Genomic DNA, 576,716 nt, shown 5'->3' on the forward strand with positions numbered 1-576,716 from the left:
TTGAACCTGGGACCTCCAGCTTGGTAGCTAAACACGCTAACCATTACATCACGGAGGCGGACATCAAGACATCTATATTCTAATTTCACTTAATCATTTATTTAATATTTTTACTGGATATTTAAATATCCAGTAAAAATATTGAATAAATGATTGAATATTTAATATTAGATTGTTATGCATAAAATAGAAAATAATATTGTAATATATAGCTTATATTGTAATGTTTAGCCTATTTTTGGTAAATAATTAAATATGCTATCTTTTATTAGTACAGAATAGAAAAGTTCTTCAGATTTGAAATAATCAAAAATAATCAATTTTTTTTATTAATTGATTCGGCGGATACTTTGTGGCAAGTGTCGAGTTGTGGTCCCGTGGTTAGTGTCCCGATCTCTTGAGTCAGAGTTTCTGGGTTCGAACCCACTCTACAACAATTTGATGTCTATGTTCAATAATGAGCCGCTAAGGCTCACTGAAAAAGTATGAAATTTAAGTATTTTTATAAATAATAAAAACAGAAATATATTTCATTATTACAAAAAATACAAGGTCTATTCAAAAAGTATCCGACCATAATTAATGCTTCTCTATATATCTATTCATATTTCGATATTTCAAAATGATGCGGCATACATCGAAACACGTGTCACCATAGATTTTTCAAAATAGTAGTTAGTACCAAGTAAAACTTAAATTAAAATATTATCATCCTACCTAGAAATTCTTCTCGTGGGAGATGTATGTATTTCCAAATCCCTATTTTTTCTCGAAATAGGCTTTGGGTCTTATCCGTTAGTCGGTATTTAGGTGTAATTTACAATTACACCTGAATACTGTTGTATTTACAACAGGTGTTATTTTTCATCCTTCCTTTTTAGTATATTATCCTGGAAGGTCTTTTTTATGATCTGCGAATCTGCACAAGTCTTTTGTTACCGGGGACGCAGGACTTTGGGAGGGGTGTCGTTTATTAAATTTTTATAACACGGTAAACGTGCGGTGTATAATAGGATTCGGCGAACACAAAGATTCTTACTCATTTTTCACAGGGATTGTTTGAAATCGCCTAAATACTACCCCTAATACATAATTATAGTTTACGTAGTCGGGCTGTGGGCTTCACAAATTTACTATTTCTAAGAAAACCTAGAAAAGATTTCTGGTAGGTAGTTTGTTTTAATTTGTAGTAAAACTCTTTAAGCTTTTTTTTTCCTTTGACAACGATTTTTTTTAAATAGTATTTTTCAATACTTGTGCACAAGTATTACATTTTTTTACAATTCTTATACTTCTTGTCCGACTCCATAGTCTAATGGTCAGCACGCTTGGATACCGTACTGGAGGTCCTAGGTTCGATTCCCAGGGGGGTCAAATAAATAAAATTGATTTTTTCACTCTAATATTTATTCAGTATTACCTACCCTGGATTGGTAACTGAAGCGGAGGGCTGATCACCTTTCCTTGATGTGTTAACGATCAAGATAACACTGCGTTTATATGATGCAGTACCCTATTCGCCATCGGGTGCCGATAAGGGTTTGAATATAATACTTCTCCTTGGGCTGAAATTACAAAAGCGTTATCCATGTCTTGTAGATACAATTAACGCATTTTTTTACTCAACTGTTTCTAATGATATTGGTACCTACCGCCAGAATGTTAATGTAACTGGTTTTTTTAACTTCTTTATAAATTTAGCCCTTTTTAAACATTAAAATACATTTATTACGAAAAATAACGGAAAATTATATAGACGAATCCAGTTTGAAGAATAAATCGAGCGACACAAAATCTCACAGGTTTCTTCTCTTACCAAGCGTTGAGTCGTCGAATCGTCGATGACATAAAAATAATAAAATTGTAACTTTTCATCGTAAATTGATAATCACTGTTCCTCCTGCATTTTCTTTCCTATATAACACAAATATTACACAATCATGATTTAGTTTACAATCACAACTCGTCTTCTGCACCAAATGAGTGTCCATGGAGATAAAAAAAAACTAACTAACTAACCATCACGCCGCTTCCCCGCAGGGGTAGGCAGAGAGAATAGAGCGCCACACCACTCTGTCCTTGCAAACATTCTTCGCCTCTTCCACGTTCATGCATCTCCTCATACATACCCGCCGATTGTTACGACTCCTAACCTGACCACTTTCAAGTATTTGGCATACCTGATCGTGCCATGTTTTTCTCGGTCTTCCTCTACTTCTTTTCCCGCTAACACTCGCCTCATAAATTTGTTTTACCGTTCTTTCCTCACTCATTCGTTCTACATGTCTAAACCATCTCAACACACCTTTCCGGTTGGAAAAATGGTATAAAAAATAAAAGTGGTTAAAAACAAAGTTTTTTTTATATAAAGTTTGTAATGGTACCTACTACAAACTGTTTGCAAAAAAACATTCCGGAAATTATATTATCAATTAATATGTATGTATGTAGATATATTCTTAAAAATGAAAGGGTACGTTTTGAATTTAATATAAATAAATTCATAAACCAAATCGTTATTTACAATATGATAGGAGTATACGTCCTTTAGGTAGATTCCTAATGATGTCACCAAAATAAAACTAAATTAGTAGCTAAATTTAAAACATTATTTCCCAAATTAGTCGCAAATATTATATATAAGTGCACAACTTTCCAAAATGTAATCAAATCGTTCGACAATCCTACTGATTCACTCAAAGGTAAATTGAATCGATATCTCATTAAGTCTCGATTAAAACAAAATTCCCGTAGCTTTCCATATAACGGAACCCGGTGTGATTATAATATATGTGTCACAAAGTTGGTGGACGATCGGTTACTACAATGTTGCACGTACCATATGTAGCTGCATATGCTAGGTATAGCAATTTTCGGTTGTTGTTTTTTTATACCAATTTATTTTTTATAACAACAATACGTTAATAAACATGTATATTCATGTATATGTATTTATATACATGTAAAAAAAATATTTCTTATATAAGTATATGGTTATAATTATATTCAGCCCTTTCAGTACCATTAGGTCGGTTGATTTAACAAATGCTTTAAAAAAATACAAACTTTCGGGTAAAAAATACGTACAATAAAATTAATAAAATATATTCTTAGAAAGAAATAAACAGCTTTATAAAAAGGTATAAAATAATATTAAAAATGCTTAAATTTTTGAAATGATAATATTTTCATACTGTCACATATGCAGGCAAAAGCAAACCTCTATATCAATATTTTTAATAAAATACATATTTACTATAGATATTTCCGTAGAAATTTAGAGTGTATTTAATAAAAAATATAATAATTCATATTAATAATATATTATTATGAATGCGTAAACTAATAGTCTAACTTTATGTAGAGCTATCTGAAATCAGTTATATAATATGATCCCATTCCCTCTATTTTCTTTATCCGCACTCAGCGGTGCATGGGGCACTATATATTAGATTGATGACATTATCGTGATCAGTAACTGATGTAGAAGGTGGCGTTAATTGTAAATTTTCTAGTTATCATTTTAAATTACGATTTGTCCACTAGTGGCCAAGTCTTGGGCATTATCGCTTGTTGGCAGTTGAAGCCAAAAATTTCTTCTGCTATTCGCTAAAGAAGTGATGTCGGGATGCCATTAACTTCGCAAACGATATTTTTTAGTGCAGAGGTGGTCGCCATAGACAATAAACCATATGACGTCATAAACGTTCGATGGCGGAAATTTGATAACGTACGCAAACGCACGTTTTTCGTTTTATTCAAATATCTAATGTTTAAACTTTAATATCTCCCTTAGTTCCCTACAGATTTCAATAAAAATGTTATCGATAGTCTTGTGGTTTTTCATATTAATTTATTAGCCAATGATCCAACATCGTGACAAAAGCCTATTAGAATTCTCAAGCAGACGATGAAAACCTCGCGCTAAGTAAGTGAGCATAAACACCATATATACTTTGACCTATTAAAATTCACGAGTGGACAATGGTCGCTAACATGAGGCATTCGTGCAAAAATTCACTGAGACTGTCATCTCGTGACAGAGAAGTCAGTCACTATTTGCATAAAAAGTACGATGAAAACTAGTTGACCGCCAAATGCTTACAAGCTCGATTTTTTTGGAATGCACCTCACGCTAGTAATACGAACAACACAGGGGTAGGGCGGAGCATACTAAATAAAATAATCCCGTCTCCTTCACTTTACAGGAAAAAAGAGACAACTGTCAATTTGGTGGCGTCATTCTAAATCTCGAAGTGTTCTTTGAATGACATTAAATTAATCACAAACGAAAGATTTTGCATTAATAAAAGTATCCACCTAATTACTTGTCTCGCTCAGTTTAGTTCGCGACAGTAGGGCAGCAGACAGAGATAGCTGTATATTGATTGAAACTACTTTTGAAATCTCAAAAATTCGTGTCTACGTCAGGACTAAGGAATTTTAGCGAGCAATGAAGTGAGTAAAGCGTACAACTTTTGAAAATATTTGCGTTTCAGTCGGACATCAGGGCGCGTGGCGGAGTCGAAGGGAGACGCAAGATGTACGTCTGTTAAGTGAGAGGTCGACAGCCAGTTTCTTTCACGGTGCTTTTGTAATGAACGCTATATAGGTAATAATGAAATCGGGCGGATGCAACCTGACTAGGTTAACAGGAAAGCGATGACGTCACTCAAGTAATAAGTGGCGACGTCAGGATCAAAATGAGGCTTTTAAAACTACCTTTATATAACACTTTTTTTTTTAAATACATATATTTAAAGCTTCTTATCAATGAAGTCGTACAAGACAAAAGCACCTATTGTAATTACTGGAAAACCTTTTGGAATATTTTTTTGTATGTTACTAAAAAGTACAATCTTCCGAAAAGTTATGTGTCAAATACATAAAGTATTCAAAGTTTTTTCACATAAAATAAATTTGACGTAAAAAAAAAACAACGTCGTTTCAAAGGTACTTCAAACGTTTGATTTATACTTTAAAACAATTTAAGTCAAAACATCATCGCATTTTCGACTATCAAATATGCGTCTACAAAGATCGTATAGGAAGGCATTTTTTTTTAATTCTCGGTTTAATTTATGTGAAATGTTTACTACGCTTCTTATTTTTCTATGTTAATATTGTCTACATTTATCGACAAAGAGTAACAAAGTATTACTTAATATTAATTTAAATATTATTTTACATAGAAAATAGCTACAAACTTAAAAATTCGAAGCTAACCGCTTCTTTATCAATACTGATTAATACTAAAACACTACCTAATAAACCAAATTCAAAATTTTATGGCCGTTTCCAATCACCCAACATCCCTGATCCCTTTTGATTGTGACTGCTAATCAACACAAAAAATAAAGCCTAAACCTAAGCCTAAAATACCTAAACTCTTTTGCGTAACGCGTAAAATATTTTGAAATTCGTTTAGAAGATAGTGTTTTAGTATTAATCAGCCTTGATAAAGAAGCGGTAAGCTTCGAAACCGGAAGACATTATAGTTATAATCTCAGTTATAGTCAGAGCTCAGTCTCTTTTTTGGAGAGGCACAGCGAATCTAAAACTTAAAGTTTGCCGTATGTATTAATGTTTTGAAAATGTATTATATTGTACTTGAAAATGTAACTATGTTAAATAAATAAATAAATAAATAATAATAAAAATAATAAAACATTTAAAGTGATTTTAAAATAAAGTTACATTTTAATTATATTTTATTTCTTCTTCCGAGCGCTTTCAGTCCGATTGGCTGGTCGCAGCTCCTCGCGGTGTAGTGGGTACCTCTACCTCTACCTAGATACCTGTTCCGTACAGGTTATTGTATGGAGCATACTACCTGAGCAACTCGAGTCTCAGTCTCAATCCGGCGCGCCGCGGGCCAAGAGCTCCTAACACCGACCCTTACGGCCACTAACACGGAAGGACAATAACCGAAGGATTATCAATCATTTAATAATTGCAATTACCATCCCTGTGGATCCGGAAGTGATCGTTAACCTAGCTTCAATTCATCATGTGCTCCGTTCCGTTTAAGAACTCTTGAGTTCACCGTGTTAATCAGCGCGGTACACAACGCCGTTGGATAATTAGTGCACAATTGTATGGTAGTGTTGTTCCAGGCTGCGAGGGTGCTTCGTTACCATCCCTTTAGGAGATCTTGATAGGCTTCTGGGAACGGAGGTGAGTGGGAAGATGTGTTGTACTTGTACCCATTATTATCCGTAGTCTTTCTGCCTCAATGCGAGCTTTTTATAAGCTCTTATTATTAAGGTCCAAACAGGTACATTTCTTGGAAATGGGGAGAAACCAATCGTATACTTTATCTCAGAAAATATATCATAGTTACAGATCTGCAAACACTAGTTTACAAAATATAAAAAAACACAATATTATTAAATTGTGTGCATTGAAAAAAATACATATTTCTAAAAAAAAACTTTATTGTTTTACGTGTTCAATAACCCATATTTGATGAAAGGCTTTCCCAAAATTTTGAAAATCCTGATCCAACCAACCTAAGACCTCTTTTTTAGGTCACCAGCCTTTAAAAGTCACTAGTTTTTTTTATGTAATTCATTGATTAATTTTATTTTACACGCATCCGATTTTTTATTTATGATTATCATTTAAAAAGAATAAAGATGAATTAAATATGTAAATCCTTAACGACGATATACGTTCCAACATAATCGTATAAAAATCATCAGAATATTCATGTTTGCATTCATTATCGGGTATAATTTACAACATTTTGAGTGTGTCCAAATACTTGTTCACAAAATCTTGATTATCACCAATTACAGGAGTTATTTTCATATATATTATAAATATATATTATATATATATATATATATATATATATATATATATATATATATATATAATTTTATATATATATATATAAATATATATATATATATATATATATATATATATATATATATATATATATATATATATATATATATATATATATATATGTATATATATTATTATTATTTTATTTTTTTTGATCACCTAAACCAGCCTATGACGGTCGTCAGCCCCGTAAATGCCCAGACTTCTATATTCTTCTTTATCTTTGATGAGATTTCAAAAAATAATCGTGTATAATATTTAATTGAATGTAAAATATAATATTGATACAAAAACATTACAAAACCATCATGATTGGTGTGCTAAAAGAATAACGTTTTCAAAAGACGTTTTATAATTTATTAATGATAATTGTTTTGACACACTTAGTGGCGGTAAAAAAACTCTAGGTGCTATTGACAGTTATATTTCACTATCAGCTAACTTTGAATTCCTGGTCGTTAAGTTCAATGACAGGTTATGCAAATAAGGCACAATCAAAAGAAGAGACACTCCTCAACAAAGCGACGAGGATAGCGAGCCAGACGACAGTTGTGCAAATAGAAATAAATAATAATAAACTTCGGACAGTTCACCTGTCCCGGGAAATAGGAGTTGGTAGGAGGTAACAGTTCTTGGGATGTACGGTTGCACGTTATTACAAAATTACAACGTACTTAATCAATGCTTACTCCTGTACATTACAGCATTATCAAGTACCTTTTATATTCTAAACAGTAATTTAATTCAATCATAATATTATACTACACATACATTCCGTATTTTTATCTGTATATTAATAATTAAAATGTTATTGTTTTACCTTTTTCAGTCTTTTTTTACACAAGTACTAATATTCTTTCTCTATCAGATAAATTTCTTGATTTAAGATTACCACATAAACAATTCAACTGTGTTAAATTTGCTTCCAAGCATACTATAAATTATTAAAATATCATTAATGTTATTTCTTCCTTTCTTATTTACTTATTGAGAATATGTAATATATCCTTCACACACACACACACACACACACATATATGTGTGTGTGTGTCGATTTAAAAATTGATACTTAAACTGTCGCACTAAATTGTATAGCATGACTTCATGTCTTTCGTGCTGATTTTACAGTACAGATACATAGTACAGATTTTTGTTGAATGTCATTAATTCAATGGATAAAATGTTTGTTAAAAAAAAAGTGTAAATTTACAGTAAAAATTATGAAATTAAACCAATCATTTAACAATTAAAATAAAATCCTATAAAGTAGTAAAGAAAGATTGTTCAAATCGTCTTCGTTCAAGGTAACGCTCAGGACAACACTGCGTGAATACTATACAGTGTTCTATGCACCATTGGGTGAGGATAAGGATTGGATTAAAAGAAGAAGATATAGTAAAATAGATAAGTTGAAACACATAAACTCTTCATATTATTTGTTTGACATCTCATCAAAGATGAAGAAGAATATGGAAGTCAGGGCATTCAAGGGGCTAACAACCGTCATAGGCTGGTTTAAGTGATCACTTTACACACGTGTGATATTCACCAATTCTACCCATTATTGACAACCACACTACTCAAATTCTTGGAAGTTCTATATATATGAACCAATTCAGAAACATTGTTATTGAATTACTTAAAGTTCACAAGAGACATCTATTGATGAAATGAAAAGAAGGTTTTTATTGAGCAGAAACTCTTATATCAGTGTGTGAGGTCCGAATCCTGGATTATAATCACATACACGAGAAACGCCGGAAAATATCGTTTTCATTTTTATTATTTTAGCTTATAATTTGACCAGTTAATTTATTTACAACATTTTGAGTATGTATGTCCAAATACTTTTTTTTTAAATTACCTATCGTCCAAGTGACACTGAAATCTAGCTACGGCTTATGCAACACCGTTTATCATGTCCCTACTCAGGCTTCAACATTATAAGTTTCATAGCCTATGCCTACTTGTGAGTGGATTTACTCTTTACGTTTACCATAAAGTTACTATAATTTCATGTAATTCATAAGTGAAAATTCTAGGCAAAAACACTTGCTGAAGTATTGGACACATTCAAAATGTTGTACATATACTCGTAGTGTGAACATACCCTATGTCGATGATTCCTCTCGCGCGTGTGGGGGTAAACTCCGCCGGTATCCGCCTAGTGACGCGTCGAGACACACACAAGCTTCAACTTTAAACTCATACACACATACGTAATATACTTAGTATGCTCCGGCACTGGAAGACACGGGCAGACCGGCTCTTCAGGTTTGCCCTCCCCATTTGGGTCGTGGAAGTTTCTGTTTATTTTACTGCTATGCGCCGCATCACCAACAGCCACCGTTGACTGACTGCAGATGTCTCGGAAAGGCTTCATTCAATGCGAATTATCTTGATTTTCATTCACGATGCGTCTAAAATAATTATTATCTGAGAAGGTACTTTATGGAAAGATATATATGTGATTAGTCATATTTTCGTATTTTGTTTTTTACCTTAAGATTTTTATATTTTCTCATTTGTTATATTTTCTCATTTTTCATATTTTCTCGTTTTCAGTAAACGTTTTTGATAAAAAAAATCTTACTGTCGTATATCACTGGTAGAGTGATCGCTTTACCCACGTGTAACATTCATCATTCTACCCATGATGGACAACCACACTTCTCAATTTTTTTAAACCTCTAGATATACGAGTATTGATCAATCTCATGACGCAGCAGGTACATATGAGTTCATAACAGCCATCTTATTGTTTTGAGAAAAGCTTTTCTTTAGCAGAGACCTTTTCATTCGTATGTAAGACCCAAACCCTGGATTATTTTCACATATTGGGAAACGCCTGAAAAAAAAATTTAATTTTTTAATTTTTCTTATAATATGACCAGTTATTTTTATTCAGAACATTTTGAGTATTTCCAAAATACTTGTTCAAAAACTCAAATTTGTAAATAAGTATTTGGACACACTCAAAATGTTGTGAATTATTGTACGATCAATTCCTAGAATACAATCACCTTTGTATAACCAATACCGTATTAGAAACACTATTTTTGTTTCATTTACCTATCGACGTTACTCATCATCCAGTTATCTGAGACTTGACCACGACCAAATAATCCCAAGCTGTATTCCAAGTACACAAGTGTTTTATTTTTATTTTTTGGAAGGTGTTTTCATTGGGTCGAGTCACGATGTTCATATCATCTCCAATCTCTATCGAGACAAGTTTATAAATAATAATAAGAATCCCAAAGAGCATTGTTCTCGCTGGTATATTTACTCTGAAGTCGACAATAAAAGGCTTGTTCCCTATTATCAAGTCTTTCCTACCTTTATTTAGGTCTGAGATTACCTACTTACATATAACAATGTAAAGAAAAGTGATATCTCATACTTTCTGTCACCCATAAAAAGGTATCACGATATTTTAAAAAATGAGGCATTCGATTTCAAAGTAATCCCGTGGTGGACAAGATATATATTACTTTAAAAATATGGCTACTAATGGATAAAGCAGGCGTCGGTAACCTCTTGAAACAAAATAACCAAATGTGAGTAGCAAAACGGTTTGGAAATTTTTGGGGAGCAAATTTTCAATTTGCAATAATTTAATTTAATTTATTGAATGTTCGATGGAACATACAGATATTTTTGGGTAACAGATTTTAGTCAGAGATACTATCTATCATAGATCTCTCATAGATGTAAAAATTAACACAAAAAACATTAAGATAATGCCTTATTCTATGAAAATAAACAGTTTGTTTTTATTACATACCTCTGTTACTCAAAAAATATTTAAAGGTGTCTTTTAGTATTCAACTTTGTATGTTTTTTACTGTGCATTTTAAATTTCTTTAGTTAAGAAGACAGAATAAAACTAAAATACAAATTTAAAAAATTAAATTTTTTTATCCACAGAATTATTTTTTTAAATTGTATAAAATGTAATTTTGATGACGAAAGAGCCACAAAAATTGCTGAAAGAGCCATATGTGGCTCGCGAGCCACACGTTTTCGACCCGAGAGATAAAGTCATATATCAAATATATACTTTGATCGTTGTATAAGTGACAGTTTTGTATCGACCATACAAACCTTATAAGGCAGAAAATATTTCATATAAACAATAGAAATGAATTCACAATCACATCTTAAAAACTCATATTCCATCTTCATGTTAAATGTATTTTCTCATGTTAGTACTAATATATACATAAATACATGTGCCATTAAGTAATAATGAGCCGTGGAAGGGTTATCAAACTATCTACATATCTAAAATGAAATGTGTAGAAACTTTGGAATTATAATTATGTCGCCCTTCGTAGTGTAATGGTCAGCACGCTCGGCTACCGTACTGGGGGTCCCAAATTTGATTCCCAGGGGGGAGGGGGTCAAATAAATTTAAGTATTTTTTTCACTCTAATATTCATTCAATATTTACTTGGACTGTATTTCTACAATATTTCCTTCGTGTGTTAACGATCAAGGTAACACTGCGCAATATGATGCAGTGCCCTATGCACCATCGGGTACGTATGATGGTTTAAAATGAATATGTTCTCAAGGGATATAAAGCGTATAGGGAGTGAACACCTTACACACGCTAGTGCAAAAAAACTAGTTACTTCAGGCATGTATAAATATTTAAATGGTTGTATAAAAAACGTATGTGAGCTGTGATTTGATAAAGTCATGAGACGTGATTCATGCATCTCCGGTTCGATCATCATCTCATTTTATTGCATGACATCACAAGGATGATGTGTGTAGAATTTAGTTTATTTTCATTTTAAATTATTTTGCATTTCACAATATATTATAATTACAAGTAGGTACAAAAAAAAATTAATACAAAGAAAGATCCCACAAAGGCATGGCCTATGTGTGGGTGTATATTATATTTTAGGTTATAATAAAGGGCACTGACAAGAATACAATAGATATAAATATATATATTCAGATATATATATATATATATATATATATATATATATATATATATATATATATATATATATATATATTGTATATATATATATATATATATATATATATATATATATATATATATATATATATATATATATATATATATATATCAGAAATAAAATTAGATTAAAAGTGCTAACATAAACTACAAATATTTGATTTTGACAGAATACAAAAAATCAAAAAAATTAAAATGAAAAAGTTAGCAAATATGTACTACATATATGAGTTATACAAATACAAAATAAACTTAGGTAATAAACAACATTTTGAGTGTGTCCAAATACTTGTTCACAAAATCTGGATTATTTCCAATTACAGGAGTTATTTTCATATTATTTTTTGACATCTCATCAAAGATGAAGAAGAATATGGAAGTCTAGGCTATTAGGTAATTAATGTCTAACATATAGTCTTTGTGGAATGAAATAAACGTTTTTAGAGTTATGAAAAATGATTCTTTGCGCGAGTCTGGATTTGCGAAAATATAAAAATGAGATAAAAAGATATAAACATATATTCGTGAAGCTAGTTGTCGCGGGTCATGCTCCAGTCTCCCTGTTCCACTCAGTGATGCTGAAAGGAGTATTACCAGTGTCATCCACCCTTTGCGAGGAGCTCATGTAACTGGAGATGATACAAAGATGGTGTTACAGAGGTCAGGAATTCCTCGATGGGTTACAATCTTCCCAAGACTTCTAGCCAACTGAATCCTCACAAAGAATAATTGAATTTATTACAATAACTTATATAAAGTAACATACCTACAAATGGCACTTAGGTAACGTAGGTTATAAATAATAAATGTATATATATATATATATATATATATATATATATATATATATATATATATATATATATATATATATATATATATATATATATATATATATATATATATATATATATATATATATATATATATATATATATATATATATATATATATATATATATATATATATATATATATATATATATATATATATATATATATATATATATATATAAAAGTCTGTCCGCCTCCGTAGTGTAATGTTCAGCACGCTCGGCTACCGCCTCGGAGGTCCCGGTTCCGATTCCCAGGGGAGGGGGGGCAAATAAATATAAGTATTTTTTTTACTTTCATATTTATTCAATATTACCCTGGTCTGGTACCTAAAGCGGAGGGCTGATCACTTTTCCTTCGTGTGTTAACGATCAAGATAGGACTGTGTTTGTATAATGCAGTGCCCTATGCACCATTGGGGTGCGGATAAGGGTTTGAGTGCATATATAAAAGTATTATACTTAAGTAAGATACGAGGTCTTCTTCAACATCAATAGTACGTTTTTAAAAATCTTATATGTATCTACATACATGAAATGGACATTTCTAACACTAGAATCACGGGTGTCTTTTTCGAATATGAAAATGTTGACGATTAGATACTATTTTTGAAATAAAGGGTTTTTTGCGTTGTAGCCCTTTGGCATTTAACCAGCGATATGCGTTTTTTTTAAATAAATTTTAGTGTTTTTATTATTTACAAAAATTCTTCAACAATTTGAGTATGTCCAAACACTTGTTCAAAGTAAAATTTAAATAAAAAAATATACATCCTATAACGTCCCCCCCCAAAAACGCGGTACCTATGTGAACGTTATAGGAGGGTTTACTGTATTAATAATTTATTATTATCTGACACCTCGGTTAGCGCCGGGTGTATTAAAATCCGATTGAATTGTATGATTTATGAGTCACGATCACGAATACCAATTCCGTTACTTCATTTTCTATGTAAACTGTCATTATAGCAGTATTTGTCAGATACCTGCATAACCGCCAGTAATATCGTAACTCTCTAAACTTTCGACAATTCAACGAAACGGTGACGTTTACATAGTCATTTAGTTTGATTCATGACCTAACGAAAAGAAATTCAAATAATAGTCATCGACAACTAAAATACCATGTTACTTATAAACTTAGGCAAACAAAACAGTTTTCTTGATTTACCAATATGTAGGTATACTCGTTTATATATATTTATATTTATAAATATATATGTATATATATATATATATATATATATATATATATATATATATATATATATATATATATATATATATATATATATATATATATATATATATATATATATATATATATATATATATATATATATATATATATATATATATATATATATATATATATATATATATATATATATATATATATATATATATATATATATATATATATATATATATATATATATATATATATATATATATATATATATATATATATATATATATATATATATATATATATATATATATATATATATATATATATATATATATATATATATATATATATATATATATATATATATATATTTATATATAAATATGTATATATATATATAAATATGTATATATATATATATATATATATATATATATATATATATATGTCTAATACATTTATTTTTTTGTTTTTTTACAATTAAACACTTGAATATACCACTTAATGAGTTTTATTTATATAAACGACTAGTTTCGAAAACCTCGATGTTTTCATCTTCTGGTAAATTTTCGAAACTAGTCGTATATAATAATAAAACTCATTAAGTAGTATATTCAAGTGTTTAATTGTTAAAAAATAATCAACATGTCATTCCACAAATATATTTTTGTTTTGTAATGATATTTCTTGGTAGAATTGTATTTTACACAATAAAACAACTAAAATTAAAACTATTTTACTATAAGTGAAAAAAAAACTATGTATTTCTTGTATTATTAATGCATATTTCTAACTTGGAGTAATTAATTGCCACCATATATTCAAAATCTATCAAAGACTAACCAATATATGAAGGAAATCCAACAACATTGCTTATATACATCGTTCAATAATGGGCAGAATGGTCAACATTACACCAGCCAGTCAAATGCCAGGTCGTAAGCCCTGAGAGACTCCGACCTCCATCTTTCTACGTTTATAACCAATTGCGCTTCATCTCAAGTTAAGACACCTATAATATTAAAATATGCATATTACATTTATCATATTTATCATATTTATAAATATCATATTTTTATTATTTTACAGTCGAGATTTCAATTGATTCATCAAACGCTTTAATTAAAAGACCGCCTAGGAAACACAACATCAAAGTAATAAAACCGAAAAATGTTCTGAAACAATTGCTGCAATCAACTGAGTATTGAATAATACAATGATCTTTCTCTGGGGGATCGTAAAACTATAATATAAAACATCTATTTAAATACCTTACCTTATTATCCTTTGGAACCAGTTTTAAGTATGATGATATAGCCGAAATTACATTTGGAATTTAAATGAAAACTAGGCTGGGTACGTTGACACCTACGGCATATTCTAACACAAACTACTTCATTGTGTGAACGATTTTAAATTCAAAAAACGTCCGTAGAAAAGGATTTTCTATTGTAAGTCTACGCAAAGGAATTCGTACTGATCACAACAAGCTTTTTTTATTATTTTGTTTACTTACTAGCTTTACATTCTTCTTCTTCTTTCTCCATGTTCGCTCCCTAGATGGAGCATATAGCCAACACGACACGTCTCCAAGTTCCTCTGTCATATGCTCATTAGGAGGGATCCCAAGAATTATATCAGGAAATACAACATTTGGAACAAACGTACATTTACATTTTTTATTTAGATATATCTTTCAATAATAAATTACCTAGTATATTAGAAGTACGTCAAATGAAAAATACATATCTTATTCGTACTACCAACATCTATTTCCTTTTAGTAAAAAATGTACAGTTTAACTCTCGAAAGTATAAAGTTCAAACACATGGCTTTTCATTTGATCGTTAAATATTTTTACATTAAATTCCTAAATACATGTACCATAAAAGAAACGTGTTCGAGAAATACGAATACATTCACAGACAAAAGACACCGGATGACAAAGGTTACACTACAGTTTGGATTCCCGTAGTTTTTTTTTTAAGATTATATTTTAAAAATCTAGTTTTCATGAAGCCATGAATTAAACGTACCAAGCTTCGTCATTTTTTCTTTTCTATGTCAATTTTTTATACGGGACCTTCATTAAAAAAAACATTCATGGGGTATATTCCATTTTATATAAGTAATTACGCTTAAATACTAGAAAGTCGTTAGGTTAGTGGAAATATTTACAATAACTTGACAAATAGTAAGTAATGTGACCTTGTTACCTTCGAGTGACAATTCGTAGGATTTTAATTATATTATGGAAGTACTAGGTAACCCTATCTTACCTAGACCCTAAATTCCTAGGGTCTTCATCAACTTCAATAATATATTATTAAGATATATGAAATGGTGGAATAAAGGCTTTTAAATTATAAAGCAGAGAAAGATCGAGTAAAAATTGGTACGATCAAGTATTTCCGATACTTGAAAGTGTTCAAGTGAGGAGTCGGAATAATCGGCGGATATGTATGAGGAGATGCATGAAGAGACAAAGATTGCTTGCAAAGACAGATTGGCCTGGCATTCTATTCTCTCTACCTACCCCTGCGGAGAATCAACGTGATAGTTAGTTTGTTAGTTTTTAGTTAAGTACGTTTGATGTTATAACACACTTAGCTTAATGGACGTTATTTTTTTTTTTTTCTCTCGCTCGTCTGTTTTTCACATCCATTTTGTTTTCCCTTTATCCATTAGTATCTTTGCAGATACAATCGAGTGCGAACGTAAGATTACGCTATAAAATTTTATCTCACCTGTAAAAATGTACAATTAAAAGTCATTACTGTATTTTTATAATACGCTTTTATATCGTTAAAGGGTACTAAAATGTTAATTTCTCATTCTTGAAAGAAAAGATTCGAGGTTACATCCATTATTGTAGCGCTCTTAATGTCTTTGCTTTTCGTGGATAAAGACCTTCATCGTGAAATCACAATGACATAACTGCGTTGGGATCAGACAATTTACATATAATTTATATACTTACATACGTATTATGTATGTATACATCACATTAGGTACATATACCATACAAATATAAATAAGTACCCACACGATTCAATGTAAAACTCCATTCCTAAATAAATGTTTTTTTTTTCTTTTTGAAATATTTCTTCTTCTTCTTTAGATAGGACTGTTTTCTTTTACTCTTAGAATCTACTCCTGGAAGATGGATGAGCTGTGGACCAGCTGTTTCTTCATCATTTGGGTGGTTTTTTCTGAGGGTCTGTTACCTCTTAAGTATTCGTCTGCTGCTATCCTCACTACTCGATCTGTTGCTCTTCCCACATGATCTCTCCAGAAACGTCTTTTTACTCTTCCCCATCTCACAACATCTTCGACATCGCAGATTCTTCTTATTTCAGAGTTTCTTATTCTATCGCAAAGTGTTAAGCCTTCGATGGGTCGCAGAGTCTTCATTTCGGTAGTTCTAAGAAGGCTTACCGTTCTCGTGGTGTCAGCACTTGTTTATATGCCGTATCTCATGATCAGTCTAAAATATTTAACGAGATTTTCATGCAAAAAATAATAATATAATAAAATAAAAACAAATGATTCAATTTAAATTCAATGTAATCAAGCAAAACAACTGATTATACGCCAAAACAATCCTCACGTATGCATTTATGAATTATTCAAACAAATCACAAGAAAGCACCTTCCAGAAAAACAATACAAAAATCACCAATAACTCACTACAAAGAATGAAAATATTAGATGCACATCAAACAAAATTAAACATACACCACTTTTGGTTCTTTCCATTATCAATTTAGTCATTAAATAACGAAATAATTGGATGAAGAAGGTGGGTAGATTTGAAATAGATCATATCTCATGATAGATAAAACATCTAACAAATAACTTAACAAACAAGTATTTTTAAATGTGCCCTAGAAACGAAAAAACCCAGTGAAGACACAGTATTGTAAATTTAAAATGTTAAATGTGTGTAATGGAAAATAAATAAACTTTAAAAAATTATAATACATATTATCAATCAATTTAGAGTTTCGCATAAACATGAAAAAGACTATAAAAGTACTAAAATCAATAAAAGTAACCACTTTTATTACATCAAATATTTAACCTACGTTTTGTCTTTTAATCATTGTCATTTCCGTCTCTCTGTTTTGGGTCATTAGTTTTTCCGACAAGTCACTGATCCATTCAATTGATTTACAAGATCGGATGAGGTTAATTGGAGACCTGAATATCGCCTTCTCAGGTCTTTGATCTCCTGGTATCCGTTATACGTTACTCATCGAGAAATATTTACTTGTAATGCGGTTCTTTGTACTTACGTACTGTATCCTTTCATTTCCTGAAATTCTTTTCTAATTTCATTCGTCATTGCTATAAGTGTGTGTCTTCGTATGAATTCAAATTATGCATAACACATTTGGCCTTAATTTTTCGTACCAATACAATTAGCATACCAAGTCGCTCCAGATTACAAACTCATAATGAATATGAATGCCTTTTATGTATCTTTTCATACTGTCGTTTATCAATGAACTGAAGCTAATAAAGCCACGAGTTTAAGGTAAACAAAATTACGTAAATGTTGATATTGAAACGTAGACAGTAATAACTTAAATCAGCCAACAAAGAACTATCTACTCAAATTCCAATATACACAATTTTTTAACAGTCTACTTACGTCAAAACAAGAAAAAGCTTTAAAAATTCCAGATTCCCGACGTGGATTATGAGATAAACTATTGTGCAAATGGAAACACTACCAATGTTAACAATAGCCATCTTATGTAGGTATGTGAAATGCTAAGTCACTGAGAATGATTTAAGGGTGGGTTTCCTAAATGGACCTTATATTATAAACACAGAGTTTGAGATAATTACGTTATGGGGTACCTTTTTTATATGGGGGTCCTTTTTTGTAGGACCTGAAATTCCTTAAATGATAAAAGCTGATTGTTACGCTCTGAGATTTGTCTCGTCAATTTTTTTTCTTTTAAATGGACCATACTTACCTGCCTCATCCCTATTTACAGGCAACTAACAGCGACAAAAAATAAGCGTCAGTGCGTCATGTCGATAAATACTTGAGAAGCTCGCCATATTATTTTATAATAAGATCTTTTATGGATTAATTTGTAAAGAAGTTTCAGAAAAATATTTTTGTGAATATACCTACTACAGAAATAAAAAACTTTTTCTAAGACAACGACTTCATATCAAAAGCTCTTTTTATGGAGGATTATCTCATCCTCATTCGTGACATTTAGCTTTGAAAAATACATTACAAAAATCTTCGTATTTCCTTATTTCAATTTCTAAGATGGATTTTATTTTAAATCAATTTTGCAGTGATTGGCTTTCTTTAAATTGAATATTTATTTAGTAAAATATTACAAACATTTTTAATAATATATTTTTATCATAGATAATAAATTAAAACCATTTTAAATGCTAAAATCATTTTAAAAGCAAACAAAATTTGTTCTTACCTTCTGTTTTAAACCAGCTTATGTTAGTTATTGATTTCGAAGTGCACATAATCTTCATAATATTATGATTTATTGAGTTCTAAAAAGACGTTTTATTACTTACCATAAATCCTCGAAGAATTTCCAACAGCACGCAATAAATTTGCGAGTTTATTGACAGTCGTTTGAAATTTTGAATTCAAGTTATCGTAGCGTTTTGCAATGGAACTTTTGAAATAATACGAAAGTAATATTTCTCCATTTTATCATATATATATTTTTGTAACTAAACCAATTATTGGTTGTTATTTAGATATTAGAGAAAGTTACATTTTGTCTCTATTAAAAAAACTGGTAAATGATTTTTTTAAAACATGATTTAAAATACCAAAAAACTAAATGCATATTTTTATAAAAATAATAATCATGCTCGTACATTTCAATAGCAAAAAGTTCCATACTATGTTTGTTTTCCATATAAATCTTAAAGCTAAAAGTTTTTAAAAAATATACTGAAGACATTTAAATATTATTTTCACATTTGTGCAATTTATTTCATACATTTTGTATTTATTATTTATACTTGAATATAAAGGTAAATGAAACGCAATACTGATCCTCTTATCTTTATCGCTTAATTATCGATCAGAGTAACACTGCATCGATCCGTTAATATATATCATATATAAAGTGTGTCTCAAAGGCTCTTCGACTGGACGTATCCATGCGAACAATCTTTTTGAAGCACGAACCTAATAAAAATCAAACTGAGAAACCGTCTTATTGACGATAATCTGATATCGTGCTTAAAATAACGACATATAAACCTGACTTGATTAAACTTTCAAAGGAGATGCAAGGACATTATTCGCAATAAGTAGTCTTCTTATGGATACCTTACTTCCAAAATATATTTTATCAATGAAAAAAACCCTTACTATGTGTGAAATAAAGTTTTATTTGGTTTAAAATTATAATAAAGAGTTCTAGAATTGCAAACAGATTTGACTCGCAATATATTTTTTAATCGTTGTTATGTGTATATTTGGCTATTTGGCTAGTAAGTTTGCCGACCACTGCTATATTACCACTGAGATTAGATATAGATCAAATAGAGGAGAGAAATATTTTATGTATTTCCACCAATTGGGTGTGATTTTTTGTAAAAAAAAAGATGTTTTTTAATAGTGGAAAGCTTGTTGTTTCTGAAGTCTTATGGTAAATGATTAAGTGTAGACATATTTATCGTTTGATTTGTATATACTTTCTCATCACATTTTGCTTATAAAATCCAATACTGCAGAAGAAAGCATCGAAAAAAGAAAGTTATCGCCGAGCAAAAGGTATTACCGACTGATCTATGCAATATTTGTGGTGTAACTGGAGATGGAATCATGCTTATTACTCGTACCTACTTGAAGATTGAATTCATCCACGACCCGAGACCTCATACTTCATACAAAGTAGTTTCATGCTGAGCTTATACGTAACACCTGGGAACTAAGTAGATAAATAAATTGTGCAATAAACTCTAGTGCGGATGTGATATCAACAATTTTACTACACCCAAATGCTTAAATCATGCTGGGTTTTAAAAATAATGAAATCTTCTAGTTTTTTCCTTATCTATGGCGATTTAAATATAAAAGTGTTTAACGAAAATAGTATTTGACTTATTTCGGTAGTGAAATGGCAAAGGGGTATATCTGTCAAATTTTTCATTTTCTAAGTTTGTTCCACAAAATGTCTAAAACAGTTTATTCCATAATCTAGCAAAAGGATATAGCCGCTGTTGTAATCCTTATTAAGTTTTATTAAGATATGTACATATGCCATCCGAACCAAATATTTAATTTCAAGTGTTTGTTTTTTTTCCTCTAAAATGTGGTCTGAGACAGATATACCCCTTTGCCTTTACACTACCGATTTATCCACCTCAGTTATGTAATGGTCAGTGTGTTTAACTACCATGCTGGAGGTCTCGAGCTCGATTCCCAGGTGGAGTTAAAAATAAATATTAGTGATTTTACACTTTAATATTTATTTTATATTACCCTGGACTGGTCTCTGAAGCGCAGGAGTGATCACTTCGCCTTCATGTAAGTAACGATCAAGATAACACTGCATCAATTCGTTGCAGTGCCCTTTGCATCATTGGGTGCAGATAAGGGTTAGAAGAATTATTAAACTACTAGTTTCTCATTGTTAAAATACTCCATATATACCTGAATGGCGAACGTTACACAGTGTAAACGTGATCACTTAAGCCAGCCAATGTCAGTTTGTAAGCCCTATGCATACCCAGAATTTTATATTCCTTTCATATAAAAATATGTTTCGTCTCCATCCAGACATCTAATAAATGTTGAATTATCCGTATATTATTTAAAGCTTCCATAAACATTGTGGCAAATAAATCTTAGTAATTAAAACATATTATTAATATACATTTAAATTTTTATGCATAAGATTTCATTGAACATTTTTTTGAAATTGCGTTTATAAAACAATCCAAAATAAGACTAAAACCCATTAGGAACGTAATACATTTTACTAAACTTAAATGAAATATTATTTACCTAATCGCCTTGTGTATGTTACATAAAAATATTTAAAACAATTTTTTAATGGTCCATGTTAATCACCTTTATTATTATTGTCAGACAAAACATGGCTACCACTTCCGGCAAAAATGGTACCCGCAGGGAGCGGAAATATAATTCTTAATTAATTATGCTTAATTTTCAACAACATCAAACCTTCTTTTAATCTTATCTAAACGTTTCTTGTTATTTTTTCTGCATAATATGAACAATATACATACTGTAAAAAATTGCAAAGAGCCGATCCATAAGACTTTAAATTAAAGCGAACAGTTAATTTTTCCATGCACTTAAAATGTTCTCATAAGTTTAAAAACAAATAATATATTCCGATAACTTAGAACATCAAGAAAAATATCACAGTTATCAATGTTCAGTATAAATTATATTCTTGGGCGAACGTGTAATTATTTAGTATCATTTTGAATTATCTCTTTGCGTTATAACTTGCAGTTAATATCCAGCCATTAAAAGCTCGGTATTCTAATTAGATTTTTAATCAAATTCCTTCATATTTTCATTCCATCCATGTGAACTCGTATAACTCATATAGGTTTGTGAGGCTTGCGCTTTCTAAACTGCTGTTATAATTTGTTTTAATAAACCCATTATTAAAGAAAAATAAAGATTGATCTCTTTGAAGATTCTAGTAGTTTAGCCTCAACACTAAGATCATTAAAATTTGTTTGATGTTAAAGTAACCTGTAATAAATCGTAATAATATTTTGATGGTTGTTTTATTTGATTCGGTAATTAAAATGAAACATATATGTTTAACTGTTGTTAGTGGGATTTTTTCATCGTTACATCATAAGTTAACGTTACGTATTCGCTTTTTTTCAAACAGAAATATTGTCGCCTTAATCGGTATATTACCGTGTGTATTACTGTAATATATTGTAATCGGTGTATTACTCCACCTGGGTTTATTTTACAGGAGAGAATAAAAACATAATAATTATACAATCAAACAGGATTTGTCGATTTAATTTTTTCCCCTGATATATATGTATATAATATGTATGACACATCAAAGTGTACGAGTATTATTTCAATCAATAAATTTAATTAATACGTGTCACAATAGATTTTAATAAATAGTGGTATTTATTGAGTAAAATATAAATTAAAAATGGATAGATTTTACTATCTTGCATCAATAAATTCTACTCGATGCTTGAATAATATTTTTTATTATCTTCTCTAAAATACGTTCAGTTGGAGTTAGATAGTCATATGTCACGCACACAGACACACACACTTATATGTATACTCGTACGTATATCAATTTAAAACATTTTCATGTATGTGGGTCAAAAAAAAAGATTTTTGCACGTCAAGTCAGTACTCCATAGTAAAACTAAATTAAATATATTAAACACTCCTACTGTCAATTACGTGAGAAAATTATACAATATTATACAATAATTCAGATAATTCAATCGTTCTTAATATATTTGTTAAAAATGTATATATTTTAATGTATGGTATGTAGGTCTTTTTAGTTATCAATTTAATGTGTATATTGTATGTATACATTGTGTGTAAATATTTGAATGTAGAACTTTTTAGTTATTGACTTTAAAAGAATAACCATTCCTTTCCTATATCCCACGTCCAGATAAATAGGTCGGGTGGGACAAGGTAGTTGAATAAGGACGCTTACTTAAGGACACGTCGTAATTCATGGTATGCCTACACTTCTGTGCCTGCAATTTACTCTGTACTCCGACCACGGAGCAGCCGAACGTAGGTACCGTTACAGACATCGTTAATTCCTTAGAGCAGTGGTCGATAAACCGCGGCTCGCGGCCAATTGAGTGCAGCTTAGACACAAATGTGTGCACCCTGTGCTGATATGGAAATATTGGTGGAAAAAAAGAATATATATATATATATATATATATATATATATATATATATATATATATATATATATATATATATATATATATATATATATGTATATATTGAATAAATAAAAAACCACTTGGACATACTCAAAATCGAAATATAGAGCTTGAATTCACTAGAATTTCACTAGAGAATTCTATGGTGAGATGAAAGAAGCCTTTTATTGGCAGAAACTCTTTCTTTTTTTAAATGTAGTAAATAAATTAACTGGTCAAATTATTAACTAAAAAATTTTAAAAAATTAAAAGCATATTTTCTAATGTTTCTAATGTATGTAGACCTTACGTACAAACGAAAGTGTTTCTGCTCAATAAAAAACTCCTTTCATCTCACCATACTCAAAATGGTGTGAATAGTTGAAAACTTTGAAAATTGCCATTTTGCCAGCATCTAGTGATTTTTCGCCATAAATTGAACGCAACGAACGTGTTAACGTTGACCAATGAGTTTGGCGACCACTGGTTTAGAGTATATGTGTAATAAATTCACCAGACCTTACTCGATAATATTTTCGTCTTGTAAGAAACTGTTACTACACGAGCGCACAAGTGAGGTCGAATTCCTCAGCCGGTTTCTCTGCGCGCCCGACACCCGGCACCCAGTACTGGAAGCCAGTACTGGCAGCCAGTACCAGCCTCTGGGAGGAGCCCCCTTGCGCCACGGCCTGACACACCTAGTACATTTTTACGAGATGAGAAATACTTCATTTACATAATAGACATATTCAAATAAGACAGACCGGAGTCGATTATACCTCTGACATACCGGCGACGTAAGAATTTCATAACCATTAATATTTCAAACAAGTTTATACAATTTAATTACATTTGTTTTACAATAAGGGAGGATAGACTTACTAATAATACATAAATAATATAAATAAAATGTAACTTTCTTTTAAAATCACTTTTAAAACAACGTTACGTTTTAATTATAAAATGGAAAATCACAAAGTTAGACTAACTTACAGTGTTTAATAATTAAAATAAAAAGCTTATTTATTTACTTATTTAAATACCACTCACGTATCACGAAATATTAAAAAAAAATTGAACATATCGCTCACTCCTTTCAACAACGTCACAAATCAAAAAACTTGATTTATCAGGAGACCGTTTTTAAAGTTTAAGAATATAATGTAATGTATTAAAAATAAATAACAAGCCACATATTAAACTTTTTTCTGTGCAACGGATCTTTTTACGTAATATCTGGAGGTTTTTTCTTCATTTGAAAAATATTTAGTATATTTAAAAAAATAATTAAACAATACCTTTTTTTCAAAATACAAAAACAACACTTTCTGGGCATTCAGAAAATACGCACAACTGAAAATTATCGATTTTGATATATGACGTTGTTGAAAGGAGTCAGTAATATGTGTAAATATAAGTAGAATTCAATCCAATAACCACGTTCAATTTTAGATATATCACCAACAAATCAAAATGAAATACTACTCACTGTCTGCAGTTACAATAAATAACATTATATCTTATCAATAATCTTTATCCGTATATTACATTTTCATTCATTTAAACCCTTATCCGCACCCCAATGGTGCATAGGGCACTTCATTATATTTATAAACGCAGTGTTATCTTGATCGTTTAAATATGAAAGAAATGTGATAAGCCCTCTAGGGTAATATTGAATAAATACTAGAGTGAAAAAATCACATATTTATTTTAACCTCCCCCCTGGGAATCGAACCCAGGACCTCCAGTACGGTAGTCCAGAGTTATGACCATTACACTAGGGAGGCGGACAAATTACGTTATATTTATTTATGTTTTAGTTTTATGTTATGTATATTACGTACTATGTTTTATTTTCCTTATGTTTTTTGTGCATCAGGCCAAATACCTGATGTATGAGTCAAGAAGCACGAGAACCGTAGTGTAATAACACGGTGTTAACAAAATTGGCACTTGCCAGTGACCTCTTTAAATCCTTACCGTCTCGGAACTCGGACAAGTCTAAAAAGTGTTTACGTTTAAAGTAACAGCTTACATAGCGAAATGTCACATCACCATCACCATCGCCATCGCCAGAGTACCGTTGGCCCAAACCGGAAATTGCGTTCCGAAGCACTTGTTCGTTCCCTTTCCTATTGACCGGCGGTTCACGTGTGCTGCGGATCCTTCTTCCTTATTGGGTTCGCCCAAACTTGGTCAACCGGAAGCCAGTCTGATGCCCTCGTAAGCAATTTGACAGCTGCCTTTTCCGCCAAAACTGACCACGAATCAATTCTATACTCCTGTATTTAATCTACAAACCGATAGTAACTATTCTCAATATTATTATTAATTAAAGCATTTACTTTGTGGTTAGTCATTTTTACTTTTTTATATATATATATTTTTAAATATAGTAGTATTAGTATAGTAACTCTTATTCTGAATTATTATTATTTATTTATTTTAAAAGAGAAATACATATTGGTGTTTTTATTATTTACAAAAATTCTTCAATTTCATACGATTTTGTGAGCCTAAGAGGGTCATGGTTAAAAATAGGTATCAATTTGTAGTAGAGTGTGTTTGAACCCAGAAACTCTGACTCAAGAGTCCGCGACACTAACCACGGGATCACAACCCGACTCATTCGATTTACCTTCTCCATTTTTCTTACTATATTTTTATTCTTCTAACCCTTATCCGCACCTAATGGTGCATAGGGCACTGCATTCTATAGGAGCAGTATTATATTGATTGTCAAGTACATGAAGGAAAGGTGATTAGCCTTGCGCTTCAGGTACCAGTTTAGGGTGATATTAAATAAATATTAGACTAAAAAATCACTACCAGTGTCAGCTATTGTACTTTCTTGTTGTTTGATTTCCTCAATTCATTTTTGCTAGTATAAACGTATCTGTGAACGTGCAATTCTGAATTTGGGTCACTAAATACGTGTTTGAATAAACAACCATAAGACCAAGATCAACATCACTTCGCGGATAATGATTTAAATAATGAAAAATTATATGGTATTATCCATTATTGATTTGGCATTGAATGTATGAAATAACATGATGATTTAATATAAAAATAAAGCACTTGTGTAAGACAACTTTTGAGTTTATTAATGTAAACAAAACTTGTTTTGAGAACTGTAAAAGTTATCACCAACAAGTGTAAATACAACATATTGGTTCAAGAGTGTTTTGTTATAATTTTCATCGACATAAAACCTTCTCTTACTCTTATATGAACGGTTTTTGCTATTTTTTCTACACAAAACGAACAATATACATACTGTGAAAAATTGCTAATAGCCTATCCGTAGGACCTTAAATTAAGACGAACAATTCATTTTTACATGCACTCTGTGACACAGAATATTCTCACAAGTTTAAAAACAAATAATATATCACGATGGCTATGAGGAATAACATTATGATTTAAATACAACAATGAAACACTTTTATGAGACCACATTTAGTTAATTAATGTAAACACGACTAGTTTCGAGAACTGCAAATGTTATCACCAATAAGTTAAAATACAACCTGTTGGTAGTTCTCGAAATTAATCGTGTTAACATTAATAAACTCAAATGTGCACTAATAATAATAATAATGAACACTTATAGAAGTCAGATTATTTTTTGACATCTCGTCAAAGACGAAGAAGAATATGGAAGTCTGAGTGATCACTTTACACACGTGTAACATTCACCAATTCTACCCATTATTGACAACCACACTACTCAAATTCTTGAAAGTTCTTTATGTATGAACCAATTTTCAAACATTCTTGAATCACTAGAACTTCACAAGATACATCTATTGGTGAGATAAAAAGAAACTTTTTATTTTGCCCAGACTTCCATATTCTTCTTCATCTTTGACGAGATGTCAAAAAATAATTGGAAAATAACTCCTGTAATTGGAGATAATCCTAATTTTGTGAACAAGTATTTGGACACATTAAAAATGTTGTACTTTTACAAGTGTTTATTATTATTTACAACATTTTGAGTGTGTCCAAATACTTGTTCACAAAATCTGGATTATCTCCAATTACAGGAGTTATTTTCATATTATTTTTTGACATCTCATCAAAGATGAAAAAGAATATGGAAGTCTGGGCATTTACGGGGCTTACGACCGTCATAGGCTGGTTTAAGTGATCACTTTACACACGTGTAACATTCACCAACTCTACCCATTATTGACAACCACACTACTCAAATTCTTGGAAGTTCTATATATATGAACCAATTTAGAAACCTTGTTCATGAATCACTAGAACTTAACTAGAGACATCTATTGGTGAGATGTAAAGAAGCTTTTTATTAAGCAGAAACTCTTATATTAGTATGTGAGATCCGAATCCTGGATTATAATCACACACATGAGAAACGCCAGAAAATACCATTTTCATTTTTATTATTAAGCTTATAATTTGACCAGATAATTTATTTACAACATTTTGAGTGTGTCCAAATACTTGGTCACAAAATCTGGATTATCTCCAATTACAGGAGTTATTTTCATATTATTTTTTGACATCTCATCAAAGATTTATTATTATTATTAAAAATTTAGTCATGCTTGTTTCTGGGTTGATGGACTGCTTTGCTTCTACGGTCATCTATCGAGGAAGGATTACCTTTGATGTTTACTATTCAAATTAGTGCGCTACGCCTATAACCTTTCCGTTTTCTACACTTGGCCCTCATCAATCAAGTCCCATCACTTTGCTTTCTCGATATATATTGTTAGGATACTATCGTTATTTATTATGATGCCCGGATAACGTGGCCGGCACGAAGATCGTTTAATCATAATTGAAATGGACCTCTCTGATTTATTAATTTCTTTCTCTTCCTATCGATTGACTCGGTAGACCCACCCGGGTACATTTTTTTCAAATGGCCGAAAGCGGGACAAGTTTCCAACATCTCGTAAAGCGTGCAAAATATAATATGTATCAAACACAGTGCGTAATTGTTTATTTGCTACAATAAACAATTACCATCCACTATATATATCGAAATTTGCATATCTTATGAATATACCAAAACTATAAACTCAATTGGTAAAAAACCAGTGTTTTTCTTTTACAATTACAATGAATATAATAATAATAATAAAACCCTTATCCGCACTCCAATGGTGCATAGGGCACTGCGTCATATAAACGCAGTGTTATCTTGATCGTTTACACATGAAGGAAAGGTGATCAGCCCTCCGCTTCAGGTACCAGCCAGGGTAATATTGAATAAATATGACAGTGAAAAAAACACTTTTTTAATCGAACCCGGGACCTCCAGAACGGTAGCCGAGCGTGCTGACCATTACACTACGGAGGCGGACGATGATTATACCATGTTAATATCACTTATCTAATATCAATTATCTTTTAAACAATCCTATAAGACAAATTGTGTTCGTTTCGTAAAAATTAACGTACTTACTGCTTTCACCCAAAAAAACATCCCAAATAATTTAAATTAGCTTCCGACTAGGTGGAAGATTGAGATAAAAACTTTTACTGCATTGCGAAGGAATGAAAGTTGATTCTGCTTTTTGTGAAGAAAAATCATCGGACCGGCGCGCTATTCTTATGGAGAGACGAACTTCATACGTAGATATTGGATAATCAAAAGTACCTATAATAGCATCTTTTGTTTGTAGGATAGACAAGCAACAAGCATACATTATTTTCAGAGTGAGGAAATATTGAATATTGAGTAACAAATGCCGAACCTACATACTCATTTTATATTACTCGTACTGGCATTCAATTAAATGTTTTCTCTTAAGAGATTTTTTCTTGTGGAGATGAATGATTGTCTGTTGGCTGATGTTTTATTTAACGAGTTTGATGTTTTGTGCGTTAAATTAATGAGACAACACCTTTATGTGTAATATTTTCATCAATATATACATTTACCTATATAATGAGTGCTAAACCTCGTTAAACTTTATAAAATAAAACAACTTTGTTTTTAACCACTTTTTATCGGTATACTTTTTCCAACCGGTTTCGACAAGAACCTCCTACAAGAACCGGGAAAAAAGCCTAAATGTTACTTTTATAAAAACAACATTTAAGAGTTTTTTCACATGTTTTTTAAATCACATTTTCTTATGGTGTACTGAGTGCGTCGAAGATTTGGCATCGTAAGGGAAGGGTAATTAACTAAAACCTAACTTTGAGTATTTAAATGTTTGAGAATTAGTACATAAACCCTGATGATGACAAGGTTCTTGTCGAAACCGGTTGGAAAAAGTGTACCAATAAAAAGTGGTTAAAAACAATTTATTTTTATTTTTATAAAGTTTATAAAATGTGCCACAAAGTATCTGGGAAAAACATTCAAGAAACTAAACCTCGTTGTTCCCTACATGTTCCGACCAATGAAACCCCAACACGCGTCTGCAGAACAACATCTCAAACTCATCCAGCCGCCCGTTCGGCATGCCCGATAGTCCACGTTTCGTTTCCATATAATAGTATGCTCCAGATTAGAGATTCAACTAAGTTTTTTTTATGATTTTTAAACTTATAGAATCATATATTATTATAATCTTTTGTAGATGCTTACTTAATAAAGAAACCCAACAGCGAGCCAAATGGATAATCCATAATATAAGACATCCAGGCCTCCGCATGTGCGAAGGCACAAACTATAGAGGACGATTCCACTTAACCTACATAGACCAAATCATCTCTGATATGAGTTGTAGTGGTTACGCCGAGTTGAGGGACGGATAGAAACTGACTATGAAAGATGCAAACCAATCATTACAAAGATTTTATAATCCACCAAGAAGAATGAGCGCAACGTTGTCATTCATACCCTATAGTTTCTGCAGCCTGCGACTCGAAATTCTCCGTTTAATTTAATTTACACCGTTGCTGGTGATTTGTGTTGGTGTTTTACAGATGCTAAACGGTTTCTTGAACGCGGAATCTGTCCCAAACCACAATCCTTGTGGGACGGAATACTGATGCAATGGCACACTTTAGTATGGCCACACGACTCAACACTCGATTCGACGCGACAATTTAGCGGCACATTGCAAAGTGTCACATTGATCATACCTGCATTAGAGTTAACGTTGAAAAATTACATTTCTTCTTTTGAAGGTTTCGCGTCCTTTTGTTGTACCGTTACTTTTTTTTGGTGACATTACAGCTACGAAGGGGCTGTCCAAATGTGGGATGATAACGAATTACATAACGCGACTTGGGTGTGTACGTGTACCCATTTTGTTTGTATGCAAATTGTTTCCCTTTAATGTGATACCTATAATGGTTGCCACATTTAATATTCCATTTAGTATTTTTTTTACATCTCATCGAAGATGAAGAAGAATACGGAAGTCTGGACATTTACGGGGCTGACGACCGTCATAGGCTGGTTTAAGTGATCACTTTACACACGTGTAACATTCACCAATTCTACCCATTATTGACAACCACACAACTCTTGGAAGTTCTATATATTTGAAACATTATTCTTGAATCACTAGAACTTCACTACAGACATCTATTGGTGAGATGTAAAGAAGCTTTTCATTAAGCAGAAACTCTTATATGTATGTGAGGTCCGAATCCTGGATTATAATCGCACACATGAGAAACGCCAGAAAATATAATTTTTATTTACATAATTTAAGCTTATAATTTGACCAGATAATTTATTTACAACATTTTGAGTGTGTCCAAATACTTTTTGTGAACAAGTATTTGGACACACTCAAAATGTTGTAAATTCCATTTGGTATTTACCACTTTACTATCTAATAAGCTTCCCAAAAAATAAAATATTCTTCTTCTTCTTTACGTGTTGTCGGGTCTCCCCGACGTTGGCTATCACTTGTGAGAATATGTCCCTATATTGGTCAGTCCAAAACAGCTCCTCAAAGCTCCATGCTTTTGTCGTCTCATGAATATAATGGAGCTAGGGGATCCGCCTTCTTCCGACACCTCTCCAACCCTCGATCTTACCCTAGATGATAAGTTGCAGTAGGTACCTTGTACTTTTCTCCTCAAAGCACATGTCCCAAATACGACACTTTCCGACTTTTAATATTCGATATTAGTTCCCTATTAAAATAACCGTAGGTATGTCATAAATTAGCCTTAGAAAATTCGTGCAGTATTTTGGGAGGTATTTCTAAAGGTTACTAGTTTATCAACATTGATTATACAGTACATTGACTTTGACGATGAATTGGAAAGTTTTGAATGATGTTATCATGGCCATAGAAAATAAATCGTCCAAAATTATCTTTCACCTTGTCAAATAATGTTTACATACCTGTTCACCTCGAGAAGTGAAAAATAAGCGTGAAGCATTTACATATTTTAATTTAAGTTTAATTAATATGTTTTTGGACAGTCATAATCATAAAATAACGACATGATATTTTTTCCTGGATATATGTTTTCAACACTGCTTTATCCATCCACGCGTTGCTGTGACTCAGTCTGGTTTTTTAACCAGACTGAGTCACATAGTGAAAATAGAACGCATCCTTCCAATACGCTTCATTTCACAATGCTTGTGAATCGATGAAAATAATAAAAATCTGTGAAATAACGATGCAACCGAAAACATTGAAAATTCTAAATGACAGGAGTGTCAAGAAGCATGCTGACCACCGTAAGCAATTTTTAATATTCTGTGTGTTGCTGTTACATTCAACAGATGTCACTGCCATTGCGGTCCAAAAAGCTGTTTTAAAAAAACGTGTTTTCACTTGTCACAGTAGGTACATTAAAAAACGCACACGCATCCGAATGCAACGTTGTGTCAACATTTTAAATCAATCAATAAATAACTTTAGGAGACTTAAGATTTTCAACAAACAAACATTTATATTTATAAAGATATATTTTGAAGTACCATTTACTGAAGCTGGAAACGAATTGATCGAATTTCAGTTATTTCTTATTGAATGTTTCCATATTCATCAGTTTTTCTAGAACTAATTAATGACGAATGTAAGGTCTCTTCTGTACTCGTACTAAGGTATTATTTGGCACGGATTTTCTAAAACCACATACCAGAAATTATGAACATTTTTATATGGTCACCCCACCACACAATCGTATCAGTATTAATTACAATATTTCCTATACTATGCTGAATCATCTCCCACAAATGTCTTGAGTTACCAGTATGGAACGAGTATTATACATAATAGCTTCTATCTTTACTCTTTACCCAGTTAAAGGTCACGAAGCTCTCCGTTGATTCAGGTCAACCGCCTATAGACAGCTGCTTTGCAGATATTACCTGTATATTACCATACTTTAGCATAAAATTTACACGGTTTTTTTAAACATTATTTGCAGAAATCTTATATTCGTTATGTAATTCGACCCAGTCCTTAAATTAAATAACAAAATATATGGGTTTTTAATGCTGTTTTTTTACAAGAAAAAAATACGTTCTTACTTGATATTTATTACTTAAATATTCCTTTCTAGTAAATAAAAATGTACATGATTTAATAATTTTATGGTAAAAAATATTTTATACATTATTTTGATATTCACTTTCAACTCCGGCTTACTCTCTTCTTTTCCTTATTATCATCGATTTAGCAGTTACATAATACAATATTGTAATTATTTGATATTGCAACTTTTTTCTTCCGTTTTTACTTATATACAAGCACTATCATCCCAATTTCAAACTGCTGCACAAGATACAAACTTGGACCTGTATCATTATCACTGTCGTCTATTTTTTGTTGTTAGTATGATATTGTTTCTTAGAAATAAATTCTCTTTTGTTTATTTATTATGTACAAGAAGTAAAATAAATTAACACATAACTTTAACGTAGTAATTAGTTTTGAGGAACAATATTTAAATATTTTTTATGCAATGTATTTGTTAAGGTACTAGAATATCATAATGTCTTCCTATACACGAGGTTTTGTGTTTAAATTCCCTGATTGATAAAATGTTTTATTAAAAAGTGTAATGTGGCCAAATGAAAGACATGGGTAACTGATTACTGTGCAATTTGAAATTTGACTAATACCAAAAAAACGCTATACAACACCATTAGGTGCAATCACAAAAACAAATTCATTTGTTTTCGTGGTTTTTTTTACCTTCCATTCATATTAAAACTTGGTCTGTTAATAATAATATTTTTTTAATATTTCATCATGTAATCGTACATAATACAACATACGGAAAAAAAATCTAGTAGCTACTTGAATGACAAATTACTCGAGTTTAACCTCAAGAAAGTAATAAACCTTTATCTTGTTGCGTAACTGTTAAACTTTCTACTGACGCATTAACAAAAATGATATCCTAAATTCCTTTCACTAATAAATATTAATTTTTAAGTCTGGACAACACCTTAAAACTGTAAAATTTAAGTCCTTTTGCCATCTTTAATTTACCGTTGAAACCTCGAATTTCGACAAATAAATTTGCAATTATATGAAGATGGAAAGAACGGTATCCCAAGTAAATATTAACAAAAAAACATTCTCAGCTCAAGTGCATGTGAAAACGGTATCTCTACTGATTTATATTTGTACCAAATATTTCACTTTCTTATAAATTAAACATTTATTTTACAGGAAGTGTACAGAAATAGGTTATATTTCGCAGTACAATAGGAAATTAATCAAGCTGTTCAAATAAATTTATAACCTGTATTATCGTTGAACTATGACTCGTTCTTACAATTATTTTGGATAATAGTTCTTTTCATATTAATTGCGAAAACCATTCATATTTTGCTTATCATGAATTTGGTTACATGCATTAAAAATCTGGTTCGATTCCTATCTGAGACATCGTTTAATCATCATATTTTACAATTATTTATAAAATAATATTGTACTATTTTTTTTCTGCCACTTGAGTTTATTTTTGTGACGCTAGTTTCGGAAGCTAAGCTTCCATCTTAAGGTCTAAATGTAACTTTTTTTTAAAATCACCATACATATTTTATTATAGCTTAATTGTAATGTCTACCGGTTTCAAAGCTAACCGCTTCTTTAACACTTATTAATACTAAAACACTATCTATTTAACAAAATTCTAAATATTTTGACGATTAGGCAAAGGAGCTTGGGTAGATCTCAAGTGGCTTTATTTTTTTAAAGTAAGTTTTCAATTAAGTTTTAATAAAATATTTATAGTGATTTTAAAACAAACTTACATTTTAATTATGAAATGGAAAATCACAAAGTTATTGCTTCAAAAATAACAATAAATAAAATTCTTATTATATTAAATTATATTAAATTGTTATTATACAGACATGAATAAAAGTTATGTAAAAAGATCACTTAAACCAGCCTATGACGGTCGTCAGCCCCGTAAATGCCCAGACTTCCATATTCTTCTTCATCTTTGATGAGATGTCAAAAAATAATATGAATGATGGATGTTTAACTTCTGAAACATGTAGTCTATAATAAAACTCAAGTGGTAAAAAACAAGTGTTTTCTTTAATCATTGCAAATAAAATTCTTATTTTATTCATTTATTAACTTAATTCATAGACGATTTGTATTACGAATAGGGGTCAGATGGTGAGATAATTTGTAAATAATTTTGGATGTATTGCTTCTTTATACATATATATTAATTAACACATAACTATGTGTGCGAAAGATTGACTGTTCCACATTTCGGAGCATTTTATTGTCACTTTGAAGATTTTTTGTTGAAAATTGTCGTGATGTATTCCTAGCTGTACCACAATAATGCCTTTCATCACGTTTCCAGAGTCTGTATTACTCAATGGAATATTTCGTTAGTTACTTTAAGTAATGCGATGTATTTCACGATTAGTATCATATCAGGTCGTAGTATTTCCAAATATCTGGAGAATGCTCCTAATATATCTCAAATTAAAATCTATGATATTATCAATGTCAAATCTACTGCATAGTTCCTTCTCAAATTCTATTACCAAAATAATTGTAATCAGGGCTTTGCTTTGGTGTGTACAACAGTTCGGCGACATATGCCCTTCCATATTTTAATCGCATTGCAGTATTGAAGCAAACTGTTTTGATAAGGGTTCTGATAAGCATTATTTTTATAATCTGCTGCTGGTGTAGTGGTTAGAGCGTTTGACCATGCAAGAGTGAATTTTTATCTGGAATTATGGGAAAGAAATCGTTACTTTTATCTAACTCTACTTTGAATCATAATATATTACCTTTTTTTACGAAACTTTAAATGATAATGTGTTAAAATTATTAAATTAATGTTATTATTATTCCAATAAGATACAATTACGTCCGCCTCCGTAGTGTAATGGTCAGCACGCTCGGCTACCGTTCTGGAGGTCCCGGGTTCGATTCCCAAGGGGGGTAAAATAAATATAAGTGATTTTTTCACTGTAATATTTATTCAATATTACCATGGACTGGTACCTGAAGCGGAGGGCTGATCACCCTTCCTTCATGTGTAAACGATCAAGATAACACTTCGTTTATATGACACATTGCCCTATGACCATTGGGGTGCGGATAAGGGTATTATTATTATTATTATTATTCCAATATATGGTTTTAACTTATAAATATATCGTTTATCACTGGCAATCATTTTTCAAACTATTATTTTATATTTACGACCGTTATTATATTCATTCACCACCATTCGGATATCTATAAATTATATCGAAGACTTTGTTTATTCTGCTAAGAGTAGGTTTAATAAAGATTAATTTACGTAAACACAGCTTCACTCATTCAACATTTAGGTAATCCATAATAATGAGCATTAATACCTCCTTGTAAGAGCAACTTATGAACGAGGTCGTTGAATGCGTTATTTGTCAATGGGCTTTGTGTAGTGAGAAATTCATGCGGAGTTATTCAATTCCTATAAGAGAATGCCCTGTTACCTAACTAAATACAGAAATTACCCGTTTAAGCATTGTATTTGTTTTATCAAAACTTCCCATGAATTACCAAATTATCCAAGAGATCCGTTCAAGCAGCCAACCTACTAAATCTCGCATTGTCGCAATGACATTGAATGGTTTTCGACTAGTAAGCACAATTATTATATAACCAAGCTTATTTTAGAATAATTACGTAATCAACGTGATAATTATCAAACAGAAATATTTGGTTCTGATGCAAGCTTAAGAGTTTATTATTTACAATTAATATTAGTCATGATGATGTATTTCGAAAGAAAAAATCTTAAAGCGTATGTACCTACGTATATGTGTATGCCCTCAACACGGGAAAACTGAGTTTGGGCATATTATTTATACATTTGGGGTTTAATTTGTAGAACTCCATTTAAATACTTACATATCGCTCACTCCTTTCAACAACGTCATATAAAAAAACTTGATTTCTTTTTAAAGTTTAAAAATGTAATAAAATGTAATAAAAATAAATATCAAGCCACTTGTTGAACTTTTTGTGAAGTGTGCAACAGATCTTTTAAGGTAAAACCTGAATGTTTTTTCTTGATTTGAAAATTATTTAGTATATTTTAAAAAATAATTAAACAATATCTTTTCTTCAAAACGCAAAAACAACACTTTCTGCCATGTAGCGGGTAAATATTAAGTTAAAAATATTTCGCGTTTCCTGTTATATATTACATTTTCTGGGCATTCCGAAAACATGCACAACTGAAAATTAACATTTTTTTATATATGACATTGTTTAAAGGAGTGAGCGATATAAGACCTTTATAAATTTTCACGAAGCATTTCTGTTAAGTGTGTAGGGCCGCCGATATCCATAAATGGGTCACCAAAGAATTCTCTTTTCATAAAAAGATCTTTAAAATTCGGTCTTGGTTTCCGTCATGAATCTTCGTAACAGTTATAAGATTCACGGTTAAATTCCTCGACCGTGGTGCGGTGTCAATGACGTTTCGTACCGGAAAATTTACATTAACGCTTATCGGTTAAAACTGAGTTCATCTCTAATTAATTTTTAGTTTATATTAAGTAAACTAAATTTCAAGGTCAATTAATTTGTTTTTAAAAAATCTAATTTATCTAATCTAACTTATATTTCTTGGTATTGGAATAAGTTAAAAAGTGGCACACGCCGAAAAAGCATTTTTTTTTCATGAATAAAAATCTGTTTTGTTTTTTTTTAAATATATTAATACCTAAATTATTTTTTTCAAAATATTGATACAAATCGTTTGTAAAATTTCAAATACAATAAATATTTTATTTTAAGGTATTTACCAAATGGATTTATATTTTTTTCATATATTATACAAAATATGTAACTTTAAAGATAGAAATCACACCTTGTGATTTTATAATAAGGTTATTTTAATTGTTATAATATGTCAGATAAGGAAATATATAGTATATTCCAGTTTATTAAAATTTAATGAGTTTAATGTTTGTATATTTTTTAAATTAAAATTCATGAACATTTCAGTATTGTGGGTGTATGGGCTTATTTATAATCTCTATTATTTTTATCAATTTATTTGCTACGTGTTGATTTTATCAGGCATAACTGATAACATTTCTTTTATGTTTTGTATAATGTTTTCCGATAGCTTTCAACGTTTTACAATGTTTTAAGCGATGTTAAATTTAGTTTTACACACAAAAATAATAGCTTGTTTAAAAGATAAATATATCCATTTTGTTGTACAAAAATGCCAAATATCTCAAACAAGGCCATGTATGAATATCTTCACAAATATATACCGATTTCACATTAAGAACGAGCTATTTTTAAACCTATACTTCATGATCACGACTAATGTACATACATAATTGATTTTGTAAATGAAAGGTGAAGAAAATTAACAATGTGGTAGTGAACTCTATGTAAGCGTAAGGTCAAAACTCGATATCTAAAACATTGTACGTATTTGAGATCATGTACCAACACTACACCGATAAAAATTCTTAAAATTGCAACTATGTGAGAATAATAAAGGCGCAAATTAGTTTAAATAGTTTTTTTTTACCACCCGAATTCGGATTAATGGTGAAATTGACAAGTTTCTCAGAGTCGATTGTCATTCATGAATGTTAAGGTGATGGTTTTGGGGGTTTAATTGTACATCGAATGTAAACGCAAATATCTTACTTTTATATATATTTTTTTAAATGTTAGTAATATTAGTATATAACCACTCACAGAGATTTTTTGCCTACCGGTTTAGAGACATACGTCAGGACAATCACTACAACAGCATGCAAACAATAATATATATCACGACCATAGCACTATTCACACACTTATAAAATGTTGATCACATGTAGTATTGTTTGCATGCTGTTGTAGTGATTGTCCCGACGAAGAGACGGATACCTCTCGAAACCGGTAGACAAAAAATCTCGGTGAGTAGTTATATACTAATATTATTAACGTTTTTATAAACAATTTAAATATTAATAATATTGGAAATATCTTAGTTACTCTGTAAATGTGATAGTATCTTTGCGATAAAACTTTTTGCTCGGGTGTCTTGAAACCACGAAGGGGTCTCTTGGCGACTATGAATACGGGAAAGTATGCTCGGTAAGTGTGCCAGTAGTCAGCCGTAGTCGACAAGTATTGTGGGAATCGGCACGATTATACCGGCGAGAGCAACTCACTTATTGCCTATATAACAACTCGGTCGACAATGTACGTGGCAATTGTGAACCTCTCTGGGAATGAGACGATAATTGTGCAAGCGCCTGTGTGAAACACCCGAATTTCATTTAATTATTATATTTCCGAACATATTGGCAATGTCTTTGTTAGTTTTTTTTACAAATCTTTGATTAGTGCAATGGAGCAAGAGAGACGTGAGATGTATTATACCAAAACAATCAGACATGTATAAGCGAGAAATAACATACATATTATGTTTTAAGATTTCAGTTAATTAAATTAAATTAAATAATGTGAGAGGAAGACCGAGGAAAAGTTGACATATTCAGGCTGTCAAATAATTGAAATCGGTCGAGTCAGGAGTCGAAATAATCGGCGGGTGCGTATATGGAGGTGCATGAATGTGGAAAAGGCGAATAATGTTTTGTGAGGTTCTATTGTCTCTGCCGACCCCTGCGGATAAGAGGCGTGATGGTTAGTTAGGTTATAGTTTTACCCTATATCAACACTGTATCTATGTATAATATTACCTATTTCAACACTGCAATATTTTTATTTAAATCAATTAAAGATGTAAATTACCATAAACTGACCATTACAAAACATTTCAGTAAATATATATTTTTTAATAAACCATTAGTTGCAAAACGCTTAAGAAAATCTCGACAAATGAAAAATGAACTTGGAATTTTTAGATCCAGGTGTATCTTACTATGTAGATATGAGAAAACTTTCGAGATGAGAATGCAATAATGTAGGCATTTACAGATCTTGCTACCTGTCATTGGCTGATTTAATAAATTGCTTTATAAACTGTGTAACATTTTCCATTCTACCGATGAATGAACTAACAAATTACTTAAATTTTGAATGCTGTGTAAGTTAGTCCACTGCGAAAACATGCCATATATTTTCATCTACCAAATTACTTTAAATGTTGTGTATAATAAGCCTCGTGTAAAAACTGACCGTGTAGTTTTATATGCAGTACTTGAGCAAAGATTATATATTTTTTTAATTCAAATACCGATAATTTCACGTTCATTTTTTATACATCATCGTTCTATCCGACAGCGAGTTGTTGAACCATCATTTTCCATAATTCACAAATTGACAAATCATTATTAACGATGGACCACTCAATGCCAATTGTCTGACATAAAATTGTGCATGCCCACAAGAACGGTATTACGAAATCCTCACTTAAGAATAAAAGATTCCGTGGGTTCTAACGTAGGATAATATATTTTGAATATTAAAATTACGTTATTTTAATTATGTTATCTCGTCGTCGCCTTTGCAAAAGTAGATAGATATTTGGAAATAACAACCTCCAAAGACCATTTTTTATAAATTCATTTCATGATTACGTAAAATAATATGTTTTCATGGATGAAAAATATCCTTATGTTTCAAATTTAGGGCAAACAACTTTAAAACGCGTGTAAAAGACGCATTTCGAAAAATACCAATGAAAATAAGTGATGTATTGAAGAAAACATAAATTATATAAGTGATATAAACGACAGCACATATTAAAATATAACTTCTATATATGTATTGCAAAAAAAAAAGTTTCATAAAATTTATATTTGAGGCACTAATTTTGTGATTTGTATTTTATAATTACAATTTATCTTTGTTTTAAAATCTCCATAATATTTTATTGTAACTTAATTTTGATGTCTACCGGTTTCGAAGCTAACCGCTTCTTTATCAAGACTGATTAATACTAATTATTAAGAAGTAGGTACTAAGTATTAATCAGTATTGATAAAGAAGCAGTTAGCTTCGAAACCGGTATGCATTATAATTAAGTTATAATAAAATATTATAGTGATTTTAAAACAATGTTACATTTTAATTATATAAAAAAAATATTTTAGGCTACAGAATACAAATTGATAAAATGATTTAACATAGAATTACTTTAAATTAATGCATTGCTACAAGTAAGTAATAAACTCCAAAGAAATTAACAAAACCATTATGATTTTCATGCAAACCTCAAAAAGACATTGTTCAATTATCAACTATTGTAATATATTGTAATATAAGCTAACGAAAGAAATACAAATGAAAAAAATAAAAATAAAAACTTTTTGAAATACTTGATCATCCCAAGTTTTCCTTTGTCTTACTTTATTTCTTTTTCTTGCCACATTCGCGTGATTATTTTTTTAATTATTCTTTCTTTACTCATTCGATTCAGATATGCATATTTCTTCAAAGAAATAAAATTATTTATTGATCCTCTCATCTTCATCAGTTCTTCTTCAGTCAAAAAACATTATGTACATACGTTTTATGTATGTATGAATTCTTGTATTTTGTTATTGATGGAATGTGATTAATTATGCAAAAAATATTTATGGTGTATTTATTATAAAAGTGTAATTTTCCGGGCTGATTCTCGATCAGATTAATCAATCAATTGATAGCTAAAGAGTCAACGTTGCCATGCCCCTTAAATTACAAATCTCAGTATTAGTCTGTCAGTAGGACGTTCTCCTCTTCACCGGCCGGAAACAAGTTTTGGTAAACGGGAGGAATGTGGTAACTCTGCCTACATAGCTTTGCGTAGTCACATTTGAATATATTAGCGATGTCTTTTTAAGGAATTTCCAATAACGATTTACCCAATGAATGTAATGTTTACGATTTCTTGGCTAATTTGTGAATTTTTGTTTCAGAATTCAGCGATGCTGATAAGGCGTAAGGCGGCCCTTGTGGTCGCCTTTCTCTTCTTAGGGATATTAGATTTTTCCAATTCAGAGGTATGTGCATTTATAATTACATATATTCATTAGATTAAAGTTTTTTTATTTTTAATTTTCACCTGTAGATGAAAACATCTCTAAGTTTTCGAAACTAGTCGTGTATAATGAAATAAAACTCAATGAGTGGTTTTTTACAAGTGTTTAATTTTTTTTAAATAATCCTCTTATCATTCCACAAAGTTAATGATAAAATATAATATTATTATTATATAAAGTTTTTTTAGTGACATTTCTTTGTGTAGCAGTAATGAAACAACAACTTTATAATTTTTTCACATTCATTATTATTGATCACTGACCAAGTTTCATCGTTACATCATCAGAATTACAGATGGCACTGGTCAAATAAATTATAAGTGGGAAAAAAGTATGTTGTTTAATTACATGATTATTTTTATGCATAAATTTACACCTCTTAAAAAATACCACAATTTACTATTTTGCTGTTTATACAAAAATAAAATATTTTCAATAATATGTGGATTAATTACTTATTTTTAAGTTAATATTTTATTGCTACATAAATCAAAAATATTAAAATATCTTGTTTTTTAAATTAAAATAAAAGATTAATAAATGTAGTTCAATTTTATTTTTATTTCGTATTTATTATTAGTTACATTTTGTAACTCTCGCCAACTATATTTTTTACACTCCACCCTCTGATTCTGAATGGAAAAAATAGTTTATTGTTTTTTTGGGTTTGTTACAATAATCATATGAATTTTTCTTTTATTCATTATATATTCTCTTATCGAATAAATCTAATTTTCCGAAAAATGTTATAAGATTACCAAAACCATTCTGAAAAATAAAATATTTATTGTGTTATAATTGTGCTTGTTATGTTATGGGTTAGAGAGAAAAGCCTGCTAGAAAGTAATAAAAACAGTGGTATAAAAGTGTGGCATTCTACTCCAGAATCGCGATTAGATACAAATGATTAGTATCCGTCCATAGTTACATTGTAACATATTTTGCCACAGCACACGGGTATACCGTATCCCATCAAATGCTGCACCTAGTACCTATATTAAAATGTGAATAAATAAATTAATAAAAATATTAATTGAAATTTTTGAATGTTTCTACTCAATACAATGTGTCATTGTTTAACAATCGACGTAAAACAATTCTATTTCGTGATTCAATAAATCGGTAGTGATTTTATGCGCGCAAAAAGTCTCAATGCAAATTGATCGTAGAACGTACAAACGTGTTGTCGTGTAGGCTATAGAGACAAACACCTCGAGATTATTGAACATTTCATAAAGTGAGAGAATGTCTGCCTGAACTAACCTTGAATACAGACGTGACTCAAGGAAGCAGCTCAAATCGATTTCAAAATGTAAAAGACGGTTGAAAAAGAAACAATAGTTTTTCCGTAACATAAAATTTATCTTAATTTAACTAGTGTCGTGAATTGTAAATACATTAAGTTGGTCGTCTTCGCCTTAAGATACGTAAACTCTATTACTCATTGAATATTCGTTAGCTGACTCATTGAACGTTAAATGTCAAGGTAATTGGTCGGTCAAATCTTGCTCGCATTGGCCAATTCACTAACGGATATATTACAATAGAATAGCCTTATTTTAAGTTCAACAAAATACGCAATGCGCGCAAGACCCGACTCAAAATCTAACTGTCTAACTTTCAACTAGTTTAAAAATTAAATCGGCGATACAGTTTTTATTGTTATCAATTTGATTGAAAACGAAATGAACTCCGCGCTAAGAGATGCTCTCCGCCATCATTAATAAAGTGCTCCACATCGAGAACCTACATTATTTTCTGTTCGTGTGAGTTATCTCATTGGTTTTGAGTTCAGACCGATTGAAGATAAACGATTAAACCAGTGGTCGGTAAACTTATTAGCCAAAGAGCAAATATGGACATTACAACAATTAAAAATATTCATGAGGGTGAAATCTGCATTTCTATAATAGTACAGCTTAGTTTTAATATTAGACTTTTATTAAATTACGACTTTTGTCCGCCTTCATGGTGTAATGGTCAGCACGCTTAGCTATCATCCCGGGTTCGATTCAGAGGGGGGGTGAAATTAATAGAAGTGTTTTTTTCACTCTAATATTTATTCAATATTACCCTGGACTGGTACCCGAAGCGGAGGGCTGTTCACATTTCCTTCATGTGTTAACGATCAAGATAAGACTGCCTTTATATGATCCAGTGCCCTATGAACCATAGGGGTACGGATAAGGGTTTGAAGAATAATTAAATTACGATAATACTCAATAAAATTTAATTTCACACTTAATACGGATTTTATTAATTGATAAAACCATATTTCGAATAAGGTATCCATAAGAACACTACTTATTACGAATAATGTCCTCGCATATCATTTGAAAGTTTAATCAAGTTAGGTTTTGTATGTCATTATTTAAAGTGCGTTTCCAGGTTCTCGTCAATAAGACGATTTCTCAGTTTACTTTAGATAAGGTTCATGCTTCAAAAAAAATATCGATCTTCACTACCTGAGTAAAATCAAGAATTAAAATCATACACCTAAGTAACTTCACTGCTAACTTAGAATCAATGAAATGTATAAACTCATGCCTCTAGCTAGATAGCGAGTGTTTTTGCCTAGAATTTTCACTCATGAATTACATGAAATTATAGTAACTTTAAACATAAAGAGTAAATCCACTCACAAGTAGGCATAGTCTATGAAACTTATAAAGTTGAAGCCTGAGTAGGGACATGATAAACGGCGTTGCATTAGCCGTAGCTAGATTTCAGAGTCACTTGGACGTTAATTAAAAATAATATGTATAAATATATGTATATCGTTCTCATGAATATACGTAGTTAAAAAGTCTTCCCACCGATATTTGTGCTGGATCCGCACTTTCAAGGTCAAAAGCCGCATGCTGCTCTGGAGCCATACTTTGCCGAGCTATGGAATTTACCGACTAAACCAAACAGTGGCACATCTCGTATCAAGTAGAATCTAAGAGAGAATTCATTGCTCACATGACACAAGTTATTGGTTGGACAAACAGTCGTGCAGAGAAATAACTTTCTTTTGGCCGTATCTCTAGACTGCCCGTTTCTTTCCTATTTCTGGGCGTGTCAGATCTGCGGCCCGTGCATTGTTAGGTGGCCACTTTCGATGTTCGGATCTTTATGATATACAATGTAGATTTTTTGAAACGATTAATGATTTCCTTGTCAGTCTTTGCTAACAGCCTCGATTGTTTTCTTGCCGCCCCAGTCCAGTTCTTGCCGACCATGTTTGTATGGTATACGAGTACATAATACGGGTCAGAGGTTTTTGGTTGTAAGACACATGTATCACTTTCATTTTTTGTTTTACTTAGCCTTGTTTGAAATTCACAAAATTTTGTAACAATTATAATATTTATTAATTAATTTTGTAAATCGGAAGATATTAACCCTTGCTTGCTTTGACAAATTGTTAAGTAAATTTAATAAACTGAACAATGTTTTTAACACTCTTCTTATCATTCAGCTATGGACCTGATGAGGGAATGGTTATTCCAAAATCGGTAGTCGTGAAATAGAGCTTTTCAATGGTATGATAACACAAAGTGAACGATGAATAAATTAATGAATGAGGATAGTGTTATATTACCATACTCGTACAACAAAGTTAATGATGCTTTTAAAATATGAAACAAATTATTTTTGCTTGATACATGATGTATTTTTTTAAATATTTTGTTTTACTAGAGACGTCATAATATAAGAGTTTCTGCTCAATAAAAAGCTTCTTTTCATCTCACCAATAGATGTCTCTAGTGAAGTTCTGGTGATTCAAAAACAGGGGTTTTTAATTTTTTCATTCATTTAGAGCTTCCAAGAATTTGAGTAGTGTGGTTGTCAATAATGGGTAGAAGTGGCGAATGTTACACGTGTGTAAAGTGATCATTTAAACCAGCCTATGACGGTCGTCAGTCACGAAAATGCCCAGGCTTCCATATTCTTCTTCATCTCTAATGAGATGTTAAAAAATAATATGTAAAATAACTCTTATAATCGGAGATAATCCAGATTTGTGAACAAGTATTTGGACACACTCAAAATGTTGTATTTTTTAATAATTATTTAAATTTTTTCCAACTGACGAAAGCATCTTAATACATACAGATATTAGCATTTTTTTTTTAAATAAGTTTTCTACCAACCTTATCACATTTTTGGCTATGCCATATGGATAATGCTTCATCATCTAACAATATTTTCAATTCGAGATAACTTTAACGAGATAAATTTACTATAAATTCATTTATTAATTTCCTTTTTAAATGTGGGATATCTAATTTCTTTTTACTGCGAAACTTTATGAGATATTTTGATTAAATAACCAAAAAGGCTAAAGCCAATCACTGTAGTATTCATTCCATTCATATGTCATAATTTTTAATAAAGAACCTAGCGAAGATCAAAGGTCAATATTTACCACATGTACAGTAATCGTATTTAATATATCATACTTTATTACACAACTGAAGCATTAATGCACACTAACAATGCAGTAAACTCACTTATATATTTTACTTACGAATATGTATAAGATTGTAATGCAAATATCGCTCACTCCTTTCAAGAACGTCATAAATCGAAATTCGTCAATTTTCAGTTGGGCATGTTTTCGGAATGCCCAGAACATTTACTATATCCCAGCAGAAGCGGCATATTTTTAACTTAATATTTACCCGCCACAGGGCAGAAAGTGTTGTTTTTGCATTTTGAAGAAAAGGTATTGTTTAATTATTTTTTAAAATAAACTAAATATTTTTCTAATGGAGAAAAAACCTTCAGGTTTTACTTAAAAAGATATGTTGCACTGTAAAAAGTTCAGTAAGTGGCTTGATATTTATTTTTAATACATTGTATTATATTTTTAAACTTTAAAAACTTTCTCCTGAAAAATCGAGTTTTTTTATTTATGACGTTCTTGAAAGGAGTGAGCGATATATCGACGTGCCCTACGTAAAGTGCTCTAACTACATATTTGTCAATTTTGAGGTATTTGGTGTACGTTATCAACTTAACGTTACAGTAACACTTACAACTTTTTATTGGTACTTTTTTGATATGCACACATGCACATACATATATTCATAACGTACCCATAATAATATAAACATTTAATTTTGTAAAATTAAAAAAAAAAATCAAATAAATATGAGCCATACAATCAGCATTAAAAATATCGTATTGGACTTTGTAGTAAACTATTATAAATGTGCTTTAAGATTACTACAGCAAATGCATAAAAACTTCACGTTACTTATTACTATAAGCTGAGTTCAAGTCAGAAAATTATTTATGTTTGTAACGCCCCTATTACACGATGAAAAATTATTTATAAACGAGTTGTAAAAATCCCAATATATTATTAAAATAATATATTATGATATATCGCAACATCCCAATATTTTAGTCGGTACGCAGACTTTCTTTCAAAGTACATTTTGATTCGAAACTTTTAATATGTGAGTTGGTTAGTTCTATTTAATACATTTACAATAATTTATCATCAATTTAAATACAATTAGTTTCTTAGCAATTAAATGTATTTTTCTATATCATTTGTATGTTAACAATTTTCTATATAATACATAAATTACATATAATGTAATAAAATTGACAAACACAAAAAAAACTGCCTCCATTCGTTAATATATTTTATATTATTACACATATTCCGTGGATAATTTGATTTATCTCAAAAGTTTTATTTAAACCATGAAACAAATTAATTATAAACTTTATAAAATTAAACAACTTTGTTTTAACCACTTTTTTATTATTAGTACACTTTAACCTACCGGTTTCGACTAGAACCTTGTCATCATCAGGGTACATTAAATTCTAAAACATTAAAATACTCATAATTAATTGCATTCCCTTACCAAAAACTTCCACACACTCCGTAAAAAATCCTAAATGCTATTTTAAAAATAAAAATAACATTTAGGATTTTTTACGGAGTGTGTGGAAGTTTTTGGTAAGGGAATGCAATTAATTATGAGTATTTTAATGTTTTTAATGTTTTAGAATTTAATAAACCCTGACGATGACAAGGTTTTTGTCAAAACCGGTAGGTTAAAGTGTACTATTAATAAAAAAAGTGGTTAAAACAAAGTTGTTTAATTTTATAAAGTTGATAAAATGTTCCACACACCTGCGAAAAACATTAATGAAATCATATTGATTATATTTGAAACATGCTTTAATTACTTTATTACGTCTAAAATGCGTGTAATAAGCATATGTGTACTGTTTTAATTACAACTTTATACTTAAGTACTGTAGCAAGAGTGTAAAATACATACTTTGATGAAATTATTTGATTGTGCATTGAGGGCCTTAGAACAAAATTTACCGTTGCGTAAGTGGTTTCTCATTCACACTCAAAGATCTGCTGTATTGGGTATATAAAATATATATTACCCACTTACTTGTACTGCCTGAATGTTGAGAAGGCCAGATGAATCTCGCCAACTGACTAACAAGAAATATTATTAGCATTCGTGACTGCATGGACCGAATTAAACAATCGAAAGTTATCAGCGCTTTTGTTAAGCTGAGGTCATATTGCGATAGGGAGTATTTATCAACACAATTCAGTATTTCACTGGGTTTTATCAGAAGCCAGTGCTTAATTGTAACTACGCAGCAAAAAATAATTATACGGTTGCTTTAAGTAAGAATTTTCAATCAGTTAATTATTTTTATTTGCGTAATCAATATTTTAAGCGTAACCATTGTGATATTTTTAATTGTAAAAGGTTTCGTGATTTTAAACTATGTATTTTATTACCCATATTCAGCGTTCGTGTCAAAATTAGATCTTGAAATGAAATATCTATTGCAGACAAAATAAATTACTGCGACTCTCATCCTCTACATACTACCCTAGCTTAGTCAAATCATTATTTTCCCAGTACATTATCCTCACTGAATCCCATAATCTAAGATCAATCTAATTTAAATATAACCCGTTACGTTAAATATCGACAACTTAAACGAAATTTCCAACGACAATTATTAGAAATTTTAAAAGTAAACTTAATACTGTCTGCATTTTATCTATGCTTTCTTTTGTTTAAAAAAACGTAAATTTATAATTTTTTGAGATTGCAAAAATTAACTTTGAAAAAAATTATTTCTGATGTAAGAGTATCGTTTTATTCTCTGAAATTGTAAAACAAACCCAACATTTATATTAAAAATTATAAAATTAATGACAAAAAGACACCTCAAGACAGATTGAATGTTTTTGTTATTATTTTGCACACAAAAATAATATTTGTTTTTTAAAAACTAGTTTATTAATTTTCATAAATGATTTTGGGTTTAATGTTATTACACTTCCATTATAATATTATTATTATTTTATTACTAAATAAACATTGGCAGCACGGCTTTTTACTTTTTTTAGTTACACCAATACGTAAAATAAATAACAAATTGAATATAAACTTCCATCTTTACCCAACCAGATGAAGTTTATTTCATTATTATATTAAAAATAAGTAAAATAACTTTTACCTATGTTTGCGATCAAAGATTAATGTTTTTTTTCTGTTTGCAGGATAATCTCTTCTCGTGTCCAAATGGTAAGTTTTTACATAAATTAATTTTTATATGATTATTTAACGGATAAACTCAATAACTAGGAAAATAAGCAATGTTTCCACCTTTGGAGGGCGTCGATACAATGTTAAGATATATATTAAAGCCTTCAGTAAGTGACAATATCATTTTATTAAATACATTGTTCAAGTGTCGATGTAAATTTCTAAATTACTCTGTGAGGCATGAAAGCCTTCCATGACTCACTCATTGTATAAGGAAAGCACCTTTTTAATTTACGAGCGTAAGTAACGTTACTTACGCTATATAAGTACTTGTTTAATGTACTACCTATAACGCACTTGGCCTCCGTTCAAACAACACGCCTTCATTTGATAAATTATGGGTTCTACTATAGGAAGCCATGGATATATGACACACAATTCTTATATCATACTTGCCTTAGTTGGGACAACAATTATGTTAAGTCTGTTTTGCACTGATATCGATGAACTCAATCACTGGCGGCAATGTCCGTACTCAATATTAATAAAAATATTCACCGTTATTCTCCGTAACTCGCGTATATACATGCTTATTACCATTGCTAACTTGTTTTCAACATACTTTATGCTTTACTACTTCAAGGAAGGGTGTCTGCCTCGTAAAGTGTTTGATAATTTGCGATTTTATCAGTCAGGCGCCCTGTTTAATCTTCACTTAAACATCTACTTCTGAATGATAACTGTATCGTAAACAGGATCAATTTGTAATCAAACACTTCATAGTAATAAAGAGAAATTCTTTCAATATTTCTGCGATAAACAGATCAGGAAGAAATATATAATTTTTAACACTCTCTATACTATTCATCGTTCACTTTATGTAATACCAATTTAAAAAAACACAAATTTATGAATTAGTGTTTATTAAAGTAGTGTTACACAAAGTAAAAGAGTGTTATATTACCATACCACAAAGTTAACAATGCTTTTAATATATAAAATATATAATTTTAAGTTTAAGTTTTACTTAGTAAGTTCCACTATTTCTTAAAATCCATTGTGATACATGTTTAAAAATTATGTGAAATACATCAAAACACGTATCACAATAGATTTGATGAAATAGTAATATTACCACAAAGTGACTGACGAATCAATTAATGAAACAAATATATCATTATGGCATTTCAACATAGATGAAGAAGAATATGGAAGTCTGTGTATATAAAGGGCTTACGACGTGTCATAGGCTTGTCTAATTTATCGCTTTAAAAATGTGCAAAGCGCAAGTGTGTAATGATAGGTCATAAGCTCTATAAATCCCCAGTCTTGCATATTCTTCTTCGTCTATGTTGACATCTCAAAATGTGTTTATTTTATTTTTAAACGTTTATCACTGTACATTTCTTAATAGCTACATCTTTATGCACATATATTTTTAATCTAATATCAGCTCGGTGGTATATTATATAATTGTAAGAAAATAACTCTGTCTTGCTTTACGCAATTCATGTTACTGTTCGTTGCACGCAAATCTGAATTCCACGTGTTTTTTTATAAGATAATTCACATCATTTTCTTTTTCTATTTCACAGCATTTAATGAGTAAAATATTGCAGAATAATGATTAATTATGTAAAACAAATTGATTGTCATACATTATAGATGTATCAACCGAGACAAAGCCTCTTGCGTTTTTTTTATCAACAATATTAAAGTTTACATTTAAATAACCTTAATAATAGTTTACATTTAAATAACCTTAAAAAAAACTTTTTACATTTAAATAACCTTTTAAACATCCATAATGCATTAATTTCCTAATTGTATCAGTTGAGACACTTCTAGAAAATTTGGTGGTAGATGTTCAAACTTGTATTTATTTTGATTGGCAGTGACAGGGATATTGAAAGCTTTTAAATGTAAAATCATAGTAAAATCGGGATACAGTTATATTTTGTTTCACATTTTCAATAAACTTGCCAACTTAGTTTATAGATAATTGTTTTGCAAGAGTAGATCTGTCAGGAAGCCTAGATGCTTCTGTATCAGATCTGGGAATGCGATGGGACAGCTTTCAATGTATCAGTTCAGACACCCATAGTAAATATTAAACATATTGTCTGTAGATTCAAAAATCAAGTTTTTTAATTAAGTTTTACATGGTAAATACAATTATTTGTTAAAATCTATTGTGACACGTGTTTGAAAATTTTGCGAAATGCATCGAAAATCGTATCACAATATATTTTAAGAAATAGTGGTATATACCAAGTAAAACTTAAATTTAAATGAATAGATATTACCACAAAGATGAATAATCCAGGTAATTTCATATAATACTGTATTTATTATAACAAAATATGTTAATTGATTATAATATTGTATTTTTTATAATAAAAAATGTTAATTGATTATTATAACAATCATATACCCGTATAGAATAACGTGATACAGTAGGTAGTCATATATTCATACAAAATAATAAAAGCTCTGCTGAAAATTTAAACTAAAATCTTTTACCGTATGTGGAACTCCAATTTGTCCACTATTGCACTTTAGACTACTGTAGTATACAAGATTCTGATGTGAATAACTGAATAATTATACCTTTATGTTAGCAGTCAATATGTAAGTGGTTATAAGAAAACCTTACTTTTTTACGGTAAAATAAAACCTTACTTTGATTTTTATATGTCTGCCCGTGGTATGCTATTTCCCGGTGATTATACTAATATAATACGCTCTAATAACTTGCTAGATCCATCAGTCAATTCGTAACTTAAAATTATCATCATAATAAAAACTTACCGCTTCTGGTTTCAGTATTATTCCTTAACGTGATTAGCAAAAAAACATACGGAGAAAGTGGAAAATCATACTGTTTTAGATTAAACTATTGTACATAAATGGTGTACACGTATATAATGACAACAAATGACAATACACAATATTTCTTTACCCTAATGATTTCAGGTCCCAATATCTATTTCGTTGTCATTTATATTTTTCACAAAACTTATATGATAATTAAAATATCTGAAGAAAACCGAGAATACTTGGCGTGATCTAGTATTTCAAATACTCGAAAGTGGTCAGGTCAGGAATAATCGTCGGGTGTGCATGAGGAGATACATGAATGTGGAAGAGGTAAAGATTTTATGCAAAGGCAGAGTGGTTTAGCGTTCTATTGTCTCTTCATATTATTATGATTATTATTATTTATTCTTTAAAAAAAATAATAACTCCTGTAATTGGAGATAATCCAGATTTTGTGATCAAGTATTTGGACACACTCAAAATGTTGTAAATAAATTATCTGGTCAAATTATAAGCTTAAATAATACAAATGAAAATAATATTTTCTGGCCTTTTTCATGTGTGTGATTATAATCCAGGATTCGGACCTCACATACGAATTAAAGAGTTTCTGCTCAATAAAAAGCTTCTTTTCATCTCACCAATAGATGTCTCTAGTGAAGTTCTAGTGATTAAAGAACAATGTTTCAAAATTCGTTCACATATATATATATATGGAACTTCCAAGAATTTGAGTAGTGTGGTTGTCAATAATAGGTAGAATTGGTGAATGTTACACGTGTGTAAAGTGATCACTTAAACCTGCCTATGACGCTCGTCAGCCCCGTAAATGCCCAGACTTCCATATTTTTCTTCATCTTTAATGAGATGTCAAAAAATAATATGTTAACTAGTTTGTTATATTATAATCAAGTAAGGATTTAACGGTCTGAAATTTTCTAGTATCAATGTCTGGGGTACTCGGGGTCTGTGTGTAGGACTATATGGTAAACGAATTGCCTAGGAGAGATTGTCTACAATGAATTGAAAATATATTTGCTATTTTATGAATTATTAAATATTTACTTATTACATCTTTCTTACCTAAATACGAGTACAACATTTTGAGTGTGTCCAATAATCAAATACTTGTTCACAAATCTTATTATTATTATTATCTCCAATTTGGTTTTATTTTTTATGTTATTATTATGTATTTATTTTGCCCAGACTTCCATATCCTTCTTCATCTATGTTGAGATGTCAAAAAATAGTATAAATACGAGTATATATTGACCCGTATCTATGACAAATCAGAGATAAGAAAATCGTTAAGCGAATAAGGAAATTAATAATGTATGGTGCCCTTGTTAATTGCTAACAAGCTTAGATTTAACTAAGTTGATAATCGCATACAGATTACCAGTTTCATTCCACTATTGAACAGTTATTTCTAATTATGTCAATCTAATTACTACAGTCAACATTTAAAATACCGATTCATGCGCCGTGGGGTAGTTGGGTAGACTCCCGACTGCGAAATTGGCGTTGAGAGCTCGATTCCCACTAATTGCAAAATTAATTTAAGAAAGATTTATTTTTAATTGGTTTAGGTATTTGTAAAGTATTTTTCATTTCAACTTCCTTATCCTTACTATCCTACTCCCAGTAACATTTAATATAAAACGTTGATCATATTTTAAAATGTTGTACTGACATTACTTGGTGGAAAAGCATTTTATATAATAAAAAACAACTATCTAATTTATTCCACTTTTATTTAATTTGACCAATGATTGGATTCCATCTTTACCGATATCACCAGTATGATGATGTCGGCACTGACAAAGCCCTGTCAATAGTCAAATAAAATATAAGTGGAATTTTTTACTACAATATAGTTAATTTTTTTTAAACAATTAAATAAAATTTCTATACATTTCTACTCAATACAATATTATTATTTTAGTAGCGCTGAGCCTCTCCAAAAAAACAGACTGAGTTCTTTGCTTGGAGAGGGACATTTTTTAATAGTGACATGTTTGTTTACTCTATAATAAAAATTGTAGGTTAACAAAAATACTTTTTTTTTTTATTTAAATTATAAATAGTTTTATTTTTTTATTTACGAAGCAGAGTTTTCAGTAGGTATAATAATACTCGTACGTCTCCCAAGTATATGTGACCGCAATTTTTTATCGTCGGACTTTCGCTAAAAACGTTTTTACGACACCTAATTTGACCAAAATTATATCAAAATGCATGATATTATAAGTTAATTCAACGTAAAAAAATGTAGGTGAAACATGTCATCAACTTCAGACGTTGTGTTCCCAATACGATTCGTCATATAAAGCCGCCCTTTTTTAACTTCACGTACATGTTTATGTACTCTAGGTGGCACTGTAAATATAATATTTGTGGTTGATCAATTTGGAGCAAAAACATTATACAAACATGTCCAAATTAAAAATAAATGAAAACTTTTTCACGCGAACGAATCATAAAATATTGCTGCTGTAAATCTAGGTAAGTGGACTTAGTTAAAAATATACAAGGATAGGTAAATGCATTGCTCTTGAAATAATCGAATAGTTGCTTCCTATCAATTATTAATAAACATAGCTTAGTCGTAATCACGAAAAACGATTTGATTCATATTTTAACTATAGAATTTTTGGGCACCAAAAAAGTTCAATTGTAAGGTTATATTTAATGCAGTTAATTGCTATATAACTAACTAACTAACCATCATGCCGCTTCCTAGCAGGGGTAGGCAGAGAGTATAGAACGCCAAACCAATTTGTATTTACAAAAAATCTTTGTCTCTTCCAAATTAATGCATCTTCTCATACATACCAGCCTATTATTTTAACTCGTGCCCTCACCACTTTCAAGTATTTTGCCAAGTTTTCCTCGGTCTACCTCTGCACCTATTTCTAACTACACTCGCCCCATAAAATTATTTTACTGTCATTTTTTCGCTTATTCGTTCCACATGCAACGATTTGTAACACACCTTTATTTATTTTATTAATAATGCTTATCTCAGCATCACACTCTTTCATTATATCACCATTCAAACATCTATCATACATCTCGTTGCCGCACATTCTGAGAAATCGCACTTCGTCTGCAGTTAATGGCGATTTACCCACTGTTTTATACAATATTATTTTTTATTTTATACAATGTTCTTTTTTAACATATATAAGTATAAAAAATAAACATTTTTATTTAAAACTATTAAGGGTGTATTCTCAAATGTGCAAATTCAGTACGAGACCGGCTGCGCGCGAAGTGACACTTTTTAATTTTTTTTTACTTATCTTTCAATAATTCTTTTATTTATAAAACCATATATTTATTTTGAAGAAATACATATTTTTTCATTACAAAAAAGGTGTTTTGTTAAATGTTATCTGGGTTTCAAGAAAATAAAGTAAGGGCTATGGATTATCCCGCCTTAAGGGCCAATTTTCAATATTCCGTGCGTTTTATTTGATGTCTCGCCTTAAGAGCCAATATTCAATATTCCGTGCGTTTTATTTGATGTCCCGCCTCAAGGGCCAATATTCAATATTCCGTGCGTTTTATTTGGTGTCCCGCCTCAAGGGCCAATATTCAATATTCCCTGCATTTTATTTGATGTGCCTCCTTAAGGGCCAATATTCAATATTCCCTGCGTTTTATTTGATGTCACCATCGCTGCAGGAGCGTAGATCGCATCTATAAGTGTGTGGTTTAAGTGTGTGGTTAACAGGTTTGCAGCGTTGCCCACGTAGAGCAACCAGAAGCGGAGCGCTGCCATAACTTAATTTTGCATAATACCGTTAATAAAGAACCGTTTGAGACCGCCTCGCTCGTAAAGGCTTCCACTGCCCACTATGACTTCTAAACATCGTAGTCATTATTGTAATCGATTACTTTAGGTCTTCCATACATGAAATACTATTTTTTTTAATATATAAAATAAAACGTAGGTACTATCTTGACTTAATATCAGTTTTCGAATATCTAATAACTTCAAATATTATGACAGGCGCTTTGGCGTAGTTAAGTAGACGTTCGACTACGAAACTGGCATCGCGGGTTTGATTCCCAGCAATTTATTTATTTATTTCATAGATACAAACATTTTTAACTATATGTATTACGGCTCTTTAGGCATGTTCTGTGTTGAGCCAAAATACTTAAATGTTAATACAATTTTTTTTATTATTACATACAATAGATAGGTACAATAACAATTTATATCATAAAGTTTTTACAATAAAATATTAACACCTGGACTTTAATCAATTCACTTTCTACCTTGTCCCTTCCAACGAGTATATTATATATATATATATATATATATATATATATATATATATATATATATATATATATATATATATATATATATATATATATATATATATATATATATATATATATATATATATATATATATATATATATATATATATATATATATATATATATATATATATATATATATATATATATATATATATAAATATATATATATATATATATATATATATATATATATATATATATATATATTTATATTATATATATATATATATATATATATATATATATATATATATATATATATAATATATATATATATATATATATATATGTATATTTATATATATATATATATATATATATAAATATATATATATATATATATATATATTTATATATATATATATATATATATATATATATATATATATATATATATATATATATATATATATATATATATATATATATATATATATATATATATATAATATATATATATATATATATATATATATATATATATACAAATATATATATATATATATATATATATTATATATATATATATATATATATATATATATATATATATATATATATATATATATATATATATTTATATTTATATATATATATATATATATATATATATATATATATATATATATAATATATATATATATATATATATATATATATATAAATATATTTATATATATATATATATATATATATATATATATATATATATATATATATTTATAAATATATATATATTTATATATATATATATATATATATATATATATATATATATATATATATATATATATATATATATATATATATATATATATATACATATTTATACCAAGATCCTTTGAACCAGAACCTCAAACCGTCGAAGAAAATAAACTGTAATATACTTTTAGATAAAAATCTTCACAGAACCATTATTTATGAACAAACATCAGAATTTTGCACTAATACACAGTCGTCTTGGGTTTTTTTACGTTCTCGTTATATTTTTTTTCTGTATGTGTGTATGTATGATTAGAATAATTTACAACGCATCCACGTTTACTGATGGCTACATTTTTACATAAAAAATCTTTTGAAGACGAATAATTATTCGTCTCAATGGCTTAATTGGAGTTTTTTCTCTCCCTGTGGGAAAAACGGGCGGAAACTCGTCGAGTACTAAAAATATTACCGGCATTAATATTAACGCAATCTTAAACATTATCTAATGGAAGATAGTAAACAAAATCCAGAAAAAAGATTAATTGCTCTTTGCTTGTGTACGCGAACGCAAATCGTTCTTTTATCGTTTGTGTACTTCGAACGTAAGTTATATTTTGCCTTTTTTTTAATAATTACTTTTTATCTAATAGTCGTGTAATGTTTCGTTAACACGAGATCTCTTAAATAACAATTTCGTCGAGAATGTTGAAAAGTACAAAATAGTTGATAAAAGGTGGCATCGAAAAAATGCCTGCAGAAAACTACTGCTTTGATTGTTATTTAATTGATATTTAGAGAATTTAAAAAAAATGTGGGTACTAAAAATAAAAATCCCTTTTAATCGAAACTTCATTATAAATTGTGTATCTTATTTCTTGGTCAAAAATTATCACCGTTAAACAAAATAGTCTATGTAAATAAAAATATTAATGTTAGTTTGCTCAAAATCTTATATATCCTGGTTATTCATATTTTTTTGGCATAACGTAGCATTTAAATACGAGTGTTTTTTATATATACCAGTTACGGAAAAAATGCGTTTTTTAACAGTTTTTACCACAGTGGCAGCGCTATCTATTGAAAGTAATAGCAAAACACGTAAAAATAAATATTGCTTACGGCGACCATCGTGCTTCTTGATAGATACTGACACAGCAATTCCAATGTTTTCGATTGAATTGTCGTCTAATTGCTTCACAAGCACTGTGAAATTAAAAATATTAAAAATATGTATCTGCTTTCAATTTTCTTTCTTTTTCGTTTGACCAGACTGAGCCACAGCGACGCATGCCCAAGAGCAGGTAGTTATAAATGCATTCCATAATTATACAATAGTTTATCTCAGCAGAAGTTTACGAAATACATCTTTTTGTATTCAATATAAGAACCGCAGTTCCGTTTTATTGATGCAATATCTTTTTAAGACATTTTCGATATTCGTTATGATATTTTTTATGTGAAACCGTTAAATGGTATTGACATTTAAAAAAACTGTATCGCCAGTGACTAAATTCTTGCCAAATTCTAATAACTTTAGAAAAATCAGAAACTTGTTTTGAAAAATGCTATGATTGATACATTCATAATTTTGAATATAGAACCAAACGATTTGGTTTTAAAAAAATGGTATCTTATGCATTCTAACCCTTATCCACACCCAATGGTGCATAGAGCACTGCATCGTACAGAAGCAGTGTTATCTGGATCATTAAATACACAAAGGAAAGGTGATCAGCCTTCCGCTTCAGGTACCAGTTCAGGGTCATATTAAATAAATATTAGACTGAAAAATCACTAATATTTATTTTGACTCTCTTGGAAATCGAACCCGGGACCTCCAGCATGGTAGCCTAGCGCACTAACCACTACACTATGGAGGTTAACAAAATCTTGTGCATACACTTTTTTATTATTTCAGTTTTAATATAAACCCATATAATAATATTATTTAGTTTTTTTAAATAACTCTCCAAATGCTCTGTTATTTGATTTTAAACCTCAGAAATTTGTTAATCCTAAGATATTTTAGTTTAATTTTACAGTATAATCACAAAAATAATAAGAATGTAACCTAAAACTATTTTGTGTAAAGATTTAAAATCACAAATCAGGTCTTCTTTAGTGTCATTTTATTGGACAGTACTAATTTGTATTCAGTATTGCTATACGCTAACAAAAAACTTTAAATACTCTCCGAAAAATTTGGTTTTTAAATGTGGAACCTTGGACAAAACTGATTCGCATTCAGTGTTGCCATAATCTCTCGAAAAAAACGTTAAAACGCTATCCGGAAAATATCGTTTTGGATTTCAGAACCTCGTCAAAAAGTACCTACCTTCTTTAAAATTTCATGTGATGCGGTCGCCAAAATAATCGTGTTATTCGTTAAGTACTTTATTTTCAAATTTGGAGCCTTGGTCGTGAATACGATGATTACGTCTTCAGTGTTGCCATACGTTGCCATTAGAGCGCCAATCCGTTAGGTAGTTACCCCAGTAAAGTGAGTTTGCCAGAACGTTTGCGTTTATTTTGCATATTCCTGTTATGTTCGCATTGCATGCAGTGATTAGCGGCGCAAAGCGGACAGACTGCAAATTGGCCTACGCGGGAAAACTTGATTCAAATTGTTTTTATTCTTATTTTAAAACAACACGAAACCAGATTGACTAACAGCAATTTTTATAAAATAAAATAAACAGTGCTGTTCGTAATTTGAGTGATTCTTTTGAGAGTTTTAAAGTTAAAGTTATTATAGATTTATTAAAAATATTTGAAAAGTTATACCAAGATGGGTGGGATCTAAGTTCTTTCTTATATTTTTAAAGAGAAAATACAGAAACATATTTTTTCCATCATGTTTGTATTTATGAAGGTACCTCATAGTAACGATTATTTTGAAAGAAAAAAAAATTGTCAGAGAGGATTGAAATAAAAACAATATACATATAACATGCACTACTAACAAAATATAATTCATACAAATTTTTGTGTCATTTTAATAAGAAATATTATTACCACATCGGAAACATTTTTTTTAAACTAGAAAAATTATCCGTTTTTAAGGGTGAGATCTCAAATGTACAAATTCAGATCGACTGCGCGAGAAGCCAGACGTGTTGTCGGAGCCCAATTTTAATATGATATTTATAGAATATTTACATTTTGTACAATATATATTTATTTTTGTCCTTCTTATCAAAACCATATAATTATTTTGAAGAAAAAATTGTTTTTTCAAAACATTAACAGTATTTTAAGCAAAAAATTCAATTAGGTAAAATATTACCGAGGTTCAAAAATATTAAGTTGCGGACTATTGATTACTGGGCCTATCACTTAAAATCGCTATACTAGTTGATACCTATGAATCCAAATTACTATCTGAAAACCTCGCGGTGGTACGACGCCAACGTCATAGGCAGTATATAAACGTAGGTGAAAATTGGCGCATAGCAAATTGAAGATAATTCCTAGAGGCGTGCAAAGCAGTTCACGGCCGTGGAAGAACGTCGAACGAGGTGGACCGCGACCGAGTGAATGCACCTTCATGCCTGTACCAAAGCACAAAAAGTGCATCAACCAACGCATCGTGTAACATACTTCTGGGTTTTTTACGATCATTTTGACTAATCAATCAATCTTATAGCTAACAGTAGATACATAAAATAATAATAATAAAGGGTGTAACATATTATTCTAAATTATAGAAGATAGATTGGAAATCGATCTAACCTTTCTTTATACAAAAAGTACTGGATGCCAAAACTGAATCATAGATACTGGTAAATTTGATTGTTAGATCATAAATTATTGTCGTTAATTTTTCTAGAGTCGATTATTGTTACGGCATATACCATACACGTGTCTACCAAACAATAAAATGACTCAGCTGCAATCAGTGTTACCTGCGTTACCTGTGTGTTGTTAATTGCAGCGATTCTAAATTCAGTCACATCACCACACTACTTCACCAACTGCACAAGTTATGCTTTCCCCAAAGGGTTAAGTATAGAATCTGTCTACTGTATATTTATCAAACCATAATATGGCTCTAGAATATGTAAAAGAGCTGTGTATTCTAGGCAAATTGGTTGATAGACGTCTCACGCTTCGATCGGCTAAAACAACTGCTATGGTCAAAGTGATCTTACCAGCTCGCAACCAACGTACTAAATTTGGCAAGCGTGTCTTGCAATGAATGAATGCTTTTCCGCCATAGTTAGAAATTCTGTGAATGAGATGGAAAAAATGAAGAAGAAAAAACTAGAATCGTATTTGTTTGGTAGATCATTTTTTTATACCCTAATTCAATCACAGTGAAGCGCCCTTGTAGTAGTATTTTACAAAAATAGCGCTTTATAAATTATCCAAATTTTCAATTTTTTAATAAATACTATACTTAGAAACCCGCGAACTATATGCCGCGTGCGATATGGATTTTCAGATTGTTAGCAAAAGCTCATTGATCAAACATATGCAGAGGTTTTGTTTTTATCCTCGCGTTAAACTCTACTACACTCAAAATTACCAAGTCGATTACAAAGTCTTGTAATTTGCAATGTCATCCGTATGTATGTGAGTTCGTTGATTCAAACTGAATTTGTTCATACACACGTACATGAATATTATTTAATATTATTATTCACACTTCAAAGTAACCGGTTTGTGTAACAAAGGCTTTCATATCGTGTACCTAGGAAATATATTATAATTTCAGTCAGGCATCTCATTATTATAAACTGATCACGATTATCTTTGAGAAATATTATTCGGATAATACAATGGAGAAATATTTGATTCTAATACAAAACAAGGTATGATAAAAGGCGTTTCATGTATTTAGAGCGATAATTTGTTCTTGAATAAAATTCGAGGATTACCTACATTTAAAATACACAATATATAGAAATATGAATTTAAGCATAACATCGTTGACATGTATATTCTCAGATACCCCAGCGTAAAATTATTTCATTTTATCTTCAGTTATGAGATCGTAGGGACCAAACAACTAACATTTTTTTTAATTAATATTATTCTTATTGATTAATGTGAAAAAAGAGATAAAGTTAATAACTAATGACCCAAATGCAATATTATGATGCGATGTGAAAGTTATCTCTCAAAGTCGTTAAATGTATTTTAATTGATAGTTAAGTATTTCACCTTATCAGATATACTTATGTATTTTCTTTTATGTTCAATTTAAAACAATTTATATTATTTACGTGTTTGTATGTAATGTTGTTCACATAAAATATGCAGATATTATTCAAAGAGAAAGGCCCTAATATTTTATTTCTTACATAAATACATATTAAGTAATACGATGTCATTAACAATAATTTCTATTTGCATATATATGCGTTCAATGAACGCAAGTGGTCGGGCTTAGAGACGTTAAATGGCTGAATACACCTAAGAGTAGGTACTTCTATCAGATGTAAACATTGTGTCATGAATCACGGAATCTAATGGACGACATCCGTGAAGTGCTTGTGTGTATGGCTTTGTGGCATCGCCATTTCAACGGTCGCTACTGGTTAGAAATCAAGAAACCGACCGCACGTTTAAAAAAGAAAACTTTTCGAAATCTAACGCGCACTTCTTTCTTCCAGCGTTTTTCCGGCGTTCATTTTCCAGTTTGTTTTAGAAATTCCACCTTCCACCGCCTTAGAAAACCGGATCTCAAGGTAAGGCATTACTGCCGACGTAATGCTTCGCTGTTCGAGTAGAAAAGTGCTTCTCTTGTAGCCATATCTGTTTGGGGACTGTTTTTTAACTTGTCGTTACGAGACTACAAAGACAAGGTTTATTTTTTTGCAAATAATTACCTCGTACTTACCGTACCACTTATCAGTTGTACTTCTTATACAGTTATTATAATAGGTCTACTAAAATTAAATTTTGTAATGACTTTTCTTGGTGAAACTGCATTTTACATAATAAAATAGCAACTATAGAATCATACGTAAAACCCTTACCATATGTAATTATTATTATGTAATTATTATTTAAATACAATGGGTACCTATTGTATTAAACAAAATTAATTTAAATTGAGTGAATTTAATTCACACAATTTAAATTCATTTTGTGAGAAAAACTTTTATAAAATCATGATTTTCAACCCCTTCCTTGTGTGAAAAACATTAAATTTATTATATTTTTAGAATTCCTGATTGAATAGAGCCGTAGATTTGATTTGAACAAGGATTAAGGAAATAACTGAAAACCACCAAATAAAATTACCTATTATATAAATGCAATCCGTCTTCAATATTCTTAGTACTAAAAGTTTTGATCCAATATTATGTTTGATAATTATGTTAAATACGTTGAAATATCAATACAATTTAGCTCATTAATTATCAAATGAGTTGCAGATGAAAATAAGATAAACATTTTTTAAATCGTAAAACATTTAGTACAATATAAAATTCAACGTCCATTTTTTAGATGAAGAGTGAAAATCTGTGCTATGCCAACATATTATTAGCAATGTTTATTTCTTGCTTGGCACTTGACAACAATGCCCTCGACTTCACCTCGCATCACAATATAAAGTGACAGTTGAAAATAATTATACACGAATTATAAATAATATTTTTGAATAATTTGAATAATGTTTATTCAACAACGATTGGGTTTCAATACATTAAAACATTAATGATTTATTAGTATTTTATTTGTAAAACACAGAATTTTTGAGGTTTTCATCTGTTATCCTAATTCGAATATTTGACTAAGTGAATTTATTATTTATCTTCGAAGAAAATGTTCATGTGCTGCCAAAAAGACAAGACAAATTATTTTTCCTGCAAATACACGTAAATTTTAAAGACGAGCTTTTTTGCGTAGTCACTTTTTCCCTCAAAAAAATTGACTGCTCAAAACTAGCAAGCGTTTTATAATTGTAATAATAATAATATTGAGATGTTCATATTGTTATTAAGCAATAAAATAGATTATATTTATATGTATACGTAAGGTTAACACTGTTTGGGAGAGATAGCGTGGGTGAAGTCTTGTTGAATATTCATTTGCCAATGATGTTTATTCAAGGTCCATAAGATATTGAAACTTTGTAAGTACTTTGACGCCTGTTGAATTCAATGCACTTTTCATACTGGTTTTTTAATAGCATGTAAGTGTCGTAATCAACATCTAACTTCCTGGTTCTCGTATTTAATGAACAACAAAAAATAACAATAATTGTCACAGGTGAAACACACTATCTACAAACGATATGCTGTAGAGTGTAGACAGCCTTCTGTATTACAAACATGGTATATTTTGTTTTAAATATATATATTTGTTATTTTAAAACACAAATTTATTATGCTTATTGTTAAAACGGAAGTGAAAAAGACATTAATATTCTTATTTATTTGTATTTAAATTTCGCCTATTGTTTTGTCGATGACTCAAGAAATTATATTTATCGATGACAAAATGGAGACACACTCAGTCACGACTTGTAATCAGTGCAGTGATTGATTATTCCGGTTTTATTGGAGAATAAGTGCTGACTTCAAAATTAGTCATGTTATGGGATTCATGATTTAACCAATATCATTGCTGATTTAAGGAAATTCTGTAATAATTTCAATTTCACTTAACATTTTAAGTGTGATTGTGACAAATACTTTATCTCAAATCTGGATTTTCTCCTTTTGGGAGTTATTTTTACAATTTGACATCTCGACATGGATGAAGAAGAATATGGAAGTCTGGGTATTTACAGGGCTTGTGGTGGCTTATAATTATCATAGGATGGTTATAGGCATTGTAAATACACAGTCAAAATGTAAATTTAATTGTGCTTAGTGAAGAAATAAGTTAAGTAAATACTTACTTAAGTCACATAATGTACTGAAACTGGTGATTGTTTATTTTGAATTTATATAATATATAATCAAACAAATTGACAAGCGCCGCAGCGTAGTTGAGCAGGCACTTATCGCGGGTTCTATTCCCTGGAAACAAATTCAAGAGATGTTTATTTTTAGTTAGTTAAGGTTTTTGTTTTAAGTATTGTACCGACATTTCTTGGTGGAACTGCATTTTATATAATAAAATAATAACTTCGTAATTTTTTCCTCATGAATTTTATTTGACCAGCATTCGAGTTTCGTCGTAACCGACAATCAGACTGGTCTGATGATGTCAGTTACGACATAACCTGGTTGCTGGTCAAATAAAATTCATGTGGAAAAAAATACAAAGTTGTTATTTTATTATAAAAGGTTTTTGTTCTGTACCTGCAGACAGCTCTTTTGAATCTTATAGTTTTTAGCCTTCTGTTACGTTTTCTATGGTTTTATTATCACAGAACCAGACGTGGAGAAATGCCCGTGAATAGAAATACCTGCATAGAAAAAGCTGCACATCATAGGCCTTGTACTTTTTTTATTAAGGGTGAACATTATCTTCTCAAAACAAAATATCAACCATCTTAAAGAAAAAATCATGGAGATGTTGGGTCAGTGTGAAATGGTAGCATGGCATTGTTGTTTATCATGGGAACATTTCCAAGTACAACAATGCCGAGTAATGCAATTATTTCGTGTTTATTATTTGGATCACAGAAGCGCATGTCAGTTAATACACGCTACCTTACCAAATAAAAATCTAGGTGAGTAATTACTGGTTTCTACAATTTATTTAAAACACTTTCTTGGGCATTCAAAGTGCATTTACGACTTGAATAATTGATATGCAGCTACTTTTACATGCAAAATATATGTATTTATACAAGTTTGACGTTTTAATAGTGTAACAGAGAGAGTAGAAGAAATTCATTTCAATCGTATGTATACTTTATCACTCAGCACTGAAAATAGGAAAAGGAGGTTGATTCAAAGGCGTAGTAAACATAATAAAATATTTACAACATTTCGAGTGTGTACAAATACTTGTTCACAAATCTGGATTATCTCCAATTATAGGAGTTATTTTTCATATTAGTTTATAAAAAAAATCATCATAAATGAAGAAGAATACGGATGTCTAGACTTCCATATTCTTCTTCATCTTTGATGAGATGTCTTAAACTATGATCTCTTAAAATGGTAAAACCGAAGTTACTGTACATGGACGTAGATTAAATACAGAAGTTAACGGTTCAACTTCATAATATATAACCTTATGGTAAATATTTCTTCTTTTTGGCTACAAACGTTTTTCATTCATTTTCTTTTCTGGATCATTGACATCCTGACAATACTGATCTAAAATCCATTTCGAAATTCCAAGATCATTATAAATGATAGTCCAGAAGAAAATTTAAAGTTATCAGTATTACGTAGTTGAATAGTTAACTGGAGTTTAGAATCCTATACCTAAAAATATTATATTTATTTAATACCTTTTATTCTGTCATGCAAAACATAAATAAAGCGTTTTTAACTTTCTATAATAGCTTAATACCATATATCTTAAAGCAGGTTAATAGTTTATTTGTACAAAAATACGTACATGTATTTTTAAATATATGTACATATGTCATAATGTAAACAAACTTTTTTAATAATATTGAATCGAACCTTATTTTTCGATTCCATTCGCAAAAAATAACGTAAAAAATCAACTTTTCTCGAATGTTTTTCGCAGATACTTTGTGACACATTTTATGATATTTAATATATGTTCAGCAAATTCAGAAAAATCAACTCTCAAAATCAAAAGTACCTAACCTAAGGTTTTAATAAATTTTCACTCTAAGCATCGATATTCGAATATATGCCAACTTTGACTAGTAACTTAAAATTCATCAGCCAGATGTTAAATTAGAAAAAAGAAAATCTTTTAAGTGTATACTATAAAACATGGGTATTATTAACTAAGTTCTTGTACAGTACATCAAGTCGAGATGATTTTTTATTTGAATCATTACTGTCTGCCTTATGTCTAATAAGAAGTACATGCTAATAATTTTATACAGCGTTAATAATATCTGTTCCATACGTGGACGTTACAGTAGCGTGTAATAAATAATTCATCAAATTATCATGGATTACCTCACAAGAATTATTAAACATTCATAATTTGATATCTTGATTGAAGGTACTCGTGTCAAACCAGTGTAACTACAAAAAGGACAATAACCTATAAATTTATTTTTAATAACGTTATTATTTCATGGCGTTTCACACTATTATTTTTAATATTACACAGATATGCATGTATTACGCAATATTTTACAGGATTTTCATTTAATCGAAACTCACCATTATCTTACGCTCATCCATTAAAATGTTATAATTTCCCCTACTTTATAATAAAATCTTTATCTCAGGACCCATGTAATATACTAAAATTCCCATCGAACTTATTTTAAGAAGATGGCGATTTGTTTAAATGTTGATTTAAGAAAATTTCCAGAAAAAAAGTGATAACTTAGACATATCTTATCAAAAGATGTCGGTGAAATATGGATATTATAAAAGGGTATTTGAACGCCTTCGTAGATTTTGAGATGAAAATAGAGATGCAAACACACACGCAAAGACAGAATCGCATAGTGGGTGGTTATAATAGTTAGGCAATTAATTAATAAAAAAAAGTATGTTAATCCTCTTGAACACGACTATAATTTCCGCTTCACCCACAATGAAGGGGTTATCGCAAAATTTAATACTGCGAGGGTAATATGGAAGGAAAACACTTCAAGGTAAGAGTTCAAACCATATGGAGCAAAGGTAAGATAAAGGATTGTTTCATACGTTATAGAGTTCATACGTTAAGAATTAGTTAATGATAGTTTTTCATCTTTTTTAGTGTAAATAAATGTTATGTTGTCATTTTACAAATAAGATGAAAATAATAAAATAAAAATACTCAAAAAAAGAACTTCACCAACAAATCACATCACGTAGCTTGGTGGGTCTCAGTAGAAACAAACAAAATATGTACGTAATAGATTCCTAAATAGGCAAAAATAAAATAAAAATGAATCTTTATGAAAGTACAAAAAAATGTAAATATGCGCCTTAAGAAAATACTTATTATTTACAATTAAAATTTAACTTTGTTTTAAAATCACTAATTTATAGTGATTTTAAACAAAGTTACATTTTAATCATAAAATGAAAAATCACAAAGTTAGTGCTTCAAATATAAATTATACTTATTATTTATGTATGTTTTGCACAAAATGTGTTATTAAACTGTACTTTTCTGTATTTTTTTTTCAAATTGATTTCTAAATGTCCGGTAGTTGGAGGTAATGGTCCCAACCCTAGTGTCCGACATTCTTGAGGCACGATCTACAAGTTTCGGCTGAATGAACAAGGAATGGATTTTCCTCAGATGTAACCATTTTGTGGTCTGGTAACTCGCCATCACAATTCACAAACGAGACTTGTAAAGGCCCGCAACGACTTCGCTGACGGTATTCAGTAGACCAGAATACAAAAATAAAACCGAATAATAATTGATATTTGTTATAATTTAAAAATTAAACAACAAATTAAGAAAAAATCTTTTAATATTTTTTTTATTTCTTTTGAATCTCACACTCGTCCAATATTATGTGAATGTTATGAGGTTATATGGATGTGGTTTTAACTTAAGGCAGGATAATCAATGTTTGCAAAGACAGAGTGGTGTGGCGTTCGATTCTCTCTGTCTACCCCTTCGGAGAAGCGGCGTGATGGTTAGTTAGTTAGTTAGTTAGCATAATCAATAGCCTGCAACTTAATTTTCATTACACCCAGGAAACATTTAATGTAGTTGAATTTTTTGATTAAAATACCGTTTTTTGTACTGAAAAAATAAGTTTTTCTTCGAAAAAAAAAAAAATATATATATATATATATATATATATATATATATATATATATATATATATATATATATATATATATATATATATATTTATTTCGAAGAAAAACTTATTTTTTCAGTACAAAAAACGGTATTTTAATCAAAAAATTCATATATATATATATATATATATATATATATATATATATATATATATATATATATATATATATATATATATATATATATATATATATATATATATATATATATATATATATATATATATGTAATATACTAAATATACTAAAATTGTATATATATATATATATAAAAATATATATATATATATATATATATATATATATATATATATATATATATATATATATATATATATATATATATATATATATATACATTATTTTAAAAAGGCAAGAGTTATTGAGAGGTCAGAAGTTAAAAAAGGTTAAAAATGTTTTTTTCAATACGTATTCTAAAATAATCAAATAACAATTTATAATAAAAAAAAATGCGCGGACACAAGTGTGGCTCCTTACGCAGTCGGTCGCGTACCGAATTGTATATTTGAAAGTACATCCTTAATCCTTTCATACATGGAACCAATGTGATCCGTGCCTTTGGTGCTAGTCAAAGGCAATGCTTGATTACAAGGTGTAAAACTTAATTGCGTTAAGTTATACTACAGAAATATTAGTACCATTTAACTACTACATATTTTTAATTAAGAAAAACAATAAAACTTGATAAATTTCTACATGTTTAAAGCTCGTTGTAAAATCATAAAGTCGTCATAAAATACACCATAAAGCTTTATATATTTCGATTTCATCTTAGAGTGGTTATTGTATTTTTCCCTGTTGAATACTTCGTAATGATAATAATTTTGGATAATTTATACAGCATCAGTTTTGTAAAATACTACCTCAAGAGCGCTTCACTCTGATTTTTTCAGCTCTTATTTGCACAAAATCGTCCATCGCATAGCATCGACGCAGTGTTACTTTGACCGTTAATTTTTTGAAGGCAAGTCCTGTGACATAAATATATATACATATGAGCGAGAAACCACTCATAATTATTTTGACCTTCCTGAAAATCGTACCCAGGTACGGTAGCTAAAAGTCCCAACTACTACACTACGGAAGCGGAGAAAACTGATAAAAAATCACTATATAAAATCGTGAACATATTAAAATTGAACTTTATAAAATTAAATAACTTAGTTTTAACCACTTTTTATTACGTTTTTACGTAGTGTGTTGAAGTTTTTGGTGAGAATATTTTAATGTTTTGCATTAAAATAAACCCTGATGATAACAAGGTTCTCGTCGAAACCGGTAGGTTAAATTGTATTAAAAAAAAAGTGGTTAAAACTAGGTTATTTAATTTTATAATGTTTGTAAAATGTGCCACAAAGTATCAGCGGAAAACATTAAAAAAATATTAAAATTGCCCCAAAGTTTTATTTAAATTTATTTAACATTCAACCAACCAAGAGCAAAGTCTGTATGCACCTTAATAATTTTCAAACACGCGTTTTTTCCGAAGCCAACTACATCAATTGGGACACTAGAACATAAAAATACCTCAAAATAATTTCAATAAAATCAAAAGACACAAGTTTTGCGAAATAATAAAAATGATTTTTTTGTGAAATGCCTTTATACTTTTCTCTAGAGACACCGTTCCCCTTACTATCTACTTGACATACTTGCTAGCAATTACAAATAAGCGATACATATGACTATCTAAGTCCAAAGTAATTACACCAATAGATTAATTGCACATTTCATGACATTGAAAACTATTTCTCACTGTATTATACGTTTACCTTTCCTGTAGCACTGATTTATTTTATTCATTTAATGTCGAATGTAATAAGCCGATAGTTAAAAAAGTAACAACCTGACAAGGCATTAAATTTAAATATGAGAGTTTCACTCTTATTATTTAAATGATCATATTTTTACCCTCTCATTCGTATTTTCAATGCTTTAGAGTGCTTTTTGAGTTACAAAAAGAAATGCATCTAGATACATATCTATTTAAGATAAATTACGTAATATCGATCAAAAATTAATGTTTTTTAAAATTTAACTGTTATAGTGTTGAGAATCGATATATCTACTCCAGTATACCATCTTTGTCAAAATACGGCCGTCGATATATCGACGATGACGCCAGTGTAATTTGACTCTCGAGCTGGAAGCTCGTGTCGCAGCATACGCGTTTTTAAAATTCCGATTCGTCAATAATTATCACAAATAAACAAATTTAACTAATTTTTGTTGAAAAATAAATATACGTTATTTGTAAAAGCCTGTTGTTTTGTCTTTTAAAATGTCCACTAAAATTTGAAATGGACCGTTTTAGTAAAAAAAGCAATTTTAGCATCAAAACGGCTAGCATAATTTTATGATCATATATGTTTTATTTAAGTATCCCCTTAATAAGCTATTTAAGCAGTAATTTCACAATAATTTTTTTTCATTGAAAATCAATTTTAATGAATATGAAATAGTTGAAGCAGAAAGTATCTTTTATTTTTGCAAACGATGAAATTACAAATTATTATTTATTTTATTGATTTCAAATTAAAATTATTCTTCAATATAACAGCTGTTAATAGTGAAAGTAATTAAAACATAAAAATTATATTATTTGCAACGTGTTTCAAATAATCTATCAAATTTTGCAGATACATTACCAGAATAATCTCTTTCTAAAATATTTCACTTTTTCGTAGAATTGCCAATTATTTCACGAGTCACATGCAAGAGAAACAGAATGAAATTTCGATTTTACCGTCGACCTACTGCGCGAAAAAGGTCAGTCATTGCCTTTCAATTTTCCAAAAGTGTAATAAATAATAATTCAACAATGACCGACCTTTTAAAAAAACTATATCATTGTTCGAGCGTCTGCAGCATCTTCTTTGTAACAATATAAAATACTTCTGTACTACTTTTACTAGTAAATTTGAATATTATAGTGTAGCTCTAGATCAGACTGCGTACGCTTTATTAAGATTGTATTGTCTAGCTACCTACTAAAACTATGCAAATACTTCTATCTTTTGTTTGCAGCTTTGGCCAACAAACTATAGATATCGACAATTTAGCGATTTTAATTCTTTTAAATTTATAATCTGCTAACATTTGATTCGGTCCTGAGCAAGTATAACAATTTGCAAGCCTGTCACACTGCAGGCGGGATGCTTTATGGTTTTACCGCCATTTCACGAACTGAAACAAAATGGCCGCCGGGCATTTACATTACTTTCATGCATAAAAGAGCTTTCATTTTTTCCGAACATGACAAGATTCAAAATGGAGAATTCAATGCATTAGTTCTTTTTTTTATTTTGGGAATTTTACAGAATAGTTTCATCAATCAAGTCAATCGCATATATGAGTTACACAAAATAAGTTCGTGTATGTACTATTCCAGTTACAAAATTCCTGGAAAATGCCTGGAAGAGAAGAAGGGAAAGGTCAAAGTTCAAGTCAAAAACAAATTGTATGAAACTAGGGACACACCACGATATACATGTCGAGTTACAATGTAGGCGATCTCAGTGCTGACACAATAAGATCCTATCTCAAAAGTCTGTCTACATATATTATAGTATTTTAAAACACTTTAATCACGTACAATAAATACCATTGGTTTTTTCATTAAAATATTTATTACAATGATCAAAGAAAACACTTTTTTTATACCACTTGAATTAATGTTTATGCCGAAACAATAAATAAAATATTAATTAATTTTTCCTTAAAATTTTTTGAATTTTCGATTTATTTACTTTTTTAAGTATTTTGGATGAATTTCCTTTTCTACCATACAAATGTTTTGCTAGGCACTAATTCTTAATGGAGCAGTACTATTTTCCTATATTCCTACCAAATGGTCCATGGACATTGATTGATTGAGTCAATAAATTTTTTATCATAATAACGGGTCTCAGTAATATGTTAACTGGAAAACAATTCTTTTCAGGTGTTTGTCTATGGTAATATATAGTGAAATTAATTATAATTATTATCTTACGCATCCAATCGAGAATCGCCCAGGAAAAGTAAGCGTATCATAATGAATATACCATAAGTAATTTCTGCATAATTATAAAATTACTCACATTCCATCAATAACAAAGTACAACAATACCTACATACATAAAATGTAGTTCAAATGTACCGTGTCATCATTGACCAGCACTGATCAATTTGAGAGCATCAAGAAAATTATTTTAAAGAAATAATTTTGTTCCCTTAAAAAAATGTATTTATATAAAAGTGATTTTTTTACCATACTATTTATAGTATATTTCCCTAGACTAGTACCTGAAGCGGAATGCTGATCACCTTTCCTTCATGTGTTAACGATCAAGATAAAACTGCGATGCTATGCACATTAGGGTGTAGAGAAGGGTTTTAAAAATAAAAAAATAATATATATATATATATATATATATATATGTATATATATATATATATATATATATATATATATATATATATATATATATATATATATATATATATATATATATATATATAAATCTCACACAAGTTAATAAAGTTTATTTTAATGGCTAGCGAGGCCCTCGGGTCAAAGCCGAGAAAGTAGGATAGTAATTTGTGAGAAATAATCGGTCATGTATTTGAAGAAAATTAAAATAATTTATGGCTCGACTTTTCTGCGTAAATCATTACATCCAAATGTGCATATCATTATAATGTTATGTATTCGTAACTATCGATATATAGAAAGATAATCGATATCGATATCTACATTAAAACGCCTACCATCTCTAAATTAACCGCCCAAATTAAAGATCACTGACCTTTTTGCAAAAGTTTGGTGTAGAAAACAATGGGATAAAATAGTGGAAATTTCCCGTTCAAATAATCGCTTGTAGTAGGTGTATCGATAATATCTTAACTTATGTTGCGAATTTTGAAGAGAATTATCATTACTGACAACATCAAACTGATCAGTCTGATAATGTCTATAATGATGATTATCTTCAAAACCCGGTCATTGGTAAAATAATTTAAAATTGGAAATAACTAAGTTGTTGTTCATTTTGATTTTTTTAAACCCTTATTCGCACCCCAATGGTACAAATAGCACAGCATAATATAAACACAGTGTTATCTCGATCGTTAACACATGAAGGAAATGTGATTAGCCTTGCGCTTCAGGTACCAGTCTAGGATAAAATTGAATAAATATTACAGTGACAAAATCATATTTATTACCCCTCCCTCCTTGGAAATCAAACCCGGGACCTCCAGTACGGTAGCCGAGCTTACTTTTTTTTTAAAGGAATGACCCGCAAAACCTCTATTAGAGTCTTGTCTGCAGGTAGGATAGTAAGGATAGGTAAAGCAAATATGAAAAATACATCACAAACATCCAGACCAATAGAAAATTTCTTTCTTGGATTTATTTTGCAATTGGCGGGAATCGAACCCGCGACGCCAGTTTCGCAGTCGAGCGTCTACCCAACTGCGCCACAGCGACTGTCAACAAACTACCTAGGCGGACTAGTAGACTATTTTAGTCTATACTAACATTTTGCTTTATTATTTCTTAGTTAGATAATAAATTCAGTTTATATTTTATAAGACATCAAATTAGAACTATAAATAATTTTACATAATATTTTTATAAGCCCAATTAACTGTGCTAGCAAAATAATCATTCTACCTGTTGAAATGCAATATTTTCCACTTTCACATTCGTTTATACTATCAAAAATGGATAACTAAACGGGTTTAATGATTTTTTTTAATTTATAATACCAGCATTCTGCTGTATTAATTCATAATAGAATCATAAATGTTTATGCGGGATTTAAAGCAGTAAGCGTCTAAATTGTTACGCACATTTAACCGCCTTTTGCATGCAAATATGTTTATTCACTGCCAATCTAGTGTGCCTAAATAGACCATTGTTGCAAAACGAAAATAATTAAAAGTTTTTTTGTGTATATACGGGGTGGCGCAAAATTCATCACCCTATCGGAAGATATTATAATTTTTGCAAATGGCATCCTACGTCAATCATTTATAACATTTGTGAACTAGACAGCTGCAGTATACAAAACGATTGTTAAAACGGGCACAAATGTGTATCAACACTGGCGGCAGCAACTTGACGGATTTCATCTTTTCCACTTAACAAAAAAGTGATATGTAATCCCAAATAAAGATTTCCGTTACTTAAAATCTTTTTTTTAATGTAAAAAAGTTTTTTTTTTAAAAAATTGGATGATTAATATTGCGCTACCTTAAATGTGTTTATATAATGCAGCTGTCTACTTCACAAATGTCAAATATGATTGACGTACGACGCCATTTGCAATAAAATAACAATTTGTGAAAGGGTTATGAATTCTTCGGCACCTGTATAATAATTTTAGGTGTAGAATTATAGCTCAGTGATCTGAGACACCCAGAATCCACGGAACAAAAAGCACAAAATACTGCGTTTTTTTTATGAAATGCATACTTTCTTTTATTCATATTCGTTTTTATACTCAATATGTTTTTTTTTCTTCTGAAATGTTGTATGATACTATATTTCATTCGTGGTGAATATGAAATTCGACATGAACTGGAGCACTTGTTTCGAAATTTTCCGATGTTAATCCGTATTGGAAACCCATGTTTACAATAAGAAAGACGTAGCATTTAATATATAAACTTTTTTTAATATCCTAAATTAAGAAAAATCATATCGCCTACTCCTTTCAAGAACGTCATAAATTAAAAAACTAGATTTTTCAGGAGACCGTTTTTAAAGTTTAAAAATATAATACAATGTTTTAAAAATAAATATCTAGCCACTTATTGAACTTTTCACTACGTAACAGATCTTTTTAGGTAAAACCTGAAGATTTTTTCTCCATTTGAAAAATATTTAGTTTATTTCAAAAAAATAGTTAAACAATACCTTTTCTTCAAAATGCAAAAACAACACTTTCTGCCCTGTAGCGGGTAAATATTAAGTTAAAAATGTGCCTCTTTTTCTGGGATATAGCACATTTTCTGGACATTCCGAAAATATGCTTAACTGAAAATTGACGATTTTTGATTTATGACGTTCTTGAAAGGAGTGAGCGATATATTCTATCAAGTGCTCCAAATATATCCTTAATTAAGGTTCTTAACTTTTTGGCAGACATATTAAAGTTAAACATTTAGATTTTCTTAACTAATCGTTGAAAATTTTAAATTTCAAGTAACTAAAGTTAGTAGGAAAAGTAGATGACTAACCAAGATTTGAAGTATTTAAGTACCGTTATATTAATTTTAATGAGAAGAATTTAAAACAAGGAAAGAATTAAATTTCATTCAATGTTTAATTCCTTAAATGAAGGAAAACTGTGAAATACATTTAAAATCAAAGTAGCAATCGAAAGGAGAAATCTAAGGTGAAAACATGCCAAAAGTATAAATAATCTGGATTAAGTGAGACGAAACTCGGTGAAAACGTTTGTAGAATAAGTAAGTCAATGTGTAAATACAGAGTAGTGTAATGTCTGCATATCCCTACAATAAATTTGCGTAATTGTTAGTTAGATTGCATGTGAAATATAAATAAAGTATAGCCAGCCAGACACGACATTCTCAGCTGTAATAAAGATTGCTATTGATAACAAGTGAATATTTCTCGCATTGTGGGTCAAGCCAACTCGATTCGGGAATAGGTCCCCGGAGTATATTCGACTTGTTTCTTTCTAACAGTGATGTCGACTGGTTTTGGATTGATTGTCTTGTCATGGTAACAGCCTACTCACATCTAGTATACCCAGCCATTTGGCTATCAGTGGGTTAAATCATTAAACACCTGCGATTTTAATGGCAATGTCGGCTGTAAGTATGAACCTAATACAGCATCCAAATTTCTCATATAAAAGCACTCCGAAAGTGTTTTTTTTGTTTGGAACTCTCTCTTCAGAAGGTTTACATACCTCCGTATGCCACACAAAATACTACGTTTGGTAATGTTGCCCATATTAATTAACATCAATTCAAATACATAGATTTTTTATTCAATACATTTTTAAATATGCTTTTTGAGTCATTGAAAAGAATCATGTTTCTTACTATGTACCAATCAAGTATAATTACTACAAGTAATAAGTAATGATGTCCGCCTCCGTAGTGTAATGATCAGCACGCTCGGCTACCGTTCTGGAGGTCCCGGGTTCGATTCCCAAGGGGGGTATAAATATAAGTGATTTTTTCACATATGTATTTATATATTATATATTATATAGTCATATTTATTCAATATTACCCTGGACTGGTACCTGAAGCGGAGGGCTGATCACCTTTCCTTCATATGTAAACGATCAAGATAACACTGCGTTTATATGACGCAGTGCCCTATGCACCATTGGGGTGCGGATAAGGGTTTTATTATTATTATTAATAAGTAATATGTAATTACAAGTAAATAGTAGAAGTAGTAGTAGAATTGTAATATTCCTCCTTCTTTCCAACATTTGCCAAATCGACTGACATATATACAAGTTTAATGCAATATGAATTTTGAAAAATGGGCAGAATAGTGAACGTTACACAAGCTATTTAGTGATCTCTTAAGCCAGCTTAATGCTAGGTTGTGAGCCCTGGGATGGATAGACAGATCATATAAAAAAATGATAGATTCTCAAGTTGGGAAACTCATAATATTATATTTAAATTAATCCTCAAACAATATTAAAGATTTCAACCATACTTAAACGAAAAACACCAAATAATAAATAAGATAGTTAATTTACTTAGAAATTTATTCATTAATTTAAACTTCTTGTACAGAAAAGAAATAAGTACATTGGCGGGCTTATTGCTAAACAGCAATATCTTCAAACCAACCAAAAACAGACAAGTGATATTAACCAAAAACGTTTGATACCATATATGGCTGTTTGCAATCAGAGGGTAGATAGTATATGAACATTAAAAAAAAACATAAATTACAAATTTGTGATAATAAGGACGGCAAAGGAAAAAGGGAGTTTAGGGAATGAGGTAAAGGGAAAAACTATTTAATGTTTTTTTAAGGTAATTTTTGCTTCAATAATCTGATATTGTTGGTACTCGTTTGAATGAGCGGAAAAATTGATTTCTTTTAATATTATGCATTGAGGAAATCACAAGAAAGGGGGCAAGACTTCGCACAAGATTGCATAGCCGGCAAACATAACCAGTTCCACCGTCACTAGAACTGACCACCACTAACTACCTTACTTCACTTCCTTCCTTACTCAAAGCTAGCCTCCAATTGACGCAATAACTAATATTATGTTGCTCGAAACGATAATAATAACACACCTATCCGTCTACGTAATCGCACGGCACTATTACATCGCCTCTCTTTTGGCAAATAGCACCAATCAAAAAAATCAAATTACATGCACAAAGCATTACTAAATCTTCATACGAAAATCAATTCATTGCATGATGGGTCGATGAATGATTTCTTTAATTTTGTTATATAATACCGGTTCAACATGAGGGGTTCAGTACTGGCCATGATTCGAAACGAATATTTCTAAATTGTATGTATGTGTACTCGATTTATCTACATACAAACACACACACACACACACACACACACACACATATATATATATATATACATATATATATATATTTTATATATATATATATATATATATATATATATATATATATATATATATATATATATATATATATATATATATATATATATATATATATATATACATATTTATAAATAAAAGGCAAATGAGCTTCGTTTATGTATATGGGTATTATTGTCGTCTGTTGTTGGTGGAATGTGATGTTTAATTGTGCAAAAAATATTTATGATATCTTTAATATGATAGTAGTAATATATTTTTTTATAGATTTATATTTATACTGTTCATGATTAGTTTCACCTTTAGTTATCGTCTTAAAATGTATCATGTGAATTATGCTTACCTATATGAGTAGTAGCAACAAAAATCCTGAAAGATATAGGGCCTGCTGTTGATATTTTCACTTATAAAACATCATCTAAGAAATAAAATAAGATTACTTGAACGATCCATATTTACAATTTCTAGGCACCTCTGGTTACTATTGTATTTATTCTAGTATAAATTTTGTACGTATGAAATAGATATTCTTAATTCAATACATGTACATTTTTAACGAGTGATCACTCTCAATTTCTTAACCTTTTTCATTCTGAATTCGGTCTCAGTGTGGCACCGAATTTACCACAATATTATGCAATATACCAACTCAGAGAATTTAATTTATATAATATATGATTATACTTACCCATACAAATACGTACGTTATTTGCACAATCTTTCAGAGGCAAACCGGCTGCATTCTTGGTTGCATTGAAATTATTAACAAACGGAGCATTAATTTTATTTACGCCTACATTATGCACAACTACAACCGCATATAGCGTTTTTCTCTATGTATAAAGTTTCATTATAATTTAAGATATTAAAATGACAAATATACTATAAAAAAGTGCTAAAATGCAAGGTTAATGAATATTTTTTTACTTCCTATGAAATTAAATTCGTTGAAAAAATATTCCGTTCTCTATAAATTTTAATTTAAATATCATATAATATTACGGTTATAAATATTTAACTAAAATTGTATTATACAAAACGAATCACACGTAACTTATCAATTTCTCATTAAAATACATTAAAAATACTTTACAATGATTAAAGAAAACACTTCGTTTTTTACTACTTGAGTTACAAATGGTAAAAAACAAAGTGTTTTCTTTAATCATTGTAACATGTCTTACCACAAAGTTAATGCCGAAACAATAAATAAAAATACTTTACGTTCAAGAATATTAATTAATTATTGGATTCAATATAAGCTTGATTGAGCGTGACGTAAAACATTCCTTGCATTAATGAAAATATTCTCTAGTATGCATGTAGGTTATTAGAAAAACCTACTTTTGGTTAGACATTTAACCATACTTATGTTTTGAATAAAAAACGTACAGATTTTATGAATGAATATTGTAATTGTTGGTAATCAATGTATTGTACAATAAAATACATCGCATTTATTTTATTAACACGTGTGAATACTATATAATAATAATAATAATAGTAATAAAACCCTCATCCGCACCCCAATGGTGCATAGGGCACTGCTTCATATGAACACAGTGTTATCTTGATCGTTTACACACGAAGGAAAGGTGATCAGCCCTCCGCTTCAGGTACCAGTCCAGGATAATATTGAATAAATATTACAGTGAAAAAATCACTTATATTTATTTGACCCCCCCTGGATATTCTTTCCTTATTTCATCATTCGAACATCTATCAAACATCGTTTTGCCACACATTCGTCTGAGGGATTTTTGCTACTTTTTATAAAAATCCATTTACCAAATGCTTAAAAGAAATGAGTTTTTTTTTATTTCATTCATATTTACTTCATAGTACATCAGATTTTCTCAAACTTTTTACGCCGATTGTATGTAATTAAATGTTGATTATTTAAAACATCTTGCTTTGAAAACTGTTTTTTTTTACATTAACGAAGTTACCCAACTGTACGGCACACTTTTTAATCATAATAAGTGTGGTTAAGTAACCAATGCGACAGGTTATTTAACTCGGAATAATTTTTCACGCAACCGATATTCATGTGTGGCATTGTTAATTATGGCACTCAAGTAATAACGGTAATATTGGCATACTAACTGCAAATATAAATTTAAAAAAAAACTAACTAACCATCACGCCGTTTCCCCGCAGGGGTAGGCAGAGAGAACAGAGCGCCACACCACTCTGTCCTTGCAAACATTCTTCGCCTCCTCATACATACCCGCCGATTGTTACGACTCCTAACCTGACCACTTTCAAGTATTTGGCATACCTGATCGTGCCATGTTTTTCTCGGTCTTCCTCTGCTTCTTTTCCCACTAACATTCGCCTCATAAATTTGTTTTACCGTTCTTTCCTCACTCATTCGTTCTACATGTCCAAACCATCTCAACACACCTTTCTTAATTTTATCGATAATGCTTATCTCAGCTTTGCATTCCTTCCTTATTTCACTCTTCGCACATCTATCATACATCGTTTTGTCGCACATTCTTCTGAGAGATCGCATTTCGACTGCATTCAGTCTACTTTCATCCTTCGTTTGCCAACTCCATGTTTCACTTCCATACATTAGAGTTGGAACCAGGACTCCGTTGTGCACTGCCAGTTTAGCTTCCGCTGATAGGTTTTTATTTGCTATAAATTTAATTATCAGGAAAAACAAATACCTTCATTTCGATTCCTCAGAGGGCAAACGTTCTATGTTATTTGCAAGATTTTTTTTTAAATATTAAGATTTAATGCAATCACAACGCAATCCTTGTTGTTTTATGGTGTTTATTATTTGATAATTGAATATGTCACTTATCTAATAATATCATTTTTCTTGGCAAAAATATTGAATGAATTTTTAATTTATCCTAACAAACCCTTATCCGCACCCTAATGGTGCATAGGGCACTGCGTCATATAAACGCAGTGTTATCTTGATCGTTTACACATGAAGGAAAGGTGATCAGCCCTCCGCTTCAGGTACCAGTCCAGGGTAATATTGAATAAATATGACAGTGAAAAAATCACTTATATTTATTTTACCCCCCTTGGGAATCGAACCCGGGACCTCCAGTACGGTAGCCGAGCGTGCTGACCATTACACTACGGAGGCGGACTAAAATATTTATTTATTAATTTATTAATGTACAAATGATTATAAGAGTCTCTTGCTGAATTTCCATAAATCGCAACTATGTATGTACAATTATAACTCATTATTTTTCTCTATGCACTAATCTCAACCACTTGCGTAATAAATTTAGCCAAAAAAAAACAAAAATATGATTTTTCGTTCTTATTTTTCTCTTGAAATGTGTAACACATATAATCTGTTGAATGTGTGTTAAGGAATGCGCATTTCAGTATTACACAATTTTCTTTTCCTTTTATAAATTAACAAAGATTAATTCTCACATATAAACCGACACTAAATGGGCTCGCAATTTAACCGTGTGAACTTACAGTCTTAATTTCAGCTCTATTATATTATGTGTGCAAATAATATAGCAACACTTTTCTTTCGTTTACCTGTATAGTGTGTAAAATGTACAATACAATACGGATTTTTTATTCGACGTTTTTATTCTGTAAAAAATAATTCATCAGGAAATGGAATTTTTACTTTTTATGATAAAGATTTATATGAAATCGGTCGAGATTCAAGTTCCCTTACTACTGACATACTTAAAAGATATAACCATTTATGTATTACGATGGGTTTTTTCTTCTTCTTTCAAATCATGACATTTTTAGGGGAACTGATTATATTTATAATAAATTGACTGTAAAAGTAATTCTACCTACTCTAAATATTTGACATTGCGTTATATAAATGCATCATTCTTTTATAAGTAATCGTAGAACAGGGAGTCATTGGTAGTCTGAATCCAGATTTCCAGGATCCCATATCACTTGTGTTAGTCCCTATCTTGAATTAATTAATATATTCGTTTAAATTAAACAACATGCCTCATATCAAATTTACTTTTTTACTCTGAAAATGGTCAATGAAAATTTCTAAGTATTTTTTTATTTCACAACTTTAGTTCCTACATTTTTTTCTTAAAAGTCATTGTTCATTGATTGTTTCTTACTTTTTATGGGGATAAGGTGAGCATGGAGTTGATAAAAATACAGATTTGGTACTATTTATAAATATACGTTCAACTTATTTTTTTCATCGGATATAAATATTTGTTTTATTGCACATTCATTTTCTACGACGTTCACTTAACCAGCCTATTGTCGGTCATAAGTCCTGTAAATACCCAGACTTTTATTTTTATTCATCATATTGAGATGTAAAATAAAAACTCTGAAGATAATTGAAGTATATTTTCTTGGCTTCCGGTTAGAAGGAAATTGCTTCTTGCGGCAATTTCTCTATGCCACCGAGATCAAGCGGAGATCGGAGGTGGCTCAGACTAGATGTAATATCAACACGTCATAACCGCACAATGTGGTACAAGTATTTCGTTCCATTCAATTCCCATAGAACCTGTGTGGGAATCAACACACTGGGATTATAAAGAACAATCGCCATTTCGGCCGCAAACTTACACACGGCCGCACTTCTTTGTAATAATACATGAATTATAAATTACACCCCGGCCAGCATAGAAACTCCCTCCTAGTAGCTCTATTTGTGGAGTAATATGGATGGAGCAACAAGTAGCATGTCTCGGGTCTCGACTCATTGTTTCTTTGGGCAACTGAGGTGAGATAAATTAACGGAGCACGTCAAGTTTTTTTGACGATTACTGCAACATTTGTTTGTAATTCTTTACCTCATTCTCAAATGACAAGAATTATTTTGTGACTCAATCGCTGTAGGTTAAGTGTTTACCAATTTTATAATATAGATACACAAACAAAGAAACTAGAAATTATAGTGGGAGTGAAGAGGTCATATTACAAAATTCAAATATTGTTCAATTTGTACCTCTTTACCTTATTGTCAAATGACAACATTATTTTGTGACTCAATCGCAATAATAAGTTAAATACTAAAAAAAATACACAAATAATGATACTATAAAATAGTAAACGAATGAAGAGATCATATTACAAAAATCAATTAATATTGTTCAATTTGTAACTCTTTACCTTATTCTCATATGACAATAATTATTTTATGACTTAATCGTTATTGGTTAAGTGTTTACTATTTTATAATATAGATACACAAATAAAGAAACTAGAGAGATGAGGTCATATTCCAAAAATCAAATATTGTTTAATTTGTACCTCTTCCCAGTTTATTCAAGCTTCCCATTCCTGACTGCCTTAGTAAGCTCAAAACTGGTGCAAGCGAGGAGTGGAATAAAATATTCTCTGTAACATCCACTGGATCCTATTTATATTATAAATCAATTCAAATAATTTTATTCCAAATATATCTTTCAATTCTAAATATATTTTTCAAATAAGTACACAAACAATGAAACTTCAAAATACAGTGGAAATGAAGAGATTATTTAAAAAAATCAAATAATATTGTTCAATCTGTAACTCTTTTTACCTTATTCTCAAATGACAAAAATTATTTTGTGACCCAATCGCTGTGGGTTAAATGCTTTTTTTAAATAAATACATAAACAATAAAACTACAAAATACAGTGGGAATAAATAAGTCAAATAACAAAAATCAAATTCTATTGTTTAATTTGTAACTCTTTACCTTTTTCTCAAATGACAATAATTATTTTGCGACTCAATCGCTATTTAAGTAATTAAACTAGAAACTACAGGAGGAATGAAGAGGTCATATTACAACATTCAAATAATATTTTTTTATATTTAAAAACTACACTCAAATATAAGTAATGAGGATTAAATTTGTTCAACCTTGTCTTTTCAAAAGTTAATGAGTAAAATTACTCAATTATCATTGAGTTTCTGCACTCTGAATTATAAAATCCGATGAAACCATAGACAAGATAAATCTATTAGATTTCTAAGCACAATAACAACAAAAAATTTACAAATTACACGCGAACCTGTTTTTCCTTTCCATTTCTGGTGCAAACTCATGGACAGTGCCCAATCAATTTCTTTTTTATTTGATTTCACGGATAAAAGTGAGATAGATCGTATGTACATACGTAGATTTTAGAAAGTAATACACACATGTGTACTAGGCTATCAAGTCAAATTATTTTCACTTGATGACAATACCCATATTTTTTCTTCTTCTTTCTGTTGTACAGTCCAAAAATAAGTTATCTAACATCATATCCATTTTCGCCTTTCGATATCAAGGTCATACTGGCAGAACGCATTAAGGCATATAAATATCTTCGGAGATGATGTAGTTTAAAGCAGAAAATTGTATGTCCATGGTTTTATCAGATATTGTAGTTCAAAATTGTACTCATATATATGTGTCACAATAGATTTTTTTTAAATAGTGGTATCTCCCAAGTAAAATTAAATTAAAAATGGATAGCTATTACTACAAAGTGACTGCCAAATCAATTAAGGCCTTACTCGCAATAATTCAATTGATCTAGCGTCCGTTTTTTTAGAATATATCAGATTTTTTTTGTTTTTTATAAAAAAAAAATCTTTTTTTTTTCTTTTCGAAACCATAAATTTATTTCGAATAAAAACTATTTTTTTCTAATACAAACTATTTTTTTAAGAAGCAAAATTCAATTACGTCAACGTTACTTGGGTTTAAAGAAAAGTAAGTTGCGATTTATCGTATATTGGGCCTTAGTGAAATGCGATCTCTTCCTTTTTTGAAATAAGGAATAACTCGCAATCCCCTACTTTTAAAGTAAGATAGTAAGGATAGGGAAGGTAAATGTGAAAAACACATAACAAACTCCCAGGACCATTTGAAAATAAATATTTCTTGAATTTATTTTAGAATTGCCGAGAATCGAACCCGCGACGCCAGTATCGCAGTCGAGCGTCTACCCAACTACGCCACTGCGCCTGCCTAAATTCGATTTGCCAGAACTTATACAAGCAGTGTTTATAACGCCCTCTAACTTTTTATTAAGATATTCCAATATATCCTGCGTATCCGTCAAAATAACATAACAGTCGGTAAAATTTAATTTGACGGAAATGGTCTTGCCTCAATTACCATTCGTATTGGCCACTGAAACAATTGAATGATAGCTTGTGGGAAAATAAAATCACCTTGACTTTCCTCGCTTCCGGGCCGTTGTAACTTACAAAATGCTGTTTATTCGTATGAATGACATTTATTTTTACCTGAGAATTTTATTTGCTTTTGAAGAATGACATAAATACACTGTGAGATCTCACACTAAAAACTGATGCAATGATTGCTTATTGTATATACCTATCTACATGTTATTATAAACTGAATTATATACTATATTATATACTGTTTTATTATATACTGGCATCATGACGCGGTTGAACAGACAATCGGCTGCGAAACTTACAATCGCAAAATTAATTCAAGTTAGACATATTTTCTGCATGAGGACATGCATGAATTTGGACGAAGCGAAGATTGTTTGCAATGACAGATTGTTGTGGCGATCTTTTCTCTCTGCCTACCTCTGCGGAGAAGCGGCGTACTGGTTCGTTAGTTAATTTTAGTATTTAAGATTTATTTTCATTTGATCTGTCTAGGTGTTTGAATGGAAGGTGATCAGTCTTACGCTTAAACTTTTATGTACACTCAATATTTTTTTAAACAAATAAGGAATTTTTCAATACATACAAAATCACATATTTTTGATATTTTGTTTAAATATTTTCTTAATACTATAAAAAAAACGTTATGCTAATAATTATCTGCTACAAATCATTAAATTGTGTTTTTTCACACGGTGACTGTATTAATATCACAAAAATATGTATTATGGCACATTAAAACATTTATTATTTGAATTAAATTTGCCATTTTTGCAACATTTTGAGTGTGTCCAAATACTTGTTTACAAACCTGGATTATCTCCAATTATAGGAGTTAATTTTTCATATGATTTGTTTGACATCTCATCGAAGATGGAGAAGAATATGGAAGTCTGGGCATAATTAGAATAAAGCATTTCAATAATAAACAATAAAATATTTATTTATTATTAGAAGAAAATGTTTATTTTTTAACTTACAATATTAATTATACTCAGCCCCGTAAATGCCTACACTTCCCTATTCTTCTTCATCTTTGATGACATGTCCAACAAATAATATGAATTACTATTTTTGACTTAAAAATGACTTCCCTGTTTCCAAAACAAGGGTTTCACCCTTGCCAGTAAGAGAATTCACAAAGTAAAAAAACTAACTAACTAACGATCACGCCGCTTCTCCGCAGGGGTAGGCAGAGAGAATAGAGCGCCACACCACTCTGTCCTTGCAAACATTCTTCGCCTCTTCCACGTTCATGCATCTCCTCACATATACCCGCCGATTGTTACGACTCCTAACCTGACCACTTTCAAGTATTTGGCATACCTGATCGTGCCATGTTTTTCTCGGTCTTCCTCTGCTTCTTTTCCCACTAACATTCGCCTCATAAATTTGTTTTACCGTTCTTTCCTCACTCATTCGTTCCACATGTCCAAACCATCTCAACACACCTTTTTTAATTTTATCGATAATGCTTATCTCAGCTTTGCATTCCTTCCTTATTTCACTATTCGCACATCTATCATACATCGTTTTGTCGCACATTCTTCTGAGAGATCGCATTTCGACTGCATTCAGTCTACTTTCATCCTTTTTTTGCTAACTCCATGTTTCACTTCCATACATTATCGAGTTGGAACCAGGACTCCGTTGTGCACTGCCAGTTTAGCTTCCGCTGATAGGTTTTTATTTGCTATAACTGATTTCAGTGCACCATTCACTTTTTCCCAGCATTCACTCTCCTTTCTATGTCTTTATCCATCTTTCCATCCCTAGAAAACATACTACCCAGATACACGAAATCATCTACCTGTTCCAAAATCTCTCCGTTTACCAATATTTCACATTCAGATCTGCATTCTTCTCTTTCAAAAACCATAATCAAAGTAAAATATTTATGTAATAAAGCTGTCCTACTAAGTATCGATTGTTTTGTGTTAATGTTTCAATAAGTATCAACATAAAAAATGTACTAAATTAATATTACAAATATCATTAAATATTCATTGACGGTGAATGATATAAATACATGATAATTCGTTATTACCAAGATTAATGACTTCAAATGTTTCCATTCGAAATATTTTCAATCAGTCTAATTGATTTATAAACCAGCCGACTTATCGATATACAATACAAGAAAATTCGGCATCAAACTACCGAATAAATGTGTAGTGTGTGTATTGAACAGATGTAAAGGAATGGTCACACGCATGCGCAAAGTGGAATGAGAAAGTTTGATTTACGATCATTGACCTCTTTTTTTTATTTTCACTGAATCGAAAATCTCGTGATTGATACTCGTGGGTAAAATTATAAGTAACAAATTATTTATTATCGGGCAGATACCTACCTAGTTCTACATATCTTCTTCTCATTATATAAATAAGTACCTACTGCTTTACTGTGATGAAATAATTAGGTACCATACATTATCTTTGAACAAAAAATCTTGTAAGTTGGAACGTTCTTTTTTATCTATGATTTATTATTGTATAATAAAATTATTTTATATTTGTTAAATTTTGTCCGCCTCCGTAGTGTAATGGTCAGCACGCTCGGCTACCGTTCTGGAGGTCCCGAGTTCGATTCCCAAGGGAGGTAAAATAAATATAAGTGATTTTTTCACTGTCGTATTTATTCAATATTACCCTGGACTGTCACCTTTCCTTCATGTGTAAACGATCAAGATAACACTGCGTTTATATGACGCAGTGCCCTATGCACCATCGGGGTGCGGATAAGAGTTTTTTTTATTATAATTGTTAAATTTATAACATCTACTCCTCCGTAGTGTAATGTTTAGCACGCTCGGCTATTGTACTGGAGGTCATGGGTTCGATTCGCATGGGGGTTCATATAAATACGTATAAGTGATCTTTTCACTCTGATGTTTATTAAATATTACCCTGGACTGGTACCTGAAGCGGAGGGCTGATCACCTTTCCTTCATGTGTTAACATCGATCAGGATAACACTGCGTTTCTATGATGCACTGCCATGAGCACTATCGGATGCGGATAAGGGTTCGTAAAAGAAGAAATTTATTTTATATTGTTTAATACATCGAAGTTATAACTTATTATGAGCGATATATAATTATATGTGTATGTATATATATCCATATATATATATATATATATATATATATATATATATATATATATATATATATATATATATATAACTCCTGTAATTGGAGATAATCCAGATTTTGTGAACAAGTATTTGGACACACTCAAAATGTTGTAAATATATATATATATATATATATATATATATATATATATATATATATATATATATATATATATATATATATATATATATATATATATATATATATATATATATATATATATATATATATATATATACACATAGCTTTTGATTTTATATTAAGTAATTGAAGCATGACAGATGAACGTTGGCGCCATTTTCCGTTTAACTATGAACAACCTTCACATTTAAAGAACGTAAATTCTAAGAGGCTCCAATGTAAAATGTACCTTTTTCAGATTCAGTCTATTTCCTCACAAAATGTTATGAGAGCCTCCTATTTCACAACGTAAAAGTTCCTATCCGCTTATTCTTAATTATGTCAGATAATATGAAATAAAAATTATCGCAATTTAGAGATGTCGGTTCTATCGAGTTTAATGATAATCGATTTCATTGTTCTTCTAACTTTTATCTGCATCCAATGGTGAATAAAGCACTGCATTGTTTTGACGCAGTGTAATCCGTGTGTCCGCCTCCGTAGTGTAATGGTCACCATGCTCGCCTACCGTTCTGGAGGTCCCGGGTTCGATTCCCAGGGGGGTTTAGTAAATATAAGTGATTTTTTCACTCTAATATTTATTCAATATTACACTGGACTGGTACCTGAAGTGGAGGGCTGATCACCTTTTCTTCATGTGTAATCGATCGAGATAACACTGCGTTTATATGAAGCAGTGCCCTATGCACCATTGGAGTGCGGTAAGGGATTTATTATTATATTAATCATGAACGTTATTTGCATAAAGGTAAGGTTTCCAGTCTGGTTTTTGATTACGTCATATTTGAAGAAAATTAATTCAACATTTTGAATTTCAAATAAACCTTATTTGAAGCAATAACTTTGTGATTCTCATTTTATAATTAAAGTATAACTTTGTCATTTCTATTTTATAATTAAAATAAACAATAACTTTGTTCTAAATTTACTTTAAATTTAAAGTGATTTTAAAACAAAGTTATATTTGAATTAAAAACCTTTTTAATAAGAATATGAATATTTTTATTTTGAAAATAAATTGATTATCCATGATTCAAATGAAAATTAAACCCTCACTAAATCAAAATACAGTATATTTCAATAAACATTTAAATTAAAAACCTTACATAAATATTATACATACATAAATGATAATTTTACTTTTTTAAAGTTTATAATTGAATATAATGTTTGATACTTGTTTTGTTGTAATAACAGTTTTCTGTAAATTATCCATTAGGTATTTTTCGTGGTAAAGCACTCACAATACATGGAACAATTGATAAGGAAGATGTATGCACACAAAATATATTATTTGAGTTATGAGTACCTAATTTATCATTAATATTTAAGAAGTTATCGAAAAAAACGATAAAAATTGGTTTTTCTAAAGCTAATATACTTATATATAAAACTTTATTTTTATTTTTAAATAATAATTTTTATAAAGTGAATCACATGTTTTAACGAAAACAAGTCGGCGCCAATGGCAAATATATATCATTTGCATGTATATTTGTATGGTTAGTTTACATTCTACAACTTTCCAAGGACTCGATATGGCAATAACAATCGATAATATGCAAGACGTTTTTTTCATCTGCTGTAATTATTTTATAAAGCGTTCGCATGCGAGTACAAATTCGTGAAGGCTAAAATTGTCATGAAGCTTCGTAATTCTGTACGTTAATAAATAAAACACAATATATGTATTATGCATATCATATCAGGTGAATTGGATAAATACAACCATGTTAGCATATGTACTTTTACATTTTGTAAAATGTGAAAAACATTCAAATTCCCCAAAACGTATGTTATTAAGGCGGGATAATCCGCAAATTAATTTTCTTTAAACCCAGGTAACATTAAACGTAATTGAATTGTTGGGTGAAAATACCGTTTTGTATTGAAAAAACAAGTTTTTCTTCGAAATAAACATATGGTTTTGAAAGATTAATTAATTTCTAAAGGTAAGGAGTTAAAAATCGTTTTTTTTTTCAATATATATATTTTTCAAATCAAATGCATATTTTGTTGGGTGTTTGCGAATACCTCCTTAGGCCCTTGAAACGTTTTTTGTAGCTGACGTTCTTTAAAAAAATATATTGAAAATAAGAGAAAATATGCCAATGATAAAAGAATGAATTGCATGAGGCTTCTAATGAAAAAAAAAAACATATTTATTGTAACTGCAGACAGTTGGTGGAATTCTATATTGAATTGTTGGGTAATATATCCAAAATTAAACACGGTTATTGGATTGAATTCTACTTTTATTTACATATATGATATGTGACGTGTTTCTTCTTATTAAGACATTATCAACACTATGAGTATTTGATAACGTCTTAATAAGACGAAACACGTCACATATCATATATGTAAATAAAAGTAGAATTCAATCCAATAACCGTGTTTAATTTTGGATATATTACCCAACAAAAAAATCAGTCTAAACTCTTAACGACGCAGATATAAACACATCGCTTTACTTATTTATTTTTTAACAAAAATGTTAATAACATTAGTATTTAACCACTCACCGAGATTTTTATGTCTACCGGTTTCGAGACGTACCCGTCTCTTCGTCAGGACTACAGCATGCAAACAATACCACCCTTCACCACCATAGCACCATTTACACACTCAAAACTATACAAAATGTCTAACACATGCGAATTTTGGTCGACCTGAAGACCAACATGCACTAAAGGTTTCAGCACAGATATGCGTTACAAGCCGTGATTAAACATCGCCTTATTTTACTTTGGTTCAACTTGGTTGAACACCGCATTTCCCAGATACTCATATGTAGAAACATAATGTAATATATGCTATTTTCGGGCGGTAGGTGTCTGGATAAAACAATTATTTATTAGATTACACTTCAATGATATTACTTTTTCCAAATGACCCATAGAAACTAGTTTTCTTGATAGGCGTTACGTAACATAAGAGAGAACCGAAGAACTATTTATTGAGTAACGGAATCTTATAACAACTATTCCACTAACTGTTAACTACTGGGACTAATAGTTTCATTCGTTTAGCATTAACATACCAACCTGTTACCTGACCTATTTCGGATGTGGGCGCAACGCTTGACAAAACAAATTACATGTTGTTATTTAATATGGCTAACAATAATGAAGATAGCATTTCTTGCACATGCCTTATTTGCATTATCAACATTATATGAATATATATATATATATATATATATATATATATATATATATATATATATATATATATATATATATATATATATATATATATATATATATATATATATATATATATATATATATATATATATATATATATATATATATATATATATATATATATATATATATATATATATATATATATATATATATATATATATATATATATATATATATATATATATATATATATATATATATTTTTTTTTTTTTTTTTTGTAAATTAGTGGGTGTATAATAATGAAATAAACAATGTGTTGCTTTGTAATTAAAGCAACGACATTAAAAGTTTATTCCAAAATATATGACAGTATGAATACATAATATGACAGTTCACCAAACACAATATTTTTTTACAACATTTTGAGTGTGTCCAAATACAAAATCTGGACTATCTCCAATTACAGGAGTTATTATCATATTATTTTTTGACATCTCATCAAAGATGAAGAAGAATATGGAAGTCTGGGCATTTACGGGGCTTACGACCGTCATAGGCTGGTTTAAGTGATCACTTTACACACGTGTAACATTCACCAATTCTACCCATTATTGACAACCACACTACTCAAATTCTTGGAAGTTCTATATATATGAACCAATTTAGAATCCTTGTTCATGAATCACTAGAACTTCACTAGAGACATATATTGGTGAGATGTAAAGAAGCTTTTTAGACTTCCATATTCTTCTTCATCTTTGATGAGATGTCAAAAAATAATACAATATTTTTTATCTTAACTTTTAAGTCTTTTGTTTTTGCAGTGCGACGCGACGCATGCGCGACATCTGGTGTTAGATTTGCGCGATCTGCTGTACCGACTGTCACAATTGTGAGAGTATATATATATATATATATATATATATATATATATATATATATATATATATATATATATATATATATATATATATATATATATATATATATATATATATATATATATATATATATATTTATATGTGTGAGTGTGTGTGTGTGTGTGTGTGTGTTTGTGTGTGTGTGTATAAAGGTAAAATGTACGAACTATGTTTTTAAAACGATTTTATAATTTACCTTATTCTTCTTCTTCTTTATTCATATCTGCATTGAGTGACGTAGTATATATAACCTGATCATTGATATTTTGTTATATTATAAGGCAAGAGTCAAGTTACAAGAAATAAGAAATTAAATTAGTTACACAATACATATTTGATCTGAACCCCCTTCCTAGGGGGAACTGGGGACCTCTTACATGGTAGCTAAACACGCTAAAAACTTATATGCAGAGGCGGACAATTATCTCAATACCTTGTCCATAAATACTATTGTAATGTAATTTATATTTGAAGCACTAACTTTGTGATTTTCCATTTTATAAGTAAAATGTAACTTTGTTTTAAAATCAATTTTAAAACAAAGTTACATTTTAATTAAACTATTGTTATGGTTTTTTTGCAATCCTTAAAATCCTAACACTTCCCAGCTCTATGAAAGAATGTGATTGAAAGACTCATTAAATGCATTTTAAGAACAATTCATATTATGCGATTAGTTTTTTGGTCTCACACTCAGAATTATTTATTGCGGACTTCGTCAAAACCGCTATATTTTATTTATTAGTACCTACTCACAGTTTTTAAATGATGAGGGTATCTACCTAATCGCGTGTCAGTCAACAAGGAAAAAATTAACACTTCTGCGAAATGAAAAAACCGGATTTTTTTGTTTCAGTTAGTTATTCACGACTTAGTTAGTAATCATACAAGAAATGGTATTTCATTGGAATATTTAATATTTGTGTTTCTATGAACAAATTATGAATGCGTTAATAATAAAATATCTAGAAGAGAGCAATTATCAATAGAAGGCCAAAGTCATTAAAGCTAAAACTTTTAAATTCTTTTTTACTTCGATGTACCTCATGGGTCGGCAACCTGCGGCCCGCGAGACATCTTGGTGCGGCCCGCGAGATTCTCGCCGCAACGCACATGACGGACGATATTATACACAATCGAGTGAAAGGAAGCGAGAAAGGGAGCGAAGGGAATCTCATTGATTTTATTAAATACAATAAATGTCGTTAAAATATACACTTAGCGTTTTATTTTTAAAACTAAAATATTTGTACATAAATATTGTATGTATACCTGCTGCAAGTGCGGCCCGCACTGATCCCCATGAAAAATATTTGGCCCTTTTACAACAAAAGGTTGCCGACCCATGATGTACCTGATCGTTTTAGATATTGATATTTTGCATGCATATATTTACGAGTATGCACAATTTCAGTGAAGTTAACATACATACATATAATACATGTTGCGTAGAGTATATCGCGCACTCCTTTCAAGAACGTCATAAATCAAAAATCGTCAATTTTCAGTTGTGCATGTTTTCGGAATGCCTAGAAAATGTACTATATCCCAGCAAAAGAGACATATTTTTTACTTAATATTTACCCGCTACAGGGCAAAAAATGTTGTTTTTGCATTTTGAAAAAAAGGTATTGTTTAATTTTTTTTTTTAATAAACTGAATATTTTTCAAATGGAGAAAAAACCTTGAGGTTTTACCTAAAAACATCTGTTACACAGTAAAAAGTTCAATAAGTGGCTTGATATTTATTTGTAATACATTGTGTTATATTTTTAAACTTTAAAAACGTTCTCTTGAAAAATCAAGTTTTTTTTATTTATGACGTTCTTGAAAGGAGTGAGCGATATGTTAGTTATTTTACAGTTTTGTATTAAACCACAAAACATTCGGACGAATGAATGACCTTGGTGAAATAGTCATTTCATACTTTTTAAATTCGATTTTCATTTATTTTACTGATATTATCCCTAAATAATAATTATATCGTATAATTTGCATAGAGCAATTTACGTAAAATGCTTCCTCAGACACCCCTTCTTAAAAAATCACATTTATAATAACAAAATTAAATATTTAAGTTTATTTTCAGCGGTCCAACAATCAATATACATTATTGTTTGATTTGGCATTAATTTTGTGGATTAACACTATGATTTAAATATAAAAATAAAACACTTGTATAAGACCACTTTTTCAGTTTATTAATGTCAAAACAACTAATTTCAAGAACTACAGATGTTCTCGTCAATAGGTGAAAATACAAACCGATCAGTTAGAATTTTCACCTGAAACTAGTCATATTTACAACAATAAACTCAAAATGTGTTTTTTTTTTACAATTGTTTTATTTTTATATTTAAACTATCAATAGAAAAATTGAAAAATTTGATCCTTCTAATTAAAGTATTGTATAATTTATGTAATTTATCCTACAAAATTAAAATTAAAATTTGCACACTATTATTTGTCCGCCTCCGTATTGTAATGGTCAGCAAGCTCGGCTACCGTTCTGGAGGTCCCGGGTTCGATTCCCGATGGTGTCAAATGAATATAAGTGATTTTTTAATTCTAATATTTATTCTATATTACCCTGGACTGGTACCTGAAGCGGAGGGCTGATCACCTTTCCTTCATGTGTTAACGATCAAAATGACACTGCGTTTTAATGATGCAGTGCCCTATGCACCATTGGTGTGCGGATAAGGGTTTGCAAACACATTCATTATAGTACGTATGCGATTATTACAAATGCTGATAATACTTGCATCTTTTATTTATTTCATATTTTTTTTTTTATAATTTTTTTTAATCAAAGATACATTGTATGGCAAAATAATCAACATAGTTACATTTATATATATTTTTTACGTGCTACCTCACTAAGAGAGCAGATTGCTCGTGTTTAGAAAGGGAGTTCGCTTACAGGGTTTGTACATATAAATAAGAAGTAAAAATTAGAAATAATAAATGGTAATCAAACGGGAGTTTGCCTTATATGTTTTTGTAAATCATTTTTGAAAGATATTCTTGCAGGTAGTTTATTAAAATGTTTTATTCCTATAAAAGAATAGTGGTTTTGAGCTATACTTTATACCACAATACTTTATAAATTATTATCGGATTCACCACTAAATGTGTTAAAAAAAATTAATGACATTTATATAATTGACTAATGTTTTTTTTCTTTGTTTCAGGATGGGAGTTAAAAGGACTCTACTGTTATAAATTTTTCAATATCAAACATTCATGGGGGAAGGCAGCGGAATTATGTCGAAGGTTAGTTTATTTTTGTATTATAATATGTTTTGAAATACACTAGTTCGTGTACCATGTTATATCAATGATTGGCAGTTTACTGTGATATTTCCAACGCGATTAGATGAACCCACTGATTTATTATAATTTCAAAAAACCTAATGGAATCTGCATTATTTTATTTTTTATCTTTGATCGAATGGAGATGAATAATTATTTTTGATGAAAAACAATGTTACGAATTAATTTCTGCTTTATTTTTTGTCACCTTCTCGAGAATAGTGACTTACACCAAATAAAATTAAAATTTAGAAAAAATAAAATAAAATTGTAGCGTGGTTTGTCCATGATGTAGTCAATTAGGTGCCTCTCACACTGTTGAAAAAAATATATAATGTTTTTAATTGAGCTTTTTCTAGGGAACTGCATCAGATATGTAATTCAACCTATTCAGGTTGAATTATTAAATTACGTTCTTAATTAAATCAACGCAAATACTGGATGCACAAATTGTTTTAAAATGTTTGTTTCAGTTTTATTAAAATTAAACACTTGAATAATCCACTTTATGGAGTTTTATTTTTATTTACGACTAGTTTCGAAAACGACAATTGTTTTCATCTTCTGGTACAAATTTAAACTAAGGAATAAAAATATATTTACATGTATATATAGGTTAATAAATATAGGTAGGGGGGTTAAGGAACAACATTTTTTGTAAAAGGAAACATTGATAATAATGGTGACTTATTTTGAAACAGTATATTATTAATTATTGTTTTATCTGAATTAAAAAAAAAAAAATGTTTTTTTGTTTCAGTTAATGATCTGTTAAATTCCCAAATAAACTAAATGCCTTTTCACATGTTGACATCTCAACATGTTGACTCCCCCATTTTTTGACATAGATGAAAAAAAGGGGGAGGCTGGGTATTTACAGAGCTTATTACCTTTCATAGGTTGGTTAAGTGATCACTTTACACACGTGTAACATTCACCAATTCCACCCATTATTGACAACCACAGTACTCAAATTCTCGGAAGCTCTATATAAATGAACCGTAAATGCCCAGACTTCCATATTCTTCTTCATCTTTGATGAGATGTCAAAAAATTACATGAAAATAACTCCTGTGATTGGAGACAATCCAGATTTTGTGAACAAATATTTGGACACACTCAAAATGTTGTAAAAGTAGGTACTTTGTGTAACTTTTGCATGATATATGTTACAGAATGAAAGGTATGTAATAAATATAAATATTACCACGTCTAGGATTCTAAACGGCATTGAACTACTTAACTACGTAGTATAAATAAATTTATGTATATTGTAAAAGTTTTCACTTTACACAAGTGTAAAGTGATCACTTAAACAGTATATGATAGGTCATCAGCCCTAAAAATACCCAGACTTCCATATTCTTCTTCATCTATGGAGAAACCCAGTTTTGGATACACTAACAAATGTTGTGATATGTCTTTTCAATTTAGGTACGGAAGCGAGCTGATGGTCGTGGAGTCGTATTCAGAGAACAACATGACCGCCCACATGGCGAGCGGCTCGGGCCCGCACTACTGGCTGGGGCTGGCCTCCGTGGACGGGCTGCGGACCAACACGCTGGAGTCGGCGGCCGGCGGGCTGGTCTCGCAGTACGCCGGCTTCTGGGGCCTGCAGCAGCCCGACCCCCGCGCCGGCGAGTGCGTGGACGCCACGCTCATGGGCGCGCACCAGTCCTGGGAGCTCACCACCTGCGAGTCCCTGCTGCCCTTCATGTGCCGCGCTAGCGCGTGCCCGTCTGGTAAGCTACAAATATCTACCGGGTTCGAGACGTACCCGTCTCTTCGTCAAGGCAATCACTACCACAGCATGCAAACAATACCACCCTTCACCACCATAGCACTATTTACACACTTAAAACTACACAAAATGTTTAACACATGCGATTTTTGGTCGACCCGAAGACCAACATGCACTAAAGGTTTCAGCACAGACATGCGTTACGAGCCGAGGTTAAACATGCACTAGTCTATTGTTCGAAGCACCCGACTACAATGTGTTAAAAATGGTATATATTTTATATTACAGGTGCATTCCATTGCTCCAACGGAAAGTGCATAAATGCGGCATTCCGGTGTGACAAGCAAGACGACTGCGGAGACTCTTCAGACGAAATGGACTGCCCCGCCAACTGCCACTACTACATGGCCAGCAGCGGAGATGTGGTGGAGAGTCCCAACTATCCCCACAAGTACCCCCCGCTCAGCGAGTGCAAGTGGACTCTCGAAGGACCTCAAGGACATAACATCTTGCTTCAATTCCAAGACTTCGAAACTGAAAAGACTTTCGACACGGTTCAGATCCTCGTGGGAGGTCGTACCGATGACAAGTCCGTCAATCTGGCTACTCTATCGGGCAAACAGGAACTCTCCAGCAAACTGTTTGTATCCGCTTCAAACTTCATGATTATCAAGTTCAACACAGATGCCTCTGTGGAAAGAAAAGGATTCAGAGCGTCGTGGAAGACTGAGCCTTCGACATGCGGAGGCACATTGAGGGCTACTCCGCAAGGTCAAATTTTAACATCCCCCGGATTTCCCAACCACTACCCGGGTGGCCTCGAATGTCTGTATATCATCGAAGCTCAAGCAGGAAAAATAATAACTTTGGAAATCGAAGACCTCGAACTCGGCATCGATAGAGACTACATCCTGATTCGTGATGGCTCTTTACCATCTAGTCCCGTTTTAGCCCGATTGACTGGAACAATTGAAGACAGCGAAAGAGTGATCATATCCACATCTAACCACCTCTATGTTTACTTTAAAACTAGCCTAGGTGACACTAAAAAAGGATTCAATATTAGATATACCCAGGGCTGCAAGGCAACTCTTATTGCGTCCAATGGAACACTGGCATCACCCGCATATGGCCTCACTAACTACCCGAGCAATCAGGAATGCTTGTTCAAAATAAAAAATCCCAAGCGTGGACCAATTTCATTGAAATTTGACGAATTCGCCATCCATGGCTCCGACGTTGTCCAAGTTTTCGATGGATCCAGTACTAGTGGACTAAGACTTCATTCTGAAAATGGTTTCACAACAAAACCAAAGATTACATTAACAGCTTCTAGTGGGGAAATGTTGCTTCGCTTTGTATCTGATGCTTTACACAGCGGTCAAGGCTGGAAGACTACATTCTCTGCTGGTAATTCATCCATAAATTTCGTTCACCTTATACATCATATTGTTTTGTGCACATGAATGAATAGTATTATTATTTTATTTTAGACTGTCCCGAACTCCAGCCCGGCGTTGGTGCTTTAGCCTCAAACCGTGACACAGCTTTTGGAACTATTGTTACATTCACTTGCCCAATGGGACAAGAATTTGCAACTGGAAAGGCCAAAATTACGACACATTGTTTGAATGGAGGAAACTGGTCCATCACTTATATTCCAAAATGTCAAGGTGGGAAAAATTCATTTATTTTATATTCTTAACGGTGTTTTAGAGAAATGTTTGACACATTCCACTTCCTTTGGATAATTTTGATTAATTTTATTGTCTTGGTTTTTCAGAGGTGTATTGTGGACCTGTACCCCAAATTGATAATGGTTTTTCAATTGGATCTACAAATGTAACATATAGAGGAATTGCTACATATCAGTGCTACGCAGGTTTCGCCTTCCCTACTGGACAACCTATTGAGAAGATTTCTTGTTTGGCTGATGGACGATGGGAAAGACAACCATCTTGCTTAGGTAAAATTTACAAGCAACTGGCATATTAATTTTCGCAACAATGTTGATGAATTTCTTTTCATATTACAATTTTTGTTTTAGCCTCTCAATGTGTTTCCTTGCCTGATGTGCCTCATGCGAATATTTCGATATTGAATGGTGGCGGTCGAAGCTACGGAACCATCGTTCGTTACGAGTGTGAACCCGGTTACATTAGGTCAGGAAGGCCAGTCCTTCTCTGCATGAGTAATGGATCCTGGTCTGGTGATGTACCGGCTTGCAGTCGGGCCATTTGTCCCAAGTTCCCCGAAATAAAGAACGGCCTTGTCATTGACAACACCAGGGTATATTTCTACGGTGATGAACTCCGTGTGCAATGCCACAAAGGATACAAGCTTATCGGATCCAGCATACTTAAGTGTGGACCCAATCAAGAGTTTGAAAATCCACCCAGATGCGAAGGTTTGTTATTTATTATAAGAAAGTACTTGTTTAGTATTCATCTGTGTTATTAAAATTACTTATAAACCATTCTTTATTTTAGATATCAATGAATGCATCAGCAGCCAGTGTGATGTAGTGTCTACGGAATGCAAAAATGTTGCTGGGAGTTTTACTTGTGCCTGCCGTCCAGGATTCTTACCTAGTTTGGAGTGTCGTCCAGTGGCTGACCTTGGATTGATCAGTGGTGGAATCTCTGATGAAGCCATCACAGTATCAGCTTCAGAGCCCCTCTACTACAAAGGAGTATGTTCTATCACTGTTATTTTTATCTTTTAATTCTTAATTTTCTTCACCATTACAAATATCTATATGATATTGTGTCTTTTCAGATGGTTCGTCTGAATAATGGTGGCGGTTGGTGTGGAAACAACATCGAACCTGGAACAAATTGGGTTCTGTTAGACCTTAAGGCACCAGCAATCATAAGAGGTTTCCGTACAATGAGCGTTATGAGAGCTGATGGTAATCTCGCATTCACCACTGCAGTGAGAATTCAGGTAATATTGAGAATATTAATGTCAATGAAATCGAAGACAATAAATTATTTCGAGGATTCTCTTTTATTTTAATTCATTTAATAATTTTTTTTGTTTCATTCTAGTACACAAATGATTTAACCGATATCTTCAAAGACTACACAAATCCCGATGGCACAGCAGTTGAATTCCGAATTTTGGAACCCACTCTATCCGTTTTGAACCTCCCAATGCCAATCGAAGCCCAGTATATCAAATTCAAAATCCAAGATTATGTTGGAGCTCCGTGCATGAAATTGGAAGTAATGGGTTGCACGCGTTTGGAATGCTTAGACGTCAATGAATGTGCCATCAATAACGGAGGATGTGACCAAAAATGCATAAACACGTAAGAACTCCTATCTTATCCTAACATTTTATATAAATTTTAAAAGCTATCAAGAAGCGAAGTCATTTATTTGTCATTTTATTTTTTAGTCCAGGAAACTATTCTTGCGCTTGCAATGTCGGATATGAACTATACAAAGTAAACGGAACTGCCGGATTCAATCTGGAACCTTCCGAAACAGGCGAGAGGGATGGAGATACTTTCCAAAGAAACAAATCATGCGTCCCTGTTATGTGCCCGACTCTGAGTTCTCCAGATAATGGAAAATTGCTCTCAACTAAAGAAATGTACCACTTTGGGGATTTGGTTAAATTCCAGTGCGATTTTGGTTACATCATGGCTGGATCATCTTCGCTTATGTGTATGTCTGGTGGTGCGTGGAATGGTACTGTTCCAGAATGCCAATGTAAGTTACTTGAAAAATGAAACACGTAATGACATGTTTAGCAATTTTCAAAATGTATAAAAACAATTCTCTTCATTTCAGATGCTCGTTGTGTCACATTATCTGATGACCGCAATGATGGGTTATCGATCATAAGAGAAGATCCAGATAGTGTTCTGGTACCATTTAGAGAGAATGTTACTATCACTTGCAAAACACCTGGAAAATATTTGAGAAATACTGCTTCTTCAGGGTTCAGACAATGTGTTTACGATCCAAAACAAGTATGTTCTAAAAAAGATAATTAATTGATTGTGTTTTTATGGTTTGCAATGAATACTTATTCAATTATTATCATTAATTTCAGGGACTGCCCGATTATTGGCTGTCGGGATCTCAGCCTGGCTGCCCTAGGAAAGAATGCGGTGTACCACAACCAACTCCTGGAGCTGAATACGGTCAATTTGTAGATACAAAATATCAGAGCTCATTCTTCTTCGGGTGTCAAAATACCTTCAAACTGGCAGGACAAACCAGCAAACATGATAATGTTGTGAGGTATGCAAATGTTTGAAAAATAATTTTCATTCACATCTGCAGCAACTTGTATTTTTTTACTTATATTTTTAATAAACACTTTCAGATGTCAAGGAAATGGTATCTGGGACTTTGGAGATTTGCGTTGCGAAGGCCCGGTTTGTGAGGATCCAGGCCGTCCCGCTGATGGTGTTCAGATTGCACGAAGCTACGAACAAGGCTCGGAAGTTCTGTTTGGATGCTCTAGACCTGGTTACATCCTGATCAACCCGAGACCGATCACCTGTGTGAGAGAGCCAGAATGCAAAGTCATTCGACCATTAGGCTTGGCATCAGGAAAGATACCTGATTCAGCTATCAATGCTACATCTGAAAGGCCAAACTATGAAGCCAAAAACATAAGACTGAACTCTGTTACCGGTTGGTGCGGTAAACAAGAGGCTTTTACATATGTCAGTATCGACTTAGGGAAGGTGTACAGAGTAAAGGCTATCTTAGTAAAGGGAGTCGTTACATCTGATATTGTCGGCAGACCAACTGAAATTCGGTTCTTCTACAAACAAGCTGAAAGTGAAAATTATGTTGTTTATTTCCCCAATTTTAATCTGACAATGAGAGATCCTGGTAACTACGGAGAACTGGCAATGATCACCCTGCCCAAATATGTTCAAGCCCGCTTTGTTATCTTGGGAATTGTTAGCTTCATGGATAATGCTTGCTTGAAAGTGGAATTGATGGGATGTGATGAACCAGCTGTTGAACCTCTTTTAGGATACGATTATGGATACTCTCCTTGTGTTGGTATGTATCTCTCCAGATTAATTAATAATATTAAACTACGTATTTAATAGCACATTTATAATCATTAATCACACTTTCTTTTTACAGATAATGAGCCACCAGTTTTCCAAAACTGTCCCCAACAACCATTGGTTGCACAAACAGATGAAAATGGCGGATACATGGCCATCAACTTCACTGAACCTACTGCTATCGACAACTCTGGATCAATCGCTCGTCTTGAAGTAACGCCTCAACATTTCAGAACACCAATCCAAGTATTTGATAACATGGTTGTTAAATATGTAGCGTTTGACTATGATGGAAATGTAGCTATCTGCGAAGTAAACATTACTGTTCCCGATAACACGCCTCCCAAGTTAAGCTGCCCTCAGAGCTATGTGATTGAACTTGTGGATAAACAAGAAAGCTACGCAGTCAACTTCAATGATACTAGAAGGAGAATCAATGCCACGGATGCTTCTGGAGAAGTTTATCTGAAATTCGTACCAGATAAAGCAATTATTCCTATCCGAGGATTTGAAAATGTCACAGTAATTGCCTCTGATAAATATGGAAACAAAGCGCAGTGCAACTTCCAAGTAAGTTTCTGTTTTCAAATAGCATCAAATAAAAGTCATTAATTTTCATTATGTCAATCCTAATATCTTAATTTCTCAATATGACTTATTGATATAACTTTCTGAAATTCTATTATAGGTTTCGGTACAAGCCACTCCCTGCGTTGACTGGGAACTCTCTGCACCAGCAAACGGAGCATTAAATTGCTTGCCCGGAGATAAAGGACTTCAATGTATCGCTACTTGCAAACCAGGATATAGGTTTACTGATGGAGAACCTGTCAAAACTTTTGCTTGTGAAAATAAGAGATTATGGACACCGACATCCGTTGTTCCAGACTGTGTTTCAGAAAGTATGATCTACCTTAAATTGAAATCCATATATATTGTATCAAAATAAAAACTTTTATTTTATTTTAAACACTGTTTCATTTTACAGATACACAGCAAGCAGCTTATCATGTGGTAGCTGGAGTCCAGTATAGAGCTCTCGGTGCAGTGTCCACCAATTGCTTGCCTCAGTACAAGGATTTGTTGGCGCAATATGATAATCTCCTCAATGAAAGGCTCAGTCAAAGGTGTTCCGCTATCAATATCAATATCAATGTCACCTTCCTGACAGTCGTACCTAGTCTTTTGGATGAGAATGTTGTCAAAATGGACTTTGTTCTGGATATTGCACCTATAGTCAGGCAACCTCAGTTGTATGACCTTTGTGGCTCGACATTGAATCTCATTTTCGACCTATCAGTGCCATATGCGAGTGCATTGATCGAACCACTACTGAATGTATCCAGCATCGGAAATCAATGCCCACCTTTGAGAGCTATTAGAAGCATGATTACTAGAGGTTTCACATGCAGCGTTGGAGAAGTCTTGAATATGGACACCAATGATGTACCTAGATGCTGTATGTACAATATTATTTACGTTAATATAATAAATAAAAAATTGCTAATATTGGAACGTATTATTTTCTATTTTGTATATAATACATGTTATTTTTTCCAGTACATTGCCCGGCTGGAACTTTTGCTGGTGATAAACAGAAGACTTGTACTATGTGCCCCAGAGGCTTCTACCAGAATCAGGCCCGTCAAGGGGCGTGCATGAGGTGCCCTCAAGGTACATTCACTAGAGAGGAAGGATCAAAGGGAATAGCGGACTGTGTCCCTGTGTGTGGTTACGGAACATACTCCCCCACGGGACTGGTCCCCTGTTTGGAATGCCCGCGAAACAGTTACAGTGGAGAACCACCTTCAGGTGGATTCAAGGATTGCCAGGCTTGTCCCGCGAACACCTTCACTTACCAGCCTGCAGCTCCAGGCAAAGATAGGTGTAGAGCGAAGTGCGCTCCAGGATCCTATTCCCCCACTGGTCTCGCTCCTTGCTCTCTTTGTCCCAAAAACTTCTTCCAAAACGTTGTCGGTCAGACGGCTTGCGCCGAGTGCCCCTCGAACATGAAGACTCCTTCTCTCGGATCCACGGGTATTGAGGAATGTGTCCCTGTAGAGTGCTCCAGTGGAGCTTGTCAGCACGGAGGTCTGTGTATTCCTAAAGGACACGGAGTACAGTGCTACTGTCCGGCTGGTTTCTCTGGCAAACGTTGCGAAATCGACATGGACGAATGCGCTAGCCAACCGTGCTACAATGGCGGATCATGCACAGACCTTCCTCAGGGATATAGGTGTACATGCCCTCCCGGATACACTGGTATTAACTGTCAAGATGAAAAGTCAGACTGCAGAAATGACACCTGTCCTGAAAGGGCAATGTGCAAAGATGAACCTGGATATAATAACTACACTTGTCTTTGTAGATCTGGTTATACAGGAACTGATTGTGATGTAACGGTAAGTTTATTTTGATGTCCATCTCCATAACTATTTTTATATTTTTTTAATCTTTTCCTGAAGTTTTCTTTATTTAAAATAAAAAACTTTTTTAAAACTTAATTGTAATTTCTTTTTAAGATTGATCCTTGCAACGCCAATGGAAACCCTTGTGTTAACGGGGCATCTTGTATTGCTCTTCAACAAGGACGCTTTAAATGCGAATGCTTACCTGGATGGGAAGGACAAAAATGTGAAATGAATACTGATGATTGTGCTGAGAAACCCTGTCTTTTGGGAGCTAACTGCACCGATTTAGTTGCTGACTTCAGTTGTTCATGCCCACCTGGTTTTGCAGGAAAGAGATGTCAAGATAAGATAGATCTTTGCGCTTCTGATCCTTGTAAAAATGGAATATGTGTTGACAAACTATTCTCTCATGAATGTGTCTGCAATCCCGGATGGACCGGAGCATCTTGCGAAGTGAATATCAATGATTGCTCTCAATCGCCTTGTGATAATGGAGGTCATTGTATCGATATTGTCAATGGGTACCTGTGCAATTGTGAAGCTGGGTATACTGGTAAGAGGTGTCAGCATACAGTCGACGACTGCTCTTCGAACCCTTGTCAAAATGGAGCTTCTTGCATCGATCAACTCGACGGATTTGTCTGCAAATGCCGTCCAGGATATGTAGGATTACAGTGCGAAGCTGAGATTGATGAATGTCTCAGTGAGCCATGCAACCCTCTGGGTACTGATCGCTGTGTTGATCTGGATAATAAGTTTATGTGCATGTGCAGGGAAGGATATTCCGGAGAATTTTGCGAAAACAACATCGACGATTGTGCTACTGAGCCATGCTTAAATGGAGGTTCTTGCCGCGATGAAGTTGGTGGTTTCAAGTGTGTTTGTCAAACTGGGTGGACTGGAGATAGATGCCAAAAGGACATTGGAACATGTACAAATCAACCTTGTCAAAATGATGCTGTCTGTATCGATTTGTTCCAAGACTATTTCTGCGTGTAAGTAATCATATTTGACTTCATTGCAGATGCTAAATTCATTAAATCTATTTACCTTCATGTTCACTAACCAACATTTTTATATTTTTATAGATGCCCGAGTGGTACCGATGGCAAGCAATGTGAAACTGCTCCAGAACGTTGCATCGGTAGCCCTTGCATGCACGGTGGTAAATGCCAAGACTTTGGCTCCGGTCTGAACTGTTCCTGTTCTAGTGACTATAAGGGCGTGGGATGTCAATATGAGTATGACGCATGTGAGGCTGGAGAATGTAAGAACGGGGCCCAATGTATCGATGAAGGCGAAGGTTACAGTTGCGTGTGTGCCCCAGGATTTACCGGAAAGAACTGCGACGAAGACATTATGGATTGCAAGGACAACTCTTGTCCCCCATCAGCAACTTGTATCGACTTGCCCGGAAGGTTCTACTGCCAGTGTCCATTCAACTTAACCGGAGATGACTGCCGCAAAAGTAAGATCACTTTTCATTACCTTCAGTAAATATGTAACGTTTCAGTTGGATGTGTACCATTATTTACATACAATTTGTTTAATATTTTAGCAATCAGCGTAGACTATGACCTTTACTTCAGTGATGCACTACGCTCTAGCGCTGCTCAAGTGGTACCATTCAATTCTGGTGAAACTCTTGGATTAACAATAGCAATGTGGGTGCAGTTCACCGAACAAGATGGAGGTGGCATTTTCTTCACAATGTACTCAGTAAAGTGAGTAGCCAAACAAAGAGTAAATGAATCTTTTACAACAATTGTTGGTGTCATTTTAAAATCATATCATTAATTTTTCTTCATTTCTTTCTAGCTCTCCTCATGTTGCTAATGGTCGCCGAGCAGCAGTCCAGGCTCATTCCAATGGTGTACAAGTATCATTGTTCCCTGAACTCCAGGATGTTTACTTGAGCTTCGGTGAATACGCCACGATAAATGATGGTCAATGGCATCACATTGCCCTGGTTTGGAATGGAGCTAATGGTGGAGAACTCATTCTTATCACTGAGGGTCTTATTTCTAGTAAGATTGAAGGATATGGCAGTGGAAGAAGATTACCTCCCCAGTAAGTTTTGATTCTTTATGACATTTGATCAATTGAAATTTGCATAAGAAACATTGTGATTAAAGTATTCTATTTATCATTTTAGTGCGTGGGTCACTCTTGGGAAACCTCAATCAGATAATCCTAAAGCATACACGGAATCAGGATTCCAAGGACATTTAACCAAAGTACAAGTATGGAACCGTGCTCTCGATGTCACCAATGAAATTCAGAAACAAGTCCGAGACTGCAGAACCGAACCGGTATTGTACATTGGCCTCGTTCTCACCTGGGCAGGATATGAAGATATTGTTGGCGGAGTAGAACGCCTTGTCCCATCTCACTGTGGACAACGAGTGTGCCCTAAGGGCTATGCCGGAAACAAATGTCAACAACTGCAAGTCGACAAGGTAAGACAAACAAATAAATGTATAAATACATGTTGTGTGAAGTCTTTAAATTATTATTTTATTTAACAATTTCTTTTTTATTTTTCAGGAAGCACCTAAAATCGAGCATTGCCCTGGTGACTTGTGGGTTATCGCTAAAAACGGGTCATCTGTCGTCAATTGGGATGTCCCGCAATTTAGTGATAATGTTGGTATTGTGAAGGTTGAAGAGAAATCTGGTTACCAACCTGGACAGACTTTACTGTGGGGAACATATGACATCGCTTATGTTGCTGCCGATCAAGCTGGAAATACCGCTTCATGTACCTTCAAGGTTACCCTCCTATGTAAGTGGATATAATGTCTATTTTACGCTCTAACGCTTTTTTAATTATGAGGTTTTTATTTAAATGTTCAGTTAGTAAAATTATTTCTTTTTAAAATGTGTGTGTGTTTTTTTTAATGATTACTATAAGGAATGTGGGTATGTTGGTGACACAGTGGTGACAACAACATAACCCCAATTATGTATATACCCGCAAAGTCTGGCAAGCGGGATTCTAGATTTGTCTCTCCTAGAAACCAGTCACTCACTTAGAGATACTCAGTAATACTTAAATAGGAATAAACCAAAGTCAAAAAACTACAGAGTTATTACTAATCATCATCCACAATCTTACCACACAACAATTACTGAAGGGGTTAGTTAATCTACATTATTCACATGATGTTTCAGCCGAGTTCTGTCCACTGCTGAGTGACCCTGTGGGTGGATCTCAGTCTTGCCGGGACTGGGGTGCAGGTGGTCAATTCAAGGTGTGCGAGATCGCTTGCAATCCCGGACTGAGGTTCTCTCAGCCCGTCCCTCCCTTCTACACTTGCGGAGCCGAGGGCTTCTGGAGGCCCACTCAGGACTCCAAGTTGCCAATGGTTTACCCAGCATGCTCACGTAAGTTTAAATAATCAACTAATTTATGAAAAAGTGGCCTCAGTTCAGCTTTCGTATTCATGTAAAACTTCAAATCTGCAGATACACATACTTTTACAATATTGTCAATATCTCAATGGCATACGCATCTACGCCTTGGCAATATAAAATGTCAACTTTTGTTAGAAATAATATTAATGTTGTTTAATATTGACAAAGTTGGTCATACTGACATTACATAAAAAAACAACAACCAGTGACATGGTTTCATCATAACCAACATCATCAGATGAATATCAACGATAAAACACGGTCACTCATCAAATAAGAAAAATGTAAAAAGCTGTACTGTTGGTGGTTGTTTATATAATATGTATAAAATGCAGTTCCATCGAGAAATGTTAGATCAAAACATAAACCTTACTGACATTGTTTATGTAGAATCGGTGAGAGTAGTTACGTGAATGACGCTTACTTTTAACAATTAGCTATTAACAATAGGTAGTAAATAGTAAGCATCATTCACGTAACTACTAAAGGATAATAGATAAGATCACAATCCTAGTATTTTTTTTTCTTTTTCTTAGGATTATCACTTTTTTTGGCTACTTATAACATTTATAGTTATTTGTAATTAAAATATGTTTTACAGAATCAACACCTGCTCAACGAGTTTTCAAAGTATCAATGCTGTTCCCAAGTTCAGTTCTGTGTAACGAAGCAGGGCAAGGAGTACTGCGACAGAAAGTACGAAATGCTGTCAACCAACTCAACCGAGATTGGAACTTCTGCTCCTACTTTGTCGATGGTAAGTCCAGTTCTGTTGCAATCAGCAAACTACATATTACATCAAAGTGATGGAGAAGGGTCTAATGGTGAATTTTCTACTAGGAACCCGGGAATGCAAGGAATTGGACATCAATGTCAAATGCGATCACCGGGCAACCAGCCGCCAAACCAGACAAGCTCCACAATCATCCAAAACGGAAAAGGATGGAGGAACTTATGTTTTGGATGCTATTTTACCAGTTGAAGAGTAAGTTTTCATTAAACTTTTATTGGTTGAATGAGTTTAGTATATCAGGTTCATTGGGTGTATAGAAAAGACTTCAAATTTGTATTCAATGCAAAAATGACTAGAGCAAACCAGAAAACTGATTGGTGGTGATCAGATTCATACAAATATAGCTCTGCTTTATGAGATTCTCATAAATATAGCTTGAGATGAGAAACTAGAAGAGTCTGTATTGGTAAATTATGGACTGCTCCAATTCAATAAATTTTCTATCTAGCTTTGATTATGAATCAATATTTCAACAGTCAATGTTTATTAAATGAAAAAATTTGAATATGCTAAAGGCATTAATATAATGCATGGTATTTTACTGAAAAATAAAACTCTCAATTCACCAGTATTTATTTCAAATTTAACATAATTCATATTTTTTTAATTGATGCACATTTTAATAAATAATGAAGTTTATTCAAAACGTTAGAAAGTCTTTTCTATTCAAATAGACTTGATCTTTGACAAAATTTGTGATTTATTTTTAAATATTCAATTAAATTAAAAGAATTATATGGTATTTCTAATGCAGTGGAACCTCGATGAAACAAATCTCAAAGGGTTTTGAAATAAATTTGTATATCGACGATTTATTATATCGAGGTTTGGATTACTAAAAGCCTGTTATATTGAGGTTCACTCTCTTATTTGTTAACCTCTATATAACGAATTCTATGGAATTCGACCTCATGAAAACGATGAATATATATAGAAAAATTAAAGTTTAAAATAAATACACCGTAATTGAAATATATCTATACTGCTAGTAGTACACAGTTTTATTTTACAGATTAATAATATACACATTAGTTACAAACTGATATTACATGTGCAATTTACATAAACTTAAGCTTACTTATTTTATTTACATTCTCTATTAGTTGTGTAGAGGTATATTTTTTGCTATGGCTAGTTCAAGGAAACTCTAAAAAATTGCACCAGGGTACCATTATTTCAAAAAGTCACATCAAGGAATTTGTTACATCGAAGTTTCTCTGTATTGCATTTTTTGGTTCGTTTTCACTTTTTGTTTGATCGTAGCACCAATCTATGGTAATGTAGTGCATGAATGTGTTTCTGTTTTGTGTATTTTGTGTTGTCCATAGTATCATGCTCGTTTTTAGACTGATTTAATTATCACAAAATATATACATATTTGCACTCTACAATATCTATTGTTATATATTTTATTTCATCTGCACAATTCCTGTTATTATTTTTTTTAGTTTTTTTGTGAATGAATTCCTCGTATTTCTGTTAAATATGAATTTGTTAAATTCTCATCTCAAAAGTGAGATGTGTATTCATATTTTTATAAAACTAATTGAAACATTACACAAAATAACTAAATTGCATAATAAAAAGGAAAAGAAGATTACATAATGCTACTTTTTTATTATCTATTGATTCGGCATTAACTTTGTGGAATGACGTGTTGATTATTTAATAAAAATAAAACACTTGATTATACAACTTTAACGAGTTTTATTTATATATACCACTAGTTTCGAAAACTTACAGATGTTTTCATCTTCTGGTATAAATTAAAACTGATTAATTTAAAACTGTTTTAATTTGTACCAGAAGATGAAAACATCTGTAAGTTTTCGAAACTAGTCATATATAAATAAAACTCATTAAAGTGGTATATTCAAGTGTTTAATTTCAATGAAATAATCTACTTTTTTACTTTAACTCACTTGTAAACCTTTAATGTATTATTTAAAATATTACTTTAATGTATTACGATTATTACGTCATTTAGAAGTTTCTTGTGAGAGGACCTTGCAATATGATGCATAGTTTTTTCACTATCTAGTCGAAATTCAATACGAATGAACAATAGTTCAATTTATTAAGAAAATCAAAGCTGCTTTACACTCTTAGACTTTTTCTGTAAATATATACATATGAATGCAGTATTATGTACTCTTCGACTGTGTATGTATCTTGCATTTTCTGTGTTTGTTAAAATTCTTTAGTGCATGAACATTTTGGATTGATTCTTAGGAACAAAAGTAGCCGAGAGGGACGGCAGGCGAGTGACACATACAATGTGCAAATATCATTCCCTGCGATCAAGTAAGTTTTATTCAATCGGCATATCGCTCACTCCTTCCCAGAACTTCATAAATAAAAAATCGTCAATTTTCAGTTGTCCATGTTTTCGGAATGCCTAGAAAATGTAATATATCCCAGCAAAAGACGCATATTTTTAACTTAGTATTTACCCGCTACAGGGCAAAAATGCTGTTTTTGCATTTTGATGAAAAGGTATTGTTAAATTATTTTTTTAAATAAACTAAATATTTTTCAAATGGAGAAAAAACCTTCAGGTTTTACCTAAAAATATCTGTTGCACAGTAAAAAGTTCAATAAGTGGCTTGATATTTATTTTTAATATATTGTGTTTTAGTTTTAAACTTTATAAACATTCTCCTGAAAAATCAAGTTTTTTTTATTTATGGCGTTCTTGAAAGGAGTAAGCGATATGTGTACTGTGGTTTTTTTCATTGCATGCTTAAACGATTGTATCATAATTTCGATTTACCCATTTCACCGTGGTTTTAGATATTGCACATGCATTTTTAGTTGTAAATATAAAAATAAATTATCTTGATTCGTTGAATGATGAATGATGAATAGCAACAGTATTTTTCAATGTTTTTCATAATGTGGCATATAGTACTGTTGTACCTCTTCTAGTCTCCCACGGCACATCAAATATTAAAATTATAATAAGACAAAAGACATATAATGATATATTATGCTTAGATTTGGCAACGAGCAGTTGCAAGTATGGTAGATCATTTTTTTTAGTCCTCATATTCTCCAACTGTATTAAATGACTAAAATAGTATACAACCAGCACTATACCGCCCATCCTTCAGTAGGTTTTTTTCTATGGTTTTGTATCAAGTGTCAATAATATAATTTATAATTTATCTTCAACAGACTCATTGCTGTGTCCAAATCACACAAACTTGTACAAGTATTAGTATTGAACCCAAAGTACCCTAGGCTTTACTGTTGTTCTACTTTCCCATTTACATATCTGTCTCTGTTTCCTCTCCCTTATAACAGTAATGTCCTTCACACTAATCTAATATCATCTGTATACCACCAAACATATTCCACTCCTACATAGTATCATCTCAGTGTATGACTGACGATCACCTTACCTTCATATGATCAAAGATCAAATTAGCATTTAAAAAAAGGTTGAAAAATACTGTTATATATGTACATATTAAAAATATATCATATGCATTTGATATAATTGGGTTTTCATAATAACACAAAACATATTTTTACTTTTAAAAAGTTTGGTATGGATTTTTATGCACAGTAGAACCTTTCTGATGTATTCTTGGCTCGCCACTCTGGTTGATCCGACTATTCTCTTAGTGACTATTTTGTAATTTTTTTTTTACTCTACCTTAAATTTTTATGTATTATTCTATTGTTCCCATCCCATTATAATAATTATAATAATAATAGCTCTTGTACAGTTTATTGCAATGTTTTTAATATAGAGAAGAACAATTCATACAATAAACCATTGTAAATTTGTATTTTTCTGTATTTTATGATAATCTGACCATTTTTGAGTTCCGACCATACCCTTAGCCCCAAAGGTGGCAGATAAGAGGGGTTTTACTGTAAAACCTGAATGGAATTCAAGTCTGATGGTTTTATTTTTTTTACTATCTGGTGTAATTGCAAATGCATGTTTAATATACAAATATACTAGTTCAGCGTATGAAAATTGCTTAACTTAAATAACATGTAACTGTTTTTGAAATGCAGCGACCCAGTAATCCACTCTGGAACGAACGAACGATCAAGCGTAGAACGGTTACTGCAGAAGTTAATCTTGGAAGAGGACCAGTTCGATGTGAGAGACATTCTGCCTAACACCGTTCCCGATCCAGCATCATTAGAGCTGGTGTCTGACTACGCCTGTCCTCTGGGACAAGTCGTGATGGCTCCTGACTGTGGTAATTATCATTATAACTCTTTATTATAGGTATCTCAACATGAGACAAAGCATCTATTGTTTTTATATTAATGAAACTGGAAGTCTGAGTGTGATGGAATTTGGCTGGCTTAACTGATCACTTCATACACTTGTGTAACGTTCATCATTCTGCCCATTACTGAACATTCATATTACATTAATTTTGAAGATGTATATGTGCACTGTTGTTGGATTCCTTTCATATGTTAGTTATGTTTTTGATAAAACCGGATCTTACGGTGGTGCTCTCAGTAATACAGTGTCTGCTAAAATAAAAAAGAATAAGAAAGAATCATTGTATTATTTAGATGTTTAATAATTAAAACCAGATTTTTACAACATTTTGAGTGTGTCTGTGATTCAAGAAAAATGTTTCAAAAATTGGTTCATATATATAGAACTTCCAAGAATTTGAGTAGTGTGGTTGTCAATAATGGGTAGAATTCGTGAATGTTATACATGTGTAAAGTGATTACTTAAACCAGCCTATGACGGTCGTCAGCCCTGCAAATGCCCAGATTTCCATATTCTTCTTCATCTTTGATGAGATGTCAAAAAAAGAATACTAGGTTTTTACCTAAAACTGTACTCTAAAAAATTATATATCGACATTTACCTCATGTCATCATGAGGTAAATGTCGATATGTAATTTTTTATTTGTGACATTTGTCTGAAATTAATTTAAGGTTACAAGAAAATCTTAATTATAATTTTGAAATTATTGACATTATAATTTTTTTTACGGTTAAACTATTTGAAACATCAAAATTCAGCATGATATTTATTTCCAGTTCCCTGTGCTGTCGGCTCCTTCTATCATGCCGCAAGTGGAAAGTGTGTGATGTGCCCCCTGGGAAGCTACCAGTCTGAAGCTGGTCAACTACAGTGCCAATCCTGTCCAGCAATCGCTGGCCAGCCAGGAGTCACCAACGCACCAGGAGCGAGAAGCGCAGCTGACTGTAAAGGTAAACATTTCAATTTATACATCTCCTCTGCAAGTAAAATAAATTATAATACAGCAGGACCTATATAATCCGTACACCTGCTAATACGAACACCCACTTATCCCTCCCGCTTCTTAAAAACTGAAATCCGTGCTACCACCAACATTGTGCCAGTTACTTCCCGAATGTCAAGTACATATCATGCACTCATTTGTTTTTCATTACTCATTCCGCCATTTTTTTGCCATCGTGTCGTTCGCACATTTCGACAGTTACATATTTTGGTTTTAAATCAATAAATCAATCTTGATTAACTAAAATATTTGGTTTCTTTAAAAAGTTAAATAAACACATCTTAATTTATTATATCAAGATTTGTATTGATATCAACAAAATGAAAAACTTTGATTTTGAGTGTGAATTTTTAAACTCTACTAGTTGTAACAATTTGTTTACCAAAGATTTAATTTTAACTGAATATGTATTTGAATTTTTCAGAACGTTGTCCTGCGGGTAAATACTATGATGCAGATGCCGGTCTGTGTAGACCGTGCGGACACGGATCATACCAACCTCAGGAAGGAGCTTTTACCTGTTTTCCTTGCGCACGTGGTCAAACCACACGCAACCAAGAAGCTGTCTCCGGACAGGAGTGCCGAGACGAATGTCCACCAGGTAATTATCGATTTTTTTAAATACCAATAAAATATTGAGAGATATGCCAAACAGTAATTGATGCTTTGGTACTTAGTGGTTCCAAAAATTTATATTATTTTCGAATACAAAAAAAACAGATATCAAGGAACCAATGCACTCAATGCAATAAATTTTGAATTAAAATCACTACTTGGAATAAATACTTTTTAAATTCTGACATCTCAACATCGTTGTGTTGGGTTGTGGTGCCGTGGTTAGTGTCGCGGACTCTAAGTCAGAGTTTCTCGGTTCGAACCCACTCTACCACAATTTGATACCTATTTCTAATAATGAGCCGCTTAAGCTCATAGAAATAGTATGAAATTGAAATATGTATTTGTGTAAATAATAAAAACACAAATATTTCTCTTGTTTTAAAAAAAAAAAAAAAAAAAACATAGATGAAGAAGAATATGGGAGTCTGGGTATTTACAGGCTTATGGCCTGTCAAAGGCTGATTGAGTGATCACTTTACACACATGTCACATTTACTATTCTCCTTACGATTGACAACCACACTACTCATTTTGTTACTTTTTTTAATATACTTATATACACACGTAAAAGGAAAAAAAAACTATTTTACAATATTAACTTTCAAACACACTTTGAGCATACTTTATTACTAGCACGTCAATCTGTACTTCAACTTATAAAATTAAACAAATTTTGAACTGGACCAAAATTTGGGAAATGTTCTACCATCGTCCAATTAAGAATGAATGGTCAACAAATATAGTATAATGTTTCTCTTCACAGGCATGCAGCTGGGAGGCAGTGGGGAGTGTGAGGCGTGCCCGCGAGGCACTCTGAGGGCAGCGGGAGGACGTGCCCTGTGCATCCCTTGTCCTGCCGGAACCACCACCTCGGGCAAGGGAGCCTCCAGCCCCGACCAGTGCACTCTGCCTGTCTGCAAACCAGGTACTGAAAACTAATCATTTCCATTGTGCATATACTCAAAATGTAGCAATGGAAAAAAATTACAAAATTGTGGGGGTTAGCTGCTGAAATTACTACATATCACCTCATTCCCTGCTAAAATACTATTTACCCAGTAATCTATTTTAACTAACACATTTTTTGCAAGAAACTCTTAAAAGCGTCTTTTACATACTTTTTGTAGAGCAGGAGATGCTTATAAGCGTTCTATTTGCTTACTTTTAGTAGAGTGCAAGAGATGGCAAAAAACATTGTATAGATCAGAATTGGATTTGTGGTTACTTGCGATTAGTATACGATCCTAACTAGTAAAGTAATTAGGGTCGGGGTCGATGAAAAAACCGCCTGACAACAATGTGTTAATTATAAAGTGTTTTTATAAATGCAGAAATTATTAATAAAAATGCATATATGATTTTTTGTTGAAAAAAAAAATGTTTTTTTCACATTGATTTCTTGTCATGATATTTTTTGTTGTCAATCTGATTTATCACAATGTCTGTAAATGTTAACATTAATAATGATCAAAATTATTTTTCCTATTTTACAATACTTCATAATTCACTGGGTATCCAATGAGTACCTACATCTTTTTATATCAATCATGGTTAAGATTGATCTCAAAAGGTCTGTATGTGAAATATCCATACTTGGAAGAGTTTTTGTACTGAAACCGTATAAAAAATATATATTAAAATTTTTGTTCTGCTTTTGATAGACCTGTGAACAACTGCGGGATTATTTGTCTTTTTCTTATGTTAACTCACCTGTTAATATTGACAAATGCCTTATCTGCAAACTTGTTTGCTTTATGGCTTAATACAATACAATTAATACAATACAATTTCATACAAAATGTAATTCAAGAATATTTAAAAATGTTGTTCAAGAAGAAGTATTATAAATGTTCTGACTTTGTTTTTTGTTTTTAGGATCTTATCTGAATGGTACTCTGAATAGCTGTGTTGCTTGTAAAAAGGGCACATTCCAACCAGACTCACAACAAACTAGCTGTCTGCCTTGTCCACCCAATATGAGCACCAAGGGACCATCTGCGGTAAGTTTCCCAATCCTTTTTTTACAATCTTAAAAATACATATACAGGTCAAATCTCGGTAAAAATACAAACTTTCCCGGGACCAAAAAAATATTTCGCCATAGTGAAAGTTCGTTACACTGGATGTGTAGGATATGACACATTTTTTATTTATTTTATCGCTATATTCTACCCACTCTTATTAGAAAATTAAAATGAGTTATTACTGTTACACTACACCCGATCTTCTGGCCAGTGATCAATACAATATAGGTACCTACCTACTACAGGACACAACAGAAATGAAACTATGATTTTCAAACTGTGAGACTTTATTGGAAAAAATAAATTTATTACCAATGAAAGAAGTGAATTAAAAAGCAAGTTCGATAATTAAAAACCTATTTTAATTTTTTATAAAAAAATCGGAAACTTCCTTTTGGACTTCTCAATGTTTTAAAACGAATTGTAACATCATTTTAAAATTTTGAAAAAAAGTTCGTTATTCTGAGATCGGCTTCGCTACATTGAATTTTGTTCAGTAGATTTTATATGGAGGTTTTCCTGGGATGAATTGTAGATTCGTTATACTGGAAATTTCGTTAATTCGGTATTCGCTACAATGAGATTTGACCTGTATTTTAAAATATCAGAATTTTTCTAAAGTCATGTATGTAATGTGTACATTTCTTTTTTGTGAATATTTTATGTGTATAATTTTGCAGATATCTAAGTCCGAATGTACCAACCCTTGCGAGATGGAAGGACCAGAGATGCACTGCGACACAAATGCTTACTGCCTTCTATTTACTGATACTGGCGAATTCAGATGCGAGTGCAAACCTGGATTCAATGGAACTGGAAAAGAATGCACAGGTCTGTAATAGCACACCATCAAAAATATCACATTTTGCAATTGCCTATTTTGTTTTCCATTCCTAACGGGTGGCGATGCGTACTTTCAGATGTGTGCCTTGACTACTGTGAAAACGACGGACAGTGCATCAAGGACTTGAGAGGACAGCCGACTTGCAGATGCATTGGTAGCTTCACTGGCCGTCATTGCACGGAGAAGTCCGAGTTTGCGTACATTGCCGGAGGTATTGCTGGAGGAGTCATATTCATCATTCTCATTGTTCTGCTTGTCTGGATGATCTGTGTCAGGTAAGAATTGACTTCTTTTATGGTTACATGTAACTAAAATATCTTGCAAACAAAAACAATATTTTACTTAGAATAAATGTTTCTGATATTAATAAATGTATCAATTGACTAACTTTTTTACTTATTTCAGTTTGTTAACAAATTGATAAAGCCATTATATAAATTTATAAAAACAAATTTATAGCTTATTTAAGTCCTTTGTTTGGTGAAATTAGTTTCACCAGACAGAAAACAGACTATTTTATTTATTTTTTATACCTTTTTAGATTGTTCCTTTGTTTTGAAAACTTATATTTATACTTTTTTATAATAATATTTTTTTACATGCGCTATTATAAAAATTATAATATTTATAATGTATTCTTTGCTGGGAGATTCTGTATCTAATATTGATGAAATTTTACAAGATTACAAATACAAACAATAAAAGCATTTACTAGTATCGGATTCAGCAGAATTTATGAAATTGAGTAGTCATTTATTGGAGTTGCTTGATATTTTCAGGGCCAATCGAAAGAAGGAACCAAAGAAAACAATGACTCCCGCCATTGACCAGAATGGCTCTCAAGTCAACTTCTACTACGGCGCCCACACACCTTACGCAGAATCCATTGCTCCGTCACACCATTCCACCTACGCTCACTATTACGACGATGAAGAGGATGGTTGGGAGATGCCCAACTTCTATAATGAGACATACATGAAGGAAAGTCTCCACAATGGAGTGAATGGAAAGATGAACAGCTTAGCGAGATCTAACGCCAGTATCTACGGAACTAAGGAAGACCTCTACGACAGGTTGAAGAGACACGCTTACCCGGGGAAGAAAGGTAACACTTTTTTAAACAATTATTTCATTTATATATGTAAATGTAAGTTTCATACTCTATTACGAAACTCAAAAAAATATATTAATTAAATATGTAATAGTAAAACAATAAAATGAACCTCTAGAATGAATCATATGAATCAAATCCTAGTTAAAGAAGTGGGCACGAAACTAGCAACTCAAACTCAGAATCCGCATCACTAACCATAGGACCACAACCCGATTGAAACATCAAACTTGTATTTGTTTACAATAAAAAATATGTTTCAATGCTTCAAATCATCGGATTTATTTTTATCTATTTATTTACTCTTTGTTGTTGCTTCGGCATCTCATCTGTAAGCCAGAATGACTCATTTAAAAGAAAAATGCACATAGGTCATTTTTCATGGATATGTCCGTGGTTGCAGTGTGGTCCGCATCACCCACTTAGTCAAATGTTCAGGACAGACATTTTTTGTCAGATATAAAAACAAAATTATTATGAAAAAGATGAGCTTTAGTAATGATCAAAACTGATCGTTCTTACCTACCAATATTACGATATTTAACATACTAGGTTAATCATCAAAAAAATATGAGTAGACATAGTATAGTAATTTAGATTAACGATTTTTTACTTATCAGAATATAATAATATATTTGTTTAATTTCAAAAAAATATATTATTGATATCACTGATCAACACTTCATTAAATGTATTTTTCTGTTGGTATTCATATGTTTACGAAATAAATATAATTTATTTACGTTTGTTACAGATAAGAGCGACAGTGATAGCGAAGGTCAGTGAATACATCGAGACAGATCTAGTATCTGTGAAACAACTCCAGTCATTATAAGAAAATATCACCGGGTCACCATTCAAGAAACTATAGGAATACTCACATTTTACTTCATACGACATAGTTTGGCTGGATGAGTGTACTTCTGGTGAAAATTATTAATGGACAATACCGGGAAAGTGGACGTTAAAGTATCAGTACCAAGTATCTAGTTAAGAAACTGAATTGCTCTATCCCATACTTTAAACGATTGGCACAATAGAAAAACAAACGTCGCTCTAATTAAGTTAAAATACATGACGTCTGATGAATGAGATGTTTAGTCTGTTACTGATATCTTACTGATGTTTGTGTTAAAGATCAAATTGAAACAATGCTCAAAAATATGTATAATAATAGTGGGCACTGCCATAAGAGAATTCATAGATCAAATTAGAATTACATTTAGTTTTTGCGGTACTTTGGCAACATTGCCTGTAAAACATTATTTGTTCAGGTGTAATAGAATATTATTTTGGTATTTAAAATCAGTCATTTTATCATTCACAGCAAATGATGTAACTTTGTAATTTATGTGGTTTTTTTATTACTATCCACAATCAATAAAACTTCATTGTATTGAATAACTTAGACACCAGATCAAAAAGCATTAATTGCGATATTTTTACAAATTATAGAGTTTTTATCTTTGATTTTTACCTGTTTTTTTAATGAATCATTTTAATTGAATAAATTTGAATTTTTCCTCACTATTATACCTTTACACTTGAATATTACTCATGTTAATGAGCAATCCTCGCCAATGTACCGCATATTTAGGGTATAGATTAAAATTGTTATTTTAGGTTTTTTTATGACAACTAACCAATAATTTTGTTAAATGTATTTAGTATTTAATTATAGTCTGTTGCAGGTTAATATTTTTATATTATACAACGAATTACGCACTTTGTAAATAACCTTTATATTATTATACCTAGTTATTTATGTAAAGTATGTTTTTATAATGCATTATCTTTTACAAAAAATGTCATAGAGAATAAATTATACATTTTCGTCATCATGTACATACGTATGTATTATTATAAAGTACACAGTATTGTGATTTGACTTTCAAATTTATTCTAATGTAAACATCTTTTTAGTATTCCTTATTTAGAAATAAAAAAATATTATGTCTTTACCGTTCTATATATTTCTACTAAATTATAGAATCCAAAATCAAAATTTAAAATTTTGAATCTAAAATAAAATAAATATATGCATACATGTTTGCACATAATTTTAATTAATGGCTGTATTAACAGATCAAAATATTTTTATAACAAATTGTTATTAAAAAATATCTGATAACTAATAATATTGAAAAAGGTATTCTTCTTTCCATCACATAAGAATGACATTATGAATTATAAAAAAAATTATACAATTATATACATACCAGTCAGCCTTTTCTGCATAAAATTTATTTTCATATGTATACATTTTTTGTCTTTTTGAATATATACATTAGTTTTGTATAATTGCAGTCCACATGATAACAATAAAATATCATGTGAAACTTAATAAAGAAATAAATGAACTGATATATTTTTCAAAATTGTTTTATTATTTAATTATATTTTTTGACAAAAATACTTTAATTTTCCAATTGCATGTAACACCGTTGGATATAGAATTTTGGAAATGCTACTCCTGGCCATGCTTCTGCTGGAAGTCTTTCATGTAGGCGCAAAGTGTCTCTACGTTGGCTAGAGTTACTGCATTGTATATAGAAGCTCGGATGCCACCAACAGACCTAAGAAGAAAAAAAATTGTATAGTAATTTCAATCAACTTTTCTCCATTCCTTGTTTACTTTTAATACATCGTCTGAAATAAAACTTTTCCAAAGATTTATTTTTGATGATACAAATTGTACTTAGAAATATCAAAATTGATATTAAAAACTTTTATTAATCTATATTTCTTAGTCGTACAGGAGAAAGTGACCAACTAACAAAACGTAAAATGTTCAGGAGGGCCATTTAACCGTTTTTACACTGATGTCATCAATGCAGTTATTCATTTTGAACAAGTCAATATATTATACTTCCAAGTTTAAAATCGCTCTAAGATTTTTTCCAGGCCAACATTAAGCTAGTAAGATGTCAAATGGTCAAAAATCACGTTTTTGTAAAAAATGCACTTGGTAATTTTCTCCTGTATGAGGACTTTTTGTTTGCCTTCGTGGTGTGTAATAGCTACCGTGTAGCTACCGTGCTGTAGGTCCCAGGTTCGATTCCCAGGGGGGGGGGGAATAAATATTATCGATTTTACACTCTATTATTTGTTTAACATTACCCTGGACTGGTCTTTGAAGCCCAGGAGTGATCACCTTGCCTTCATGTAAGTAACGATCAAGATAACACAGCATAAATATGACGCGGTGACCTATGCACCATTCGGTGCGTAGGTCAGTGGTAATAAGGATTTGAAGTAGAATATTATGCAGTTTAATTTTTTTTTATAAACTGAGGACCATAGTTGTGATATGAATTACATAGCTATGATTCATCGAACAGTGTCGTTCAATGAAATTTCAGCATTATCAAAATATATACGCACCTGTGTCCTTTCAACTGCAGCATTCCTTGTTGAGTGGCTCCCTTGAGAAACTCAGCCTCCAACTGATCAACATTTCCTTTCCCAATTCTGAATGGGACATTCATCCGACTGCGAACATTTTTTTCAACAGGACAAACATAAAACCCTTTGGAGTTGTCTATCAAATCATATAGCATTGTTGACTTCTTGATGGCATTTGATTCCATTCCTTTGACTCCTCCGTTTTTCTTAATCCATTTGAAAACCTCCCCCATAACATAGATCCTATAATAAGGTAAGAAAAATTTAACAATTATAAAAATGATTTATTTAGATAACAGATTCTTAGCAGGGGCGGTACCAGTCCCCAGTAGGTCTTAAAGAGATCTTCTAGAGAGTATTAGAAGCCCTAGGAACCTTAACCTCCGTTAATGAGAAATTTAGACAGGAGGGGCAAACCAAAAAAAGTTAGAAACCTATTATGCGGATGACACACCAAGCTTAACTTAGTAAAAAAAAAAGTAACAAATAGTGAAAAGGTAACATCACAATTCAACATGACAGATCATACCGTGGGGATACTGGAAAAAAACATTAACTCAAAACATGCAATTATGACTTAATGATACATATTATAAAGTTTTCAACGTTCCATAAACTGGAAGAAATACACAAAGTAGTTTGAAATGTCATATTTATGTGATTTTTAAAGTAAATTCAACTTTAAGTTTAATAGCGGGTATTTTATTCAGGCTAAAAGCTTTAAATAACAAGGATTTAGAGTTAACGTTTTTAGTTACCCACAATATAGTATTCATTTTTTATTATATAATTTTACACAGATTTTTTCCTTATAAAACGAGTCACAGCTTTATTGCTCCTCATGTATACAATTATACATCACATAATTTTATTAAAATGCATAATCCAGTTTTCAAAAAATAAATGGTGAGAATTGGCCTTTTTGATTTTTCAAAATGAACCCATAATAAGCAATCTGTAATAAGTCCAGTATATTTTAAAGAAAAAAAAATATTGAATAAAATAATATTATTAATTATGTCAAAAGTAGTTTGATATTTTGAAATTCCTCGTAAGAAAATAATGCAAATACTTACGAAAAGCATGGAGGTGTATTGTATAGGGAGTTCTGAGTGACCATTATGTTAAAATCTAAAATTGAAGGAGTAATCGGCAAAGCATTTCCCAAAAGATCTTCACGTATAATTAGCAATGTTACTCCAGACGGACCAATATTCTTCTGAGCTCCAGCATAAATGACTCCAAACTAAACACAATAGCAATATTTTTATTAGTAAATAATTCTTATTGAATATTAATTATCATTACTTTTTAGGTGACAAAACTAATTTGAGGTGGACATGACATTACTTTCTTTTTTAAAGAGTTATTTCTTATTTCAGATATACTACAAGTTCATACTTTTTTCTTAGGCCTAGGCGCCACGTTATTAAAAATAAGAATCTAGATGTGATCCTCGTGTGGCCTCGAGCCTAGAAACTCTGACTCAGAATCCATCTTGTAGTCCTGTAGTTGTTGTCCCAACCTTAGGACCACAACCTGATCCATAAAGTGATCAATGTGCAATAATGGACATTTATTTATAGCCAAATATAATAAAGCAAGAAAAATATATTTTATTTCTATTCTCTAATTTCAAACAGCTGTATAATGTGCAAGCCTTGATCAGTATCATAAGGGCGTTTTTGGTAAGTTGAAAGATATCACTTCATAGCAATACGCCAGCCAATTCGCATTTATTATATACAAGGAGTTTAATTGATAAATGTGATGTGGAATGCTGTGAATGCAAATTGCATTAAAATCTCTACTAAAGAAGTCCAATTCCTGTGTAGAATTGACAAATCTTCACAACCCATAATTGTTTTTTGAAAGGTTTAACAATGTAGTTAATTGACTCTATTATCTAAAATGCATGGCCTCAACATTATATGGGATCTTTAGAATGTCATGATCATCACATGTATATTTTTAATTACAAGCAATTTATATTGCATTAATAGATTTGGCAGTCTCTTGTGGTAATATATATCCATATTTAATCTAGGTTTTACTTGGTAAATACCACTATTTGCTATATGATAATAAATTAATATAAATGTGGCATTTTCCAGATAAAACTTAAGCTAAAAATTCATATTACCCTAGAAACATCAATGGTCCTAGACATCATATTGGAAGACATATCAGCTACCAATGGCACACCTTTTGTATCGGGAATAAAAGGATATTCGACTCCTGCAATAAATTAATAAATATAAAACATAATAAAATTATCAGAGTTAAATGTTTCTTTTATTTCAAGAATCTCACCGTGCACTGTTTCATTGAAACAAATATGTACATAGGATGCGTTAGGGTCTAGTTTCCAAGTGTCTACACTTGGGATGGATGTGTGTTTATCAGTTTTTGGAATAACCAAGTTAACTTTCCCATACTTCTGCGCTTCTTGAGCAGCTTTCGAAGACCATGTACCTAAAATACAGACAATAAAACATGTTAATCCATTACATAAAGGTATGCATGTTTAATTTTATTATTTGACTCACTCCACACTATTGTGCAATTACTACTACTACCATCATGCTGCTTCCTTGCACAGGAAGGTTTTTACCTTCATTACCGGCATTTCTGCCACACTCTCTGGTTATGCAGACTTTCGAGACAACCAGATTTAGGTTCAATTTGATTTGGTTGTGTAAAGTCGTTTTTGGTTTGTTTTCCCATTCACATTTCCCAAATATACTCTCTTGGTGGCAGGGGCATGCACAGAGTTTTTAATCAGGGTAGGCAGTAGGGTTGGGTAAGGATAAGGCATAGTAGGCACTGCTTGTGTTTCTATATGAAACGCAAGTAATCCAGGGCAGGTACTACTTTTCTGCCTATATAGAATGCACGCCTCTGCTTGGTGGTTCTCTCATCATCCGTTCACTTCACATGTCCAATGCGCCTTTCTTAATCTTTCAACTATCCCTAACTCACCTTTACATTCCTTTCTAATATCTTTATTTTTATCGATTTTTCATATATTCATCTAAGTTATCGCATATCAACGGAATTCACTCTGTTTTCATCCTTCTTTTGAAAATTTCATGTTTCGCAACATACCTGTTACAACATAATCGGCAACTCCAGTTTTTGATATCAAGTTCAGAGCAACAGCTGCAAACAGTCCAGTTCCCCCTCCTTGTAAAAATGCAATTTTGTAATTCGGTGGAACGTTTCTGTAAATATAAAAGTTAAGAAGAAAATTAATATGTTTGATTTCTGCTCCATTTTAAAAATAAGATAATCAATTATTAAAGATCAAAAAAATGCATAACTTACAACAATTCTCTTACAAGACTAATGCAGCCTTCATTGATTTTATCATAATGAGATGATCGATGGCTCATCTCCATAACACTGATTTGAGAGTCTCCATATTGAATGAGCTCTTTTTGAACATCTACGAGAACCTTTAACAGAAACACAAAAGCACATATTTACATTTACGTATACAGATTAAAATAATGATTTTATATTACATATTTATAAAACACCATTATCGTTAAATGCTACCACATAGGTGCATTAATTAAATATGACCCATAATGTACATTTATATAATCTATATCAATTGACATATAAAAAAATAGTTTGAATTTAGTGTTTACACAAAAATGACATTCCGTTGTGAGTGCATATAATTCTAAATATCTGCATAATAATATGAATAGTTGTGATTATTAGTTTCAATGTAAAAATGGTATTTTGTAAATATAAAAGATGTGCTTCTAAGGCATAAGATAAAAAAATTCCACTGTAAAAGTATTCCTGATGATATCTGATATCCTATAATATCGCAACTGTTTTTGTTAATATTATTGTAATATTTTAATTGTTGTATGTTTTTCGATATATTTTGCATTCGGTCAACTGCGTCATCATTTTTGAAATGTAAATAGCAACTAAACTAGAGAACTACTGTTTTAAACATGAAATAAATCTTATTAAATTATTATGTTATCACATATTTTCCAATGAGATTCCAACACGATATTACATTTTCAGATACAGGCGGAAAATATGTTTCATAAATTACAAAAATATTTATAATGGATAGAAATCGTAATAATTTATAAACACAATAAAAAAATATACCTAAGTAATTATGTATCGTGTCTTTAATTTTACATATTTATATATACGTACTAATTAAAAATAAAATCAAACCACCAAAAATTATTTGAATGATTTGACTATCCGATTAAATTTAAGAAGAAGGTAAAACTTTTTGTTCTCAATATATTTTCCATCAACTAAAATAATAATAATACATCCATTTTTAAATTATTTAGATCTCAACACAGGCGAATAAGTTTTTTTTTATTGAGATAAGAATATAGAAGTCTGTATATTTATGGGTCTTAATTTATTGATTTATTATAAACTGGTCCTAGAAGAGCAAGACGAATCAACTTGCCTTCATATAATAAACATTGCGTCAATACAGTGCCATATGCACCATTGGGTGAGGATAAGGTTCAGAAGAAGAAGAAGAAATGCGTAATAGGTACCTATCTAAGGTTTGCCTTATTAAACACTTTATTCCAAAACTTTGAACCAAGATTTTAGGGATCAGTAATGTTTTAATTGGTTTAATAAATTTATGGAATACATATACTGTATTAAACGTACGTGCCTATTTTTAAGTTATTTTCATTAGTATATTAAAGTGAATGTAGAAAATACCATAATATATTTACACAAGAGTATTTCTAATCAAGTCAAACAAAAAACTTGAATATCTTTGTTTTTGTCATCATGTACAGAAACAGAAATATGAACGAAAAAAATTGGGATATATTTTTAATTATTACAATATTCTCTTTAAAAATATATTGAATAATATTACCTCTTCTGGCAGTTTAGCGGGACCGGCACCAAAATTTACAACAGGAGCCATGGTGGTTTACAAAAGACAGCTAGAATCAAACTGGTCACTGCACTGCTGAACTGACAACTGAACAAAGCTAACCAGATCCGTCGAATTATTCCAACAGGTTTGTGTAGCGCCCCAAAGTTTTTTTTTTAAACCTGTCCCGGTCTAAAGTCTGATGAATATAATAATTGGTTATCTATACGAATTGAACCAGTTCACGTTCGTGGTATGTGATAATGTACCACGCCAAAAAATAACTGACACCAACGACCGATTCACTGTCTCACCGATACTGACCACAGACTAACTATTTATATAAAGACCGCCAACTACCTCGATTTTTTATGGCTGGAAGTGATATTCGCTAGCGGCCGGAAGTGACGTAAACGGCTACCAGTACTAAACTCCCGGCTGGGCGTGACTTCGCCGCGGCTGGGCGTGACTTCGCCGCGGCTGAATGTCGAATCCACCCGCCGAAATATTTATCATTAATTTTTCAGGTTAAATGGTATTGATATTGAAATTTGTTGTATTACATATTTTCAAAATTATAATATTAATATTACAAAGAAGATATTTCACTATCTAAATTTATTTATTTCAGTGTAAACAAAAATAGAAAGGTCACGGCTAAAACGCGACATTTATAAAAAGAGTTTAGGCGTTTAGTTGAGTTCAAAAGTTCAGTTTAATAATGGTTACTCAACTCAGCCGTACAACGGTAAATGGTAATGGTAATTTTTTTGACTTACTATAATATATATAAAATTCCAGAAAACACAATATTTTAAAAGGACAGAAGGAGTGTCCACCACTTCCTGAAGTTATGTTTCTTATCGGGGGTGCCAGCGCCCCTTTCTGGACGTTTTGGAAGTCTGGCTAGGCGTTTTTAAAATTTTCGCATTTGGGGGGTGCTGCAGAAGGGAGCGGGAGGTTCAAGGGAACGTTGTGTCAATAAAGAAAAACTACACTTTCATACGCAAAATTTAACTTTAACTTTGGCATAATACTCAATATTATCAAGTTCTTCATATAAAACAAGGGCCCATTAAAAAAGACATATAGTATCATAGCCACATTAATGCCCTTATCGAAGATATGATAATACGGTTCAAAGACTAACAGGAACTTTTGATATCAGCTTGGTTAATCAATCCATTTTTATCAGACGTAGAAAGTGTTAGTCCAAATTTAAAAGAGTAATTTATTGATCTGCAAAATGACTGTGAAGCCAAAATAATATGTAATCAATGTGTTTATATTAATTTTTGGATACGTTTTCGTCATCAATACCTAATTCTGTGGGAAGAATTGAAATTACCCATAATAGCCTTTCTATCTTCATATTTAGAAGAGAAGGGTTTTAGTGCAGTAATGCATATATTTAAAAAAAACGCGAAATTGATTACAAATAACCCGAAGAAGAGATAAACTTTAACCAAATAAAACGAAATTGGCGCAATCTCATGACGCTCAAGGATCTCTTTAATTTTTTTAAATAAGAAAAAAAATATTTTAAGTTACATGTTTTATTTAAAATTAAAAAAGGTGTTTTATTGTGTATTTCGCAATATTTTTTATTTGTAGAAGGAAATCCATCGCATAAATACTTACAGGTAAGTAGGTAGTGGGTACGTAAATACATACATAGAGAAAAGTGTAGTGTAGTGTTAAAAATTTATAAAAGCATATGCAGACACGGATCAATAATTTTATCTTTAAAAAATCCTAATGAATTCCGGCAGACCGAAAAAGATTAATAAAGATGTTTAAGGCATTGAAAATAAAAATAGACGTATAAAACATATAAAAATAGAAAATAAAAATTAATCAAAGCAGATGTATGTAAGGAAGTAGAGCAAATATCGAATCGAAATCGGTTCTAATTTTAATTGCCCGCAATAAAACTGCAACCAACAATAAGAAGATAAAAGAATAATTACCAGCAACATAATAAAACAAAAATATCAATATAATCGATGCTGCAATAGGTAGGCACCTACGGATTTCTATTTTTCTATCCATAATTGTCTATAGCCATAGTTAGTCCATATTTATTTCAAATATTTGAACAACTTGTTGGTATCTCGTATTTTTCGTTTGAACAACTTGTTGGTATCTCGTATTTTTCGTTCCCGTTTTGGTGTTTTTGTTAGTGTATTAGCGTGTCTCGTCATTTCTGGTCGTTTTTTGAACAATCTGACGTTTACGAGTCGACCCCCCCTGATACTGACTGAGACGGAGTCCAAATCTTTCTGAGCAGTGAACAAGTAAATATGTAAATAAGAGTACAAAATTAATGCTTGTATGTACTCAGATTTGTACAGTTTTACCAGACGAGTCAGTAGTTGACTTTTAGTTCAAGGTTATCTGTATTATTTTGATGTAATTATTTTTAATTCTTCCACAACGGTTTTCTTTAGAATATTACCAATTGACTTAATTTCTTTTATTACCCCATCGTCGTTTGAAACAAAAACCATTTAATTAATACAATTATCCATATAATGTTATTTTGTTATTATAATAGATTGGAAGTATTTTTATTTATATAAGCGACTATCAAAAATATCGCTGGAATAAATAATAACTCAATAGGAAAACCAATCATGTTTACCGCGAATGACAAACTGAAGTTGGGCCAACGAGAGTAGGCACGATGATGACGCAGCATCTAACTGATGTGTTCGTTCTTTCGTTCAATCAAAATACTAACTAATTTGTATAGTTCAATCGGCATTAAAAAATAGGTGGCGAAAAAATTGCTTGGGAAACATCGATGGCTTTTTTTAAAGGTATTTAATAATTTTTATCAGAGTGAGCGTCACTAAAACTTTCATCACCAGACACAAAATAATGTACCCGTGAGATCTTATGAATGAATTATTTTATACTTCACAGTTTTTCGGCCGGAGATATTACACGAAAATAATTTGTTGAGTTGGGAGAATCGAGATGAATACAGACAGAGTTTTTAAAACTTACAACTAATTAGTTCTAACTTTCCATCCCAAATACCACAAAAATGTACAAAAATAGAGTAGAGTAGAGATGCGTTACTTATTTTATTGCTCGAACTATACAACGAATCATTTCTTTGAATGTTTCAAATTCGTTGAATATTAAATTTATAACAATAAAACTGTGTAATTACATTTAAAAACCGTATTTCCTTGTACTGAGCGATGGACACATAAACCGCGATATGTGTTTTTTTTCTACGATAAACTTGATTCCTAATCGTAATTGGGTCAAAATACATGGCGGGAATATGTTAAAGATTTGAATCTTTAGTTTATCGTAAGTATTGAAACGTAAATATGTTAACCTTGAATTATATTAAAGTATATCTCGCTGTCTCACGATTTATTAATACGAATATTTTAAATTTGATTTACGTTATGTTGAATGTGGTTTAAATTTAGAAAATAGTGAAAATTCGAATTACATCCGACCACATCTATCCCGTTCTAACTCCAATAATAAATATAAACAGCTTGAAATGAGTAAATAAAAACTTGCGGGTATTGCCGCAAAATGCAAAACGAGGCGCGCGGAACACGGATCTGTCAGCGCGTTGTTATTTTTGTTATCTTTTGGAGATGAGCGTCTGTGCCTTCCCACGTTTGTACAATTTTTGTAGTGATACCGTATTTAAATAAATTAAAATGTACACAAAATGACTATCGCGATCAACTAAACGTCTTCATATCAGTAATATGATATACGGTCGTTGAGTTCGTTCGCGAGCACGTGACAGCAGCGTGTCAAAAGTTTGTGTGTATTGTCAATTCGAAGAGAAAAACTTTCGATAAAATTTTGTGTGAAACATCAACAATGAGCTTAGAATCTATTAAATACTCCAAAGGAAGTCTGCAGATTTTAGACCAGCTTCTATTGCCCGGTCAGTCGAGGTATGTGGCAATTACCGGTGTAGAAGATGGATGGAAAGCTATTAATAAAATGCAGGTGAGATAATGAATGTTACGCTGTCTTTCGCGTCACTTTATATGTTAGAAGATCTTTTTAAATATTTATTTTTTAACAGGTCCGAGGCGCACCCGCTATAGCCATCGTTGGGTGTTTATCACTAGCTGTAGAACTTGATAATGAAAATATAAACGATAAAAAAATAATGAGGCAGGAGGTAAGTAAAAAAGTTAAGATTTTGTATTGTTTTTATCTAAATTTGAGCACAAACCATCGATTTGGAACAAAAAAATCAATTTTCTGTATACCAATTTTAAAAATAACATTATTGTAGGTATCTTAGTGCTATTTCTCGAATAAACTTGAATGTTTCTATCATTTTATTCCTTTTGGCCATACATTTAGTAAATGCTTTAGTTTGCAAATTGAATTTCTGGTTACTAGCTAACTGCCCCGGCTATTCGTAACCTGAGGTTTTACTGTAGTATATTTACTCGACTTGCCAGAATTACAATTCTTCAAAAAATATACTTGGATTACATAATATATTAACTTGTTTCAGATTGAAGGGAAATTAAACTATTTGATATCAGCCAGGCCTACTGCAGTTAACATTAAAATTGCTGCGGATGACTTAATTACCTTCTCTAATTCATTATTTAAAGACGAATCTATCAGCCCTGAAGATATGAAGCAGAAGTAAAGTGTTTCCAACTTTTATTTGTATTTTTTTTTACTTATTTAATATAGTTACATTTTTTTAATACAATTTCTTTAGATTTATACATATGGCAAACTTATAATTTTAGTTTCGCTGTGCCTCTCCAAAAAAGAAACTGCACTCTTGTGCTTGGAGAGGGACTTACACTCAAGGTTTATTATTTAATTTGATTAATTGTATAATTTTTTTTTTTAGTGAATTATTTGTGTTTTTATTATTTACACAAATATTTCAATTTCATACTATTTCTGTGTGCCTAAGCGGCTCATTATTAGAAGTAGGTATCAAATTATGGTAAAGTGGATTCGAACAGAAAAACTCTGACTTAAGAGTCTGCGATACTAACCACGGGACCACAACCCGACACTGGTCGATAATGGTCTTTTTCTTTTCTTTCATATATTTATTATTATTTAATTACTGTGGAACTTTGGGTTTAGAACAGATAGGGCCGTGGCGTAGTTGGGTAGATGGCAACTGGCTTTGCGGGTTCAATTCCTGCCAATTGCAAAATTAATTCAAGAAATATTCATTTTCAATTGGTCTGGGTGTTTGTAATGTATTTTTCACATATACCTTCCCTTTCCTAACTATCCTACCTGCAGACAAGCCTCTAAAATAGTTGTTTTGCGGGTTATTCCATAAAAAAAAAAAGTTAGGTTATGAATGTACAGAGTGAAATAATTTGGGTTACAAACAAAAATATATGCGAAAAAATTGTTAATTTATTTTTAGATTTGTACAACGCATAGAAGAAATGCTGCAAAAAGATATAGAAGACAATAAGGCGATTGGCAAATTTGGAGCAGAAGCCATTTTGGAAAACACTCCTGAGAACACCATTCGAGTACTAACACACTGCAATACTGGCTCATTAGCAACTGCGGGTTATGGAACAGCTCTCGGTGTTATTCGATCCCTACACGCAACTACTAAATTAGGTACTTTACAATATTTACTAATATAAAAAATGCTGGGACTTTTGTTATTATGAGAACTTGGTCTTAATATTATTACTTCTAATAGCATCTTGTTAGAAGAAAAAATATATTTTTATTAATTAATTTGGCAATCACTTTGTGGTAATATCTATCCAATTTTAAGAAATAGTGTTATTTACCGATTAAAAAAATTACTTTTCTTCATGAAAAAGAAGTTTGTAATAATATTTTTGTACTTATTATCAGTAAAATTATTATGAATAAAAAAAATTACTAAAACAAATACTGTAATTTTTCCGCCTCAGTAGTGTAGTGGTTAGTACGTTTGTCTATCGCACTGAAGGTCCCACCTTTACTTTTATAACTACTTAGCGTTTCATAGTAACTTTGTAAGGATTTTTGATTGGTAGGTTCAATATCAGATTTAAAATTTTCAAGAATTGTTTCTTAGTTTTGATTATTTTTTTATGTTTTTCCAATTTATTTTTTTAGGATTACCTGAAGATCCAAGCTCTGTCTATTGAATGGATATTAAACTATGTATTTTATATATGAGAGGTAGCTTTTTGGAACAAATTATGAAAACACTAAACTTTTCTTTTGTAATAACAAACTGACATCGTTTCGAATGACTCATACACAACTTTTATTTGGATTTTTAAAAAAAATACACTTTAAAACTTTACTCTTTAAAGACTAAAAATATTAAATTGATAGTGATTTTATGCTCTTATATGGCATTAATATGAATAATATTCATTATAAGTATAATTCTCGCTCAAGGACTTTGATTATGCCATAACTGTACCTTATGCATATGACCATAAATTTAACAAGTCATGGCAGAATCTCCCTGATCTGGCACAGAGGTCTGGTATTTCTTGTAACCAATTTTGTTGGAATTTCTTAAAATGATAATGTCTATTATTTCTGTGCTGGATTAGTGATATTCTGCTCTATTTTGTACAATTTGAAAATCACTCAAATAATGATTTTTTTAAAACTAATTTTAACATTTCGCAGACCATGTTTATTGCACTGAAACGAGGCCTTATAATCAGGGAGCCAGATTGACAGCCTATGAGTTGGTCCATGAGAAAATTCCATCTACACTGATAGTAGATAGTATGGTTGCGGCTCTTATGAGAGCTAGGAATATATCTGCTGTAGTGGTAGGAGCTGATAGAGTAATTATCATTTTATTATTACTTTTCAATATTCAATTCACTATTGTAAATATGAAACTATGTGGCATTTGTGAGAAGGCAGAGATTAAGAAATTTCACTAATCCGAGCCTATAATAGCCTCTGTGATGAAATAAAATGCACTGTAATGCCTGAGTATCAAATCAGTAAACTTGAGTGTGATTTTGAGGAATACTGATATTTCTTTTGATTTTAGAGATTCCTATCACTTCCATGTAATACTGAAACAGGCTTATATGGGGTCTTACTGTATGTTTTAATTTAATTTATATTTTTACATATATCCCCGCAAAGCAATAATAAAAAATATGTATTTTATGTTTGTATTACCCCAATTTACAATACAGTGAAACCTCTATGTATCGTTCTTCGAATAGACATTTTCCTAGATGTGTCGTTTATTTCTTCTACCCCGAATTAATTTCATACAAAAATAGATCGTTTCAATGCACTATTTACCGCATTTATCGTTTGAATTACGCTGCGTTTGCAGCATCAAACTGGTGGATAAGTCGGTTTAATGATCGCCACGGTCCACATCCAATAACTGATGCCGAAAACAATATCATTTGCAAAGCCTAAAATATACTGTTGACTTATGAAATAAAACAGTAAATAAACAAATATCAGTGACAGATTATTTACAATACAATCAACTATTTTTTTTATTCTGTTCAGCTTTGTATTTAAAAAAAAAAAACATTTATTTACATCTAAAACTTGTATTCTCCTAGAATTTGACCTACCAATGGTTATGCAAGTTGGGAGGACGGTATCTTTACTCGATCATATCTCCTTGCGTATTGACCTCTTAATCCCACATTCATTGTTTATTTCAATAGATCCATTTAAAAACGATTGATAGAAGTTCACTGTATACTAAATGTATTTGAACAACACTGTTTAGTATATAAATAATTGTGCTGTACATATTGTAAATTCAATTTTCTTTTGAAAACTAGTAGGTAGTAATGAGATCTATATTAAACAATATATTTCTAATAATTATATTTCTAGGTAGCAGCTAACGGAGACACGGCAAACAAAATTGGCACTTATCAAATAGCAGTAATAGCAAAGCACCATTCTGTACCATTTTATGTGGCAGCTCCCTCAACGTCCATTGATATGTCGATTGTTAGTGGTGATCACATTACTATAGAAGAGCGACCTGATAAGGAGATGACGCATATAGGAGATCATAGAATAGCAGCCAGAGGTACCTATAAAGGCAACTTTATTTATATTACATTGTTATTATTCGTGCTTATGATTTTCTTGTTTAATGGTGGTTGGTTATCAGGGGTTTCTTCACCTGAGTGTATATTTTCCTTACCGCCATTAATAATCCAGTGCTAATATAAATCTATAGTAGCAATAATTTAAAGGTATATACATACTCCTCTTCTACCCTGTGCTCACCAGATAGCTAAGGATAAGGTCCTGTACTCTAGATTCTTACTTGAGAATGGGACTGGAATGTACTTGATAAGATACAAGTAATATAAATGAAAAAGGTCATGTGGAATTACATATGATGCTTTATGGGAAAGAAATTAAGACACAAAAACGAGAAACAACAGCTAAGGCACTCATAGGGGATTGCATACCTGTAATTGTACTAGCTTGTCTAGCGTAAAAATGCTATTTCTATGAGTTCCTTAATGTAATTTAGGAATGTTTTACTTAGTAAGTACCACTATTTCTTAAAATCTACCGTGACACATTCCACATCATTTTCAAACATTGTATGTGAAGCTAATTCTAAATTTTTGAGTTGGGTCCTTGGGACGTTGAAGGTTGAAGAGGGGGTAGTAGCTGTTTCTTATTTTTATTTATTATTTTTTTTTATTTTTTTTTATTTTATTTATCAGTGGAAACATAGACAATAGAGGGGAGGCTTAAGTCATTCTCATATTGTTAATTATGGGTTTGTTGTTAGTTATATTTTAATGAATTTCTATTGTTTCAAAATGTTGTAGTTTATGGCTTTTTGTATTAATTATTTTTAGGATTTCTACAGATTCCTCTCTTTCTATTTTGAAACAATAGAAATTCATAAAAATATAAATAACAATAAACCCATAATTAACAATATGACAATTTCAAACAAGGAATTTTATTGTAGCTTCATGAATATGGCAAGTAAACACAGTACGAGATAACTCGTAGTCGGCGTCCTAGCAAAGAACACAATCTACGAGTTATCTCATAGTTGGAAGTCAATGTGTTAATAAACTAAATCTTATAAAATGAGATAGAAGAGGTTGTATTATTGCAGCAGGTGTTCGTAAAAAAAGGTTCATTGCAAGGTACATTAAAACATGGACTAAAAACATACTTGTGAAACGGAAACTTCTTTCATGAATATTTTTTTTTCAGGTATTGGATGTTGGAATCCCGCTTTTGATGTGACCCCAGCATCTCTTATAAGAGGGATCATCACTGAAAAAGGAGTTTTTCCTCCAGAGAAACTAAAAGATGCTGTGAATTTTCTAAAAAATTGTATTTAACAATATTTTGTAGGTAGGTAGCTTTCAAATAATTTTAGGATTAGAAATTTTATGATATGAAAAAATAATACAATATTGTATAATTATTTACATGAATGCAACCAAAATTATACATTTTATACTGTATCCAAAGCATGTCCCTTTTTATAATAAATATATTTTTCATTTTGTCTGTTCTATATGTCTTTTATTAAAAAATATATAAATGGGATGTATACATTATATGGCGGAATAACTATATAGTCCAGATATAAAAGCTCTGCTACTAATTTTAAAAAAGCATCACCCAGATATAGTCATTATTGCTCGGCTATTATATAATTGAATTAAGAAACTATGCAGCTGTAAAAAACTTATTTATTGATCAACATCAAAGAAAACTTGTATAGTTACATGTTGCAATGTGAATGAGCTTGAATAGAAACATTTTTATGAGTAGGCCAGAGGTGGTTGTTATGGAATTGGCTGTTATACATTGATGTACCTCTTTTAGAATTTTCACCCCCTATAGCTAATTTAACATCAATAAATGTAAAAATCTAATATCATGATAAGTGTGATAAACATTGAAATCACAAGGTTTTTTTAAGTTGCCATGCAAGTATAAGGGTGTAATGACCATTAAGCCCAAGAACCACTACTTAAGGAATAAAAACTGAAATCCGTTATTTTGTACATCACATGCTTTGAACCTATTAAAATGTATTATGGTGGGTAAGTACTTACAAAATCAATAAACTTATCTGCTAGTACCTACTCATCTATTTTAAATTGTTTCTATGGTTATGTTAAAGAAGGTCTAATAAATCCCAGTCTGTATTCGTCGCACAATTCTATGGAGTACGGGAATTCAATATGTCGTTGATCGCGTACGGGCGCTGTTTATTAGGAGAACGTCTTTGTTTATTGTGATAAACGTAGGATAATAGATATTTAATATTAGAGTTAAGTTCTTAATAGACATTGGATGGTACCATTGAAGGTTTTCATTCAATGTTACGTACAGTAAAGTTAATATTTCGATTCGGGTGAAGTGATGATTCCTTTATGAAGTTTTGTTGACGATGTGGATAGTCAATAAGAATAGGTGTTGAAACTTTCAGTTTATGTGATGTGCTCTGTTAAAAATATAGTTTATCTTTTGTGTCTTCAGTTTATTTTTTATGCAACAAAATAATAAAATCTTGTTTACAAGCGCATGCGCTCATGTCAAAACAGACAAAGGTTTTGTGTAGCGAGTCAGCTGTATTACTTCTTGGAATGGCATAGCAGTGTTAAAATTGTGATAATTATTGTGCCCAGTGTGGTTTCTGTGTAAAACAATGTTTAATGAATGTGGATATGTTATATTCTTATTACTGGTTCTTCCATGCACCGAAAGTGGTAAGTTTAAGTCTTCTGTTATTATAGCAAAATGACAACAATTTGTCAATAGACAGCTCGCTTTACAGCCATAATTTTTATCACACACAAAACAATTATCAAGATTAAATCTTCGCGTATTAGACCAACAAATTAAAACTAAAATAAAAATATATATCCATCTATCTTTTGATAAATATTAAGGTGTTTCATAAAATGTTTTATTGTGATGGATGCAATATTGTTTGATTGCATTTACATATGACGTTTGATAAAAATACTGTGTTTTATCGCACTATTAAATGTTTCGGATGATTTTATTAAAACATAAATAAAATATATTTTATGTTATTTTACATACGTCGATATTAATTCACTGAAGAAAATAAAAACATGAAATAAATCTCGACCTTTTCTATTCCCGATTGTTTGAAACTTCAAAAGGAAGGAGTAATTTAAAAATTTATATACATTTTTGACTATTTTCCTCTCGACCACATATTTATATTCATTTTAATTTTAATGTTTCAGTTATTTTAATTAGAAAATTGTACGTCCAGTAATGATATTAAATAATTTGATAAAATATGGGCAAATAAAGTAACTAAAAAACTTCATCTAAATTTTTTTATAAATGTATAGTTTCAAATATTTGCACTAGTTTAAATTCTCAAATACCAAATTCCATTCCCGCCTGTTAACCTAAAAACTTTTTTTTTTCTTCATTCAACGTTTCCTGATGGAATTCTAGTGTATTAACTATTTGGTCGTATAAAGTACACAATAAACGTACACTTTATATATGGCATTACCGGTTTCACCCATTGACGGGCATCTATACTCCAAAGATTGAGTTTTTCTATTTGTAGCAGGGTATTGTTGACGCTCAAGAGTATTTATACTGTTAATTTTTTTTAAATTGCCTAACGTCCAAGTGACTCTAAAATCTAGCTACGGCTTATGCAACACCGCTTATCATGACCCTACTCAGGCTTCAACTTTTTAAGTTTCATAGCTTATGCCTACTCGTGAGTGGATTTACTCCTTATGTTTAAATTTACTATAACTTCATGTTATTCATGAGTGAAAATTCTAGACAAAATCACTCGCTTAATTTTCAAAACTTGATCGTGCCGATTATATACCCTGAACATTTATTTATTTTTATGTTTTAAAAAAAAAAATTAAATGCACATCCCTTATTGAAGCCTTCATTTGCATTATTTCAATTATTTATTAATTCGTGATTTAATTCACAATTCTAAGCTTTATAATTCTCGATATTGAAAACCGGAGTTTTCTTTGTCTATCTCGAATATTAAAATAACTTATAACAGCTAAAAATCAGTCCAATATTCATTTATAAAAGAAAAAATATATATACATACTTATATTGATAACAATTGTATGAATACCTCATATCTGAAAACCCTTGTTTACAGGTGACAATAAAAAAATATTGTTACGATGATTGTTTTTCAAAATTGTATTGTATTCGATTTTTAAACGGAATATAAATTAATGTTTTTTTCTTTATTTTTATTGTTTTTTATTATTATTTACTTGGCAGTCACCCAGTGAAAGGATGTTTCTGCCAGTGTCAAGTATTATTTTTATTTACCAACAAAATAATAATAGAAAAATTTCATAGTTTAAATGTGTTAAGCTTTATCATTTTAGAAATTATGACCGCATTAGGTTCAGAAAGAAGGGTGGATACTTGGGTGGGGGGTTGGATTCCTGCCCGTGTTAAGCTATTTAGAAAGTTCGCCTTCTCTGTTGTGAGCGGACACTGAAAGAACGAATGGTTTGCATCCCTTAGGTTTTGCTATGCTGTGCAATATTTAATTTTAGGTCACACTGTCTGCATAGAAAACTTGATTTCGTTCAAAATATCGGATAGAAGGGCTTAGCGAATCGTTGATAATATATAATGAATGGTTTAGTTACAGAGCAATATTGACTCAATCGATCTGCTAAAAATTGCAATGACCGGGATCTTTACCCTACTACTTCCACGTTTTATCAGTTCCCAATATTGGTGTCCTTTGTATAGGAATATTTTCATAGAATATCGATTGATCTATTTGTTGTGAATACCGTAGAACGGGGCTACCTGAACTTTGATGTGTTACTTGAGCCCAGTATAAAAAAATATTTAGATCTGTATTTGGTCTACAATAATGAACGTATCGACATGATTCATTGTTTCCCTGACAGGTGACACTTGTCACGATACATTCATTATTGTAGACCAAATACAGATTTAAATCTCGTTTTTGAACTGGGCTCAAGTAACACAACAAAGCTCAAGTAGCCCCGTTCTACGGTACTGTATTCTGTCTTTATTCTCATTTATTTCCTATCTTATTAATAAATTAGATAAATATCTGTCTCCATAGTGTGGTAGTTAGCGCGTTTGGCTTCTGTACTGGAGGTCTCGGGTTTTATTCCCAAGGAATTGAAATACACATCTCCAGTCAACCATATTTTTCGTCCATCTATCCCCAGACATACGTGCCACATGACCTGCCCAGTTCCACTTGTGTGTAATACCACTTTAAAGATGTAATACGCTTTAAAGATTTTTAAGTGGTATTACACAAAGTGAACGACGATGAACGATAAGGAGAGTGTTTAATGTTAACAAATCTTAAATTACATTCAATGCTATGCACTAAGATGACCCTTTTGTGTGTGGCACGCTGTAATGCCTAAACTGACCATTTATTTTTGTCCTCAAAACGGGACATCTACCAATTTTTACCTAATAGTATGTATATTCAAGAAAACACGTATTTTTCATAGTTTTTATCTATTATTAAAAAGAAAATGAATATTGATAAAAAAATAAGAGAAATAAATATTATAAATATGAAATAATTATGTTTTTTTTTATTATTTATATTAAGAGTAGGCGGTCTTTATATAAATTAGTTAGTCTTTGCACATGACTCACCAGCCACCTGCTGTAGCCCTATGCACCGAAATCAAGCTAGGATTTGTTCAGCAAAGTTATATGAAACGGCTATACTACAAACTATCCTCACTTTTTAAAAATTGATACCGTGTGTTGCTCTTTTTTTAAAATTGGACATTTAACGTCCCGAAACTTTACTTGGGGACAACGGGATAGGCTATCTAAAAACGGGACGGTCCCGTTCAAAACGGGACGTCTGGTCACTTTAGTAATGCCCTATGCTTAGTGATTGCACCCAATTTCCTCAGCATAGATAGGCAAGCAACTCACCGTAGGTATTATAATTCCAGCTATCCGAACCCCGAAGTAAATTCCGCGTATTATGACGTTATACATAGTTAACGCTGTTATCGATAACTAATTACGCTTTTGTGAAGTCAGCACAAAGTATTATAGCCACAATGGCTTTCGAGAAAACTCGCTAACGTGACCAAAGTTTTTCTTTTCTTTTATGCATAAGCGAACGTAATTCCGGCATGTTGATTTTGGCCCTTTTTGTTTTGTTCTTTTTTCTAAATTTAAAAGTAATGAAATACAAATATGAAAATAATTTTAATTATTACAAATACTTGTTGTATACACTGGTCTGCCAAACAATAAAATGACTCGACTGCAATCAGTGTTAAACGCTGCAGCGAGACTGATTTTTGAGATTTCGAAATTCAGCCACATCACTCCACCACTTCACGAACTGCACTGGTTAAGCTTTCCCAAAAGGGTAGAATATAAATTCTGTATATTCATGTATGTAATACTTAAATATGGTTGTATAATATATATAAGAGCTCTGTATTCTAGACGAATTGGTTGATTGTACGTCTCACGCTTTGATCGGCTACAACTAAGTACTATGGGTAAAGTGATCTTACCATCTCACAACCAGCGTACTAAATCGGTCAAGCGTGCCTTTGCTGTTGCGTGACTGATGGCATGGAATGCTCTTCCATCAGTATCCCAAATAAATATAATATCGAAATTCATCAAATGCCACAGCCATTGCTGCTTTCTGCTTTCCCAGTTACTGTTCCTTTTCCATTTATTTTTCCATATAGAAGTAATGTCCTTCACCCTGAGCTCCTGTACGTGTACAGGTGTGTACAATGTACTGTATCTCTTTTCTAACAAATATAATGCAATCCCACATCCACAGTGGCGTGCACAGAGAATTAATTAGTGTAGGCAGTAGAGGCAGGTAGTGAGGTAATCTGGTACTACTTACTAAGGTAGGCAGTAGAGGTAGGTAGTAAAGTAGGGTAGGTACTGGTTGCGTTTTTAAATGCTACGCGGGTAAGTTAGGATAGGCACTGCTGGTATGCCTATATGGAATGCACGCCCCTGACATCCTAGAATATGGAGCGTAGGATCGATCACCTTCAAGTTAACACCGTTTTGTGGTGATGCAGTGCTCTATGCATCATTGGATGCAGATAGGGGTAGGATTTGATTTGGTGCTATATCGGATTCCGTCAGTCTCGCGTATGGCGCCGAGATAGTCAATGAATCATATTATATTTTGACATCTCATCAAAGATAAAGAAGAATATGGAAGTCTGGGCATTTACGGGGCTGACGACCGTCATAGGCTGGTTTAAGTGATCACTTTACACACGTATAACATTCACCAATTCTACCTATTATTGACAACCACACTACTCAAATTCTTGGAAGTTCTATATATATATATATATGAACCAATTTTGATACATTGTTCTTGAATCACTAGAACTTCACTAAAAATAATATGAAAATAACTCCTGTAATTGGAGATAATCCAGATATTGTGAAGTATTTGGACATACTCAAAATATTGTAAAGTCAATGAATCGTTTACCGTTGGCAGTTATTTCGATGTTTATCAACTAAGGTTAGATATTTGCTTGGTTCGACAGCGACTCTACATTCCGTGAATGCAATGAGCGAAGTGCAGTATGTTCAAGACATATTGCGTAATACGCACTCACGCTACCCGGTTGCAGGGCTAGTCAAAACGAACCATTGTTTGGTGCAATTACAATGATATTGTGCGATTAGATGACAAATCCGTGCCAAGGTACAGCATAGTAATCAGAAATGCCTGTAACAGGATAATTCTAACTTCTGCTAATTTCACGTGTACGGTATGTAAATATACGAGTGTTAAATTCTTATACAAATTGAAAAGTAAATTCCTTTATTTATATTTTGCTTCTGTGTCTAATTATCTACAAAATATACACGAGAGGGTCGGGGTGGGATAATCGATAGCCTGCAACATAATTTTCTCTAAATCCAGGCAACATTTTACGTCATTATTTTTTTTCTTCTTAAAATACCGTTGTATTGAAAAATAAGTTTTTCTTCGAAGTAATTGTGTGGTTTTGAAAAGAAAAGAGTAATTGAAAGGCAAGGAGTTAAAAAAAAAATATAAAAAAAAAAAAATCTATATATTTTATAAAAAACATTTTTTTAAATTGAGCGTGAAAATACGTCTAGCCTTGAGCGCGACCGAGCGCTTTGTGATATGAACGCTTGAGATCTAGGCCTTAATGCGCTAATTGATAGAATAAACGAATGTACCAAGTGTTTTGTTTTATATGTAAACAAACAATTTAGTACAAGCTCATACCATTCAAAGCTGAACTTTTCCGGTCAGTATGGGCCTATGGGCACACGAACGAAAGCATCACTCCGTGTCAACTGGGTCTTCTGGTGATCTCCACGCAGAGATATCTCAGCAAACTGTTTCTATCGGCCTCTCGATCTGTTTCGCTTCTCGTATGTAACCGCGTTTAGGGGAAAGTCGCAAAACGGCGCATCTCCGCTTATTATTTTTGCTTACATCCGAAGTTACAGGCCGCTTTCGGTTTTCGCCGTTCTACTGGCGCAACCCGACCAACGCGCCGGTATCGGTACTTGGCCCACATAGCTACCGAGAGAAGTCGGACCACAAACATTGATGCAAACTGTCCAACATACTGGCGTGTGTTGCTATAACTTGTAATTGAAATAAACAAATTAATTTGCTATAACTTGTACACACTCGAAGTATACAAATAAATCCGTCGTGCCTTTTTCTCATCTTTCCTATTCTGTAACTAAATGTGAATCACGCATTGCATTGGTTTTGCACAGATTTATGTTATCGGCCTTTGCAGTGTATTTATAAACTCGTTTCGCTACAATCTATAAAGTCTCACGACCATTGGGTTTTTCAGAATTTAGGTTTTAAAAAATAGAAGAAATACTAGGCGTTAATATTTTTTTTATAATCCAACCACATACACTCCTATCGACACAATGAATAGGAAAATAAGATGCGAGGAATACGTCACATACATAATATATATGTAACTGTAAATATTCAACTGATAGGACTCGAATGTCATAAATTAACTTTAGAATCATAATTTTAATTTATATTTTCCAAGAGTATCGAGAAACATGCAAGAATGTATCCTTCTAAATACTAAGAAAGTCATTTTATATTTCATTTGTATTGTTATCTAATCATATATGAAGAAGTTATTGAGATGCGAGTATGGAATTCTCAGCAAATTATAGGGCTCATGACCTATATTTGTCTGGTTAAGTGATCTCTTTATTATACGCTGTGTAATATTCACCAACTGTCAAAATTATGCATAAGTACATTGAATTTTGACGCCAACAATGATATTTCTTACCAATTTATTATTATTTATTATTAAGTATTTAATTTGAATTTTGACACCACGATGAGACGTAACACTGCACAGAATCAATCTATGCAAACAGTTTTTTTATTACTATGAATTACTATTTATTACGCTATGTGATTGCTGTTTAATAATTCTGATGCAATTTTTTTTTCAACAAGCGCAATCGGTAATTTTATTAATTCTTGTAAATATATTTGTCGTTTTTTTTGCTAAATCATAACACTACCGGCTAATAATCAATTTTCGACGGTCTTCCAAGGAAAATTGTAGAAAGTTGCGATCATGAAACGAATATTGCAAACAGAGCGAGACGAGGAACTAAGTAACATTTACTACGCCTTATCAATTAAAAATATTATTCAATATTTTTTCTATATTTTTTGTTTTTGATAAAAAAAATATTTGGGCAAAAAACGCACAATTAAATTAATTTAGTTCGTCTGCATAGTTTAAAGTACTAAAACATACAAGTTCAAACTGATTGAGACTTTATTCAGAAGATTTAACATCAAATAATATAATATGAATATCAAATTGAAACAATTCAATGCCTACCTACCTACTTTGGATGTAGGTACTTGATAAAGTATTAAGAAAGTATGTGTTTACGTTATGCTATATTGTTAATTAATGACCCGTTTAATGCCGGCATGATTCATACTGATTACATTTGTTCTTGTTTATTATTTTTTTAAATAAACAAATGGATTCATTATGTGTTATGTACATATGATAATTAAATTGGGTTATTTTATACCTGCAGAATACTGTAATTTTTTTTCTTCATATTTATTAGTTTATCATCTAAGTAATCCATATTATGTAAGCATGTAGATTTTTGCAAGTATTTGACTTTTTTTTCATTTCAATAATTGATTCGCCAGTCATTTGGTGCTAATTATATTACCATTTTTGATTAAAATTTTACTCGGTTAATACCACTCTTAAAATATTGTGACACATTATTTTCAAATACGGTGTGGAACGATGCGGAATGCATCAAAGCACGTGTCACTATGGGTTTTGAGAAAAAGTGGTATGTATTTACCAAGTAAAATTAATTTTTTTAGCAAAAACAAATACGAGACAGTAAGACCTATAACAGCGTTTAAAGGTTAAAACTACCTGCATCCAGCCACGTGTTGCTGTGGTTCAGTCTGGTTAAATGAAAAAGAATAAAAATGAAAACCGCACATTTTTGTTTGCATATGAATGTTTAATTTTACGATGCTTGTGGGTACAATACAATATTTTAGCAGCTGTTAAGAAGCACGCTGCCCGCCATGAAAAATTATTAGTATTGCTATAAGTTCAACAGATGGCATTGCCATAGGCGCAAAAACTGTTAAAAGTGAAAACACGTTTTTGTCACAGAATATAAAAACAAGCGCGCATGTGAATTGAAAATTGTATGAAAATTGCAACGAATCACTAAACATCATTATAGATTTAAGGGTTTTAACAAACGAATATTTATTGTTCATTTTTATTTATATAAAATAATACTTATGTATGAATAGTTTAGTACGACCATCATTTCCAGTGTTTTGATTCTGTTCATATATTACTTTAACACAGATTACCAGATATGCGTAATATTATACATACATGTTCTTGACAGTTATTTCGATATGTAGATTTTGTCGTTTCGCATGCATGTCGCGTTTGCCTGTCACAAACAGTAACATGTTAAACTTTGTATTTCACCTCCACAACCACATATTTTCACATCCACACCCAAAATAGTTACCTACTCTCAATTTACCCTTCCATAATTATTTTTATTTGGTACATAACCGTACATAAAGATCATAAACAAATTTATGAAGCTAATGTAGTTGGAAGTAAGAGCAGAGGAAGACCGAGAAAAACTTGGCTCGATCAGGTGTCTCAAATACTTCAAAGCGGTCAGGTCGAAATAATCGGTTATGTATGAGGAGATGCATGAACGTGGAAGAGGCAAAAAAAGTTTTTTGCAAAGACAGAGTGGTGTGGCGTTCTATTCTCTCTAGCGGCGTGATTGTTAGTTGGTTAGTTAAGATCTTATTCCATTTTTCTTCTCCGTCTTAGTCCTTATTACTGTGGGTGTGACATTGTCGAAGCAATGACTCTTCTCCAGTTATCAGAAATGCCTGCTGCTGTCTTAACTTGATCGGTCCATCTTGTGGGTATCTTCGTCTCTCTCTCTTCCCCTCCAGGCTACCGATCACAAAACTAGTCGTTTCAGGCTATATACTCATTGCCACGCACGACGTGTCAAAATAACTGAAGAATCCATCATTGCCAGAGACATTGGCCAGAGTCCCGTTTAGCAAATACTTTTATGATGCACAGTTGGAAATTGTTATTTTAATAAAATGCATTTTTCTTAGTTCTGTTCGGTGCGTTCCGCATTAAATTTTGTTGACGCAGCGTTTTATCGTTATATAAACTAAATTAAAAATAAATTGAAGTATAAAACTCGTAATAATTTTTTTGTGCCATGGACTAGTTTAAATATTTGATGTTTAGATAAGAGATCTTCATTAAAAGTTAAAATTATTCGCTTGGAGATTGCTTTGTTTGTTCATAATTCCCTCAATTACTGGGTGTGTTATTCATATTGATATGAATTCTGTAACTGAGATATGTATTGTAATTACGAATTTCTAGACTCATTTGGTTTTTGCATACTTTTTCAGCTTACCATATCGCTCACTCCTTTCAAGAACGTCATAAATAAAAAAAACTTGATTTTTCAGGAGAACGTTTTTAAAGTTTAAAAATATAATGCAATGTATTAAAAATAAATATCAAGCCACTTATTCAACTTTTTACTGTGCAACAGATCTTTTGAGGTAAAACCTGAAGGTTTTTTCTCCATTTGAAAAATATTTACTATATTTAAAAAAAATAATTAAACAATACCTTTTCTTCAAAATGCAAAAACAACACTTTCTACCCAGAAGCGGGTAAATATTTAGTTAAAAATATTCCGCTTTTGCTGGGATATAGTACATTTTCTGGGCATTCCGAAAACATGCACAGCTGAAGATGGACGATTTTTGATTTATGACGTTCTCGAAAGGAGTGAGCGATATGGGAATAAGTTATTTAGAAAGAAATATGGTCCCGATGTTAACAAAGCTAACGATCTGTCATTGTCTGGTTTAAGTGATTATATTCTACACTTTAACATTTACCATTCTACCCATCGTGGACAACCATATTGGACAACCACAACCAATGATACATAAGGCACTGCATCATTTATAAGCAGTTTATATTCTAATCGTCAAATACACAAGGAAAAGGTGATCAGCCCTGCAGTTCAGGTACCAGTCCTGGGTGATATTATTAGTAGAGTGAAAAATCATTTAAATTAATTTCGATTCCCTGAAAATCAAACCCGGGACCTCCAGCACAGTATCCAAAAGCGCTGACCACTACACTACAGAGCCAGACGTACCACATTACTTAAGTTTGAATAGCACCCCCTTTGTGGCCTAAAATCTATAATTCGTTTACAATTAAGGCTAGATACACAAGCTCATTTATTTGTACAAAAGCTCGCTTTTATTGAGCGATTGCTACTCAATAGCATGTGTGTACGTGCTATGCTAGAAATAAGCATACTTATTTCGAGCATGTTAAAAAATCGACAGTCGCTCGAGTCTTCGAGAATGCTACCTGCAGCGCGTTTGGGAGGGTCGTACTCTGAGTATGTAAACGAGCATGCTTATTTCAAGCATATGAATCCAGCTAGAGAGCATGCTTGATTAGTGGCATGTGTATCTTTACCTTAACTCGAACACGCGTCTATTTTTAATTTACTGAATTCATGAACCGACTTGCAATCGGGCAGTGTAGAGACCACCATTTCTACGAAGCCGTGATTCAGATTGTTTGCCGATTATATGAACGGTCGATTGCGTCATCGGTCGTTTGCCCGCGCACCCGCCGGCTAGGCAGTCCGGTAACATGATAATTTGCCATCCTGTCGCCAGGACGAGACAGGTATGCGAGACGTCAGTCGAAGGATGACGTTATTCTGTACATTCATAGTCGATCTATATCATTTATTGATTCGGCATTAACTTTGTGGAAACATATTGATTGTAAAAAAAAATAAACATTGTATGTATAATACTAACATTCGATTCCCAGGGGGGGTCAAATAAATATAAGTGATTTTTCCACTCTAATATTTATTCAGTATTACCCTGGACTGGTACCTGAAGCGGAAGGCTGATCACTTTTCCTTCGTGTGTTAACGATCAAGATAACACTGTGTTTATAATGCAGTGCCCTATGCACCATTGGGGTGCGGAAAAGAGTTTTGAATGAATGTATAATACTACTTACTTATTGAGTTTTATTATATCACAAAAGATTTTTCGATAATTACAGTTGTTTTCATCGAGAGATAATTATTAAAACTAACGTGCAAAATATATATTTATTCAGGTATATATGTATATATATAGAGGTTTTTGGGAAATAAATAAGGGAGGGAGTTAAGGGGTGGGACTTTTTGCAACGGGAACATGGATAATAATGGTGACGTATTTTGGAAAAGCGTATTATTAATTAATGTTGTATCAGAATAAAAAATTTTATGTATCGCTAAAATTTCTAAATTGTTCATGACTTGACCTTTGATGTGACCGAGTGTAATACATTATTTTAGTATATGTGAGTCAAATAGTCAAATGAGTGGTTGGTTTCCATTATCTGATTCGCGAACTCTGAAAAATAATTATTAGTAAGTCCACGGCGATGTTCTTTAATACAAATTATTAGATTTCTCGCAGTTTGGCCAGTATGTAATATTTTCTATCGCATTCTCCACAAGAAATTTCATATACTTGTACTTATACCGCTTTTATCTAATATGTTTACTTTTGTTTTTGAAATGTGGTCTGTTCTCTGATTAGAAACTTATCTGATTTAATTACTTCAGTATTGTATTTTCTATGAATGTTTTTTTACGTGAGTTTTTTTTTTTAATTATTGTAACTTCGTTCGTTTTAATGAACTCGGTTTACGATGTAAATACGTAAGAGCGATCATGATCTTATGTGTATAAAAAAATGTCATTATGTATTTAACGATACAGAAGGAAAATAAGTATGATTGAAACTACCTGCAATCTATTTTGGCTATAACACCGCAAGACTTCATAAAAACCTAATCCATATATCTTCTCTCTTTCCTCCTGGAGATTTACGAATCATGTGTAATAAAATGACAATATCATTCTTCAAAACGACCATTTTATAATAAAAGCCATTTTATAATAAGAATGAATACGAATTCAATACCTTATGAATACGAATAGAATATCTTTTATTACAGTATTAAATGATAAATACGAAATTTTTACTGATGAAGTTTTCTGAGTGGTATTATGTCGCATGTCGGCGTGTCGTTAGCACTTTTAGGCGACTTTTTGGATCGCATTGCAGCGTCCTTCATCAGGGCTGATTTACACCTTTGTGTTGTGTCACCTCGTTCGTTTATGTGAATAAATATTATTCTTTTTTTTTGTATTTTAAAAACATTATAACTTTGTGGTAAGGTAATTAAACAGTCATCTTATTATTTATCGTTCATTTTGTGTTATACCACTCAAAAACTCAATTTCACGACTCCCGGTTTCAGCAACATTTTGAGTGTGTCCAAATACTCACAAATCTGCATTATCTCCAATTAGGAGTTATTTAAAAAAATACATCTCAACTACTAATATAAAACTCACATATTAATATAAAAAGCTTCTTTACATCTCACCAATAGATGTCTCTAGTGAAGTTCTAGTGATTCAAGAATAAGGTTTCTAAATTAGTTCATATATATAGAACTTCCAAGAATTTGAGTAGTGTGGTTGTCAATAATGGGTAGAATTGGTGAATGTTACACGTGTGTAAAGTGATCACTTAAACCAGCTTATGACGGTCGTCAGCCCCGTAAATGCCCAGACTTCCATATTCTTCTTCATCTTTGATAAGATGTTAAAAAATAATATAATTCAGTTCTGTTTGAGCGAAAATGTATTGAAGGAGGCCTCGTGCATGGCTATACTTATACGGTGTGTGTACAGTCTCAATATTATCATTCCCTGCACCGTTTGCACTGCTGTTACATAGTTTGAATAGTGTTTACCTGTAATTACATTTCCTCAACCCCGTGTTACGTACCCCGCACCCTGCAATCCACCCCGCTCCGCTAACAAACAGCGCCGGTCGTCTGGTCCCTCCTTAGCGACTCTCCTCTTCATCTTCCCGAGTAAACACATCACGGGGAAGACATTCAACTGCACTTATTGCGCAAGGGACGCGATGCGAGATACGGAGCCAATTTAAAGAGAGTAACAGCGCAACATCAATCTAGACAAGTAACGAGACACGATGCTATTGAACCAGCTCGGACTGATCGTGATGTCTCCTTACGAGTGTTTAGTTTATTTCTTAATATGATTTATCTGCATACGCTTCTATCTCCTCGGGTATCTACTTTATTTATTCCACTGCAGCCTATAACTCAAGTATTAACTTTTGCATTAATTCAGACTTGCACCTAGAAATCCTTAAAATGTCGACTTATAGAACCTTTTTTTAAACATAGTTAAAAGATATTATTTTTTATTTATTCTTTTTTGACATCTCATCAAAAATGGAAAAAACTTAATATTGAAGGGCTTACTTTTTTGGAAATTAAACATTAAGAATAGAACGTACGAATGAGAATGCAAAAGAAAATCCATGAATTAAGTTTGACTTGTTTATTTTCAATTAATTGAATAATATTTTTAATGTTTTTTGCTGATACTTTGTGGCACATTTATGAACTTTATAAAATAAGTAAAACACTAACTATGTTTTTAACCATTTTTATTTTTGATACTGTTATATAATGAAATAATAGTACCAAAAATAATGTGGTTAAAAACGATGTTTATAAAGAATATGCTGAATTAAAATTATAGGGATGCTTACGTTGAATTATGAATACAACAAATCAATTACCCGACTGATTCTACATCATTATACATCTGCATTACAAAATATTGACTGATTCCATAAATATCCATTTATATCGTTGGTACAATTATTTTGCAATAACGGATTGCATTTGCACCTTTGTGCATGCATTTATCATCCGTGTACAATGTGTGTTTATACAATTGCATTGGTGAAATAAATCATTCGTATAATTCTCTCATTCCATTACAATATATAATTGTCAATATACTATATTACAGAAGAAATGGAAAGCCGTAAGTAAATGAGGTTTTTGCGTTTGAATTAATTGAAAACAGTAAACATTAAACATCGCATTACTTTCTATCATCAATTCGCACATATTCCATCCACGTACTTCCCTGAATTTCATCTTAATATTTATAAGCGTCGTTCCTTGCATAAACGGAACACCAATTATTTATAACATTAGAGAAAAAGCATATTTCAAAAAAGTTATAAATTTTAAACTTATGCAATAATTTATCGTCGGTACTTGTTTTCAAAATTTTCAAGGAAACAAAGGAACAATACGAGTTTTATATCTTTTCGCTTAGTTTTCAATTTTTAAATATTTTCAAATACTTCTTCTTGGTGTAGGCCTTGTGGCCTGTTTTTAAGAGGGATTAGTCTCCTGCGATGTCGATTCCCAGTTATCGATCCATCTCTTTAGTGGTCTGCCCTTACGATCCCATACGTCATGATGGGTCGGACACCCAGTTTTGTAAACCTTGATTTTGCTGCCAATCTTCATCTCAGGATTTTTCCATATAATTTTTTTCAGGCATCCTGAGATGAAATTTCAAATTCACCGAGAAAACAGTATAGAACAGCGAAAATAAAAATTAATTTTTAATATTAAGTTCGATGGTATTAAAATATACGCATGCACGCCACTGCATCAACCCTGATGAGAAAATGAACTAATGTGGTAAACATTTATTAACCATTAATTTTCTTATGCTTTTTTAATTGCCGCACTAAATGCATGAAGTACTTAACAAGTAAAATCATGACTATGTTTTGTTCACGTTATTTAAACAGATGTGTCAATACGTGATATTTTTATGCCTAGATACAGAAACCAGGTAGACATATTTACAAATACATGTATTGTGTAAATATTGAGCCAATTTAAACGAGATCAAACGTTATGTCGAAAAATGGCTGATAAATAATTGCTTTGTGATTTAAACAGCCGGAGAAATAAAGGGTGCGTAAATTTTGGATGTATATATCTTGTATGGACCGAACGACGAATGAAGAGGTACAGTAGATCTTCGAATATCTGGACTAATTGAGGATGAGGTTCGTCCTCTTGGTAAAAAACCCTAACCTGAATAAATCGATATACTACGATATATTTATGAAACCTTATAATAAACATATACGTATGATTTGAAATTATTGTCATTTTATTATTATAACTAACTAACCATCTAGCCACTTCTTCGCAGGGGTAGATAGAGAGAATAGAACGCCATACTACTCTGTCTTTGCAAACATGATTCGCCTCTTCCACATTCATTATCTCTTCATTCATACCCGCCATCATTTCGACTGGCAGTTTTGCAAATAGCAACATTAATTAATTAATTGATAGTTCGCAAAATAAAAGTATAAAAATAGTGCGTTGTCATTTCATATTTTATTTTGCTCAATATTCCTCGTACTTAATCCCTTTTCAACGAGCTTACTTTCAAAACTATTAGACGCTGTATTCCTTTGTTCAGCATTTTCCAATGTCAACGACACGTAATTTTTACACATTACACTCGCAGCTATCAACTATCGCGCGAAGCTTTACGAGTATATACGGGTACGAAGAAATAGTCTGCATGCATCGCAAGATGAGATATAGGCATCAAACATGGCGGCTGTCATTGTTATCAGTCCACGGGTGCGGAAAGTATCGGTCGCAATGAACAAAACCGTTCCGGTCCGCGACTCTCGAGTTCAAATCCACTCTGTCAAATCCTCTTTTTGTCCACTGCATTAGCTGATTCATGTTTGAAGGCGGACTTCACAATGCTGCCTTCGGTATATCGTATAACGTGAAACCCACGTTTCGGAATAAAGTCACATAATACAAAGAGCAAAAATACATTCCTTTGTCTGCGTGCCTTTACATACGTTCATGTTTCGCTATTACAAAGAACACGCATTTTCATATTCATCAAAATACAGTACCTAAAATATTGCAAAACCTTCGAATTTTTTTTAATTTACTCATTTTCATTCTTGTTATATATATAGTTAAAAAAATTATTTCATTTACTTGCTTACAATTAAAAAAAAAGAGAAATATTTGTGTTTTTATTATTTACACAAACATTTCAATTTCATACTATTTCTATGAGTCTAAGCGGATCATTATTTTAAATAGGTATCAAATTGTGGTAGAGTGGGTTCGGACCGAGATACTCTGACTTAAGAGTCCGCGACACTAACCACGGGACCACAACCCGACACATATTTTAGCTTTTCAGTTGTAATGTCATGTTCAGATTTCTTGTAACATTCACCAATTCTACCCATGATTGACAACCATACTACTCGAATTTTGGAAACTTCTAGATATATTGAGCAAACTTGAAACACAGTGTGTCACTAGAGACATCTATGGTGGGATGAGAAAAGCTTTTAATAAGCAGAAACTCTTTCATTTGTATTTTACGTCTAAATCCCGGTTTTTATTATTTTTTATTCATTTAATATATTTACATTTTTATTTATAACATAATACATTTGAATCATTTATACCTATGGAGAACTTTTACATTTCGATTCGCTGTGCCTCTCCATAAAAGAGACTGTGCTCTTGTGCTTGGAGAGGGACTTACACTCGTGGTTTAATTATATTCACATACTTAAGGAACGCTAGAAAACATCATTTTCAATTTTTATTTAAGCTTATAATTTGAACAAGTATTTGGACACATTCTTCTTCTCCGTCTTAATCCTCATTGCTGAGGGTTGTGACCCTTGCAGAAGCAATGACTCTTCTCCAGTTATCCCTTGACTGCGCTGCACGTAGCGCTCCAACCACTGAGGTGCCTGCTGCTGCCTTAATTTGATCGGTCCATCGTGTGGGGGATCTTCCTCTCCCTCTCTTCCCCTCCAGGCTACCGATCACAACTAGGCGTTCCAGGCTATCCTCGTTGCCACGCGCAACGTGTCCAAAGAACTGGAGAATCCGTCGGGTACAGATATTGGCCAGAGACAAGCCATCCAAGCGTAGTTCCTGGCGAATGGACTCATTGGTGCGTCTAGCTGTCCATGGAATTCGGAGCATGCGCCTCCAACACCACATTTCGAAGGCATTTTTCTCCTTTCTGCTGCTTTTATAGTCCATGTTTCAGCAGCATAGAGAAAAATGGAGTGGACCAAGCTCCTGACAAGCTTCATCTTGGTGTTGTTACTCACACCCCCGTCTTTCCAAATTTTGTCTAGCTTAGACATGGCACTTTTGGCGATGGCGATACGACGTCTAATCTCTCCTTCACAAGTTCCTTCATTGCTGATTTGAGATCCAAGGAACTGGAACTCGTTTATTATCTCTAAACCTTCCAGTGAGTTCCCGAGATCACCAAACTTCTTAGATCGATCTATGATCATGATCTTGGTCTTGCTTTGGTTAATCTCTAGTCCCAGTGCCTTGCTCTCAATCTCTACTCGTTTAAGGAGATCTACCATCTCTTTTGGGTCTTTGGCCAGAAGTGTTGTGTCGTCCGCATATCGTATATTGGACAGCTTTACGCCACCAATGGACACTCCTCCATTCCATTCGTAGAGAGCCCTGCGCATGATGGACACATTCAAAATGTTGCAAAATACTCCATTTTACACAACGCAAAGGCTGGATTAAGTTATCCGTGTTCAATATTTCTAGTTTTATGATGTCGTAATGAGTGGTTGCAAGATGGTCGAGATTTTTTTTCACCAAGTATGTAACGGTTCGTCAGAATAGAAACGATATTATTTACTACATTTGCGTAATGTACGCTTACTTTCGATACGGAAACAACAGTCGTTGATCACTTCGCTATATTTCACTAAAGGTCATCAGCAATAACACGTTAACACATTCATCCCGAATGTTAATTCAGGTTTTTTCACATATTATGTTTATTAACAGTTACGTAGGTGTCTCACGAAAATGGTTATCATTTTATATAACTTTAAAAATTTAAATTGATTTTTTTTATTCAATCCGAATATCAAAATGTCTTACTACTACTACCATCACGCCGTTTCTCCGCAGGGGTAGGCAGAGAGGATGGAACGCCACACATACCCGCCGATACATACCCGCCGATTGTTACGACTCCTAACCTGACCACTTTCAAGTATTTGGCATACCTGATCGTGCCATGTTTTTCTCGGTCTTCCTCTGCTCTTTTTTCCACTTACATTCGCCTCATAAATTTGGTTTACTGTTCTTTCCTCACTCATTCGTTCTACATGTCCAAACCATCTCAACACACCTTTCTTAATTTTATCGTAATGCTTATCTCAGCTTTGCATTCCTTCCTCATTTCATTATTCGCACATCTATCATACATCGTTTTGTCGCACATTCTTCTGAGAGATCGCATTTCGACTCCATTCAGTCTACTTTCATCCTTCTTTTGCCAACTCCATGTTTCACTTCCACACATTAGAGTTGGAACCAGGACTCCGTTGTGCACTGCCACTTGGCTTTATTTTTGTGCCTAACGCAAAACAACGCGAGATGTACCATATAATATGCCGTTACTGTTGAGTCGTTCTATTAATTTTGCCAAATTCTTTACACAGATAAATGCGTTCATTTCGGACAAATAGACCGGACAAACAATGACACAACGGTAAAACAAATTCACGGCGTGAATATACTCGTATAGAATGTAGAAGCCGAGTAAGGTCGAGGGATCATCCACTGGACCGTAATCTTCAAACCGGACATGCCTCAAGTAGGATAATTGGCGTGCATGTATAATTTAAAGCCGGCGCCACACATTTGTGGAATGATTTGAGCGAACCTTTTCGAAAACATTTGAAGCATATAGGCAGACCTCTGCTAGATTTACTTTGTCCGCTTTGATGTGCGTTCAAAAACTGCCAAAATAAAACAAAATCTTGTTTAAAGTTTTGCACGCGTTTGGTTTTCAAATGCCTTTATATTGTTGATTTCCAATAAATGCATTTTGTAAAATGATACTTACTTTGATTTTTTTAATACTCGTGCTACATACACTTAGCGACTCCGTAGAAGGTGTTTGAAACAAAGTCTGACCGCGACATTGAATGCATGGAACACAATCAACTCTTGTTTGCAACAAAATATGAAAATGGGCTTAAAATACCAAATTCTTGTCACATAAAGTAATTAATTATTGAATCGTAAATCGTTTTATGTTTAATTTTAATTTATATTTTTTTTAATGTTTCATTATTTCTATCTGACCACCTGGGCTCGGAATTAAATTTTGTTTAGGTATTGTTTAGAGAAACCGGAAATACGTTACTCTTTCCAAGAAAAAATATACGATATTTATCTTAAATCGCCTTAATTTATCTAAATCTATGCGCATTCATAAAGGGTATTACTTACCTATTTATTTAATTTATGGTAATGGTGCTTTCTAAAAACAAAAGGCAGAAATAAATGCCAACTGTGTGTTTAAATGATATCGAAAGTTCTACAAGTGAAAATACGTTTTTTAGTCCTATTGAATCCGAATTCGAGATTCCTCTCGCTTGCCACATGCTCCCAATTTCTCGCCTCAAGAACTTCAACGGGAACTTAGTTTTATTTCTCCTTATCTGCGAGTAATACTTATCTGATTTTATTTGCTAATTTACGTATCTACCGCTTAACGAGAACTTTCGATTGATTTCTTACTATGAAAAGTGAAAGACTCATTTTATTACGTACTGCTGATGTCAGCTGTTTTTCTGATTTTTGAAGTTTGAGTACAAGTTTTTTTAAGTTAATACTTTTTAAGAACTTTCATTCCTCTTGGCAACACATAACTTGAGATATATGAGCCATAAGATATTCAGCTACTTTCTAAATGCTAAAGCTCGAACTTTCTCAGAGATATGCGTAAAAGCAGAAGGGTTAGGATTACATATTTTGTGCCTCTCGCGTGAATGGATAAATATCACGATGTGTGATTATTGGCTAATAAATTAATATGGAAAATCACAAGACTGTCGGTAGCATTCTTATTTAAATATGTAGAGAAATAAGGGACATATGAAGGTTTAAACTTTCGAAATTTTTATAAAACCTATCATCAAATTTCCGTCATCTAACGTTTTATGACGTCATATGGTTTATTGTCTATGGTTTATAGAGCTGTAATTGTAGTAGTGTGGATTGTTTGTTTACCACTACACCTCCATTTGTGTTATACAAATATGAGGGGAGGGGGTGGGTGGGAGGGTGGACCATAGACATCAACAAATAGAGCCGCCAATAATTTAGCAATGTTACCAGTATTAAAATAACTCCATCGTTTCTGTGACGTCATTCATTGCCAACTTACGAAAATAACGTTTTTCGAAGGCGAATTTTTCAAAAGAAAATTATGAATGAAAATATTAATTATATCGGCTGTTACAAACACAAAAGGAGTCTAATACAATCCTTTATAGGTTGAGTATGTTAAATTATTATTCCTCCCGTCTGACAAAGATCCATTTACGAATTGTAAAATACCTTTTTGTCTTTCGTAAAATATTGTTAGTTTGCGTCATTAACCCTTTCTGCCTTACCCGATTCGCCGGATTATCGAATGTGTACCCCTACAAATACTTTTCGCGCAGTTTGATATCGGAGTTATTTTGGGGTTTTTGATTTGTGATTGGATTTTTTCCACCCTCTTCGCTTTCAAAGGTTTTCGGGTCGCGAGCCAAATAACGACCGGACGCCTGTGACAGGGCGCTATTCCGGTCAAAACGACAGCGGAGAGATACTATATCAACCGATGTGCACAGCCGGTAGGCACAAGTGTCGCTGAAATAGGTCAAGTTGCCGTATCTAGTTCGACCGAAAGTGAATTTGAGCTTCTCTTCCGTACACGTCGGCTCACTTTGAAAAAAAAAGGTACATAAAAGAAGCGTCGGATTTTCGGAGTGCCACGGATGTTGCGGTCCACTCGGTTGGATACGCACAAGTAATTCTGTGATCAGGAAAGCATTTCCAGCTTTTCGAAGGGCGTTCTGTTCTGTAGAACAAAATTATTTATTGCCCCGTTCAGAGGAGCGTGAGAGCCTACCTGCGTAATATTGGAACACGTACTTATAATATAACGTGCAGATATATAACCGAGTATTGACATAGAATATTTAATCGCGATCATATAAGGTATTGTAATATTTCATAATAAAGTTTATATGTATGTACTTCGTTCTTATATATAAATTTTAAAAAAAAGTCCAATAAAATATTATCTACAACATTTTGAGTGTATCCAAATATTTTTTACAAATTTGGATTATCTCGAATTAGGAGTTATTTTTTATATTATTTCTTGACATTTCAACATAGATGAAGAAGAATATGGAAGTCTGGGCATTTACGGGGTTTACGACCTTCATAGGCTTGGTTAAACGATCACTTTACATACGTGTAACATTTACCAATTCTATCCATGATTGACAACCACACTACAACATATCTTTTTAGGTAAAACCTGAATGTTTTTTCTCCATTTGAAAAATATTTAGTATATTTAAATAAAATAATTAAACAGTACCTTTTCTTCAAAATGCAAAAACAACACTTTCTGCCCTGTAGCGCGTAAAAATTAAGTTAAAAATATGCCGCTTTTGCTGGGATATAGTACATTTTCTGGGCATTCCGAAAACATGCACAACTGAAAATTGTCGATTTTTTAAATATTACGTTGTTGAATGGAGTGAGCGATACATACTTTATCTACGAAATTTTTCGTTATTCAACCTGAGCAGTATCCGTGCAGTGTGATAACAGCGATTCGCAACTGCGGATACGTTGACAAATTTTCGACTTGCAGCTTGTTGACCCATATATTCGGCGTGCCGTTGTCACGACTCTCAATATTTGGCGACCCTTTTCACTCCTTAATTAGGATTTGATTGGTGTCACCGGTGACCGGTGACCTCATCCGAAACGTGGCGTGATGGCACAAGGTGTTTATTTATACATTTAATAAAGTAGTATGCTGGATAACGATCGCATTAGCCACCCTAGCGTGCCAATAATCTATGTATCAGGCGGTCTTCGTGGTTACCAGAAAATAGGCCAACTTACTTAATAAATGATACGTCAGTGACCATGCAAGCTTTACCGTGTATTTCCACAGACATGTTACATTGCAAAAACAAAAACAAAAACATTCTTAGCAACAACAACAAACAAAAAATCTTCTTAAATAAATAGATATATTTATATATATATATATAAATATATATAAATATATATAAATATATATATATATATATATATATATATATATATATATATATATATATATATATATATATATATATATATATATCATCCATACATGTATGACTAGATGTATGGATGTGAAGGAGGCTAGGAGTGTATGTCAGGACAGAAGAGTGTGGCGTTCCATCCTCTCTGCCTACCCCTGCGGGGAAACGGCGTGATGGTAGTAGTAGTAGTAGTAGTAGTATATATATATATATATATATATATATATATATATATATATATATATATATATATATATATATATATATATATATGTATATATATATGTATATATATATATATATATATATATATATATATATATATATATATATATATATATATATATATATATATATATATATGTATATGTATATATGTATATATATGTATATATATATATATATATATATATATATATATATATATATATATATATATATATATATATATATATATATATATATATATACATATATACATATATACATATATATCAATCAAACAATTATGTATACAATTTATCGATCAGGCATTAAATTCGGCATTCGAGTCACCAAATTGTTTAATGTATAAAGGTTTGAAAATATTTGATGAGATGCCTGAATGTATGAAGGATGAAAATAGTCTGAAAAAAATAAAAATTAATGTTTTGTTTACTGTAAAAAGATGTAAATATATATACTTATATATGATGTAAAATAATTGTAATGAATAGTTTATGTTAGTGTAATATAAGCTAATTAAAGAAATAAAATAAGATAAAATAACTTGTGGAATGACTTGATGATTATTTAAAAAAAAAACATTTTTATAATACCACTTAATAAGTTTTATTTCATTTCACACGACTAGTTTCGAAAACTAACAGATGTTTTCATCTACTGGTGTAAAGTAAATCTTTGTTATACTATCTCTGTCATCAATCTGTTTCATGTATGATGCTGGTCAAGTGTGTCGAATTTGTTACATTAAAGAAAAGTACTGTTAAATTTGTATTAATGTGGGTGGGTTGCTGTATTTTGTCGCTATATTATTAACTAATATGCGCCAATTTATGAGTGAGAGTTCGCTCTTAAAGTACCTATGCATAAAATGACCTAATTGCGGGTACGTCGTGTTAACGGTGAAATTGTGATATTTAAACACTGGCATGTAAATATTACTCATATTATTTATTGATTTAACATTAACTTTGTGGAATGACATGTTGATTATAACAAATTTAACACTTGTATTATACGTTTATGATTAGGTGATGTTTCGATTTTCATACAGATAATACAAAACATTTAGCAGATAAATAAAAGTAACGATAATTTTAGATAATTCATAAAGCAAGTGCGTTTATGTTTATATTATTTTTTGACATCTCATCAAAGATTAAGAAGAATATGGAAGTCTGGGCATTTACGGGGTTGACGACCGTCAAAGGCTGGTTTAAGTGATCACTTTACACACATGTAACAGTCAGCGATTCTACCCGTGATTGACAACCACACTACTCAAATTCTTGGAAGTTCTTGATATATTGATTAATATATTCTTGGTAGTTCTAGATTAACTCGTAACGTAGTGTTTGAATTTACTATAACTTCACAAGAGACATCTTTGGTAGTATGAGAGAAGCTTTTTATTGAGCGGAAACTCTTTCATTTGTATGTAGGTCCGAGTCCTGGATTATAATCACATACATGAGAAACGCTAGAATATATCCTTTTCATAATATTATTTTAGCTTATATTATAGGTACCACTTATCAAGTTGTTGTCATCACCTGTCGATGAAAAAGTCTCTATTTTTCGAAACATTCGTGTGAAATGAAATAATACTCAATAAATGGTATTATAAGCTTAAATAATAAAAATGAAAATGATATTTTCTGGCGTTTCCCATGTGTGTGATTATATTCCAGGATTCGGACCTCACATTGGTTCAAATATATAGAACTTCCAAGAATTTGAGTAGTGTGGTTGTCAATAATGGGTAGAATTGTTGAATGTTACACGTGTGTAAAGTGATCACTTAAACCAGCCTATGACGGTCTTCAGCCCCATAAATGCCCAGACTTGCATATTTTTCTTCATCTTTGATGAGATGACAAAAAATATTATAAGTGTTTAATTTTTAGTAATAAATATTACTTACGCTAATACGTATATGTTTGGGCAAGATGATTTTAATTAAAGACCGATTGAATGCTACGGTAATGCTATTATGTACTTCTTTTAAGATGTACATGGCTATAGATACATTTCTGTAATAAGTATACTAGAATTCTAGTTGAAAGCATTCTAGAAACAGGTATCTCGTTCCAAGTACTGGAAACAGAAGTCCGAGTCTCTGTTTGCTGATTCTTTTGAATCTAACTGGCCTAGAAAAGAGAAACTCCTGCTGTGAGTAACAGATTGCAATCAGAACAATATCATTTCCATGGACTACGTAGGTACTTATTCATATCCGTTTTCATAAACAATGAAAACTAAATATGTTGTGTTTACGATATTTAATTTTTTAAGTCTAGTTTGAAGGCTGTTTTTTGTAGGCCACGCAGTCGAACGTGCGTGTATTATTTATCTCGTGTTGCAATATCGGAATCCTCTATTTAATGAACTCAGCAACCGAATCACTTCATATCGTTTTTTGTTGTTGTTTTTTTCCACATTACAAATTAAGTTATTTTACCGGTTAGTAATCCGCTGTCTTAACACGAGTTTTGTACGACATTTACTTAGATATTAGAATTTTTAATTATTTTTATTTGACCTGATTTATCTGTTTAATTCGCCTCAAACCTCTCTCCTTATGCTTTCTCCTTATAATAGATCGCAATGCATGGAGTATTATAAAAATTACTTTATTTATAAAATGACAGTCTTTAATTCAATCTGTTACCCTTTGCTTGGAATATTATTAAGCTTTTTTTATGAAAATAGTATTATATTTGATTAATTTTATATTTTATTTCCACTGTGGAGGGACGAATCATGACACACACACACACACAGGGTTACATAGGGGTTACATAGGGTTTTATATTTATGTTTGAATCATCATGTTATGCCGTAGCGCAAATCCAAATGCCAAAATCCACGAATAATAAAATATCTATTATATTTTATTAATCTACATTTTTGATTCTACTGTCGAACGATGAACAGCGATAAAAACTAGAATCTATTTTTTGCATCCAGAGTCCATGATAGAGACGCGATCTCGTTAAAACAGCGAAGTGGTCCTTTTACGTTGCATTCTATAAATACACTTTGTGTAATAAAGCACGTCCTGACGGTTTCAGAGGCTGGCAGTATGTTATTTTTACGTTTCCACCTGAACGCATTTGCATTCGGTGCCCCCCACGCTTGGTCCTGCGCTGTAGGCGACGGATCGATGTATCGTGTCTGCTAAATGCTGGGTGACTCTGCGCTATACTACATGCCATACAATCTACTCACTCGCCAAACGTAATACGCGTGTGTGTTTTGATATCACGTGTCTTTGTCTCGTGCTTACAAATTTTATATGTATTTATTGATTTGGCGTTTAATTTGTACTACTACTACTATCATCACGCCGTTCCCCGCAGGAGTAGGCGGAGAAGATGGAACGCCACACTCTTCTGTCTTGACGTACACTCCTCGCCTCCTTCATATCTATACATCTAGTCATACATGCCCTCCGATTACTCAGACTTATGACACCCCCAGATTTTAGGTGCGAATTGATCTGATCGTGCCAAGTCTTTTTCGGGCGTCCTCTTTATGTTCTTCCACTTAAATTCGCCTCATATATTTTCTTAGTCATTATCTCGTTATCTATTCGCTGCACATGTCCAAACCACTTCAATGAAGTCTTCTTAATCTTAGCTTTGTATCGCGCTTGCAAATTATGCACCTATGTAAAAAAATATGTATCATATTTAATCCTTTTTTTTCTTAGATGTTTATTTAGAACCTATTCGGTAGATGAGTAGATACATATTTTTTGTTTTCTCTTCTGTATTAGTACCTATATCAAACTAAACTAGCTAATGAAGACTTAATTATATTTTTGACTTTAAAGTTTGTATAATGTATTCAGCGTCATGGTGCGCAGTTCGCAAATAACAAATACAACCACTTTTAATCGCAGTTTTAACCCTAATTTGTACGTTCCATACGGCACTCATTCGCCAACTGCCCTTTCCTTTCGTGTCTGTCATACAATAAATATTGAATTTGTGAAAGCAATTTATCAAATAGTTGCTGGTAAATAACACTAACAAATAATACAACCCTTTTCCAATGAAATTAATCTACGATCTCACCGTTTGCGTGTTAAATGTTTGTATATGCGTGTGTAGGAGATGCGTATACGGTAAACTAGTAAGTGTGAGTGGAAGGGTAGATAAAATCCGTCATTCGAATTTTCCGCAGGATAATGGGACAAGCTATTATATTATACCGGGACTACTGTATCAATAGTACGATATAACACACATAGCTTAAAAAATAAAGGAATATTACTACAAATATAAACCGTAATATTCACCAATTCTACCCATGATTGACAACCACACTATTTAAATTCTTGGATCTTCTAGACATATTGATTAAACTCGATACACAGTTCCTGAACTCGATAGACTTCACGTGAGACATCTATGGTGGGATGAGGCAAGCCTTTTGTTAAGCAGAAACTCTTCCATTTGTATTCGACGTCCGAATCTTGGATTATATTCACAAACTTGAGAAACGCTAGAGAATACCATTTTCAATTTTTGTTTAAGTTTAAAATAATGTGAAAAATAACTTCTTATTGGAGATAATCCAGATTTGTGAATACATATTTGGATTCACTAAAAATGTTGTAAATAAACTAAATGTATAATTATGTAAGTTTGTATCTACATGTCGGATATAGGTAGTAACGTTATCTTATGCCTATCATGACATTGTGGTTACAGCAGAAGTAAGTTCTTGCATTATGTTCTTTGTTAATCGTTTGCCGAGCTTGAAAGCTCTCGAGTTAAATCCATAATGTAGTTTTCAAGATTAGCCACCACCGCCATCGCCTTTCCTTTATTGGTACATGTTTAGGTAGTTTTAATTCCTTATCTAAACGATATATTTTAACAATACACATAGATAAATATGTTTACGGTAAAAAGCGGTATTATGGACACCCCTGCCCTCCTCTAGAATTTACAGTATCCCATGACAAATAGCACATATAATTGTATATGTCAAGTGTTTCTGCTAGTTGAATCAGGCATACTGTTTTTGGAACTGATTTTCAGATTATTTAAAAAATAATAATAGCAAATTTAATTTCACTGTGGTCTTAGTCCGATGTATTTATTCGACCAAGTGAAATTTAAATGAAAAATGTATAGATATTACCACTAAGTAACTGCCGAATGAATTGATGAAATTATTTATTCGAAGTTTGATATCGCTTTTATATTCTGACTTACGGCACTTAAAATATTTTCAATTCAAGTTTTTTTAGATTTTCATAACTGATTACGTACAGTATATTGCTTAAATTGGTAAAAACAAACTCTTTTTCTATTTAACTTCTCCACGAAGTAGGATTTATTTTTATTTCATCGAGTTGTCTATTATTTTTTATTACAAAAATCAAAAGTACCTACTTTTTTGTTCAAAAACACCAAATCAATTGATTACAGATCGGCTTTGGTATATTTTGTAACCGTATCTTAAAAATTGTTTTTATTTTCTTCAAATTCTGTGTTGTCAATTGCGGCGTTGTTACGTTTTACTTACCAAATAAATAATTGTGCTCACTTGTCTGAAACCACAAGAAGTTACGTCATCAAATCACGGCTGTATGGTTTATACACGAAATCTAACAGGTTTCGCCTTCTCCCAATAGATCATAAGACATTGACTCGGTTGAGTTTGTGGTCGGAATTATAAAATCGTTATTTCAATTCCATCTCCGAATCTCATCTTGTCGCTTATTAATCTAACGTAACAAGTAATATTATAAAGCTACAGTACGTTATGTTACTAGCCGGTCTACAACTAAAATGCACATATTTTAATACCCACCCAGATGATTTATTTTAAAATAAATTACCTTTGTCCAATAATGATAAATAAATTCCATTATCCGTAAATTATGTTGATATTAATTAAGGCCCAGTATTCGTTAAGTCGCAACTTAATTTTCTTTAAATCCAACATAATTGATTTTTTTTTCTTAAAATGACCGTTTTTTCAAAACCATAATTATATGTTTTTGAAAAGAAGATTTATTGAAAGGTAAGGAGTTAAAAATAATATATATATATATATATATATATAAATATATATATGTATATATATATATATATATATATATATATATATATATATATATATATATATATATATATATAAAAATATTTTTTCTATATACTTATATAATATTTTTCTTATACTAAAAAGCAAAAAAAATGCCTAATAAACATTTTTGTATTATGTATTGGATATTTTTTAAATATAAAATTGGGCGTGACCAGACAAGTGACTTTTCCGGTGGTCTACCGGTGGAATGAATTCTGTGCTTGCAAATATCCCCTTAATTAATAAAATTGTATTTTTTATGAAGTGTATTTTTGTTCACAAATTCTGAATTTGCTCCACGTAGTTATTCTCGTATAAATAACTTCTCGTATATATATTTTTTTACTGTTGATATCTCAAACATACTCGTAGATCAAGAAGAATTCAGAAATCTAGGTTTAATCACTTAAAACCAGCCAATGTAAGGGCTTATTGCCCGCCAGCTTATTGCAATAATTATTTGGCTGGTTTAAGTGATAATTTTATACGGTGTGCAACATTCACCATTCTACCCATGATTGACAAACACACACTCACATTTCGGAAGTTATATTCAAGCTTCAATTGCATCGATATTTTGTATGCTAATTCTTTGGCGACTTCATTGGTATAAATTATTAAAATTGTATTTTTTTGCATTGTAAAAACAATAAAATTAGATTTATTTTTATATTCACTTACAGGTTTAATAATTTTACTGGTTTTACTAAATCATATAAAGATAACGTTTATATTTTTTAGTAAAACCATTATATTCGAGTGATTGATAATTCCCGCAGTTTATTCCTTTCATGGTGTGCCGATTAAAACCACAAAATGTACATGTTCCATGAACAAATTGTGGTTTTAGTCACACAAAATTGTTCACACAAAATTTCGTTTCAATAATAAACATTTGCTTACAGATAAATTAATCGTAATTTCATACTAAGGCCCCACGTGAACAAGTTTATGGCACGTAAATAATTATGTTTTATTGTTTTAGTTTTTCATTATTTGTGCTACAAGCCATGGATAAAACGAACAATTTGAATTTTATAATAAACTTAGTTAATGGTCTGCTATTTGTTTTTTTCAATACATACATGTTTTTGACGCCCAAATCAGATAAAACTTAACACTCCTTACCTCTTATACGATGAATATTTAGACAGTTCTTCGTTTTTCATCATAAAAAAATCTTAATTAGGACGCAATACAGTTTAATTAATGATTTAAACAAGGTGATCTTACAAGGCAGTTCACAACCGAGTCCTGGTTTCAACCCTAATGTATGGAAGTGAAGTGTGGAGTTGGTAAATGGACTGAATGCAGTCGAAATGCGATCTCTCTGACGAATGTGTGGCAAAACGATTAACGACGATAGATGTTCGAATTGTGAAATGAGCAAAGAATAAAAAATGGCCGAGATAAGCATTATGGATAAAATTATGAAAGGTGTGATAAGATGGCTTGGACATGTGGAACTAAGGAGTGGGGAAAGAACGGTTAAACAAATTCATGAGGCAATGTAGTTGGAAATAGAAGCAGAGGAATACCGAGAAAAACTTGGCACGATCAGGTATGTCAAATATAATAACCGGCGGGTATGTGTGAGTTTATGCATGAATGTGGAAGAGGCGAAGAATTTATAAATTCTGAAAGACAGAGTGCTGTGGCGTTCTAGTATCTATGCCTACCCCTGCGGAGATATGGCGTGATGGTTAGTTAGGTGATCTAGTCGTCTGTGATCCGCGACAGTCGCAAAATCTTGTATCCCACGGAAACGGGTGATTACTTCACTCGGCCATTAAATTATTTACAATTTACAGTTATTTTGCTGAGCACGATAAACCAAGAAACCGAACTGTGTAGGTCTTTCACCCTTTCTGAGATTCCCTCTTATACCCCAAAAATTATCAGATCGACGATTGTAAAAGGCTGTTTTTATTACGTAGTATTGATAAATTTATTTCAATTCATGATGGTTTCATCAAGTAAAAAAAGAACTAATTTCAACCATAGATGTCACCGAAGAGATGTTTTCAATTGACGCATAAATATAAGTTCCGAAATTAGAGTAGTGTGGTTGTCAATCTTGGTTATAATTGTGAATGTTACACGTGTATAAAGTGATGACTTAAACCAGCCCATTACATATCATAAGCCCTGAAAATGCCTAGACGTTCATATTCTTCGTGTTGAGATATCAATAAAAATCTTGATAAAGATAACTTATATAAAAAATATATAAATGTTTTGTTGCTGTTGATAACTTAAATTCCTCACTATACTAAATATTAAAGTCATTGGAAATAAGATTACAGAAGAAAAATATAAATTAATTTCACTACGTAGGTAAAATGTTAATTTCCGTATGTAATCGATGCCCTGGAAGACTCTTAATCGATGTTTTGTATTCCAAACATCTTATATATCGCTCACACCTTTCAAGAACGTCATAAATCAAAAATCGTCAATTTTCAGTTGTGCATGTTTTCGGAATGCCCAGAAAATGTACTATATCTAACTATATTTAACTTTATATTTACCCGCTACAGGGCAGAAAGTGTTGTTTTTGCATTTTGAAGAAAATGTATTGTTTCATTATTTTTTTAAATAAACTAAATATTTTTCAAATGGAGAAAAAACCTTCAGGTTTTACCTAAAAATATCTGTTGCACAGTAAAAAGTTCAATAACAAGCTTGATATTTATTTTTATTACATTGTATTATATTTTTAAACTTTAAAAATGTGCTCCTGAAAAATCAAGGTTTTTGATTTATGACGTTCTTGAAAGGAGTGAGCGATATATTCTTTAAAAGTGGTTTACCGTTTTTTTTTTATCTGAGCTGGAATTATGATATATTTTTATACTACTGTAAATTATGATAAATTTTTTGTGCAGATTATTGTACGTCCACACATATCTTTGCATCATGATTTTCTCACGAACATAAATAAAATACAAATAGCCATTGTTGGCTTCCACATTAAAACGGTTAGCTAATAAAATACGTATAATATGCTTAACTTAATATACTGATGATGTGTCATAATCTTTTATATGTGTGTTGTCATAATTTATGTATAGTATAATGTAATGCAATTAATAAATACGTATAATATATGTGTCCGCCTCTGTAGTACAATGGTCAGCACGCTCGGCTACCGTACTGGATTTCCCGGGATCGATTTTCACCCATTGGAGGGGGGGTAAAAAAATATTTATTAATTGATTTATTTTTAATTCATTTGTGATTTTACACTCTGATATTAACTTGGACTGGTCCCTGAAGCGCAGGAGTGATCACCTTGCTTTCATGTAAGTGACGATCAAGATAACACTGCGTAAATACGATGCAGTGCCCTATGCACCATTGAGTACGGATAAGGGTTAAAAGAATATTTATTGTGAGGTCTTTAGACCAGTCATTTGTTTCATCGACAAAAATGTTCAACGCATAATTGAAAATCATTACAAAAATTGATCGTAATTTTTTTCCGATTCCATTTTTTTCTCTCTTTTTGACCGATTGAGTACTCACCTACCTTTCATGAACGGATCAATGACGAATATAGAGGTTCCACTGCATACGTCATATTAGCACAAATATTCCAATCAACCTTTCACGATATTCCTCGCTGTCTGCCGCTGAAGTATTTCGTTATAAATTTTATGACTCAATACACTGTAAAATTTCAGATAATTTGAAATGTCGTGTCAAACGTGATACAAACTGGCTCATAAATAAACAAATGCTACTTTAGTGGATTTTTATGTACGATATATGGATCGTTGGATTGCTGAATATGTCATAGTCGTCAATTACATATTGCATATTTTACAATATTAAAATGAATTTATTTATAGTATGTCAAAAGAAGGATGAAAATATACTGGTTGCAGTCGAAATGCGATCTCTCAGACGAACGTGCGGCAAAGCGATGTATGAGACGCCTAGATATATCATTTATGTCTGAGTTTAAGTTCCAAAAATTTTACTCGCGTTATTGTCATCCATGGGTAGAATGAATGTTCAGTGGCGTGCACAGAGAATAAATTAGGATAGGCAGTAGAGGTAGGTAGTAAGGTAAGCTAGGTGCCACTTAGTAAGGTAGGGTAGGTACTGGTTGCATTCTTATATGTCACGCGGGTAAATTAGGATAGGCACTAAATGGAATGCACGCCAGTCTAGGGTTATATTGAACAAATAAAAATTTAAAAGTGAAAAAATCACTTGTATTTATTTAACCCCCGGCGGAGAATCAAACCCGAGACCTCCATCCAGTACTTTAGCCGAGCGTGATGACCGCAACACTACGGAGACGTACAAATTGTTTTTTATTCATTGTTTACTTTGAACAACAAGATTTTCCTCAAACGGGAGACTAAACGCAATGTCAACGTTCCAACAGGAAATGACTGCATCGCAAGTTGGTGCGTGGGGTGAGTAATGGCAATAATTTGCACATGGCTCGCCGTCTGCAGCGTGGCTGGTAGTTGGCAGTTCACAATACCCACAGCAACTTTGCTATCTCTCCCCGGCGAGACCGATACAACTCTCCCCTCGCGACAATAAATAATTACGACCCATAATTCAGCCGCCCGACCACACTGCACCTACGCAAAAACACGCACTTCTGCTCAGAACACACGTAGCAAAATATATTTTTTAACATAATTTTCCGGGATGATGTTTTTGATGGTTAGTTCTAAATTGGGTGTTATTCGTATGCAAATTTTTTTAGAAGGAATAAAATGGGATTTATTGTTTTTACATGAAAATCAGTCCCATAATTGTCATGCATCAAACACCTTCAGATGGTGAATAAAATGGAATTGAAAACAAAAAATATAAATACTGCCAAAACTCTGCAGATACTAAAATTTAAACTATTTACAAGAGCAGTAAATATTACCGAATCCTATTTTAAGAGCTATATCTGTAAATATAGCATTTTGAGATAAATTAATCTGTGTGAAGTTTTTCATGTTTCCTTAGTATAGTTGTTAGCATTACATTTTACCATTTTACTACTGTGCGGTCGCGAGTTTTATTCCCAGGAAGGTTAAAATAAATACGTGTATTTTTTTCAATTTAATTTTTATTCATAATCACCCTGGACTGGCACCTGAAGGGCAGGACTGATCACCTTGTCTTCTATTATTAACGATCAATGTAACATTGCGTCTATGCTACGCAATGCCCTATGCACCATTTGGCGTGGAAAAGGATAATAATTAAAAAAATGGTTTTAACTTTCTTAACTTGAGAATTCGTTTGCTATTTTGTTTTTTTTTACTATTTTATTATTCGTTTATAAACGAATGTTATATTTAGAGAAAAAAAAATTGTGTTACTTCTAGTATATTTTACTTTAAACGTGTTTTTTCTATATTTCTACATACTTCAAATAACAGGTTCTTAATTTATAAACGTTCAAATTACAAGAGCCAAGAAATTATCTGAATATCGGAGGAATGTATGAAGACTATTCGTACCTTTATATATAAAGCTCTTCTATAGTTAAATACTATAGTTTTTTCGTCGTTGAATAGATTTTGTTCTTTCAATATCACATATTTCAGGTAATCACTAAAATACTTAGCTGAAAATGTTAATTTCTAAATTGTTCCGTTTTTTTAAGCGAGTAAAATTTATGTGTTTATTTTATTATAGATAGATACTCTAGTAGAGGGTCCATGTCGTTTATAATTTCAAGTGTCTTGTTTGAAATAAATAACAACGAATAAACAAGGATGGCTCGTGATGTACCTGATAAGGGTAGCGAGTGAACCCACCTGCATAATATAACAAGCAAACATAAACGGAGGGTAAATCAAGTGCGGGGAGGGGCGGACTAAGAGTCCTCAGGTGGATGCACCGTATACTGCATAAACTATTACGTAACTAGTGATATTATATCAAAACGTATACGGATATGTCAACCTGAATAAGATAAATGCATCATAGGAGAGATGCAATCACTTTTGTATGCAAATGAGGATATGCAGTAAGACTTTACATCGCGAATCGAGATGAAAATTAATGGATTTAAGATTCTTTTTAACACGTTCTGTGCGTCGGACAAGGCTGCCGTGTCTATATTAATTTGCAGCCACGCGGTTCACACGGGAGTCGTGTTGAATAAAAGTAAGGATTCGTAGCCGGTTTTATTTTTTGTGTTTCGAAAATACGAAGGAATACAATTTGATTTTGAACAAAATTACGGCTAATCAAAAATTCGCGAATTTAAGTTTATCTGTACATTATTTTATACGCAGTGATACTGAATAGTTTTATTAGCATTGGGTTAACATCTAGTAAATAATAAACGCTTCATCTTCTTCTGGCACCCATCCGCGCCTAACTGGTGCATAGAGCACCGCATTGGGTCAGTATTGCACTTCAGATTCTTGGATCTAGGAGTAGAATATATTTGATGGGATACATATGACGTGATGTGAAGTTAAGTTTCTCGGGATAAAGGACATTTCGCTCACTCCTTTCAAGAACGTCATAAATCAAAAATCGAAAATTTTCAGTTGTACATGTTTTCGGAACGCCCAGAAAATGTACTATATCCCAGCAAAAGAAGCATATTTTTAACTTAATATTTACCCGCTACAGGGCAGAAAATGTTGTTTTTGCATTTTGAAGAAAAGGTATTGTTTAATTGTTTTTTCAAATTAACTAAATATTTTTCAAATGGAGAAAAAACCTTCAGCTTTTACCTAAAAAGATATGTTGCACAGTAAAAAGTTCAAAAAGTGGCTTTATATTTATTTTTAATATATTGTATTATAATATTTAACATTAAAAACGCTCTCCTGAAAAATCTAGTATTTTGATTTATGACGTTATTGAAAGGAGTGCGCGATTTATGCTATATAGGAAATGAAATAGCAAAGAGAAGGCATTTGAGGGAAAAATGAGAATAAACTCGCGTTAGTCCAATCACTTGAGTAAAACCAATGCTAAATAAATAAAAAATACACTGCATTAAACATCGTTTATAAAATATGTAACGAGTATTCTCTCCTCTCGATCGTATTAAATGAGATTTTTTTTAATTTCTTCTGATTCTGTTAATCCTTTTGTGTTTTACATATTCTTCCACAATGTTTCACGCCTTTTCCTCTCTAGGCTGCTTTAATTAATCTCAATCAACTTTAATTAGCATGCACATTGCCACGCCTTTCGGTTAGATACGAGAATATTAAACCAGGCAATTTACTTTTCAAAGGGGACTCGACTCATTCGGCATTAATCAACATATTACGTTTATAAAAAAGCTACCACCTACTTTGAATATAATAATTCGTAAAAAGAACACCAACTATAATAAGTAGTACACACTCTACTGTATTCTATCTAAAAATTAAAACTGGAAAAAAGCAAAACAGCTAATGAAAGCAGACTTGAAAAAATATATTCAAACATATTACGTATATAAAAAAACTACCACTTACTTACTGTGAATACAATAATTCGTAAAAAGAGCACCAACTTTTGTTAGTTGTACATACTCTACTGTATTCTATCTAAAACTAAGAAAAAAGTAAACAACTCAGAAAGCAGACTTGAAAAATCATATTCATAATTTCCTTTTTTTGTTTTTTTTTTACTTTACGTTTTTTATTTTATTATTTTCATGTGGTTTCAATCTCAGTATACAGGGGCATGCACTATATAAAGAAACAAAAGCAGTACCTATGGTACGGTACCAATTCACAGATTAATTGATTCATACAAAATTTTGGAGCTAGACTCGGAAAAAAGGTCGTTAGGAATTTCAAAAGGAAAAAGTAAAATGGCGAAATCTCGTGGCGGCCTTTTTTTGGTTTCCTGCTGTCATCGTTGATAGGATTTGTGATAGAAATTCTACCCCCACGCAGATGCGATTTTGTCTGATGAAAAATCCACCGTTTGATTATTCTGCGATCCTGATCTTCTTAAAGAGAAGATCTTACCTACCCTGATTTAAAACTCTACACGCCACTGCCGGATATCGATGTTTATTTTAATACGATTAGTGAAATTTAATTAAAATATATGGAAATGTAATACATATGCCTTGTGTAAACACATGTCGATATTTTGTTTCGCTATAAACGCATTGCTTGTGTAGCGAATATGCAATAAATTAAGCCTGTTTCAATTAACATTTCTAACTATTAAATGAATGCTTAAAATTATTCGCATTCATTCCTGATTATTCTAATTAATTTTACATAATTGTGGTGCATATAAATTGTTTTAATATCATTTTACTACGGTCGTAGGTGCTATCTTTTAGGTTTATCATAGTAAATTAAACACTGTAATTAAAACCAGCCATTTATAATTACACTCGATTTACATAATAACGACAATGTACAGTTTGCGACATTTTCTCATAAAACATTTAGATACAATACAACATTTATAAAAAAAACTTTATTTGACAATAAAAATACTTACAGTAATACAAAAATGCTGTTTACAAACAAAGTAAACCAAAGCAATGCTTCGTGTCCACATTATGTCAAATTAAACTACTTACATAATAATATAAGTTTTAAACACGCAGGTTTTTTCTAGCATAAAAACTAAAACGTAAATAGTCAAATAAATAATCATATATATGAGAGATCGCGAACTTGGGTATATTTGATTTTTAATTTAAGTTTTACTTAGTAAATACCACTTTAATTTTTTTTTTCTTAAAATCTTTTGCGACACGTGTTCCGATGCATTCCGCATCATTTTGTTCCGCAACTCCAATTTCTAATACGGTGTTTGAAAATGATGGCAAATGCATCAAAACACGTGTCATGATAAATTTTAAGAAATAGTATTATTTACCAAGTAAAACTCAAATTAAAATGATAGATATTTATTTATTTGGCGTTTAATTTGTAGAACTCCATTTTTATTTAAATATTATTTATTTTATATTACATTAGTTTGAAAATGCCATAGCAAGGCGAAACAATTGTTACAAACTTTATTTTTATGTTTTTTTTAACAACAAAATAAAATTTAGTTGACTCTAAAAATCAGTGCTTAATTTTAGCATTTAATATATAAATAAAAATAAAAATGATAGATATGACCACAAAGTGACTGCCGAAACAATTAATGAAGAAAAAAACGATTAAATTTTGATGGAAACAGTTTCGCATGGTTTGGTATTTCAACATCCTATTTAAAAACAAATTATTTAATTCAAAATAAAAGTACAAGAAAAATTGGATGAATCCGCCATTAGCAAGACGAAATTCACTCGAAATATGATAGCAACTTTGCAGACAATTTAGTACGTTCTCTGTTGGATGTAGATTTTTTGTATATTGTATGGTAGGAAGCTGCATACCCATGTAGCCGTAGAGCAACAAGATGAATGCGTCTAGACATGGCGTTCCAACATCGCCCGTGGCGTAAAACCTCAAAATATTACTCTATCCTGGCATAACTGCAGGCTTCAAAATTTTGTTAATTATATCCTTTTTTGATTGGTATAACAGCTGTAATTTCTCAATTACTCGTATGTAAAAGCGGTTTGACTTGTTTTTTTGATCGATTCATGACTGGATTTATTATCGCGTTTAAATAATAATATGTATAAAGTAAAATAACAACTTTACCATATATATGTGGAAAAATTATACAGTCGTAATTTTATTATATAAAATGCAGTACCACCAAGAAATTTCACTACAAAACTTACATCTAATAAAAGGCGCTCGTACAACTGGCGAGACTCTGCAAAGAGTTATCTTTTGAACGACAAATGGCAACATATTATTTGTGGTTTAACAATATAAAATCATGGTTTTTTAACCCCTGCCTTATTGTGGATATAACATAGGATTTTTACTAGCCCCCCCACTAGTTTGATTATAATATTTGTTAAGCGTAATTTATAAATGCTGTTAAAATTTGAGCTTGTGACGAGCAGTCCATACAAAAAATATATATTTGGGCGATTCCTATCCCAAGCATTATTTTTGTATCCAATTTCCTGCGTTCAAGACCCTTGTATTTACCCATTTTAAATTTTATGAATTATTTATTGTGATGGGTAATGAGGTACTAAATCGTAAAAAAATATATATTAACTTAAATGATTGTTTTAATGATAGTGTGATTCGTGATAAAAAAATCGTCGTGCTAAAAATTACACGCTCACCCTTTTTTGTAATGTCAATCTAACGTTTTGTGATATTAATGTGGTGTGTCAAGAAATCTGAAAAAATTAAACAGCATCGTGCGCGAAAAAATAATCGTCAAATCAACATTGAAAAATGCAATTAGTCTCCTGGTAAATATGAAAAAAAAATGCTTTAAATTCAGTTGTTGTGTTACAGAAAGCTTCCGTCGAAAAACTCTTTAGCTTTTATTTTTCGCTGTGTATTATTTTTTGACAGTGATAAAATGTTTTGTTGTTTTTGCTTATCAATAATTCGCATAGGCTTGTGTGATCAGACCTTGCCACATAAAAGTTGAATCAGCGCATTTTTTGTTAATAAAATATTCATCAATCACTCCCCCGGTTCTATGACGAAAAAAGACGAGTTTCCAACGTCGCTTGCTCTAAACCATACTTTATAATTAATTTCCTATGTTCTGTCGCACTTTCGCGATTGTTCTCTAACAATTGAAGTATTGTTACTTGAAGTCAACTGTCACAAAATGAATGCTTCTTTCCTTTAAATGAATAATGTTTCCTTGCGGAGCATGCATTCTAAAATAAATTCAGTCATCACGAATGCATTCAGCGTGCTCTATTTTCCTCGGATTGTGTCAGTTACTTGGTTCTTCCCCAAAAGTGTTATTTTATTTGATACCACGTGAACGGAGAAGACTTGTGTGCTGTAATTCCCCTTTTACTATTTCCGATGACTTTCAGCGGATGCATTTAGTTCTCGTAGACGAGGTCATTGTGTTCTTCTTAATATCTCTTTCGACCTTTTGTCGTGGCTGCGATTCAGGAAATTTGTAGAGTTTACATGACTTAAATTATAATATTATATTCTCAGAATAACTAATTAATCTGTTTTGCGCTTTTTATTTCTGTTTTGTAAATTTATTTTACAGAACATTTAAAAAGTATACTATTCAGATTTAGTAATACTTCTACAATTTGATTCGTTATCTTTGATTACATGTTATTAATATGTTTTATGTTAAATTCAGTAATATTTTCACCTTATCCCGTCCTTATACATACATTTATGTATATATATATATATATATATATATATATATATATATATATATATATATATATATATATATATATATATATATATATATATGTATATGTCTTTTTTCAGATAAACTTTATTTGTGTTGTTTTGTTACATAAATAAATACGGTTTCCGTGAAAAATTTTGTTTGCGTCATCATCCTTTGTTTTCTAAACCCTAAAAGGCTTTGTCAGTACTGATGTCCTGGGAGTTACTGAAATCCCCTCCTAATCTTAGTATATTCCTCTACCCACTTAGTGAATCCCTCCAGATGATTTGTAAATTATCTTACGTATAAAACATTGTCAATAATAACTGAGAAAGTATTCTTGCTACTGAGCTTTCCCAAGCAAATTATTTTCACAATTACATTCCTATACTTTTTGAAGAAAAATAAAATATTTTATTTTTCTTATAAAAAATAAAAAGTTTAATTTTTATTTTATTTAAAATGTCGTCTTGGTCAGTACAAAAAAATACATACATAAATCTATTTATTAATACTACTTTTAAATATTTTTGACGTGTAACATCTTTTGATTCATGCTTATATTATACTATGATACGACGAGCACATGCGTTTTATTATTAGTAGTAAATTCTAACCGATCTATTTCAATTTTATACATATCGCCAAGTAATAAACAACGTTTTAAATTGAAAATGTCTTAATTATTATTTGTTAGTGTAGCATCATTGTGAACTAAACTACGTATACAATATTATTGAACAACGTTGGATTCTAACTCAAAATTTACTTTTCATCGTGTTTTATATATAATTATTTTTTAATTGACCATTTAAGATTTATTATTTAATTTTATTGCCCGTCTGAAGGTCACTTTTTGACTTTCCTTGGTTCAATGTCAATTTTTTTCTCGTCTGCGAAATATACGTAAGTACGAACATCGATAGACTAATACCCATCCAAGTTGCTTACGGGTTTAGAGTTTTATACCCTTGTTAAAATTCAAATATCGCCGTCTCGTTTATATTTAAAGTTGGCATTTAGGCGAAAGTATGAAATACTTGGGAATAAGAATTTTCAGCAGCCTCCGCCGCCCTAATTTGCTCCAAATTGTCTTCTTTCGCGTCTTGTACTCTAATAAAAACGAGATAGTAACTCCGTGGACAATCATTTAAAAATATTTATGAATTTAAATTTTTAACAATCTATTTCAGTCATAGTTTTTTTTTTAAATTAACTGCCAGCAATCTATTTCAGTCGTAATTTTTATTGGATGCAAATTGTCAACATTGTATTTCAGTCATAATTTTATTGGATGTAAATTGTCAACAATCTTTGTAAGTCATACTTTTATTGAATGTAAACTGTCAGCCTTCTACGAGTTTTTCAGTCATAATTTTATTGAATATAAACTGTCAACATTCTATTTCAGTCATAATTTTATTGAATATAAATTGTCAACAATCCATGTAAGTCATAATTTTATTGAATGTCAACTGTCAACATTCTATTTCAGTCATAATTTTATTGAATATAAATTGTCAACAATCTATGTACAGTATCTACTCAATGAATTAGGGCCACCCATTATTTTTTAGAATACTCTGAAATCTTTTGGATTATTATATTTATTTTACATAAATACTTTAAGTTTTCTATTGACATCTAATATCATGTATATTACCTTCAATAATATGTAAAATATACCTGGATTATTTAAGCCTTTACAAAATTTCAAACCCTTTTTCTGAGAAAGGTCCCTAATTAGCACAGGTAGACAGATAGTTGAATGTTCGAAAAATAGTCCTATCTCATTTATTAGTGAAGTTTCTTGAGTTCTGGTTGTTGTTTTGTTCAGAGAGGTTATATAATTATCGTGTCTTGTGAAAAAAACTTAATTTTTAATTTTAGTTCATAAAGTATAATTTTTTTTTGTAAACACAAGTGTTTTTTTTGAAAAGGACAAAATGGGAAAAAGTAAAGACATTTCTGAGGAAAAAAAGTCTAGTGTTATAATGCTACTAAAATTAGAAATACTATCTAATAGAGAAATTTCAAAAAAAGTAAACGTTTCTCGTCAAACAGTGGACAGAATATCAAAATCCATAAAAAATCAGTCACCCGCCACCAGCAATCGGCGAAAGAACTGTTGTAGGATTAGAAAAACAACACCGAGGACTGATCGAAAAATCGTTCAAAGTGCCTTAGAAAACCGTAGTGCATCAGCAAAAACATTAAAAATCAAATTGGAAGAAGAGGGTATAAATATATCGGTATCAACACTGAGGCGACGTCTTTACGAAGTAAATCTGAAATGCAGGCGCCCTGTAAAAGTACCAAAATTGACACCACGAATGAAAGCGGATCGATTAAAATGGTCCAGGCTACATCGAAATTACTCGGTAGATGATTGGAAAAAGGTATTTATTTAAATTGAATTTTCAACATATCATTTTAGTAAATAAACTTATATATTTGAATTAAACTTAAATTTTCATTATTTTTCAGGTCATCTTTAGTGATGAGTGCCGGTTAGAAGCCGTGACAGAGAGCCGTCGATTTGTCAGGAGAACACCAATGGAACGTTACAATGAGGCCTGTGTGGTAAAAGTTATCAAACACCCCCCTGCAACAATGATATGGTCATGTATTATTAACAATTTACCTGGGCCGTTGTTTTTCGTGGAAGGAACAATGAACCAAAATTCCTATAAGCAGGTCCTCGAACGAATTTTATTGCCCTTCTACCATACACTCGACCCAACAGAAGGTCCATACACCTTCATGCAGGATGGGGCACCTTGCCACCGGGCTAAATCAATAATAAAATTTTTGTCTAACAAAAATCTGCCTTTGCTCCCCTGGCCTGGAAATTCTCCGGACCTTAATCCTATAGAAAACGTATGGAGCATGTTATAAAATAAGGTATACTCATTTCCAAATCCGACAGTAGACTGTCTAAAAAAAATATTCAAAAAATTTGGTCAGAAGACGAAGAAACAAAAAACATGATAAAACAGTGCATTTTAAGTATGCCAAAAAGAATTGAGGCAGTTATTTCTGCCAAAGGTGGAAATACTAAATACTAACTATATTTATATGAAAATATATGCATAATTTAAGCGTAATAAAGTGTTCATGTGTAAATAAAATTCAATGTTGTTTTATTCAAGGTTTTCTCTGAGTTATTCCTGTTTGAATTGAGAAATTGCGCGAAATTCTGCGTGGCCCTAATTCATTGAGTAGATACTGTAAGTCATAATTTTATTGAATGTCAACTGTCAACATTCTACTTCAGTCATAATTTTATTTAATGTAAATTGTCAACAATCTATGTAAGTCATAATTCTATTGAATGTAAACTGTCAACATTCTATTTCAGTCATAATTTTATTGAATCTAAACTGACAACATTCTATTTTAGTTATAATTTTTTTAAATGTTAATTGTCAACAATCTTTGTAAGTCATAATTTTATTGATCTTTTTTCCTTTATCCATCGTTTTGTGTGGATACTTTTATCACGATCCGAAATTGTGTTAAATTTGAAAAATGTATATAATACGATGTAGTAAATTATAAATATCTGAAACGCCTTCAAGATGATATATTTTTTATATTATTACTATTACAATTATGAACCTGAGGTTCCACTGTAACTATACAAAATAATTGTCATTTTAAAATAAGGTATTTGGTTCTAGATTATTAACCAATAAAACTGGGATAGTAAATATACTATTTTTATAATGATCAGTGTACTTCCTACATGTATTACATAAGTGCACTATTTTGTAACCTTCCTAAGCCACCATTCAGCCCCAAACATCGAGTCAGCGACTTCACCGATAGTGATGTCGGTGACGTTGACCTCATCGAAACCCGCACAATGTACCATATCTACTCTACTACCGTACTAAGGACAAATGGCATATCTACATTAATTTGAGTCGTATCAGAGAAAATACTCATTTTGTAATAAAGAGGAGTCACAACGTACAATTTTCATGTATGCATAATTTAATTTAAAGTAAAAAAGTTCGTAATGTAAAAAGTTTATATTTCAATAAATATGTATAAAATACTACATTGCGATGCGTCTTGCGCGTATTCCTGAATCCTGTTGAAATTCGACTTAGAACGAGTAGTCCATACAAAAAAGAGATTAGACCGATCCATAACGCTAACTTTACTTATTTTCGCCAAATAATAAATATTAAATAATATTCTTTTCTGTATTATTAATATCCTGACAATAATAATCGACAACCGGTTTTAAAATGCCGAATAAATTAAAGTTATCAACCCTACGTAGTTTATGCGTTATCTTTATACTTTAATTCCAACCTTGACCAAAAAAAATGTTTACGAATAAATATTTTTTTTCCTTAAAATGTCATACATACGCGAAAAATCAAAGAAAAGTTCCACATCAGTTTTGTGTTATTTTTTATTTTTTTATTTTTTTTTTAAATCTTGAAAATACTAGAATAGACTGATCAATGTGATAAAAATAAAAAGAATCTTGTCAAATCTGGATTATCTCCAATTATAGGAGTTGAATTTTCATATTATTTTTGACATCTCATCAAAGATAATATCAATAATGGTTAGAATTGGTGAAAGTTACACGTGTGTAAAGTGATCGTTTAACCAAGCCTATGACGGTCGTAAACCCTGTAAATGCCCAGACTTCCATATTCTTCTTCATCTTTGATGAGAAGTCAAAAAATTATATGTTTTTTTCTTCATATATTTGATGATAATAACGTATTTGGGGATTTTATTTGCCTGTTCGTTAGTTATTATACAGTACGAGGAAAAAATTAGGCTCCGTTGAGATAAGCATAGAGTACGAGGAAAAACTAAGGTTCCGTTGAGATAAGCATACAGTACGTGGAAAAACTTAGGCTCCGTTGAGATAAGCTCGCGATCTAGCAAATTTTCTTCGACCTAAAGCGACCGAAGTGCATTTTGTGTCCGACACGTTGCGTATAAAATGACCTCATCTGAACTAGGCCTCGGCTTTCGTTGATTTTTTTTATAAATATAAATATTATTATTTACCGGGTCTTTAATAATTAATAAGAGACTACAGAAGGATAAAAGCAGACTAAATGTAGTCGAAATGCGATCCCTCAAACGAATGTGCGGCAAAACGATGTATGATACATAGATATTTGAATGGTGAAATAAGGAAGGAATGCAAGGCTGATATAAGCATTATCGATAAAATTAAGATAGGTGTGTTGAGATGGTTTGGACATGTGGAACGTATGAGTGAGGAAAGATTTATGAAGCAAATGTAGTAAGGAAAAAGAAGCAGAGGAAGACCGAGGATTACCTGGCACAATCAGGTGTGTCAAATATACTCAAAAGCGGCCGGGTCAGTAGTCGAAATAATCGGCGGTTATGTATGAGGAGATGCATGCATGTGGAATAGGCGAAAAAACCAAAGGCAGGATGGTATGGCGTTCTATTATCTCTGCCCACCCCTGAAGGGAAGCGGCGTGATGGTAAGTTTGTTAGTTAGAATCCGATTTAATGACATCGTGGAAATAGTAAAGCGATGGTAGTTACCCCTTATGTGTTTAGTACGGCGGTCTGCAGTGTGCGCTGTGTAGTGTGGGTAACACAATAAAAGTGTTAACGCCACATTTGCCGCTCGGCGAATCTCCGCTTGTTCCGGTCGATGATCTCGCAAATTGATATGCTGAAACTTTCAAATCTCGCTATACTGAAAGATGCTGAACAAAACGAAACGGTCCGCGAAAATCTTTTATGTAAGCGTACTGTAACGTGAGCCAATCCGACGTGTGACATAATCTACGAAAATGACAAATCGTGTCTTAGAAAAAGATCGTGAGCTGTTTACAGAATTATTATGCACGCGGGCTTGGTTATTATAATTATTGTTGAATAATAATATTGTTATTAACATTGAATATTTGGAATGAACATTTTCCATTAATTGTTATTTCAAAGTCGGGTTGTGTTCCCGTGGTTAGTGTCGCGGATTCTTAAGTCAGAGTTTCTCGGTTCGAACCCACTCTACCACAATTTGATTCCTATTTCTAATAATGAGCAGCTTAGGCTCACAGAAATAGTATTTAATTGAAATATTTTTGTAAATAATATAAACACAAATATTTCTCTTTAAAAAAAAAGAATAAAAATATGTATAAGTATATATAGTTGAAGAAAAATGTGAAAGTCTGGTCATTTACGGGGCTTGCAACCTATCGTGGGCTGATTTCAGTTATTACTTATATGTAGTGTAACCAGCCAATGACAGGTCGCAAGCCCTGACTTCCATATACTTCTTCATGTTTGTTGAGATATAAATAAATAAATATAAAATCGAGAATTTTTTAACAGAATTTGAACACACTCAAAATATTGCGAAATATTGTATTTGTTTTTAGATTGTAGTCGCACAACTTGAATTTGTGTTTTTATCCATCTTTGCGGTTGTATTTTATGTTGTATCTTGAATATATTTCATCTATAACTCAAAAATTAAATTATAAAATAATTCATCAATTTTTGGTTTCGAAAATATTGTAAATTTATATAAAATTTAAATAACGTTATTCACAACTGTTACAAAATTTAATCTTTATGATGAAGTCCGTGCTTACACAGTTTGAATTTGCAATTATGCATTTAAAAAGTGTCGTTTTTATTTGTGATCTTATTTTTTACGATGAAAAAAATTAGCGATAGGTTTAATTCAAACATGTTTTAAATCGGGCTACTATGGTTTTATTGCCAGATCATAAATTTTCTGAGAACATTTCCGTTATTTGGACCGCGTAATAAAGTCTCATTGTGCATTATAATATGCTTAGACCGTTATTACACGAAGAGGATGAAAGGGTAAAATGAATAATGCTTGGTGATGTCAGACACCAGTCTGATGATGTCGGTAACGGCGAAACCCGTTCATTGATCAAATAAAGAATAAATTCACCAAGAAATGTCAGTTCAAAATTTATTTTCTTTTATCTTTGTTACAGTCATAAGCGTTTAAGAAAAAGTGATATTGGTTTTATATTATTTTTCAAACCTTCACCCGCGCCCAACGGTGCATAGGGCACTGCATCATATAAACGTTGTGTTATTTTGATCGTTAAACATGAAGGAAGGGTGATCAACCCTACGTTCCAAGTATCAGTCCAGGGTAATATTGAATAAATATTAGGGTAAAATATCACTTATATTTATTCGACCCCAGTTTGTCGTATTTGACATAAAAAATAGGATTTTTGCGCAAAGTATGTACTTTTCTTGTTGGAAAATAGACCCACATCACTGTAACCAAAATGTAAATTTCCTACCTTACTCGCCCTAAACTATTGATTTCTCCAGTGTCTCGAAGTTAAGCGAATAATCGATAGTCTGGAGCTGCGGATCTCTCCTGTCGGCTTATTATAATGTGCAAAGCGGCTTAAAGTGCACAAGAACCCTTTCCATCCTCGGCACCTTTATACCGCCGCTATGCTAGGTCGTAGGTGACCCCCCATCCCCAAAGGGCTAGTTTTAGTTGCGTGAGACGAGAGCGATGTGCATGGGAAATGTTCAGCGTGTATCCATCCCCCGCTTAGCAACTAGCGACACTTTATATACCGCGGAACCTACGTGATATTTAATTTAGCCTTTAAAATCTTACCTGCTTACGAGTGCTCGTTCCAACCCGCTTTACTATTCGACAGCTCCTAAAGAAAGACATCTGTTTTATTAACATTTTTGCTTTTTTTTTTTTTTTTTCTTTTTTTTTTTTTTTTTAAATATTGGTTTTAATCTAATAATAAATTAAAAATGCAATTCCATCACGAAGTGTCAGTGGATAACATTTTTGCTCTTAATATGAAGGAAAAAAAACGTTGTGTAGTAGCATTTTTTGAGTTTATTAACCTTTCCTTCCCGGTGTTGTATACCTATTACACATTGCTTCTAATAACCATATTATCTCTATGAATATAATAAATAGAAGGCCAAGATTTTAGGTTTTCCTCCATAAAGGCATTTTTTGGCATTGATTTAAAAAATAATATTTATAATAATCAGAATTTATCGGGTACATCAGAGGTATTATATATTTAAACGGCGCGTGAAGAGTGTACGGGAACCGCGACACTATATTCGCATCTCACTCTTGCATACATGCACTATGTTAGTGTGAGGATCTCAAAGCTCAATGTTCTATAGCTAGCGGTCAGTAGCTCTTGAGCTCCCGACAAGAGCGGACCTATGCTTGTTTCGTGAGAGTTGTTAGATGGTTTTTTTTTCAGCAAATAAATCTAAATTATTATAATTCTTTACTTCATTTATAATTAATTAAGGGGATTAGCTATGAATGTCCGTATTTTTCCAATTTAAAATCGCAATTTTTTTATTGTGTAGTGACTACCTTACACCGGAACGCGGGTTAAAATAAAACCCGCGTTCCGGAGGGGGAAGGTTAATGTAAACAAGACTTGTTTCTAGAACTGCGGGTGTTTTCATCAACACGTGAAATACAGACTTGATTAGAAAATCTGTAGTTCTCGAAACTAGTCGTGTTTACATTATTAGTACAAAAACTTCTGGACACTTCAATCTTCTCAAGTTCTCCGTACGAAAATTATACTTATTTACAAGTAAACTTTTGTTTCTTCTTAGAGTATTAAGTAAATGCAACCCTGAATTGTTGGATTCCGCTGAAATTCTTATAAGAGTCGAGAAAATGTAACTTGTATTTGGACCGTTGTTTCGCAGCTGCAACCTGGTTTATTATTGCTAAACCTGGCACCGCGCCACCCCACACCCTGCGTTCGTGCGATAAGCCTCTGCAGCCGACCTTCTGTTGTGTCTCGACGAAATAACAACACAAATATACGTATTATATCATTTCGTATACTTAGACCGACTCGGTCGGAACAAGCTACGAATGGCTGTCGACATACCGTCCGTGCTTATTTTTAACTTATCGTCTGTGGAATTGCACAAATTGTAGTAAAAATGCGTTTTTTTTTGTATTTTCAAGGTGTGTGCTAAGCGCGTTACAAATCAAATTTGACTCTTTATAAATCAAATTCGACTCTTTGTAAATCAAATTTGAGTCTTTACAAATCAAATTTGACTCTTTACAAATCAAATTGGACGCCTTACAAATCAAATTCGAAGTTTTACAAAACAAATTTGACGATATAAGTGTATTTAATAAAAAAGTTACATTTTTTAAAAATACATACATTCATATTAGTTATAATTAGCAAGTACGTTAGTCGTCAAGTTGGCAAACCTGCGCGGCGCGCTGTCACAGTCTGTGCACGCGATGTGTACTGAAGTTTTCAGACAAGATTTTCAATACTGCATACTTGGAATCATGAGTACCTATTACTATGATTTTTTTTAAAATTCTTTTTAAAAAACTTTTTTTACAAAATACTATATAACGTCCAATTTGCTTTTTAAAACGTCTAACTTCATTTGCAAGGTTACCATTTTTTTCGTAAAACATCTAATTTGAAGTGAAAAAACCAAATCATCCAAGAGGCCCAAGGTTCACCTTTTCAAATAATAAATAGTCCTGTTAAGTGTTTTTCATTTTGATGGCAATTGACATTTTACACCAAGAGACTTTAAGCTCCAACCAATACATCGTAAATGACGCCATAGTTAAAACATGCATTTATCGGATATCCGGCGTATCTCCCTCCGGCGATAGTAACCGCGAGGACATAAACCGCTTCCGTCCACATGTTACTTCCGGTTCTTCCTATCCGACAAGTTAATCACCCCTGGACCCTGAGTGACTTTGCTGAAATTGTTCATACATATTTCAACATCATATGCAAATATTAATAAAAAGAGATCTCGCTATATTTTCCATAATTTTATGAAGATACTCGAAAGTAAACTGTTGAATTAAATAAAAAATAAATAAAGAAGCTTGGTGTATTATTAGATTGTGTAACGTCACCTCCATTACTTCACAGATGTCACGGTTTGTTTCTTTTCTCGGTTGACGTTTTCTCTAAGAAACCATGTTATTAATATAATGAAAACAGAACGAAACCACCTCTAATTTCCCTTATTCATAGAGACAAACTTAAACATTTCTCGCCATTGCAACATTATGAGATTGTGCTACTTTTTCCGCTTATTTTAATTTATTATTCATGTTATCCTTCTTTATAGTGTAGCGGTTAGCGCGTTTATTCATCATGATGAGGTACTGGCTTCCATCTCCGCCTGGGTCATCATAAAAACTAATATATAACTAACTAACTAACCATCACGACGCTTCCCCACAGGGGTAGGCAGAGAGAATAGAACGCCACACCACTCTGTCCTTGCAAACATTCTTAGCCTCTTCCACGTTCATGCATCTCCTCATACATACCCGCCGATTGTTTCGACTTCTAACCTGACCACTTTCAAGTATTTGGCATACTTGACCGTGCCAAGTTTTTCTCGGTCTTCCTCTGCTCCTGTTTCCAATTACATTCTCTAAAACTAATATATATATATATATATATATATATATATATATATATATATATATATATATATATATATATATATATATATATATATATATATATATATATATATATATATATATATATATATATGTATATATATATATATATATATATATATATATATATATATATATGTATATATATATATATATATATATATATATATATATATATATATATATATATATATATATATATATATATATATATATAAATATATATATATATATATATATATATATATATATATATATATATATATATATATATATATATATATATATATATATATATATATATATATATATATATATATATATATATATATATATATATATATATATATATATATATATATATATATATATATATCCTCTTTAATAGTTTCATAAAGTACCTTTATTGGACTGACTGACCCAAATAATTAAGATTTTTATATCTCACGTTACTTTCCATCGGAACCATACCGGAATAATTCGGTTTAATAACCCATAAACTACGAGTTGCGAATAAAATGAGACGATATGAATTTTCCTTAAAATGATTTACACTGTATGATATAATAATTCGTTGAAAATGAATCATATTACCTTGGTCACAAATTACATGCGGACAAATTGATCGCTCTACACACGTGTAGCATTCATCATTCTACCCATGATTGACAACCACACTGTTATATTTTCGAACTCATACATATACGTATGTACATAAATGATCAATCTCATGACGTTCCACGATCGAGTTCGCTACAGCCATCTGTGATTGGATTTAGAAAGCTTTTATTTAGCGGATACCCTTATATTTGTATGCAAAATCCGTACCCTGATTTTAAATAATTATGCAGCTTATTTATATACTGACCATGTAAAATACAGGTAAACCTTGTTTCACGCCGATGTACCTACTATTTTAGGAGATACTGGCGTTAAAAACTCGGTGCTTATTAAACACAAAATGATTAGACATATAAGTATAATGTAATTACGCTTTGCAGGTATAAATAACCGCATGATCCATGGATTGTAATATCGACAGCATCAACCGGCGTAATTGTAAATTGGCACAAATCGAATCAGCGCAAAACGACAGTTATCTGTATACGAAAAATGTAAAATAACTCGCAAGCGGAGATACCTAGATCTGTGAAAAAGTATTTGGATACACTCAAAATGTTCTGTTTTATTTAACTTTGTTTGTTTTACTTCTATGTATTAACATTCACACGTTCCACGGGAGGCCAGCGCAGTGCTATGTGATTTACCTAGGCACTCGCGTATCCGTGCATGGTGCTTCTAGCCGGGCGGAAGGCGCTTTATATATCCGAGGTGGCGTACATTTTTTATGTTCGGATAAAGCCCCGTGACAAATTCCTCATCCGCTCACCGCGCCGGGCTCCCTTATTCAAGAGGTGGAGATTTTATCACTTTAGCGGTGGTGAGCTGGTTACTCAGACGTCTCGGCCGCCGACACCTGCTCGAGGAGAGAAACGACGAGAAACTGCATCTTTTCACCTAGAATCTTACTTTTTCAATTTAAAAACAAATACAACATTTTTAATTTAAGTATGTGAGGTCCGAATCCTGGATTATAATCACACACATGAGAAACGACAGAAAATATCATTTTCATTTTCATTATTTAAGCCTATAATTTGACCAGATAATTTATTTACAACATTTTGAATGCCCAAATACTTGTTCACAAAATCTGGATTATCTCCAATTACAGGGGTTATTTTCACATTATTTTTTGACATCTCATCAAAGATGAAGAAGAATATGGAAGTCTGGGCATTTACGGGGCTGATGACCGTCATAGGCCGGTTTAAGTGATCACTTTACACACGTGTAACATTCACCAATTCTACCCATTATTGACAACCACAGTACTCAAATTCTTGGAAGTTGCATATATATGAACAAATTTAGAAACCTTGTTCTTGAATCACTAGAACTTCACTAGAGACATCTATTGGTGAGATAAAAAATGCTGTAAATAAATTATCTGGTCAAATTATAAGCTAAAATAATACAAATTAAAAATGATATTTTTAATATAAGTTGTACTTAACAAATACTTACCACTTTTTCTTAAAATCTACTGTGACACGTGTTTCGATGCATTCCGCATCTTTTAAAATCTTTGTGAGACATCATTTTGAGTGAGTCTTGATACTTGTTCACAAATCTGGATTACCTCCAATTTTTAATAATCCAAACTCATCAACAGTTTTTTTACCCCAATGGAAGCTCATCTGTTTAACTTAACAGCAACACACGCAGTACTTAAACATCGCTCATAGCGGACAAAGTGCTTCTTGACAGCTGCTGAAATATTGTATACCCGCAAACATAGTAAAATTAAACATATTATAAATGTGTGCTTTCTCTTCCATTTAACCACACTGTGCCACAATAGCGCGTGGCAGGGAACAGCTGGTAAACAATCATTTTTAACTTCACCGTATACTGATATGATTTCGTACAAAGTACGTTAATTTGAAAAAATTAAATATCCTATGTCGACATTCATCCAAACCTTTATCCGCACCCCAATGGTGCATAGGGCACTGCATCATATAAACGCAGTGTTATTTTGATCGTTAACACATGAAGGAAAGGTGATCAGCCCTCCGCCTCCGGTACCAGTCCAAGGTAATATTGATTAAATATAAGAGTGAAAAAATCACTTTTATTTATTTGACCCCCCCCGGGACCTCCATTACGGTAGCCGAGCGTGCTGACCATTAGACTACGGAGGCGGATGTCGACAAAGTGTACTATACTTATATTACAATATTTTTTTGTACTGCCGTGATATTTCACTCGCTAGTAGTTTGTTACACATAAAACGAGTCATGTGTAAGCAAGATAAGGGTACCTACACTCGAATTTTGTGAAGAGAACATTTTTAAATCCCATTAGGGTTGCCGGAGCTTCCTTAAGCACCAGGAGGAGAAAGGAAAGTGCAGGGCGAAATGCAGCCCGCGATGAGATTGGATTTACCCCATAAAGCTGATGGGAATCTGAAAGCCGTCTCCGCTCGTGTGATCACTTACCCGTGATTCGGATGTCTCGTCCAGCGGTACCGGCAAACTGATTACACGCTTAGGCGACCACGGTTCAGAAAATCCCATCCGAAACGGATTTGTATATCGGCAATGTTAAATTGTATTGGTTTACAGACTTTTCTTGCGAGATGGCATTTAAATTACATCGAAAGGTCGGAAAGTTTCGTGTAATTCGATCCTTCTGGAGATTTATTGTAGATTTTGAATTCAGGTTTTATTTGGTTAGTACCACTATTCCTGAAAAGTCAGGTTTTACTTGGTCAATACCACTATTCCTGAAAATCTATCGTGACACATGTTTGGTGCGTTCCTCATCAGTTTCAAACACCGTATATGATTTTATATATTAAATTTTGAAATCAAACATTACTTTGAAGGTGGTTGAAGGATGAAGAGGGCTGTTTCTTATTTATTTTTTTAAATTTTTAGTATTACATTTTTTTTATTTAATAAAGTTACAAAACTTTTTTTTTCTAATTCAATTAATTTTGTAGACATTTCTACTTTACAATCTTAAGATTAATATTATTTTTGACATCTTATCAAAGATGATGAAGAATATGGAAGTCCGGGCATTTACGGAGCTGACGACCGTCATAGGCTGGTTTAAGTGATAAGATTAATATTACGCTGTTCTCTCCAATAAAGAGACTGTATGTTTATGTTTGTGAGTTTAATAATATATTTTTATTGTGTTTTATTTTGTGTATTGTAAAAATGTATTGTAAAAAATATATTCATTTAATATATTTTTTACAATACATTTTAAGAAATAGTAGTAAAAATGGATAGATATTACCACAGAGTGATTGCCGAATCAATTGATGAAATTTATCTTAGACTTTGATTTATCCCTTTTCCTAAACGTATACTGTAATATGTAACGTATAACTTCATTATTTACTATCAACGAATCTGCTACGTTTCATTGAAAGTTGCATGACAGCGCTGATTTATTTCGATTCGTTTGTTTGCGACCGTATTTCGCTAGCTTTGTGAAATAAAAGCTGAAAACTTTCCTACTAACTTTCACTAAAATGCATTTGATCTGTCCGATTCTACACTAAGCCAAAAGAAGCATTCTTCGGAGTAATGGATTTTTAAATTGAACCTTTTTGAGATGAAAATAAATATCTATCAGACATTAGTTATAATATTGAAGTAGAAGTTCTTTTCAATACGGGAATTTTCTACCATTGATGTCTATTTTTTGCTTTATAGGTACTTTTAGTGTTATGCATAGAATTGTTAAAACTTACTCTTTGTCTTAGATAAAATTGATATCTCAACATAGGTGAAGAAGAATTTTTAAGTCTAGTTTATTCGCAGGGCTTATGATCTGTTATAGGCTGGTTTAACTGATACTTTGTACACGTGTAACGTTCACCTCTCTACCCATGATTGACTACCACACTATTCCAAATTCGGAAGTTGTATTTTACGTTTAATTGATACCTTCTTTCACATGCACAGCACCTCTTTGGTTGAGATGAGTAGGTTTTGTTTTATTGTTTGTTTTTGTTTTATTTAGCAGATGCTTTCATTAAATGTATTCAAATTATCTTACAGAAAACACGATTTTACAATTTAACTAGACTTACGATTTGTCAGGTTATTTTATCTACAATATTTTAAGTGTGTACAATTCTTTTTTCACTATGTCCAGATGTTGTTTGACTTATGTTAATGAATGTGAATTATTTATGTATTTGGAATTATTTATGCATTTAATTTTTATTAATTATTTATGTTTCGATTATTTACATACACATTTATATTTGTTTTACACTTTGAACAAAGATTTGGACACACTAAATATTGCGAATTAAATTTTGAATGAAGAGAGAAATATTTGTGTTTTTATTATTTACATAAATATTTTAATTTCATACTATTTCTGTGAGCCCAAGCGGCTCATTATTAGAAATAGGTTTCAAATTGTGGTAGAGTGGGTTCGAACCGCAAAACTCTGACTTAATAGTCCGCGACACTAACCACGGGACCACATCAAGTTAATTTTACAACCCCAACTAACCGACATCGTTCGGTGAGTAGATTTGATAATTGACTCGTTCAATTACAAAATAATTACGATGACAATTTAAACATGACAGAAATCCACTATACGTTTGTTCCGGCACTTGCGCCAAGTCCGGACGTCCGCAAAACATGCTCAACTTTTAGCTTTCTTATTTAATTTTTAAAACCGTAGTTTTCTTCCCGAGTCGCTTGAGGATTGCCATAAAACTAACTTAAATTGCTCCTTGGAGGTTATTTCAAGTTTTTTTTAAACTTCTACAGTACAAACTTGTAATGATCTCAGTTGAGTCGGTCCTCGTGTAATTTACTTGTCCATTTTCAAATGTACCAGATTTGTCATGAAATTTGCGTTGTAAAACAAATAGAATTTAATGATGTTAGAAAATAATTTTCCCTAAATTTAATATGATGTTCTTTTTTGAGGTCAAGGGATCTTGCATCCCTTGTGTCACTGCGACCATATTAGATCTATTGTGACCTCCCTCTGTATCACAGCTCACTCCCAAGACCTACGTGTGTCATTTAACTCACGACCTGTCTTGGTGGTAGGAGCTTCACCTTCTCGGAGTCCAGTAGAGGTCCTCCAAGGATGTGATTTCGTTTGCGAGCGAGTGCGTCACAATTAAAGAGAATGTGGATTGTCGTTTCGTTATCCTCCAACATGATAGTTTATATGCCATCTACAATTCATTAAATGAAAGTAAAATAAAATCTGTTCATGTTTATAATATGAACAACTAATACTATTTTATCCAGGTACTTGGAATTTATGATATTAATGTATGAAGAATGTTATTAAATTGTAAATGGTGTTTACTAACGATGGTCTCTGTGGCTGTATTCGTAGCATTGTTAAAATTTCTTAAATTTTCGCACGAAAAATGTTGTTTTAAATTCTTTTCCCTTATCTGTTTAATGATTTTAAATTTAAAATTTTTACATTTCGGATGGAAAATCGCAATCGATTAGAAAACTTACAACTTATTTCTACGTAATATATAATATAATTATGGGTTCGACAAGATGTGACATTTTTACGTTTATATGAATTAGCATTATTAAAGATGCGTTAGTTTTAACCTAATTCCACAGTATTCTTAATATTAAGCAAGAAATATTTGTATTTTTTAATAAAACGCGCTGTCTATAATATATAAGATATACTGTATAACCAAATTTTCTATATATTCTTGACATTAAGCATTAAATATTTAAAAAAATAACACTATCTTTATTTTCTACATAACTGAATTCCACAATATCTTGATGTAAAGCATTTAAAAAAATTAAAACACGCTTCTTTGTTTTCTCTCATTCAATTAAACTAGCCACTCAACTACGGTTATAAATACGAAGTCTTACAAATCATAATTGAATTCAATGCTGAATATCACGAATACCTACAGTAACGCGGGCTTCTATTGCGGAAGTTGGTCCTGTACGCCAGAAGCCTTGAGAATTCTTTCAAATGCGGTCTTTAAATTCTTTCATTTATCTGTAGGGATTCTGCTGAACTCGTCTGTTCAGCAGAGTTCGTCTGTTTGCAAACTGTCTCGAGTGCGTTATCTTACCTTACCTCACCTTATTCTCTCTCACCCCCCTCTCCTCCGCCGCTGCCTCACCTCGACCTGAGAGCGGCCTGGAAGTTGGAAGTTTGGAAGTTATAATACTTTTGCGATAGGGCTCTATTGTACGGTCACGAACGTAGTCCCCTATCGAACGAAATCGAAGGATATAAAGATGTAAAGATAAATAAACAAAAAAGAAAGGATTCAATCAAATAAGGAATTGGGTCATGTGTAGTGTATCTCAGTAGTTTCGTGGATTTAAATGATTAAATCCGAGTCACAAAATTGTTTAATGTATAAGGGTTTAAACATGTATGATGAGATGTCTGAATGTATGAAGAATGAAAAGAGTCTGAAAGAGTTAAAAAATAAATGTTTTGTTTGCTGTAAGAGGATGTAAATATATATAGGATGTAAATTAAGTGTAAATAAATTTTGTATTAAAATTTGTATTTTGTTTTAAATATAATATAAGCTAACTAAAGAAATATAAAAAAAGGAAATACTGGATACATAACATAAGTTACCAGATTACCACATACACCATAAATTATTAAAATTCGTACACTCTCTAGTTCCAATGCTCATCGCTTTTCAGAGCATCATGCCTTGCGGAATAGGATAATTATTCATGTTATTAATTAGACTAAAGTAAATGTTAGTTAATTTAATTCATTTGAATATATATATTATCGTTGACCAAATTAATCGTGGGGTTTTTTTTTTAATCATTAAAAGTCCTCTGAAATCAACGAAAAATTGTTATTACGTAAAAATTATCTACATTTTCTTCGTTTTCAATTTATCACCATGTTTTTTCATACATAATTATAAATAGTAAATAGTGTAGTGGTTAATATATTAGACTATCATAATTGATCTCCGGGGTTCGATTCAAAATAGATTTATGTTTTTTTTTCACATTATTTATTTAATATATTTAACACTGAATTGGTACATGAGGCGCAGAATTGATCACCATGCCTTCATATGATGAACAATCAAATTGACATCGCATCAGTTTGATGCAGTACCCTGTGCACCATTGAGCGCTGACAAGGGTCAGTAGTAGTGGTGTATACAATACGGAATTTTACACTTGATTAAATTTAGGAAACAATCGATTTTTACAATCCATTCACTTGCACCATTTACAATGCTATTCATTTTCTTGCGGTAATTTTACTGGTTTCAGTCAAACCTTGATACATTTTTTTTCCGCGACAACCGCGGAAAGCGATTTACCATTGACATTCTGGCGAGGTCGACGGAACACACCGAGTGTAAAATGGCACAAATTATTATTGTTTCCTTTAAATTTTTCATCCGACACTCCATTGTCAACTTTTATGTCGCCATTGTTTTGTCCGATCACAGCCTGCGGCGATTCCGCGAACGGATTTCAAAGCACACCCGGCCTGCACTGAAAACACAAAGAGTATCCCGGAAAATTGCAAACAAAAGTGAATATTAGCCGGTGATTAAGCTTTTTTTTTTACCGGAGGGTGTTTTTTTGTTGTCTAGTCATTTGCGAGTGGAAACTCTCTTGTGATATTACCGGTAAATAATGTTTTCAAACATATTTCAAAGGCGTACTTCACTTTTATCCCTCGTTTTATTTATTTTATCGCATTATTTATTTAGCCAAAATATTCATAAAAAAATGTCCATAGCCAACCATAGACGATGCCAAGAACTCTCATGTGAAAAAAGGTGTCAATTATCCCTAGATCACGGGACTTGTTTCGATGTACCTCAATACGGGACTATCGTAAAATGTAGGACGATAAGAAAAACACACATTTTATCAAAAACGTTTACTAAAAACATTTAATAATATGTTGATATTGATATATTTAGTTTTGTACTGACATTTCTTGGCGGAACTGCATTTTATATAATAAAATAAAACGACCATGTACTTTTTTTTCCACACAAATTTTATTTGACCAGCGACCGAATTTCTTCGTAACAGATATCTTCAGACCAGTCTGATGATATGGGTTACGACGAAACCCGGTCGCTGGTCAAATAAAATTTATGTGGAAAAAAACTAAATAGGTACCTAGTTATTTTTTTTTAAATAATAAAAATAAAAATAATTCATAATAAATACAAACCCAGACTTGTAAACAATGATTTGGACAGACTCAAAATACTGTGAATTAAAAATGTTATTTAAGTATGTTTTTAATATTGACTCCTCGTAACGATCGTTAGAAAACAGTCAAGAGAACGACAGCAACATCAAGAAATTGTACGTCAGGGAAATCGAATCCTGTAGCCGGGCACGTGCGTGTGTTGCGATGATATGTCGCGTCCCCTGTCGCCCGATCGACGCCCGCCGGTGACTCATTGGTATTCAGCTGCCAGCGAGACCCCTGACTCACCGGACTTCCCTTGGCTCGACTGCATGTTCCACCATTCTCTGCCCGCTAATGTGGCGGTACGAATCCTTAAATCTGATTCAAGTATACTTATTGTATTTTAATCCAAGATTTTCGAGTGTGACATGAATACAAAATGTAATTTTTTTCTCTGTAACACAGGAACAATACGTCAAATAAGGCGCGGCATAATCGAGCGAACCAAACATTTAATCGGAAACGTAATTGTAAACTTCTTCTCTTCTTCTTTAGTCTTCTGTCCTTCACTGCTGAATATACCCATCTTCCTATTGCTGCTTGCAGCCAATATCCAACCCGCCACAGCGGCTATGTCATCGGACCATCTTATTTGAGACCTTCCGACACCTCTTTTATTCTCGCGATGTCTCCATATCAAAAATTTAGAGGCCTATCTTGTGGGGTCCTATATTAACTTACTAATTGTAAACTTACTTAAAATATTAAGAATTCATTCGTGTTTAATATTTTTTATATTAAACCGTATTAAATACGTTCCACGCGATACTGTGTCACAGTGGCTATGTCATCGGACCATCTTATTTGAGATCTTCCGACACCTCTTTTATTCTCCCAATGTCTCCATCTCAGAATTATAGTGTCTTGTGGGGTCCCATATTGACTTACTAATTGTAAACTTACTTAAAATATTAAGAATTCATTCGTATTTAATATTTGTTTTATATTAAACCTTGTTTAATACGTTCCACGCATTACCGTGTAAAAATGGCTTAAAGAAAGTATACTAACATAATAAAACAGTGATAAGGTTTTCTTGTATATTCTTATAAATTCTGGATATCCAAAATAAAATTCATTATTTCTTATTGTATCTTTATTTTAGTAACAAAAGAATCTTATTATTTTTGACATCTCATCACAGATGAAGAAGAATATGGAAGTCTGGGCATTTACCGTGCTGACGACAAATGCCCAGATTTCCATATTCTTCTTCATCTTTGATGAGATGTCTAAAATGATATGAAAATAACTCCTGTAATTGGAGATAATCCAGATTTTGTGAACAAGTATTTGGACACACTCAAAATGTTGTAAATAAAATAATGTATAATTTTTCACTTTAGCCATTTTCTGATTTTATGAAATATCAGAAAGAGAACTAGTTGTTTTTTTTTTTATAAAAAAGGTAGCAAAAATATTCCGTCTTACGCATAACTCTCTTCGCATAAACTGACTTGTATAAAATTCCACATGACTGTACGCAATATTAAATTAATGTTAGAGTTTTCAAATGTATCGTATTTTTGTTTTTTTTTTTAAATATAGCCTTTTAAATATCTTTTTGCGTTTCGTAAATTTACTAAACGTCACTGAAATATTTTAATCATCCACTAGTATAAATACGAGTAATACCTAATAATATAACTGTTTAGAAATTTAAGTATTACGAAGTAAACATTTCTTCCTAATTAATCTCACCGTGTGCATTCATAATGTAATCCGCTCATCTGCGCCGCGAGGTCTTTCCTACCCCGGCTTTCCGCCGCTCCTGTAAAGTTCTGTTTTTCGTATTTGAAAAGTCGCGGGAGTGCAGCAATGAATAATACTTTAGAATTTCCATACATTTAAGACGGCAACATAGCTAGACTTCTGTGTTTGCTTGTAATTCAAATTGGATTACGGAGTCTGGGCGGGGAAGCTGGTGGCGGGTAGCGAGTACTAGTTACCCGCGCTTTGTACGGCGCCGCGCAGTGTGTAATATGACCGATCTGGTTTTACTTTAATACTGATAAGATTATTATTGGCATAAAAAAATGATTTCATGAACAATTGAAATGATATTTGGTAACAAGTCATTCCATACAATAGACTTACGTTTCGTGTAGTGAAAATTAGGAAAAAGTGTTGAGGAAAGCCGAGAAAATTATATTGAAAACACTTTTGAATTTGTTGCAATAAAACACATTTAAAAAAATGTATATTAGTCTAACCAAACAAAGCATATTGCTACAATATTATTATTAAAGTCATTTTTGAGTAATTTTAGATTCGCAAACACTTTCGACTTTCTTGGAGTAGATGTCCTCAAACTAGGGGATCTGAGGAAATTAACAACATCGACATCAAATCTGTGTTTATAATGATTGACATTTTCCGCGTGTGGTGCGCCCTTGCAAGATTGCACCGGTTATTAATTAAGAAGTTTTCATGTTCATATTTGTAAAATTGAAATATGAAAAAAAAACGATTAAAGTAAAGCTAGATCGGTCATATTGCACACTGTGCGCCGCTAGGAACGGGAAGCGGGAAGGCCGCACTATTCATCCATCTCTCCTTTCCCCGAGGTAATGCTATGCAGGCGCCTTTGTTTCTGGCGTTACGGGATATGAAAAGCCCTTCGTTATTGTTTGTCCAATAATTTTATCTGAGCACCCCCTCCTTGTCGTTTCTTTGATTTGTGCTGTAGTAAATATTTCAATGTGTAATTAATTGTCCGCCTCCATAGTGAAATGGTCAGCACGCTCGGCTACCGTTCTGGAGGTCCCGGGTTCGATTCCCAGGGGGGGTCAAATAAATACAAGTGATTTTTGCACTGTAATATTTATTCAATATTACCCTGGACTGGTACCTGAAGCGGAGGGCTGATCACCATTTCTTCATGTGTAAACGATGAAGATAACACTGCGTTTATATGACGCAGTGCCCTATGCACCATTGGGGTGCGGATAAGGGTTTTATTATTATAATTAAATTAAATTGTTTTGTTTAGACGCTCAGTCAACGCAGTCCTAATTTCTTCTTCTTCTTCAAACCCTTATCCGCACCCCAGTGATGCATAGGGCGCTGCATCAAATAAACACTTTGTTATCTTGATCGTTAACACATGAAGGAAAGGTGATCAGCCCTCCGCTTCAGGTACTAGTCCAGGGTAATATTGAATAAACATAAGAGTGAAAAAAATAATTTGGGTAATGTTTAAAATCATATAAATAAGATTCAATTGATTTTGGGCGTACAATATTCTATAGAAAAAACTTAACCAAAAAGAACATAATGTTTGAATTAGAATTTAATTCAATTAATTGATTCAACAGTCACTTTGTGGTAAAATCTATGCATCCTTTATTTATTTTTTACTTGTCAAATACTACTATTTTTAAAAATCTATTGTGACACGTGTTTCGATGCATTCTGCATCATTACCGCACCGTATGGTGTTTGAAATTGATGCGGGAAGCATTGAAAACCGTGTCACGAATGATTTTGAGAAATAGTGGTAGTTACTTACCAGGTAAATCTTGAAGTAAATTAAAAAGTCGTCAGTTTATTATAAAAATGTAAAGTTAAATTTTATCAATATCAACGATTCTCGTTCTTATAACGTCACAACTTTTCATGTGAATTAATTGGGATAATGTCTACTTTTCCACTTGAAACTGATGAAGGTTTTATGTACCAATATTTTAATTTTGAATGCGGTTTTAAAGTATTTCAATATATACTTCATTATTGCACCCTTGTACATTTCCTCGCTCTCGACGTAGCTTTTCTCAGGGCGGAAACGACTTAATCAGATTTTCATGACACCCCCTCCCAGGCGGCCGGTGAAATCATCCCCCGCATTTTGACCACGTTCAGTGCTGAAACAGTATTTCAGTAACTAACTAGACACTTAGGATGGGCACTTTCCTCTTGTATTTTCCGTTTTAAAAGCGTCAGTGGCATAATACGTTCTGTATCTGAATCCTTGCCAAATATTTTCTCTTTAGATACGAAACGCTGTGATGCTTTCTCTTGTAATTTATTCTTGTATTCAGGCAAACTATTGTAAAATTCTCTAAAAATTTCAGCTTTCCTTTGTGACCGAATATAGAATTGCTTTTAAGGATGTCTTTTCTTTATAGACCTTTGTTGATCAGGATTTTTAATTTTATTTTTATTTTAGGTACATAGATACATTTTTTTTTAATTTTTATGAATTATATGTATTACGGATCTTTAGGCATAGCTTGTATTGAGCCGAAATACTTACATGTTAATACAATAAAGATTTTTTTAATTACTAGATTTTATACATTACAAGATACAATAACAATTTACAGTAAAAATTTTGTACAAAAAATCATAAATATTGAACCTGGACTCTAATTAAGTCTCTTTCCACCATGATGTGTAAAAAGAAGAGTTCAAAGCCAAATTCCCGTGGCCATTTCAATGATTTTAGAGTCCTCGATAACGTTCAGTACATTTTCAAAACCTTTACAATAAATGACGTCAACTTTTTCAATAAAAGCTTCAATAATTTACTTGTTAGTGTACCCATTACCGCTCCCAATGGTAGCAATCTGCCTTTCGTGTGAGCTCGCTTTCTTATTTCTATTTTTCATCAGAATTTTTATTATGTAGTGTTTTTCGTCCATATTTTATTAAATAAGGTTCTTTTTATTATTTTCAAATATATTGTTTATGTTTTGTGATTTATATTATAACATCCAAAAATAATTTGTCAATATATATTATTTTATACAATTATATTATTTTAATATAATTTTTTTAACGTTTTTTGGACAAATGTGTAGGTATACTTATCGCTCATCGTTCACTTTGTGTAGTACACCTTAAATCTCTACTTCATGTCTGCCGATTTCGGAATAACCATTCCCTCATCAGGTAAACTATAGAGTACATATTTTAAGTGGTGTTATACAAAGTAAACCATAATCGATGCGGAATGTGTTATATTACCATACCACAAAGTTAATGATGCTTTTTAAATATCAAAAAATATATAGTTTCTCATACAGATTTTAATATTTATTGTTTCGTGTAACAACTTGTTAGGAATGTGGGAATGTTGGTGACACAGTGGTGACAACAACTTAGCCGCAATCGTGGAGATACCCACATAGTCTGGCAAGCGGGATTCTAGACTTGTCGATTCTAGAAACCAGTCGCTTATTTAGAGCTACTTAGTACTACTTACATAGACTAACTAAACTAACTAACCATCACGCCGCTTCTCCGCAGGGGTAGGCAGAGAGAATCGAACGCCACACCACTCTGTCTTTGCAAACATTCTTCGCCTCTTCTACATTCATGCATCTCCTTATACATACCCGACGATTATTACGACTCCTGACCCGGCCGCTTTCAAGTATTTGACATACCTGATTGTGCCAGGTTTACCCATGTCTTCCTCTGCTTCTTTTTCCAACTACATTCGCCTCATAAATTCATTTAACCGTTCTTTCCTCACTCATACGTTCCACATGTACAAACCATCTCAACACACCTTTTTTTATTTTATCGATAATGCTTATCTCAGCCTTGCATTCTTTCCTTATTTCATCATTCGAACATCTATCAAACATCGTTTTGCCACACATTCGTCTGAGGGACTTACATAGAAATAAACCAAAATCAAAGTACTGGCAATATTTTACTGATAATCTTCCACAACCTTACCACATAATACAAGTCAAGTTTTTTTCGCAATTGACAATGTGACGGATATACCTCCGCAGCCCTCCGCAGAATTGTAACCATTCCTGAGTTTACCGGGCGCCATGTTCCCCTATGGCGCCTGAAATACCCTTTCCCCGCCAACCCGTTTGTTGAGGGTTGTTTTGAATTCCATAAACGGTTCGCCAGAGGGCGTATATTATACCCCCCCCTCCCGCATGCCCTGCTTCGGTTGTCGCTCCTCCCTGTGAACGGGTGAACGACTCATATCCCGTTTTTAGTCCGGAGTGCAGATACTCTCCCTAATTGAAGCGCCGACGTATTCCAGAATTTAAAATAAACTCGTGAACCATTCTAAACCGTGTCATGATTCATGCTCAAATTAAATTCTTTGTTTTCTATAAATTGTTACTTGTTTGATTATTGCATTAATTTATTTGTACAAAACATTGTTTTTATAACGTAAATATGTCGCTCACTCCTTTCAACAACGTCATATATAAAAAAAACTTGATTTTTCAGGAGATCATTTTTAAAGTTTATAAAAATAATAAAATGTATTATAAATAAATATCAAGCCACTTATTGAACTTTTTACTGTGCAACAGATCTTTTTAGGTAAAACCTGACTGTTTTTTCTCCATTTGAAAAATATTCAGTATAATAAAAGAAATACTGAAACAATACATTTTCTTAAAAATGCAAAAACAACATTTTCTGCCCTGTAGCGGGTAAATATTAAGTTTAAAATATGTCGCATTTTCTAGGCATTCGGAAAACATGCAAAACTGAAAATTGACGATTTTCGAAATATGAAGTTGTTGAAAGGAGTGAGCGATGTGTGCACATTTGTATTTTAAAGTTCAAACAAAAAATCCGGCATAGACAGGGCCAGTACGTAGAATACCTATACAATAACAATGAACGTTGAAATCTTCTTCTCCTTCTCACCCTAATCCGCACCCAACGGTGCATAAGGCACATCGTATTGATCCAATATTATTTTGTTCGTTTCTTATATAAAAGAAAGGTGATCCTGTGCTTTAAATACCAGTCCATGGTAATTTTAAATGAATATCAGAGTTAAGAATGACTCTAATTTTTTTTGACCATCCTAGAAATTTAACCCGGGGGCTCTAGCACGGTAGCTAAACACGCTCATCGTTACACTACAGTAGCAGACGAATGATAAAATATTAAAATCTAACACAAAGTTTTAATGCATCATAGGTATTTATAACATGGCATTTTTACTTCTTTAGTATAAAAATCAAAAAACATAAATTCAATATATTTCAATATAGTCAAATATCGATTATTGTGTAAAAAAAAGTTTAAGCGTTTTATTTGTTATTTGAAAAGATTCTCACCAAACCCAGTAAAAAAAACTTTATTAATACGTTATTGCGGAAAACCACAAAATACGGTATTCAAGTACCACAAGAGAAAAATTATGGTTTTGTTAGATTTTCTTAGAACTTTATTTTTTCTTTCTGCTAATATTGATATTGATAAGGATAAATAACAACGTCTTTTACTGCTCATAATTTATGTCAATCATTATACTATTATTATATTGTGGAATTATTTAAAAGAATCCCATTTCCCACCAAATCCAAACCCACAATTAATAAATTATATGCATGAAATAGATCAATATCATTATTTATCGCCTTTGTTTGTGGCATAGTAATATAGTTTTACATTCGGTTTTATAATTTTAATCGAAATACAATTCTTATATTTAATATAATATTCTTCATGTACTTCGAGATTTTTTCTTATTTTATACATGTTTTTTTTTTAAACATGAATTGAAAACCCAACCAAGGTATCACCGCACTCCCCTAAACAAGAACTTCACATAATATGTGTAAACGAAGCTTTATCACGACCGCTTTGCTTTCAAGTATCAAACGTCGTTATTGTGTTTATAATGCATTTTTATGGGAGCCGGTGACTGGGGACTCTGGCGTTGGGAGAAACCCATTAATATTTTACAAGCATATTCAATTGAGTTAACTTTCTTACCATTTTTATTATTTAAACCTATTATTATGTTTCTCAAACACATTTGATAGCAAACAATATATGAAGTCTGCGTATCAATATTCAAAGGAGACTGAAATAAGTACTTGGTAGCTTCAAACAAAGAGATGTAAGAATTCATTTTTCCTTTTATATGTTTTTAAATAACCACTCACCGAGACTTTTTGTCCAAGAGTTTCGAGACGTATCCGTCTCTTCGTCAGGATAATCACTACAACAGCATGCAAACAACACTACACGTCACTACCATAGCAGTATTCACACACTTATAATTACATAAAATATTGATAACATGCGATTTAGGTCGACCCGAGTACCAACATGCACTAATGATTATAAAAAAATATGCACTAAAAACCGAGGTCTGACATGCATATGACAGTGCTACATTTTTGTAAAAATAAAAATGAAATTACTAACCACAATGTAAATAATAATAATAAATAATAATAAAACCCTTATCCGCACCCCAATGGTGCATAGGGCACTGCGTCATATAAACGCAGTGTTATCTTGATGGTTTACACATGAAGGAAAGGTGATCAGCCCTCCGCTTCAGGTACCAGTCCAGGGTAATATTGAATAAATGTGACAGTGAAAAAATCACTTATATTTATTTTACCCCCCTTGGGAATCGAACCCGGGACCTCCAGAACGGTAGCCGAGCGTGCTGACCATTACACTACGGAACCACAATGTAAATACTTTAAATATTAATAAAATAAAAGCTCATTTTTGAGTCCCGTTAAAAATAAATGTAGCTTTTATGTCTTAAAACTATTCTTCCTCAATTTCTTATTTGCGTATTATCGTGAATTATATTGTTCATTTATTTGGCATAAACTTTTTGGAATAACATGATCATTTGAATATAAAAATAAAACATTTGTATAAGACCACTTTTGAGTTTATTAATGTAAACACGACTTGTTTCGAGAACTTCAGATGTTCTCAACAACGAGTGGAAATACAAACTGTCGGTGAGAACATTTGTACCTTTCAAAACTAATCGTGTGTATATTAATAAACTCAAAAGTGATCTTACACAAGTGTTTAATTTTTACATTGAATCATCTTGTTATTTCACAAAGTTAATGCCAAATCATTAAATCAAATGATAACTAGTTTTACTCTACATACATATCGCTGACTCCTTTCAAGAACGTCATAAATCAAAAAACTTGACTTTTCAGGAGAACCTTTTTAAAGTTGAAAAATATAATACAATGTATTAAAAATAAATTAATAGCCACTTATTGAACTTTTTACTGTGCAACAGATATTTTTGGGTTAAACCTGAAGGTTTTTTCTCCACTTGAAAAACATTAAGTATATTTAAAAAAAAAATAAACAATACTATTTCTTCAAAATGCAAAAACAACACTATCTGCCCTGTAGCGGGTAAACATTAAGTTAAAAATATGCATATTTTGCTGGGATAAAGTACATTTTTTGGGCATTCCGAAAATATGCACAACTCAAAATTGACGATTTTTGATTTATGACGTTCTTGAAAGAGTAAGCGATATCTCGTATGAAAAAAACTTCTTTAGCCTCCCAAAATGCTTCAACCTTTACTACAATCACGCCGCTTCATTTCATGGGTAAGCAGATACGATGGAATAGCATACTTGTCTGCTTCCTCTACATATATGCATGCCCTCCGGTTACATAGACTTTTGACAGAGGATAAGATATATTTTTTAAAAATTAAACATTTAAAAGAAATAGTCTATTCTATTAGTGAAATTTATTAAAAAAAAAATTGATAAAAAAGAGAAATATTTGTGTTTTCATTATTTTCACAAAAAATCAATTTCGTACTATTTCTGTGAGCCTTAGCGGCTCATTATTAGAAATAGGTGGTAGAGTGGGTTCGAACCTAGAAACTCTGACTTAAGAGTCCGCGACACTAACCACGGGACCACAACCCGACACAATAAATAGCTTATTGTGATGCCACTGAATATTTGTCGAGGTTTTTATTTGTAAATATGATTTTCTCTCTGTTAATGCTTGTGCTCGTAATATGGATATCTTGATAAATGAATCAACAGAGGATTATAGGATTACAGTGAAAAGCGCACTCAAAAGAGAGCATGTTCTACCAGCGGATCACGTGTTTGGATTACTTTTACGTGGGTAGAAAATATTTCGCTTTGCGATTAAGGTTGGTTTACACATGCTTTTTGACAACTTCACTCTGAACTCCAGTTGAACTTTAGCCAGTAGAGGTTAATATTATGAAATGCTGAAGTTACTCGTCCATATGATTGCAAGTGAAAATATTTTTTTTGCTGTAGTTTTAAGTGTCGATAAATGTTTTTTTTTTAACTAACTAAAAAAACTAACTAACCATCACGCCGCTTCCCCGCAGGGGTAGGCAAAGAGAATCGAACGCCACACCACTCTGTCTTTGCAAACATTCTTTGCCTCTTCTACATTCATGCATCTCCTCATACATACCCGACGATTATTACGACTCCTGACCAGGCCGCTTTCAAGTATTTGACATACCTGATTGTGCCAAGTTTTCCTCGGTCGTCCTCTGCTTCTTTTTCCAACTACATTTCGCTCCATAAATTTGTTTAACCGTTCTTTCTTCACTCATACGCTCCACATGTCCAAACCATCTCAACACACCTTTCTTAATTTTATCGATAATGCTTATCTCAGCCTTACATTCTTTCCTTATTTCATCATTCGAACATCTATCAAACATCGTTTCGCCACACATTCGTCTGAGGGATCGCATTTCGACTGCATTCAGTCTGCTTTCATCCTTCTTTTACCAAATCCATGCTTCGCTTCCATACATAAGGGTTGGAACCAGAACTCCATTGTGTACTGCCAGTTTAGCTTCCGCTGATAGATTTTTATTTGCTAAAACTGATTTTAGTGCACCATTCACTCTGTTCCCAGCATTCACTCTCATTCACTCTCATTTTTTTTTTTTTTAATATTTCTTCATTTGGCAGTCACCCACCGAAATTATATTTCTGCCAGTATCAAGTTTAAGTTTTATTTACAAAAAATAAATCATAGTTTGAATGCACTTAGTTTTATTATTTTAGAGATCATTACCGCAATTCTAGAATTAGGAGCAGAAAGAATGGTGGATACTTGGGTGGGGTAGTTATATTCCTACCCGTATTAAGCTGTTTATGAAGTTCTCTTTCTCTACAACATTTTGAGTGTGTCCAAATACTTGTTAACAAATCTGGATTATCTCCAATTGCAGGAGTTAATTTTCATATTATTTTTTGACATCTCATCAAAGATGAAAAAGAATATGTAAGTCTGGGCATTTACGGCATTCTCTTTCTCTGTTGTGAAAGGTAACTGGAATATGGTTCGCATCCTCTATATTCTGTCCACATTCGCAAAATGGTGAGATAAAGCGCTTTATCTTAAAGAGATGCACAGGCAGTTGTAAAATGTTACATGTGAAAATGTCAAGGAAACAACTGTCGAAGAGTTGTCAAGATTGCAATCAAGATTGCAATGCGACTAATGAAATAAAATGAATGAGTGCCTATTATCAGCTTGACTGGTTTGAATCCCTTCGCTCTATACTTTGCTCCTGTGATCTTCCGTAAGCTGTAACGCCTGCCTTAGTATTCTTTATGACAGTCAATCTGGTGTGTTTGCCCATAATATGCCTTGATGACTAAATATGATCTCCATATCCTACAAACTCGTCCTTTATTTGAAGAATAAGGATATACTTATACCACTTGGAAATAATATACCGCTACGTCTTACGTAACTCGTCTTATGTGTGTAAGGAAATGGATTTCTCAGATATAAACTTTGTATGAATCATAGAAACTTTTTATTGAACTTTCAACAGAAAACCTCGGAAGAATTCACCCTAGTATTTATGTTTAAATATTTAAATCGAAGCGGTCTCAATATACAGGGTGATTCAGACCTTATTATACCATAATGGAGACATGCAAGTAAACTGATAAATAAAGTCATCATTAAAACGTACATTATTTTGCTAATGAATAATTATTTTGGGATTGTTAAAGCGTAACCTAACGGATAATGTTTGTTTCGGAACGAATTGGAAATACATAGGTGATCAAGGCTAAACTTCAAGGCTAATTTACAAACGAGAACATGGATCTAGTTAGTTATCGATATATATCTTGTTTCGCGTTCTGAAATAAACCTGAATGAACAAAAATTTGCGAAAAATGTTATATATGTTTCATGAAGGTCTGTGCCAAATGAAAAAAAAACTTACTCAAATGAACCAAACGTGTTGCCGAGAGCTCACATGTGAAAAAATGTGTCAATTAAAGGGTATAAGTATACAACATCTAAAATTTGAGTAGTATGGTTGTCAATCGCGGATAAACTGGTGAATGTTACGCGTGTACTAAGTGATTCCTTGAACAATTCATGTCGTAAGCCCTATCAATACTCGGACCACAATATTTTTCTTCATCAGCGAGTGTTTTTGCCTAGAATTTTCACTCATGAATTACATGAAATCATAGTAACTTTAAACATAAAGAGTAAATCCACTCACGAGTAGGCATAGGCTATGAAACATAAAAAGTTGAAGCCTGAGTAGGGTCATGATAAGCGGTGTTGCATAAGCCGTAGTTAGATTTAAAAGTCACTTGGACGTTAGGTAATTTAAAAAAAAATCTTTATTCTTGTTGACATGTCAAAATGTTAAATAACTCATAAGTGGACAAAACCCAGATTTGTGAACAAAGCTTTGGACGCACTCAAAATATTGCAGAGAATAAATAATTTATTCTTTTTTTTTTATTTTAAATTTATATATTACTATTATTTTTCATCCATGCACGCATTGTTACATCTTGACGCCAGTGAGGGTTTTCGCACGACTGTGCCATTCGTTTAATTTTTCTAGCCCGACGAGATGTTGTGTATACTTTCCTTTGCTCCAAATTCACGGCACAATGAACACGCTTAAGCCGCCCGCACCCCTAACGAGGTGAAAGCAGAATTTCAAGTGTATAATTAAATAATACGTGTAACGTAATTAAAAGCTTCTGATTGCTTCCATGTGAGGGGCTTATCCATTGTTTACCCGTATCCTAATCAGCCGGGCCGGGCTCCTCGTAAGGCGCACAGGTGTACAGATATACCGACTCTACTCGTACGTGCTCGGCCATTAATACTCTTGATTTAGGCCATATACGAAGCATTATATCGGCCGTTAACCACCAATTTATTCCTACACTCTCGCAAGCCAACAACCGACGGACTGCTCACTCAATAAGACGTTATACACTCGGTAATTTTTTTTTGGCTTTAAAATCAATCGTACATCGTACCTGCCATATCGCTCACTCCTTTCAACAACGTCATATATCAAAAATCGTCAATTTTCAACTGTGCGTGTTTTCGGAATGCCCAGAAAATGTACTATATCCCAGCAAAAGCAGCATATTTTAAACTTAATATTTACCCGTTACAGGGCACAAAGTGTTGTTTTTGCATTTTGAAGAAAAGGTACAATACCTTTTTTTTTAAAATATTTAATATTTTACAAATGGACGAAAAACCTTCAGGTTTTACCTAAAAAGATCTGTTGCACAGTAAAAAGTTCAATACGTGGCTTGATATTTATTTTTAATACATTTCATTATATTCTTGAACTTTAAAAACGATTTCCTGAAAAATAAAGTTTTTTTTTTATATATGACGTTGTTGAAAGGAGTGAGGGATATGTAAGAGATCATAATAATATATGGTACAACATTTTGGGTGTGTCAAAATCCCTGTTCACAAATCTGTTTTTCCTTTTAGTAGTTACTGGTGAAACCAAGATTTGTGAACAAGTATTTGGACACACCTTAAATGTTGTGAATAAAATAACTGGTTAAATTATAAACGTCATAAAAAAATTCTGTTTTTAATTAGCGTCTCCAATTATGTAAAAGGATTCGGTAAGAATTTTGTTCACATTTAAACGGGTTTCTGTTAAATAAACCTTGCTTATATCAACCGTAGATACTGCCGTGAACTCGAACATAAAGCGACGTATGAATCTTTAAATATTACATATATTATACATATGTAATATTTAAAGAATGCTAAGTGTTTTATTAATGGGGTACAAATTCTGGATAAAAAAAAGAAAAGTCGGATGACAGCGCGGCTGTCCAAATTTAAAACACAGTAAGGGACATTTTTTGTAGTAAGTTTTTTTTGCATTTTTGGAGTAAGTAGAGTCTACTTAATCCATAAATGCAAAAAAAACCTACTACAAAAAAATGTCCCTTACTGTGTTTTAAATTTAGACAGCCGAGCGGGCATTTGAGTTTTTTTTTTAAATTATTTAATATGATCTATTTGGAGCGTCGACTATAAGTCAAAAGCTCAAACCGCTTATATCTGTGAAGTCATAGAGCTTTTTACAAAAAGCATATATGAGGCGTTTATTTAAAATTAAATATTAAATAATTTAAAATAAACCTTGATACAGTTAGAATTTTAAACTAATCTACCATTTTATAATAAGAGGTTTTGTAATTGACTTTTTTTGCCAAAATGTAATTGTTGTAAAATGTAAACAAAAATATACCTCGAAGTATTTATTCAAGTAAAAAAATCGCTTAAAAGTGTTGTGAGGGATTCCGAAACTAGAAGCAACATATGGTCATAAGGGGTTTTAATACCTTCCCCTATCACCCCTTTTAGGCTTTACATCGATGTACCAAATACCCTGTATATCAAGATAAACTTATCCGCAAAGGCGCCACAGCGAAATTCCAACGCATAATAATTCACCCTTTCTAATAATAAAATATTTAACTTTGCGTTCTTCTTGTGATTCTTCATAGATTTCATTTTTCCCTTTGTATTCCCGAAAATGGATGGTAGAAGGATAAGTTTGCAGACAGCACATGACTCCGCCTCTCGTAGGTCTTTTTTATCCCGGTTTGGCAATATTTTATTATGATTATAAATATAAAATAATGGTAAGTCTGGGCATTTACGGGGCTTACGACCGTCATAGGTTGGTTGGTTTAAGCGATCGCTTTACACACGTGTAACATTCATCAATTCTACCTATGATTGACAACCATACTACTCAAATTCTTGGAACTTCTTTATATATTGTTCAAATTCCAAACATAGTGGTTGAATCACTAGATTTTCGCTAAAGACATCTATGGTGAGATGAAAGAAGCTTTTTTATTGAGCAAAAACTCTTTCATTTGTATCTGAGGTCCGAATCCTGGATTATAATCACATACATGAAACGTTTCAATATATCCTTTTTATTTTATTATCTTAGCTAATAATTTCACCAGTTAATTTATTAACAACATTTTGAGTGTCCCCAAATACTGTTTACAAATCTTGATTATCTCCAATTATAGGAGTTTTTTTTTCATATAATTTTTTTGACATCTCTACGTAAATGCCCAGACTTCCATATTCTTCATCATCTATGTTGAGATATCAAAAACATAATATGAAAAAATAACTCGTATAATTGGAGATAATCCAGATTTCGACACACTCAAAATGTTTTAAATAAGTAAAATAAACCTCCTCTTCTTCTTATGCTTGTAGTAAGCCTCGTGGCACGTTTTTAAGAGCGATTACCCTGGAGTCGTCTTCCTTGGAGTTGGCCGTACAGTGCAATGTGGGAGAGATGCGCATACCTCCTCACATGCGCATACCTTATAAAAAAACAATTTATTAACATGTAAATGGAGAGTGTGTCTGTAAAGTTTAATCTTGAGAGATGGTGGGGTTAAGTACTAGTATTTATACCTACAGATTTTCCACAGACTACAATTATTCTTATGAGTATCTTGACTTAAATTACCGTTATTATTGCAGGTTAATTATGTTTTCCTAAGCCTACAGCGTATTGTAAAAAGGCCTTAGAACGACTTAAGAATAGCTTAACGCCGCCTCATAGAGCGGAGCATGAAACGAATAGAAATTGAGGAATTCTACTAAAAATTTAACGCAAACCATTTAAGAACACCCCGTAGTAGGTAATTGAAATAAACGGAATCTAAAATACATACATGTTTATCTTGATACTTTGTTAATGTAATAAATAAGCGGTTTTTATAGTAAAAAAATGCACGAAATGCAGAAATATTTAAGTAATTTTGTAATACTATAGTAATATTTTTATCACTTGATTCGGGAGTCACTTTGTGATAATATCTATCGATTTTTAATTTTAGTATAACTTGGTAAATACTTTTTTTTCCGAAAAGTAGTAATTATCAAATCAAACAATAGTTGAAATATGTTTTTAACAATCAAAATGTTCATATATTTAATGTCGAAATAATGGTAAGCAAACGATTAGAAGTAATTTTTAAAGAAAAATCCGTTTCGGTTGAATTTATGTACTTTTATATGCTAAACAAATTGTTCTAAAAATTTCTTATCAAATTTATTTATTTATTACTGTCTGTACCCGGCCACGCGTGGCTGTGGATTATTCTAGTTAAATAAAATAAAAATAACACATATCTCATGTAAAAACGCGCATATATTCGGTTGCGCATATATATAGGTTGCGTACCTTGGAGATTTAAGATTTTGAACAATTTTATTGATATCAATTTTACAGTGCCTTTTATTATCAATTTCCATTCAATAATATGCCATTTTTGAAAACTATTTTTGTACATTAGAATCTCTACCAATTGTAAATATAAAACACTGCACAATCTACTCAGCCATTTTTTTTGAAATCCACTTTGTTCAAATTTAAATAAGTATTTCGTAGTCATACAGGAGAAAGTGATCAAGTGCATTTTTTACAAAACCGTAATCATTGACTATTTTATATACTTACTAGCTTAATATTGCCCTGAAAAACATCCCAAAGGATTTTAAACTTGGAAGTATAATATATTGACTTGGTAAAAATGACTAACTGCATTGATGTTTATTTTGTTGCCAGGCAAAAGTGAATTGAATGGCCCTCCTGAACATTTTACGTTTTGGTAGTCAGTCACTTTCTCCTGTACGACTACGATTAATTTGTGTGTTGTACTTGTATTGTATGGTATTGTATTTTCAACTCGTATAATACGTTGTGCGTTTGATCTAACGACACTAAAATGAAAGTTTATCCGCGTTTCTAACCGCTTGGTATAAGGTAAGGTCCGCATAGAAAAGGTTGCACGCGAGTACGTGTATTTGCACCAGTGGTTGACATATTTATGGCGACCGCGCCGGGCAACGGGCACTAAGCAGTGGGCGACTGTGGCCGAGTGTTAACCCATTAGTCGCCATGGCAACCCGGCCAATAATCCACGGGAGCCTTTCAAGCTCTGTGAGCACAGTACATTTATCCTCCTTTCTCCCGATTCCCTACGACCATTCCGATACATCTAATGCCTATTATGTCTTTCGTTAATCTTGTTAGGCCTGTATTGAGGAGGCATGCTGTATCATAATATTTGTTTTGGTGGAATCGAAAATCAATACTTAGTAAGGTTTCACGTGTCGATTTATTTCTTTGATTGTTAATTCAGGAAAACAATTCGTTTGAATTTATTTTTAATACATAATGTTTATATTATTTAATTTTTTTATTTATTTAATATGTTTACATTATAATTTTAACATAATACATTTGAAACTATTTATATTATTTTTTGACATCTCAACAAAGATGATGAAGAATATCGATGTCTGGGCATTTGTGGGGCTCACGACCGTCATAGGCTGGTTTAAGTGATCATAAAAGTGTAACATTCGCCGATTCTACCCATTATTGACAACCACTCTACAAATTTTTTTTGAATTACCTAACGTCCAAGTGGCTCTGAAATCTAGCTACGGCTTATCCAACACCGCTTATCATGACCCTACTCAGGCTTCAACTTCGAATTCTTGGAAGTTCTATATATATGAACCAATTTCGAAACATTGTTCTTGAATCACTAGAACTTCACTAGGGACATCTATTGGTGAGACAGCCTATGACGGTAGTCAGCCCCGTAAATGCCCAGACTTCCATATTCTTCTTCATCTTTGATGAGATGTCAAAAAATAATATGAAAAATAACTCCTATAATTGTAGATATAAGATGTATAGATAAGTATTTCAAATATTATACATACTTGATCAGGTCAGAAGTCGGAATAATCGGTGGGTTTGTATGAATGGATGCATGATGTGGAAGAGTCGAAGATTGTTTGCAAAGACAGATTGTTGTGGCGTTCTATTATCTCTGCAAACACTGCGGGAAGCGGCGTGATGGTTAGTCTGTTAGTTTATTGTAGTATTCTCTAATTATAAAAGTTAAACTAACTAACTAACTAACCATTACGCCGCTTCCCCGCAGGGGTAGGCAGAGAGAATTGAGCGCCACACCAGTCTGTCCTTGCAAACATTCTTCGCCTCTTCCACGTTCATGCATCTCCTCATACATACCCGCCGATTGTTACGACTCCTAACCTGACCACTTTCAAGTATTTGGCATACCTGATCGAGCCATGTTTTTCTCGGTCTTCCTCTGCTTCTTTTCCCAATAACATTCGCCTCATAAATTTGTTTTACCGTTCTTTCCTCACTCATTCGTTCTACATGTCCAAACCATCTCAACACACCTTTCTTAATTTTATCGATAATGCTTATCTCAGCTTTGCATTCCTTCCTTATTACACCATTCGTACATCTATCATACATCGTTTTGTCGCACATTCTTCTGAGAGATCGCATTTCGACTGCATTCAGTCTACTTTCATCCTTCTTTTGCCAACTCCATGTTTCACTTCCATACATTAGAGTTGGAACCAGGACTCCATTGTGCACTGCCAGTTTAGAGGCTCAATGCACGAATTGATTAAATCAGAAACATTGAGTTAACGTAAACATTTGTGCATACTGAGTGCATCTGTGCTAAGTAGAAGTATAAAATTGAAATTTCAACCGTATTGCATTGCAGTTGGTTCCATTCAAGCTGTCCCGTAAACACGTGGCAGAGTACCTCCTCAAACTAGGTTTTTCCAATCCGGGTCAAACAATGCAATTCGAATGAACCCTACCAGATAACCTAGTACGTACGAACCGGTACGGCGAACGATTCTTTTTATGAAGCATCCATTGCAGTGCAAATAAGATTGCTCTAAAACAAAGATGAAATTTTTTAATAGATTTATATTATCCACTGACACTTCGTGATGGAATTGCATTTTTAATATATTATTAGATTAAAACCAATATTTTTAGCTTTTCCACTTTTTTTATTTGACCAGCGACCGGGTTTTCGTCGTTACCGACATCATCAGACTGGTCCCAGTGGAATCCCAGCCTGGTCCCAATGGAACCAGTCTGATGATGTCGGTAACGACGAAACCCGGTCGCTGGTCAAATAAAAAAAGTGGAAAAGCTAAAAATATTGGTTTTAATCTAATAATATATTAAAGATGAAATTATTTTAATATTTGAATAAATTTTAAACCGGAGTATTTTAAACTTACACTACGGAGGCGGACAACTGGAAGTCCCGGGATCGATTCCCGGGGGAGGGGGTCAAATAAATAGAAGTGATTTTACCCTATAATATTTATTCAATATTAGAGGGTAAAATTCTGTTTAAAATTCCGGTAAAACTCCGCTTCAGGTACCCTGGACTGGTACCTGAAGCGGAGGGCTGATCACTATTTGTATGTGTTATAGATCAATATAACATTACGTTTATATAACGCACTGTCGTACGCAGCATCGGGTATGGATAAGGGTTTGAAGAAGATCATAATAATATAAATAAATATTTGCGAAATGTTTATTTTATATACAATTACTAAATTTGTTAACATCAAATTTAGAAAGCTCAGGAAAGGCACATTATTGTAATTACGTATATAATAAAATAAAATAAAATGTAATTAATTGTTTTAAAGGGAATCCAATGTTGCATTTTTTATCGATAGGTACGCCCGCTTTTATTTTTATTTAATTTTTACAGAAAATAAATAATTACTTAGTTTTTATTATTTACATAAATACTTCAATTTCATACTATTTCTGCGAGCCTAAGCGGCTCATTATAAGAAATAGTTATCAAATTGTGGTAGAGTGGGTTCCGAAGTCGAACCGAAAAACTCTGACTCAATTAACCACGAGACCACAACCCGACACTTATTGCATTCATTTGACGTAATTGCCTATGCAGCGTTGGTTGTTAATGTGAATAAAATGAATCTTGGTGATAATAACGATCTATATATATTGCACACTTAAATTAAATCTGATTTCGCAGATACTAAATTGAGTAAATGATTTAATATTGATTAAATGTATTTTTTTCACATCTGTTCAAAGATGAAGAAGAATATGGAAGTCTGGGCATTTACGAAAATAATCACTGTAATTGGAGATAACCCAGATTTTGTGAACAAGTATTTTGACACACTCAAAATGTTGATTAAATGTACCTATTATTTCAAATAATTTAGTTAAATTTTAATTGTTACGCCTTTTTTTAGAGACAGCTTCAACCAACTGTTATTCTTTTAGTTTGATAATTCAATGCAGAATTCTTTCTTATTTCCTTTTCCCCGTCTTCTTACTGAGCAAGCTTTGTAAAAGAAATACGCGCTTTGTTCTCTCAGATTTATTTGATTACGCTTTGGAGACAATAAATAATCCTAGTGCTCCGTATTCTCCGAGCCCTTTTCCTGCAGTTTATTGTGTCAATTTCCTTCGGGAAACCAGATTTTTCATAACCGCAATATTTACGTTTGTAATTTACAAGAAACACATCCATATTCAAGTACCTATTTTTTATTACTTATTTACCAAGACCACTTTTGAGTTTATTAATGTAAACTAGACTAGTTTTGAGAACTACACATGTTATTCCACATAAATAATAACAAATCAATAAATATTTATGTACATACCATTTTTTTTTTCTCATGAAAATATAAAAATTAATAACTCCCTTGAAATCATGTTTATTTACTATCGTTATGTTTATTTTATTTTTAATTTAAGTTTTGCTTAGTTCATACCACTAATTGTAGTTAGAAGGTATTTCCTAAGTAAAACTTAAATTTAAAATGGATAGATTTTCCACAAAGTGACCGCCGAATCAATTTACGTTTTATTTTATTATTACCTATTTTTCCTCAAGGGATCGTACACTTTACTAGTTTCCAACATTTTTTTTCTAACATATTTATACTACTTAATACGAGAATGCCCTTGCGATTGCTGTTCTCTTATTTTTGTAGCTCTTCTCTTTATTATTATCCTCCATTTCCTTTATAATAATGCAGCATTACTTTCTTTCGCTCTAAGCTCTTTCGTTTACGTCACCTATACCCCACTAAATATAATCCACTCCTTCATCCAAAAATCTGAGGCTCAGGACTAACTACCTTCCTTTGATATAAAATAACGATTTAGTGAACCTGATGCGATGCCCTTTGCACCATCAAATGCTGTTTAGAATCAGAATAATAATAATAATAAATGATCTTCATGAATCATTATTTTTATAAATAATATTATTATATTTATTTATAATAATAATAATAATAAAACCCTTATCCGCACCCCAATGGTGCATAGGGCACTGCGTCATATAAACGCAGTGTTATCTTGATGGTTTACACATGAAGGAAAGGTGATCAGCCTTCCGCTTCAGGTACCAGTCCAGGGTAATATTGAATAAATATGACAGTGAAAAAATCACTTATATTTATTTTACCCCCCTTGGGAATTGAACCCGGGACCTCCAGAACGGTAGCCGAGCGTGCTGACCTACGGAGGCGGACAGATATTTATTTATATATTTTATTATATATTTTTGATTGATTTTACAATTATTTTACGTTTGTCTACAGTATTCATAAATGTAGTATACTTATGTCAAACCATTCGTGATATATTTTATTACTGATATCTATTAGAATATACTTATATCAATGTTTTTTAAACCATTTTCCCTTAAATATTTAGTTAAAATGTCTCATATAATTAATTTCTTGAATGTTTTCCGCAGATACTTTGTGGCACATTTTATAAACTTTATAAAATTAATCAACTTTGTTTTCATCACTTTTTTTTATTAATACAATTTGACCTACCGGTTTCGACAATAACCATGTCATCAGCAGGGTTTATTTTAAATCAAAAACATTAAAAACATTAAAATACTCTCACCAAAAACTTCCACACACTTCCTAAAAATCCTAAATGTTATTTTTTTAAAATAACATTTAGGATTTTCACGGAGTGTGTGGAAGTTTTTGGTGAGAGTATTTTAAAGTTTTTAATGTGTTTGAATTAAAATAAACCCTGATGATGACAAGGTTCTTGTCGAAACCGGTAGGTTAAATTGTATTAGTAAAAAAAAGTGGTGAAAACAAAGAAAATTATTTTTACTAAGTTTATATAATTAATGTTGATAAATTGTATTTATTTAATTCCTGAATTATATATGTAATAATAATAATATTCGTTAGCTAATTTTTATTGTGCCATTTTTACAACGTATCGTCTCAAGGGCGCTTTACATTTTTGTTATTTAGTTTAGCTTACACTATGTACTAACTAAGCTTGAATTTAGTATATAACATTAAGACTCGCCGTTCCAGTTAAATTACAAGGGTTCTTCATAGTTTTCACTCGAGTCTGCATTCCCGCTACGATGTTACAAAGGATTGCTGACGTCATTAGTGCCTTATTATTTCCAAGCTCTAGCTACTATTTTTCGTAAATGCGGAAAGAACACTCACGACTCTTAAATTTATCCGTCTACATATATTTTGGAAAATAAAGACATTCGTTGCTATTTAAATAAAATATCATTTACAACATTTTAAGTGCGTCTAAATACTTATTCGCAAATCTGGATTATCTCCAATGAGGATTAATTTTTTTATAATATTTTTGACATCTCCACAAGATGAAGAAGAATATGGAAATCTGGGCATTCACAGGATATCACATAAAAATGAAAGAGTTTCTGCCTAATAAAAGCTTCCTCATCTCACCATAAATGTCTCTAGTGACTCTCGTGTTTTGAGTTTGATAAATACCATATATCTAGAATTTTCAAGATTTTGAGTAGTGTGTTGTCAATTATGGGTAGAATTGGTGAATGTTACCTATGTCAGCCTATGACGGTCGTAAGCTCTATAAATGCTCATACTTCCAAATTTTTCTTCGTCTGTGTTGAGATGTCAAAAATAATGTAAAAAATATTATTTAATAAATTTTAATTTTTCGTAAATTTTCACTCACTATTACTTTACAATTTTAGAATAGTAGTATTTTTTCAGCCGAATCAAGAAACTTTTGTTGACCTCTTCTCACAGTTCTGTGCACTAACTAACCTTTGTTGGATATAGCGCAAATACTTCGTTAGGATATTGTAGTTTTAAAGTCATAATGTGTTTTCTTGTACAAACTTTGTTTTAATTCTTTCTAATAAATTTCTTATTTTGTTTCAGGTGAGTACCTTCTTTCCTCGTTACTGAAGACTGAAAAATTCACAAGAAATATGGTTTAGTATTAACAGCTTTATAAATTATCTTTCTCGTCCATTTTTATTGAAGTGTTATTTTTCTATGGATAAATGTTTGTCTTTTATTGTATAATAAAATAAAATAAAATGTTTCAACCCTGAAAAAATCATTACAAACCACAGGGCTTATAACTTCGTTTTGAAATAAATCCATATAAAATGTATTTTCATATAAATGGGTGTATTGCCTAGTTATTAATAAAACAATCTTAAAAAACAACTATGGAATTACATTATTTGTGTCTACAAGTATTTTGATGCGTTCTTTGTACACCTGTTTATCAAGAACTTAAAAAAGATAAGATAATATATCTTATTCCTGTTATTTCTTCAAAATGCTTTGAAGTGAGTATTAAAATCATAAATCAATTTCTATATTAAATGTTAAAATAAAATACTTGTAAAATACTTTTTCGGTTGTTAATCATCTGTAGTTCTCGAAACTAGTCGTCTTTACATCAATAAACTTACAAAGTGGTATTATACAAGTGTGTTTATTTATTGTTTCGGCATCAACTTTGTGGTAAGACATGTTACAATGAGTAAAGAAAACACTTGTTTTGTACCACTTGAGTTTTATTATAGACTACATGTTTCAGAAGTTAAACTTCCATCATTCAGGTCTGTATAATAACAATGTTATTATAATGTTATTATACAGACCTGAATGATGGAAGTTCAACTTCTGAAACATGTAGTCTATAATAAAACTCAAGTGGTAAAAAACAAGTGTTTTCTTTAATCATTGTACAAGTGTTTTGTTTTTATATTTAATTCGCCATTTATTCCACAAAGTTAATGCATAATCAATAAATAATAAATGTATTAATTATGAAGGTAAATTTTTTTGCTTCCTGAATATTGTTAAAAATAAGTTTATATCTAGCAAAATGGGCTGTCCATCTAAAATGAGATATTTCTTTGTTATGAGTATCTTCGATACACTCATATCTGGTATCATTCGTCCACTTTATGAAATTGTTAAAAAAACTAATGTCAAAACTAGCATTTTATTTATTTTTGTAACTCGATCGGGCTCTAAATTACGCAAAAAAATCTAATGAATGCGATTGGACCGGCACCATTATATATTCAGCTGACCTGAATAGCGTGTCGTCGAGATGACCAGTTTTAGCTGCATGATATTTTAATATAATCAATTTGCGAAGGGTTGCTCGTCGGGTTGTGTAGGCATTAACGTCGACTCTGCAGCGCCCTACTTTGCCAAGGGTCAACTTGTTCCAGATATAACTTATAACCCATCGCAACGTTGTTTTTCCGACGTCACCCTATTTCGGTATCTACGCGAGGAAAAAATGGTAATGTATCATGCAGTAAACCCTCGATATAACGAACATCTATTTTACGAATTTCGGATAAAACGGACAAAAAAATTCGGTTAAATATTTGTTTTTAATACGTCCTGTTCATATAATACCTGCTTAAATTCAAGTATCATCGCATGTAAACATTTTTTAGCGGTCATGATCATTAGAAATTAAAGTTCAAAATATCAAAAGTGCAAACAAAACTTGATTCCTTTTTTAAAGGAGGTTTAGCAAAAGCAAGCACTCGTCGATATCAAACAGGAACGTCACTTCACCAGTATCTGAAGATAATAAATATAAATTTAAAATTATTTCAAACTAATTTTTGTATAACGCATTTTCGGCTTTAGTAGACACCCCCTTCCCCCAATTAATCCGTTATATGGAGGTTTTACTGTACTCCGCAAATAATTAAAATTGAAAAATAAATTTATCATGTTTCTCACATTTTATCTCAATATAGTTGTATAAACTTATATTGGTTGATGCAAAAGTTATGACCGTTTTTTACATATAAAATTAAACATAATTTTTTTATTTGTATTATTTATTTAATCAATTATATAATTTCCACTAGTTCTTATAACCTTCTCCCATCTTTCTATCAACTACTTAATACCAGTAGTATAAAATTCCGTGGATTTTGATGCGAAAAATGTAGTAAGGGATGTTTTTACCTGCTCTTTTGTATTAATTTTTTTATTTAAAAAATTTTTTTTTAGTGATCGGAATAAATAAAAATCAGAAGGAACAAGACCTGGAGAATACAGTGGATGCCATATAACATCCCAATTCAACTTATTTAGCTTGTGTTGGGTCATCATAGCCACATGTGGTCGCGCGTTGTCATGATGAAACACTACCCCTATTCTGTTTACCAATCCTGGTCTATCCTTTTAAAGGGCCATGTTCAATTTGGATAATTGCTGACAATATTGTTCTGCTGTAATTGTCTGGCAGTGTTCCAAGAGTTCAAAGTACACATTACCCTTATAATCCCACCAAACACAAAGCATAACTTTCTTTTTAAGGATTTCAGCCTTCGAAGTTGTTAATGGGACTTGTCCAGGTATAGTCCAATGTCTTTTTCTTGTCATGTTGTTGTACACGACACATTTCTCATCATCCGTTACCAAACGATGCAAAAAAGGTTCATGTTTTTGTCTCACACTTAAAGCAACGCACGTTGAAACACGATCCAATAAATTGGCAGCCGCCAATTGATGAGGTATCTAAACGTCGTACCGCGAAACCATCCCCATACGCTTCAAATGTCTTAATACGGTTGTTTGGTTTACTCCCATCATTGACGCGATCTCCCTGGTAGTAAGTCGTGGATTGGTGTCAATTATGACTTTTAACTGGTCGTCATCAGACTTCAATGGCCGCCCGGTATGTGGTTTATCAATGAGTGAAAAATCCCCAGATCGGAATTTTGTAAACCATCTTCGTACCTGTTGAACTTTGATGACATCTACTCCATACACTTCACAAATGTTTTTGGTTGCCACACTCGCGGTATTGTCTTTACGGAATTCATAATGTAAACAATGACGTAAATGCACTTTATCGAGCGACATTTTGAAAAAATACAATTGGTCTCTACTGTACTCTGGCCAGGCCAAAACTGAATAGAAAGTAGAGGAAAAGCATCCTTTACACAATGGAATCATAAAAAAGAAGATACTTTTCATCATTTCTGAAAAAAATAAATTTTTACCTGGGATCATAAAAAACGGTCATAACTTTTGCATCAACCCAATAGTTATCTCAAATTGATATTAAACATCTATCGTTCCTCTTTATATGAAAGAAGATCCCAGGGCTTACGACCTGGCATTTGGCTGGCTTAAGCGATCACTTTATACACTCGTGTAACGCTCCCTATTCTGGCCATATTGAACATCCATATTGCATTAATTCTTGACACTGTGTATGTGCAAAATGGTCTCAGAACCTTCCACATATGGTACGTTTTTCAATACGTTTTGAAGTATAGCTCATAGTATAGTATATATTTTAGCTCCATCAGTTGAGAATTTGGTGATATATTTAGCTTATTCTGTTTGAACATAGGTTAGATTCATTCCGAATTAGTTCACATTAGAGACAGAGCCTGACACTGGATTATTCGTTCTACGGATGAAATGTCAATTGACATCTCATCCGTAGAGTAAATAATCTAGTGTTTGATATAATATAATAAATACTATGGATAATATTTTATATTTGAAGCACTAACTTTGAGTATTTATTACTTGTAAATTATTATCAATTACCTTTTTAATTTATAATATTTCTAAGTAATATAATTTAAGTCCTCTGTTGCATGTGCGTAATATATTTAGACCTTTATTTTTATGAAATGAGTGATTATTTTCTATTAGCTTCTTTGCCTAACCGTCTTTGAATATAGTTAAGTAGATGGTGTTTTAGGATTAATCAGTCTTGATAAAGAAGCGGTTAGCTTCGAAACCGGGGGACATTATAATTAATTTATGATAAAATATTTATAGTGATTTTAAAACAAAGTTACATTTTAATTATATTATTAATATTGTTATTTATTTATAAACCTTGAAACGCGAAACTCTGATAATTTATATTCGTACATGCATGTTTATGTACCTGATTATGTTTGTACCTAATTTTATTTTTGTAAAAAACTATTCGTAATCAAAGCAGCCGTAAACATGGTTGTTCTACATTGTTGATACTAATAATAATGTTCGAATTCATAAATCTTTTTAATATACCCTGACCAGCGTAATTCCAGCCAAATGAGGCTGACTAACCTCATTTCGATGAACTACGTTGGTTCGGGCACAGCTTTTTACTTTTATTCACTTCGTAAAACGCTTCAACACTATTACTTCATAAATCACCAAGCATTGCTTTCTTCTGGTTTTTAATCTTAGTATCTAAATTAAAGGCCCAATTAGTTACTCCTCACTTTATTTCAATTCCTATATTATATTACAATGTTTGTTCTTCTAAGTAGAGAGAGATGGCATAAAATGTTGCGATAACGATAAAATCTCTTCTTCAAAAAATAATAGGATTAATGTATCATTTTATTAGCAATTTGCAGTTATGACGAGAATTAAAGACGAAATTGAATTAGTCATGTTTTAAGTACTTAAATATGTATCTTACTCATGCAGAAATTATTTCTTTCCAAATTTTTTCATCGTAAATTACGTTCCCTGTATTAAAAGAAAGAATACACTGATATGAAACAATACATAGAATACAATACAGTCAGTGAAATAAGTAACATAATTAACTGACAAAAGATAACACTTCTGTTGAAAATCCAAGTACAATTATCATCTAACTCATCAAATTGTGTGATATACCCGCCATATTACGAATAAAACAATTTTTATCGTATTTTTTATTGTATTTATTTTATGGACGTATTCTTTTTTCCGTTTCATTTAGAGAGCGTCTAGTTTCTCTTTGAAAGTGGTGATTTTCCAGTGGGTCCAGCGTATGAGACTTGTATCGTTCGATCTCCATGAATGAGCCGTTTGACCTTGCACTAAGCTGATTTTCCCAGTATTCCGCACTCGAGTAGATTCGGCAGGAAATCCTCTTCCAACCCTTTAGTGGGGTAATTTAATTCAGCCGAGTTATATTTCCGTCTCGGCGGCACGCAAGTGGCTTTATTACCTATCTTCACGGAATTGCCAATTTTTTAAAGAGAGATGATAACACATAATACGTATATCGATTTCTCACACAATCTTTGGTCCGCTTTTGGTAGTACATCCATAGGTGAGCATAAAAGGTAAGTTATCAAAGCTTATCACGGCTCTTTGAAATATCGCACCCGAAATTTTATCGTTTTGAAATATGAATTTACCGCTCCGTCATGGTGTCAAATTAGTAGATAAATTTCTTCTTAAGTTTTCTGTCTGATTTCCTAGAAAAATAAACATTTATGAACCTATTATTAATGATGTATATTTTTAACATTTTATTGATTGATTGGCATTAACTTTGTTGAATAACATTGACACGTTGTTTTAAATATAAAAAATAAAATGCTTTTAAAATTCAAACATTTATTGAATATTTTTGATAAATCTTAAATTTTTATTTGATTTAAGTACCTAGATTATTTATTTATTTGAATACAATAAGATAAAAGTTAATAAATTCTAAGGATATACAAATATATGACAGCAGACAGCATGCAAATGTGGTCAGGAAGATTCTTTGGAAATTATACCATATTCACATTGACCACGTGGTTATTTTCGGGTCACCAGTGCCTTCAGGTTGCAACATCTAGCCATTTGAGAATCACTGGGCTAATTAATATTATAATACCATAATTTTTATGGTAATTGGATTACGTAACAAAAGGATTAAATACAGTTTCATTTGGACAATTAGTTATGAATAGAACCATTGATGGATTTACCGTCTCCATTATATCAGAAGAGATTTTAAAACTGACCTAAAATACAAATCACCTGTTATATTAAACTTCAATGATGAAACATTCAAATTTATGAAATAAATTGACATTGTTGCACTTTTCCTGTCGAATTTTGCTCGCGTGCTCCGTTACCATGTAAAAGATCGTCGAATTCCCAATGAATACCACAATCGTGTAAAATTCAGTGCGCAGTCAATTGATTGGATCGCATTATGTATTGTACACATTCGCGACCACCGTTTAGTGATTACAATTACGTTTACCGAACGGGTCCCTAATTCTAGCTCCACGTGTAAATACAGCGGGCCCACTTTGCCGAAACCTCCGCACCGAGCCCTATGTGTTGTGTTGTGTTGTACATCAACCCGAGGAAAGGTACTTACCTACACACTACTTCCACCCGCTCCTCACCGTACGTCTATACGTAGTAACGCTAATTGAACCTCCCGAGTGCATTAAACTAAATTGGTTTTGGCGTAATATCGGCAAACGGGGGTTACGTCGTAATCCTAGGTAAACTTGTTGTGCCAGCAATTCTTCGGAGCTGGTTTGATCGCATCGGACAGGTATGAACTACCGAACCTGCGATTCCCAACACGGGGGTCGCGCGTCTTTTAAAAGTACGGAAAATTTGTATTAAGGCCCATATACGATTTAAAACTACTTATTTTTTTAAACCCAGGTAATATTTGACGTAATGATTTTTTTTTAAACGCCGTTTTTGTATTGAAAAAATAAGTTTTTCTTCGAAATAATTATATGGTTTTGAAAAGAAAAAAGTTATTGAAATGAAAAAGTTAAAAAAAAATACAAACAATTTTTTTTCAATATATGTATTTTAAATCAACATTTGAATCACAACGCGCTCGGCCTCGCTGAGGGCTGGGCGCCTGTTCACGCTCAATTTTATTTTTTATATTATAAATTGGAATTTTACTTTGAGATCTAGGCCTTAATGTTTTTTTTACCAACATTTAAATAAACCAATCTCAATTTTATCTTGCACCTGTGGCTGTATAAATGAAAACGAACCCGTTCATTTATTTATTTGACCATTTATGCTTCATGTTGTAACGTTCCACGTCGACCATCATCAGGGCAATTTAGATTTATTATGGCAGCCACTCTAAATATTGTGGAACCACTCTCCAAAATCTCAATTCGGAAGACTAACCACTAGCAAATAATTCTTAATTCCGAATACCTTATTTTTATCCACTCTTAAATATTGTGGAACCACTCTCCCAAATTCTCAATTTGGAAGATCCGTCTTCTTTTTTTTGCGTTTTTTCCAACGTTTCTAAAATAAAATATACATATTATTTCGTATTATTCTACTCTCGTAAAATAGTAAAAGTACTCACATTCCCTCTATTTTAGTTTATATCGTAAATTATCTACTAATCAAGTTTTCTTTTCATCATTATTTATACATATATCGTCTCTTTTTTCCCATACGTACATATATAACCAATGAAAAGCGCTTATATGGTCGAGTATCACACAATTTCATTTATTGATTTGGCTCGGGTTATATCTGTCCATTTTTTTTCTCCATTGCGATATTACGAAAACTACAGATGTTCTCATCAAAAGGTGAAAATATCAATTAGCATTTTCCCCATGTTGAACATCTTTAGTTCTCGAAAAAATCTTGTTTATATTGATAATCTCGGAAGTGTTTTATTTTTATGTTTTAAAATTATTTAAGTAACTTAATCAAAAAACTCGTATGTACTAGTAGTATTGCCTTTAAGTATTGCTACAATTTTCCTTTTCATACTGACAATTCTTCCTACATTTCCTTTATTTGAAAGTATTTATATCCTCCACAGTACCACTCAGTATTATGTGACTTTGTAAGTATTCTACTCCAATCGTTATTTTATTTTAACTTTTGATATTTATTTTTTATTTAAGTTTTACTTAGTAAATACCATTATTTCTTAAAATCCATTGTGCCATGTGTTTCGATGCATGCCGCATCATTTTCAAACACCGTACAATACGGTGTTTGAAAATGATGCAGGATGCATCGAAACACGTGCCACATTTAAAAATATGGGTATTTACAAAGTAAATAATAATAATAAAACCCTTATCCGCACCCCAATGGTGCATAGGGCACTGCTTCATATAAACGCAGTGTTATCTTGATCGTTTATACATGAAGGAAAGGTGATCAGCCCTCCGCTTCAGGTACCAGTCCAGGGTAATATTTAATAAATATTACAGTGAAAAAAAATACTTATATTTATTTGACCCCCCCCCTGGGAATCGAACCCGGGACCTCCAGAACGGTAGCCGAGCGTGCTGACCACTACACTACGGAGGCGGACAAAGTAAAACTATGAATAGATTTCACCACAGAGTGACTGCCGAATCAACTAATGAAAATTTTCCAGACGCCTTTAATTTAGGTTAAAATTAGCCGTCAGTATCGTATGCCCTGGCGTACATTTTATCATATGGGGTTCGTTAATATCATGTTGAGGGCACGTGTAATGTGTAACGAACGTAGATGTACATAGCCCTGCGAGATCGGGCGGAATGTGTGACGTGTAACCAACCAGCCCGCGGTCATTTCGTCGGAGGGAGTTGTGGGGTGGCCGACATCAAAGCAGCGCACAAGATGAATACCAAACAAATATGGAAAATATGTATTACGTTTACAAGTTTGGAGAGGATCCCGCATGAATAGTGATACGTACACAGCTGTCGCGATAAAAAGCTACATCATCTTTCAAATTAGCGCTTGCAAATGGATAAAATGTCCTTCAAATTTGACTTCTGTCTGGATATAAATATGTGTTTGTCCGCCTCCGTGGTGTAATGGTTAGCGTGTTTAGCTACCGTACTTTAGGTAGAGCTACCGTGATGTGTCAACTAAAGTATCACTATTTATTTTTACAAAAATGTTAATAATATTAGTATAAAACCACTCACCGAAATTTTTATGTCAACCGATTTCGAGACGTACCCGTCTCTTCGTCAGGACAAAAAGACGTACCCGTCTTTTTGTCAGGACAATCACTGTGGTAGCGATTGTCCTGACAAAAAGACGGGTACGTCTCGAAACCGGTAGACATAAAAATCTCGGTGAGTGGTTATATACTAATATTATTAACATTTTTGTTAAAATAATTAAATATGACTTACCACAAAGTAAACGCTTTAAATATTAATAATACTTATTGAGAATAAAGTATCATTACATTTATCTTACTCGGGATTAGTAACTTTTTTCATTACTTCGATAATATACAATTATAAATAAATTTTAAATAATCATTACTTTCCTGGTAGTACTAATCGACAACCCGTTTCAAAAAGCCGAAGTTGGAAAAAAATGTAAGCTATACTTATGTACTTCACGAATTTTCTCAACTGAGCGCCACCATCAGCCACATTTCCATTTTTTTATTATAATTTCTCGCATGTGAAAAAAATCCAAGACCATTGCATATATACAAAAGTTTGAAATAGCTTACATTTTTGACATCTCAACATAGATGAAGAAGAATATGTAAGTCTGGGCATTTACAGGGCTTACCACCGTCGTAGGCTTGGTTAAGTGTTCATTTTACACACATGTAACATTCATCAATTCTACCCGTTCTTTACAACCACACGACTCAAATTTTTGAAACTCATTGATATATTGATCAAATTCGTGACACAGCTACATGTCAGTTCACAACACGGCTGTCCAAATTTAAAACACAGTAAGGGACATTTTTTTGTAGTAGGTTTTTTTTTGCATTTTTGGACTAAGTAGACTCTACTTAGTCCTAAAATGCAAAAAAAAACCTACTACAAAAAAATGTCCCGTACTGTGTTTTAAATTTTGGACAGCCAAACAGCCATCTATGTTGAGAAAGAAAAAGCTTTTTTTATAGGCAGAGTCTTTTTATTTGTATGTAAAGTTTTATTTTAATTTAACTTTTATTTATTTCTTAGTCAAGTCTTGTATTAATTTAACAGCATATTATTTCAGACATCGGATCCTCTATATTACTTTGTTTCCATCTCCAATAAGCACGCTTTCAAGAGGCACGGCAATAAGCCCTTCGCTACGTAATCTCTCATTCACGATACACTACACATTGATGTTTTCCCTTTACAATTCAGTCCTTATCCTCTTGTGTTTTATCGCCGTACCTTTGTATGGAAGAAATGGCACTTTAATATTCATTATCAAACAGGGGGATTAGTGGGCTCATTAAATAAGTTTCAAGTACATATGTAAAACGATCGTTAAATATTGTCTACTTGTCATTATTTCTTATGTAGATACAGGACCGTCGATTTTCCAGAAAAACCAGGTTATTTTCACGAAAAAAACAAGGAAAAGATAATTGCGCATCATATTCATATGATTTTTTGACATCTTATCAAAGATGAAGAAGAATATGGAAGTCTGGGCATTTACGGGGCTGACGATCGTCATAGGCTGGTTTAAGTGATCACTTTACACACGTGTAACACTCACCAATTTTACCCATTATTGACAACCACACTACTCAAATTCTTTGTTTCATCATATTCATAAGTACGACAGTTTTGTTATTTTATCATTATTACCTTGAATGTATTAAATTAAATTTTTCCAAAATTAAAAGGTTACTTTGTTTTCAAATCACTTTAAATATTTAAAATCACTTTTACTATAAAATTTATAGAGTTTTTAAAACAAAGTTACATTTTAATTATAAAATGGAAAATCACAAAGTTAGTGCTTCAAATATAAATTATAAATTATTCCACCTTAGATGTATTAAGTCAATAAATTTAGTCGCTTTGGCAGTCAATAGCACCGAACAAAATTGTGTTTTCGTTATATTTGAAGTTTTTTTTTTACTTTTTAAAATTTTTGGATTATAACGTTGGGTAAAATGACATAATAAGCAACAATTTCGTTGCCATAGGTTTATGAGGATGACCTCTGTAATATTAGTCGAAATATTGACAAAAGTTCAAAAGTCACACAGCATAAATTTAATTTAGTTCTTAAAATCATGTTTACGAGAAAGAATTAGATTAAATATCTTCTCAACATTAATTTTAGTCACATCCGGGGTTGCTGACAGTGGTATTTGCGGTGTCTCGGCGTCTTAAAAAATATACCGATATTCGAAAACAATCGAGGCCCTGAACGATTCTGAAAACAAGGGATCGTAAATGATCACCCTCCCCCGACCCATGTCATGAAAAAACCTGAATACTAATAAGTAGCCATTTCCATCCGCGCCGATCAAAAAAATCATTCTTGAAAACATGAGAAAATTGAGGCATGTAAACTTAAAAATATTTTAATTTTTCTGGTAGACGATATTTTTTATCTTCTTCTTTTTCTTCTTCTTTAGTTAGGACTGTGTCCTGTTGTTCTCCGGTCCGCTCCTGGGAGCTGGAAGACCAGCTGTCTCTCCATCATTTAGGTGGTCTTCCCGGGGGCCTGTTATCTATTATGCTGCTGTCTCACCACTCGATCCGAATTTGCTCTTCCCACATGATTATCCCTAAAAAATCTTCTTACTCTTCCCCATCGCACAACATCTTCGACATTGCAGATTTTTTTATAATTTTTTTTTATCATTATGTGAAATTATCCCGAAGAGATAATTGGGAATTCATGCCACTTTTTAAATATTTTTTTTCTGTTTTACATATAAATTATATTTGTTTTAAGATTTTAATTGCGATTATCTAACAAGTCAACTGAGCGCTCCTATATTTACACCGGAACAGTGTTCCACCTAGTTTTGTGTGAAACAAGTAATGTAATAATACATCAATGTCTGCGTGTACTTACTTACATGGTTTATGTAACTGTGGATACTGTTGTATGCACGTCCTCGTATATAACCCACACCTGTATTTACCTCGACCATGTTCCGCCAAGAATTCCCCTGTGACCCATTGAACTGAATACTGAATACAGAGATATCCTTAACTACACGAATGTTGATTGCAAATTGTTCTCCAAAAAATATTTCCACATAAATGTATGTAATCTTCCAACTATCATTATTTTATAGGTCCTTACTTGATATTTCAAAAACTCTCCCTTATTTCTAACAAGATTTTTTTTAAATTTTAAAACATGACCGGAATATTATTAAAAATTTGGTGGTTCATAAATGTTGAATTCGTATTTTTTGTATATTTACATATCGTAGTCATACAGGAGAAAATGACCAAGTGCATTTTTTACAAAAAATGTGATCATTGACTATTTGAAATCTTTCTAGCTTAAAATTGCCCTGAAAAAAAATCCCAAAAGATTTTACACTTGGAAGAATAGTATACTGACTTGTTAAAAATGACTAACTGCATTGATGTTTATTTTCTTGCCAAGCAAAAGTGACTTAAATGGCCATCCAGAACATTTTACGTTTTGTTAGTTGGTCACTTTCTCCTGTACGACTACGATACACATGGGTAAATTCAATAAGGATTTTAACAATAAAATTCGTGAATCTTGCTTTGATTTTCTTTACAAATGCTACCATTGAAAAAGCATATTATTTTTGAAATTATTATAATTTTCATAAGTTACTTATTGTAAAAATGTATGTTCATATATTTAAAAAGATGCAGATTTAGGTTTTTAATTAAAATTGCAAGAAACTGGAAAATCATTTACCATATTAATTAGGAAAATTAAAAACCTCTCTAGTTCTTTGTCCTAACTTCTCTGTAGACTCTGGTAGTCCATTCTAGTGTTTTCGTTTTCTAAAGTATAATTGCCTTTTAACTTCATTTCGTATCTCGCTATAAAATCCTCGACTTTGGTTTTCACTCCAAACTGACTTCTAGGTTTTCATTGAACTATAAAAATACAGATAACACGCCTAACACGATAACTGTTTTTTTTTATATCCACATATATTTCACAATAATAACAAAGGCACTTTCGCTATTGTATCCAATAATATTACCTCGCTAAAGGTTTTGGCTATTTTCTTTATCAAGATGCAGATAAAAGCCCTAAATATAATGTTGGAAACAATACCGACCGTGTTTTATGGGAATGTTTAAAAGGAAAATTACAGAAATGTGATAGTGACTCGTTGAAATAACATTTTTGAATTTTTTGTGATATAAAAATATAAATGTTTTGAACAACCCCTGTTTACCTTTTTGTTTTCACGGGAATAATGCCTAAATTTAGCCTTATTTTTATCGAAAATAATATTTTTTCCGTTTTTCGACAGCTTTTCTTTGTTTCTGTTACGAAAAACATTTTTTCTCACATTATAAATGTAAATATTCTATTTTCAATTTAAGTTTCACTTGGTAAATACCATCGTTTATTAAAATCTATTGTGACACGTTTTTCGATTCATTTCGCATCATTTTCAAACACCGTATGATGCGAAAAATGAAAATAATGATGCTTGATGCAACGAAACATGTGTCACAATGGATTTTTAGAAATAGTGGTTTTTGCCAAGTGAAAATTAAATTAAAAATGGATAGATACAACTAAAAGTGACTGGTGAATCAATGTAATAAACCTTGTTTAATAAATCTTGTTCCTTAACCCCCCCTCTATTTCCTATATTTATTAACCTTTATAAATATATTTTTTGTTCGTTAGTTTTAATTTGTACCAGAAGATGAAAACATCTTTACGATTTCGAAACTAGTCGTATATATAAACAAAACTCATTAAAGTGGTATATTCAAGTTAATGCCGAATCAATAAATAATATAATAGTTTTATATTTGGTAATATTACACTTGGTATTAATGCTCGCTAACAATAAACCAACCAATACTTGTCTATCTTCGTCGGTCCATAATATTCATTAATTGGTCCATTTAACGCACAGGTGTGGAAATTCCGTCGCAAGATTAGCAATTGTGTCTCCCGCTCGAATCAATTTAAACTGTTCATAATTGCAAGAATCGGGGGTGGGTCGGCGACTCTATCGAAAGGTTTCCCTACCCCTCGCATCCATTGTTCCACAGCGTCCCCTCGAAGGCATTCAGGTCAGTAGGTCGGGGCTGATGTATTTCTCCCTTATCTTAATCTCTTCCATTATTACGCTCTCTAAGCGCTCGAGTGTAATGATGGGTGCATCAATGTGTCGAGAGATCGTTTAAAGCCCTTTTTTCGTGTTGCTCAAAAAGAAGACTCGTTTATGGAAACGTTTTCCACTCGGTCGGCTCTGAATGGAGCGAGGTTTCCCGAACAGGGTCCCCTCGTTCATATTGTTTTCCATTAGAAGCTTCTCCGGTTATGTCCGCTTCCAATAGTTTCCCGTCGATTCTAACTTACCTCCATATACTACAACTCGTAATTACCTAGAGTGCTTTGTGCCATTCTCTTTCAAACTGATGTCATCCGATGTGAGCTTTCTTCATGTTACCCGCTACCTACAACCCTAAATTTAATTTACTTCCCTCATGTCGGAATGGATACTTATACTGTATAGTATTTATTTGTTGATCATTTTCGAGAGGCGACGTCTGCGTTATTAATTTTACGATTTAATAACGCATACCCATTATCACAATATTCATGAAAATTATTACTTAGTCCACATACTTTAGAAAGGTGATAAAATATTATTTATTTTATTGATTGTTTCGGCATTTACTTTGTGGTAAGACATGTTAAAATTAAATATCCCCTCTCCCTAACCCTCTCCTGATTTAAAGAACAGTTTTTTTATTTATCATGTTTTAGTTATCATTCAGACCTGAAGATGTAGTAATAAATAAACTCAAGAGTTATAAAAACAAGTGTTTTGTTTAATAATTTTAAATATTATATTAATAAATTAATTATATCTTCTCCACCTTCGTGGGTAATGGTTAGTGTGTTTAGCAACCGTGCCGGGTTTGATTTCCAGGGAGGGGGGGTGAAAATAAATATTTGTGATTTTACACTATTAATATTTATATAACATAACCCTGGACTGGTCCCTAAAGCGCAGGAATGATCATCTTGTCTTTATATAAGTAATGATCAATACGATGCAGTGCCCTATTTACCATTGGGTGCGGATACGGGTAAGAAGAAGAAGAATTTATGTCTTAATATAAATAAAGAAATAATTGAGATGGGATCGTATGGTATTTAATGGTTAAAATATGACCTTATATACGAGTACTATGAAATATTAACATTCCTCACATGATCGACAATTATATTTATCAAAATTTCTATATATTCAATAGGTTCTATATATTCAACACGAAATTTAAAGCTGCCATCTACTATTGAATTTTTTTTATTGCCGAAAGCTTGTGAGATTTTTTTTATTTCTTTAATGTAGCTATACAAGAGTTATTTTATGATTTAATTCATTTTCTAGACATTTCTACTTTACAATCATAAAATTAATAACACAGTTCTCTCCAATAAAGAGACTAAGCTCTTGTGCTTGGAGAAAGACTTACACTTATTGTTTGTTTGTGGGCGATGTAATTTATTTTATTGTTATGATTTTATATTGTGTTTTTTTTCTTGAATTAACATGTATGTGATTCATTTAATTATTTTTTTAGCATTTTAATGTCTTCATTTTTTATATCTGTAGGAAAGTTATTGAAGTACTTACCATAGAGTTCCCAAATATTTAAAGTTCTATTGGAATTGTTTGATTATTATTTATTTAATATTATTTTCCTTATTTTAAATAGGAAAAATTTAGCACGCTGAAAATTTTATTAATATTATAACTTCAAAACTAAATATTTTCAACAATTAATTCATTTGCTAAGAAGTCAATAATTAATAATGTATCCATAATATCAAATATAACCTCGATTGAATAATGTAATACGTTATTTTGTATAAGTTTATATAATTAGGTTACGGCAAACTTTAGCTGCTAGGAAAGTATTTTCACTTCTCCCAGAGGACGATCTTCCTATCCTCGTTTAGTGCTGCTCCAACTTTTAATGTGTTTGAATTATGTATTAATTATGTTCGATCTTACTAGTATAAAATACTTTACCTATTTTAGCAATCGATACTTTGGATACTAAAATTCCTTACGTAAAAATAACCAGAGAAACGAAGCAAGTTTCCAACTAAATTAAGAACGATTTTATACAATTATTTTAAATCATTTAGCTCGATGTAATGAATCCAACGAACCAATACATTAAATTTAGACTAGGTTTTAGTCGATTCTCATATTCATCGTATGCAATATTCTTTAAAAAAAACATACTCTGATATTGTTTTAAAATTGTCCGAAAGGTCAATATTTACCACAAAAATCATTGGAAAATGGCACTCCATCATTACCGTTGTCAATAAAAATGTAAATTTATGAAATGTCCATAATTAATTTTGGATTTATTTGCCTGTAATATTTTGTCAGATTATTAATTTCATTCATTCATTCAGACCCTTATCTGCTTCCCAAGTGTGCATAGGGCACTTCATCATATAAACTCAGTGATATCTTGATCGTTAACACATAAAGGAAAGGTGATCAGCACTCCGCTTCAGGTACCGATCCGGGGTAATATAGAATAAATTTTATAGCTACTGATTATAGCTTCTTGTAATTATTATGACGAATGATTATTTTCAGCTATGTAATTTAATTACGCAGCATTGGTTAGTGCGGTTGGCTACCGTGTTGAAGGTTCCGGGTTTGATTTTCCGGGGTAGTCAAAATTATTAAAAAGATTTTTCACTCATATGTATTTCTTATTACCCTGGATTGTCTTCATATAATTCACCATCAATTTAGCATCGCATAGATATAATACTATGCCCTACGCACCATTATTCAAAAAGACTTACGGGCTATAAGAATAATTTATTCATGTCAATAAAGGAGTAATTTTTAATCTAATTCTTCTTCTCCGTCTTAATCCTCATTGCTGAGGGTTTTGACCCTTGCAGAAGCAATGACTCTTCTCCAGTTATCCCTTGACTGCGCTGCACGTAGCGCTCCAACCACTGAGGTACCTGCTGCTGCCTTAATTTGATCGGTCCATCGTGTGGGGATCTTCCTCTCCCTCTCTTTCCCTTCAGGCTACCGATTACAACTAGTCGTTCCAGGCTATCCTCGTTGCCACGCGCAACGTTTAATCTAATAAGTTAACGTAATTTAAAAATAAAGATAACTCCTTTGTTTAGCTTTTCTTGTTCGTTCACACAATTACTGTTATGTACATGAATATTGCTAAAGAGACCTTAATATTCAGTCATTACGGTATAAGGGAGTAAAACTGGCGCTAATTTACTAAAATAATAATTATTATGATTATTATTATTAATAATCATTATTTAATTAATTTTAATTCAGATAAAACAATAATAAATAATATACTTTATGTATTAATTTTAAATCAAACACAGATTTTTTGAGTGTACTAAGTTGTATTTTATTAACAAAAAACACATAAAAAATTATATTGTGACAATTGTTTCGCCTTGTTAGGGCATTATCAAACGAATGTGAAGATCAAATGGACTACGATCCTTATGTGGCTATACAATTCTAAGTGACAGTTTTAACATGTGCAGCAATAAATTATGGGAGACAACAGTAGCTAATGGGGGATGTAGGTATGTACCCTTATATTTGTTTTCTGGGAAAGGAAGAATTTATTGACATGGCCATATTTTAGAGATTTTAATACAATTGTTGGTAATATTATTTTTAAGAATTTTTATATGTAGATGTAATTATTAGTTTATCAATAACGCATCATGCAAGCGTTTACATAGAGAGAGATGATGTACAGTAATAGTCTATTTAAATATATTTAGCAGTAGTGAAGACCTAAGGTTAGTTTGTTCATTAAGTAGTGGGGGATGTCGGTTAGTTTGTTCATTAAGTAGTCGTTTGATAATGCCCTAACAAGGCACAACAATTCTCACAATATAATTTTTTATGTGTTTTTTGTTAATAAAATACAACTTAGTAGACTCAAAAAATCTGTGTTTGATTTAAAATAATACATAAATTAAAATGCAGTTCTACAAATTAAACTCCAAGTCAATAAATAAATAATATACTGTTTCAAAATACGTCACCATTATTATAAATGTTTCCTTTTACAAAAAATGTTGTTCCTTAACACCCCTACCTATATTTATTAACCTATATATACTTACACCCAAATATATTTTTATTCATAAGTTTTAATTTGTACCAGAAGATGAAAACAATGTTTTAATTTGTACCAGAAGATGAAAACAATTGTCGTTTTCGAAACTAGTCGTAAATAAAAATAAAACTCAATTAAGTGGATTATTCAAGTGTTTAATTTTTATTAAAATAAGCATGTCATTCCACAAAGTTAATGCCGAATCAATAAATAATCTAATTTACTAACTCTAAAAATCCCTCCTTGCCACGAGTTGGACGAAATTATTAATAAAAAACTAAGCAAATAAAATACCTGAAGCAAATAAATTACTTAATTTAATTTAATATTAAAACCCTTTATGTCGCCAAGCGTTTTGTTAAAACTCCGTTTTAATATTCTCTAAATAGAAAATATTTTCCCATGGCGGTATTATTCCATGGAGAGTATGTGCATTACTGACAATATTGACAGAATTGTGTCGCGAATAACAATTCATTTTCCAACATGGCCATCACGTACCCGTAACAGTATATTACCTTTTATATTAAACGACGCGATACGTTACTGTCCGATGCAGAAACCATTCATACTCCTGGTTTCAAAGCCATTCATTCACTGGGCAAGCTGCCGGATATACTCGAGGCTTTAAATGGCCAAATCTCAAGGTTTACATTAAAATCGTGTCGCTTTATTATTTCTTTATAAACTAAAATTCATTTCAGTAAATCTGGGTAACTTTGAAAACTTTTTGCGTTCGTTTTGCGATTGTATTTGTTTTCTAATAGATTGCAAGTTTTTTGACTTGGTTTATTCTATATATAAGCTGATAGGTAGCTCTGAGTAAGTTACTGCTTTTGAGGAGAGACTTATCTAGAATCCAGCTTGCCAGATTATGCGGGTATATACACGATTGCGGGATGTTGTTGTCACCACTGTGTCAGAAGCACACCCACATTGTTTACCATATATACGTTTTTTAAGTAAAATTTATTATCCAAATTATACTTTAATAATGGTTTGAAAAAAAATGTATGTTTAAAAATTTATTCTTTATTCTTTCAACAATTAAATAGCATTATTTGTTTGTGATCATGGGGCACTATTTAATTTCATGATAAATTTAGTTCTTTTTCAAACGTATCATTTTATTTTATCACATATGTTGCACGATAAGTAAAGAATGAGCGATATAATTAATACCATCGGAATCTTCATTTTTAAAGGTATACGAATGTACGCGTATTATGGTCAATTCCCAGCAAATCGTCGAATATCCAAAAAAATACTCTCGCTACTGAAATATAGAATAACTTGATTCTTAGGATGGGATGTTTTAATAAATAATGACCGAGAAAAGGAACGGTATTTTCATCGGCGGAATATAAATACGGGGATTAGTGCTCCGTTTCACTCACCCCCCAGTATATCGAGGGGAGGATGGCATCTACTACAACTGCTTTACCCGCGGTGGTTCCCTTCGTGCCTCCTGGCCCCAATCCTGGAAAGGATTGGGGCCAGGAGGCGATTGACGTAACTCAATAAACTGTCCGTGGCTGACGTTATATCGAGACAATTTCCAAGCTCCATTTTGTGATCATTTTTGAAAAGATCTACGGAGTTTTACGAAGAATATATATAACATTTTGAGTGTGTCCAAATACTTGTTCACAAAATCTGGATTATGTCCAATCACAGAATGTTACACGTGTGTAAAGTGATCACTTAAACCAGCCTATGACGGTCGTCAGCCCCGTAAATGCCCAGACTTCCATATTCTTCTTCATCTTTTATGAGATGTTAAAAAATAATAAGAATATATATATCGTTACGTAAAAATGTTAATGCCTCCGTAATGTAATGGTCAGCACGCTCGGCTACCGTTCTGGAGGTTCCGGGTTCGATTCCCAGGGGGGTTCAAATAAATATAAGTGTTTTTTTTTCACTGTAATATTTATTTAATATTACCCTGGACTGGTACCTGAAGCGGAGGGCTGATCACCTTTCCTTCATGTGTAAACGATCAAGATAACACTGCGTTTATATGACGCAGTGCCCTATGCACCATTGGGGTGCGGATAAAGGTTTTCTCTCTAAAAAAGTTAATTAATTTGTCTATACGTTTATGAAAATTATGTATGCATTTAATATAAAGTATAAATATCAATTTTTATTTACTTAAAAGATAAACTTTAAAAAAAATCGATATTAACATAAAATGACTGCCGAATCAATATATGAAATTGAAAAAAAATTTAACTAGTGTGGTTATAAAAGTAAGTAGTAAAAGCAAGCTAAAATAAACGTGACAAATTTATTCAAATGCTTACCGATTATGTTAGGTAGATAATAATTTTTTAAATGTTCGGCAACGTTTTGAATATAAGTAACAAATGATTTTGATTAAGAACTCAGTACTTCCATGTAAACCGCAATTTAGGTTAAATTTCACATCAAAAAGAGTATCGATAGAATTTATTATTATTGTTTTCTTAATAAGAAAATCGATTCACGTTCTTCGAACATTTCGGTAATTTCGCCTCTACTTTCCGCCGGTCTGTCCATTCGCTTAAATGAAAACACTCTCGACAATAAAGCTCCTTTTAGTGTGCCTACTCGCACGTTGTCATATTCCGTCTCATACATTTTTAATCACGTAACATTGATTCCATTCCTGAGCGACAGTTGACAGCCAAAGGTTTGCCGAGTCAAGTTTTGTCTGACAGCCATTATTAGGGCTTTTGTGCACTACACGGAATTTTACCGTCCGGCACATCAGTTAGCATGATAAAACGGATGATTGGGTCGGATTGGCTTGTGCTTTTGCCTTTCTTTCTTTGGATCGGTGCGCTCGATCGGTGCGAGTAAATTCGATCACGCTAAACTGTCAAATATATTGAACGCATAGTGACATTTATTGAGAATATTTTTGCATACTAAGAATTGAAACAGAATTTGTTTTTACCACTTTAAACGTAAATTAAAGAGAGCTTTGTCGTCGGAACAACTGATGGCGCTCAGGGTTGTCCAATAATCCTCGAGTTGCCGTCACTGCCGAATCTGATGACAATGATTTTAGTGTCGATTCTGATGATTTTTAATTTTTTTAAATCATAGTGTGTGTGTGTGTATACTTTTAATATTAAACTAACATAAACAAATACTTTTGGCAAATAAATTAGTTTTCATATTTTCTATGACAAATTTTGTGACAACCCTGCACCATGAACAAATAATTTTATGATTATGGATAAATGACTGCACGACTGGCGTGCTCTTCATTTATTCGGTAAGTTTTATAAATAAACGTTATTACACTTTCAATAACGATATGTTTAGAAGGTTTTATTTTTGTCGTAAAATTCGCGGCGTGCTGGGTACCACCATACATGTACCTGCCGGCAGTTAAAAGGTTAAAAACTGGACTGCCGGACGGTAAAATTCCGTGTAGTGCACAAGCGCCCAAAGGTTTGCCGAGTCAAGTTTTGTCTGACAGCCATTATTACAGCTTCCTCCCTTTCGTTCTGACATGCTCGCGAGGTTTATGTGATGTATTGTCGGATTTGTAACCTCGTGTATTGTTAACCTTATCAAACAAACCCTAATGTTCACTGCGTCGCGTAATCACTTCCGTGTGAGAGATTTGATTAAAGATTAATTTCATTATTATGTATTTTTACTTTTCCATCGAAATTTACAATGTTGCCATTTCTTGCTACATTATAATCATAATTTCAAAGCTCATTTGACATGACTTCTAATCAAATTTATAGTTCCTTTTATATAGTTTAAGGCTGTGATCTCAAACGTTCAAATTCAGAACGCGACTGGCCGCGCTAGGGGCCAGACGTGTTACCGCGCTCATTTTTTAAAGAATAATATATTTTTTTTAAACTTACTCCTTACATTTCAATAACTCTTTCTTTTCAAACCCGTTTGTTTATTTCTAAGTAAAACTTTTTTTAAATGCAAAAACGGTGTTTAAAGCCAAATATTCCACTACGTAAAATGTTACCTGGGTTAAATAGAAAATTATGTTTGCAATTTATCGCATATTGGGTAAAGATTGTTTATTTTTAATTAAAGTTTTACTCAGTAAATACCACTATTGTGGTAAAAATGGTATCAACTAAGTAAAATTTTAATTAAAAATGGATAGATTTTACCAGAAAGTGACTGTCGAATCAATTAATGAAATCAAAGATTGTTTATTTGTTACATATATATATATATATATATATATATATATATATATATATATATATATATATATATATATATATATATATATATATATATATATATATATACATATATATAAATAAATTTTAAGGGAATCGCTTTGCGAATGAAATAAAACCAAAGCAGTATTTTCGTCTAAACATCTTCTATCCGTACACCTAAATGTGTTCGGCGGTATCTCCTTTCACTTGTTGCCTTTTATTCTCTATCACAGCGGGATTTTACTTCAGCCAGATTCGGTTCGTTACTTCACGAAGTGCTTCCAACATACGTGCATACGTAATGTGAACATACTCAGCTTCTTTATCTGCAGTGCTTCCTCCACATTCATAGGACATTGCAATTAGAAGACTCTATGTATGGAACAGACTGGCAGTTTGAACCATCAAAACAGAAATTCATTTGAACAGCTGCAGTTGATAAAGGCGAATTGGCGCGAGATGATATTTTTGCTTCCTGCAGGATGCCCAACCCTGGCTGCTCGAAGGAGTTACCACCTGCTTGAAGCTCCTACTTAGTTTCTACACAACCATCTCATTTTAGAAAGAGAGAAAGATGTAACAGAATGCAAAATGAATTCCTGTGTCAAGTGCATGATGTGGCAATGAATGAAAGTAAGTCAAAGGTCATGGTGTTTGAATGAGAGAAAATATGATAGAATGCAAGATTATTGTACACAGTGAATCCCTGGAACAGGTGCAAGAATTTTTATATCTAAGAAGCATGTTCACATGGGATGAAAAAGTGGATAAAGTTATTGAGAGAATAGTAAATGCAGGGAATATACTAAATAACGCTTTGAATATAGTAATAGAGTGATTGCAAATAATAATAGGTCCGTGGAATCCAAACTGGCGGTTCACAACGGAGTGTCGGTACCGACGCTGATGTATAGAAGCGAAACATGGAACTGGCAAAGGAAGGATGAAAGCAGAGTGAACGCCGTTGAAATGCGCTCCCTCAGAATGTGTGGAAAATCATTGTTTTACAGAATCAAAAAAGAAGATTGTGATAATTGAAAAGATTAAGAAGAGTTTTATTACGTGGTATGGACATCTGGAGCGAATGGGTAACGAGAGAATGATATGATCAGATCAATCAGAACCTAAAATCTGGTGGTTTTAAAAGTCTGCATTATCGGAGGCCATGTATGACTAGATGTATGGATGTGTAGGAAGCGAGGAGTGTATGTCAGGACAGGAGAGTGAGGCGTTCTATCCTCTCTGCCTACCCCTGCGGAGAAACGGGGTGATAGTAGTAGTCGCAGTAGGTTAGTTGGACCCTCAGGCCTTTAGTAGTCGGACATTTGAACAACATTTTCTCATTCGGTTAACTTTTGAACCAAAATAGATCGTATCAAAAACATTTTATACGAGTGGTCTAATACCGGTATCGTAAATGTTGTACATCTGCCTGCGGCCGGCAGGAGTCTAAGCGTCGCTAATCTGCAATTTCGATCGTTAACATCAATAGCCCGCGACACCGAGGGCATGAAAACTATGAGCAGATAGATAGTTGGCCAAAGAACGCTTGACCGAATGGATACTTGGCCAAATGGATACTTGGCTGAACGGACAAATAGGATTTTTTCTCAGTATTTTTAACTTGAAGATAGTAAGCCAAAGAACACTTGACCACATAGATACTTGTCCAAATGGATAGTTGGCTGAACGGACACGATATTTTTTTTTCGTTATTTTTAACTTGAAGATAGTTAGCCAAAGATCACTTGACCAAATGGATACTTGTCCAAATGGATACTTGGCTGAACGGAGAAATAGGATTTTTTCTCATTATTTTTAACTTGAAGATAGTTAGCCAAAGAACACTTGGCCGAATGGATACTTGGCTGAACGGAGAAATAGGATTTTTTTCTCATTATTTTTAACTTGAAGATAGTTAGCCAAAGAACACTTGACCGAATGGATACTTGTCCAAATGGATACTTGGCTGAACGGACAAAATAGGATTTTTTTCTCATTATTTTTAACTTGAAGATAGTTAGCCAAAGAACACTTGACCGAATGGATACTTGTCCAAATGGATACTTGGCTGAACGGACAAAATAGGATTTTTTTTCTCATTATGTTTAACTTGAAGATAGTTAGCCAAAGAACACTTGACCACATAGATACTTGTCCAAATGGATAGTTGGCTGAACGGACACGATCATTTTTTTTGGTTATTTTTAACGTGAAATAGAGGTTTGATAAAAAGGAATGCATCGATTAGTTTTATTAGTATGTAGAGATGGTCTAGACATGTGGAACGAGTGAGTGAGGAAAGAAGGGTAAAATAAATTTATGAGGCGAATGTAGTTGGAGAAAGAGGCAGAAGAAGACCAAGAAAAACTTGGCACATTCAAATTTGTCCAATGTCAGGAGTCGAAATAATCGGCGCATATGTATGAGATGCGTGAATGTGGAAGAGGCGAAGAATATTTGCAAAGACAGAGTGGTAAAGCGTTCTGTTTTCCTGCCTACCTCTGCGTGAAGCAGCTTGATGGTTAGTTAGTTTAATTTTTTTGAAGTGAGTTATACAAAAAGTGGAAGTGTCTTTAAAAAATATATTTGCCTCTTTTAAATACTTAAGTATTCTCGAAAACGCAGCATGTCAACATTATATCCGCAAAGCTAAACGAGGAATATAAAATTATTTTATTATATATACCATATTTACCGTCTCATTGTATTTTATTGTTTAGTTATTAAACTGAAGTGTGGTAATTAGCTAAATGAAGAAAATATCTAGTATATTATAACTTCAAGAATAATTCATATTGAAATAATACCTGTCATATTAATATTTTAGTAAGTAAAATGGTCCTTATACGTTTTACTTGTCACAAAAAAATTTACTTTCATTAATTGATTCGGCAGTCACTTTGTGGTAAAATCTATCCATTTTTAACTAATGTATTCAGTAGCAAATCGGCTGTTCAAACTCAAAACACAGTAAGGGACATTTTTTTTGAAGTACGTTTTTTTGCATTTTTGGACTAAATAGATTCTACTTAGTCCAAAAATGCAAAAAAAACGCACTACAAAAAAAATGTTCCTTACTGTGTTTTAAGTTTGGACAGCTGAAATACCACTTAGTAAATACTAAAAGTGGTATTTACTGAGTAATACATTAATTAAAAATAAAAATATTACCTTAAACTACCTACTAACAATATACTGCGCTGGAAACACAAGCTTCAAAACTTTGTAAAACTACAAATTTCTCTTGTTAAAGTTTCATTTTTATATTATTTTTTAAACGTCTTAAACAGTTGTCGTTTTATGTTATCAATCTTGTATTCTCAATATTAAATTAGAAAGATGTTTATTTGAATCTATGTCCCCCCTCCCTACCTTGTTACATGGATAATTTTAAATTTCACGTTTCCACGGTTAATGTATTCTGGTCTCTTTCTTATATAATATTTCTAATAAAATATCGTAACATTATTTAACATCCCCGGTGAAATATCTCATGTAAAGTTTTAAGAATTACTAATCGCCAAAAGTTTAGCCCTATGTTTCAAGTTTCCATTTTTTTTCAAATAATTTATGCAGGCTACATTTTCAAGCCGAATTTTGAAGCTAGGAAGTTTTTACTTTTATGATATTTTGCAACTCTAGAGAGTGTAATTAAACTGAAAAAATATGCTTATTTAATTGATATTATTATATTTATATATATATATATATATATATATATATATATATATATATATATATATATATATATATATATACATATATATTTATATATATATATATATATATATATATATATATATATATATATATATATATATATATATATATATATATATATATATATATATATATATATATATATGTATATATATATATATATATATATATATATATATATATATATATATATATATATATATATATATATATATATATATATATATATATATATATATATATATATTTATATATTTATATATATAAATCACACTCACAGATATTAGATTGACTCCAGTGGAGTCAAAATATACTTTGTTATTCAATATCAGTATTTTTCAGAACGGAACTTTTTTTTTTTTTTTTCATCATTAATTGTATATATATTTTTAAATAACAATTTTAAACATATTAAAAAAAAATGTTAAGACCCACCAAGCCAAGCCACCTTGTGTGTCTTGTTAGTGCAGTTCATTTTGAATACAGTTTTTAACCATTTTAACGTAATATACACACAAAAAAGAGAGAAAAGTTAAGAATATATACATTTTACAATTTTCATAAAATTAACCCTTGATCATTTACCCATTCATTTATTTTGCCTTTGTTCCATATTTTATTTTGACCTCTGACATCCGTCGGCAGCAAATTAAAAATGTTCGGAACGATTATTTGCAGTGTTCGACTCTCATATTTATTGTTTATTCTTGGGACTATCAAACCTTCGTTGTGTGTAAATCGTGTATCATGGTTGTGTACTAAAAGATTTTGATATTTTTGTCTTGTTTGTTGTTCAACGAATTGAATTATCGAAAATTCATATTTTCCGAATACATCCAAATTTAGCTTCCGCATTGACCAGAAGTGCATTACCATGGGTAATATAAATTGCATATTGCTAGAAGAATTTACAGGCGTTCCGAGTGGAATCCACGTCTACGGGCTAAAGGTCTATTGCGCAGTTCGACGTGATGGATTCGGTAAATGGGAAATGCATTTTCGCAGAATGCAGCTTTTTCATTTCGCGCTTAACGCTATAGGAAACGACCTAGGGTACTACCGAACTTGTACCTTCCCGTTGCACACTGCACATAGAGCCTTTCTGCATTCCCGGAGTACTCTTGCATACTCAATAACGGATGATGGAAATATTGCAGTACTGCTTTTGACAGGAGGAAAAATTCTTGCATTTCGGTTGTAAAGAAAATAAGATTTCGCGATTGTACGAAGAAGCTTTCATGAAAAGTTCGATGAGCAATACATTTTTGACAATAAAAATCTGTTTTTGTAACTCAGTCAGCAGTCACAGTTACCACCGCGCATGAGTATTCCATTCTCAGTTAAGTCAGTGAAACTAAATTGTATATTTTTTATTTAAGTTTTTCTTGATAACTTGTTAAGTTTTACTGGAGTACTGTGGTTATTAATCATGGATAGAAATGGTAAATGTAACACGTTTGTAAAGCGATCACTTAACCAGCCTATGACAGATCGTAAGCCCTGTAAATACCCAGACTTCCATATTCTTTTTCATCTATTGTTTCATAAAATAAAGGCACATAATATTCAGCATATAAGACCTAAAAGACGTTTTATGAACTAGGTTTAGAACGCAATAGTCTCAAAATAAGCCTTTGCAACTTGTTTCGGTATAAGATCCATACACACAATAAATATAAATGTCATACTTACAATTACCAGACGAAGAAAATAACGTTTTATGAACTACTTTTAGAACGCAAGACGGTTTATGAACTATAGGTCTAAAAAATAATTGTCTCAGAAAAAGTCATTTTAACTTGGTATTATACCATATACACAACAAATAAAAATGTCTCGCTTACGATTCCCAGACAAAGAAAATTCTAAATGTATTTAGTAAATGTTATCTTTATTAAAATTATTCTGTCGTGTGGTAAAGCTATGAGCTGTGCAGCACTTTATTTGGTCTGGATTCCTTCTCTGTCTCCTGTTTACAATGCGGGGCAATATGCACGCCACCCTTTTCCCACCACAAGGGGAGGGGGTGAACTTGTCTCCTACGGATATTCGGAATATTCCTTTGTTCCGTGTCCTCGGTCCTCGCGCCCTCTACAGATTTTTAGCTTATTTTTGTTTAGTACTCGCGAAATTTTCAATAAGGTTTACCCTGCGCCGAACCCATTGATTCGACGATACCTTTACATCAACAATATCGTAAAAACCCTAGATGTGATTTTTAAATGTGTAAATAAATAAAGTCTTAATGTTTTCTGGCGTCTATCAGTGTGTAAAATAATCCGGTTAGGATCTTCCATACAATCTCAATTTGTACAATTTAGTTCTAAAAATAAATTATTTTTAATATAAATACCTATTTTCCTCTACTTAATTCATCAAATTTGTAATATCTAATATCAAATTTGTACAATTTAGTTCTTAAAATAAATTATTTTCAATATAAATACCTATTTTCCTCTACTTAATTCATCAAATTTGTAATATCTAATATCAAATTTGTACAATTTAGTTCTAAAAATAAATTATTTTCAATATTAACACCTATTTTCCTCTACTTAATTCATCAAATTTGTAATATCTAATATCAAATTTGTACAATTTAGTTCTAAAAATAAATTATTTTCAATATAAATACCTATTTTCCTCTACTTAATTCATCAAATTTGTAATATCTAATATCAAATTTGTACAATTTAGTTCTAAAAATAAATTATTTTCAATATAAATACCTTTTTTCCTCTACTTAATTCATCAAATTTGTAATATCTAATATCTAATATCAAATTTGTACAATTTAGTTCTAAAAATAAATTATTTTTAATATAAATACCTATTTTCCTTTACTTAATTCATCAAATTTGTAATATAAATTTTAAATCTGTGCGGGACATTCGTCTTTGCCACAAAAAAAAATACGATTACTTTTCTTTTTGTTGCTCTAATTTATTTCACTCGATTGCAAAAATCTCCGCTGCGAGTTTTAATTTGTTTTCTATCCTGGTTCTTTGCATGACGCCATTCCAGTTTGCTGTGGAAAATGGTATGACAATGCTAAGGAGTGGGTCGATTGCTGGAATTAAGTAGTATTAGAGCTGCCTCCCGTTGTGTGCAAACTATTCGTCGGATATCGAATCACTGATATCTGCATGCATATTGACGAAGAAAAATACCGGATGTTTTAATACAAAAAAATGAACCTTGGACAGATTTACATTTTGGCATCTCAACGTACATGACAATGAATATGGAAGTCTGGGTATTTATAGGGCTTATGACCTGTCTTAGGCTAGTTAAGTTATCACTCTATACACATGTAACATTCACCCATAATGGACAACCACTCTACTCAAATTATTGGAACTCGTACATATATCATCAATCAATCAGTTAATCGACTTCACAACAGCCATCTTTGGTTGGATTGGGGAAGCTTTTATTTGTCAGAAACCCTTTATTAAGATGTACGCTAGATAGTTGCTACTAGCATTTAGATATTATTTTTTTGACATCTCAACATAGATGAAGAAGAATATGGATGTCTAGGCATTTACGGGGCCTACGACCGTCAAAGTCTGGTTTAAGTGATCACTTTACACACGTGTAACATTCACCAATTCTACCCATGATTGACAACCACACTACTCAAATTCTTGGAAGTTCTATATATATGATCCAATTTTGAAACATTGTACTTGAATCACTAGAATTTTCACAAGAGACATCTATTGGTGAGATGAAGAAGCTTTTTTTACTGAGCAGAAACTCTTTTTTAGACACACTCAAACTATAGAAATAACTTTTTTTAGAAACTAGTGAAACTAGTATTTTGTAGAAACGCACTCAAGATGATTTGAACATATTTAATTACATATTTTTAATAATACACACAATACACAATGACATGAATTGTTTTAGATTCAGTACTACGCATTATTAAAAATACTTAATTATTCTATTCTTCGGTTTAGAATTTTCCGATAGGTGTATAATACCCAAATAAAATAATAGTATTGGCGGTATTCTAATGAAACATAATGGATTAATGCTGTTGATAAACGAATATAGTAAGTGTACTAAAATGTGAATATAGAAGCCTGGGAATTTACAGGACCATTCAATCTCTGGTTCAAGTGATAAGTTCATACACTGTATAACGTTCACTACTTTGCCCACTATTTAAACCGCATTTTTTAAATTTTGATTAGCTGTATATACATGCAAGTTATTTTTAAGGTTTTTACGAGATCTACAATAAGTAACTAACTAACCATCACGCCGCTTCGCCGCAGGGGTAGGCAGAGAGAATCGAACGCCAAACCACTCGGTCTTTGCAAACATTCTTTGCCTCTTCTACATTCAAGCATCTCCTCATACATACCCGACGATTATTACGACTCCTGACCCGGCCGCTTTCAAGTATTTGACATACCTGATTGTGCCAAGTTTTCCTCGGTCGTCCTCTGCTTCTTTTTCCAACTACATTCGCCTCATAAATTTGTTTAACCGTTCTTTCTTCACTCATACGCTCCACATGTCCAAACCATCTCAACACACCTTTCTTAATTTTATCGATAATGCTTATCTCAGCCTTACATTCTTTCCTTATTTCATCATTCGAACATCTATCAAACATCGTTTTGCCACACATTCGTCTGAGCGATCGCATTTCGACTGCATTCAGTCTGCTTTCATCCTTCTTTTGCCAACTCCATGCTTCGCTTCCATACATTAGGGTTGGAACCAGAACTCCATTGTGTACTGCCAGTTTAGCTTCCGCTGATAGATTTTTATTTGCTAAAACTGATTTTAGTGCACCATTCACTCTGTTCAATGCTATTTGAAATATATATGTATTAATTTTAAATCAAACACAGATTTTTTGAGTCTACTAAATTAGTAGACTCAAAAAATCTGTGTTTGATTTAAAATTAATTCATAAATTAAAATGGAGTTCTACAAATTATACGCCAAATCAATAAGTATTTGAAATATCTTTATTAACGCATGTAAAGAAAACACCATAGTAGGATTCCACAAAGAATTCTTCAGCAAAGATTTAGACATCCTAAAAATATTGTGAACCAAGTAATATTGAATATATTTTGTATAAATTACTATTATTTAAATACACGTTTTCATTCGTACGAACTTATCTTGCTGATTGATGCATTATCAAATTAGTTAAACATTGTTCGTTACTCTGCGGTTTTCCTCGCGGCCTCGTCATTCCACGCGATTTCATAGTATCTGCAGTATGGTTGAGGTGTGGGTATTTTCGCCCCAAATCTATGTCGGCAATTAAAGACCGATTCCGCGCAAACATAATCAGATAATTACCAACTTTTGAGTTCCCGATCCGGAAGTATACTACGGCTTACGTCACCAACGTTGAAAATCTCAGTCACGAATACTCGCGGTGGATATCGCGTAATGATGATTAACACGATTTAACGTTTTTTGCACTATTCAAATTATGAAGCAACGAGACAATGCAAGTTGCGATCATTTTTCTCACAAAATTCATTTGGATTAGATAAAATTATCTAATAATATTTTTACTAACTCTTTAAGGCCGACTGTCATTTTTAATATCTTTACACTAAGCAATCAGGTTGCTTGCTATTTACTTGGATGAGATCAAGTTTTATAATATTTTTATACTAACTCTTTAAAGCCGAGTGTCATTCTAAATATCTTTAAACTAAGCAATCAGGTTACTTGCTATTTACTTGGATGAGATCAAATTTTATAATATTTTTACTTACTCTTTAAAGCCGAGTGTCATTCTGAATATCTTTAAACTAAGCAATCAGGTTACTCGCTATTTACTTGGATGAGATCAAGTTTTATAATATTTTTACTAACTCTTTAAAGCCGAGTGTCATTCTAATTATCTTTAAACTAAGCAATCAGGTTACTTGCTATTTACTTGGATGAGATCAAGTTTTATAATATTTTTACTAACTCTTTAAAGCCGAGTGTCATTCTAAATATCTTTAAACTAAGCAATCTTGCTATTTACTTGGATGAGATCAAGTTTTATAATATTTTTACTTACTCTTTAAGGCCGAGTGTCATTTTTAATATATTTAAACTAAGCAATCAGGTTATAATATTTTTACTAACTCTTTAAGGCCGAGTGTCATTTTTGATATCTTTAAACTAAGCAATCAGGTTACTTGCTATTTACTTGGATGAGATCAAGTTTTATAATATTTTTACTAAATCTTTCAGGTCGAGTGTTATTTTTAATATCTTTAAACTGAGCAATCAGGTTACTTGTTTTTTTTTCTATTAGATCTTCTTTGAAAAGAAAATCGTCCTGTGTATTTTTTTTTCGGTCAGTAAACGTGCGCTATTTTTTGCATGATCAATAGATGATAGAATGAAGGTGAAAACATTTAGTCGTAATTGACAATCGCACAACTCAAATTTTTCTCCTACATATATATCATAAATCCCATGACGTTTTATGTGTGAGTTCACTGGAGCCATCTTCACACGACATTGCTAAAAGGAGGTAATTAATTCCGATGAGAAAGGGTCGAATGTGTTTTCGATCTTACGTAACGTTTAGTTTCATTAATCTCAGCGTTTAGTTTGTTCCTACATATACGCTCGGTCCGGAAGTGCGGATGTAACATGTAACCTCCTTCCTTTTACCTCGTTTAAGGCGAGTTGCATGCTTCCTCGCCTCCCCTGCACGTGTGAGGTATGAAGCCATTTTATATCTCGCAAGACCTTTTGCCTGGCTTCTGGTCAACGCCTCCGCAAAGCCGAGAGAGATTACTTCCGACCGTGGCAAATGCATTTTTACGGCAGGAGGCTAATGTGCACCTCTTATTTGGATCCTAGAAACCCCATTTCATGTTGCCAAGAACGTGTTTGAGCGATTTCGAGCGACCGTATGAAATGTAGAAATAAATTTCGATCGGGTTGAAATCTTTAAGGCGTGTATCTATTATATTATTTTATTATTATTGTTGGTGCAACCATACGTCTGTAAGGCCTTTATATATAGAATATAAGAAAATAATTTTGTATGTACAGCAATGTAATGGAACGTAAGTACATGACACAATATAAAACATATTGAAAGAAGGGCAAAATATAATAAACATAACATAAAAATATTAATACAAATTAAGTGTAGGAAAAAAGAGAAGAAAAAAAAGACACTCAAAGCCATCGCAAGAACATTACACTCACATGTCGCTCAAATTCTGAATATTATGAACTCTTATTTATACTACTCACCACTCATAGTGCATATGACGCTTATTGGATAGATGAACTTTTTATTGTCCGTATAATACACAATATATATATATATATATATATATATATATATATATATATATATATATATATATATATATATATATATATATATATATATATATATATATATATATATATATATATATATATATATATATATATATATATATATATATATATATATATATATATATGTCGATTTTTTAATTGCAATAAATTTTATAATGAAAAAACACATTATTTTTTAACTTTTTGTAATACATTGTCGTATTGTGGTCCCGTGGTTAGTGTCGTGGGCTCTGATTAAGAGATTCTTAGTTCGAACCCACTCAACAAAACTTCATTTCTATTTTTAATAACGCCTACGGAAAAAGTAAGAAATTATAATATTTCTGTAAACCGTGAAAGCAAATATTTATCTTATCTAAAGAAAACAAACGTAAGCGCAGTATTAAAATTGTAACCATGCTGTATAATGCCATGTTATTGATGGGAGATTAAGAATTTAGAGAAAATGGTAGTGGTAAGAGACATTTCATGAAAATGAATAACGTAAAGAGTGCAAAAATAAACGCAACGGAAAGGAGAATAAGGCTTTCAAGAAAATATTTTATGTAAAAGACAGCCTGTTCTTGAAGCCCCGGCGGTGAGCTTAATTCTGTTTAAATAATGGAGGGCTTATAATTTTATGAAACTTTTCCATAGACGTCATTTCACTCTAAATGATATCAAGAAAACATAACGCCTTTCCCAATGAAAAAAAGTTAGTTTTTGCACCTTCTGCGAAGTAGCTATTTCGCTCACTCCTTTCAACAAGGTCATATATCAAAAATCGTCAATTTTCAGTTGTGCTTGTTTTCAGAATGCCCAGAAAATGTACTATATCCCAGCAAAAGCGGCATATTTTCAACTTAATATTTAAATAACCCGCTACAGTGCAGAAAGTGTTGTTTTTGGATTTTGAAGAAAAAGTATTGATTATTTTTTTTTTAAATATACTAAATATTTATCAAATGGAGAGAAAACATTCAGGTTTTACCTGTTGCTCTGTAAAAAATTCAATAAATGGCTCAATATTTATTTTTAATATATTCTATTATATTTTTGAACTTTAAAAACGATATCCTGCAAAATCAAGTTTTTTGATATATGACGGTGTTGAAAGGAGTGAGCGATTTGTCGGTAACATTAAAAGATCATATTTCCGGAATGGTAAATATTTTTATTCGCCTATACTCGTACACACAAATATGCATAACGTTAATTTTTTACTATTTTACTTATTAGACTAATATTAAATTGAGGGTTGGCATTAATTTTATCCCCCTTAAGAAACATGCGGTAAATCTGAAAACTACTCGGTTATTTCGAATACTGTAAAAATAAACTTAATTTTAATTAAGTTTAACATGTTTTCCATACCTGAGGGTCTTTATCAGTAATCCAGTATCTGAATATAAATAATGATAATAATAATGTATATGATATTCAATTCAAACCCTTATCCGCACCCAATGGTGCATAGGGCACTGCATCATATGAACGCAGTGTTACCTTGATCGTTAACACACGATGGAAAGGTGATCTGCCCTCCGATGCAGGTACCAGTCCAGGGTAATATTGAATTAATATAAGAGTGAAAGAATCACTTTATTTGACCCTTCCTGGGAATCGAACCCGCAACCTTCAGTATGGTAACCAAGCGTGCTGACCATTACACTATTGAGGCGGAAACATGATATATATATATATATATATATATATATATATATATATATATATATATATATATATATATATATATATATATATATATATATATATATATATATATATATATATATATATATATATATATATATATATATATATATATATATATATATATATATATATATATATATATATATATATATATATATACGTTTATTACATCACGCAAAAATATAAGATGTTAGCAGGAATTTTTTTAAACGTGTACCAACTTCACTCCGAAACGTATCCACATAATATAACATCTATTTTGTATCTGACCGAATCGCCTTCAGTGAAAACTGAATAAATTGTCTATTTGTGGGCATGGTTTTTCCTTTTCGTAAAAATATTCAATTTTTCGTGCGCTTCATACCCGAGAGAAGAATTCCGAGATTTTTTTTTATGTTTTCCCTTTCGTGGTTTAGATAACACAAATTCTGTCATTCCTGAACGTGTTTCCTCGGCTTCTCATCACATAATGTTTTTCAATTACATTTTTGGCGGTACAGATCGTGGAAAATTTTTATTTTTCTCCAACCTCTCAACTTTTTACAATTATCTCTGAAATCTTGCAATAAATAAATTCTTTCCATAATTCAAATTACGTAGATTTTAAATTTTCAAATGAATAAAATATGTTAATATTATTGTTTTAATTTAATTTTGTTTTGAAATAAAATACGGTTAGCGTTATAGGGTTATTATGTAATTTGTTTATTATCGTTTTTGTTCTTTTGAAATACATTTTAATACTTCATTATACTAAACAAGTATTAAGGCAAAGTGATTTATATATCGCTCACTCCTTTCAAACACGTCATAAATCAAAAACCGTCAATTTTCAGTTATGCATGTTTTCGTAATGCCCAGAAAATGTACTATATCCCAGCAAAAGGGGCATATTTTAAACTTAATATTTACCCGCTACAGGGCAGAAAGTGTTGTTTTTGCATTTTGAAGAAAAGGTATTGTTTAATATTTTTTTAAAAATAAACTAGTTATTTTTCTAATGGAGAAAAAACCTTCAGTTCAATAAGTGGCTCGTCATTTATTTATAATACATTTCATTATATTTTTAAAGTTTAAAAACCATCTGAAAAATCAAGTTTTTATTTTATTTATGACGTTCTTGAAAGGAGTTAGCTACGTGTCATAGCTAACAATGCAATGTTGGATACCTCAATTTTGCATGTAATTGAGAAAATAATTTTCCCAGATTAACCTTGCTACAATCAAGTCTAAAGTACAGAACTCACTATCAATGCTTATTTTTACTAATATTATAATTTTATTATTGGAAAAATGTGTTAACATAAAGGACGCACTATGTAAATGTAGCTCTTTTAGTTCTGTAAGTTTTTAAGAATTATTTGTACTGTATGGAAAAAACTGTGTTTTCGGTAAATATATCACAACCGTAGTATTTGTTTTCACAAAGACGTTTAATTAAAAGTTTTTGATTCTTGTGTTTATCGAAAATTTGAATAGTGTGGTGATGAATGGTGAATGTGTAAAGTGATCACTTTACCAAGCATATGACGGTCGTAATCCCCGTAATCACTTCTACATCTATGTTGAGATTATTGTTTCGGATATATAATATAGCGTCGTTTTCGTAAAATAATGTCAGTACAATATTGACATATTGTACTATCTACCCACAATCAGGGGCGAGCGTTCCATATAGGCAGAAAAGCAGTGCCTATCCTAACTTACCCGCCTGACATAAAAACGCAACCAGTACCTACCATACCTTACTAAGTAGTACCTAGCTGCTTTCCTTACTACCTACCTCTACTGCCTACCCTAGTAAGTAGTATCTTGCTTACCTTACTACCTACCTCTTCTGTCTACCCTAATTAATCCTCTTTTGCACGCCACTGCCCACAATCTACGTACATACTTCTGAAACGATTGCCACCACTTTTCATTCCTCATTTCGCAAGTGTTTATAATGTGTTTCTTTCTCGTTTATTTTCAGTATCACGGCGGAGGCTGAACGAATACATCTCTCACTACGAGCCGCTGCGCTATGAGGCGCAGGCGGTGCGCGAGGCGCACTCGCGCGCGCGCCGTTCGCCGCTGGCGGCCGCGCCGCTCGCGCCGCCCGTGCACGTGCGCTTCCGCGCGCACGGACAGCACTTCCACCTACGCCTCAAGAGGGACGTGTCCACATTCAGCGAGGATATCAAGGTGATCATATCGCGGCTATATAATTGCGGCTTCTACATGTACAGTGCGTTTAAAAAGTATATATCCATCCCTGAATGACAAGGTGTGACACGAAATACGTGACCCAGATACGGAATCTTCAGAACCTTGATATTGGACAAGAGTTCTCTGTGTGATCCAGTTCATCTGAGTACTTCTTCATATGTGAAGTTAGTATTCTTATATAAAATAATTAGGTGTAAAATTATTTCGACTTCAACTTTGGTGTGGCGTGCCTCTGCTATTGCGGGTCGATAGCATTGCATGCTCTTCCACCAGCAGTTAAAACAGTGGGAGTGAGATGATCTTTAAAAAAAATTAAAAAGCATTTGTTTTCTCAATCATTTTTCCTTTTCCCCAATTTAATTACAATGAATCGCCCTGGAGGTAGTTCTTTGCTAAAATGAAGATACTCATAATATATACTTAGGTGTTCATTTTGATTTAAAAAATGCATTAAATATGTATTTTATTTATGAACCAAAACTACTTGCGTTGCTATGTATCGGAACATCATAATTTATGTATGCTGATTTTTCCTACATAGTACATCGTACATACGTTATTGAATTTTTTAAATGGAGCTAAATAAAACAACGTATATCTATAGAGATGGTAAAACCCCGTGGTAAATTGTTGCGGGAGGTCCCACACCCCTGACAGGTTATCTATTTTCCGGGCACGCCAGCATTTTTTTTAGCATGGCCACAAAAAATGGTTCGCCACTCCTGACCTAGAGGTGTTGTGTTTTTTTTGCCGTCCATTGTATTTTATCTTTATCTTTTTCTGTCCGTAATTTTTTAACATATAAAAGAAACATGGTTTCATTTATTTTTTTAAATAATTAAACCGGATATACAAAAATGTGTATTTTTTTTATTTGATTTATTACAAAATAAATGCTTTGTAATAAATAAAAATATATTTTAAGTTTGTCATCGAGTCCTTACAATGTGATTCAAATAATATGGTAAGTCACAAATCGAAACACTTGTAGTTTTGTTCATTTTCAAATAAGAAAAACCGTGTTAGCAAAAATGGGTATTTTAAATTTGTTTACGTCATACATAATTTCGATTCTCAGGGTGGTCAAATAAATGTAAGTGAGTTTTTCACTCTAATATTTATTCAATATTACCCTGGACTGGTACCTGAAGCGGAGGGCTGATCACCTTTCCTTCATGTGTTAGCGATCAAGATAACACTGCGTTTATATGATGCAGTGGCCTATGCACCATTGGGGTGCGAATAAGGGTTTGAAGAAGAATACATAATGTTATAAGTCCCGATAAATCTTATTTTAAGCTGTTTGTCGTCAAGGGTTTTACAAATGATTGATTTTTCAAGTTCGGTCTAAAATTAAACATGCTTTGCGTACTTTGCAGATTGAGGGTCCCGCTGGAGAATTACAAGACTTGGACACTTCGCACATCTACCACGGAGAGCTGTTGGGTATGTTAATAATACAAATATAATTTTTTTTCAAAAATAATAAATTTATTACTTATATGATTATTATTCTCATTGCCATATTCTGTACAACATAAGTATGCCAAAAAGACTTCTTTTTGCAAGGCTTGTTTATTTATTTATTTATTGATTGCTAATGCCTTTAACATAATACGTATAAACAGTATCTAACATAAAAATACATTAATGAATACACTAATAGAGAAATAAAAAGTCTTAAACATAAAATAATAATAAAATAACAAATAGTAAGCACTGGTAAATACACGTCTCCTTCACACACTATCAGCGAGCAGCGAGAGAGAGTGAAACACAACGTTTAAATTTATCAATTATAACACGGAGAAGAAATGCTGAGAAAGTACAGCCTTCAAGAAGGATAACAATTTATCAAATAAATCTATACTTTCAAATGCATTGGCTAACATGTGAAGCCGCGGAATTGGAGAGAACATGGCATAGTTTGCATCATGTACAAATACTGCGAATTTAGATTCTTGCCTAGTACCTCTTCGACGCACGCTAAGCTTTATTTGATTTAGGAGATCAGGGCTGTCCAAAAAATTGTAAAAATTGTTGCTTGTTTTAATAAACTTAAGACGTTCAAATAAACTTTGTATATTTATGATATTATCTAGTTAATTTAACACACTATTTTGTGGAAGTTTCGATACGATTTTGTTAGTTTTTTTTCTTCTACAATTTTCTCAACCCACTTACTCAACTACCCTTATTTCTGCAGGTGGAAGAATACACCCTACAAATTCTCTTCAATTATAAAGACCTAGACAAGGACGACCTGGTATGCCAATTCCAAGTCCGCGAAAATTTGTCACCTATTAGAACTGTTTATGGCTGTCGCAATAAAAACTTTTATAGCATAAGGTTTTACGAGTAGCGTAGCGTCGGGGTTTACATTCAAAAAGCGAATTTCACTATTTAAATGTTAGTGTAAAGATTTGTATCGTTTTGTTTTTATTATTTGACGCCTTAATTCCTCATTATTTGCAGTACAAGAGTACAAGAAAACGTTGATTTTAACATTTTTCAAGTTATCTTCTTAGGTTTTTTATTTGATAATCGATAATCGAACGAGAATTGATTGTGAAATTTCAAAGACGCGTCACGTGTAAACGGTTGGAGATTTTTATTCATTTACATCCACATTTCATAAAATTAGTGTAGTGTGGTTTTTCAATCATGGGTAGAATGGTGGATGTTGCACGTGAGTAAAATGATCATTTAACCAACATGACTGGCCCTCTTAATACCCACAATTCCACATTCTTCTTCACTTATGTTGAGACGTAAAAAAATTTTTTTCTATGGTTTTTGCCTTCACATTGACAAACCTGCCGCCTGGAACCGTTTGCCTTCGCATGTAAGGATGTGATCACTTAACCAACCTATGATAAGTCATCGGTCCTGTAAATAGCCAGACTTCCATATTCTTCTTCATCTATGTTAAGATGCCATAAAAATAAATGTATAGTAAAATCCGTTCTTTTTCGCTAATTTTCTGTTGCACCCATGACCCTAGACCGGAAACAAATGTTGCACATGTCGCTCACTCCTTTCAACAACGTCATAAATCGAAAAACTTGATTTTTCAGAAGATCGTTTTTAAAGTTTAAGAATATAATAAAACGTATTTTAAAAAAATATCAAGCACTTATTTAACTTTTTACTGTGCAACGGATCTTTTTAGGTAAAACCTGAAGATTTTTTCTCCATTTGAAAAAAATATTCAGTTTATTTAAAAAAAATAATTAAACAATATCTTTTTCTTCAAATGCAAAAACAACACTTTCTGCTCTGTAGCGGGTAAATATTAAGTTAAAAATATGCCGCTTTTGCTAGGATAAAGTACATTTTCTGGGCATTCCAAAAACATGCACAAATGAAAATTGACGATTTTTGATAAATGACGTTGTTGAAAGGAGTGAGCGATGTGTAAAGTGATCACTTAATCAACCTATGAAAGGTCATCAGCCCTGTTAATACATACACTTTTATATTCTTCTTCATCTATTTTGAGTTGCCTTATTTTTTTAATGTATTTTTAGTAAAATCTGGTCTTTTTTGCTAATCTTCCGTTGCACTCGTGACTCTAGACCGGAAACAACAACGGGTCGCAATTAGCGCACAGTGCACCAGGGACATTATTCAAATTCCCCGTTCAAGAGCCGCGTCCTTCGGACTATTTTTCATTACAAACGCTTCATCTTGCATAAGTTATTTCCAAGTTGCGAAATTGCGCTCATTTGCATCGCATCACTTAGCCTAGCCGGCGCTGCTGGCGAGAGCGAGATAAAGAACAAATTCCTAAATATTCCGCTGCACGTTTTAATGAGAGGAATACTTCCGGAATAGCGTATCCCGGACCCGACCGTTTGAGTCCCGTTCTGTCTGCCAGAATCCGGGATCCACCCTCCCGCGCCATAAATTGGTCGTACAAGCGGGGCCAGGTACATTTGCATAAAAATCGAGCCGGAATAACATTACGATGTAGGCTGTGTAAAAGGTGCAACGAAAAACAAGCTACCGACTGAAAAGGTTTGATATTTTTTTTTATTGTTTCGGCATTCACTTTGTGGTAAGACATGATGAAATTGTAAATGAAAACACTTGAGTTATATTTATTTCAAAGAGTTTTGGAAGAAACAGATGCTTTCATCTTCGGGTTTGAATATTGACTAAAGCATAGATAGCTAGCTGATAGATAGCTAGCTGATAGATAGCTGTAGGTGACGTTAAAGTCAGACGTTTCTGAATACACGGGACAACTTATGTAGACTCTATTTTTGCTAATAATATTTTTTGCTATTTTTCTACATCTCAATTTTTTTTTTCTGAGCCTACCATCCACCCGCAGCAGTTATAGAGTCCTGAGGGACTCTCTGTCAGCTGCACATAGAGGAAAATTTTCAAAATATTTCTGAAGAAATAAATATTGCTCTATTCAATTAATGAGGGGGGAGGAGGATGTACGGACAGAGGCCGACACTTCGTCCCCACCCCTCGGGATCCCCTCATTACCTCTTTTACTTTTAATAAAATAAAAACAATAAGAAAACAACAACAAAAAAATAAAATAAATAACAATGTTTCCAAAAATAAACAAAAACTACATCTACATGTGACGTGTGTAAATGTTGTGTCGTTAACGATGAGTTAACGAGTATTTCAGCCGCTTCCCTGCAGGGGTAGGCAGAGAGAATAGAACGCCACACCACTCTGTCATTGAAAACATTCTTCGCCTCTTCCACGTTCATGCATCTCCTCATACATACCCGCCGACTGTTTCGACTCCTAACCTACCCACTTTCAAGTATTTGGCATAATTTATCATGCCAAGTTTAATACTATATCTTATAATATTAAATTAAATATAAAATATTTAGACGTGTAGATTATAGTTGCCGCTAAATTAATTAAATCCAGTCAGATCCATAATGGATCCTGCCACAATAATTTCCTTATCATTGTCTTTAACAATGATTGACATAAAACCATTAGTTTGACGCTTTGATTTAATTGCCATTTGTCTTGTGAAAGTGACTTTGGAAGCCTGACGATCAATATTGATAATCCGTTATCTTCTTCTTCATCTTCTTGCTCAATGCTGAGCGTCGTGGTCTTCTGGAATGTCAGGCACTTGGTGCACAAGACCTCTCCATTCTTCCCGGTCCTGGGCCAACTTGATGGCAGCGTTTAGCGAGGATCCGGTTAATTCCTTTATTTGGTCTGTCCATCTTGTTGGAGACCGTCCTCTTGCCCGCTTGCCTTCAACTGTACCTGTTACTACCAGTTTTTCAAGACTCTTCTCGTTCTTTCTGGCGATATGCCCAAAGTAAGACAGAATCCTTTTCCTGCAAGTCGTGGAGAGTCTTTCTGTCACTGACAGTTCGCGGAGAATGGAGACGTTTGTGCGTCTTGCAGTCCAAGGAATGCGCAGCATCCTCCTCCAGCACCACATTTCAAACACATCCAGCATATGTCTTTCCTTTTTCCTCAGTGTCCATGTTTCCACTCCATACAGCGCAATGGAGAATACAAGAGATTTCACTAGACGGGTTTTCGTTCTCCTCAGTATGGACCGATTTTTCCATATCTTCGCCAGACTAGACATTGCTGATTTTGCCATTCCAATTCTTCTCCGGACCTCTGCTTCACAGCCTCCGTCTTTAGAAATAAATCCGTTATATCAGCAGTAAATATTTCCCCTTCTACGAAACTTGTTTAAATTTGTGTTGAAAGGTCGAATGGTGAGCATATTGTCCTCTCAGGATGTTTAAAAACTATGCGTCTCAGAATTGTATGTATGTCCCTACTTGAATCGACATCACACACATTCATTCATTTTCTAGATTTACACTAAATATTTTGTACTAATCTTTATGTTTCTGTGGTTAACTATAATTGGCTTGTTTAATGTATATCTTTTAATTGCTTTGTTTTACATATGTTGCTGTAGTTAACCCAAATAAAATTAAAATAAATCAAACTTTTGTTATTTTTTCCATCATTATTTAATCTTGCTATTTTACTACATACAGTGTTTGAAAATGATGCGGAATGCATCGAAACACGTGTCGCAGTAGATTTAAAGAAATATTGGTATTTACCAAGTAAAACTTTAATTAAAAATGGATAGATTTTACCACAAAGTGACTGCCGAATCAATGAATGAAATTCTTTTTTTACTTTTATTTATTGTTTCGGCATTCACTTTGTGGTAAGACATAATGAAATTTAACAGAAGACACGTGTTATTTATCATTTGAGTTTATTTTATTTTAGCGACATAGTTTCGGAAGCTATGTTTATATTTAGACCCGAGGATGGAAGCATAGCTTACGAAACTAATCGTTAAAATCAAATAAACTCAAGTGGTAAAAAAACGAGTGTTTATATTTACATTTGCCATCTTAGTATTATACAATAATTATTCCATTTTTTTTTACATTTTAGACATCTCAACATAGATGAAGAAGAATATGGACGTCTAGACATTTACAGGTTTCTTCAAGTGATCACTTAACACACGTGTGATGTTCACCAATTCTACCCATGATTGACAACCACACTACTCAATTTTTGTAACTCCTAGAAATATGAATATTTTTAAAGTTTTTTCTTTCATATTTTTTTGGGCTAAAATATCGCCTTTATATCGGATTTTTTTTCTTCATAACTCAATTCAGCTGGCGGTATTCGTCACGAAATTCGTTAGAAATATTCCTTCCTTTTTGGAAAATATCTAATGGATACATTTTACCTTCTGAATATCAAAGGAATACTGCGAACTTTTCAAAAGGGAGATCCGCCCTTACTTAATGAGGAAGTTCATTTATCGATGCAGTATTAGCAAAGGAGCTCTTTCTGCGCGAAAATGAGGAGTACTAAAAAATATTTTCCCCCGATGCGATCGAAGCTATTTGCTCTATCCTCCCCCCCCTCCCTCCAAGTGTTACTTTGGAAAGTGTGGCATACTAACTAGTGCCTTGTAATAATCATTAATTTTCCCCTGCGAGAACTTGCCGCTTTCGTGAGACGTTTTCTTAGGAAAATCTAAATAATATTAACTCATAACAGTTTTTAAAAAAAGCTTCTTTTCATGTCACTAATAGATGTCTCTAGTGAAGTTCTAGTGATTCAAGAACAAGGTTTCTAAATTGGTTCATATAAATAGAACTACCAAGAATTTGAGTACTGTGGTTGTCAATAACGGGTAGAATTGGTGAATGTAACACGTGTGTAAAGTGGTCACTTAAACCAGCCTATAACGGTTGTCAGTCCCGTAAATACCCAGACTTCCATATTTCTACTTCATCTTTGAATTGATGTCAAAAAATAATATGAAAAATAACGCCCATAATTGGAGATAATCCAGATATGTGAACAAGTATTTAAACACTCTCAAAATGTTGTAAACTGATAACAGTATTAATTTTCTGATTAATCGTTTCGGCGGTAACCTTGTGATTGATATTGGAATATGTACAACTTTATAAACAACCATCTGTATCCTGGTCATGCGTTGCTGTGGCTCAGTCTGGTTAAATTGAAAAGAAATAAAAGAGATTGCATACATTTCTAATACTCATGTTTAATTTCACAATGCTTGTGGACACACAATATTTCACCAGTTCTAAAGAAACACGCCGTCCGCCATGATCAATATTTAATATTGGGTGTGCTGCTATTTTAAATAGCTATTTTTAACAGATGGCGCTGCCATTTGAGTAAAAAAAACTGTTTTTTCAACAACGAAAAAAATAGCCTGCCACAGTCGGTTGAAAATTTCAGAAAATTTTTAAAAATTTACGAACTAACATTAAAACTTTTATTTGTATAGATATATTCTTCATACAAATATATATAATTTTTTTAATATGAGAATTTCGCACCAATCGTTGTTTAGTATCCAAATGTGATAGAATTTTAAAATAAATTACTGAAACTTAATTTGTATTAATTCCATTAATTGGTTTTGCAGTCACTTTCTGGTAATAACTTTCCATTTTTTTAATTTAAGTTTTACTTGGTTAATACCACTTTTTCTTACAATCTATTGTGACAGTAAGAAAGAATTAAAGAATAATAAAAATATGAAACAGCTTCTACCCTCTCTTCATCCATCAACGTCCAAAGGATACAAATCTAAAATTTTGACTTAGCTTAACGTACGTGTGATGCGGAATGCATCGAAACACGTGTCTCAATAGATTTTAAGAAATAGTGGTATTTACCAAGTAAAACTGATTTTAAAAATTAATTTGTATTGCTTAGGACAAGTCGTTGCCCGAATAAATGTTCCCTATGCGACTTGTATTGTGGCTAGACCGTTTTTATACTTCCAATACATATGTAAATTTTACAGCGCTTTTATAAATTACCTGAGACGTTTCACATCCAGCCAAATGCACGACAATGTAATACATTACATTTTTGCATCTTTCCATTATAAATTTGCCTCATAAATGTTAACAAGGTTTTTCAATTTTCCGGGTAGTTACGTCTTTTATTGGGCACAAGAGGACGAACTCGGTTACTCAGATGTTAAATTAGGTCGAAAAACTATGAGACAAAGAGTAAATTGGCCGTATTCATAAATTATATATGAATTATTCAGTTAATAACTCAAAAGAGGAATATTTAAGTCGCGAAAGTATATTCGATGATAATTCCACCAGTCGTGTCCTTATATCTCCGGAATGGATGGATATTTTTTTTCCTCTAATGACACTTTAACGTCTCCGTTTACCCGATTTTTTCCTTTTCATTTCCTTCTTTCTTTTAAATAATGACGTCGACAGCTTCCGATTCTCCCCCCCCCCCCTACCCGTTCATAATTTACAATGTTTATCCCCGTAATGCGTTCATATAATCAAACACTTAACCTTCTGTCTTTAGGTATTTAATTTAATTTGAGCCTCGCCTTAAATTACAACTTGGGTAATTCAATTCTCGGAAGGTTTCGCCGCTCACAATGAGAAGTACTCGTAATATATTTACTAAATAATATACCCGGGTCTCCACTGCTCGTGAGATCACATACGAGTTACAACGAAATATTTCATTCGTGTCACTTTCAACCTTTTACGTTTCTTGAATGTTTTCCGCAGATACTTTGTGGCACATTTTATAAACTTTATAAAATGAACTAACTTAATTAATTAACTTTGTTTTGACCACATTTTTTTTTCTTAAAATGAAACACTTGAATATACCACTTTAATGAGTTTCATTTATATATACGACTAGTACTTATGTATAAATAAAATATACTAGAATATATATATATATATATATATATATATATATATATATATATATATATATATATATATATATATATATAAATATATTTTATTTATATATACGTCATTATTATTATTCCTTAATTCCTTATTCCTTAACCCCCCCTCCCTTTCCTATATTTATTAACCTATATATACACCGAAATATATTTTTTGTTCGTTAGTTTTAATTTGTACCAGAAGATGAAAACATCCGTCGTTTTCGAAACTAGTCATATATAAATAAAACTCGTTGAAGTGGTATATTCAAGTGTTTAATTTTAATATAATAATCATGTCATTCCACAAACTTAATGCCGAATCAATAAATAACACATTTTTATTATTAGTACACTTTGTCCTACCGGTTCCGACAAGAACCTTGTCGTCATCAGGGTTTATTTAATTCTAAAATATTAAAATACTCATAATTAATTACATTCCCTTACCAAAAACTTTCACACACTACTTTTTTTTACGTTTTCGCCATATCCTCCTAACGAAAGTATTGCGTAGCCAACAATAATAATAATTTTGGATAATTCATATAACGCTGTTTTCGTTCAGTCCGCCTCTGTAGTGTAATAATGGTCAGCAGGCTCGGCTACCGTTCTGGAGGTAGCGGGTTCGATTCTCAAGGGGGTGGGGTCAAATAAATATAAGTGACTTTTTCACTCTAATATTTATTCAATATTACCCTGAAGCGGAGGGCTGATCACCTTTCATTCGTGTGTTAACTATCAAGATAATACTACGTTTATATATGACGCAGTGCACTATGCACCATTGGGGTGCGGATAAGGGTTTGAAGAAGGTTTTCGTAAAATACTACCTCAAGAGCGCTTCATTTAGTTAGTTTTTTTAAGTAAACAAAAAGAAAAATAGTAGTTTAATTTATATTTGAAGCACTTACTTTGTGAGCTTCTAAACCTGTAAACATTATAATTAAGTTATAATAAAATATTTATAGTGATTTTAAAACAAATTCATAAATTAATTATAAAATAGCAGTATTGTTAACTACAGGTGGAAATTATTTTGCATTTTTTTCTTTTTGAACCTCCATATGTAACCGGTGACTAATAAAATCTTTACCCTTTGTGTACCGGCTTCCGAATTCAAAACAAAATTAATCAGTAAAAAAAGGGATCTGACTACAACTAGGGTATGGTGACTGCGCATTCTTACTCCCGCTACTAGCGACTAAGAGGCCCTCTACTCCAAGAATGTTGATCACAAAAAGATAAATAGCTTTTGATGACTTGCGCTTCCGATTTGAACTCGCATCGCGAAATAACCATCATCCGAGATTCACTTTCTTCCGCGTTTAGTGGCACATTAACGATATCTCATCTCGAGTCGGATGGCCGATGTGGAACGAATCATTTTAACGCCTAGTTACTCGTACTTTTGTCTACTCACTTTCATCTGCGTGCTCCATATGCGTACGGATGTCTGTGCGGTACCTGTGAGATGAAAAGGCCGTAAGCTTTTTGCTAACAGTTTTTTGTTGACATCTCGACATAGATGAAGAAGACTATGGAAGTCAGGGGAAATACCCAGATCATTCAAGTAAAAATTTGAGAATGTGGCGTGGATATTTATATATATGATTGTACATTTTTGACATCTCTGCTAATCTTATTTGACATTTTTCTTTGATGAAGAAGAATTTGGAAGTCTGGATATTTACAGGGCTTATGACCTATCTTAGGCTGATTAAGTGATCACTTTACAACAAATGTGCAACATTTACCATTCTACCCGTGATTGACAACCACACTACTCAATTTTTTTGAACTCTCACATGTATCATTAATCTAATGACGTTGTACATATCAGTTCACAAGAACCAACTATGGTTGGATTGAGAAATATGTTATTTTAGCAAAGCTCCTTTTATTTAGATGTTAACAATATCCTAACCGGATTATTGTACGTACTGGGGAACGCCTGAAAACATGATTTATATTCTTTTGTTGAAATAATTCTTGAAAACATTTTCCACGTTAGCTTCGGGGAATTCCGGGAATTAGGAGGTAACATCAGAAATGTAGCGTCCCTAATGTAAGCATATAAGCATATCCTTGAATTCATTTAAAATGTCGCTCGGGTATGAATTGTTAGTAATACAATATTGCGTTGGTTTTTAATTGCGTAAATTTTACTTGGTAAATAGCCATTTTGCCCTTTGTTAGTTTTGTTCAATTTTTTATCTTATTTTTTTTTTACTTACTATTTGTGTTTTAAATCGGGAATATTATAATATGTGACTTAAATGTAATTTGTTTAAAAAAAAACATATGTGAAAATTTTACATTACAATGGCCTTTAAGATCCTGTGATAGGTTTTTATTTGACCTTTACTTGGTTTATTTGGTTTTTTTTTTGCTTACAAATATGTATATTTTTAAATCGTTACATTCGCAGTACTATGCTTGTTTCTTGTAAATAAATTAGCGTGTTGAATATTTCAATTTCAATTCTCCCCACACAACCTTGTTCGAAACCAAGGTGTATGACGCCACGCGATGTTTTTCAAATAAATACTCGTAGTTATACATATAATATCGGTATCTAAGGGCAATACGAGATCCTAACTCCGATCTCCTAGATTTGGGATAGCGAGTAATAAAACCGTCTTATTCCGTCAAATTGAAAATGTGGTGTTTTTTATAAAAAAAATCATAACTAAGATTGAATTACACCCATGCGAAGATAAGAATTTTTTCGCAATACCTTGATATCAGAATTTTATAATTGAACATTTGCTTAATGCTCTTTTCTTCCGAATTTCATAATTTGTGTTTTGTTTTATAATGCGTAACGCTTATGACCAAATTTACTTATGGTAGTTCTTAAATGTTTTTAGAGGCGTAATACATTTGTATAACTGCCACGTGACACATACTACACGGCAGAATTGTGTAAAAGTGTTAAAAAATATCTGTCGTGGTAATTTTTTATACTGTTAATTTAATTGGATAGAAAATATTTTGATGTTGTTATTTTTTGGCTTGTTTTATTTAACTTGGCATCAGCTTATGATAATACGACAATACAATTTGTATTTTCACCTATTGAAAAGAACGTTGGTAGTTCTCGAAACTAGTCGTATTTACATTAATAAGTTCAATAGTGGTATTATACAAGTGCTTTATTTTTATATTATTATTTTTTAATACAATATTTAAGTATTTAGGAATTTTGGAAAATGCCGCTTGTTTTTTACATTAACTAACTAACTAACCATCACGTCGCTTACCCGCAGGGGAAGCAGAGAGAATAGAACGCCACACCACTCTGTCTTTGCCAACATTCTTCGCCTCTTCCACTTTCATGCATCTCATACATACCCGCCGATTGTTTCGATCCCAAACCTGACCGCTTTCAAGTATTTGGCATACCTGATCGCGCCAAGTTTTTCTCGTCTTCCTCTGCATTGACATAGAATTATACATTCCTGACGAAGTAATCATGTGATCTTATATTTGTTTCAATTTGACAAAGGATGTTTTACTTTGAATTAGTGATTTTGATGTATATTTGTGTGATCAGGTGACCGCAGCAGCACGGTGTTCGGGTCCATCATCGACGGTGTGTTCGAGGGGAAGATCATGGCCCGCCACGGTTCCTACTTCGTGGAGAAGGCGAAACACTACTTCCCGCACAACCACACCGACTCCTTCCACTCCGTCATCTACCGGGAACAGGACGTCAACGATCCGTACGAGCACATGCGAGAAGGTAAGCTTTGTACTTAACTTCTTAAAGCTGACCATTCAAGCACACATTTGGGGATAAAGCGTGGATAGTTCATATACATAAAATATATGTGTATTTATTTATTTATTTTATTTATTATTTATTTTTTTAGATTTTTTTTATGAACGTCTTACTAACCATAGCACGTGAAGAGACGTTCATTTACATCATTAAAAAATACATTTATACTAGAATATATATATATATATATATATATATATATATATATATATATATATATATATATATATATATATATATATATATGTGTATGTGTGTGTGTGTATAATATGTTTAAGCAATACAACACAAAACAAAGTAAATTGATAAAAACAAAATTATATGAACAAAATACACATTGCAACAATAACTGTCCTAACTGTGCAACTCTTTTGTCCCACATCGAGAAGCATCTTTACTTGTTTCTTTAGATTTTTATTATTTATTTCTAATTTTATATAATGTGGTATATACGTATCTTCTTTCTGGCTCCATTCCAACTTATCGTCTTTGTAGACTGTTGGGTTCAGCTGTCCGTCCTCGTCCTCAGGTTGTGGGTCCTTCTATCATATACAACGTCATCTAGGCCATGCCTTCAAATCATGTTATCTTTCTGTAGCATTCTTGAATTTTGAGATCTTCCTCACGATGTCTTTCGAGGAAGATTCATTACAATCGCCTGGTTTACAATATGTGTATGGAGCGTAAACGGATAATTGTTGTTTTTCAGAAACATTTTGTTCGAATCCTTGAATTACCGCGGTTTCTGATCGACTCCATTTTAGTTTTTCACAAAATATTCCCAATACTTTCCCAACAATAACCTTCGTCCTGTACGTTCGGTTTTACATTTTGTTCAGAAATTTCATAAAACCGGGTTTAGTGATTGAAGACCTTTATGAATACAAACAAATACCAAACACCTTTGAATTTGAAAGGTCATTATTACACCTTGTTTTTTCGCCTGAGTGCGGCCTGCGCCGGTTCATTAGATAGTTTAGTGTCGTTTGTGAATTGGGTGTCCCGAGGGGATGAAAGTTTCAATTGAAACGCTCGTCTTTCGCGACAAAGAAGAAATCAAACATTGGAAAGTCTTTCTCATCCTATTAGCTCCCTTTTGCTTCGGCGAACCTTCGTAAATACTTACTTTGGGAACACTTTTCATTAATTCATTTTGGAAAACTTTAATGTTTATTTCTACCGAGTATTTTATAAAGGTTACATTATTTTGTTGACATCTTAACATAGTTGAAGGAGAATATGGATGTCTGGGCATTTACAGGGGTTATGACTGTCATGGGCTTGGTTAAGTAATAACTTTATTACTTTTCATTAATTCATTTTGGAAAACTTTAATGTTTATTTCTACCGAGTATTTTATAAAGGTTACATTATTTTGTTGACATCTTAACATAGTTGAAGGAGAATATGGATGTCTGGGCATTTACAGGGGTTATGACTGTCATGGGCTTGGTTAAGTAATAACTTTATTATTTTAAAAAAGTTACACATGTGTAATACCACTAAAGAGTTTTATTTCATTGCACACCACTGGTTTCGAAAACTAAAACATGTGTAGATGAAAACATCTGTAGTTTTCGAAACTAGTCGTGTGCAATGAAATGAAACTCATTAAGGGATATACAAGTGTTTTCTTTTAAATAATCAACATGTCATTCTACAAAGTTAATGCCAAATCAATAAATAATATAAGTGATAACTTTACACACGTGTAACATTCACCAATTCTACACATGATTGTCAACCACACGCATTGTAGTGATCACTTAACCAAGCCTATGACGTTCGTTAGCACTGTAAATGAATGTCCAGACTTCCATATTCTTTATTTATTTTATTTATTGTTTTGGCATTTACTTTATGGTATGACATGATGAAATTGTAAATGAAAACACTTGTTTTATACCACTTGAGATATATTTATTTTAATGACTGGTTTCGGAAACTACACATGCATCCATCTTCGGATCTGAATATAAACTAAAGCATAAATAATTATCTATACTGTAAGTGGTGAGGGGGGTAAGTAGGGGGAAGGGGGTGAGTCAAGGGGTGGAGTTTGAGAATGACACGAAATTTAACGAAACTAGTCGTTAAAATAAACATAACTCACGTGATAAAAACATGTGTTTTCATTTGCAATTTCTTTATCTATGTTGAGATGTAAAAAATAATAAAAAAACTCAAAATCGGAGATAATCCAGAAGTAAAATTTATATTTGAAGCACTAACTTTGTGATTTTTCATTTTATAATTAAAATGTAACTTTATTTTAAAATCTATATCACTATAAATATTTTATTATAATGTCTACCGGTCTCGAAGCTAATCGCTTCTTTATCAAGGCTGATTAATACTAATAATAATAATGATAAAGAAGCGGTTAGCTTCGAAACCGGTAGACATTATAATTAAGTTATAATAAAATATTTATAGTGATTTTAAAACCAAGTTACATTTTAATTGTAAAATCCAGAAGTATTTGGACACACTCAAAACCTGGATTTATTTCTCGTAGATTTATTATTGTTTTCGTGATTCGTATTTTATGCTATTTGTATTCCTCTGTTCCGTTTCGTATTTTTGACATTAAATGATTTATTCTCGTTTCTATTAGTTCGATCGCCTTTGTTTCGCTTCAAGCTCTCGCTTACTTCTTAAAGTGAATTATTTTTAGTAAAATCGTAAAGCTAGGGAAGGGGTAGGTACAAGTTATTCAACTTTTTTATGGCGCTGACAGTTTTTTTTAATGTCATAAACTTAATTCGGTTTCATTTAAAAACAACATATTTATGTTTCTCTTAGATGTTGACGGAAAACTCAAATGTCGGATGTTTGCCTCGACGAAATTTCACCCAAACTCAATTATATAGAGTTTGTACAAGTTCTAAAAAGGTATTTTGATTGGCTAAGTGACTGGAAATGAGTTCGCGCCGTCAATATTATTCTCGAACTTCAGTTAATAAAACCATGTTGTTGTGACACGTAAAAATATTTTTAATTTTATTTGATATCTTTTAATAAGCCAGTGATAAGTTTCTGATTTGATTTTCCAACGTTATGCGATGGTAAATATGTGATACAAAATAAATTGTTTGTCTTTTTAGCACTAACTTTTTGGAATAACATAATTATTAAAATAAATAAAAAAATAAGTGTATAAGACCACTTTTTTAGTGTAAACACAATTCGAGAGTAACAGATATTCTTATTTAAAAAAAAAATTAAAACCTTTTTTTTTCAAAAAAAAAAATTTTGTTCACTTGTTAATAAAATCATCCTTAGTTCTTGAAACTAGTGCTAGTTACATCAAAAGTTACAACTTTAAAATGTTGTATGTTGAGTATTTCATTTCAACAAAAAGAACCGTTGATATTTTTCACGTTTTTTTTAATGATATGTTTTCTTGTCGACATCCACAACAAAAAATTGGGAATCTTTAAAACTTATATCATCTTACATACATTATTATTAAAAATGCAGAAAAATTGTAAATTCTATGTCATATTATCGTTTAGTTCAATCTGTGAATGTTATTAACTAACTTAAACACAATATAGATCAGGGGCGTGCATTCCATAAAGGCAGAAAAGCAGTGCCTATTCTAACTTTCCCGCGTGACATATAAAAACGCAACTAGTACCTTTCCTACCTTACTAAGAAGTACCTAACTTACCTTACTACCTACCTCTAATGCCTACCATAGTAAGTAGTACCTAGCTTACATTACTACCTACATCTACTGCCTACCCTTATTAATTCTCTGTGCACGCCTCTGATATAGATTAAATTCTATATCATAGATTAAATGTCATATTGACAAACGAAATAAAGTCTTTGAAGAAATGTATTTTACAACTTCATAAATATTTTGTTAAGGAAATTCTTACGAAAAAGAAGTGGTATGAGATAATTGTGTAGAATGTATCTTACTCCGGTAACATTTTCATTTTTTATGATATAATGACAGTAAAATGTATTTTGTAGCTAGTATGAAATGTATATCAGGCCGTTAGATGTCTTTCTCGTCATTATTTTCGTAATGTATACACTGGTGATCAAAAGATGTTTTATCTGTACGATTTTTAAAGCTTTTGTTAAACAGTATAGCGCGTCTCTTCATTATAATACAAAGGTACTACTTTCTACGCTTCAAATATTTTTATTTATTTTTTGAAAAGTCTTTACTCATTTGCAATTGATTTTTGTGCTTACTTTAACAAAGGATAAAATAGTATAGAAAAGAAAAATAAATGGAGTTGATATTTTTGATCGAAGCATACAAATAAACAACATCCGAAAATTGAGTTATATGGTTGTGTAACATTCGTAGAAAGGTTAATGATACACAATGTACGAGTATAAAGTAATCACTAAAAGTAAAACAGCCAATTACAGGTCGTAAACCCTGTAAATGCCCCGACTTCCATATTTCCGTTTCAATAGACTTTTTTCTCATCTATTGTATGTTAAAATATCAAAGAAATCTTTTTTTTGTAAATTACACTAATACGTTTTTGGATATAAATACAAAAAATGTACATATTTGTACAAGTATTTGGACACACTCAAAATGTTGTATATAAAAAAAAATATTTGTTATCATGTTGCGTACTTGTCGCAAAAATAATATTTATTTTTGTAAATCATCTGCTTCATGAAATAATAATACAATATATTATTAGATTAAAACCAATATTTTTAGCTTTTCCACTTTATTTTTATTTGACCAGCGACCGGGTTTCGTCGTTACCGACATCATCAGACCAGTCTGATGATGTCGGTAACGACGAAACCCGGTCGCTGGTCAAATAAAAATAAAGTGGAAAACCTAAAAATATTGGTTTTAATCTAATAATATATTAAAATGCAAATCCATCACGAAGTGTCAGTGGATAATATTAATCTATTAATAATAATACAATGTTTCGAAATTATGTTTTATACATTATAAATTAAAAAAATGCAATTTAAAGGAAAAATCTTTGTTTTTCATTATTTAAGAAAATTATTAAATGCATGCCTTATTTATGAACGTAATTTATGTTTATTGTGCTTTTTTGCACAATGTTTTTTCTAACGTATCTACTGCATAAAAAAATGCTAAAATTCGTTGATTTATTGGTACAAGTATTTTAGTAAATGAATGTTATAAAGAAAACTTATAAGTCTATGAGTAGCGAATATTAGAACATTCGTCAAAATATATTTGTAATAAAAAATCACCCGACTGTATTTCTGAAACACTCTGCTATTGCAATATACATAAGTATCATACTGCAAAACATTCAAATCTGTTTGAAGTTACCTGATATGTATCGAAAACATCATACGATGGTCATAGCCACATCGCGCAAACATTATTGGCTGATGTATGTATTATATCCTTTTGTGGCTCGTATCGCAAAGTGGTGAAGGGTTTAATCACATGCGAAGTGGATTCAATTAGGGATGATAGGCTTCATGTTACACGTCTGCCTGGAGAGGATCAATATTGAAACACCGATCAATCCAAAATTAGATACTATCATTCAATTCAAAATTTAGAGTTTTTATTGTGGTTGAAAGTCACAAACATAAAAGCCCAAATTATGCAAAATTATGGTTACTTTTATTTATCTGCTAAATGTTTTGTATTACCCGTACGAAAAAAAAATCACTATGTCATAAAAGTCTAAATAGAGGGTCGACGAGGTGTGAGCAGAAGGCATATCTTCTGGCTCCGGAATATACGAGATTGGATGGGGATCAAGACCGTCGAGGCGCTGTTTAGAGCTGCCCAAGACTGAAGCGCATACTCAAGCGATAGTCGACGAAGAGTGACCTGAGATGACACTCGAAGAAGAAGAAAGAAGAAATTATCCAAATGTTATTTAAAGTACCTTAGTCTATAATAAAACTCAAGTGGTAAAAAACAAGTGTTTTCTTTAATCTTTGTAAAGTACCTTCATATGTAAAGTTCTTCTAAACTTAAATATCTAATTTTATTAAAATATAATCTATTCATCTTTCTTCCTACTTTACAGTGGGGGAAGAAAAATGAATATATTGCAGAAGTATTTTTAAATAATAACGGTTTCGATCATTTATGCAGCGCCATTTTCGTAAAAAAACTTCCTTAAGAATCTACGAATAGATATTTTATGGGGTAAGGTAAGGTAAATGAAGAAGGACAAACAGAAAGTCATTACTGCTATATGGCAAAGGTAAAAGATGAGGAATGATAATACTATTAATCAATTGCCGCCTCCTTAATGAAGAGGTTAGTTCATTTGGCTAATGTGCTGGAGGTATCGGGTTTGATTCCCAGGGAATGTCAACTGAACGTAGGCTTGCCTTTTCGTAATAATGATCAAGAAAACTTTAGGTCAATGCTATGTAGTGTCTTATGGACTACTTGGTTCGGATGATGGTAAGAGGAAGAAGATGATAATCATTAAATAATAATAGGACGAGGAATGTTACAGCACTGACTGGAATACTTGAGGTTATACAAGCTCGTATAAGTTAGACAAGCTACTGCTGTGGTGTAAAAATCTCGACGCCAAAATGTATTAAAACTGTACAAAATCTACAACACGAATTCGCTCGAAAACGGCAGTTACCCCCTGTGCGCTAAGTCCGGCAGTGTAGTATGGACACGGAGAGTAATTATAGTCTTACAGTCGGTTGAGTTTTAGAGCAGTATCTAATCTGGCTCACGAACCAAGCTCCGCCTCAAAGGAGAGACAAGAATATGTGTTCGCGGCGGTCACTCTTTATATACCGCACGTGTAACGTACTCTGTAATCTGATCACAAAGGGTATCTTTATCCTTGATCAAGAGCCGCAGCCGTGGTGAAGTGGATCGTGTAGTCATACGTCGGCGTCGGGTGGAATTGGTAGCACAATTATAATTCATCCACATGTAGGTATGTTCTTGCTTAGGATTATTTTTGGCATAATGAAAAACAGTATCAAAACACAATTCTAGACTGTCATTCATCTCCTGTCTGTCATCGTATCTTCAGGTTTGTTCTTGCTAAGGATAATGTTTGGCATAACGAAAATCAGTTTAAAAACACAAACTTAGAGTGTCACTAATCCGTCAATTGTCGTACCTTCAGGTATGTTCTTGCTAAGGATTATTTTTGGCATAAAGAAAAACAGTAATACTAAACAATCTTAGAATGTCACTCGTTGGTCTATCATCGTACCTTCATTTATGTTCTTACTAAGACTTATTTTTAGCATCACGAAAAACAGCAGAAAAACACAATCCTGAAATGTCACTCGTCTTCGGTCTAGTATCGTACCTTCAATTTTCATAGCATAATTATCGCGTATATTTGATATTTTCAGCGAGAAAACTTTATTTCTTATCCAATGTTTGTCAGGATCAAAAATACATTACATTTTTACATCTCAATATTTCTACTTGGAAATTTCGTTGAGATCTAAGCTGGGCTGCGTTTAAATTGAGTTTAAGCACGTAGATATATAGGGATACAAGGAAGAAAAAAATTATAAATAAATTCTACGAACGATTTATGTTTTGTAATACTTCTTATGAATCGAAAAGTATTTCAGTCAAATATGTTTTTTTATTATTATAAATTTAGATAAATTACATGAACAATTGATTGATAATTTCTCACGGGCGTTAGTTTCACAGACGTTAACACTTCTTGATCCAATATCAGATTCGGGAATGTGGAGTGTATGTGCTGTTAACGTGAAGGCACTAAGAAAAAGGGTCGAAATACGTTAGGTAACGCGTGACTATTGCCACTATGCGAGAATTATATCATAAATAATAATTGGTATTACAGTTCATAAACGTTGTAGGAGTTAGCCATCCTATATTTTGCGGTTTTTTTTAATAGCGGAATACATTTGCACAAATCGCTCACTCCTTTCAAGAACGTCATAAATCAAAAATCGTCGATTTTCAGTTGTGCATGTTTTCGGAATGCCTAGAAAATGTACAATATCCCAGCAAAAGAGGCATATTTTTAACTTAATATTTACCCGCTACAGGGCAGAAAGTGTTGTTTTTGCATTTTGAAGAAAAGGTATTGTTTAATTATTTTTATAAATAAACTAAATATTTTTCAAATGAAGAAAAAACCTTCAGGTTTTACCTAAAAAGATCTGTTGCACAGTAAAAAGTTCAATAATTGGCTTGATATTTATTTTTAATACTTTGTATTATATTTTTAAACATTAAAAACATTCTCCTGAAAAATCAAGTTTTTTTATTTATGACGTTCTTGAAAGGAGTGAGCGAAATATGTACCGTCAAAATATTGATAGTTAAGACACGTTAAATTTTTTTTTTTAAATGCAAGTATGATCATTTAAACTTTAACCCTTTCATGCAAATTAAAAAAAAAAGTGTAAAAAATCTCTGTATATTATTAGAAACGTAAGCAATTTTTTTAAAGTATTTTTTTTGGAATTTCAGAAAGGCCTATTATGAGGTTTATTTGTATTTGAGGGAGCATAATATGGCATTGTAACATTTTAAAGATGTTCATAAATGATAGTAAATTATTTTTATTGGTGAAATAAAATGTTTTTCTTTATGCTTATATCGTAGTCGTACAGGAGAAACAACAGGAGTAACAAAACGTAAAATGTTCAGGAGGGTCATTTCAGTCACTTTTGCTTGGCAAGATAATAAACATCAATGCAGTTAGTCATTTTAACCAAGTCAATATATTATACTTCCAAGTTTAAAATCGCTTTGGGATTTTTTCAGGACAATATTAAGCTAGTACGATATCAAATAGTCAATAATCACGTTTTTTGTAAAAAAATGCACTTGGTCGCTTTCTCCTGTATGACTACGATATGACAAAACAGTGCAGAGTATTATGTGATATGTTACAATTTACTGAACAAGTGATGGTTGTATTAGAAATAAACATATTTTATATGCGTGATTGGAAATGTTCAAAATACACAATAGTTCTTCATTACATCGTTTGGAAATGCAACGATATTTTTTCCTACAGCAGTTTTTTAGAACTATTTTGAGTGATAAAGTAAATTCACTGTAAAGAAATTTGTAAGATATTTTTTTCCAAATGGCGGCACTTCTAACTTAGCTATTTTTAAGACCTCATATCGCTCACTCCTTTCAAGAACGTCATAAATCAAAAATCGAAAATTTTGAATTGTGCATGTTTTCAGAATGCCCAGAAAATGTACTATATCTCAGCAAAAGAGGCATATTTTTAAGTTAATATTTACCCGCTGCAGCGCAGAAAGTGTTTTTTTTGCATTTTGAAGAAAATGTATTATTTAATAATTTTTTTAAATAAACTAAATATTTTTCAAATGGAGAAAAAGCCTTCAGGTTTTACCTAAAAAGATCTGTTGCACAGAAAAAGTTTAATAAATGGCTTGATATTTATTTTTAATACATTGTATTATAGTTTTAAACTTTAAAAACGTTCTACTGAAAAAACAAGATTTTTGATTTATGACGTTCTTGAAAGGAGTGAGCGATATGAGGGCTTACTGTAGGACAGGGTTAAGATGAGTTTTGCTAGTGGGTAAGCTTTTTCGAAGTGTGTGGCAATAAAGGTCCTTTATAAAACAATGCATAGCGTTACGTAGAGGTCCTGGGACTTCATAAATTTAGACTTACTAAAAGGCAATCTCTCGGAGTAATCCAATTATCGTTAGACGTTTAAAGCGGCTATTCAAGAGATAATACATAACTTAACTTGAAGTTAACTGTCACTGCTTAAGGAATAAGATTGAAACTATTGGAGGGATAGAAGTCTCACGAAGGAAATGAAATGAATACGGGCAATTCACAGGGAAATAAGTACTGAAATTAATTTGCGAACACCGTAGAAATATAGTGAGAAAAGAGGACTACTTAATTGGAAATAATAATACGGTGGGATCATTGCATAATTTTTAGTAGATACGCTGGCCTAACGTGATTATATAGCATATATCGCTCACTCCTTTCAACAACGTCATATATAAAAAAATCGTCAATTTTCGGTTGTGCATGTTTTCGGAATGCCTAGAAAATGTATTTTATCCCAGCAAAAGCGGCATATTTTAAACTTAATATTTACCCGCTACAGCGGCAAAAATGTTGTTTTGGCATTTTAAAGGAAAGGTGTTGTTGTATCTTAGTTGTATCCAAATACCCATATTACGCACTTTCCCAATCCGGTTTAAACGAATCTGCATTATACGAACGCATAACACATACATATATATATATATATATATATATATATATATATATATATATATATATATATATATATATATATATATATATATATATATATAAATAACTTAAACACAGCATGGTGACAACATTTAAAAGGTACTTATTTATCGTTCGAATCTACCCCCTTTAAATGTTATTTACCTCACTGTGTAATAGCATTTAGTACGATAAATCACCGGGATCGTGAAATATGATAACAACATACTTAATTTAGCACATGATGTCTTGTTTAGCTACGTCTTGCGGGGGTTGGGAGGAACGTGACTTCAGACCAAATATGTGTCTTCTCAGTACTCGTACCGCTTACTTTCCAAGGCAACTAGCAAACAAAATATTCCCTCGCAGATTTAAACGTGCTTAAAAAATGCTTAATTGTAAACACTTAATATCTTACGCTTATTTTATAAATTGTGTAGATGGAAATTATTTTTAAAAAGAGTTGAGTTATTTTTGTCATAATTTTGTTACACGAGTATGGTGAAGCTCTCAATTTTTGTTCTTACGTAAATTGTATTAAGATAAATAAGAAGTAATAGTGCTACGGTATTGATGGGTAGTATTTTTTGCATGCTGTGGTAGCGATTGTCCTGACGAAGAGACGGGTACGTCTCGAAACCGGTAGATATACTAATATTATCAACATTTTTGTAAAAAAATAAATGAGTAAGATAAATTTATATCTAGATCATTTCGTCACATCTTTTATTTTTTTGTTGACATCTCAACATAGATGTAGATGAATATGGATGTCCGGATATTTATTAGACTTACGATCTGTCATAAGCTGGTTAAATGATTACTTAATACGCGTGCAACATTCACCATTATTACCATAATTATTTGATTGAATAATGTTTTAAGAGACAATAATAATAATAATAAATCTTAAATATAAAAATAATGTAAACATAAATGGAGAAACCCCAGAGTCGTGAACAAGAATTCGGACACACTCATAATGATGTAAATATCTTTTATAGTTTATTTATTGATTTGGCGTTTAACTTGTAGAACTCCATTTTAATTTATGTATTAATTAACGAATGTGACATTCGTTTGATAATGCCCTAACAAGTCGAAACAATTGTCACAATATATTTTTTATGTGTTTTTGTTAATAAAATACAACATAGTAGACTCAAAAAATCTGTGTTTGATTTAAAATTAATACATAAATCTTTTATGGTTTTATAGTAAATTTGGTGCAAATTATATTTTTTATAAGAATTGTGAGTAGATATATTTCAGAATCTTTACGTCTTACCAAAATCAAATAAATACTATTTAGTAGATAATTTAATGGTGATAATTTCCTTTTGACTTTAACACTCTTTGGGACACACTTAGAGGGTAGGGGAAGCAGACACTCTAGGGGTGAGGATTTTTGAGAGGACATTTCTAGGGTTCTAAGGAACACACTTTCTTTTGAAGTTTGACCTAAAATATACTTAATTGGTCTGGACTACTGCTTAAAATATTGCCAATGAAAATGATTACTAAATATTCAATTTATTTAGTTTTTTTTTGGCAAAGCACTCACAATTAAGGATTTATGACACAAAAAATGTCCAGACTTCCATAGTCTTTTCATCTTTGTTGAGATGTCAAAAAATAATGTGATAAATTAACACTTTTTACCTCCTACACTTAAGTAGTATGTTTGTTTTATTGAATAATTAATCATTGGAGATCTTCTTAGTTCCGCAGCCTCAAAATACCGAATCTAAATGTGTCCCTTCTGTGCAGGCTGAGGATCAGACATACTGTACTATCAACCCACCTTAAAAATATATAGTGACTTCTTTTTAATTTTTTTGACATTTCAACATAGATAAAGAAGAATATGGAAGTCGGGTATTTATAGGGCTATTTAAAGGACTTGTCATAGACTGGTTAAGTGATCAATTTACACACGTGTAACATTCACCATTCTACCCATGATTGACAACCGCACTACTCAAATTTTGGAAGTCTTACATATCGCTCACTCCTTTCAACAACGTCATATATTTAAAAAAAACTGGATTTTTCAGGAGGTCGTTTTTAAAGTTTAATTATACAATGTATGAAAAATAAATATCAAGCCACTTATTGAACTTTTTACTGCGCAACAGATCTTTTTAGGTAAAACCTGAATGTTTTTTCACCATTTGAAATATATTTAGCATGTTTAAAAAAATAATTAAACAATACCTTTTCTTTTAAATGCAAAACAACACTTTCTGCCCTGTAGCGGGTAAAAATTAAGTTTAAAATATGCCGCTTATGCTGGGATATAGTACATTTTCTGGGCATTACGAAAACATGCACAACTGAAAATTGACGATTTTTGAGATATGACGTTGTTGAAAGGAGTGAGCGATATATGATCAATCTAATGACGTTCCTTGATTGAGTTCACAGAAACTATCGGTGATCAATTAAGCTAGGTAAATGCCAGGTCGTAGTCCCTGAGATGGTTAGGTTTTCATCTTCTTTCATTTTAAAGCGATAGATGCTTTGTCTCAAGGTGAGACACCTATAAAAAATTATAATAAAAAAATGGTTCACGAGAAATTTTATACTTAAACGAATGGCCCTTGATATTATTTTGTTTGCTCGCCTTGGGTTTCCAATTTAAAATATACATTTAATGAACTAAATTGAGGTGTCTAACGCAATCCCGAGATATCCCGGGGCAGAAAATTTATATTTACAGAGCGAGTTTGTAATAATTGCTCAGACCTTACTCACGAATCTTGACGGACCCAAGTTTGACTTTGAATGGTCCTTCAATCAGACTCAAGACAAAAATATTATATTATTCATATTCATAAGTCTGTGCATCATCACTTATTCCGTTTCTCTACGTGTCAGGACGACAAAGTATTAGCTTGGCAGTACGTCATAGAAATGATTTTTTTTTAAATATATCTACACCCGTGACCTCTGCGCTCTTATGACGCCAATCCTAAGGATATTACATACTTTTTTGTATGAATTTTTAAATGAATAAAAAAAAGTTTTTTTTTGTTTTAATTTTTCAGTTCTCTCTTTAGTATTCATCTCAACATTCGAGATAGTGTTCCTTTGTACCACCTTTGAGATTTTCTTTTCGTGTGATTATGATCGAAAATGATTTTACTGTGACCTAGTTTCGTCCGCGCTGATTTTAAATAAGGACCTTGGGTTGAAAAAATATGTCAAGAAGTTTTTATTAAGAAGTATTATTTCCTAAAAAATACTTTCGCTACTAGTCTCCTTTTAAAAGCTTACATTTCGCGTTGTCGTATGGGGTTTTGTTGATCATGTGAAAGCAGTAATAAAAAATCATTAAAAAAATACTCACGAACCCTTTGACCTTTATGTGTCGCGATTATGTATGTGAAACGATTTGTCAGTAATTATTAATTCAACAGAACGACGCTAGACATACTCGAGCTTAGAGTTGTGTGTAAGTTAGGTACTTTTTAATTTTAATAATATATTTACTAAGCAATTTAAAGGGTTAAAGTTTATATATAAAATTTTAAATCAAACACTGATTTTTGAGTCTACTAAATTGTATTTTATTATTAAAAACACATAAACATTCATTATATTTGTGACAATTGTTTTGCCTTCTTATGACATTTTCAAACTAATGTGAAAATTAAATGGACTGATGGTCCTTATATAGCTATAAAATTCTAGGTATTTGAATAATAGTTTTAAAATGTGCAGTAATAATTTACGCGAGAAAACAATAGTTAATGGGGCATATAGGTATCATATGCATAATTTTTACGTGTATCAGTGTTTGATTTTAACATTTTACATATAAATTTATATGTAGGTTTACAAAATAAACGCCAAATCTATGAATAGGGTAAAAGTAATTATGTGTCAATTTTTAAATCAAACACAGATTTTTTGAGTCTCCTTAGTTATATTTTATTAAAAAACACATAAAAATTAAAATTGTGACAATTGTTTCGCCTAGTTATGGCATTTTCAAACGAACGTGAAGATTTAATGGACTGACGGTCCTTATGTAGCTACATACAAACATTCGTTTGAAAATGCCATAACTAGGTGAAACAATTGTCACAATATTAATTTTATGCGTTTTTTTAATAAAATACAACTTAGTTGACCAAAAATTATGTTTTTCGTTTAGAAATTAATACATAAATTAAAATGGAGTTTTACAAATTAAACGCCAAATCGATAAAGAAAAGTAATTACGTTGTATTTTATTTATTGTAATTGAATATTTCACGGTTAAATTTTTTAACCCATCGAAGCCCCACGATAATTTCTTACTTTAACTACTCGATATTTTTATTACTCTTCGCTTATTCTACGGAAGTTATGATTTTTATTAAGGTATCTAATAATACATAATAATGTACGTTGATGAATTTTTACCTTGCCGGTAGAAATAATTATATATAATTTGATATGTTTTTTTTAACATATGCTTTGAAGTAAGCCATTATATTATATAAATAAATATTTGATTTTTACTTGCATTGTAATAGTGGTGGATATTATACGTTTACCAAGCTCTATATATAATATGTATTTGCTTATATTTATTTGTATTTTTATTTTTACATCTTTATGTCATAGACATGAAGTAAGGACATGTGACAATGTTTTAGAATGTATCCAACATACATCGCTCACTCCTTTCAACAACGTCATATATCAAAAAACTTTTTTTTCAAGACATCGTTTTTAAAGTTTAAAAATATAATAATATGTATAAAAATATATATCAAGCCACTTATTGAACTTTTTATTGTGCAACAGATCTTTTTAGGGAAAAAAAAACCTGAAGGTTTTGTCTCCATTTGAAAAATATTTAGTATATTTAAAAAAAATAATTAAACAATACCTTTTCTTAAAAATGCAAAAATAACACTTTCTGCCCTGTAGCGGGTAAATATTAAATAAAAATATGCCGCTTTTGCTGGGATATAGTACATTTTCTTGGCATTCCAAAAACACGCATAACTAAAAAAATGTCGATTTTTGATATATGACGTTGTTGAAAGGAGTGAGCGATATATGTTACTATAAAATTAATTATTTCATTGACTAATTTGGCTGTCACTTTGTCATACATGTTATCTTTATCCTTTACCAAGTTTTTTTATGAATAGTAAATTGAAGAAAAAAAATAGTTTATTTTCAGTGGTGGTAGATTTGGATCTCACCCAATATGTGTAAGTAATGATACGGTTTATTCAGTCTACTAATGTAGTACGTGACTACAAGTATGGTAATACCGTAGAACTGAACTTCCGCTGAAACAATGCCCTTCTCCTTATTGGATATTCCGAGTATCCAGTATTATCTCGGTCCCTTTGCGTTCCTGTAATCCGGCTTATACTCGAGCGTCTTCCCCAATCGGGTTTAAACCGCAACTCTTCCACCCACCGCCTCGTGAATATTTTAAATAAATTCACGTTAAGGTGAACTATTCCGTCCTCGTCTCCATTTTCAATAAGCCACCCCTAAGTGGGGGAGAAAATGCGCCGCGAGTTGAATCTTCTTTCCCCGGGGCGATACATCCACCATCCCATATAACAGGGATGGCAAACCTGTGGCATGCGAGACGATTTTTACACGGCATGCGAATGAAGCGAAAAAAATAAAAGTGATTTGAAAAATAATTAAAAATGTTTTAGAAATAGTATTAAACATATCGACATATTCCTTTGAATCATTATTTTCTTCAATGAACTTTATCAAATCAGACTTTACAAGTAGACTTACAGACGAAAGTACTAATGCTTGTATTTTATTAAAAACTACCAGCTATGAAGCCGACATTGAAAATTGGCATCAAGCATCCAATAACAAAAATCTCACATATAATTTAGTTTTAATGGTTCTAAATTTTTTGATTCAGTCTATTTTTTATTTATTTCTTTTATTTTGGCATTCATAAGTACTTATTTTTTTTTTATGTATTAATGCTTTGTTTATATTAAATATCCGAAGTTACACAAACATTTGATTTATTTTTATTTCCATGGCATGTGGCACGCGACATATTATTTTATTTTAAAAAAAATTGGCACTCAGACTCAAAAAGGTTGGCCATCCCTTCCATATAACCTCCGGATCTCGGAGGAATATTACTTCTATTATATATTATTCCATCCTGGCCAACTGGAAATTTGACACAATTCAATAACCTTTTTTGCAACTGAGTTATTTACTATACAATACTTATAACGATTTGCGATTTTTTTAAATCAGCAAATTTCGTTCCTTGTTGTCTTTGTATTTGAGCAATTTTACTACTTATCCCTAAATGTTTAAAAAAATCTATGTTAATGGACAAAGAAATCATTATGGCAAGGTAGATATAAGAATTTTGATGATTTAAATTTGATATTATTTTCTGACATCTCATAAAAGATTAGGAAGAATATGGAAGTCTGGGCATTTACGGCGCTGACGACCGTCATAGGCTGGTTTAAGTGATCACTTTACACGCGTGTAACATCCACCAATTCTACCCAGTATTGACAACTACACTACTCAAATTCGTGGAAGTTCTATATATATGAACCAATTTTGAAACATTGTTTTTCAATTTTGAATCACTAGAACTTCACTAGGGACATCTATTGGTGAGATTAAAATAAGCTTTTTACTGAGCAGAAACTCTTTTATTAGTATGTGAGGTCTGAATCCTGGATATAATCACACACATGAGAAACGCCAGAAAATGTCATTTTCATTTTTGTCATTTTAGCTTATAATTTGACCAGATAATTTATTTACAACATTTTGAGTGTGTCCAAATACTTGAGATCACAAATCTGGATTATCTCCTATTTTAGGAGTATTTTTCATATTATTTAATAATAGAATAACATATAACAGGTAATAAAATAGAGAGTGTTTTATATTATATTCCTGGACGCGTTATACTTTTTGCAAAAAATGCACTATCGTAATGCTGGGTATCTCCACATCCAACTCGTTTATTTGACGAGTTGATACATAATGCACAAGAGCAATAAATTGTGGAACTGAACTTTTGTCCTTGAGAGTACTCGAGTCAATACCGTCATTCGCAAATTTAGTGTATTATCTCATAACTAACGGTGCATTTTGGTTTTACCGACTATCCTCCTACGAAACTAGTCAAAATACATGGTACTCATCTATCTGACGCAGTAAAAAACATACATTCAATTCAATATTATATACATTGCATATAACCTTTGATTCCAACGATACCCTATTCTTCTTGATTCTCTTTGAAAGACGTTCCAGTATATTGTTAATATTTTAATAAAATTATTTTCTAAATATTTTTTTTTTTGGTTTGTTTTTTTTTTGGATTTGGTTAAACGTTTTATTGGCAGAGTTCTCGGGCGTATTCCAATTTGAAAGTGATGAAACCTTAAAACTAAGTCAATCAGAATATGAATATGTCATTAAGTTTAACGCAAAGGAAATTATAATCTTAAATAAAGCACCATTTTCCTCATTATTTTGTAATTTAAAAAAAAACAAATAAACAAACCAGAGATCCTTCGTCTCACCTAAACTGTAATATGGAATGTATAATATAATGAATAGTAAAAACAAATATTTTCTTCTTCTGCTTGGTGTAGGCCTTGTGGCCTATTTTTAAAAGGGATTAGCCTCCTGAGATGTCGATTCCCAGCTCGGCTGTCCAAACTCAAAACACAGTAAGCGACATTTTTTTTGTAGTACGTTTTTAAAAAAATATATATTCTACTTAGTCCAAAAATACAAAAAAAACGTACTACAAAAAAATGTCCCTTACTGTGTTTTAAGTTTAGACAGCCGAGCTGTCAATCCATCTCTTTGGCGGTCTGCCTGGTAGTCGTCTACCTTGGGGTTGGGCATGCAGTGCAATGTGCAACAACTATTCATTCATCTTCTTTTCGGTATCACCAACGTCCCGACAACCAGTTTCAAAACGCCAAATAAATGAAAAACACAAAGAAATGACCAGAAATCTAGTCGAATTCTACATAACGTAGTTAGCCTGTTATCTTTCTACTGTAATTCTAGTCCGGGAGCTACCGTGTTTGCACTCGTATATTATATATTAGTGCCGTAACTCGGCACCTTACGTTGACAAAATGCGCGCTGGGGTTTGTAATACCCCGACCCCGACCCGCGCAGTGCTCCAGTTCTGGGAACAGGGCCGCGAACTCTCGCTGATTCAGACTTTCTTTGTTTATTGTTTAGCCTTCACCTTTTAAAAAATCGCAAGTTGCGCAACGTAACATTTTCATTTCGTTGCAGTGGTCCTAATGAATCCGCAAACTCCCGTCCGCCGCATGTGCTATTGTAAATAATACAAATAACGAGCTTATTCTTAGCTCTTGAAGAGGCTGAGTTTTTCATAAAGAAGTTTATTAAAAACTCACCTCTTTCCTTGTTTTTTTGTTGTTATGACTTTTTATATTTTTATTCGATTTAAGATTTTTTCTTTCCTTGTATGTTTTTCGCAGATACTTTGTGGCACATTTTATAAACTTTATAAAATTAAACAACTTTGTTTTAACCATTTTTTTACTGGTACACTTTATCCAACCGGTTTCGACAAGAACCTTGTCATCATCAGGGTTTATGTACTAAATTCTGAAACATTGAAATACTCATAATATTTTAGAATTTAGTACATAAACCCTGATGATGACAAGGTTCTTGTCGAAACCGGTTGGATAAAGTGTACCAATAAATAAGTGGTTAAAACAAAGTTGTTTAATTTTTTTCCGTTTTCGACCCAGTAAATGTGAATTATTCAAAATAATTTCAAATGCAAGCTCACGTGGCGAAACGTTTTTATAATATCATTCTAAGTAGGTACTAAGTTCTCAAAAAATAACCTTAGATGACCTAACCTAGCCTTACCTTACCTAACGTTACTTTACCTTACTCGTTCTAATTAGGTATATCTACCACGGACCGTCGTCTTTGCATCGCTCGATTTCAGGTAAAATGACTATATTTTGCGACTCGATCTAGCAACGACTGCGACCAATTGTCTCTATCTAATATGTTTGACGACTGGCGAAACTCCATAGCCAATTGATAATTGCTCTGTGATAAATGCGAAAATAAAACGCAGCAAACTCCACAAATAAATAAAAATAATCACGAACATTGCATTCTAAATTAAAAACAATATCCAATGCTTAAACATCTATGTAATTTATACATTGAATTCAGATAATAATAATTATAATAATAAATTTGGAGTATTTCTAGTCCCTTATTTTCCTTATGGGTGCTAAATTTTTAAGACATTTACATGGCTTAATTTTTTTATTTCATTGGGTGCAATCGAGTGCAGATATTCAGGCCATTCATTAGAACATGAGTTTACCTGAGTAATAAAAATATTTTGTAGTTTGTTGCGTCTGTTTTTCTCCTCTGTTTTTGTTCAATTTCTCCTAGGAGATTGTACGTATTATTTTATTCAAGTTTATATTTTAAATTAAAAATAAATTCAGTTTTCTGTACATCAGATGTACATGTCCGCCTCTGTAGTGTAATGGTCAGCACGCTCGGCTACCGTTCAGGAGGTCCCGGGTTCGATTCCCAGGGGGGAGTCAAATAAATATAAGTGATTTTTATCACCGTAATATTTATTCAACCCTGGACTGGTACCTGAAGCGGAGGGCTGATCACCTTTCCTTCGTGGCTAAACGATCAAGATAACACTGTGTTCATATGAAGCAGTGCCCTATGCACCATTGGGGTGCGGATAAGGGTTTATTATCTTATTATTATCTGCGTCTGTTTTTCTCCTGTGTTTTTGTTAAATTTTTCCTTGGAGATTGTACGTATTATTTTATTCAAGTTCATATTTTAAAATTCAGTTTTCTCTATATCAGATGTAAATACTTTTTTTTATAGAAAACTAGTATGCGCGCACTTAGTACATAATATTATATATTATGTTTGCGTTTTAATTTTATTTTCAATTGGTTCAAATATACGCCACAGGTAAGTTTTCTTACCAATTTAAAAGTGAGCATATTTTTCTTCGAACTGATTGCCAATAGAAGCTCTACAAACAAAAGCGTATAATTTGGAAAAATAAAAGTTTTTTTTTGATTTGTAGTCTTCTACTACCATCAGAGTTAAAGAAAATTTGATCCGTTTCCTGAATACTTTATAAGTTTGTTTAGGATATCTCGCATTTCTCTTCTTCGATATACGTTTAACGAAAATCGAACCGTTAACTTAAATAATGTAATACGCCGTAATCTGTTGGTTAAGGTTTACTTTACCGGTGAAAACTCAGGACTCGTGTGTGTACCCAGTGATGGATTTAGGTTTTTAGGAACCTGAAAATGTTTCTCTGAAAATAAGTGGTATTGCACAAAGTGAAAGATAAATTATATCAATTGATTAGGTAGTCACTTTGTGGTAAAACCTATCCATTTTTAATTAAAGTTTTACTTACTCAATCCTGGTTTATATTTTAAAATTGAGTTTTCTGCGTATAAAATGTGTATTTTCATAGATTTTAACATAAATTTTATTAGAAAACCGTAAGGTTTAGTATACATTAAGTGCGCGTTGCAAGTAAATTTTCACAGTCGCCGTGATAGATTTCCGCCAATTGCAAAATGAATTCAAGAAATATTCATTTTCAAATGATCTGTGTGTTTGTAATGTATTTTTCATATATATAGAAATAGTGGTATTTACTATGTAAAACTTTAATTAAAAATGAAAGATGCGTGTTAAGGAGAGTGTAATATTACTAATCCACGAAGTAAGCAATGCTTATAATATAATAATAAAAATAACCTACATTTTGTTAAGAAAAATATATGTAGGTAAATAAAATAAAACTAATCAATTTACTCAATAAAAAAAACCACTAATATGCCATCATGCTTCTTCCACGCAGAGATAACGCCACACCAGTCTGTCTTTGAAGCAATATTTGCCTCTTCTATATTCATGCATCTCCTCATACATACTCGCCGATTATTCCTGGATTTGGCTGGCTTAATCGATCACTTCATACACTTGTGTAACGTTCATTATTCTGCTCATTATTGAACATACCAAAAAGGAAAGAACGATACATGTTTTTATATCCAGTTGAGACACCTTTAAAATTTATTTTGAATATTAAATGCATTGTTAACTTTGTGGTATGGTAATTTATTACTCTCCTTATCATTCGTCGTTCACTTTGTTAAGGCCTACCCATAATTAATGATTAATTAAATTTAACCTACAAGTCCACTTTTAAAAATATTCCCACTGTGATTCATTTGATTGCCAACACCTATATATGGTATCAAACGTTTTGATCAATTATCACTAGTCTGTTTTTGGTTGGTTGGAAGCTTTTTAGCAATAAGCCCGCCAATGTACTTATTTCTTTTCTGTACATGTTTAAATAAATAAATAAATAAATTTGCCTAAGTTTGTCGGAAGATCCGCCACTGTCAGCCTGTATGGAGTGCACGTAGCTTGACAAGATACATTGTATAGATTTTCACTTCCGTTCATGAAATATGGCAATTGATGACTATTTATCACGCCCCAGCGACTCTCCTATCTTCCCGCTCTCCCGTGTGCTTGTCGCGAGATTAACGGTAAATAGTAATACTGTAATAAATTAATGTGTACATGTGATATGGAAATCGGATATACGCTTATTTCTTGCGAGTACCTACTTGAGCGTACTAAAACCGTCATATACATATATACATGTTAAAACTGACTTAGTTCGTAAAATTAGAAATTGTTTTTGCTAAATTAAAGTTTTTTTAACAAAAGGATTTTTTTCCGCTTGAAGTTACCATTCAAACATCTATCATCATCGCATTTTGACTGCATTCAGTACGCTTTTATCCTTCTCGTGACTAATTAGTAACTGTTATTTTTTCGGTTACCCGATTGGGATGGTTTCCATTTCTTCTTCTCGGTTTATATTGATTTTATTTCCAGCTTAAGGTTTTTTGCCAAATTTTCAACTATATTATAAACTAGAAATGCGCAGTACGCAAACAAATATTATATGTGCAATCGTTGGCGTGATAAGCTTTAAATCATAGGTGGCCAACTTTCAGTAGCCGGGCCAGAATTAAGAAATCAGATTTCTTTCCGGGCCGTAAAACAAAATTTCTTTTATTATTCAAAGCAAACATGAAATGTATTGTTTTTTTTTTTAAGAAGATATAACAAAAATGTGAATCAACCATATTAATAAGATAAGAGTTAGGCAATACAATTATATATATATATATATATATATATATATATATTATTATTATTATTTTTTTTTTTTTTGTTAGACGTGTGATTTTGTTTGTCAGAACTAAGTGCATCAATGTTGATACGTTAACGATTGATGTTGTTGCTACACGCAAACAGTTTTCCAAACGCTCGTCAGTGAATCTTGTTCTCATTTGAGATTTAATATGCTTCATTCGACTATTATCATGACTACTGTATAACTAGCTTTCACATAGCATTTTGACTTTGAGTCGCTCTAGCACTTAAAAAATGTATGAAATGCTCCGCGCGCCACAAGTACGCGTGGGCCGCGGGTTGGCCACCCTTGCTTGAAATGATCGAATCCAAAAACCGAATGATGCAACGACCTCCTTTCAAATATTATTGTTAACACTTTCGTTGCGTATTAAATATTGTCGTACAGATAAACTTAAATTCGCGATTTTTTAAAAACTCATTACTTTATATATTATTTGACATCTCAACATAGATGAAGAAGAAAATGGAGTCGGGGTATTTACGGGGTTTACGACCCGTTATATGCTCGTTAAGTGACCACTCTACACACGTGGGACATTCACCATTATACTCATGATTGACAACCACTATGAGTATTTAGGTTGTAAATCATGGGTAAAATGGTGAATGTTACATTTGTGTAAAGTGATTAGTTAACCAGCCTGTAACCTGTCGTAAGCCCTGTAAACACCCAGAGCTTATTTTAATTTTATAATTACTTAGTAAATACCATTATTTATTAAAATCTACTGTGACACGTATTTCGATGCATTTCGCTTCATTTTCAAATACCGTATGTAGTAAAATAGCAAGATTAAATAATGATGGAAAAAATAACAAAAGTTTGATTTGTTCAAAAACCGTGTTTGACAATGATTCGGAATGCATCGAAACACGTGTCACAGTAGATTTTAATAAATAGTGGTATTTACTAAGTAGAACATTTATAAAAAAGCATTATTTGTTTTAAAATGCTCTAAGACGGTCAAGAAATTGTCGTAAATTCGAAAAGTCTCATTAAACTCCGTTTTAAAAACTGTCCATTCTTCCGTGTGTAAGTTTAGTACGAGCGTCTGCGGATGTGGAGCATGCAAGGGCCGTTCCCCGTTCCCCGTTCCCCGATCCCCGATCCCCACGGGTGTGTAACTAGTAACTAGTAACTAGGAACTAGGAACACAGTTTAACCGGATCTACTTGATTAACTCCGAATACTTGTGTAATGGGTTTTGGCAAGACCGCCATTGCGGTGCCCGGTGATTGTCTGTAGACCCGCAAAAGCCCACCGGGGACTGATATAACATCGAGTTTATTTTTATTAATATGATTTATTATTAAATTTAAAATATTTTTCAGTGAATATTTCATTCATTCAAACCCTTATCCGCACCACAATGATGCATAGGGCACTGCATCATATACACGCAGTGTTATCTTGATCGTTAACACATGAAGGAAAGGTGATCAGCCTTCCGCTTCAGGTACCAGTCCAGGGTAATATGGAATAAATATTAGAGTGAAAAAATTATATTTATTTGAACCCCCTGGGAACCGAACCCCGGACCTCCAGAACGGTAGCCGAACGCGCATGATCATTACACTACGGAGGCAGACGAGAATATATATTCCAATGAATATTGCGTCATCGTTAAGAGTTTCTGGGTTCGAACCCACTCTACCATAATTTGATTACTATTTTTAATAATGAACTGCTTAGGCTCACAGAAATAGTATAAAATTAAAGTATTTTTGTAAATGATAAAAACACAAACATTTATCTTTTTATTCCAAATAAAAATGTTGGAAAATACCACCATTAAAACGATAAATCAATTGTTTTCTTATTTGCCCGTACCATAGGAACGTAGGTTAGGTTTGCATAGGTACACTTTATTTCAAGTTAAAATATTTACATATCGTCGTCTTACAGGAGAAAGTGACCAACTAACAAAACGTAAAATGTTCAGGAGGGCCATTTAAGTCACTTTTGCTTGGCAACAAAATAAACATCAATGCAGTTAGTCATTATTACCAAGTCAAAATATTATACTTCCAAGTTTAAAATCCTTTGTGATTTTTTCAGGGCAATATTAAGCTAGTAAGATATCAAATAGTCAATGATCACGTTTTTGTAAAAAAATGCACTTGGTCACTTCTCCTGTATGACTACGATATATGTTGTTTTGACGACAAACGAAAAATTAATTAACTGCCTATTTTACATAAATAAATATAACTTCTTGAAAATTGTTTTTTAACGAGAAGTATAGCAGCAGTGCATTAAATGTATTCCATTTTTAATTATTATTAAATTTGAAAAAATTATCTCATTGTATAGTCATTGGAAGAGCAATTCAAGATTTTTGCCAAAAATATGGGAAATACAATGTGTTTTGACTAACAAATATGCTATCACTAGCTTAGAGTTGCCCCTAAAAGTCGTAACATGTCACCGTTGTTTACACTGATTACCCAGAAAATATGTCGATATTTAGTTGACGTACTGTGAGTTTCATTCTCACGTGGGGCGTAAAAATACCACCCCCTCATTCGACAATGATTCATGTTTTTTTCTCTCGGAAAAATGAAATTATTTAGTATTAAAAGATCCTTGTCTCGACTTTTAACAGTTTGTTTGGTGCTGTAAAAACCTGAAACCTCTTCCCGTCTACTTTTTGGGGTCCCTTTTTTATAATGAATCGGTACAAAATAACCTTCGATACTTTCGTTGGAATAAGCCAACGTGATCTCCAAAAATTATGGCAACCCTGTACTTCGGCTACTCTCCTATAATTATTGATTGATATGCAATAGAAATATTATTAAATAATATGCCAGATTTAAAAAAATAATAATATTGAAAATTTTATTGTATTGCTAGAATAATAATATCTATCAATTCCTTAATTTGCTTATCCTTTGAGAAAATAAACACATTTCTTACTTCCTCTGAACTACTTATTAATTTTTATCTCATCGTTCTAACACCAAAGGTTATTGCACAAATTACTTACATATATAGTTACCACGATAACGCTAAGTAGGTCGAATAAATAAACCTAATTACTTGTATTAGAGTATAATTAGTTTATTTTAATGTATTAACGTACACGAGTATGTATCAAATCAAACCAAATATCAGCTTATGATCGACTTTTTTTCTTTCCCTTTAACATACCTTATAGGTGGCCTCCGTAGTCTAATGATCATCACGCTCGGCTACCGTTCTGGAGGTCCCGGGCTCAACTCCCAGGGGTGTCAAATAAATATAAGTGATTTTTTCACTCTAATATTTATTCAATATAACCCTGGACCCCCTGAGGGCTGATCACCTTTCTTTCATGTGTTAATGATCAAGATAACACTGCGTTTATATGATGCAGTGCCCTATGCACCATAGGTTGCAAATAAGGGTTGGAATGAAAAAAAAACATTTTATTTATTTTATTTTATTTTATTTTATTGGAAGGAAGAACAACAGTTACAATATATGATACATACAGAATACAAAAAATAAAATCATGAGTACCAATTATAGTTCTTCACAACTATACATAAGAGAGGTCTATATAAAGGAAGAGACATGAGACAAGGATGAGATAAAGAGAAAAGGAGATGGCAGTGATAGGAAAGGAAGAAAAGGAAAGGACAGGGAATAGAATTACTTTTTTAGGTTTATAAGATTTCGAACAATTTAGCTTTAAATTTTGAAAGATTGGAGTAGAACATATCAAGGTGGGTACAACATTCATTAAATTTCCCACAACTTCGATAAATAAAGGAATTTTTTGAATAGTTCTTTGTTGGTGCTGGATTATAAAAGGTATGACTATGCCTATTGATTCTAATTGGACAGTGAAAAGGTATCTGCGCAAGAAGATAGGGCATAGTCAACTAACATACCGTATAGTGCATTGGGCACTGAATAAGTATCGGCTATTAGGTTATGGATTTATGCAGTTCCATATTTCGTAATCGCAGATTACGCTTTCTATATCTTGAGTAAATGTTTTTGATATTTTACCACAAAAACGTTGATTTTATCAGTTTCATGATGGGCTCTAATCGGCCACAATCATAATTTTATTAAAATTAGAGGAATTGTGCTATTAATCGGTGAATTTTTCACATTTCGATGTGAACTGTTATATTGCAGAAACTCAAACGTTAAAGGAAAGAAGATTGTATACTCGAGGACAAAGGGTTATAAGTCTAAGGTCTAAACATGTCTAAAGGACTCGAGTTGTAGTCTCGTCACTAAAAATCAATAGAGGGATCGCGTTACTTCGAGTCGTAAACACGCCCGGCAGAAGTCTTCGACCATTATCGCCTTGGACCGACAATTAATTAATCCGATTACCAACTGAATTCGCGATAAACAAACCAAAGGTCTAAATCATCAACATTCCTCGGCTCACTGCTATAACTCGACCGCCATTTGGATTATAAAACTAGGTGCAAAATTACGCCGAAAGCTGAAATACGGCTGACGTTTTTTATAGCTCCATTATTTCAGGACCCAAGTATTTCAGCATTCAGTATTTTAATAAAACATTAAATTTATTTTAAGGGGATATTCGTTGACACAGAATTCATTCCCACGGAGACCACTGGAGACGTCACATCATGCCTGTTCACGCCCGATTTTTTTAAATAATGTACATTGGATATTTGTTTTTTTTTTTGAGTGAATATAGAAAAAAATATATTTATGTTTTCTTTAATTCCTTACTTTTTAATAACGCTTTTCTTTTCGAAACCATATAATTATTTCGTAGAAAAACTTATTTTTCAGTGCATTGACGGTGTTTTGAGAAAAAAAATTAATTACGCAAAATGCTACCTGGATTTAGAGAATATTATGTTGCGACTTAACGAATACTGGGCCTTAACAGTTTTTGTAATCAGTTTGTACGGTGTGCTGCTATTTCACGACTAGAATAAAATAATACTAATTACGTATATTCTGTATGAATGCAAAATTAAATATTTATTTATATTTAACCTTCAATGATCACCTTGCTGCTATGCTTACGTCTATCATCACCAGTGGCGTGCACAGAGTTTTTAATCAGGGTTGGCAGTAGGGTTGGGCAAAGATAAGTCATAGCTGGCACTGGTTGAGTTTCTATAAGGATCGTGAGTAATCCAGGGTAGACACTGCTTTTCTGCCTAAATAGAATGCATGACTGATCGTCACACCATTTTACACAAGGCAAAGAAATCACCACACACGTAAGTCTTACATTACTCCAGCTTCTTATTACCGACATGGCTTTGCTTTCTTAGAGAAATATAATACCTTGAATTTCATATTTCAGTAAAAAAAAATTAAAAACCCAATTGACGAGTTAACTTCGAATGATTTTTACATTTTATCAGAACACTAGTTTTGTATTGTGTATCCCGCTAGGCGTCGCTGTGGCTCTATCCGGTTTAATGGAAAATAAATAAAATAGAAATCACACATTTCTAATACGTCAAATTTTACAATTCTTATGAAACAATAAAAATGCAATCGAAAATGCTAAGTGACAGCAGCTATCAAGAAGCGCGCTGTCTGCCACGAGGAATTTCAATACATTCGTTAAATGGCGCTGCTATTCTGGTCAAAAAAAAAATTTTTTCAAAGAAGAAAAAACATGTTTTTTTTATTTATTTTAGTATTCGAATGCGATATTGTGTAAAGGTTAAAAAGCAATCGGTTAGTTGTAGCTTTAGGAGCATATTGCGAATGTGGACAATATATAGGGGTTGCAAACCATACTTTATTCCAATGTCCTCCCACAACAGAGAAGAAGAACTTCCTAAACAGCTTACTACAAGCAGTATATCAACTCCCCACCCAAGTATCCTTCATTCTTTCTGATCCTAATTCTAGAATTGCGGTCATAATCTATAAAAGGATAAAGTTAAACGCATTCGAACTATGAATTGATTATTTTTTTATTATTAAATAATATTTATTATTTTGTTTGTAAATAAAAATAAGACTTGAAACTGACAGAAACTGGAGGCTGCCCAGTAAAATAAAATAAAATTAAAAATTAAAAACTTTAGGTGACTCAAGATAATAATACTAAACGAACACTTACATTTTTATGTATAGATATACATATCGCTCACTCCTTTCAACAACGTCATATATCAAAAATCGCCAATTTTCAGTTGTGCATGTTTTCGGAATGCCCATAAAATGTACTATATCCCAGCAAAAGTGGCATATTTTTAATTTAATGTTTACACGCTACAGGGCAGAAAGAGTTGTTTTTGCATTTTGAAGAAAAGGTATTGTTTAATTAATTTTTTTTAAATATGCTAAATAGTTTTCAAATAGAGAAAAATCAAATAGAGCTTAATAATAAAAATGAAAATGGTATTTTCTGGCGTTTCTCATGTGTGTGAATATAATCCAGGATTCGGATCTCACATACTAATATAAGAGTTTCTGCTTAATAAAAAAGCTTCTTTACATCTCACCAATAGATGTCTCTAGTGAAGTTCTATTGATTCAAGAAGAAGGTTTCTAAATTTGTTCATATATATATAGAACTTCCAAGAATTTGAGTAGTGTGGTTGTCAATAATGGGTAGAATTGGTGAATGTTACACGTGTGTAAAGTGATCACTTAAACCAGCCTATGACGGTCGTCAGCCCCGTAAATGCCCAGACTTCCATATTCTTCTTCATCTTTGATGAGATGTCAAAAAATAATAGAGAAAAATCCTTCAGGTTTTACCTAAAAAGATCTGTTGCACAGTAAAAAGTTCAATAAGTGGCTTGATATTTATTTTTAATACATTTTATTATATTCTTAAACTTTAAAAACGATCTCCTGAAAAATCAAGTTTAAAAAAAAAAAAATATATATATATATATATATATATATATATATATATATATATATATATATATATATATATATATATATATATATATATATATATATATATATATATATATATATATATATATATATATATATATATATATATATATATATATATATATATATATATATATATATATATTATTATTTATTTCTCTGCTTTATTATTCTATTACGGTATCCAAATGAAGCGACGGAATTGCCTTTAGTTGTGTCGACTAAGTTCGTCAACTGTTGTAATCTACATTTTCCGTATGATGTTACGTAAGTGGGTACCTACGGAGGACGCACTTTGCAAAATGCTTAACTCGCGGAATACGGTTACGCAGATTTGGAAAATGGAGTGAAAATGCGGTGAATGGAAATGTGAGCGAAGATATTCATTCCTCCATTCTACTAACTTGTATTATTTTGAGTAGAACATCGTTTCGTAGCATTCAAACACACGGTGAATGAAAATCGTTGTAACTTGTAGAAAGTTTTTAATCAAGGGTTTTCAAGTAATATTATGACTTCAGTCGTTTAGTATTTATTATTCAATGAATATTAAAATTTTTTGACATCTCATCAAAATGAAGAAGAATATGGAAGTCTAGGCATTTACGGGGCTGACTACCGTCATAGACTGGTTTAACTGATCACTTTACACACGCGTAACATTCACCAATTCTACCCATTATTGACAACCACACTACTCAAATTCTTAGAAGTTCTATAAATATGAACCAATTTTGAAACATTGTTCTCGAATCACTAGAACTTCACTAGAGACATCTATTGGTGAGATTTAAATAAGCTTTTTATTGAGCAGAAACTCTTTTTTGAAAATAACTCCTGTAATTGGAGATAATCCAGATTTTGTGAACAAGTATTTGGACACACTCAAAATGTTGTGAATATTGATTCGTTATTTAGGGGGTTTTTATGCTAATGGGTGAAAGTAGACTGATGCAATCGAAATACGTTCTCTCAGACGAATGTGCGACAAAACGTCTTACGACAGACGTTCGAATGGTGATATAAGGAAAGAATCCAAGGCTGAGATGAGTATTATCGATAAAATTAATAAAGGTGTGTTGCGATACTTTGGGCATGTAAATCGAATGAATAAAGAAGAAATTGTTTAACTAATTTATGAGGCGAATGTGGTTGGTAATAGAACCCGAGGAAGACCGAGGTAAACTTGACATGATTTAGTACTTCAAATACTTGAGAGTGGTCGAGTCAGGAGTCGGAATAATCAGCTGGTATGCATGAGGAGACGCATGAATGTGGAAGAGGCGAATATTGTTTGCAAAGACAGATTGATGTGGCGTTTTATTCTCTCTGCCTACCCCTGCGGGGAAGCGTCGTAATGATTAGTTAGCTAGTTAGTTTAAGTAATGAGTGCTTCATGGTACATTTAAATATAAAAATTAAACTTTTTGAGGTTATTTATAAACACAGCTGGTTTTAAGAACTACATATCTTCTCATCAACAAATGAAAATACAATGTTTTGTTGTAATAAAAAAAACAGATGAAAATACAAATATTTTCACTGTTGATGAGAACATCCATAGTTCTCGAAACTAGTCGCGTTTACATTAATACACTCGAAAAATTAATCGTTTGTAAATGTTATATTTTTATATTTAAACCATCGTGTCCCACAAAGTTAAAGCCAAATCAATAATTAATAATAAGGTTAGCAATTTTTACTCTTTAACTTTTAATGATAATATGTTATAAGGATTGTGAAGACAGTCTCTATTATTATTTGAGAAATATATTTTTTCATTGATTGATTCGGCAGTCACTTAGTGGTAAAATTTATCAATTTTTAATTAATGTTTTACTTAGTACATACGGTGTTTGAAAATGATGCGGAATGCGTCGAAACACATGTCACAGTAGTTTTTAAGAAATGGTGGTATTTACTAAGTAAAACATTGATTAAAAATAAATATATTTTTGTTGGATTTAGTAAACATTTATAATATATTTAGTAAGAAATATGATTTCAATTAATAATATCAAGAAATTAAATAAGTTTATATGATCTTTGTTAGAAGCAAACTAATCCCAGCGTCCTATAATATATGAGATAGGTACTCCGATTCAAATTTCCATATTACACATTGCATTATTTCATCCAATTTTGCCAGCGAAGCACGCTGCAGCGCATATTTCATGGTTTATTTTTGTTTACATAAACCATACAGTTTGTGGTATAAACCAATAAACTGAACAACGATACTCCTGTGGAATTATTTTGTGAAATCCTGTTAAAAACTTCATTTTTTCGTATTATTGCGAATTTTATTGAATAAATATTACTACCAATGTGATACCAATGTGCCTACTGATAGTTTATTCATGTAAACACGTCTAGTTTCGAGAACATCTATAGTTCTCGAAACTTGTCGTGTTTTCAAATATAAACTCAAAAATAGTATTATACATATATTATGTCCGCCTCCGTAGTGTAATGGTCAGCATGCTCGGCTACCGTTCTGGAGGTCCCGGGTTCGATTCCCAGGGGGGTTTAATAAATATAAGTGATTTTTTCACTCTAATGTTTTTTCAATATTACACTGGACTGGTACCTGAAGTGGAGGGCTGATCACCTTTCCTTCGTGTGTAATCGATCGAGGTAACACTGCGTTTAAATGAAGCAGTGCCCTATGCACCATTGGGGTGCGGTAAGGGATTTATTATTTATATTAGTATTATACAAGTGTTTAATATTCATATTTAGATACGGAGTGCATTAATAATATTGTGGGACTCATTATACATATGCTCAAAAGTGGTAGTATTATACGAGCGTTTAATTTTTATTTATAACATTTTGAGTGTGTCCAAATATATGTAAAATGTTGTAAATAAATTTACTGGTCAAATTATAAGCTAAAATAATAAAAAAGAAAATTATATTTTCGGGCGTTTCTCATCTATGTGATTATATCATTTTAATTGTATAAGTAGTATTATCCAGAATTCTGATCTCACATAATAACAAAAGAGTTTCTGCTCAATAAAAAGCTTCTTTTCATCTCACCAATAGATGTCTCTAGTGAAGTTCTAGTGATTCCAGAACAATGTTTCTAAATTGGTTCATATATATAGAACTTTCAAGAATTTGAGTAGTGTGGTTGTCAATAATGGGTAGAATTGGTGAATGTTACACGTGTGTAAAGTGATCATTTAAACCAGCCTATGACGGTCGTCAGCCTCGTAAATGCCCAGACTTCCATATTCTTCTTCATCTTTGATGAGATGTCAAAAGAGAATTAATTTTCATGTTTGAACACGGGGTTCATTACAATATCGTGTTACTGACTCGTACATTTTGTGAAGCAATGCAACAAAATGGGAAGCGTTTTTTTGTCCGGAAATGTGATAATATCGACGGCCCCTACGTTAAGTACTCTATCTGCAAATCGGTTACTTTACAGGAGAGAGCTTAGAAGATTTTTTCAACGTATTTTTATTTATTAATTAACGGTTTTATCTCAAATTCTAAACTAGTATTATGCATTTAAAAACACGATAAAATAATGTATTAAATCTTTTGAAAACTGTATTCTTGGTCAAAATTAAGTAGTTAGCGTTTTAGGAGTTAAATTCATTTCGAAAATTCGATGTAGATAGCGTTTTATACGCCTGAAAACTAAACGTAATTTATTATTATATATATATATATATATATATATATATATATATATATATATATATATATATATATATATATATATATATATATATATATATATATATATATACATATATATATATTGTTTGTTTATATATGTAGATAACGGTCAGTTGATTATATACACCAAATATCTCAAAATTGACAAAAATGTAGTTAGAGCACTTTACGTAGGGCACGTCGATATGACTTCAGCGGTTACTTATCCCACGCCACCAATAAATCAAGCGAAATTGGTCGGAATTCTCCGGATACGCACACTATCAGCTAATTGATCAGTCGCACTGCCGAATGGGAATGGAGCAGTGGAGGTTGCCCGTCCACCATACACAGAACTAACGCAGACACATCTTAATTGGCGCTATTAAATTCTGATTTTGGTAAATGAGACTAATTGCGGCGCGGCGCGGCGCGGTACCCAGCCGGGGAGGGTTTGGTAGTTCTGTTCTCCTCGCGGAACTTTCGGCGGCTGTTGCAAATACTAGGGTTGCCATACCGCTCACTCCTTTCAAGAACGTCATAAATAAAAAATCGTCAATTTTCTGTTGTGTATGTTTTCGGAATGCTCAAAAAATGTACTTTATCCCAGCAAAAGAGGCATATTTTTAACTTAATATTTACCCGCTAAATGGCAGAAAGTGTTGTTTTGCTTTGCTTTGTGTTGTTTTGAAGAAATGGTATTGTTTGATTATTTTTTAAATATACTAAATATTTTTTAAATGGAGAAAAAACCTTCAAGTTTTACCTAAAAAGATCTGTTGCACAGTAAAAAGTTTAATAAGTGGCTTGATATTTATTTTGAATGAATTGTATTATATTTTTAAACTTTAAGAACGTTCTCCTGAAAAATCAAGTTTTTTTTATTTATGACGTTCTTGAAAGGAGTGAGCGATACATCCCGTATGTACGGGACTGTCACTGTGTTTGACCATCCTGTACCGTATTTGTGTCGCCTACTTTCAAAATCCGCCAGATCCATGTAAATCGATTTTACAAAAAATGTTAAATTCTCCGAGTAACATTTATGTTTAAAAGATTTGTCTATCATTAGATAAAATATAATGAAATAGAGAATTTTCCCATTTTTTTAGAAAATTATTCAGTCTTAAAAAAAAACACGAGACACAAACCGATAATGACGTCATCTTAATTTTTGACCTATCCCCGCTCTCTGATTGGCCGATATGGGTCAAAGAATGACATTCGTTTGATAATGCCCTAACAAGGCGAAACAATTGTCACAATATTAATTTTTTATGTGTTTTTATTAATAAAATACAACTTAGTAGACTCAAAAAATCTGTGATTTAAAATTAATACATAAATTCCGTATTTGGTTCCTAGAAGTCATGGTAACGCTAGCAGCTACTACTACCTGTTCTCACCGCTACGCCCGTTCGGCATTATTGGATTAGAAAATGGAAATTTCGACACTTGGAAACACAATGGATTCATTACATTCATATTTTTAGGCTGTTTTTTTTTCAATTATCGTACTCGTTTCCCGTACTTCCGCAGCCATCCGGATCTATTACGAATGCAATACACCTAGTTTAGGTATAACAAACTAACTAACTAACAATCACGCCGCTTCCCCGCAAGGGTAGGCAGAATTAGAATAGAACGCCACACCAATCTGCCTTTGCACACAATCTTCGCCTCTTCCACATTCATACATACACGCCGATTATTCCGACTCCTTACCCGACCACTTTCAACTCCGTACACATCTTTATTATTTACTCTTTTTTATAGCATGATAATATAAACACTTTTTGGATGTGTCCAAATTATTGTTCATAAATCTGTTCAAAATGTTCTCAGGGGTCTCCCAGTATGTAAAATAATCCGGTAAGGATCTTGCATACATTTAAAAGGTCTCTGAATAAAACTTACTCAAATCGACCATACATTCTGCCGTGAACTCGCACATATATGATTTTTATCTATAATTAGATATATTTAAAATTATTTTATTGATTTTTCATACCATATCATTATGAATCATCGGATGAATGAACAGCATTGTTCCGGTAAATTTGTTGTTTTTTTCTTTTCTTATTATTTTGTTTTTTATCACCTACATACCACTTTTTATGTCTCATATCAAAACGCTTTAATATATTTTTTCAAAGAAACTGTGATATCATAATGCTGTCTGTGAGTCACACTCGTATAATCTTTAGTGGTGTCATTGAGGCTAACAGTAATTCTTGGTAAATATTATGAGAACACGCAAAAACAGGTATTGAATTGAGGGTATTAGAAGCAAAAAACAGACTCTTAATAACTAGTTTTTACTTATAAAAAACTTATTATTGAAGTTTTTTTTGTGAAATCCTTTTATATAATTGTGAGTTAGTAAGTATTATGTTTTCGAGTGAGGGGGCTAAAAAATATTTATTTGGTGATTACTCTTTGCTAAGTATAGAAGTACTTCTTGCCTTACAGACAAAGGCTGCTAAATGAGTTGGCAAGAAAAAATGGCTCTAAGGAATAGGAAAAAAAAAACTTTCAATTGTCATTTTACCTAGTTTTTTAGACCTTGAATAAATTCCCATTATGAATTTAATATAGTTCATAGGTCGAAAATATGAATTATTCAGAATTAAATTAATGTATCATTTTATTTTAATATTATAAGAATAATTGTATGTGGGAAATTAGTCACATTATAATATTTTTTCCCTGTGTCTTAAATTGAATAAAACTTTGTTTTAAACTGCTTTTAAACGTGGTTTAAAACAAATTTTTAGTTTTATATCATCAAGTTTTATAAAATGTGCCACAAAGTATCTGTAAAAAACATTATTATATATATATTTTTTTTAAATAAATTTGTGCTCTGTGACCTATCACCATTTTCCTCCGCTAGTTTAACTATTAAATTACACTAGTAACGCAATTACATTACATTTATAAATAAAAAATTAAAGGTTTTTTTTCAGAAAAATATGACGGCTGTCCAAACTCAAAACACAGTAAGGGACATTTTTTTTGTAGTACGTTTTCTAAGTAGAGTTTAAGTTTAAGTAGATTCTACTTAGTCCAAAAATGTCCCTAACTGTGTTTTAAGTTTGGACAGCCGATGACTTTCATCATTTTTACCTTTTGATCTTCAACAATCATGGTCTCACTTGAGCATTCAATAAGTTTGTAATTTTTCTTATCCAGGTCACGTTGGCGGTTGCGGTATAAACGAGGATGTCGTCCAATGGATGGAGAAGATCCAGAACTCTGCCGTAGAAGATGGCGAGCCGCACTCCCCACCCCCCTCACACAAGACGCACCAATCTCACACACACCCCAACGCCAACACCATCAGGGATGATGTCAAAAGAAACCCCTTTAATGGGTAGGTCTCAAGTTTCGTTTACTTTGCAATATTACTTGAAAACATCCTGTCCGCCTCAGTTGCGTATTGGTTAGTGCGTTTAATTACCGGGTTCAATTCCCAAGGGGGTAATAATAAATATTATAAATTTTCATCCTGATATTTATTTCATATTATTTGTAACGAAGTGCAGCATTGATCACTTTGCCTCCGTTTTAGTAACAATTAAGAATATGCTGCGTTAATACGATGCAGTGCCCTATGCACCATTGGGTGTAGATAAGGATTAGAAGAATGAGGAAAAACGCTAAATAGGATTGATTTTAAATTTTCCTAAATCTCATAATTTTATAGGCATTTTGTTTGCTGTTCATTTCTTTTATTTGTTGCAGTCTTTCCCATTATTATTATGGATTATGTTGTAGCCTCAGTTGTCCGTCAATGGAATATAGAATAAGAGTTGGGTTGTGGTCCCGTGGTTAGTGCATAAAAAACATCCAATGTTGGGAATAAAAACATAATAAGTAAGAAAAGTTAGGAGAAAAAGAGTGTGGTAAATTTTTCTTACATCAATCAACTATTATTAAAATTGCGATGCCTGTATTGTATATAGGAGATACATTTACCAAAGGATATATTTGTAACTGATTTTTTTTAGGAAAAAATTATCTGACTTTAGTATCCAGTCAAAATCGCTGGTCAACCGAGTACAATATTTTTAACACATCTAACAAGTAACTTCTTTATTCAGGTATGACTTTGATACTCCCGCTGATGCAGCCACGATGGGTAGGTTCTCAAAGTACTCTTGGGAAGCCAACCAGCCGCACAGTCGGCCCAAGAGGGCCACTAGACCCAAGGAAGACAACAGGAACACTTGTTCGCTCTACATACAGACTGATCCACTCATTTGGAGACATATAAGGGAGGGCTTCCCAGATGTAAGTAAACCATCAAATATTAGTGTTACATTTAATCATTAGAGTGCCGAGATTCCATATATCGACTCTGGTATACTTTGCCAAGAATACAGCAAGTCAATATACCGATGATAATGCTAGTGTATTTTGGCGATCAAGCTAATAATATTCACAAATAAATAAATTTAAATAATTTTTAGTGAAAAATAAAAATACCTATTTTGTTAAAACCTTTTCTTTTCGCCCTTATAATGTTGCATTCGTCTAATAGTGATATTAAAAGCAATTGTTATGCTCAAAGTAATGATAGTGACTATGAAATTATAATGTTTACCAATCGGAGGATGCGCTCGATGGTGAAAACTCCGAGGACAAGCCGATTTCGCATGACTTTAAAACATTCTTGTAAATAGATTTATATTATCCACTGACACTTCGTGATGGAATTGCATTTTTAATTTATTATTAGATTAAAACCAATATTTTTAGCTTTTCCACTTTTTTTTATTTTTTTTTTTATTCTTCTTAATTCTTGTAAATGAATTTTTTTCCTCTCCTCAAATTTCATTTATTTTTTAATAAGTATGTTTATTACAAAATGCTGTTTTATTTCAGTAATTTGATCTGTTTTCCATCGATATCTAAAAGAAATACTAAAATCGAACAAAATATTATTTTAAATTTATCTTTTTCTACACACCTATTAAAATTTTTTTTTTTTTTCAAAAAAGTCTTTTAAATTTTAGTATACATACAAGAAAAAATCTCAGCACTAAAACGGTTAGTAAATTGGTGATTGCTAATTTTCCTATGTTTAAATGACTATTTACTTTTTCCTCAACAGCACCGAGATTATTCAAAGAGAGCAGAAATAGATGAGAAGACAAGAGAAGAGATCTTATCTCTCATTGCCCATCACGTTACAGCTGTCAACTATATCTATCGTGACACAAAATTCGATGGAAGAATCGAACACCGTAATATCAAATTTGAAGTGCAGAGGATTAAGGTAAAGAAAACACAAAGCAAACAATTATCATCAGACCTAAACCATACATATCATATAAAAGTACTATTAATCAGATGACGCGGGTATATTTGAAATAGATGATATTATTGGCCCTGTTATCCATGATTGCACGACTCATGATAGACAAATAACTAAATAATAACTCAAAGAAAATAAATAACTAAGTAATAAATAAATATTTTAAAATATCTCCTTTAACAAAAACTAAGAACTACGCCGTTTCACTCACCAATCTGTCTTTGCAAACAATCTTCGCCCTCTTCCATATTCATGCATCTCCTCATACATTCCGACTCCTGACCTGACTACTTTCAAGTATTTGAAATACTTGATCATGCCAAGTTTTACTTGGTCTTCTTTTTGCTTTTATTGCATTCTTCTACTATTATTCTGCTTCTATTATTCTATTGTGGAAAATATCTCCTTGGCATTGGAAAACCCAGTGAGGACATTTCATTTTTTAATTGTAAATGTGTATTAAGAATTTACAAAATCATAATAATTTGTTCTCATTGGCATATATTAAAAATATCTCTTTTTGGCATGGGAAAACCCAGTGAGGACACATTGTAATTTTTTAATTATAAATGTCTATTGAAAAAAAAATTTATCAGAATTATTTGTTCTCACTGGTATATATTAAAAAATCTCCTTGGCATGGGAAAACCCATTAAAGGCACATTGTAATTTTTTTTATTGTAAATGTGTATTAATTTTTTTTACAAAATTACAATACTTTGTTCTCATAGAGTTTTCCCAGGCCGAGGGGATATTTTACAATATTTGATTATGAACTTATTTGTTCATATGTGTTTAAAACATTATATTGTCTATTTTTACAATTTGATATTTATACTGTGTATTTTATTTTTAGATTGACGACGACTCTGCCTGTAATTCCCACCATTTTCCCGGAGAATCTAATCAATTCTGTTTGGAAAACATTGATGTTTCCAACTTTTTGAATCTCCATTCTCTGGGAAATCATGAAGACTTCTGCCTCGCATACGTCTTCACGTACAGGGATTTTACCGGCGGAACTTTGGGTATATTTCAAATATGTCTCCAAACCGTTTACTATTAATTGCCTTCAACATTTTCATAGCCACAAATAAAGTACGCCGCAGTGCTCATCAGGCCAAGTATTTTTTGTAAAAATTAAAAGTGTCTAATGTTTTTTAAGGCTGAGACCTTGAGCTTGTCTCAAGTGTTCAAATCAGTATCCGTTCAGCCACGGTCAGGGCTGCACATGTGTCCAATCCCGATTTTGTTAAAGAATGGATATTGGATATTTTTTGATTTTTAGAATATGCATAGAAAAAATATTTTTATATATTTTTTTTAACTCATTACCTTTCAATAACTCTTTTCTTTTCAAAACCATATAATTATTTCGAAGAAATCCTTATTTTTTCAATGCAAAAATGGTGTTTTAACACACTATCTGCGGGCGGATTCGCGCTTATAATGGAGATAAAGATCTCTGAAAAGAAATTGTGACATTTAACCATACTGTATACATCGATATGAGATCAAAAGATGTCGCAAAAGTCATGTGTAAAAATAACTTACACGATGAGTCGAGTGAAAAGGTAAAATTACCCTTCCCGCCGAACACCACCAGTTGAGTGAAACGATAAAATTACCCTTCCCGCAGATAGAAGAAAAAGATTAATTACGTAAAATATTACCTAGATTTAGAGAAAATAATGTTGCGATTTAACAAATACCGGGCCTTAAATTATAATTTACTTACCAAATGTTATATCTCATATCAATTGATAGTTTTATTCATGAAGTTAAACCAGTTAAAAATTTTCATTGTCAGACAGGGTTGTCACACTGAGTCAAACATGCATGTTTTATTACTTCCGAGTATCTCATTTCTGGCAACCATCACGTCAATTCATTTTCTTTTATAAACTTGGTTATTTTTCTTCTAGGTCTCGCTTGGGTTGCCTCTGCCAGCGGCGCCTCGGGCGGCATCTGTGAGAAGTATAAGACTTACACGGAGACGATAGGTGGGATGTATCAGAGCACAAAACGCTCCCTCAATACTGGGATCATCACCTTTGTGAATTATAATAGTAGGGTGCCGCCAAAAGTTAGTCAGCTGACTCTAGCTCATGAAATAGGCCACAATTTCGGTTCGCCGGTAAGGATATATGCCCTTTACACTTATTGTAGTTTGGGTGTGTTAATTTCAAATAATCAAGCAATGATTAGGTTTGTATATACTCGGGCGGCTGTTATGTGTGAAAATTCCCACACCGAGATAACTCGGATAAACTTAACCTGCAGAAAAGACCACTCCCGAATACATATTCTTCTTCTTCTTCTTTCCATGTTCGCTCCCTAGGTGGAGCATATGGCCAACACGAGACGTCTCGAAGTCACTCTGTCACGCGCCATTTCCTTGGCTTCCTCCCAGGTCAGTCCGGCGTCTCAAAGTTCCGCTGAGTATAGTCGGTGAATGGTCGTCAGCGGCCTTCCAGGGTGCCGGAATCCTCGGGGTTGGAAGAAGAGACATGAGGGGTTGATGCTCTCAGGTGGCATTCTAAGGACATGTCCCAACCATGTCCACCTTCTCCTCTTCAGGACTTCCAGTATGAGGGGCTGTTGAGTTCTTCTCCTCACATCCTCATTCCTGACGAAGTCGTACCACTTTATACCCAGTATTCGCCTCAGGCACCTATTTTAAAAATTTGCTAGTTTCTTGCTTTGAGCTTTGGTGAGGTGCCACGACTCACATCCGTACAGCAACACTGTTAGGATGCAGGCGTTAAAGAGACGACACTTGGTTTTTGTCGAGTAATACATATACTGAGGTGAAAATAAATACAATTTATGGTATGTAGAAGCAAGGAAGTGACAAAAGGGGGGAAAAGATCCGATGAGAGTCTCGGTAATACTGCGAGTCCTGCAATGTGGACTTAACTGGTTAAAAAATAGTGTTTTTTTTATTATAATTTTTTTAAACTTTTTAATTTTTCAATGATTACTGAAGGGGTTAAAAATATATTCAAATAAATGAATGAGTATTGTTGATGTTAATTAATTGAATGGCTATTCAAATGATTCTTCTTTCCACAGCATGATTATCCAAATGAATGCAGGCCAGGCGGTCCGAATGGCAATTTTATAATGTTTGCCTCTGCCACGAGTGGAGATAGACCAAATAATAGCAAATTCTCCGCTTGTTCGGTGGGCAACATCTCCAACGTCCTGGACGCCATGGTAGACAATAAGAAGAGGAACTGCTTCACCGCCAGCGCCGGCGCTTTCTGCGGAAACAAGATTGTGGAAGCGGGTGAAGAATGCGATTGCGGTGTGTAAAAATACCTTCTTTATCTTTGTTATGAACTTTTGTCCTCCAAACCTTATATTTATCTTCTTCTTCTTCTAACCCTTATCCGCACCCCAATGGTGCATAGGGCACTGCATCACATAGAAGCAGTGTTATCTTGATTGTTAAATACACGAAAGAAAGGTGACGGCGCGAAATCAACAGTTTGGTATTTCTGAATATGTACGAACTTGTATGGGTGACGTCATCTGAAATAAACTACAGCCAATATCACGGTCGATAATGAAGTTACATGATTAAAAGTTATGAAAGGTTACAGGAATAGGTCCACAGATGACAGTACAATAAATATTTACAGTAAAGATGCGCCAAATTCAAATATATGATGTTTGACGTGTATGGCCGTCCATACTCCTTTAGCAAAAGCGCGTGGCGACGTTTTATTCCGTCCATACTCCCGGACAGGTTAAATAATTTTTTTTTTTTAATTCAATATATTTTCTAAAAAACAAAAAAATCCCATGTTTATTTAAAAAAATTGTAGTTATTTGATTTTACCTCTAATTTTTGTAATGTTATGTTTTCAGGCTACGATGATGAAGAGTGTCAGGATAAATGCTGCTACCCTAGAATACTTAGTGATCTAGATCGATTGAAGAATGAATCGGCCAAAGGTTGTCACAGGAGATACAATACTCAGTGCAGGTTCGTAAAATCTTTCTTTGTGCCGTGTTTTACGCCGTACTTACATATTCAAAGGGTACAAAAGCTGTAAACCCACGTGAGTGTGACATGTATAAAGATACAACAGTATTCCAGCTTGATTTTTTACTTCTATGTACTGAGTACAAGGGAAAGATACGCCGTTGCCTTTTGGCTTTTACAGATGAAAATGACCACTGACCTTTAAGTATACTGCCGTACTATACGTAGGAATTCAGAAATCAGAGAAAGAGAAATATGTAAAAAAGATTTGCATTTAAATTAGTTGGAGCACACTAAGGACTGGAAAGGTATTTCTGCCCGTTTGGTCGATTAATGCTTAAGGATGGCAAGGGTATTTTTACCTTCTGCGCCGGCTTCATTTCAAAGCAGAATAGAAGGAATTATCCAATGTTTTTGTACGAATATTGTATACCAATCTTTTTATTAAGGTCTTAACTATATGAGCATAGTTATCAAATCCCGTTGCCAGCAGTCCGCAGACGTAAAACCAACCGTCCAAAATGTATTAATATACATCGTAATTTTAATGGCATCCGAATTACAAGCAAACAGCTTTTTACTCAAGACTAATAAATAAGAAGGATAAACCTTTTTACTTTGAAACTGGTTGGCATTTTTACTATCAACCCTTTCCACTCTGACCATTTTTTCTCATAACTGATCAGCTACTCTGAAAAATGCGACGTTTTTCTACCAATAAAATAAATATTAAATACATAACTAATAAATAATAATAAATATAAATATTATTGATTCTCTAATTTCGGGCACTCTGTCTGGGAATTCGTATGACCATGTTAATTAAGATTAACTGTATTTATCAAAAATATTTTTTTGGTAGAATATACTTGGGTGATCAGTGATTAAAGTTATACCTGCGCCGGGCCAGACATTGTGGCCCACGGAGCTGCCTACTAGAATCAAACGGGCCAGAATGTCTGGCCTACAGAGTGGTAAGAGTTATGTTAGTGATTTTAAGCAAAATTTTATTATGTATTTGAAAAATACATAAAGTCAAAAAACCCTGTTAATAAAAAAAGTATTCACTAATCTTTTTAATTTGTTTTGTATTTCCAGTCCGTCCCAGGGTCCGTGCTGCCAGTCTGACACGTGTCGCTTCGTGCCGGCGTCACACCGAGCCGTGTGCAAGTCGGAGAGCGACTGCGCCTGGTCTTCCACCTGCGATGGTCGCTCACCCGAGTGCCCCAACCCTCGCCCCATGGCTGACAAGACGAGATGCAACAATGGTAAGTTGCCACACACCATCTGACTGTGAATGTAGCAACAACAAAAAACCGTAAATCCAAAGTTTGTAATTTACGAATGTGAAATTTTATTTAAATCGCTTACACACAGTAATGATTTTCAATCAATTTGTATTTTCGGTTTACAAAATATCAAAAAATTGAGTGATGAATTGGAAATAAATTCATATTAAATATTTTAAATTGTAAGATTACGTACATTATATGTTACTTGTTGACGCTTTTTACAAAAGATCTACAAATTTAATTGCAATCTCTTAAAAAAGACGAAAAAATATCATGGAATAAGAAATATATAATGATTAAAGAAAACACTTCGTTTTTTACCACTTGAGTTTTATTATAGACTACATGTTTCAGAAGTTAAACTTCCATCATTCAGGTCTGTATAATAACTAAAATATAAAATATAAAATTGTTCTATAAATAATACTCATTTCATTCTCATAAATTAAAATTATTACACTTTGTTCCATATAAAGGCCAAATTATGAATTATCTTGAAAATGTAGAAATCCAAAAAAACCTGAATTCTAGTAATAATTTATTAAATAATATATTGTTTCAAAATTCTTCACCATTGCTTTCCATTTTTCCTTTATTTTCAAATTCCGTCCCTTGACTAACCCCTTCCCCTTACTTTCCCCTCTCCTTATTTATAGAACAATTTTATATTTTAGTTATTATACAGACCTGAATGATGGAAGTTTAACTTCTGAAACATGTAGTCTATAATAAAACTCAAGTGGTAAAAAAACAAGTGTTTTCTTTAATCATTGTAACATGTCTTGCCACAAAGTTAATGCCGAAACAATAAATAAGAAATATAAAATAATATAATTATGGATATTTCATATTTCACAGTAGATATTAAAGTAAGGGCTACCCTTAGATAAATTTCCAAATGGCTTTTTTGTGGAACCCTGTTAGTAACTTTAAAAAAAATATATAAGTAACAAAAAATCTCACTGTGTTGCGATTTATTGTACATATATGTATTGAGCCTTAATATATATACTTTATCGTTTTTTATTGCAGGCACTCAGCTGTGCATCAAGGGCGAGTGTTCCGGGTCAATATGTCTGGAATGGAATCTCAACGAGTGCTTCCTCACCTCCCAAATAATCCCCAACATAGACAAGAGAAAGCTGTGCGAGCTGGCTTGTCAGAATGGCACGGACCCTTCCACTTGCCGGAGCACCAGCGAGTTTGCTCACTCCGTGGGCCTTCCGACTGGAGGGATCAGCTTGCGGCCCGGGTCCCCCTGTGATAATTTCCAGGTAATCTCTTCTCCTTCTTGGCTACATCCCAACTTATCGTCTTTGTAGACTGCTGGGGTCAGCTCTCCGCGTCCTCAGGTTGTAGGTCCTTCTGTCGTGGACAACGTCATCAAGGCCATGTCTTATCTTTGCAGCATCCATGATTTTTTTGGTCTTCCTCTGGATATCTCTAGATATTTTTCCAGGTAATCTCTACTACTCGTAACTGCTTCTTACAAAAAAGAATAATAATTTACATTATTTTTTCAAATAATAATTATTCCGCCTCCGTAGTGTAATGGTCAGCACGCTCGACTACCGTACTGAAGGTCAAGGGTTCGATTCCCAGGGGGAGTCAAATAAATATCAGTGATTTTTTCACCTTTATATTTTTTCACCTTTATATTTTTTCAATATTACCCTGGACTGGTACCTAAAGCGGAGGGCTGGTTACCTTTCCTTCTTGTGTTTACGATCAAGATAACACTGCGTTTGTATGATGCAGTGCCCTATGCACCATCGGGTGCGGATCAGGGTTTAAAGAAAGAAAAAGAATTATTCTACAAGTCATCTGTCAAGTCTGAACTCGTGACAAAATTTTGCATTCCCTACATTAACATCAAAACCTTATTGAGAAATATATCCACAATGTGATCTTCCAGGGCTACTGCGACGTTTTCCTCAAGTGCCGGGCGGTGGACGCGGAGGGGCCGCTGGTGCGCCTCAAGAACCTCCTGCTGAACCGCAAGACCCTGCTGTCCATGGCGCAGTGGGTCACCGAGTACTGGTGGGCCGTGCTGCTGCTGGGCGTGGTGTTCGTGGTCTGCATGGGGCTCTTCATCAAGTGCTGCGCCGTGCACACGCCCAGCTCCAACCCGAAACAGCCGCGCGCAAGGTATTCTACTCTTTCAGCACCCAAATCTTTATATTAACTCATTGTATAACTTATATCGTAGTCATACAGGAGAAAGTGACCAAGTGCATTTTTTACAATAACGTGATTATTGACTATTTGATATCTTACTAGCGTAATTTGCCCTGAAAAAAATCCCAAAGGATTTTAAACTTGTAAGTATAATATTCGTCCGCCTCCGTAGCGTAATGGTCAGCACGCTCGGCTACCGTTCTGGAGGTCCCGGGTTTGATTCCCAAGGGGGGTAAAATAAATATAAGTGATTTTTTCACTGTAATATTTATTCAATATTACCCTGGACCTGAAGCGACTGATCACTTTTCCTTCATGTGTAAAAGATCAAGATAACACTGCGTTTATATGACGCAGTGCCCTATGCACCATTGGGTGCGGATAAGGGTTTAAAAAAAAAGTATATTATATTGACTTGTTAAAAATGACTGACTGCATTGATGTTTATTTTCTTGCCATGCAAAAGTGACTTACATGGCCCTCCTGAACATTTCATGTTTTGTTAGTTGGTCACTTTCTCCTGTACGACTACGATTCATTAATCACTTAATGCTAGGTTTTTTTTTATAAAAAGTGTGTAAAAAATGTTAGGTTTTTTACGTGTTTGATTCAAAGTTTATCCACTTTTCAAATAAAATATAACAATTTAAGTATATTTAATTTACAATTATGTCTATAATATTTTTTAGTAATTCATCGTCGAAAAAGTAATTGAAAAATTCGTATAGTTGAGTGAATAAACACATTTAGCATGCGAGCGTGACTCGTTCAGAAGTATGAAGCGGTTAAATGTTAAAATCAAACACTGATTTTTAGAGTCTACTAAATTGTATTTTATTATTAAAAACATTTAAAACAATTGTTTCACCTTGTTATGGTATTTTCAAACTAATGTGAAGAAAATGGACTGAGGGTCCTTATATAGCTATACAATTCTAGGTAATTAAGTAATAGTTGCAACATGTCCAGTAATAATTTACGGGTGAAAACAATTGTTAATGGGGCATATAGGTATCATATGCATAATTTTTACGTTTATCAGTGTTTGATTTTAACATTCAACATATAAATTAAAATGAAGTTCTACAAAATAAACGCCAAATCTATGAATAGGGTAGTAATAATAATTTACGGGAGAAAACATTTATTTATTCTGACCCCTGAAACCTCTAGCGCAGTAACCAAACACTCTAACCCAGGGGCTCCCAATCTTTTTCACCCCGCGGCACACTTACAAGCTTAGTATTTTTTCACGGCGCCCTACATTAGTAAGCTATTTGGAATAGATATAGTGACTATATATAGGGTCTTTCAATAAAGGCTTTCAAACTTTTGCAGTTAATGGAGATTGTTATTGTTGATGCTACATCTCTGACGCACACTTTGTTTTATTAAAATTTAAAGATAGAAAGCACTGAATGAAAGATCCTGTATATATTATAGTCGAAAAAAATAGGTACCTACAATAATAGTAGTTGGGTAGATTGGCACAAAAATTATAACATCCAAATTATGAAATGGAGTTTTATTATATTTACAAGAATTCAGAATTGAAACAGAGAACAACAGAAAAGAAAATATTTGTGGTTTCGGATAATGATAGAGGATCGACTCACGGCGCCCCTCTTTACTTTCTATGGCGCACCAGGGCGTCGCGGCTCACACTTTGGGAACCCCTGCTCTAACCGCTTCACTACAGTGGCAGACACACATTCTATGTAGCAATCCAAGCCATTATAGTTGTCATGTGATTAAGCATCTTTTAAACCCGATCTATTTCTCACCGTAGACGCTTGTCGGAGACGCTGCGTCACCCGATGAACACGCTCCGGCGCATGCGGCGCCCGCACTACCCGGGGGGCGCGGCGCCGGCGGGGCGCGGCGGGGGGGGCGGGGGCGCGCGCTCCGTGCCGCCCCCCGGCGCCTCGGGGGCAGGGGGCGGGGGGCGGCGCTCCCAGAACCCGCCGCAGCGAGGGCAGCCGCAGAGGGGGCAGTACCAGCAACCCAAAGGTAAAGGCCACAACACAGGTAATACTAATATTATTACTTCATCTCGTCCCCGTTAAGGATCAGATGGATCCTCAATTTGGATTTGTAGATCAGATTGATATATGTTCTTCTTCTTCAAACCCTTATCTGCACCCGAGGGCACTGTATCATATAAAGGTGATCAGCCCTCTGCTTCAGGTACCAGTTCAGGGTAATATTGAATAAATATGACTTTTTATTAAATATTATTTTTATTATTATTAGAGTGAAAAATCACTTGTAAATACTTGAACTCCCCCCCTGGTAATCTAACTCGAGACCTCCAGTACGGTAGCTAAGCGTGCTGACCATTACACTACGGAGGCGGCCAATATGTACCTACATATTGTTTATATTATAATGATATACATACATATATACCTAAAAATTATAAAGGAAAAACGCTTTTGTTTTACCACTTGAGTTCATTTTATTATAACGACTAGTTTCGGAAGCTATGCTTCCATCTTCAGGTCTAAAAATAAACTGTTTATATTATATTTCATGTTTATATTTAGACCTAAAGATGGAAGCATAGCTTCCAAAGCGAATGTTGAAACAATAAATAAAATAAAATACCTAAAAATTATTTTTATAATGATAAAAATACCTAGATATGATTTATCCGCAGCATCTGCACCGACGCACGCAGGCGCCAGTGGAAGGGGAGAGCTGTATGCGGGGGCGTACTCGGGGCCCGCGTACGAGCTGCGCCCCACCAAGCATGTCTGACAGTACCCGAACCCCCACCACAACCGCAGCGACGAGTACCCCAGCGACAGGTTCTACTCTCGGGAGAACCAGCAAAACCAGACCGCCTTCCTGCGCATGAACTCTCGAGGCGGCCGAGCGCAGGCCGCGCCCTTCTACGCCAACCAGCCCGAGGAGATGCTCTACCACCTGGCCGAGAACTCCGCCAACTGGCAGTTCCCCAAGATCATCGTGGGATACCAGCCCGTGCGGCCCCTGGACGGGCTCATGCAGCCGGCCATGATCTACCGAGCCGACAACGTGGTCTACCAACTGAGAAACGAGGACTTCACCAAACCTAGCGCTTCCCAGGTGTGCACGGACGCACAGATCGAAGGTCGCCGCGATGCGGAGAACAAAGTTACCAGCTCCAAGCCCGGTGAAGCCAACGGCGAACAGGAATCGGCTCTCTCCGAAGGCAACGGCGAACAGTGCGAGGAAGATCGAGTCAAAGTGTTGGTTGTGAAAACTGTCGCGTCGCAGACGAATATAACGCTCCACTCGCCCGATTCTCTTAGTGTCAAAAAATCTTACGATAATAATTCTGCCAAAGTTGTTTTAAACGGTGAATCAAACGACGCCTCGTCGCAATCGTCTAAATCTGAAACTGTCATTTAATAAACAGTCGCACGATGAACTGTACTTTGGAAATTGCTCCGTTCTTTGTTGTAGTTACGAAGATATACTATTCGTCGTATCTGTTAATCCCGTAGATTGGTCTCAGCAACAACTATATTTAAGCGAAACTTTGAACTTTTAGCTTTTTAATTGTACACTTTAATTTTGAAATTTTGTTTTGAAATGTATTTTTGACAGGCCCTTTTCATTTTTTTTCCTCGGTAATTATTTTTTTATGTTTACATTTTATAAAAAGTCATTACAAATAATATTCGGTAATTTTTAATATTTTTTTTTAATATTAATATATTTAATAAAACCATTATTTTTGTACCTAGTATTTTTTTATAATGCTAACAGAAAAAAGAAAAGAAAAAAATTGTTTTTGCTCAATTCCATTCCTTTCAAATTCGACAGTTCACTATAAGACTGTTTACTTCTAACTTAAAAGTATTGTAATATAATACAAACATTAATTTTTAGTTCTTACTTTACTTATCTCAAATAACAACAAATTTATTTTTACCATTTATGTAACAAAATAAGGACAATATAAAATTATTATTATAATTATTACTGAATAGTATACAAAAAAAATTCTCAATACTTATTTTGAACTATTCTTATAAATATTCTAGCGTTTATAAATTTGGGCAGGTTATAATTTTTTTGTTCCTTTATAAGTAATCAAACTTTTCTTCCGTCAAAAAGACTAAACAATATTTTTTTATATACTACTTGGTGAAAATAACATTTAAGTGTACTTTTTGTATTTTATTTAAATGGTAATTACTTTGTATAGGTTAGTTTTTAGTTCCGACGAGCTAACATTGTCCACTACAAAGACTGCTGTGGAATTTGAATTATGTGATTTATTTTACTGATCTGTAATCGGGTGCTTTTATTCTTTACACTATTTTATTTTTCACTATTCAAATTTGGAAAATTTTACTTTGGGCAGTATGTATATTACTTTGGTGAATTTTGATGTCATTGGTTCTACAATATCTGCATACATGTATACTTGACGCTTTATTTACCAATGATTATTTTAAAGACTTACCTTAAAAATTTGTACTAATAACAAAAAAATTCACATTTTAACATAAACATTGATAATCTCTCTACCAATTGTTAGCTGTTAGGCTTTTCACTGCCAACCATAAATGACCAACACCGATTAGTCAGTCTTTGGTTGTCAATGTGTTAAAAGGGTTTGATTTTGATTGATTTTCATACAATATTTTGATAAATTTAAAAAATAATTAATAATACACGCATAACATTTTTGTATGATTTACTGTACACATGGCCACATTCCAATTATAAGCATGTAGAACAAAAAATACCTGTAATTTATATTGGTTAAGAGGATATTATCACTTGGTATTCTGAATATAAAGGATGTTTTTATAATTTGAAAAATAATAAATTATTTATTTTGCAAAAAAATTATATTGAAACAAAATATTTCAATAATTTGACAATGCATTGAATTATTGTGTGTGCATAATATTGTTAAAAATGCATCATTTCATATCGCAGTGGATGTTAGATAACCATAGTGTGAGAAATTTATTTTTGAACATAAAATGACGTTGCTCTATCGTTAATATCTCCTACATTTCTTTAGTTATTTTCAAATTATTTTATTTACTAATAAAAAATCGGCAACAATACTCTATTTTCTATATAGTTTTTAATATGAAATTCACACTTATTTAAAAAATATATAAACATATTATGTACCACAGACAATTAAACATCAAAATATTACCAATGTGGCCAAAATCATTATGCCACATTTGTCAAATTTAGAATGTAGGAGGTATTGTAGTATCAATGACAAGTATAATGTAAGTTCTCCCAAATATTTTACATATTTTAAGCAGCACTTAAGATAGGAATATTTTCTTCCATTATGCAGTTGTCGGTACTTTTTACTGTCATGCATGAATCCCGGGTTCGAAGCCTGCTCAGTCAATATTATAATGTGTGTTTTCATCTGAATCGTAAGACTGATTGTCTACCCTTGGTGTTAATGTTGATCGAGATAATGCTGCATCGATCCAATGTAATTCATTACAATAGAAATGTATAACAAATTAATTTCCAAATTTGTCTAATGGAAAAGAGTATTATTTTATTTTTCATACGTTCCTTTGAAATAAAAGCATACTGATTATATTATTGATATATTTGTATGTATATAAAGTATTATGTAATAAATTTGATGTATTTGAATACTATTTTGGCTCTCCCAGAAGCATGATAATAGTAGTGTGTATTATTTGTCAGTAGTAAAGTTTGAACCATCGCTCGGAGTTTTCCATGGTGTTTAGTTATATGTTTCTTTATTTATAATACTACAAAGAGGGGCAAAGTGTTGAGATATGCGAGTGTATGGCAATATACGAGTGTAAATGCAGTGAAGTGCGCGGGGATCAGATATACATACGCCCATTGGAATACGGACTTGAACTCGATAAGGAGCAATGTAAAGAGTATTTTAGTTCGTACTGAATGTTACAATAAATATAAATCTGCCATTTATTTTTAAGAGACAATGAGGCAATCTCTACCCAAAGTGATATGAGAAGGAAATAGCCACTTAAGAATTATTGGAAAAAATATCATTTACGACAGTATATATTTCTTATAAATGTATCTCATACCAAAATATATACATAATAGGGTAAACATTAATGCGAAGAAGTCGTTTATAAACAAGTATTTTAATTATGTATATTTTAATTAATATTAATAAAGTGTACTGGATTGTATAAAATTAAACAATATTTGAGAATTCTCATCGGCAATATGCAAAAAGGATTGTATCCTTGGTAGGTTACGATTCAGCATTCTGAAGTTTTAATAAATATTTAGGAAATAAATATATTTTAACACCGTTATGTGCTGTGTTACGTACCGAGAGATTTCTTCCTATATTTATTGACTGGCCATTCATTCGGGTCTTCAAACCGTTTATTCTACGAAATTTCGCCACCGCCGAATGTAACAAACTTGTGTAAATATGAAATGAATGTTTTTATATCACACTATATGTATCATAGTATATCCTTAGATCCTTTATTATCTATAAATAGGAGCAACCACAGAAAATATTACCATCGAGCCCAAATCTCGAATGCTTCCGACAATAAGAGTTTTCTTGCCGATATTATTAAGTCCAGTCTAGTTTGCAATAATTACCGGTACTGTAAGTGCTTCATTCAAACATGTACATATGTAATTTCAATTCCCAACTTTAGATGAACAAATTATGACATCCATTAGATATTTAACATACTTATTGGCTTGTAAGAGAATTGTGTAATATTTGTTAAACAAGTAAAAGTTTTTTTTTCCGATGCTCTTGTCAGCGAACATCCTCAGTTCTTTCTTTTCAAATACTTGAGTATGATTGTTTGATCATCTGGTGGTTGAACGTCCATCCTGTTTAGTAATTCCCGTTGGGAAAGTTAGTATTCGGCGAGTAGTGAAACTGTGATGTGCGGCATCCTTGGTAATATTTTTTACATAAATTCGACCAATCGGTGTTATATGGACTACAAAAGAGAACTTCCATCCTGAAAATTCATTGTTCCCATTACCACACTAAATCATTTTATTTGTAATAAATATATTAAAAATTATGTGAATATTTTAACTATAACAAATTGAATGTTGAGAAAAAAAGTGATTTCAAGTGTAAAAAATCAAAATAAATTTTACATTTAAATGAATACTTTGTTTTATTTTTAGGTTCAAATTATATTTATAATTATATGTTTCGATGGCTCTGATGCAAAATTGCCGAATCTTAAGGTGTCTGTTTATTCCTATCATATCTTACTGTTCTCCTTACCAAGAGAATAACTATTTCCAAAAGTAAAATAATGGCAAAATAAAAACAAGTGTAAGTAGTTATGCAAAACGGGTTGTGGTCCCGTAACTGGTGTCGCGGACTGCGGCTGAGTTTTTCTCTTCTTCTAACCCTTATCCCCACCCAATGGTGCATAGGGCACTTCATCATATAGAAGCAGTGTTATCTTGATCGTTAAATACACAAAGGAAAGGTGATCAACCTTTCGCTTCAAGTACCAGTTCAGGGTCATATGAAATAAATATTAGAATGAAAAATCACTAATGTTTATTTTAACCCTCTTGAGAATCGACCTTTCTCTCTACCCCAACTTAATTTCTATTTTCATAAAAAAAACATGAAATTGAAATATTTGCGAATATAACGAGAACGCAAATATTTCTTTAAAAAAAGTAACGCCAGTAACAGTATACTCAAGTAGTTTTATTTTTTAAGGCAAAAGTTGCAACTGAATGATATGAAAGGTGTTTTTTGTTATTGTTGAGAGTTTGATGGATGATACTAATGAAATCAAAGTAAGTTTGAAGGTATTATTTCTTCCACATGCTGCGAAATAATAGGCAGTTGTTTTTATGTATATTTTTTTATTACAAGTAAAGAGTTCGCTATTGAATAAAACAGTTATAAAATAAAGTTTTAATCTTGTATTTCTTAATTTAATTAAATAAATAAAAATTTCATGGTGTCTTAATTAAAAAAAAATTACACAAACTGATAATTGCGAGATGGCTATAATTCTTCACAAACCTGTATATAATATAACCAAAGCAGATAAAAACATTGGCAAAACATATTGTTATGTGGTTGATACTTTTTATTCCATCAAATTGATATTGTTTCAATAAATAAATACTTGAACATTAGTTTTCTGGTTAAATTCAAATTCTATAAACTAATCGCCCACTCCTTTCAAGAACGTCATAAATCAAAAAACTTGATTTTTCAGGAGAACGTTTTTAAAGTTTAAAAATATAATACAATTTATTAAAAATAAATATCAAGCCATTTATTGAAGTTTTTACTGTGCAACAGACCTTTTTAAGTAAAGTCTAAAGGTTTTTTCTCCATTTGAAAAATATTAAGTATATTTAAAAAAAATAATTAAACAATACGTTTTCTTCAAAATGCAAAAACAGCACATTCTGCCCTGTAGCGGGTAATTATTAAGTTAAAAATATGCCGCTTTTGCTGGGATATAGTACATTTTCAGGGCATTCCGAAAACATGCACAACTGAAAATTGACGATTTTTGATTTATGACGTTCTTGAAAGAAGTGAGCGAATTGTTAACTTGCTTTGTTCACTACAGCATCCAATCACATAAATAAAAGATTTTAAAAATTAATAAATGCTTGCGGGAACTTTTTTTTTAAATTCGGTGTTTTAATATCAATTCCTAAGGTTTTAGCCATGAGTGACATGTATTTCTATCAATATACATGTGTTTCTAGTTGTAATAAAAAAAACCTAACCTCTGCCGAATTGGTGTTTTTAAATATGGTTTATATGCTAAAAGCGTGTACAAAAAAACCATTCATTAGTTTGTATTTCGTAACTACTGTTTTGTACTAACAAATAAGAGAATAATTGATATAAAGATATTTTTTAAATATATATATTATACTTGTATATAAACCAGATATAAAAGGTTTATGCAATAATTACATCTAAAGGTATAAAAACGGACAGTAATACCTACACATTTTTTTTTATGGAGTACATACGAATCATACTACAAATGATTTTAAAAAAAGCAAGCACGTTTTTTGACCATCAAGACAGCTGTTTGCAATCATTGTGATCCATTTTGCAAAAACAAACACACAAATTATAAGTATTTACCTTTATTTAGTATATTAACGATATACATTAAACTCTGAATTAATACAAAGACTGGGAAAACCTGTTTCCAGTTACATCTTCAGACAATGGTGCTTCTTGCGACATGAACTCCCAACTACCCTTTCATCTCCTTTCGGATAATCCAGGAAGGCTTGGCCATCCCGGAGTATTTTAATGCCCATTTTTCCACAAGTGCATACCAGTTTCTTATTTTTCCTTTTTTTCCCATCTGACCACATTTGTACAGCCTATTTTCAGTACATGTTAATTTTATAGACAGTATTTGTATGCACAAGCACTGCGGAAAATAATTCATGTATTTTTAATAATGGGGCGTTTTAAACAACAAGTTGCTGAATAATCAGTGATCTGTAGGCTGGAAATTGCGATCATGCCGCATTCATCAAATCATTCAAGAGTTTACTTTTCCTAAAATTATGTTCGGATACCACTTAATACTAGATATATATAAAACTTGGTGTCTTTCTAAACTAATGTAACAATATTACATTCAAAATAAATTCAGCCACTCACAAAATCTTAAATGAATATCCGTTAATTTAGTATGTGATCTCTTAGTAAATTGACATCATTAATAATAAATAAAAGCGAATCATAACATATCTAACCAAAAATAAAACAACATTTATTTAACACTACATATTGAATTTCTTCATTTATCAGCCTCTGGTTTGTGAAATACTAGGAATTCTAATAAATTTTAAATATCTCTAATAATTATCTTCTAATTTCATCATTTTGGAATTATGGAAAATAATTGTACTTCTTCCTACAGGCAATCAATATGTACCTTCACACATAGGAAATAATAATTGAAAAGAACAAGAAATGCATTTGCAGAAAGCATAAGTAGTTCATATCTTCAACATTGATAAATTAGTTATTGTGTTAAAACCGGAATGATTTATATAAAACTATTTTAAAAAGTTGAATTAGTACATTCACAGAAAATATGTGAATTTAGGTGTGTGTCATAGCCTGCTCTTGTTTATACACAGCGTGATAAGCGTTTCTAATCAGGGCGTATGGGAAACATGACTCCAACAAGTCCATAGTTAAGAATGGAGACTCTTGAACTATTAAATCCAAAAGTAAATATACAGATTCCCTATTTTTAATAGCTTCCTTGTCCGCTTCCTGACCGAGCCGCAATAGAGATGAAGATGTCAATGCCAAGAATTCTTTCATCCTGTCTTCGATATCCCCTTGTCCGCATATCGTGAAGAGAGCACCGAAAATGTTATTGATGGCCAAAGCCATGCAATGAATATTATTAGCGTGGCCTTCGAGAGACGCTTTATAGAAGGAACTCTCATTTCTGGCCAGTTTGGGAATCGAGACGGCGACAAAGACCATCAGAAGGCAAACTAGAAGATGCTCCTCTTCGTCCGACGCGGCCTTGTGCTGCCTCAGGGCGGAGGCCAGAGTGGGGTCTACTTTGCAGGGGAGTCCGGCGGCCGAAGACATCTCGGAGATCACTCTCATGGGATCCCCACTGGGGAGATGATGCTGGAAGTCCTTGATGGAGCTTATCAGGAACGGGATCCTCTGCTCCAACACATCCAGGAGGGCTTCTTGAGCCACTTGTCGGAAGCTCAGAATCACTCCGACAATGGTCATTCTCTGCAAAACATTATCCACAAATTGGAGTCTCTTGAACTGCTCCTTCATTATTTCCGGTTTGTCAAAGTTAGTTCGAAGCATTTGCAAAACTTCTTTGTTGCCATCGACGAGCTTTTTCAATTCTTGAACTTGGCTCGATATGTGCCACATGAGAGTTTCATTCAGCAACTTCATTCCGTAAGGCCCAATCAGCTCGGCTAATGCTCTCAGCTCGTTGAGGTCAGAAAACTCTTCAGCGTTGAATGGAATAGTGCCTTCAGCTGTTAGACTGACAAACGCTTTCTGGTTCATAGAGAAACAAATATTTCCCGCACTCACTCGTCGGAGCAATATTTCAGAATACCACTGGGTATACAATGAAGCGATGGTTTTTTCACCGTGGCTATCGACACTCTGGGTTTGTTGTAGCAACGCGTTGTTGAACACTCTCGTTATATCGATGTGAACATAGTTCTCTACGGTCTGCAAGACGTTCATGTATGTTCTGACACTCACTAGCAATTCAGTGGGTTTGGCAATTTCGCTGGTTTCTTGACTAAACATTACCATACCGACAAGCGCCTTAGAAAATCTGGATTCCAAGTGTTGGTGCAAATATTCTCTGGGAGCGAATGTGTACTCCCACACGTTTACTGTTGTGCAGTAATTGATGGCGAAACACAACTCGGTTAAGGCCATATGGAGCTTATCCATGGTCGTTAATTCTTCTCGAGTTTTTCTATAACTCTCGGATCCCGGTTTCACCACTTCTGTAGCATTTTTCTTGTTTTTGTCTTTCTTTTTTCTATTGACAAGTTGCGCAATAGTTTGCGCACAATGTTTAGGAAGTAATTTATCGCTCAAAGTGCATTGTTCATCGCAAATAGTAGTGATTATATTTTTGGCTTCTTTGGCCATCTCTTCTAGAAACATGTTGACGACAGACAGACTACGTTCCTGAATGTGGTGCCTTTCCTCGGGACACAATTCGTGTGTGCAATTTTGAAAATGACTGCAAATTAAAGGAAAAGCTATAATGTATCTATTCTGCGCGGGAAATTCTAGGCACATGTGGAATTGATCTTCGAATATTTTGCTATAGAAACAGAAAATTGAGAGGTCCGAAGTTTCCACCATTATTTCATCCAAATTATCTACCATTTTTGTGTGATATACCATTTTGTCAATTAATTGCGCCATTTCACGATTATCTACAATAGACAAAGGAGTTTTCGCAATCGAGGTATAGGCTTGTAATCTGAACCAATCTAATCGGAAAGCTCGAAAATCAAACATTTCATTAGCTTCGACCTGTTTTACATTAAGGCTGGCCGCAGTGTTGCACAGATAGGAGAGAATCACACTCTCATCTTCCGGACAAACTTGCATATTTTGTATGAGAATATTCAAGGCGATGGCGTCGTATCCGGCCAGGTACTGGATATAGTATCTCTGCATGACCTGACTGTACTTGCGGACGAGAGCGCGGAGCTCTTCCATATGGAACAGTAATTCCGGCAGCTGTCTATCGACCAGATCCTCCGCGGACTTTCCTTTGGCTTTCTGGAGGGGAGGGTTGTCATTGTGTCTCAGTAGCCAGAACACTTCGTCTCGGGAGTAACTCAGCCCGATGAATATCAGCAGAGCTTTAGGTCCCAAGAGCCCCGGTTGGTCGGTGAGCATGAGACCGAGTTCTTTCAGCGCCGTTCTCAAGAACTTCCTTCGTTCTCTGTGTTTATAGCCGGCCTTCTGCACGGCGTGATTGTAGCAATCCTTCACTTCCGAAATGCGCTTTCCGTAACCCTTCATACCGTCGAAAAAACCTTGAATATAGGAGTGAATATAGATGACTTCATCTCGGAACAGGGCCACCACCCAACACGAGTCCAGGGCGCCCACCCACATCTTGTTAGCCTGTTCGTTCTGAAGCATCTGGTGACATATCATGAACCCGAATATTATCCACCTCTCCATAGACTCCAGAGACAGATATTCGCAGGACATAGTGTTTGTTTCTGCGGCTTTCAGTATCTGCGACGGGTTGCCGACCAGACTGAGTTTCTGTTCGGAGCGCCAGTGGTCGGCGGTGAGGTTCCGCGCCGGAAACACGTGCCACAGCGACATCAGGGCGTTAACGAGCAGCTTATGGTGAGGGATAAACTCCTCGGAGAGCTTCTTTAGCGGAACATCATAGTCCATAATGAGTTGGCCAAGGCGCGGAAAGCTGGAATCGCTCTGGTTGTGGACCATTTCGTGAGCGGCGTTAAAGAGACCCAAGACCGGTTTTCTGTCTTCCACTCTCGACAACAGTATCATCAGTGACACGTAAGTTGTTACTAAGTCTAAATAATTTTTAGTCAGCTCAAAATTCAGCGTCAAATCCAAATGCATTTGGCAAGAATCCATCACGTTTAATAAATCGCACACATTATCTTTGAAATCCAATAAATCGACGAATGTATAATAGTACAAGGAAAGAGATTTTATTATCTCGTTTTTGAGATTAGTTATAGCTTGAAGGCCTTTTATGTCAATATTCGGAAACCTCCTGACGATAAACTTTATAGATGATTCTAAAATCTTGTCGGATAAAAATCCGGGTTTGGATTTGGCGTCGCCGCAAGCTTTTTTGATGTTATAAATCCGAGTTAACATGCCGATGCCGCGGTCATTTAGGATGACCAATTTTTCGGCCAGCTTCTGCTGTGTCGGATTGATTGAACGAGCCATTATATTATCCTCGTATTCACTTATCTAAAACAAAAACATTGGTTATTAGAATAATACCGGATATTAACGTAATGAGAGGATGTAAATTTAGTTGCCCCACAAAACTAATCAGGCATATAAAAAGGCAGAGCCAGCTTACCTCAAAATTAATGATAAATTACAAGTACAAAGGATTAAAATACGCCTCCAACATATCAGAATGATGTTTTTCAACCTTTTTCACAAAATTATCGAAGCCGAATTCTATAAAATTTAATGTACAAAAGGGAGTGTCAACACTTCGTGAATTTCACAGTGACTATAGACAATATGCCAAAGCAAACGAATAAACAGATGTCAAATTTTTAAAGTAGGTTCCTATGGTACTTACACAAAAACTTTATCTTGCTCAATACTGGGGGAAACTATTTCGGGGTGCCAAGTTGATAACAACGTTTGGTGGCGAACTTCTAAAAAATAAGTAGTTCCACATATTTAACCGAAATTAAATAAAATAGGAGTTTTGCATAATATCCCTGTATTTTTAAAACTTATTTACGCGATGCTTTATTCATTGGTTTTGAACACAATGTCTATACGATGTGCTACTTTCTAGCACATAACGATTTCTGAATATATTATTTTCCTGCCAAACATTCCTTGTTGTTCAAAAAATATGCAAACCACAAGCATGTTTTACACGTCAAAATTAGATTTGATGGCGACTTTTATTACTTTTGAAATAAATAAATAATGCTTTTTAACTTTATTCTTATAAATAATCTTGGTAGATAAAATATCAATTAATGCTCTTAATCATTTCTAATGTAAGCACCCATGAAAATATGGCCAATATCAGGAGTGGAATTTATCTGATGCAACATAAGGCATTACCCATTTACTCAATTATTGAGTTTCGATCAAAATATACGGAAGCTGAATTTTTACATACATGTATAAATATATTCAAATGGCACAAGGCCGTTTCAAAATAGCGAAGAGGCAGCATGCGCCCGTTCTTGCCCGTTCCCTACCATATCAAGATGAATGGGCTTCTCAATATTGTCTATTGTCTATAAGCTCATAGATAAGTACTGTGACTTAATTTTTTTTTCTTCCGTGACTTTTTCCGTCATCCGTCAATTGTGCGTTGATGTTTGGGATTTCGGTGCGGTCCCGGTTATCAATATTTTATTGCCGAAAATAGCATAAAACTACGAAAATGCCTCGAATTATGATAAAAGGGGGCGTGTGGCGTAACACAGAGGTATACATATCTACATTAACTTTTTACCTTTCTTCTGTGTTATCATTTTGCTCAAGTATAACCTGTGTTTTAGGATGAAATTCTGAAAGCGGCGGTAATGAAATATGGAAAAAATCAATGGTCCAGAATTGCCTCGCTGATTCATCGCAAATCTGCCAAGCAGTGTAAAGCTCGTTGGTACGAGTGGCTCGACCCGAGTATCAAGAAGACGGAATGGTCGAGAGAAGAAGACGAGAAGTTACTTCATCTCGCCAAGCTTATGCCCACTCAGTGGAGAACTATTGCCCCTATCATAGGGAGGACGGCAGCGCAATGTCTCGAGAGATACGAATATCTTTTGTAAGTTTTATAATTTTAGCTGCACATTATTTATTATAGGTGTCTAAACTCAAGATGAAACATTTATCGTTTTTTCACATATGAATGAGATGGTAGTGTGAGCATCTTGCTGTCTTACAACCTGGCATTTGGCTGGCTTAAGTGATCACTTTATACACTATATACATTTTTGCCCGTTATTGAACATCCTTTTGCATTAATTTTTTAAACTTATAAATATGCAACGCTGGTCGATACCTTTCACGTGCTAGTTTTTATTTCATAGATTTGGAAATATGGCTCATTGTGGCGCCATCACTTGAGATATACATCTCATTTGATGGTGCCACAATGACCCATATTTATAACTCTGAAGCGTGATTGGATTTGCCTAATAAATTACTACTCCATAATTAACTATTTGTAATGGTCAGCATGTCCGCCTCCGTAGTGTAATGGTCAGCATGCTCGGCTGCCGTACTGGAGGTCCCCGGTTCGATTCCCAGGGGGGTCAAATATGCAATAGTAGCGATTTTTTCGCTGTAATATTTATTCAATATTACCCTGGACTGGTACCTGAATCGGAGGGCTGATCACCTTTCCTTCATATGTTGACGATTAAGATAAAAACTGCGTTTATATGATGCAGCGCCCTATGCACCATCAAAGGGTTAGAAGAAGAATTAAACGTTTTGAATATTTCAGAGATCAAGCGCAAAAAAAAGAAGAGGGAGATGATATGAATGACGATCCTCGGAAATTAAAACCCGGTGAAATTGATCCTAATCCGGAGACAAAACCAGCTCGCCCCGATCCCAAGGATATGGATGAAGATGGTCAGTTTAAAAAAAATTCATTCACTACGCAATAATGTTGAATTTATACTTATATTTTAATGGCATATTGGATGGTGTTATTAGGAGGAACCCATGAGCATTTGATTGTGATAATACTTTATTAAATTAACACATTGTTGTCAAATAGTTTTTTCATCAACCCCGACCCTAATGGATCATTATCAGACGGGAGGAATATCTAATTTAACATACTCAACCTATAAAGGATTGTATTAGACTCGTTTTGTGTTTATAACAGCCGATATAATTAATATTTTTAATAATTATTTTCTTGTGGAAAATTTGTCTTCGTAAATACGTCGTTTTCGTAAGTTGGTAATGAATGGCGTCACAGAAAGATGGACTTATTTTAATATTGGTAACATTGCTAAATTATTGGCGGCTCTATTTGTTGATGTCTATAGTCCAGCCTCCCACCCCCCCTCCCCTCATATTTGTATTAAACAAATGGTAGTGTAGTGGTTTACAAACAATCCACACTACTACTATTTCAGCTCTTTAAACCATATGATGTCATAAAACATTCGATGACGTACGCACGTTTTTTGTTTTATTCAAATATCTAAAGTTTAGACCTTAATATCTCCCTTAGTTCTCTACAGATTTCAATAAGAATGTTATAGATAGTCTTGTGATTTTTAATATTAATTTATTAGCCAATAAACCAACATCTATTATACTCAGGCAATCTGCCCTCCGACTCTCAGTATACTAATCACAAGTGTCCGCAAACTAAATTTAGATCTGTACAATGTTTTTTGGCATCTCTTGCACTCTACCAAAAGTAAGCAAAAAGAACACTCATAAGCATCTCCCGCTCTCTACCAACAGTGCGTAAAAGATGCCTTTAAGCATTTCCTGCAAACAATGTGTTAAAATATAAAATATCAACAATTAGCGTTTGATGGTGAAATAATAATGCTGAGACTATATTTCTACAGTCAACATTAAAAACTTCAGCGTGTAGACCCTATTTGATGATCGTCAACGGGTTGAAACAGTTGTGAAAACCTCCCATTTCCAGTCATAATATCAGCACTCTGTTTTTCTTAACACATTAGCTTGAATGATGATTTGAATTATTGTTATTTACTTTTAGAACTGGAAATGTTGTCTGAGGCTCGTGCCAGGTTGGCCAATACGCAGGGTAAGAAAGCCAAGCGTAAGGCAAGAGAAAAGCAACTGGAAGAAGCTCGAAGGTTGGCAGCTCTGCAGAAAAGGCGAGAGCTGAGTGCTGCTGGAATTCTAGTTGCTGCCAGGTACCACTTATATTATTTTCATATATGAATCAAGAAGCATTCCAGAAATCAACCCCAACCCTAAAAAAAATTACAAAAGTGACTTTGCTTCTGTCAAGCCCTGCTCCAAGTACGACATACTTGGAACAGGGGTCACAAGCTGCGCTATAGAAGTGCAGTATGCACAGAGTGCATAAATGGTACATAACCCGTATAACATTTAAACCCTTATATCTTTGTAAATTTTAGCAAGAATAATGCAAATTGTTTTGTTATTCTTTTAATATGAATTTATTTGCTTTAAATGGATGTGACAATATGCAAATTTTGAAAAGCTTAACTTGTTTTGTTTTTTTTTCAAGGCACAAGAAAAAACGAGGTATAGATTACAATGCAGAAATACCATTTGAGAAGCGACCTGCTCTAGGATTTTATGACACGGCTGATGAAGTAATAGATCCCATGGCTCCCGATTTCTCCAAATTGAGGCAGCAGCATCTGGATGGAGAGTTAAAATCTGAAAAGGAAGAAGTATGCTTTTCTTTTGTTCTAATTTTAACATCTAAGAACTTAAAATTGCTTTCTATCGTAAGTCGGGTATCACTAGCCACTGTCATCTTGTTGGCAGATACTTTATTTTAGTCTTCTCATAGTATGACTGAAATATTGTGTTTTCGTGCTCCATAGCACTTCTCATTCTTTCTTTTATTTTTTTTTTAAAACCGAGAAACTCTTACTTAAGAGTCCGCGATACTCACCACGGGACCACAACCCGGCATACACTCGAAGACTTCAATAACTTCAAGACTATCCACCCGAAAGAAAGACTCATGTCTTTAGAGTCATGAATTGTTTTGGTATCTATGATATTCGTATTTCTTATTATGTGATAAATTAATAATTGTTTATTTTGTATTACAGCGCGAACGTAGAAAGGATAAACAAAAGTTGAAACAACGCAAAGAGAATGATATTCCGCAGTCGATGTTGTCAGGCGATGGACCCGCTAAGAAAAGGAGTAAACTCGTTTTACCAGAACCACAAATATCCGATCAGGTAATTACTTTTATCAACATTATGAATGACCGAAAAAATTTATAGTAATCGAAACATACAAATCCAATATAATAATATGGTAAATGTGGAAATTAAAATGTAAAAATCAAGACTTGACAAATATATGGACCATTAAAAAAATCCCATTGACTCTCCAAATTAATGAATTATGTTCAGGTGATGTTGTATATTTTTATCATTGTTTTCAGCTTTTTTCCTTCTGATTCTTATTTGTACCCAATGATTCATAGAGCATTCCATTGATGTAGCCTTTACTTGACGCTAAATTAGATGAAAGTAAGGTTTTCCTGTCAATTACAAAATAAATTTAAATATTTATTGACAATATTTAAAAAATGAATACATAGTAACACATAAATTAACAAGTCAAATTATAAGCTTAAATAAAAAATGAAAATGGCATTTTCTGGCGTTTCTCAAGTATGTGAATATAATCCAGAATTTGGACCTCACATGCAAATGACAGAGTTTCTGCTTAATAAAAAGTTTGGCTCATCCCACCACAGATGTCTCTCGTGTAGTCTATCGAGTTCAAGAGTTGTGTATTGAGTTTAATCAATATATCTAGAAGTTTGTATAGTGTGGTTGTCAATCATGGGTAGAATTGGTGAATGTTACACATGTGTAAAGTAATCACTTTAAACAGCCTATGGCGGTCTTAAGCCTTGAAGTGCCCAGACATATTCTTGTTCTTGTTGAGATGTCAAAAAATAATGTATTAAATATTTATTTTCAGTAAGCCAACTTCCCCACAGCAAAAATCTTACAGCGTTGAACATATGTTTTTATTTTGTATTTTAGGAACTGCAGCAGGTTGTAAAGTTGGGTCGAGCTAGTGAGGTGGCGCGGGAAGTGGCGGGGGAGAGTGGAGGGGATGGGGGAGGAGCTACAGACTCCCTGCTGGCTGACTATGCCATCACCCCCCAGCATGCCACAGCTGCACGCACCCCCGCTCCACAGACAGACAGGTAAGCTCTAAAACAAAGCAGTTATTTTCAAGTTGTGATAGTATTTAGTGAAAATTACCTCATCATCAGTGCACCATATATATACGCATTATTGTCAGGCAGTTTTTTTTCCATCAACATCGACCCTAATTATACTCAGACAGTCTGCCGCCCGACCCTCAGTATACTACTTACTCATAAGTTACCGCAATCCCAATTTTGATCTGTACAAATTTTTTGGAGTCTCTCGCGCTCTACCAAATGTAAGCAAATAGAATGCTTATAAGCGTCTCCCATTCTCTACCAACATTATGTAAAGTACGCTTTTAAGTGTTTCCCGCAAACAATGTGTTAATATCCTCTATTTTTAAATTATTACTTGTTACATATGTGGAAACTAATATAATATGGAAAGTATTATCCACTGGAAAAATCAATGGTGCTTGCATTATGCATGCTTGAATTTTTGCCAGCCACGGAAAACGACAGTGCCAGCAATCAACTTTGAATGGGGGGTGTACTCATTTGTAAATGAAATTGAAATATAGTAAAATCCATCTTATCCATTACCTTTGGGATTCTCCCATTCCTATACCCTATGAGCAGAACGGAAAAAAGGTTAGATTACTGGAAAATACAGAATAATATAGATTTACGGTAAAAAATAAAATAATAATGACTATGTATTATTCACTTAATTAAAAATGTCGCAATAAACTGCACAATAGCTGTTATTGTTATTGAAAAAGAGCAATACATATCGCTCACTCCTTTCAAGAACGTCATAAATCAAAAAACGTGATTTTTCAGGAGAACGTTTTTAAAGTTTAAAAATATAATACAATGTATTAAAAATAAATATCAAGCCACTTATTGAACTTTTAACAGTGCAACAGATCTTTTAAGGTAAAACCTGAAGGTTTTTTCTTCATTTAAAAAATATTTAGTATATTTAAAAAAATAACTTAACAATACATTTCTTCAAAATGCAAAAATAACACTTTCTGCCCTGTAGCAGGTAAATATTAAGTTAAAAATACATATGCCTCTTTTGCTGGAATATAGTAGATTTTCTGGGCATTCCGAAAACATGTACAACTGAAAATTGTCGATTTTTGATTTATGACGTTCTTGAAAGGAGTGAGCGATATAATAATACATTCCTGTAAAAATTTAAGGTAACCTTTAGTTTAAAATTACAAAAAACTCTAGACTTCATTTAACAAGTTTGGCTGAAGCACAGTGGAATCAATCGGAGTGGCGGATCAGCCACAGGTGGGACAAGAGAGCTTCCACTGTAATTTACAACTTTACGCATTTGTTTCAAACATTCATTGTGATGATTTTATAGATGATTTTATAAATTATAGATTTTATGGGTGTATTTTTCTCAAAGTTACACTACTTTCCAGGGTTTTACAAGAAGCGCAGAACATGATGGCGCTGACCCATGTGGATACACCTCTGAAAGGAGGCCTGAACACCCCATTGTACAACCCTGACTTTGGTGGATCTATGCCGCAAAACCAAATTGTTGCCACCCCCAATACGGTGCTGGCTACACCCTTCAGGCAAGTATAATTATAAGACACAAAGAATTCTCGGTCCCAAACCAAATCGAAACCAAAATCAAAATTGGAGCATACAAAAATCAATTTCATCAGAATTTCTCAATGTTTAATATTTATGAATTTTCTATAAAATATTCAACACATTCAATTTGTCACCTTCTATTATTTTTGTCTGCCTCCATAGTGTAGTGGTTAGCACATTTGTCTACCATGCTGGAGGTCCTAGATTCAATTCTCAGGGGGATAAAAATACAGTGTTTTTCGACTCCAATATTTATTTAATATAACCCTGGACCTGATACCTGGTCCAGCGCAAGGCTGATCACCTTGTCTTCATATAATAGATGATCAAATTGACTGAATCAATTTGACACAGTGCCCTACGCACCATAGGTGCAGATAAGGATCAGTAATGAATTTTGTAGTACAAAATTTTGAGTGTGCCCAAATAAAATAAAAAAAGTGAATTTTTTTATTAAATCGAGATTTTGTAGATCAAAGTGCATATCTTTTTTTAGTGATATGAATATAAAATAGAATAAATTAATTTCAGGTCTGTGAGAAGCGAACTGTCTACTCCGGGAAGTTTTGGTACTCCAGGAGCACAGAGTCAAACAGGAGGACCTGTAAGAATTTTATAAAAATCAGCTTTGTGTTTTGTATGTAACTAAAGAATATCTATACAATACCGAAGTATCGTTGTAATGTTTCAGGGATACACTCCCGGCTTAAGGGACAAGCTGAATATAAACCCCGAAGAAAGGCTAGCACTTGGAGACACGCCGCAGCAAGTTAACCACTTCCAGAAACAGGTACGCATAGTAAAATTCCTCTTCAACATATCAATAAAAGTTATGTAAAAGTAATGGTAGCTTGGTATTAATTATTTTTGTATCAATTTTGTGCATGCTGCAACTATGAAAGTCGTTCTTATTTTGGAATTGACAGGCTTTGGATATACATTCAATCAGTTTGTGATTTTTATTCATTATAATAATTGTTTAAAAAAATTGTAAAACGGAATCTGTAAGCTGCAGAAAAAAAAGCGATAAATAGCATTTGATAAAATTTTTGCAATAAAATGAATTATCGTTAATTTAAAATTTGTTATTAACTCACTAAGGACGGGAAAGGTATTTCTACCCATTCGGTCGATGGATGCTTAGGGACGGGAAGGGTATTTTTACATTCTGCGCCAACCTCAATTCATAGTAACAAAGAAGGAATTATTTAATGTTTTTATGAATATTATTTACCGATCTTTGTTAAGGTCTAAACTATATGTACACAATTATCAAATCCCGTCGCCAGCAGTCTGCAGGCATAAAAAAGCACCCGTTCGAAATATGTTAACCTTTTCATGGCCGCAAATAAATTACGCCGCAGTGCTCAACAGGCCAAGTATTTTTTTGAAAAAAAAAAGTTGTCTAAAGATTTTTTTTTTTGTTGTTTTTATTGAATTATAATTTACTTACCAAATATTATATTCCGCATCGATTGTTAGAGTTTTATTCTTGAAGTTAAACCAGTTTCAAATTTTCAGGGTTGTCACACTAAGTCGCACACGCAAGTTTTTATTAAATTTAATATTAACACACAACTATTATTTATCAATGGAATATTTTAAAATAATAAGAAAAACACAAAAAAATTGAGCAAAATAAAAACCCCTGGCGTTCAAAACAATCGATTAAAATAATCAATATTTCAAGTGGTTTGAGTGGTAGCCCTAATGACATCTGTCAACTGTCAGCTGAAAGTGTACCGATAAATCACTTAAAAGTATTTAAAAACTTTATAAAATATTTTGTGACAACTTCAACTGATGGCAATGTATGTTCCGTTTTTGACAGATTGTCAATATGAGTTAAAACTGCGGAGTAATACGTCATCAAAAGTACTGACGAGATATCTCGTCTCTGGCCATACGGGCACTCCGCCATTTGCCGAGATATCTCGTCTCTGGCAACCATCGGGTTAATAAAAGAATGCCAAAATGCATTCTTTGTTAGAAATCAAGATTTGTGATAGTCAATAATATGTTGATTCAAGAAAAAGTTTGTTTTCACTAGCTGAAATAAATTGATTTGTTTGCAGTTTTGGCATATGTATAAATTTATACTTAATGAAGAATGATATTTTTTCATCGAAAATATCATTTTTGATAATTCCTTCACAAATTATGCGCGTTAGATATTCTTAAAATTAAAATTTGTGCATTATTTAATCTCGGTTTTTATTTTTAGATCAAAGCTTCTTTGAGAGCCGGTTTGCAGTCTCTCCCGACACCGAGAAATGACTATGAAATAGTAGTGCCAGACAATGAGTCTAAAGATACACACGATGACAGTCAGACACTCATCTCGGAAGATCAAGCAGATATTGATCTGAAAAGGGAAAAAGAAGTTGAAGCCAAAAGTACGTTCATTTTAGTACCTTTAGTAATAGTAGAAGTTATAATTGTCTTGAAATTTTATCTCTTTTTAAAAATTATCCCGATTCTACCTATAGTAAAAATGCCATAGTAAAATTTGAGGATTTACAGGGCTTACTATTTTTTATTTTCTTTGTACGGTGTCCGAGGTGATGATAATTCACGAAATCTCTCAACATATCATCCAATTTATATTATTATTGACGACTCTTGAACTATAAGTGTATTTAAACAGGAAACAATTCTTTTCAATTTAAAAAATCCATAGCACAATTTTTCTCATTCATTTTAGCACCGAATAGTGTTTTGCAATAGTCAGCCTCTGTTGTAACTAGACGCTTGCTATGGTTTGCTCCTTGTAGCTTAGTTCTTTACACATAGGCATATTAGACTACATACACATCAGCTCCAAGGAGGTCAGGGGTAGAGCAAATCAATCATCCCTTGCATAAGTATATACTACGTGCTCCGATTTATCATAAAATGTTTGGGGTCCATAAAGCACTTACACCAATATGCGCAAACTGATTCGGGCTTGTAAATTTTTATAAAAATAGACTTTTATAAATTTTAATAGGAGCCGCTGCCTTGGCGCTGCGGTCCAAAGTGGTTCAGAGATCCCTCCCTCGACCAGCGGACATAAACACCGGAGTGCTCAGATCCCGGGGCGACACGGGACCCCTCACCGAGCTCCAGAAAGCCGAAGAACTCATCAAGAAGGAGATGATCACAATGTTGCACTATGACTCTTTGCAGAATCCCGTCTCAGGTGATGACCTTATTTTACACAAAACTATGCGTAATAGGATGTTCTTTTTTACCCAGTTTTGCAAAGGCCACTTCATGCATATTAGTGCAGTGTTAACATGATCATTAATAACACGAAAGCAATGAAATTAGTCCTCCGCTTCAGGTACTAAACTAATCCAGATGTGTATGAAAAATCACTTTTTATTTATTTTTACTCTCCTGGGAATTGGAACCTGGAATCTCATGCATAGTAAACAAATGTACTATACACTACACTACGGAGAAGAAATAGAACATATTCAGTTTATTTATTTGAACAATGATAATTGATAATGGAATTTTAATTCCTTACAAAAATTTTAAGCTAGCTTTATGCTAGCTCTCGGGAGGCATGTATACATGGAGTACATTACCTACCCAGCTGAATAGATGAATCCTCGATGGCAATAATGATGACTTCTTCCTAAGTCAAACTACCGCACACCTAACATTTCGCTCACTCCTTTCAATAACGTCATAAATCAAAAATCGTCAATTTTCAGTTGTGCCTGTTTTTGGAATGCCCAGAAAATGTACTATATCCCAGCAAAAGTGGCATATTTTTAACTTAATATTTACCCGCTACAGGGCAGAAAGTGTTGTTTTTGCATTTTGAAGAAAAGGTATTGTTTAATTATTTTTTTAAATATACCTACTTAATATTTTTCAAATGGAGAAAAAACATTCAGGTTTTACCTAAAAAGATCTGTTGCACAATAAAAAGTTCAATAAGTGGCTTGATATTTATCTTTAATACATTATATTATATTTTTAAACTTTAAAAACGTTCTCCTGAAAAATCAAGGTTTTTGATTTATGACGTTCTTGAAAGGACTGAGCGATTTTTCATATGCATATAGCTACTCTCAAAGCTGCCCATATTTCACAGTTGTATAAGAAAATTGTGTATTTGTTTGTCCAGGGAGTGATAAGAAGCGCCAAGCTAGTCAACAAGCCGCGCAGTTAGCTTATCTGGAACAGAACCCTTACGAAGACTTCACATCGGAGCAGTTACGGGAAGCAAACAATTGTCTAGCAAAGGAAATGGAAGTTGTCAAACAAGGAATGGCTCACGGAGAACTCAGTATCGATGCTTATTCACAAGTGTGGGAGGAATGTCTGGCACAGGTATTGAATATTAACATCTCGGTTGTAAATACATATTTAACTCACGACATTTTTGGGTGTCAAAATCTGGGTTTCTCCACATTTAGTTATTATAGGTCAAATAGAGGGTTATTTTTACATTATAGGTCAAATTCTTTCTTTTGTAGTCTCAATTCTGTGGATTGGTCTGCAGCAACAAATGACACCTCCTTCGCCATTCCAGTCTATTATGCGAAACCCTCTTCAGCTCCTCATACGTTGAACTCAAAGTTGAGGTCAAATTATAAGCTGAATTTTTTTTATATCTTGTTTTCAGAGGTTTCCCTGGATGTAAAATAATCCAGCTAGGATCTAGCATACATCTTAGTAAAAGGGTCTCTGCTAAATAAAAGCTTTCTCAAACCAACCGTATATGAACTCAAACGTCATGAGATTTATGATATATGTAGGAGTAAAATTGAGTAGTGTGGTTGTAAATCATGGGTAGAATGGTAAATGTTACACATGCATAAAGTGATCAATCACCTAACTAGCCTGTGACAAGTCATAAGCCCTGTAAATACCCAGACTTCCATATTTTTCTTCATATATCGCTGGTTAAATGCCAAAGGCCCACAACGCTAAGAAAAAAATTAAACTCTATTCCAAAAATGGTATCTAAATCACCAACATTTTCATGTTCAAGACACCCATGATTCTAGTGTTAGAAATGGACATTTCTGACGCTAGAATCGTGGGTGTGTTTCAAATACGAAAATGTTGATGATTTAGATACCATTTTTGGAATAGTTTATTTTTTTTTGCGTTGTGGCCCTTTGGCATTTAACCAGTGGTATGTTGAGATGTCAAAATGTAAATATTTTAATTTTTCCTTGTTAAGCTTTTATTAATCAGCGTAATTCTTTCATTTCAGGTCCTTTTCTTGCCGAGTCAAAATCGGTACACAAGAGCCAACTTGGCAAGCAAGAAAGACAGATTGGAATCTGCAGAAAAAAGACTAGAGCAGAATCGTAATCATATGGCGAAGGAAGCGAAGAAGTGCTCAAAGATGGAAAAGAAATTACGAGTACTGACTGGAGGCTACCAAAGCAGAACACAAACGCTCTTGAAGCAGTTTCAGGAGTTGAACGATCAGATAGAATTGGCTAATCTTGAACTCAGCACATTCAGATTTCTAGCGGAACAAGAAAAAGCAGCTATACCTAGAAGGATAGAGGTAATTATGACTTTTTGATTTAAATTAATTTAATTGTGACTTCTCGATGATATTTCATTTGCCTGCCACTCAACACACTAAGGATGCGAAAGATATTTCTACCCTTTCGGTCGATTGATGCTCATTATTTACTGTCTTTAGTAATCAATCTCTTTGTTAAGGTCTAAACTATATGTATACAATTATCAAATCCTGTCGCCAGTGGTCCGCAAGTGTAAAAAAACACCTGTCTGAAATATGTTAAGTGAGATTAGGAATGTAATTTTTCTTTGATTTGTATGTACATACTTGATTATAATTAATAAACAATAAATTTTCCACATTTCTTTTTAAGACAACTTAACTTTTATTTATTACAAATATAGGATGGTACATGTTATATCCGCCTCCTTAGTGTAATGGTTAGCACATTTAGCAACCATGATGGAGGCCCTGGGTTCGATTCGCAGGGGGGGGGGTAAAAATAATTATTAGTGATTTTTCACTCTAATATTTATTCAATATTACCCCTGAAGCGCAGGATTGATCATCTTGCCTTCATGTAAGTAACAATCAAGATAACACTCTGTCGATATGATGCAGTGCCCTATGCACCGTTGGGTGCGGATAAGGGTCAGAAGAAGAAGAATTGTAATTATAATTACTTCATTTTCACAATTTACAGTAAAAAATGTATAAAGTGTAATTTTTCTATTGTCAGTGGTTTTTTTAATTATTTTTTTTAAACATACGGTCCTTACATACGGTCATTGCAAATGAATGGGTTTCACCATATATGACTTTATTTTCAGTCTCTTACGGAAGATGTGGCAAGACAAACTGAACGAGAAAAACAGTTACAGCGAAGATACGCGGAAGTGCAGGCAGACTTAGAGATTTATAGAAAGTAATACAGGAGTGAAAAAACCTGTTTTTCTTGCTGGAAAATATATTTATAAGCATTGTTGGATTAAGCCATAATTTTAGCTTAAAATGTAATTGAAATAGCTTCGGGCGTGTAGTGAAACTTTATTAACAAGTCACAATGAAAATAATTGAAAAATTAAAAAAATCTACAAAGTAAATACATTTATGTTCACAGGGGTGTTTTTATCCCAATAATGATTATACACATTAAATAAATAAATGAAATTACAGTCAAATAAAAAATAATTACTGAAGTTTCCACTTTCTAAAGCATTTATCTACTACATATGTAATTCATTGAATATTCAATATTTTCCCTAAATGTTATCTTTATCAATGTCATGTGAAATAAACTATGTGTAAAAAAAATAAACATTTATTTTATTTTATTCTTTATTTCTTCTTTATTACAAAAATATACCTAAATTTAAACACGAATTAACAAAACAAGAGTGGCACATTTTATCACAGTTATTTAAGTTATATATCATCCCCTTCAAGCAAAATTCATTGATTGACAATAATCTATAATGACCTGTCTCACCTCGTTAAACAAATACAATATTATTTTTGGGCTTTCCAATTCAAGATGGCAATTAAATTGATACATTCATATTTAAAATAATACTGTTTGGATCAATTTGGTGTGTATAGAGAAAGGGCACTATGTATAGCGATGGCAAATTGGTGACTTTTGTATGAACGGAACGATATATATTCATGGGCACTAAATTGATTATAATTTTTGTTCATAAAACATGGTAAAATTTTATTACAAAAACCCCTACATTAAATACAAATAATTTTGAAATACAATTTAACCGTTTCAGTGCCATACATTTTCAATAGAACTGTCGTCTACTATAGAAGCGCAACTGCGCTTTTTGGCACTAAAACTGTTAAGGTTGACAATACATACTATAAAGAGCGAGGTACAGGTGACAGAGATGTGCCTACATTATAACAAAGAAATATTATTAGAAAATGAAATGGTCATATTGATTCTGTTGATTTATATTAACAGATTGACTGTAAATTAAACGCGCTAGTATGAAACATAGTAATAATTATACATTGGACAAGTATGGAAAAACACAAACATAAAAAAATATATACATACTTCACTCAAAATTCAATCGTTTTCCTTCTGTATATAAATATTTTATTTAAATTTATAAAAATTATTAGTTATTTATTTTATTAATATTAGGAGATATATATTTATTGCACATTCCTGCCATAGATATTAAGAACATCCCTATGTACATGTTAGTTGAATTCTTTACAATAATGAAGTTTATGAGATACAGAAGTCTGGACTTCGATTCTCTTCGTTGAATGTTTCATATAACCTTACATATTCAAATATAAAAATACTCGTTTAAAATCACTTTTTGAGTTTATTTATGTAAAAAAGACTAGTTTTGAGAACTACCTGTTACATTAATACACTCAAAAAATGGACTTTTTAAAAAAAATTATATTTAAAGTGTTTTCTTTTAAATATTTAAATCATCATGTTATTCCACAAAATTAATGTCAAATAAATTTTACTTGCAATTCAATTCGCTCTATTAATAATAATGCAACGCAACAATTAGAAAATGCTCTATAGTTCTCACAATTCTTTTAGGTTTATCATTATATATATAAGAAATATTATTACGTTTATTCCTCAAAAAATTATTAGGTATCTCAGAATAAGTAGTTTTTTTTACTAGCAATAAGATGTGTGCTATAGAAAGAGACGTTCTGAATAAGAATGATAGGATGTAAGGCGTATGGAGATAGTGTGTTTGAGGATCATATGTTCCATTCGGGGATCAAAATGCATATTGCAAAGTAAACTTGTACGAGTATTGTCCAGTTTGTAATAAAGTATTTGATTGTAAAAGCTCCGAGTTGTCTGTATCCTGAGACAATATTTCATGCTCCATAATATATAACAATATATAATACATATTTATTTTTATGACACTTCAAGAAAATTGTAGACAATTATAAATAATACATTACATTGTGACCGGCACAATGTTTAAGGTAGTGATCATATAAATGGATCTTCGTCCGTACTAGATTCACTATCCAATACTAAGTTCACTCTCCTTTTCTTTTTATTCTTGGCGATAGGACTGTCACCCGCGGGGTCGTCTGGATTCACAAAAGGAATTGAATCATTCATTTTGTCCTTTCGTTTTCTACGTTTTCGCTTTTTGAGAATAGCTTCAGCAATTTCTAGTTCAGACATTTCGTGTTTTTGGGTCAAAACGTCATTAGCTGCGTCAACGCAGAATGAATCCTGAAAGAATAGCTTGTAAATTAGTACCGTAAACTTTTCAAGCATGTCTTTACTTGTTTGGAAAAAAGATATAAAATGAAATGCATCTAATTTAAAAAAAAAATGGATCATAGACATTAATATAAAATATGATGGTGCTAAGATGAGTAAAGATTAACCGAATACAAATTATTTATGATTTGACCAAGTTAATTTTAATATAAGTGTATTTAATTTGATATTTTTTAAATTATGAAGTGTCACAAAGTTTATACTGACATCATTAGTGAAATGAAGCAAATTTATGAATTGCTTCCTAACTTCTAGTACATTTTATCATCTGAAAAATTTGTTGATAAACTGTTTATTAATTCCGATAATGATAGTTAAAATTTTAACAGAATTTAAAAAATATTGATTCAATAAAAAAATATGTAGAAAACATTAATTGCAAAACTTTTTCATTTTATAAATTAAAAATCCCTCATGATCAATTGAAATTCCCGACTTTATTCACTGCTTTTGTTATTTTATCAGCAAAAAAGATTACTTTCAAAACATGACAATAATTTTGGTTACTTAAATTTCAAACTAATAACCTTTTACAGTACTGTAGAACGGGGCTACTTGAACTTTGATGTGTTACTTGAGGCCAACACAAAAAAAATCTGTATTTGGTCTACAGTAATGAATGTATCGACATGATTCATTGTTTCCCTGACAGGTGACACTTATTGTCACGATACTTCGATCGATACCACAATCTAAATAAAAAAAATTGTACCGGGCTCAAGTAACACATCAAAGTTCAAGTAGCCCCGTTCTACGGTATGTATGTATTTAAAAGAAAATGGAAAATTTACCAAGACATAAGTTGTATGCTCATCTGGATCAACTTGTGAGTATACAGACACTGTTGATGCTCTGCTTGGCAAAGGTATTTTAAATTTCCCATGACTTTTCACTGGACTTCTGCAAAACCAACAGTTTAAATTATAAAATATGAAAATAAAGTATTTATAATCCATTCTATTCTAGTCTCTCACGGCGAATGCATCGTACCTGACAGATTGCAAATATTTAGCTTCCATATCAACACTCGCATCATTATCAACATGCTCTTCATCGCAAATAAACTTTATAATACTAGCATCAAGTTCTTCGTTACTTCTTGTTTCGTTTTCATCGCTGGAATGTTCGTAGGAATCATCGGATATATCTGCCTCGTAATGAATGAACTCGGATCTCGGTTTTCTTATTTTTTTCTAAAAATATTTAAAAAGAGAATTGTCATTAGCATATATTTACATACTAATGGTACATATATCAAACTAATTGATTTATTATTAGATTAAAACCAATATTTTTAGCTTTTCCACTTTTTTATTTGACCAGCGACCGGGTTTCGTCGTTACCGACATCATCAGACTGGATGTCGGTAACGACGAAACCCGGTCGCTGGTCAAATAAAAAAGTGGAAAAGCTAAAAATATTGGTTTTAATCTAATAATAAATTAAAAATGCAATTCCATCACGAAGTGTCAGTGGATAATATAAATCTATTACAAACTAATTGAGTTCTGGAATATTCTTTTACCAGAAGATAAAATAGTTCTTTTGAATACATATTATTGATTTTGACTATACATATTTTTATTTTACGTTATAAATACTAATGAAAAAATTACCTGGATTTTATTTTTCCTTCTTGAATCAGATTCGTTCCCATTTTTATTAGGTTTTTTCTCAAATTCATCACTCTCTGAATCATCTGATGATTTTTCATTTCTTTTAGAAAATGCTTTCACATTATTTCTTTGCACATATGTTTGCTTACTGAGCCACTGTGGTTGAGATGGTTTTATAAATTGCTCCAACTGACTAACATGATTTATTTCAACACATCTGTTACTTTTTCCGGTGTGCTTCTGAGTGTTACCATTAATTTTTGAGATACTGGTTTCAAACTCATTTTCACTTTCTTCTATGCAAAAGTCAGAATCAGAAATACAATTCGAAGCAAAGTTATTTTTATTACAAGTCTTCAACGTCGAAGACAACTTTTCTTTAAGTGACAGCTTTGTAGGTTGATTTTTACTCGGTTTTATATTTGGTGTACTATTTAACAATGCCGTCTTTTTAAAGAATGGAGAAAATTCATTCGATTCTTCGGAAGAATTCAATTTTCTCTTTATTGATCTGTGCGGTTCTACAAAATGAGCACTGTGCTGACTTGAAGGTTTCTTATTTTCTTTTGTATTTTTTATTATATCTAGCTCATCAACTATTACCACACTGTCGTCTGAGGAACTTTCTGATGTTTCTACTACTGTAAGATGGGGCTTATTAGATGGATTTGGTTTTCTTTTAACTACATTTTTATTTGGAACTTGTGAACATAGAATAATAGAGTGGTTACTTTCTTCACTACTTTCCTTATCGCGATTGTTATTACTGAAGGTTTTATTTTTGGAATATTCCGGTTCATTAATAATATCAATAATTTGAGTTACGGTAAACAAAGTTGTATCATCACACTTTGTGGTACTTCTATTAGGAAATGGTTCTATGCAGCTTGTTTTATTGATACTGTTTTCAAAATATGGAGAATTACATAATTTCTGATTTTTAACGGTACTGTTTCCAAAATTATTCAAATCTGAATTGTTTAATTTTGGCGTAGATTTAACTATTTCTTTTGAAGCGTTTGACAGTGGTCCATTGAATGCGAGATTTTTACTAATTGATTTGTTTATTTGAGAGCAGAGAATAGGAGACAACGAATGATTTTCATCGGAACATGGTGAATCCCGACCTGTACTGACTTTGGGAAGTTCACAGGAATTATTATTGCGTGTTTCTTCAAAACAGTCATCCGCAAATATATCTTCTACGTCCTCTAAACCAAAAAAATCCAATGGGTTTTTAGTTTTACAAATTTCCTCTTTGGCTTTACTTGCAACTTCAGCATATTCTATGTCTTCAGACATTATGTTTTCTTCAGGAGGTGTATTTCCAAAAATATCATCAATATCGCCAATATCAAAATTGACATCGATTTGATTATTTATTTTGTGTTGAGTATTTTGTAAACCATCATCTTTGTTAACAGGTATATGAAAAATAGATTCATTTGGAGTTTCAAATGACTTTATAAGCTCTTTGTTTGGAGATACTTCACAAGTAGAGGAATTCACATAATTTTTATTTGCCGAGAATGCTTTTTTCCAGTCAATGTGTTTAATATTATCAAGTTCATTGATTGCTGACATGGTTGGCACTGACCAGACTGATGATAAACCAGAAGGATTTTCTTTTAGTAATTTTCTAGAGTTAACCAAATGTGTATCAAATTTCGAAGATCTTTTTGTAATGTAGTGTTTCGATTTCTCAATATTCAATTCTACCATTAAATCAAGTAATACTACAGGAATTTTCTCTTTTTCTAGTAATAAATCTTTATTTGCTTTATCATTAGCAGTAACTCCGCAATCTTCTAGAGTTTCTTTTAGTTTTTCTTCAAATAATATCTGTTCTTCATTGTTGTTTTTATTTAATTTATTGAATAGATCCCTAATATCGAGATTTTTCTTTTTTTGGGTCTGGATTGAATTTTTAACATTTTTCTTTGTGGGAGATTTTTTAGGCTTTGTATCGACTGCTTCAAATATTTGCGAAGTAAAACCTTAAAAAGACACAAGAGTAATTGTTATTAGAATCTTTAAGTAAAATAATTATAGAAGAAATGAAAAAAACGTTATGCACTGGAAACTTACTGGGGTTCTGCGTATTTGGTGGAAGATCAAACCGCTTGGCATCTGCATATTGCAGTAACTCTGTTAACATTTGGCTATGTGACGAATGGTGAATTGAGACAGAGTATTGTAATTTTCTTTGCCACTCTATCCATTCTGCGAAATTAACCTTGGGTTTATTGGGTAGATCGCTACTTTGAGCAGAGCTCAAAAGTGCATCTGAAATTAAAGGTAGAGCATTATAATATTACATACTACATCAAGGCATTATAAAATTATTAAAAACCCCAGCAGAGGACTATTGTTACAAAAATAAAAAAAAAGTTTTTTTCACATTAAAACAAAGAAACAAAGGATCGTTGAAGACTGTAAGTACAAATTTACACAGAACATATGTATATAAGCTATACAAGCCAGTACGAATGTTCTAGCTTGTGTTATACAAGAATATAATATTTTCTCATTACATATGCTCTCATTTTTCTTATCTACTATTCCATTTCCTTTCCCATACATATTATAATAATGTTCTTCATCCAGAACTCCTTTACTTTTCGTTATGTGTATCCCATGCACATAATATGTAATTTGTATATAATTTAACATTTTTAGAATTATGAAATTTAATTTGTAATGAGGTACAAAATAAAATACATACTTTTGGACATGTTCCAGCTTTCCTCAGATCCAGGGAAAAAATTAAATGTTGGGAAACCATCAGGGTACATGGAAAGGTATTCTTCATCAGACAAATGGGGGGTACTACTCTTTCCATCAGCACCTTGTTTCTGCAGCATATCCTTAATTTTACTCTGAACCTGAAGTCATAAAATCAATTTTAAAACACAGTAGAATAGACAATGACAACAATCAAAGAGAAAAAAAAATTAATACCTTTTTTGAAACATTTTTGACTACTTCTTCCTTTTTCTTGGCAACTGTGATGAACATTTTTCGGCATTCGGGTTTGAGGTTGTTAGGAATCATGCTTGGGCTAGCCTTGTATAAATTTTTAAGCAACTCCTTACTTTGTAAAACCCTTTTATTTAAGGAATCTCTCTGTGAAATGCACTCTCGTAAAGTCTAGAATATTCAAAATACATTACATATTATCTCATGTTTTTTAAATTGTAAACAATATTGATAAGAATAATATTAATTAAATAAGAAATGGAATAAAGCCTTTAAATATTTTTACTGCAGTGTAGGCATTTATATAGCAGTGCCCGATCTTATATAGTATATCATGATTATCCCAAAAGATGTCTCCGCATGTCAATCCCTAGTACATATCGCTCACTCCTTTCAACAACGTCATAAATCAAAAATCGACAATTTTCTGTTGTGCATGTTTTCGGAATACCCAGAAAATGTACTTTATCTCAGCAAAAGCGGCATTATTTTTTACTTAATATTTACCCGCTACAGGGCAGAAAGCGTTGTTTTTGCATTTTGAAGAAAAGGTATTGTTTAGTTATTTTTTTAAAATAAATATACTTAATATTTTTCAAATGGAGAATAAACCTTCAGGTTTTACCTAAAAAGATCTGTTGCATAGTAAAAAGTTCAATAAGTGGCTTGATATTTATTTTTAATAAATTTTATTAAATTTTTAAACTTTAAAAAAGATCTCCTGAAAAATCTAGTTTTTTGATATTTGACAATGTTGAAAGGAGTAAGCGATATGTTATAATTATTTCAAAAGACATCTCTGAATGTAGCAAGTAAAATGAGTAAGAAAATTTCATGTGTAATTTGGGAATTACCTAATTTCCAAGTGATTCTGAAATCTTGCTACGGCTTATGCAACACCACTTGTGAAGCTCCTACATAGGCTTCCACTTTGTATTTTTTAAAGCCTATTCCTTTTTATGAGTGGATTTACTTTTTATGTTTATAGTAACTATAATTTCATGTAATTCATGAGTGAAAAATTCTAGGCAAAAGCACTCGACATCTTATTTTGTTTAAATAATTCAATGATTTTAAGTAAACAATGTAGTTACAAGGGTGTATAATTTTCTTTCTATGATTTTACTAATGAGTTTACTTATGTACTAGATATAAACTATCTTACCTAACATTTATACACTTAATTATCAGCACACTTAATTTTCATAACTAGTAAGCGTTTGGGGATAGATTGTAAGTGTAAACATGGAAATATTTTAAGGCCAGCGTCTTGACCACAGACACACGAGTGTTAATATGGTTGTATTTGGCTGTTAAACCATTAAATGAAAGGTTTGTTTATTACTTCACATAAGCTTAGGAAAATATTTATATTTACCTGATGTTCTCTTCCTTCCGTAACTAATATTACTACACGTCCACCTCTTTCCCTTCCTGTTCTTCCACACCTATTTAAAAAAAAAAGCCAGATATATAAATATATGTTTATATGTACAGAAGTGTACAATAAAAATTATGAAACTTTATTACAATCGAAAGCATTAATGTTTATTTTTTACCTTTGTACGAGACGAACGGGAGATTTGTTTGAAATATCGAAACAGATAATAAGGTCAACATTTCCTACGTCAAGACCCTCCTCCCCCACACTAGTCGATACTAATACATTACAAGTTCCCTCTCTGAACATTTTCATCACCCGAAGTTGTTGTTTCTGTGAGAACGGTTTCATATTTTGGTCTTTCGAAGCTCCTAGACAGAAAAAAGACAATAACCAATAGTGTTTGTATTTTAATATGTTATTCAATCTTTATTCACAATTGAAAGAGGCCAAAATACCTGAAGACCCAAGACCCTGTCCCAGAAATATATGCGGTCGTATGGAGGGCCGACATTGCAGTAGGAGGCAATGAACCAGATGTACACTCTCTCGATATTCACAAAAAACTATAAAAAACAAAACACAGTCAAGTATATTTAGCCTTTCAACTAGCAGGTATTAAAAATTGCCCTATCTTAGTATGTCGTGTTTATCCTAAGAGATGTCTCATTTTTCAATATTAGCAGTGTCAAAAATACTTAACTTTGGCTAGAAAATGAGCAGGAAAGCCATACAAGTAAATAGAGAAATTTTGAATGGTCAATGTCACAAACACAAACACAAAAACAAGCGATGTGATCATGGTTCTGTCAGCCAAAAAATTAAATGCATGGTTAAATTTACTGACCATAATCAGTATAGCAGTTTATTATGCTGTCTAAATAACAGGTTTTATAAATTAATAATTCAGAACAAATAAATAAATAATAATGCATAAGTAAGACCAAGTGAAAAGTTTAAAAAAAACTTACTAATTGCTTTTGTTTCTTGTCCTTTACTCTTTGCAGATTTGAAATGTTCAACCATTATATTTCTTAGGGTGTCAAATTTTGGATGTCCGAATTGAAGTTCCTCCTTTATCTTAAAATGGAAAAAGTCATTCAAGCACTTCTACATAAAACATCTTTATAACATCACAAAATCAAGATAATATTAAGTAGAAAACATATTTCTCGTCATTTCTTTAGATTTATCTTTTTTATAATTATTTGGGAAATTCATAATGAATAATAATAAAAATCAGTGGAATATTAACTTATTAATTTATTTTAATGGCATATTGTTATAAAGTATCCATGCTCTATTCGCTACGCTTACAAAAAATGTATTTTTATAAAACACAGTGCACAAAAAGTACCTAAAAAGTTATCTGACTACACTAGCCTTGTATATATCCTTTGTCACTTGTTTTGTGACAGCTTGTTTGAATAAAATAAAACAATTTAATAATTGAAATAAAAGATAATACAATAATTATTGATGTCAAAATTAATAAAACTGAAATGAAATATTTTCTTTCTTATTTTTTATAAACCTTTTCCTAAGGCGTAAATCTAATTAACAACATAGGAAAAGTAATTTCTTTGTTGTAATTTTCATTATAATAAAAAAAGCAGATAAAATAATATCTGAATGTGCAGTAAAAAAATACAATTCAAGTTAATTGGAAAATGATTAAATTTTCAGTGTCTCCCATAAAATAAGCCTGAAAGGAGTTAGATCTTTTAGGATTGCTTTTGTCTAATTCCTGTGGTAATTTGATAGGAAATTATGCCAAAAAATATAGTAAGACAATAGATTTGTATGAAACCATAACATATATTTAAATAGGGGGTTGGGACGCTTTTTCATCATTTTCTGTGCCAATATTTAAAATAATATTTATATCTTCTAGTTGATGTTTGCAGATATTCACAGCTTTACAGTTTACTTAATATTATACTACAAGACCGCGCATATAGTGTCAGATTGTGGTCCCGTGGTTAGTGTCGTGGACTCTTGAGTCAGAGTTTATCGGTTCAAACCCGCTCTACCACAATTTTATACTTTTTTTCAATAATGAGCAGCTTAGGCTCACAGAAATAGTATAAAATTGATGTATTTTTGTAAATGATAAAATCACAAAAATTTCTATTTTTTTTAATAATAATAATATTGTTATTAATAAATACCTCTGGTATGGTTCCATCGGGTAATATATCTCGGTTGATGGAAAATGGATTTGTCCCGAGATCATCCCGTAACCTTTCCAAAAAGCAAGTCATGTTGTCATCTTTCCCCACCCATCCTTTGTCGGTATGGTCATCAAAAAAATTGAGAAACACTCGGGCTCCGTGCTTCGTCAACAGTTCAAGAGCATGAAACAGGGTTATCACCATTGTGAAGTCACGCATTATTGTTTGGTACTGCGGGTGTCTGGAAATATCCAAGTCACATTACATTCCATTTATTGCCAATATGATATATCACCAAAAACATACAGCTGGCATTAAAACACTCTTTCTGAAATATTCAGAGGTTGCACTGTTTTCCCGTGTAGCCGACGATATTATATATTTTCTTACCTTGCAGACTTTTCTGTGTTTTGGTATTCTTTATAAAGCATTATTATCCTTCCTTTTGATAAATTTCCAATGTTTCCTGCTAATATTTTGTACTGTACCAACCTTCGAGTGTATACATCTAATATCTAAAAACCAATAAAATAATTTAACGTTTAAAACAGCTCATTACAATCATAGTAATTATTAGTTGACATGAAAATATCAACAAGGCAAGATATATTTTGTTGCAGGTTCGTTTGAATACTTTCCAGGAAACTGAATATTTCGATTAACAACACATATAAGGGGGCATACTAGCATACTATGTAGTAGAATGTATAAGGTTATACAAACACTTTCCAGGAAACTGAATATTTCGATTAACAACACATATAAGGGGGCATACTAGCATACTATGTAGTAGAATGTATAAGGTTATACAAACATATTCCGGGTATATAGAGTTTAAATGAGAAACAATTATTCTATGCATTATTATGCACTACTTGTTTATTTAGATAAAATTATAGATTATTATTTGTAAAGAACATACTTTTAAGTATTATTATGATAATTTAAGCTCCCTTCATTAAAGCAGATAACATTTTAAAATAAATTATATCTCTATTCAGTAAAAATATTCCTCACCTCAATATATCTCTGTCGTATATTGGTAAGCTCCTCTCCAAGAGGTACAACTATAGTTTCTATCTTTCTCGAGTGACTGTACATAGCGACATCTAGGCAATTTTCAGATCTCAATTCTAAATGAGATATGTGTAAATTTTTCACCACCTGGAACAAAAAAATATTATATTTAATATTATTTATGAAAAAAGTCATAAAAATAATATCTCAGGCTTTTATTTAGATTGAATAGGTAGTGTTAGGCAAGTCAGACTTCATCTACCTAGATGAATTTATACAAATTCCCAAAGCTTATATATCTAACTTAAACAAGCACGGGTATATAATCTCAAGTGTCTTTGCCTTTGCTGCTATTCTTCTTTTCTCTCTTTCATAATAGAATCCACTATTCTTCCTCCATTCCTTACCTATATACATTTTCTATATTGTATTTTATCTTAAGCTCTTTGACTTATACCATCTAAATCCTTTTAAACATATTCAATTTCTCTGTATAATTGATTGTTACATCAACGCTGCATCAATTTATCAATGTGATTCCTTATGTATCATATTAAGGGCAGAGCTCAAAGAAAAAGAAATAAGCTGGAATCAAAATCTTACATTAATGACATCTTCCACTTTGCTTCCCGGGGTAGCAGAAAGGGCCAGCAATCTGTAGAGGGTATGGTTCCTCAACGTGAGCGCTTCGACCAGCTGGCAGTAGGAATGGCGTCCACGCGCACGATGGGCCTCATCGATGACAAGGCACCGGACCAGCGCCCCCGGACAGGTCCCGGACTCCAGGTCATTGTGGACCACTTGTGGAGTCGCAAAGAACACTCGCTTCTGTTGCCACGCTACCTTGCGAGCTGATGTTGGCATGCTACCTGAGGATTTAGTTTATTTAATTTAATGATTCTTCATTTAAAATGATTTTGAAGAGTAAACATTTTAACACATTCTGTGCGTCAAACACGGCTCCCATGTCCATACAAATATTGTAGCCATGTGCTAACCCGGTAGACGTGTTGAATAAACATAAGGATTCGTAGGTGGTTTGATTTGTTTTAGAAACACAAAGGAATACACTTATTTATGATGTTTAAATAGAAAGTGTAGTGTAATGGTCAGCAGGCTCTGTAGTGTAATGGTCAGCACGCTCGGCTACCGTTCTGGAGGTCCTGGGTTCGATTTCCAGGGGGGTCAAATAAATATAAGTGATTTTTTCACTGTAATATTTATTCAATATTACCCTGGACTGGTACCTGAAGCGGAGGGCTGATCACCTTTCCTTCGTGTGTAAAACGATCAAGATAACACTGTGTTCATATGAAGCAGTGCCCTATGCACCATTGGGGTCCGGATAAGGGTTTTATTATTATTATTAAATAGAAAGTAGAATTTGATTTTGAACAAAGTTATGGGTTTTAAAAAACTTGCAAATTTAAGTTTATCTCTATGACATTATTTTATAAGCATTGAACGTGTTAAAGCAGGTAGGCGATTATTATTTTATTCATAAAGGAAATGTCTCATTCATAAATAAAGATTGACTATTACGATGAGAAAAAAAAAACAACCAGTGCATTTCACATTATTCTTTACAGGATTTAGAAAAGACAGTGGCGTTATAATGTTTAATCAGACCTTGTAATCTTCTCCATCTTATTCCTCATTACTGAGGGTTGTGACCCTTGTGGAAGCAATGACCTTCTCCAGTTATCCCTTGACTGCGCTGCATGTAGCGCTCCAACCACCGAGGTGCCTGCTGCTACCTTAATTTGACTGTTCCATCGTGTGGGGATCTTCCTCTCCCTCTCTTCCCCTCCAGGCTACCGATCACAATCAGGCATTCTAGGCTTATCCTCGTTGCCACGCGCAATGTATCCAAAGAACTAAAGGATCCGTCGGGTACAGACATTGGCCAGAGTCAAACCATCCAAGCGTAGTTCCTGGCGAATGGACGCGTTGGTGCATTTAGCTGTCCATGGAATTGAGAGCATGCGCCTCCCAACACTACATTTCAAAAGCTTGAGACTTTGTAAATTTGAGTACAACTCTCCAATTTATATGAGCACGCAATAGTTAAATGATTTTACAAGTTCATACATTGGTAGTTCTATACACTTTGTAAGATTTTTTTTTATTCTCTGACTCACCTGTCATCTCGATAGTATCTTCAGGCGGGATAGCAGTTATATTGTAGCATGCCTCTATTTGTTGAGCTACTAGAGGTCGGGTCGGAGCCGTGAAGATGATCTTTCCGAGAGGGTACCAGCGGTAATAATTATACATCACTACTGCGGCAATAAACGTTTTCCCCAGACCCGTTGGCAAACTAACCTAGAAATGGACAACTTATTAAGAAAAAGATACACATAATGTTATTCTTCGAGCCCCAGTATTGTTTAAAAAATATGTGAATTTATTTATTTCAACCGAAAATTAACAGATGTGAATTTATAAAAAAAATCTACCTATTGGTTTTCTTAGTCCTCGAATAGATTTTTTTATTATAATCATAATGAACTCAGGAAAAAAACTTCTTCAAACCCTTATCCGCACCCCTATGGTGCATTGGGCACTCCCTAATATAAACGCAGTGTTATTTTAATCGTTAACAATGAAGGAAAGGCAGGAAAAAGAACAGCTTATGTAAAGAATTAGGAAATAAATAACACAAAAATGTTTTATTTTTAGCATAAATAATCAATATATTACCATTTTGCATTAATTTAAAACAACAAAATAAATTGATCGCTATATTTTAATGTGTAAAAATGACAGAAATAACAATGGAGATTTTGTTTTGAAATATTTTGCGATCATAACCCACATATAAGATTATTGATTAATATTTACATACCAGTGTATTTTTAAATAAAGCGGCTTTAACAATGTTGTATTGATAATCTCTAACTGGGTAATTGGTGGGATAAATCCATGTTGGACCCGAATTTTTGTCGAATCCATTGAGTTCTTCATCACGACATAGAGCACTATAAATTTTAAAGATAAATCAAAATAAATAAATAAATTTAAAGTACCATAAATAAATCTAAATAGTTTAAAATATTTACCTGATATCCAAGCGATTACTATTATCTAAATCAGCAGTAGTATTGAAGTGTGATACGTTGATAAAAGATTTATTATTATTACTATTGTTACCGCCATCCCCAAAATCCTCCCAATCATCAAAAACTAAGGAACTTAGATCAGCTTCATTTATATTATCATTCATTTTTTCAAGATATTTTGTTCATGTTTAAATGTTTCTTATAAAATATAAACAAATCATCTTCGAAAAAAGAACTTTCAAAAATTTGACGTAAATTTGACAAGAAAATACAAGTAGGTACTAAAAGTTGTACAATTACCATTATGAAGAAAAATAAAATATTTTACGAAGTGAGTAGGTACTAAAGATAATATGTGTTTCGGGGTAAGATGTGTAATAGGTGTATTTATTTTTCAGTTCAGTTTTTATTTCATAGTAAATATTTATAAAGATAATCAGTATTGTTCGAATTAATGTGAACACAAGTAATAATTTGAAAAAGTCAACATTTATTAGTTATAGAACAAGAAAACCGAGGAATAAATGCAATTTAGATTGTTTTAATACAAAATGTCCCTTGAATTTTATAACTTCTTCAATGCGTTTTGGTATAGAATCTATAAGTTTTTTTAGTTTTCTGATATTTGCTGGTCTCAAAACCATGTATGGATTTCAGCCTCAATCAGTTTTGTTTCTGTTGTGCAATCTATTTTACGAAGTCTAGCTTTCACAATAGGTTACTGATTTTTAAAAGGAGTATGTGAGTTTTTTGGCCATTCAAGGGATGATTTCTTTTTGTACTTATTATATATTTCATCATGCTTTTCAAGCAAGTCTCTCCATTTTTGTGAGTTCTTTATCCCTCCGATCTTCACAAGGCATCCGGTACCTTTATAAGAGAATCAGCCTCAAATCATCAATAACGGATGTTTAACTGTTTGATCAATATGAGCTATATCAATAATTTCATTGTCACTCTTTCTAACGAAACGAAATCGCTGTCCTTGCACCAAAAAAGGGCTCTCATCTGAGAACAACACTATTCTCTGATCTTTGACAGTCCAGCTCGCACATTTTTATGCCCAATCACATAGTTTATTCGTCATTTCAGCAGTCAGTATCAGTTTTTTTTTAGGTCTGATTGTTTTTCTTCCAACTTCAACAAGTCGTTTTCGTACGGTGAAGTCATGAACAATAACTCCCGCATGTGTTAAGGCTTGCTGAAGGTCTTGACTAGTTTTCCTAGGGTTTTATTTACATTTCCTAATTAAAAAGGCTTTGTACCTTATTTTATCTTTCTTTTCCTTCAATATTTCCCTTCAATCATCCCAATGTTCCTTTTTTTTACTGCAAAATCTTATTGACATCCAAACTTACACCACACTCCTTGGCAATATTTCCTTGAGTCATTGGTATGTGGTCACAATTTTAGTGCGCTTTTTGGGAGTGATATCCATCTTCACAAATAAAAACCAAATAAAGTCTAAATTCACTATAATCATAATGATTCTTAAAAACAACAAAGAAAACGCGTCTGTAGCTTGCTTTTTGTTATTACTCACTGACTGATAGAACAATAAAACAAAACAGTCGCTCCTTTGATATAAATGTGATGCCAACTGCGAAAAAAAAGTAAATCTGTGAAAATGTTGATGTGTTCACATCAATTCGAACAATACTGTAGGTAGTTTATTAAGCTCTTTATTTCTACGAATGATATTCCAATTTGTCAGTGATTTGTGTAAAGAAAAGAAGGTTAGGTTATGAACCTAGCACCTCTACAATGTAAAATATTAAATGTATGGTCAAACCGTTACATTTGCTATTTTTACTTTTCCAATTTCCAATAACCTGATTTGTATAATTTAGATGAAATAAAATGAAAATACATTTGTTTAATTATTTATTTCAAAAATATTCTTGTTAATAACAATATTTTGTAAATGTAAATATGGTAATATTGATTGACGTATATCAAAGTATAAATGCATGTATCTTATACCTTTGATTAATAAATGATCTGTGCATTTATTTAATCAAATGGAAATTTACACAGCTATTACCCTTAATAAAACATAATGGCAAAAATCAGAGTATAAAAAATAATACATAAAAAACATATAACATTCCTTAAAACTAAAATAACTCCTAGATAAAATGCAATAAAAAAACATACATGATGACACATTATGTTGTCACATCATTTTTTAATAAATCTTCAATTTCACTTAAATCCACATTATCATCATTAAGAATATCTTCTTTAGTTGGTACAGGCACAATACTCTTCTTCAAGAAAGGTTCGTGTAGAACGCTAAAAAGTTTCGAAGCTTTCCTTAGCCCAAAGCCAGGGCAATTTGAAAGCTTAGTTTCCGAGGATTTGATCATATTCTCCAATGTGCCAAAAGTAGAAATGAGGGTCATAGCATCAGTTTTGTTAACAGGCTTTATAGACGTCAAGGCATTTATTATCTGCAAAAAATATTCAGAAATTAATTAAGCTATATTATAGTTAGTTTATACTCGGTGAAGACCAAATTCCGCCTATATAATGCCTGCATTGCTCGTGTTCTCTTATACGGCTGTGAAACATGGCACCTTACAAGGGCCCAGAGCAGCGGCGTACTAAGCTTCCCGAATAGGTGCCTGCAGAGAATTTTAGGCGTACGGTGGTTTGACTTTGTGAGAAATGAAGAGATAAGGCGTAGGACGCAGCAAATCTTGGTCACAACTGTCGTCAAGAAAAGGCGATTCAGTTGGCTTGGCCATGTACTCCGCATGCCTTCTGAGAGCCTTAATCAAGCTTGCCTCTTTTACAAGGCATCGGGTTCGCGCCACCCAGGAAGACCACTGTTGACAATTCGTCGGCAGTTCTCTTCAGAACTTCGGGATGCGGATCTGACTTGGGAGGATGCAAGGGAGTTGGCAGCTGACAGAAAATCCTGGAGACAGTTTGTGGACTCCATATGCTCCACCTAGGGAGCGGATATGGTTTAATAATAATAATAGTTAGTTGTGACACCAGGCGCTTACAAAGTATAAAATTTTCAGTGCTCATGGCCTACAACCATATTCGCTGACTCACATATTATTACTAGGACTGATGAAAACAATACAGCCCCGTACCCCTAAAACCCCCTGTGCCTGGAAACCATGCTAAAATATCAATTCTCAATGGTTTTGTATTGAGTGTCATCTCAATAACATAATTATTTAATGATGTAAATATAAAATTTTGTGGAATAAAAAATACATATTATAATATTTTATATAGTCAACAATTCAATTAAATTTTCCATAAAGCACTGATGGTATTTTTGTTTGCTTTTACTTCTCAAGAAAGGAAAAAGACAAAAGGCTTAATTTTATAATATTTGTTTTTGAAAAAGCAGTCCAAAGAGATCCAAGTCAGATTTATCAATCAAAAAGTAAAAGTGTGAATTGGTCAACAAACAGGTGGAGAGGTATTGGATAAATATTGCTTTAAAAATATGCAATTTAGATATAGGTATTGACAAAATTGTTTGAAATGATTTCTGTGAAATTTACATATGATTCTGAGAAAAGAAAAATATGTACCCAAGATTGGCTGCTGAAATCACATAATTTGGTATACTTAAAAGATTTCAACAGAGACATTTTCTAGAGAGATTTCAACATTACTGAATTATTTCACAAGAAAAAATAAATACATTAATTGATATGGAATAAAATAATAAGTGGTACATATTTACCAGACAAACATTAAATAAAATTAAGAAAATAATTTAAAAAAACTGTCCAGTCTAGGACTCTCATGGTAGAATCTTAGAGATTCGTGACGAATAAAAAACAATCAAATGATACTAATGTATACTTATGAACATTAAAAGTAAGTTTTTCTGTCTGTTTAACATTTAAATAATAATATTCTGTACCTTTTCATGAGGCCCATTTTCAACTTTTTCCATGATTTTATCAGGCGGTTTGTTTTCATATATTTTGTATGTTTCAATAATTTTGCCTGCCTCTTCTGCCGTCCAAGCTAACATGAGTGTTAAATCAGCCAATAAACAGATGCGTGTCAAATTTTTCAGCGCTATATGAGGATCAGGTACATCTACCTAAAAAATATAAATATTAAACAAAAACAACAAAATTCGATCAGGTACAGCTACCTAAAAAATATAAATATAAAAAAAAACAACAAAATTTGATCAGGTATTGACAACCACAATACTCAAATTCTTGGAAGTTCTATATACATGAACCAATTTTGAAACATTGTTCTTGAATCACTAGAACTTCACAAGAGACATCTATTGGTAAATAAATGCCAGACTTCCATATTCTTCTTCAACTTTGATGAGATGTCAAAAAATAATATGAAAATAACTCATGTAATAGGAGATAATCCAGATTTTGTACTTGTAGTAAGTATTTGGACACACTCAAAATGTTAAGTATTTATAATTTTTTTTACTAAAAACTAAATTTCATGTTAAAAAAATAAATAAATAACAAACCTGAACTAAAAGTACTCGTAATTCGTATGATTTACCGAGTAGTTTTAATCTTTCATGTATGTAATCTGGATTCATGTTGTGGTATCTGAGGGAAACAAAAAGAGCGCACGTTGTTGGACCCATCACGTAGTCGGGTATGATGTCATCAAATTCCCAAGGAACACTGGTAATCCCTTTCAGAAGAGGATTTCCTTTCTGTTGAGAGTGTTGACATGTAAATATTATTGTTATAAAAGGAAATTCATCCAAACCCTTATCCGCACCCCAATGGTGCATAGGCACTGCATCATATAAACACAGTATTATTTTAATTGTTAACCCATCACCATTCTACGAAGGAAAGGTGATCAGCCTTCCACTTAAGGTCTAGGGTAATATTGAATCAATATTAGAGTGAAAAAATCACATATATTTATTTGACCCTCCTGGGAATCGAACCCGGGACGTCTAGAACGATAGCCGAGTGTGCTGACCACTACACTACGGATGTAGACCAATGATAATATTGTAGGTGTACTGACAAAAAACGTTAACTCGAAAATATGTAATTTTGACTTAATGATAAACTAAAAACTAATTAACTAACCATCACGCCGCTTCGCCGCAGGGGTAGGCAGAGAGAATAGAGCGCCAAACCACTCTGTCCTTGCAAACATTCTTCGCCTATTCCACGCCCATGCATCTCCTCATACATACCCGCCGATTGTTACACTCCTAACCTGACCACTTTCAAGACTTAATGATGCATATTATAAAGTTTCTTGACTTAATGATGCATATTATAAAGTTTCTTGACTTAATGATGCATATTATAAAGTTTTCAACGTTCTTAAAACGCGCAAGTAGTTTGAAATGTCATAAATATGTGGTTTTAAAAGTAAATTCAAACTAAAGTTTAATAGCGGGTATTTTATTCAGGCTAAAAACTATAAATAACAGGGATTATTCAAACAAGGATTTTAGAGTTAATGTTTTTTGTCACTATACCCATGATACATAGAAAAAAAAATTAAAATATTTTTTAACTCCTTACCTGTCAATAACTTAACTTAATAACTTTTCTATTCAATACCTATGGTGTTATTTCGAAGAACAACTTATTTTTTCAATGCAAAAATTGTGTTTTAAGAAGAAAAAAAATTATTACGTAAAATGTTACCTGGATTTAGAGAAAATTAAGTTGCGTCTTAACAAATACTGGGCCTTAATTACATATTCAATTTTTTTAGACACATTAGTAAAATTTTATTAGTACAATCGAGGCTAAAATTACAATTATTAGACTAAATAAAACTTTTAAATAACAGGATTATTCAACCGGGATAGAGATAACATTTTTTGCCAGTATACCCACGATATGTTCTGTATTTTTTTTTACATCGAATTAAAGGCTAAATTGATTTAAAGTTTATATTACAAAAGTAATATTTGGTGCTAAACACGTGAATGTGGATATGTTTAGATTTAAGCTAACATGTGTTACCTGTTTGGGATTTACGATGACACAATGTAATTTGGATGTGCCAGATTTTTGCTTGACAGGCTCTGAAAATAAAAACGAAATAAAAAACATCACGAATTGTTATTATTGCAAAAAAACTGCTTTGAAAATAAAGGATCACCATTTTCCTCGATTTTGCTTGTTGAGGGCACATTTTCATCTAACCGAGACTTCTTTGGTGGACTAGGTTCTTCGATATTTGCTAAAATATCGTCAAAATTATCGTCCATGTTATTTTTTAAATGTGTAGAGCAATCAAAATGATAAAAGACAAATCAAATACTTTCGTATTCCCGCACAATACTGACATTTGCTTATATTTTTGACAACTGAACAACAATTGTTGCCATTGGTATAAATACAAAAGAAGTCCACTGCCCTTTTATATGCGGGGTAGGTTGTTATATCTTAATTCGTATTCAGAAATTTATAACCAACTAACAAATTATCCTGTCCCTTTAGCAGTGATAGACAGAGATAATAGAGCTCCTCTGTTTTTGTTTCTAAGTTAATTTACCTCATGTATTTGTTTTTGCCATTATTTTCTCAATCATTCGTTCCATATGTCCAAACAAACTAAAGACACTTTTGATTTATTGATGTAGATAATAACTCCGCCTCGATAGTGTAGTGGTCAGATTGTTTGGCTTCAATGCTGGAGATCTCATGCTATCCCACGGGGTCCAAACAAATGTAAGTGATTTTAACTTTAATATTTTTGTAATACGTAAGGTGCAAAACCGATTATCTTGCTGCGTATAATCAACGTTCAAGAAAACAATGCATCGATGTGATGCAGTGTTCTATGAACCATATGAGTGCGAAGAAGAATTAGAAGAATAATAAAAAAGGCATTCAGCGCCAGGGTGGCGAATTTAATAAGTACTAAAATATCCTAAATATATATTAAAAATAGATTTATATTATCCACTGACACTTCGTGATGGAATTGCATTTTTAATTTATTATTAGATTAAAACCAATATTTTTAGCTTTTCCACTTTTTTATTTGACCAGCGACCGGGTTTCGTCGTTACCGACATCATCAGACTGGTGAGAGGCTATACAAATTGTTATGTTATATATAAAAGAAGGCAGGAGTTGATAACCATGATTTGATATAATTTTATGAGAAATTAATTTAATTTGAGTGAATTTAAGTATTGTATGATATTTAAAATATTTTTTATAAAGGTTTTTTTTGTATTGAAAGCACGATTTTATAAAAAGTTATAATAGATTTGCATTTTTTGTAAATGAATTTAAATTATGTAACGATTACATAATTTAAATTCATTTACAAAAAATGCAAATCTATTATAACTTTATATAAAATCGTGCTTTCAATACAAAAAAACCTTTATAAAAAATATTTTAAATATCATACAATACTTAAATTCACTCAAATTAAATTAATTTCTCATAAAATTATATCAAATCATGGTTATCAACTCCTGCCTTCTTTTATATATAACATAACAATTTGTATAGCCTCTCACCAGTCTGATGATGTCGGTAACGACGAAACCCGGTCGCTGGTCAAATAAAAAAGTGGAAAAGCTAAAAATATTGGTTTTAATCTAATAATAAAATATATTAAAAATATCATCATTTAAAGTTTTTAGCATGATATATTCACATTTAAGTGTTTATATTATATTAATATTAAGTTCATAGCATAAAAGCATGTTTTTAAATCGTCTCTAAGTAAACTCACGGATATCGTTTAAAATTATCATATATTTTATTATTTATTGATTTGCCATTGACTTTGTGGAATAACATGATTTAAATATAAGAGATTGTTTCACCTTTGTGATATTTTAAATATAAACTTCGTATTTACACCTCTTGATGAGAACATCTGTAGTTCTCGGAAATAATCGTATTTACATCAATAAATTTAAAAAAAGTGGTCTTTAACTAGTGTTTTATTTTAAAACTATCATATGTATATTATTAAATAATAATGACAATTTTTTGTCAATTTTCGCATTTTCGTAAAATGCAACCTCAAAGTAAATATTGAGATATATTCGGCATAAAGTCGATATATAATTGTATATTATTTTCATGTGACATTTAATATATCAGATATAAGTATGTATATTTAAAATTATTGCTTCAAAATTTATTTTCATCACCTATTCTATTTGTTAGTCACCTAGTCTAATTAAATATAATAAATCTAAAATATATTTACTTCATTTACAAAAGATAACTCTATGTTAGAAAAATTGTTTTCCAAAAATGAAACCTCAAATGCGCTTCACAATTTATTATTTGGTACAAAGTATGAAAAAATAAACTTAATTTTTTTTCAATACAACTTAAAATTTTCAATGCTTTTTCTGAAAAACCCCGTTGGAGAAGGGATGCGCCGATAACGTTTGCATCTTATTACTTTCAGCAGGTAGAAACAACAATAAATTCAGTTTCAGTTACCTACGTTACCTGCGAGTTCAAAGACCTAACGATTCCTCCATTCCTTTTCATTCGTTCGTGAAATTGTTATTCAATAACAATCAGTTAAAATTACCCAGATATACCTAAAATAGGAACATAACATTTTCTATTACAATCATCTATTTTCGTATAATTTTCCAGTTAGAAACTTTTAAGTTTGAAATAGGCAGGTTTATGGGCACGCACGTCAGAGGCCGCTCTTTGTCTCGACTGAATCAAGTGGAAAGGTTAGCATTCACAAGGCGTGTAAAAATTATGTAGTGAAAAGTAGCCTGTGTTAAAATGCGAGAAGTTACGAACTTCTCTTTTTCATACGGTGGATGATTCTTACAAACCGGTTTGATTTATTTAGCTTCTCCTAACCATGCCTTTGCCGGCGTGTGTTCCACGTTCGTTCCAGCCAGCAGCTCTCTCGCGTCAAGCGGTTGATGTACTAGTCTTCTGCGTTGTTTACGAAAGTGTTTTCATTTTGATCGTAAGTTTAGTTGTCAAGTGATAATGTGTGAAATTGATAAGAAAAACTTTTGATGTTAGTTTCCACAGTTAAACCGATTCTTACCGCAGATGGTCATTTGTTTTTCTCGCGTGTTTAATGGAAAACAAAACTTTATTTATATATGTGTGACACTTGTTGAACCACTTTTAACGGTGAATTTTTAGTGGTAAACAGAAACCTCTTAATATGACTTTCTAAATTTATTGCAATGCCAATAAGTGACATTTAGAGAAGGTATTATTATTATACTGACAACATAATAAATTATTGATTGATTTCAAAATTTAAAAGCTCCAGTGTTTTTGATCAACATTCAGTGATATATATTTTTTCTTATAATAAAAGTGACTTCTAATGTTTTCATTAACAATTCAAGACTATTTATTGTTTTAATGGTTAATGTGTTCTTTTATTAGAAAGTTCAATCACACGGAAAGAAACCAATACGCGAATTTCGCGTTCGATACGTCCGCTGAAAGTTTATTTGGAAAATTTTCAGCGGTTAATTTTGGTTGATTGTTTTACGATACGAAACGAATGAATAATTATTTTACACATCCGAAATACAATTCCGACTATAACAATAACGAATTATGAGTGAGTGAAAACAAATAAAAATTGAGGAGAATTGGATTAATGCTAGGTGCTGATTTCTTGGCGCATTTCGGTAAGATTATTATAATATTTAATACATTGATATTTAATGTTTTTAAAGGTGTGATCCACTTATGCATAATTCTTAAAGAATATTTTATTAAAAGGTTTAAAGGTTAATTATTATGACCGAAGTGCTGTGAAAATGCCTCCTGGAATGGTCGCCGAAAAGTCTGTGGGATGAAATATTAATGGTTATATCCAAATTATATGACTTCTAGTAAGAAAAATCCTTAAAATCTGCATTTTTAATTGAGAAATGATTAATTCAAACATTACATAATAGCTACCTAGGTAATTGTTTGATTTTGGGGGGATTTTGCGGGATTCCCATTGGGTCGATATATTGATTGAAATCCCTACAGGAAATCAGTCAGACTACATTATTTAAAGGGTACATGAAATTAATTTCTTCGAACATATTAAATCTATTTCGCTTTGTAAGTTTTTCCAATAAAATTGATTCGTCCGCCTCCGTAGTGTAATGTTAGCACTTATAGATACCATTCTGGAAGACCCGGGTACGATTCTCAGGGGTGGGGGGGGGGTCAAAATACATATTAGCGATTTTCCCCTCCAATATTTATTTAATATTTTTTTTTAGATTTATTTTATTTATTTCATAATACATAGATACATTCAAATATACATATTTATTTCATATATACATTTCCTAAATGTATTACGGCTCTTTAGGTATGGCCTGTGTTGAGGCGAATACTAACATGTTAATACAATTTTTATACTTATTTTTTTATTTATATTTTTTAATAATATTTGTTTTTGTTTTTTTTTTAAATTATTAAATTACCCTGGATTGGTATGTGAAGCTCAGTATTTATCACCTTGCCTTAATTTAAGAAGCGATATAAAAATCACTGCGTTAGTATGATGTAGTGCCCTATGCACCATTGGGTGCAGATAAGAGGTTAGAAGATGAAGTCGGTTGGAAAGAAAGTTTATTTAATTTTTTTTGTGTGAATGTCTAAACACTGACAAATAACCTTTCGTAAATGACAAAATTAAAAATTATTATATATACTTACTGTAGTTATATTTACACTCTTGTTCTATAATTATGTTTTATTTACATTTATGATGCGATGCCTGAATGTATGAAGAATGAAAAGAGTCTGAATGAATTTTTAAAAAAAGGTGTCGTATACTGTAAGAAGGTGTAAATATATTGGTAGGTATATGATGTAAATTAAGTGTAAATAATAGTTACATATTGCTTACCCTTTTCAAGAACGTCATAAATAATAAAACTTGATTTTTCAGGAGAACGTTTTTAAAGTTTAAAATATAATACAATGTATTAAAAATAAATATCAAGCCACTTACTGAACTTTTTACTGTGCAACAGATCTTTTTAGGTAAAACCTAAAGGTTCTTTTTCCATTTGAAAAATATTTAGTACATTTAAAAAAATAATTAAACAATACCTTTTCTTCAAAATGCAAAACAACACTTTCTGCCCTGTAGCGGGTAAATATTAAGTTAAAAATATGCCTCCCTATTTTTTGGGCATCCCGAAAACATGCACAACTGAAAATTGACGATTTTTGATTTATGACGTTCTTAAAAGGAGTGAGCGATATGTATTAACTAACTAACTAACTAACCATCACGCCGCTTCCCCGCAGGGGTAGGCAGAGAGAATAGAGCGCCACATCACTCTGTCCTTGCAAACATTCTTCGCCTCTTCCACGTTCATGCATCTCCTCATACATACCCGCCGATTGTTACGACTCCTAACCTGACCACTTTTAAGTATTTGATATACGTATATGTATTAAATGTAGTATAATATATGTATTAAATGTAGTATAGTGTGACAATTTTGTCCACTTTAGGATGCACTGAGTGGTTGGCACGTTATAAAAGTTCTGCGTTCAATTTTCGATGGGGTCAGAATAAAAATCGCTGTTATATGTGATACATGATTTATTCTTTGACAAAACAATAATAAAATTTGAGTCGAAATTTTACTTTCGTTTGGGTCGGATTGCCTAATCGGTATTCTGTTGCCATTTTGTAGTTATAACTGCCAAGGCAAGTGACCAGAACAATATGTTGTTCTAGTCAATTGCTTCGGCACATCTGGCTCGGGTCCGTTAGGGTCGCATAGCCATCGAACGTGCTTTCAACACACTTAAAAATATATAACGCTAACGAAGATAGCTAAACTTAGGTATTTAACCCCAGATTACGGGAAATTCGTAAAATTTACGACGGACATCCAATCTGTGGGGAGCACCGAGGCAACACATGTAAAGAATGTATTGACATCTAGTATGTATTTCAGTTTTTTACCAATATTTTATGTTCGCATTTTATATAAAGATCTCGAAAAACATGTTTTACTTATTTTAAAATGTTTTTAGTAAACGTTTTTGTGTAAAATGTGAGTTTTTCTTTTCATTGTACATTTAAGGCCTAGTATACAATAGTGCAGTACTTAATTTATTTTAAACCCAGGGTTTTGCTGTTTATATTCAGATGATGAACGAATTCTTATGTGAAATCTATCGACATTGTAAGAGCGTTGAAATTTACGTCAATCAACTAGAAAGGACACATTTACTAGGTAGGTATGTCGTATATACAATAGAGTGGTATATACTTGCTGTCAGGATTACAATATTTGTGCTATATTTCATTTCTTACACCGTTGCATTAGATTCATACTGATTTGTTCAATCAAAAATATAGTAAAAAGTTCAGTAAGTTACTCATTATTTTCAAATGCATAAGTTATTTTAAGTCCCGTATTCAAGTACATTGTCTTGTGGTCTAGGGTTAATGAATGCCGTCCATCTTCCTTAGTTATCTGGCATCTCCGACAGGTTCACCTGTCAAAGAATTGTAATACGCAATCGGAAATCGTATCTCAACCTGCCCCATGGCAATGGCGCGTGCCTTTAGTTTCATTTGACAATAATGCTTATCATCGTAAAATGGCTACCTCACTTAACAGTCACAAAAACGTTTTCGAAGGTATATGTGACTTCTCTTATCGCTGAAATATTTTAGTGAGAGTATTAACATTCCACTTAGGAAACCCAATAAATGTGTTGGGTTTGAATTCCACAGATATGTTTCCCTTGTACCTATATGTCGAGAATGTGTATATGTATTTGTATGCATGTGTATGTAAATAGTTCGAATCCTACACTAATTTGAGTTCTGTTATCTTTTGCTTTATATGAAGCATTTTAATATAATATATTTTATTTCAAATAATAAGTTACGTACAACATTTACTATGTATAGAAATCAAGGGAATTAGTAGAAGTATGCAAGTAAACTGGAAACCTCTGTTACACGATTACCCATACAAATGTGCGTCAAAACGACATATCGCTCACTCCTTTCAAGAACGTCATAAATAAAAAATTGACAATTTTCAGTTGTGCATGTTTTCAGAATGCCCAGAAAATGTACTATATCCCAGCAAAAGCGGCATATTTTTAACTTAATATTTACCCGCTACAAGGCAGAAAGTGGTGTTTTTGCATTTTGAGGAAAACAAATTGTTTATTTTTTTTTTAAATAAACCAAATATTTTTGAAATAGAAAAAAAAACATTCAGGTTTTACCTAAAAAGATCTGTTGCACAGTAAAAAGTTCAGTAAGTGGCTTGATATTCATTTTTAATGCATTGTATTATATTTTTAAACTTTAAAAACGTTCTCCTGAAAAATCTTTTTATTTTATTTATGAAGTTTTTGAAAGGAGTGAGCGGTAAAGTTCTAATGGTAAAAATGCGAAAAGATCGCAAAGCTAAGATAAGTATTATCAATAATGTTGGTGTTTTAAGATGGTTTAGGTATTTGGAATGAATATGTGATAGAAAGTTACGATAGAATTAACGAAGCGAATGTGGTTGAAAGAAGAAGTCGAGGAAGGATGAGGAAGACTTGGTTTGATCAAGTACACAAATACATGAAAGTAGACAGATGAGGCCTGCGAATAATAGTCGGACATGTATGATGTGATTCATGAATGTGGAAAAGGCTTTTAATGTATGCGAAGATAAAGTGGTGTCGCGTTCTATTTCTTCTGCCTACCTTAGCGAAGAAGCGGGCTAATAGATAGTTAGTTAGTATGTATCAGAAATATATACAATAAGGTAAGGTGTATGCCAATTTACCCACAGCATTTTTAATAAATCTTATTGTAAAAATACCATGATGGTTTTCACTAATGGCATTGTTTATTTTAATTTCATTCAGTAATATTGTAATCATTTTACCAAATCAGATAAGAAGACCAAAAATAGACCATCAATAACCTTGTTGAAAGCGTGTTATTTGTGGCACGTTTTTAAATTGTCTTAATACTGATAAATCCACCGATAACAGCATTCTAGCATCAGCTCTTGACGTCTACTAGTGGTAAATCTCTAATCTCTATTTTACTGACCATGATGTAAGAAAACTATCAATGAAACATTATGGTTTAATCTTCAAAACATATATACATAGCACACGTACGTTTTATTTTTTGACATCTCATCAAAGATGAAGAAGAATATGGAAGTCTGGCCATTTACGGGGCTGACGACCGTCATAGGGTGGTTTAAGTGATCACTTTACACATGTGTAACATTAACCAATTCTACCCATTATTGACAAACCCGAATTCTCGGAAATTCTTTATATCGCTCACTCCTTTCAAGAACGTCATAAATAAAAAAATGTGAATTTTGAGTTGTGCATGTTTTCGGAATGCCCAGAAAATGTCCTATATCCCAGCAAAAGAGGCATATTTTTAACTTAATATTTACCCGCTACAGGGCAGAAAATGTTGTTTTTGCATTTTGATGAAAAGGTACTGTTTAATATTTTTTTTAAATATACTAAATATTTTTCAAATGGAGAAAAAACCTTCAGGTTTTACTTAAAAAGATCTGTTGCACAGTAAAAAGTTCAATAAGTGGCTTGATGTTTATTTTTAATACATTGTGATTTCTTTATTTACTTTATAAAGTTTTTTGATTTATGACGTTCTTGAAAGGAGTGAGCGATATATGAACCAATTTTGTTTATATTTCAAATGGTTCTTGGTTTATATATCAAATGATCGCAAGGTTCAAAGAATTAGATACAGTTTCATCTGCTTGTATCTCGTATCTGGTTTATAAGTCATACTAATTATTGCGATGATAATACGTAAGTCTCAGTGTTGCCATCTTTACACGTTTCCAGGTTAATTAAGAATGGGAAAATACACCAAACGTGAAAGTGTACCTGATTATCTATAAATGTAACTGTACCCAGTAGGTTCCCAAGAGTTTCATCTTAATTAGCGTGGATTTATTATGTTTATGTCAGTAGTATGTTTATTATGTTTTCTTACTTATTATTATTTATTCTGGTTTTTCACTATCGTTCATGAATACAAAGGGGATTAAGTGTAATGGAATAAGTCCCGATCTAAATAACTCTCATTTATTTTTTAATAAAGTGTTCGTTTTTTTTGTAAATGTATTTGTGTCTTACCAATTAGACACAAAATGATAAATTAGTGTCTAATTGGTCCATGATATAAAAAAATATTATCAGGACTAAACCATGCACGGAGTCAAATGTATATAATAATAATAATAAACCCTTGTCCGCACCCCAATGGTGCATAGGGCACTGCGTCATATAAACGCAGTGTTATCTTGATCGTTTACACATGAAGGAAAGGTGATCAGCCCTCCGCTTCAGGTACCAGTCCATGGTAATATTGAATAAATATGACAGTGAAAAAATCACTAATATTTATTTTACCCCCCTTGGGAATCGAACCCGGGACCTCCAGAACGGTAGCTGAGCGTGCTGACCATTACACTACGGAGGCGGACAAAATGTATACAATTAACTAATTCATACTATTTTTTAAGGTTCAAAAAAAGTTATTTGAAATTTTTAAGCATTGGCTGAAGCCTCAATGAGGAATTCAAGACATTATTAGAGACTTGCCACGATCAGATCAATCAGAACCTAAAATCTTGTGGTATCAAAAGTCTAGGTACTCGGAGGGTATGTATGACCAGATGAATGGATGTGAAGGAAGCTAGGAAAATATGTAAGGACAGAACAGTGTGGCATTCTATGTAGCGGCGTTATGGTAGTAGTAAAAAATATAATTGAAACGTTTATTATTTGACATTTTCAAGATCGGAATGTTTCCCTTAGTAGTCATAATGTTTAAAAATAATACAATCAAATATTTTATAAATTTACACACTTTTCAAAAAAATATATTAACAGGGTAGTAAGTTTTTTTTCTAGAAAATCGGAGTTGGTGAAAGTACGTTGTTTTATTGGGATAAAAATACGTGTTTCGCAGTAATATCTATGTAGGTATGTTAATAGTACCTATATAATAAATAATAATAAAACCCTTATCCGCACCCCAATGGTGCATAGGGCACTGCGTCATATAAACGCAGTGTTATCTTGATCGTTTACACATGAAGGAAAGGTGATCAGCCCTCCGCTTCAGGTACCAGTCCAGGGTAATATTGAATAAATATGACAGTGAAAAAATCACTAATATTTATTTTACCCCCCTTGGGAATCGAACCCGGGACCTCCAGAACGGTAGCCGAGCGCGCTGACCATTACACTACGGAGGCGGACAAAATGTATACAATTAACTAATTCATACTATTTTTTAAGGTTCAAAAAAAGTTATTTGAAATTTTTAAGCATTGGCTGAAGCCTCAATGAGGAATTCAAGACATTATTAGAGACTTGCCACGATCAGATCAATCAGAACCTAAAATCTTGTGGTGTCAAAAGTCTAGGTACTCGGAGGGTATGTATGACCAGATGAATGGATGTGAAGGGAGCTAGGAAAATATGTAAGGACAGAACAGTGTGGCATTCTATGTAGCGGCGTTATGGTAGTAGTAAAAAATATAATGGAAACGTTTATTATTTGACATTTTCAAGATCGGAATGTTTCCCTTAGTAGTCATAATGTTTAAAAAAAATACAATCAAATATTTTATAAATTTACACACTTTCAAAAAAATATATTTACAGGGTTGTAAGTTTTTTTTCTAGAAAATCGGAGTTGGTGAAAGTACGTTGTTTTATTGGGATAAAAATACGTGTTTCGCAGTAATATCTATGTAGGTATGTTAATAGTACTTATAACTACATTAAAAATATATTGTTTACTGAACAAATCCTTGATTGAAATATGACCTTATTTGTAATTCAACTTGCATCCATACAAGTTAATCCATGCTTTGCCTTCCATATTTTCATGGACATCAGAATAGGTACCTACCTAAGTCGAATTAAATTAATTCCAAATAATATGCGTATCTCTTTCACTCTCATACTAAAATATGTGAAAAGAATAGAGATAACAAATAAATACCGATGAAACAAACATGTGTGTTTATTTGTTTTACTAGTGCCTTCTAGATTATGAATATAATATTGTACCTTTTTGTTTATAAATGGCATTGGAATTATATCTAGGTATTTTTATATTATTTGTACCTACTATCTTCCAGCGATAAAACGAAGATGTAAATCAAATATCCACATACACGCATCGCTTGTATACGTATATAAATCTTAAATAAAACAAATATTTAAAACCTATTTTGAGTTCTAGGTTTTAGTGTTACCACCGTAAGATCTAGACGGGTACACAAATATATGGAGAATGTGTTTCTAACTAACTAACTAACTAACCATCACGCCGCTTCCCCGCAGGGGTAGGCAGAGATAATCGAACGCCACACCACTCTGTCTTTGCAAAAATTATTCGCCTCTTCTACATTCATTCATCTCCTCATACATACCCGACGATTATTGCGACTCCTGACTCGGTCGCTTTCAAGTATTTAACAATCCTGATTGTGCCAGTTTTTCATCGGTCTTCCTCTGCTTCTTTTTCCAACTACATTCGCCTCTTAAATTTGTTTAACCGTTCTTCTCTCACTCATACGTTCCACATGTCCAAGCCACCTCAACACACCTTTCTATATTTTACTAAACGGTGTAAAGTATACCTAGTACGATTTGCTTTAAACAGATTTCTAAATATATGATTACATATATCAATTAAATCTTAATCGGATGAACTCTACGAGAATGATTAAAAAAATCATGAGTGATTTTGCACGTTTCAAATATTTATAATTTTTTTTATTGTTTTTTTTGCATATTGTTTTTTTTTCGTAAACAAAACATAAAATCTCTTTTTGAGGAGTGATTATCATCAATTTAATAAAACTACGTAACAATTTTATCTGAAAACTAAATTATTAATCAAAAGGTAGTAATTTGTTTACAATATTATGAAAATTCATGATTTAAACCTCAATAAAACATTTTTAGTACAAAAAATTAGCATAAATCTTCATGGAAAAACTTTTCCATATCGCTCACTCCTTTCAAGAACGTCATAAATAAAAAAAACTTGATTTTTCAGGAGAACGTTTTTAAACTTTAAAAATAAAATACAATGTATTAAAAATAAATATCAAGCCACTTATTGAACTTTTTACTGTGCAACAGATCCTTTTAGGTAAAACCTGACTGTTTTTTGTCCATTCAAAAATATTTAGTATATTTAAAAAAAATAATTGAACAATACCTTTTCTTCAAAATGCAAAAACAATACTTTCTGCCCTGTAGCGAATAAATATTAAGTTAAAAATATGCCTCTTTTGCTGGGATATAGTACATTTTCTGGGAATTCCGAAAACATGCACAACTGAAAATTGTCGATTTTTGATTTATGACGTTCTTGAAAGGAGTGAGCGATATTTTAAAACGCTTTTAAGTTGATGAAACGTTGCTAAATCTAGGTAATGGTTACTATTTAATATAGGTGCCATTGGTTTTCGCTTTAAATCTCATACTAGCAAATCGTATGCAAGAGGTGTACCCAAATACCCATCTCCACTATCTCCAGTAAGATGCCCTCAGCTTTATGATCCAACTCCAACTCTGAAGGAAGACGTTAAGGACACGCGAGACAGTTCTGGAATATAAATGAAGTAGTACTTTAAACGTGTTCCGTGGGTCGAATAGTAAATTTAGGAATTGCGTGATATCTACTAACTTTTTAGAAAAGTATGTAAATATTGAACTCCAAACGAAAACACCGGTAAAATGAAACGATTTCCCTGTAACCAAAATGCAGAACGTGGATTTATTATTATGTATCAATGTATATAAATAAAAATATAAATGTAATGTTTTTTCAAAATATCTTCTAAATTTATTCTTTTTTGCTTTGAAATTTTGACACATCGCTGTATTCAAATACACGCGTTTTTACAAATGACAGATAAAATCAAGCTTTTTTGAAAAACATTTTTTTTACTGCAATGGCAGCGCCATCTATTGAATATAAAAGCAATTTTAAAAAATCGCTCATGCGACACCATGTTTCATGACAGCTGTTAAAATATTGTATATCCACAGGCATTGTGAAATTAAACATTGAAAATAGGTGCTCTCAATTTTCTTTCTTCTCCTTCGCTATTCTTTCTTTTCCAGTTAAATAACCGGACTGAGCCGCAGCAACGCGTAGTTGGGTACCGCTAGTATATTATAATTGTTATCGTTAGCATTCAATATGCAGTGTGATTGTATTTTCAATTAAAATTCTCAAAGCAATTTTAATATTAGAAAAAAATATGCAATATAATTGGGAACCTATTTGCAGTTTCCGGACATCACCGTTAGAGTCGACTTGATCAATTACACAAACAAGTTCCCAAATCAATTCACAAAGATGTTCTAATCGACTATTTTATAACTACTAAAGTAGGCATACTTGTACATACGAATAATGCGGGTATTTCAGACAAGAATTATCAACGAGATTACTTGCTATTAATTTTCATTTACTAAGCAATTGTTTTGTATTTTTTTCTCGTTTCTTGAGCAATGGTCGATATTTTCAAACTCTTTTTTATCATTATTACCCGATATTTTGTTGAATTCTAAGTGAGAAAAAATAATGATTCTAGCTATAAAGAAAAGTATTCTTACCTGTAAATGACTTTTTTATTCTTGTCACTAAATATCAGCTAGCAGTAATACGTACATATCAGCATTTTGACCAATGTATATGTGTATATAATGAACCATAGTAAAAGTAATATTTGACACGTTAATAAAGTTTCAGATAGGTACTTGTATTTTATGAGAGCATGATGCAAGATGGAAGACTTTGATCAATGCTTATGTATGTTAATATAATATAATAATACACATATCATATATTCTTTAATAACTTAATAATTACAATGCTTTGACTTATCTTTTAATGAATCCCCGACACCAGGGAAGCATAAATATAAATTCCTCGACATATCTCATTTCGTTTCAAGTATCCAGAACCAATCTGGCAACACTTGAAACAAATTAACTTCTCGGATTCGAGGCTCGACATATTACCTACATTACTCGAGACAATGAGCCTACTAATGCCCCATCACTCAATATGACACGTGGTTCAACGAAAGAATTTAAGGTTGTAACTTGATACGCTATACACCCTGTTGATACGACTTGGGATCGCGTGTAAAGTGTAAAACACATACATGCTAGGGTGTGTCTCTTTTGTATAATATCAAATTCACTCATCATAGGGGTCTCGAAAGATCCCCAATAATCAAATCAAGAATTCAAATAAATAGAAAAAGGTCCATAGCTGGCGAAAATAAATAAAAGTAAAAAAAAGTTGTTTCGAATATTTGTTATGTTCCATGCTCTTTTTTGGTATTATTGCCAATTACTTTGTGATTTTTTTTTACTAAAAAAAAACAATTTAGAATATTACCAATATATATATAATTTGTAGTTTTCCAATTGAAATATTTTGTGTATGTTATGTATACCCTATAATGCATATTAGTTGAAAAAAGTATCCGCATGCTGTTTTTTCGCATTATTTGAAGAAAGTATATGTGAAAGTATATATGTCCGACTCCGTAGTGTAATGGTCAACACGCTCGTCTACCGTTCTGGAGGTCCTGGGTTCGATTACCCTGACACATTTCCACATATTTTTGTTTAAATTTTTTACTATGAAGCGTGTCATACACGTATTCAACATTCATTCACGCACATTTACGAGTACACTTATTTTCAGTGTATTTGTTATAAACAACAATAAAATAAACCTATTCACCTACATGCATACATTCAGTCATTTCACATAGTTCAAGCAACAATGTTTTTTTTGTACACTCGGTGTGCCCATTTTTAACTTTAAAATGTCATGTGGGTACTTTATTGTAATCAAATATTCACAACGAATTGTGCATTCCATTGTGACAATGTGATTTTCTGAAGCCTTACTATTAAGGTTACCTACACACGTGCGTTTGATCAAATCAAACATAACTCAGCGTTTCCCTCGCACATATTCGTTGATCAACTCAAAACCAAGGCTCATTTTGCGTTTTTGGCCACTACCAACGGTGGAGGTCGAAAAAACTTGTTATTTTGGCTTACCCAATGTATTATTTGCGAATGCGTAGCCGGATATTTGATCGATGGATATTTCTTTATTAATTTACTGTTACAAAATTTTCTCTGTAAGATATTACAGCCCCTTCTCAGCCGATTGACGATGTTTTTCTTTAATATTTGTTTAATCTCTCATTATCATTTTCATATTATAATCTATATCTGTATAAGCTCCCTTAAGGTAGTATTTTACGAAAATGGAGCTATATACCATAAATCATTTAAGATTATTATTATTATTATAGTATTTTTGTTCTTAGTGTCATACGTATTGCATTGGACATTGAATTCATCGATTTGATGAAGTGTCCGATGTAACGTTGAGTCGAGTTGATGAGGGTCGGAATACATTGTATCCCAAAACGTACGTACATGATATACATAGTTGCGCGGTGATTTAACACACGTGTGCTGGTACAGTAAGTACCGATAATGTGTGATGCCGTCTAACTGCGAAATACTTATGGTAATTGTATCTACTTATGTCTAAATCGCGTTATTGCAGGTAATCAAATCAATCAAAACCACGTATGATACATGTACTTTAGAAAATGGTTCATGTTTTTTGACACCAAAGTGTGCCAATACTAGGAATGAATAACACTTCAAAGTACAGCACTAAAATGTGAATATTGAAACGTACCTAAAGAAAACATACGGTTATATTTATGACCTTAATGTGAATAAACAAAAATGAATGGTTTCAGGTCTCTTCAAAATATTTTATCGAATCATTTACACACAAAAAATTGAGAATTGTATCAATGATTAAAGAAAACACTTGTTTTTTACCATTTGAGTTTTATTATAGACTACATGTTTCAGAAGTTAAACTTCCATCATTCAGGTCTGTATAATAACATATAGTTATTATTGTATGGTTATTATACAGACCTGAATGATGGAAGTTTAACTTCTGAAACATGTAGTCTATAATAAAACTCAAGTGGTAAAAAACAAGTGTTTTCTTTAATAATTGTAACATGTCTTACCACAAAGTTAATGCCGAAACAATAAACAAAATAGAGAATTGTATCCATTGAATCGTTCGAAAAATGAATGAAAATAATATGCATGACTGGCTTTTTATGTGTATGGGATATAATAGGCCTTCTTAAGGGATGAAAAAATATATGAACTAAGTTCAAAGTAACCCATAGTTTTAAATTCATAAATATATATTATTTTCGCCTTGATATGATTCTCTAAAACAGTGATTCCCAACATGTAGAAATATCGCTTCCCTCGTGAGCGATTGAAGTTGCTTGGGACAATCAAGTTCTTTGGGGGACGATTTTATTTGCTATTTGCAGTTATTCACATCAATGAAACAAGACAAAAAAAAGATAACCATCAGTTTAGAAAAATCTATTCATAATTTAAGCAGTTTAAATGCCCAGTAATTTATATTAATAGAAATTTGTACAGTTTTTATTTATGTAGTCGTAAGAAGTGACATTGTTTTTTGTTAACATTTATAAATATTGGGTTTCCGTCTGAAATTAATAATAATTTAAGCATTTAAGTCACTTTATGAATGACAAATTAATGTAGTTTTTTTTGTTTTATCAAAGAACCAATGCTTTTGCAAACTTAGTTGTATCAGACAGCGTAATCACAATGATTTCATTAATTGAAATGATATAAATTATGCTCCATCGACAATCAAAGTGTGGGCGACTGACAAATGCAACGTTTCCTAGTGGGCATGGCCAATGACCCAAAAGGCTCGAAACTTCTGGTCTACAATAAACATTATTAGGACTTTTGGTAACAAAATGTTGCGAGCATTGCAATTTTCACTTATTATTTTTAATCAATTAATAATAATAAAAATAAAACCCTCATCCGCACCCCAATGGTGCATAGGGCACTGCGTCATATACACGTCATATACATAGATACACGCAGTGTTATCTTGATCGACATTATGTTTACACATGAAGGAAAGGTGATCAGCCCTCCGCTTCAGGTACCAGTCCAGGGTAATATTGAATAAATATTACAGTGAAAAAATCACTTATATTTATTTGACCCCCCCTGGGAATCGAACCTGGGACCTCCAGAACGGCAGCCGAGCGTGCTGACCATTACACTACGGAGGCAGACAAAGGCAATCAATTAATAGGTCAATGAATTTATTTTTATGGTGTATTATTTACCAACGAATTGTATGTGGGCACTTTTATAGGCATTGGATAATACAAGGAAATATTTAGGTATATATTGTATGTTACGAGTTTTAACCTTCAGTTTAGATAATGGTGGTTGGAGGAATAATTTCATTGGTTTTTTCTCACCGTATTTTTTTTGGTTGGTCTATAAAACTAATGCTTGGATTCGCCTTGATCTCAGATTCCAGTATGTCTTTATTTGTTGGTGTCCTCGATTTATGATGCTGTATTTGCAACATTTATTTATCTTGTACGTTATTATTCTGCCGTTCTCTTACTTATTTCGGAGAAGTAGACCTTTAAATTTTTACCTAGTTTTAACGCGTATTAAATTTGTGGAAGATTTAAACATGCCCCAAGACTTAAAGCATTTTATGAGTATTGTGAAAAAAATGCTTTTGGGCAAACCCAAGCAATCAAAGTCCTCCCATGTATTTTTTAACACCGTTGCTTTGCAATTTGATATTTAAGAAAAGCTTTTGTGGCAGGGTGCTTTTAAACCCAAAAATTACATGAATGTCCCTGTATTGTTCTTTTCACTAGACCTAAAAAAATATTCGTTATTTGATAAAGTCTTCATAATTTCACTAAAAATCAACTACACTTTTTGTAAAATAAGATCAAATTTTTATCGTAAGGAAAAAATCGTAAACTTGTAAAAAAATAAGCTAATACAATGTCATTGTGCTTTTTAGTCAGTTCTAAAAATTGTGTACCTACGGAGGGTAAAAACTATACAAGTGTTTTTTTTAAAAATATTTTACCAGAAAGAGCAAACTAACAATAAAACAATGGTTCATTTATGTATTTTTAAAATAAATGTAATAGAGAGGCGCAGTGAAGTTTAATCATTGTTGAAATCTATAAAATGCAATACTTTCTTTCAAGCTAGTAACTACCTACGATCATTAAGTACTTTACCAACATATAAAGTACTAACCCATCTATATTACCATCCCACATATATTACATAAAAAAAAGATATTCATTGAGATATTAATGATAACAATAATAAATATTGGAATACTTTAAATTTCAGATGATTTAAAATAATTAAATACATAAACATAAACAATAAATAATAAGTGAAAGTCCCTCTCCAAGTACAAGAGCTTAGCCTATTTATTGGAGAGAACAGCGTAGTTTATTTTAAGATTGTAAAGTAGAAATGTCTGGAAAAAAATATTAAAAAAACTATTATTAAATAAATATAATAAAAAAATAAATAAAAATAATTTTCGAATACTTTTGGTTATGATTTAAGCACAATATTTCTAATGCTCATTTGGAATGAAACGTGTCCTTTTTTAATGCATTAGTATCGTGTTAAGTTGACATTTCATTTGGTAATGCTATCATGTTTATGCTCACAGGAAACATTGTAAAATTATTAATGATAGAAATTGCCTAATCAATTTAATAAATGGTTTCTTTGTTCTCGCCTGGGCACGTTTTATCACGCTCTTCAATACACAAACATGGCAACACGGTGTATCAATCATCGCATGTTTAATTTACGAATATGTATTGAAATAGTTGACACGATCTCAACTGAGCATTCAAATGAACGCATACATTTCTTCACGCACTTGAACAGAAACCTAATTTGTAATCAATTGTAGGACCAACGAAATTTTTACTTAAGGGTTGTGGTGATGTTTGTATTGCTACTCGAGTCGAAGATTTTTAAAGTTCCCACCACAGCTGTTAATAATTGATCTTTTTTATACAAATACTTTTGTGTACACAAATAATTTATATACTTATATTAATAGTTGAAGAGCTAGAATTATCATTTCATTTAAATATTAAAATATGTTCGTCTATATTTGCCTTTCCACGTCCTCATAAATGATTAAATAACTTATTTTTGAACTTTAATCGTCTTCGAAGCGAACCTACGATCCTAAATGTATGTGTATATATATAAATATACATATATATATATATATATATATATATATATATATATATATATATATATATATATATATATATATATATATATATATATATATATACTGTAAATTGTTATTGTATCTATTGTGTGTAATGTATATAATCTAAGTATTAAAAAAAAAACAAATAATAGAAAAAGTATTGTTTAAACATGCAAGTATTTTGGCTCAACACAGGCCATGCCTGTGAGAGCCGTAATACATATAGTAAAAAAAAATGTATGTACCTATGAAATAAATATTTAAAAAAATGTTTCAAATATATTTATATATTTTCAATTAATTGAGAATTTGCCATCATCTGTATTGATTTTATTTATTTATTTTTCTAATTATAAACAGAAATATATATACATATTTTTACATGTATATACAATCTAAAAACAAATTTTCTTCCTCATTTTCTTAGCTAAATTCAATAATAGTAGAATGGAAAAACCCTTAAATAAATACCAATATATCATTGCTATATGATATGCTTGTTTGTAAAGCCTTTTTACGTTTCTCTCCCAACTACATAGTAGGTATAACACATGCTCTTAATATACTTTATGTTCCGTACTATATTTTTAATGGATCTGGTAGGTACCTATATTGGTAACGTGGCAACACAAGAAAGCTTTATGCGTCATGTTCCCAGTACTTTCTCAAGTACCAACCTAAGAACTAAAACGTTTTGAATTTGAATATGGACATGTCACGATTCCGTAGTAAGTAAAATGGCGTCCATAAATAAATTGTCTATGTCTTACTAGCTAAGGCGCCAATTTAAAATGAACACGACAGCTCTTGAGTGGACCAGATCACGACTGCAGCCGATTACGGCTGGTTATATTATAATGGTGTGTTAAATAATTACATTTTGTCAAAAGCTGTTCATGTAATCATATATGTACGAGGAAAATAATAGATGCATTTAGAGATTAGGATTACTCAGCGTTTTAGAAGACTTAGACTATATATTTACAAGTTAATAGTTTGTGTTTCGTCGGCTCGTGGCTAAACAATTTACTACCGTATGTGTGTATATGTATATACTACTACTAGATACTATTGCTACTACCATCACGCCATATTACTGCAGGGGTAGGCAGAGAGGATGGAACGACTCACTCTCCTGTCCTGGCATACATTCCTAGCTTTTGGGTTCTGATTTAAAACCACCAGATTTAAGGTTCTGATTACTCTGTGCCAAGTCGTTTTTAGTCTTACTCATTCTGTTCAAATTTGTCAAATATACTTTCTTAGTCATTCTCTCGTCATCCATTCGCTCCACATGTCCATACAACCTTAAATAACTTTACTTAATCTTTTCAATTATCCCTTGGTTAGCCTCACATTCATTAAATTCTGTCATACAATGATTTTCCACACATTTGTCCAAGGGAATTAAGCTCTAAAATGGTATGTTACATTATTTCAAAAATATCTAATGCTAAGTATTTTTTTTGTAGTATGTATTATGTTGTAGTTACATCAACACATCATATTTCGCATTTCTACAATAGACACTCTTTATTTTTAAGAATTATTACAATATGTATTTATTTATTGTGTGTATTTGGATCGCCCGGAGCTGCCTTTGTAAATAATCTTACTGGCAAACTCGTAACAAAACAAATTTTGATTGTTATTACCTATCTCATTTGTATTCAGCAATTTGTTTCGACGAATGAAAGCCATATATTATCAAAAAGCGGAATTTTCTCTGCAGGAGATTTCTTTACACACTGTGTGTAAGGAAAATTACACACTGAATGATAATACTAATTTTAAAATCTGATTAACTGATTGATCATAATAAATTACTGCCAATTTTAAACTAGTTTTCGACAAGCATTATTGTCTTATTTCATATTCAGCTTACTCGAGATCGCTTGTTAATAATAAACAATGCTTAATAACGTTTTTTGATGAAATCGTGACTATTTTTTTGGTATTTGGTAAAATTAGACCCGATTCTTAAAATAGAAGAACAAGTTTTGATTACGCATTTTATTATCTCATTAAAATTATGATTTATGAATCTGTATTCCAGTTATATAATGTAGATTATTATCTAAAAGTACACTTAGTTACGTCATTTAAAATTGAAATCATAAAATAATTTAATTAATTACTAATAATACCCACATCTGAGTATAATAATTAATAGGTATTACCGTGGACGTTAACGAACTATTATATTTTAACAATTGGTAGACAAATGGACGTTAAAATGTTGTGAAATATAGTCAATTTGAAGAAATGTCTGAAATAGTTGCGTAAATCTTTCACAAGGAAAATATTGAAAGGAAATTGTACCGTGTTCAACATCGATTAGAAATTGTTTTTTTAACGCGTCTTACGACCGAATAAGTTTTAAATTTTGAGAAAGGATATGTATTTAGTGATGCATACTTTTAGTACTCAAAATATGGTTAGAATAAACATTATTAAAATTGTTACATTTATTACATAAAATAGTTTTTTTTACTACATAAATGTTCCTTTATATACGAGTACAGTAACACCGTTTCTTTACCATCATAATGTTTGTTTCAGATAAAATCGGATAGCGTCTACTCTACTTGAAATTGTTCGTAAATATCCTTTTCAAGAGTTGCTCTCTCGTATACTTATTGAAAATAATAAATTTCTCGTTTTATTTTACTCTCGTCGTGTTGTAACAAATCCGAGTCAAAGTGGAAAAACATTGTAATGACAACCTCTGAGGATAAATGAAATGAAAAGGATTATTTTATTACGTGCCCGTTTTGTGGTTTCGTACAGGACTGCAGGATGGCAAGACGGGTTTCGAGAACGCTGTACCAATGCTCTCAGGTAGTTACTAAAGAAGTAAAGTTATAAGATCTCTTCACCTCTCCGCGCTCCTGGTACCTCTGGAAGAACAAAGACCCGGCGGCACGAGCCACGCCGCGGGCAGTGAAACCAGTCTCGGCCAGATTACTTTTTGTTCACCAACCAACAGTTCCTTTGTTTGGTTTCCACTCAAAATGACGAATATGCATGCATTACGTAACGTCGCCGTGTTTACCTTTACCTCCTCGACGTCTTGTGCTTCTGATAACCGTTACTCTTATCTCTAATGTTTGTTTGTTCTTTTCTTTGGGGTCAGCAAAGCCTTTTTTGAACAGTAAAGCTATTTTCTTTTGTCCTATATACCTTGACTACCGACCATGTTTTGCGGTCAATTTGTTATTTTTTTTAAAATTTGTATTATGAAATCGCCGCACATTGTCCTATTGGCATAAAAGATTTCGAATTTTATCTACTTTGTGACGCTAATGATAATTAAACTCGCAATTAAGCCGGTACATTATTTGTGCCATATGTTAGAATATTGGTACTTTTACCTATGACCTACTAGTTTTCACAAAAGTACCTACCCAATCATTAAAATATGGTATTATTACGCATGCGTAGATTTGTTTTTTTCTTTAACGAATTACTCTTTTAAAAATATACAATACATATACCACATATAGGGTTTCGCAAGCATAAAAAATCAACATTGTCATATAAAGAAAGAAACATTTGTATTAGAAAAATTCATTTTCGTTTGAACTATTGTACGATGAAAGTATTGTCCTCAAACTAATTATATTCTTGATATTTTTCCGAAGTGAGTTCATTATCAAAATCTTTTTAAAATATGTAATTATTCATTAATAATTTATTAAACACCTTTTTATGATTTACTGCGTGTCGTGGGTAACGATTTCAATTAATTTGTTTTCGTATCCTTGTAGATAATAAATTACATTTTTCCTTAATACTGTATTAGTTTCTGTATGTGCCGCTACGTAAATGGATAATTCACATAAATAATCTGTTTAAAAGATTAATTGAAACACCCGGCTCGCCTCAGTTCACACTGGTGTTTTCTATTTGTGATGTTTTGATTCGGTCCGTTCGACCTCTCACTAATATCCGTCGTATATCACATTTCTATTTTGACTGATGCGAAACACATTGCTGTGTTATATCGCCGGCCGTACGTGGCCTACACAAAGTAACGTGTCTCGGTATCGAATTCACTATACATTTCCATGTTACAAATTCACAGGCGGAAAGGTTTTGTTATCCATAGAGCGAATGGCCGAAAGCATTTTGCGTAATCGCCCGTTTGACTGATTTTGCGTGCGTGCTATTATCGACTATTATTAGCTTTTATTATTAGCTATTATTATACTAATCACTTATCTTTTTTGATGGGCACGTGTTTTGTAGGATGGTTAGTGTTTTGTAGGATGGTTAGTATAAAGTTGATTTAAACGAATGTTTATAGCGTCAAATTGATTTTATTCCTGAGCGAGAACCTTTTGCTATTGGCTAAATTTTACGATCGTATTTTTCTTCTAGGTTAGATATACATATATATATATATATATATATATATATATATATATATATATATATATATATATATATATATATATATATATATATATATATATATATATATATATATATATATATATATATATATATATATATATATATATATATATATATATATATATATATATATATATATATATATATATATATATATATATATATATATATATATATATATATATATATATATATATATATATATATATATATATATATATATATATATATATATATATATATATATATATATATATATATATATATATATATATATATATATATATATATATATATATATATATATATATATATATATATATATATATATATATATATATATATATATATATATATATATATATATATATATATATATATATATATATATATATATATATATATATATATATATATATAAATATATTTATGTATAAATATATATATATATAAATATATATATATATATATATATATATATATATATATATATATATATATATATATATATATATATATATATATATATATATATATATATATATATATATATGTATATATACATATTTATATTTTATTTATTTTTTTATTAAAGCACAAAATTCTCTTAGTTTTCTCGTCTATAAAAATAAATGAATAAATGGTCTTATTAAAATTAGTTTTAAATATAAAAATAACACGCTTGTTTATAACCACTTTTTTTCAATTTTTCAATGTTAACACGACTAGTTTCGTAACATTGTTTTGTAACATTTCTATGATAGGAATTTTATCTCTCTAGTGTCCAATTTACAGTTTTCTGTAGTGTTCATTCTTATTTGGCATTTAAAAAATGCATATAAATCAATATTAACTATTATTATCTCATACATTTAAAGAGATATACTTTTGAATAAAATAAAATAAATTACCAAAAGCGCATATTGAATATGGTTAGTAATTATACAATGGACTATAATTTTTCATTTATTATAATTCAAAGATTAACCATTCATGTGGAGCGAATGGATAAAGAGAGAATGACCAAGAAAGTATATTTGGGAAACGCGAGAATTGAACGGGCAAAAAAACTTGGCACTACCAGATCAATCAAACCCTAAAATCTGGTGGTGTCAAAGGTCTGCGTAATCGGAGGGCATGTATGACTAGATGTATGGACGTGAAGGAGGCTAGGAGTGTATGTCAGGACTGAAGAGTGTGGCGTTCCATCCTCTTTTCCTACCCCTGTGGGTAAAGGGCGTGATGGTAGTAGTAGTAGTTATAAGTTTGATGATTAAGACGATTTATCGCAGGTTCAATTAAAAGGAGAAGAGGAAGACCAAGAAAAACTTGGCATGTTAAGGTATGCCAAGTACTTGAAAACGGTCAGGTTAGGAGTCGAAATATTTTGTAGGTATGTACGAGGAGATGCATGAATGTGGAAGAGGCGAAGCATATTTGCAAATACAGAGTGGTTTGGCGTTCTATTCTCTCTGCCTACCTCTGTGGTGAAGCGGCGTGATGGTAAGGAAAAGTTATGTTAAGTTAGTTACTTAGTTCAAATAAAAGCTAACATTGCCTGACATTTATCGATTTTATCACAGCAACTCTATTTTCAATATACGAGTACATAAGTGGGCGGAAAGATTATACTAAAATATATTAACTTGAATATTTATCATACGTGTCCAATATACTCGTGATTGCGGAAATAAACTTGAAAATCCATATTGCACTGAATGCGGAAGATGAGTACAGTAGACTTCCAAAATGGTTCCGCACCGAAAGATTGTTGAGTTAGGTTCTTCATTATTCTGGTCTGCTGGCTATTGCGACTACTGAAGTGGCCTTGGTGCCTCTTCGATAACATTCCACAGCACTTCGATCTCGAGTGGAGAAATTTGTATTTATACTACTCTGTGAAATCGGAGCAAGTTCAATATTAATTACTGGTGATATTGAATCCAAAAATATACCGTGGTTTTAATCATACGAATACATTAAAATATTTGTTTTAACGTTTTATTCGTGTGATTAAAACACGAAAATATAATGTGGATTAAATCACACTAATTGTTCACTCCTTTCAACAACGTCATATGTCAAAAATCGCCAATTTTCAGTTGTGCATGTTCGGAATGTTTTCGGAATGTACACGTACTATATCCCAGCAAAAGCGTCATATTTTTAACTTAATATTTACCCGCTACAGGGCAGAAAGTGATGTTTTTGCATTTTGAAGAAAAGGTATGGTTTAATTATTTCTTTAAATTTATGAAATATTTTTCAAATGGAGAAAAAACATTCAGGTTTTACCTAAAAAGATCTGTTGCACAGTAAAAAGTTCAATAAGTGGCTTGATATTTATTTTTAATACATTTTACTATATTTTTAAACTTTAATAACGATATCCTGAAAAATCAAGTCTATATAACGTTATTGAAAGGAGTGAGCGATATGACACACGAATACAACTAGGAGCAATATTTTTTTTTAAATAAATAAATAAAAATAAGAAACAGCTCCTACTCAATCTTCAACCTTCAACGTCCCAAGGACCAAACTCTAAAATTTGGAATTAGCCTCACATACGGTGTTTGAAAATGATGCGAAATGCATCGAAACACGTGTCACAGTAAATTTTGATATATAGTGGTATTTACTAAGTTAAACATTAATTAAAAATGAACAGATTTTACTTAATTAATGAAAAGAAAGTAGTACAGTTTATTCGATGTTATAATGTTGAGTCTATAATTTCATCAAGAAAGAAGAACTTCAGTCAATAATTATGTTTCTTACTAGATACTATGCTGAGTTTTAATCGCGAGGTCTTGTGAACTACAATCGGAACAAATCTCATTATTACATATTAGTGCTATTCTCATTATATTTGAAATTGAATCAATGTTTTCAGTTATTAATGCGTTACCTTTAGCTTCCGGGAAAAAAGTAATTAGGGGTTCTCTAATACATGTAATGCTACCATGTAATATGCAGTGTCCGTCATAATTCTTTGGTCTCCTGGTCCTTGGGCTATCTGATCATCACCCTTCCATGTTATTATGCGACCACCCAAAGCTTTTACATTTATACGGCGAGATTAGCTCACCACGTCGTATCATTAAGCTGAGATGTGACGTAATGATATTTTTACTATTATTATTTGTACGTGTGCGCTCCAGACTTGCATTCCTTTAATTTTATCGTACAATATTACTAAAACGACAACACTTCAAGTTTTTCATAATTGCCATAGCATGAAAATATTCATTTTATCGAGGGCCATTAAAACCATAACCATTTTAAGTGCACAAAAAAATGATCCCACTCGGAAGGTCTTTCAGACGCCGTCTTTCTTTTCGCAGACCACTTCAGAATTTTAAAATGATTGTAAATAATGGAAATAACTAATTTGGTATTTTAAAGGGTCGAGAAGCAAAAAATTGTGTTTAGAAGGCCTTAAGTAAATATTTAAAGAAGTTTATAAAATAATTTTACATTGAAGTATTTTTCTTCCTCTTCTAACCCTTATCCGCACCCAACGGTGCATAGGTTACTGCGTCGTATTGATACAGTGTATCATGATCGCTACTTACATGAAGGCAAGGTGATCACTCACGCGCTTCAGTTAATAGTTCAGAGTAATATTAAATACATTTTAGAGAAAAAAATAACTAATATAGATAGATAAGTGGCGAAAAATATCTTATATGAAATGTCATTTATGTTTTTATTGAATAAACTCAACAGTTTGGCTAAAAAAATGCATATAATTGGATTATGTAAGTATGTACATTTGTATGTGCCTCTGAGTATTCCAGTTAAAACCCTACAAAACACGACTCTTTCATTTTCTGCCGATGACCTTCGTAAGAAATGATTAAAACGAGATACTATCATCAAGAATAATTATAACCACATTTTGCTCATGATATCCAAGATGGCTGAAAAGGTATTGTCCTGTTATATATAACATGACCATCTTTCTAAGAAGTGCAAGCAGAATTAAAAAGTAAATTATTATTCCACGCCGCTAAACCCACGCTATGGTACGAAATTATTTCGACAACAGAGGGAAATCAAAGCAACAATCAACCAGTTAGTCCACAATTTACCGCCAATTAAATTTATTTAGTTTTTCACCGTACTGACGTTCCTCTTTCATTCTATTGTATTGCTTTGCAAGTTTGGAAATTGCTTAATGCTGTGATCTTCGTACGACCATATTGTGTTGTTTCACCTACTAACATACTATATTTTATGGGTAAACTTGTCCATTCTATAGCTTTATTTCGGCCTCATATAAAGGTGGGCGGGCCCCATTCTAAAACATATTTCTTGTTGTAGTTTGTTGCGTGGATCGATAAGGACCAATTGTAAGAATAAACATCGGGGCCCATTATTTACAACTCTCTTTTACATTTACCAAATTTCATTTGATTTGTTACAAAATACTCCGTATCTGGAAGCTGTAAAGTAATCAATAAGAAATGCACGCCCGTTTCTTACGAAAAAATGAAGTCATGGACCGTATGGGCGGTGGGGTATAAATTATGCGACATAAATTACTTATACAGAAAAAATATCAAAGTACCTACACTGTGTGAGTTTGTAAATGACTATTGGGAATCTAATGGGAGATTATATCAAATTAGAAACGCATATATTCCTGTCGGATTAGTGTCATCACTCTTTATGGATATTTCATCGGTAAATTCTTTGATGAAAAAAAAACTACTAATACGTTTTATGGACAGGGTTAACTTGACGTTTTTTTAATGACGTATTTAAAAATAAGATGACTAGAAATCACGATTTTGATTCGAAGATTTTAATGTACATATTTAATATTTCGTTTAGAAATCCTACAAAAAAAAACAAAAGTTTTTAATATTTTTTCTTCAGTTCAACTTTTAGCAGCAAATATATAAAATAAAGTAAAAAAAATGCAAATGTTCGTTTACCGATTTCGTTGACATTTTCAAGATATACGTTATGTGTAATGTATATTTGCTTTAAGGAGCTTGTACACTTTAACAGTAGATTTCCAACTTACACAGGGGTGTTCAAATACGATATGCAATACCGAGTGCCCTAGCCATTGCTGCGCCTCTTCCTAGGTTAAAACTTAAAAGTTCTTACTTTTGTTCCCTTGTTTCCTTTCCCTTATAAACTATTTTATCATTTTTTCCACTCGTAGCTTCATGAATTTGGAGTACAAATGTGATAATCTTGCTTTTTTATATTTAACGATCAAGTTAACACTGCATAGATCCGATGTGGTGCTCTGCGCACTGCAGGGTGCGGATAGAGTTTAGAAGAGATATTAAAATTGTGAATGTTTTTACTTGGTGAAAATTACAATTTCTTAAAATATATTGTAACTCGTGTTTCGATGCCGTCCGCATCATTTTCAAATACCGTATATTATTTATGTTTATATAGCAATTATCCTTGGATATTTTCCGGGTATCTCTACAAATAAGATATTGCCTTGGGTATAAGTATATAAATCAAGAGACCATCTTTAAGTATAAAACAAGATTTGATCATGTGAAGAAGCATGGAAAGCGCGTTGCACGTCACCTGTTGGGGCAAGCTGCAACTTCCTCATTTAATTTTGCCAGTGATCGTCCAGGTGCAAGTCCACCACCTCGTTTCCCTTTCATATTAATGCCATACACTACCTTATTTTATATTACATTGTATCCGGTAGAACGGTTAAACAAATTTATGAGGCGAATGTAGTTGGAAAAAGAAGCAGAGGACGACCGAGGAAAACTTGGCACGATCAGGTATGCCAAATACTTGAAAGTGGTCAGGTTAGGAGTCGTAACAATCGGCGGGTATGTATGAGGAGATGCATGAACGTGGAAGAGGCGAAGAATGTTTACAAGGACAGAGTGGTGTGGCGCTCTATTCTCTCTACCTACCCCTGCGGGGAAGCGGCGTGATGGTTAGTTAGTTAGTTTTTATAAAATAATTGATCATCTCCAAATATTTCAACAAAAATTAAAGATTGTTTAGTTGTAATTAATATTCTCCTTGACGTAATGTCTATGTATGACTATCTCCGAGACATGTTAACACGAAGAACAAATTAAGGAAATCTGCGTACTTAATAACTATTTTCTTATATGGCGCTGACCACCGATACCGCCAACGCGAAGCATCGTTAACTAGCAAATTATAAATATGCTTTTGACACTTACACAGTAAAAAAAATCCATTGAGCTAGCAATATTCGTCAAACCAAACGAAATATGAATCCGCAATAAATTACGGTCAGAGAAATCGACTTACTCGTACATTCACATGTAGTAATGTGTTTTGACAGCAGACGTTAATAATTGAACGTATTGAAAACTTTGACTGGTCAATTAATTTTAACCGTTTATGAAAATACTCTCTGCTTAACCGCCTCCATAGTATAGTAGGTATCACATTTTGGTACCATGCTAAAGGTCGCGGATTCTCTTCCCAGGGGGTCAAAATAATTATTTTAAGCGTTTTTTTTAACTATAATATTTACTAAATACTACTCATTAAATATTACTTAAATATTATTTAAATATTAATATACAACATTTTGAGTGTGTCCAAATACTTGTTCACAAAATCTGGATTATCTCCAATTACAGGAGTTATTTTCATATTATTTTTGACATCTCATCAAAGATGAAGAAGAATATGGAAGTCTGGGCATTTAATATAAGAGTTTCTGCTTAATAGAAAAGCTTCTTTACATCTCACCAATAGATGTCTCTAGTGAAGTTCTAATGATTCAAGAACAAAGTTTCTAAATTGGTTCATATATATAGAACTTCAAAGAATTTGAGTAGTGTGGTTGTCAATAATGGGTAGAATTGGTGAATGTTACACGTGTGTAAAGTGATCACTTAAACCAGCCTATGACGGTCGTCAGCCCCGTAAATGCCCAGACTTCCATATTCCTCTTCATCTTTGATGAGATGTCAAAAAATAATATGAAAATAACTCCTGTAATTGGAGATAATCCAGATTTTGTGAACAAGTTTTTGGACACCCTCAAAATGTTGTAAATTATTATAAGTGTTTATTTTAACTGTAATATTTACTAAATAGTACCTACTCATTAAATATTACTCAAATATTATTTAAATATTAATATATTAGGACTGACGCCTGTAGGGCTTTGCCTTCATATAATAAATGAACAAATTAACATCGCATCAATTTGATGCAGTGCCCTAAACACCATTAGGTAAAAATAAAGGTTAGTAAAAGAAACGTGCATTTTCTTATTTTATTGAATCGTCTTTATTCAAGGGCATTGATTATTATACATTTTTCAGTGATAAATTTTGCTTGTGTAAATGATCAATACATGCGGTAAATGATATATTGATTATTGACAATGAATTTGAAATATCAACTATCCTATATTTTTATCTAAAAAAATAAGATGCTTACAAAAATATTTTGTTTAATATGCAATCGATTTTAGTAGGCTAAATTTTACATTGGGAGAAAAGATATCTAAAACTGAGATGGTAATACAGATTTAAATATATCTAATTTATTAATGTTAAGTTTGAAAAATTTATATTTGAATGGTATTCAATCATTGTAATAACTAAGGCATTTTTAATAATCGTTTAAACTCAGTTTACAAGCAGATGACTGGTAATGTAGTGTCGCCTTTAGATATTCTCTTGATAAGACGAGGAGATGAAATTTTTCCTAATCTATCTTCGTTAAGCTGTTCTCTCTCCTTACTAAACTCTTTTATCTTATCAACATGTCTCGGATGGACTTAGTTTAAAACAGTTCAAAAGATTTTCGTTTGGTCTCAGAACTTAAACTAATCTCCGAGGAAGGGGCGTAGCCTCCATTATTTTTTAGGCGAGCGTTGCTACCTCTTTTCTTTTTTTAATCTCCATCTTGATAACCCTTTGCCAGTGGTGGAGTCGATATAAAACAAATTTGTTTTTACAAATAATATAAAATTTTGTCCGCCTCCGTACGGTCAGCACGCTCGGCTACCATTCTGGAGGTCCCGGGTTCGATTCCCAAGGGGAGTAAAATAAATGTAAGTGATTTTTTCACTGTAATATTTATTTAATATTACCCTGGACTGGTACCTGAAGCGGAGGGCTGATCACCTTTCCTTCATGTGTAAAAAAACGATCAAGATAACACTGCGTTTATATGACGCAGTGCCCTATGCACCATTGGGTGCGGATAAGGGTTTTATATATTTTATATATAATATAAAGTTGAATAACTCAATTCATATATTTTAAACAATAATCCAACCGATGAAAAAAATACCAATATTCTTAAAATCTATTGTAACACATGTTTCGATGTGTTCAGCACCATTTTCAAATAGAACTATAACAGATTTAAAGAAAAAGTGGTATTATCAAGTAAAATTTAAATAAAAAATGGATAAATATTACCACGAAGTGACTGGTGAATTGATAAATGCAATTTATGAAAAATGTTTAGAAGATTATAAAAAATATAAATTGATTGTATATTTTGTAAAAAATTAATACATATTTTTTTCAAATTAAAGATAGAGTAAGCCTTCCTTTAACTAATTTAATCTCGCTAAATTAAAGAAAAACACATGCATACACGTATAAAGGTATATATGTATAATATCTTCGAGGACAAATTAATGTTGGTATTCTTTTATTATGATTTTTTTTAAAGGAATAACCCGCAAAGCTTCTATTTTAGAGGCTTGCCTGCAGGTAGGATAGTAAGGAAATTGAAAGTGTATGTGAAAAATACATTACAAACACCCAGACTAATTTAAAATGAATATTTCTTGAATTCATTTTGCAATTGGCGGGAATCGAATCGCAACGCCAGTTTCGCAGTCGAGCGTCTGCCCAACTACGCCATGGCGCCTGTATGATACTAAGTTAAAGTATACAAGGGCTTAAAATGCAAGTACCTTTTCACATGGCATTAAAACCTCTTTCTTTCCTTTTAGGTCTTCGTAACGCCGACATAGTTTACAATTTAACCTAGTTCTTCATTGTCTGGTTAACTTTGAACTGAGAATTATGCAAATACTAATTCTATGAGTATAACCCGGCTTATGGATAATCTAATAATGTGCAAATAGGTCTCGCTATAATCCGATATAATAGGCTTATATCGTGTATTTATGGTGGTATTGTATCTTATAACTTAACCTAAGTTTTATACTAAATCAATAATTGAATTACGAGCAAGTAGGTAGGAAAAATTATTTTAATGTTCTATAATTTGTAAGGATACGTTTGTATATTTTTTGTTGTTGCGTAGAATGTTTAATTAATAACATCGCTAATAATAGGAATGCATTAAAATTTATGAAAATGATTTAAACAGAACAGTGATTTGAAACAATAAATAATGCTTGATATTACACAAAATATATTTATTGATATTTTAATTATTATTGTTTTTTTTTTGTATTTTCAAAACGTTATTTACATTTTTAGAGCATACAATCGCACAATTTTTTTTACACTAATTACATCCTTTTTAGATTTTTTTCTCAAATACTTACCTTTATTTAGAACGAAAAATAATCTCTAAAGGTTTTACCCTAAGCCATTTTGACTACCAAAATATTTGACTTCTCGTATAAAATATATTTTTTTGTATTAATTATTCTCAACGAAACCATTTGATTTGAAACCGGTCAAAAATATAATTAAGTTAAAATTAGATACATAAAGATTTTAAGCAAAGCTATTTTATAAATTTTGAAACAGAAATTATCAATGTCAGTGCTTCGAATATGTTTTCACTATATTGTTTTTATTCATTCTTAACCCTATTTTATTAAACCAATAAATGACCACAATAATTATTTTACTAACTTCTAACATCATTTCATTACTTCATTTGTCAACCCTTCCTGTTTAACCTCAGATTACAGGTTACTAACCCTTTTTTCAATTATTCTTTAAATATCCTTTATTTTCCTTCCCCACTAACGCCACTGCCACGCTAGAAGCCTTCTTATTCCTTGTAGATGGTCGTGGGGTAAGATCCTTTCAAGGCCAGGGCAGGTTTTATATGGTGGAGGTTCTTACGTCAGTAGTGGTGCGCGGCAGGAAGACCATGATTTTACAGGGGTCAAAGCCTTATAATACAAAATATAAAATCATGTAAAAATATTAATTTTCAGGATCCATATCAATTTTCACTCAGGTTAATATATGTAAACTTACAGATTTTTTATTGTATTAAAATAAAATAAAAATATTTAATTGGAATAAGTTGGGTCTGTTTAGATTTAACAAATAAATATACGAGGAGAATAAAGTTGCTCACAGTTCACGGTATCTTGGACTCTCTGGAAATATTATTAATCAGTTATATTTTAATTTCAATAAAATATGAAACAATTTTATTATTTTCCTATTACATATGTCACAGTTCAACTAACGTAATAATTCTATTTGAAACACACTAAAATACATAATTACGTACAAAATAAAGAACACAAAAGTAGTCAAAAATGAAATGAAAAATATTTTACTTTTTTCATGGTTATAAATATGTATAATGCCAAAGGTAATTTTGACGGATAAGGACACAATTTGCAGTTCAGTGTATAACAAACGTGTCTTCTTTGATTTTTTTTATAAAATTCCTCAAATTTGCGACCACGTGGTCACCGCTCTGAAAGCTCTTGTAATAATGTAAGCTCTTCCAGTGTTCACGCACACATACGCCCACAGAGCACGTACAGGGTACGCGACTGCAGGTCTCTAAGAACGCAATGGGGATCGTATTTTTGTGAACACCTGCATCCACTATGTTTTGTGTACCTGGAGAAAAAGAAAAAGAAACCTGACGTGTGTTGGTACCTTTATGATAACAGAGATTGCCAACCTTCAAAAAAACTTATCGTTTTTTTATGTTTTATATTCTTCTTCTATCAATCTTATGCATATTTGTTTAAACATCCGTAAAGCATTTAAATGTTGTCTTGATTTAAGCTGAGATGGTGGCAAGATAAATATATATTCGATTCATGTACCTATCTTACTTGTATATCCCATATATGTACAACATATTTGGTATTTCTTTCGCATAACTATTAATACATATTTTTTAACTTGTACAGGAATCAATCACGGAGACTTTGGTATGATAACCAACTCATGTTCCAATGAAACCACGTATAATATATTAAAGTTTTTTTTTTCCATTTTTTGCATAAAATGTTGAATAATGAGTACCTGCACTTACAGCCACTTGGCAAAAGAAGGATGAAAGTAGACTGAATGCAGTCGAAATGCGATCTCTCAGAAGAATGTGTGACAAAACGATGTATGATAGATGTGCGAATAGTGAAATAAGGAAGGAATGGAAAGCTGAGATAAGCATTATCGATAAAATTAAGAAAGGTGTGTTGAGATGGTTTGGACATGTAGAACGAATGAGTGAGGAAAGAACGGTAAAACAAATTTATGAGGCGAATGTTAGTGGGAAAAGAAGCAGAGGAAGACCGAAAAAAACATGGCACGATCAGGTATGCCAAATACTTGAAAGTGGTCAGGTTAGGAGTCGTAACAATCGGCGGGTATGTATGAGGAGATGCATGAACGTGGAAGAGGCGAAGAATGTTTGCAAGGACAGAGTGGTGTGGCGCTCTATTCTCTCTACCTACCCCTGCGGGGAATCGGCGTGATGGTTAGTTAGTTAGTTTTTACACTTACAGCCTTATTATTTTAGAGAGCAAAATTAAAAAAAAATGTTTTGACATTCACTTTATGGTAATACACCATAAAATTATAAATAAACACTTGATTTTTATCACTTCAGTAAAATATATCATACATTATAATATAATATATACAGTACAATATGTGAACAAAAGTTTTATTTATAATTTACATAAAAAATGGTTTCGAACCCCATCTAGGGCGAATGCCTTTTTTATTGAACGCTGCTCTATTATTATTCCCTTTATAGCTCGAATGTAATATTTTTATTTATAAATAAGAATATGAATAATATATTACTGAAGGTTTCTGGATTCAGATTGAGACATCGATCCCTAACACTGCATAATAACTTGCCTCATCATTTGTCTCTGATAAAACCTGACGTGTTTTTGGGTCCATCTGACTGAATTGATTAGAATTCATTACCGAGAATATTGCTATGAAAAACGTACGTTCAAAAACAGGTTAGTTAGGGTACGCGACAACTTGATTCTTGTGTGCTTTTTTACTGGATAAATTCCGTATATAAATCGAGCATTTAATTCAGGTAGATAATCTTAATTTAAAGCTTTTGAATTTATAATTAATAAAAAATAGAAACATTAAGTTGAAAACGTGTTTTTAGTTTAGTATGTATGTGTAAGCCAATAAGCATAGTTTATACAAGTATTTGCAAAACACGAATATTGCATATTACTTTTTTTAAGTTTTGTTTTTTGTATAGTTATATTAAAATTATACAAAATAGTCCAAATTTTATTATTTTATTGAGAAATTTATATAATACAACGGTTAAGAAAACAAATACTTGCTCGTCTATTAAAACGTTTTATTTATGCATATTGTCATCGCGAAAGGATTTCAAAATTATTATTATGTTGTTAAATGTAGCATATACGATTGTATTCAAATCAGTCCCAAATACGAGTATAATTTCATATTTGATATCTTATCTAAAAAAGTCGATCCTCGATAAATTTCGGTCATCTGAATTGAAAGAATATATTTTTTATAAGAAAATGTTTTGCAAATACTGCCACTACAAAAAAAAATAAAAACAATATCGTATTTCACTATCTGTTTTTATGATATTTATATCTATATAATATTTGTTAAAATGTGAAATGATTTAATTTGATCAAAATTAGTTTTTAATAAAACTCGTGGAATTATTGAAGACATGTTTTTATACTTAGATAATTTGAAAATAAATCAATATTCAAATCGATTGAAGTGCGTGGATAAAAAAATTTAACATCTCTGATTTTCAATATCACCTTTAATTGTATTTTCAATACTTAAATACCCATACAGTTTTATCGGGCCTTTCACCAAGCATAAAAAACAATATCAGACGATCTACTGACTAAGACTAATACTAAGTTCGCCTTTATTTTCTCTTTTGAAATAGATAAGTCTAAAATCCATCCGTGTATGACGTCGGCATATTATTTTAATCAAAAAATCAATATGGTTTATAACAAGAACGACGATTTCCAAAATGGGCGCCGATTTGATCCCCTTAACAGGCCCGTGGCACGACTTCCAAATCAGCGTCGTGTGTTTGGGTGATTACATTTTTAATGTCATCTAGGCTTAGAGAGATACACGGATTTTTTGTAGCTAATATCCACACGAACCAGTTTCTAATAGAAGCAAGTAGCCAACATCCTATCCTACGGGCCGTAATAATTTGAGCGTATACTATAATCATCGCATTCCACGCTTTCTTGAGTAGTTGGTTTATTACACAGTATACAAGGGCGGGTCGTTGTCGCTCAGGAACTTGGTGATAATCTCCTGAACGGTAAGCAGCAATTATTGTGCTACCTTCATCTAACTACCACTAGCTCGGTCATGTCTCTCTACAGACATTCCTCACAACATAACGTCCAAGGCTTAATGTTTACCTTTCGAAAAAGAAACTCAATTATAATGAAACTCAGTAACAAATTGCAATCATTGTTCGAAATAAATGTACGTCTATGGTTAACTAATTAACAATTTTGGAAAATGTTAAAAGCTTATCATAAAACACATATCGCTCACTCCTTTCAACAACGTCATGTATCAAAAAACTGGATTTTTTTAGTAGATCGTTTTTAAAGGTTAAAAATGTAATAAAATGTATTAAAAATAAATATCATCCCACTTATTTAAGTTTTAACTGTGCAACGATCTTTTTAGGTAAAACCTGAATGTTTTTTTCCATTTGAAAAACATTTAGTACATTTAAAAAAATAATTAAACAACACATTTTCTTCGAAATGCAAAAACAACACTTTCTGCCCTGTAGCGGGTAAATATTAAGTTAAAATTATGCCGCTTTTGCTAGGATATAGTACATTTTCTGGGCATTCCGAAAACATGCACAACTGAAAATTGACGATTATTGATATATGACGTTCTTGAAAGGAGTTAGCGATATGTATTTATGATTTAATATTACCTAAAATACAGTTTTAAAAAAATGCAAATTTCGAATACGACTTTTTATTAAATGTATATTAACATATTTCGTTTTTAATTGGATAATAAAAATCCCTATATTAAATATGTAGAAAATACTTACTTAAACTAACCATCACGCCACTTTCACTGGTGTAGGAGAGAATAGAACGCCGCACCACTTCGTTTTTTTTTTTCAAATTACATTATTCGCCAAATATTCTTCGGTCTTCTCTTACCGTCTATCCCCACCTACATTCACCATATATATTCGTTTTACCGCACTTTCTTCAATATATCATTCCACACATTATTGATAATAAATAATAAATAATCCTAGCGCTTCAAGTTTTAATTTTTCTCAAGTATTCTACATATGTTTTGTTTCTGTAAAATTTACAACATGTGAGTAATTACAATTTGGCTGTCATCAATCAAAATGTTATACATGGAAATTGAAATTTACGTAATTGTCGATTTTTTTTCTAGCTAATGCTTTTGAATTTAATGCCTTAAATTAGGTACCAATTATGTACTAATTTGAGATTTTCCGGAAGCTCACACGCACAAGATTAAAGGTTCAAACTGTACACGTGCCAATTTAAAATTGTTCATAGACGAATCCATTTTCATATGCAGTAAAAGCTTTTCTAAAAAAGTTTCGAGCATCTTTATCTAATCATATTTCCAATATGAAGTTGATTGAATCTTTTTGCTAAAAGCGGAGTTTTTCATAGATTTTTTACTAAGAAAGCTCAGGGTACGGTCGCTGCTGTGCATGAGTGCGTTAAGTTTTTTTTTGTTACTTCAGGAAACTGTGGATGCGCCCGATTACTCCGACTTATTAATTAGTTTTCTACAAAGTTGAACGACGGATATTTCTTTTTACTTACATCATTTTGTTACTCAAATCTTGTCTAGATCGGATCTGATCTGACTTTTGAAGAGTTTAGACAACCCGGCGGATATATATAATATATAAAAGTTATTTTATTCTTTTATTACTGACCATTTGAATTCTCTGACAGAAAATCGTTTACATTTATTTCATGTCGAACTAATAACTTAATTTGTATTTTTTATATGATCTCGAACCCGTTAATTTGTTTACTCTTCTAACGTAGATTAGATTATTTACTAAAATACTGATTCATAACATTTTAAGTGTATCCAAATACACTTATTGACAAATCGGGGTTTTCTCATTACATCTCAGCATAGATGAAGAGGATATGGAAGTCTGAGTATTTACGGCATTTCCTAGTATGTAAAAATAATCCGGGGTTCGGATCATGCACACAAATAAAATGGTCTCTGCTACATAAAAGCTTTCTCAATCCATCATAGATGGCTGTTGTGAACTCATATGTACTGTGTCATGAGACTGATTATATTATATTTCTAGGATTTCAAAAAAAATAATAGTGTGGCTGTCAATCATTGGTAGAATGGTGGATGTTGCACGTGTGTAAAGTAATCACTTAACCAACCTATAACAGGTCATAAGCCCTGTAAATACCCAGATTTCCATATTCTTGTCAAAAAAATATAAAAATACTGCTATTTGAAAATAATTTATATTTCCCTATATTATTCCTGTTGTAAATTAAATGTTTATACCTTCCTACATTAATAGACTTATAAGAAAATAAATTTATAGTGTAATTTGTAATTAAATTTGTAAAAATACTATAGTTAGTCTGATTAAAAATATGCCAATTTGTCAATTGTACCTACCAACAAAAAAACGTAATGGCGAAAAGTGTAATCTGTTGACGTGAAAAAGATTACTTTAGTAATTGCTTGTACACTTTTTCATAGTAATATAATTATTTTATATATTCATTTTAGTAGTCTTTGTATTCATTTAATTTTCTTTATTATTATTTTTTTACAATCTGCGAAAAAAGAATGGGGAAATTTACAGCATATCTCAATGCCTATCACTTTGAAAGTAATTGTATATTATTTTTAAATGTACCAAGTTATATTTATGTAATTTCATTAATTGATTCTATCATTTTGTAGTAAAATCTATCCATTTTTAATTAATGTTTTACTCAGTTAATACCACTATTTCTTAAAATCTACTGTGACACGTGTTTCGATGCATTCAGCATCATTTTCAAACACCGTATGTGAAGCTAAATCTAAATTTTAGAGTTGGGTCCTTTGGTCGTTGAAGGTTGAAGAGGGGGTACTAGCTATTTATTTAATTTTTTGTTTTTATTTCTTATCAGTGGGAATATAGACAATAGGGGGGATGCTTTAGTCATTGTCATATTGTTAATTATGGGTTTATTGTTATTTATATTTTCATGAATTTCTATTGTTTCAAAATGTTGCAGTTTATGGCTTTTATATAAATAATACCCTGCATACAGATTGCACAGAAAAGCGAATATTAATAATATTATTCCAAGACTTCCTCTGTTATCGTTTAGGATTTATGAGATCACGGAATGACGTAATGGTTTCATAAAAAAATAAGAACGAGCGTGAATATAAAGAATAACGGTCGAGTACAATTTTGTATAGGAACCGGTAGACAATTAAACTCTCGATGCAGACTGACTTGAGGCGCTTCGAGGAGGAAAATGGCGCAGACAAAAATATGGCCCAGATTTATCTACAAATGACATAAAAATTACAAGTGAAAGTATGTAAGATTTTTGCGTCTGAGAATCAAGAGGTTATGAGTTCAAATTTAGATACAGTAGTCATTAATTTTGGAATCTTTATTTGTAACTTCTATATTTTTTTAAAATTATCAGTTAATGTTTCCATGCACTAAGAATTAATACATATTTTCATCAACTATTTTAATTCCTTTTTTTAACGTATTAAATGAAAAATTTGTGTCCAACAATATTATATAATTTAAAATTACTTTAGTTAAGTTAAAAATAAAATAGTGTACTTAGTTTATATAATAATATAAACTCCCTATCCGCACCCCAATGGTTCAAAGGGCACTGTGTCGTATAAACACAGTGTTATGTTGATCGTTAACACATGTAGGAAAGGTGATCAGCCGTCCGCTTCAGGTACCAGTCCAGGGTAATATTGAATAAATATTACCCTGGACTTAGTTTACCAAATAAAATATTTTTTTTTTTTTTTTCGTAAATAGATATCATGATAATTAAAAATATTCACTTTACAAGCGGCTCATTTTATTTAATACCCACACATGTCAGAGATAGTAAAATAATTTTAAGTTTTACTTGGTTAATACCATTATTTCTTAAAATCTATCGTGACACGTGTTTCGATTCGTTCCGCATCATATTCAAACACTGTATAAAAAGTTATGAAGCTAAGTCAAAATTTTAGAGTTGTATCCTTGTGAAGATGAAGAATGTAGTCGGGGTATGAGCTGTTTCTTATTTTCATTTATTATTTATTATCAGTGGGAATATAGCAAGTAAAACTTAAAATAATAAGGAATAGATATTACCACAATACTGCTTAATAAATTATTGAAAAAAAAATCTTGAAAATGATGGTTTAGAAATACCTTCACAAGTAAATCAATTATAAATATATGTGAATTTAAATAAAATCTTCCGTTGTTTTATTTTACGACTTATTTTCTTATACTCCTTCAAGTTCATTTTCTCATAGTACTCGTAAATGATCCGGTTACGTAAACTTTATTGCAGCAAATAAAACTTAACGTGTGTATTTTTCAATAAAAAGTTCAACGTTATATTGTTTGAATAACTTGGTAGATTGTCAAGACTAACATGTTTTAAAACCCGAGAGAATAAATAAAGGCGCGTATGGATTTTGTGCAAAAAATGAGATAATACTATCCAATTTATCGCGGTGTTTAATACGAAAATAAAGTTAACATAATACTCTTTAAGGAAAGCCTTATTTCATTTTAAGCTTGGTTAAACCATTTCAAAGCTTTTAAAAGTATTTAAAAATATTGACGTTTAGCAATTTTACTTATTTATAGTTTTTTGCGAATATCTCCGTAATTTTTCTATCGGATAACTCGTATCATGCTTCCGATACCATAGTACATTTTGAATATTTCGTAACTACTATAATAATAATAAAAAACCGCATCCGAGCAATTTTTATTTGAGTTTAATGGATATTTTGGTCAGCAATGGAGTAACTAAGTTTTTTTAAAGATAAATGTTTTTTTTACATTTTGACATCTCATCGTAGATGAAGAAGAGTGTGGAAGTCTACAAAATAGGTATTGGCAGAGCCTTTGTCCTGTCATAGGCTAGTTATGTGATCATTTTACACATGTCTAAGATGTAAAAAATAAAGTGGAGAAAATTTAGTTTGTGAACAATGCTTTGGACATACCTAAAAATATCTTGAAGATATCTTATTTGTATAATTTAAGGGTTTTATGAAACAAACTGCTTTAATTCTGCAAATTCATTGCTGCAATTTTTTTTTAATTGGTCTGGGTGTTTGTGACTAGCAGTTAAGCCTCTAAAAGTAGAGGCTTTGCGGGTTATTCCTCTTATAAAAAAATGTTAGTTTGGTGACTCGATTTTCTTTTCAACTTATCTTCACTAACTTGTCATTATATTAATTTAATTTCAGTAACATTGAACTTGACAAATTCGTTCGATTTATATTAAGTTACAAACAATAAAAATTTGCATGCGTCAGTATAGTCTTCCAGACACTTATTGTTCGCGCTTTGTATTTCCAACAAAAGATTTGAAGATGTAAATGTGTTAATGAGATGGGTGGAGTATTGTTAGCGTCAAAGCCGTAAATTAAAATTTATAGACGTTGATTACTTTGGCATTTAATAGGATTAATCAGCCACGAAATCGACTATTGACAGCTTGATCACGAGTTCCCGAATTCTCTAATGCTTTTACCGAAATTACCATATAAACTCGGCTGTGTTAGCATAAATCACAGTTTCCCAAACATTTTCTGCAATGCAACACATTGCGAATTTAGAATTTTTAACGGAACACTTAGCTTATTTTGTTTTATACGGAATATTTGTGCGTTGGCAAATATTTTCCCACTCCACTCCACAATCTTCATCAGGAACTTTAATTGTACCAATATATGTGTATGTTTCTAGAATCGAAATAGTATTTTAAGTATTTTAACCCTATCGGGTTAAGAGTAATCAATGTGTTTTACAGACGAGTTTATTGCCTTAAAGCAATTTCTTCCAACCAACCATATATATATATAATGGAAGAAAAATATATATGTTTATTTAATCTATACTAAACTTAGTCAGGTTCCTCTGAACATAGTTTGAGAAACCCAAGCATAGAGTATATTAAGGTGAATCGCTTCAAAATGCGACTCAAAAAATACACCGATCATTCTCAATGTAAAAAATCAAATATCTATAAAGCTCGTCTCGTATCACATACCAAACTCATTTTTTAATGAAATTTCGTTATTAGGTACCCACTTTTTATTATTATAAATCCTATCAATTTGCATACAAAATGCTTCAGTTTTTGTATATAACTCTAAATAAATCTAAATCTGTAATGTCCAAAATAAAACATATTTTTTAAGTATGAATGTAAAAAGTTGGTTCAACAATATTTGTATGGAGATAATGAAGACGCATTGCAGTTTCGACTTCTCGCGTGCATTGAACTGATTTGAGTGAAAATTGGAAGGACTTTTTATGACATTCTTTTCTGGATATTTATATATTTATGTTAAATATTTTTTTATAGGAAATGCATTGAAATTTTCAAAACCCAACCGCTCCTTTAAAGCCTTTGTTGGATGAACTAAGTGCGATATTTTGTATGATTTTATTTTTATTTTACATAATACAAATTTCAATTTAAAATAGCTTGCCCTCACTGAGTTTTCCTATACCAAAGAGACATTTTGCAATACTTATTTACAAAATTATATTAAAAAAAATAAAATTGTTTATGCCACGCAATCAAATACAACACACAGATACAAAATAATGTTTAAATACAAGTGATTTTCAAAAATGCTTTTGAAACTTTTATAATTATACTTTGAAAATTATTCTTTGGAGTTTGCCATGTGTTTCTATGATTAAAATATCAAATAAATATTCTACAATACAATTTCGTAGAACGATCAATACATAATGTATATTTTAACATGGTCATCGCGCATAACTCACATATTAGGAAAAAGAGTGGAGGAAGAAGTGTGAAATGTTAGATCTAGAAATTGTAGGAGGTTGTTTTGGTGACAAAAACAGAGATATTTAATTATGCATATTAAATATATGCAATGTTTCGCAAGTTTTATTAGGAAGTGCTGAAATTGACATTAAAAATTATTATGTTTGAGCTGACAGTGAATATTTTTTGGTAACCTGAATTTCCTGACCGCTCAGGTAGCCCACGTTCATATTTATTCTAGCTAATGTCTGTAGACATTTTGTTGGTATAATAAATACGCGCGTAAAATATGGCTTGGCGTCATTTTTCAATTAAACTTATTCTTGGAATCATTAATCAGATTTTTTTGGTGATATTAATTAATTATAGAACTGACGTGCTAAGCATGTTTATTGATGTAATATTTGCATATCTACCTACTAATTGTTGATAAAAAAATATTTTGAAGTAGGCAATTTTAGGATATTACCATAATACATATATTTTTAGAGTTATAACCTCAGATAGTTTTTCTGTTAAACCAGCCAAAAAAAAGCCCATACAAAACCAAATAACTAATTAGTAATTGTAGATTATGTTGCAATTTTTTTTTCGAGATCTTGTACGGAAATGTTCATGACTCTAGATTTTTGTTGGAGAGGTTTTGAAAAATTTTAGGGGGTGTTTTTGAATGGCAACCCTTTGCTGATCTATATTATTTGTACTTCCACAATATCTGATTAAGCGAATTTTGAGTATTTTATTTCAATGGTAGGCTATTTCAGGCTTTTAATAATCTACAGTTACGTATTTGTAAATTTTAATGTTCAATTCCGGAGTTGTGTTTGAAAAGTTAGTATTCGGTGGCCAATTTTATTGATGTACTATAGTTTGTGCATCTACCTACATATTTATATATTTCTAATTCCCAGTCTATATTGAAATTGTAGTAAAAAAATTGAATTGAAATTGTTTCTGTAAAAAAAAAAATATTTTGAATTATTAAAAAATAAAGAATTATTCAAAAAAAGGTTAAACTCATTACAAACAAACTAGAATTCTACCATAGAGTTTTCTCACATATTTTTTGTTGTTTTTATTTTCAATGTAGCTCATCCGTAACCATAGTAATACAATATATTAATGCTCATTTTCCTGTGTTCACCTTCCATACATAGTTGTACCTACGTGTATTAAAAAAATCCTAACGGTATATCAAAGGTAATATAATACTCCTATTTAATGACAAGTTATAACCAACGTAATATGTAATATTATAATAAATAAGAATACCTTAGAATTCCTTAAGGAAGAAGCTTTTACGAAGGCCCCCTACATATTTGTCCTACCGCTATAATGATAACAGCGCAAATTATGTCCAAGTACGTACATATTTGTAATTTCACTGTACCATTCCAACCTTTTACTCCCTTGATTTCCATTTCCAAGAATTTGAGATATTCTCATACTAAGTACTATGTGCAATGGCATTAGATATTCTTTTTCATGCGAAATGGCTACACAATTCATGAACCAGTAATTTTTCAAATATTACTGTTATTATTTATATCTTTCAAATAATAAATAAGATCTTTCGCTAGTCTTGACTCATGATGCTCCTATTACTGACAAAGCAGCCTTTATGTTATATGCATCCTTTTGTATAGGTATACAATAATCATTGAATTGAATTCGGAATCTTTTATTAGTTAATGATATACGATTCAAACTATGATACTGTAATTTTCGGTTGTCTTTACTGCTATCATTAATTCATTGACTTCCGTTTGATTTTTATTGAATCTTGTAAAAAAATCATAAGAAACCCATCTGCCTACGCATAGAATACAGAGCAACTCTATTTATCCAGTCAAAGAGTAAATACAACATATGGAAATGGAGATCTGTTTTGATTGGATTTTAATGTTTATAAATTGAACTTGATATAAAATCAACTACGACTAAAGACGCTTGTAATATTCTGTAGCTGGCATTCATTTCAAATGATCGCTTGGACATCAGCGGTCTTAATTATACAGTTTTAATAAGAAATTATTGCCGATCAGATCATATTCTCCGCGTGTAGTATTGTTGGTATAATGTATTAAAACAACATAAATATAACACGTTCAAAAAGTAACAAAATGTCCATAAATATAAATGCAACCATAATTTTTTCAGAATCATTTAAAATTATTTTATGTCGATATTTTTATGTCAAAAAATTCATAACCTTATTATTTTGTTATGTACCTACCCAGTCACGCGTTGTTGTGGATCAGTCTGGTTTAATGAAAAAAAACGCTTCTCCAATGCTTTCAATTTCACAATGGTTGACGGTATACAACGTTTTAAGCTGTCAAGAAGAACGCTGTCGCCATGATTAATGTTAGTTTGCATGTATTGCAATACGTTTAAGAGATGGCTCTGCCATTGCGGTAAAATAAAACTGTTTAAAAAACATGTATATACTTCTCATATAAAAACACGCGCATATTTGAATACAACGTTGTATCGAAATTTTAAAGCAATCTTTGAATAACTTAATAGATTTTTATTTTTATTTATAGACCATAGATATATTAGAGATTCGAGGGGTATAGATACTAAACTACTTTTATCAACTTATGTATGTACATGCTATACCTACCTATGAAATGTATAGGCTTTATGAATAAAACAATCGTATTTTACCTCCAAAATAACTAAATTAGATATTTCTCTTTGAAAATATAAATAAAATGCAACAGAAAACACATTTTACCAAAAACTTTAATACGGCATTAATATAAGTTATTTACTGCTCAAAATAATTGTCTGCTACATATTTTGGATCCAGTCAAATGCCCTATCCACTGAACTAATCAGTTTAGTATTCCAAACTAGAAATTATTGAATAGTTTCGTGGTTACTTTTTAAAGACAAATGCTGTCATAATTATAGGGAATCCAACATTTAAGAAGATTGTTAGTGGTTTTTATATTCCCCGCTCAATCTACTGTAATAAACAAGCAATGGTGTAAATCAGTGGTTCCCAAATGGTACCGGGTCGTCCAAGGCCCTGCTAAAAAAATCTTCTTCTTCAAACCCTTGGGGTAATGAATATTAAACTACAGCGATTATAGATCGCACCGTCTCATTAAATAAACGTACATAAATGTGTAATAACCTCCTTTTAAAATAATAATAATATAATAATTAATATAAATAAATTCATGTTCATTAATTCATACCCTTATCCGCACCCGATGGTACAAAGGGTACTCATAATATAAACACAGTGCTATCTTGATCGTTTTCGTAATAATGAATAAATATTTGAGTGAAAAAATCACTCATATATATTTATTTGACCCCCCCCCCCTGAGATTCGAGATCGAACCCGGGACCTCTAGTACGGTATGCTAATCATTACACTACGGAGGCGGATACAAAATACGTAAAAAATACGTTGAAAAACTCAAACATACATAGTAAAAAATTCAATAGTTATCTTATTTGTATATATATATATATATATATATATATATATATATATATATATATATATATATATATATATATATATATATATATATATATATATATATATATATATATATATATATATATATATATATATATATATATATATATATATATATATATTTATATATATATATATATATATATATATATATATATATATATATATATGTATATATATATATGTATATATATATATATATATATATATATATATATATATATATATATATATATGTATATATATACATATATATATATATATATATATATATGTATATATATACATATATATATATATATATATATATATATATATATATATATATATATATATATATATATATATATATATATATATATATATATTTATATATATATATAATGACTTATCACCATTAAATGCTTTAAATATTATTAATGTTGAGAATAATCAACAGCCTTACGTCAGCAGGCCGCGGTAAAATGATCAAATGTTGATCGTTTCGCGGGTATAAAAAGGTTGAGGACCACTGGTGTAGACGGTTTAAAAAAAATCCTTATAATCATCGAAGTGTTCATTCGCCGTCAATTCGCCATCACTTGGGATCTTTTTATCGGGGTCGCCGTTAAAAATATGGTAAAGAGGCACACACACACTAGTATTTTGTAACGGGTCATAAGATTTTCGCGCGATTATCGGGGCAAGTTTACACGGAACTCGTTTGTATACCATAGTATTTTTCTCTTGTGCGGTAGGTACTCGTATGTATGTTGTGTGTCTACTTGTAAACTGTACAGGTCGCATTCCCAACGCACGGCCTCGGGCTATGGGGAGAGGTATCTACTCAACATCGTTTTGATATTCTTCGATGAATGATAAATACACATGTATGGTCATTTGCCACCCCCTCCCTTTTGAACTGAGGAGTGTTTTACGTTTTTGACATCTCAATTCATGAAGAATATGGATGTCTGGGTATTTACAGGGCTATCGTGGAACGTCATGAGATTGATCATATATGTATGTATGACTTCCAAAATTTGAGTAGTGTGGTTGTCAATCATGCGTAGAATAGTGAATGTTACACGTGTGTAAAGTGATCATTTAACCACCATATAAATACCAGGACTTCCATATTCTTCCAATGAGATGTCAAAAATTGTAAAGCAAACTATATTTTTTCATTAATACACTTCTTTCAAAAATTCAAATAAAATATAAAAAAACATACAGGATTAAAATTATGAATGATAATATGAGTGAAATCAATAATATGGTGCATAGGGTACTGCATCATATAATCGCACTGCATCATATAACCAGTCCAGGGTAATATTGAATAAATATCACCCTAGACTGAAAATAATAGAGAGAAAAATCACTTATATTTATGCGACCCCTCCTTGGGAATCGAACCCGGGACCTCCAAAACGGTAGCTGAGCGTGCTAACCATTACACTACAGAGGCGGACATAAGTAAAAAAGGCAGATTTTTTTATTCTTTTATATTGTGCGTATGACTATTTAACGTAATATCGATGTATGTACCCGAGTTTTATAATAATAATAAGAAATACCACTCATCGATTAGTGCCAGGTCATAAAATTAATAATTATCATCCCATTATTTTTTTCATCAGTATTTTTTATGGCGAAAATTAAAATAAGTTAGCTATGTTTTTAAACGATTACATAGCCGTTGATTCAGGCCGATGCTGGACCCCATCCAATCTTAAATATATTCTTGACAAGCCTAGGAGAAGACGGCGAGCAGTAAAAAAAAACTTAAAAAATTTACACGACAAAACAGATCACGTTCCGAAACTACTTGTTTCTTTTTGATAGGATTCAATAGCTTTAAATATATTATATTGAAATATTCGCTGTAATTAAAAGTTGCAGGCGGGGCGTTTTGGTTGTTGGCTTTAAGCACGCCTGCTTTGTTTTTTAGGACTTGTTCGGAACATTACAGCTAATAGATTATATTTGGAAAATAAATCTTGTTGGCCAATTCGTCGAGGTCATTAATCTGAATGGCCTTTATAATGTCTTTTGGTAGTTTTTATAATATTTTATATGAGCGCTCTTACGATAATCGTAATTTGTTTGTTTTACATAAACTATCCTCGTGCCTTTTTTCAAGCTATCTTGGAATAGTATTTTAATGATAATTTATATTGAAGAACTAAGTTTTGTCGTATTCTCTGTAGGCGTCTACATTCACCTCACTTATTACTTAGTTGTCTAGACTTTCTCCTCTGTCTTTTCATTCTGTGACAAATTTTATACATTTTACATGTAGTATCTAGGTATTTGTGTAATCAATTGTCTCTTTGGTTTTGAAAAGATCTAAAATATTTAAGAGATAATGGTGGATAATGTAAATTTGTTGTAAAATTTATACTTCATATAAAAATGCAAAAGTTGATTTTCAAAACTTAATTTAAAGAATGATTTAGTAAACATTCGGAAAAAATATTCGGAAAAAATTTCAGCTAAGCATATGTATTTTTTTTAAATATGTTTTTATTTTTTATTTTAGAAGGGAATAAATATATTATTTTAATGATAGGATAGTATTTAATGGATAGGATTATTTTTCTGTTCAAAATCTTTTCTTTTGATACATATCTAATAAAACCTTTCTGGGTAATAATCCGAATATAATTTTTACATACATTTTTATCATTTTTGCATTTGTTTTATTTATTTTCTCATTCAATCCATTTACCATTCATATCTTACACTGCATCTTGAATAGTGTTATCCTATTTCTCTCGTTTATATGGTAGATAACTAAGTATCTGCCCTAATTGGATTCACATAGTAAAAGTAAAAATATCACATTTGATATCTTGTTATCACACTTTAATGGCCGGCAATGTGGGATGATATTATTATATCACCGCATACCCAAATCAGATTTTGGACATGTGTCGTGAGAGGCGTTTAGAAATCACACAGTCCATAATAAAAACTAAGCGATTATCACATAAATTATACATACGTAACGACCAACCACCAGTCATAATTTACAAATTAATTAGTGGTATGTGATATAATTGTTTCCTAATTGCTTAAACAAGCATTTTATGCTCGGATTCCTACGACTTCGTACACTTTGTATATTTGTACAGCTTATGATAATTTTGCTATGCAAAACAATGAATAGAGGTATGTACATCACTTTACGACTGTTCTTGAATGAGTTGGAAATTAATGTAAGCAATCTAAGCACGTTTTTATTATGAACGAGTTCATATTCCGGTGAGCCAAAAGCACTTTCACCGAGGTTTCTTTGCTTGTTATTTCTGCTCCAGCAAGAATGTAAGATAATAATCAAGCTCTTTTTGCCGTGTAAAATGACATCTGCAACTGACCGAACACATAAACTCATGCGAGATTAGATCAAGACACGCGCGTGATAGATATTAAGTAGATATAGTCTCGATAGTCGAGATTCTGGCTCCGATAGAGACCTAATAGAAATGCTAATGGACCGAATAAAGATGGAACTGAAATGATTTAAATTCAAATTAGATGGCTCAACTCGTTCGAGATAATCGAAGCATCTGGGATAGTAAATATGTATTTATTCTTAATATCGTGAGAGGGGTGAGGACTGGATTGGGAAATATCTCGAAGCTCTTCATTTAATTACACTGGTATTATAAATGGTAATCGGGTAGCATGTATGTATGTTACGGTGGCGCCCCTAATATCTATTTTAATTGCCTATCATTCCGTTTATATTATGTTGATTTTATTACCATTGGATATAGGGATTTTTATTATTAATTTAATAAAAGTTGTTTTATTACATTTGATATATAAACTTTTGACTGCCTCTGTATATGTGGTGTGATGTGTCGTTGTGTGTGAGGTCTTGAATTCAATTTCGTATCAACTAAATGTTTTTTTTGTTATTTTTATTTTATACTATTCAGCTTTCCAGACTTACATTTTTTATTTTTTTTTCCAGGTGAGAGGAAACACAATGGCATCCATTATATCTTTTCGAGATAAAAGATCATCCTCGGGATCCATTTGACCATCGGCTGTCTAGAGATGGTGTCGACTATCCAATCGGGCTCCGTCCGGCAAAACCTCAGTCCAGTCCAGCAGATGAATGGTCAGGCTTTACAAAACCATGGTATGGTTCAGCAAAACCATGGGACGAGCCAACAAAACCATGGACAAGTACAACCAAACCATGGACAAGCTCCTCAGTTCAATGGACAGATCCATCAAAATCTTGGACACGCCCAACAGCCTGGACAGATCCTGCAAAATATTGGACATGTCCAACTGCCTCATGGGCAGGTTTTACAAAATTATGGACAAAGCCAACAGAACCAGGTCATGCATAATTATGGGCAGCAAAACCAAGGGTTAAGTCAACAAAACCAAGGGCAAAGCCATTTGAACTATGGTCAGGGCCAACAGGCACACGGACAGGTCCATCAGACTCATGGGCAGGTCCATCAGACTCATGGACAGCTTCAACAGTCTCATGGCCAGGTCCAACAGTCTCACGGACAAGTCCATCAGACTCACGGGCAGGTCCAACAGCCTCACGGACAGCTCCAACAGACTCACGGACAAGTTCAACAGCCTCACGGACAGCTCCATCAGTCTCATGGGCAGGTCCAGCAGCCTCACGGCCAGGTCCAACAGTCTCATGGACAAATCCAACAGACCGTTGGACAAGCCCAACAGGCTCATGGAGCGGCAGCAGAGGCGGCTCACGCAAGACATGCCTCTCGGGATTCTGGAAACTTCACTAACACCAAAGGATTGCTGAATGCACCTGGCCAAAACAATTGCTTCCTGAATAGTGCCGTTCAGGTATGTTAATTCTTTAAATTGGTTTTAATTTTTGCTTTTAGCATGTTATTTTGGATAAAGCGATATTTTCAGGGATATTTTTATTTTTAATGTATCTCCATTTTTTTTCAAAATATAACTTCAGATTTATTTTTAAAAAGCTGAGCCAGTGAAGTTGACGAAATATACCAATCTTTTTAACTTATAATATATTGGGAAAGTTTTTTCGCGAAAAAATATATTGTTATGAATCGTTGAATATTCTAATAGGTTTTTAATTTGATTGCAGGATTGTGTCTTGTGTTTGTCGTCACATTACAATAAAAATATGGCGATGGCATAAAAGACATTTAATACAATTAGAGAGTGACTAAACGTGCAAAAAACATATAATTCCGTATTTTTTCAAACAGACAGAATGATAGATTTATGTTAGTATTTAATTAATGTAGTTAAATTATGCGCAAACGCCATTCATATATCCTCCCTCTTATGACTATATTAACGAATAAATTCATATCTTTGAAGTCATTTATCTTCCTACGTAGAGTTGTGGTTTCAACTTTCAACAGGCAAACAATTTAGAGTTTAAAACACAGTTTTTCGACAACATAGAAGAAGAAAAATATGGAAGTCTTGGTATTTACAGAACTTACGACCCGTTATTGGCTGGTTTAAGTGATCATTTTACATACTTGTAACATTCGCCACTCTAAACATGATTGACAATCAAACAACTCATATTTTTGGATCTACATATGTCATAAATCTCAAGACGCTTTGTGTTCTGGTTCCACACAAAAATGTGATCATTTAAAAAAAATAAAATAAAAAAGAGAAATATTTGTTTTTTTTTATTTACAAAAATACTTCTTTTCATACTATTTCTGTGAGCCTAAGCGGCTCGTTATTAGAAATTCGTATCAAATTGTGGTAGAGTGGGTTCGAACCGAGAAACTCTGACTCAAGAGTCCGCGACACTAACCACGGAATTACAACCCCTACACTTTATAAATATCTGGTTTTACTCAGATGAACAGCCAATAAATATAATATGTAAATTCAGATTGAAAAATCACAACTTGGTCGTAAGTGGAACAGAGTTGTGTCGCCTACTTTCAAAATCCGCCAGATCCCTGTAAGTCGTTTTTTAATAAAATGCAAATTCTCCGGGTTACATTTATGTTTCAAAGATTTGTCATTAGATAAAATATTATGAAATAGAGAATTTTACCCTTTTTTTGGAATTTTTTTCAGTATTAAAAAAAAACACGAGACACAAACCGATAATGACGTCATCTTAATTTTTGACTTATTCCCGCTGTCTGATTAGCTGATATGGGTCAGAAGGCAAGTTTCATGAATGTAGCAGAGTTTGAAATACAACGCTGTTTTTAAGTATTTTTAGCAGGGTTTTCAAGTATTTCAATATTTTAAACAATTGGCATTCCGATAGAGAATTTATTTTAAAATATTATAAAATTGGATCTGGTGAATTTTGAAAGTAGGCGACACAGTTCTTCTATTCGTATTCTTCGATGTAATCTTCGTTTACTGAGAATTCTCTCAAAATTAGATAAAATAATATTGTGAATACAATATATCGCGGTGAGTTGGTAATGATTACAAATTGTGTATCTGCATTCTCTTCGTGAGAACTCGAATCAGCCATTTCCTTTTTATATTCTGGGTTAATTAACTAACTGCAATAATTTATTACCACGCGTGAGTATGGTGGAAATCTGAGTAGGAAATTGTAATATCGTTAATACTCGTATTTTAGGTATTACTTAGCCAAACGTCATTTCACATCAAACAAGTTTTTTGTTTAAATGATGGTATTTTATAGTACATTTTCTTATTAGTTCTTTAAATTGTCATTGTTTACATCTCGCCTTTAGATTTAGGACCCAGTATTCGATAAGTTGCAACATGTTTTTTTTTAAACCCAGGTAACATTTTACGCAATTGATTTTTTCTATAAACACCGTTTTTATATTGAAAAAAAGTTTTCTTCTAAATATTTATAATGTATAATGTAATCGAAAATATAAAGAAAGTCATTTAAAAATATTAAAAAAAGTATAATAATACTTTAAGTGATTATTTAAAAACACGGGATTTTACTAGGTTTTTATTTAATTTGAACTGGGGGTAAAGTTATTTAGAAAGTCGTTTTGTAAAACAAAGATATCATCAGTACTTTGTATTAATATAATTTAATATACTGTGTTCCTTATGTATGGAAGCGAAGCATGGAGTTGGCAAAAGAAGGATGAAAGCAGACTGAATGCAGTCGAAATGCGATCCCTCAGACGAATGTGTGGCAAAACGATGTTTGATAGATGTTCGAATGATGAAATAAGGAAAGAATGTAAGGCTGAGATAAGCATTATCGATAAAATTAAGAAAGGTGTGTTGAGATGGTTTGGACATGTGGAGCGTATGAGCGAAGAAAGAACGGTTAAACAAATTTATGGAGCGAATGTAGTAGGAAAAAGAAGCAGAGGACGACCGAGGAAAACTTGGCACAATCAGGTATGTCAAATACTTGAAAGCGGCCAGGTCAGGAGTCGTAATAATCGTCGGGTATGTATGAGGAGATGCATGAATGTAGAAGAGGCAAGGAATGTTTGCAAAGACAGAGTGGTGTGGCGTTCGATTCTCTCTGCCTACCCCTGCGGGGAAGCGGCGTGATGGTTAGTTAGTTAGTTAGTTAGATAAAAAAAAACAATGATATTTGATTTCAAATGCATCCAAAAGTGTATATTTGGAGCGTTTATCGTAAAAAAAAACGAATGAATTGTTGTTAGATACGCTAAAAAGTTCTTGATATGAAACTATAGTATATTTTTGTAAAATTATCTGATTATGAAAGCTTTATGCAAAGCAATGACCCGTATGTCTTTAATTTATATATTATAATTCAACGATATCCCTCCAATTTGTACAAGTTCGTATTACAAGGTGTATACGTCTAGTTGACGTTAGTGTATGGAACAAGACGACAATGAGCGTCAAGTGTACATTGTGCATACAAATAAGGATTTTATTGAAACAAGCCTCTTGATGGAGGCAATTTACTATATGACGGTACGCGTGCATAGAAACTTTCATAATATAGATACTTATCTATAATTTACTTGACACGCATAATGTATTAACATACGCATGTAGGTGGTACACATACACACACATCATCAAAAGGTTCAGGTAGCTATTTATCATGAAAACCTTATTACTGACTATTTTAGATAGGTGAGTATTTTAGTGAATGACCAATAAAACTTTTAACTGCAATCATTAAATATTTTCAGTATTCTCTAATGTATATCATTTAATCTAAAAATTGTCATTGAGGCGACTTTAAAATATTTTTGAAAGCAATTTTTCAAGAAAAATAAAGCACTCTAAATATAAAAAATAAATAAAACACTTGTATAAGATAAATTTTCAGTTTATCATCTCATCGCGACCAGTTTCGAAAACATTTATAGTTCTCTAAACTAGTCGTGTTTACATGAATAAACTCTAAAGTTATCATACACAAGTGTTTTATTAAAAATGGTGAAATGGTGTTTTATTTATATAAATAACTAAATAATTCAATAAATTTTGTGTTTTCAAAAATTTATATAAAAATTGAAAAAAATATAACAATAAAATTTACCGTTTTCCTATATGGTATCATATCGATACAATACCCTATTCTAGGATATTTTAATTTTATTTAAAAATTATACTGGATTCCAGTATCCATAACACTAAGATATTTTATTGACATTCCGAACATAAATTTTATTTATAAAATCAATATGCATCTTAAGATTTTATCTAATTGAATGTCTATAATTCCTTTTAACGATGTTAACACACTTTGAACGTGCTTTCTTGAAAACTGAAATGAAATAAAAACAAATCGTAAATATATTTAAAGTTTCAAGAATCGAATTTTCCACTTATTTTTTAGTGTATTTTTTTAATTATTTTATTTATTTGTTTATTGTATTTTACGAATTAAACCAGCGGGGTCTCATTGTTATGGGTTAGCAAAACATTTTAAATATTGCCTTTAAATATTTGACAACCGTTAATTTTCATCTTATATTAAAAGGTAGTATCTTTTTATGAAAGTTTTTTTATTAATCATAAATTGATGACCGCAATTATGGTCCATGCGTGTAAACTTTAGCATTTAACAAATTAGTAAGAAGTAATTACTATTCGCTCTATAAGCGTAGATAAATATTTGATAATAAAGACAGGTAATCGTTTAAATTAAAAGGTAGTGTTTACCTTATAGTATGTATCTAATTATACCTAACGTTGGAAGCGAGGCGCTAATAATAATTATAAAAAAAGTTGGAGTAGTAAAAAGATGATGAGTGATTTAAAACAATAAATTTAATTCTCCGGTTTCACAGATACTTTGTGGTACATTTTATAATATCTTCACCAAAACTTGTGTGGAAGTTTTTGGTGAAATTGTTTAGTTGTTTTTAATGTTTTTGATTTAAAATAAACCCTGATGATGACAATGTATTGTTAAAACCGGTAGGTTGAATTGTATTAATAATAAAAAAATGGTGAAAACAAAGTTAATTAATTTTATAAAGATATTAATTCTCCGGCATTAAAAAAAGACCAGCGCTCGGAGATCATGCACCCGAAAAATGCGTAGAATAGAAACTTATAAAATCTCTATAATATCTCGATAAAATGAATTATATACTTTCTGTGCATGTTTTTGTTATTTCAAGAATTATCAGATGGAGTTTGACTTTTAGTCAAAATAATAACTCATATTATTTTTTGAGATCTCGTCAAAGATGAAGAAGAATATGGAAGTCTGGGCATTTACGGGGCTAACGATCTCAAAAAATAATATGAAAAATACTCCTATAATTGGAGATAATCCTCCTATAATTGGAGTATTTGGACACACTCAAAATTTTGTAAAATAATAACTATTTATTTATCTTATTTCGATTGCGTGACAATATACGGTTTTTAAGATCATATTACTTTTTGAAAATGTCAAACACACACGATATGTATGCGATGAATTGGGAAAATTGACAATGACAGATAATTTCTTTGCCATTACAGGTTCATATGTTTTTTTTTACTATTTACCTTTTGTTTAAATATACTTTTTACCATTTAATTTTAAAAAAATATTAGAATATATCTCTTTGAGATTTTTTGTTTCTTTTTTATGCGATGCTTTTCTGTATTCTAGACCCTTTTTAACTGTTTTATTAATAAACATTCTGCCATACTAAATATCTGCACAATTTAATACAGAATTCTCTTTTTAATAATATAATGAGGTTTTTTATTTATTTGGTATTAACTGAGTAGAAGATTAAAATATGTACATATGTAAATAAAACACTTGCATACGACCACATTTTTTAGTTTATTAATGTAAAAACGTCAAGTTTCTAAAACTACAGACGTTCTCATCAACAGATGAAAATACAAGCTTGTATTTTTACCTTTTAATGTCTCGAAAATAATTGTATTTTTATTAATTAAGTAAAAAAAGCGGTCTTACGCAAGTGTTCGATTTTTATATTTAAATATAATTATGTGTTATAGTCTCATTTTGAAGATTTTACATTGCTCTCCAAGTCACTTGGAAGATACTTTGAAAAAATATTGTTTTTAGATATTAATAGATACAAACTCATGTTAGATTATTGATACTTGTATCCTCTGGATTGGGATGTAATCTAGAAATAAGTATGGGGTTAAGGATTCATTTTAACGGTCTCGTTAGTAACGATCATATCGCGTATAGATTCATCTCTAAAGGTGCTTATTTTACCACCCGTTTGTGATCTATGATGCATTATATACATTTTTTATTCTTCGCCCAATTTATTGTGTGTTGAACCTTTTCGATACCTAATAATAAACGAGTAAGATAAATTCAGGGCAGCATTGGGAAAGCTAGTCATTTAATAACAAGGTTGTTAGAATAGACGATAACCTTAGAGCTTTAGTTTGTTAGTAGGTCAGTGATAAGCTGCTAATAAATTGAAACAGGGAATCGTAAGAAATACATTGAAGTATTTTTAGACCGATTCGCTCCTATGTATCGTACGTACTTACGATAGAAAACTTAGGCTTACATCTTGTATTCACATTATTTTAAAAGTACATTTTTCTTCACCATTTTTTTGCTTAAGATACGAGTAAAATTATAATATTTTGAAGTAGAATTAATCTGAAAAAATAATACATTTAAATTCACAACATATGTGTCATTTTATTACAAATCTGGATTTTCTCCATTTAGGAGTTATTTTTACATTTTTTGATATCTCAACATAGATAAATAAGAATATGTATTTTTTAAATTTATGGTTTTACTTAGTAAATACCACTTTTACTTCAAATGTTTCAAACACCGTATTGTATTTGAAATGATGCGGAATGCTTCGAAACACGTGTCACAATAGAATTGAAGAAATACTGGTATTTACTAAGTAAAACATAAAGTAAAATAGATAGATGAAAGAATATAGAAATCTGGGTATGACCTATCATAGACTGGTGATCACTTTACACACTTCACAAGAGCCATCTATGTTGGATTAAGATAGCTTTTACTAAGCAGAGACCCTTTCATTTAGATGTATGAAATATTATTTTTACGTACTGAAAAACGCCTAAAAACATGATTTTTAATTTATGTATGTAGCTTATAATTTGAAGAGTTATCTTTATTTATTTTGAAAGTTTGAAAAATGTGTTGCCATCCAGCCCTGGAAAAAACTTTATACTATGAATTTTATATCCGATAGATCTTAGAATACGTTTCCATAGATCTTGAAGGTAATCAAAGGGTTCCTTTAACTACCTTCGCCTGCTGTTCACACTATTATTTCTCCATCTCTGTAATAAATGGGATAACGACCCTCTATCTTTCAACCCGACTAACATCTTTACAAAATGTATTAGTAAACAACACATAATAAATAATTCAAACGCAGTTCGTAGTTCATACTACTAACTTACGGAAGGGTTTTATATTTTATATTTAAAATATTTGCTTTACTCTAGTAAAATTCTGCAGTAGAATCTACTATCTGATATGTAGGTAGGTAATATAAAATTAATACATGTACATATCGCTCGAGATAAAGTTATATCTCGTAAACAGCATATTGAAAACATTACAGCAATGACAAAAACTACATAACATCTAGATATTTATGTTATATTTTTTTTTTTTACATAATAATTAAACCACATATAACACAAAAATCTGAATACTATGCGCATTTTGTTTCCTATTTTTTTTAAAGATGCTTACGAGATTTAGATAAATCATAAACGATATATTTTATGGCAACCCTTTATCCGGTTTTTTGTAGCCTAAATGTACATTTTATTAAGATACTTATAATGTCTTTCTACACCATGAATTTGGCAAAAGTATTGTAAATCAATGATTATTAATAACGGAATTTAATCATGAAACTTTTATTAATAATTCATTCAGTATAATAATGAATTAATTTAAAGTTATCATTACGTTGAGTGAATAATAATTAATATCCGAGTATGTATTTTTTTTCATGAATGTTTTTCGCAGTCAGTTTGTGGTACATTTTATAAACTTTATAAAATAAAACAACTTTGTTTTAACCACTTTTTATTGGTACACTTTATCCAACCGGTTTCGACATGAACCTTGTCATCATCAGGGTTTATGTACTAAATTCTAAAACGTTGAAATACTCATAGTTAGGTTATAGTTAATAACCCTTCCCTTACGATATCAAAAACTTCCACGCACTCCTTACACCATATGAAAATATGATTTAAAAAATATATTTATATGCCCAAAAAACGTTTTCCTCTGATATCATGTTATATTTGTTTGTACATTACGAACGTAAACTATTGATTTTATGGTGACTGTTATAATTTATGAACAACATTACTAGATTAGACTAATTTTAAAATTCCTGCCTCTTACGAGGCAATTTATTGTAAGTTATTATTATCTTCTAGGTTACATCTTAGTGTGTTTCCACTGTTACAAACTATTGGAATTTTTAACATCGTTAATAAACCCAATACAGAATTCCACAAGGAGCTTTGTAATATTTGAGATATTCGGCGGTTGAAGAATGTGATATATTCACAACCTGCCCACTCAATTCACTGGACTGTGGGTATTTAAGGAATTTATTCACGATTCGATTCTTGCCGTGTACGTGTCGTATTTCGTGCAATATTATCCTATTGATTCGATCCATGACATGCTTTGTATCTATTGTGCTTAAATTGTATCATGAATGACCTGCTTTATAATAATAATATCACTGTATTCTAAATTACATGTTTATTTGAACAACAACTATATCTTAATATGTCGTTTAATGAATTGAAAATATTTTTTAAAACAAGTTTTCATTATTTATACATGTGTACACACACATACATATATATATATATATATATATATATATATATATATATATATATATATATATATATATATATATATATATATATATATATATATATATATATATATATATATGTATATATATGTATATATATATATATATTTGTATATATATCTATATATATATATATGTATATATATATATATATATATATATATATATATATATATATATATATTTATTTATTTATATATATATATATATATATATATATATATATATATATATATATATTTATTTATATATATATATATATATATATATATATATATATATATATATATATATATATATATATATATATATATATATAAATATATTTATACATATATGTGTGTATGTATGTTTACTCTTCTTGTTACGTTTATACAATGTTTAAAGTTTAGGTCTTGTAAAAAAATAAACCAATTACAATTTGATCCATATAATTAAAAATCAACCTTCATCTTACTATTATTATATTTTAAATGTTATGTTTCAATAAAGCCAACATTAATGTTTCAAGCTTTTGACCACGAAATTTATTACAGTAAACGTTGATTGTTTTAGAGTACGTTAAGCAGGGAAAGATATCTTTTATGACGTTATTTTGACATGCTTATTATTTGAACGCCTCGGGGTACCTAAATAAGTTCTGGTTTTACTGGAGCGTTTTGGTTGCATCACTACACTATTCTATTAACATTCCTCGGTTCCACACACGTGCAAGGTCTGGCACAGAAACGTGGAACAGGTAGACAGGGACAACTAGACCAAGTGTGAAACGGAATATGTTGATGAGTTTTTCGGAGGGAAAGGTACATCAGCATCATCATCGAAGCTTTGATATTGATACCTTACATTATTCAGAACCACAAATGTTAAATGAACCAGTATATCAAGTTAAAAGGTTAAAATTGTATGTTGGTGGTGTTTTTCGAGGCGTGTTCTTTATTGTTTCTTTTTATTTCAATGCGTTGATTTTCCAAACCACTTAATGTAAAATATTGTTGATGTTAACATAGGTAGATTATATTTTTAAAAAATTTAACTGTTCCAGTATATTGATGATTTTAGCATCGGACACCTATTTACAATATAAAATATATATAATAAATTGTTGAAAATTATTTTACGTGTTAAAACAATTCGATCGAAAAAGAAAACGATACACAAAATTTCACTCTAACATAAAAATAAATAAAAAATTATAATATTTTGAGCGTCTTTAAATTTTTGTCCACAAATTCAAGATTTCCTCCACTTACGAGTTATATATTAATATTTTCAGGAAGTTTTCTGCTTATTAGCATTTTTACTAAAATGAACTTATTTCATTCGTAGATGTCGTCGAAGAAGTATCATAGAAAAAATCTTTTCAATTGAAGCTTTAATATAACTTCCGAAATTTGAGTACAGTGTGGTTGTCAATCATGGGTAGAATGGTGAATGTTACACAGCGTATAAAATGGCTACTTAAACCAGCCAATATTAGATCGTAAGCCCTGTATATCCCTAGACTTCTAAATTCATCTTCATCTTTGTTTGAGAAATCAATGAAAAAATAAATTTTTTGAAGAACTGATAAAATATTTGAGCTTTTTGTAATATTTAACTACAAACGTTTTTGATGATTATTTTTTAATATTTGATAAATTATGAGTCTTTAGAAATATAGATATAGAAATTAACTAAAGAAAAATATAAATTAAAAACGTTGTTTTTTTCAAGTCAGCAAATGCAGAAGAAAAAAAAATGATGCTAAAATATGCGTATATGCGGAGTTTAACTTTCAACAGAACTGTAATTTAGTTTTGTTTATCCTCTTCACTAGGGGATATAATTGGTATCTGCTCCCTGTTATTAGTAAATTATCAAATCTAGGTACATAATTCTCCTTCTTAGTACATTGAGAAAACCAGTTTTAAATCGGCCCGGGATAAGATTAATCCTGGCTACCCTAATTTAAAGCAGGGAGTAGAACTGGGAGGATATTTTTTAGGTATTATAACACTAGAATCAGATTTCATTAAAAAAACAATCGATATGTAATTTGAGGCTTTTGTACTGAAGAAAATTTGATTCGACTACCTCAATTAAGCACCTGTTTTGATAAGTTATTAAAATGTTTGAAAAAAAGGTAATCGAAGAGGGAATGATCTGAAAAAATAATGCCATATTTTCCTTATGTTTATTAACCGTTTGTATATCTTACACATTTTCGAAAATTATCAAATTTTGTTTATCGATGAGTGTATTTTTTGCGGGATGGTTTTATGACCTTTTATGATCAACTAACATTATTTCATCAAGTATTTAAAAAATCAACCCTCGAAATAAGATTTTTTATAAATACCTACCGTTACTCCTTTTAAAAAAAAGTTGTATGTATTTCTCGGTAAAAACCTCAGAATATTTTCGAACATCCATCATACATAGTTTCGCCGCACATTCGTATAAGAGATTGCATTTTGACTCTAATTTAATCATTTTTTGCTAACTCCATGCTTCGCTTCTGCACTGAAACCAGAACTCCGTTTCGTATTCCCAGTTTAGCTTTGTTTTAAATATCATCCAATAAAATCAAAATACACTTGAACCGCGCCCACCTCAGTTTACCGATGAATAAAGAATACATAGTTCCGTTTACCTACGCTACTTAAAAATCGATAAATCAAGCCCTAAACGAATTTGTGTTCCTATGCGATTAATCTTTTTCGTGGGCCCACATAAATACCGAATTGAACTTTGAACTGTGATTGGGTTACCTTAATTTGAGCTTAACGGGTGGTATGTTTGGATCAAGTGTGAAGACATCGGAATGTGGAAGTGACCTTACCTTACCATTAAATCATCAACACATAAGTCACAGATAAAGATTCGTTTTAGATGTTTTAATATGCATAATATAATGATTAACACGCACGAAATCGGTTTCATGATTTTTTAAGTATTTGGTTACATATCTACATGATGATGTGTAAATAGTTATTTATTAGGAAGTTTTTACAGTAATTAATTGAGTTTTTAAACATAATATAAAATTTTAAAGCTGAATTTTTTTTTATTAAAAAAAAGTGTTTTATTATTTACACAAATATTTCAATTTCATACTATTTCTGTGAGCCTAAGCGGCTCATTATTAAATAGGTATCAAATTGTAGTAGAGTGGGTTCGAACTCTGACTTAAGAGTCCGCGACACTAACCACGGGACCACAACCCGACCCAATACAGTTCAGTTTTGTTCACAACATTTTAGGTGCGTCCTAATCCTTGTATTTTTCTACACTTAAGAGTTATTTTTAGGCTTTAATATCTCAACATAAATAAAAAAGAATATGAATGTCAGGGTATTTACAGGGTTTCCGTCCTGTCAATGGCTGGTTTAAGTGATAAATATATACACGTGTAAGATTCACCATTCTATCCATGATTGACAACCACACTACTCAAATTTTTGGAACTCATAGACACTGCCACGAACTCGCACATGGAGCAACGTATTGTATGAATTACATCATATGTAGGTACAAAGATATGTATTACAAAATACAGTAGTGTGTTCGTCAATCATGGGTAGTATGGTAAATCTTACACGTGCATAAAGTGATCACTTAAATCAGCCTATGATATGTCATAAGCCCTGTGAATGAATGCCCTGTCTTCCATATTCTTATTCATATATGTTGAGATGTCACTATGTAAATGAATATTTTTTTGTATGAAATACGAATGAATTTACACTTTTATTTGAATCGTTTAATCGTGTCAATTTATTTATATAAATTATATTTATTAGTTCACAACTTACTTCAATATGTTATGCTATCGCCTAGTCACTGAAGCGCAGTAAGAACGTATGGTTGGTATTTGGGATAGGTTGCCTGTCACTACAATCAAGTAAATATCTTCAAATATTTGTCAGCTGAGTTCATTGAGTGCCTCTCCCAAATATCCAATATATGATATTACTACGCTTTAATTGATGCACGCCAGTATATTATATGATATACGTTGACTGAGTATTTACAGGGCTTACATCCTGTCACAGGCTGGTTTAAGTGATGCTTGTAACATTCACCATTCTATCCATAATTAACACCTACTGAGTACTGAAATATCAAAAGTTATATTTATATTTCTAACCACTATAATTTTTGTTAATGTTTCGACAAGCTCCTTGTCATCATCTGGGATGGATACGTATATATCCTTGAATATGATAATGTACTTAGTATAACCGATTGGAAAAAATAGCAAGAATTAAAATGGTTAAAAACAAAGTTTAGATTTTAGTTATTTCAAAAAGTTTACAAAATGTGCCAAAAAGTATCCGCAAAAAACATTCAAGAAGTTATATGTATGGTTTAACTGACACCTTTCTTTACATACTTCTTCTCGAAACCGTCTTCGGCGGAGGTTAGTACCTTTTTATTTTATTTTTAATTAAAATTTTACTTGGTAAATACCACTATTTCTAAAAATCTGTTGCGACACGTGTTTCTATGTATTATGCATCCTTTATAATACTGAATGCATCGTACACGTGTCACAATAGATTTTAAGAAATTGTGGTATTTACCTTATAAAACTTAAATTAAAAATGGATAGATATTACGTTAATATTACAAAGTGACGAAATAATATCACAAAAACCAAATCAATTAATGAAGATTTTTCATTTAGCAGAGATCCTTAATAACAACGTATGTTATTTATTTTAATCGAGGGATATTTTCATATACGAAAGATAATGTCATTATTTTTAATAGACTCTGCAAATTGTTAGCATTTATGGGTTATTTATCTAGGGCTATTACATATTTATGTATGCATATTTAATGAGATGGTGCGATCTATAATCGCTGTAGTTTAATATTCATTACCCAACCAGAAGTTGGTTCTGGGTTCCGATCAGCGTCCGTTCACCCCAGTTGCAAAATGAGCTAATTTGGGAATCCGTTTACCTTAAGGTGGGAGTGTGCGCTCTAGGTCACTATACAAAAGTAAATTTTTGTTTGTTTTATCAATGAACAATCAATGAACATACTCTTTAATATGCGAAAAAAATCATAACTGAGCACAAAAATGGGCCTTAGCGGGTTTGCCCGTATTTGAAATCCTTTGTGTATATAAGATCAGTTCAAAAAGTAGTTAAAAGTTCTCTTGGTTTAAAAAATTAATAAAAAACGCGTAAAAAATATATTAACTGGATAATGTTATTCAATGCCTAGCAAAAATGTATTGTTTCATTATCATATATCTTTTTTTTTAAATGCCTTTTTTTAAAATAAAATCTTCATTAAACTCATCAAAGGGTTAAATGCAGATATGTTCTAACGTTAAATATTTTCAGAAAAATGCAATGTATAGTACATCGAAGTGATTTTCAGATTAAAGAATAATATACGATTGTAATCAATTGATGATGATGTAAACCATGAATATGTTAATAAGGACATTATTGTATAAAATTGATTTGCATTTATTTTTTGCATTTCATTAATTTTTTTATATGAGTCCTGACCCCTTAAAAGCTGTTAATAATGTATGTAAATCCCCAAGATCCTAGAACATATTTTAATATGTATCGCGTTTGCCGGATCATTGTATTTTTACGGAAATTAATTAAAATAAGTCAGGCTAATCTCAAAGCCTAATATCATATTAATTATCAGCGTAAAGAAGATCGCATTTGATCGAAAAAAATATCGTGTTTTTAAATGACGAAACTAGTTTGTTTTTTGTATGTTGGAAAAATAGCGAGTTTGAATCAAAAGATGTTGTTTGGTATGGACTAAACTTTTTTTTTTTTAAATAAGTACATACTTAATGATGAGTATATAATGAGATATGTGATGGATAAAAACATGCTTGATAAAATATGCCAACTTTTTTATATTGTATCGGCTGTGCGACTAGCTAATACAGATGACTAACAAATTTCGAATACGCATTTTTTTGCTATACTCGTATTGTACTTCTATATAGTAAGAAATTTGTATTTTGATTCAAGGGTAGCAAACGCTTATTTAATTTTACATAAAAATCCTACTCCGATGTGATAAAAGCTATAGGTTCTAATATGAAATAAGTTTTCATCTTTTTACCGCGCAATTTTTTTTATTCAACATATAATTAAGTGAAAAAAACACGATTTTTTTGGGCCCTTCAGTGCTTTTTGGTGATGTGATTTTGTAAAAAAAATGTTTTAGTATCATTTTATGATCTTGTAATATTTTTAGCCCTTCATCAACATGGCCAAAAAAGTAATTTATGACATTTTATTGAAATTTATATTAGGCACTGGATTATTCACCCTACGGAAGATATTAATATCATAAGTTTCTCAACATGATATGAAACGTCCACAAGTATAAAAAGTGATCAATTAAGCCAGTCAAATGCCAGGTTTTAAGCCCTGGGATGCTGAGCCTCCCATCTTCTTTGACATTAAAGAAACTCATCTTAAGTTGAGACATCTACAAAAGGTAATTTATGGTTCATGTAACTAAATCCGTATACGGATTCCCCATGGAGTATCGTCTCAGTTACCTACTTCATTATATTTTAATTCTTAAATATTTTAATCAACAATGCTGTTTGGGATAATATCAAAAGATGCATATGAAATTGCGTAAATGATGGCCACCAAAAATTACTATCACCGTGTTAAAGTTACCAATGCTAAGGCAAGGCGTTTCTGTGTGAGTTATTTTCACTGGACATTTTGTTAATGAAGATGTAGTACCAACATTAGATATACAATTTTACGTACGTCGTTTTTTATTGCTTTTATATTTTAACATTCATTACGGATATTTCCAAATACTAAAAACATTTATAAGGCAATTTTCCTCTTATGATTTCGAAACCATGGTTCTAAATTGAATAAACTTTTATTGAAAACTCCATTTTTTGATGGCTTAATTTATTAAAGAAAGCTATAAATATACGCGCTTTTATGCTCGATTAGTTTTACGATTTCATTTTAAAATTTTAGATGTGAAATGAAAATATTTGACTAAAATTAAATTTTATAACGGCGCCTATTAGGTACCACTGCACTTGTTCATGCATTTACTTACGACAAATTTTCATTTATCGATAGGGGCGTGGCAATCTTTCAGCAGGGATATGGTAAATAAGTGATTTAAAAATTGTAAATATAAAATTAGTTAACTAATAATAATATTATTTGTCGATTGAGCGTTAAATTTGTGGAATAACACAATGATTTAAGTATAAAAATAAAACCCTTGTTTAAAACCACTTTTTTTTAGTTTATAATTGTAAACACGACTTGATTCGAGAACTACAGATGTTCTCATCATTAGGTGAGTGTTTGTATTTTCGCCTGTTGATAAGAATATCTGTAGTTCTCAAAACTAGTCGTGATTACATTACATAAACTCTAAAAGTGGTCTTATATAACTGTTTTATTTAATTTGAATGACTAATAATTCTTTATATTTTATAATATTTACATAATTTTCTAACATTAGATTGATTATGCCATAACAAGACAAAGCAACTGTCACAAATTTTATTTTTTTGAGTTTTTTTTTAAATAAAAAAATATAATTTAGTAGACTCTAAAAATCAGTGTTAGATTTTAACATTTAATATATAAACTAATATTTACATGTTATAATTAAAATGTAATTTTCTTTTAAAATCACTATAAAATTTATAGTGATTTTAAAACAATGTTGCCATTTAATTATAAAATGGAAAATCACACAGTTAGTGCTTTAAATATGAATCATAATATTTATATGCTTTGTGATAGATTTTTGGTTCACGTATATTTTTTTTAGAGAATTTAACACTTATTTCAAATATGAATCCTTCCAAAACGTGTACCTTATAATTTACTGAAATGAGTTCACTCTTTCTTATGGATTTGGTGCATGGTTGTTTATTTGATGTAAATATGGGTTGTGTGTGCTTTGCACCTCCTAGGCGCTGCATACATCTGTCCAAATAGTCATGCCGATACTCGGTAATAATATCATCAGGAACATGTAACACACTAGCGCCAGAAACTCATTATACCGATGCGATGTTGCAACCGTCAATCTTCTATAGCAAGCGGCCCGCCCATATCTTCGCGTCTCCGCGGTTATCAATGCATCTCACAGAATCTAAATATCGATCTTATACAAATCGTTCTCTGAAGAAAACAAACCTATTACATATAATAATACATTCTCAAGATGGAGTTGCATAATGAACAAAAAATGATTAGTGTTTTGTAATAAAGGTTCCTTGCGTTTAGTAATTAATGATTCAAATGCTTTGTTTTCCAGATTGTATGCTAAACGATTACAAAAATTACAATGTCATAGCACAACCCTAGTTTTAAACTAATAAAAGGAAATTCCACTATTTTTAAAAATCTGTTGTGACACGTGTTTCGATGCGTTCCGCATAATTTTACGGTGTTTGAAAATTAATGCATCGAAATACGAGTCACAATAGATTTTTAGGAAATAGTGGAATGTACTAGATAGTGTCACTAAGTGTTCAGGGTATATGATACATCCGAAATATTGGAGAATTCGTTGATACTAAAAACTGGGGAGCTCACATTTTTGCGAAGAATTTTTCACTCAAGAATTACATAAAATTATAGTCATTTCAATCATAAAGAGAAAACCCACCACAATTACGAATAGCCTATAAATATTTAAAGTTATGGCCTAAGTATGAACATGATAAGCAGTGTTACATAAGCCATAACTAGATTTCAGAGTCACTTAGATATTGGGCTATTCCAAAACAAACTTGAGAATTAATTAACCTTTGAAGGAAGTTTAAAGTTGTTTCTATTATATCTGTATTCTATACTATTCAAACTACATATTATAAAAAAAAACAAAAATTGTTAATTCGTATGTAAGTTAAGCAAACAGAGTGGATTATATTTGTTTAGTACCTACTGATTGTCTTAAAAACATGAATTGTCGGTTAAATGGTTGCATTCAGATTATTGATTCTAGTTCGCTATAAGATAAGATCTCGATCGATTCCTTTCTTTGCCGCACATCCGGAGTTTCATTTGCCTAGAGGAAATGCGCGAACCAACGATAATTCTCCAATTACAGGCAATGATAGCATCCTGTACGGACTGGTGCCATTCTTGGGAACAAAGCTATCTCAAAACAATTAATAGATAAGTGAATCGCTAATGAAGGCGGCTAGGGCTGAGGGCGCGAGAAGTGAATACTTTCCCGCGCTCGGGACGTTCCGGTCGTTTGCTACCGGATACAGGGTGGTAAAAAAGGAAAGCAGGTAGAAGATGGCTTAGAGAGAAAAAAATGCCTTTTCTAGTATTGTATTCCAGAAGAAACTCAATAGTAATAAAACGATTTTTCTATCTAGTGCCGGTCTATGTATAGTATTTTTTTTTTTAAATAGTTTATTTTTTAATTTTACAGAACAGTTACCTTAAACGGGTATTACAAAATAAGTACCTACTGTTACTATTTCAGTCATAAAACTCAACAAACAGGCGCCATGGCGTAGTTGGGTTCGACTGCGAAACTGGCGTCGCGGGTTCGATTCCAGCAAATTGCAAAATGAATTCAAGAAAGATTTATTTTCAATTGGTCTGGGTATTTATGATGTATTTTTTTACATTTATCTTCCCTATCCTTACTGTGCTACCTGCAGACTAGCATCTAAAATAGATGCTTTGCGGGTTATTCCTTTAAAAAAAACATTAGTAAATTTGTGAAAATACTTGGAAAAGGGTTGGGAGTGAGGAAAAGCGGTTAAGGAAAAGATCAAAGCTCATGATAATAATAAACAAATATTTTTCAAAAATTTATTTTACAAAAATATAAAACTTGTAAACCGATAATCGTACAATTTAATTCATCGATCAAAATAAAACTCATAAACTAATCATCACGTCGCTTCCCTGCAAAGATAGGCAGAAATAATAGAACGCCACACCAATCTCTTTTTGAAAACAATCTTCGCATTCTCTTTTACATTTATGCATCTCCTCATACATGCCCACCGATTATTCATTATTAGTTATTAAATACATTTTTTTTTTATTATTAACATTAAAGGACAGAAGAAGTTATTGAGGTGATTAAATGAAATTTCGGGTATTTCGGAGATCACAGCTTGTCATTGCCTGGTTTAATTGATCACACAATTTATTTTAAAACAACCCCATTGCAGAGTTAAAAAAGGTTTTTTGTACACAGATCTGACGCTCAAAATATTATTTGTAATATTTTATTAGAATACCTATTTCTTTGGCCGTCTCCGTAGTGTAGTAGTAAGAGCGTTAAGGTAACATGCTGGAGGTCCCTGGTTCAATTTCATTATAATTTTCACTCTAATATTTAGTAAATATTACCCAGGTCTGGTACCTAAAGCGCAGGACTGAACACCTTGCTTTGGTATAATTGACGATCAACACAACACTGCGTCAATGCGATGCAGTGCCCTATGCACCATTAGGTGCTAAGAACAGTTAGAAGACTTATTTCTGCCTTTTTCTTGTGTATTGTCATTTTAAAAAAATATTACGGGTACAAAAGTTTTTTTATAATTTGAAATAATTTACTAGACATTTCTACTTTTACAATCCTAAAATTAATAACACAGTTCTCTCGAATAAGACTTAGCTATTGTGCTTGGAGAGGGACTTACACTTATTATTTATTGTTTATGTTTGTTGGTAATATATATATATATATATATATATATATATATATATATATATATATATATATATATATATATATATATATATATATATTTTGTAACATTTTTCTTTCTTTCTTATATTAACATGCTTATAATTCATAAAATAATTTTTTTAGCATTTTTATGCCATATTATATTAAAAGTGTACTTATCAGCACTATTTATCTACGAATATGTTTCTCAACCGTTTTCTCACTAGACTGATTTAGTTGGTTGAAAGATATTGTGTAAGACTGCTATTATATTAATTATTTGTATTAAAAAACTGTGTAAATAAAAATTAACGTTAATTTTCACATAATAAAAAATCATTTTAAGTGTTGTAGTATTAATTTACCGTTACCGTAATAGGAATTATTAATCTCACAATCAGTAAGCACTTTGCTATTATATATTGCTTCCGCGTGTACCCATACTCAATTTAGTCATATTTTATTAACGAACGAAGAAAATAAATAACAATTTAGTTTTACTACCAAAACACTTAATTTAATTTTTTTATTTCAAAACATATTACATACATAAGTCATGTATATAATATTCCCAATGAGTTATTTATATTTTTCATTTTGGGACATAAGATTACGGTTAACAAGACTGTAACACAAATAAGAAAGTTACAAAAAAGATTTTAAAAAATAACCAAAAGTAATACATGGCAAAATATAAAACAATAAACAGGTATAATAAATAGGCATATAAAATAACACTAGATAAAAAGCATATTTAAATGAAACAAATGAAAAACATAAGGTAAGAAGCATGTTTAAAAGAAATCAAATGAGAAAATATAACAAACGAGAAAATATAAAACACATAAGGCAAGATGCATGTTTTAAGAAACAAATGAGAAAAAATATTATGTTAAATAATTTGGGAAGAATCTTACATACGGTTCAAGAAGGTCAAAAAAAACTTACTCAATTTAACCATAGATGGTGCCGAGAACTCACATGCGAAGGAAGGTGTCAATTAGAGGATAGGATAACTTCCGAAATTTGAAAAGTATGGTTGTCAATCGTGGGTCAACATTCACCATTATGGTGTTTTACGTATCTAAAGTGATAAATTATAGTATTCTATGGTATGTCGTAAGCCGTATTAATACCAGACTTCCATTTTATTCTATTGAGATAGCAATAAATTGTATTTAAAAAATACTTTAAAATATTTCAAATACTTAAAGTGGTCAGGCCAGGAGTCAGAAATAATCGGCGGGTATATATGATGGGAGATGCTCTAGTATGGTAGAGACGAAGATTGTTGGCAGAGACAGATTGATGTGGCGTTCTATTCTCTCTGCCTACCCCCGTGATGAAGCGCCTTGATGGTTAGTAAGTATTTGGCTAGTTTCAAAAATTTTTTCATGTTGAGTAATATAACGAATAGAATACACAGTTAAAAATTATCTGCACGTCATAAAGTAGGTACAACCTTATTTAAATTTTAATGTAGAAGCGTTATCTTAATCTATGCACCATTATCAAAAATATTTGTATAGAAAGCGTCCCATGCATGTGGCGACATGATGCGGGTTGACGTGTAATTCATTACATTCACATTTTTATCCGTAATTTACGATAGAAATTATCTCAGGCATTATTTTCAGTTCTCCTTCATGCAACATCAAATAGTTTCAAACGTTTATTAAGCCATTTAGTCAAAATGAATCAAAATGCTCGAATCTTTTACCCCTCCGTGCACACGCGATTCGGGGTTATGATTTCCTCATTAGGGTCCCTATCCCTTAGTTTTTTATGATTTCTCATCCTTTTTTAATCAGATCCTTTTGTATGATGTCTGGACACGCTAATGACAACCGGTGATTAGGTGAAATAACCCTTAAAGCCCTGAATGTATGTTTTTTATTGTTTTAAATTTCTTGGGGATTCAAAACTTCTAATGATACAGTAAAACAATAACCCTTTTTTATAATGACTTGCTTACTGAACCTAAATACTATCACAATATTTTGAGTGTGACTAAATCTTTGTTCACGTGTGAATGAAGGTGTCAATTAAAGGATAAGTACAAATTGCGATATTTTGATTAGTGTGGTTGTCAATCATGGGTAGAATGGTGAATGTTACACATATATTAAGTGATCATTTAAACTAGCCTGTGATATAAACAAGCCCTGTAAATACCCAGACTTGCATGTTCTTTTATTGCTTCGGCATCTATTTTCATCACTTTGTGGTAATATCTATCAACAATAAAAATATTATTCACTATATTGGACACTGGATTACTGGACAATGGACTACCGTACGGATGAGATAACTATTCCTTTTAAATTTTTTTAAACGAATTTTAATGGTAAATACCACTATTTCTTAAAATTTATTGTGACAATCTTCATCCTTCAACGTCCCAAGGACACAACTCTAAAATTAACATAAATTTAAAATATCTAAAATTAAGACACAGCTTCACATAAATTTAAAATATCTAAAATTAAGACACAGCTTCACATACGGCGTTTGAAAATGTTGCGGAATGCACTGAAACACGTGTGACAATAGATTTTAAGAGTTAGTGGTATTTACTAAGCAAATGTTTAATTAAAAATATTTTGATTTTACCGCAAACTGACTGATTCATGAAATTAAAAATTTTCATATTCTTCATCATCTATGTAAATTAAATACTTTTATTTTATGAAGTCATTATTATGTATTAATTGTAAAATCAAACACAGATTTTTTGTCTACTAAGCTGTGTTTAATTGTTAAAAAAAATACATAAAAATTTATTTTGTGACAATTATTTCGCCTTGTTATGGCATTTTCAAACGAATGTTTTATCTGTTTTTTCAACAATAACTTAGTAGACTCAAAAAATCTGTGTTTGATTTAACAATTAATATATAAATTAAAATAGAGTTCTACAAATTAAATCAGTAAATAAGTCATTATTACTTTAATTGTTTTTGCATTTATTAAAAAAAAGTTTGGCCATGTTAATTGGACCTTCCTCGATGTTCGCAGTAATTTTGCCCGTTGTACATACATTATGTACCAAGTACTTTTTATTCGCTTCCCACGACGTGTAGCCTCGTAACCCATTACTAAATAAACTTTTCGCTTCTCGCACTGGCTTTATCTTATTTTTCTTTTCATCTACAGCAAGCCATTGTTTTATTACATACTAATACACCTTTTTAGATCCTCTTACTAAAGTCTACTCACTCAAATTATAATTGTTCAAATAAAAAATTTTTTGATAGAACGCAATGCGCTAGTTTCGAAGTTTCTTATTTTTTTACACGAATAATCTCATTTCATGAATGGAAACCTTTTTTTTATTTTTTTTTTTATTCTTTATTTAAAATTCTTTTGCATTACATAAATTCAAAAACAAAACAAAAAATATTTATAAAAAATAAAAATGAATACAAAAAAAGATCCCACAAAGACATGGCCTGTGTGTGGGTATACAAAATAAATAGTCATAGTACAGGGTATAAGGGTATAGGTTTCTAAGTATAATTAGTTAATACAAAATACAAAAAACTTAATTTAAATACAAAAAAAAAATAATACTTGACTCTCAGTGAGCAATTTTTTATTATTTTTTTTAAAAATTAAAACTTAAACATAAAAAAGATGACAAAGTAAAAAAGTAAAAAGCTAGCGATCATGTGCTAAATGAAAAAGGAACTTAAATCTGTCTCTTAAATCTTCATTTTTTCTGTATAAAATCGTATCAAGTTGATCGTATCAGAATTCTGTATCAACTTATATAATGCCTATGTTAATATTGATATCGCGTTAAATAATGCTGTTTTTTATAAGGGGGTATGAGGTTCGTATTTTGGACGCAAGCGTAGAAATGTGCGTAGTAACAGCTTTGTAAGTATGAAATTCGATAATAAGATTAGTCATAACATATGGAGTCAAGAGCCGACACAGTCAGAACCAAAAACCCACTTAAAACATCGGAATTGAAAATAATATGGGCTATCACAGGGAGGACGCTCAGAGACAGAATTTGTATCGAAGATATTAGGCGGGCCTCTGAGACCAAATATATCGTACGATGAAGTAGAGAAATAAGAACATTTTGGAGAGATCATGTCAACAGGATGGAGGGATCATGGATCCTGTGCATTTCGGCTAACAAGATACCACCGAGTCACCGTCTTCCCAGAAAACCACTAAAAAGATTGAAGGGTAGCTGGTGTCAACATCACAAGAGACGCCAATCTCTTGGAAAAAAACAGATCTTCAAATCTTATATAAGAAAAAGAAGAAGAAGAATATTTACCCTTGTTATTTTAGATAAGTGATTTTTGACGATAGGTGGTACCAAAAGTTTTCAAATAGAGCATGGTAACCAGTCAAGAATATTTATTTACGCTTTCATCCATCTTTAGACCATCTTCTTGTTTTATCATGATAGATCACAGCTTAATATAAATTAAGCATTGTTCTAAATAGGTACTTCCACATTGAATTTAAGAGATGGTCTATGATACTCGTAAAACTAAAACCGATGAACCCAATTTTATCTCAAACAGCTAGCTACATATGGCCTAGATAAAAATGTGAACAGCATTGTTAATTTCTCACTTTTTTGCGATGAAATGTATATAAAACTACATAATATGGATGCCTGAAACCATGTTTTTTTTTGAAAATGGGATTATGATCATGTCAGATGAAATTGAAATTAAATTGAAAAATTGTGTATTTGTTTGATTTTTTTCTTAAATTATTCCATGCTACTTGCATTTATTAAAATATGTTCTTCTTTTTCCTGGCTCCATCCTAACTTATCATCTTTTTAGACTGTTGGGGTCAGCTCTCCTCGTTCTCAGGTTGTAGATCCTTCTACCATTGACAACGTCACCTAGGCCATGCCTTCGAATCATGTTATCTTTCTGCAGCATCCATTAATATTTTCGTCTTCCTCTAGATGTCTGTCGAGGAGGATCAATTCATTTTGAGGAAGAAAAAGTAAATGCAACTCCCATCTAAAAAAATCATAGACACACATTTACTTAAATGTATTAAAATTCAATGAAAAGACTTCATTATGGTCAATTTAGGACATTTTGAGTGTGTCCAAATACTTTTGTACCAATATGAATTATCTCCAATTTGTTTTTTTTTTAAAAACATTTTTTAAATAAAAAAATTCTTATTGGAAATAATTCGGATTTGTGAACAAGTATTTTTACACACTCAAAATGTTTTACATAAATTAACTGGTTAGATTATAAGCTAGAAAATCATATTCTCAAGCGTTTCTCAATTATTTCAATATAATCCAGGATTTCGGCCTCACATACAAATGGTAACAGTCTTTGCTAAAGAAAAGCTTTCCTCGTCCCACCACAAATAGCCATTGTGAACTCGCGCATACTGTGTTACGAGTTTTATCAATACATCTAGAATTTTTTAAGAATTTGAGTTGTGTGGTTGTCAATCATGGGTAGGTAGAGTTGGTGAATGTTACACGTGTGTTAAGTGATCACTTAAACTATCCTATGACGGTCATAAGTCAAGTTATGCTTAGAGTTCCATATTCTTCTTCATCTATGTTGAATTGTCAAAAATAATGAAAAAAAAAACTCCTAATTTGAGAAAATCCAGATTTGTGAAAAAGTATTTGGACACACTCAAAACGTTGTAAATAAATTATCTGGTCAAATTATCAGCTTAAATAATAAAAATAAAGAGAATATTTTCTGGTGTTTCTCATGTGTGTGATTATAATCCAGGATTCGGACCTCACGTACTAATAAAAGAGTTTCTCCTCAATAAAAAGTTTCTTTTCATCTCACCAATAGATGTCTCTAGTGAAGTAATTCGACGTACTCAAAATGTATTGAAATTTAATTGCAAGACGTCATTCTTTGGGCTGTATTGGGGGAACCCAGCCCCGGGGTTCACTAGACTACACTTTTACAGTAGAACATTACGGCGTCACGGTCAAATGACTTCTTCACGTCATTTGCATAAGGTTCACAATCGCCTGCTGATATAATGCCAACGTAATTACATAATCCGGAAGCGTCCGCTTCCTTTTATATCGTAGCGAATAAGATCAAAGTTAACTGCAGGTTGTGCCAAGTTTTTGTATTAATTATCTATTTTTATAGGATGTTTACAAAATTGATAATCCTTTTTATATAGAGCAATTCACCCTACATACTGCAGATTATCCGCATTCCATGAAATTTTGGATACTTACACTTCATATACTTATTTCAGTAAAATAATTATAAGTTGTACATAGTAAAGTCTGGCTCCGTAGTGTAATGGTCAGCACGCTCGGCTACCCTACTGAAGGTCCCGGGTTCGATTCCCAGGGGAGGGGGCTCAAATATTATTTAGTTATTGATTTTTTCACTTCAGTATTTATTCAGCCCCGACTGATTATATTTCCTTCATGTGTTAACGATCAAGACAAGAAAAATGTGGACGTTAGACAAGTGTATCATCACTTTACTTACTTACAAGCCAGCCGAAGACATGTCGTGAACCCTGCGAACGACCAAGACATATTTAATATATTCCCTCCCACATATTGTCTCTATCGTTGTTTAAATTTAGTAGGAGTATTAAAGTATATATAAAATTTTCCATATCCTATATATTGTTTATTTTATTCTAAAAATGTTGAATATAAAAACGTTTCTTTTAGTATCAATATTATTATTTTAAGTGTTACGAAGTATCATAATTTTTTAATTATATTTTGAATGACTTAATTCATTTTTAGTAACCCTGTTTTGACAAATGTGGCCCAATGACTCATCCCCACCTGTTGGTTAAGAAGTTTTTACCTTATACAGGTACTTTGGCTTCCCTCACTAAATTTTGCCACAAGTAGTGGAGCGCCTTTAAAAAATGGTAATGTGAAGTGATCCCGATTTGGATCGTCCCACTGGAATGACCAGACTACTTTTACTAAGTGGTTTAACCTTACTTGAAAGTTAATCGGAGGTTCGTGGGTTTGCTTCGACTTTACATGGGGCACAGTAAATTTCATGGGTGACTTGCTTCAGACTTTGGGAACCTTCTTCAACAAACACATTTCTTGAGACAATATTACGTGCATGCAAATGATGTCGTTTTCTGTGTAACACTCATATTTGAATTAAAACGGCCTATAATAAAAAATATTTATGTAAGTATATTGTATATATTTACAACACATAATTTATTTATTTACTGATTTGGCGCTTAATTTGTAGATATCAATTATAATTATTAAAACCCTTATCCGCACCCCAATGGTGCATAGGGCACTGTGTCTTATAAACGCAGTGTTATCATGATCGTTTTACACATGAAGGAAAGGTGATCAGCCCTCCGCTTCAGGTACCAGTCCATGGTAATATTGAATAAATATTACAGTGAAAAAATTACTTATATTTATTTTAATTTGTAGAACTCGATTTTAATTTATGTATAAATTTTTAAATCAAACACAATTTTTTTGAGTATAAAAGTTGTATTTGATTAAATTTCTTAGAAAATAAATATAAGTGTACGTTTCTACATCCCCCATTAACTATTTTTGTCTCCCGTAAGTTATTACTGCACATGTTAAAACTATTACTTAAGTAGGTACCTAGAATTGTATAGCTATATAAGGACCGTCAGTCCATTTAATCTTCACATTCGTTTGAAAATGCCATAACAAGGCGAAACAATTGTCACAATAATAATTTTTATGTGTTTTTTAATAAAATATTACACTAAAAAAATCTGTGTTCGATTTAAAAATTAATACATAATATAAAGAAAAAATTTAGAAGAATATGGAAGTCTGGGTATTTACAGGGCTTATGACCTCTCAGAGGCTGGTTTACACACGTGAGTGATCGCTTTACACACGTGTAACATTCATCAATTCTACCCATGATTGTTTCGAGATACATATGCAAAGTAAGTGTGTGAATAGTGATATGGTTTATTAGTGACGTGTAGTGTTGTTTCCGAACTGTTGTAACGATTGTCCTGACGAAAAAACAAGTACGTCTCGAAACTGGTCGACAAAAATCTCAGTAAATCTAATATTACTAATATTTTTACTTTTAATAATCGTTCAAATGCCCTAACCACCGAGTAAAACAAAGTAGTCATACTTTTTTTAAATGTACTGCTCCATTGAGCGTAAATATAATAAAAGGAAGATAATAATTTTCTAAGGTTGTCAATAAACACAAATTTGTTAAAAATTCGTTCATCTTATGCAATATAAAAAGATTTTACAGAGAATATTTCATTTCTAGCTCAATTTCAGTACTATTATTACATGTTGATGTAATTTTGTAAGTACTTGAGAAAATTAACGTAATTAGTTCAGCGATTATTAGCTCTCTTTTTTATCATATAAATATTAGCATTGGATAATTTCGTGTAGGATTAGCCAATGTAGGTTGGCTTTTTTATTCATCACCTTGTCTTTTCTTACGGAGAGGCCATTCGTTTGATTTGTATGGAACCTTTCATTTTCCCACTTTTCTGTGATTGCTTAGTTAAGATTTAGTAAGGCCAATGGGTGATGGTATTGGTTACCGTAACTGCTTTTTTAAAGGTTAAAAATTACCCATAGAGATTTATTCAATTACCGTAGATGATAAGTACGGTTCGGGTTATTTTTGTTAATGATGACTTTCTGCCTCCAGCAAAAATCCCACCCAAAAAAGTTATGTACGTATAATATGTGCGTATTTAAATTGTTTCAAACTTGTTATATCAGAACATTTAATACAATATTCGCAATTACAACTATGCGTAGATGTTTTTCAAATTAGTCAAGTTTTTCAATCTTTCACATATTACTCAAATGTGGGGTGTATCATGAATTGAAAATTTTGACTTATAAATGCAAATCTGTATGTAATATTGAAAGTGCTCCTACTACCACCTAGAGTATAACTTTTTATGACCCTATATGCACCCAATTCCACCCACAATCCGCCTCCATAGTGTAACGGTCAGCACGCTCGGCTACTGTACTGGAGGCCTCAGGTTCGATTCCCAGGGGGGGTTAAATAAATATAAGTGATTTTTTCACTCTTATATTAATTCAATATTACCTTGGTCTGGTACCGGAAGCGGAGGGCTGATCACCTTTCCTTCATGTGTTAACGATCAATATAACATTGCGTTTATATGATTCAGTTCCCTATGCACCATTGGGGTGTGGATAAGGGTTTGAATGAATATGCACTCAATGGTGCATTGCGCGCCGCATCGAATCTACCCGATGTTGACTTGATCGTTATTGATATGAAAGCAAGTTGATCGATCACTCTATGTAGAAGAGCTAAAAGCGAATGATATTTGGGAATACCATATAATGCTAAATGAGAAATGAATAAGATAAAAGAGGTGAATATTACCAATTATGAAGAGGAAAATAAAAATAACACTCTGGGTTGCATAACCTGAAAAAACATGGAAGCCTATCATTTATCTCTCACTTATATGATACGAAATGTTCAGTTAATTATGATATTTTTATGTTAAACTGAAAATCAAATATTATTTTTGTTAACTAAAACAAATTTATGAGGCGAATGTAGTTGGAAAAAGAAGCAGAGGACGACCGAGGAAAACTTGGCACAATCAGGTATGTCAAATACTTGAAAGCGGCCGGGTCAGGAGTCGTAATAATCGTCGGGTATGTATGAGGAGATGCATGAATGTAGAAGAGGCAAAGAATGTTTGCAAAGACAGAGTGGTGTGGCATTCGATTCTCTTTGCCTACCCCTGCGGGGAAGCGGCGTGATGGTTAGTTAGTTTAGTTTTTAACAAAAAATATTTTGAATAAAATACGTATTTTATAGGCCTCTAAAGTCTCGTCACTTTCAACATTAACCGGTTATAAAAAATCTATATAATATCATATTATCAAATAAAAATACACCATAAAAAATATTTTTCGTGATACTGTTAAAGAGATTTAAAAATTTAATACTCACCAATATGGTAAATATGAGAATGTGTAATTTATATTCAGTTTTATCGGTTGCAAAGTAGGATATACTCGAAAACCTTTTAAATATTCAGATATAAAAATGTCACTCTCTACTTTATAAGGTGTGTTATTCAAATATAATACCTTAAAATTTAAAATATTCGTACTCTTATATGACCCCGCGAAAACAAAACCTCTGTTAATTATCTTGAATATAAATGTGTACTTAATCATTACCTGACCTTCATTTTATAATAATATGGTGTATAGTAAAAAATAATATGCATATATCATTATTATATGAAAAAAATATCACGATATATAATACTTGTATGGATATAAGTTTTGTACTGACATTTCTTGGTGGAACTGCATTTTATATAGTTGTTATTTTATTTTATACTTGTATAGATTTGTACAAACTCTAGTTTTTTCCTGATTAAAGCAAGCTTATTGGATTGGGAAAATTACTATTGTTAAAGAAAAAAACTTTTTTTTTACCACTTGAATTTTATGACGACTAGTTTTGGAAGCTATCCTTTCATCTTCAGGTTTGAATGTAAACTAAATATAAATGTTAATTACTATAGCTTAAATGAATTGATATCTATAAGGAGCTTAAATTGTTCCTTGTACTTGTGTTTATCATGTCAAATTATTTGATTAATTTGAACAGAATATTATTTTAAACATTTTTTACGTATATTTTTTTAGGTAATACTGTGTATTATTTACCCTTTTTCGGCCTCCAATATGTACATACTTATATGGTCCATCTTTCAAGTGTTATGGTATTAGAACTATAATATGCATATCGCCACCCTATATGTGCCCCTGCAATGGTTGCCGAAAGAACAAACAATACTCATATTAACCCAAAAATATTTGTTCTACGTACAATGTAGATGTTTGAATAAAATAATATTTATGGGTATTTTTTTTAAATTGCCCTGTTTCAAGGATAGTGCTAGCATTATTAATTTCACGCTTGTTTGAAATCGATATATGAAATATCGTTTTGGGGATCAAATCTACGTTAATATCACAATTATATCTATTTTACGGTCTGTGTAAATAAATGGACCTCACAGTTGGTAACCATATTCAGTAGCGAGTTCAATTACCGCTGGCTTAGTTTTTTTTACAGTCGAAAATGATCTGAAGATCGCTTGAAATTACTCTTTGTTACCCTTGCATTAATTCGCGTAGTTTTAATATAAAATACATATATGTAGCTACCTAATCTGACATAAACAATTATTATTAAATTACTCAATTAAAAATTAATGCTACTATTACTAGCGCTTTTGTTTGATTTTCCATCTGCTAATAGAAAACATATTCTTCTCAAATGTGCAGTGAGATTATGTATCTGAAGAAAATGGTTAAATAAAGAACATTTCTTATTAAAAAGTTGTAAAAAGTTTTTATATTCTCAATGAAAATAACAATATGCTGTTGTTTTATATAAATTAAACCACAGAAAATATTAGGATGTAAAAAAAATGTTAAAAATAAATCCGTAATTTTACAGTTTATTGTAGTTTTTCCCGTCATTATTAAAGGCTATTGCTTTTTTGATTTGCGAAAGAGGTTGATTGAATATATTTTGAACCTTATAAATTTTTCAGATTGACATATTTTTCTTCATTAAAAATATTCAACGATTAACCGGAATCCTTTACAGAAATTTAATTAATTTAACCGAATAGTTTTTTTGAACGAATCTCCTTTTATTGATTGTCATCGATAACGTTATGTGACCAAACAGAATACGCGTTGATTGTTTATTGATTTTTGTTGTTTTTCTTGTTCTTTTGAATACTCAAGCTTTGAGAACGTACAACAGTTCTATCTCTTCGCTTCATCAGTTCATAAAGGAAGATGAACATTAGTTTCACATAAAATTAAATGCTTCACCACAAAAAGCCTCGCTCGTATTCTACATGTGGACGAAAATACTTCCATAGTTAGAATTTCATACATACAAGGAGTTTCGTAACGAGGAAACCGCAACGTGTATATTTTATAACCTAAGAGAATAGGAAATTTTTAATGAAGTAATAAAAAAATAAGAAATAATATCTCCGCGGTCCAGTTGGTGTGATCTCCTGAGAACCAGGAGCGCAGACAATATAAGGAGGTAGGTATATTAATGTTTATGTATAGCAGGTACTGCAGGTATCTATAGTGTGGGAGAGTGCACGAAGCGTGGAGCGGACTGAGTAGTGAGTTGAAGACTCGTCAGTATTCACTTCAGGCCGAGTCGAGGGTGACCAGACTACTTGATCTGCAGGGGTCATGACATAGACCTTATACTACGTATGGTACAGCCCAGTTGATTTGTTATACTTGAAGAAATTAGACATAAAATATGTAGGAAATCGCTTTAAAATCTTAAAGGATCACTTGCCATCGAAAAAAATAAGAATGAGACTTATAACTTTAAAAATACATAAATAAAAGTGCTTTATTTTCACTTTTGTGTATATTCTGCAAATGGAAAACTATTGTATAATATTTACAAAATTAATACAAATTCGTAAAATGCCGTTTTCGATTTCACTGGCTTTTATACAATTGTTTGGCCTTGCAAGGGAAACACAGACTAAAAATAACATTCATCTGGTTCCTATCTATACTCAAGTGGTGCATAGGGCACCGCATCGATGCGGTATTAATACAAACGAGATCATATAATGTAGCCGAGCTGTTTGCCGAGCAATATTACAGAAAAATGTTTATCGTTTACAGGTCTCTTTTAGTGACTTCGAAGCCAAAAATCAAAATTAATTGAATTTGTAGCAGTTTCCAAAACATTTACTGATGTACGTATCAGTATAATATTTAAGAAATTAACATTTATAGATCAATATCTTTATTCGTAACCACTCCTAATATGTCGTACGTGGTAGTATGTCGCTGAAAAATTGGTTATAACGAATCGTTTGTACGGTATTGTCGACGTAGGAAGAAAGTAATAAAAATATATTATTATTGCTTTAATAAAAGTTTTTGTGTGGCGAGAATCGAATCTGTACTGGCTACTTTATTTATTATAACATGACGATATACGTGTATAATATATAATACATGTTTTCTTTAATTTTTGTAAGACATCGAACCTTAAATGTGTTAAAAAATTATTACAATAGAATAGAAAAAAATATACCTAAATTAATTGAAATTGATTGAAGGGAGTTGAGCATACCAGGACTTACGACCTGACTTAAGCAAACATCTAATACACTTGTGTTACGTTCACCAATCTACCAATTATCGAATGAAAATATTGCAACTTGTATATATTTTGGAAATTGTACATATACATATATGCAAATGTTCGTGGATCCTTTCCACATGCGGGTAACATCATTAAAAAAAATTGCAGATACTTTTATTTGACCAGTTGACCATTAAAATATTTTATCACAAGTAAACTGGGTTTGCGGGTAAGGCTCTGTCCACCTTATTATTTGAATTTATTAATTTACATTCTAATACTGTGGAGCTTTTATGTGAAAAGTGTAACCTGCTCGTAGTATTGTAGTACTAATCTGTCAATCATTATTCTTATTACTACTGTGTAGAACAAAGTACTTCACTTTATTGTAATATTTCACCCACGCAAGCCTACGTACCCTGCTCATGTATGTATGTAAAGTACTATATTATTATGAGTGTAGTAAGTACAAAATTAAAGGGATAATTAAGTATTAATTTACTATTCTAAGACATTAGATATAGAGAATCATGTAGTGTGAATTTAGCAAGGCATAAACCATAGCTAATTACATCAGTAGTTACATAATGTTCTTTCATAATATGTAAAAAAAGAGAAACGATGATTTTTTTGAGTTGTAATGTAATCGTAATAATGCCATCTGTTTTAACTTTTCGTTTTGTGAGAAATTTTATGCCACCAAAGAATTATACGCACATAGATTAGAGCATCAAAGATAACATTGAATCATGTATAATTGTATAATATGTATAATGAAATGAAAATTCCAAGTGATTCCAAGTTTGTCGAAAAAAGTTAATGTGGTTTGATGGTGCATTATTTAGTACGTTGATTAACATAGACACGATGGGTTTCTTTTCTGGAACAAGAAAAGTTTTGTAACTTAGTTTAAGAGTAGCTTAGTAACTTAGACTTTTACAAAAAGTTCAAAATTTTGATTAAATTTTTTATTTTTTATTTGGTAAAACTAGCAACATTATATTTTCTAACATATTTCCAGATTTCCAGAATTTGAAACTCTAATACTAAATCCTACTCACTTATAGGGACTTTTATTTTAAATATAAAAAGGAAACACTTATTTAAGAAAACTTTTAGAGTTTATTCATGTAAACACGACTGATTTTGAGAGCAACAGATGTCAACATCAATACGTGAAAATTCAGATAATTTTACTTTCACCTGTTGATAAGAACATCCGTAGTTCTCGAAACTAATAATGTTTACATTAATAAACTCGAAATGTGGTGTTATACAAAAAGTTGATGTAATATTAATAAATAATATTCTTCTTCTAACCCTAATCCGCACCCAATGGTGTATAAGGCACTGCATCGTGTTTACAGTGTTATGAAGGCAAGGTGATCACTTTTGCGCTTCAGGAACCAGTCCAGGGCAATCTAGAATAAATGTTAGAGTATGAAATATAAGGGAATTTTATTTTAATGTGTTTTGTGTATAGAAATAATAATAAATAAATTACTCTCATTATTTTCAACCTAACGGAAATTATGACGTATTTTCACCGTTATGTTACATTCAAAGTGTAGATACATAATTACATATCGAGATTGAAGCTTTAATTTAGAAAGAAAATGGCGGCGACGATCAATCGGCGTACAGTGATAATACGTTGGCAAAAAATATGAACACCGGAATTATAAAATATTATTTTTGGTCTTACTTTTTTTGTTATTTCATTGCAGACACGAAGATTATTCACCCATCAAAATGATTACTTACACTTTGCTACTGTTCGTTAAATTATTCATTAGTCAAAGTATAAATCTTCCTTTTATCGGCGAGATCTGCCGTATTAGAGGACTTGTTATATCTAAATTATTCTCACTATATTCCGCCCTAAATAGTATTCACCTACATGAGTTTAAATAGATGCCTGTTGTGGAAAAGTGTTGTACATATCTCATTTGAATTGCATTAATCATACAAGTTTCTCACGGTGTCGACACACCGAGGTACAAGTACTACTAACTTCATATTCCTGTATTATACAACTTATCGTTCTTCATAACACTGTTAGGATCATTAGACTGAATGGGAAATATCAGAGAAAATGGACAAAGTGTGTGATTGATCCATATTCTGAATATTATTCAATTGCTAGCAATCATATTTTATGTAATCAGGAAATTGCTACTATTCTGAAGCGTCTTACAAAATATTACACAATAATTTCTATATTTATTGTAACTGCAGACAGTTGGCGGAATTCCATTTTGAATTGTTGGGTAAAATATCCAAAAAATACGGTTATTGGGTTGAATTCTACTTTTATTTACATATATATGATAATACGTGACGCGTTTCGTCTTATTAAGACATTATCAAATGTATGTTTTATCATTTATATGTAAATAAAAGCATAATTAAATCAAATAACCGTGTTTTTTTGGATATTTTACCCAATCATTTCTGTATCCAAATTTGCCAAAACTAAGGTCTGGCTATAATTATATGCTCTGTATGTAATTGGCATTAGATACCGTCGTCGTAATTGTCAAATATGATGCAACTGATATTTTATTTTATATAATTTTAAAAAACCTGAAAAATCAAGGTTTGTGTGTTGATATAGTGAAGAATGAGTAAATAAATAGCAGTAAAGTAAATATACAAGGCGAATGTACCGTAGTTGTAAATAGGAGCAGAGTTAGACCAAGGAAAGCTTGTTGTGATCAAGTATTATGGGAGAGACGAAATTTGTTTGCAAATACAGACTGGTGTGGCGTTCAATTTTCTCTGCCTATCCCTGCGGTAATCGGCGTATTAAACACTTGTTTTTTACCACTTGAGTATCAAATTGTTACGACTAGTTCTGGAAGCTGCAGATGCTTCCATCTATGGGTTTGAATATAAACTCTTAGATGTTGGATGATAGTTGGTTGGTAAAATCCAGGTCACATTTTGGTCACAATATAATCAACGTCAATAAAAAATAGTATGGATACTTTATGGACAAATTACAATTTATGTTTTTTTTTCAAACAAAAGACGTTTTTTGTTATTTCTCAATATTTCTTTTGACTCGGGAATGATGAGTAATGAAGGAACCCATTTCGCCAAATGTGATTACATATTTTTTTCTCTTGACTGACTGCCCACATAATTTGCTACCTTTTTCGGGTAATGGCGACCATTGGAAGTATCATTAAGATATTAATGGACCGTGGCGAGACCCACGCTCTGTAAGGAACCTACTACCAATGTGACTCATTTATTTATATTAATATCACTTTTACAAAGAAAGCTGACATTATTTTTTGTGTAATATACTGAAATAGTTGTCACGACCCTTCAATATTAATTAATACCGTAATACGAAAGAGATTCATTCTTTGTGATTCATGAAAAATTGTGAATTATATTGAATGAAACGGAAAGCTAAATACCGTTTTGTTTGTTTTAGCTGCTCGATTTAGAATATAAAAAAAATACACTTTGATCTCTGTTAAGTACACTGAACCCCCCTTTTACCTTGTATATATGTACATGATTTTGATATAATACGGTGTAAAAAAAGATAAAAAAAACGAATATTCATTTAACAGTGCGTTACAATAATTTAAAATTTCTAACATCCTTCACATGTACTAACTACTCAGTACTTTGCGCAGAGAAGTATGCGGAAGAGGTCTAGATGAATATATTTTCTTACATATTTTTTTTTATTCCGAAGAAATTAAGGCAAAATATGCAGTTATGAATTTTATTCGTTGATATCTTGAATTGATTTTTATACAATAAAACCCATCCACCATTTTCTTTTTAAAATATTCGTATACTTTTTTTACGTATATTTTTTACGTTTTCGAGTGGAACGTACAAAATAAAGAGTTCTGTGTAGTACGAAAATTTTAGTGAAAAAATCATTTAACAAAAATAAATCTACAAAAAAATTAAATGACATGGTTTATGTTAACAATTTAAAAACAATATACGTTTCATATAATAAATAATTTAATTGCATTCTTTTGTACATTGTCGTCAAACCCTTATCCGTAACCCAATGGTGCATAGGGATACTGCATTATATAAACACAGCGTTATCTTGATTGTTAACACATGAAGGAAAGGTGATCAGCCCTCCGCTTGGTACCAGTCCTAAAGTAAAGTGATCACTTAAACCAGCCTATGACGGTCGTCAGCACTGTAAATGCCCAGACTTCCATATTCTTCTTCATCTTTGATGAGATGTCAAAAAATAATATGAAAATAACTCTTATAATTGGAGATAATCCAGATTTTGTGAACAAGTATTTGGACACATTTAAAATGTTGTAAAATCACTTATATTTTTTTTACCCCCCCTGGGAATCGAACCCGGGACCTCCAGAATGTTTTCCAGAAGTTTTAAACTACTTACTACTTAACTACTCTTCTAGTACCACAGGTATTTTTTTTACTTATGTAGGTATTTCTTCATGATTGCACTACTACTAGTTTTATACCGGTGGTAGTAAAAGAATCATGAATATTAATAATTAAAAAGTAAGTAGTGGTCACTCGCTGTAGCTAAAAGCTATTGCGGTTTATGAATGAAATGGCGTGGGAAATCAACTTCCGCTGGGTTGGGAGTAGTGGAATAAATTGCTGCAAATGGCCCCCTCGTTCGCCTTTACTGCGATGTGATGCATAAATGAGAACGATGCATAATACGAACAAGTGATGCACTTTAAATATACGCTATGTATGTTGCGTACTGCATTGTAATTTACTATTATACCTCTCCGGGTCACTGGACATTATCAATGATGCTCGATTATTGTACCTAGGGTCATTATGTCAACAAGGCGTACCTAAATGAAAAAGGGGGAATCATGTATAATATCTATTTATACCACATTCTTGTTGAATATATTTCTCATTCATATCCGGGATTTGATCTGTCGCATTTACAGATGAGAGTTAGTTCATTGGACCTTAAAAAGACCGAACAAAACTTCAAGCACGATCCAGTATGCCAAATACTGAAATTGGTCAGGTTAGGAGTCGAAACAATCGGCGGGTGTGTATGAGGAGATGCATGAACGTGGAAGAGACGAAGAATATTTGCAAGGACAGAGTGGTGTGGCGTTTTATTCTCTCTACCTACCCCTGCGGGGAAGCGGCGTGATGGTTAGTAAGTTTTTAGTTAGAAATATCAAATACATTCTATACTAAGTTGCATACCGTGCTTTTACTTTGGTGCTGACTTCATGGTGCATAGGGCACTGCATTATATAAACGCTGTGTTATCTTGTTTGTTCACACATGAAGAAAAGGTAGTCAGCCCCCCGCTTCAGGTACCAGTCCAGGGTAATATAGAATAAATATTAGAGGGAAAAATCAATTGTTTTTATTTGACCCCCCCCCTGGGAATCGAACCCGGGACCATTTTAATGTGAATTCTTTATATTTCTATTTTATTTGTAAATGAATTATTAAATCCCATTATTTTGGAGCTAATATAAACATCTCATATTCATAAGCTGTGTTGTAAATACAAAACCCTGTTGAATTATTAATTTGATGAGAGGAATGTACCCATTTGAAAAAAAAACAAACTGTTTATAAAACCAGGTAGCTGATCCCTTTGTGATGCATTGTTTAGGAATCAAATTATATTTTTAATTAATTACAAAATGGTTGTAACGGTTATACGGCTAGTTAACGATGCAGCGTAGGATTTAAAAGGTTTCACCAAATTCGTCTGACGATATTAAGGCTGTATTTTTTACAATACGCAATCGCTCCACTCCATTAATTACTCCTACATTCTCACACTTTTTTACTCACTCCACGGGAACTCGCCATTTGTTAATAGTTATGTGTTGTTAATAGTTTTTAAACGCCTCTGTGGTGTTTTGGATAGCTAGTGAATGGTGCTGGGTTCGATTCACAGATTCGTGAATATAAAATGACAGAACGTTACCCTACTGTTATATTTAGACATTTAAGTTTAAATTACCTTCGTAAGACCTTAATGCATCTCAATACATTTTTTTTTCAAAGTAAGTATAATTCGATGACGTATTATATAAATGATATAGTTATTATTATTTTTTTATATATTATTTTTTTACATCTCATCAAAGATTAAGAAGAATATGGAAGTCTGGGCATTTACGGGGCTGACGACCGTCATAGGCTGGTTTAAGTGATCACTTTACACACTTGTAACATTCACCAATTCTACCTATTATTGACAACCACACCACTCAAATTCTTGGAAGTTCTATATATATATGAACCAATTTAGAAACCTTGTTCTTGAATCACTAGAACTTCACTAGAGACATCTATTGGTGAGGTGTAAAGAAGCTTTTTACTAAGCAGAAACTCTTATATTAGTATGTGAGGTCCGAATCCTGGATTATAATCACACACATGAGAAACGCCAGAAAATACCATTTTCATTTTCATTATAAGCTATCATCATATATTAGCTTATAATTTGACCAGATAATTTATTTACAACATTTTTGAGTGTGTCCAAATACTTGTTAATGAAATAGTTAATTCTTTGCGAATTATTAACGATCGTTTTAAAAATATCATTAAGATACGTTTAAAAAAAGTCTTGAATTATATTCTAATTTAAAACCACAAAAATGTTGAATATATTTTCGTTGAAGGCATGTATATGTTTTCATACAATTAAAATTGTATAAAATTAATAATAATAATAAAATACCCACAAGCAATACGCTTTTGAAAGAAAACTTAAAAAAAAACATTTATGTAGTTTGAAGAAGAAGGTCAACATTTTTTTTACAATAATTGGGTTCTTTGCATGACCAAAATATTTTAAAAATACAATAACATTTCATTTACGTTATAAATACGTTTTATTCTCATACACAAGTATATTAAAAAAAAACTCCAATTGTATATTGAAATCATATTTGATATTTAAAGGCAATTTACGTTTTGAAAAATCTTTACTAATGTACGAGTATATTCTATTTGTTAAAATAAGCATAATGTAGCATAGAGGCTAATCTTTAATTTCGTAATCTCTTATAGTACGTTATTCCTTTTAGCGAATTCAATGAATGGATTCAAATGTAGAGATTATCAATTCAATCCTCAATACGATAAATAAATCATAAATTAGCAACATAATACCTATACAATTGACTATAAAGTACTATAAATGGTTGTCTTAAAATATGTATTTACATCGTGCGCGCCTGTATATTTTATTAATCAAACTTACTCGCGTGCGTGCTACACAGATTGCTGAACTCAGGCGCATATTATATTTTGGTCAATCTCAAACATTTGCTTGTAGCAAATATGTTAAGTTTTTTTTAAGTTCAGTTAATGCTGTAAAAAATCTATAGTTTTTGCATAAATTAAGATGATTTGCATTTCTTTACCAAATAAAATTCTCTCATCCTTTTTTGGAAAAAAAAGTTTGTAAAAACATGAATGTTAATATTTTCTGCGATTTCTTCGGGATTTTCCTCATAATATGAAATATTGTTATTTTATTTTCCAATAAAGAGATTATTTTCGCAATTAACAATTAATTGTAAACTCCTGAAATCAATAAAGCGGAAAGGGGAAGACTTGGTTTATTAATATTAAATTTGGCCTCAAAAATAAATAACATGGTAATCTGCATATTTTACTCAACATCTAAAATTTTAATAAACTTTATTCAATATAATAAATACAACTTCATAAATTATTAAAATAATTGTGACAATTTACGTAATAGTTTCAATTAATCTCAATACTTTTGAGATAAATATTACAAATATTATTTCACTTTTCACGACGCGACCAATGTACCGTCACAAATTATGGGTGTATCGCACATCTTGACTTTTTTAACTTTCAAGTGACTTGCGTCTTTCTGGCTCTGAATGAGGTCATGTGACCTTTTGTAACCCGTTCCGTCAACTTTGCTGGAACCGCTTATTTGTTGTCCTAATCACAGACCAGAGAGAGATGCAGAATGATACCGGCAGAAGTGGGCTTTTTTCTTCGTATAATTTCGTGTTAAAAGCGTCGTAAATTCAAAGCTTATCTGATTTACCCTTTCAAGTCAAATTCTAGTGCCCGCATACATGGAAAAATAATAGTTTATATTTTAAATAATATAGACACATAAAAATGTTGAAATGAAATATTGACTAATGATACTCATTTTTCAAAATCAGAAAATTTATTTCTGATTTTGAAAAAAATTCTTTTTTTGGTTTGGAAGAAAGATAATCATAAAAAAGTACATGTACTCACACCTGTACCTATAACTACACACACTTATCGTAGGTCAAATATTTTTAATCTTTTATTTTATTTATTAATTTTCTATTGAATTTTTTCGGGAACTGTACAGCTTTACTTTACTTTACTTTATTGAATAAAAAGTATAAAATAAAAAATTGTTATATTAACAAAAAAGTTACATTAATAAAAATAAAGCCAATTAAACAATTCCATATTTATGTTAAAATAACTATCAAAAACATTAAGTGATAAATAAAATATAAAAAAAGGGTGAGAGAGTTTTTCGTAAGTTTTAAATATTAAAATTACTGTAAATTGTAAAGCACCCTTAAGATGATTTTGAAGAAAACGGCGCTGTATAAATTGTCCATTATTTTCATTATAATTACTATATTATACGTGGTGTCATATATCCATCTCATTTAATAAATGATTTTTTTATTTGTTTAGACCACTCAATTGATACAAATATTTAGCCATTTAGCCATCCAAAGATGATTTTTGACATTTTTTTTTCTTTGACGCAAATTTTGCAAATAAGAAAATCCGTAATTACATTAAATGCAGATAATATTAAATTGTGATTTTTTCCTTACATTTCAGGTATGTACGTAATAAATATTACCACCCTTTTTTCATAGTTGCCCGTCTTCTTTCTGTTGATCTTGTTCATTGGACTTAATCCAGTACTGTGTAGGGTCTCATTATAGAATACCTTGGAGTACCATATTGCCACATGACGCATTGTGGATCCAGGTACAATCAGTTCCATGTAAATCGTAATCTATAAGTCATTGTGCTGGGATTTATCATTTTTGTGAGCTTGAACTCAACAATAGATCCAAGAGGCAAATCTAATAGGAAATGTGACTTTACCGTTTTTAAATCGTCTCCAAAGAAAACTGTATACATCCAGTTAAGAAACCAAAGGTTATATTTATTTTCATTACAAATTCATGGTTTTCTAGATTATTTCAAGACACCTTTATAGGTCTTTATTTACTTCCATTCATTATGTGTACACAATATTATAATGATCAGAATTGTTATAATTTTTAGACAAATTCACTTAATAAATTGAAATACATAGCAACGTCGCCATTGAAAATATTTTGCTGTATTGTGGTAGATTGTAAGTCTTTGAAACGTAGTATAATACATCGAATCTATTACACTACGTTTCAAAGTCTTACAATCTACCACAATACAGCAAAATATTTTCGAATTTGTCTAAAAATTATAATAATTTTGATCATTATAATATTGTGTACACATAATGAATGTTTCATTTTAATTTAATTCTGGATAAACTTCATTCTTCTTAAAACATGTGTGTTTCAGGAGAAAACACTTTCCATTCCTTGTCATACCACATTATTCTTCAGTAATTCCTGTACTGTCCAAGCGACAAGAATATGGAATGGATTACCTCTTCATATGGAAAATGCGCTACCTCCAATGACTTTTAAAAAATGGCTGAAACATTACGATCTGTCATTGGAACCCTAACTGTCTGTCATATCATTCTTTCTCAGAACAATCTTTACTAGATCCTGCTTCCTTTGCTTTCCTTATTTTCATTATTTTACAGTTCAGTTTTATTTATTTAATGGTATTGTAATCGATTGTAAATTTAATTGATACTTACATAAGTATCAATAAAATTACACAGTAAAAGTACATTAAGCACATATGTACATATGCCACACATCAAGTACATATGCCCTTTAATAACAAACGAGTGTATAAGGCTCTTTATTAAACAGTATCACTGGTTTTTTTTAATTGTTTAAAAGATATTGTTTCAAAGCAATAAGCCCGTCAATTTATATGTATTCTCAACAAGATGTTTAAGTACATAAAAAAAATTTTTTTTTTTTCATTTCAACTTTAAGTAACGCATTATTTTAAATAAACGTTTTTTTTTAAACTTTAAATGATAAAATATATTCTTCAAAAGTAAATCCTTCATGTTTACGTTTCGTAGCAATCATCTCCCATTATCACAAATTTAAGACCTCTGCTTGATCCTATCAAAATTATATCCCTATGAGCACTTACATCTTCAACCGTTTAGGTTTTGGTAAATTATTATACTTAAAAACACTCAAGTCATTCTTACGCTCCTAATCTTGAAACTTTGTAGCACTAAGGAGAAGAACATGATGAAGTAATGATTAGATTTCCTCAAGAGGACTTAGGGCATAAGAGCTACTACTAGTTATTTTGGTCTATTGGATGGCCGTTCCTTTACCAGGTAGCAGATGTAATCTCATTTTTCTGGGCTGACGAATAGTCACGGTGATTTTCCACTTGACTGTGAGTGTTGTTCAAGTTTGGCGGAAGATCTAGAACCCTTGACGCGTGCTACCGTGTCCAATCCATTTTTTGTTTTATTTAACAATTGAAAGCAATTAAAAGAGCGACAAAATCAAAACAAATAAAAAAATGTATAAGACAATTATGTAAAAGACAATACAGTGGTTGAATATATTGTTTATTTTGCATTTTTTCTCCTTCTTCTAACCTTTATCCGCACCCAATGGTGCATAGGGCACTACATCGTATTGACGCAATATTATCTCGATCGTTAGTAACATGAAGGCAAGGTAATCACTCCTGCGCGTCAGTGACCAGTTCAGGGTAATATGAAATAAATATCAGATTGTAAAATCATTCATATATATATTCAACCCCCCCCCCCCTGGGAATCGAACCAGGAACTTCCAGCTTGGTAGCTAAACACGCTAACCATTACACCATGGAGGCAGACATTTACAAAAACATTCGTTTACAAAAAGTCAAAAAGTTAGATTGGTTGTTGAAAGAAAGTAATATTACATACTCGTACTTGAATTCATAGAAAATCTGAACATTAAATAATTTGATTTTTAAATTCAACATTTAAAAGAAACCCTTTTCACCGGAAAATATCAGTTAAATTATTTATCTGTCTAAATATATTAAGTTAGTTGAAATCTTTGTTCACAAATCTGGGTTATTCCACTTAGATGTTATTTATATTGACATCTCAAAATAGATAAATGCTAACACGGAAATCTGCGTATTTAAGTGGCTAAAGATTTTATAAGCCTTGTAAAAATACCCAAACTTCCATATTCTTCTTCAACCATGTTGAAATGGCAACATTATCTAACTATCTAGTGATATAAAAAACAAATTGACTCCTTCAAATACATTTTGTAGCATTCTTTACTTTCGACATTTATTTCCTCAATTCTCTATAATTATTTTTGCATGTATTTAAATAACTATATTTTTAATAACAATACACGACTATTATTTCGTTTCAAATACATTGAGTGTTTGTATTTAAGTGTATATATATATATAAAAAATACTTGTTTAGTAAGGCTATGAAGTTTGTTTATGGCTTATTCATTTTCCGCCTACGCCATATTAATACAACGGGCTACTGCTGCTCATATATGGCTAATATTATAGCTACTAGCACATGCATCATAATATTTTACATAAAACAATATATTAAGGCTTCAACATTTAGGCTTTGATAACCATAATATATGGCCAATTAAGATACTTAACACATCGCTTACACATAAGGCTCAACAACACAAGACTATTATGAAAAAAACATATTACAATATACTTTTGTACAAATAAGAAAAAAACCTTCCTTTGAGTAATGGTATTAAAAATTGTAGCATATTCAAATTAGAAATAAATGAAATTCATAACATCCATGTAGCTTCGCTAATAACTACATAAGTTTTTTTATTGTGTTCGGTCAATTCATCAATATCAAATTATTGTAAAAAATATCTGCAAAAGCATATTTATGACCGTCCATTTCATTAATTTTTAAAAATTTTGTATAAACAATTTCGATGCTAAAAATAGTTTTCAATTTACTTTTAGTATATATTTTTTTCTATTAATCATTTATGCTGCGTTCTTATTTTTCTTTTATTGCATTTTATGTAATGTAAAAACCATATGAGCATTGGAGTCATGCATGATTTGGAATAAAGATAAATAAATATTAAAATAATAGCAATATCGATAAAATTAAGAAATTTGTTTCAAGATGGTTTTGACATATGAATCGAACGAGTGGAAAAAAAATAAAAATATGGGTTTAATGTAGTCAGAAATAGAAGCAAAAGAAAGCCAAAGAAAACTTGGCAAGAATAGTAGTCAAGTCAGGAGTCGGAATAATTGGGAGATGCGAAGATTATTTGCAAAGACAGATTGATCTGGCGTTGTATTCTTTCTACCTACCTTTAAAATAATAAAAAGTTATTCTTTGGATTTTTTAGGGTAGGAAGGATATTTGAGATAAGCGCTATACATAATACTTTAAGAGGAACTTGATTATCGTGTGTAATTTTTTTTATATGTCAAAAGCAGTCAATACTATACATATTTGTACAATACTATAAAAGTATTTCGGGTTATTTTTTTACTAGAGCATGTTATTTTTATGTCTTTAATCGTAATGTATTTCATATTTCATCACAATGTAAAATACATCATGTAAAATACGTGATGGATTAAAATAAGATTGTCAATTTATTTTCCCGTCCTCCAAATATACTTAACTTTTTTACGTAGTGTCTAGTTGCTTTTTCTTCGCGTATCCTTGCTGTATTTTAAATAACCTGCTCCACCGCAGGCTGTATTTTATGTGACTAAGTGTATGTAAGGTGTAAGGTGTGTATCTGTGTGTGTATTGTATATACACTCAGCATCTCATCAACTTTAAGCCTAACATCTTTCGACAGAGCAGCTCAAAATCAAATAACAGTCTTCGTTCATCTGAATGTTTTTTGTGGTTAATTTATTCGAAATTCTGGTTATTGTTTTTAAAATAATTATGCGTAAATGTACGTATGTAATGTATGCATAACTGATTTAGGTATATTTAGACGCAACAAATAATTTGATTTAAAACACGAATACGTGCTCACAAATTGAATCGTAAAATTTACATAAATTTTTAATTTTGCTTGTATTTCATTCATTCTTGGCTTGGACACCTACCTATTGTTTGTTTATAATTTACATAACATTTTTCATTACGTCATAATTAAGTTTAGAAATATATTTATTTCATAATTTAAAAATTTAAAGGTTTCAATGACACCAAAATATTTTTACAATTCATAAGTTTGTCCGCCTCCGTAGTGTAATGGTCATCACCATTTTTTTTCACTTTGATATTTATATAATATTACCCTGGACTGATACCAGAAGCGGAGGGCCGATTACCTTTCCTTCATGTGTTAACGATCAAGATAACACTGCGTTTGTATGATGCAGTGCCCTATGCACCATCGGGTATGGATACGGGTTTCAAGAAAAAGACACCAGTCATCACTCATTGCATTTGGCCTTCATTCAATCTACTTTCTTCCTTCTTCTACCATCTCTAATGTACTTTCAATTTTAATGTAATGCTAAAGAAAATTTAAAATCACTATTTTATTTTCTGTTTTGTCTTCTGAATAGTAAAACATGTCAATATTGCATTAATATTACATGATAAAATGTTTCTAAATATTGGTTGATACAAAGTTGACCAAATTGATAAAGAAACGATTTTATATGTGTTAACACCTGGTTTTAATATTTGCTCCTAAAATATTATTCTTCCAAACACCATTTTTGGTAAACAATCTTCAACGTTCTTGTTTTTTCTTATTTTTTGAAAACGATGGCGCGTGGTACTCCTCTCGCCCGCACGCTCCATGCGCATAAGAGTCACAATGGCTTGCATTCGCCGATATTTTGTTGCACGCGACTCCTTGTTCATTTTTTCAAATGGGTTTTCTGCTTTATTTGTTTGTATGGAACCAGTTTCAACAGCAGTTGCCTCGGCCAAAGCGATTCTGTATCCAGCTTCTCAATATCTTAACTGCCTATAGTCTTTCTATAGAGAATTATAATATATTGACTTTTTCATAGTGCGAAAATTCTAACGTAACATTTAACCATTCCATTTTTTCTTCAATGAAATGGCTTCTACCACAATCGATTTTATATATCATAAATACTTCTTCTAACACTTATCCGCACACAATGGTGCATAGGGCACTGCATCGTATAGACGCAGTGTTATCTTGATCTTTACTTACATGAAGGCAAGGTGATCATCACTCCTGCGCTTCAGGGACCAGTCTAGGGTTATATTTAATACATATTACAGTGTAAAATCACTAATGTATATTTATTTTCACCTCCCCCCTTGGAATTGAACCCGGGACCTCCAGCACGGTAGTTAAATTCGCTAACCATTACACCACGGAGGTAGACAGAAATAATATATACTTAGTTTTGGAAAACACAACACTTCACAAATTATAAGTTAGGTATTTAGTTTCTTAAAATATGAATTGATTTTTTGACTACATATTTTCATATTTTATAAAAAAAATCATTACACTTTGAAATGAAGAGTTTACTAGATTGTACTTTCAAAATACGTGTATTTAAAATTTTACAAAAATCTATAAAAACGTTCTGAATTTTAGAATTTTGTATGATTATTTATGTAAAACATCGCTCTCTGAGTATACACATATTATAGTTACTTATCTGCTTACTTACGTAATATATGAAATTAAAGTTTTGGTCTCTGTATCTACCATATACTGAACATTCGTTGAATACGTTTACCTTTAGCTAATCGAACGTCTTTCGATTCTTGGCCTTGCTCATCTGTATTCTCCATTCCTTTCTGTCATCTCCCAAGGCTTCACATGATATCTGGGTTTCATCTCCCATACGAATATATCAGTATTGTGATCTACAATATTCGAAAATGCTCAAAGTTAAGTACCCGTCTATAAGACGATAAAACCATTTTAATTAGCTGTAATAAAGTGTTAACATAAATAGGACATTGATATTTCCCATTTGTTTTGCCATTATTTATTGATTTGCGGTGAATTTGTAGAACTCCATTTAAATTTATGTATTAAATGTTTAATCAAACAGATTTTTGAAGTCTACCAAGTTGTATTTCATTGTTAAAAAAACACATAGAAAATAATTTTCTGACAGTTGTCGTTTCGCGTAGTTGTAGCATTTCCAAGCATACGTTTGAATTAATTTAGTAATAACAATCGAATGTAATAATATGGAAAAATACAATGTTGGAATTTGATTTTCACCCAATATTATAAATGTTAATCCCCAAAATTACTAGTGAAAATGACTTTCATGTCAATATCGTAGTAGTACAGGAGAAAGTGAGGGCCATTTAAGTCACTTTTGCTTGGCAACAAAATAAACATCAATGCAGTTAGTCATTTTTGACAAGTCAATATATTATACTTACAAGTTTAAAATCATATTATTTTTTGACATCCCATCAAAGATGTAGAAGAATATGGAAGTCTGGGCATTTACGGGGCTTACGACCGTCATAGGCTGGTTTAAGTGATCACTTTACACACGTGTAACATTCACCAATTCTACCCATTATTGACAACCACACTACTCAAATTCTTGGAAGTTCTATATATATATGAACCAATTTAGAAACCTTGTTCATGAATTATTAGAACTTCACTAGAGACATCTATTGGTGAGATGTAAAGAAGCTTTTTACTAAGCAGAAACTCTTATATTAGTATGTGAGATCCGAATCCTGGATTATAATCACACACATGAGAAACGCCAGAAAATACCATTTTCATTTTTATTATGAAGCTTATAATTTGACCAGATAATTTATTTACAACATTTTGAGTGTACACTCAAAATGTTGTAAAAAAAAGTTTAAAATCCTTTGGGATTTTTTTCAGCGCAATATTAGGCTAGTAAGATATCAAATAGTCAACGATCACGTTTTTGTAAGAAATGCACTTGGTCACTTTCTCCTGTATGACTACGATATGTACTTACAAATATGTATGTACATATGTATTTTCAAACATTCGTTATTTTTTAACAATAAAATACAACTTAGTAGACTTCAATCTGTTTTAAATTTAACATTTAAAACTTTTTTTTTACTATTGTTTTAAAAAAATTACTTTTTTCTTTTGTTAAAACGTAATGGACGTTATGGTTCGCCATAAAACGAAGTGATTTTTTTTTTACAAATTGTACATGTCTCCAATAAAATAAGATGTCTACCCCCTGTTGTCATCGGTCTTATGTCTAACTCAACCTGCTTTTATACCTGCCACTTTCCTTACCTTTCTTCGATCGTCGTGTAGACACGGAGAATATTGCTCCGTCATTGGAAGTTTCCAGAAATACTCAAAAATCCATTGTCAAATGAAGGGAGACTGTCGAAGCACCTAGCGTGAAGTTACAATCGAACTGAGTAATTATTTGGCCCAGGTCTGAACGACAAACAATATAAAAATGTACGGTCCCTTATTTCCTGCACCAAATTCGTCACTCAGGTAGGTCGGATTTTACGTTACTTCCAATACTATTATACTATTATTGACTCCAAAACTTATGTGAAAACTAAATATTTTTTAAAAAATATTATAAGAGTCTCAACTTGATATTAAACATTTTTAGTATTTGAAAAATACCTATAATGAATGTTGAAATAAAATAGCTATAATAAGGGGCATACGTAAAGATTTTATAGTGAAAATAACTCAGATAGATGCACCTTAGCATCGATTACTTTGGTTACTAATTTAATAACACAGTTATAGTAATTTTTGGTGGTTATAATTTTTAAAATTTTATGTTACAAACCCTGTAAATACCCAGGCTTTCATAGTTTTGTTCAAGTATTTTCACATATCAATATACGTAACTCCTAAGTGGACAAACTACTTTTTTTTTTAAAAGATTTTTGACAATATTGTGAAAATTTAACATAGGTATCATAAAAAATTGAAAGGTTTAAGAAACGCTTAATAGTAATACTATTCGGTGTAATAAAATAGCTTTTGTATTTATTCTGCACTCTATTATATCCAATGGTGCATAGGGCATTTAAACAATACGATATTCTTTTGTTTATTATGTACATAAAGGCGGAGTGATAAATTTTGATTGTCATCTTATCAAAAACGTTATTCTCGTTTTTTTCTTAGTAGATATTATATATCTCGTTGATTATAAATATTTTGCTTAGTTTAAAACGAAACACAAAGATAACAGTTTCCCCTGTATTTATTCCGACAAAAATGGCAAATTATGCTCAGAGTAATTTATTACATGTAGACACCCCCCTAAAAGCAGTGCAGCGTATCTTCCCAATGAAACAATGAATGGTGTCCACCCCAATCCCAGTTTGGTGTGGAGCCAGAACTCTGACCATTAGAAGTGGCCACGCTTGGTTACCCTGGTACCTCTTCCTCTTCTCCCCTCTACCCCCCTCCTCCTCTTGCAGTTGCCACTATGTCTATCGCACCATCTCCCATTTTAAAACCTCTTCTTTATTTTTTTATGCATTGGTAGGGAAATTATTATTGCTTTGAATAGACGGCTCGTGAAAAATATCTAAAAATACTTTTATTTTTTGTATATTTTTATGCACATACTTACTTATAACCCTTATCCACACCCAATGGTGTATAGGGCACTGCATCGAATTGACGCAGTGTTTTCTTGATCATTACTTACATGAAGGCAAGGTGATCACTCTTGCGCTTCAGGAACCAGTCCAGGGTAATATTAAATAAATATTATAGTGTTAAAATGACTAATATTTATTTTCATCCCCCTGGGAATCGAACCTTGGACCTCCAGCACGGAAGCTAAACACGCTGACCATTACACCACGGAGGCGGATAAAAATATGCACATATGTTTGCTCAAAAACATTGCATTTTCTCGTGATCCTATTTAAAATTTAAATGATCGTTTTCAATATTATGTACGTAAATGTTTTTACGACTACTCGGCTGTCCAAATTTAAAACACAGTAAGGGACATTTTTTTGTAGTACGTTTTTTTTTGCAATTATGGACTAAGTAGACTATACTTAGTCCAAAAATACAAAAAAAAACGTACTACAAAAAAAATGTCCCTTACTGTGTTTTAAATTTGGACAGCCGTACTGTTCTAAATATGTTTATGCAATGTATTTATATCGATCAAATATTATTAGCACGATTCCGTGTATCTACCTAACATCGCGTCGATATTTCTGTTTTTTATGCCATTCATTGAAGGAGTCATCTTTTATGTTTACAGTGAATATTATTTGATGTATTTATATGTCTATACACGATATATTTGGTATTTACACGATTGCTTATTCCTATGCATTTTGTTCTCTTAAATACACACTTTATTCTTTGCATGTTAATTCGAATTATTATTTAACTAACTAACTAACTAACCATCACGCCGCTTCCCCGCAGGGGTAGAGAGAATCAAAAGCCACACCACTCTGACTTTCCAAACATTCTTTGCCTCTTCTACATTCATGCATCTCCTCATACATACCCGACGATTATTATGACTCCTAACTCGGCCGCTTTCAAGTATTTGACATACCTGATTGTGCCAAGTTTTCCACGGTCGTCCTCTGCTCTTGCTCTTTTTCCAGCTACTTAATTATTTATTTTTACTTAATTTTCTCATTTAATTATATTATTTGATTATAATTACCTTCTTCTTCTTATGCCACTCCTATCGGACGTTGACGATCATCTCCTTAAACTTCATACGATCCTGGGCTAGCCTAATGAGGGTTGCTACCATGGCTGCCATGGTCGTAATTACCTTAATAAGTTTAAAAACAATATTTATTTCATATAACTACATTTTTCAATAAAATGTTAGCCAATAATATAATAAACATTAGTTCTTTTGCTTAGTATTAGGTATTGAGTGTTTGATAATGTGTTTCTTAGGAAAGAAGACGAAACGCGTCCCGTATTAACATATACATAAATAAATGTAGAATTCAATCCAACAAACCGTGGTTTATTTTGGATATACTACCCAACAATTTTATATATTTGTTATAAAAGTGCTCAATTTGGTCATAAAATCATGGACGAGAAAGATACGCTTTTACCTTTTACCTCTTTTATTATTTTTTTTAAAAAGAGTATGGTATAGTTTTAAGTAGGAATTTTTAAACCATTTCAACGAGTCGCCTATAATAGTAAAGGTACCTGTGGTACGTGGTAGGTAGTTATCTGAGGTACCTCACACGAAACCTACCTTTCGGAACCGCGCAGCGACCCAAGCTCCTTCGACAAAATGGCCGCCCGACTTTAATTCTGTTTCCCACCGCCGCGCCGCGCTCCGTGCACACTACACCTACGTCAGCTCTCCACACGAAAGCCTCCTACTAAATAATAAACACTGCTCGCGCCATACTGTCCAATTTCCCGGGTTAAATCAGTGAAAAGTGAATGAAAACTGTCGGTGAAAAGCCAGAAACTGTGACAAAATTGAAGCTTAACATGTTGTTGTGTGTTTGATTGGGATTTTCGAACGTCGCAGTCATGACGAAAGGGAAAACGGAAGAAAACAGCGCGCTTTACCAAACATGCAAGGTGAGTTTGAACCGAAAGCTTGTTGATGAAGTTAAACCCACCTGTAACCGTCAACTCTCACTACGCGATGCGCTGAGATTTACTACGTTTGTAAAATTATATTATATTTTTGAACCACTTTCATGCCATAAAAACTACTTTGTTATATCGAGGAAAAAATAAATATGAATTTTCCGAGCACATTTTGAAAATTGTGATATTGTATTATTAAAATACAATAGATAATAAATATTACTTGTATGATATTTTCAAAAATATTTAAGTAAGTACTTTTGTTGCATTGTGTGTACTTAAAAAATGTATTTTACAAAATAGTATGGAATAAAGCTTTTAACCATAACGCGAATCATAAGAATTTAATATTTTAATTTAATTCTTTTTCCCAAAATAGATTCATGTAGAAAATTTACGTAATAACAATAGAATATAAAAATATTTAAAAAAATACATTTTTTTAAATTTAATTTTCACTCATTATTTTAAATCTTAATTCCCAAAATTACAAATGAAAATGTCTTTCATGTAAATATGAACAATATATTTTTCGACGTTTCGTAAGCCTTGAATGCCCAGGCTTTCATATTCTTTCTTCTTCATCTATGTTGAGATGTAAAAATAACTCCTAATTTGAGATAATCCAGATTTATGTACAATGTACGTACATATTTGTATATGTTTATGTAACTACGTTGTACTTTGGGATTGTCATTTAGGAGAACCTTTTGTTGTTTTGAGATACATCACTGCTCTTACGTTGTTCTCTGTTAATTTCTGTAACCAAAAGTAGAGCCTTCAGTATGAGTCATGGTCTACATAGACTCCAGTACTATTACCTCGGTAACTGCTACAGTTATTGTCTTCCGATTTGACCCCGACTAGTACAAACACAAAACCAAGATACATATAGAGCGGGCCGACAATACACAATACAGAAATGGTCAACATTTGCACTTCCTTCGTATTTGGTGATTACGCAAATATTTTATAGTAAAACTGTAATTGACGGTAGATATAGCGCATAAAGACCAAGTCCTTGGCCCTATTTTAATGAAATCTAGCTAGGAAATAACTAGTTTCGTGAACCATATACTTATCACATTATTACATACGAACAATCATGTGTAATATCATTTTATGAATAATACCTAAACCTTGTTCTAAAGGTATTGTATTAAGCCATACAAGCTCATTATCATTCTTAAAATTTATTATAAAGTTCTTTGTCTCTCTATTCCTGTATAAACTCGTATTTAAGCTTTAAAATTGAAACTCAAATAAATCTATGTATTCGTATTATACTTACAACATTTTGAGTGTGTCCAAGTGCTCTTTCACAAAATCTGGATTATCTCCGATTAAAGGAGTTATTTTCATATTATTACAATAATGAGTAGAATTGGTGAACGTTACACGTGTGTAAACTGATTACTTAAACCAGCCTATGACGGTCGTCAGCCCCGTAAATGCCCAGACTTCCTTATTCTTCATCACCTTTGATGAGATGTCAAAAAATTATACGTATAATACTTATTCAATAATATTTTTCTTCCTTTTATTTTCAGCATCTTTGTCTTCTTTTACCCTGAAAATATATCTAAACACATATAATACTGGAATGAGCTTTCAAAGACACGAACGATGTTCAAGACTTACCAGATTCTCATTTATACAAAGTTTAAAGTACCCCTTATTTAATGGTCACGTTTGTAAAAGGACTTAGCATAATATATTCTGCAAGACTGCAACTGCATGTGTGACACTTAACCGTTTTATCAAGTGCCTTTGAACTCGACGAAAGCCTCGATTCTCTTATAAAACCAGACGATGTGGTCCGGTGTCTTGTTTTTCCTTCTGGCGTTTCGTAGGAGATTGGGAAAGAGAGGGATGAATATAGAGGCTTTGATTTTGATATCAAGTAATGGGCAGTATAGATGTTCTATAGAACGATGTGGTCTAGGGTATTCGAGTTTGAGAGGCTTCGCTTGATATAAAATGGCGGGAAATTTTGTATACAAATGTGGAGTGGCCTCGTGTTGATTTTACAAATATCTGTTTACTTCTGTAAACAGATATTAATTATTACTGTTTTCATATAATTTTTTACTATTTAGGTCTTTACTTCAAAAGATCAATTTAATTAATCCCTTACATTCATTTATGTATATATATATATATATATATATATATATATATATATATATATATATATATATATATATATATATATATATATATATATATATATATATAATAAATAATAATAAAACCCTTATCCGCACCCCAATGGTGCATAGGGCACTGCGTCATATAAACGCAGTGTTATCTTGATGGTTTACACATGAAGGAAAGGTGATCAGCCCTCCGCTTCAGGTACCAGTCCAGGGTAATATTGAATAAATATGACTGTGAAAAAATCACTTATATTTATTTTACCCCCCTTGGGAATCGAACCCGGGACCTCCAGAACGGTAGCCGAGCGTGCTGACCATTACACTACGGAGGCGGACGGATATATGTATATATAAACATATATTTGTAACATTATATCATATTTGCTGTAAACTGTGATTCTATGACACTTGGCTATAAAAAAAACGGATGTTTACACTAAAAATGACAAAAGCAAATATGAAAACTGTTCTCTTAAAATAAATATTTAACGTGTGTACAAGTATACTTCCTTTGCGAAATTTAAAAGTGTTTTTTTAATAATTTATATTTAATTTTAGAAATTCATTTATACTATTTCAGTTACTTTTGTAGAGGCACTGTGAATAAAAGAATTGAATTAATTGGTAGAATTCATTGTACTACTTTTGTTCAAAATACGCTAATCAAAGCAAATCTTTGTACCGTGAATATCTTCACGGATTAAAGAAGATCTTTGAGAGAGAATTACCGTGTTACTGTATTAACTAGACTACTAGACAGTAGTTATTAATGGATTAATACTGTAGAATTATCAAGTGAAGAGGAAACAAAATATAAACTAAACGAATCACCCAAATATTAGGTTTTATAATACAAGTAATACACTGACTTCTCCCAAGAGATTATACTCGTATTGTAATATTGTTTTAAAAACTAGTTTCCTTTTTCACAACATTTTGAGTGTGTCCAAATACTTGATCACAAATCTGAGGTTCTCCGCATGGGAGTTATTCTACATTTTTACTATCTCAACAAAGATGAAGAAGAATATAGAATTCTGGCAGGGCTTACAAACTGTCATAGGGTGGCAAAATAAGTGATGACTTTGCACACGTGTAACATTCACCATTCTGCCCATGATTGACAACTGCACTTCTCAAATTTTAAAGTCATACATTTATGATCAATTTCATGACGTTCCTCGATTGAGTACACAATAGCCATCTATGGCTGGATTTAGAAAGAGACCTTTTATTTGTATGCAAGATCTAAACACGGATTTTTTTACCTACTGGGAAAAGTAGGTACCTTGTACTTTGATCAATTATTTTGCTCACAACATTTTGAGAGTTTCCAAATACTTGTTCACAAATCTGGGTTTGTCCATTTAGAAATTATTTTACATTTTCAAAAAAGTTTTCTTTTTGTTTTAAAATACGTCATTTTAATTTCTTTTTCGATTTTTACGAACGGAAATATGTTTTTCGCGTTTTTTTGTACAATTAATAACTATGGAGTACATAGACATGAACAATGCACGTAAACATCAGTGCATGACAGAAAGATGCAGCAAACCATAAACATCTAGTTCACCTGCATAATATTACTTTATGAGTATCATAAAGAAAATCCTTTAGGCTCAGTACGAGTATTTTATTGACTTTAGCGAGTCGTGAATCGTGAGATTGATGATTGCTTATTACTAATGAAATCGTGCAAAACATATTTGTTTTTGGTTTCATCCAAGTTTTTGAATTAGTATTTATTAAAAATTCATGAGGTGAATGTGGTTGGCAATACAAGCAGAGGAAGACTGAGGAAAACTTCCCTCGATCAAGTTTTTCAAATGCTTTAAAGTGTCAGGTCAGAAGTCGGATTTAATGTATTTTTTAATAATCGGTGTATAAGTATGAGAAGATGGACGAGGCGAAGATTGGGTACACAAGACAGATTCGTGTGACGTTCTATTTTCTCTTCTTTTGCCTACCCCTGCGGGGAAGCGGCATGATGGTTAGTTTGTTACTTATTACTTTTCTCTCTAAACTTTAGTACTACAATGAAAGTAGAGAAAAATGTTAATAATACGTTTTTTTCTATTTTTAATTAAAACTTTGTATTTTCTTGAAGGATGTTTTATTTTTATTTTAAGTTACGAAATCCCAAAATATGAACAAAAGATCTTTAAAAAATTCTCGGATATTTAATGTTATTCAGATAAGACGAGATAATAAGCAGTTTATATTGCGAAATCTGTTCTAGAATTTTCGCAGGAAGTGTTCACATTCACGGTATGTAGAATATAAACTACATGACTACATTTTCTCTGCACTTATACGGAAATTTGCTTCATTGTCTGTTATTAGGTATTATCTTTAAAATATCGACTGGGATAATACTGTGTCGGCTTCTGTTGAACGTGTTGCGTTTTGGATTGAGAAAATGTGTACTCGAATAGGAAAAGGATAATTATGATTGGAACCTGTGTAATTACGGGCATTCCATTGAGTGGTTCGCTGCAGTTGTATCAACACATCGCTAGTGAAAAGTAGAATTGGAATACAACTACATACAAAACAAATGCAACTGTTAATAACTGAACTACAGTAAAACCTCGATATAATGGACCTATTCAACAAAATTCGGATACAACAAATGTTATGTCAAACGAAAAAATAAAAATAAAAACGTCCTGTTAATATTATACATGCTTAAATTCAAATATCGTCCACTGTAAACAATTTTAGCGACCATGAAGTTATTAGTTGTAAAGTCACATCTCGACGATCTATTGACATTTATTGACTGTTCGTCAGGTATTGTTGAACGTTCGGTTTTGTTATCGTTCAACTATTGTTGATTATAAAAATACTACATCAAAAGTCCAAACAAAACTTGATTCTTTTTTCAAAGCAGAATTACCGAAAGCAACAAGTGCGTCGACATCAAACAGTAACTTTATTTCACGAGTGACCGAAGACGATTAATAGATTTTTATTTTATTTTTTATATTGTTTAATTATATCGAAATACAGTCTTCACATATTCAAAAAAAGTTTTACGATTTATTTCAAACTTATTTTTATATAACGAACTTTCATATTAAATGGACACCCCCTCTCCCCATAAGTCCATTATATCGAGGTTTTACTGTACTAGTCAAACGTTGTGTCAAACTGTCATTTAAAATGGTTCTGTAATTCATGCTACACGAATGTTATAATTTGGCCCTTCGAAATGATTTTGTAATCTGCGTTAACCGGTAAATGTGGAGCAAAATAATTGAATATTATTTTAAAAAGTGTTATCAGAGCGATGTAGCTCGGCATTCCGTTGCGTACTTTTTATGTTTATTGTATAACGTGAAAAGGCTTCAAAATTATGTATGTACGTTAGGTATGTTATTATTTCATATGAAGTATTGTGAAGGATGCCCTCGCACATTATAGTCCGCACCAGTGCGTTGACGATAATAAAGAACAATACTGACTCGTCTAACAATATCGTGCATTTTTACGTCATATTTTTCTCTTTGTACTTTTTTGCAATGCAGATGATTCGTCGTAATAATATAAACATATTTTTCGTGGTCTAAACGATAAACCGAGAAGATTTTATACATTTCATTCTTTTTTCAACAAAGAAGAATTAAAATAAGTGTATAATTTTGAAAAGCAATGACAAAAAAAGCTAACTAACCAACCATCACGCCACTTCCCCACAAGGGTAGGCAGAGAGAATATAACGCCACACAACTCCGTCTTTGCAGACATTCTTCACCTCTTCCACGAATTAAAAAAAAAAACATTAAAAACGAATGATTCATCTATGTATGTGCCTAAATAGAAAGGTAACTATTTCAAATTTTTTTTTTTTTTGTGATTTTTTTCTACAAACTGCCTTATTTAAAATTATTCATAAAATTTTTAAATAATGCAGTAATCTCAATATTATAAATATGTTATTTTTTTTTACTTCTTAATTTCACCCAATATTACAATATATAGTATTTTTTGCAGCGACGATTCGGGTTTCGTTGCTAACCGAGCGTTGATGTTTTTTCTTTACGCAATACAAAATGTCCTCGTTAGTGGTATTTTATGTATAATATTTTCATCGTTTTTATCCTAAAACAGAGCAAGAGCGCTTACTAGAAATAATGCACACGTTTTAATCGTATTGCACACTTTCTCTTGTATTTCAGAACCCGACTGGGTTCAGGCACTATACGTGCTCCAGTTTCGAATTATATATAATATTTACAAATGTATTATATAAGACTTTCACTAATGAAATGTGAAGGAAATTATCGATAATTCTATTGATATTACTTTGGTTTATCCTGTGTTTCATTTAAAACCAGGAAGCAGAACAGACTGTAGGATACCAGTATAAAGAAATGTATTTAGAATAGTAAATATCCTCACCAATATATTAAATTTCAAGCATTCGAATCATATGTGGTACTTGGTATTTTATTTTACGATGTGGTCAATTAAGTAGGTATATTGTATTGTATAGTCTATTGTATTTAAAATCGTAATAATTATATGTTTGTATTTTTTGTTAAAACAATATAAATTAAATCTAACAGGTTTTTAACAAGTGAACCGTAGGCTGCCATTATGTCTAATTTTCTTTAAACGCTTGACAAATTTATAGCACTACTTACAACAACAAAAACTGTTATTTTCTTCAATTGGATCGTTAAACAATTTTGTGAGTTTTTATTAAATTTTCATTGTTTTATGTTAGTATTGCCATTTGATTGTTTCTGGTGTGTTAACTTTCGCAGATTATTTTTACTATTTTTATTTATTAACATTACGCAGAACCTTATAAGAGATGCTTTGAATCTCAGTGTGTATGATAAATGATAAACATATCTATATTTTGTTTCATAGGTTTATTTCTTACTCAATTTCAATTGATTAGTATTTTTCGTGTTGATTAGTAAAAGAAAAGTTATTTTTTACAATATTAATATTATTACAATATTATTATATCACACCCTGGATCATTAAACCTACGGATGAGATGTTAATTTAATTCAATAATATTCAATAAAAGGCAGAATGGTGAACGTTACATAAGTATTTAAAGTTATTGCAAGCCAATTAAATGTCAGTTCGCGAACCCTGGGATGCTCAGACTTCCATCTTTTTTCATATAAAAGGAAAAACGATGCATGTTTTTTATTGAGACACCTTTAAAAAGTTTTTTTTTCGTCGAAGTAAAGATATTTAAAAAAAAGTCTGCTATAAATAATACAATATTGTCACCTCTTTAGACATGTGGAAATGTGCTGGATGCACCGGATGTAAAAATTCACCTTGAAATGAGTTAATACGAGCAATTTTATTCATTATATGCGTGCTCTATTAGTGAATCATCGCTCGATAATATACAGGGAGACACAAACGATCCCCTGTTATTCGCTCCCTATAGCAACGTGATGTATTAGAGCACACAAGTTCGAGACAGGTGCTACTGCCAGTCTATCAAATAATACTCACACGCAAACGAGGGGTACTGAGTTGAAAAGACACCTGTTAACTTGTTGAAGGACAATAGTGCATTTTTAATACTAGGGGTAGCAGAATTCTCTCTAAAAAAATAAACTATTCATATAATTTTTATCCCCGAAAGCAAAATGCTGTCGCGTGTCGTGCTCCCCATATGCTCTCGAAACATGTGCCTAAATTCACTAATAAACATTGTGACATAATGCAATGTGATTGAATGCGGTATTTTCAGCCAATCACAGCACTGCATGATATTATTATCCGTGCTGTAGCATTAAAATACGTCCTGTAATTACTTCGTAGTGACTTGTATAAATTTCTTCGTATAATCTTGAGGCTAAATATTATATTTCTTTACAGGTACTATGGCATCTCGACATATTTCGAAGAAGCTTTCGGGAGCTTTCTGGACACGCCTGTATGGGAAATGCTTGCATCTTCTGCGCACTCAAGGTAAGACATTCATACATGTACAAACGTAATAAGTACAATATTTTATTTCTTCGTATAAGTAAATAAATTGTGTCTGATTCTGATTCGATAAGATCGGTGGGATTAAAAGGGTTAATTTAGTATAATGGTGTTTATTTAAATTCTCTTGTATTTTTTTTGTATACGATTGTATATAAAATGAAATGATATTCTGCCCACGTGTGATTTTAGAGCCTTTTATAGAACTGTCATGTCTCCCACGTGGAGCCTAACTATATCTCATTTGTAATGTCTATCGCCACGAATTTGTGTATAAGAAAGAGTATACGATCCGAATAATGAACTCTGATTTAATGAAATAATACCTCTGCAGCTCACGAAATCGGGGCCAGTTGTCTCGAGGCACATTGATGTGCTGATTGATTGATGTCCGGTCTGAAAATGATCGTGGATTCATAATCACGCGAAACTTATTTTTAAAAATTACACATATTAGAGCATCATGTTATCATTGCGTGATTTCGTACGTAAAAGTCATTAGGTTTTATTTCTTCCGCAGTTTATTACGACATTATTTCTTATATATTCTTTTCTGACTAATTACTAATCCATTTCGCAACAGGATAGGCAAAGCAGATAGAATATTATACTGCTATGCTATTACAAATATCCACTTTCATTATTTGATTCATACATTATGCACGTATGTTACTTAGTTTGCGATATTTTTTATATAAATCACCTTTTCCTGTCGAAATGAATTTGTCATCATATTTTTTCTTCTTCATTTTTTCCCAACTTATTTGAAACTAATAACCCTCTAAAAAAGTATTTTCATATTTAACATAATTGCTTTATTATTTATACATTTGTGGAACAACATGACGAATTCAATATAAAAATTAAGTACCCGCATTATACCACTTTTTCCAGTTTATCAAATATCATACAAAGGAATTAAAAGAAAAACTTGAAAATATCGGGTATTTATATTATACCTGTAGATGAGAATATCTTTATATCATATATGTATCTTAATAGTCGTCTTTATATTAATAAATTCAAAGGTGGTCTCATATATACATGTGTTTTATTTTTACATGAAAACATTTTTAAATTTATCTGCCATACATTTAGTCTCATTTGAACATTTAAAAATACATCACGCAAAAATATATTTATATTTAAATTTATTGACAATACAAACAAAAATATGGCATAATCAACCATTTTTTTGTTGTTGACGCCTTTCCTTTGAGTTTGGTACTTTATAACCGGAACCTTTAGTAAAGGCCTGAGATCGCTGTTACTTTTTGACAGCGTAACTGATTTAATTCATTTTTAAGTTCAAATCCCATATCACGTGGGAGTCCATCTCCCACGTGGTCCACAGAGGACACAATCATTCCCATTACAATTCGTCCCACCATTATTATTCCGCTTTTCAGTTTTTCTGTCACATTGTCCGACCGTTCAGCGCGTGTCAACTGGACTTATTTAGAAATATTTAATTGAAAGTATGACGTTTTCCGCCCAGTTTATGTCGGTACTTTATTTAGTTCGGAGTAATATATAACGAGGCGGTAATCTCGGTTGATACGCTCGGAATGTTTCAGTCAATGTATAATTAGACGCCGCTTTTAATTATTGTCACAGGGACGGCATTTCTCTTACATCTTGCAGGAAATTCAACCTAGATTTGTATGTTTTTAAAGTTCAATATATGGAAAAAATTACTTTTACTCATCAGTTAAAGATTCTGGGTAAGTTTCAAAAAGAATTTACGTCAGTCGTCAAAATTTTTCTGTTAATTTACTTATCGATTTATAAAGAAAACAGGCTGAATAAGAATAGTAAAAAAATACAAATTTATATGTTTTTAAACAAATTTTAATAAAAGTGCATGCAGTTGATAGTTTCTCAAATATTATGCGTTTCTTTTGTGAGCAATTTTTAATCAAAATGCATTTTCGCATTTTCCTCGATAAAACGATACAAAAGTATCAACGAAATTATTCGCAAATTAATAAGAAAATCATAAAAGTTAGCATGCGAGCTTAATTGATAACGTTACGAAAACATCATTGATTAGCATCGGAAAAAAGATATATGGGAATATTCACAGTATGTATTTCAAATAAAAACAGTGAATGCACAACGTGGAATTCTTAAAATTGACACTTATTAAATGTGGCTAGTGATTGACAGAGTCAGAAACTGAACATTTACCCTTCTTTACACATTTATCGTAAAATAAATACTTCACGTATGTTTTTTTTGTTAATGTGTGATATTCGATACATTTGACTTCACCGTTGTCAGTCTTCTTAATTATAAAGTTGAGAGTCTCATGCCTGCTCGAGTTCGTGGTCTGCTACATGTGCTCTAATTTTTTTACATCCCGAAGATGACTTAGTAAAAAAAGCGCTTTTTTACTTTGTATGAAGAGGGCGGTTCGACAGTTCATCAAAACGAGTCTCGAGCTATCGAATAAATTGGATATTGTTAGTACTCTCGGTTAGATGTAAGAATCTCATCTCCCAATTTTATAAACCAGTTTTGATTACATGCATACCTGTAATAATAATTATAGATCTGGAAATGTAGACATTATTTTTTTTAAACAGTTGGGACGTTTTTTTTTTTTTAATTGAGGTTATTAAAAAAATCCTGTTATTTAAGACTCCGCAGTGTAAAACTCTGAAATTGATTTGATTTACTAATATACATTTTTGAAACATATATGTGTGTGCGTGTACACACACACACACACACATACATAAATGTATATAATACACATATATCTTCTTCTTTTAACGCTCATCTGCACCCAATGGTGCATAGTGCACTGCATAGCATCTTCGCAGTGTTATATTGATTGTTTATTACATGAATTGACCAGTCCTGCGCTTCACGTGGCAGTCCAGGATATTAAAGTGAAAAATCCCTTACATTTTTGGTGTGATTACCCTCATGGGAATTGAACCCGGAACTTTCAACGTGGTGGCTAAACGCTCTAACCATTACACTATGGAGGCAGATTTAAGCTTAGACACATATTATGTAAGAATAAATGATTTTACAATTGCATACTCCGAATTTTATTATTATTACGATTTTGTATTATTTTAATCGTCGTACCTTGATTCATTGTTTTTTTAATCAATAAATGAACCGTATCATTAACATGTAAATATATTCTACAATACATACTCGTACAAGTCATTTCATTATCTTTACCCATTATCTGAATAGCGTCGAAGTTGTAGCAAAAAACGTGAGCACCTATTTCAACCGAGCTTTGTTGGGTTTTCGCGCAAAAATGTACAGTGAGTAAAGAGCCCAGAAAATATACCGCGTATTGGAGTCAGAGTATTGGCGTGTAAATTGATTACCTTCAGTAGAAAGGGAATGTTCTTAAGTTAGTTTAGTAAATTGACAGCGAGGTATAGAAAAGACCTTTCGGCTAGGTGCCGTTGCAGCATTTTTCTGAGTGTACGCGCTTAAAGCTCGCTTTAGATTGACTGTACCTCTCGATATTACGCGGCAAATCTCGCGGACTTTTCGTCCAATGGCGAGGCAGCGCGCGAGTTCGTGGAACTCGTGGCCTCGCTCGTGATTGGCCGGCCGGTTTCCCGCTCTCCGAAAGGAGGCTGTGTTGGTTAACCTCTGCCAAAGGTTCCACGTTTGAAAAGCGGACAAGCGCTGAAGACATAGGCATTCGAAGTATTTGCCTATGAATATTTTTACAATTAATCAATGTGCTTTCCGTCACTTTATTTTTTTTCCAAGGCAACCAAATAGTACAATGAAAAAATGCTGCGCAAAACAGCTACCTAAAATATTATATATCGAGTGCATGCACTTAAAAATCAAAGTATCAATTATTATCACCTTTAAATAAATATGAGCTTAATTTTTTTTAAATACAAAACTAAATTACTATCACGCAGATAATAGATATTAGGCAGATAATAGATTGCCACGCCACTCTGTCTGCAAACAATCTTCGCCTCTTTTACATTCATGCATCTTCTCATGCATAAGTACCGATTACCTGATCACTTTTAAGTATTTTAACACTGTAAACGGTGTTTAAAAATGACGCAGAATGCATTGAAACACGTGTTACAGTAGATTTTAAGAAATAATGGTATTTACCAAGTAAAATGTATATTAAAAATTATTTTTCCTTAGAAATTTAGCCAGGTTTTTACATCTATGTCGAATAATACTATAATAGAAAAAATAGTTTTAAAAAAAGTGACTTATTTCAAAATATATAACTTAATGTAATTAACTAACAATCACACCCCTTCTCCGCAGGGGTAGGCAGAGAGAACAGAACGCTACACCTATCAGTCTTAATAAATAATCTTCTCCTCTTCTACATTCATGCACCTACTCATACATGCCTGTCGATTATATAAATTATGTTTGTAGTATTATTGTTATTGTTACATAGTATTTGGCATCATAATTGATGTTTTACTTATTTTAAAATGATGGACAACTGATTATTAAAGTTAATAGTACGAATTTTGAGTCCGACGCATGATTTTTACAAAGAATAGATACGAACCAATGATAATTTTGCTCATTTAATAATTATTGGAGAATATCTCAATACACTGTACTTCTTCTAGCAAAAAATAACTTAATGTTACTCTGAAGCAGTATAATAGCATTTTAATGAAGATATCCTTGGAACTTTCTGTTTTCAAATTATCGTTATTGGTATTGCTTTGCTAACACGAATGTTCGATAAAATTCATTTTTCAATGGCACCTATCCAATTTTATTAGTTCTTTGTACCGACTCGATAGGTAGCCGGAGTAAGTGATTTATGACTGTAATTTTCGCCACTGTTCAAAGAATCAGATCAGAATTACGTAATGAATTGTTTACGAAGGTCAAAATTGCAATACGAAAGCTGTTTAAATGCATTTACTGTGTTATTTATCATAATCATTTATTTCTTAGTAATATTCGAACATAATATACATAAATCTATATCATATCTCTAAAAAAATCAAATACCAGCCTTCAATTGTACAAAATGTAACGCTAATCACTGTATTTCTAGTAATTACAAAAGTTTATACATGTATTTCTGAATGATTTATGATTTATCTTTGGAATATTAATAAAAAGGCATTTTTAAAATAGAATTTCTGAAATAAAGTTTATATTTAAACAAATTTCATAAAATTATTTACCTTATTTTTTATTTGACAGTCACTTAGCGAATGAATATTTCTACTATTGTCAAATATATTCCGTATTTCACAAAGCTCATAAATACAATATAACACAATGTTTAATGTATTGCAGTGGGTGATCCTGTACTATTATTTTTTTTGTTATTTTTATTATTAAATTTATCTGTAACACAAAAACTAAATTTACTTTCGTGGAAAATTATGTGACTCATCACCTAGTTTATAAATAAGACTCATCTTACTCATAAACTTGGGTAAGATAATGTCAAGCAGTATCTAACTAACCGAAGCTAGATTGGAGAGTTACTTAGAAAAAATCTTAATAATTTATTAAAAGTAAATTAAAAGCATCTTCTTTTAAAAGCCTTTTTCAAATTGAATATGGGGATAGAACGCCTCGGAAACGTTTAACTTTTTATTATCAAAGGAATAACGCAAGCGTTTGTTTTTAGAGACTTTTCTATAAGTAGGATGGTAAGGGAAGAATAATGTAAAAAATTACGCCATAAACACCCAGACCAATTAAAAACAAAATATGCAAATGAATTTATTTTACAATTGGCGGGAATCGAAACCGGGACACTAGTTTCACTGTCGAGATCGTATCAAACTTCGCTACGGCGTCTGTAACCAATTGATTTTTTATTTTCTTTAATAGTATAAGTATTTATCAAATTGACACGCTTTAATAATTTAATATTAAAGTTTATTTAAAATAAAATAAAACACAATACGTATATTAATAATTTATTAAGTAGTTTTAAAGGAGTGTTTGCTTGAAAACCGGTATATTATGGTTCGTATTTGTATTTTGTATTAAAACCGAGGCCTTTTAATTATTTACTTATCATATTTTGAAAACAAACGCGCTGGATAAAAAAAAACATACGTTTTGTATTTTATTTAAGTAATTCATTCGTCACTAAATTAAAATTGATTACAATAGAATGCAGAACTCATTACATATGTAATAATCTTATGATTTTTCATTTTCATTATGTTTTTTTAATTGCATTTCTACGTTTCGATTATTATCGATATAAATAAAAGACCACGTGTTTATCAGTCAAACGTTACTATCAATTTCATGCTCGTACTACCTCGTGTATTTGTATCGTTGTCTATTATGTTGACTGTATAGCTTAGGACGTGAGAGTGTGTAGTATTGTCTGTACGGTAAAGAACGGGTTTGGCTTTAGAAGTATTGGTGAGTTACGGCATCAAACTGTACTATGCGTACCTACTGACATTTATATCAAACTCAGGGGAAAAGTGATTTAAGTTGAAATCATAATAATTCCGTTTATACGAAATCGCAAAATATAAATATAATGAAGAAATATGACGAAGTCATCTATCGTTTGAAAATAAATAGGGAAGAACGTACTTATAACAATCTATTAATTTTTTAATTAAATCTTTTGATATTTGCATTATTAAGATTTTTTTCTATATAAATTCGTAATTTACTTGATTCTAAATGGAAAATGCAAAAACGTTACCAATAAGGATGAAAAAAATTAATCTTATTTCACTTAAAAAAAATCAAAAGTAAATTCAGATCCTACTCAATCCTTACAGTATATATTATTTCTCAGAATATGAAATTAACACTTAGAAAACGTTTATATACTACTCAATTCAATACATTTACAATTTACTAGTACTAATTATTTTTTGTCCACTAGATAATACAATTACTAACTTCATAATGATTCAAATAATATTTTAATGAAATGAACGTGTTATTTTAATATAACACAGAGGTGTCAGTATCAAGTTTATGGCAGAAGAGAATCTAGAATCTAGATCGTTATGAATTGACATTTTGGTCATTCAAACGTGATTCATCTAATATTCAAGTAGACACCGCGTTATCCCGTGATGAATCGAGACCATCAATCAAAGAAAACCTTTCATATTCACCCGTTGGGAGTCATATTGTTGTATAATTTTACACCATTTCAAATGATAATTTAAAAGCTTTTGTAACGTATGTTAGTTGAAACATATTTCAAATTCCAACCTTTCAAATTTAATTAAAATATGACAATATGTTTTTATTCTAAAGCTTTAAAGCTCAGTATATGTAATAAACGTATCTATGAATAATATTTTTTCATCTTATTGAGTGGCTGAGTTTCCTTGATAGAAACGTAGTAAGTAATCTTGAGTACTATCACGACTTTGAGTTGAGAGTTTCTGGGTTTAAACTCATACCATGTTATGATTCCTATCTTAAATAATGAGCTGCTCAGGCTCACAAAAATAGTATGAAAATGATATATTTGTTTACATAGTAAAAACACAAATGTTTCTCATTAAAATAATAATAATGCAGTCTGTCATAGGTATTTTATTAGCAAAATATTTTATTTAATATATGTATACATTTCCCTAAAAGGGTATAAGATTTTATGTGAAAATTACTTTTAAGATTCAAATTTCTTTTCTGCCTGAGACATTAAATGTTCAATATCTTTTTACACATTATCTTTGTAAAATTAAACTTCATTACATATTATTTATGTTTATTCCACCATTTATGGAATATGTCCCGTTTAAATAAATCTTTAAATAAAATAAAAATATATTATTTTTTAATACGTTGTAATTAAAATTTTATTATGGTGGACAGATGATAAAAGCGATTTTATTTGGGGATCCCCACTGTACAATAAAAAATATAAGCGAAATAGGGGTAGAACCTCTTTTTTATATTATATTATGGTACCAAACACACCCTATGGTCTTCAAAATTACATTCCATTATATAAGCATTTAAGTGAAAACTTTCCTGTCATATTCGATAATCCAGGATTATATGTACATACCTACTTTAAAATATGGTAAATCCTAGTACAACTGCAATACTCCTTATTCATCTGGATGGTAATTTTGGCGATGTTTGTATCCTTTCTATTTAAAATTTTCACATAATATTGACACATGTTTTATGTATCATTAATCGATTTAAATTTTAAATTAATTTACCGTTATTACTGATCTATTGTTTTGAATCTATCCATAAATGAAACAGACATAAATTAATTCAAATAAAATATTTACCAGGAGCACAAAGGATGTAGGCGGTTGGATATCCTTTGTGTTCCTTGAAATTTCAATATAACATGTACGGGAGGGCGCGTTGGTAGAGTTGTTCAATCGAATGTTGGTTAGTAAGTAGTCTACCTCTACATTTCATTAAAACTATGTTTTGTTCGTATCATGTACATTGTAAGGACAAAGGAATTATCCGAGCTATCCGCCAATTTATGAGTAGTTGAGCTGCTTTTAAATTAATCATTATATCCGATAATACCATAAATCATAACAACATTATGCCACGCGCGAAATATGCGCAGATTAATTAAGATAACTGTCTACAGTTGAAAAGCTCACTTTAAGTTCTTGAATTCATACAATTTCCAACATTAAAGATTTCATACGTTCTGGAGTTGTTTTGGGCTTCGATTTAATGTAATTTTTTATTAATATACCATAAAAAGCTCTTAACATTACATTAAAAGCGGGGTTAATTTAACCCTTTATCTGGGTACAGTAAACCTTTCCAGTTAAATTTTTAAATAACATTTATTTACCACAAACCTACACGAAGTGTATAATACGTCTTTTACATTTATCGATTCAGAAAATAACATACTTTTTTAAATCATTAAATAAAAATTACAGGAAAATCAAAATATAAACGAACTTACTATCTAACTATCATCCCACTTTCCTTCAGAGGTCGGCAAACACTTTGAAGTATTTAAAATACTGGATTATGCCAAGTTTTCTTCGGTATTTCTCTGCTTCTATTTCCAACTACATTCGTTTCATTAATTTATTTTACTATTCTTTCACCACTCATTCGTTCCACATGTCCAAAACATTTCACTACACCTTTCTTAATTGTATCGATTATGCTTATCTCTGCCATGCATTGTTTCCTTATATCACCATTAAAATATCTACTACCCATCATTTTGGCACACATTCGTCTAAGAGATCGCATTTTAACTACACTCAGTCTGCTTTCATCCTTCTTTTGCTAATTCCAAGCTTTACTTCCATACATTAGGATTGGAACCACGATATCGTTGTGTACTGCTAGTTAACACATTGTAGTGTAATATTTTGATACTAGCTCCGTTACAAACATTTTTCAGAATTCAAATGAGGAAATGAAAATAAATATAATTACAGCAAGTCGTGACCTATTCTTATTACACTTTTCCGTGACTCAGTCACGAGCATTATCACCTATGTAACACTCCAATCTGACATTTATCACTCAACACGTATCACAAATGTTTCAAAATGCATTATTTTTCATTCAACTCTGATAAGAAGAAATGGATGTTACAGTTTATATCCTTCTCTCGATTCTGAGTACACCTTTATGTGAAATGTCATTTTGTTTAGACGTTAGACGATAATCCCTCGAGGTTCCTCTAGGTGCTAATGCAAAAAGATCGAGAGGAAAAGTCGTGAATCGTGACTGGTCTTATATCTCTCGTACTTTGCCTGCCTTTAGTACCCTACCCATCATCGAGGTCAGCCAGAGATGATTCCTCTTATTCTCAGAAAGATGCCTGTTAACTCAACCATAGATATCTAACATTCAGCAATAAAGCATTATCTATGATTCATAAACATCACACTTGAAAAATCGATACCTGCGTACTAAATAGGATGCTGTATAAGCGTATATAATTCCTATAACAATAATTGATGGTTGTACTTTTTGATGATTGTTATCGATTTTTCATAAGTATAGCGGATATAATAAAAGCTCTTTTTGCCTTTTTTATAGTGTTGAAATAATGCGTTGCTTATTGGAAATTTAAGATTTAATGTTACCTCCTTGTTAACGATTGATACTAAAAAACACTTCAACGATCGTATTCCTACATAAAATATATTTAAAAAATAAAATTTCAGCGTATAAAAACAGGGCAAAACGTGTTTATTATTTCTTTGTAAATAATTCGGCAACAACTGATTTAAATAATTTTATAACGTTGTTCTATTTGACATTAGAAATAGCATTTTGTTTTGGGAAAAATAGTTTATTTTGCTAATGTAAATGAGATTTTAATTGGTACGATAATTTATTTTTCATTGAAATGTATAATTGCATGTATGTACGTCCATAATTAATATTGTGTAGGTACGTAAGCTGTTTTTAGATAGCTATTAAGCGAAATATACTCATACATTATTATTGTTATTATGCAATGAGAGTTTTCAGTTACCGCATTTTAACATACTAGTATCTAACCACCTGTGGATTGTATGCAAACTGAGTACGTAATAAAATGTTAACGTATGTACATAATACTTTTTTGTGTAACTGAAACGAAAAAATAATATGTTCAAGGATTACTAAGATAAATAATTATTACTTCGTTTTTCAGACTAAACTATTATATTTTTAACAGAAAAGCATAGGTTATTAACCTCAACATTAATTTATTACGATGTAGACTACAAATCGACCGCAAGTCAACTGCAGCTGTCGTTTGCGACTGTTCAAAATGCCAATGTGCGCAGAATGTTTTTTTTGTTTGTTTTTGAAACTGCTTCAATCTGCTAGTATTTATATAAATATTTTATTTACGTCTTAGGAGGTAGAAACTTGTTTATTGAATATAATATCGGATCAATTTTTTAATTAACACATTGAAGGCTATTTTCCTATTTTCGACCGTATAATAAGGAAATAATTCACATATTAGATCGAACATTACCATTTGCATACTTTTTCATGGTTTTAAATAGTGACACCATTATAACCTTGTTCAGTTATGGGATAATATAATTAAATCGATTAAAATAATTAATATTTGGGTGACAAAAAAACAAAATATGTATGTACATGTAATTTCAGCAGACGCATTTTAATTTTTTTTCTTTAAATATTCTATATAGATATGGTTTTTTTAATTCTCATTTTAAAATAATTTTTATTTATTTATTATTTTGAGAACCATATTTAATTATATATTACATACTTTATAACATTTGTTATTAAATCTAAAAACATTTACTAATAAATTGATTCACTTGGCAGTTAATCACTTTTAAAAAATATATACAATGTATGATACGTATAGGTTTGATATTAAAATTTATATCTAATTTATTGTAATAGAAAGGGATACAATATTGTTTTGTAGACGGGTAAAATTTTATACTTACTGTAACCCCTCAAAATAAAAATGCCACACATATATATATAAATATAGAAAATACAAGTAATTTTATCAATTCATTCGGCAGTCACATTCTGGTAATATCATTTAATTTTTATTTTTATTATGTGTACTTGGTATATGAATAGCGCTATTTCTTTCAAATCTATTGTGACACGTTTTTCGATACATTCGTCATCATTATCAAACACCGCTCGTTAACGGATGAAGAGGAGATAGAAGCTGTTTCTACCCCCTCTTCGTCATTCAACGTCCCAACTCTAAAATTGTTTACCCTGTCTGTTTGAGTAATATGCGTTGAATTGATGATATTTATAACCTCTATTGTTGTATAATATTTAAATGATGTAGACTTCATTTCTTTATTTGATTTGCATATCATTAGGCCCCTTTAAAAGTGTTGATCTTGGCCGAATTGCCAATTGCCTACATATACTGGATTCTGCAATATTCCATCCGAAAATAATTGATATAATCTAACAGATCATTGTTTTTCTCTGGGCTAAAACAAACAACGAATTGGCCTTAGTTACTGCATAACAATGGAAATTCTATTACCTACTAATGCGTATTTAGGTAGCCACTTACTATTAAGAGAATAAAATACTATACCTGTATACCTAATTCAAGAACTGAAAATTTTCATTTTCATTAAGAAAATGTGTTCCACAAATATAGTTTTCCTTTTCGGATGTTTTATTATATTTCTAAACAGATTAATTATTTTCAACATAGTTATAAAAATAAGATACCTAACTGAACAAAATTACTATAATGAATAAGCTGTACATCATTAGAACATTAAAAAATTACGTTTAACTAATATTATATCAACACTTTTTATATTAATATAAAATACGGTATGAAAAAAGGGTATGAAATACGTACTGTGATTGCAAACAGCTCATTAATCATCGTAAAGAAATTAAAATCAATATACTACAATGTACCAAAATTAAAAGTCCTTTTTTAATTTTAATTTTAATCGTATTACATAGTAATTAATGGACAAAATGAAAATGATCCTAATGAAAACCTATTTTTTTAAATATCACAAAATTTCAGTAGGTGCGTGGTAAGCAATCTTAAATCCAAAGAAGAAATGTTCAGGAAAAACAAATGAATGATTTTTAAATGAATATTATGGTGTCAGTTTTAAAGACGTGAATATAAAACCACGTAATAATATCATAAACAGTAATATATATGACTTATTCAGTAAGTTTGTTCATGAAAATTAGCAGCAATTCTAAAAAAAACGATTAGATAAATATATTATATTTTATCTACCCTATTTAATTTTAATTTATATTTGTTACGTTTTATGATGGCCATTAAAATATTTCTTTAAATTAAAATACGATAAAATAATGGCTCTAGTTTTTTTTCGTATTAAGATTCCCTTCGCATTGCATTTTTATACCTATCGTTGGATATCTAAAAGGGAATGACAAGAAACGGAAACAACAAAAATAGAAAGGAACAATGGTACATCCGGTTTCCGGTCTCTTGAGTAGCGCCACCTGTCCCACGGGGTATATTTTTAGCCTCGTTTTATGAACTCGTTATCATTGTATGAACTAAATAAGAGAAATTAATAGTCGATTATCGGTTATTAGTTAACTTAATACGAATACGCAACGAAATGTTTCCATCTTATTTCTATTTTATTTGTATTTTTAATATATTTAATTCCTATTCCCTTACACGGCTGTGAAACATGGCACCTTACAAGGGCCCAACACAGCCGTCTACTTAGCTTTGAGAAAAGGTGTCTGCGAAGAATTTTAGGCGTACGGTGGTTTGACTTTGTGAGGAATGAAGAGATAAGGCGTAGGATGCAGCAAATTTTGGTGACAACTGTCGCCAAGAAAAGGCGATTCAGTTGGCTTGGCCATGTACTCCGCATGCTTTCCGAGAGCCTTAATCAAACTTGCCTCTTTTACAAAGGCATCAGGTTCGTGCCTCCCGGGACGACCACTGCTGACAATTCGTCGGCAGTTCTCGTCAGAACTTCGGGACGCGGACCTAACTTGGGATGATGTACGGGAGTTGGCAGAGACAGGTTTTGGACTCCATATGCTCCACACAGGGAGCGGAAATGGTTTTAATAATATCTTTAATTTCTTGAAATATCCAGTTGATACCACTTTCATATTTTAATTTCAATTAACCTTTTAAGATATATGTTTTGTAGAACTAATTATAATAGTCTGCCTCCATAATGTTGTGGTTAGAGCATGTGGCTACCAAGATGGAGCTCACGTGTTCGATTCCCAGGGGGGTTAATAAAAATGATAGTGATTTTTCTACTTTATTTTTCATTTAATACTACGCTTAACTGGTACCTGAGGCACAATATTGATTATCTTGCCTTCATTTAATTAACGATCAACTAACATTGCATCAATTTGATGTTATATCAGTAATAGAAGTGGTATAAATATTTGATTCTTATTTATCCTGCATTATATCTTTATATATTAAACTAGCTGTAACTGACAACGTGTTGCTATGGCTAAGTTTGGCTAAATGGAAAGGAATGAAAATAGGAAACAGACTCTTTTTTAATGTTTGTGAAGTACTGGTAATATTGAAAATCGGTAAAACAAGAATGCAATCGAAGTGATAGCAGCAGTCAAGAAGCACTCTGTCAGCTATGAGCAAAATTTAATATTGCGTATGTTGCTGTTATCTTAACCGATGTCACTGCCATTGCGGTCAATAAAGCTGTTTAAAATTACGTTCTTTTCTGTCACAGATAAACATAAAAATACGCCATATTCAAATGCAACGTTGTGTCAAAAATTCAAAGCTATCAGTGAATAACTTAAGGAGATTAAAGGTTTTGAACAAACGGACGTTTGATTCCTTATTTAAATTGATGTTGATATTGATGTCCGACTAAATTAAACGTTAATATATTATCATTTTACTCAAATTAAGAAGATAAAAAGAACCTATGTATGTGTATTTTAATCACTGTATTTTTTTATGGTTTAATTTGTATAATTATATGATTATTTAAAAAAAAAAAAATGATGGCTTTATTCAACAGTTTTTTTTAATATACATTCATTGTTTATTGATTCGTCTTTGACATTAAAATATTTGCCTAATAATTTAATTATCTCGAAAACCCACCAATACCATAAGTAAATAATGTCTACATTTTTGTTGGGAAATTATATATTTATGGCATAATTTCTCTATTCATAACTAATAATCTTGTCACCATCTTTGGATATAAGCACGCTTAATATTATATGTGTATAAATGTTTTTTGTTGACACACTGATGTTTTTTTTTGTGAATACACCTGCAGATGTAGGCGCAAGTCCCATACCCGTAAGGTCAAGGGAGATTTACCAAAACGGTGTGCAAATAAGACACCACTCCTACGTTCGTACGAGTAACATCTCATAAAACAAATAACATGTTATTTTTCAATGTGTAGATTATTTTCAAAGGTGTTAAAATATGGCAAATACCAAGAAAAGTATGTTTATGAATATAATGGATTGGTAAACTTATCTGTACAAAGAATTGCTTGTAAATCCTTTTTTCTTTTTTTTTCTCTTATACAAATATAAAATAATTAAATTACTCGAATTTAATTAAGGAAAAAAAAAAAGGTTGAGATGAGCATTCTCGATAAAATTAAGCAAGGTGTGTTGTGATATTCTGGGCATGTGAATCGAATGATTGAATGAAGAATATTAAAACAAATTTATAAGGCGAATGTGGTTGGTTATATAAGCAGGAAAATAGGGGATAGCAAAGCATACAAATCAATAATAGCACACTTTATGGAAACGTACATTGAACAAAAATTTCCAAAACACAGAAACACATCAAACAAAACCTAACACATACCTGTTTTAAACAAAAGAACTTTGATTGTAATGCAATAAAGTCGTACAACTTTCTTTCATTATTCGTTAAGTCATTAAAAAACGAGATAAAATAAAATGGTTGGTAGATTTGAAATAGATCGCATCGTTCGGCCATGTCGTATTCAATTGTATGTCATCTACAATATTCTTCCATATAGTTTTATAAAATAGTATTGTAAAATGTGCCTTCGGCGCGAGAAAACTCAGGAGGGCACATTATTGTTATTGTTATTATGTGTATGATGAAATATAAACATATAATAATAATAATAATAAAACCCTTATCCGCACCCCAATGGTGCATAGGGCACTGCGTCATATAAACGCAGTGTTATCTTGATCGTTTACACATGAAGGAAAGGAAATCAGCCCTCCGCTTCAGGTACCAGTCCAGGGTAATATTGAATAAATATAACAGTGAAAAATCACTCATATTTATTTTACCCCCCTTGGGAATCGAACCCGGGACCTCCAGAACGGTAGCCAAGCGTGCTGACCATTACACTACGGAGGCGAACATAAAATAAGGAAAAATAATTTTAAAATTTCCGAAACCGACAAATAAAAATTCTGTATTTTTTACTGGTTTTCTGATACTAACTAACTAACTAACTAACCATCACGCCGCTTCCCCGCAGGGGTAGGCAGAGAGAATCGAACGCCACACCACTCTGTCTTTGCAAACATTCTTTGCCTCTTCTACATTCATGCATCTCCTCATACATACCCGACGATTATTACGACTCCTGACCCGGCCGCTTTCAAGTATTTGACATACCTGATTGTGCCAAGTTTTCGTCGGTCGTCCTCTGCTTCTTTTTCCAACTACATTCGCTCCGTAAATTTGTTTAACCGTTCTTTCTTTACTCATACGCTCCACATGTCCAAACCATCTCAACACACAAATACTACCAAGATATAATAATTATCATTTACAATTTTTCGTATAATCGTATGACGTAAATGAACAGTAATTCAAATATATCATGTATTACGATTTCTTCAACTGTTCTACGTGCATAATTTTAATACGTCTAATTTAAATTCGTGGTTTCCGCTAGGTGGCGTTTACTAATGATATGGCCACTGGGCAATTAGGAAATTTTCTTGTTAAGTTAGTAGTTAGCCTTCAAGAAAACCTTTTGTTCGGATAATCTAATATCTTTTCGTAAACCTTTTGGGGATACATAAATAAGCTTTGTTTATATTCTCACTTATGGGAGCTTATTTTTAATTATTAATGATTGCGTATTAAATACATACAAAAGCTTTTTTATGTCGTTAATGAAAACAAGGACTTTGAAAATAATTTACGAACAATATTGATTAAATTTAATTTAAAAACGATGTATGATAGATGTTCGAATGGTGAAATAAGGAAAAATGCAAAGCTGAGATAAACATCACTGATAAAATTATAAAAGGTGTGTTGAGATGGTTTGGACATGTGGAACGAATGAGTGAAAAAACAACGCTTAAACAAATTTATGAAGCGAATGTAGTTGGAAGAAGGAGCAGAGAAAGACCGAGAAAAACTTGGAATAATCAGATATGTCAAATACTTGAAAAAGGTCAGGTCAGGAGTCGAAATAATCGGCGGGTATATATGAGGAGATGCATGAATGTGAAAGAGGCGAATAAAGTTTTCAAAGACAATGAGGTGTGGCGTTCTATTCAATCAGCTTACCCATATGGGGAAATCGCGCGATGGTTAGTCAGTTGATAAAAAATAAAATACATATTATAATAAATAATATGTGTTTTTTTGCAGTATGAAAAAATGTGTTAGGTGCTTTTTGTATCCAAGCTGACACAAATAAATGCCTAAAAATAAAGCAATACTTGACATTTCTGCGTTGTTTTATTTAAAGAAGTATCAATATTTGATAACGAGATGATGAAAATAACACAGCAATCGTTGCTTATTTCTGATTATCTTTAAGATTCTTATAGTCACGGATATAGAAAAAAATACCAAAGTCTAAAGTTGCATCGTTAATGTAAAAAATGTATGCTATTACCTTTTTAGGTTAGTCATTTACAGAAGATGCTTCGTATGCTAGAACTTCAGAGTAATTAGTGCAGAGACGTTTCATAAACAAAATGTATGACGACTCACGACTTCTTAAAAAATGATTTACTGTAGTCAGTTCGTTTAGTATATCAGTTTCATACCAACCATTTAAAAGTCTTTCGTAATTAAGGTTATTAATTGTATCACGCATTAATTAAATTGGTTGTGAGATATTTTCGTTGATTGAGACTTGTTCAAATAGCGTTATTTAAGGTATCAAATGCGTATTTTAATTAAGTTAGATATTAATTTACGTTATCAACGTGTTTTTATCATAAATGGATATACATAATAGTAAAGCAGATAGTTTCGCTGTGAATTATCACTATCGGATATTAATATATGTAATGTTTCTGAATGGTTCTACATTTATACAGTGATAGATTTAACTCATTATGGACAGATCTCCAATCAAGATTCATGACGAATGTAATATTATATAAGAAACTGCTTGTTTATAGTAAAAAGGTGCTATTTTTTTCAAAGGAAAACATCAAATTATAACGCCTTTTTTACTCTTGAAAACTTTACTGTCTGAATTACTTTTTTCTTGTAGATATACATATTGCTTGAAGCTGATTCAAAACACGTACTATTTGGACCAATTTTAGTATTCCTATCATATTATTCTAAAATCCGAACTAGTTTTGAATGCTTATTTGTAACAGCGTATAACGATAATGTTATAATATTGACGGCTATAAAATACGAAGTTAGATGATTTCCGCCGATATAATATTATTACATAGTCAGGAGAATTTTATTGGTTTTTATGGGAATTTAAATTCATAGCAATTATGGTTATAATTTAGCGTCTTAATCAATTAATTTATACTTTATCGGGAGTGTTGGAAAAAATAATTAGTATACCTGCGTTTAAATTATGCTAACATTATTTTATATTATGTAAAATATCAGCGGATTAAAATCGATTAAATTAAAGAAAAAGCTGTTCGTATTTCTAGTGCTGAAATTCTTAATTTTTAAATAAAACACTTTTGTACCACAGATGCTTCCATCTACGGGTGTGAATATAAACTTTTATACTCAAACCCGTATAAGGAAGCATCTATAGCTTCTGAAACTAGTCGTTACAGTATAATACTAAAATGATTAAAAAAGTGTTTTATGTATAATTTAATCATGTCGTGCCAAAAAGTGAATGCCGAATAAATAATACGATTAATAAATTATGAATTCTTCATTCGCTTTCTATTTTCTACATAAGTCTGCTAGGATAAGCTGAAAAGGGAAAATTTACACCTAACATTTGAGCAAGTCGTGGAATTGACTAAGTTTTAATTACAAATAACGTATTTTTGATCGTCATTAAAAAAATACCTGACACATGAGATACGCGGTTATCACACCCCTAAAATTACAACGCAAAAAATAAAACATTTTTCTAAGCTGCTTACCTTTCAAATGGAACCAGCCATTAGCTTTAGGGCATTTTTTTACATCCCTACCTGCCCAATCCCTCCTAATTAACCTGTCAACCGAACTTTTAGAGGTACCTACGCTTGGATTTACACAATCTTTCTTTCCAGCATTTTATCCTTTCTCGGATAACTGTCTGACGAGATTAACACTTCTCATGGTATTTTTGTACTTCTTACAAGTTTGCCAGAATCTTCTCCACCCATCTACCAACAAGGATTACGTTGAAACCTTTTTTTAAACAATGAATTGTATTTGTCTCAAATAATTCAGGTGTACCTAATTACACCGTTTTTAAAAAAAAATATTTATTATATTTAAAATTTAAGTTACAAAAAATTTAAAAATCAATTAATTCCCTGGACATTTTTACTTATTACATATCTTAAAACTAGTTACTCTGATTCTCTCAAATAAAGAGACTAAGCTCTCGTGCTTGGAGAGGGATTTACACTCATTGTTTTTTGTTTATACTTATAAATTATATAGTTTTTTTTCTTTATATTATTTGTTGTGTTTTTTTTTTAAATAAAATTTAAGGCTTTCTTTTTATAAGGGTTCATTGAGACATGTTAATAAGTATATGTATGTATTTAAGATAGTGTGAATAAAATAAATTATAAAAATTAGTAAGAAAATCTCTTGTCTGAATAAACGTTATTTTAAAAATATAGATAATAATAAAGGATTTTAAAAAACGATCATCCATAAATCGTATCTTATATTGAACATAGAAGATAAAGTTATTAAACTAGCTTGAATTATATCGTCGATTTTGGTATTCTGAAAGCTTTTAGTATTTTGAATTGAAACCTTTTCGCATATCGCTCTTTTCACCTTATTCCTGACACACCACATAACCAAATAACAGTACAAAATCGCAGTTACCTGTATCGTACTCAATAGTGCCTAAACTCAATTACATTTGCTGGATATATTCAAAGAAATGATCTTCCCACGACTTCCCGACTATTGTCAGGTTTATGAAATGTGTTTTGCTTTGATAAACGAATTTCGGAAGGTTATTTTCCCACTTTTCCAGGGCCCTCGGGGTCTCTATGGCCCGAGCACCTTGCGCAACTGCTGAAAAAAAAAATGATGAAAAAATCGGACTCAGAAATCACAATAAATTTAAACCGATCCTGAATACAAAGAGAGTTGGCGTGGGAGTCTTGGCTTCTGGTCCTTTACACTGGACAATTTTATTATAATAACATACAATAGTGTTACACTAATCCAACAACGATTTTTCTATACTTATTTTTTATGTTATTTATTATTTTATGCATTAACTTTGTGGCAAGACATGACTAAATTATAAATCAAACACTGTTTTTTTTACAATTATTGTATTATATTTTAACAAATAGCTTATTAGCTATGTACAGGTGCTTGCATCTACGAGTTTTATATAAAATGTTATATTTTATTTTTATTTGTTCGGGAATTGTACAGCTTTACATTAAAAATATATTATTTAAAAAAATTAAAACAAATATGTTTTTATTCAAACCCGTAGTTGGAATCATCTGTAGCTTCCGAAACTAGACGTTAAAATATAAAACTCAAATGGTAAAAAAACAGGTGTTTTTATAATTTACTTATTTATTTAAATATTGAGAACATTATTTTTAACCACTTTTATTTTAGGTACATTTCTCCAATGGTTTTAACAAGAACGGTATCATCTTCAGGTATCGGTATTTACTCCCTGAAGATGACAAGGTTTTTATCGAAATCGGTTGGAGAAAAGTATCAAAAATAAAAGTGGTTCAAAACAAAGTTTTTAAAATGGTATTTATGGTCAATTTTACAACATCTTTAAAAACCGTTTGGGTTTATTTTTGCTATCCTTCTAATGTGAAGATAATGCCTTAGAATTTTTTCGTCGGGTTATATTACCTTCCCAAGTAACCACCTGCTCCGAAATCAGTCTGATCTACTAGACAAGCCATCCACCCATTTGTATCAAACTCCAACGCAGGCTTTAATATTTGAATGAATACGATGCATATTAATTTGTCCAAACCTACATAATTGTATAATATTTCAATATCGATAATAACATCTAGTGCTACCTACAATTCTGCATCACGTAATAATACCTCCACTGTAATGTTACTTAATTCTGTAGATTAAGATCATTCAAGGAAGAATTACGTATTTTGGTGTTAATAATTTTTATACATTTTTGTATAATACTTTGTATAATACTTTTCTTTTATTATCGCGTGTTATTTAATTTACTATAGATTATTTTATTTCATTAATTGATTCTGCAGTTCCTTTGTGGTTACTCCGATCTATTTTTAATTTAAGTTTTTCTTGGTAAATACTACTATTTTATAAAATCCATTGTTACACGTACCATACGGTGTTTGAAAACGATTAGGAATGCATTGAAACACCTTTAACAAAAGATTTGATTTTAAGAAATCAAGTAGTAAAAACAAAAACAAGTAGTAAAAACTTAAACCAGCCAAATGCCAACTCTGGATGGCTCAGACTTCGATGTTCTTTCACATAAAAACGATAGATGTTTCATCTTAAGTGACAACTATAATATTGACACGTCATCCGTAGGGTGAATAATCCAATGTCTGATAGACAATAATAAACTGGAATACTACGACAACATTAATAGTGTTTCCTAATACTTGTTTACAAAATCTGGATTGTCTCCAATTATAGGAGTTATTTTCATATTATTTTTTGACATCTCATCAAAGATGAAGAAGAATATGGAAGTCTGGGCATTACGGGGCTGACGACCGTTATAGGCTGATGACCGTCTAGTGAAGTTCTAGTGGAATACTAGGACTTAATACGATTAAAAATAAAATTAAGGCACCATTTTTCAGTATTGCCAACTGCATTCTCTCAACTTTATGACATACCGGGTGTCTGGCAGATTTTGGGTTTGGCCCGGGGGTTTACGTACACGCCTGCTTAGTAGGTTACCGCGGGTTCGATTTGTGTCAGGCAAGCCCCGCGGGCCTAACACACTTACAGAACCTGATGGCAAATTTACAAGTCAAACGAGCAATTGTAAAAATATGCCGGTTGGTACTCAGTGATCAGGCGTAAATATCAGACTTATACAATATGATAGTTGTCGGACATATCGCTCACTTCTTTCAACAACGTCATATATCAAAAATCGTCAATTTTCAGTTGTACATGTTTTCGGAATGCCCAGAAAATGTACAATATCCCAGCAAAAGCGGCATATTTTAAACTTAATACTTACTTGCTACAGGGAAAAGTGTTGTTTTTGCATTTTGAAAAAAAGGTAGTGTATAATTATTTTCTTAAATATACTAAATATTTTTCAAACGGAGAAAAAACATTCAGGTTGTACCTAAAAAGATCTGTTGTACAGCAAAAAGTTCAATAAGTTGCTTGATATTTATTATAAATACACTTTATTATATTTTTAAACTTTAAAAACGATCTGAAAAATCAAGTTTTTGATTTATGACGTTGTTGGAAGGAGTGAGCGATATGTTTAAATCTTTAGCAATATTGGTCTCATCTCATTTATCTAATTTTTGTCATAAGCGATTAATTTTTTTCGTGAAATTCGCGTTCTCGTTATTATTAGTAATAAATTGATACCTAATGACTGGGTACTTTTTGAAAATGTACTATGTTTATTAAAATTATAATAAATGAGAGTTTGTGATGTTGAAGTTCCTCGTTTCTGTTCAACATTAGATAATACCACTCTCCTTATCATGCACTTTACACAAAGTACTTTACTTTTTTTTACATTTTTTGGTACTTAAAGTGAACGATGAATGATAAGGAGAGTGTTATATTTCCATTCCACAAAGTTAACAATGCTTTTAATATACAAAATATTAGATGATAGCATTTGTGTACTTAAATAAAACAACTGTACAGTTTTTTTTCCATTTTTCTTTTATTTCACCAGTGACCGAGGTTCGTCGTTACCGACATCACCAGTCTGATGATGTCAGTAATGACGAAACACGGTCACTGGTCAAATAAAATGTATGTGGAAAAAAGTATGCAGTTGTTTTTTTAATTATATAAAACGAAGTTTTGCGAAAAAATGTCAGTAAAAAACATGAATCTAATTATTATAAACTAAATCCCTTCTGACTTTACCCACAACCAATATTGCATAGGGCACCTCTTTGAATCAACACAGTACTTAGTTGATGATCAATTATGCATTACTTTATACACGACAAGTAAAAAAGCTCAGGATGAAGGACATTATTGCTATATAGGAAAGGAAATGAAGGAAGTACAGTAGGTAATATTAATTGAGATATAGAAAGGAAGAATAGTTGGAATAGGCTATATACCCGTATAAGCTATCATAAGGAAACTGCCAACGTATAAGAATATCTTAAAGACGGTATTATTTAAATACACTTATTTTGCAAATAATATTATGCTTAAAAAATGTATTTATTCCGCATTAAACTATAAACAATTGCATAAATCAATATCAGTAAGTTTCCTGACAATTATTCTATTCCATATTAGGGTATCATAAAAACGATTAAGTATTTTTATTTACATGCATAAGTTATGTTCATCCGTGTACGTACTTCAATGCACTATTTAAAATATATTAATAACATGAGTCAACCCCACTGAAAACATCGCAACGACTCCATTTATAATCTTATTTGTATATATTTTTTAATTACCTGTAAAAACATTTTTAATTGATCTATCCCTATTTACAGGGATTATGAAATGTCATAAGCTGGTTAAATATTCACTTTACACACATGTAACATTCACCATTCTTTATTTATTGATTTGGCGTTTAATTTGTAAAACTCCATTTTAATTTATGTATTAATTTTAAATCAAAAACAGATTTTTTTAGTCAACTAGAAACACACAAATTTTTTTTATTGTGACAATTGTTTCGCCTTGTTAGGGTATTTTCAAACGAACGTGAAGATCAAATGGACTGGCGGTCTTTATATAGCTATACAATTCTAAGTGACAGTTTTAACAAACTGAAACAAGTTGAAACAAAGTTGAAACAATTGTCACAATATAAATGTTGTATTTGTTTTTGTTAGTAAAATACAACTTAGTAGACTCAAAAAATTTTTGTTTGATTTAAAATTAATACATAAATTCACCATTCTACCCATTATTGACAACCTCAAAACTCAATTTTTTGGAACACCTAGATATATGATCAATCTTATGATACAGTACAAATAAGTTCATAAAAGGCATCTATGTTGGATTGAGAAAGATTTTATTGCGCCTTTTATTAGGATTTGTATAAAAAAAAGGAAATAACTCAAAAACGGAAAATAACCCACATTTGTAAATTAGTATTTGGACATACTCAAAATGTTGTGAGTGACTTCTCTTACCTGGGAAACGAACCCGGAACCTTAAGCAGGGTAGCCAATTGCGCTAACGGAAGTGGACAATACATAGTATCTTCTAACTTAGTACTAGAGTTAAACGTAGCTGTAAAATACGCCAATAAGCCAACAAAGCTGTACTTTGGCAAGCTTCCTGCAATGTAATCACGAACCTGGAATATCCATTTTTAAATTATCTAGATTTTTTCTAAAAAATCTATGTTTTTATAGCCTGTCATGTCCGGCGTTATATCCTCTGCTCAGAATGGGTTTATCTAACCGACAACAATCACTCAATACTTTTTATATGTCAATATTTAGAACACCGTTATGTGAGGTAAGCTTGCGTGAATTTTAAACGACTTATTCATTGGATACAGCGATCATTACACACGACCAATGACGATTCATCAATGACTACAATTATTACAATGTGTATAACACACAACTGTATTACGTGCGCTCTATTTAAATACAATTATTTTCATGTAATGGATGTTTTGTTGATAAGCGTGAACGTGATATGAATTCTATTCTTATGAATAATATGTGCTATGCAAATATTATGCTTTTATATATATATATATATATATATATATATATATATATATATATATATATATATATATATATATATATATATATATATATATATATATATATATATATATATATATATATATATACATATGGTATAAATGAAATTAAAAACGAGTATAAGATCTAGTTAATTTCTTTAACGATTTAAATAAAACACTTAATCAAGCTGAAAAAAATGAGACAAAATGACCACTTTTATATCTGGTAATTTTTCAAACCCTTATCCGCACCCCAATGGTTCATAGGGCACTGCTTCATATAAACGCAGTGTTATCTTGATCGTTTACACATGAAGGAAAGGTGATCAGCCCTCTGCTTCAGGTACCAGTCCAGGGTAATATTGAATAAATATTACAGTGAAAAAATCACTTTTATTTATTTATTTTATAATATATCATATGTACAATAGTAATTAATAAAGTTTTATTACACCAACCTATGACGGATCGTATGCCCTGTAAATACCCATAATTCCATTTTCTTCCTTGTCTATGTTGAGATGTCAAAATGTAAAAATAACTAAATAAAAGGATTTGGACACATACCAAATGTCGTGATTTTATAAAGTATCATTTTCGTAAAATATCCCCTCCATAGATACTTAAATAATGCGCGTTTTGATAAGCATGCATTGATATGGCCAATAACAATATATATGTATTTATTTATTTATTATTTTTATACGGGTTAAGGGAAGATGTCCTTTCCTGAAAAAAACACCATAAACGCTAGATAAGTAAATAATCTTTTGATATACTAAATCTCAAAAAAACTTTTTCATAATCTATATAAATATGGGCACCATATCATGCGAAAAAGTTTATGTAACATCCCAAGAAATCAACATTCAATACGACGATACAGGAAGATGATGTTACATCACATCCTAAGACTTAACCAAAACAAAAAGTGCGCAAAACTAATTGCGCAGTGACGAAGTCTCATAAAAGCACGCTGCTTGAACTTTGTTCTTAACGTAACAGATATACTGACGCTCATTTTCAACCACTAGTAAAAATGTACAGATTCCGCGTAGTATTTATTGTATTTCTGCTTTGGCTGAGGACTTTTACGGAGGTCTTATTTACTCTCAGTTGGTAGTAAGTTTCTAAGTAGGCAAGTTTTTCTCTACAGCCTCGTATCCGTCCGATTGCTAAGAAGCGTACGTTACAATCTACGCGCCAACTTGGTACGTTTCCTGCACGCGATGCGTTTAGAGCGTGCTCGCCGGCAATATGGCGCCTTAAAAAGGGACGTCGCTATCGCGAGTGAAAGAGACAACGCACAACATAAAGCCTGACGAGCTCAGAATTCAAGTTCCAACGCCAAGAAGAAACACGTTCTAGCGAGCTTTAAGTTTACGTAGTAATGAAAATATCTTTTTGCGCCGTGGCTTGACTTTGCTTAGCGTTTTTCTTAAGTTTGATATTTTTGCGGATGTTTCTCGCGATTTTGTCCATAGAAACACCTTTTACTTGACCGCGACATCTTGCAGACGTCGAAGCGAAGTTGATAGACGCGGTTGGTTCGCGAAGTGTTGGGTGACCCGTTACTGTGTTTAGTTGTTAGTGGTTTCTTGCCAGCATTGCTGCTTTTGCTGGCCGATACTTTTTCGAAAATCGATCGAACAAGCGTGAAAATCGTGCCGAGTGTCAAATCGCGACTTGTGTAACGAAGTTTCAAACACATTAATTGGATTATTGCGGCTGGATACGATACGAATTGGTTTGTTTATACGTTAGCGGCGATTGTTCATACTACCGAAACCATAATACGGTTTCTTTGGCTTCTGTGTTCACTTTTTAATTGATATATGTTGAAAACAACGTGTATTTAACATACATTCTGTAAATTAAAAACAAATAATTACTTTTTTTTACAAAAATGTTAGTATTTAACTATTTTCTAGTTGAATAGGTAGATTTATATGTACATAGGTACCTTCTTTATTAAAAACCTAATAATAATAAAAAAAATCTACTTTAATAGGTAGATTTAAAGGTTGATAGGTACTTTCTTCAAATCTTTCTCAAAAACAAATAATTACATATTTTCTTGCTACATAGGACATTCACGTTGATTATGTGTAATGATAACCTGAATTTGATTAGTATAAATCTATTTACCTGATACATAATGGATTGAGGCGCTATCATATTGATCGTAATTTACGCAAATGTGAAATCGAAGTCCTACGATTTTAATGGTAATACGGTCATGTCATATTTTAAAGTGAAAATTAGATTTTATGTTGACTCAACAGGAAATTAATCTTCAGTGCAACAGGCTGAAAACTCATCTAGAGACTCAAACGATAATTGCGATAAAACGTTTTTTTGTTGTTGTATTATGTGCATTATAAAAGAGCTCATTTCGATAATCATAAAGTTATATCATGTAACTGAAATTACAAAAAGAAAATATGTTTAGTTGATCAATTTGTTTCTTCTAGCCCTTTTCGCAATCAATGATGCATAAGGCACTGCATTGTATAAAAGCAGTGTTATCTTGATCGTTAAATCAAGGAAAGGTATTCACACCTGCGCTTCGGGTACCTACCAATCCAATAATATCAAATAAATATAAGAGGTTTAAATCTCTTATATTTATTTTAATCCCCCAGGGAATCGAACCCTGGTCCTTCACCACGGTAGCCAAACGTGCTGACTACTACAATATGGAGGCGGACTGAAAAATAATAACATTATCAATTAAAATCTATATGTATTTTAGTCGCATTTTAAATTTTATTTTACTACGGTTTCTTTATACATACTCGTATAACACTTGTTAATTCTATAAAGGATCAAAAAACAAATCTAGGAATACATTAAAATGCTCGTCGCGTAGAGATATCCTTTAAATTTTACCATCGTACATTTTGAATGTTTATACGTACATTATCTTCTTTCTGGTTCCATCCCAAATTATCGTCTTTGTAGACTGTTGGGATCAGCTCGCCTCGTCCTCAGGTTGTAGGTCCTTCATAATCATTCATTGAATGTTTATTATAATGTTAAATATACTTATAATATAAGTATAAAAATGTTAGTAAAGAAATAAGGCTGTATCACATCTCGTTTTTTGTGATACATCAATATTCATAATACGTCAGTAGGCGTTGACTGCTTGGATACTATTTATTATTCAAGATTGTCTTTCTAAGATTCGGTACAAACAATAAGCTCATTTTATTGACAGACGTCTGATACCAGTTTGCGACTCCGAATTTGCATGAGTTGAATATTAACCCCATTGTAGAGAAGAAACCTGAGTGTATTTACTGTGCTTGTACAACCGGTTCTTAATTTTTATTATTGAAATGTCATTTTTGGGGCCTTGTTTGCCAATATTCGGAAAGTTTCCCATATTGCTTTGGCTACTCAGATTAGCAAATAAATCGTGCAGATTTCGACGCTAGGTTAAGCGCGATTAGGTGGACAAGTATTTTTCTTAGAACGCGTTGACATTTCAATATGGGCAACAGTCATAATAATGAAGAAATCATTCCCAATTCTCGCAATATAGATACAAACTGTATTGTAATCATTTGACAAGGCCGTGGTGATCATGATATCGAAGAAAACTGTCTATATTATTATAACGGTAATTGAATAATATTTTTTATCAATTCGTCGAATTGATTTTTGTAGATTTAAATATAATTTTAAAGCTAGGAATTATTTTATTTGATATCAAGTTTTACAGCAATTCAATTAAAACTAGCTTACTAATCAAGCTGTTTCCTCGCAGAGGCAGGCAGAGAGATCACAATGCCTCACATTTTGCAAACATTCATAGCCTCTTCCACGTTCATGCATCTCCTCATACATACCAGTAGATTATTCCGATTTTTAAGTATTTGACATACTTGTTCATGCTAAGTCTTCCTCGGTCTTCTTCTGCTCCTGTTTCCAACTAAATTCTCCCCATAAATTTGTTTTGCCGTTTTTTCCTCATTCACATGTCCAAACCATCTCAACACACTTTTTGAAATTTGATCGATAATGCTTATCTCAGCCGTGCATTTTCCCCTATCCCACCATTCGGACATCTATTTTAGATCGTTTTGCCGTACATTTATCTTTTCCGAGAGATCGCTTTTCGACTGCATTCAGTCTTCTTTCATCCTTCTTTTGCCAACACCATGCTTCACTTCCATGTATTAGTAAATAGTAATATTTGATAAATTTGTGGAATTAAAGATATTATAGCATTTCAATAGAAATTTAAGATATCAAGTTATAACAACTGGAAAAATTCATTTGTGAAGCGCCCATACACTTGACAATTAAATTCGCTGACCATAAAACGAGCCATTATGCTTCGTTTATGGTAATTTTTGACTGCCACTATTGAAGCTTCACCTTGAATGCCACTAACTAAAGAGTTCTACAAATTCAAGTCACCTCTCACAGCTCTACCGAGAAGCCCGCTCTCTGAATGGTAATTACAGGCATCGAACGCGCGACTATTTGCTCGATTGTTCCTTATGCTAACGACTTCTCGAACCCCCAACAATACAGGCTGAATTTCAATTCGACTGAACTGTCTGCCGCTCCTAGATGGAAGAAATACATATTATAATAATTATATTATAATATAATAATATCGCATTCATTTTATTTTATTTTATTTTTATTTTTATCTGTTCGGGAATTGTACAGCTTTACATATAAAAAAATGATATAATAAAAAAATAGTTACATTAACAATAATAAACATTACATTACATTAACAACCAATTAAACAATTCCACATTTATGTAATAAAACTATTAAAAAACATTAAGAGATTAAAAAAAGGGGTATCGTATAAAATAATAGATTTAGCAGGAAGGAGAAGGAAAGGAGAGGAATTAATGAGGGTGGTTAAAGGATTTTTTTCTAGGTTTGAAAATAAGAATATATTTATAAATATACATACATACTTATACATACGCATACATACACACATACATCCATATACACATATTACATACATATACATATACATACATTACATAACAGAAAAAAAATTGTCATGCACCGTTCACCAAAAATTTTATGTAGATGTCGCTCACTCCTTTCAAGAACGTCATAAATCAAAAAACTTGATTTTTCAAGAAAACGTTTTTTAAGTTTAAAAATATAATACAATATATTAAAAATTAATATCAAGCCACTTATTGAACTTCTTACTGTCCAACAAATCTTTTTAGGTTGAACCTGAAGGTTTTTTCTCCATTTGAAAAATAACTAGTTTATTTTTTAAAAAATAATCAAACAATACCTTTTCTTCAAAATGCAAAAACAACACTTTCTGCCCTCTAGCGGGTAAATATTAAGTTAAAAATATGTCTCTTTTGCTGGGATATAGTACATTTTCTGGGCATTCCGAAAACATGCACAACTGAAGATTTACGATTTTTGATTTTTGACGTTCTTGAAAGGAGTGAGCGATGTGTTAGATATTCCTATTATATACTTCTTTAGAAATAGAAATAGAATGAAAGGCGCAGCTCAATTATCAGTCGGATGTAAAAAAAATAATTAAAATGAGCATTTGAATTAATGTTTTTGATGTTCAATACGCCACGCAACCTACGCTATGTAACAAACGAAAATGTCAATTTTTTCCGTGCCTTCAAAAGGCGAAGCATTCTTAATATTCACGATGACATTTATGCGAGATGTTCAAATCGTATTCTGTGTGTTCGAGTCTGGGACGTGGGCACGGAGCATGCCATCACCCTACAGTCGCAACCATCGCCGAACACGAGTTGATCCGTTTTTCGATCGATCCAAACTGCACAAATCATATTTACACACATATTGTGTGTTAATAAGGAGACATCTACTTTTGATTTCGTTCAATGTCTTGTAAATACAATATTACATATCGAGTGGGCGGTCACTTCGACACTCCACAGCACACTTCGTTATTTCATAATTGATCAGTGACTTCTCGCCTCGAGTCGTAAGAACAAAGCTACATTGTTTTCAACAAGATATTTTTAATTCAACTGCTTAAATTAAAATATATCTCGGTACATTTATGACCTAATGCTGATTTAAATATCTGCTATTTCAATCTTATTGTTAATGCGTTACAATAAAACCATTAAAACATATGTAATTGAGCTATTTTGGCCTTGATTTCGCGATTCCATATATTATGCAAGTAATTACATAAATCACCACTCAATTAATTCGGTGATCCCAAGCAATTATTTGCCAACTTTAACTTTTAGTCAAATGGAGCATGATCAGTAAAACAATACTACTGTATTATTTTCATCTCACCAATAGATGTCTCTAGTGAAGTTCTAGTGATCAAGAACAATGTTTCGAACTTCCAAGAATTTGAGTGGTGTGGTTCTTAACAATGGGTAGAATTGGTGAATGTTACACGTGTGTGAAGTGAATTTTTAAACCAGCCTATGATGTTCGTCAGCCCCGTAAATGCCCAGACTTCCATGTTCTTCTTCATCTTTGATGAGATGTCAAAAAATTATATGAATACTATTGTATTTCTCCCATATCGCTCACTCCTTTCAAGAACGTCATAAATCAAAAAACTTGATTTTTCAGGAGAATGTTTTTAAAGTTTAAAAATATAATACAATTTATTAAAAATAAATATCAAGCCACTTATTGAACTTTTAACTGTGCAACAGTTTTTTTTTAGGTTAAAACTGAAGGTTTTTTCTGTGTTTGAAAAATAAGTAGTTTATTTTAAAAAAAAATTAAATAATACCATTTCTTCAAAATGCAAAAACAACATATTCTGCCCTGTAGCGAGTGAATATTAAGTTAAATATATGCTTCTTTTTCTGGGATATAGTACATTTTCTGGGCATTCCGAAAACATGCACAGCTGAAAATTGTCAATTTTTGATTTATGACGTTCTTGAAAGGAGTGAGCGATATGTCACAAGCTTCCGAGAATGCGGATTATTCGAGCCTTTCTAAATTGTCAATTTTCCTAGAACTATTAGTCGAGGAGACTTATTAAAATTCGTAGCATTTATAAGAATGCGTGTTAAGTAATTTTCTGACGAAGACAAATTTGGTTTTGCGGTCGGTAGATTTTGATCGAGGAAACATAAATATAAGCATTAGCGCCCACCAGTGGCGGTACTTCCCTAGAAGCCCAAAAGCCCGGCTTGCCTAACAATTTCAAATAAAAATGACTAAATCTAGACCAAATGATTAAAAATACATTATTAATTTATGACTTTTTTTATTATTATTATCGCGCTTTTTTATTAAATTATCGCGCTTATATGATTATTAAACACTATGCATGCCATTATATGGTGATGATTGATATCTGACTAAGATATTTTGTTACAGTGAACATTTTCTTTATTGAAAGGTGATGGCTATACCTTACAAAAGTTACATGTATGCATATTTTTATATTGATTACAATTCATTGTTTATATTTATAATACTTTCTGGGTGCTTACTACACTGGGAATGATATGAGGTGAAGAAATTATAGGTACATCATGTATTCACGAATGTGAAAAATAATGGGCTTGCCTTACTGGTAAACCCTAGGCACGCCACTGGCGCCCACGTACATAGTAGTATAATATTAGCTAATGCAAGAGGTACATAAAATACGAATACGTAGTGCCAAATAATTTGGTTCATTCACGATTATTTATGCTAAGAGCCACCATTCCTATGCATCTTCGGGGAATCAAGTCACGAGCAAACCATCACGAAAGTTTTCGATATCTCACTACTTAGATTTTACTCTTCATGCCGAACGGTGGAAACTAGAATCAGTATACTTCATTAATTTTATTTGTAAAAGTACTTTTTGCATATAATGCTGATACAACTAACACTTTAAGACCACCGTGTAATAAATAATTATAAATTTAAAAAAAAACTCACACAAACATACACACACGTTTAAAAAGTTATGTGTACGTGAACACAAAATAAAAAATGGTAGTCTCTATAGTGTAGTGATTACCGTATTTGGCTGATAGGCTGGAGAACCCGCGGTCAATTGTCAGGGGGTCAAAATAAAAATAATTGTTTTTTAACTTTAATATTTATTTTATATTATCAAGGATAGGTAACCGAAGCGTAAGACTGATCACCTTGCCTTTACATAATAAACGATCAAGTAAAAATTGCATAAATTTTATGCAATGCCCTATGCACCATTGGGTGAGGATAAGGGTAAAAGAAGTTAGGAAATATACATTCGAGCTTTTTGTATTCCTTTTGGTTACTAACAATATTTTTATCCATGCTTTTCCTGTCAACTTACCATGATCGATAAGATTTAGTAAACCTTGTTTATCGTTTGTACTGATATATTATCTAAAACATATAAATATTCACATTGTGTTCGACGAAGTGCTCTATTTATATAGACACGAAGAAAATATTTTCTTTTATGCGGTGGAATGCATACAACATGGAGTATATACTAAATACTAAATACCAAGGAGTCGTTTTGTCCAATTGATAGATCGTTATGACCCGACTCCTTTGTAATTTCTCTTCATTATGGTTCATATCGGAAATACTCGAACCTGAGGAAGTCTCTGGCATTCCTGCGAACTGATTCACCACTAACCGCCCATCGCCGGTGCTGCGGGCAGGCGATGTGAGAGTGGAATTTCGTATTACATTTTCGATAAATTATCCCGAACACTTGAGTACATTTCGCAGAAATTTCACAGCGCAGTTTGTGGGCCGAGATATTTGCTAGTAAATATTTGGTTATAAACGTGTTGTATTACTTACGCGTCATTGTTATTTTATGAAACATGACTTGGCAACAATCAAAATTAATATTCGTCAAAACTTAATTTCAACGATAAAAAACATATCGCTCACTCCTTTCAAGAACGTCATAAATCAAAAAACTTGATTTTTCAGGAGAACGTTTTTAAAGTTTAAAAATATATCACAATGTATTAAAAATATATATCAAGCCACTTGTTGAACTTTTTACTGCGCAACAGATCTTTTTAGGTAAAACCTGAAGGTTTTTTCTCCATTTAAAAAATATTTAGTATACTTAAAAAAATAATTAAACAATACCTTTTCTTCAAAATGCAAAAACAACATTTTCTGCGGGTAAATATTAAGTTAAAAATATGCCTCTTTTTTGGGATATAGTATATTTTTTGGGCATTCCGAAAGCACGCATAACTGAAAATTGACGATTTTTGATTTATGACGTTCTTGAAAGGAGTGAGCGATATCTTAATTTAACTTTACGTAAATGAAAAAAAAACAAATAAAGAAGGAAAAAAATTACATCTCCATTTAGATTAAGAAGAATATGGAAGTTTGACTGTTTACAGGACGTATGACCTATCAAAGGCTGGTAAAGTGATCACTTTATACACGCGAACATTCATAATTCTATCTATGTTTGACAATCAAGTCATATATATGATCAATCTCATGAGTTTTCATGATTGTGTTCACAACAGTCATTTCAAAAAGCTTTCTAATTCCAATCATAGATGGCTGTTGTGAACTCAACCATAGAACGTTATAAGATTAATCATAACATTATACCATATGTATGACTTACAAAATTTGAGTAGTGTGGTTGTCAATCATGGGTAGAATTATGAATGTAACACAATTGTAAAGTGATCACTTATCTAGCCTATGACAGGTTGTAAGCCATGTAATTACCCAGACTTCCATATTCTTCTTTATCTATGTTAAAATGTCAAAAAATGTTAAATAACCTAAATGGAGAATGGGTTCCAAATCTGAGTGATTTGGACACGCACAAATATTGTGGAAAAAATATGGTATATTCGCTAGCTACGATGACCTTAAAAAACGTTAAATATTATAATTTTGACCTGAAAGAATAAAAATTAACTTTTAAAGTTTGTGCTAAAATGCTTAAAATAATAGTTTAGTAAAAATTCAACGGTATCAATGAAAAGAATACCGAGGCTTCAGGTAGTAAAACGAAAAACTGACCGGAAACCGCCTTACAAATTTGTCAAAACATCGTATTTTACTTGATGAATCGATTAAAAAATAAAGCTTTGTTACGTACCTGCTTTTAAAATTTTAGATGCTGTAAAATGTCGTACTTTATCTCAAACCAAATATCACGTCAGTCTGCCATGTGCTATATATCATGTCGGCAGACAATGCACTCAGAATATATGCACGTGTGTCATTCCTTTATGTTGTGAGATTTAAAATCCATATTGGAAAGGGCTTTTTGTAACAATGGGGTCCGAAAAGGTATACCTGTGCTGTGTTACCTACCTGGATGGGTACCTGGAACCTCTGACGTCACATTTTGGTCTCCTCACCTCGAGCCTTCGTCCGTTGAGTTTAGTATCGCTTTACCAGTGTTGTGGGTGCCTTCATTTTTGTTATATAAGCTAAATAGTCCGTTCGTTTGTTTATCATTGCAAGAAGTGAACACAGTATTCAAGGAAAATCTGTTATTAAATCATCAAAAAGGTTTCATTACTTCATTTTATTATATTCATAAGTTGGATATGTTTGTATATTTTGATGAAATTACGTAAACACACCTACTAGAATTTTTGAAATGTATGTGTTGAATAAACAACTATCAAGTGTTTTAAATTACTGAGAAAGAGCTTAAAATGACTAAACATAAATGTATTTAAAACATTTTATGACGTTGTTCGTTTTTTTTTAAATATATATTTTCCTGTTGTTATGAATCTATGTCAAAACAATATTTAAAAAAAATATTTAGTAAAACGAATGCATAATTGTAATTTTTATTTTATTTTATAATTTTCAAATCAAGTTTTAAAAGCAAATGGTATAATTTTCCATTTTAGCGCCAAAACTGTCTAGCTTTTACCTGTTGTGATGGACCAAGGGTACCTGTTACCTATTATCATTTCGTTAGTCCCTTGGGCGAGATGCTATTTTTTGTTGCTATCAATCTTTGCCTGAGGATAACCAAAAAAAATCTAATGAGGTGTTTTATACGAGAATATCCAGCTTATGTTTATACTTATCTCCGACATTTTCTCGTTTCCACAGAATAAAATAATACGATCGAATTAATGACGAATAATGTCAAGTGACTATTTGACGAAATCCAAAATACACGTGTTCAGACTGACTCTTATGGAATAAGTGATGTGAATGGAGTGATCAAAATGATTTGATATAAATGTATCAAATTTGTTTTGTTGTATAGTGAAGACGTACAAATACCATTATGATTAAGTTCCGGTATAAGCGTCAGGAGTCTGGGGATGGAGCGTCCACCCTTCCCAGCAAGTCGTTCAGCGCGCGGACTCAGAACATACCACCCAAGTCTCCTCAAACTCAAAAGACTGGTTCCATCACGGAACTGAAGAAGAGCGCTATCATCAGTGGGTTAAAGAAAAATGGAATCGTCGGAAGTGCTATGAAAAGCGGAAACACCAACAGCCTTCAGAAACCACCATCGCCAAAAATCGCAGAATCACCAGGACTGCATAAAGTTGGCTCGATGGGAAGTCTGCCTAGGAGCGGAAGATGCACACCAGTTTCTCCAGTTATCGAAAATGGCAAAGCCCTTCCGAAATCACCGCGTGCTCCGGTACAGAAGACGAGCACGCTACCGAAGAACTCGTCCATTGCTTCGATGACCAAACATTTGGGAACATCATCAAGTAAAGAGACGTTGAGAGTGTCTTCCAGTTCCAGGGAAAATTTAGCAATGAACAGTGATTCGGGTGCAAGGAAAAATAACACTCTTCCCAGAATGAAAAGCAACAAGACTGTCGACTCGAACCCACCGACCCAGCAACCCATCGAGAAGTCTGATGTTTCCAAAAGCTATGAAGTAAGTTATTTTATTGTAATGCATGTATACTTGTGACTATTTGTTTAAAAGGTATACTCACCTGTTTTGTACGAGTTCATAACGCAACTTGAACACACTCAAATATTTGTATAATCCATTGTACGTTGTACATACCATGGATAAATTGAATTACCAATAAAATAAAGTGTCATATAACGTACCTATATCGATCTGATTGGGAAAGTAATATGAGACGTTGGAAGATTATGTCAATTCGTGATACTCCTCGTTACCCGTAAGTGAATAACTAACAAATGTCAAATGTATTTAGGAAATTCAATACGGATAATCACAAATGTCATCTATTGCAGTGGGAAACGTCACAATTATTACTTGACGCACATCGGCCTGGCCGATGCGAGGTATCGGATGGTATGAAACCGCAAACGGTGATGGATTGAGTAACCTTTTCGGTACATTCACAGTTCACACACTTCTTCCTATCTAGATCTGCTCCCGTGAGAGATCCAAGACGCCACGTTCTGTCTCAGTAAACATGCTCGCTGTTCAGGAATAGGAACTAACTAGTTAGGAACGCTTCTCCACATCCAAGGCGGGTGAATCACTAAACATCGGCGTAGTAATATCGCGTAATAACTGCGCTCTTTTGTTTGGGAGTTACGTCGTTTTATGGGTTCAAAGCACATTTCGTGAACGGTGTATTCGGGAATAATGAAAGCATAAAAGTAACTGTTATAATTTACGCTGTAAATGATAGTGAAGATTGTTTTGGAGTACCCAGTGGATCCCACGGTGTGTTCCCATTGCTGCTATTGAACTCTACGGTGTACCACGATGGGGTACGACATATCAAATCATCATACGCAACTCACTACTTGTCTTTTCATGCTTACGGGTCATAAGAACTAAAATTACGAGTACATCGCGAAAGAAAGCTTCGGATGGTCTCAATAATTTCCTTAAAAAAAACACTAATTACCACTTCATCGAAAACATCTGGCACATCAATAATATTTCGAATAATGATTGATTACAATTTTTATCATATGACCATTTGAATGAATATATATATTTTTTTAAACACAAAAAAATAATACATAAAAAAATTCACAAGTATAAATAATAAATGATGAGTGTTAAGTCCCTCTGTAAGCATAAGACCTTAGTCTCTTTTTTTAAGAGGAACAGCACTACGTATATTATAAGATACATATACGTTTAAAAGTAGAAATGTTTTACTTTTTTAAAAAGGAGAAACCTGCAAAGCCTCTATTTTCAGAGACTTGTCTGCGGGTAAATAAAATGTAATGTTTTTTTGCAACTGTATTAAATAAATAAATTTTAATAATAAAATTCTGAATATCTAGATATTATTTGGATTTACTCTTTTGATTTTTCTCTAAGAATTTTCGCCTTACTCAGAAATACTACAAACTTTAAAAAAAACATACAAAATATTCCGATAAGTATAGTTCATCTTATCGAAATTCGGTGAATTTAACAGCCAAAAAGACGAGTTTTTAAAATAAACAAGTGAATTTTCGGAATAACCTCTTGTCGGCACGATAAGACAAAACACGAGATTTTAAGAAAGCACACTCTACATATTTGATTACCTGTGTTTTATAGGACAACATTAAGTTTTTTTATTACTCATACTAAATTTCAGTCCATTAATAAAACATAAAAATAAATTTGTCAATATTATGTTAAGAAACACTTATTTATTAATTTGTATTTCACGGGTCAAATAAATATTCATGAAAATACCTACACAGTTTTGGTTAAAGTATAATATTAAGTTTATTGGTATATTATTTATTTTTTTAGTATCAAATTAAAGGGTTTAATTCTCATATAATTAGCATACGTTTTTTTTCGTTAATCTTCGCTTCTTTTTTTTGGTTTCAGATATTATATGTAGCGTGAATTTTATTTTGTGTAGGAAATGACCAAAGTAATTATTGAATTTTCTCACGGTAGTCTTCTGAGCTTCCTTTGTTCCTAATAATGCCTATTTGAAGCAGAAGAACTCATTTGCCTGCCCATTATTAGGGACTGGTACTTTACAAGACTTGAGATAAATAAATAAAGATACGTCTAATGTGCAAAACCTCTTCAATCGCTTAATTAAATGGAATATCTTCGTCATATAATTTCATGATTATTAATTTTGTAATCCGAGATAAACTCACAATTTGTCAATGTTTCCTTTATCTTCCTTTTTCATTCCTTTCAAGATTTCAGTGCTAAAAATATTCTCACATTAATAATATTTTGTCCGCCTCCGTAGTGATTTAGTTAGCGCGTTTATCTACCTTGCTAGAGGCCTTGGGTTCGATCTCCAGGAAGGGAGTCAAAATAAATTTTAGTGATTTTCCACTCCAATATTTATTTCAGATTACCCTGGATTAGTTAGTACCTGAGGCGTACGATTGGTCACATTCACGTATCAATTATCATGATTGGGAACAGATAAGGTTTAGAAGAAGGAGAATTACACATTTACACATTTATTATTATTTATTATTATTTATTTTTATTTATTATTATTTATTTACACATTTTTTTATATTACATATTTTAATTTATTAAAAGAAACCGTTTTTTTATAAACTAACCATTTTCCATTTTACAGTTTTATAAACTTAAAATGTACTAATATAAAATAAACACTACGGTCTTAAGTTGAAGTGAAAAGTTGTTCCCTGACTTATCACAAGTTATGTTTATTGTATAATTTCACAGTCGGCATAAAGTAAGAAATATGGCTTTGTGTAGTGTAATTACAGCAAACGTATTTTTTAAAAATTATTAATTAATATTTGTATTTCGTATCAAAGATGTTCGTGTAATGTTGCAAGGAGTATTTCCATTTAAAAGTCTATAAAAACGTATTCCTGTTTTGTACATACCCGTGGGAACAGCGTTTATAACAAGCGAACCATAAAATCACCACAACAGAATTAATTTATTCTTTATTTTGTTCCTATCTTTGATGAGCCTGTTGGGGAGTTAAGATAATGCTCGAAACGCTTTCAAAAATATATCTCGAAGTACGTATTACGATTATTTGATGAATTCAGATAAAAATAAGTAAACTAGTACTAGTAGAAGTAGAAAATCACGAATACCGTATCATCATTGCTAATCTCCTTTGCCTACTAACGATTCCTCTTCCATTTCCTTTACCTTTTACATAGAAGTAATGTCATTCGCCCTGAGGTTCCCTTGAGACATTTGTATCACATTAAATGTTATACCTTTACTCTGGCGCAGGACTTCCTAGGATAATCTTATCTTACTATCTTTCAGAATAAAAAAGAAGTAAAAAAATATATATATAAGTATATATTAAAAAAAGAAAAAAATAATAAGTAAAATATATTTAAATAAAAAACAATCAAATAAAACCGTGAGTGGTAATATACTAATAGTACTAACATTAAAAAAAAATAAGTAAAAATGAGTAACCACAAAGTAAATGCTTTAAATATTAATAAAATTGAGAACATAATATTATTTTTTGACATCTCATCAAAGATGAAGAAGAATATGGAAGTCTGGGCATTTACGGGGCTGACGACCATCATAGGCTGGTTTAAGTGATTACTTTACACACGTGTAACATTCACCAATTCTACCCATTATTGACAACCACACTACTCAAATTCTTGAACAAGTATTTGGATACACTCAAAATTTTGAGAATATAATATATTTATTTTCAACATTCCAAAGATATAAACTATTGTTTTATTCTGTTTTTGTAAAATAATATCGCGTTTTAATTGTCATATTATTAACTAACATTGGTAACGCGAGTATTTACAGCAAAAAACGTAATGACTTGATTGTGTATATGCGTTATTAATTAATAGTAATCGGAATAACATATGATTAATTGCAATAAATAAATAAAATTGAAACATTTGTTTAAAACCACTTTTTGAATTTATTAATGTAAATACGACTAGTTTCGAGAACTACAGATGTTCTCGAAACTGGTCACGTTTACATTAATAATCCCAAAAAGTGCTTGTATAAAATTTTCTTTTTATATTTAAATTATTATGTTATTCGACAAAGTTAATGTCAAATCGATAAAGTGTAAATACGTTATAGTTCAATATACCAACGTCAATAATTAATATCAATAATATATGTAAAATAATTCAACATATCATATCCGGGTTGTAGAATATTTTTAGATTGTCAGACTGCCAATGTTATCAAAATTACTTGCTATGATATAATTAGTTTATTAATTTCTAGGACACATAAATAAAATACACATCGGTGCTGAGATTTAGTTGACACGATTTCGGCGCGCTTTGAATCGGGTAGGATTTGCATACAACCATAATATGTATACTCTTTAAAAAAATCTGGTGATACAAGCGTAAGTTAACGTAACCCAGATAGTGGAATGCTCGGACGGATGTGGGCCATGAGTTCAGTCTCCGACGGGGTCCAATCTAGCCTCACAATTAATATTATTATTACTATGGTCTTCCAATCATACTTTCACGCCGCGTTATCAACTTTGTATGGGTACCTCTCTTAATAACGAAGAGATTGGTGGTACCGGATCTGGCCATAGACCACGTGTTACTTATGCAATCCTGGCAAAGAGACATAAAAAAGAAGCTATGCAGATAAAAATGTAAAAACTAACTAACTAACCATCACACCGCTTCCCCGCAGGGGTAAGCAGAGATAATAGAACGCCACACCATTCTCTTTGCAAACATTCTTCGCCTCTTCCACGTTCACGCATCTCCTCATACATACCCGCCGATTGTTACGATTCCTAACCTGACCACATTCAAGTATTTGGCATACCTGATCGTGCCATGTTTTTCTCGGTCTTCCTCTGATGGATAAAAATGCAGATAAAAATGTAACATTTTTATTCACTCATATTTTATTTATTGTTTCGGCATTCACTTTGTGGTAAGACATGACGAAATTGTAAAAGAAAACACATATTTCTTGCTTTCATCTACTTATATTGTTACATTATTGTTTCAGTTAAAATTTTACAATACGTAGTTTATTAAACTATAAATAATAAATGAAAATAGTTTGTGATATGCAATTAAATACGATATGGCCGAACGATCTATTTTAGATCCACCCACTTCCAATAGATCTTTTGTACTTTATATAATAATGTAGCAGGTTGTGTTTAGATATTAGGTTGTGTTCGATATATTTCTGTGTTTTAAATGTAATGTTTTATTATACATATATTAATGACACAATATTTAAAAAAAACAAAAGACACAAATTTAAGTTAGGTATTTCAATTAACGTATTGTGACATTCTCTAAATGCATTCCTTCTTATTGTTTTTTTTTGCATTCTTGAGATATTTCTAGCATATTTTTTTCAATTATTTAGAATAAATAGGTCATTTGCTTAGAAAAATAATGTCCATAAGTAAGACACTCACCCAGCTCGTTGACTTGAGCCTCCGTCTTGTTCTATTGTGTAGATTTATGTATCTTCTATCTCTGTTGTCTCTCGTCTCGGTTTGCATAACGGTGTTTATACATATCATTACGAGAGGCCAACCTAAAGGGGTATAAACTTTTGGTGACCACATTTTCAACATGAAACTAAATAATTAATTATGATAATTTCAAAATTATTTTTAAAAAAATATATTATCTGGAAAAATCGTAAACTCCTTTTTTTTAAATTACCCAAATAGATAATTCAGTTTTAATTTTAGATTTCTCTATTATATTACAATAATACTTATAACAAAATATTTTTTAAACCTGGTAAATATTTTAATAACATTTAATCATTTACGACATAAATGTTGATCTAAACTCAAAGGAAATACAAATTTGCTACTGCTACTAAACATTATTCGCAACCAATGGTGCATAGGGCACTAGATCAAATTTATACAAAATTAATTTGATCGTTTATTATATGAAGGCAACGTTATTAGTCCAGTGCCTCTGGTAATATTAAATAAATATCAGAGAGAAAAGAAAAACACCTATATTAATATTGAACCCCCCGGAATTCGAGCCCAGGACCTCCAGCATGGTAGCAAATATGCTAACCACTATACTAAGGCGGCGGACAATACAAATATCATGAGGTTTAATTATTATGTCCGCCTCCGTAGTGTAAGCATGGTCAGCACGCTCGGCTACCGTTCTAGAGGTCCCGGGTTCGATTCCCAAGGGGGGTAAAATAAATATAAGTGATTTTTTCACTGTAATATTTATTCAATACTACCCTGGACTGGTGCCTGAAGCGGAGGGCTGATCACCTTTCCTTCATATGTAAACGATCAAGGTAACACTGCGTTTATATGACGCAGTGCCCTATGCACCATTGGGGTGCGGATAAGGGTTTTTTATTATTAATTATTATTCATATGCGACAAATCAGAATTTTTTATTTGTATAGGGTCCGCCATCTAAAGTTTTTTTTTTCAACTAGTGCTTATTTCGTGAATGGTAACACTTAGCTCATGTCTGATTTGACAGATAATTAGTTTTATCCTTCCGCTGAGCGAATATGGTTGTGTATACGCTTGAACAACGCTGGAAAATATTGCGACATTCGACTTACAGAAGATGCCGATTTTGCCAAAAAAATCATCTTTTCGGATGAAGCTCATTTTGATCTTGGCGGGTATGTAAACAAGCAAAATTGTCGTATTTGGGGCACAAAAAACCCGCACGCATACATTGAAAAGCCGGTACACCCAAAACGAGTCACTGTTTGGTGCGGATTTTGGTCCAGAGGCATAATTGGGCCATTTTTCTTTGAAAATGAGCAAGGAGTGGCCGTTAGTCAATGGCGATCGTTATCGGGCCATGTTGAACGGATTTTTGTTCACAAAAATTGAAGAGGAGGATATTGGCAACATTTGGTTTCAACAGGACGGCGCTACGTGCTACACAGCCGAAGCTACACTCGATGTTTTGCGCCCCATTTTCAAAAAAAAAATGTTATTTGGCGGACCCTTTATTTGCGTTGCAGTGGTATGATTATTGAAATACGTCTTTTATGGTTGTATTTTTACGTCGGGTCGTGATGGGATGTTTTTTTGTCCATTCACTTTAAATGCTAAATCTGAATACAATTTACAATAGCAAAGGATGTTGCTACTAACTACAAGGTATTCATTTATCATGTTTTTGCAAATCAAGCATTGTTAGGCTCGAAGCCTTTTGTTAATCATTGCCCATTTTTCAAATATCATGCATTGTCTCGTCTGTAATGTCAATCGAAAACCTATAAATAATTTGTCATGAAGACATAATATTTTGTCATTGTTCCTGGTCAAATATTTATTGATACTTTTTCGTTGGATCAGAACTATTAAAGAACTATTATCATATACATATTTCTTTGCTTTGTATACCTAAATAATATCATTAAAAATAAATTTTGTAAGCAATTTGTTTGAAAAAAAAAATTCATGATATGGGAGAAAAGGTGTTTCATCGTAACCTACATAGGTGTTTCATTTTATTTCATAAATATATTAAAGTTTGAAATTTAATGTCTTAGAAACCATTCTTTAGTGACAATGCATATTTTTCTCTGTACCCTATTAGTCAGCAGTCAGGATGGTTATAATTAAAGAATTCTGTTTAAATTCATAATTTTTACGATCCAATCTTCTTATAATTAACCTGTAATTTTTATGTCTAAGTAATACAGCAATTAGTTGTATGACCAAGCATCTTTAGTACATGTTAAGTGCCTTATGTATCATATGGAGTTAAATAATGGATTTCCATCACTCGAGGAACATCCGGCGATTATGTCATGCATTTAAATATTGGTCGGTACGAATGGGAGCTATTTCGCAACGTGCCCTAACCGTTTAAAATTCGATATATGTATTTTAGTACTAGGTGAACGCGTGGGAACTCTATTAGACAATCAGGTGCTACAGTGGACGTTGATTTATAAAAGTTTAGTCAAACTACGTACATGACAGGTTGTTCTGTTCAATGTTCAGTGTTCGACGCCGCTGGCTGTAAGTTGCAACACACACCTACTGACTATCTCCATACTCATGATAACCTGTTACGTTATTTTTTTTGAGCCATATTTTTTTGAGCCATTATGAGGTTAGCTGAAGTTGTGTATGTGGAAAAATCACCTACGAACACCTGTGCAGTACTGGAGAGAACTGAAGTAACGATATGAGCTAGGTTTTGACGATAGTAAAGATATAATCAGAGTCAAGAATGTATCGTTGCCTAACGATAAAATATTTGAAATTGATTGGACAAAGGTGTTGTTTTTTGGTTACTAGACAGACAGACGCAAGTAGTTTTTGTATTATTTTTTTATGTCATACAAAAAAGTAGATATTGCATTCATTTTCATAATTTATTTGAATGTATTGATCTGAGTCTATCTATCCACATATAAAATGAGTCATAAAATAATGGTCAAATAAAATAAATGTGGAAAAAGCTTTTATACATAGTTGTTGTTTTATACATGAGTAATAAAAGTCAATAATCCTAATTGCCCATTGCATTCCTCAGGAGAAAAGGTTGCTCATAACAAATTTCTCTAAGGATAAATATAGTAAATATATTGTTATAACTTAATTGGTTTTTCAGTTATTTAATGACGTTTTAAACAATTTATGAAACATGTTCCATGTTCTCGAAAACCACTAAGAAATAATGAACTTTAAAGAGCTTTCTATTTAAAGGCTTCCGATATAAATTTTGTGTAGTACTTATATTTTATTTCTAGAAAATCTTAGAAAGTATGTTTCTAATTATATGGCGCTTATAAATTGATAAGCGTTTTTAAAATCATAATGTATACCGTGATATAGTACTGAAAAGCTTATTTTTATCTTATCTTAATATCTCTTAAAAGTTTTATTGTGACCTTTCCGCTGATTTTCAATTGATCTTTATCACACTTCTTCGATTAAAGATAATATATGTATGTAGTTCCATACAAAAATTAAGGTAAAATGCCCAACAACAAAATAACGTGTAATTTTTATGTACCTCCCATCTCTATGAAAAATTTGTCATCTATAAATTATGTAGCTGGATTATACAAAATAACTAACCAAACATCACACCACGTAGGCAGAGAGAATAGAACACCACATCACTCTGTCTTTAAAAACATTCCTAGACTATTCCAAATTAATGTATCTCCTCATACATACCCGCCGTTTTTTCCTGACTAAAAGTAATCAGGTAATGAGTTCGATGGCTCATGGTAAATAAAATAATACATTTTGGTCTTATATTTTCGTCATACACTTGGATACACTCATACCTGAACTACAGGACTAATAATCTTGTCACGATGTGAAATAATCAACCAACATATCGTAGTCGTATAGGAGAAAGTGACCAACTAACAAAACGTAAAATGTTCAGGAGGGCCATTTAAGTAACTTTTTCCTGGCAAGAAAATAAACACTAATGTAGTTAGTCATCTTTAACAAATCAATAAATTATACTTCCAAGTTTAAAATCCTTTGGGATGTTTTTCAGGGCAATATTTAGCTAGTAAGATATCTAATAGTCAATGATCAGGTTTTTGTAAAAAATGCACTTGGTCACTTTCTCCTGCATGTCTTTAAAAAAAATTAAAAAATATTCGCACTTCGTCGACCTGACCGCTTTCAAGTATTTGGCCTACTTGACGGTGCCAAGTTTTCTTCGGCCTTTTACCGCAAATGTGCGTTGCAGTTGTACAAAGAGATGTTAATGAATCATTTCTTTGTTCGTTTCAGGAGCTGTTCTCCCAGCTGCAGTTCTCCCGCGAGCGCGCGCTGCCGCCCGACGAGGTGCGGCGCGCGCTGGCGGCGCCCTTCTGCGGCCAGCGCCGCTTCCGACTCGGCTGCATGGCCGACGCCGCCGAGTGCTTCGAGAACATCCTGCTGCGCGTGCACGCGCACGCCGCGCACGCCGAGCCGGAGGACGCGTGCCGCGCGCCGCACTGCGTGCCGCACCGCAAGTTCGCCATGGGGCTCGTGGAGCAGAGCGTCTGCGCCGCCTGCGGGGCCACCTCGGAGCCTCTGCCCTTCACGCAGGTAAATATCACATTACTTCTTCTTATTCTCCTTCTTCTTCTTCTTAATCTTCTTCATCTTCTTTGTCTTCGTCTTCTTCTTCTTCTACTTTGTCTTCTTTGTCTTCTTCTTCTTCTTCTTTGTCTTCTTCTTTGTCTTCTTCTTTGTCTTCTTCTTCTTCTTCTGCTTGGTGAAGGCCTTATGGCCTGTTTTTAAGAGGAATTAGCCTCCTGCGATGTTGACTCCCAGCTGTCAATCCTTCTGCCCGGTAGTCGTCTGTCTACCTTAGGGTATCTGTTTAATTTGCTAGTTATTTTAAAATAAATACATTTTCCTTCTGCTTGGTGCAGGCCTTATGGGCGGTTTTTAAGAGAGATTTGCCTCCTCCGATGTTGATTCCAAACTGTCAATCCATTTCTTTGGTAGTCTGCCCGGGAGTTTGTCTACCTTGGAGTTGACCGTGCAGTGCAATGTGGGGGAGTCCGGGTGGTTCTATTCTCCTCACATACCAATACCATTGTCTTCCTGGTTGTCTTCCTGGTTGTCTTCCTCACCTAACGACGTCTTGGATCTCGCATATTTCTCTTATCCTGGTGTTCCTTATTCTATCTCGTAGACTCTTGCCAGATATGCTTCTTCAGTCTTCATTTCTGACACTCTTAGCGCGTTTTTTTTTGTTTTTTTTTACTCGTAGGAACGAACTCACTTTGAATTCTCGGTATGTATCATACATACCTATATTTTTGTTATTTGAATACAAAATACAGGTCTATAATATAATGTCTCGTATGCACATTCACTTTTATCAAGGATTGTTAACTGCACCTACTATAAATACGACTTGTATCTCGAAATAAATTTCGTTTAAAAATGTAATTAAACATTTATTTGTTCAAAAGATCCATAGGCGTTTTATGAGTTTTCAATGCTTTATTTATCTTTTATCAAGCGATGAAATAAGAAAAGAAAAAAACGTGTTTCGTAGATCGATTTATAGTACTTTTATGGCTATCATCTTGTCTTATGTCTCACAAATACACACTGTTTAGAAATGAATACTTTTATTGAAAATCTCTTAATGAGACACAAGATATCAATACTTTTTTTTCTTTTCACGCTTCACCTACGCAAGTAACATAAGTTTTATATGTACCTTATACCTACACAAAATGGTCACCGCCGATAGAAAGAGGAAACTCCTACTGATTTGAAACTTGAAACTAAAAGCGGGTGTAAACACAAGACGATGGTGTTACTTCACTCCGATGATATTACGAAATCTTGTACGAATTCTGATACATACAATTTGACGCTCGTTCTGTAACTTGATTTGGCCAAGATAGAGTCCTGTGCCCACGCTGGCTGGTCAACTTGCTCAGACGGCGACCGGGCGCCAGACCGCCTTTTATGGTTTATCTTGACTGAAATTAGCCTGGCTATCTTGGCCTCATCCATACAGTGAGATCACTTTCCTTTGTGCACCTAGTCTAATAATACCTACACATTTAGTCTGCGTGGATGATCTTTGTAAGCGTGCAGTATAAGTTGTTCTGAGAACAATTTCTGACATATATTTAGTATCGAATTTAATATACTGGTTGTACCAGAACTCAAAGAATTTCCAGTGCTTTGTGCAACATGCTTCATCCAAACCACATAAAATAAGATTCCATAATATGTGTTACTTGTTTTTTTACCCTAACCCGCATCAGATTGACGCGGTGTTAACTCAATTATAAAATTCTATGAATGCAAGGTGGTCCATCTTGTACTCCAAATTCTAAGAGATGAAACTAGTATATATTTTATACAAGTGAAGGAGTTTATATTGAAGGACATTCATTGCTGCTCTGTGAGAAAGAAAATGTAAAAGGCTAAGCTAAATGGGTAGGGTATTCGCGGTTGCATATCTATACTTGTACTAACATAGCTAGTGTAATTTAGACACTGCTTATTTGTACGAACGATGTTTTATTTTAAATCTAACTAGAATCTTAATGTATTTACAATCGTAGGCTGTTTTATTCTAAAAACGTGTGATAATTTACGAGAAAGCGATCGAGGATTAGGATTTGAAATGGGATTCCGTTTATTTATTCTGAGAATTCGTGTCACTTCGACGCAGATGAAGATAATCGAACCTCACGCCAGCAAATTTCATCCAAGAAGTGTATTTTCCTCGTAATATCGTGGGAGTTCTTGGAGCGAAATTCGGCAAAGTCCTTTGAACGAAAAGTAAAATACCTAGATCAAATGCAGAGTCACGTACTCACGGAAGATCGAGAATTACGCCCGGAGCTTTTATATGGAACATGTTCTACTAAGCCAAAACCAACAAAAGATACTAACAATGGAGAATAACTTACCTTGAGTTTAACATTTGCAAAAGCTTGGTGAAGTCGTGGGCGATTATGATGGAATATTGACATTTTTAATGGAAGATGACGATCCTTATTCATTGAGTAATCAATTATTACAGCCGAAAAAACATACGAAACCCATCATCACCTATCCATAAATGGCAAACATAAATTTAATTAACTCAGTGAAATATTTTTTTTGACATATTAATCCTCGTTACTTAACATTTTAATTACTTCTGATTATTTAATTTTTTGGCTCTAAATGCAGAGGTGTCTTTATGGATGAAGTAATTAATTTGTTTCAAATTGGATTTTACGAATACTTGATTAGGTTATTTAATGGAGATCACTGTTTTCTTTTCAGATGGTTCATTACGTTTCGGCATCCGCATTGACGACCCAGGCTCGGCAGAGTGGGAATATAGCACCCAGCAACGCACAAAACACCGAGGTGTTTGGAGATCTGTTGAAGAGGGCCGGTGGCATGGGAGACATTCGTGATTGTCCGGTTAGTATAATTGTTCGAGTTCATTTAGTTTAATGTTAGGGTCACATTGGGATCAGGACGTCGATTTAAAATTAATAATCAAAGTAACGATCCTCGCCTTCTGGTTAGTCACTGGTACAATTAATTACTATCCATCGTCTTCTTTTCTTCTAATTTTTGATGTTTGAATGTTGATGTTTGAATTTAGTAACTTTTAACATAGTAAATAGAGCCATAGTAAAATGGTAAATAGTGAAGTGCTGTTGAAAGTTCTTCATAATTCGCTGTAGGAACTTCCAGAATATCCGGATATTAGATTTTTTCTCCCATTCAAGAGGAACATTATCCCTGATCGACGTATATAATTGAGTGTAATTGTTTTAGTTTTTCTTTGAGATTTGATCCAAGTAAGCAGTTCCTCTAATTAGGCAGATCTGACTGTATTTAGAAATTAATAATATTGTTGATGATGATTATTAATAAGGATTTCTTTTTTATTTTCCAGAGTTCTTGTGGGGCCAAAACTCAGATCTGCAGATCGTTGATGAATCGACCCGAAATCGTTTCCATCGGAGTTGTGTGGGATTCTGAGCGGCCGACCTTGGAGCACATCATGGATGTCTTCAGCACTGTTGGAACTTCGCTACAGTTGAAAGACATATTTCACAGCGTCGTGGACCAGCATTGGGCTTCGCAAACTGTTCACAACCTCGTGGGAGTAGTTACATATTACGGAAAACATTATTCGACGTTTTTCTTCCATACGAAATTGAGGCTCTGGATATATTTTGATGATGCTACGGTAAAAGAAGTGGGACCGAGATGGGACCAAGTAGTCGATAAATGCCGACGGGGGAGATACCAACCATTACTTTTGTTGTATGCGACTCCTAATGGAACTCCGTGCAATACTGAAAGTGCTCCCAAATCAGTGGTCCCATTCCCTAATATGAATGCCGCAAATATATCTGCACAGACTTTGATCAGGAGATCTGTAACACCGAGTCCAGAGAAACCTAACATCGGAAACACCCGACGTGCCATCACACCAAATCCTGATAATCATGTGTTCTTCAGGCCACCGATAAATAGACCATACAACGAGTACCAAAATCTTGCCATTATCCAAGATAATTTATTTGGCAAACAGCCTCAATCTGATATCGATACGATTGATGGAGATATGGGGAAAGAACCGGATTATATAAGTCGTAAAGCGGTTGAATCGGTTTTAAATGCTCAAAATGCTAAGAAACAACAAATGCAATTACACAGGAGTCTTAGCACCGGTTCAACATCTGCAAATCTAGTTGACAATATTGTTATTCCAGACCATTTAAACGTTCCACGCCGTAGGGATTCTGGCAACTGGAGTGGGGATAGAAATAGTACGTCCTCATCTTCATCAACGACAATGGAAAATCCATACCTGTACTTGGTAGGGAAAATCCAACAAAGAAATAACGGAAGTTTACCCGGTAGCCCAACTAGAAAGGGAGAACTTTCGAGTGGAAGTAGTGGACGTTATGATGCTGGATATGATTCATACTCTCTGTCGTCTACCGACAGTCTTCCGCTGCAGCAAGGGCTCAAGCATAATCTACAACTGGCGCAGATTCCAGAATATCAACCGCAAGCTCGACTTTTTGGAAAACCACAGATGACGCAAGACGACTGTGAAAGACTTTGTCTGGAAGCTGACCAACTACTGGACAAATCTAGAATTACGGAAGATGCAAATGATTTAGAAACCGCATTGGTGTTATGTAATGCTGCTGCTACAAAAGCCAGAGCGGCTATGGATGCACCTTATAATAATCCATATACAATGACATTTGCGAGGATGAAACACAATACGTGCATCATGCGAGCGAGGAGTCTTCATAGAAGAATGTTGCAAGAACAAGGATTCAATGACAAAGAAAATGGTATTCCTGACGTAAGACATACCAGAGAGGGTAGTAATTCTAGTGCCCGTCACTCTAGACAAAATTCACGGGATAAAACGAACCATTCCAGACAAAATAGTAAAGAAATGCTGGCTACTCCTGCCCCAGTTGTAGAGAAAGCTAGTCAACCTAGTAAAAATATAGAAATTTATGCTACCTTGCCTAAAAAGAAGTCAACACTAAAAAAATCGCCCCAACCCAACAACACGATTGAAGATGAAGAATATATGATTTATGATCGCCCAAGTAGAGAAAGTAGGAGTATTTTTGGAAGGTCTAAAAACAAAGATGAAGATAAAAATAAGGAAAAGAGATCTAGGAGCGAAGATAGAAGCAAAATTTCAAAAGATTTGTCTATAGCTCCAGATTCTTTAGCTAATGCTAAAGATACTCTCAAAAGAGAAAAAAATAAGGAAGATAAAGATGAAAAGAAAGCTGAAAAAGATTCTAAGCCCGGAAAGAAACAGCACAAAATTAGGAGGAAACTTTTAATGGGCGGACTTATAAGAAGAAAAAACAGATCCATGCCAGATCTTACTGAAGGGAATGTTGATGATGGACATAAATCAAACAACAATGTAAAAACAACAGGTTCAGTTGATGATAGTGCTGTCGGCTTGAAAGGCATGGATATGTCTGGTATGAGTGGATATTTATCTGAGGGTCACTTGGAATACTCAGGAAATAGTACAAACCCTAACTTGGAAAGAAGCAAACTTATGAGAAAAAGTTTTCATGGCAGTGCAGGTAAAATGTTAACTGTCCCCAAGGTCCCTCCACCCCCTCCGCTTCGCACGACATCGCAGTTGAGTGGTCCCAAGGCTGGCGGAGAACTTAATCATGATGTCGCAGAGAGACCGCCATACCCACTGCCTTCTGATGCTCAAACAATGTATTTTAACCAACAAAATTACATCAACCAGGAAGGTCATCAAAATCAAGTTGAAGCCTATAACACTTATGATCATGAACCTCAATCATTACCATTCTTACCCTCGTATAACGATGGTGGAAATGGTAATAAAATGTATGTTCAACAACCCAATATGAAGGAAATGCCTCAAAACTACAACCAAGGCATGATTTATGATTCATGTATTCCGATGAATCCAGATCCATCAAATAACTACCACATGGTTATTACAAAGGCAGATGTTCATCAAGAAAGAAGTCCAATGAAACAAGAAACGGTAAACCCTTTACCGATATCTCAGAATCATATACAAAACTTAACAAACGCATTTGATAGTGGCGTTGATGAAGTAGACTGTGTAGCGGTTCGAATGTCAAACATGGAGCTTCCACCTTATCCTAGTCCTCCGAGTTCTATTGTACACTCTCGTCAGCCCAGTGAAGATTTCCCTCCACCACCACCACCTTTGGATTCTCCTGCCAATGAAAGTGCAGCAACTGGTTGTGAAACTCAAAATAAAACTGATTCGGAAGCAACCAAACCAGTTACCGGATTACTAGCGCAATTGCAACTTAAAAGACAACAAATTCTTTCTCAAGACCCAATCAGAAATACATCAGAAGAATCTACCCGGTCTACTGGCGAAACATGGTTGAGAGAACTGCAAGCTAAACAAGTCGCTTTGAGGTTAAAGAAATCAGGATCAGCAGAGTTACTTAAATCGCAGAATGAAATAACAAGATATAATACACAGTACGATATGTCCGGTGATCAAATCCAAACCGACAATTCTAATTTAGTGAAAAATTTAACAACGCGATTTGAGTTCTCTAAACCACAGACTAATTCAATTGAAAATGAACAGCAAAATCCAAGAAGCAATTTCACTAATGGAGTGTCAAATAATCCTCCACACAATACGGACATATTGAATACTTATGTTAGCGATCACTACCCAAACAGTAGACGATCGTCAGAGTCATCAATTGGTAAAAATCAAATTGAAGAAGAAATCCGAGAAGTGGAAATGCTAAACGCTGCAGTAAATAGACAGCTAAGCAAAAACTGTTCCAGTGATACTTTGAATAGCATAGAATCTAAAGTAGATCATATACTTAGAACCAAAAAGAAATCTGTGTCATTCTGCGATCAAGTTATATTGGTAGCAACCGCTGAAGATCAAGAAGATGACAGTTACATACCCAATCCTATTTTGGAAAGGGTTCTTAAAAATGCCCTCAACAAACCTGAAACTGTCACTCTTCCTTTACAAGGGGAGAGACCATCATTACATAGACAAGATTCAATGGAAAGTCAGAAATCTAACATTTCTTGCATGTCGCAAAATTCCCAACATCAGAGGGAAATGAGAGAAATTAACCCACCAACTGAATATGTGAAGGTGCAAAATCCAAACACACCGTATCAACATGTTCCTAACGCACAGGTTGCTAAGAGTGAAAACATCAATATACCTAGACATTCTGAAATCAATCACCAAATCCCTCCATTGCCTATCCAACAACATAGAATGTTAAATGATTCACCATACCAACAGCTTTCTAATCCAAATAACACCCAATATCATAATTCTAACCTCTATCAGTCTTCACCAACTTCTCAGGTCTTAAATGGTTACAACTCCAACCAAAGACAACCTGTCAAAACTCTGCCGCAACAAGCTTCTCCTCATCTTAATGTTTCTAATAATCAAAATAATAATTTCTATAACCCCCAACATACAAATGCTGCCAATAATTCTGCTATGCCATCTAATAATACCATTCAACCAATTCAAAATTATCCTCAGAATACTCAACCCTCACACAATTACACTCCAAATTCTCAACAATCCCAGAATTATACTCAGAACTCCATGTTACCTCAAAATTATTCTCAGCAAGCTTCAAACACAGTTTCGAACCCGCAAACAATGCAGAATTATTTACAAAACTCTCAGCCTGTACAAAACTATCCACAAAATCCCCAGTACAGTGCGATTCAACACACGGCAGTTCCAAGACAAGTTACAAATGGCTATCCTCAACCACCTAATAATCAGCAACAAAAACAAAACTCAATGTATTTCCCAGTCAATAGAACACAACCAATGCCAGGAAACACATCACAGTATAACCAAACATCTCATAGTAATTCACCATATCAGCACATTCCTTCATCGGCACATGTGTCACAAAACAATGAGATCAGTAACGGAAACCAAGCGTACGAAAGTGATTATAATGCTACAAAATACATGTCAAATAACACTACACAATTAAAACCTGATCACTTTAACCAAAACATAAATAGTTCAGCAAATTACAATTACACTAACAGTTTACAACAGTTATCACAAACACCTTACAACTCTCCTTATCAAAGAGTACCTTTGATTCACGGTGATGCTATGAGCAATCATCCGGCTAATACAGTTTCTCCTGTATATCAAAGAGTCCCCCAACATTACGATAACCAATCCACAGGTCACAACAACCAATTCCAAAAACCATCCCATCAATATCCTGATCAAAATAAAATAAATCAACAATTTGTCGGACAAGATGCAAAACAACCTCAGTACTATCCGCAGGGCTACGGAATGGAAACTATGAATGGAATGCACAATAACTTGCCATATCAGAGTGTACCTATGAAGGCTTCACCTTACCAACATGTCCCAATGCCGAAGCAACCTCAGAAGAAGTCGGTGTCCTTTGAACCTGGTACAAAAGGAGAAAGCGAAGCCTCGGCCTTCAAGAATAACATGCCCGGGAGTGGACCACCTGCCAACGTCCAAATTAGTAATAATCAAAATGGTATGATGCAGAATAACGTGCCTATGAACAATAATACAATGAGTGCTGTAAATAAAAGTGTAAATAATAGTGTAAATAATACTGCAAAAAATCTTTGTAATTTGTGTAGAAAAAAACAAGTGAACTCTCCGGCAATGTATTGTGTGGATTGTGACTTTTATATGTCGAGATTTAAACCGAGGACTTAGTTAATAAAAAGACATTAGTTCAAAATAAATTGAAATGAAGTACAAATTGAATACACACACACATATATATATATATATATATATATATATATATATATATATATATATATATATATATATATATATATATATATATATATATATATATATATATATATATATATATATATATATATATATATATATATATATATATATATATATATATATATATATATATATATATATATATATATATATATATATATATATATATATATATATATATATATATATATATATTGTTTATATTTAAATAATGAGTTATTTTACCTGTATATAAGTATATTTTTTGTATTAAGAATTTTTAAATAATTTTGTGTAATTATTTTTTTATTCCTAGTGACGAAATCACAACAAATTAATAAATATTTCTTGTACATAAAATTATGTAAATTTTTAAATGTCAGAATTGATTATCCTAATGTTGAGTAGTTTGTGAAATTTTATCTATGAAAATATATTTTTTAAATTTTATTGAAAAAGTGTGATATATGTCATAAGGAATAAGAATATTATGCAATTTTTTTGCGTGATCTCAATATTTTATAAAAATATTTTATATGATGTATTTTTATTATATGATTACAATGTAAAAATTATTGTATATGATCTATTTTTGAATAAAGAATTTTAATAATAAATAAATGACTCTTTTATTTCACTAGAATGGTATTTATGTATATTCTTTATTGCAAAGTGAATTTTATATTTGCTAAAATTTCAGAAAATGATTCATTCCAATTTAAGCTGAGTTTACAACATGGCAATTTTCGGGGTCCGAAGATTTTCGGGGATTATGACTTGTTTTGTCCGCCTCCATAGTGTAATGGTCAGCGCGCTCGGCTACCGTTCTGGAGGTCCCGGGTTCGATTCCCAAAGGGGGGTCTAATAAATATAAGTGATTTTTTCACTCTAATATTTATTCAATATTACCCTGGACTTGTACCTGAAGCGGAGGGCTGATCACCTTTCCTTCGTGTTTTAACGATCAAGATAGCACTGCGTTTATATGATGCAGTGCCCTATGCACCATTGGGGTGCGGAAAAGGGTTCGAATGAATGACTTGTTTTAAACTTAAAGTGATCATATTCTCAATTATTATTAATATGAAAAGCATTCACTTTGTGGTTCTTCTTGCCGATAGCAGAGAAGACCTGCAGGCGTTGGTGACAAAAGTGTATAATGTGTGCAAGGAAAGTGACTTATTGATGAATGTTAGCAAATCTAAGATTATGGTTTTTGAAAGAGAAGAATGCAGATCTGAATGTGAAATATTGGTAAACGGAGAGATTCTGGAACAGGTAGATGATTTCGTGTATTTGGGTAGTATGTTTTCTAGGGATGGAAAGATTGATAAAGATATAGAAAGGAGAGTGAATGCTGGGAACAAAGTGAACGGTGCACTGAAATCAGTTATAGCAAATAAAAACCTATCAGCGGAAGCTAAACTGGCAGTGCACAACGGAGTCCTGGTTCCAACTCTAATGTATGGAAGTGAAACATGGAGTTGGCAAAAGAAGGATGAAAGTAGACTGAATGCAGTCGAAATGCGATCTCTCAGAAGAATGTGTAACAAAACGATGTATGATAGATGTGCGAATAGTGAAATAAGGAAAGAATGCAAAGCTGAGATAAGCATTATCGATAAAATTAAGAAAGGTGTGTTGAGATGGTTTGGACATGTAGAACGAATGAGTGAGGAAAGAACGGTAAAACAAATTTATGAGGCGAATGTTAGCGGGAAAAGAAGCAGAGGAAGACCGAGAAAAACATGGCACGATCAGGTATGCCAAATACTTGAAAGCGGTCAGGTTAGGAGTCGTAACAATCGGCGGGTATGTATGAGGAGATGCATGAACGTGGAAGAGGCGAAGAATGTTTGCAAGGACAGAGTGGTGTGGCGCTCTATTCTCTCTGCCTACCCCTGCGGGGTATGTATGCAAACAATACTACACGTCACTACCACAGCACTATCCACACATTTGCAACTACATAAAATCTTGATCACATGTGTTTTTGGTCGACCTGAGGACTAACATGCACTAGGGATTGCAGAACAAACATGCACGAAGGGCCGAGGTCTGACATGCAACAGGAATTTTAGTCAAAGATCGTCAGTTTATATAGGTTAAAAGTAGTGGGCGAGGTTTAAATTGGGTACTGACAACTGAGAAAGAATGCCACCTGTTTGCATCAACCCCTCATGTCTCTTCTTCCAACCCCGAGGATTCCGGTGCCCCGGAAGGCCGCTGACGACCATTCACCGACTATACTCAGCGGAACTTCGAGACGCCGGACTGACCTGGGAGAAAGCCAAGGAAATGGCGCATGACAGAGTGACTTGGAGACGTCTCGTGTTGGCCATATGCTCTACCTAGGGAGCGAACATGGAGAGAAGAAGAAGAAGATTGACAACTCTTGCTTATTAAATGTTGAGTAAATAGTGGACTATAAGGAAGATTAATTTAGTGATTGATAAAAGGAATATTATTTTTACGTGCCTTCTGAATATAAAAATTCTCCATGTTATTAATAACATGGAGATTTTTTAACAATATTGTTTTCATCAATTCCTTTCCACATCCCGAATGGTGCATAAGGTACCGGAATCATATTGACGTGCAGTTAGATTGATACAAAGGCAGAGTAATCAATCCAGATCCATGTACAGTGGAATACATTTGAAGGGATATATACAGATGATATAAGTAAAGCAGCCCAGAAAGAAGAATGTTAATGCATTTTGAGAAGGTAAGTAGAGAAGTAATAGCAGGTAGAAAAAGGAAAATAGCAGTAATGGGTTGGGCACTTATGAGTTTAAGTAGCTTGTATAACTTGAATTTCCACATTCTCTATAATTGTGACGCACTCGCTCGCAAACGAAGTCACATCCTTGGAGGACATCTACTGGACTCCAAGAAGGTGAAGCTCCTTCCCCCAAGACAGGAGGTGAGTTAATGGCACACGTATGTCTTGGGAGTGAGCTGTGATATAGAGAGAGGTCACAATAGACCTAATATGGTCGCAGTGACATAAGGGATGCAAGATCTCCTGACCTGAAAAAAAAACTTGAATTTTCCTGATTTGTACCATGAGTGCCACAAGTAGCATAAGTTGTTTCATGAATCCCTTGTTCTCAACAAACATAAGAATATAATTAGTCAAAACTAAAGACAGATATTAAGACCATGTATCATATCATTTACTTTTCTGATAAAATTTATTTAAAAAAGCCTAACTTAGACTTATTTTCTGATTTCACACAGAGTTCTACAATATAATCACAATCTCAATCAATAAAGGTGGACCGTCATATTAATCTTTTCATTTGAAAGGTTTAAATTATCTGTCTTATTGTTTAGGCCCTCCATGTGTGATTGAATTCGTCATTTTTATTCATGAAGCCTTATGGTCCTAAATACATTTGGGGTCCTAAAAAAAATTATAAGAAATAATTATACCAAACAAAACATATTTTTATGGTTCCATAAAATTCAATACTTTATCCTCATTACACTTGTGACAGACTCATTGGTGTAAATTGGTGAAATCTGTCGTCACGTTTTTTTTTAATGCAAAAAATTATGGCTGTGTAGTTTTTTTTTATATTTAAAAAATATATATACATAAATATTTTTTTATGAACGAATGAAATAAGCCATCTATGGAATTATTTCAATATTAATATTAAAAGCATTTCCAGCAGAATAATTTAGTTTTATATTTTTACGGTAGATGTCAGGAAACAAGATTCCTGTAAGTTGTTGCTGCGCATTCGCAGCTATGTTCAGTGTGTTTCGTTAATGGCGACGGTCAGTGACGGATTGTTTGGGTTAACGTCAACATCACGGCAGAATAGCACGTAAACATGTCATCCACCGGGATTTTGCCGACCTATCAACGTTTCGTGAATGGTGTTCCCGTTCCCACGTTCTCTAGACGGTCATTCAGGCCGCGCGAAAAATATTTGATTCTGTTGGTGTTTTTGACATTTGGTGTTGTGTGTTTCGGCGCATTCTTCTTCCTACCCGAGTTTAGGAGTTCGGGCAGTACTGTTAACAATAGTGTTTACAAAGTGTATCAGCACATGCAGAAGGCGGGTCCGGAGCTGCTGATCCCCGCTCCTCCTCACCTCGAAGACTCGGAGGATCTGCCCAACTTGATACGTCACGACGACCACAAGCTGCTCGACCCGCATTTCCTGGAAGACAGAGACCGTTTGCAGGCGAAGATAGAGGAAGACCAAGCTCTCAAAGTGCTGGAGAGGCCGAACATCGACTTTCCTTCGAAGACGTCCTCGTCCCAGGCGCCTAAAGAAGCGAACGGTCTGCTGGACTTGCCCATAGTGGACAACGTGGATAACGCGATAGGGGAGCAGATTGACGACGATATCCTCGACAGCTTTCCCGTTGTGACCGTACCCCCAGCTCCCAGCAAGCACTACCCCGATGTGAACAAGGGAGAAGACAAGGACCCCGTGGCGAGGGAGCGAAGGGACAAAGTCAAAGAGGTGAGTCACTCCGACCTTCCTCGAACGTAATTACTCTCGATGGCAACGTCCTTTCCTGCAACTGTCCAATTGTCGCATAAAGAATGTCGAGCAAAAAGTGCGCCCACCTTTTAAAATACATCTGATACCATCCTACGTACCGGAAATTCAGGTTCTTTACCGGTCGCCTATCGCGGTTTTTCATGCTTTTATTTTAATATTTGAACAGCGAACACATGCCTAACTGGCTCCGAGCAAATTGTGCTAATTTATTTGATACGTCACTGATCACTTTCCTAAATTATTTCGAAATATATAAATAAATTACATCAAAAACTGTCGTCACTATATATAGTGGAGTAATGGAAGTACATTTCCATTATTATTATGCCACCCGTAATATAAATCTTATTTTTTATAGATTTGGCTTTTAATTTGTAGAACTCCATTTTAATTTACATATTAAATTTTAAAATCAAACACTGATGTTTTGAGTCTACGAATATCATTCATTTGAAACAATAGTCACAAAATTTATTTTTATGTGTTTTTTTTAACAACAAAATACAACTTACTAGAATAAAAAATCAGTGTTTGATTTGAACATTTAATATATAAATTCAATTGATTATTAAATATTTTAAACATTTTTGTTTGGGTTTAAATTTATATTTATCTAGATAATATTTTTAAATTTCGTACTATGAGCAATGACTGCTTGGTAATAATCGATTGCGATAAAACTTACAATTCGCGGAATATTACAAACTATTTATAATAATTTAACGCATATTTAAGATAAGAATTTTTATTACGTTAATGAATCTCGCACCTATCTCGTAAACTTATTATGAATATCTCTTATATAAAAGTATATTTGTAAAAACCGTTATTCCATATTTTATTTTTTGCAAATAAACATTGCCCCTTTCCTTGCCAAACATCTTAAAAGCCACATATGTGAAGACTGTCTTGTTCAGTAAATCTATCTAAATAAATATAAATATAAACGTCGGTTTGTTCAAAACATTAAATCTGCAAAAGTCATTCACCGATTGCTTTAAAATTTAGACACAACATTACAATCGTTGCAACGTTAAACAGCTGCGCGTTTTTATATATTTTTCCTGTGACAGGTAAAAATGAAATAAAAACAGCCTCTTTCTTGCAATGGCAGCGCCATCTGTTGAACTTAACAGTAATACACGCAATACTAAATATTGTATATGGTGAACTTTGTGGTTCTTGGCATATGCTAAGGTAATGTATATTTGCAAGCATTGTGGAATGAAACATTACAAATGTGTGCTTTCTTATTTCTTTCTTTTCCATTTAACCAGAATGAGCCACAGCATCGCGTGGCTGGGTACAGCTAGTTAAAAATAAATACTCGTATTATCTGAAAAAATCGCGTACTTTGGAGAGGTTTCCAATTTGTGACAATAACATACGTTCTGAGCTCGTGCAACATTGTAAGGGAGCAATTAATATTTCAAAATTACAACAACATTTTTAACGACATGCCACTTGAAATTGGGGCAAAATCTTATAGGTGCGTCGATCCTTTTTTGGTTTCGTTTGGGTCTTCCCAAATGTACTAAACATAAAAATTTAATAAGTATACTTATGTATTTTGTAATAGACGAATCTTAGTTGTCAGTCGCAGTCGATCGAAAGAGATTGTTTGAAAATAACAACAACAATAAAACACGCACAAACAATAAAATAAAATTTGAGGTCAATACAGTTGGTGAAATAGCTTATTTACATATAAAGATAAACATATTATTCAACCTAGGTACATTGTTTTTGATAAAATAAAATAACAAATTTGATATGGATTTTTCATTAGCAACACGAATATCGACAAATTGTTTTTATTCCGATAATGTTAAATTTGTTATTATTATGCTATTTACCTCAATGCAGTAGCGATAAATAATAAAATTTCATACTAAGTACACAAGTAACACTTATCGTTCTTACTTTCACAGTTCGGCTGTCCAAATTTAAAACACAGTAAGGGACATTTTTTTTGTAGTACGTTTTTTTTTGCATTTATGGACTAAGTAGACTCTACTTAGTCAAAAAATGCAAAAAAACGTACTACAAAAAAAAATGTCCAACTCAACAAACTCAACAAAAACAACTCGGCTAGCCGAGTTGTTCTTATTAACAATATTGTCAATAATTTTGAAAATAAAAATGATAGTTTACTTTTAACTAAATGACACCAAATTTTGGTCATTTGTTAATCTGACCCTAATATAGGTTGTTACAAATTGGTTCCGATAAATGGCGCTGTTATTGAGATCTTTCAAAGAATTTATTAATTAAAATTGTATTTTTTTTATTCGTTTGAATAAAAAGATTATCTCTTCAAAATTCAGCCAGTACACATGTATACATACATATATCCGAAAACTCATTAAACGTCTAAGTAATCCTCCTTTAGATAACTAGGTAGTACTTGTGCACACATTTCACATATTAAGTACTTTATATCGCACTATTTTCACTTACGTTTATATTACATATTTCGCTCGTATGATTGTTACTTTCACCGGTACGGAAAGAGATAGCTATTTATAACAAATGCCGAACACATGTTCACCTTAGTCAATTTTCTCTCCAGGTTAATGTCCTCGACGATCGTCTATATTAGCTTCACTTTAGGCGATATAGCTTGCCAAAAATTGTTTCATTCAAAACAACAAGTGTACGGCACCAATGATAACGTTATATGAAATGAAGGCACGCTAGACTTGTCAACAAAACAGCGATTACTATGCCACTGTGACATCAAATGTCCATATTTTGTAAGACCCTCTCAAAGCATCTAATTATGTACTTATAAGATTTTTTAAACATTTTTTATTTGATTCTATCACCTGTATCTTCTTCTTCCTGGCTCCATCCCAACTAATATTATTATACCAATAGCGAACCTCCGAGAAATTTTAAATAATTCATGATTAAATACGTTTTAAGCAATACATTTGAAACATTGAGTATAAGGGCCGTTAAAATTGCAATAAAATAAAAGGGCAACCTTTATGGAACTATTCAGAAAATAAGCAAACTCAGTCTTCTTCTCCTTCCTGGCTCCATCCCGACTTATCGTCCTTGTAGGCTGTTAAGGTCAGCTTTCCTCTTTCTCAGGTTGTTGGTCCTTCTATCATATACAACGTCATCTACGTCATGCCTTCGAATCTTTCTGTAGCATCCATGAATTTTTTGGTCTTCCTCTAGATGTCTTTTTACCTGTGTATACATAAATAATAATAACATAAACTATACACGACAGGTCATACAATTTTCCAAATACTAAGAAAAATATGTGATAATTTTAACTTTCCTCTCCCGATTTTTTTTCAGAATGCATATTTAACATTTTTTTTAGAATAAATATTGAAAAAATATTTTTATATTCTTTTTTAAACTCCTTTCCTTTCAATAAACCTTTTCTTTTCAAACCCATTTAAAATTTTCGAAGAAAAAATTATTTTTTTAATGCAAAAACCCTGATGATGACAAGGTATTGTTGAAACCGGTAGGTTAAATTGTATTAGTAAAAAAATTGGTAAAAACAAAGTAAATCAATTTTATAAGATAATTTAAAATGTGCCACAAAGTATCTGCGGAAAACATTTAAGAAAAGAAAAAAAACACTTTCGTAAAATGTTACCTGGATTTAGAGAAAATTAAATTGCGACTTAACGAATACTAGGCCTTAAGCGTATAAAACATTGACCGATGTCAAGACATGGTCTCGCGAGTTGGCTCCACATGCAAAATTGGCGGCGATAGTATTACAAGTTATTTTATTTGTGTATTTATTTATTTTTGAATGGACAGCCGCGGGCGTCGGGTCCCTGGCTGTCTCCTCCCACAAATAACGAACAATGCTACCACAATGAGTCGTTTGTTATAATCGATACCGTTAAATGACCGTTTGAAACAAACATTTGCCCTGAAATATGAATTGTTGAGTTTCGACAAACATTACTAGTCGAAATCTCGCGTATTCGAATTTGTGCAATTTTTGCTATGGTATTGCAATCATAGTCCAACTTCGCTTCGAATACAATTATATCGTTCCGTAACAGTGGTTTTGCATTTTATATATGGTATAGGCAAAATGATCAGAATAGACTATAAAATTGAATTATGTTATATTAAGTATTATTTAAATTTACATACAAAAATCCATTTCTATAATAAAATTATATTAAATCAAAATTAAAACCCTTATCATAATGTATATGCCGAACAATTATTATAATGCATCACTTAAATCACCCATTTTTAATTCATTTTGACAGAGAAAAAACATGGATTTCAACCCCTGCCTTGTTGTGTATATGACAGAATTTTGTCTAGCCTCCCACCAGTCCGATGGTGTTGGTAACGACGAAACCCGGTCACTGGTCAAACAAAATATTTTTGGAAAAAAACGTGTAGTTGTTATTTTATTAAATACTAGTAAAATGCAGTTCCACCAAAAGAAAATTTAAAAAAAAATGTGTTAAGGCTCATGCATAAAAAGCGGTGACACTTCCTTAGCTACCTTTCTTTATTCCTATTTAATTACAATGAATGATACCGTCATTTTTCTTCTACAAAATTTATTTGTTTGAATTAAAAAACGATCTTTACCGTCTGTGTTTAGTATAGAAATATAAAAGATGGGTTCTGTTAAATATTGTTAAACAATTTTCTTTTTGTAGTTTCATACAAGTATTATAGATATTGCTGTTTGAATAAGATACGTTAAATAAAGAATGTACAATTATTATTATGTATTATCTACTACATACTGATATTGTTAAACAATATCTATGGAAATTATACTACAAAAATAATAATGAAATATTTGAAATCAAATTCTAGACCTCGGTTGCTTAGTTCGTATAACAAAGTGTAATAATATAACCCTAGAAACCTTTAAACTCTTTCGTATTTTCTGTACTTTATATAACAAGTCAATAATTATCCTTGATTCTAATAATAGTTAATTACATTTAGGGGGTTGAAAAAGCAAGTCAATCGGCTGAAGATAATGACATTGTAACTTTATAAGTATCGCGGAGTTAAAATCTACTCCGTACTTTTGTTTAATAACACGTTCACGTAGTTTTTTCTTTCCCCGTTATTCGACACTTTAATTGAGTGGGTCTTGAAACTTTTCAGTATCGATTAAAACGCAATTAGCAGATAACCGATAAAACACGCAATTCTCGTTCATTTTGCTACCTAAAAATTAACCACGAAGAAAAAGGTGCAGTATTAATGCCGCTACAATTTACACAGGAACAAATGGATGTCAGGAATCAAGCAAAAGTAAAATTTAATTAAATAAAAAAATTAAAATGACATTATTTAATGATATGAAACATGGGAACTTTCAATGTCTCATATTTGCGTCTAATAATTCATACTTTTAAACTGAAATTATTGCACGTTTTAGAAGTTTCGCCCCACAATATATTTTTTTTATTAGGTGTAAGTTTTAAAAAATAGCTAGTACTGAAATTCCCTTTTTTTCTATTGTTATGTATTTATATTTGAAATAAACCATAGAAAACATTGATAAAAATTAGCATTTAAATAATTTAAAAAAATGTTTTAATAACGGTACGTGGTACTAATTTGAAGGTATCACTAACATATTAGGTCAAAATAAAAGATGGAACAAAGGCAAAATAAAGGAATGGGTAAATGATCAAGAGTTAATTTTATGAACATTGTAAAAAAGATTATATTGTTAATTTTTCTCCTTTTTTGTGTGTATATATTAGGTTAAAATGGTTAAAAAACAATAAAAAAATGTATGCAAAAAGAACTCCACCGACAAGACACACAAGGTGGCTTGGTGGGTCTCTGCAAAATAACTTTTTATTTTTATTTTTAATATATGTTAAAAATTGTGATTTATAAAAATAAATAAATAAAAAACAAAAAAAAAAAAACAAAAAAATATTCGTATTATTATATCTGAAGTGATTGATCTTCGTTATAAAAAAGGCTTTAGTTTCACAAATTTCAATAAAAATGGATATAGCAAATTCAGACAGAATAATGTGAAAATAAACTAAAGAAAATCAATAAATTTATTGATTTTACTGCTGACGTGAAATTGAATTTTATGTAATAACTACTAATGTTCAAAATGATCTCTCGTCCGAGATGACCGCATTTACTGAAAATAATTATCTAAATTTGCGCAACACATTATCAAATAATTTAATAATGATGCAATATTTGGCGGTTGACAGTGTTATTATTTGTTTGGCTTCAATTCTGATCTCACTATCCAATATTGTTCTTCTTCTTTTCTATCTTTCATTCTTGCATTTTTTTAAATTATATTATTGAGTAATATATGTGTCGGCATTTTTTTTATTATTTATTGAGTGATATTTGTGTCCGCCTCGATTCTGTCCGGTCCCGGGTTCGATTCTCAGGAGGGGGGGGGTTAAATAATTAAAAGTGATTTTTTCACTCTAATATATATTCAATATTACCCTGGACTGGTGCCTGAAGCGGAGGGCTCATCACCTTTCCTTCACGTGTTAACGATCAAGATTTCACTGCGTTTATATGATGCAGTGCCCTATGCACCACTGGGGTGCAGTTAAAGGTTTGGAGAAAAGAATAATATTTGTTTTTCTATTATTTACAAAATACTTCAATTGCACTCTATGTGAGCCTGAGCGGCTCATTATTACAAATAGGTATCAAAATGTGGTAGAGTGGGTTCGAACCCAGAAACTCTAACTCAAGAGTCCGCGCCACCAAGCACAGGACCACAACCCGACCCATTTTTCCAATCGGTGGTATAAAACTTCACATTAAATATTTTCCGTATTTTGAAGTAGGTAAATTTTATTACAGACTAACTTTATAGTTACATTTTGACATCTCTACGTAGATGACGAAGAATATGGATGTATGCATTATTACAGGGATTATGATCTATCATAGGCTGGTTAAGTGATCACCATTCTACCCAGAATGGAAAACCGCACTATTAAAATTTTTGAAACTCCTACATATATCACAAATCTCATGACCCTCTATGTGCGATTTCACTGGAGCTTCTATGGTCGATCTGATATAGCTTTAATTTAGCAGAGATTTTTTATTATTTAGATGTTTGCAAATCCTAACACAGGTTTGTGAAGAAGATTTGGACACATCCAAAATTGTTGTAAATAACCTAATAGCATTAAAATGGTAGGTACCAGCTTGGCCACGTTTCAGCTATTTGTAACAATTTCAAAATAGCCTAAAGTCTATTATATTGATTTTTAATTTACATTGAATATTTTATGGTGACCATTTTGTATTGTGAAAAAAAAAAACTAATTCTGTATTACTATAAGTATCACTGTTTACTTTAATATGTTATGAAGACCTTCAGCGTGGACAGTTATAACGAAATCTAGTCCGTCAATTTTCAAAGCTCGCCGTGTGTGGCACACTCGTCGAAATCACGTATTTATTATCCTCATAACATACACACTTATTCGTGTTTTTATGTGTAATTTAGAGATATTTTTTATCGAGTAAAATGTTTTTGCAGCCAAGATATGATATATTTACGCCGGCGTTTTTTTTTACAGCTATAGAGTGTTTTTTTTAGAGGTTTGATTTTTAAACTGGCAACATTGCTTCTAAAGACTCTCAATTTGACAGATGACAGTAGATTTGTAGTCAGTACGTTTTGCCATTTCACCGTGAATAGACTGAATGATCGTTATGCGCGTCGTAGGTTCGGAGAATGGACCGAAAACAATTGAGCTTTGATCCTCTTTTTCAACGCAAAAATTTTGTTCACCGATGAGGCATATTTTTGGTTAAATTGCTATGTCAATAAGCAAAATTGCCAAATTTGGAGTGGAGAAAACCCAGAAGCCTTTGTCGAGACCCCTCACATCCATTTAAAGTCACTGTTTGGTGTGCTTTATGGGCAGGTGGAATCATTTTCCCATATTTATTTAAAGACGATGCCGGCCAGCATGTTAGGTCAATGGAGAGCCCCACAGAACCATGATTACTGACTTCTCGTACCTTAGTTAAATGGTATTAGTGTGACAAAGCTGTGGTTTCAACAAGATGGCGCAACATGCTACATGGCGGATGCCACAATCAATCGATTTGTCGCGGAAAATATTAATTTGTATACCTCAACAACAAAAAAACATCCTATGTAGGTGAAATATTAATAACAACCTTAGAACGTAGAACAAAATCAACATTATTAAAACATGTTTGTACAGTACCATTAACTGTAGCAAATTACTAAACAAATGTTTACATACTTAACTCACTACCCGTTCGTTTCTACCGGAATTGAAGACCGCGTTCGGTAATTTTCACGTTAATATCGTATTATGTTTATTTTAGTGTGTAATAACTAAAATCCGCCTCCGTAGTGTAATGGTCAGCACGCTCGGCTACCGTTCTGGAGGTCCCGGGCTCGATTCCCAGGGGGGGGGTAAAATAAATATAAGTGATTTTATCATTCTAATATTTATTCAATTTTACCCTGGACTAGTACTCAAAGCGGAGGGCTTTCCTTCAGGAAAGCGGAGGGACCTTTCCTTCATGTGTTAACGATCAAGATAACACTGCGTTTATATGATACAGTGCCCTATACACCATTGGGGTGCGGATAAGTGTTGAAAAAATAAAAAATAAAAATAACTAAAAACATAGAAAATTAAATGACGCTTCATACGCAATTAAATTAATACCAAATTACCTACTTATTACGTTAGCCAAGGAAGTGATATCGCTCACTTCTTTCAACAACGTCATATATCAAAAATCGTCAATTTACAGTTGTGCGTGTTTACGGAATGCCCAGAAAATGTTCTATCAAAAGCGGCATATTTTTAACTTAATATTTACCCGCTACAGGGCAGAAAGTGTTGTTTTTGCATTTTAAAGAAAGGTTGTTGTTTAATTTATTTTCTTGAATATACTAAATATTTTTGAATTGGAGAAAAGACCTTCAGGTTTTACCTAAAAAGATCCGTTGCACAGTAAAAACTTCAATAAGTGGCTTGATATTTATTTTTAATACATTTTATTATATTGAGTTATGTTGAGTACCTTTTTTCTTGCATATGTTACTTGTTTTCATAACGGTATTATGAATTCCAGTCTCCGAAGATGCGATAAGGCTAGCGAAAAATGACGCGTATCACTTTCTCTAGCCCGTCGCAGCAATTATAATAAAAATATATGATTATTTATCGTACTTACTCATTAGGCCGCCTCCCAACCTAAGCCGCATAACTGTCCGGCCGCGCATTCCGCGACTCGACCTCAAAACTGTAAAACAGTACTAATAAAATGAGTATTATTTTCTCCACGGTTGTGAATCCGAAACGGCTTATTAAAATACCTTTGTTAACCATCCATAGACTACACACTAAATCCTCGTAGAAACTAAATTAACTATCTATATAGCTAAAAATGTAAATTCACAACATTTTGGGTGTGGCAAAATCCTTGTTCACAAATGAGTTTTTTTTATTCTTACATTTTGCCTTCTCAAAATAGATGGATAAGAATATGGAAGTCTAGGGCTTGTGCCTTAGGCTTCCCATGGTACCCAAACTTTCAGACACTTAACCAGGTATTATGACCTGTCATAAGCTTATTACGTGATCATTTTAAACGGGTGTAACATTCACCATTCTAACAACGATTGACAAACACACTACTCAAATTTTCTAAACTCATATAATACATAAGTATGTCATTTCAATCTTACATTTCTTCCAGACTCGAGATTTACATATTCGCTGTTTCTAAAATATAAATTTATTCGCCGATTGCTTTGAAATTTTGTCACAACGTTGCATTCGATAGACGTGCGATTTTATATACACTCGAGACAATTAGTTTATTGTAGAACATTTTTTTACTCAATGGCAACGCCATCTCTTGAACGTAACATAAATACGCGCAAGCTTTGCTCATGGCGAACAGCGTGCTTCTTTACAACTTCGACGTTTGCACTGCTGTTCCTTAGATTTTAAAAATATTTTTATTGCTTCCCAAGCATGGAGAAATCAAATGTATTAGAAATGTGTAAGTCCTGTTTTATTTCTTTCATTGAACCAGAGTGAGCCTTGGTATAGCTGGTTTTATAAAATAATAATAATTTATCAGTTATTACTGTATTGGGTGTGTAAGGTCTTGTGCTGCCCAGTGTATTTTTAATGTCTTAGCACGTGATTTGATTTTGTATTTATTCATATTTATGAAGACTTCCTACTTTCGTAATGCGTTGTCAATTAGTTATGACATAATCCGAGCCTTGGGTGCTCGATTTTATTTTGAATTCGATTAATCTAGCGTAAATCATATTGTAACATGCAATGCGTAATGTTACATCTGACAGTAATAATTTCTAAATATTTCGGGCATGGAAAATAAGTTATTCAAATTGTGAGTAATGGGTTTATATGAGCAATTCTTAACTAAACAACTAAAAAGTTTCTTGAATGTTTTTCGCAGACACTTTGTGGCACATTTTATAAACTTGTGTGTAAACGGTGCGTGGAAGTTTTTGATATCGTAAGGGAAGGGTAATTAACTATAACCTAACTAAGAGTATTTCAATGTTTTAGAATTAGTACATAAACCCTGATGATGACAAGGTTCTTGTCGAAAAAGTTTACCAGTAAAAAGTGGTTAAAACAAAGTTGTTTTATTTTATAAAGTAAAACTAAAAAGTTATTTAAGAATTGGTCATATAAACCTATTAATTAAATTAAATTTGTAATATTACATGTAACAATAATTATTTTTATTTGGGATGAGTAAAATAAGTTAAAACAATGTGTGAATAAGGTTTATAAGAGTAATTATATATATATATATATATATATATATATATATATATATATATATATATATATATATATACATATATATATATATATATATATATATATATATATATATATATATATATATATATATATATATATATATATATATATATATATATATATATATATATATATATAAATACATTTCTTTATTTTATTTAAAAAAAATGTTTTTTGTTTTTATTATTTATAAAAATAGTTCAATTTCATACTATTTCTGTAAGCGGCTCATTATTAGAAATAAGTATCAAAATGTGGTAAGGTGGGTTCGAACCCATAAACTCTGGCTCGTCAGTCCGTGACACTAACCACAGGACTACAACCCGATGATTATGTATTTAAAAAAATCAAATAGTATTAGTATGTATTTGATTTTGTATGTATTTGTGATCTTATCAGCTCGCAGCCAGGCAGTAAATTTGGCGAATTTGCCTCTGCTGTTGCGAGACCGATGGCGATGTTGTCAAATACTCTTGCACCAGTAGTTAGAAACAGTGAGAGTGAGATGATCTTCATAAAAAATATTGAAAACCCCTTTGTAAGCTATATCATCTCCTTTTGATCGATTCAATCACAGTGAAGCGCCCTTCAGGTAGTTGGCATTTTACGAAAATGGCGCTTTATGCAATACAACATTTTGAGTGTGTCCAAATCTCCAGACTTCCATATTCTTCTTCATCTTCGATGAGTTGTCAAAAAATAATAATATATACAATAAATTGTTAAATTTTTACTATTATTATTATGTCTATTATTATAATCTTTATTAATATAAAGAGTAGTAAGAATATCCGTTCGTTATAATTTCGTTATTACCGCTACTGATGATGACTAAATCTCCGTCATTATCTCAGATTTTTACCTTTGGCTTCGTGTATGCTTGTTTATCTAACAGTAATTATAATTAGATATATATTCAGGTCTTATCTTTGACATTAAGATTATGATAACAGCCTCGTTTTTTATCGTCTTACCGTTTTTTGTTCAGTTTTTGGCCCTTATGAAATTAACCTTTTAGATGTAAAAGTGATTCATCTCGAATGCAAGATGAATAATAATAAATAATAATAAATGTGGTTAATATATTATTAGATTAAAACCAATATTTTTAGCTTTTCCACTTTATTTTTATTTGACCAGCGACCGGGTTTCGTCGTTACCGACATCATCAGACTGGTGACATCAACTAAAAATATTGGTTTTAATATAATAATATATTAAAAATGCAATTCCATCACGAAGTGTCAGTGGATAATATAAATCTATAAATGTGGTTAATTTATATAACACCATTTTTCGTAAAATACTTCCTCAAGGGCACTTCGGCTGTCCAAACTTAAAAACACAGTAAGGGACATTTTTTTGTAGCACGTTTTTTTTTCATTTTTTGACTAAGTAGAATCTACTTAGTCCGAAAATGTAAAAAACGTACTATAAAAAAAATGTCCATTACTGTGTTTTGAGTTTGGACAGCCGACTTCACTGTGAATGGATTGGGGAAATGTAGATACTGGAAATTTGGATTTAGCAAACTAATGTGTTTATAGTTTTTTTCTAAAGATTGACCTCACTCTCACTATTTTGTACTATTGGTGGAAGCAAGCCATCGGCCCTCCACAGCAAAGGCACGCTCACCAAATTTAGTGCGCTGGTTGCGAACTGGTAAGATCACTTATGCCCATAGCAGTTGTTGTAGCCGATCGGAGCGTGAGACGTCTATCAACCAATTCGTCTGGAATACTCAGCTCTCTTAGATACTCTGGAGTCATATTATGTATGATTTATACATGAGTAGACAGAGTTCATACTCAACCCTTTTGGGAAAGTGTAACCAGTACAATTCGTGAAGTAGTGGGGTGAAGTCGCTTACTCCTTTCAAGAACGCCTTAAATCAAAAATGGACAATTTTCAGTTGTGCATGTTTTGTGCACTGTATCCCAGAAAAAGAGGCATATTTTTAACCTAATAGTTACCCGTTACAGGGCAGAGAGTGTTGTCTTTGCATTTTGAAGAAAAGGTATTGTTTAATTATTTGTTTAAATATACTAAATATTTTTCAAATGGACAAAAAACCTTCAGGTTTTAACTAAAAAAATCTGATACAAAGTACAAAGTTCAATAAGTGGCTTGATATTTATTTTTAATACATTGTATTATATTTTTTTAAACTTTAAAAACATTATCCTGAAAAATCAAGTTTTTTTGATTTATGACGTTCTTGAAAGGAGTGATCGATGTGACTAAATTTAGAAATTCCAAAAATCAGTCTCACTGCTGCGTTTGACACGGATTGCAGTCGAGTCATTTTATTCTTTGGTAGACAATAGATGATATGTATGAGTGTTCGTTTATTTAATTATTTTGTTCAATTGTGCTCTTTTGAGCCCACATTCTCTTTCATCATGAAGTTTTATTTGTCATCCTTTCATGACGTTTGTTTTCAATTCCATCCTAATGGTATTTCATAATATTATGACCGCCATGTAGTGTTACATCTAGCCTGTGAAAGTAAGTTCAGTCTGCCCGGCACTACGCGTGCGCCTGACCCTCATGGAGGACAACCAGTTATCCGAGCTCGCCGTGTGATATCGGCCGAGAACTCGAAAACCACAACTCCGAGGTAACCGTACCAATGACTTTCATGATTGTATTTGCTTATGAGGAATGCTCTACAGCGCTCATCTCGCTTATTGATATTCATCCCCGCAAATATGCGTTCGTAATTAGAAATCGAAACGACAGTCGGGTACTTGTTTTTATGTTCTTATCAAAGACAACTAATATTTCTGTGTGTCCGCAAGCATAGTATAGTGACTAAGGTACTGTAGGCCCCGGGTTCAACTCCCAGGGGGGTGGTTAAATTATGGATGTAGAACACTTCTATAGAAAATTCCTTCTATTTTTAATTTGTTGCCGGCAGAGGTAAGATGGCAAACAAAAATATGTACCAAAGGTTAAATAAAGGAATGGGCAAATGATCAAGAGTTAATATTTTAAAAATTGTAACTGAAATATATATTTAAAAAAAAACTATATTTTTTGTGTGTATGTTATGTTTAAATAGATTTTTTTAATATTCTCAATATTATTAATAGTTTGCATGCTGTGTTAGTGATTGTCCTGACGAAGAGACGGGTACGTCTCGAAACCGGTAGACGTAAAAATCTCGGTGAGTGGTTATATACTAATTTTATAAACATTTTTTTAAAAAAATAAATAAGATTTTTTTAAATTCAGTGTGTTAAAAGAACTCCACCGATGATAAGGTGGACATAAGGTGGCTTTGTGGGTCTCTGGAAATATACATATATATACACATATAGATAGATAGTATATAGTGATCACTTAAACCAGCCTATGACGGTCGTTAGCCCCGTAAATGCCCAGACATTCTTATTCTCTCTAGATATTCTTCTTTATCTTTGTTGATATGTCAAAAAATAATACATACTCATACAAATATTTGTATAAGTATAAGTATTTGTATAAATGTTTCATGTAAATTCCTTATTCGCCAGGTCGCTCTCGAGCCATACAATGTTTGTTGCCATCGTGTTCTGATTATTTTCGCTAAGGTGTAGAGAGTACACGCATACTGGTCCAACTCTTCTTAATTGTATTGTTTATTTTAAATAAATCACTCGCACAAATCTCTCGTGGGGCGATCAATCTCGGGATTTGAACACGCGTTGGCATTATTAATTTATCTCAACAGCTTTACATCCCATTTGGGCAGTTTGAATTATCGTATTTTATTGAAACTGTGGAGTGCCTGCTAAATGGTGATTCTGACAAATTAATAAATAATTCGAAAAAACACGTACTAAAAATTAATAATTAGTTATATGGTGGATATTCATTATTGATTAATATCTTATTTAAAAAAAAAACGTTTAACGTTTGTAATTAATGGCTTAGCTTTTGGCTTTGAGTCAATATTGTATGACGATTTTCTGAAGGCATCACCGGTGCTGAGCTTTCAAATCTATCTAAAAAGAACCATAAGTATATACATCTTTCATATATACATCAATTGCATATATGCATCTTTAAAAAATGAATGCAATATGGGTTCAATAATCAGCAGAATGGTGAACGTTACACAAGTATATAAAGTGATCACTTGAACCGGCTAAATGCCAGGTTGTGAGACATGGGATGTTCAGACTTCCATCTTCTTTTGTATTAAAACGATAGTTTCTTCATCTCAAGTCGAGATACATATAATATTGATTTTGTCGCATTTGTCAATTGATTGTACTTTATCTTAGGCACATTGAACTTATTTTTCTTCGTGTTGGCTTACCAAAATGTGAATGAAAAAAATATATGTACGACAGAATATAATTCAATTGTATTATTTTGCGAGCTTCAAGCTCTAAAGTGTATCAGATTAAGCTATACAAATGGTTTTATTTGCATTATTAAATTTACAAAGCCATTTTGAATTGGCTGAAAAAATATAACAATGGTATAACGTCATTCTTCAAGTCCTAAAGCGTTCGCGTAACGGAAAACCTTCCCGTGATTTATTTATAGGTTAGGTTCCGGCTTAATTGAATTCATCAATTGTTTACGGTGATGTTATTGCGTGGGTTTGCAGTTCCAATTGTACTCCAGGGCGTCGATTTCGTACCAAAGTATATATATATATATATATATATATATATATATATATATATATATATATATATATATATATATATATATATATATATATATATATATATATATATATATATATATATATATATATATATATATATATATATATATATATATATATATATATATATATATATATATATATATATATATATATATATATATATATATATATATATAACAGTAGGATTTCAACAGTAGGATTCCTCTTTTTTTTGTTTTTTCATTAATATTTTAATTCTATGCCTTATTTTTATTTACATGTATGATTATTCTATAAAATACTTTGAATCACACTTATATTTATATATAAAATAAATTTACATAAAAAGAAATAATGATTTAAGTGAAAGAACGTAATTCTTAAAATATTTCCTAATACTTAGTAGTTATTTTTTGTCAAAGAGGGCACTGTACCATGAATGAACTGTTTGAATGAACCAATAACTGAGTCGGTCTTAATCAAATCAATTAATCTCCAGTCACCCCGAGGTCTCCTCATTCGGACCTACTTACAGCCGAGCCACACGTTAAATTCATTTAAGTACCTACTCATGAACGGAAGTGTTGAAAAAATATTGTAAGCGGAAAACTAATGTTGTAAGTTAAAAAGTTTGTGAACACGTATGAGAAAATATTAATCTCGAAAATGCTTTTAAACTAACTGAAAACATCAGATAAACACAAATAACACTGCAGGTAGAATAATACACATAATTCACAATCATAATGAAGTTAAAATTTATATTATAATAATTATAATTTAAGTCGTTAATTTTAATTTTAAATATATATATATATATATATATATATATATATATATATATATATATATATATATATATATATATATATATATATATATATATATATATATATATATATATATATATATATATATATATATATATATATATATATATATATATATATATATATATATATATATATATATATATATTGTGAGTTTACTCATACATTTTCAAATATATCGTTCATGCATTAAATATATTTTCTTGCTATGTAATAACATATTAATGTTTTTATATAATATTATTTTGTTTATATCAAATTTATATCAAAATGTACATTATTATGTAAAGTTTATATCAGCAGTCGTCACCTTGTGGTAATATCTATCCGCTTTTAACTTGTATTTTACTTGGTAAATATCACGTCACCTTGTGGTAATATCTATCCGTTTTTAACTTGTTTTTTACTTGGTAAATATCACGTCACCTTGTGGTAATATCTATCCGTTTTTAACTTGTATTTTACTTGGGTATTAACACTATGTATAACAATGTATTGTGACACGTGTTTCGAGGCATTCTGCATTATTATTATACACCGTATACGATTCTAAGAAATAGTGGTATTTACCATGATACTTTTTTATTGTGCAAAACACAATAACAGCAGTAATTATGGTCCATTTGACGCTAGATTACCGGACATTCGTAAAATTTACGACGGATATCTAATTTTTGTGAAGCATGGAGGCAACTCTTATAAGATGTCGCTTGTTTTCCTTGTATTAAATTGTATAAAAAATATTGTTGATTTTGTTTTATCAAATTATATATGTATGTAATTTAACTATAAATACATATAAAAAAACTCTTATGAAGAATGTAGTGACAACAAGCATGTGTTATAATTTTTACCGATATTTTATGTTCGTATTTTATAGGCAAGTTTTAAAAAAACATGTTGGACTTATAATTTAATTATATTTGTAAACGTTTTTGGTGAAATGTGAGTTTTTCTTATCGTCGTATATTTTAGGATACTCCCGTATTTAGGTACTTTGAAACAAGTCCCGATGTCTAAGGGTTACGGGTATAAAAGGTATGTAATGCCTATTCATTATCTAAGTGATTTTTTCACTCTTATATTTATTCAATATTACCTTGGACTGGTACCGGAAGCGGAGGGCCGATCACCTTTCCTTCATGTGTTAACGATCGAGACAACACTGCGTTTATATGATTCAGTGCCCTATGCACCATTGGGGTGCGGATAAGGGTTTGAATGAATTCACTATCTGAACTACTTTGTTCCTTGTGAGTTATGATGTGGTTTCTGTAAAGGATGAAAACACTGAAATATTTTATTCAATAATATTAAATATCGTCGAATCAATTAATGATTTAATATTTTTTTTTTATATAATTTTTTTGTCATCTCAACATAGATGAAGAAGAATATGGAAGTCTTACGACCGACATAGGCTAGTTTAAGTGGATCCCGTGTAACATTCACCAATTCTACCCATGGTTGACGACTACACTATTACAATTTTTGGAACTTTAAATATATTGTTCAAATTCGGAACGTATTGCTTGAATTTACTAGAATTTTACGAGAGACATCTAAGATGAGAGAAGGTTTTTTTTTGCAGAAACTTACATTTGTATGTGAGGTCCGAATCCTAAATGTCCAGACTTCCATATTCATCTATGTTGAGATTTAAAAAAAATACCAATCGAAAGTAATCCTGATAACGCTCACTCCTTTCAACAACGTCATATATCTAAAATCGTCAATTTTCAGTTATACGTGTTTTCGGAATGCCCAGAAAATGTAGTACATCCCAGTAAAAGCGGCATATCTTTAACTTAATATTTACCCGCTACAGGGCAGAAACTGTTGTATTTGCATTTTGAAAAAAAGGTATTGTTTTTTTTTTTTTTTTTAAATATACTTAATATTTTTTAAATGGAGAAAAAGCCCTCAGGTTTTACCTAAAAAGATCTGTTGCACAGTAAAAAAGTTCAATAAGTGGCTTGATATTTATGTTTAATACATTTTTTGAAAAATCAAGTTTTTTGATTTATGGCGTTCTTGAAAGGAGTGAGCGTTATGTGAATAAGTATTTGGACACACTAAAAATGTTGTAAATACTTAATTATTTATTCAATGAGTCAATATACTAAGCTATCAAGGCCAAAGAACGTCAATGGCTATATTCCATACATTGCGATCAAGATTATGATACATCAAGCAGGTACTTATTCTTGTTCAAATACGGCGACCACAAGTTCACATGTAGCCACTTAGATTGGGTCCCTCCATTACGGGCATCGAAATTCACTTAATAACACGTTGTTCCCGTAGCATGTATGCTTATTATTATTTTACATTGTAGAATACGCTTTTAAATATTTACGTGTATCGGCTTCCAATGTTGATGTGTGCGAAACACATTACGTAGATGTTATCTCAATAAGCCTCACGATGGAAAAATAATTGACTTGCTTTTATAACGAAGTGAGCGGCACAGAATGAAAACAGCATACATATAAGCAGTATATTTATATTATTTTTTGACATCTCATCAAAGATGTAGAAGAATATGGAAGTCAAGGAATTTACAGGGCTGACGACCGTCATAGGCTGGTTTAAGTGATCACTTTACACACATGTAACATTCACCAATTCTACCCATTATTAACAATTACACTACTCAAATTCTTGGAAGTTCTATATATATATAACGTGGTAATAATTTTCTTTTGTAAATTGGGTGTAAATAATATGTAAAGTGGGTGTATAATAATAAAATAAACAATGTGTTGCTTTGTAATTAAAGAAACGACAGTAAAAGTTTATTCTTAATTAATCTTTACAATCATTTTCTATCTATCTGATTCTGACAGTTAACAATATTATATTTTTTCTATCTGATATCTTTTGTTTTATTCAGTGCTACGCATGCGACAACTGTTTTATGTAGGTACTATTTGTAAGTACTTAATAAAATGTATAGGTAGGTACCTAGGTATTTTATTACATATATAAATCATTCTACATTATCATAATATTATATTTTTTCATATTCATGTAAAAAATATGGATCATGTTATGCTGTTTTAAACGTTAAAATTACTATTTAATTGTAAATAGCACCCTTGATGTTATGTTTCACAAACAATCACATACATGAGAAACGCCAGAAAATATAATTTTCATTTTTATTAATTAAGATTACAATTTGACCACTTAATTATTTGGACACTTTAATTATTTAATTTTGAGTAAATGTTGGAATTTTATATTCAACTAAAAAGTAACTAACGCAAGCAAATATTTGACCACTTATAGACCTCCATATTCTTCTTCATCTTTGATGAGATGTCAAAAAATAATATGAATATGAATTTATCTAGACCCCTCTTGACTCGGCCGGTTATTTTTAATATGCGCAGCATCTTCATAACATGCCGTCTAATGCGTTGATATTTCAAGTTTATTAGTGACGGAGATTTGTGAGTCTATGATATCGTATAATGTCCACCCCGATGATCCCGACCAGCAAAAAACTGCGTTCATATTTTATTGACGCGTCTTGATTATTTATTTTGTGATCCAAAAGAGATCGGATTAAGAAACTGGCTTTTACATACACCTAAACCTTTAGTGGAACGGTTGGGGTTTAATAAGTGGTACGAATGATCAGAATAGACCTTTCTAGCATAATACTTGTCCATAAAATGCATTATTTACACCATTTTACATAGTATGTATTTTGTCCGCCTCCGTAGTGTAATGGTCAGCACGCTCGGCTACCGTTCTGGAGGTCCCGGGTTCGATTCCCAGGGGGGTCAAATAAATATGAATAATTTTTTCACTCTAATATTTATTCCATATTACCCTGGACTGGTATCTGAAGCGGAGGGCTGATCACCTTTCCTTCGTGTGTTAACGATCAAGATAACACTGCGTTTGTATGATGCAGTGCCCTATGCACCATTTGGGTGCGGATAAGGGTTTGAATGAATGAATTACATAGTATTCCGTTGCCTTTGCATTACATATGATCATAATATGATTACAGTGAAACCTCTATCTATCGTTTTTAAAGGGACCTATTGGAATAAACTATGAATGCGGGAAAACAATGAATGCGGGATAAAGAAGTCAATACACAAAGAGATACGATCTAGTTAAGATACCGTCCTCCCAATCTGCATAACCATTGGTAGATTGAAATTTTAAAATACAGGTTTTAGATGTTAATAAATGTATTTATTAAATTTATTTATTTAAAAAAATACGAAGTTGAACAGAACCCAAAGATCTTCAGACTTCTTCTGCTGTATCCATTACACAAGCTTTCGATAGTCTGTATCCCACACATAGGAATATTGTCGTCGAATGTAGCAAAATTGTGAATTTTTTTTAAAAAAAAATAAAAAAACAGACTAATTATATCAAATATGCAGCGTAATTTAAACAATGAATGCGGTAAAATGGTGGATAAAACCGATCGATGCGATCTATTTTTGTATGAAATTAATTTTGGGGTAGAAGAAATAAACGACACATCCGGGAAAACGATTATTCGAGGAACGATAGATAGAGGTTTCACTGTATATGCATTATAAATACATTCTACATAGTATTCCGTTGCCTTTGTAGTATATATTCGTATGATCAGAATAGACCTTTATTAGTGTTTTGCTTGATCTAAATAACATCATTTTATTTTATTTATTGTTTCGGCATTAACTTTGTGGTAAGACATGTAACAATGATTAAAGAAAATACTTGTTTTTTACCACTTGAGTTTTATTATAGACTACATGTTTCAGAAGTTAAACTTCCATCATTCAGGTCTGTAACTAAAATATAAAATATAAAATTGTTCTATAAATAAGGAGAGGGGAAAGTTAGGGGAAGGGGTTAGTCAAGGGGCGGAGTTTGAAAACAAAGGAAAAATGGAAAGCAAAGGTGAAGAATTTTGAAACAATATATTATTTTATAAATTATTATTAGAATTTAGTTTTTTTTGGATTTAGAAATTGTATTATTGCCAGTACCATTTATTATAACCTTAAATAAAATGTATACTTACACATAGGCCATGCCTTTGTGGGATCTATTTTTGTATTAATATTAATACTTATATATTTTTTCTACTTGTAACTATATTATATTGGGAAAAACAAAATAATATAAAATAAAGAAAAAAAACTCCGGTGAACTAATTGGGTTACCGTGTTACTTCGCATGCAGTCACGTTAGAAGTTAGAATTAACATTACGAGCGTGATGAAAGTAAACGTCTATAATTACGGATTGCCAGATTATTTGAAGCCCTTGGCTGGTGTCAAAGGGAAGATTGATACGTTTTTTAACGAGTTATTCTGCAGGGATTCGAATGACGTATCGGATCTACGGGTTGATAACGGGAAACAGTTTTAGTTTCCGTTTTGCATTTATTTTCACACGAGGTTATTTGATTTGTCCTTTTTTTATCACAATTTTTACATATTTAGAAGTTTTTTTTTCAGAGACCCACCAAGCCACCTTGTGTGTCTTGTCGGTGGAGTTTTTTTAAATACATTTTTACTGTTGTTAACGATTTTAACCTAATGTACACACAAAAAAAGAGAAAAACTTAAGAATATAAACATTTTACAATTTTCATAAAATTAAATATACTTCATATTTTTCAAATGGAGAAAAAACCTTCAGATTTTACCTAAAAAGATCTGTTGCATAGTAAAAAGTTCAATAAGTGGCTTGATATTTATTTTTAATACATTGTATTATGTTTTTAAACTTTAAAAACGTTTCCCTGAAAAATCAAGTTTTTTGATTTATGACGTTCTTGAAAACAGTGAGCGATATAAGTACATATATACTTAACAAATAAATCAAATGAAATAACTTGTTTTATTGATTTAGCTATTTATAATGGTGTTTCCAAATAATTTTCCATATCCTGATCTACACTAATTTTTATTTCACCATGAAATGAAAATCTTCAGGCTTCCAGAAGGGCTGTATCTGTCGCTTGTTATCTAGTACCTAATCATCATTGATTACTCGTTAACAACGCGTATCGTAGATTTACATACCGTACAAATTTTCTTGATTAACCTTGTAAGTTTGTAGAATCAGTAGCGCCGGATAATGCTGTTCCTCGGGAGGTGAATAATAATTACTAAGGCAGCTGTGTTAGCGTCAACATCTTTTCTGTCTTCGGCCAGACTTGTAGAAAGAGACTGCGAGGATTGAGTATTCGTGTCGTGCCGGTGGAATCATACAACTTTGGGATTGGTTACCACTACTCTGCTCGTCTCCATTTGTGTATTTTGGCTAATTGATCAACGCAATCTGTCCCGACGTTCGTGATATGCCATAATTATACATCTCTACAGTATGACATGTTTTGGTATACCATACAAAATATTAAACATTTTCCAATGCGATCTCTCAGAAAAATGTGCGACAAAACGATGTATGATAGATGTGCGAATAGTGAAATAAGGAAGGAATGCAAAGCTGAGATAAGCATTATCGATAAAATAAAGAAAGGTGTGTTGAGATGGTTTGGACATGTGGAGAATGAGTGAAGAAAGAACGGTAAAACAAATTTATGAGTCGAATGTTAGTGGGAAAAGAAGCAGAGGAAGACCGAGAAAAACATGGCACGATCAGGTATGCCAAATACTTGAAAGTGGTCAGGTTAGGAGTCGTAACAATCGGCGGGTATGTATGAGGAGATGCATGAACGTAGAAGAGGCGAAGAATGTTTGCAAGGACAGAGTGGTGTGGCGCTCTATTCTCTCTGCCTACCCCTGCGGGGAAGCGGCGTGATGGTTAGTTAGTTAGTTAAACATTTTGCTGTTTACTGTTTGGATTTTTATTCTATAGCACAATATACAATAATGTAAGGTGTATATATAAATCATTCTACATTATCATTATATTATATCTTTTCATATTCATGTATAAAATATGGATCATGTTATGCTGTTTTAAACGTTCAAATTACTATAAATTGTAAATAGCACCCTTGATGTTATTTTTCACAAACAGCGCTATACAAATTGTCCAATTAAAAGTAAATCGATAATGTCTGTTAGTGTTTTATATCACAGATATTTTGCTTAATTTCTTATCAATCTATAATTGAAAATAGGCAAAAATATTTAAAACAGTTTTATAAAGAAAAAATAATTATGAAATTTGGTCCTCAAAATCCCATCTAATAATTTTAATCTAATCTAAATAATTTTCGTGTGAAAAAAATATACATACATGGAAAATAACTTGCAAATTGTTTTAAAATGAAACAAAAAGAGCAGTTCTGTGGATCATGTTTTATATTTTTCATGACAAACATACATAAGTTATTTTTTGCAAGTTTTAGGTCATTCTTACAAAAATTTTACTAAATTTTATAATATTTAAAATAGTCATCTTATTTTAAACGTTTTTAGTCTGTACTATAAACAAAACAAAACATTATAGTGGCTTGGAATTACATATATTTACTTTTCACTGCTTGTATTACTTTTTCCGAATGATTTACGGAATGGCCATGCTTTGAATTTCTTCATAATAGTTTAAATATATAGTTTAAAATATAACTACATATTTAAACCTAATAATCAGCGCACATTATTATAACTGACGTTTGAATTTTGAGGTCGTGATATTCCACAAATCGTTTACTTGCGTAAGAAGTTTTTCCTGGCTTTTTAAGGTACCTACATAATATTGTATAACATGTTACATTATTTCGCTTTTTACCTGAAAATCATATGATATGAGTAACATTTTTTTTGTAGCACATATCGCTCACTCCTTTCAAGAACGTCATAAATCAAAGAACTTCATTTTTCAGGAGAACGTTTTTAAAGTTTAAAAATATAATACGATGTATTAAAAATAAATATCAAGCCACTTATTGAACTTTTTTCTGTGAAACAGATCTTTTTAGGTAAAACCTGAAGGTTTTTTCTCCATTTGAAAAATATTTAGTAAATTTAAAAAAATAATTAAACAATACCTTTTCTTCAAAATGCAAAAACAACACTTTCTGCCCTGTAGCGGGTAAATATTAAGTTAAAAATATGCCGCTTTTGCTGGGTTATAGTACATTTTCTGAGCATTTTGAAAACATGCACAACTGAAAATTGACGATTTTTGATTTATGACGTTCTTGAAAGGAGTGAGCGATATGTAATGTAACTTTTGCAATATTAAAGGCTTAAAATTATACACGGTATTTCTTCGAAATATTCTTTAAAATTATACTAAGCAATGGCCGTATGAACAGTTATTTTATTCCATTTAGAAATTACACTTATCTGCGCAATCTCAAGAAATGTTGCCCATATAATAATTATCATACATAAATAATAATTTTAAAATGCTTAACTTAGCCGGTCGCAAAACACGAACTTTCACAATCCGAAGTCAACATTTTCATATCTAATCATCTTTATTGCTGACCTTTATTCGAGATATATACCGAATTATTTGACGTTATACGAATGCGATCAATATCCAGCATATCAAACGTATTTGTTGCATATTTTATTAATGTACTTTTCAATAGAAAACAACTCGTCTATATTCCACGGAATGTTTTATGGAATAAATGAAGTAACGTTTTGTTATTATTTATTCCATCAGGCATTGGATTATTCACCCTACGGATGATATATCAATGTTACAGGTTTCTCAAATAGAGATGAAACATCTATCGCTTATACGAAAGAGGATGGAAGTCTGAGTAAGTGTGTCTAATTACAAGGTCTAATTACATATTAAAACATTATTTCCATACAAATTCAAGAAAAATATTGCTGTTATAGATTGGTTAATTCTTTAAATTTGTAAATTATTACTTTCTCTCGTAAAAATAATTCCCGATTGCCAAATAATCACTGGATAATGGAAATGGGTAGATACGAAAAATTCATGTCATTCGGCCATATCTACATGATTGCGTGACTCGTGATAAATACATTTTCACAAAACAAGTATTGTAAAATGTGTCCTCGGCACAGGAAAACTCGGCAAAGACACATTAATTTAAAGATGCAATTTTGTATTACGTGAAATACATTCAATTTTATAAGTGTCTGAACTTAAGATGAAACATCTATCGTTTATGTGAAAGAATATGGAAGTCTGAGCATCCAAGGGGTAACGAATAGGTAATTGGCTGGCTCAAGTGATCACTTTTTATACTTGTGTAACGTTCACCATTTTACCCATTACCTAATACCCATATTGCATTAATTTTTGGAATTTGTATATACTTATGCAATGGTCTTGGATCTCATTCACATGTTGGTCCCAATTCAATAGATTTTTAAGTACGGCTGGTTGTAGCGCCATCACTTGAGAAATTTGTGAAGAATATGTTTGTAAAACATATCCAAGATCACTGCGTAAGCATAAGTCCCAAAAATTAATGCAATATTGGTGTTTAATAATGAGCGGATTGTATGGCGCCATCAGTTTATTCCATGGTCTCTTCTCATGTTGAGACACATATAATAAGAAATTCATCGATAAAACCACATTTGTTTATTCATAATTGATTTTAATTATTATTCAGAATATTTATAAACAATGTGTTATATTTTGTGGTAGAAAAGAAATTCATCGATAAAACAACATTTGTTTATTCATAATTGAGTTTAATAAGAAATTCATCGATAAAACAACATTTGTTTATTCATAATTGAGACATGGCACGATCAGGTATGCCAAATACTTGAAAGTGGTCAGGTTAGGAGTCGTAACAATCGGCGGGTATGTATGAGGAGATGCATGAACGTGGAAGAGGCGAAGAATGTTTGCAAGGACAGAGTGGTGTGGCGCTCTATTCTCTCTGCCTACCCCTGCGGGGAAGCAGCGTGATGGTTAGTTAGTTAGTTATAATTGAGTTTAATAAGAAATTCATCGATAAAACAACATTTGTTTATTCATAATTGAGTTTAATAAGAAATTCATCGATAAAACAACATTTTTTTATTCATAATTGAGTTTAATAAGAAATTCATCGATAAAACAACATTTGTTTATTCATAATTGAGTTTAATTATTATTCAGAATATTTATAAACAATGTGTTATATTTTGTGGTAGAAAAGATGTGTTTTTAATGCAGAAATCGACGCATTTTCTGGCATGTTTATTCTACAGCCGCTGTTTCCTTTTGTGTTTTCTGTTTTGTAAACATTTGGTATTCTAATCCAGTGCTCCGCAACCGGTGTGCCGTGGCACACTGGTGTGCCGCGAACTGGATACAGGTGTGCCGCGGTGAAATTATTGTATTTGATATATTATAATTATTCATCATATATTGAATACAGAATGACAAAGTAATTTTAATAATTTTGTCTTTTTTTCGAAATGTATTAAAAATGATTACTTATTATAATTTTTTTTAAATGCTCTATGTTTTTTATCTTTTTTTTAGCTTTAGGTGTGCCGCGGAATTTAAGGAAGAAGTTTGGTGTGTAGTAGATAAGAAAAGGTTGCGGAGCACTGTTCTAATCCGACGATTGCTCTTGTTATTATGAGCGATTTCAACTATTATTTCGGACAAACGTTATGATATACTTAATTGTTCCTTGAACAACATGCCTTTACAAGATTATTATCCCGAGTTCAGTTTAAATTAAATTTAAGCAGCATTTAATTAACATATGTATTATACAGACTGGCACAAAAGTAATCACACCCTATCGGAAGATGTTATATTTTTTGCAAATGGCGTAGTACGTCAATCATATTTGACATTTGTGAACTAGACAGTTGCGGTTTACATTGATAAAACAGATTGATAAAACGGGCACAAATGTTTATCAACACTGGCGGCAGCCACTTGATGGATATCATCCTTTCCACTTAACAGAAAAAAATGTAAAGGTTCAAATAAAGAGTTCCATCACTCAATTTTTTTTCGTAAAAAACTTATTAAAAAAGGATAGGATAATTAATTTAACGCCACTGTTTGTATACTGCAGCTGTCTAGTTCACAAACGTCAAATATTATTGACGTACGACGCCATTTGCGAAAATTAAAACATCTTCTGATAGGGTGATTGATTTTGCGCCACTCTGTATATTATTACTTCTATATATAATACTAATTCCTTGTAAATTCTTAAATTATTTTACCCTCATCGGCCGGAATTATCGTCTCCTTTGTTAAGTTAATATACTCATCCCCTTATCTGTGTTCAGTTGAGCAACAATAATTCCTTTCACGAATCCGCGATATATTTTCCCTTGTATTATTATTTTTCTAATGAGATCCTTGAACTGAGGGCGCTCTTTCTCGAATTACCATAAAATGTATGAGATGGTATTTGTTTTTTGTGCACGGTATTATTTTTTTTACCATACTATTTGTTTTACAGTGCTACAGATTATGGGTTGAATATTGCATGATTTGCGTTTATAAATAATTTCTGTATAATGTATGTAGCCATATTGATTTTTTTCCATCACTTATTTTTAGAATATACGTGGGATGGATCATTTTTGAACTGTTAATACCTGAAATCAATAAATTACTATAAAGAATTATAATTATTATTTTTATTTTATTTTATTTTATTGGAAGGAAGAACAACAGTTACAATATATGATACATCAGAATACAAAAAAAAATCATGAGTACCAATTACAGTTCTTCACAACTATGCATAAGAAAAGTCTATATATAGGAAGAGACATGAGACAAGGATGGGATAGAGAGAAAAGGAGATGGCAGTGATAGGAAAAGAAGAACAGGAAAGGACAGGGAATAGAATTACCTTTTTAGGTTTATAAGATTTCGAACAATTTAGCTTTAAAGTTTGAAAGATTGGAGTAAAACATATCAAGGTGGGTACAACATTCATTGAATTTCCCATAACTTTTTTTTTGATAAATAAAGGAATTTTTTAAATAGTTCTTTGAAGGTGCTGGATTATAAAAAGGGTGATTATTGCCATTAATGATGTCAATTTATTATTTTAGTTAGGTCAAGTATATGGCTTATCATAAGTATTTAATACGTGTAATAAACCACTTAAAAGTTTTATTGCATTAAACAAGACTAGTTTCAAAAACCAACAGATGTTTTCATCTACAGGTGACCCTTACCCCCCCCCCCCTCTCATCTATTCATTACCCTATCAACCTCTATATACACACTTAAACATTTTTTGTTCATTAGTTTTAATTTTCACCTGTAGATGAAAACATATGTTTGTTTTCGAAAATAGGCATGTGTAACGAAGCAAAACTCATTATGTGGTTAAACAAGTGTTTTAATAATAACAAAAAAATATTACTTGTCCACAAAATGCATTATAATCGCCATTTTACATAGTAAACCGTATCCTTTGTAGTACATATGATCAGAATAGACCTTTATTAGTGTTTTACTTGATTTAATCGTTTAAACCCATTAAGTGTATTATTTTTATTTTAAGTAATTCACATGTCATTCCACAAAGCTAATGCCTAATAGTATGTTTAAGTATATGGCTAATATTTCTACTTGCCTCATCTTTTTTAATATTAATGTTGTTGGTAATATTAACTTAACTTAAATAAAATTTAATATTAACTTAACTAAAACACTAAAACACTCTGTCCGCCTCCGTAGTGTAATGGTCAGCATGCTCGCCTACCGTTCTGGAGGTCCCGGGTTCGATTCCCAGGGGGGTTTAATAAATATAGTGATTTTTTCACTCTAATATTTATTCAATATTACACTGGACTGGTACCTGAAATGGAGGGCTGATCACCTTTCCTTCATGTGTAATCGATCGAGATAACACTGCGTTTATATGAAGCAGTGCCCTATGCACCATTGGGGTGCGGTAAGGGTTTTATTATTATTATTATTATTATTAAAACACAAAGAAACCCGTAAATTAATACGAAATAAAAATTATTGTAAGTTTTCTCATATTTCTTATACCAGCTTCTTTTTTCTTAGAAAGTAGCAATTGCTCAATAATAGTATGCTTTTGTGCTCATAATGAGCATGTGTATTTTGACCAGTGGCATGCGCAGACAAGTTATTAGGGTAGGCAGTGGAGGTAGGCAGTAAGGTAAGCTAGGTACTACTTACTTTGGTAGGCAGTAGAGATAGGCAGTAAGTTAATCTAGGTAGTACTTAGTAAGGTAGGGTAGGTACTTGTTGCGTTTTTTATAAAATATCGCGGGTAAGTTAGGATAGGCACTTTTTTGTGTATGTGGAATGCACGCCCCTGATGCAGACCTATAATGGACCTTTGTCAGACGGGAGGAATATCTAACTCAACATACTCAACCTATAAAGGATTGTATTAGACTCGTTTTGTGTTTATGACAGCCGATATAATTGATATTTTCATCAAACATTTTCTTTTTGAAAATTCGCCTTTAAAAAAACGTTATTTTCGTAAGTTGGCATCGAATGACGTCACAGAAACGATGGAGTTATTTTAATATTGGTAACATTGCTCAATAATTGGCGGCTCTATTTGTTGATGCTATAAACCATATGATGTCATAAAACGTTCGATGATGGAAATTTGATGACGTATGCGAACGCACGTTTTTCGTTTTATAAAAATATCTAATGTTTAAACCTTCATATATCCCTTATTTCTCTACATATTTCAATAAGAATGCTACCGATTGTCTTGTGATTTTTCATATTAATTTATTAGCAAATAATCACACATCGTGATATTTATCCATTAGCATGTGTGTCTAGACCTTAACACGCAACACATTTGTAATATAACCCATGGCATGTCGATGTGTAAAATCATTTTGATTTTGCACAATTATTTTTTTTCATTTGGAGATATTAATTTCAAAACAAAGATTTTTATAAAAAAAATTTTTAATGGTTTTTGTTTTTATTTATTATTTTAATGGCCGTGAATATGAGAAATGTGAAAATGGGGATGATGAGTCTACTCTCCGTCATTGAATTTACAAATGGCCGAGCTAACGAGAGATTCGGGGGTTAGTCGCTATTAACATGTCATTTGCATTTTAATTAATTCTCTAGTGATCTTAAAAATGCAAATACGAACCTTGTTTCATGGAGAAGCCACGTGGAAAACCCAAGTGGTGAAACGGTTGTGTACTTAATTTTAAACCTCGATTATCACTCGTATTAATCAAATGGATGTTTATTTTGCAGTAATTCGTTCCAAAACTCGTAACGTGGAATAATCCTTCGATTGAAATGTATGAAAATAAAAATGTTAATGTTGGTTTTATCAAAATCTTAAATCTCCTAAAAATATAAACCGATTGCTTCGAAATTTTGACACAACGTTGCATTCGAATACGCTTGTTTTTTTATACTTGTAACGAATTAAAACATGTTTTTTTTAAAACAGCTTTTTGGTGCAATGGCAGCGCCATCTGTTGAACGTCACGTTATTTAATGCTACACTTATTTATCATGTGTGACGGTGTGCTTCTTGACAGCTCCTTACATATTGTTTACCCACAAGCATTGTGAAATTAAACATACAGCTTACATACTGCATTAAAAAAAACATGATTTGAGAACAATTTAATATGCTACTTATTATCTGATAAAATCGTGCGAAAATCAAAATCATTATGTTCTCACTCCGCGGATACAAAGTTTATGATATTGTAATAAATTATGGAGCATAATAAAAATATAACATATTTCGTCATTTGGATTCCTTATAAATAAATATATGGGAAGCTAAGGCCGTGTACGAATATGCAAATTTCGACGCTTTATTTAATGCCCGTGTTTCCGCAAGAACGGGACAGGTACCTCCATTGTCACTGCCGAACCGTGAATTTAAAGAAACTCGTCGGATGCATATCTCAAAAGGGTCGGATTCCTCACAAGCCAATTAATCGAGAACTTGTATTTACTCTTTCCCTTTTGAGTCGTGTCCGTCAGATTTGGTCGCATATTAGCGGTCGGCTAGCTCGCTTTCTCTCTCGATATTAAGGGGACATTTAGTCTTGACTGAAACATATAGCCTCCGGGGAGCCTTTATCAGCGATTTTGAATTAAATGCCTTTTTTTACGTATTTCGAATCTCGTGTAAATTAGCCGAGCGGCAGTATGTCACTGTCGGCCGCAGATGTCGCTAGTGCCCATACGAGACCGGTATGAGAACTGAACGTTTACTCGAAAAGTTTGCACTTAAATTAATTTATTACTTTTTTTTCTCTTTCAAATTCTTCCCACTCACATTAGTTTCGATTTAAGCAATGGTGTACGTTTAGTGCATCTTAATTCACTTTCGTCATGCGATAATTATATTATTTTTTCGTATTTAAAAGCTATATGAATTTCTTAATTATCGTCTTCGAATAATATTATTATATTTGTTTATTATATAAATAAAATACATACTTATTTATGTAATTTCATGTATGACTAGATGTATGGACTTAAGGAAGCTAGGAGTGCATGTCATTACAGTGTGGCGTTCCATTCTCTCTGCCAACCCCTGTAGGGAAACAGCGTAATGTTTATAGTAGAAGCAATAGTAGTAGTACAATTTTTGTCATTTATATTTAATTTATTGCAGGGAATAGAATAAATAAGAAAGAAAGGTGTCCATACCACGTGTGGAGCAAATGAATAACGAGAGAATGAGTAAGAAAGTATATTTGGCAAAGAGAACAAGAGAACAGAACGAGGACTGTCAAAAAATACTTGACACGACCAGATCAATAAGAATCTGAAATCTTGTCGTCTCAAAAGTCTATGTAACCTGTATGACTAGATGTATTCAATTTACTCAATTCAATTCAATTTATTTATTTATAGTTAACATACACATTACAAACTTAAATTTAAATCGTATACATTAACAGAAATAGAAAATAAGCAAGAATACTATTGCCAAAGGTGTAAAAGAATCCCGCTTCGGAAAACTTCTTCAGGAATGTGAAACAATCTATGTCGACGCTGTCTTAGGTAACTATCGGGAACATGCAGACCAATGTTCCGGATAATTTCATGATTATCGATCATACCGCTCAACAATCGATAAAAATGCGTAATCAAATACACATTCCTTCTAGTCTCTAAACTATTGTAGCCAAGCATACCCTGGAGAAACTCGGTCGGGTAGAGCTAAGGATAATAGCCGTACTCTCTCATGTAGAGATACCTCAGAAACTTGGAAGTATAAAATCCTCCAAAAATACATAAAAGCCTCCATCACATCCATATATGGATGTGATGGAGGCTAGGACAGGTACAAATGTGTTGAGGTGTTCCATCCTCTCTATCTACTCCTGAAGCAAAACGGCGTGATGGTAGTTGTAGTAATAGTAGAAAATTCTAATAATTATCCTTTGAATCCGAAATCCGTTTAGTCAAACAAAGTCCACAGATTCGAGATTTTACTTTATTACCAAAAACGTAAAATTATCAGAAATATTTTATGTAGGAATTAGTTTTTGGTATTTCCTGTGAGCGATTTTAGTTAATTAGGACCATTCCGGCAACCGTTTTCTCTTTTCATAAATTTGAAAGTCTTATCTGTGCGCAAACAAATTAGGAAAGTCCTTTAAAAATTATATAATTTCGCCGAGGACCAAATGAATTTTAAGCCGTATAATACATATTCAATGTCACCCTTGGCATACAAATGGTATTTTAGTGTAAACCGCCAAATAATAAAGCGTCGAATTTAAATGCTTATTATGCTCCGTGAGACAGATTATTTGGGAATTATTTTACGATACTATAATTTATCATTTTATTTAAGCCGTAATCATAAATATTGTGGAGATGATACGTGGCCTAAGCCGGGTAGTTCAATATTTCAGTAATTTATGAAATGTTTACGTTATTAGCGTTTAAGGTCGAGATCTCTAACGCTCAAATCGTCCTTCTGCGCTCATTTTTTTACGAATAAGTATTGGAATTGGGCTTTCTTTTAGAATGTGAATGGTAAAATATATTTTTATTTTTAACTCCTTACCTTTCAATTACTCTTTTCTTATTAAAACCATACATTTATTTAAAAGAAAAACTTTTATTTTTAATTTTTAATTATTTAAAAATAATTAAACTACTACACTACCATCATGCCGTTTCCCCGAAGGGGTACGCCGAAAGGATGGAACGGCACACTCTTCTGTCCTGACATACTCTCCTGAGAATTAAACAATTGTACAATACCAATTTATGAGTTTTATTTCATTACATACAACTGATTTCGAAACCTACATGTTTTCATCTACAGGTAAATAAAGTAATTAGTGTTTTACTTTTCACCCATAGATGAAAACATCTGTTGTTTTCGAAACTAGTCGTGTGTAATGAAATAAAACGCATTTTGTGGTGCTTTACAATTGTTTAATATATTTTAAAAATAATTTGCATGTCATTCCCCAAAATTAATGCCGAATCAAAAAATAATATTATTTTTTCCATACAAAAATGGCGTTTTAAGCAAAAAATTCAATTACTTCTAATGTTACCTGGGTTTAAAGAAAATTAAGTTGCAATTTATCGTATGTTAGGCCGTAATATGGGTTATTCTAAAAAATAATTACAGTGCCAGTTCGCTAATCCGAACGCTCCGTAATCCAAAACGCGCTGTAATCCGAACGATTTCCCGGCACCAGACCACAAGATGACCGAAGATGAGGTCCAAATCAGGTGAATGAGCGGCACCGGAATCAAGACGTTTTAAGTGACGACGACATCACACGTGCTGTCACATCGCTCACTCCTTTCATGAACGTCATAAATAAAAAATCGACAATTTTCAGTTGTGCATGTTTTCGGAATGCCCAGAAAATGTACTTTATCCCGGCAAAAGAGGCATATTTTTAACATAATATTTACCCGCTACAGGGTAGAAAATGTTTATTTTGCATTTTGAAGAAAAGGTATTATTTAATTACTTTTTTTAAATATATTAAATGTTTTTCAAATGGAGAAAAAACCTTCAGGTTTTATCTAAAACGACGTGTTGCACAGTAAAAAGTTCAAAAAGTGGCTTGATATTTATTTTTAATACATTGTGTTATATTTTTAAACTTTGAAAACGTTTTCCTGAAAAAATCAAGTTTTTTTTATTTATGACGTTCTTGAAAGGAGTGAGCGACATGTGAAAATCTCTAGAAAGAATCATATGACGGCGAGCAGCTGATCAAAAATTCCATCTTCTGAAGCAGTGAAAGCTTTCAACATGGCCATCAACTAAGCTGAAGAAGTGGTCCAGAACACTGAGTAATTTATGGTTTTGAGACAAATTCGTGATTTAGCGGTGCTAAATTGAGCACGAAGTTGGCTGTTTATATTACCACACGTCGACAACTGTTTTTTATACTTCAAAAAAAAATATGTGGCGAATATGAGCGGGAGAACAGTACAAAGACGGCCGAAAAATACTTGGCACGATCAGATAAATCAAATCTGGTGGTGTCAAAAGTCTGCGTAATTGGAGCGCGTGTATGACTAATTGTAAGGATGTGAAGGAGCCGAGGAGTGTGTCAGGACAGAAGAGCGTGGCGTTCCATCCTCTTTGTCTACCCCTGCGGGAAACGGCGTTATGGTAGTAGTAGAAGTAGTAAAAATAGCTACACAATTTTTGGTATCCTGCAAATGTATTAAACACACGACAATTAGACAAACTGACGTGTTAGCGAAGGTTTATTTTAATTCGTATTTACACACCGTTATGCGTATTAATACGTTTGTATTATTACAGGCAATAAATTATTTTAGCTTGTATATCGTAGTCATACAAGAGAAAGTGACCAAGTGCATTTTTTTTTACAAAAACGTGATTATTGACTATCTGATATCTTACTACCTTAATATTGCCCTGAAAAATATCCCAAAGCCATTTTTAACTTGGAAGTATAATACATTGACTTGTTAAAAATGACTAACGGCATTGATGTTTATTTTCTTGCCAAGCAAAAGTGACTTAAATGGCCCTCTTGAACATTTTACGTTTTGTTAGTTGGTCACTTTCTCCTGTACGACTACGATATATTAATAAGAATATATACATATATATCAATAATATTGATACTTAAATTTCGGGAAAAAAGTTGGCAAACATCCATGTCAAATTAGTGTCTAAACTTTAGTTTAATTGAATTTATGTATTTTATATTAAAAACAACTTATAAAATATTGAAATTCAAAATTCAAACTCTGAAAAATGGTTTGTGAATAATACACTTTTCCAAAATACCACCCTTGCCTTCTACGTTCCCCCAAATCCCACCCCTTAAATCTACACCTCCAGTTAATACGTCACCCAGCTATATTATTTATAGCTTATATTTTCACTTGTTTTGTTTATTATTTCAGAAATTTATTTATTTGTTATAATTTATATGCACGTAATTAAATGCAGGCATACAAACAGTCATAAAAACATATATTCAGTATTTGCGGAGAACCATCACGCTCGAAACTATCGTGCAAATTAACTCAAAACTGTCGTTTGCGTTTTATTTATATATTTAAATGTGTATAGTTAGTTAGAATAATATAGTATAATAATACATACTTATACAGTTTGTGAAACTTTGTTTCTTTTTCATCGAAAACCAAATCATCATTTAATTTTATGCTGTTCTTCTTATCTTCTTAATGCATGGTTTTATATATTTTTTATCAGATTATTTTAACTCGGAACAACTAGTTCCCGCGACGACATGAAATTGAAACTTTTCCCATGTTTTAGCAATTGATTTATCTGCGTAATTCCTATGAAGGATAGACATAAATCTTATTTATCACTTTGGGAGTCCCTTGATTTCGCTGAACTTAATAAAGTTTGTCAGTTTTGTTAGCGCTCAGTATAAATATTACCATAATAATCATTAAATATCGCATTAATTATAATTTTTAATCGTCTGTTCCACACCCTGGTGTTATATCGTGGGTTTTTATTTGCTCAGGTGATGGGCTCGTTCGCCGGGGAATAATATGGGTAATTTGAAAAGGATAATCTTGTGGCTATAATTAAGTACCCAAACAAAACGAGACAGACGAATTATCAACAGAAGGAAAATGATGACAGGTTTACGTCTCATGCTGTCGGTATGCCAAAAGTCGTTTCATAGCAAAAACCAACCGGGAGTACCCCTGATAATCTCTGAAAAGTTTTTATTAGGTTGACTATGGGGAAACGACCTATCGTCAAAAAATGATCGCCTTTTTGACCCACTTCCTTTCATTGAATCCGTCTTATTTCGAACATTAATGTATTTAAGCTTAAAATTTCAATTGAAAAAACATCGTAACAGCCCTATTAAAAAATACACACGAAAACATACTTTCAAACTATTTTTTAACATCTTATCAAAGATGAAGAAGTATATGGAAGTCTGGGCATTTACGGGGCTGACAACCGTCATAGGCTGGTTTAAGTGATCACTTTACACACGTGTAACATTCACCAATTGTATCCATTATTGACAACCACACTACTCAAATTCTTGTAAATACAATTGTAGTAAGACTGAGAAAAACATGGCATGATCAAGTATTTCAAATACGTGATGGTAAGTTAAAATTAAAATCACTGTGTTTGTAGGGCGTTAGTCCTGTAAATTCCTAGTTTTTTATATTTCCATCTCTATAATTCGTTGTATCCGTTAAAATATCAATCAAAATCTACAAAACTTAATGCCCATGGCTTAGTTGGTGACAATACGCCAGATTAAGCAGGCAATATACCACGTGACCGTGTTTAAATCTTGAATCCGACCGCCTGCCAATTTATCCAGGTATGGTCGATCTCGCGTACGTACTTACGATAAATTTCGTACGCCATAAATTTCTTATTGCGGAGAGTACGCATTGAATATGAATTAATCTCCCGCCATTATCTGTCCGATCATCCATCCTTCTTCCCTCGGGATCTTCTCCCCGAGATCACGATTGTATGTAAATCCTCATTATTATGGTCCATCGCTTCCAGCTGCCTCATTCCGATATGGCGGCAGTGCAAAAATACATACCTCCGTACCTGCACTATGTGAGCGGCTTAGCCCGGGAACACACGGGCGGCTCGGAGCTGCTGCGTTCGGTGTCATTCCCGGTTGCAATACAAACTAATGATTGGAGCCGAGAACGACTGCGGCAGCTACAAGCTACCCGTGTGTTCCCGGACTTAGATGCTAGGGTTGGGAACTAGTAGAGGTACTAGTAGTGACGCATCAAAAGTCGAGATTTGTTCTAAATAAGACTAGGTGATTAAATAATTCAATAAGCACTTTCGTTTATTTTGTATAAAAAAAAATTAAGGTAAAGAATTATCCACTATGGGCGAATTTCATTTATATTGTGCTTTATCGAAAATCTTTGTGAAATGCCGAAAATGCATATACGAGTATACCATACGTGTGTGGTTACATTTGAGTGTTATTTTTATATTATTTTTATTCTCTTTCAAATAAATAGTGTTTAGTGTCGCAGACTCTTGAGTCAGAGTTTCTGAGTTCGAACCCACTCTAGCACAACTAGACATCTATTTGTAGTAATAAGTCGCTTAGTCTCACAGAAATAGTATGAAATTGAAGTATTTTTGCAAATAAAGCAACTTTTTAAAGTTAAAACATTCATGAAAACTTCGATAAATCTTCGTTAAATTGGCCATACTGACAAATGTATATTGTTACTGATTTAGATACTCATAGTAAAGAAAGAAAAATATTTTATTGCAAACATAATGAACATTACATTTTTTCCTCAAATGAGGAAAATCGAGTTTTTTTAGTATTAAAACTTAACTTCAACCAAATATTGTATTGCAATTTCAAATTTGATATCGAGCCATGTTACCGCTCAGTATAAATAATCTGATGGAATTAATACGCGTGCATTAAAAAAAATCATATTTTGATGTAAACGAAGCCATTAAAATAAATTAGCGAATTAGGGACCACGTTTGTCAATCGTAGTCTTCATAATTTGTACCCACGTACGCTCACCTTCATGTGCCCTTTGATTGGCACTATAAGCCAATCTCAAATACATTTTATACACGAGTGCATCTCGGTCATACTTGCATAATTTGTACGCAACCCGAATCATTATGAGCTATTTCGACACAAAGTTTGAAACTATGTAATAGTAACGATCGGCTAATTTCTCTGGTGCTATTTTTGTGAAAAATCACCTGGGGATATTTTAGAATTCACACGCATTATCATACACACACGTATTATTATTTATTTAATGATACTTGATTGACTCGATTTTAGATATTTGATATTTGACCTAAAAAATAAAGTGAAAATACTTATGGTAATATTTTAGTTTCACGTTTTTACATGCATATGATTTATTTTAAAATTAACTGTATTTCAATTGATACGTGTATTGTTATGATTTATGAGAAGATGAAAACATCTGTAAGTTTTCGAAACTAGTCGTATATATAAATAAAACTCATTAAAGTGGTATATTCAAGTGTTTAATTTTAAAAAAAATTTAACATGTCATTCCACAAAGTTAATGCCGAATCAATAAATAATATATTGTTATGTATGTATACACAAACATACATATACATATGTAAACTTCTATGTGTAAATTAATACAATTACTTATATCTTATGTAGTAATGAAGTTATGAAGAAACATAAAAAATATTGGAAGTTTTGTTATGGGATAAATAAATAATTACTTTTTTTATGTACTTAGTGACATGAAAGCAAATTCACATTAGGTTACTTTAACTTTTTCACTGAAAATGCTTAAAATATTTAATTAATTAAGCAGAATATATCGACTATTAAATTAATATATGTATATATATATATATATATATATATATATATAT

The 576,716-nt window shown here is 32.0% G+C and overlaps 10 protein-coding genes across 14 annotated transcripts in view; 6 read left to right on the forward strand and 4 right to left on the reverse strand.

Annotated features, from left to right (window-relative positions):
- Positions 1-5,851: 5,851 nt before the first annotated feature.
- On the forward strand, positions 5,852-122,518 carry LOC148303549 (uncharacterized). The gene is made up of 39 exons (XM_088269747.1): positions 5,852-6,177; positions 42,102-42,185; positions 49,783-49,807; positions 96,752-96,833; positions 98,307-98,614; positions 98,902-100,023; positions 100,107-100,286; positions 100,397-100,579; positions 100,661-101,020; positions 101,103-101,305; positions 101,392-101,559; positions 101,664-101,926; positions 102,016-102,332; positions 102,414-102,595; positions 102,679-102,869; positions 102,955-103,649; positions 103,737-104,230; positions 104,349-104,562; positions 104,649-105,119; positions 105,221-106,062; positions 106,183-107,066; positions 107,160-107,539; positions 107,630-107,795; positions 107,890-108,141; positions 108,227-108,530; positions 108,619-108,856; positions 109,246-109,458; positions 110,090-110,245; positions 110,329-110,473; positions 112,514-112,585; positions 114,314-114,504; positions 115,317-115,490; positions 115,968-116,144; positions 116,925-117,086; positions 118,037-118,161; positions 118,866-119,016; positions 119,106-119,304; positions 119,809-120,134; positions 120,895-122,518. The coding sequence occupies exons 2-39, from the start codon at positions 42,111-42,113 to the stop codon at positions 120,924-120,926; spliced, it is 10,722 nt and encodes a 3,573-aa protein (XP_088125873.1). The 5' UTR covers positions 5,852-6,177; positions 42,102-42,110; the 3' UTR covers positions 120,927-122,518.
- LOC148303550 (phosphoserine aminotransferase-like) lies at positions 122,507-130,728 on the reverse strand. The gene is made up of 9 exons (XM_088269749.1): positions 130,700-130,728; positions 128,443-128,761; positions 126,873-127,003; positions 126,654-126,769; positions 125,859-126,020; positions 125,689-125,783; positions 124,622-124,791; positions 123,525-123,788; positions 122,507-122,716 (listed from the first exon to the last, which is right to left on the reverse strand). The coding sequence occupies exons 2-9, from the start codon at positions 128,491-128,493 to the stop codon at positions 122,608-122,610; spliced, it is 1,098 nt and encodes a 365-aa protein (XP_088125875.1). The 5' UTR covers positions 128,494-128,761; positions 130,700-130,728; the 3' UTR covers positions 122,507-122,607.
- Positions 130,729-132,045: 1,317 nt separating this feature from the next.
- On the forward strand, positions 132,046-137,957 carry LOC148303551 (methylthioribose-1-phosphate isomerase-like). The gene is made up of 7 exons (XM_088269750.1): positions 132,046-132,438; positions 132,518-132,616; positions 132,962-133,098; positions 133,856-134,061; positions 135,085-135,248; positions 136,285-136,486; positions 137,650-137,957. Exons 1-7 carry the CDS (start codon positions 132,307-132,309, stop codon positions 137,778-137,780), a joined length of 1,071 nt encoding a protein of 356 aa, XP_088125876.1. The 5' UTR covers positions 132,046-132,306; the 3' UTR covers positions 137,781-137,957.
- A 649-nt stretch (positions 137,958-138,606) lies between these two features.
- kuz (zinc-dependent metalloprotease kuz) lies at positions 138,607-320,161 on the forward strand. 2 transcript variants are annotated; one of them, XM_088269752.1, is made up of 16 exons: positions 138,607-139,163; positions 258,221-258,432; positions 259,836-259,902; positions 271,284-271,472; positions 307,772-307,952; positions 308,683-308,872; positions 309,696-309,860; positions 310,756-310,927; positions 311,825-312,036; positions 312,975-313,209; positions 313,776-313,893; positions 314,992-315,161; positions 316,218-316,459; positions 317,101-317,333; positions 319,153-319,373; positions 320,023-320,161. In XM_088269752.1, exons 1-16 carry the CDS (start codon positions 139,103-139,105, stop codon positions 320,121-320,123), a joined length of 2,769 nt encoding a protein of 922 aa, XP_088125878.1. In that variant the 5' UTR covers positions 138,607-139,102; the 3' UTR covers positions 320,124-320,161. The 2 variants fall into 2 exon arrangements, with proteins under 2 accessions (XP_088125878.1, XP_088125877.1); XM_088269751.1 differs by having other exon boundaries at positions 319,153-319,391; positions 320,023-320,154.
- A 6,321-nt stretch (positions 320,162-326,482) lies between these two features.
- Positions 326,483-331,146, reverse strand: Hem (Nck associated protein 1 Hem). The gene is made up of 2 exons (XM_088269743.1): positions 330,980-331,146; positions 326,483-330,864 (listed from the first exon to the last, which is right to left on the reverse strand). The coding sequence occupies exon 2, from the start codon at positions 330,838-330,840 to the stop codon at positions 327,469-327,471; it is 3,372 nt and encodes a 1,123-aa protein (XP_088125869.1). The 5' UTR covers positions 330,841-330,864; positions 330,980-331,146; the 3' UTR covers positions 326,483-327,468.
- A 794-nt stretch (positions 331,147-331,940) lies between these two features.
- Cdc5 (cell division cycle protein 21) lies at positions 331,941-344,919 on the forward strand. The gene is made up of 15 exons (XM_088269775.1): positions 331,941-332,086; positions 332,160-332,425; positions 333,110-333,240; positions 334,361-334,520; positions 334,862-335,030; positions 335,421-335,555; positions 336,378-336,544; positions 337,936-338,094; positions 338,648-338,720; positions 338,808-338,906; positions 340,341-340,512; positions 341,106-341,297; positions 342,240-342,445; positions 343,338-343,640; positions 344,432-344,919. Exons 1-15 carry the CDS (start codon positions 332,042-332,044, stop codon positions 344,528-344,530), a joined length of 2,376 nt encoding a protein of 791 aa, XP_088125901.1. The 5' UTR covers positions 331,941-332,041; the 3' UTR covers positions 344,531-344,919.
- A 1,544-nt stretch (positions 344,920-346,463) lies between these two features.
- Fancm (FA complementation group M) lies at positions 346,464-360,681 on the reverse strand. Its single transcript, XM_088269774.1, has 18 exons — positions 359,126-360,681; positions 358,912-359,044; positions 358,205-358,388; positions 356,667-356,932; positions 356,064-356,210; positions 355,437-355,561; positions 355,044-355,287; positions 353,844-353,952; positions 353,331-353,438; positions 353,051-353,243; positions 352,870-352,939; positions 351,474-351,662; positions 351,238-351,397; positions 350,601-350,798; positions 348,513-350,509; positions 347,887-348,089; positions 347,688-347,796; positions 346,464-346,845 (listed from the first exon to the last, which is right to left on the reverse strand). Exons 1-18 carry the CDS (start codon positions 359,287-359,289, stop codon positions 346,594-346,596), a joined length of 4,851 nt encoding a protein of 1,616 aa, XP_088125900.1. The 5' UTR covers positions 359,290-360,681; the 3' UTR covers positions 346,464-346,593.
- A 315-nt stretch (positions 360,682-360,996) lies between these two features.
- Positions 360,997-365,468, reverse strand: Ercc1 (DNA excision repair protein Ercc1). Its single transcript, XM_088269744.1, has 5 exons — positions 365,234-365,468; positions 365,095-365,156; positions 363,612-363,806; positions 363,024-363,209; positions 360,997-361,578 (listed from the first exon to the last, which is right to left on the reverse strand). The coding sequence occupies exons 1-5, from the start codon at positions 365,340-365,342 to the stop codon at positions 361,294-361,296; spliced, it is 837 nt and encodes a 278-aa protein (XP_088125870.1). The 5' UTR covers positions 365,343-365,468; the 3' UTR covers positions 360,997-361,293.
- A 2,503-nt stretch (positions 365,469-367,971) lies between these two features.
- On the forward strand, positions 367,972-533,015 carry LOC148303557 (uncharacterized). 4 transcript variants are annotated; one of them, XM_088269770.1, is made up of 6 exons: positions 367,972-368,741; positions 416,540-417,405; positions 477,534-477,626; positions 524,008-524,307; positions 527,014-527,157; positions 527,642-533,015. In XM_088269770.1, exons 2-6 carry the CDS (start codon positions 416,626-416,628, stop codon positions 533,003-533,005), a joined length of 6,681 nt encoding a protein of 2,226 aa, XP_088125896.1. In that variant the 5' UTR covers positions 367,972-368,741; positions 416,540-416,625; the 3' UTR covers positions 533,006-533,015. The 4 variants fall into 4 exon arrangements, with proteins under 4 accessions (XP_088125896.1, XP_088125899.1, XP_088125897.1 ...); XM_088269773.1 differs by lacking the exons at positions 367,972-368,741; positions 416,540-417,405 and adding an exon at positions 469,253-469,500; XM_088269771.1 differs by lacking the exons at positions 367,972-368,741; positions 416,540-417,405; positions 477,534-477,626 and adding exons at positions 503,927-504,158; positions 513,461-514,253.
- Positions 533,016-536,863: 3,848 nt separating this feature from the next.
- LOC148303558 (mannosyl-oligosaccharide alpha-1,2-mannosidase IA-like) overlaps positions 536,864-576,716 on the forward strand; it is a 261,141-nt gene continuing 221,288 nt past the window's right edge. The window contains exon 1 of the mRNA XM_088269725.1: positions 536,864-537,558. Coding sequence (XP_088125851.1) covers positions 536,917-537,558 — 642 coding nt within the window. The 5' untranslated portion in view covers positions 536,864-536,916. The remainder of the gene's footprint in view (positions 537,559-576,716) is intronic.

The sequence above is a fragment of the Brachycentrus maculatus genome, unplaced genomic scaffold, assembly GCF_059751285.1.
Source record: "Brachycentrus maculatus isolate JH-2025_06_01 unplaced genomic scaffold, ASM5975128v1 h1tg000362l, whole genome shotgun sequence".
Lineage (NCBI taxonomy): Eukaryota > Metazoa > Arthropoda > Insecta > Trichoptera > Brachycentridae > Brachycentrus > Brachycentrus maculatus.

Bases quoted from the DNA above. Each gene is read 5' to 3' on its own strand.
- LOC148303549 (XM_088269747.1), top strand. From the start codon at position 42,111: ATGCTGATAAGGCGTAAGGCGGCCCTTGTGGTCGCCTTTCTCTTCTTA. The intron at 42,186-49,782 runs GTATGTGCATTT...TTCTGTTTGCAG, and splicing joins TAGATTTTTCCAATTCAGAG to GATAATCTCTTCTCGTGTCC. The intron at 120,135-120,894 runs GTAACACTTTTT...CGTTTGTTACAG, and splicing joins CGCTTACCCGGGGAAGAAAG to ATAAGAGCGACAGTGATAGC.
- LOC148303550 (XM_088269749.1), bottom strand. From the start codon at position 128,493: ATGGCTCCTGTTGTAAATTTTGGTGCCGGTCCCGCTAAACTGCCAGAA. The intron at 127,004-128,442 runs GTAATATTATTC...TTTCTGTTAAAG, and splicing joins CCGCTAAACTGCCAGAAGAG to GTTCTCGTAGATGTTCAAAA. The intron at 122,717-123,524 runs GTGCGTATATAT...TTTTCTTCTTAG, and splicing joins CTGCAGTTGAAAGGACACAG to GTCTGTTGGTGGCATCCGAG.
- LOC148303551 (XM_088269750.1), top strand. From the start codon at position 132,307: ATGAGCTTAGAATCTATTAAATACTCCAAAGGAAGTCTGCAGATTTTA. The intron at 132,617-132,961 runs GTAAGTAAAAAA...AACTTGTTTCAG, and splicing joins AAAAAATAATGAGGCAGGAG to ATTGAAGGGAAATTAAACTA. The intron at 133,099-133,855 runs GTAAAGTGTTTC...ATTTATTTTTAG, and splicing joins CCTGAAGATATGAAGCAGAA to ATTTGTACAACGCATAGAAG.
- kuz (XM_088269751.1), top strand. From the start codon at position 139,103: ATGTTTAATGAATGTGGATATGTTATATTCTTATTACTGGTTCTTCCA. The intron at 307,953-308,682 runs GTAGGTCTCAAG...TTCTTTATTCAG, and splicing joins AAAAGAAACCCCTTTAATGG to GTATGACTTTGATACTCCCG. The intron at 309,861-310,755 runs GTAAAGAAAACA...TTTTATTTTTAG, and splicing joins TTGAAGTGCAGAGGATTAAG to ATTGACGACGACTCTGCCTG.
- Hem (XM_088269743.1), bottom strand. From the start codon at position 330,840: ATGGCTCGTTCAATCAATCCGACACAGCAGAAGCTGGCCGAAAAATTG.
- Cdc5 (XM_088269775.1), top strand. From the start codon at position 332,042: ATGCCTCGAATTATGATAAAAGGGGGCGTGTGGCGTAACACAGAG. The intron at 340,513-341,105 runs GTACGTTCATTT...AAATTTTAATAG, and splicing joins AAAAGAAGTTGAAGCCAAAA to GAGCCGCTGCCTTGGCGCTG. The intron at 341,298-342,239 runs GTGATGACCTTA...TTGTTTGTCCAG, and splicing joins TTTGCAGAATCCCGTCTCAG to GGAGTGATAAGAAGCGCCAA.
- Fancm (XM_088269774.1), bottom strand. From the start codon at position 359,289: ATGAATGATAATATAAATGAAGCTGATCTAAGTTCCTTAGTTTTTGAT. The intron at 355,288-355,436 runs GTAAGAAAATAT...GGATATTTCCAG, and splicing joins AACACAGAAAAGTCTGCAAG to ACACCCGCAGTACCAAACAA. The intron at 353,953-355,043 runs GTATTTATTAAT...TTCCATTTTAAG, and splicing joins CCGATGGAACCATACCAGAG to ATAAAGGAGGAACTTCAATT.
- Ercc1 (XM_088269744.1), bottom strand. From the start codon at position 365,342: ATGGACGATAATTTTGACGATATTTTAGCAAATATCGAAGAACCTAGT. The intron at 363,807-365,094 runs GTAACACATGTT...CACTCTCAACAG, and splicing joins TCATCGTAAATCCCAAACAG to AAAGGAAATCCTCTTCTGAA. The intron at 363,210-363,611 runs GTTTGTTATTTA...TATATTTTTTAG, and splicing joins TACGAGTACTTTTAGTTCAG to GTAGATGTACCTGATCCTCA.
- LOC148303557 (XM_088269770.1), top strand. From the start codon at position 416,626: ATGGTGTCGACTATCCAATCGGGCTCCGTCCGGCAAAACCTCAGTCCA. The intron at 477,627-524,007 runs GTAAGACATTCA...TGTTCGTTTCAG, and splicing joins GCATCTTCTGCGCACTCAAG to GAGCTGTTCTCCCAGCTGCA. The intron at 527,158-527,641 runs GTTAGTATAATT...TTTATTTTCCAG, and splicing joins GAGACATTCGTGATTGTCCG to AGTTCTTGTGGGGCCAAAAC.